The 557178-nt window shown below is 46.2% G+C and overlaps 8 protein-coding genes across 32 annotated transcripts in view; 5 read left to right on the forward strand and 3 right to left on the reverse strand.

Moving 5' to 3' along the window:
- RHEX (regulator of hemoglobinization and erythroid cell expansion) overlaps positions 1 to 4451 on the forward strand; it is a 25245-nt gene extending 20794 nt beyond the window's left edge. The window contains exons 3-7 of one of the 4 annotated variants that reach the window (XM_070767829.1): positions 412 to 604; positions 826 to 926; positions 1952 to 2095; positions 3358 to 3422; positions 3885 to 4451. In XM_070767829.1, coding sequence (XP_070623930.1) covers positions 594 to 604; positions 826 to 926; positions 1952 to 2095; positions 3358 to 3422; positions 3885 to 4085 — 522 coding nt within the window. In that variant the 5' untranslated portion in view covers positions 412 to 593 and the 3' untranslated portion in view covers positions 4086 to 4451. Of the gene's footprint in view, positions 1 to 411; positions 641 to 825; positions 927 to 1951; positions 2096 to 3357; positions 3423 to 3884 lie in introns of those variants that run through there. The other 3 variants (XM_019976974.2, XM_070767830.1, XM_070767831.1) reach the window with 3 other exon arrangements.
- A 27499-nt stretch (positions 4452 to 31950) lies between these two features.
- AVPR1B (arginine vasopressin receptor 1B) lies at positions 31951 to 42494 on the reverse strand. The gene is made up of 2 exons (XM_019976062.2): positions 41061 to 42494; positions 31951 to 36808 (listed from the first exon to the last, which is right to left on the reverse strand). The coding sequence occupies exons 1-2, from the start codon at positions 41998 to 42000 to the stop codon at positions 36480 to 36482; spliced, it is 1269 nt and encodes a 422-aa protein (XP_019831621.2). The 5' UTR covers positions 42001 to 42494; the 3' UTR covers positions 31951 to 36479.
- A 103664-nt stretch (positions 42495 to 146158) lies between these two features.
- Positions 146159 to 159432, reverse strand: FAM72A (family with sequence similarity 72 member A). 2 transcript variants are annotated; one of them, XM_019976413.2, is made up of 4 exons: positions 157900 to 159258; positions 155575 to 155652; positions 152171 to 152295; positions 146159 to 147336 (listed from the first exon to the last, which is right to left on the reverse strand). In XM_019976413.2, the coding sequence occupies exons 1-4, from the start codon at positions 158049 to 158051 to the stop codon at positions 147242 to 147244; spliced, it is 450 nt and encodes a 149-aa protein (XP_019831972.1). In that variant the 5' UTR covers positions 158052 to 159258; the 3' UTR covers positions 146159 to 147241. The 2 variants fall into 2 exon arrangements, with proteins under 2 accessions (XP_019831972.1, XP_019831973.1); XM_019976414.2 differs by lacking the exon at positions 152171 to 152295 and having other exon boundaries at positions 157900 to 159432.
- An 81-nt stretch (positions 159433 to 159513) lies between these two features.
- SRGAP2 (SLIT-ROBO Rho GTPase activating protein 2) lies at positions 159514 to 414391 on the forward strand. 4 transcript variants are annotated; one of them, XM_019976412.2, is made up of 23 exons: positions 159514 to 159652; positions 161488 to 162096; positions 263094 to 263286; positions 291508 to 291670; positions 335304 to 335366; positions 342516 to 342731; positions 343289 to 343417; positions 350619 to 350843; positions 354687 to 354788; positions 355795 to 355992; positions 366402 to 366486; positions 369211 to 369238; positions 370917 to 370941; positions 376474 to 376534; positions 385228 to 385305; positions 386234 to 386368; positions 387985 to 388090; positions 396755 to 396979; positions 400470 to 400549; positions 402582 to 402762; positions 404204 to 404350; positions 408316 to 408640; positions 410961 to 414391. In XM_019976412.2, exons 2-23 carry the CDS (start codon positions 162030 to 162032, stop codon positions 411342 to 411344), a joined length of 3216 nt encoding a protein of 1071 aa, XP_019831971.1. In that variant the 5' UTR covers positions 159514 to 159652; positions 161488 to 162029; the 3' UTR covers positions 411345 to 414391. The 4 variants fall into 4 exon arrangements, with proteins under 4 accessions (XP_019831971.1, XP_070623935.1, XP_070623936.1 ...); XM_070767834.1 differs by having other exon boundaries at positions 350622 to 350843; XM_070767833.1 differs by lacking the exon at positions 159514 to 159652 and adding an exon at positions 159740 to 160231.
- A 5323-nt stretch (positions 414392 to 419714) lies between these two features.
- IKBKE (inhibitor of nuclear factor kappa B kinase subunit epsilon) lies at positions 419715 to 444423 on the forward strand. Of its 12 annotated transcripts, none has more exons than XM_070767838.1 (22): positions 419746 to 419941; positions 420503 to 420577; positions 422419 to 422538; positions 423180 to 423320; positions 423663 to 423792; positions 425317 to 425498; positions 426520 to 426680; positions 427466 to 427576; positions 427884 to 428063; positions 428696 to 428892; positions 430092 to 430156; positions 430245 to 430330; positions 430459 to 430545; positions 433693 to 433762; positions 433878 to 433990; positions 435713 to 435789; positions 438183 to 438222; positions 439110 to 439211; positions 440871 to 440967; positions 441667 to 441779; positions 441975 to 442046; positions 443641 to 444423. In XM_070767838.1, the coding sequence occupies exons 3-22, from the start codon at positions 422452 to 422454 to the stop codon at positions 443672 to 443674; spliced, it is 2145 nt and encodes a 714-aa protein (XP_070623939.1). In that variant the 5' UTR covers positions 419746 to 419941; positions 420503 to 420577; positions 422419 to 422451; the 3' UTR covers positions 443675 to 444423. The 12 variants fall into 12 exon arrangements, 8 of the variants coding, with proteins under 8 accessions (XP_070623941.1, XP_070623943.1, XP_070623942.1 ...); XM_070767837.1 differs by having other exon boundaries at positions 419751 to 419941; positions 430245 to 430336; XM_070767836.1 differs by having other exon boundaries at positions 419753 to 419941; positions 433687 to 433762.
- A 9419-nt stretch (positions 444424 to 453842) lies between these two features.
- Positions 453843 to 527347, forward strand: RASSF5 (Ras association domain family member 5). Of its 2 annotated transcripts, XM_019976771.2 has the most exons (6): positions 453843 to 454371; positions 481245 to 481366; positions 520908 to 521018; positions 522053 to 522350; positions 523165 to 523280; positions 524848 to 527347. In XM_019976771.2, the coding sequence occupies exons 1-6, from the start codon at positions 453900 to 453902 to the stop codon at positions 524998 to 525000; spliced, it is 1272 nt and encodes a 423-aa protein (XP_019832330.2). In that variant the 5' UTR covers positions 453843 to 453899; the 3' UTR covers positions 525001 to 527347. The 2 variants fall into 2 exon arrangements, with proteins under 2 accessions (XP_019832330.2, XP_019832331.1); XM_019976772.2 differs by lacking the exons at positions 453843 to 454371; positions 481245 to 481366 and adding an exon at positions 496017 to 496610.
- Positions 527348 to 529800: 2453 nt separating this feature from the next.
- EIF2D (eukaryotic translation initiation factor 2D) lies at positions 529801 to 551341 on the reverse strand. 6 transcript variants are annotated; one of them, XM_070767845.1, is made up of 17 exons: positions 551097 to 551227; positions 550239 to 550368; positions 549970 to 550160; positions 548059 to 548142; positions 547497 to 547587; positions 544699 to 544806; positions 542754 to 542992; positions 542193 to 542310; positions 540511 to 540556; positions 540026 to 540129; positions 539756 to 539905; positions 539298 to 539387; positions 538275 to 538370; positions 538133 to 538168; positions 536909 to 537029; positions 531568 to 531742; positions 529801 to 530016 (listed from the first exon to the last, which is right to left on the reverse strand). In XM_070767845.1, exons 5-17 carry the CDS (start codon positions 547580 to 547582, stop codon positions 529946 to 529948), a joined length of 1440 nt encoding a protein of 479 aa, XP_070623946.1. In that variant the 5' UTR covers positions 547583 to 547587; positions 548059 to 548142; positions 549970 to 550160; positions 550239 to 550368; positions 551097 to 551227; the 3' UTR covers positions 529801 to 529945. The 6 variants fall into 6 exon arrangements, 5 of the variants coding, with proteins under 5 accessions (XP_070623946.1, XP_070623944.1, XP_070623945.1 ...); XM_070767843.1 differs by lacking the exon at positions 550239 to 550368 and having other exon boundaries at positions 551097 to 551336; XM_070767844.1 differs by lacking the exons at positions 531568 to 531742; positions 550239 to 550368 and having other exon boundaries at positions 551097 to 551341.
- A 906-nt stretch (positions 551342 to 552247) lies between these two features.
- On the forward strand, positions 552248 to 554133 carry LOC139176304 (synaptosomal-associated protein 23). The gene has a single exon (XM_070767846.1). It carries the CDS (start codon positions 552376 to 552378, stop codon positions 553009 to 553011), a length of 636 nt encoding a protein of 211 aa, XP_070623947.1. The 5' UTR covers positions 552248 to 552375; the 3' UTR covers positions 553012 to 554133.
- The last annotated feature ends 3045 nt before the right edge of the window (positions 554134 to 557178 follow it).

A 557178-nucleotide genomic window follows, 5' to 3' on the forward strand; every position in this document is an offset into this window, starting at 1 on the left:
TCCCAAACTCCTAATTTATTTCCTTTCAGCAGTGTGGGTGCGTGTGTGTCTGTGTGTGTGTGTGTGTGAGACATTGGTATGCTTCACAGAATCTCTCCCAGTGTATTTCCTCCTATGGGATTCCTCTGTGCTTCCAGTAGCAGGCAAGGCTCTGGAGAAGAGACGGAATGTTGGGGGTGTAGGCTTGGATGTAGAGCTCAAACCAGGCTTGACTGTAGGGCCTCAGACATGTCCCTCAGCCCTCTGGGCCTCACGTGGCTCCTTATAAGAGGAGAGTAGTGACATCTAGGTCCTAGGATTGTGTGGATCAGTTTGGAAGGCTGGGCTGCGGGGGTGCTCGGCCCTGGGACTGGCAGCAAGCCAGTGCCTACTGGCTGGCAGACACTAATACTGTTACTGCCTGTTTTGTAGATTCAAAAACTGGAATCTGGGGAGAGGAAAGGAAAGGACTCCCCAGCAGCAGAGACTGCCCAAGAGTTCTGACCCACTGCAGGTCTCCAGGCCATCCTGCCGGGGGTGCTGCGTGGAGACGAGGTACTGGAGAGAGCCCGCGCCCCACTCGCGACCCGCAGCAGCCCTGCCAGGAGCTTGTCATGCTGGCTCAGTGAGTGGTCTGGAGAGAGCCAGCTCAGGTTCCCGTGTCAGTAACATCACTTCCTGTGCACATCACCCTCCCTGGGCCCTGAAGCCTTCCCTTTCAAGAGGAAAGGGACTCAAGCCACAACAGCAGTACCTGCAGGCTGCCCCTGGCTTGGGGCAGGGATGGGTTTGCAGCCATCTCAGCACCTCCAGAGCCTCTCACCTGATTTCCTCATTTCCCAACAGGGTCATGGAGGTCTGGCATGGAGTAGTGATCGCAGTAGTGTCGCTGATCCTGCAGACCTGTCTCCTCGCAGTCATCAACTACCTGCTCAGCAGGCACATGGGTAACTGGCTCAGCGTTCTCTTCCCTCCTGGCCCCTCTCAGGGACCGTTCCCAAGCCCACAGCAAGATGAGCCCCCAAGTATCATTTGAAATCCTACTTGAGGAATCACTAGCCAGGTCACTCCACCAACCTCTTAGTGGGTTATCTGCGCTCTGACCCAGCCCATCTGTGTTTGGGAATGATGGCTGAGAGTCCTTTTGCTACCCAGACCTCCTGCCTAGAGACAAGCTTCTGTGATGCTCTTGAGGTTGGGCTCACTTAACCTGAGCATAGTAAATTTCCTTCATCACCGCCAAGGGACCTGTAGAAATGGCCTTGAATTACAAGAGAAAGGAGTATGGTTAGACTAAGATATGAGCTTAAATTTCTGAGCTGATTCGCAGTGAAAAGCAGGACGCTCTGTCTGAGGAAGACATTATAATTAGGGGAAATAAAATAACACTGCTTGGGCTGTGCTAAGACAAGGGATTGAGCAGGATGATGTAAGTCTAAGCTTCTCTTGTCATTCATTAATTTATCCAGTGCAAGAGGAAACAAAATAAAAATCCGTGCAGTTATGAACCTTGCATTCCGTGGGTAATGCAACAAACGAACAAGTAAAATGTGTGTCAGGGCACGGGAAGTATAGGGAAAAAGATGAAGCAAGGCAGGGAGGTATGAACTGGATGGGAGCCAGCATCCCTGAGATGCTGACGTTTGAGTCTAAACGTGAGGGAAGCCAGGAAGTGAGGCACGCCTACAACGTGGAGAAGCGGGGAGATTTGCTCATTATGGCGGAAGCAGAGGGGCCCGGCTGGATGGAGCTGCGCTGCGGCAGGAAGGGGAAGGGGAGTGAGGCCTTCGGCTTGGACTGTAGGTTTTACTCCAAGTGAGGCGAGGGGCACTGCAGGGTTCTGAGCAGAGGAGGGCCGAGGTTTGAAGAGATCTGTCGGACGAGTGTTCCCTCAGGAGAGCTGTGTTCACAGATCCAGGATGTGCACGACCAGGAGAACATTCACTTTTGACTCTTGCCCTGTCCCCGGTAGCCAAGGAAATCGAGCGCATACTAAAAGGGGCCAGGTCCCAGGCCCCCAGCTTATGTCCAACTCACTGCTGCCCGCCTGCTGCCGAGGAGAGGAAGGAGACTCGGGCAGAGAGGAACGTCCTGGTGCCTGAGCCCCGCTACCGGCGTGAGTACCGCTGCGAGGAGAACGTGTCATGACGCTGCTTCTGTTCTGTCTGGACTATCGGGGAGCCTCCTCGCAGAAGCCCCAGTCTTCCTGCCCAAACCACGAGCCGGAGGATTCCTCACACGCTCCCCAGTGCAGGCCAAGCCAGGCCCCTGCTTTGAGAAGGCCCCCCATCCTGTGCGGTGTGGCAGCCGCAGTGGGCTTTGCGTAGGTCTTAGTTCAGGCCTGGGGCTGTCTCTGCTCCTGTCTTTGTGACACTGTGGTGTCTTATCTTCTGCCCGCCATTAGTTAGAGCCCAGATTTCAACCACCTCTGTCTGCTCCCAGCCATGGGATCTGGGCATTTTAATAAACCTGAGTCTTGGTGACGGTTCACATCTACATCTGCCTCCGGCAAGGGCACCAACAGGAACACCACACTCCTGCTGTTTTCTCTCTCTCCCCACTTGAGAGACCCGCCACGCCACTCTCTTCACACAGTGGAAACTGCCGCTTCGCAGCAAGACATTCACTCACCAGAGACTACCCTTTCCACTGCTTTATCTTCTGGTTGATTTAAGTTTGCTCCATCCTTCTAAATTTTATCTTTTCCGTTAGAGAAATCTGGTTGTCAGGCTTCCTCCGCACCAAGATAAGGCCTCAATGCATGAGGGACACAGAAGATGCCACTTGCATGAACTCAGGGTTTCCAAGGAGGCAGAGAGGCACTGGCCTCACCATGACCCTTGATCCCAAAGCTTCCCTGAAGCCTGGCTGCAGTCAGAGACGCGGTGGTTGGCAGGGACTTCAGAGATCCTTGTCCAACCCTCACTGTCACTGGAGACAAGATCAGGGCACAAAGAGGAATGTAATCTGCCTGGAGTTAGTGACAGGCTTAGATTAGAAGCATGCCTGTGATTTCTGGGGCCAGATCTGTTTGCCTTGGGCCATAGCGGCTCAGCACATCCCGCCTACTCCCCTTCCAGCAGACAGTCTTTATCAAGCACGGGGCAGCCTTGCGGGCTTGGTATTTACTTTTAGATGGAGCTGGAAATACAGCAGGGCCTGGACTCTTGGATCTGTTCCTGGCTGTTTCCAGAGGTTTCCACTTTCTCTGCTCCATTCCCCTGTTCTCTCTGGGGGACACTGATCTCTCTCCCCTACTCCACTTTGAGTTGCTGGCTCTGCTTCTGTCTTTGTCTCATGCTTCCTTCCATCGCCTCTATACTCTCTGAACACCTTCTGGCTTCCTTTAGAAGAAGAACAATTTCTATTTTTCCCTAGATGACAGTGACACGTCCTCAGATAGCTCTGACAGCTCAAACAGCTCACCTCCCACCACCTCCCAGGTAAGGGACACTCCAGCAGTCTGGGGTCACCTGGGCTACAGAGGTGGGAGCAAGGAAGGAGGGCCATGGAGTCATTGTAGCAGCCTTTGGTGAGGGTGGTCGGGTTTTCACTCACAGGCCTGTACCAACAACACAGAGCATCCACGCAAGGTGGGTCTGAGTGGGCTCGAACAATGAAGGTGCTCACAGGAAATCCCCTTCTCCCCATGACCCAGTTACTGGCCAAAGTCCACCCTGAGTCCCGACCTCACTTGGAGAGTCTCCACATTTTTCTTCCTTAAGCCATTCGTTGCCGCAGGTACAAGGAGCAATCTCTCTCATTGCCTTGGCCCTGCTCTCAGACACGGCTACCTGGGACCCAGGTTCTTTCCCATCTGGCCCAGGGCGGGCCTCTTTGAGTTGAATACTTTCTCCAAACGTGGTAGGAATTTTGACCCAAATTTCTTTGCTTTTTCCCCCAAGGTCACCAAGGATGTCAACTACACACAAGTAGTCTTTGCAGCCCCTGGAGATCGAAGAAATGACTCTGTCCTGGACTATGAGAACATAAAAGAAGCCACAGATTATGTCAATGTCAACCCAAAGAGGCAAAAGCCCGATTTCTGGACTTTTGTGAACCCTGCTGTCTCTGAGCCAGTGGAATACACTCAAGTGGTCATGTGAATCCTGGGCTTTTTAATGGGGTGCAGTTCCTTATGAATTCTTGCACTTATTTTATAGCAAAATTACTGTTTTTTTGTTTTCTTTTTTTTTAAGACCAGGCGTAGGAGGAAAAACAAGCCTGTATCTCAGCAAGAAACATTCAGATCAGGAAGAAATTCCAGGTTAAGCATGAAAACATTGGAGCATATCAGTAAAGAAAGTGATGAAGTCTTTCTCCATAAAAATTTTTTAAAAGATTTTAATCAGCTGTAGTAGAGTTCTGTTTGACAGTCTAATGATTAAATGCCTCTCTAATCTCTTCAATTATTGGGAATAAACAACTTCCTTAAAAATTTTAAATAAATAGCAACCACCAGTTCCTCTTTTCCTCTGGCGTAACCTTGCATGCCGTTCCTTTTTGAGTGTTGGGTTTTGCTGAGTAAGCCTGCTCTGCCCTCAGAACTTTAAATAGTGCGCTTGAAAAGCTCACCATTTCACCCTTGAATCTGCTGCTGCTGCTAAGTCACTTCAGTCGTGTCCGACTCTGTGTGACCCATAGACGGCAGCTCACCAGGCTCCCCCGTCCCTGGGATTCTCAAGGCAGGAACACTGGAGTGGGTTGCCATTTCCTTCTCCAATGCATGAAAGTGAAAAGTGACAGTGAAGTCGCTCAGTCGTGTCCGACGCTTCACAACCCCATGGACTGCAGCCTACCAGGCTCCTCCATCCATGGGATTTTCCAGGCAAGAGTACTGGAGTGGGGTGCCATCGCCTTCTCCATTGAATCCGCTAGTTCTTAGGAATTAAAGATGACAGAGCCATCTTTATGTTATTAAAAAAAAAAAAACTTTCCAAATTCAATCCAATAAAATTCAATACCTATTCTTGGTTTGTGGTTGCTGTTGTTTTTACTTTTACTACCAATTTTGGTAGCAAAAGAACACTTTCTTAACCTAATTAAGTATAGTTTATCTGAAACCAGCTGATGACATGATGTTTAACTGTAAGGCCTTAGACTCAGTCTCACTAAATCATAAACAAAGTGGGAATGTCCAAAAGCCTACCATTTCCTTTACTCTCCAACATAGCTCTAGAAACTCTAATCAGTGCAGTCAAACAGTTAACGCAAACGAGGGCTGTACCTATGGGAGAGGAGGATAATTTTGTCATTGTTTGCAATATGCTAGTCCTAGAAAACCTCAAAAAAATTAAGTGTTTTTAAATTAATAACATGCTGTAAGCAGTGACTAGATAAATATACAACTTACTTTTCCCAACAGCTAATTAAGACACAAAATGAAAAAAAAAAAAAAAAGCTCACAATAGCTAAGCAAACATCTCAAAAAATGGAAACTTTAGAAATACTCCTGGCCAAATTCAAACACCATAGAAACTATTCATCAACTGTGTTCTGAAATCTGCTGACTCTAAACGACCTTTCTAGCCCCAGTACTGAGAAAGGGGTTAGGGTGTTGTGAGAGTGGGGCAGCTTTCATCTTTCCAGGTTCCTTTTCCCCAAGATGATCTGAAGACATTGTTCCTGTTTGAGTTTTGGCAATTTTTGCCTGTCTACAAGTCCCTACACATTTAACTATCATTGTTGTTCCTCTCCCACTACAGCTTGAAGGTTTGTGTTCCCCTCAAATTCATATACTGAAATCCTAACTCAAGATAATGGTACTGGGAGATGGAGCCTTTGGGAGGTTATTAGATCATAAGGAAGGCACCCTCCTGAATGAGATTAGCGCTGTTAGAAATCCAGAGCTCCCTATTGCCTTCCATCATATGAGGATACAATGAGAAGCCTGCAACCCAGAAAAAGACACTCACCAACTAGTCTGACACTTTTCAAAACTATGAATAATAAATATCTGCTGTTTATAAGCAACCACTCTATGATATTTTTTGATGGCAGCCTGGAGGGACTATCACATCTCCTTAGAAGGCTTTCCTTTCTTTTTCCCCAATTTCATTGAGATATAATTGACATACAACACTGTGTAAGTTTAAGGTGTACAGCACAATGATTTGACTTACATACATCATGAAATAATTATCACAGTAGGTTTAGTGAGCATCCATTATCTTGTATAGATACAAAATTAATTAAAGAAATAGAAAATTTTTTTCCTTGTGATGAGAACTCTTAGGATTTACTCTCAACAGCTTTCACATAGAACATTCATAAATGTTAATCACATTTATCATATTGTCATTACACCCTTAATACTTATTATTTTATAACTGAAATTATGTACCTTTTGACTGCTTTTAACCAATTCCCCTTCCACAACCCTCTGCCTTTGATAACAAAAAATTTGATCTCTATTTTCCTATGAATTTGTTTCTGAAGTATAACTGACCTACAGCACTATGCTAGTTCCTGTCACACAATATAGTGATTTGATATTTCTTTTTTTTCTCATTTTTCCCTCATCTTTTAAAAAATTTATTTTTTTCTGATTGGAGGATAATTGCTTTACAATGTCATATTGCTTTCTGCCCTACAACAATGTGAATCAGTCATCAGTTCAGTTCAGTCGCTCAGTCATGTCCAGATCTTTGCAATCCCATGGATTGCAGCACACCAGGCCTCCCTGTCCATCACCAACTCCTAGATCTTACTCAAACTCATGTCCATTCAATCAGTGATACCATCCAACCATCTCATCCTCTGTCATCCCCTTCTCCTCCTGCCTTCAATCTTTCCTAGCATCAGGGTCTTTTCCAATGAATCAGTTCTTCACATCAGGTGGCCAAAGTATTGGAGTTTCAGCTTCAGCATCAGTCCTTCCAATGAATATTCAAGACTGATTTCCTTTAGGATGGACTGGTTTGATCTTCTTGCTGTCCAAGGGGCTCTCAAGAGTCTTTTCCAACACCACAGTTCAAAAGCACCAATTCTTCTGCGCTCAACTTTCTTTATAGTCCAACTCTCACATCCATACACGACTACTGAAAAAACCATAGCCTTGACTAGATGGACCATTGTTGGCAAAGTAATGTCTCTGCTTTTTAATATGCTGTCTAGGTTGGTCATAGCTTTTCTCCCAAGGAGCAAGCATCTTTTAATTTCATGGCTGCAATCACCATCTGCAGTGATTTTGGAGCCAAGAAAATAAAGTCTGTCACTGTTTCCATTGTTTCCCCATCTATTTGCCATGAAGTGATGGGACCAGATGCTATGATCTTAGTTTTATGAATGTTGAGTTTTAAGCCAGCCTTTTCACTCTCCTCTTTAATTTTCATTAAGAAACTTTTTAGTTCTTCTTCACTTTCTGCCATAAAGGTGGTGTCATCTGCTTATCTGAGGTTATTGATATTTCTCCCAGCAATCTTGATTCCAGCTTGTGCTTCATCCAGGCCAGCATTTCGTATGATGTACTCGGCATATAAGTTAAATAAGCAGGGGGACGATATACAGCCTTGATGTACTCCTTTCCTGATTTGGAACTAGTCCATTGTTCCAGGTCCAGTTGTAACTGTTGCTTCTTGACCTGCATACAGATTTCTCAGGAGGCAGGTCAGGTGGTCTGGTATTTCCATCTCTTGAAGAATTTTCCACAGTTTGTTGTGATCCACACAGTCAAAGGCTTTGGTGTAGTCAATAAAGCAGAAGTAGATGTTTTTCTGGAACTCTCTTGCTTTTTCAATGATCCAATGGATGTTGGCAATTTGATCTCTGGTTCCTCTGGCTTTTCTAAATCCAGCTTGAACATCTGAAATTTCACCATTCATGTACTGTTGAAGCCTGGCTTGGAGAATTTTAAGCATTACTTTACTAGTGTGTGAGATGAGTGCAATTGTATTGTAGTTTGACCATTCTTTGGCATTGCCTTTCTTTGGGATTGGAATGAAAGCTGACTTTTTCCAGTCCTGTAGCCACTGCTGAGTTTTCCAAATTTTCTGGCATATATGAGTACTCTCAATATGCCAGCAAATTTGGAATCAGTCATAACTATATATCTATATCTATATCTGTATCTATCCCCTCCCTCTTCAGCCTCTCTCCTACCCACACCATCCGCCTCTCTAAGTCGTCACAGAGCACCAGGCTGGTAACCCTGTTTTATATAACAGCTTCCCACTAGCTCTCTGTTTCACACATGGTAGTGTGAAACAGAGTAGTAGTGTATATATATCAATGCTACTTTCTCAATTCATCCCACCCTCTCCTTCCCCTGCTGTGTCTATGAGTCCATTCTCTATGTCTGTGTCTCTATTCCTGCCCTGCAAATAGGTTCATCAGTATCATTTTTCTAGATTCCATATATATGCATTAATATACAATATTTGTCTTTCTCTTTCTGACTTACTTGACTCTGTATAATAGGCTCTAGGTTCATCTACCTCAGTTCAGTTGATTCACATTTGTTCTTTTTTATGTCCTAGCAATATCCCACTGTGTATACATACCACGGCTTCATCCATTCATCTGTTGTTGGATATCTAGGTTGCTTCCATGTTCTTGCTATTGTAAATAGTGCTGCAATGAACACTGGGGTACACGTGTCTTCTGAATTATGCTTCATATGGTGGTTTTATTCCTGGTATTTTAAGGAATCTCCATACTGTTCTCCATAGTGTCTGTATCAGTCTACATTCCCACCAACAGTGCAAGAGGGTTCACCTTTCTCCACGTCCTCTCCAACATTTACTGTTTGTAGATTTTTTGATGATAGCCATTCTGACCAGCATGAGAAGATACAGCATTGTAGTTTTGATTTGCATTTCTCTTACAATGAGTGATATTGAGCACCTTTTATGTGTTTATTGGCCATCTGTGTGTCTTCCTTGAAGAAATATGTTTCGGTCTTCTGCTCATTTTTTGAGGGGTTGTTTGTTTTTCTGATATTGAGCTACTGATAGCTCAATACATAACTCATACATAGCTCAATACATAAATACATAAACTGATTATGTATTTTGGAGATTGATCCTTTGCCAGTTGTTTCATTTGTAATTATTTTCTCCCAATCTCAGGGTTGTCTGTCATCTTGTTTATAGTTTCCTTTGCTATGCAAAGCTTTTAAGTTTAACTAGGTCCCATTGATTTATTTTTTGTTTTTATTTCATTACTACAGCAGGTGGGTCAAAGAGGATCTGCTACAGTTTATGTTGAGTGTTCTGCCTGTTTTCCTTTAAGAGTTGTATAGTTTCTGGCTTACATTTAAGTCTTTAATCCATTTTGAGTTTATTTTTGTGAATGGTGTTAGGAAGCATTCTAAATTCGTTCTTTTGCATGTAGTTGTCCAGTTTTCCCAGCACCACTTATTGGGAAGAGGCTGCTTTTTCTCCATCGTATATTTTTGTTTCCTTTGTCAAAGATAAGGTGCCCATAGGTGCATGGATTTGTCTCCAGGCTTCTATATTGTTCCATTGATATATATTTCTGTTTTTGTGCCAGTACCATACTGTCTTGATGACTATAGCCTTCCAGTTTCATCCAAAGTCAGGAAGGTTGATTCCTCCAGCTCCATTTTTCTATCTCAAGATTACTTTGGCTAGTCTTTTGTTTTCCATACAAACTGTAGATTTTTTTGTTCTGGTTCTGTGAAAATGGCTTTGGTAATTTGATAAGGGTTGCATTGAGTCTGTAGATTGCTTGGGTAGTATAGTCTTTTTCACAATACTGATTCTTCCAATCCAAGAACATGGTGTATGTCTCCATCTGTTTGTGTCATCTTTGATTTCTTTGGTCAGTATCTCAGTTTTCTGTACACAGGTCTTTTGTCTCTTTAGGCAGGTTTATTCCTAGGTAATTTTTTTTTTTTTTTTTTGCAATGGTGAATGTGATTGTTTCCTTAATTTCTCTTTTGATTTTTCATTGTTAGTGTATAGGAATGTAAGTGATTTCTGTGTATTAATTTTGTATCCTGCGACTTCACTAAATTCACCCATTAGGGCTAGTAATTTTCTGGTGGCATCTTAAGGGTTTTATGCATCAGTTCAGTTCAGTTCAGTCGCTCAGTCATGTCCGACTCTTGCGACCCCATGAATCGCAGCACGCCAGGCCTCCCTGTCCATCACCAACTCCTGGAGTTCACTCAGACTCACATCCATCGAGTCAGTGATGCCATCCAGCCATCTCATCCTCTGTCATCCCCTTCTCCTCCTGCCCTCAATGCCTCGCAGCATCAGAGTCTTTTCCAATGAGTCAACTCTTCACATGAGGTGGCCAAAGTACTGGAGTTTGAGCTTTAGCATCATTCCCTCCAAAGAAATCCCAGGGCTGATCTCCTTAGAATGGACTGGTTAGATCTCCTTGCAGTCCAAAGGACTCTCAAGAGTCTTCTCCAACACCACAGTTCAAAAGCATCAATTCTTCACCACTCAGCCTTTTTCACAGTCCAACTCTCACATCCATACATGACCACAGGAAAAACCATAGCCTTGACTAGATGGAACTTTGTTGGCAAAGTAATGTCCTGTTTTTGAATTAGCTATCTAGGTTGGTCATAACTTTCCTTCCAAGGAGTAAGTGTCTTTTAATTTCATGACTGCAGTCACCATCTGCAGTGATTTTGGAGCCCCCAAAAATAAAGTCTGACACTGTTTCCCCATCTATTTCCCATGAAGTGATGGGACCAGATGCCATGTTTTATGTATAGTATCATGTTTTTTGCATACAGTAAGAGTTTTACTTTTTCTTTTCTAATCAGGATTCCTTTTATTTCTTTTTCTTCTCTGACTTCCAAAACTATATCATAATAGTTGTGGGAATGGGCACCCCTGTCTTGTTCCTGGTCTTAGAGAAAATGCTTTCAGCTTTTTACCACTGAGAATAATGTATGCTTTGAGTTTGTCATATATCGTCTTTATTATGTTGAGGTAAATTTCTTCTCTGCCCATTTTCTGGAGGGTTTTTTTTTTATCATAAACGGGTGTTGGATTTTATTGGATGCTTTCTCTGTGTATATTGAGATTATCATATGTTTTTTCTTTCAATTTTTTAATATGGTGTATCAAATTTATTGATCTGCTTATATTGAAAAATCTGTGAATCCCTGGGATAAACCCTATTAAATCATAGTGTGTGATACTTTTAATGTGTTGTTGAATTCTCTTTGCTAGAATTTTGTTGAGGATTTTTGAGTCAAGTCCATCAGTGATTTGGCCTACAATTTTATTTTCTTGTAATGTGTTTGTCTGGTTTGAGTATCAGGGTGATGGTGGTCTCATAGAATAAATTTGGGAGCATTTCTTCCTCTGCAATTTCTTTGAAAGAGTTTGAGCAGGATAGGTGTTAACTCTTCTCTAAATGTTTGATAGAATTCACCAGTGAAGCCATCTGGCACTGGATTCCTGTTTGTTGGAAGATTTTAGATCATAGTTTCAATTTCAGTTCTTGCAATTGGTCTGTTCTTATTTTCTATTTCTTCGTGATTCAGTCTTGGAAGATGAATTCTTCTCTAAGAATTCATCCATTTCTTCTGGGTTGTCCATTTTATTGGCATATAGTTGCTCATGGTAGTCTCTTATGACCCTTCATATTTCTGCATTGTCTGTTGCAACTTCTTTCTCATTTCTAATTTTACTGATTTGAGTATTCTCCCTTTTTTACTGACGCGTCTGACCAATGATTGGTCAATTATATATATCTTTTCAAAGAACCAGCTTGTAGTTTTACTGGTCTTTGCTTTTGCTTTCTTCATTTCTTTTTCATTTAGTTTCTGCTCTGATCTTTATAATTTCTTTCCTTCTACTAACTTTTGGATTTATTTGTTGTTAGTCTTTTTTCCAGTTGCTCTAGATGTAAGTTTAGGCTGTTTATTTGATGTTTTTCTCATTTCTTGATGTTGGCTTGTACTGCTATAAAATCCTCTCTCAGCCCTGCTTTTAGGGTCCCCAGAGCTTTTGGGTTGTCATGTTTTCACTGTCATTTGTTTCTAGGTATTTTTTTAAATTTCCTCTTTGACTTCCTCAGTGACCTCTTGGTTATTCGGGAGCATATTGTTTAACCTCCATGTATTTGTCTTTTTTAACATTTTTTTCCTGTAATTAATATCTAATCTCAAAATATTCTAGTCAGAAAAAAACTGCTTGATACAATTTTAATTTTCTTTTCTTTCAATTTACCAAGGCTTGATTTGTAACCCAAGTTAGGATCTATCCTGGAGAACATTCTATGTGTGCTTGAGAAAAAAGTGTACTCTGCTGCATTTGTATGGAATGTCCTATAGATATCAATTAGGGAACTAATGTATTTAAGGCTTGTGTTTCCTTATTTTCTGTCTGGATGAACTGTCGGTGTGAGTGGGATGTTCAGTTCAGTTCAGTCACTCAGTAGTGTCCAACTCTTTGCGACCCCATGAACTGCAGCACGTCAGGCCTCCCTGTCCATCACCAACTTCTGGAGTTCACCCAGACTCATGTCCATCAAGTCAGTGATGCCATCCAGCCATCTCATCCTCTGTCATCCCCTTCTCCTCCTGCCCCCAATCCCTCCCAGCATCAGTCTTTTCCAATGAGTCAACTCTTCACATGAGGTGGCCAAAGTACTGGAGTTTGAGCTTTAGCATCATTCCTTCCAAAGAAATCCCAAGGCTGATCTCCTTCAGAATGGACTGGCTGGATCTCCTTGCAGTCCAAGGGACTCTCAAGAGTCTTCTCCAACACCACAGTTCAAAAGCATCAATTGTTTGGTGCTCAGCCTTCTTCACAGTCCAACTCTCACATCCATACATGCCACAGGAAAAACCATAGCCTTGACTAGACGGACCTGTGTTGGCAAAGTAATGTCTCTGCTTTTGAATATGCTATATAGGTTGGTCATAACTTTCCTTCCAAGGAGTAAGCGTCTTTTAATTTCATGGCTGCAGTCACCATCTGCAGTGATTTTGGAGCCCCAGAAAAATAAAGTCTGACACCATTTCCACTGTTTCCCCATCTATTTCCCATGAAGTGATGGGACCGGATGCCATAATCTTCGTTTTCTGAATGTTGAGCTTTAAGCCAACATTTTCACTCTCCTCTTTCACTTTCATCAAGAGGCTTTTTAGTTCCTCTTCACTTTCTGCCATAAGGGTGGTGTCTTCTGCATATCTGAGGTGATTGATATTTCTCCCGGCAATCTTGATTCCAGCTTGTGTTTCTTCCAGTCCAGCGTTTCTCATGATGTACTCTGCATAGAAGTTAAATAAGCAGGGTGACAATATGTAGCCTTGACGTACTCCTTTTCCTATTTGGAACCAGTCTGTTGTTCCATGTCCAGTTCTAGCTGTTGCTTCCTGACCTGCATACAAATTTCTCAAAAGGCAGGTCAGGTGGTCTGGTATTCCCATCTCTTTCAGAATTTTCCACAGCTTATTGTGATCCACACAGTCAAAGGCTTTGGCATAGTCCATAAAGCAGAAATAGATGTTTTTCTGGAACTCTCTTGCTTTTTCGATGATCCAGCAGATGTTGGCAATTTGATCTCTTGGTCCTCTGCCTTTTCTAAAACCAGCTTGAACATCAGGAAGTTCACGGTTCATATATTGCTGAAGCCTGGGTTGGAGAATTTTGAGCATAACTTTACTAGCGTGTGAGATGAGTGCAATTGTGTGGTAGTTTGAGCATTCTTTGGCATTGCCTTTCTTTGGGATTGGAATGAAAACTGACCTTTTCCAGTCCTGTGGCCACTGCTGAGTTTTCCAAATTTGCTGGCATATTGAATGCAGCACTTTCACAGCATCATCTTTCAGGATTTGGAAAGATGCAGCCTGGTGGGCTGCAGTCCATGGAGTCATGAAGAGTCAGACACAACTGAGCAACTCCACTTTCACTTTTCACTTTCATGCATTGGAGAAGGAAATGGCAACCCACTCCAGTGTTCTTGCCTGGAGAATCCCAGAGACAGGGGAGCCTGGTGGGCTGCCATCTATGGGGTCGCACAGAGTCGGACACGACTGAAGCAACTTAGCAGCAGCAGCATTGCTATATATTGAGGTGCTCCTATGTTGGGTGCATATATATTTATAATTATTATATGTTCTTCTTGGATTGATCCCTTGATCATTATGTATTGTCTTTCCTTGTCTCTTGCAACAGTCTTTATTTTAACATTTATAGCTCAACTGGAATTCCATCACCTCCACTAGCTTTGTTCATAGTGATGCTTTCCAAGGCCCATTTGACTTCACATTCCAGGATGTCTGGCTCTAGGTCAGTGATCACACCATCATGATTATCTGGGTCATGAAGATCTATTTTGTATAGTTCTTCTGTGTATTCTTCCCACCTCTTCTTAATATCTTCTTCTTCTGTTAGGTCCATACCATTTCTGTCCTTTATTGAGCCCGTCTTTGCATGAAAACACCTGGAGTAACAGGCAAATTTGGCCTTGGAATACGGAATGAAGCAGGGCAAAGACTAATAGAGTTTTGCCAAGAAAATGCACTGGTCATAACAAACACCCTCTTCCAACAACACAAGAGAAGACTCTACACATGGACATCACCAGATGGTCAACACCGAAATCAGATTGATTATATTCTTTGCAGCCAAAGATGGAGAAGCTGTATACCGTCAACAAAAACAAGACCAGGAGCCGACTGTGGCTCAGATCATGAACTCCTTATTGCCAAATTCAGACTGAAATTGAAGAAAGTAGAGAAAACCATTAGACCATTCAGGTATGACCTAAATCAAATCCCTTATGATTATACAGTGGAAGTGAGAAATAGATTTAAGGGCCTACATCTGATAGACAGAGTGCCTGATGAACTATGGACTGAGGTTCGTGACATTGTACAGGAGACAGGGATCAAGACCATCCCCATGGAAGAGAAATGCAAAAAAGCAAAATGGCTGTCTGGGAAGGCCTTACAAATAGCTGTGAAAAGAAGAGAAGCAAAAAGCAAAGGAGAAAAGGAAAGATATAAGCATCTGAATGCAGAGTTCCAAAGAATAGCAAGAAGAGATAAGAAAGCCTTCGTCAGCGATCAATGCAAAGAAATAGAGGAAAACAACAGAATGGCAAAGACTAGAGGTCTCTTCAGGAATATTAGAGGTACCAAGGGAACATTTCATGCAAAGATGGGCACAATAAATGGATGTTAAAGCCCCCCACTATTATTGTGTTCTTTTTATAGCTGTTAGCTATTTCCCCTTTTATAGCTGTTAGCATTGCCTTATGAGAAGGCAATGGCACCCCACTCCAGTACTCTTGCCTGGAAAATCCCATGGACGGAGGAGCCTGGTAGGCTGCAGTCCATGGGGTCATGAAGAGTCAGACACAACTGAGCAACTCCACTTTCACTTTTCACTTTCATGCATTGGAGAAGGAAATGGCAACCCACTCCAGTGTTCTTGCCTGGAGAATCCCAGAGACGGGGGAGCCTGGTGGGCTGCCATCTATGGGGTCGCACAGAGTCGGACATGACTGAAGCGACTTAGCAGCAGCAGCATTGCTATATATTGAGGTGCTCCTATGTTGGGTGCATATATATTTATAATTATTATATGTTCTTGGATTGATCCCTTGATCATTATGTATTGTCTTTCCTTGTCTCTTGTAACAGCCTTTATTTTAAAATTTATTTTATATGATATAAGTATTGCTTCTTCAGATTTCTTTTGATTTCCATTTGCATGGAGTATTTTTTTCTAGCTCCCCACTTTCTGGTCTGTATGTGTCCCTGGATCTGAAGTGGGTTTCTTGTAGACAGCATATATATGGGTCTTGTTTTTGTATTCATTTAGCCAGTCTGTGTCTTTTGGTTTGAGCATTTAATCCATTTATATTTAAGGTAATTATTGATATATCTGATCCTATTGCCATCTATTTATTATTTTGAGTTTGTTTTTGTAGGCCTTTCTTCATCTTGTATTTCCTATCTGAAGAAGTTCCTTCAGCATTTTTTGTGAAGCTGGTTTGGTGGTACTGAATTCTCTTAACTTTTGCTTACCTGTAAAGCTTTTAATTTCTATGAATCTGAATGAAATTCTTGCTGGGTAGAGTAATTTTGGTTGTGGGTTCTTTCCCTTTTATCATTTTAAGTATATCCTGCCATTCCCTTCAGGCCTGCAGAGTTTCTGCTGAAAGACCACCTGTTAACCTTATGGGGATGCCATTGCATGATATTTGTTGCTTTTCCCTTTCTACTTTTAATATTTTTTCTTTGTGTTTAATTTTTGTTAATTTCATTAATACGTGTCTTGGCATGTTTCTCTTTGAGTTTATCCTGTATGGGACTCCCTGAGCTTCCTGGATTTGGTTGGCAATTTCCTTTCCCATGTTAGGAAAGTTTTCGACTATAACCTCCTCAAATATTTTCTCATACCCTTTCTTTTTCTCTTCTTCTGGGAACATTATAATGCACATGTTGGTCTGCCTAATGTTTTCCCAGCGCTCTCTGTTACTATCCTCATTTCTTTTTATTCTTTTTTCTTTACTCTACTCTGTTTCAGTTATTTCCACTTTTCTGTCCTGCAGTTCATTTATCTGTTCTTCGGCCTCAGTTATTCTGCTATTGGTTCTCTCTAGTGTATGTTTTTTCTCAGTTATTGTGTTGCTCATCACTGACTGTTCTTTATTTCTTCTAGGTCCTTGTTAAACATTTCTTGTATCTTCTCAATCTGTGCCTCCATTCTGCTTATTTGTGCTTCCATTCAATTTCTGAGATTTTGGATCATCTTTACTACCATTACTCTGAATTCCTTTTTAGGTAGAGTACCTATTCCTCTTCATTTATTGTTCCTGTCTGTTTTCACTTTGCTGCTTTCATCTGCTGCATGTCTCCTCATTTTGTTTAACTGGCTGTGTTTGGGATCTCCTTTCTGCAGGCTGCAGGGTCATAGGTCCTCTTACTTGTAGAGTCTGTTCCCAGTGGATGGTGTTGGACTAGTGCTTTGTGAAGATTTCCTGGTGAGGGGACTGGTGCCTGTGTCCTCGTGGGTGGAGCTGGATCTTGTTCCTCTGATGCGCATTGCCATATCCAGTGGTGTGTTTTAGGGTATTTGTGAGCTTATTATGGCTTTAGGCAGCCTGTCTGCCATTGGGTTGATCCAGGACCTAATGTTGAAATGGAGGCCTTTAAGAGAATCCTCACTGCCTAATATTCAATCGGGTCAGGTGTTCAACATCCGGGGCTCGGATCACCTACCTTGGAGGTTCAGGCCCAACCCCTGGCTGGAGCACCAAGACTCCACAAGCTGCACAGACAAGAGAAAGAAAAAGATAAATGAGTCAATCAAACAAAGAAAAGACAGACAAAACACCAAGTCAACTCCACACATCAGCAGATAATTGGATTAAAGATTTACTGAGTAAGGCCTTATGTACCAGAGCAAGACCCAGTTTTTCCCACCACCAGTCCCTCCCATCAAGCTTACACAAGTTTCTTAGCCTCCTCCATCTGAAGGCAGACAGAAGAAGCAAGAAGAACATCATTACAGAAAATTAATCAGCATGAAAAAGCAGAAAGTTATGTCCCCAATTAAGGGACAAAATAAAACAAGATACACAGAAAAAAAAAACACAAAAAGAAATTCACACACTCACACTAACTAAAAGAAAAGAAGAGAAAAAAAAGGAGAAAGAGACGAAACAAAAAGAAGAAAGTGATCAAACCAATAAATGAAAACCAACAGTAAAAACTAAACTAGCAAAAACACAAAAGCAAGATTAAATCAAATGCAGAAAACAAACTAAAATAAAAGCAAAGAAAACATAAAACAACCACATCCATACAATCAAAAGAAAAACAAAAGCAAGAGGAAGACAGAAGGAAAAAAATACAAAACATCAAAGAAGTAAAGTAAAGATAGATCAAGGTAAAATATATTTAAAAAGAAGATGAAAACCAAGGGGGAAAAGCAATATAATGAAAACATACTGTGGAAATTGGAAAAAAATAAAATAAATGTACTTAAAAATAAAAGCATAAAAATAAAAATTAAATGACTAATAAAAAAAGAACAACGATAGAACAAAACAAAAAAGGAAGAGTAGTAATAGACCTACAACTGCGGCCCTTCTCCTCCTTAGAAAGGTCTCTGGATGGGCAGTGGGCACTGTGGGGCCAGTTCAGATTCTGGTCTGGCCTTACTCCAGCTTGTCCTTTTTTCCAAAATCCACAATTGTCCCCAATACCACAGCCTCAAATGTGGGAACGCATTATTTATTCAGATATTCCGGATGCAGGGCTTCCTATACCAGTTGTGGAGATTCCATTCACTGCTCCTGCATTCTTTTCCTTTGGTCACACAGCTGGTGCTCAGCTTTGGTTCTGGCCCACCTCTGTTTGCATGCTGCCCTCCAGCGTCTGGTTTTCCACCCAGACAAGAGAGGGGAAGGTGGCAGCTGGTTAGGGCTCACTTGCCCACTCAGGCTGGGGAGAGGGACAAACGCAGCAGACACGTTGGGGATGTGCAGGGAATGCCTTCATCGGAAAGGCCTCCGAGAAGGTGCTACAGCCTGGGGCAGGGCCTGCACTCTCCAGGGGAATCAACCCCAGGGCACAGCTCCCTCGGTGATGCCAGGCGGCACAGGCTCCTGGGAAGGAGTGGACAGTGGCTTGTGCCCACTCTCAGCCTAGTGGAAGTGGGGCAGCTGTCATGTCCACCTCCTGGGTCAGAGCTGCAGCTCACCCCTCCTCTGGAGCTTCTGTGAGTGCACGGAATTACAGCATCCCTGACCGGCCTGCCCTTCTCCTCGTGTACCCGTGCTAATGTGCTCTCGTCTCTCTGGCACGTCCAGGCTTTCCCCTGGACTCCTGTAGCTGTGTTGTATTTGTGCCCTCAGACTGTCATCATGGAAATCCTCTCCCTGGGGTCTGGCCTCTGAACCCTAGTCTCAGCATCCAGCCCCCACCCGTCTCAGCAGGCATGTAGACAAGCATCTCAGGCTGGGGGTGGGGGGTGCTGTAGGCACTGGTCTCTATGCAAAATTCTCTCCACTTTGCCCTCTGTACACCTGCTGCCACACTCTCTTCTGAGGTTCTGAAGCTTCCCCCATCCCCACTAGTGAGGGGGTTTCTGAGCGTGTGGAAACTTTCCCTCCTTCATAGCTCCCTCCCAGAGGCACAGGTCCCATCCCGATTCCCTTGTCTCTCTATTTTCTTTTTCTTTCCTTCTTTCTCCCAACCTGGTTGTGTGGAGATTAGCTTGCCTTTCTTGGAAATCTGAAGTCTTCTGCCAGCATTCAGTAGGTGTTCTGTGGAAGTTGTTCCACATGCAGGTGTATTTTTTTTTAAAGATTTATCTGTTTATAAATAGATAAATTTATCGATTGCACTGGGTCTTCATTGCTGTGCATGGGCTTTCTCTAGCTGTGGCAAGAGGGGGCTACTATTCATTGTAGTATGCAGGCTTCTCTTTGTGCTGGCTTCTCTTGTTGCAGAGCATGGGCTCATGGCTTCTGTAGTTGTAACACATGGGCTCAGTAGTCGTGGCTGGTGGGAGTGCTGGCTCAGTAGTTGTGGTACCTGGGCTTAGTTGGGCCATGCATGCAGACATAAATTTGATGTATTTCTGGGGGGGGGGGGGGGGAAGGTGATCTCCAAGTCTTACTCCTCTGCCACGTTGAGAAATGGTATACTTCCATACTTTCAAAATGATCACAATAAGTCTAGTCACCCTCTGTCACCATACAAAGATATTATATAATTACTGACCATATTCCCCACACTGGGTATTTCATATCTGCAACTCATTTAATTTTCAACAGGAAGTTTGTACCTTTTAATCTTCCTCATGTATTTCTCCCTCCCCTCACCGTTCCCCCTCTGGCTACCGTATGTTTCTTCTCTGTATCTATTACTCTGTTTATGTTTTGTTATTTTTGTTCATTTGTTTTTTTTTTTGCATGTCACTTTGTTAGAATTTATGATATAGCAGAATACAGAATCTCTATGGTGAATCATAAAAAAAAGCCCACATTTTTTTCCTTCACATTCAAGTGTTTTTTGAAGTTATATAAACAGTGAAGATTACAAAATAAATAGTAAACGAACACCTGTGTAATTTCAATTTTTCAATGCAAGAAATTATTACACATTTTTTTTTAATTTTGTCTCAGGCTTTCCATAACATTTTTTTTCCTTTTTTTAATATATATATAAAAAATATCAAAATGAATCCACCACAGGTATACATGTGTTCCCCATCCTGAACCCTCCTCCCTCCTCCCTCCCCATACCATCCCTCTGGGTCGTCCCAGTGCACCAGCCCCAAGCATCCAGCATCGTGCATTGAACCTGGACTGGCATCTCGTTTCATACATGACATTTCACATGTTTCAATGCCATTCTCCCAAATCTTCCCACCCTCTCCCTCTCCCACAGAGTCCATAAGACTGTTCTATACATCAGTGTCTCTTTTGCTGTCTCGTATACAGGGTTATCGTTACCATCTTTCTAAATTCCATATATATGCGTTAGTATACTGTATGGTGTTTTTCCTTCTGGCTTACTTCACTCTGTATAATAGGCTCCAGTTTCATCCACCTCATTAGAACTGATTCAAATGTATTCTTTTTAATGGCTGAGTAATACTCCATTGTGTATATGTACCACAGCTTTCTTATCCATTCATCTGCTGATGGACATCTAGGTTGCTTCCATGTCCTGGCTATTATAAACAGTGCTGCGATGAACATTGGGGTACACGTGTCTCTTTCCCTCCTGGTTTCCTCAGTGTGTATGCCCAGCAGTGCGATTGCTGGATCATAAGGCAGTTCTATTTCCAGTTTTTTAAGGAATCTCCACACTGTTCTCCATAGTGGCTGTACTAGTTTGCATTCCCACCAACAGTGTAAGAGGGTTCCCTTTTCTCCACACCCTCTCCAGCATTTATTATTTGTAGACTTTTGGATCGCAGCCATTCTGACTGGTGTGAAATGGTACCTCATAGTGGTTTTGATTTGCATTTCTCTGATAATGAGTGATGTTGAGCATCTTTTCATGTGTTTGTTAGCCATCTGTATGTCTTCTTTGGAGAAATGTCTATTTAGTTCTTTGGCCCATTTTTTGATTGGGTCATTTATTTTTCTGGAGTTGAGCTGTAGGAGTTGCTTGTATATTTTTGAGATTAGTTGTTTGTCAGTTGCTTCATTTGCTATTATTTTCTCCCATTCTGAAGGCTGTCTTTTCACCTTACTAATAGTTTCCTTTGATGTGCAGAAGCTTTTAAGTTTAATTAGGTCCCATTTGTTTATTTTTGCTTTTATTTCCAATATTCTGGGAGGTGGGTCATAGAGGATCCTGCTGTGATGTATGTCAGAGAGTGTTTTGCCTGTGTTCTCCTCTAGGAGTTTTATAGTTTCTGGTCTTACGTTGAGATCTTTAATCCATTTTGAGTTTATTTTTGTATATGGTGTTAGAAAGTGTTCTAGTTTCATTCTTTTACAAGTGGTTGACCAGATTTCCCACCACCACTTGTTAAAGAGATTGTCTTTAATCCATTGTATATTCTTGCCTCCTTTGTCAAAGATAAGGTGTCCATATGTGCGTGGATTTATCTCTGGGCTTTCTATTTTGTTCCATTGATCTATATTTCTGTCTTTGTGCCAGTACCATACTGTCTTGATAACTGTGGCTTTGTAGTAGAGCCTGAAGTCAGGTAGGTTGATTCCTCCAGTTCCATTTTTCTTTCTCAAGATCGCTTTGGCTATTCGAGGTTTTTTGTATTTCCATACAAATTGTGAAATTATTTGTTCTAGCTCTGTGAAGAATACTGTTGGTAGCTTGATAGGGATTGCATTGAATCTATAAATTGCTTTGGGTAGTATACTCATTTTCACTATATTGATTCTTCCAATCCATGAACATGGTATATTTCTCCATCTATTAGTGTCCTCTCTGATTTCTTTCACCAGTGTTTTATAGTTTTCTATATATAGGTCTTTAGTTTCTTTAGGTAGATATATTCCTAAGTATTTTATTCTTTTCGTTGCAATGGTGAATGGAATTGTTTCCTTAATTTCTCTTTCAGTTTTCTCATTATTAGTGTATAGGAATGCAAGGGATTTCTGTGTGTTGATTTTATATCCTGCAACTTTACTGTAATCATTGATTAGTTCTAGTAATTTTCTGGTGGAGTCTTTAGGGTTTTCTATGTAGAGGATCATGTCATCTGCAAATAGTGAGAGTTTTACTTCTTCTTTTCCAATTTGGATTCCTTCTATTTCTTTTTCTGCTCTGATTGCTGTGGCCAAAACTTCCAAAACTATGTTGAATAGTAATGGTGAAAGTGGGCACCCTTGTCTTGTTCCTGACTTTAGAGGAAATGCTTTCAATTTTTCACCATTGAGGATAATGTTTGCTGTGGGTTTGTCATATATAGCTTTTATTATGTTGAGGTATGTTCCTTCTATTCCTGCTTTCTGGAGAGTTTTTATCATAAATGGGTGTTGAATTTTGTCAAAGGCTTTCTCTGCATCTATTGAGATAATCATATGGTTTTTATTTTTCAATTTGTTAATGTGGTGTATTACATTGATTAATTTGCGGATATTGAAGAATCCTTGCATCCCTGGGATAAAGCCCACTTGGTCATGGTGTATGATCTTTTTAATGTGTTGTTGCATTCTGATTGCTAGAATTTTGTTAAGGATTTTTGCATCTATGTTCATCAGTGATATTGGCCTGTAGTTTTCTTTTTTTGTGGCATCTTTGTCAGGTTTTGGTATTAGGGAGATGGTGGCCTCATAGAATGAGTTTGGAAGTTTACCTTCCTCTGCAATTTTCTGGAAGAGTTTGAGCAGGATAGGTGTTAGCTCTTCTCTAAATTTTTGGTAGAATTCAGCTGTGAAGCCGTCTGGACCTGGGCTTTTGTTTGCTGGAAGATTTTTGATTACAGTTTCAATTTCCGTGCTTGTGATGGGTCTGTTAAGGTTTTCTATTTCTTCCTGGTCGAGTTTTGGAAAGTTGTACTTTTCTAAGAATTTGTCCATTTCTTCCTCGTTGTCCATTTTATTGGCATATAATTGTTGATAATAGTCTCTTATGATCCTTTGTATTTCTGTGTTGTCTGTTGTGATCTCTCCATTTTCGTTTCTAATTTTATTGATTTGATTTTTCTCCCTTTGTTTCTTGATGAGTCTGGCTAATGGTTTGTCAATTTTATTTATCCTTTCAAAGAACCAGCTTTTGGCTTTGTTGATTTTTGCTATGGTCTCTTGTTTCTTTTGCATTTATTTCTGCTCTAATTTTTAAGATTTCTTTCCTTCTGCTAACCCTGGGGTTCTTCATTTCTTCCTTTTCTAGTTGCTTTAGGTGTAGAGTTAGGTTATTTATTTGACTTTTTTCTTGTTTCTTGAGGTGTGCCTGTATTGCTATGAACTTTCCCCTTAGGACTGCTTTTACTGTGTCCCACAGGTTTTGGGTTGTTGTGTTTTCATTTTCATTCGTTTCTATGCAAATTTTGATTTCTTTTTTGATTTCTTCTGTGATTTGTTGGTTATTCAGCAGCGTTTTGTTCAGCCTCCATATGTTGGAATTTTTAATAGTTTTTCTCCTGTAATTGAGATCTAATCTTACTGCATTGTGGTCAGAAAAGATGCTTGGAATGATTTCTATTTTTTTGAATTTACCAAGGCTAGCTTTATGGCCCAGGATGTGATCTATCCTGGAGAAGGTTCCATGTGCGCTTGAGAAAAAGGTGAAATTCATTGTTTTGGGATGAAATGTCCTATAGATATCAATTAGGTCTAACTGCTCTATTGTATCGTTTAAAGTTTGTGTTTCCTTGTTAATTTTCTGTTTAGTTGATCTATCCATAGGTGTGAGTGGGGTATTAAAGTCTCCCACTATTATTGTGTTATTGTTAATTTCTCCTTTCATACTTGTTAGCATTTGTCTTACATACTGCGGTGCTCCCGTGTTGGGTGCATATATATTTATAATTGTTATATCTTCTTCTTGGATTGATCCTTTGATCATTATGTAGTGACCTTCTTTGTCTCTTTTCACAACCTTTGTTTTAAAGTCTATTTTATCTGATATGAGTATTGCTACTCCTGCTTTCTTTTGGTCCCTATTTGCATGGAAAATCTTTTTCCAGCCCTTCACTTTCAGTCTGTATGTGTCCCCTGTTTTGAGGTGGGTCTCCTGTAGACAACATATGTAGGGGTCTTGTTTTTGTATCCATTCAGCCAGTCTTTGTCTTTTGGTTGGGGCATTCAACCCATTTACGTTTAAGGTAATTACTGATAGGTATGATCCCGTTGCCATTTACTTTATTGTTTGGGGTTCGAATTTATACACCATTTTTGTGTTTCCTGTCTAGAGAATATCCTTTAGTATTTGTTGGAGAGCTGGTTTGGTGGTGCAGAATTCTCTCAGCTTTTGCTTGTCTGAGAAGCTTTTGATTTCTCCTTCATACTTGAATAAAATCCTTGCTGGGTACAATAATCTGGGCTGTAGGTTATTTTCTTTCATCATTTTAAGTATGTCTTGCCATTCCCTCCTGGCTTGAAGAGTTTCTATTGAAAGATCAGCTGTTATCCTAATGGGAATTCCCTTGTGTGTTATTTGTTGTTTTTCCCTTGCTGCTTTTAATATTTGTTCTTTGTGTTTGATCTTTGTTAATTTGATTAATATGTGTCTTGGGGTGTTTCGCCTTGGGTTTATCCTGTTTGGGACTCTCTGGGTTTCTTGGACTTGGGTGATTATTTCCTTCCCCATTTTAGGGAAGTTTTCAACTATTATCTCCTCAAGTATTTTCTCATGGTCTTTCTTTTTGTCTTCTTCTTCTGGAACCCCTATGATTCGAATGTTGTAGCGTTTAATATTGTCCTGGAGGTCTCTGAGATTGTCCTCATTTCTTTTAATTCGTTTTTCTTTTATTCTCTCTGATTCATTTATTTCTACCATTCTATCTTCTAATTCACTAATCCTATCTTCTGCCTCTGTTATTCTACTATTTGTTGCCTCCAGAGTGTTTTTAATTTCATTTATTGCATTATTCATTATATATTGACTCTTTTTTATTTCTTCTAGGTCCTTGTTAAACCTTTCTTGCATCTTCTCAATCCTTGTCTCCAAGCTATTTATCTGTGATTCCATTTTAATTTCAAGATTTTGGATCAATTTCACTATCATTATTCGGAATTCTTTATCAGGTAGATTCCCTATCTCTTCCTCTTTTGTTTGGTTTGCTGGCTATTCCTCTGTCTTTTCATCTTGTTTAAATTGCTGAGTTTGGGGTGTCCTTTCTGTATTCTGGCAGTTTGTGGAGTTCTCTTTATTGTGGCTTTTCCTCGCTGTGTGTGGGTTTGTACAGGTGGCTTGTCAAGGTTTCCTGGTTAGGGAAGCTTGTGTCGGTGTTCTGATGGGTGGAGCTGTATTGCTTCTCTTTGTTCAGTTGCGCTGTGGGGAGGGAGGGAGGGATGCTGCAAACAAATAACACTGGCGTGCGCTCACAGTACCTCAGCCACACTGGGTCTGCCCCTGCTCACGGTGCATGTAGCCTCCCTGCCCACACTGCTCGGGCTCTAGGTTGTTCCGCCGGGAACAATCTGAGGCTGGCCCTGGGTTGCATGCACTTCCCAGGTCCAAGCCGCTCAGATTGAGGCACTCGGGTAGTCCTCAGAGGCGCAGACTCAGTTGGGCCTGAGTTTTGTGCTCTTCCCAGGTCCGAGCAGCTCAAGTGATGAGGTGTTTGGCGAGCGCCAATGCTGCGACTTATCGCCTCCCCGCCACTCGGTTATCTGGGTGTAAAACCGGCGCACCTTTCAGGCAGATGTTAACCATCCAGACCCCCAAGAAGTTTTAGTTAGCAAAGAAGCCTGCTTACAGTTTTATAGATAATGTCTCTCTGGGGCTGCGATTGCCCCCTTCCGGCTCTGGCTACCTGTCACCGGAGAGGGAAGGTCTGCAGCCGGCTATCTCTGTTCAATTCTTTGTTCCGTGCGCGGGCCTGGCAGTGTCTTAGGTTGGGGCTGGCTTTTCGCGTGGTAGATATCCCACAGTCTGGTTTGCTAGCCCAAATTATTTCGCTCAGATAGTGCTCAGGGTATTCAGGCCAGATTCTTACTCTAAGTGATGCAGCCCGCGCTGCGCCTCCCTGCCCAGCCCCCACTTGCTAATGGCGCGTGCAGGCGTCTGTGCTGCTTCTCCGCTGGGGGAGTTACCGTAGGACTCGCAATCTTCGAGTTTTAATTGTTTATTTATTTTTTCTTCCTGTTATGTTGCCCTCTGTGCTTCCAAAGCTCGGCACAGATTCGGCAGTGAGAAGGTTTCCTGGTGTTTGGAAACTTCTCTCTTTTTAAGACTCCCTTCCCGGGACGGAACTCCGTCCCTCCCTCTTTTGTCTCTTTTTTTGTCTTTTATATTTTTTCCTACCTCCTTTCGAAGAGTTGGATTGCTTTTCTGGGTGCCTGATGTCCTCTGCCGGCATTCAGAAGTTGTTTTGTGGAATTTACTCGACGTTTAAATGCTCTTTTGATGAATTTGTGGGGGAGAAAGTGTTCTCCCCGTCCTACTCCTCTGCCATCTTGGCTCCTCCCCTCTGTTCATTTGTTTTTTTATATTCCACGTATAAGTGACATCATACAGTATTTGTCTGACTCATTTCACTTAACCTAATACCTTCTAGGTCCATTTGTATTGTTGCAAATGGTGAAATTTGATTCTTGTTATAGCTGAATATATATTCACACACACACAACACACACACACACGTATATATATTTATATCTTGTTTATCTGTTCATCTACTGATGGGCTTTCATGTTCTTCCACATCTTGGCTACTGCAAATAATGCTGCCACGAACATAGGGGTATATATATCTTTCTCAGTTAGTGTTTTCATTTTCTTGGATAAATACTAAGGAGTAGAATTGCTGGATCACATGTTATCTCTACATTTCATTTTTTGAGGAATCTCTGTACTGTTTTCTATAGCAGCTATACCAGTTTATATTCCCACCAACAGTGCACAAGCGTGGGCTCCTCAACACATATTTGTTGTCTTTTTGATAACAACCATTCTGACAGATGTAAGTTGACATGTCATTGTGGTTTTGATCTGTATTTCCCTTGAAGATTAGTGATGTTGAGCATGTTTTCACATGCTCATGTTTTGGCATGTCTCTTTTAGAAGAATGTCTATTCATATCCTCTGCCATTTTCAATCATTTTTTGTTGAGTTGTATGGGTTCTTTGTATGTTTTGGGTATAAACCTGTTACTGGATATATCATTTGAAAATAACTTCTCCTTTTCAGTAGATTGTCTTTTCATTCTATTCATTAATTCAAACTATTTGTTAATAGTTTCCTTTATGGTACAAAGTCTTTTAGTTTTATGTAGTCTCATATGTTTAGTTTTGCTTTTGTTTCCCTTGCTTGAAGTGATGTGTTTAAAAAACACTGTTACTAAGACCAATGCCACAGTGTGTACTGCCTGTTTTTTCCTGAAAGTTGTATGGTTTCAGGTTCTGCATTGAAGTCTTTAATCCACTTTGAATTTACTTTTGTGCCTAGTGTGAGAAAGCCATCCAGTTTGATTCTTGTGCACGTAGCTGCCCAGTTTTCCCAACACTATTTATTGGAGAGGCTGTCCTTCCCCGCTTCTGCATTTTTGCCTTTTTTGTTGTCGGTTAATTGCCCACATAAGTGCGGGTTCATTTCCGGTTCTCTGCTCTGTTTCATCGATCTACGCGTCTGTTTTTGTGCCAGTACCACACTGTTTCGATAGCTGTAGGTTTGGATTATAGTTTGAAACCAGAGATTGTGACACGTCCAGCTTTCTTCTTTCTCAAGGTTGTTTTGGCTATTCGAGGTCTTTTGTGTTCCCAGAAATTTTAGAATTATTTGTTATAGTTCTGTGAAAAATTCCATTTATATTTTGATAGAGATGGTTTTGAGTATGTAGGTTGCATTGTCATTTTAACAAGATTATTTCTTTTAATCAATGAGCACAGCATACTTTTCTGTTTGTGTCATCTTCAATTTCTTTCATTAGTGTCTTACAGCTTTCCAATTACAGCTTTTTACTTTCTTAGTTATGTTTATTTCTAAATATTTTATTATTTTTGATACAACTGTAAATGGGATAATTTTCTTAATTTTACTTTCTGATCGTTTGTTGTTATTGTATAGAAATGCAACCAATTTCTGCATACTAATTTTGCATCCTTCAACTTTACTAAATTCATTGATGAGCTCTTGTAGTTTTTTGGTGGAATCTTTAAGATTTTTCCATGTATAGTATTATATCATCTGTAAACAGTGACAATTTTACTTATTCCTTTTTAATTTGGATTCCTCATTTCTTTTTCTTGTCTAATTGCTATGGCTAGGACTTGCAATACAATGTTGGTTAAAAGTGGTGAGAGTGATCAACCTTGTCTTTTTTTTTTTTAATCATAGAACTTTTTTAGATGCTTTTAGCTCTTCACTACTGAGTATGATGTTAGCTATGGGCTTGTCATATATAATCTTTATTATGTTGAAATATGTTTCTTCTATATTCACTTTGTTGAAAGTTTTTATTATAAAGGTATACTGAATTTTCTCAAAAGCCTTTCTACATCTATTGAGATGATCCCATGATTTTTACTCTTCAATTCATTAATGTGGTGTATCACATTGATTGATTTTTGAATATTGAAAAATCCTTGCAACTCTGAAATAAATTTCACTTGATCATGCTATATGATCCTTTTAATGTATTATTAGATGTTTCGCTAGTATTTTATGGAGGATTTTTTTCATTTATGTTCATCAGTGATATTTGCCTGTAATTTCTTTTTTTTGTGATATCTTTTTCTGGTTTTGGTACCAGAGTGAGGCTGGCCTTGTAGAATGAGTTTGGAGGCATTACTTTCTTTGCAAATAATTTTATAAGGATAAACATTAACTCTTCTCTAAATGTTTGGTAAAACTCACCTATGAAGCTGTCTGGTCCTGGACTTTTGTTTGTTGGAAGTTTTGAAAATTACTGATTCAATTTCATTATTGGTAATTGGTAGGATCATATTTTCTATTTTTTTCCTGATTCAATCACAGGAGATTGTACATTTCTAGAATTTGTGCATTTTCTTCTTCTTCATTTTATCAACATATAGTATAGTTCACAGTAATCTCTAATGATTCTTTACATTTCTGTGGTGTTGGTTAGAACTTCTTTTTCACCTCTGATTTTATTTGGCCCTTCTCTCTTTTTTTCTTGACAACTCAGGCCAAAGGTCTGTCAATTTTGTTTGAGCTTTTCTAAATGGGGAAAAAGAGTTTCTACTGATTAAAGAAACAGAATGAAGAGTAAACACCGCCAAAGCCAACAACAGTGACACTATCTTTGCATCCAGAAGCAAAATTCTACTTCTTATTGATCTCTTTTAAAACGGAAAAAAGAAAATTCAAAATACGCTCAAGAGATTAAGATAGGTTATAGCACACCCAAGAGAGACTGGGCAGAGATGCTGCCAAGACACTTTCCACACCAGGAGAGACGACAGCTGTGGCAGCATGGACAGAGTGCCTGCCTTCTGCTTTCTCCCAGAGTAGGCCCTGCGAGGTGGGAGGATCATACATAAAAATAAGGCTTTAGCACCTAGATGAGGTTAGGTGGTGCATGACCTCCATGTGGAGACAGGCAAGAACATGTATACTACAACACATGAGAAAGGAGAATTAACACAGAGCAACGAAACCAGAGCTCATCAATGATTAGATTGCGTATAAGAATGCTAAGATCAGATGGACCTAATCAGAAAAAGTAACTAGAGAGCGATGGTTTCTGACCTCAGTTTAGAAAAAAGGGTGGATGGATGGATGTAAAAAGAGGCAGAAGGACAGGGAGCAGGCCTGACCCAGTGCAGGCAGGCACTCGATAAATTCTTCAGGGACCAACCTGAACTGAACTGCACGGAGAAATGTCTGAGTTCAGAAGCAGTGATGACACTGGGGAGCAGGAATTTGATGTCAGAGGAAAGAGAGACAAGAATGCCCCTGCCCGCCTGATTAAGGGGCGTAACGAACTGTGCTAGGATTGGTTTCAAAGGCATGATTTTCAAGGCAAATAAAGTATATCACAGAGGTTAACATTAGCACTCACCCCAGTTGCTTATAAGGGGAGGCCTTCTTTGAGGGTGCTGTTTAAGAATAGAGGTGAAAGTACGACTCCAAGTGACTCGCAGAGATTTGATTGACCATCAACAATGCAGGTGACTTAGATGGTCTGAAAAGTGAACAGGAGAGTTTGGGCCAATAAGATAACGGTTGGGGCCAGCTAATAATCTGACTTGATCCACATTGCTAGCCACAGCTAGAAATAAAATGGCCTTAAAAAAATATATATATATATATATATATGTGTATATATATATATATGTGTATATATATATACACACACACACTTCCATGTGCTTAAAGGGTTAGCTGCCTAAATCTGCATAAATGGTTTTATGTACAGGTAATCAAAAGCCTCTTGATGAAAGTGAAAGTGGAGAGTGAAAAAGTTGGCTTTAAGCTCCACATTTAGAAAACGAAGATCATGGCATCTGGTCCCATCACTTCATGGGAAATAGATGGGGAAACAGTGGAAACAGTGTCAGACTTTATTTTGGGGGGCTCCAAAATCACTGCAGATGGTGACTGCAGCCATGAAATTAAAAGACGCTTACTCCTTGGAAGGAAAGTTATGACCAACCTAGATAGCATATTGAAAAGCAGAGATATTACTTTGCCAACAAAGGTCCGTCTAGTCAAGGTTATGGTTTTGCCAGTGGTCATGTATGGATGTGAGAGTTGGACTGAGAAGAAAGCTGAGCACCGAAGAATTGATGCTTTTGAACTGTGGTGTTGGAGAAGACTCTTGAGAGTCCCTTGGACTGCAAGGAGATCCAACCAGTCCATACTGAAGGAGATCAGCCCTGGGATTTCTTTGGAAGGAACACGACTGAGTGACTGAACTGAATTGAACTGAATTACCCTTTGAGGAGTACAGTTTCTGGTACAATAAAATCATTTTCTCCAGTAACATATGTACACTTTCTCTGTATATCATCAGAACCTCCAGGGAAGAATTAGGCTGCCCCACTCTCGGTTCCTTTGTGAATAAGGACTGGACACAAATCTCTCTAAAACTATCTTACCACAGGGTAACCTGATTTGCTACTGGCAGCCAGTAGAAGGCTGATTACCTGCCAGTGATGAACTGGGAATGCACACTGGACCAGACTAAACGTGACCTGTCTTCCATGAAGCTTTATTCTAAAGGAGCAAGCACCCACTGCCCACCATGGAACTGCAGCAGAATTCCGTGAGGTAAACTGTCTTATCTACCAGCAAGATCCACAGGGTGAAGAGGTATTTTATGCTCAACACCTGTAGGGTATTTGCTCCTGAACCAGGACTATTGCCCTGACCCAGGGGCGCTTCAAGAGGCCTTCTAACCCAAGACCCTGGCCTCTAAACCAAACACATAATGACTCCAACTTATTGGCTTCTTTTTTTTTTTTTTTTGAGGTCCCACTAGCTCCCTCATGCACTCACCCTTTCAGACAAGAATCTCTATATTCAGACCCTCAACTTGCAGAAGAAACCTCTTGCTCTTTGCCCCTCTTTGCTAAATACATCCTCTGTGGACTTTGGGAGAAAGAAGTGCATGTAAGTTCCTGAGAGCATGTCAGCTCTCAGGAGAGCTGGGTCAAATGCAAGACCAAGACTCTAGAAACTTACGGAAACTTAGTGTGGCATTAGAGCTGGGAAGACTCCCTGCAGGCCCCTGTGGGTCATTTTCTGGGTCAGACTCACTTTTAGCTCCACACTGCCATCGTGTGGTCCCAGGGCAAATCCCAGGTGACTTGTCTTCTTTCCCTTTCAAGTGGGTGAGGGGCACCGGGAAGGTGGCTCACCACACCTCGACATTTCCCCTGGCCCTGCTCTGCTCAAAGCTATCACAATTTTATTTTAGCTCACATATCTTGTTGTCATTGCCCGTAGGAAGCAAAGAAATTTGCTGGTTATCAAGCAGTTTTATTGGCCAGTTTCAACCACATCTTTGGGCTCTGGACTCAAGAGTGAGTTGCTATGGCCTAGACAGAAGCTATAGCTCCTCAGTAGATAGGAATACTTATTTACATACAAAACACAAAGTCATCTAGAAAATTACTGACATAGATCAAACAGCATAGAAAGCCATTCTGAGAAATGCCCACAGTCAAGCAATTAACCTCCTCCTGCCATGTTCAACCCTGCCCACCCCATAGTACCCTGCCCCGCTCCCCCACCACAGCCCTCTACTTCCACATGGGCTCACAGGACTGAAGCACAGTAATTCACAGAGTCCACAGGACGGCATAAACAATTCACAAAGGTGCTCAGCCCAGGGACAGTACAGCTCAATTTATCCTGAGTGAGCTGTCAGAGAGCGCCGAAGAATTGATGCTTTTGAACTGTGGTGCTGGAGAAGACTCTTGAGGGTCTCTTGGACTGCAAGGAGGTCAAACCTGTAAATCCTAAAGAAAGTCAGTCCTGAATATTCATTGGAAGGACTGATGCTGAAGCTGAAACTCCAATACTTTAGCCACCTTGGAAAAGACCCTGATCCTGGGAGGGATTGAGGGCAGGAGAAGGGGACGACAGAGGATGAGATGGTTGGATGGCGTCACCGACTTGATGGCCATTAGTTTGAGCAAGCTCTTGGAGATGGTGAGGGACAGGGAGGCCTGGCGTGCTGCAGTCCATGGGGTCACAAAGAGTCAGACATGACTTAGAGACTGAACAACAGAGAGCATGGGACCTCCTTCTTGCTTCTCATGGTGACCCACCTTCCTCCACCCTACCCAAGACCCTACTGCTGTCTCCAAATGCTTAGGAGAGCTTCCTACACAGACTGCAAAAGACATCAACCATAGATCCAGACATCATCCTGCCATTTCCTTCAGGAGCCTCCTGGAATAGACTCCTGAGGCTCCCAGCCTGGTGTCCAGCTGTTCCCCATTGGCCTCATCACAGAATAGCACCAGGTTTCTGGAAAATATCAAGTGCAGCCTTTCCATGGGAGAAAGAGTGAGGGTCTCAAAGCCACCATCACAAGTAAATCCCCCTTGTGTAAAGGAAATCTGGAAATATAATAGTGGGATTATTTGCTACTCCTTGCTATAGAAGGACCTCCCTGGTGGCTCAGATGGTAAAGCGTCTGCCTACAATGTGGGAGACCCAAATTTGATCCCTGGGTCAGGAAGATCCCCTGGAGAAGGAAATGGCAACCTACTCCAGTACTCTTGCCTGGAAAATCCCATGGATGGAGGAACCTGGTGGGCTACAGTCCATGGGGTCACAAAGAGTCGGACACAACAGAGTGACTTCACAAGCAAGCAAGCTACAGAAAGCACATGGCATGGGAGGGGCTCTGGCCAACCTTGATTCCGGGTCTCTTCTCTCCTCTCTACTATAGAGTCTCAGGTCCAGTGCCCTGGAAGCCACCCACTGGATGGGATCCAGAGCCAGGCCACCATCCTCTATAGCATCAGAAGAATGTTGTACAGTCTACAGCCTCACAAATGCCTCCCACAAGGCAGACGTTGTTACTTCTGTTTAATAAATGAGGTGCCGCTTGCTCAGAGACATTAGATAACTTGCCCAAGTTCATACAGGTAGAAAAGAGGTGAGACTGGGACTCAAAACCAGGTTTGGGTTACAAGGCCAGTATCCCTTCTACCTCCCAGATGTCGTGATGAGCAAAGATTTACTTACTATCTACTGTGGCACTAGGGTCAGAAACTGTGGTCTGAGGTGAGGGAGGCTAATGTAAACAGAGGAAGGAGCAACTTCAAAAGCTCAGGCTGGCGTGTGAGGTTCATAAGCCCAGCTCCATCAGGACAGATGGGCTGGGAAGAAGCAGATGGATGTCAAGGGCTGACATGAGCAATAGCTGCAGTGAAGAGAGATAGTGGGTTCCCACATCTGCCCAGAGCCTTGATCCCATTAGGGCCTGCATCCCAGTTTCCAGTTCTCTAGTGTTGAAAGGCTGGGATGCTTTGCTCACTCATGACACTCAGCTTAGTTCTTTTCTCTTAAGGAGAGCTAAGGAGACTTCTTAGAGCTAAGTGGCCTCTTAAAGAAGTGTATCCCCAAAGCCACAGTCACCCCTCAAACCTTCCCTAGGAGTGGAGGGCAGAGAGTGACTCTGTTCCCTAGTGCTGCTCTCAGGCGCTCTTAATTAGATTAGCAATCAATCCCCACAGTAGTATAGTTTCATGGGTTTACAAACTGCCTACATACCCACAGTCCTATTTGACCCTCATAACAAAGAGAGCTTCCTTGGTAGCTCAGCTGGTAAAGAATCTGCCTGCAATGCAGGAGACTCCAGTTCGATCCCTGTGTCAGGAAGTTCCCCTGGAGAGGGATAGGCTACCCACTCCAGTATTCTTGAGCTTCTCTGGTGGCTCAGATGGTAAAGAATATGCCTGCAATGCAGGAGACCTGGGTTCAACTCCTGGGTTGAGAAGATCCCCTGGAGGAGGGCATGGCAACCCACTCCAGTATTCTGGCCTGGAGAATCCCATGGACAGAGGACTGCGGGCTACAGTCCATGGGGTCACAAAGAGTCAGACAGGACTGAGTAATTAAGCACACAGTGAAGAGAGCAAGGTCACTGGTGGCATCGTGGTGGTAGAACCAGGGCCTGACTTCAGCTGATGCTTTTCCCACCATCAAGACCATCACTTAGATTAGAACCAGAATCGTGGAGAGGAGGTTATTCCAAGGTATAAATGCCACTGGAGATAATGAGGAGCAGGACAAAGTCCCAACTTCCACCGGCCAGGCTCTCTTGGCATTAGCATCATGTAACTGCTGGCAATTGACGCTTTTGAACTGTGGTGTTGGAGAAGACTCTTGAGAGTCCCTTGGACTGTAAGGAGATCCAACCAGTCCATCCTAAAGGAAATCAGTCCTGAATATTCATTGGAAGGACTGATGCTGAAGCTGAAACTCCAATACTTTGGCCACCTGATGCGAAGAACTGATTCATTGGAAAAGACCCTGATGCTGGGAAAGATTGAGGGCAGGAGGAGAAGGGGATGACAGAGGATAAGACAGTTGGATGGCATCACCAACTTGATGGACATGAGTTTGAGCAAGCTCCAGGAATTGGTGATGGACAAGGAGGCCTGGCGTGCTGCAGTCCATGGGCCACAAAAAGCCGCACACAACTGAGCGACTGAGCTGAACCGCTGGCAAAGGTGAATGGTACGGCCGCGGCAGGACCCAAAGCCACCAAAACCGAGTCAAACAGCGTAAATGTCACTATCACGAAGATCCAACAATCCTTCTAGAGCTTATGGGTAGGAAGTCCTCAGTGTTTCTCCAGTCTTGCGAGTCATGAAAAGTTTGAGCTGGGAAAGACCTTGAAGAGCATCTCTATTCTGCAGGCAAGGAGCTGAGGTCCAGAGAGGGAGATAAGTTCCCAAGGTCGTACAGATACCACCAGGCAGAGCTGGCATCCCCATCCGGGCTCCTGACTTGATCGTGGCAAGCATGTGATTTGTGTGGAAGCTCTGAAGAGCCTCAAACAAATCCAGAGCCACGACTAAGTCATGCTTTCTCAAAGGATGTCCCCTCCATGCAGCCCAAGAGGCAGGAGCCACGTGGACCCCGTGAAGGGAGGGGGATGTGCAACCAATCCCTGCTGCTCCCAAGACTTCCTCCCACTCAGAATTTGGTGACCATTTTCATCTCCATCTCTCCTCACTCATTCTTCCCACATTCAACCCAGTGGGCCATTCCACTGAAAATATGCAGTACTTTGCCTTGTCACCCATCCTAACTATAAATGAGGGTATTTGGGAGCAGATAAGCAGCATTTGCAGAGTTTTTACCAGTTACCAAGCGCTGTGCTACCCCTCATCTCCCTTCGGTAGACAGGTGAGTATAGCAGGCGAAGCCCCCACACCTGTTCACTTCTCTTCATTAAGCACGCCTCTCTCAAAGCCCCCTCCCACACACACCCATCTCAGGATTCAAATACAGTCCTCCTTGCAGTTATTCACTCCTTCCCTCTCCTGGCTGAACTGGGATGCACTCATCAGATTAGGGTGGGACAAACAAGATAAGATACCAGCCTTTGAATCCCTGCTGCCTGTGGACCCTCAGGCAGGAGAGCCCAGATCTGCAGCACCACATCTATCACACACTTGGTCCCCAGACATGCTGTGAACACAGCAGGATCAAGGAAGCAGACAGTCTTAGTCTCCCTGTTTCCCAGCACGTGAAGTTGGGTGGGCAGCTATGACACCAAAGACAGGAGCGGCCTTTCTGGCCTCCTCACCCTGCCTCAAGCTGAGTCAAAGGGCATAAATGTCATTGTCATGAAAATCCAACAATTCTTCTAGGGCCTATTGGTTAGGGTGTCCTTAGAGAACGCTTCTCCAATCTTGCAAAGTCGTGAAAGGTTCTAACTGTAGAAGACCATGGAGAGTATCAGGCTGGGCAGTGCTGAGATGGGCAGAGATCCTCCACCAGACTCTGGGGAGTGCTCCTTAAAAGATGCTGGTTTCAGTGGCAGCATCACCCTCCACCTGCTCTGCGCCCCGCAGGGAGTCTTTGGGCCCTGGCCTCCTGCTGAGTCCGGGGCTGAGGCCGCGGGCAGGCGGGCCACTGGAGCGGGTCAGCAGGGTGGCATGGCGGCTGGACAGACTGCCGTTGGAGAGCCGCCTGCGCATCCTGGGCCCAGGGCCTCCGCAGCAGGCCAGACGGCGCAGGGCATGCAACCACAGGTGGCTGTTGAAGCCCATGTAGATCCAGGGGTTGCAGCAGCTGCTGAGGTTGCCCAAAAGCATGGAGATGGTGAAAGCCACATTGGTCGAATCTGCCAAGGGAGAAGCACAAGGATTTCAGAGCTGGAAGGGACCTGGGAGAGAGTCCGCTCCCTACAGAACAGAGGAGGAAGTTGAATCCCAAGGAGGACCACGTGGGGTTCTATAATCAGAAAGGATCACAGCTGGGACTCAAACCTGGGACTCCTGACTCCAGGGTTTTCCCTCACTGATTTATTTATTGATTGATTTTGTGCCACAGGGTGATGACAGGAGCCGAGGCTTGCTCTAAGCTGACTTTAGAGACACAGACATAGTCAGCGACAGGAGCAGCCCAAATTGGATCACTATCTTTGTTCTGAAATCCGGAATCGTGTATCCCCTGAGGCAATTTCTATAAAACCTGCAGGAAAAATAACCATGATTCCAGCCAAGTTTGGGCACACTACATTCCCACTTAGGTCATAGATACGGGGACACACTGCCCTCTGAGTTCTGTGCTCCTTGAGCCCTTTGGGTCTGTCCCAGTCATTCTGTCATTCAGTTATTGCCCGTGTGAGTATTGACCGTGCTGGGGACCTGGTAGCCTATCAGTGGAGCCTGACAGCCTAGAGGTCCCATGAAGCCATCTCCAACTGTGCAGCTTCTAGGTACAGGGCATCCAGGCATCTCGTTCCTGGCCAGTGCTGTTCTCTCTTGTCAGAAATTACATCCAGAGAATGTCCCTTCTGCAGGGAAAACTACTTTCTCTCCTGGACAGTCAAAATGCGAGCCTTCAAAGACTCTGATAAAATTCCTTACAGATGTAATACTCTTTCGGAAAACTAAATGAAACTTCTCATGCCAAGAGGAAAGCTGCTGAGATGGGCCCCAGCCTCCTGCCAGATGCACCATGGCTAAGCTACGGCACGGGCTGCACACTGAGTTGCCCAGCTCTTTGGTGGAGGCTGTAGAATCACTGAGTGCCATGGCAGAGCTGGAAGGAATTAAGGGTTATGGCCCAGACCTGATCCTAGGTCTTCCCTCTTTAAAGCAGCAATTCTGCACCCTGCCACCATTTCAACCAATGAACTCAAAGGCAGAGCTCAAGTGCCTGCTCTGTAAAGTGTCGTGAAAGCTTCCGATATGCTGGGTCCTTGGGTGCTCTCCAGTGTGGTACTTGGCAGCCCAAGAGAAGGGAAGATACCGGGTCAGGATATTTGAGAGAAGGCATGAATCAGAGTTGGGAAGCACAGAAGTGAGAGCAAGGAGGGAGCACTTGTAAGCAGAGCGGGGGACCAGCCTCAGCAACAAACCCAGGCTCCTGCAGCATGAAGGCGTCTGGCCTGCACCCCAGTTAACTGAATACCCAGGGGCTGCAGACATTTGAGAAGTTGCTTTGGCTAAGGGGTGTATTCATCCCATCTGCTCCATCAGTATATGTATAGTGCCTAGACTAGGCCAGAGACTAAGGGTTTCCACAGGTTTCTTCACTTGAGAAGCATCTGTTTGAACTGGCGCCCCCGAGCCAGGGCCAGGTAGGGGCTCGAGACGCGCCTGGAGCCCTGGAGTCTTCAGAGGCTCCAGCTCAGTCCTGGAGGGCAGACCTGCTGCAGACCGGCCTGGCAGAAGCTCCACTGACGGTAGGAGGTAGAGATAAGCGCAAGGAGACAGCTTCCTGCCAAAGACTCGGGGACGAGCGGCCAGGAGGCCAGCATGCTGTGGAGGGAAGCTGGATGTACTGGAAAGCAAGTTTAAAGTAGTGAATGTCTGCTCAACTCAGAGTCCTCGAAGGGCTTCCGGTTTTCTGAGGGACACTTCGTTCCTGTACTGCTTACTCGGAGAGGCCCTTGATAAGTGATAAATCATTTATATATGGGTCTGAGGGACAGGATGATGATGGTGGTGACTAGAGGAGGCAAGCAAGAAAGCTTCTCGTAGGTTCCTTGATAAAGGGCAAACGGCCTTCTCATCCCTGGTGTCACCAGCTCAGCTATGATTGTTGGGAATAAGACAACAATAAAAGCCTGGATAAAGTTTGACCTAAGAAGACCTTGATTTGATTCTTGGCTCCATCTCTTACTAGAAGTGGCACCTTGGACCAGTTGTTTCACCTCTCTGAAGCTCAGATTACTTAGATGTCAAGGGGAGAAGGTCACCCCTAAGTAGCACAAGGCCTAAATGTGCTTGGCACATAGAAAGCCTTCCTTCCTTCTATTCTGTCCTTGACTAGAGGTGGGGGCGGTCCCTGGAGCAGGTTAGGGGTAATATTGCTTAAAGGGTAATTTTATAAATAGCCTCTGGTCCACACTAGTGTCCGAAAGGTGGTTAAGAAGGGGTACAATGGGACTGTTACAATTCAGTATTGCTGAACTCTCTCTTTTTTTTTTAGGTTTTAAAAAATTATTTTTAATTGAAGGACAATTGCTTTACAATATTGTGTTGGTTTCTGCCATACATCAACATGAATCTTGCTGAACTGTCTTGCAGAGTTGTGTTAATGTCATGAGCAACCTTCCCCTTACTTCATCTTTCCAGAAAAGATGCTTGGCTTGAGCCTGTTTGGCTTGAGCATGCCCTAGGATGAGCAGGTTGAGATTAGAAACAATAGCACAGGGAAGGGGGGTCACCCTAAGAGCTGGTAGGAAGTGGTAGTCTGGGTCTGCTGGTCAGTGAGTCCTCAGGAAGCTTCCAGAGCAAACTGCACAGGGCGTCCCTGGGGCAGTCATGTGCTGCACCCATCATACACTCCGAGCTGCGCATGAAGAGTCTGCTGTACCAGAGAGCAGTCACCCTGACAGGTGACCACACACTTGTCCCCACCCTCATGTTCCTAGGGGAGCAGGAAAAGATGTCTTTGAATACCACTCACCAGCATTTGGGCTGCCCAGAAACAGCACTTACCTTTCTCAGGACAAGCTCACCCCCAAATGGCCTCACCCCCAGTTGGCAGTATCTGAAACTTAGGCTGCCATCTATCTCACTCCAAAAAATGACCAGAAACAGGCCTCCCAGAACACAGTCGTCTTGGAAGGTCCCACTTTGTTTTTTACATAGGAGGAAGGCCCTTCTCTTCATCACTTCCAGAGCTAGAATTTGGAAAGTGGGGGCATGGAGTTGAGGAAAGAAACGAGGAGATTCCAGGCCTAGGTTCTATCCTCACTTTGCCACTTCCTAGCTGTGTGGCCTTGGGCAGGTCAGGTAGCCTCTCTGAGCCTCTGCTTTCTCATTAACAAGACAAAAGGGTTGATCTTGGAATTTCAGGGTTGTGCCCCAGGGCTAATTAATTGAAAATGGCTGTTGAAAAGGAGTTCAAAGTCTTGTTCAGGTGCAGAGGGGGAAGAATGCTGAGAGACACACTTCAAGGGCCACAAACTGCCATCTGGACCAAATCATTTGAAAATCCCTTTCAAACAGTCTAGCAAACTGTCAGTTGCTTGGCCAAATCTACTCATGGTCATATCTTCATTAGGGCCAAATAGTATTTTAAAATGCTTAAATTAGTTGGCAAAGTTGTAGAATTACGGAAATTTCACATTAAAGGTACTCACATGGCATGTTTTGACTGGATGGGAGTTACAGCTATCCCTTTTCACACTGGGACAGGCACCATCTTTAATGCTGCACCTATTTGTTACCTGCCTGACCGTGGCAGCCTCTGTGCTGTGCTGCTGTGCTAAGTCACTTCAGTCGTGTCCGACTCTGTACAACCCTATGGACTGTAGCCCACCAGGCTCCTCTGTCCATGGGATTTTCCAAGCCAGAATACTGGAGCGAGTTACCATGCCCTTCTCCAGGGGATCTTCCCGACCCAAGCATCGAACCGGCGTCTCTTAAGTCTTCTCCATTGGCAGACGGGTTCTTTACCACTAGCACCACCTGGGAAGGAGGCTGAGATGGTAAAAACTCTGCCTGCAATGCAGGAGACACGGGTTCAACCCCTGGGTCGGGAAGACCCCCTGGAGAAGGAAATGGCAACCTGCTCCAGTAGTCTGGCCTGGAGAATCCCAAGGACAGAGGAGCCTGGTGGGCTACAGTCTGTGGGGTCACAAAGAGTCAGACACGACTGAGTGAGTAACACGCACATAATACTGAATGAGATCTTCAAACAGCTTTGAAGGCATTGATAGAAACCATTCAAAATGAATGCATACTAGAACTGTCCCTTTTCACACCAGAACACCATTTTTAACTGCTTCACCCATTTGCTACCTGCCTGGCCCCGGGAGCCACTATGGCCCTGTCCTAATACCCTCCTTCTCTCTTTTCTGCATTTTTCCACCTCCTGCTCCTGCCTCTACCTTCCCAACCAGACCACACACTTGCCTTCATCGGGGGCATTCTCATCCCACACAGACCACATCTGGACACTGAAGAAAGGCGCCCAGCAGGCGATATAGGCCAGCACAATGACGAAGGTCATCTTCACAGTTCGGATCTTGGCCCGTGAGATGGCGCTGACGCTGCTAACCCGGGACGGCAGCCCCCGCGGGGCTGCCACCGGCCCACGAGCGGAGGGCCTGTTCCCAGTGCCCCAGCTCCCTCCTTCAGCCTGCCCAGCCTCCGTCTTGACTTTGAGGTTCCTGCAGATCTCGTGGCAGATGAGGCCATAGCAGGCTGTGAGCATGGCCACTGGCAGGATGAAGATGGCCAGGGTGGTCCAGGTGATGTAGGCCCGTGGCCCCCAAGGGAAGCGGAAGTCTGCCCAGCAGTCCAGCACTCCAGAGCCCTGGATCACCTCTCGTATGGAAAAAATGAAGACTTGAGGGAGGCTGAGGACTGCCGCCAGAAGCCAGGGCGCTGCGATGAGCGGGTAGGTGGACCGGCTGGGCTGCTGGAGGCTGCGCAGGGGGTGACAGACGGCCAGGTAGCGGTCCAGCGTCATGGCCAGCAGCATGTAGGTGGAGGCAAACATGCTCAGCACCTGCAGGTACTTGACGGCCCGGCAGAGCGGGTCGGGGCCCCGGAAGCGGTAGGTGATGTCCCACAGCAGCTGGGGCAGCACCTGGAAGAGCGCCACGCCCAGGTCGGTCAGGGCCAGGTGCAGCACGAACACCTGCATGCGGGAGCGCTTGCGGACCGGCTGCCCCACCGTCAGGAGCACCGTCAGGTTGCCCCCTGTCGCCAGCGCCAGGACAGTGGCCAGGACGCCGATCTCCACCTTGGCCAGCTCCTCATCCCGGCCCAGCCAGGGTGTGGTGGCGTTGGCAGCAGAGAGGGTGCTCCCCGGGGTAGGAGCAGCCGTCCACGGAGGCCTGGAATCCATGGTGGAAGTTTGCTGGGAGAAAAACGCGCGAGGAGGCGGGGATGGACGCAGAGTGTGAGCGCAAATAGAGAGGCCGGAGGAATGAGACGGAGTGGACAGGAGGAGGTTAAAGATGGAAGAAAGGGGAAGGGTGGGATGACCAGAAGGAGGCTGAGACTGTGTGGCAGGAGTTAAGAGGGCAGGGATGGAGAGGATGAGGTAAGGAAGAAGATGCTGAGCCCAGAGAGGGGAGGGGGAACCCAGGAGCGAAGGGAAGCAAGCGTCAGGGAGCCGAGGAGGCAGGAAGGGCAGAATGGGCCAGGCTGTGCAAGGCGAGCCTTCTGGAAGGGTAAGAAGGCTGGGGGAGCTGGCACCACTCCCCAATGCACCTCAAATCTACTTTCTCAAAACTTTCCTGGAAGCGGGAAGCGGGTGCCCCTAAACCTGTTTGCAGGAGCGCTCCTGGGCAGAGGAATCGCTGGAAAACGCCGCTGAGCCCATACGCCCCGGCTGGCGGCTCTGCTCCAGCAGGCTTTATGCGCTCGCATCCGAGAGCAGCGGCCCCTGCGCGCCGCGTGGCTCCTGCCGGGGAGGGCGGAGTGACACCCATAAGCGACCAACCGCGGGGCCCAGAGAAGCTGGCTGGGTGGGGATTCGAGGGAGGGCCCGGGAGGAGGGACAGAGGGGCAGGTGGACCCCGGACAGACAGGGAGCCAGAGAAGCGGACGGCGTGACGAGCGCTCAGCGGCCGGCGGGGCCCGCGGACAGACAATCTCCCCTTGGCTCGCGCCTGGAACCGTCGGACTGTCTCCCGAGACCGGTGCGCGCCCAGCGGATGGGTGGTGGGCGCCCACCTACCGGGCACCCCGAGGCCGGCGGCCCTGGGGGGGGGTGTCCCTGTCCCCTAGGTAGTCCCCCAAGGGTGACCAGGTGGGCGAGGCAGCGCCCCAGACGGAGCCCTGGGCCGTCGGCGGTGTCGTCTGACTGCAGGCTTGTGTGGAAACTTGGAGCCTTAAAGGCGGGAAGAAAATAAAGGCGAAGCTGTGGGTGGAGAGGAGGCAGCGGCGGAGAGAGCGCAGTGGGACGAGTCGGTGCTGGGGTCAAGGGGAGGGCTTTCCTGAGTCTTTCATCAGCGGTCACCTCAAGGCAGTTAACCACTCTGGGAGGTAGAAAACGGAGGTGGTGGAAGTTACAGGATTCGCTCTAGAAAATCACAGAACTAGTGAAGCAGTGGAGGCAGGACTAGACCCAGTGCTTTTCCCAGAGCGGCCTTTGCTAACATCCGTGAGAGGCATGGGTGCAAATAAAAATAAACCACCAGGGCCCAGAGGAAGCTTACAGTGCGGTGGTACTGGGCGTGGACTCCAGAGCAGAAGTTCCTTAGGAGTGACAACAGCATCCTCCGCTACTCTCAGAAAGGCCAGGGCCCATCATCATACCAGAGGTGCTCTTGTCTTGCCTTTTAATCAAACCAGACCCTCCTTTATAGTGTCATCCGTCCACCCATGTATCCAATTAAGGTCCCTTCTTGACTCGCCTCCATCCTACACAGCCTGCACATTCATCTCCAGCTCATCCTTCATGGTTCAAACACTCACCATTTCTCACCTAAAATATATTAGCATCTTCCTTTTGTGCTGTGCAGCCCAAACCCTAACTTCGCAGATTTTGTTCTTTGTGAATAATCTTTTTTTTAAGTCTTTCTGCGGGATCATTCCCATTTTCAGGTAAACTCTGCTGCTGCTGCTGCTGCTAAGTCGCTTCAGTCGTGTCCGACTCTGTGCGACCCCGTGGACAGCAGCCCACCAGGCTCCCCCGTCCCTGGGATTCTCCAGGCAAGAACACTGGAGTGGGTTGCCATTTCCTTCTCCAATGCATGAAAGTGAAAAGTGAAAGTGAAGTCTCTCAGTCATGTCATGACTCTTAGTGACCCCATGGACTGTAGCCTACCAGGCTCCTCCATCCATAGGATTTTCCAGGCGAGAGTACTGGAGTGGGTTGCATTACAAAACATATACATAACCCACCTCAGACAGTAGACCCTCACCTCCAGCTGTTACAATCTCTTCCCTTTGACAGCGAGACTCAAAAGGGCTGTTTGTCTCCATCTTCTTACTCCTATTCATTTCTCAATGTATTCATTTAAAATTATATATAGTTAAACATATGATATCAAACCATAGGTACCATTCTGGAACTTGCTTTTTAAAATCTGCCCATGGTAATACATAGATCTAGCTTATTCAGTTTCTCATGCACACTATTGAAGTATGTGAATATAATGCATTTTGTTTATTCATAATTTTAGGTTATTTTCAGCTTTTTTAGCTATTTAATTTTTAATGCTACAATGAACATTCTTTATATACGTGTCCTTATATTCATGTGTGAGAATTTCTCTCAGGTGTACATACAGATATATATGCTTGATTTAAGTATTATTGGACCATACAGTGTATGAATTTTCAATTAGATAGATCCATATCTTAAATTTTGTCTCTAAATGTGTTGTGCCGATTTAGTCTCCCACCAGTTGCATTTGAGTTTTCCACCATCGTCACAGTCAGACTTTTAATTTTCACCAATTTGATAGATATGAAATAGCATCTCATGTTGCTTGTATTTTCTATTTCTCTGACTATTAATTATTTTGAGTATCTTGCCATGTGTTTATTTGTTGTTTGGACTTTTGTGAGTTGTTTATATCATCTGCACAATTTTTGATCAGATGGTTTTTCTTATCAGTTTGTAGGAAATCTCTATATGAATCTTCTATGTATTCTGATACATTGCATATCTTCTCTAATTTATCACTTATCTTTTGTTTATGGGATCATCTGTTACAAAGAAAGTTTAAATTTTAATGAAATCAGTATTTTCTTTTATCATTTCTGCTTTTTGTGACTTGTGTTCCCTATCTCAAGAACAGAGAGGTCCCGTATTTTTTCCTAACCCATTTAACATTTGGTTTTCATCTTCTAGGTCTTAATCCATTTAGAATTTATTTTGTGTGTGTGTGAGATAAGAATCAACTTCCCTTTTTCCCCACGTGACAAATCAGTCCTCAGTTTACTGAGTACTCCATTCCTGCTGTCACCTGAATAATACATTAAGCTTCAAAATCTGTATACGGTGCTATTTCTGGGGTCTCTGGTCTGTTCCATTGTTTTATTTTTTATCCCTGTTCTATTATTTCACTGTTTTATGTTCTAAAGCTTTATAATAAATCTTTAGAACATAATAAACTTTAATGTATAGGGAAAAAGCCAACAAGCCTCCATCTTGTTCTTATTTTCAAACCATTTTGGAAATTATGAGGTTAGGTATCAGTTTGTCTAGTACCACAAAAATTTCTGTTGAGTTTTCATTTGAAAGCATGGAATTTGGAGACTATTTTGGGGGAGAATTGACATATTTATAATTTTATTCAGATCTATTTTATGTCCTCCAATAATATTTAATAATTGTCTTCATAAATGGCTTCCCACAGAGGAGCCTGGCAGGTTACAGTCCTTGGGACCACAAAGAGCCGGACACGACTAAGCAACTGATCAGCAGGCACTTTTTCATGGGTTTACTCCCATGTACCTAGTAATAATTTCTGTTGCCACTCTACATAGAATTTTGTCCTATCATATTTTCTAATAACTATTATTTGTCAGTTATTGCCAGTATTTGGGAGTAATATTGATTTTTTTTTAACTTGCTCTTAAATTTAGCCATTTGCTGCACACCCTTTTATTAGTAAATCATTTTGGACTATCTATGCTTATAACGTTCTCTTTAAACAGGAATCTTTTTTTGTCTTTCATTCCAATTCTGTTTAACTCTTATTTCTTTTCCTTGTCTTAATATAATAGCTAAGACTCCACTACAATGTTGAATAGCAGACAACATTGATTTCTGATTTTGGTGAAAATGCTTCTAAAGTTTCATCATTAAATATCATACTTAAGGTAGGTCCTCTTCACTTTGTAATTTTAAAAATATCCTCATTTTTTTTACATGCACATAGTTTAAAGATTTTATTTTCTTGGGCTCCAAAATCACCGAGGATAGTGGCTACAGCCATGAGATACCAAAAAGTGATTGCTCCTTGGAAGGAAAGCTATGACAAATCTGCTGCTGGTGCTGCTGCTAAGTTGCTTCAGTCATGTCCGACTCTTAGTGACCCCATGGACTGCAGCCTACCAGGCTCCTCCGTCCATGGGATTTTCCAGGCAACAGTATTGGAGTGGGGTGCCATTGCCTTCTCAAATGACAAATCTAGACAGCATATTAAAAAGCAGAATTATTACTTTGCCAACAGAGGTCTGTCTAGTCAAAGCTATGGTTTTTCCAGTGGTCATGTATGGATGTGACAGTTGGACTATAAAGAAAGCTGAGCTCCAAAGAACTGATGATTTTGAACTGTGGAGTTAGAGAAGACTCGAGAGTCTCTTGGACAGCAATGAGATCAAACCAGTCAATCCTAAAGGAGATCAGTCCTGAATATTCACTGGAAGGGCTGATGCAGAAGCTGAAGCTCCAATACTTTGGCCACCTAATGTGAAGAGCTGACTCATTGGAAAATACCCTGATTCTGGGAAAGATTGAAGGCAAAAAGAGAAGGGGGCAGCAGAGGATGAGATGGTTAGAGAGCATTACTGACTCAAAGGACATGAATCTGATCAAACTCTGGGAGATAATGGAGGATAGAAGCACCTGCAGTGCTGCAGTTCATGGGGTTGCAAAGAGGATGCCGTGACTTAGTAACTGACAACAGCAGCTCTCTCTCTATATATATTGCTCTTTGCCGTGCTGTGGAGGAAGGCATGGCAACCCACTCCAGTATTCTTGCCTGGAGAATCCCCATGGACAGAGGAGCCTCCACCAGGCTATAGTCCATGGGGTCTCAAAGAGTCAGACATGACTGAGCGACTAAGCTCAGCAATCTTCCAATAGAGTAATGGGAATAGTGAGTCTCCATCTGAGGCTGACTTTGTATGAATTGAAAGTTGAATCTGTAAGGAGTAATAAAGATTGATAAAGTCTCTCACTCAAAATATTTAAAAATTTAAGAAAGACCTGGTTCATCCTCAAATGATTTAATCTAATCCTTTACAAAAGGATTTGCTTCCATGGATTTGAATGTTGGCTACTGCGTTATAACTAGTAGACGAAGATGCAGAGAATCACAATTGAAATTCTTAGGTGCCACTTCAAGTAAAGAAGAAAGAAGTGTTCTGTTTTCATATGTTCAACTTGAACATAATATTTTCAGAAATAGATCTACAATGGAAAATAAAATTTATTTGTATACTTATCAATAACTCTTCTGTTAATAATCTTCCATTTTGTCCAGAATGGTGAACTCCAAATTCTTCCCACATTATTATTGGCCAGTGAAGAATGGAGAATGTGTGTTCCTCTTGTATCACACTAAGACCTGGGCGGAAGAAAGTAGATAAGGGTATTTTCCTCCTTAGCCTCTGGGTGCCTAGCATGCAGAGGCGTCTTCTTGGTTGGGACTCAGAATACCCTTAGCATGCTGAGTTACTTGCCAGAGCTGGCACTTCAGAGAGATGCTTGGTTCCTTGTCTTCACACTCGTCATCCACCAGGCACTGGCCTTTCTGCTTCCCTGGGTAACCCTTGATTCACTGTCCCATGAGTGTCTAGATGGAGGAAGCAGTCTGGGAAAGATGGGCATTATGGGGACTAATGGACCTTTATAGGCTTGTTGTAGCCACTGTCTTCTGTTAAGTTGGTTTAACCCTGAGACTGATGGACACCCAGTGGGTAAAATAAGTTGGTATAGAGAATGGGAGAGGCATCTGAACAGGTGTTGAACTCAGGGACTCTCCAAAAGCTTCCAGTTCCTCTCACCACAAAACATCTTGAAAAGTCCTAGAATGTAGGAGTTGAAAGGGACTTACACCTTAGTTCAGACCAAGAGACTTAGGAGTGATGGAAAGGAACTCAGAGACCATCAAATCCCATTCTCTCCTTGTCCAGAAGTAAGTCCAGCCTGAAAGCCTGAGTGAGGTTCTCAACACCTCACGGATATCAAAATTGAGAGCCTGGCCAAGTCTGTCCGTGTGCTCTTTGCCCCATCACTCCCTCAGGACAGTGATTCTCACCTTGACTGTACATGCGACCTCCTGACAAATTGTAAAATGTCGAGGCCTCACCCACAGACGGAGAATGCAATGGCAACCCACTCCAGTGTTCTTGCCTGGAGAATTCCAGGGACGGGGGAGCCTGGTGGGCTACCATCTATGGAGTTGCACAGTCAGACACGACTGAAGCGACTTAGCAGCAGCAGCAGCAGCAGCCACAGAAATTCTATTTGGATCCACTGCTAAAGGGCAAATGCTTTAGCACTCAAGCTGATAACACACTGCTTGACCCATACTGGAAGGCCAGTAAGTTTTTGTTGAATGTTAATTCAGAATTTAATGAGCACAAACAAATAAATGGATTATCCCCAGCAGGTAAGGTTTTATTTTATTTCTCAACTTAATTGTAGACATTTAAAAATATTCACTGAAGTAGAGAGACTACTGTAATTATTTTTACAGTATATAATTTACCTTTAGAGGTTTTCTGAAGAGTAGATCAGAGAAGTGACTAATCCTGCAGAGAATTCTGACACCTCCACAGGGCCAGGGTTGAGTTACCTGTATGTAGTATGTTTGGGAACCTCTCAGACCATACCCCCTGAATATGTAGCTGTGAGAGATGCAAATGGGGGGACCCAGTGCCCAGGCATCCTGGCAACTAGAAACATAGCAAGCAGCTAAAATCGGGAGGCCTTTTATACAATATGCATATTTTGCAAGCCTGACCCTAGAGCAGTCCTCAGCTCCAAGCAGGTGAAGCAGAATTAGTGCTAGACACTGTCACAGGGGCTAGGGCTGTCTCCCAGAGGTATTCAGCTCTCTGGGGTGGCTTTTTAGAACAGGAAGTGATTCTTTTATGTTCAGATAACACCGCCTTTGACACCTATGAGGGGACGGTTGAAACTTTCCCCATTAATTATCATCAGTTCATGAGAAAGTCTTGGTTTTGGTTACAAGCTCATTGTGGCTATCAGAACTCTTAAATAAATTTCTTTGAAGTTTAAAGAAATGAAAGCAGTGACTCACTGAGGATAAAATACACAGCATATCTTTCTAGTTTCCCAGTAAGCTGGTCCCCAGCCAACTTAGTGGTCTTGGCTGTTTGAGGTTAGGAGCCCTGGAAAGGGGGGCCTGGGGTGGGGCACAGCTGCTGAGCTCATGAGATCAGGAAGGTGGGGGACAGCTGCTAAATCCTGCTTTTTCCTCTAGTGCTCCCCACACCCCCAGGGAAGTAGAGTCTTGGCATTAAGTAGGCCCACGTACATCCCCTGCCCAACCTCTGTTCAGCTATTCAGGAGGAGGGCGGTTTGCTTTCAGCACCTTTAAAGCCTGCTGTCGGGATCTCTGTGCCTCTTTTCCTTTACTTCTTGCCCCATCCTCCCTTCACATTTCCAAGCACTCATGCTGTGCCCGGCAGCCCAGGGAGCCCCACGGCAAGTTTTCCTGCCCAGGTTGGGTAGGCGGATGGGTAAGTGACAGCCCATGTTAGAGATATACCGCCCTATTTCTCTTCTCATCCACACTTACCTATTCAGTGACCTACTAACAGAGGGCAGTGGCAGGGAGCTCATTAATCTATATTGTTAGTGCATACAAGTAAGTAGCGTGAAATGGTCAGGGCATCTATTATTCATCCCTGGTGATAACAATATCCCCAGTTCTTACCATAGCTCTTGGTAGATCAGATCAGTCGCTCAGTCGTGTCCGACTCCTTGCGATCCCATGAATCCCAGCACACCAGGCCTCCCTGTCCATCACCAACTCCTGGAGTTCACTCAGACTCATGTCCATCGAGTCAGTGATGCCATCCAGCCATCTCATCCTCTGTCGTCCCCTTCTCCTCTTGCCCCCAATCCCTCCCAGCATCAGAGTCTTTTCCAATGAGTCAACTCTTCACATGAGGTGGCCAAACTACTGGAGTTTCAGCTTTTGCATCATTCCTTCCAAAGAAATCCCAGGGCTGATCTCCTTTAGAATGGACTGGTTGGATCTCCTTGCAGTCCAAGGGACTCTCAAGAGTCTTCTCCAACACCACAGTTCAAAAGCATCAATTCTTCGGTGCTCAGCCTTCTTCACAGTCCAACTTTCACATCCATACATGACAACAGGAAAAACCATAGCCTTGACTAGACAAACCTTTGTTGGTAAAGTAATGTCTCTGCTTTTGAATATGCTATCTAGGTTGGTCATAACTTTCCTTCCAAGGAGTAAGCGTCTTTTAATTTCATGGCTGCAGTCACCATCTGCAGTGATTTTGGAGCCCCGAAAAATAAAGTCTAACACTGTTTCCACTGTTTCCCCATCTATTTCCCATGAAGTGATGGGACCGGATGCCATGATCTTCGTTTTCTGAATGTTGAGCTTTAAGCCAACTTTTTCACTCTCCTCTTTCACCTTCATCAAGAGGCTTTTTAGTTCCTCTTCACTTTCTGCCATAAGGGTGGTGTCATCTGCATATCTGAGGTGATTGATATTTCTCCCGGCAATCTTGATTCCAGCTTGTGTTTCTTCCAGTCCAGCGTTTCTCATGATGTACTCTGCATATAAGTTAAATAAGCAGGTGACAATATACAGCCTTGACGTACTCCTTTTCCTATTTGGAACCAGTCTGTTTTTTCATGTCCAGTTCTAGCTGTTGCTTCCTGACCTGCATACAAATTTCTCAAGAGGCAGATCAGGTGGTCTGGTATTCACATCTCTTTCACAATTTTCCACAGTTTATTGTGATCCACACAGTCAAAGGCTTTGGCATAGTCAATAGAGCAGAAATAGATGTTTTTCTGGAATTCTCTTGCTTTTTCCATGATCCAGCGGATGTTGGCAATTTGATTTCTGGGTCCTCTGCCTTTTCTAAAACCAGCTTGAACATCTGGAAGTTCACGGTTCACATATTGCTGAAGCCTGGCTTGGAGAATTTTGAGCATTACTTTACTAGCGTGTGAGATGAGTGCAATAGTGCAGTAGTTTGAGCATTCTTTGGCATACCTTTCTTTGGGATTGGAATGAAAACTGACCTTTTCTAGTCCTGTGACCACTGCTGAGTTTTCCAAATTTGCTGGCATATTGAGTGCAGCACTTTCACAGCATCATCTTTCAGGATTTGGAATAGCTCAACTGGAATTCCATCACCTCCACTAGCTTTGTTCGTAGTGATGCTTTCCAAGGCCCACTTGACTTCACATTCCAGGATGTCTGGCTCTAGGTCAGTGATCACACCATCATGATTATCTGGGTCGTGAAGATCTTTTTTGTACAGTTCTTCTGTGTATTCTTGCTATCTCTTCTTAATATCTTCTGCTTCTGTTAGGTCCATACCATTTCTGTCCTTTATTGAGCCCGTCTTTGCATGAAATGTTCCTTTGGTATCTCTGATTTTCTTGAAGAGACCTCTAGTCTTTCCCATTCTGTTGTTTTCCTCTATTTCTTTGCATCGATCACTGAAGGCTTTCTTATCTCTTCTTGCTATTCTTTGGAACTCTGCATTCAGATGTTTATATCTTTCCTTTTCTCCTTTGCTTTTGGCTTCTCTTCTTTTCACAGCTATTTGTAAGGCCTCCCCAGACAGCCATTTTGCTTTTTTGCATTTCTTTTCCATGGGGATGGTCTTGATCCCTGTCTCCTGTACAATGTCACGAACCTCATTCCATAGTTCATCAAGCACTCTATCTATCAGATCTAGGCCCTTAAATCTATTTCTCACTTCCACTGTATAATCATAAGGGATTTGATTTAGGTCATACCTGAATGGTCTAGTGGTTTTCCCTACTTTCCTCAATCTAAGTCTGAATTTGGCAATAAGGAGTTCATGATCTGAGCCACAGTCAGCTCCTGGTCTTGTTCTTGCTGACTGTATAGAGCTTCTCCATCTTTGGCTGCAAAGAATATAATCAATCTGACTTCGGTGTTGACCATCTGGTGATGTCCATGTATAGAGTCTTCTCTTGTGTTGTTGGAAGAGGGTGTTTGCTATGACCAGTGCATTTTCTTGGCAAAACTCTATTAGTCTTTGCCCTGCTTCATTCTGTATTCCAAGGCCAAATTTGCCTGGAATACAGCAATTCTTGGTACATAGTGGGTGCTCAATAAATGTTTATTGGAAAGATGGATGAAAGAAATGGAAAAATCACTAGACCTAAAGCCAGACCCACATTCTCCTCTTGGTACTGTTCATAACTCAGTGTGTCTTTGATTGTTGGGGGCCAGAGTGAGGCACTTGGCCCGTGGCAAAGGTCATGAGGAAGGAGGCTCGACATACACAAAGGCGGGATTGAGCCTCAGGAGTCCCCCTGGAAATCCTCGAGCATCTACCCCCATAACCAGAGCCTGCCTGCTTTACTACTTTGTGCTCCCACCTACACCTCTGACTTTATGGGGGGCTGTCCCCCACCACCTCTTTCGGAGAAGGAGTTAACCTAGAGCTCCAGTTAATAAAAACTCCTGGGCGTGACAAGAGTGTTTTAACCTACAAACTCCTCTGAAGGTTCTCTAGCCTGCCTGACAGGCTTGTCCGGCCACATGTGATTGCTCACAGCCTCCCAACCATGAGAGGCAGGAGATGCTTTAAACCTTCTAAAAACAGGTTCCTTAGAAAAGTTAGAAAACTATTAGTATAAGTATAATGGGCTGATTAGAAATTGTATTGGTGAAGGGTTTTTCATTTGTTGAGCCAATGTTTGTTGCTAAGTCTCCACATCCCCTGCCCTTACACACATTAATGAATATATAGAAGAAATAAGTATTAACCTTTGATATAAATCACGTTAGACCTTAGGCTAAGTAAATTCTTTCCTTAACTAAAACCCACTATACCCTCACCCTATAGGAATGTAACTTTATTTGGGTGGTGTCTGTTTTAAGAATAATCACCCCTGGAGAAATAAGTGTCCTGGTTGACTGACCGTTGTCACAAGGAGAGGGTCATAAATTGTCAGCAGGCCCCCTGGCCAGAAGATGATGTAACACCCCTAAGACCTCTGTATACATTTGTATGAAGCATCAGACTTTGATAAAAGTCAGGACTGCTGACCCCACATGACTTTTGCATAACATCTCAGTGTATAAAAGTAGACCATGGAAAATAAAGAATTGGGATCAGTTTCTCAAAATACTGGTCTCCCCGTGTCGCTCTCTCTCTCACTCTGGCTGAGTCTCCATCTGGAGCGCAGAACCCGCCATGCTTACTAATTATGCCTGGGCTTCTAAGATCCGACCGGGGAGGCCTCAGTGTCTCCTCTCCTTCGGGAGAATGGAAGGACGCCTGCGGCCTACATAAGTGGTGCAAGCTTCTTGTCTTGAAGTTTTATTGGTCTCCCGCGTAAACCAAGCTACTCAGCCTCTTTTCTCCACTGAGTTTTCCTACTGAGCTATCCTCATTCTATTACTCTTTACATCTCTAATTAATATCTAATTGAAGTTATTGTATCCTGATCCTCGCCAACGCCGTCCCTGCTTCGAACTCCCTGGATCAGCCGAGGCTGGACCCCGGCAGGTGGCGCCCGGCTGGACCCCGGCATTTGATGATGTCACCTCATCACTCTGGCCTCAGTTTCCTCTTACATAAACCAAGGTGGTTGGATGAAATTTCCTGAAGTGCCTCTTTTATGGTTCTAAGCTGCTACAAGTCCTGATCTGTGCTGAGGAGATATTGATACTTATGTTTAAAACAGACCTGAGAAACAATATCTAACCCAAGGAGAAGCTCTAATTCTGAAAATTCAGAGCCCACGCAGCCAGGAAAGTCAAAGTCATGGGCCAGATTAGTTTTCTGGGGGCTGATTCTGACCCAGTGTCCCAGACAGCAGTGGGTATCAGCATCTGCCCCACAGAGGATGCCTGAAGGTCATGCAGCAGGACCAGGCTGCAGGGGGTGCTGTGCAGGGGGCTGTGCAGGGTGAGAGGCTCATCTCTGTGAGGTGCCTCCCACACCAGTCCATGCCCATGCCCTTCCCAGGGTCGACCTAAATTCACATCTGATCTCTAATGTATTTCTACAATAAGAATAAGGTGTCCTGATTGCCTCAGTTCAAGGAATGTCACTGTGGAGCCATCAGAGACTAGTTTAAAATGGAATAAACAACAAGGACCCACTGTATGGCATAGAGAGCGATATTCAACATTGAACCCAGATCTTCCAGCATTGCAGGCAGATTCTTTACTGTCTGAGCCATCAGGGAAGCCTCAAAGTGAAAGTGAAAGTCACTCAGTTGTGTCCACCTCTTTGCGACCACATGGGCTATATAGTCCGTGGAATTCTCCAGGCCAGAATACTGGAGTGGGTAGCTGTTCCCTTCTCCAGGGGATCTTCCCAACCCAGGGATCAAACCCAGATCTCCCACATTGCAGGTGGATTCTTTACCATCTGAGCCACCAGGGAAGCCCATTCAATATCGAATAACCTATAATGGAAAAGAATCTGAAAAAGAATATATATTTGTATGGGTGATAACCAAATCATTTTGCTGTACACCTAAATAAAACACTGTAAATCAACTACACTTCAATTTTAAAAAAGGAACTGCCAGTCTCTACAGTGAAGGCTTAATGAAAATAGAGAAGATATTGTGGACCAAAGATTACATAGGAGGGTGGATTTGAGTGATGTACAGACTTGACATACATTATTATGAATTCTCACTGCAACCATGGAAAATAAACACTGCATTATAATTCTTTCTGTCTCTCTTTCTCTTAATGGTGAGGAAATTGAAATGATTCACAGAGGTTAACTGACTTGCTCACAGAGCCAGTAAATGAGGGACCAGGATTCCAAATCTTTTCCAGAAAAGACTCCATAACTCAATCTTTCCACTGTTCTTAGGTACTTCAAAGAGGTAACAGAAAAAGATCACAGCATCCCCATTATCTACTCAATAAAACAATATTAATAACAACTAACATTTACATGCTCTTTGGAGTTGAAAAATTATTTTACATTATCTCACTTAATTCTCACCATAATCTGAGCCACAGTCAGCTCCCAGTCTTGTTTTTGCTGACTGTATAGAGCTTCTCCATCTTTGGCTGCAGAGAATATAATCAATCTGATTTCAGTGTTGACCATCTGGTGCTGTCCATGTGTAGAGTCTTCTCTTGTGTTGTTGGAAGAGGGTGTTTGCTATGACCAGTGCATTTTCTTGGCAAAACTCTATTAGCCTTTGCCCTGCTTCATTCCATATTCCAAGGCCAAATTTGCCTGTTACTCCAGGTGTTCCTTGACTTCCTACTTTTGCATTCCAGTCCCCTATAATGAAAAGGACATCTTTTTTGGGTGTTAGTTCTAAAAGGTCTTGAAGGTCTTCATAGAACCGTTCAACTTCAGCTTCTTCAGCATTACTGGTTGGGGCATAGGCTTGCATTACTGTGATATTGAATGGTTTGCCTTGGAAATGAACAGAGATCATTCTGTCATTTTTGAGATTGCATCCAAGTACTGCATTTCAGACTCTTTTGTTGACCATGATGACTACTCCATTTCTTCTGAGGGATTCCTGCCCGCAGTCGTAGATATAATGGTCATCTGAGTTAAATTCACCCATTCCAGTCCATTTTAGTTCGTTGATTCCTAGAATGCTGACGTTCACTCTTGCCATCTCTTGTTTGACCACTTCCAATTTGCCTTGATTCATGGACCTGACATTCCAGGTTCCTACGCAATATTGCTCTTTACAGCATCAGACCTTGCTTCTATCACCAGTCACATCCACAGCTGGGTATTGTTTTTGCTTTGGCTCCATCCCTTCATTCTTTCTGGAGTTATTTCTCCACTGATCTCCAGTAGCACATTGGGTACCTACTGACCTAGGGAGTTCCTCTTTCAGTATTCTATCATTTTGCCTTTTCATACTGTTCATGGGGTTCTCAAGGCAAGAATACTGAAGTGGTTTGCCATTCCCTTCTCCAGTGGACCACATTCTGTCAGATCTCTCCACCATGACCTGACCATCTTGGGTGGCCCCACACGGCATGGCTTAGTTTCATTGAGTTAGACAAGGCTGTTGTCTGTGTGATCAGATTGGCTAGTTTTCTGTGATTATGGTTTCACCTCCTTATTGCCAAATACAGACTAAAATTGAAAGTAGGGAAAACCACTAGACCATTCAGTTCAGTTCAGTTCAGTTGCTCAGTCGTGCCTGACTCTTTGCGACCCCATGAATCGTAGCACACCAGGCCTCCCTGTCCATCACTAACTCCCAGAGTTCACTCAGACTCAGTTACATCGAGTCAGTGATGCCATCCAGCCATCTCATCCTCTGTCATCCCCTTCTCCTCCTGCCCCCAATCCCTCCCAGCATCAGAATCTTTTCCAATGAGTCAACTCTTCACATGAGGTGGCCAAAGTACTGGAGTTTCAGCTTCAGCATCATTCCTTCCAAAGAAATCCCAGAGCTGATCTCCTTCAGAATGGACTGGTTGGATCTCCTTGCAGTCCAAGAGACTCTCAAGAGTCTTCTCCAACACCACAGTTCAAAAGCATCAATTCTTCGGTGCTCAGCCTTCTTCACAGTCCAACTCTCACATCCATACATGACCACAGGGAAAACCATAGCCTTGACTAGATGGACCTTTGTTGCCAAAGTAATGTCTCTGCTTTTGAATATGCTATCTAGGTTGGTCATAACTTTCCTTCCAAGGAGTAAGCGTCTTTTAATTTCATGGCTGCAGTCACCATCTGCAGTGATTTTGGAGCCCAGAAAAATAAAGTCAGCCATTGTTTCCACTGTTTCCCCATCTATTTCCCATGAAGTGATGGGACCAGATGCCATGATCTTCATTTTCTGCATGTTGAGCTTTAAGCCAACTTTCTTACTCTCCACTTTCACTTTCATCAAGACGCTTTTTAGTTCCTCTTCATGTTCTGCCATAAGGGTGGTGTCATCTGCATATGTGAGGTTATTGATATTTCTCCTGGCAATCTTGATTCCAGCTTGTGTTTCTTCCAGTCCAGCGTTTCTCATGATGTACTCTGTATATAAGTTAAATAAGCAGGGTGACAATATACAGCCTTGACGTACTCCCTTTCCTATTTGGAACCAGTCTGTTGTGACCTAATTCAAATTCCTTATGATTATACAGTGGAAGTGAGAAATGGATTTAAGGAACTGGATCTGATAGACAGAGTGCCTGATGAACTATGGACGTAGGTTCATGACATTGTACAGGAGACAGGGATCAAGATCATCCCCATGGAAAAGAAATGCAAAAAAGCAAAATGGCTGTCTGGAGAGGCCTTACAAATAGCTGTGAAAAGAAGAGAAGTGAAAAGCAAAGGAGAGAAGGAAGGATATAAGCATATGAATGCAGAGTTCCAATAAATAGCAAGGAGAGATAAGAAAGCCTTCCTCAGTGATCAGTGCAAAGAAAGAGGAAAATAACAGAATGGGAAAGACTAGAGATCGCTTCAAGAAAATCAGAGATACCAAGGGAATATTTCATGCAAAGATGGGTTCAATAAAGGACAGAAATGGTATGGACTTAATAGAAGCAGAAGATATTAAGAAGAGGTGGCAAGAATACACAGAACTGTACAAAAAAGATCTTCACGACCCAGATAATCACGATGGTGTGATCACTAACCTAGAGCCAGACATCCTGGAATGTGAAGTCAAGTGGGCCTTAGGAAGCATCACTACGAACAAAGCTAGTGGAGGTGATGGAATTCCAGTTGAGCTATTTCAAATCCTGAAAGATGATGCTGTGAAAGTGCTGCACTCAATATGCCAGCAAATTTGGAAAACTCAGCAGTGGCCACAGGACTGGAAAAGGTCAGTTTTCATTCCAATCCCAAAGAAAGGCATGCCAAAGAATGCTCAAACTACCACACAATTGCACTCATCTCACACGCTAGTAAAGTAATGCTCAAAATTCTCCAAGCCAGGCTTCAGCAATACATGAACCGTGAACTTCCAGATGTTCAAGCTGGTTTTAGAAAAGGCAGAGGACCCAGAGATCAAATTACCAACATCCGCTGGATCATGGAAAAAGCAAGAGAGTTCCAGAAAAACATCTATTTCTGCTCTATTGACTATGCCAAAGCCTTTGACTGTGTGAAGTGAAGGGAAGTGAAGTCACTCAGTCGTGTCCTACTCTTTGCAACCCCATGGACTGTAGCTTACCAGGCTCCTCAGTCCATAGGATTTTCCAGGCAAGAGTACTACAGTAGGTTGCCATTTCCTTCTCCAGGGAATCTTCCCAAACCAGGGTTCGAACCCAGGTCTACTGCATTGTAGGCAGATGCTTTACCATCTGAGTGACTGTGTGGATCACAATAAACTGTGGAAAATTCTGAAAGAGATTGGAATACTGGACCACCTGACCTGCCTCCTGAGAAACCTATATGCAGGTTGAGAACCAACAGTTAGAACTGGACATGGAACAACAGACTGGTTCCAAACAGGAAAAGGAGTACGTCAAGGCTGTATATTGTCACCCTGCTTATTTAACTTATATACAGAGTACATCATGAGAAATACTGGACTGGATGAATCACAAGCTGGAATCTAGATTGCCGGGAGAAATATCAGTAACCTCAGATATGCAGAGGACACCACCCTTATGGCAGAAAGGGAAGAGGAACTAAAAAGCCTCTTGTTGAAAGTGAAAGAGGAGAGTGAAAAATTTGGCTTAAAGCTCAACATTCAGAAAACTAAGATCATGGCATCTGGTCCCATCACTTCATGGGAAATAGATGGGGAAACAGTGGAAACAATGGCTGACTTTATTTTTCTGGGCTCCAAAATCACTGCAGATGGTGACTGCAGCCATGAAATTAAAAGACGCTTACTCCTTGGAAGTAAAGTTATGACCAACCTAGATAGCATATTCAAAAGCAGAGACATTACTTTGGCAACAAAGGTCCATCTAGTCAAGGCTATGGTTTTTCCTGTTGTCATGTATGCATGTGAGAGTTGGACTGTGAAGAAAGCTGAGCGCCGAAGAATTGATGCTTTTGAACTGTGGTGTTGGAGAAGACTCTTGAGAGTCCCTTGGACTGCAAGGAGATCCAACCAGTCCATCCTAAGGGAGATCAGTCCTGGGTGTTCATTGGAAGTACTGAAACTGAAGCTGAAACTCCAGTACTTTGGCCACCTCATGCGAAGAGTTGACTCATTGGAAAAGACCCTAATGCTGGGAGGGATTAGGAGCAGGAGGAGAAGGGGACGACAGAGGATGAGATGGCTGGATGGCATCACTGACTCAATGGACATGAGTTTGAGTAAACTCTGGGATTTGGTGATGGACAGGAAGGTCTGGCATGCTGCGATTCATGGGGTCACAAAGAGTCGGACACGACTGAGCGACAGAACTGAACTGAATTCTCACCATAGTTCTTTCAGATGGTTATACCAGTCCTATTTTTAAGGAGATGGATAATAATGTTCAGAAGACCTAATTACTAGGCCACGATCAGTTCAGTTCAGTCTAGTCGCTCAGTCGTGTCCAACTCTTTGTAACTCCATGGACTGTAGCACTCCAGGCCTCCCTATTCATCACCAACTCCCAGAGTTTACTCAAATTCATGTCCATCAAGTCGGTGATGCCATCCAACCATCTCATCCTCTATTGTCCCCTTCTCTTCCCACCTTCAATCTTTCCCAGCATCAGGGTCTTTTCCAGTGAGTCAGTTCTTCATATCAGGTGGCCAAAGTATTGGAGTTTTAACTTCAGTATCAGTCCTTCCAATGAAAATTCAGGTCTGATTTCCTTTAGGATGGACTGGTTGGATCTCCTTGCAGTCCAAGGAACTCTCAAGAGTCTTCTCCAACACCACAGTTCAAAAGCATCAATTCTTCGGCGCTCAGCCTTCTTCACAGTCCAACTCTCACATGCATACATGACCACAGGGAAAACCATAGCCTTGACTAGATGGACCTTTGTTGCCAAAGTAATGTCTCTGCTTTTGAATATGCTATCTAGGTTGGTCATAACTTTCCTTCCAAGGAGTAAGCGTCTTTTAATTTCATGGCTGCAGTCACCATCTGCAGTGATTTTGGAGCCCAGAAAAATAAAGTCAGCCATTGTTTCCACTGTTTCCCCATCTATTTCCCATGAAGTGATGGGACCAGATGCCATGATCTTCATTTTCTGCATGTTGAGCTTTAAGCCAACTTTCTTACTCTCCACTTTCACTTTCATCAAGACGCTTTTTAGTTCCTCTTCATGTTCTGCCATAAGGGTGGTGTCATCTGCATATGTGAGGTTATTGATATTTCTCCTGGCAATCTTGATTCCAGCTTGTGTTTCTTCCAGTCCAGCGTTTCTCATGATGTACTCTGTATATAAGTTAAATAAGCAGGGTGACAATATACAGCCTTGACGTACTCCCTTTCCTATTTGGAACCAGTCTGTTGTGACCTAATTCAAATTCCTTATGATTATACAGTGGAAGTGAGAAATGGATTTAAGGAACTGGATCTGATAGACAGAGTGCCTGATGAACTATGGACGTAGGTTCATGACATTGTACAGGAGACAGGGATCAAGATCATCCCCATGGAAAAGAAATGCAAAAAAGCAAAATGGCTGTCTGGAGAGGCCTTACAAATAGCTGTGAAAAGAAGAGAAGTGAAAAGCAAAGGAGAGAAGGAAGGATATAAGCATATGAATGCAGAGTTCCAATAAATAGCAAGGAGAGATAAGAAAGCCTTCCTCAGTGATCAGTGCAAAGAAAGAGGAAAATAACAGAATGGGAAAGACTAGAGATCGCTTCAAGAAAATCAGAGATACCAAGGGAATATTTCATGCAAAGATGGGTTCAATAAAGGACAGAAATTGTATGGACTTAATAGAAGCAGAAGATATTAAGAAGAGGTGGCAAGAATACACAGAACTGTACAAAAAAGATCTTCACGACCCAGATAATCACGATGGTGTGATCACTAACCTAGAGCCAGACATCCTGGAATGTGAAGTCAAGTGGGCCTTAGGAAGCATCACTACGAACAAAGCTAGTGGAGGTGATGGAATTCCAGTTGAGCTATTTCAAATCCTGAAAGATGATGCTGTGAAAGTGCTGCACTCAATATGCCAGCAAATTTGGAAAACTCAGCAGTGGCCACAGGACTGGAAAAGGTCAGTTTTCATTCCAATCCCAAAGAAAGGCATGCCAAAGAATGCTCAAACTACCACACAATTGCACTCATCTCACACGCTAGTAAAGTAATGCTCAAAATTCTCCAAGCCAGGCTTCAGCAATACATGAACCGTGAACTTCCAGATGTTCAAGCTGGTTTTAGAAAAGGCAGAGGACCCAGAGATCAAATTACCAACATCCGCTGGATCATGGAAAAAGCAAGAGAGTTCCAGAAAAACATCTATTTCTGCTCTATTGACTATGCCAAAGCCTTTGACTGTGTGAAGTGAAGGGAAGTGAAGTCACTCAGTCATGTCCTACTCTTTGCAACCCCATGGACTGTAGCTTACCAGGCTCCTCAGTCCATAGGATTTTCCAGGCAAGAGTACTACAGTAGGTTGCCATTTCCTTCTCCAGGGAATCTTCCCAAACCAGGGTTCGAACCCAGGTCTACTGCATTGTAGGCAGATGCTTTACCATCTGAGTGACTGTGTGGATCACAATAAACTGTGGAAAATTCTGAAAGAGATTGGAATACTGGACCACCTGACCTGCCTCCTGAGAAACCTATATGCAGGTTGAGAACCAACAGTTAGAACTGGACATGGAACAACAGACTGGTTCCAAACAGGAAAAGGAGTACGTCAAGGCTGTATATTGTCACCCTGCTTATTTAACTTATATACAGAGTACATCATGAGAAATGCTGGACTGGATGAATCACAAGCTGGAATCTAGATTGCCGGGAGAAATATCAGTAACCTCAGATATGCAGAGGACACCACCCTTATGGCAGAAAGGGAAGAGGAACTAAAAAGCCTCTTGTTGAAAGTGAAAGAGGAGAGTGAAAAATTTGGCTTAAAGCTCAACATTCAGAAAACTAAGATCATGGCATCTGGTCCCATCACTTCATGGGAAATAGATGGGGAAACAGTGGAAACAATGGCTGACTTTATTTTTCTGGGCTCCAAAATCACTGCAGATGGTGACTGCAGCCATGAAATTAAAAGACGCTTACTCCTTGGAAGTAAAGTTATGACCAACCTAGATAGCATATTCAAAAGCAGAGACATTACTTTGGCAACAAAGGTCCATCTAGTCAAGGCTATGGTTTTTCCTGTTGTCATGTATGCATGTGAGAGTTGGACTGTGAAGAAAGCTGAGCGCCGAAGAATTGATGCTTTTGAACTGTGGTGTTGGAGAAGACTCTTGAGAGTCCCTTGGACTGCAAGGAGATCCAACCAGTCCATCCTAAGGGAGATCAGTCCTGGGTGTTCATTGGAAGTACTGAAACTGAAGCTGAAACTCCAGTACTTTGGCCACCTCATGCGAAGAGTTGACTCATTGGAAAAGACCCTAATGCTGGGAGGGATTAGGAGCAGGAGGAGAAGGGGACGACAGAGGATGAGATGGCTGGATGGCATCACTGACTCAATGGACATGAGTTTGAGTAAACTCTGGGATTTGGTGATGGACAGGAAGGTCTGGCATGCTGCGATTCATGGGGTCACAAAGAGTCGGACACGACTGAGCGACAGAACTGAACTGAATTCTCACCATAGTTCTTTCAGATGGTTATACCAGTCCTATTTTTAAGGAGATGGATAATAATGTTCAGAAGACCTAATTACTAGGCCACGATCAGTTCAGTTCAGTCTAGTCGCTCAGTCGTGTCCAACTCTTTGTAACTCCATGGACTGTAGCACTCCAGGCCTCCCTATTCATCACCAACTCCCAGAGTTTACTCAAATTCATGTCCATCAAGTCGGTGATGCCATCCAACCATCTCATCCTCTATTGTCCCCTTCTCTTCCCACCTTCAATCTTTCCCAGCATCAGGGTCTTTTCCAGTGAGTCAGTTCTTCATATCAGGTGGCCAAAGTATTGGAGTTTTAACTTCAGTATCAGTCCTTCCAATGAAAATTCAGGTCTGATTTCCTTTAGGATGGACTGGTTGGATCTCCTTGCAGTCCAAGGAACTCTCAAGAGTCTTCTCCAACACCACAGTTCAAAAACATCAACTCTTCAGTGTTCAGCCTTCTTTATTGTTCAACTCTCACATCCACACACGACTACTGGAAAAACTGTAGCTTTGACTGACAGACCTTTGTGGGCAAAGTCTCTGCTTTTGAATATGCTGTCTAGGCTGGTCATAGCTTTTCCTCCAAGGAACAAGTGTCTTTTAATTTCATGGCTGCAGTCACCATCTCCAGTGATTTTGGAGCCCCCCCAAAAATAAAGTCTGTCACTGTTACCATTGTTTCCCCATCTATTTGCCATGAAGTGATGGGACCAGATGCCATGATCTCAGTTTTCTGAATGTAGAGTTTTAAGCCAATTTTTTCACTCTCCTCTTTCACTTTCATCAAAAGGCTCTTTCATTCTTTGCTTTCTGTCTTAAGGGTGGTGTCATCTGCATATCTGAGGTTATTGATATTTCTCCCAGCAATCTTGATTCCAGCTTATTCTTCATCCAGCCTGGCATTTCACATGATGTACTCTGCATATAAGTTAAATAAGCAGGGTGACAATTCAGCTCGGACATACTCCTTTCCCGATTTGATGATCCCTTCCCTATTGGGTTTCCCTTGTGGCCCTGCTGATAAAGAAGCCGCCTGCAATGTGGTAGACCTGGGTTCGATCCCTGGGTTGGGAAGATGCCCTGGAGAAGGGAAAGGCTACCCACTCCAGTATTCTGGCCTAGAGAATTCCATGGACAGTCCACGGGGTCGTAAAGAGTTGGACAGGACTGAGCAACTTTCACTTTCACTTTCCCGATTTGGAACCAGTCTGTTATTCCATGCCAAGATCACCAGGACATTAAAATTGAGACAAGAGACAAAAACAAAAGATGTCTGGAGTCCTCATATGTAATATAAAGGGATTCTGAGAGTAGAATTTGTAAAAATCATTGCTGTAAGCCAACCTGCTTCTCAACTTTGTATTTCTGCCTCTTTCTTTTTTTTTTTTTTTCAACCAGCCACACAGAATTGAAAATCAGGAACCATAGACATGGGAGCTTTAAACATGGAAGGACTCTCAAGTCGCCATCAAGGTGAAGCCTGAAAGTTTCTCAAAGGTGCTCCAGGGGCTGTCTTAGGGGTGAAATTGGGGGTGGGAGTTCCAAGAAAAATTGTTATTCATAAACTGGCACCAGAGTCTCTCATACACAGAATCTGACTTGGCTTAGAAAAAGACTTGGCAAACTTCAGGGAGATAGAGGTAAGACCCTGATGGTATGATCTGAAAGGCAGTCAGGAAGAGATGGTCGACCCACTAGCATAAAAAATAAGCCAAGATTTGGAAAGTGATGAAGAGAGAAGGGAAAAGGAGGGAGAAAGGATGGATATCACAGGTGAAGGCTAGTGCTGAGTCAGCAGAAATGGCACATGGGCCTTTTGAGAACAGGGAAGTCTCATTTTAGCTATCTGTTCCAGGGTTCTCTGATGTACATCTGTCCTCCCCATGTCCTCTTCATCCCGCTACACAAACCTGCCTGGTAGGAGGACATTTGAGAGGATGGGAAGAGGGTGGAGAAGGATTGCATCCTATATTTTGGTCAAGGTTGGGGTAGAGACGAAGATGCAGAATGAGCATTCAGCAGGGATAGATGGTGGCGCCCAAGGTGCTCGGGGGAAGCAAGGGCCTTGGGCCTTATGCGGTGTGCGGGGTGGGTTCAGACGATCTTCCCTGGATCCTGAGGAGCAGGTAGCCCTGCTCCAGAGCATGTGCCCCAAGTCAGGCTCCTTGCCTCCAAAGACCTCTCAAATGACCCCACTTTTTCTACCTCCTGATTATTTACCCTGAAACACTGTTCACAACTCCTCCCTGTGCATGTAGCCACGTGGTTTTGTGCTTATTAAATAAAATCCAGTGTCTTAAGCCTGGCCTCTCCCACCACCGTCCATGAACCTTCTGCTCTTGTCAGGCTGTCCCCCCTTACATCCACACTGCTGCCTCTACCCACGTACCTTGGCTGTGTTTTTCCTTTCAGCTGAAAAATGCTGTGTGGGGCTGATGCTGGCAGGGGGCTAGCCCTGAGGCCGATGGCTGTTCACGAGGCCCAGACCTTGAGATGCTGGGGATGGGTACCTCTCTCAACACGGCAGACGTTGTCCCAGATGGGAAAGGTGCTCATCAAAGGAGGAAAGGATGACAGTCGGTGTGTGTATGAGAGACTCAGAGCAGCACAGCATGGTAGGGATGGAAGCCCGCTGGGCTGGGAGCCTCAGGAGAGGAGTTTTTACGAACAGGAAGAGCCCTGCCACCAGCTGTGCCGGAGGACACAGAGTGGAGGCCACTCTGGCTGGTGACCTTCTTCTTTCAGATCCTGACCCCGGGGCCGCGCTCAGCGGGCTGGCTGTGGAGGCCCCCAGAGTGGTCAGCAGGTGTACGTGGAGTGACATCCCTGCCACACAGGCCAGTGTGTCGGTCCTGGGACAGGAGAGCCTGGGGAGGGGAGGGGTGGTGGGAGTGCAGGAGTCCGGGGACCACCTGAGGAGCGTGTGGAACCACAGACAGGGGCTCTCCCTGGGGGCCGGCAGGACCACGGCTCAGAAGGCAGGTGAAGAGGACACCCAGGAGGAGCAGGGATTCCAAGCCTGGGATTACAACAGTGTTGCTGATGGCTGGTCTGAGCCAGAGAGCTGTTTTCGGTTTGGTTTTGTTTTGAGATTTGTCATATTAACCTATTAAATGGAATTTGTGCCCAAGACAGGGTCAATTACTTTTAATAAGTCATCTATGGCTGGTGATGAACTGAACAGATCACAGATCCCCAAGCACCTCAAGACTGTTTGGGGTAAGGTAAAGCCAGCCCGTGAGCACTTGGGATCGGAAGGGTCATTTCCATGCCTTTAGGAAGAGCCTTCAGACTGAGGTTTCCTTCCCCTCTTGGGCCCTTTCCCTTTCTAAATCATCATTACAAACGTGCCCAGGCGTTGACTCTGAAATGCGTGGTTATCTTTTCAAGCATTGTTTTTTTCCCAGTTTCCTTTGCTTGAGTCATGGCAATGTCACAGGAGGAAGGCAAACAGTTTCCTTTCCTACAAAATGGGACAGTCAACACCTACTTGCGGGTTACTGTGAGGATATTGGTTACCTATGTGTGGTGCCTAAGGCAGCTTAGCACACAGTAGGTGTTCAATCAAACACATGTCATATTAGTTTTTAATCCTGCTACTGTTCTCCGCTGCTCCTCCTGGCTCTCTCTTATTCCCTTTCTCTGTTTAGAGAGTGAGAGTGAAATTTGGAAATTAGGGCTTAAAATATATTTCCCATTAACTGCGGCCTCTTTTGGCAGTCTGCTATAGAGGGGTAAATGATGGTGTGGGCAGGCAGAGATGCAAAAGACCCTTTTTCAGTGATCTAAGCACCTGGGTTATACCCAGACATCACTGACAGGACCATTTATCACCTTGATAATTCTCCAGGTGTGCAGTGAAAGCCATTTATAAGCTCCTTCCTCCTCTTTTTTCTTCTGAATATTTTAAAAAATCACTTCAGTGTGAAACTAATCAATGGCATTCTACCAGATGCTGGAGTGAAGGAAATGGGGGACTAAAATCTTTTCAGAGAAGATGAAATAGAGGTACATTGATTTAAAAGCAACTAAACTCAATTTTTACCCATTTATTAGGTCCCTGCCAGATTTAAAAGAGAATGATTCTCAGTTTCTAGTCTATGGACCCCCAGCGCCACAGTCTCCTTCGAGTACTTGTCTGGAAACAAAAGGCAGGGTCCTGACCTCACTCTAGTCCTACCAGATCCATCTTTAATTGCAAGAACAGGGAGTCACATTTTAAATATGTTCCCCATAAAATCTGAGAATCACAGCAACACAGGAAATATAAATGTGTGTAGTTTGTATCTTTAGGCAATTTACAATCTAGGTGGAGCTGATAAAAATGCAGGACAGTGACAAAATCACCATGTATTTTAGAAAGAATTGGCAGCAATGCACAGAATGGACTTGATTGGGAAGATGGATGTGGGAGATTTGTTCAGAGGTGTTGGCAGTAAGCCTAGAGTGAGATAAGGGCTGGAGGTGCTGAAAAGGAGAGACAGATGCCACACGTCAACCCCACATAGATGTAGGTTTTTTGTTTTTGTTTTTTTTTATTGCAGGCAGTCACCAATTCCTTTTGAAAATTGGAAGGCTATAGATGACAAACTAATAAAAAGTATGTAATAGTAATGAAATGAGAAAATTGATTCCATTCATGCTAATGGAGGCCCCAAGCCCTGGAAAGAGGATGATCTTTCTGAGTGTAATTCAGAATAAAACAACATTGAAGCTCACTAAGTCCTGAAATTTAAAAAGTTTTCTGAGTCTCCAGTTGTAATATTCTGGAGAAATTCACTAGAGCTGCTTTTTGCTTCTTTTTGGTTCCTCTGCTTTGCTGGGGCCTAAGTATGGGCTTAGTCTTTCTGTGAAGTTGTCAGAACCAGCTACGGAGGCCAGGTGGGTAGAAATAAGTCAGGGGGTACTTTGGGAGAGAGTTTGAGGGGCGAGCTTTGAGCCAGATTTTACATGGGATGATGAACATAGAATAAAAGTAAGAAGGAAAGTGATTATAGGAGGCGAGACTGACAGGTGTAGAGGAACCACAGTTTCTAGATGAAGATGAACTCAGTCCACATGGTTCTAGGCTTTAGATGAGTGAGCCGGATGAGAACTGTGAGCGTTCCTCCAGAGCGGGGACAGGCTGACTCCACTGTCCGCTCCATTGCTGTCAGCGCTGGCCGCACAGGGGTCTGAGACCTCAGAAGTGAGTACCCCTTAACTTAGGGGAAAGGGCCAGAAAATGCCCCTGGCCAAAATGTCAACTGGAAATGGACACACTTGGCCTCTTTAGACACTGGGGGGATTGGGGGGGTGCCTTGTGTCCATGAAGTCAAGAGCCCGAGTTGGAGATCCAAAGACACATTAGGATCTAAAAGGCCATGATAACACCTACAATTAGAAAACAACAAATACCTGCTTAACTTTTTTCTGCCTATTTAATTTTTAAAACCAGCATTTTCTAAAATCATAGGATCCTTTAAAAAATATAAAGAAGGAACTTTTCTGGGAGTCCAGTGGTTAGGACTGCCAGCTTCCTCTGCGGAGGGGGAGGGTGGTGGGGGGAGTTCCAACCCTGGTCCAAGAGCTAAGATCCTGCAGGCAGTAGAAGTTGCCATCCAGCTCGCTGACTGAATCTGGCCCTGACGTGTTTGGTTTGTTTAGAGGAGCATTTTTTAAAACTTTGAATTGGTTGCCAATATTCTAAAAAAAATCAGGTGATTTCACCTAAAATCCAGAGTACTAACTTTTCTTGAAAATACTTGCATCTGGTAACGTCAGGACCTCATTCCCAGAAGGCCACAGTTGCTGGGTCATCATGAGAAGGGAGGCACTCTCTCCAGGTTGCCAGAGTCCCCAAGATTCACCTTGTCCCCAGGACTTACTTTGTCCCCTCTCTACTGAGCATCAGCTGCCATTTATCCTCACACCTGTGCTACTTTTTTCTTATAGAGAAGACTATTAAGAAGCATATTTATGCTCAAACTGCTATTGGGATTATTCTTTTATTCAGCCTGATTCACTCTGCTACACACCTGGTCCCTGCTGCATATAAGCTGGCAAGCCCTGATATAACCTCTATTCATGTTGCACAGAACCAGATGAAAGAAAGAGCCTGCAGGCTGCAAACCTCCCCACAACCCCTCCCACCTCCATACATTGGTGTAGAAATGCCAGAACCTACAGAACTGCAGACAGCCTTGGGCTGGGGCATTTCCCATTAAGTCTCCTCCCCTTCTCCAGAACCTCAAGACAACCTCCAGAAAACATAACTGGAATGAAACTAATACGAATAAAGCTGTCATCTTTTGAAATGGCGCTATAAGTGGCTAACAAAAAAACAGTTGTTTAGTCAGGACTTCCTGGTGGTCCAGTGGCTAACTTCCACTGCAGGATTCCACCCGTTCCATGCAGGTAAGATACCGCATACTACGGACCTTGACCAAAAAAAAAAAAAAAAAAAGAACAGGTGTTTACAAAGAGGCGCATCTTGAGAAGAACCTGCTCACGGGTATTCTGGGTATAAAAACATCCAAGGAGGCTTGCCCGTGACCTCTTCTATTCACATACCCTGAGTAAAATCTCCTCACAGTCACTCCCTTCCTTTGGGCTGATTCTTTCTCACCAATCAGCCTCCTGGTATAAGCTCCATTAGGGAAACGTGTGTCTTGGGAAGCAGGTGTGAATACTCTGGTCACAGGACAGCCATGCTCACTCATTGCTCACTTGTAGATCAGTCTCCTGGAACGCAGGCTTGAATCCCCCAGGACCTGAATTAATGAAACTGAGCTCCTCATCGTGCAAAGCTCAGGACCAGAATATTGACAAATGGCATCTCAAGAAGCAACGGGCTCCCTGGCCAGTCAGCCACCTTTCACTGCTATGGTGAGGGGGATCTGTTCAGTCCCAGGGGCTCCAGGGTCTGCAGTTGGAGACCAGCAGGTCTAAATTTCCTGGGCTGCAGGAGATTTCTTGCTTCACTTGCTCCTGAGCTTTTCACTGTTCCCGGGAGATGTTACTGGTCTCTGCCCATTAGTTCCTCACGCTGTACCTGACACAGAGGAGCATTCTGTAAACGTTTATGGAAAGGATTTTAGACAGAAACATATTAGCAGAAGCCAGATGACCCCACCACTGCAACAGAGGTGCCTGAGGGCATTCTTGCTCTGCTTGAGGGGCTATGCTTCTCTCTCGGGTTGTACGATTCACAGCTTACTGCACTGACTGTGGCAGAGGGCAGAGCAAGGAGAGGTGAGAACAGAGCTGGCACTGGGCCTGTCTAAAGCGAGGCCCTGAAGTGAAAGGGCAGCATTGCCCCAGCAGGCATCTCGCAGCTTCCTGGTCATGAGAAACCCTCCTGGGATCCCTGGATACCTGGGAGAGGAAAAGGAGCGGGGGAAAAAGGAAGGAGCATGTTCGTCAGCTCGGTTTCCCTTAGAGGCAGCAGGTGTGGGATTAGAGCAGGGCATCCTGCCTACTCAGAGGAGACAGGCGATGGGGGGCCAACACAGGGGAGGATGTGCATGGGGCCAGCCCTGCCCATATGGTGAAGAATGCTATCTGCCCCTTACCTTTCAGTCTAGCGGGGTGTTCTGCCAGCCCCCCACAAGTGGTGAGTAAATGGAGAGGACACAGCAGACCCCCCCTCACCCGGATCTCAGAGGAAAACTGCACCGATAGACCAGTTCCCACAATGATGCCTGGGACTCCTACAGTGCTAAGCGCTGCTTCATTTTTCAGAAAGGATGTTATAATGAACCCCTATGCCCACCACCTTGGTTTAACATTATTTTTCATTCTGTCATAATTACTTCTTTTTAATGAAAATTCCAGACATCGTGGAATATGAAGCTTTAAAAAATAAGGACATAGTTAAAATAGTGTGTTTTATATCGTGCGACTTTTCCCACAATAAAAACATTTAAAGGACATTGTTCTCACATGACCGTGATACCATTATCATACCTAACAAAATGAATACTCAGTCCATATTCAAATTTCCCCAACTGTCTCAAGAATAAATTTGTATGGTTGGTTTGTTGGCAGCAAAGCTTTTAAAACAGTGTTCCCAGCAGCCTCAGGCTTCTGCACAAATGTCTCAGGGAGCGGCAAGGGTGAGCTGAGGGGGAAGGAGACCTCCACCCTGCTTCAGCCAGAGCAGGTTTATTATTAGGAACAAAAGAGTTTTCTGTTAAGAAAAAAATTAAAGTTGAAAATCATTTCCACAAAGCATTACTTCTCTCAGATTTTAAAAGAAAATGTCTAGTGCATCCCTTCTGCCTCAGATGGTAAAGAATCTGCTTGCAGTGCAGGAGACCTGGCTTCAATCCCTAAGTCAGGAAGATTCTCTGGAGAAGGAAATGGTTACCCACACCAGTATTCTTGCCTGGGAAATCCCATGGACAGAGGAGCTCATGGCTACAGTCCATGGCATTGCAAAGAGCCGGTCATGACTGAGCCACTAACTCTCTTTCTAGTGCTGTAACTGCTTTAAATCAAGGGCATACATTCCTAGTGGTGGTGTAGTGGGAACCCAGGGTGCAGGCAGGGAGATTTGGCCGAGTCCAGTGGCTGTAACACGAGAGTTTTAGTCGCTCTGGGCATGACCCGGGACTCAGAGAGCGGATCTAGCCGGTGCCTAGAGTACTCTGGATCCACACGGTAGTTTTCCCCAGGGTGTGAATGCATCTAATACTTTGCCCTTTCCCTTTCTAGATCTCATTCTATGACTCTCACCTAGTTCTTGCTCCCTTGTAGGGCAACTTGGCATACTCAGGCCAAAGAACTTTGAAACCCTTCCTGCTCAGTTTCTACTTTTAACTTTCTTAGGTCCTCTCTAAAAGAATGGTCTTCCAAATGTACATTACAGTTTGGCATTACCAAAGCCAGATTAATAGAAAAGCATCGATAACATAGACCTGTCCATTGCAAGGGCTTCCCAGATGACACTGGTGTAATAGAACCCATCTGCCAGAACAGGAGATATAAGAGACTTGATCTCTGGGTTGGGAGGATCCCTGTGTTGGGAAGATCTTCTGGAGAAGGAATGGCCACCACTCCAGTATTCTTGCCTGGGAAACCCCATGGACAGAGGCCTGGCAGGCTACGTACAGTCCATAGAGTTGCAAAGAGTTAGATACTGAAGTGACTGAGCACACATGCACGCATCCATTGCAAAGCAAGTGGTATTGAGTCACAGATGCAATACATAAGCAATGTGACCCAGCAAGGGGGCACAGCTGTCGTTGCAGCAGTCTAAAGACAAGCCTGGATAATGAAGAGTAGTCAGAGATTCTAGTAAATGGTCATCTTTTCAGGGAATCTCAATAAGGACAGCTTTCAGTAACAAACAACTCAAGACCTTTCTCCTTTCTCAGGACACATGCCCAGATTAACCTGTCAAAATACTCAATTCGCTTTTGAGATTCTTGAAATTATATTTCAAATGATGATGTTTTCCTACCAGGTCTGTTCAACTGCAGAATTGTAAGCTCCATAAAGATGGTGACAAAAGAGACTTCCTGGTGGTCCAGTGGTTAGGACATGGGTTTAATCCCAGTCCAGGAAGATCCCATGTGCTTCAGGGCAACTAAACCTCCACACCACAACTGCGGAGCCCTTGTGCAGCAACTACTGAAGCTCCCAAATCTAGAACCCAGGCTCCGCCACAAGAAAAGTCACAGCACCGAGAAGCCTGCACACCACAACTAGAGAATGGCTCCCGCTTGCTGCAACTAGGCAAATGTTTATCCGTTAATACGTAGATGATACACAAATAGTTTGGGCAGAGGAAAAATCTGGGAATATACGAACTGAGTCATCCTATCCCAACACCAATCTTTTTATTAATTACTTAAATAACAAGTAGATGTTACACATGCAAGTATGCTCTCTGCTAACAAAATAGTAAACGCCTGAAAGATTGTGACCATACCTTATATTCTTTTGCCATTCCCTCATTAGTTCAAATTTGGATGTGGAACTTACTGACTAAAAAGTTGGGTCGTGTGGAATTTTCACTAAACATGAAAATCTATAAATTGATAGTAAAATTAACACAGAGAAATCTTAAAACACTAAGAATTCTCACCCTCCTTTATAACTCATCACAAATGTTACCTCCTCCAGGCTGCCTTCCTTCACTTACCCAGGCAGGCTTAGTCCCTCTCTTCTCTCTGAGTCCACCTGCTTGCTGAAGACCTCTGTAGATGAAAACATAGCACAGTTACTATAATGATTAGTTTACCTAAGTCTCCCCCAAGACAAGCTGCTGGTGTTGAGGGGAGGGTGGGGCCCCCTAGGCTGCCCAGGGAGACAGCTCCTCCTTATGGCTTGGATGGAAGGTCAATAGAGGACACATATGCCCGGCAGGCTTTTGTTCTGATAAGATGGCAGGCATGCGCAGAAACATTTGCAGGATTACGTCTCCGTGTAAATATATGACAGTCCTCTCTACTCTCTTTCCTAAGAAGGTAAGAATGAAATGTTCTGGGAGGAGGAGAAAGGGAAAGGCAGTAGTCAAAGGTTCCTAAGCTTCGGTTGTGTTAAGACAAGATGAGTGAGCCCTAGAGACACAATGGGCGGCACGGGGCCTGTAGTGAACAGTGACGGGCTTACCTTTGCCAAGAGGGCAGACTTTGCCTTAAGTGTTCTTGAAACACACTCAAACAAATAATAATAGGTAAGAAGTGCAGGAGGAAAATTTGAAGAGATGAACATGACATGGGGTGTACTGATGGTTTCATGGTTTTAACCAGCTATCTGCAAGCTTATTAAGTTGTGTTCTTAAATATGTACAGCTTTTTGTATGTCAATTGTATCTCAATAAAGTGACTTAAGAAAAAAAGAATTCTAGGCCTTTGTGAGAGGAAGATAGTCTAACCAGACACTGAAGATTTGGAGATTGAACTCGTCCACCAGAATGAAGCCAGGAGACTTGGAGAGGGTTCACTCCATGTCCGTCCAAAATGAGGACGAAAGGAGCAGCCGGTAATGCTGGCCGTGAGAAGGGGCAACATCTCAGAGGACTCCACTCTTAAGGCCGAGGAAAAATTTCATCTGAGAGTGTGGGCACTGAGAAAGAGGGCTCTGGCAGCCACAGAGGGTGTAGCTGACAGGCCCCAGTGAAGGAGGTTATGGCTGTGAGCTGAGGGTGGCAGGAATCTAATCTCAGGACCTGGCAGTCAGAGACCACCAGACAGTGACCCAGAGGATCAGGAGAAATGAAGGAAGACCCTGATTCCAGGAACTTCATTACCAGACAATTAATCAAGGCAGGAATTCAACCTGGAGGGACAAGGAGGGTTCCAGACACTAAAATTTGAGAGAAGGGCATTATGTTATGGTGGTTGGAGTGTGCAGCCTCAGAGTCCCATGCACAAGGCTCAAGCCTCTGCCAAGAGACCCAACAAGTTACTTAACCATTCTAGATCTCAATCCACACCTGATAGGGTGAGGCTATTAGATGAAGCTATTGGAAGGAATAAACAGAATTATGCTCAAGCAGAGCTTAGGACAGTGCCTAGAGCATAGCAGGTGCTAAAATAGTAATTACAATAGTAATGGTAATTCTGAAGGTTAATAGGAGTTCATAGTGTAGTAGCAGAATAATAGTGGTGATACTGGTAACAATAATGAGTAACTAGGCAACTTCACTTTTCACTTTCATGCATTGAAGGAGGCAATGGCACCCCACTCCAGTACTCTTGCCTGGAAAATCCCATGGACGGAGGAGCCTGGTGGGCTGCAGTCCATGGGGTCACTAAGAGTCAGACACGACTGAGCAACTTCACATTCACTTTTCACTTTCACTTTTCACTTTCATGCATTGGAGAAGGAAATGGCAACCCACTCCAGTGTTCTTGCCTGGAGAATCCCAGGGACGGGGGAGCCTGGTGGGCTGCCATCTATGGGGTCGAGAAGAGTCGGACACGACTGAAGTGACTAAGCAGCAGCAGCAGCAACACCACGAAAGCTAGAACGACTGCCCAAAGGCATACTGAACCCATGGACACTCCAAAACCTACTACTGGACGTGGCACTGCCCTTGAGAGAGTTGAGATCTAGCTCCATCAACCAGAACACAGGCACAAGCTCTGCCAACCAGGCAAACATCACAGGACACTAACCTAACCCCATCCACAGAGGCAGACTCCACAACCAAGAACTATGACCTTGAAAATCCTTTAAAATTGTTTTTTCCCTTTTTCATCTTTTCCCTTTTCTCTTATAAATCACACTGTTTATTCCCCCAACATATCTCCTCCTTCACACTAGCATTTAGTGGTGCTGTGGAGTTTTTCTCTTTATTTATTTATTTTTTGTTGTTGTTGTTATAAAAAAAATTCATTTTAAGATTCTTTTTTATAAATCACACTGTTTACTCCCCAACATATTTCCACCATCACATTAGCCTTTTGCGGTGCTGTGGGGTTTTCTTCTTTGTGTTTCTTGTCCAAAAAAAAGCAAGAAAAAAAATTCATTTTAGGGTTTCTTTTCTCCTTCTCACTTTTTTTTTCTTTTTCTTAATGAGTTTTTTGGATTTATTTTGGATATAGTCAACTGCTTTTCCTACTGTTCTTTACCAGCTGTAGCTATTCCTGAATATATATAAATCTTTTCCACACAGGTCTATTCATCTTTGCTTTTCAATTTTTTTATTTTCTCTCTCTGTTTTTATTTTTTTTAATTCTCTTCTCCACCTCTTCCTTTTCTCTTTTCCCTCCCATCTCCTCTTTCTTTGTTCTCTCTCTTTTTTTATTCTCTCTTTTTTCTTTTACTCTTTCTTCTTTCACCAGGTAAGTTAAATGGTTGAGCTCTCTATGCTATATTCCCCAGTCGGCCTTCCACTCATGCTCAGATTTCCAGATTGAGCATTAGCTAACTCTGCTTTCTATTGGTTGATATCTCCTCTGGTTTCCCTTTCTCACCAAGTCAATCTCCTGTACTCTTTTCTTTAGAACACTTTGGTTATAACTGTATGTGTGGGAGTGTGTGTGTATATGTCCCAGCATTTCCGTAATTGCCTACTTGATCTCCTCCCACTAGAACACAGGCACGTCACCCCCAACAAGAAATCAACACAAACCACCCCACCAATGTTTCCCTCCAAGGGCAAAAATCAAAAGGAAGAAGTAATACAACCCTAAAGCCTGGGAAAAGGAGACCTCAAGTGAAGAAGTTTAGAAAAAAGAAAAAAAATGATCAAAAGGCAGAGAAATATGACACAAATGAAAGAGCAAGGTAGAAACTCACAAGACCAAATAAACAAGAAGAAAATAAGCAATCTCCCTGAAAGAGAATTCAGAATAATGATAGTAAAGATGCTCCAAAGATTTTAAAGTAGAATGGAGAAAATGGAAGAAGCATTTAACACAGTTAATACAATCACCAAGGGCATAGAAAAAATAAAGAATAAGAAAACAGAGATGAATAACACAATTACTGAAATTAAAAATACTCTAGAAGGAACCAATAGCAGAATAACTGAGACAGAGGAATGGATAAGTGAGCTGGAGGATAGAATGGTAGAAATAACTGCTGAAGTGCAGAATAAAGGGAAAGGAATGAAAAGAATTGAGGAAAGCCTCAGAGACCTTTTGGACAATATTAAACACACCAGTATTTGAGTTGTAGGGGTCCCAGAGGAAGAAGAAAAAAAGAAAACACTAAGAAAATTTTTGAAGAAATTATAGTTGAAAACTTCCCCAACATGGGAAAGTGCCGGGGCCCAGCTCCGGCTGATCCAGGGTATTCAAAGCGGGGATGGCGTCGGCGATCTATTTATTTAAATATTTATCAAAGATATAAAGAGTAATAGAATGAGGATAGCTCAGTGAGGAAATTCAGTGGAGAAAAGAGGCTGAGTAGCTTGGTTTACACGGGAGACCAATAAAACTTCAAGACAAGAAGTTTGCACCACTTACGTAGGCCGCAGGCATCCTTCCATTCTCCCGAAGGAGAGGAGACACTGAGGCCTCCCCAGTCAGATCTTAGAAGCCCAGGCATAATTAGCAAGCATGGCAGCTTCCGCGCTCCAGATGGAGACTCAGCCAGAATTTGAGAGAGAGAGCGACACGGGGAGACCAAGTTTCGGTGAACAAGGCCCGCACTTTATTTTCCAAAGTAGTTTTTATACCTTAAGTTATGCATAGAGGATAATGGGGGAAGGGGTGGAGTCATGCAAGGACAGCAGTTCCTGGTCCTAATCGAAGCCAGGCTTTCAAACTTATCATATGCAAAAGTTCAGGTGATTTACATCATCTTCTGGCCAGGAGGCCTGTTACCATTTTAAGAAACTTATTTCTCTCTAAAGGTGATTATTCTAAAGTCAGGCACCAGCCTCCAAAAAAGTATTGGACAAAGCTGCATTCCTATAGGGCAAAGGTGAGGTGGGCTCAATCAAGAAAAGAATTAACTCAAGGGTCCAAGGTTACAAACATTGAGGCTACTACTTACATGTCTATACACCCATTATATCAATCAATACACTGCCAAGGACACAGTAGGTAAGGAGTATGGAGACTTAGCAGCAAACATTGGCCCAATAAGTGAAAAAACCTTTCACCAATACAATTTCTAATTGATCTTTTAACTACTTAAAGGAATCTGTGTTTAGACAGTTTAGAACATCTCCTGCCTCTCACAGTTGGGAGGCTCTGAACAATCACATGTGGCCGGAAAAACCTATTCGGGCAGGCTAGAGGATTTCCAAAGGAGTTTGTAGGTTGAAACACTGTCACACCCAGGAATTATTAACTGGAGCTGTAAGCTAACTCTTTTTTCAGAGAGAGGTAGTGGGGGACAGCCCCCCGTAAAGTCAGAGGTGTAGGTGAAAGCACAAAGCAGAAAGTAAGCAGACTCTGGTTTTGAGGGTAGATGCTCGAGAACTTCCAAGGGGACTCCTGAGGCTCGATCCCGCCTTTGTGTATGCCGAGCCTCCTTCCTCATGACCTTTGTCATGGGTGGAGCTCCTCATGCTGGCTCCTGGCAGTGATAGAATTCCAGTTGAGCTATTCCAGATCCTGAAAGATGATGCTGTGGAAAGTGCTGCACTCAATATGCAATATGCTGGCTCCCGGCAGGAAAGGAAATAGTCAATCAAGTCCAAGAAGTGCAGAGAGTCCACTACAGGTTAAATCCAAGGAAAAATGCATCAAGACACATATTAATCAAGCTAACAGAGATTAAGCACAAAGAAAGAATATTAAAAGCAGCAAGGGAAAAGCAACAAGTAACATACAAGGGAAAACCCATACAATTAACAGTAGATCTTTCAGCAGAAACTCTACAGGCCAGAAGAGAATGGCAGGATGTATTTAAAGTGCTGAAAGAGAAAATCCTACAACCATGATTACTATACCTAGCAAAGATCTCATTCAAAACTGATGGAGAAATCAAAAGCTTTATGGACAAGCAGAAATTAAGAGAATTCAGCATCACCAAACCAGCCTTGCAACAAATACTAAAGGGACTTACATAGCCAGTAAACACAAGGGAAAGGAAAGACCTACAGAAACAAACTCAAAACAATCAAGATAATGCTAATAGGAACACATATATCAATAATTACCTTAAAAGTAAATGAATTAAATGCGCCAACCAAAAGATACAGACTGACTGAATGGATACAAAAACAAGACCCATATATATGCCACCTACAGGAGACCCACTTCAGACATAGAGACACATACAGACGGAAAGTAAAAGGAAGGAAAAAATATTCCATGCGAATGGAAACCAAAAGAAAGCTGGAGTGACAATCTTATTTCAGGCAAAATAGACTTTAAAGAATATCATAAGATATAAAGAAGGACACGGCATAATGATCAAGGGATCAGTCCAAGAAGAAGAAATAACAATTGTAAATGTCTATGCACCCAACATAGGGGCACTTCAATACATAAGGCGAACACTAACAGGCATAAGAGGAGAAATTGACAGCAACACAATAATAGTAGGGGATTTTAACACCCCACTGTCATCAATGGACAGATCATCAAAACAGAGAGTCAATAAGGAAACACAAACCTTGAATGAGACACTAGACCAAACGGACCTAATTGATATCTTCAGGACTTTCCATCCAAATGCAGAAGAATACACTTTCTTCTCAAGTGTATATGGAATATTCTCCAGGATAGACCACATCTTGGGCCACAAATCAACTCTCAGGTAAATTTAAGAAAATTGAAATTGCATCAAGTATCTTCTCTGACCCACAACACTATAAGATTAGATATCAACTGCAGGAATAAAAAAGTAAAATACACAAAATCATGGAGATTAAACGATACATTACTAAATAACAAAGAGGTTGCTGAAGAAATAAAAGGAGAAATCAAAAGATTCCTAGAAACAAATGACAATGAAAACACGATGACCCAAAACCTATGGGACTCATCGAAAGCAGTTCTAATAGGGAAGTTTATATATTAATACAACCATACCTCAAGAAGCAAGAAAAGTATTGAATAGACAGCCTAACTCTACATCTAAAGCAGCTGGAAAAAGCAAAACAAAAAACCCCCAAAGTCAGCAGAAGGAAGGAGATCTTCCTTCATAAAACCAGAGCAGAAATAAATGAAAAAGAAATGAAGGAAACAATAGCAAAGATAATACAACTAAAAGCTGATTCTTTGAGAAGATTAACAAAATTGACAAACTACTAGCCAGACTCATCAAGAAAAAAAGGGGGAAACATCAAATCAATAAAAGTAGAAATGAAAAAGGAGAGATAACACAGAAATACAAAGGATCATAAGAGAATATTATGAGCAACTATATGCTAATATGTTTAACGTAGATCACAATAAGCTGTGGAAAATTATGAAAGAGATGGGAATACCAGACCACCTGATCTGCCTCTTGAGAAATTTGTATGCAGGTCAGGAAGCAACCATTAGAACTGGACATGGAACAACAGACTGGTTCCAAATAGAAAAAGGAGTACATCAAGGCTGTATATTGTCACCCTGCTTATTTAACTTATATGCAGAGTACATCATGAGAAACGCTGGACTGGATGAAACACAAGCTGGAATCAAGATTGCCGGGAGAAATATCAATAACCTCAGATATGCAGATAACACTACTCTTATGGCAGAAGGTGAAGAAGAACTAAAGAGCCTCTTGATGAAAGTGAAAGAGGAGAGTAAAAAAGTTGGCTTAAAGCTCAACATTCAGAAAACTAAGATCATGTCATCTGGTCCCATCACTTCATGGCAAATAGATGGGGAAACAGCGTCAGACTTTATTTTTCTGGGCTCCAAAATCACTGCAGATGGTGATTGCAGCCATGAAATTAAAAGACACTTGCTCCTTGGAAGAAAAGTTATGACCAACTAGATAGCATATTCAAAAGCAGAGACATTACTTTGCCAACAAAGATCCATCTAGTCAAGGCTATGGTTTTTCCAATAGTCATGTATGGATGTGAGAGTTGCACTGTAAAGAAAGCTGAGTGCCGAAGAACTGATGCTTTTGAACTGTGGTGTTGGAGAAGACTCTTGAGAGTCCCTTGGACTGCAAGGAGATTCAACCAGTCCATCCTAAAGGAAATCAGTCTTGGGCGTTCATTGGAAGGACTGATGTTGAAGCTGAAACTCCAATACTTTGGCCACCAGATGCAAAGAGCTGACTCACTTGAAAAGACCCTGATGCTGGGAAAGACTGAGGGTGGGAGAAGAAGGGGACGACAGAGGATGAGATGTTTGGATGGCATCACCAACTCAATGGACATGGGTTTGGGGACTGAGTGACTGAACTGAACTGAACTGATATGCTAATAAAATGGACAACCTAGAGGAAATGGACAGATACTTAGAAAAGATCAGCCTCCCAAGACTGAACCAGGAAGAAATAGAAATTATTAACAACCCAATTACAAACACTGAAATTGAAGCAGTGATCAAAAATCTCCCCAAAAACAAATGCCCAGGGCCAGATGGCTTCACAGGGGAATTCTATCAAACATTCAGAGAAGAGCTAATGCCAATTTTTCTGAAATTCTTCCAAAATACTGCAGAGGAAGGAACACTTCCAAACTCATTATATGAGGCGACAATCACCCTGACACCAAAATCAAGAAAAGACAACACGAAAAAAGAAAATTACAGGCCAAAATCACTGATGAACATAGATGTAAAAATCCTCAACAAAATTCTAGCAAACTGAATTCAACAACACATTAAAAAGCTCATACACCATGATCAAGTCAGGTTTATTCCAGGGATCTAAGGATTCTTCAATATATGCAAATGAATCAATGTGATACACCATATCAACAAACTGAAATATAAAAGCCATATGATCCTCTCAATAGATGCAGAAAAAGCCTTCGACAAAATTCAGCATCCATTTATGATAAAAATGCTTCAAAAAATGGGCATAGAAGGAACCTACCTCAACATAGTAAAGGCCATATATGAAAAGCCCACAGCAAACATTATTCTCAATGGTGAAAAACTAAAAGCTTTCCCTCTATAATCAGGAACAAGACAAGGGTGTCCATTCTCCCCACTATTATTCAACATAGTTTTGGAAGTCCTAGCTACAGCAATTAGAGAAGAAAAAGAAATAAAAGCAATCCAGATTGAAAAAGAAGTAAAACTCTCACTGTTTGCAGATGACATGATACTATACATAGAAAATCCAAAAGAAACTATCAGAAAATTACTAGAGCTAATCAGCGAATTCAGCAAAGTCATGGGATACAAGGTCAATACAGAGAAATCACTTGCACTCCTATATACTAACAATGAAAAATCAGAAAGAGAAATTAAGGAATCAATACTATTCACCACTGCAACAAAAAGAATTAAATATCTAGGAATAAACCTACCTAAGGAAACAAAAAACCCGTATAAGAAAAACTATTAAGATACTGATGAAAGAAATCAAAGACGATATAAACAGATGGAGAAATATTCCATGTTCCTGGGTGGGAAGAATCAATATTGTGAAAATGACTATACTACCAATGCAATCTACAGATTCAATGCAATATGTATCAAATTTCCAGTACTCTTGCCTAGAAAATCCCATGGATGGAGGAGCATGGAAGGCTGCAGCCCATGGGGTTGCTGAGGGTCGGACACGACTGAGCGACTTCACTTTCACTTTTCACTTTCATGCATTGGAGAAGGAAATAGAAACCCACTCCAGTGTTCTTGCCTGGAGAATTCCAGGGAAGGGGGAGCCTGGTGGGCTACTGTCTATGGGGTTGCACAGAGTCAGACATGACTGAAGTGACTTAGCAGCAGAACAAAAAATTTCACATTTCATATGGAAACACAAAAGACCCTGAAGAGCCAAAGCAGTCTTGAAAAGAATGGAGCTGGAGAAATCAACCTTCCTGACTTTAAACTATCCTACAAAGCTACAGTCATCAAGACAGTATGGTACTGAAACAAAAACAGAAATATAGCCCAATGGAACAAGATAGAAAACCCAGAGATAAACCCATGCACCTATGGGTACCTTCTTTTGACAAAGGAGGCAAGAGTATACAATGGGGCAAAGACAGCCCCTTCAGTAAGTGGCGCTGGGAAAACCGGACAGCTAGGTGCAAAAAAATGAAATTAGATCACTGCTGCAGCTAAGTCGCTTCAGTCATGTCTGACCCTGTGTGACCCTCCAGACGGCAGCCCACCAGGCTCCCCCGACCCTTGGATTCTTCAGGCAAGAACACTGGAGTGGGTTGCCATTTCCTTCTCCAATGCATGAAAGTGAAAAGTGAAAGTGAAGTCACTCAGTCGTGTCCTACTCTTAGTGACCCCATGGACTGCAGCCCACCAGGCTCCTCCATCCATAGGATTTTCCAGGCAAGAGTACCGGAGTGGGTTGTCATTGCCTTCTCCGAATTAGATCACTACCTAACACCATACACAAAGGTAACTGAAAATGGATTAAAGGCCTAAATATAAGACAAGAAACTATTAAACTCTTAGAGGAGAACATAGGCAGAGCACTTGATGACATAAATCAAAGCAACATCTTCTATGACCTATCTCCTAGAGTAATGGAAATAAAAACAAAAATAAAGAGAGACCTAATTAAACTTAAAAGCTTTTGAACAACAAAGGAAACTACAAACAAGGTGAAAAGACAACCCTCAGAATGGGAGAAAATAATAGCAAGGGAAACAACTGATAAAGAATTAATTTCCAAATATACAAGCAGCTTATACAACTCAATACCAGAAAAGCAAACAACCCAATCAAAAAGTGGGAATGGGACCTGAGGAGATATTTCGCTAAAGAAGACATACAGATGGCGAACAAGCACATGAAAGATGCTCAACATCACTCATTATCAGAGAAATGCAACTCAACACTACAATGAAATACCACCTCACCCCAGTCAGAATGGCCATTATCAAAAAGTCCACAAACAAATGCTGGAGAGAGTGTGGAGAAAAGGGAACACTTTTGCACTGCTGGTGGGAATGTAAACAGACAGAGCCACTATGGAAGATGGTATGGAGACTGCTTGAAAAGCTAGGAATAAAACCACCATCAGTTCAGGTCCGTCACTCAGTCGTGTCCGACTCTTTGCGACCCCATGAATCGCAGCACGCCAGGCCTCCCTGTCCATCACCAACTCACGGAGTTCACTCAGACACACGTCCATCAAGTCAGTGATGCCATCCAGCCATCTCATCCTCTGTCGTCCCCTTCTCCCCCTGCCCCCAATCCCTCCCAGCATCAGAGTCTTTTCCAATGAGTCAACTCTTTGCATGGGGTGGCCAAAGTACTGGAGTTTCAGCTTTTGTATCATTCCTTCCAAAGAAATCCCAGGGCTGATCTCCTTCAGAATGGACTGGTTAGATCTCTTTGCAGTCCAAGGGACTCTCAAGAGTCTTCTCCAACACCACAGTTCAAAAGCATCAATTTTTTGGCGCTTAGCTTTCTTCACAGTCCAACTCTCACATCCATACCTGACCACTAGAAAAACCATAGCCTTGATTAGATGGACCTTTGTTGGCAAAGTAACGTCTCTGCTTTTGAATATGCTATCTAGGTTGGTCATAACTTTTCTTCTAAGGAGTAAGCGTCTTTTAATTTCATGGCTGCAGTCACCATCTGCAGTGATTTTGGAGCCAAAAAAAAGGAAGTCTGACACTGTTTCCACTGTTTCCCCATCTATTTCTCATGAAGTGATGGGACCAGATGCCATGATCTTTGTTTTCTGAATGTTCAGTTTTAAGCCAACTTTTTCACTCTCCTCTTTCACTTTCATCAAGAGGCTTTTTAGTTCCTCTTCACTTTCTGCCATAAGGGTGGTGTCATCTGCATATCTGAGGTTATTGATATTTCTCCCAGCAATCTTGATTCCAGCTTGTGCTTCTTCCAGCCCAGCGTTTCTCATGATGTACTCTGCATAGAAGTTAAATAAGCAGGGTGACAATATACAGCCTTGACGTACTCCTTTTCCTATTTGGAACCAGTCTGTTGTTCTGTGTCCAGTTCTAACTGTTGCTTCATGACCTGCATACAGATTTCTCAAGAGGCAGGTCAGGTGGTCTGGTATTCCCATCTCTTTCAGAATTTTCCACAGTTTATTGTGATCCACACAGTCAAAGGCTTTGGCATAGTCAATAAAGCAGAAATAGATGTTTTTCTGGAACTCTCTTGCTTTTTCCATGATCCAGCGGATGTTGGCAATTTGGTCTCTGGTTTCTCTGCCTTTTCTAAAACCACCTTGAACATCTGGAAGTTCACAGTTCACGTATTGCTGAAGCCTGGCTTGGAGAATTTTGAGCATTACTTTACTAGCATGTGAGATGAGTGCTATTGAGCGGTAGTTTGAGCATTCTTTGGCATTGCCTTTCTTTGGGATTGGAATGAAAACTGACCTTTTCCAGTCCTGTGGCCACTGCGGAGTTTTCCAAATTTGCTGGCATATTGAGTGCAGCACTTTCACAGCATCATCTTTCAGGATTTGGAATAGCTCAACTGGAATTCCATCACTTCCACTAGCTTTGTTCGTAGTGATGCTTTCTAAGGCCCACTTGATTTCACATTCCAGGATGTCTGGCTGTAGGTCAGTGATCACACCATCATGATTATCTGGGTCATGAAGATCTTTTTCGTACAGTTCTGTGTATTCTTGCCACCTCTTCTTAATATCTTCTGCTTCTGTTAGGTCCATACCTTTTCTGTCCTTTATTGAGCCCATCTTTGCATGAAATGTTCCCTTGGTATCTCTAATTTTCTTGAAGAGATCTCTAGTCTTTCCCATTCTGTTGTTTTCCTCTATTTCTTTGCATTGATCGCTGAGGAAGGCTTTTTTATCTCTTCTTGCTATTCTTTGGAACTCTGCATTCAGATGCTTATATTTTTCCTTTTCTCCTTTGCTTTCGCTTCTCTTCTTTTCACAGCTATTTGTAAGGCTTCCCCAGACAGCCATTTTGCTTTTTTGCATTTCTTTTCCATGGGGATGGTCTTGATCCCTGTCTCCTGTACAATGTCACGAACCTCCATCCATAGTTCATCAGGCACTTCATCTATCAGATCTAGTCCTTAAATCTATTTCTCACTTCCACTGTATAATCATAAGGGATTTGATTTAGGTCATACCTGAATGGTCTAGTGGTTTCCCCTACTTTCTTCAATTTCAGTCTGAATTTGGCAATAAGGAGTTCATGATCTGAGCCACAGTCAGCTCCTGGTCTTGTTTTTGTTGATGGTATAGAGCTTCTCCATCTTTGGCTGCAAAGAATATAATCAGTCTGATTTTGGTGTTGACCTTCTGGTGATGTCCATGTGTAGAGTCTTCTCTTGTGTTGTTGGAAGACGGTGTTTGCTATGACCAGTGCATTTTCTTGACAAAACTCTATTAGTCTTTGCCCTGCTTCATTCTGTATTCCAAGGCCAAATTTGCCTGTTACTCCAGGTGTTTCTTGACTTCCTACTTTTGCATTCCAGTCCCCTATAATGAAAAGGACATCTTTTTTGGGTGTTAGTTCTAAAAGGTCTTGTAGGTCTTCATAGAACCGTTCAACTTCAGCTAAAACCACCATATGACTTAGCAATCCCACCCCTAGGCATATACCCTGAGGAAATAAAAACTGAAAAAGACACATGTACCCCAATGTTCACTTCAGCACTATTTACAACAGCTAGGACATGGAAGCAACATAGCTGTCGATTGACAGGTGAATGGATAAAGAAGCTGCGGTACATATATACAATGGAATACTACTTAGCCATAGTATTACGGCTGTAATCTGTTTTGAATGAGGTGGAAGAAACTAGAGCCCATTATACAGAGTGAAATAAGTCAGAAAGAGAAATATAAATATTGTATACTGACACATATATATGGAATCTGAAGAGATGGCCCTGATGAATTTATTTTCAGAGTGGCAATGCAGAAACAGATATAAAGAACAGACCTATGGACAAGCTGGGAGGAGAGGAGGGAGAAGGGGAGATGTATGGAGAGAGTAACATAGAAATTTACAATACCATGTGTAAAACAAATAGCCAATGGGAATTTACTGTAAGACTCAGGGTAACTCAAACAGGGGCTCTGTGACAGGTTGAAGGGTGGGGTGGGAAGAGAGATGGGAGGGAGGTCTGGGAGGGAGGGGACATGGGTATAACTATGACTGATTCTTGTTGATGTATGACAGAAAACCACAAAATTTTGTAAAGCAATTATCCTTCAATTAAAAAAATTTTAAAAAGAAAGCTGAGGGCCAAAGAATTGATGTTTTCTTTCTTTTTTTTTTAAATTTTATTTTATTTTTAAACTTTACAATATTGTATTAGTTTTGCCAAATATCGAAATGAATCCGCCACAGGTATACCCGTGTTCCCCATCCTGAACCCTCCACCCTCCTCCCTCCCCTCCCCTCCCTCTGGGTCGTCCCAGTGCACCAGCCCCAAGCATCCAGTACCGTGCATCGAACCTGGACTGGCGACTCGTTTCATACATGATATTATACATGTTGCAATGCTATTTTCCCAAATCTCCCCACCCTCTCCCTCTCCCACAGAGTCCATAAGACTGATCTATACATCGGTGTCTCTTTTGCTGTCTCGTACACAGGGTTATTGTTTCCATATTTCTAAATTCCATATATATGCGTTAGTATACTGTATTGGTGTTTTTCTTTCTGGCTTACTTCACTCTGTATAATAGGTTCCAGTTTCATCCATCTCATTAGAACTGATTCAAATGTATTCTTTTTAATGGCTGAGTAATACTCCATTGTGTATATGTACCATAGCTTTCTTATCCATTCATCTGCTGAGGGGCATCTAGGTTGCTTCCATGTCCTGGCTATTATAAACAGTGCTGCGATGAACATTGGGGTACACGTGTCTCTTTCCCTTCTGGTTTCCTTGGTGTGTATGCCCAGCAGTGGGATTTCTGGATCATAAGGCAGTTCTATTTCCAGTTTTTTAAGGAATCTCCACACTGTTCTCCATAGTGGTTGTACTAGTTTGCATTCCCACCAACAGTGCAAGAGAGTTCCCTTCTCTCCACACCCTCTCCAGCATTTATTGCTTGTAGACTTATGGATTGCAGCCATTCTGACTGGTGTGAAATGGTACCTCATAGTGGTTTTGATTTGCATTTCTCTGATAATGAGTGATGTTGAGCATCTTTTCATGTGTTTGTTAGCCATCTGTATGTCTTCTTTGGAGAAATGTCTATTTAGTTCTTTGGCCCATTTTTTGATTGGGTCATTTATTTTTCTGATGTTGAGCTGAAGGAGTTGCTTGTATATTTTTGAGACTAGTTGTTTGTCAGTTGCTTCATTTGCTATTATTTTCTCCCATTCTGAAGGCTGCCTTTTCACCTTGCTAATAGTTTCCTTTGCTGTGCAGAAGCTTTTAAGTTTAATTAGGTCCCATTTGTTTATTTTTCCTTTTATTTCCAATATTCTGGGAGATGGGTCATAGAGGATCCTGCTGTGATGTATGTCAGAGAGTGTTTTGCCTATGTTCTCCTCTAGGAGTTTTATAGTTTCTGGTCTTACATTGAGATCTTTAATCCATTTTGAGTTTATTTTTGTGTATGGTGTTAGAAAGTGGTCTAGTTTCATTCTTTTACAAGTGGTTGACCAGATTTCCCAGCACCACTTGTTAAAGAGATTGTCTTTAATCCATTGTATATTCTTGCCTCCTTTGTCAAAGATAAGGTGTCCATATGTGCGTGGATTTATCTCTGGGCTTTCTAATTTGTTCCATTGATCTATATTTCTGTCTTTGTGCCAGTACCATACTGTCTTGATAACTGTGGCTTTGTAGTAGAGCCTGAAGTCAGGCAGGTTGATTCCTCCAGTTCCATTTTTCTTTCTCAAGATCGCTTTGGCTATTCGAGGTTTTTTGTATTTCCATACAAATTGTGAAATTATTTGTTCTAGCTCTGTGAAGAATACTATTGGTAGCTTGATAGGGATTGCATTGAATCTATAAATTGCTTTGGGTAGTATACTCATTTTCACTATATTGATTCTTCCAATCCATGAACATGGTATATTTCTCCATCTATTAGTGTCCTCTTTGATTTCTTTCACCAGTGTTTTATAGTTTTCTATATATAGGTCTTTAGTTTCTTTAGGTAGATATATTCCTAAGTATTTTATTCTTTTCGTTGCAATGGTGAATGGAATTGTTTCCTTAATTTCTTTTTCTGTTTTCTCATTATTAGTGTATAGGAATGCAAGGGATTTCTGTGTGTTAATTTTATATCCTGCAACTTTACTGTAATCATTGATTAGTTCTAGTAATTTTCTGGTGGAGTCTTTAGGGTTTTCTATGTAGAGGATCATGTCATCTGCAAATAGTGAGTTTTACTTCTTCTTTTCCAATTTGGATTCCTTTTATTTCTTTTTCTGCTCTGATTGCTGTGGCCAAAACTTCCAAAACTATGTTGAATAGTAATGGTGAAAGTGGGCACCCTTGTCTTGTTCCTGACTTTAGAGGAAATGCTTTCAATTTTTCACCATTGAGGATAATGTTTGCTGCGGGTTTGTCATATATAGCTTTTATTATGTTGAGGTATGTTCCTTCTATTCCTGCTTTCTGGAGAGTTTTTATCATAAATGGGTGTTGAATTTTGTCAAAGGCTTTCTCTGCATCTATTGAGATAATCATATGGTTTTTGTTTTTCAATTTGTTAATGTGGTGTATTACATTGATTGAGTTGCGGATATTGAAGAATCCTTGCATCCCTGGGATAAAGCCCACTTGGTCATGGTGTATGATCTTTTTAATGTGTTGTTGGATTCTGATTGCTAGAATTTTGTTTAGGATTTTTGCATCTCTGTTCATCAGTGATATTGGCCTGTAGTTTTCTTTTTTTGTGGCATCTTTGTCAGGTTTTGGTATTAGGGTGATGGTGGCCTCATAGAATGAGTTTGGAAGTTTACCTTCCTCTGCAATTTTCTGGAAGAGTTTGAGCAGGATAGGTGTTAGCTCTTCTCTAAATTTTTGGTAGAATTCAGCTGTGAAGCCGTCTGGACCTGGGCTTTTGTTTGCTGGAAGATTTTTGATTACAGTTTCAATTTCCGTGCTTGTGATGGGTCTGTTAAGGTTTTCTATTTCTTCCTGGTCGAGTTTTGGAAAGTTGTACTTTTCTAAGAATTTGTCCATTTCTTCCTCGTTGTCCATTTTATTGGCATATAATTGTTGATAATAGTCTCTTATGATCCTTTGTATTTCTGTGATGTCTGTTGCGATCTCTCCATTTTCGTTTCTAATTTTATTGATTTGATTTTTCTCCCTTTGTTTCTTGATGAGTCTGGCTAATGGTTTGTCAATTTTATTTATCCTTTCAAAGAACCAGCTTTTGGCTTTGTTGATTTTTGCTATGGTCTCTTGTTTCTTTTGCATTTATTTCTGCTCTAATTTTTAAGATTTCTTTCCTTCTACTCACCCTGGGGCTCTTCATTTCTTCCTTTTCTAGTTGCTTTAGGTGTAGAGTTAGGTTATTTATTTGACTTTTTTCTTGTTTCTTGAGGTGTGCCTGTATTGCTATGAACTTTCCCCTTAGGACTGCTTTTAAAGTGTCCCACAGGTTTTGGGTTGTTGTGTTTTCATTTTCATTCGTTTCTATGCAAATTTTGATTTCTTTTTTGATTTCTTCTGTGATTTGTTGGTTATTCAGCAGCATGTTGTTCAGCCTCCATATGTTGGAATTTTTAATAGTTTTTCTCCTGTAATTGAGATCTAATCTTACTGCATTGTGGTCAGAAAAGATGCTTGGAATGATTTCTATTTTTTTTGATTTTTTTGAATTTACCAAGGCTAGTTTTATGGCCCAGGATGTGATCTATCCTGGAGAAGGTTCCATGTGCACTTGAGAAAAAGGTGAAATTCATTGTTTTGGGATGAAATGTCCTATAGATATCAATTAGGTCTAACTGGTCTATTGTATCGTTTAAAGTTTGTGTTTCCTTGTTAATTTTCTGTTTAGTTGATCTATCCATAGGTGTGAGTGGGGTATTAAAGTCTCCCACTATTATTGTGTTATTGTTAATTTCTCCTTTCATACTTGTTAGCATTTGTCTTACATACTGTGGTGCTCCCGTGTTGGGTGCATATATATTTATAATTGTTATATCTTCTTCTTGGATTGATCCTTTGATCATTATGTAGTGACCTTCTTTGTCTCTTTTCACAGCCTTTGTTTTAAAGTCTATTTTATCTGATATAAGTATGGCTACTCCTGCTTTCTTTTGGTCCCTATTTGCATGGAAAATCTTTTTCCAGCCCTTCACTTTCAGTCTGTATGTGTCCCCTGTTTTGAGGTGGGTCTCTTGTAGACAACATATGTAGGGGTCTTGTTTTTGTATCCATTCAGCCAGTCTTTGTCTTTTGGTCGGGGCATTCAACCCATTTACATTTAAGGTAATTACTGATAAGTATGATCCCGTTGCCATTTACTTTATTGTTTTGGGTTCGAGTTTATACACTGTTTTTGTGTTTTCTGTCTAGAGAAAATCCTTTAGTATTTGTTGGAGAGCTGGTTTGGTGGTGCTGAATTCTCTCAGCTTTTGCTTGTCTGAGAAGCTTTTGATTTCTCCTTCATATTTGAATGAGATCCTTGCTGGGTACAATAATCTGGGCTGTAGGTTATTTTCTTTCATCACTTTAAGTATGTCTTGCCATTCCCTCCTGGCTTGAAGAGTTTCTATTGAAAGATCAGCTGTTATCCTAATGGGAATTCCCTTGTGTGTTATTTGTTGTTTTTCCCTTGCTGCTTTTAATATTTGTTCTTTGTGTTTGATCTTTGTTAATTTGATTAATATGTGTCTTGGGGTGTTTCGCCTTGGGTTTATCCTGTTTGGGACTCTCTGGGTTTCTTGGACTTGGGTGATTATTTCCTTCCCCATTTTAGGGAAGTTTTCAACTATTATCTCCTCAAGTATTTTCTCATGGTCTTTCTTTTTGTCTTCTTTGTATTTTGTCTTCTTCTTCTGGAACCCCTATGATTCAAATGTTGTAGCGTTTAATATTGTCCTGGAGGTCTCTGAGACTGTCCTCATTTCTTTTAATTCGTTTTTCTTTTATCCTCTCTGATTTATTTATTTCTACCATTCTATCTTCTAATTCACTAATCCTATCTTCTGCCTCTGTTATTCTACTATTTGTTGCCTCCAGAGTGTTTTTAATTTCATTTATTGCATTATTCATTTTATATTGACTCTCTTTTATTTCTTCTAGGTCCTTGTTAAACCTTTCTTGCATCTTCTCAATCTTTGTCTCCAAGCTATTTATCTGTGATTCCATTTTGATTTCAAGATTTTGGGTCAATTTCACTATCATTATTCGGAATTCTTTATCAGGTAGATTCCCTATCTCTTCCTCTTTTGTTTGGTTTGGTGGGCATTTATCCTGTTCCTTTATCTGCTGGGTATTCCTCTCTCTCTTCATCTTGTTTAAATTGCTGAGTTTGGGGTGTCCTTTCTGTATTCTAGCAGTTTGTGGAGTTCTATTTATTGTGGCATTTCCTTGCTCTGTGTGGATTTGTACAGATGGCTTGTCAAGGTTTCTTGGTTAGGGAAGCTTGTGTCGGTGTTCTGGTGAGTGGAGCTGTATTTCTTCTCTCTGGAGTGCAATAAAATGTCCAGTAATGAGTTATGGGATGTCTATGGTTTTGGGGTGACTTTGGGCTGCCTGTATCTTGCAGCTCAGGGCTGTGTTCCTTGCTGCTGGAGAATTTGCTTGGTATGTCTTGCCCTGAAACTTGTTTCACCCAGAGAGGTTTATAGCGTTATATGGAGAAGAGAAGAGTGAGGAGAGAGTTAGAGGTGACCCAAATGAGATGAGGTGGAATCAATAGAGGAGAGAGTGGGCTAGCCAGTAATCTCTTCCTTATGTGCACTCCACAACTCGACCGCTCAGAGTTGTTCACAGAGTTATACAGAGAAGAGAAGAAGGAAGAAGGTGGCAGAGGTGGCCAGGAGGATAAATGGGGAGAATGAAAAGGAGGGAGACAGATCCAGCCAGTAATCAGTTCCCTAAGTGTTCTCCACCGTCTGGAACACACAGAAATTCACAGAGTTGGGTAGAGTAGAGAGGGGTTAAGGAGGAGACACAGGCGACCTAGTGGAGAAAAAGGAGACTCCAAAGGGAGAGAGAGCAGTTAAGCCAGTAATCTCGCTCCCTAGTGAAAAATGGATACTGAAGATTGGGTTCTTAAGGTACAAAATTGGTAACAAATACATAAAAACAAAAATTTTAAATCTAGAGTAGAATTTGGAATTTCAAAAATACGATGTTAAAGAAAAGAAGAAGGAAAAGAAAGAGAAAAAAACGAACAAAAACAAACAAGGTCGCAAAAATTATAAAGAAAATATAGGTACAAAATTGATAACTAATACCAAAAAGCAAAAGTTAAAAATCTAGAGTAGAGTTTGGAATTTCAAAAATACAATGTTAAAAAAAAGAAGAAGAAAAAGAAAGAGAGGGAGAAAAAAAAAACAAACAAGAACAAACAAGGTCGCATAAATTATTAAAAAAAAAAGAATACAGGTACAAAATTGATAACAAATACCAAAATGCATAAATTAAAAATCTAGAATAGAGTTTGGAATTTCAGATATACAATGTTATTTAAATGAAGAAGAGAAAGAAACAGAGAAAAAGAAAAAGAAAAAATAAAAAAGGGTCCCAGAAATTACATAAAAACAAAAACAAAAAAAACTATAGGTACAAAATTGATAACAAATACTAAAAAGCTAAAATTAAAAATCTAGAGTAGAGTTTGGAATTTCAAAAATACAATGTTAAAGAAAAGAAGGAAAAAGAAAAAAAAAAGGTCAAAAAATTATTTAAAAAAATTATATATATATGAAGTTTGCTTTAAAAAAAATAGGGTCTTCTTTTTTTTTTTTGGCAAAGTAATCGGTTATAAAAGTGGAAATTAAAGGATAATAGAGGACTTAAATTTTTTTTTTTTTTTTTTAATAGGCTCACTTGTTCAGTCGCACTGAGGGGAGGTAGGGAGGGATGCTGCAAACAAATAACACTGGTGTGTGCTCACAGTGCCTCAGTCACACTGGGTCTGCCCCCAGTTCACGGCGCGTGTAGCCTCTCTGCCCACGCTGCTCAGGCTCTAGGTTGCTCCGCCGCAAACCATCCATGGCCGGCCCTGGGCTGCCTGTACTTCCCAGGTCCAAGCCGCTCAGGTTCAGGCACTCGGGTAGTCCTCACAGGCGCAGACTCTCGGTTGGGCCTGCGTTTTGTGCCCTTCCCAGATCCGAGCAGCTCAGGTGATGAGGTGTTTTGCGTGCGCGATTGCTGCGATTTATCGCCTCCCCGCCCCTTGGTTATCTAGTTGCGCACCGGCACACCTTCTCAGGCAGATGTTGACCATCCAGACCCCCAAGAAGTTTTAGTTAGCAAAGAAGCCTGCTTACAGTTTCATAGATAATGTCTCTCTGGGGCTGCGATTGTCCCCTTCCGGCTCTGGCTGCCTATCACCGGAGGGGGATGGTCTGCCGCCGGCTATCTCTGTTCAGTCCTTTATTCTGTGCGCGGGCCTGGCGGTGTCATAGGTTAGGGCTGGCTTTTCACGTGGTAGATATCCCACAGTCTGGTTTGCTAGCCCAAATTATTTCCCTCAGATAGTGCTCGGAGTATTCAGGCCAGATCCTTGCGATGCAGCCCGCGCCGCGCCTCCCTGCCCAGCCCCCGCTTGCTAATGGCGTATGCAGGCGTCTGCGCTGCTTCTCCGCTGGGGGAGTTACCGTAGGGCTTGCAATGTGTGGGTTTTAATTATTTATTTCTCCTCCCTGTTATGTTGCCCTCTGTGCTTCCAAGGCTCGGCACAGATTCGGCAGTGAGAAGGTTTCCTGGTGTTCGGAAACTTCTCTCTTTTTAAGACTCCCTTCCCGGGACGGAACTCCGTCCCTCCCTCTTTTGTCCCTTTTTTTGTCTTTTGTATTTTTCCCTACCTCCTTTCGAAGAGTTGGGTTGCTTTTCTGGGTGCCTGATGTCCTCTGCCAGCATTCAGAAGTTGTTTTGTGGAATTTACTCGGCGTTTAAATGTTCTTTTGATGAATTTGTGGGGGAGAAAGTGCTCTCCCCGTCCTACTCCTCCGCCATCTTAGCTCCTCCCTCAGAATTGATGTTTTCAAACTGTGGTGCGAGAGAAAACTTCTGAGAGTCTCTTGAAGTACAAAAAAATCAAACCAGTCAATCCTAAAGAAAATCAACCCTGAATATTCACCGGAAGGACTGATGCTGAAGCTGAAGCTCCAATACTTTGGCCACCTGATGCGAAGAGCTGATTCATTGGAAAAGCCCTCGATGCTGGGAAAGAAGGAAGAGAAAAAGAAAAGGGGACAGCAGAGGGTGAGATGTTTAGATGGCATCACTCAACGGACATAAATCTGAGCAAACTCTGGGAAATAGTGAGGGAGAATGAAGCCTGGTGTACTGCAGTCCATGGGGGTCACGAATAGTCAGACACGACTTAGCAACTGAACAACAGAAGTTAAGGGTCTGATTGCTGCACTTGAGGAAGCTGTGAATTGGCGTTGAAGTCAGAACACCAGATTCCAGTCCTAGTTTTGCAAAATGATAGATATGTGATCTTCCAGCCAATCAACCTTTCTGAGCCTCAGTTTCCTCTGTTGTCAAAAGGAGATGTTGACACTGGTGGTGCCCTCCTCCCAGACCTCCTAGGATTTCACCAGTCCCAGGATCTGCCACCAACAACACGGCCCCTGCACCTAATGGACATGAGTAGATGGATATAGCCTGAATCTGATGGTCAGGACTCTTCAAGCCTGACCTGAGGCTGAATTGAACGTGTTCACTTTTCCTTGCTGAGGCAGGATGAGGTCTGGGAGCACCTGCCAATGTGTTTAAGTGGCCCCAGCTGAGTGACTGTGGCTTTGGGGTGGGTGGCATGGCAGAGACTTAGGCAGGTCACCATTTTCCCCTTGGTCATAAACTGCCTCCTAATGATCCTGGCCATGACAATTAGAAAGCCTAAACTCACTTGTGAAACCAGGCTTTGAGTTAAAAGGAGGTTGTGGTTCTTTCTTTGACTTCCTCAGCCATTTAGGTTGTTGTTGTTATGCAGATATTAAGTAACACATCATCAGCTTAACACCTCCCGCCTCTTTTTGGAGCGGACTTGGACTGGAGGTTGCTGTAATGAGAGACTGGCTTTGCAGTTCCCTGCTAAATGAGCTAAGTCGTGTCTGACTGTTTGTGACCCCATGAACTGCAGTACACCAAGTTCCGCTGTCCTTTACTTCCCGGAGTTTGCTCAGATTCATGTCCATTGAGTCAGTGATGCTATCTAACAATTTCATCTTCTGCTGCCCTCTTCTCCTCCTGCCCTCAATCTTTCCCAATTGGGATCTTTTGCAGCGCGTCAGCTCTTCACATCAGGTGGCCAAAGTATTGGTGCTTCAGCTTCAACATCAGTCCTTCCAATGAATATTCAGGGTTGATTCCCTTTAAGACTGACTGGTTTGATCTCCTTGCTGTCCAAGGGACCCTTAAGAATTTTCTCCAGCGCCAAAATTTGAAAACATCAATTCTTCAGCATTCAGTCTTCTTTATGGTTCAGCTCTCACATGACTACTGAAAAAAAACCATAGCTTTGACTATACGGACCTTTGCTGACAAAGTGATATCTCTGCTTTTTAATATGCTGTCTAGGTTTGTCATAGCTTTCCTTCCAAGGAGCGTCTTTTGATTTCATTAATTTAGGTTGTAAATTCATTCATAAATGTTAGTTTTTTGGGAAGTCTGGATGATCCAGCTTTGTGATTTTAACCTAAAGCCAAATTTCTGGGCTTTTTATTGCATACCAAGCTAACTGGAAAATTTGAAAGTAAATACATTTTAAAGAGAAAAGAAAAAAATATAGAAGTGCCTGATACTCTGTGATGAGGCTTTTGCAACCTGCAAATGTCATTGTTTTGTTGCTTGTAAAAGAACTGGACAGAAAGTTCTGTTTTCGTTCTCTTCCAAACTGTTTATGTGACTAGGAAAGTGATAGTGTGTTTCTCAGAATATTTTAACTGCCTTGATGTACCCCCTTTAAAAAAAACAAAGCCAATTATCCATGCAGAGCTCGCAGTGAGGTGGCTCTGAGTAAGGCCCAGCAGTGTTTGCTTTTGCAGATATCTGAAGTGGGAGCCATGGAGACCAGGATATCTGACGGCTTTGTATCTGTCCCCAAGACTTAGGAGAGCTGTTATATGGATGTTGGATCAAAGGTCATGAATGCACTCATCACACTGTATTCAACTTGTCTGGTGGATCTGGGATCTGAGTTTTAACAAGTTCTAAAGAGATGAGAGGCCACCTGCCCTGGTTGCCAGGACTGAGCATTTCCAGTAAATCTGGGACATTCTTCCAAAACTGGGACGGTGGCCCCCCTACTAAAGATCATCCCATTTTCCTACTGGTGATGCCCACAAAAGGAGACCAGATGAGATAAGCAGAGACAGCACAACACTTTTTAAAGCAGTGCCTGAAGCAGAATCACCCGGAGGGCTCATTAAAAGCAGGTTGCTGGGCCCTGCCATCAGAGTCCCCACTCAATGCACCTGGGGAGGACCCGGGAACTCGCCCTGCTAACAAGTCCCCAAGTGGTGGTGCTGCTGCCGGTGTGAGACTCCATTTAAGAGCCTCTGCTCTAAAGCACTGGAGTCTTGGCTACACGTTGAAAACACCTGACAATTTTATAAACCGAATTGGTGGGTGGGTCTCACTCCCAGATGTTTGCTATGGGGATTTCTAATCCCCTCTCAGGTGATTTTGTTCAGTCACTTCAGTCATGTCAGACTCTCTGTGACCCCATGGACTATAGCCCACCAGGCTCCACTGTCCGTGGGATTCTCCAGGCAAGAATACTGGAGTGGGTTGCCATTTCCTCTTCTAGGAGATCTTCCCCACCCAGGGATCAAACCTGCTTCTCCCACATCTCCCACATTGCAGACAGATTCTTCACCACTGAGCTATCAAAGAAGCCCTCAGGGGATTGTAACAGGCAACGAAGTTTGAGATCACTGCTCTAAAAGGTCCTGCTACTCTTGAAGTACTCTGACCTGAACTCATTTTCTGACACTTGTTCATATGACATTCAGCACACATTTGCAGAGCAACTACTGTGTACCATGCATTGTGTCAGAGGCTGGTTGATGAAAACAGACATAATCCCTCCCTCCAGGAGCTACTATGTAGGGGAAAACATAGCATAAACAACCAGTCCATTCCAAAGGAGATCAGCCCTGGGCGTTCTTTGGAAGGACTGATGCTAAAGCTGAAACTCTAATACTTTGGCCACCTCATGCGAAGAGTTGACTCACTGGAAAAGACTCTGATGCTGGGAGGGGTTGGGGGCAGGAGGAGAAGGGAACGACAGAGGATGAGGTGGCTGGATGGCATCACCGACTAGATGAACATTAGTTTGAGTGAACTCCAGGAGTTGGTGATGCACAGGGAGGCCTGGCGTGCTACAATTCATGGGGTTGCAAAGAGTCGGACATGACTGAGCGACTCAACTGAACTGAGCTGATAGCATAAACATGGCTTCCTAGGTGGTGCTGCTGCTGCTAAGGTGCTTCAATCGTGTCCGACTCTGTGCGACCCCATAGACAGCAGCCCACCAGGCTCCCCAGTCCCTGGGATTTTCTAGGCAAGAACACTGGAGTGGGTTGCCATTTCCTTCTCCAATGTATGAAAGTGAAAAGTGAAAGTGAAGTTGCTCAGTCGTGTCCGACTCTTAGCGACCCCATGGACTGCAGCCTACCATGCTCCTCCATCCATGGGATTTTCCAGGCAAGAGTACTGGTGCTAGTGGTAAAGAACCTGCCTGCCAATGAAGGAGACATAAGAGATGAGGGTTCAATCCCTGGGTCAGGAAGATCCCCTGGAGGAGGGCATGGCAACTCACTCCAGTAGTCTTGCCTGGAGAATCCCATGGACAGAGGAATTTGGTAGGCTACAGTCCATGGGATCGAAAGAGGCAGACACGACCTAGTGACTGAACACAAGCACACACACCAATAATGTACAATTAAAAGTAAATTGGAGATTAAGAGCAAGTTTTTAGGAGTAAGAGAGAATAAGGGCATGCAAAGGGGAATGATCTTGGACAGAAAAGTTACTGATGTTGAAGCCAAAGCTTGAAAAACTAGGAGCCAGCCATGCTGAGTGAGGGGAGAGGATGTCGATCACCAGAGCTGAGGTCCCCTTTGTGCCCTGTGTGGGCTAATTCAGCAGATATTAAGTAACACACATCGATTTAACACCTCCCACGTCTTCTCTGAGCGGACTTGGGCTGGAGGTTGTTCTAATGAGGGGCCGACTTTGCAGCTCCCTGCTAGATGAGCCGGAGGTTCCGGGACTGCCAGCCAGGCAGGGAAGCCCAAAGCCAGGCCCAGTGGCTCAGGACTCGGGAGTCCCAGGTGCACGGCCATCTGCAGCGGCCCTTTGCATTATGTGGGGGTTTTTAATCTATTGCCCAGATGGAGAGTTAGATTAAATGGTTCTGGCAGGTAACCAGAGACCTGAGGAGGGAGGGTGGCAGCGGGGGCAAAGCCTGTCCTGAGTGAGCAGGTGCGGACATCCTCAGGGCAAGAGAAGGGGTGCATTCACACACCCTTTGTCACTGAAAATAATTGCAGAGTGAGTTTCAGCTCACAAACATGTGAGCTGAAACTAAATCCTTCTGAAGAGTAAACGAGTATGCTTCGTGCAGCTTTGCATGGCCAAGAACTTTCACCCTGTCCTAAACTGCACACAAAGGAGAAGAGAAGGGAGACTTTGCTTCCTAGTTTTATAGTCAGTGAAACAAAGGCTCAGAGGAGAAGGACTGTCTCAGGCTTCATGGATGGGGAGATGGGATGGATGCGCAGGCTTCCATCTGCCATTCTATGCTAGTTCCCAGTACTCTGACAACCTTGGAAATAGCTCTGGGAGAAAGGACTTTTGCTAGGGGTGCAGCTTGCCTGGGACCTAAGGAAAGCCGAATAGGGGTGAAATGAGTGAAAAGGGACTGATAAACGGGTCCCCATCATGTACTCAATAAACATTTACTGAGGGTACTGAGTATAAGAGAGACCCTACCCCAGGCAAGGGAAAGAGCTAAAGTCACTACTTTGGCACAAGGAGTCGTGTCCAACTCTTTGTATCTCCATGGATTGTAGCCCTCCAGGGTCCTCTGTCCACAGGACTTTCCAGGCAAGAATACTGGAGCAGGTTGCCATTTACGACTCTATATTTTACTTTTATCTGCATTATTAACATCTGTCACATAGTAAACCCTCAACACATGACTATGGAAAGAAATGATAAAGATTTACTGAATTCACTCAAGTAGCCCTGGCTATTAGTAGGCAGGACTGTTTTTCAAACACAGTAAAGTGTTTCCTTGACAGCAGACTCTGCATGGAAGATCCTTGAGAAGAAAGTGCCTGAGAGAATAGGTAAGGAGATGAAGATTTGGAGAGAAAAAAAATGAGATGAAATGATACTGCTTATATGTGGGATCTAAAACATGATACAGATGAAAGTATTTACAAGACAAAAATAGGGTCACAGACATAGAAAACAAACTTATGGTTACCAATGGGCAAGTAGGGGGATAAATTAAGAGTTTGAAATTAATATATACACCCTGGTGGTGGTGGTTTAGTCGCTAAGTCGTGTCTGACTTTTGTGACCCCACGGACTGCAGCCTGCCAGGCTCCTCTGTCCATTGGGTTCTCCAGGCAAGAATACTGGAGTGGGTTGCCATTTCCTTCTCCAATATACACCTACTATATATAAAATAGATAACCAACAAGGACCTACTATACAGCAAAGAGAACTATACTCAATGTCTTAATAATAGCCTATAAATAAAAGAATCTGAAAAGGAATATATATAGTTGTGTTAGTTTCAGGTATACTGCAAAATGATTCAGATATCTGAATCTAACAGAACTTTGTAAACTAACACAGCATTGAAATCAACTATCAGTTTACTTCAGTTCAGTTCGGTCACTCAGTCGTGTCCGACTCTTTGCGACCCCATGAATTGCAGCACGCCAGGCCTCCCTGTCCATCACCAACTCCCGGAGTTCACTCAAACTCACGTCCATTGAGTCAGTGATGCCATCCAGCCATCTCATCCTCTGTTGTCCCCTTCTCCTCCTGCCCCCAATCCCTCCCAGCATCAGAGTCTTTTCCAATGAGTCAACTCTTCGCGTGAGGTGGCCAAAATACTGGAGTTTCAGCTTTAGCATCATTCCTTCCAAAGAACACCTAGGGCTGATCTCCTTTAGAATGGACTGGTTGGATCTCCTTGCAGTCCAAGGAACTCTCAAGAGTCTTCTCCAACACCACAGTTCAAAAGCATCAATTCTTCAGCGCTCAGCTTTCTTCACAGTCCAACTCTCACACCCATACATGACCACAGGAAAAACCATAGCCTTGACTAGATGGAACTTTGTTGGCAAAGTAATGTCTCTGCTTTTGAATATGCTATCTAGGTTGGTCATAACTTTCCTTCCAAGGAGTAAGCATCTTTTAAGTTCATGGCTGCAATCACCATCTGCAGTGATTTTGGAGCCCCAAAAAATAAATTCTGACACTGTTTCCACTGTTGCCCCATCTATTTCCCATGAAGTGATGGGACCAGATGCCATGACCTTAGTTTTCTGAATATTGAGCTTTAAGCCAACTTTTTCACTCTCCTCTTTCACTTTCATCAAGAGGCTTTTTAGTTCCTCTTCACTTTCTGCCATAAGGGTGGTGTCATCTGCATATCTGAGGTTATTGACATTTCTCCTGGCAATCTTGATTCCAGCTTGTGCTTCTTCCAGCCCAGCATTTCTCATGATGTACTCTGCATAGAAGTTAAATAAGCAGGGTGACAATATACAGCCTTGATGTACTCCTTTTCCTACTTGGAACCAGTCTGTTGTTCCATGTCCAGTTCTAGCTGTTGCTTCCTGACCTGCATACAGATTTCTCAAGAGGCAGGTCAGGTGGTCTGGTATTCCCATCTCTTTCAGAATTTTCCACAGTTTATTGTGATCCACACAGTCAAAGGCTTTGGCATAGTCAATAAAGCAGAAATAGATGTTTTTCTGGAACTCTCTTGCTTTTTTGATGATCCAGCAGATGTTGGCAATTTGGTCTCTGGTTCCTCTGCCTTTTCTAAAACCACCCTGAACCTCTGGAAGTTCACAGTTCACGTATTGCTAAAGCCTGGCTTGGAGAATTTTGAGCGTTATTTTACTAGCGTGTGAGATGAGTGCAATTGTGCAGTAGTTTGAGCATTCTTTGGCATTGCCTTTCTTTGGGATTGGAATATACTGCAATTTAAAAAGCAATCAAACAGATGAGTCACACACATATACAAAGAACCTATTTGTGACTCCAGGCCAATTCTGTTTATTAAATAAATGAAAGTTTTTTAAAAAGAGGTGAGGTGAGAATCAAAGCAAACAGAACAAGAAAAAAGAAAGAAATGTGGAAACTTTATGGAGAAAATCTAGAAAAGAAAAGCAACATAATCAGACATACTACATATTCTGGGGTCAACAGAATTTCAAAGTCATAAAAGCCTAAACACTATTGGGTAGATGGAAGAGAGGATGTCAGCACCCCTAAATGTGTGAAAGACTCATCTACCATGGCTGGAAATAAGTATTTAATATCTAAAGTTGAAAAATCAAGACAAACTTCTATTTATTTATTTTTCAGATAGAGGAAGGGAAAAGAGCTCAAAGTGGTGGCTCTTGAACGAAAGGACAGAAGATGCTCTATGGATTTCCTCCACCCCGAGGTTAGCCTACTGGCTCTAACTCTCTCCTCTGCTCAAACCCAGGCAGCAACCAGATCTGAATCCCTGGGCAACCAGCCCCAACCAAACAGAAAGAAGGGGTGCAGACAAGAGGTGTAAAGTGGAGAACAAAGTCAGGCCTTTGAACAGAGGCAGATTATGAGGGGTCCCAGGCAGCTGCAAGGCTAACTTCCAAAGTCAAGATCTTTTAAAATGGTATTTGATTTTCAGAGTTGATTGGGAAACTTCAACCAAATAAAGAATATCTTCCTTCCTGAAATAATGGAGGAAACAACAGGAGGGAGGATGGGTCAAGGTAGGTCAAAGCGAATCTTCTGGTTGCTCCTTGCTCAGACGGCCCGGTTTGCCCCACACTGATTGGGCTTCACATAGCTTGAAGACAAGGAGAAGAAGCCCCTAGAAGAGAAATCACAAAACAGAAGCAGAGAACAGAATGCCAGGGCTGGCCTGATCTCAGTGACAATCCTGTCTGATTCTGTCTTTGCCTGAAATGCAAAGTGGTGAAGTCCATGGAGGCAGACAGGGCAGAGTCTGACTCTTGCTAGTTCTCTTCCTTCTCTAGGAGACAGGAGAGATAAGCAGAACTTGTTCCGTACAGTGAGCACTGGCTGGAAAGTAGGAGTCTTAGATTCCAGCCCCCAAGCTAGTGAAAATCAATTGTTTAAACTTGGGAAAAATCACTTAATTGTGAGCCTGAATTGTCTCATTTGTGAGCTAGATGACATTCCATGACATTCTGGGTTCACCCCCGAGAAAGCTGAGTAGCAAACTTGGAAAGAGATGTTTCATCTTCATGTCATGCCCAGAAGGCCTAATTCCATATATAGAGGGCTAAAGTATACATATAGAAGCCCAGGTTCCACAACCAGAGAACCAGGTTCTATGCTTAGAGAGGTGGGATCCATATCAGGAAACACTTTGCAAGCCTAAAGTCAGATTCCACACCTAGAAGGCCAAGTTCCATGTCTGTAGGCCGAGGTTTCACTTGAAGGACCAGATTATATGCATAAGGGAAAATTCACATCTATGAGAAGTAAACCAATGCCTCAAAGTCCAGATTTTATAGATGGAGTGCCTGGCAGACCAGGTCGCATGCATGTAGGACCAACTTTCTTTAGGGGCTCAATGTCCTCACCTTCATAAGAATCTTTCCATAAACTTCAATCACAGTTCATGAAATCCCATATCCTCCTAACCAAAACCTTCACTTTTGGGACTGGGAGTTTGACTGGCACACTAGTTCAGCCAGTCTCAGGATGATGTTCCATGTTTGATTTTCAGCAGTTACAGTCCTGTGGCTACAGGAGATAAGGATCTCTTTGACCACACATGTAGAGCTCTTCAGTCATTTATATGATGCTTGGGCTGGGAATCTGAATCCCTGAGCTCAGCTTTTCTTTTACTACTCTGTGCAGAAACATTAAGAGCAACCAACCAATGTAATTATATTCTTTAGTTTTCAAAAAATGTTCAAAAGTATCATATATGCCACATCAACAAAAGAAAAGACAAAAATCAAATGATCATCTCAATAGGTGCATAAAAAACATTTGATAAAATTCAATATCCATTCATGATAAAAAAAAAAAACCCTCCCACCAAAGAGAGTATAGAGAACAGATTTCAACATAACAAAAACCATTTATGACAAACCCACAGCCAAGCTAATACTCCATAGTGAAAAGTTGAAAGCCTTCTCAGCTAAATTCTGGAATGAGACAAGGCTGCCCACTCTCACTACTTCTATTCAATACAGTATTGGAAGTCCTAGCCACAATAATCAGGCAAGAAAAAGAAATAAAGGTATCCAAATAGGAAGATAAGTGGTGAAATTGTCATTATATGCAGATAACATGATACTCTATAAGTAAAATCCTGAAGATTCCACAAGAGACTATTAGAACTGATAAATGAATTTAGCACAGTAGCTGCTGCTGCTGCTGCTGAGTCGTTTCAGTCGTGTCCGACTCTATGTGACCCCATAGACGGCAGCCCACAAGGCTCCTCTGTCCCTGGAATTCTCCAGGCAAGAACACTGGAGTGGGTTGCCATTTCCTTCTCCAATGCATGAAAGTGAAAAGTGAAAGTGAAGTCGCTCAGTCGTGTCCGATTCTCAGTGACCCCATGGACTACAGCCTACCAGGCTCCTCCGTCCATGGGATTTTCCAGGCAAGAATACTGGAGTGGGGTGCCATTGCCTTCTCTGAGCACAGTAGCAGGATACAAAATTAACATACAGAAATTTGCTGCATTTCTTTACACTAACAATGAAATATTAGAAACAGGAAATTTTTAAAGTCTCATTTAAAATCACATCAAAAAAGATAAAATATCTAGGAATAAACCTGATCAAGAAAGTGAAAGACTTATATACAGAGAACTGTAAAATATTGATAAAGGAAATTAAAGATGATGGAAAAATAGCCAATGCTCTTGAATTGGGAGAATTAATATTAGGATGGCAATATTACCTAAAGCAACCCACAAATTTAATGTGATCCCTATCAAATTACCCGTAACATTTTTCACAGAACTAGAACAAATAATCCTAAAATGTATATGGAACCACAAAAGACCCAGAATTGCCAAAGCAATCCTGAGGGACAAAACAAAGCTAGAGACTTCAGAGAATTTCTACAAAGCTACAGTAATCAAAACAGCATGGTACTGCCACGAAAGTAGACATATAGACGAATGGAACAGAATGGAGAGCCCAGAAATAAACCCACACACAGTCATTTAATCTTTGACAAAGAAAAAAAGGCAGTCTCTTCAGCAAGTGGTGTTTGGAAACCCAAACAGCCACATGTAAGTCAATGAAATTAGAACACTCCCTCATACCATACACAAAAGTAAATTAAAAATGGCTCAAAGAATCAAATATAAGACATGACACCAAAAAAAAAAAAAAAAAAGACACCATAAATTCCTCAAAGAGAACATAGGCAAACAGCCTCTGACATAAATTGCAATAACATTTTCTTCAGTCAGTCTCACAAGGCAAAAGAAATAAATGCAAAAGTAAAAGGGACCTAATCAATCTTACAAGTTTTTGCACAACAAAGGAAACTATAAATAAAATGAAAAGAAAACCTACATAATGGGATAAAATATTTGTAAATGATGGAACCAATCTATACAGACAGCTTATACAACTCAATATAAAAAAAAAAAAATGGGGAGAAGACCTAAATAGACATTTCTCAAAATGACATACAGATAGCCAGCATCACTGCCATGTTAAAGATGCTCAGTGTTGCTAACTACTAGAGAAATACAAGTCAAAACTACAAGAGGTATCACCTCATACTGGTCAGAATGGCCATGATCAAAAACTCTATAAATAATAAATGCTGGTTAGGGTGTGAAGAAAAGGGAACCCTTCTATACTGTTGGTGGGAATGTAAATTGGTAGACACTATGGAGAACAGCATGGACGTTCCTTAACAAATTAAAAATGTTACAATATGATCCACCAATCCCATTCCTCAGCATATATCCAGAAAAGACAAAAACTCTTGTTTGAAAAGATCCATGCAGCCCAATGTTCATAGCAGTGCTCTTTACAATAGCCAATTTAAATGTCCATCAACAGATGAATAAAGAACATGTGATACATATATACAATGGAATATTACTCACTTATAAAAAAGAATAAAATAATGCCATTTGCAGCAACATGGATAGACCTAGAGATTATCATACTAAGTGAAGTAAATCAGACAAAGACAAATATATGATATCACTTATACATGGAATCTAAAAATATGATACAGATGAACTTATTTACAAAACAGAAATTGACTCACAAACATAGAAAACAAACTTATGGTTTCTGAAGGGGAAAGGGGAGGGAGAAGGCTAAATTAGGAATTTGGGATTAACGAATATACACTATTGTATGTAAAATAGATAACCAACAAGGACCTACTATAAAGTAGAGGGAACTATATTCAATATCTTGTAATAACCTTGTAATAATGGAAAAGAATCTGAAAAAGTATATACATATGTATAACTGAATCACTTGGCTGTACAGCTGAACTTAACACAATATTGTATGTAAATTATATGTCAATAAAAAGCAAAAATGAGTAAGTATCATATATGGAGTCACCAGTCCCTTGCTTCCTATAAACGGTTAATTAGATATGCAGATATTTTGCATATGTCTATAAGCTGTTCACACTGTGGACTATCAGTACTTTGTTTACTACAGGAAATAGAGTTATTAGTCTTTAGCATCTTCATTCTTATCAGAGAGTCAATTCTAGAAATCTTAGAACCAGTTCAGAAAACTCATTCTTAAAATTCTGTTTTTCTAGGAAACACTTGATTTTAAAATCTGTATTAGGGTTGTCCAGAGAAACAGAACCAGAAAATGGAATTTTGTCAGATATACATAGATAACATAGATGTGTATGAGATTTATTATGGGGAATTGGCTGATGCAATTATGGAAGTTAAGTAGTCCCATGATTGCTGCTGCTGCTGCTGCTAAGTCGTTTCAGTCCTGTCCGACTCTGTGCAACCCCATAGACCGCAGCCCACCAGGCTCCCCCGTTCCTGGGATTTTCCAGGCAAGAACACTGGAGTGGGTTGCCATGTCCTTCTCCAATGCATGAAGGTGAAAAGTGAAGGTGAAGTCACTCAGTCGTGTCCGACTCTTAGTGACCCCATGGACTGCAGCCTACCAGGCTCCTCTGTCCATGGGATTGTCCAGGCAAGAGTACTGGAGTGGGGTGCCATTGCCTTCTCCAATGATTGGCCAACTGCAATTTAGAGATCCAGAAAACTAAGTGGTATAATTCAGTCTGAGTCTGAAGGTCCAAGAACCAAGGAGCCAAAGATGTAAATCCCAATCTGAGGACAGGAGAAGAGATAAGAATTCACATTTCAAGCAGTGAGTTAAGGGGAAAGGGATGACTTCCTCTTTCTTCACCTTATTATATTCAGGCCCTCAACAGATTAGATGATGCCACTCACATTAGGGAGGGCAATCTGCTTAACTAAATTCATGGATTCTTCTGAAGATAACTTTGGAGACATATTTGGAAGTAATGTTTGATCTGGGCACTCTGCAGCCAGACTGGTAACACAAAAAATTAACCATCATGTGTTCTGTATACATAAAGTGCCAAATTCAGTGCTAGTAGTGCAGGCTCCATGCTCAGAGGTTGAGATTCCAGACTTGAAAAGTTTAGATTCAAGGCCTAGATGACCAGGTTCAATACCGGCAGGCTAGATGACATTCACGTTCTACCTGAATGCCACAGAAAGCCAGGTTATAAGCTGGGAGGGAATGATATCACACAGTCTAGTAATTTATGGCGGGCTTCCCTGATAGCTCAGTTGGTAAAGAATCCACCTGCAATGCAGGAGACCCAGTTTGATTCCTGGGTTGGGAAGATCCTCTGGAGAAGGGATAGGCTACCCACTCCAGTACTCTGGCCTGGAGAATTCCATGGACTGTATAGTCAGTCCATGGGGTCACAAAGAGTTGGACGTGGCTGAGTGACTTTCACTTTTCACCTTAGTGATTTTTGGCGTGCTTGAAAGGCCTCCTTCCATGTCCACATGGCCTGACGTAGAACGTAGGAGCTTTGGTTCTATGTCTAGTGTGCCAGCTTACAGGCCTAGTAGGGCAGTTTTTATGCATGGAGAAACAAACTTTATGACTGAAATACCAGATTCCATATCTGGAATTCCAGCCTCCAGACTTGTATGGCCATGTTCCATGTTTCAACATTGAAATTCATACACGGAGTGCAAGGTTCCGTATCATGCTTGGAGGTTGAGATTCCACATATGGAATGCCAGGTTCCAGTTTCGTGAATGGAGAGTCAAATAACTACTTTGAGATTTACGTTTCCAAAGTCCGAAATTCAGGGGGTTTTTTTGTTTGGTTTGGTTTTGTTTTCACATTTTATGCCTACTTACTTATTTAGAGAACCAAATTCTACTTCTACAGATCAGTTCTTATGAATGTAAGACCTTGTATCCTTGTAACCTACCTAAAATTCTGGGTTCCATACTTGGCATGGAAGGTTCCAAGCCAGGGTGACTAAGGTCCATGCTCAGTGGGCCAGATGACTTGCCTCGAGGTTCAGGTTCTAACCTAGAAGGCCAGGTTCCAAGCTTGGAGAGAGTGCTTTCACATAGGCTTCCGTGAAATGACTGTAAGGCCTAATTCCATGCCTAAAGGGTCAGGATCCATATATAAACGTAGAGGTTCCAACCCCCGGAGTGCCGGATTTTACAACTAGAGTGGCAGGCTCCCACCTGGAGAGAGTCTTCAGGGATGGAATTCAGAATCCACGTTGGAGGGCCAGGTTCCATGTCTGAAGGGCACATTCTGTACCAGGAGGGCAATTGTTCATGCTTAGATGTTTAGGTTTCCTGCCTGGAGGCCCAAGTTCCATGTCAGTAGGCTTGGGTCCTATGGCCCAACACAATGTTTGACTGGACAGGCAGCCTTAACCTCTCAGTTGGTAAAGAGTCTGCCTGCAGCGCAGGAGACTTGGGCTCGATTCCTGGGTCAGGAAGATCCCGTGGAGAAGGAAATGGCAACCCACTCCAGGATTCTTGCCTGGAGAATCCCACAGACAGAGGAGCCTGGCAGGCTACAGTCCATGGGATCACAAGAGTCAGACGACTTAGTGACTAAACCACCACCACCACCACACATAATTTAATACTTGCAATTCGAGATTTCATACACTGACTGTTATGTTCCATGCTTTGGGGACTATTCCATGTTTAGAGATTGAGATTCCTTTCATGGAACATCAGGTTCCATTTTGGGATATTGTGATTCTGTACTTAGATTGCCAGCTTCCATGCCATGCCTGGGTGACCAGCTTCCACGTCTTAGGCAGCCAACTTTTATGACTGAAACACTGGACTTAATGTCTGGAGTGCCAGGTTCCACACTGATAAAGCCACATTCTGTACTGGAAGATTGAGATTCCACCTATTGTGTGCTATTCCACTTCTGTACGTTTTAGGGATAGAGTCCTATGTGGGGTACCAGGATCCATGTTTGCAGGGCCAGGACCCATCCTGGAGAGTGATATGCCACACGGAGCACCAGCTTCCATGCTTGGATGTTGGGACCCACATCCATTGGATTTTATGCCTGGAGAAGCAGGAGTCACACCTGGAGAGATATTCCATGTTTGGAGAGCTGAATCCCATAGTTGGAAAGCCATGTTCCATGTCTGAAGGGACATATTTTTTTCCATTCATAAAACTTTTATTCCACTTACATGAACTTAATAATACACATGTTCTTAATAATTATGCTTGGATTATTCATGAAAATCTCACAAGATGTTAAAAAAGCTGGCCATCATCTCAAGTTATTTCCCTGTTAACTATTTTTATAGCACATGCATATAGGCAAGTATCAAAAAAAAAAAAAAAAAAACCCACAAAAGCAAAAAAAAAAAAAAAACCTTAAAAAGATCGTTAAATACATGGGGTTTTTTGTTTTACTGCTGCACTTGATATCCATGAAGTAACAGATATCAAGCAATTTACTTTTACTGCATCTTTGCTTGTACATTTGTTCTTAGGTTGCTAATACATTTAAATGCAAGTAAAATGAATGTAGCAAAAATAATGAAAGCGAATACCAGGTAACTCTACAAATGATGGAACATGAACCGTTCCTGCCCTTATCCAGAGTAAACTGGGTCACAACCGAAGGAACACTTGTATAGCTGTAGTCAACGGTGTGCACACTGAAACTGAGTATTCCACACATGACACATAGCTTAACGTGCAATATCCGTGGGATATCCACTTCACTACAGCCTTGTGAGCGCTCCAAACCTAAAAGGACCCACAACTATACCTGCGACTGGAACCAATTAGCCCTTTTATTCTCCACAGGACAAGCCAATAAATAGGCAGTTTTCTTTGCTTAGACGTGGAAGCAGCTTTAACACTGGCGCTTGTGAAGCCACAATGTGCCAAGAGCACTGTGCCAAATATTTATAACTTGCGTAAAAATTCCACAGCCCCATATTGACCGCTTCAAGATGAAAACAGGTAACTCCCTAAGTGTTAACTGGCTCTATTCCCTTAATATTAAACACAAAAATCACATGGGAAATTCATATAGAAGTAGCATGAACCTGTCATAAATCATTAACAAAAAGCTATTTGTGGGACAGCACAGATGACAAATGGTCCACTGTGTAAATTTCAGAATGAGGCAGGCCACGTTGGAAGTCCTTGGGTGTCCGACGTCCTCCGTGTCAAGTTGTCTCCCAGTAACTGCACTATCAGCATGCCACCTTTGTATGACTCTTCGCTTAATGCATCAAGTTCAGCCATGGCTTCACCAAATTCTCTCTTTGCATGAAAGCAGACTTTCTCAGGAAGTTGAGAATCTCATCATACAAAACAGAAAAGTTAAGGGCCAGACCCAATCTGATAGGATGTGTTGGTTGCATTTGCTTTTTGCTGATTTCAAAAGCTTCTCGGTATGCTCGCTGTGACTGATCCACAATCCCTTTCTTTTCACCGCCAGCAGCAACCTCAACCAAGGAACAGTAGTAGTCTTGTTTCGTTTTCAAACAGAAGACTTTGCTCTCCGCTTGTGAAGAATTGGGGATCAAGAACTCTTCCGATAAAAACAAAAATAAACAAATGGGACCTAATTAAATGGCAACTCACTCCAGTACTCTTGCCTGGAAAATCCCAAGAATGCAGGAGCCTGGTAGGCTACAGTCCTTGGGGTTGCAAAGAGTCAGACACGACTGAGCAACTTCACTAAATTTAAGAGCTTTTGCACAGCAAAGGAAACTATAAGCAAGGTGAAAAAACAGTCCTTAGAATGGGAGAAAATAATAGCAAACAAAACAACTGACAAAGAATTAATCTCCAAAATATACAAGCAGCTCACACAGCTCAATACCAGAAAAACAACAACCCAGTCAAAAAGTGGGCAAAAGACCTAAACAGACATTTATCCAAAGAGAACATACAGATGCTAATAAACACATGAAAAAATGCTCAACATCACTCATTACAGAAATGTAAATCAGAACCACAATGTGGTTATCATCCCACATTGGTCAGAATGGCCATCGTCATTTTTTGACGATTTCTTATTCTATAAATAAGAAATGCTAGAGAAGGTGTGGAGAAAAGGGAATCCTCTTACACTGTTGGTAGGAATGCAAACTGGTCCAGCTGCTATGGAGAACGGTGTAGAGATTTCTTTAAAAACTGGGAACAGAACTGCCATACAACCCAACAATCACACTGCTGGGTGTACACCCCAAGGAAACCAGAACTGAAAGAGACACATGAACCCCAGTGTTCACTGCAGCACTATATACAACAGCTAGGACATGGAAGCAACCTAGATGTCCATCCACAGACGAATGGATAAGAAAGCTGTAGCACATATACACAATGGAGGATTACTCAGCTATAAAAAGAAACACATGTGAGTCAGTTCTAATGAGGTGAATGAACCTGGAGCCTATTACAGAGTAAAGTAAGTCAGAAAGAGAAAGGCAAATACTGTATATTAATGTATATATATCAGAGAAGGTAATGGCAACCCACTATAGTACTCTTGCCTGGAAAATCCCATGGATGGAGGAGCCTGGTGGGCTGCAGTCCATGGGGTCGCTAAGAGTTGGGCATGACTGAGTGACTTCACTTTCACTTTTCACTTTCATGCATTGGAGAAGAAAATGGCAACCCACTCCAGTGTTCTTGCCTGGAGAATCCCAGGGACGGGGGAGCCTAATGGGCTGGCATCTATGGGGTCGCACAGAGTCGGACACGACTGAAGCAACTTAGCAGCAGCAGCAGCTACTCATATATATGTATATGGAATTTATAAAGATGGTACCGATGATCCTACATACAGGGCAGCAAAGGAGACACAGATGTAAAGAACAGACTCTTGGACTCCGTGGGAGAAGGCAAGGGTGGGATAATTTGAGAGAAAAGCATTGAATCACGAGTAAAATAGATCACCCATGCAAGTTCGATGCATGAGGCAGGGCACACAAAGTCAGTGCTCTGGGACAAACCAGAGGGACAGGGTGGAGAGGGAGATAGGAGGGGAGTTCAGGATGGTGGGGACAGATGTGTGCCTGTGGCCCATTCACGCTGATATATGGCAAAACCATCACAATATTGTAAAGTAATTATCCTCCAATTAAAATAAATTAATTTAAAAAAAGAACTTTTCCAAAAGTGACAGTACGTCATTGCAGATATGTCCTAGCTTGGTCTCTATTTTCTCTCTGTATTCTCGAGTCATCTTCTGTTTTTTTCTCAGCACCTTTCGTCTTTTGCTCAACACTTGAGAGGACCCTCCAAGATGACCTATGGGCTCCTACAACATTTTTACAAGCAACTGAGAGAAGACTCCTCTCCTCCTCGGCTAATTCGGCTCCTGACTCAGTTGCAGACTTCATGCAGGCTGCCACGTCATCATATCGCTCAGCCTGCTCGGCCAGTTTGGCCTTCTGTATCAGCTCATTTTTATCCATGACAGGATGTTCTGTGTCTGAAGTGGGTGGTGGCAGATGGGCAGGACTTTGACGGGACATATTTTATACCTGCTTTATAGGTTTTCATGCTTAGAGAACAAAGTTCTATGCTGGGAGATCTAAGTCCCTTGCCTGTTCAGTGGATTATCATGTAGAGGATCAGATTATATGCTTGGAAAGGTAAAATTAGACCTAAATCAGATTATATGCTTGGAGAGGTAATACTAGACCTAAAAAAACCTAAATCAACGCTTGACAGTCCATATTTCATATAGGAGTGTCAGGTTCTATGCTTGGAGATTGAGATTCCATATGTGGATTTTCTGTTTCCACCTTGAAGAATAGGTTCCATGTCTTACATTTTTAAGAGAATCAACTTCTCATTTCCTAAATTCTGAAAGTACTCTTTCTTAAAATTAATCTGCCTTGTAGCATGTCTGAAGTCAAGGTATTATAGTGGCTCACTTTTCTACTTCCTCTTTCAGAATTGCTATCCTCCATTTTACTAAAAATGAATGAATGAAAAAATGAATGGTGAACACTCTTACTGAACTTAACTGTAGTGCCTTGTCCTCGGGTGAAATAACCTCCAGGGCAGTGATGGGCAATTCAACATTTTGTAGTTAGGGAAGCTTTCTTTAGGCAAGATAATGTAAACCTACATTGGGCTTGTGTTTCTTTTTTTATCTTATCCATATTTCTGATAAGGGTGACTTATAGACAGTGTGGATCACAACAGTCTGTGGAAAATTCTTAAAGAGAGGGAATACCAGACCATCTTACCTGCCTCCTGAGAAATCTGTATGCAAGTTAAGAAGCAACAGTTAGAACTGGACATGGAACAATGGACTGGTTCCAAATTGGGAAAAGAGTACATCAAGGTTGTATATTGTCAACCTGCTTATTTAACTTATATGGAGAGTACATCATGAGAAATGCCAGGCTTGAATCAAGATTGCCGGGAGAAATATCAATAACCTCAGATACACAGATGACACCACCCATATGGCAGAAAGTGAAGAAGAACTAAAGAGCCTCTTGATGAAAGTGAAAGAGGAAAGTGAAAAACCTGGCTTAAAACTGAACATTCAAAAAACTAAGATCATGGCAACCGTTCCCATCACTTCATGATGAATAGATGGGGAAACAATGGAAACAGTGACAGACTTTATTTTCTTGGGCTCCAAAATCACTGCAGATGATAACTGCAGCCATGAAATTAAAAGACACTTGCTCCTTGGAAGAAAAGCTATGACCAACCTAGACAGCATATTAAAAAGCAGAGACATTACTTTGCCAACAAAGGTCTGTCTAGTCAAAGCTATGGTTTTTTCAGTAGTCATGTATGGATGTAAGTGTTGGACTATAAAGAAAGCTGAGTGCCAAAGAATTGATGCTTTGGAACTGTGGTGTTTGAGAAGACTCTTGAGAGTCCCTTGGACTGCAAGGAGATCCAACCAGTCCATCCTAAAGGAAATCAGTCCTGAATATTCATTGGAAGGACTGATGCTGAAGCTGAAACTCCAATACTTTGGCCACCTGATGCAAAGAGCTGACTCATTGGAAAAAACCCTGATGCTGGGAAAGATTGAAAGTAGCAGGAGAAGAGGACAACAGAGGATGAGATGGTTGGATGGCATCACTGACGAAATAGACATGAGTTTGAGTAGGCTCCGGGAGCTGGTGATGGAAAGGGACGCCTGGAGTGCTGCAGTCCATGCAAAGAGTTGGACACAACTGAGCGACTGAACTGAACTGATAGTATAGAAATAAGGTGTGTTGGGATGTCCTAAATTCATGTATATTGTGGAGTGAAGTGCCGGGTGTGACAACAAATTTTGTTCGATGATCTTATATCTTGCATCTCCTGGTTACTGTCGAAGAAAGTCTTATTATTATAAAAGAGTTCTGTGAGATCAAAGCAGAAAGGATCAAAATATCAAGCTTAGCAGAGCCATTTCATCTAGGCAACAAACTCATGGTGAAGCAAGACTGTGCCTTATTCACCCACCCTCCTTCCCCCTCTCCCTTCTTTCCTCCATCTCTTCTCTTCCTTCCTTTCCTTCTTCTGTCTTCTTATGCAGTTTATTCAAGATTTGTAAAATTTATATTGGAGAATAGCAGTGTACTACCAAATTTCACTTGCATTTATCCACATATCAGTTGAGAATTTTGCATTATTTCAAAGAGAAGATGAGAAATCCCATGTTTATTTCCAAGAAATCAACATTAAACCTTCGTTAGGAAAATATATTGAAAGTAAGTAGAGACACTTCCATATTTCCTTAAACATTCATTCAAACTTGTAGAAGAAACATTTCATTCATTTTGGCCAAAAGATTATTGATATCATAAACTTACATTTAGTTTTTACTGGGGTGTAATCTCCTGCTGTTCCTCATTAACCACTATTCCAGTTAGTCATTTGTATTATGTACTTACTAGATTTATATTAACTTAATGGAGATATATTGTGAACCCAACTGTAAATAATGCACTTAAAATCATGATTACTATGTCTTTTGTAAGCATCACACTTACTAGCAGCTCAGTCCCTTCTTTTCCTTTTGCTATTTATTCCCACAAGGTAGATTAACCTGCATGGAACATTTACTTACATAGAACAAAATGTTCCTAAAATGCAATTAGTATGTGATGACCTGAACACTTTAGAAAACCAACTTCATTAAATTAATTTTGTTGCTGCTGTTCAGTTCTGTCCAACTCTTTGAGACCCCATGGACTGTAGCGTGCCAGGCTTCCCTAGCCTTCACCATCCCCCAGAGCTTCCTCAAGCTCATGTCCATTGAGTCGGGGTTGCCATCCAACCATCTCATCCTCTGTCATCCCCTTCTCCTCCTGCCTCCAATCCCTCCCAGCATCAGAGTCTTTTCCAATGAGTCAACTCTTCACATGAGGTGGCCAAAGTACTGGAGTTTCAGCTTTAGCATCATTCCTTCCAAAGGACACCCAGAGCTGATCTCCTTTAGAATGGACTGGTTGGATCTTCTTGCAGTCCAAGGGACTCTCAAGAGTCTTCTCTAGCACCACAGTTCAAAAGCATCAATTCTTCAGAGCTCAGCTTTCTTCAAAGTCCAACTCTCACATCCATACATGACCACTGGAAAAACCATAGCCTTGACTAGACTCATCTCACATGCTAGTAAGGTAATGCTCAAAATTCTCCAAGCTAGGCTTCAGCAATATGTGAACCGTGAACTTCCAGATGTCCAAGCTGGTTTTGGAAAGGCAGAGGACCCAGAGATCAAATTGCCAACATCCACTGGATCATGGAAAAAGCAAGAGAGTTCCAGAAAAACATCTGTTTCTGCTTTATTGACTATGCCAAAGCCTTTGACTGTGTGGATCACAATAAACTGTGGGAAATTCTGAAAGAGATGGGAATACCAGACCACCTGACCTGCCTCTTGAGAAACCTATATGCAGATCAGGAAGAAACAGCTAGAACTGGACATGGAACAACAGACTGGTTCCAAATAGGAAAAGGAGTATGTCAAGGCTGTATATTGTCACCCTGCTTATTTAACTTATATGCAGAGCACATCATGAGAAATGCTGGGCTGGAAGAAGCACAAGCTGGAATCAAGATTGCAGGGAGAAATATCAATAACCTCACATATGCAGATGACACCACCCTTATGGCAGAAAGTGAAGAGGAACTCAAAAGCCTCTTGATGAAAGTGAAAGAGAAGAGTGAAAAAGTTGGCTGAAAGCTCAACATTCAAAAACGAAGATCATGGCGTCTGGTCCCATCACTTCATGGGAAATAGATGGGGAAACAGTGGAAACAGTGTCAGACTTTATTTTTTTGGGCTCTAAGATCACCGCAGATGGTGACTGCAGCCATGAAATTAAAAGACGCTTACTCCTTAGAAGAAAAGTTATGACCAACCTAGATAGCATATTGAAAAGCAGAGACATTACTTTGCCAACAAAGGTCCGTCTAGTCAAGAATCAGGGTAGCCAGCACCAATCCAGCTGTCCCTGTCACTGGACAGGCTGAAAGCTGGGTGGGAACACTGTGCCAAGCCCCTGTCTCTACTTGGTCTAGAAGCCGGATGTCTCTCTGCCACCATTTGAGTGAATTCTACCACAGCCTCATCTTTCTGACAGTGTCATCCACACTGAAATCATGTGTAAGGACACTGATGGGAGGAGCCTGAGCCGTAGCCTCGTCCTCTGGCTTCAAGGGAAGCTGGGAAAATGTGGCCATTTTCAAAAGACAGTCTCACTAGATGGAAGAGCTGCCAAATGTAGTGAGTGTTCAAAGCATCTAGATGGCTAAAAAGAATGAGAAGTGCTACTACACAAAGTTAGGTAGTAATGACATGATTTTTTAAATACAAATATTTTGTTTAAATCAGCATGTGATCAAGGATTGCATTATAATGTTCATTTCACTATAATCTTAACATTATTGTTTGTTAATCATTAACGAACAATGCAGGCTTCTTGATTTACTTTACATTAATTGAATGAAAAGGAAAGATTAGTTAACAAGTAAGTCTTTAAAAGACGTGTCTGTGTGTTGGTCTGGGGTTTACATTCTAAAGTGGACACTGAACTTCAAGGCTTGATGTGTTATTCTTTCATTTTGCTTCTGAGAAATGGATTTACTTTAATAGAATTCCTTTTCAAAAAAAACTTTTTATTGAAGTACAGTTGATTTACAACGTTGTATTAATTTCAGGTGTACAAAAAAGTGATTCAATTTTATATATATATATATATATAATTTTTTAGATTATCTTCCATTATAGGTATTATAATGTATTTAATTTAGTTCCCTGTGCTACATTTTTAAATAAGGTCGTATGCATCATTTTTTAGATTCCACATATAAGTTTTATCATGTCTTGTCTTCTTTGGCTCACTGATAATCTCGAGGTCATTTATATTGCTGCAAATGGTGTTAGTTCATTCTTTTTTATGGCTGAGTAATATTCTATTGTACATATGTGTCACATGTTCTTTATCTTTTCATATGTTGAGGGACATTAAGGTTGCTTCCATGTCTTGGCTGTTGTAAAGAGTACTATCACCATTGGGATTCATGCATCTTTTCATATTAGAATTTTCATCTTTTCTGGATATATGCTGAGGAGTTGGATTGCTGGATTATACGGTAACTCTGTTTTTATTATCGTAAGGAACTTTCATACTATCCTCCATCGCAGAGAATAGTACATACAGCAATTTAAATTCCCACCAACAGTGTCTGAGGGTTCCCTTTTCTCTATACATGTATCATCAGTAGGCTTTTGATGATGGCCATCTTAACCAGTATGAAGTGATACCTCAGTGTAGTTTTGATTTGCATTTCTCTAATAATCAGTGATGTTAAGCATATTTTCATGTGCCTGTTTGCCATCTATATGTCTTCTTTGGAGAAATGCTTATTTAGGTCCCCATTTTTTAATTGTTTGTTTAAACTTTTTTTTAATTTACTTATGTGTTTTTGGCTACACTCGGCCTTTGCTGCTGTGCACGGGCCTCTCGCTGCGGTGGCTCCTCTTGTTACGGGGAACACGGGCTCTGGAGCATGGACCTCAGTAGTCGTGGTGCATGGACGTAGTTATCCCGTGGCGTGTGAAATCTTCCTGGACCGAGGACTGAACCCGTGTCCCCCGCATTTGGTAGGCAGATTCTTAACCACTGAACCACCAGGGAAGTCCTGAGTTGCTTGTTTTCTGACGTTGAGCCACTTTCACAGAATTTTAAAAAGTGAAGTAGATGCCAATCCCACTCTAAGGATGGAAGCCCTTGTGACAACATGCTGTCAGGCATCACGAGACACTAGTTTAGGAAACATTGCTTTACTCTTCTCTGGGAAGTACTTGAATCTCAACTTCCTGTGGCCTCCTGAGTCAGCTTCTGATACAATCACAACTGGACTGAAAATGGCTACACAGGCTTGCCCTGCTGCCGGTTCAGGTGGTCAGCCACCTGCTACCTCGTCTGAGCCTGCTTGCTGTTGAAATCATATTACATGCTTGAACTGATCAATGGCTATAGGTCAAGGCCATTTTAAGTGACTGCCTTCCAGTCTTCCAAAACAAAACATAAAACTGACCCAAACCAAGAAATCAGAGGACTCTTCAGAGCAAGAAATCCATACTGCCTCTACAACACCTGCGTGTGGAACTTGGACCCTAGATGTCTGTGATGCAGGGTCAAGGCAAGTGGGTTCAGGTGGACCCTATAACAGCCTATTCTGTTTGGCTTTTCATTTACTGGGAATGAAGACTCTCTATACCCAGAGTTTGCTGAAAAGCACTTACAAATAGCAGCCTGAAACCTTTTATCTCATTTAGAAACAAAACAGTCAGAACCTTATCTTTACTTAATGCATATGGTGTTCCGGTTGTAACCCGTGACACTTTAGTTTAAAAAATGACAGCAGCTTTTGCTTTTAACCAACCTATAAAATGGAGATGAGGAAATAGATTAAATACTAAACTCAGGACCTAATCCCTTAGCGGCCTGTACAAGTCAGAAGTGAAGGCTCCTGCTTTTGAATAGGCACCTGTTTGGAGTGATGAAGGAGCCTACCTTATCTATCACCTCTCCTCAAAAAGTCCCCAACCCCGGGCAGCCAGTGCCTGCGATGCAAATCGTGCCTAGGGAGGCTGAGAAAGAGTCACTAACTTCACTTACTCGGTCATGTGCCCAGGGTGGCCATCTGCCATGTGGTGGGACATGGCCCCTTGTGTCCCCATTACACCCTAAGTTTGCTGCATTCAGAGCCCATCAACAACTCCAAGACATGCAAGGGATATCTGTCCTTCTTCCCCTTCTAGTGATGTAGGTGGGGAGATTGGAAGGCATCAAATACTTGTTCCTCTGAAATTTTGCACTCGACTGGACTCCCATGCCAGAAGAGATGCCAGTCATGCTTTAATGGTTGCCCTCCTCCACGCAGGCTTCGGGCTCCTTTGAGGATTCCATGAAAACTCTGAACACTCTCAGTTAAAACAATCACTTGGATGCGATACACATACCATTTTCACGTGCAATTACAAGCCTGTGAAGCTCATCTACACACCTCAGTTCTCATCTAAATCCTTTCTAAACTGTTCTCCATACTGCTGCCAGGGTAAACACTTCTCACATCCTCTTGACCTGCTGTTTTATTCCAGCCATTGCTGCAGCGACTAGCTGTGTGCAAATGTGACCTGATCCCAGCCCTCCTCGGCCATCCCTTCCTTTCTTCTGTCCCGGGCCTTCTCCAAATGTTGTGTGGACCTCTGTGGGAACCTGCCCAACTACACTGTGCATGTGAGGGGGGAATCATAAAGGAATTGTTACCCCCTGAGACAGCAGCTCTTGTCCAGTGAGGGCCAGGAGCTGGTGCATAAACATCCTCCCCTTCATCTCTCAGGCAGACAACTCTGATCTTTCGTGGGATCAAGGATCTCAGGGGCGATCAGCTCCACACATGCCCTTGGGTTAGTTCTCCCTCCTTCCTTGTTTCACCTTCTAGGTTTCTCACTCCAGCTCCTCAGGAATTTCATCACAAGGTGGACTTTTTGAACACCAGTCCTTCTCCAGGCTCTGCTCTTGGGAGGAACCAGGCCTGAAGATGGCATAAAAGGTCCTGCATGCCTTTCAAATCTCATCTCCTGCAGCTCCAACCAGCACACAGGGACTGTGGACTGCCCTATCCTGTTGAGCTGAGACTCAGCTGAAACATGCTGACGCTCCTCCTTGGGATGACATCTTCTCTGTCCTTCAAGTTAGAGCTTGTCACCTTTTTCAGGAAAATGTCCATAAAAACCTCTCCCCAAGTTGTGTTACCTGCCCTTCCCCTGGGTTCCCTAACCCCAAGATTCCCTATTCATGGCACTTATCAGATCATGCTGTGATTACCCATCTGCCCATCTGCTTCCCTTATTGGACTGAGAGCTTCTGGAGGCAGAGCCAGTGGGTTTTCTCTGTTTATCCATCTCAAGCCTAGGACTGTCTGGGACTAAAAATTGGAACTGAGTAATTATTTGTTCAGAGAAGGCAATGGCACCCCACTTCAGTATTCAGAGCCTGGTAGGCTGCAGTCCACGGGGTTGCTAAGAGTCAGACACGGCTTAGCGACTTCATTTTCACTTTTCACTTGCATGCACTGGAGAAGGAAATGGCAACCCACTCCAGCATTCTTGCCTGGAGAATCCCAGGGATGGGGGAGCCTGGTGGGCTGCCATCTATGGGGTCACACAGAGTCAGACACAACTGAAGCGACTTAGCAGCAGCAATTACTTGTTGACAGATTGAACAAATGATGTATAAGATTTCTGAGATGAGCCTGGGGCAGGCGATATTTGGGTCTTTGTCACATCTGGGCCCAAATGAAGCCAAGAGGAAAGTCCAGGTAGATGGCATGCCTCTGGGACCCGCAGAGATAGGACCTAGTCTGCATGGTTAGTATGCAGCACAGACCTCTTTTACAGAACAGCTGGTAAAATCCTGGTCTGGGTATGTTCCCCTAATGGGCCTCCTGGGACTTTGCATGCCCTGCTGTGGGAAGCTGATCTCAAACACAGAATCTGTCAGTGCTGTCTCTTTTCGAGGTCACGCTTCATAAAACAATTCAAGAAGTCACTTCTTCAGGTTTCACTTAACAGGATCCCTTTCAGAAGCCAAATCTGAAAGTTTGCAGAGGTGTAGGACATTTGGCTTATTTACCACTTATTTGCTGATGCCTTTGGGCAAGTTCCCTGAATTCTCCGGGCTTCAGTGTCCCCATGTGCATGTAAGCCACATGTTGCAGGGCCTCCTATGCCCAGGGGTGCCAGTGAGGCCACATTAACATCAGTGCTAGATCACGTTGACCACCTGGCCTGAGCCACACAACTACAGAGTCTTAGACTGTCTCATCTCTCCTGTCATTTCTGAGGCTGACTGAAAGCCGCTCACATGTGCTCATGTTCCGTTGACAAGCTATTTGGGGAGGATCCATGGCCCCTGTCACTGCCGCCATACCTGAGGTCTGATTTATTTGGGAAAAAGTTTATGTATTACTTTTCTATCAACAAAGCTTCAGTGTGTCACTCTTATGATGCATTTTCAAGAGAACAGAACTATTAGGTAGAGAACATAAAGACCCAGACATAGAGAAGAGGCTAAATAGCAGGATATCTGAAGCAGAAGAATGGATCAGTGAGCTAGCTGGGCGATACAATGGTGGAAATAACTGCTGTCAGAGACCTCTGGGAAATATTAAATGCACTCAAATTATAGGGGTCCCAGAAAAGAAGAGAAAAATAAAGGTTATGAGAAATTTTTGAAGAGATTATAGTTGAAAATATCCCCAACATGGAAAAGGAAATAGTCAATCGAGTCCAAGAAGTGCCAAGAGTCCCATAGAGGATAAACCCAAGGAAAAACACACCAAGACAGATGCTAATCAAACTAACAAGGATTAAAACAAAGATAGAATAATAAAAGCAGCAAGGGAAAAGCAACAGATAACATACAAGGGAAACCCCATATGTTTAACAGCTGATCTTTCAGCAGAAATTCTGCAGGCCAGAAGGGAGTGGCAGGATATATTTGAAGTACTGAAAGGGAAAAATCATCAACCAAGATTACTCTACCCAGCAAGAATCTCATTCAAAACTGATGGAGAAATCAAAAGCTTTAAAGACAAACAAAAGTTAAGAGAATTTAGTACTACCAAACCAGTTTTACAACAAATGTTAAAGGGACTGACATAGTCAAGAAATACAAGACAAGAAAACGATCTACAAAAACAAACTCCAAACAATTAAAAATAAATGGCAATAGGAATATATATATATATATATATACACCAATAATTACTTTAAATGTATATGGATTAAATGCTCCAACTAAAAGACACAGGCTAGCTGAGTAGATACAAAAACAGGACCCTTATAGATGCTGTCTACAAGGAACCCATTTCATACCCTAAAAACACATATAGACTGAAAGTGAGAGGATGGAAAAATATATTTCATGCAAATGGAAATGAAAAGAAAGCTGGAGTAGCAATCCTCATATCAGACAAAATAGACCTCAAAGAATATTACAAGAGATAAGGAAGGACACTATGTCAAGATCAAGGAATCAATCCAAGAGGAAGACATAACAATTGTAAATATCCATGCATGCAACATAGGAGCACCTCGGTACATAAAACAAACACTAACAGACATAACGTAACAGAAGGAGAAACTGACAGTAACACAATAATAGTAGGAGACTTTAAACTTCATTTATACCAATGGACAGATCACAACACAGAAAATTAATAAGGAAACACAAGTCTTAAATGGCACATTAGATCAGATGGATCTCATTGATATCTTCAGGACATTCCATCCGAATTGCAGATGAATATGGCACCCCACTCCAGTACTCTTGCCTGGAAAATCCCATGGATGGAGGGGCCTGGTGGGCTGCAGTCCATGGGGTCGCTAGGAGTCGGACACGACTGAGCGACTTCACTTTCACTTTTCACTTTCATGCATTGGAGAAGGAAATGGCAACCCACTCCAGTGTTCTTGCCTAGAGAATCCCAGGGACGGGGGAGCCTGGTGGGCTGCCGTCTGTGGGGTCGCACAGAGTCAGACACGACTGAAGCGACTTAGCAGCAACAGCAGCACACCTTCTCAAGTACACACAGAACATTCTCCAAGATGGGACCACATCTTGGGTCACAAATCAAACCTCAGTAAATTTAACAAAATTGAAATCATGTCAAGCATCTTTTCTGACTGTAACACTATGAGACTAGATATCAATTACAAGGAAAAAAAACTGTAGAAAACACAAAAGCATGGAGATTAAACATTACTTTTCTAAATAATGAACAGGTAACTGAAGAAATCAAAAGGGAAATCACAAAATTCCTGGAAACAAATGACAATGAAAATACAATTCAAAACCTATGGGATGCAGCAAAAGCAGTTCTAAGAGGGAAGTTTATAGCAATACAATCCTTCCTCAAGAAACAAGAAAACATAAAATAGACAACCTAACTTTACACCTAAAACAACTGGAAAAAGAAGAATAAAACCCCCAAAATTAGCAGAAGGAAAGAAATCATAAAGAGCAGAGCAGAAATAAACACAAAAGAAATGAAAGAAACAGTAGTAAAGATTAATAAAACTAAAAGCTGGTTCTATGAGAAGATAAATAAAATAGACAAACCTTTAGCCTGACTCATCAAGAAAAAAAGAGAGACGTATCAAATCAACAAAATTAGAAACGAAAGAGGAGAGGTTACAACAGACAATGCAGAATACAAAGGATTACAAGATACTATTATGAGCAACTATATGGCAATAAAATGGATAACCTGGAAGAAATGGACAGATTCTTAGAAAAGTTCAATCTTCCAAGACTGAACCAGGAATAAACAGAAATTAAGAACAACCCAATTAAAACCACTGAAATTGAAACTCAAAAATCTCCCAGAAAACAAAAGCCCAGGACCAGATAGCATCACAGGAGAATTCTATCAAACATTTAGAGAAGAGCTAATGCCTATCCTCCTAAAACTCTTTCAAAAAATTACAGAGGAAGAAGCACTTCCAAACTCATTCTACGAAGCCACCATCACTCTGATGTCAAAACCAGGCCAATATCATTGATGAACATAGATGCAAAAATCCTCAAGAAAATTCTAGCAAACAGAATTCAGCAGCACATCAAAAAGCTCACACACCATGATCAAGTTAAGTTTATTCCAGGGATGCAAGGATTCTTCAATATATGCAAATCAATCAATGTGATACACCATATTAACAGATTGAAAGATAAAAACCATATGATAATCTCAATATATGCTGAAAAAGCCTTTGACAAAATTTGGCACCCATTTATGATTAAAACTCTTCAAAAAATGGGCATAGAAGGAGTCTGCCTCAGCATACTAAAGACTGTATATGATAAGCCCACAGCAAACACTATTCTCAATGGTGAAAAACTGAAAGCATTCCCTCTACGATCAGGAATAAGACAAGTGTGTCCACTCTCACCACTATTATTCAACATATTTTTGGAAGTCCTAGCTAAGGCAATCAGAAAAGAAAAATAAAAGGAATCCAGATCGGAAAAGAAGTAAAGCTCTCACTCTTTGCAGATGACGTGATACTTATACATAGAAAATCCTAAAGATACTATCAGAAAATTACTAGAACTAATCAGTGAATTTAGCAAAGTTGCAGAATATAAAATCAATACACAGAAATTGCTTGCATTCCTATATACTAACAATGAAAAATCAGAAAGAGAAATTAAGGAATCAATTCCATTCACCATTGCAACAAAAAGAATTAAATATCTAGGAATAAACCTACCTAAGAAGACCAGAGAATTGCATACAGAAAATTATAAGACACTGATGAAAGAAATCAAAGACAACATAAATAGATGGAGAGATATTCCATGTTCCTGGGTGGGAAGAATCATTATTGTGAAAATGACTATACTACCAAATGCAATCTACAGATTCAATGCAATCCCTATCAAATGACCAAAGGCATTTTTTACAGAACTAGAACTAAAAATTTCATATTTCATATGAAAACACAAAAGATCCCAAATAGCCAAAGCAGTCTTGAGAAAGAAAAATGGAGCTGGAGGAATCAACCTTCCTGACTTCAGCTTATACTACAAAGCTACAGTCATCAAGACAGTATGGTACTGGCACAAAAACAGAAATGTAGACCAATGGGACAAGATAGAGAGCCCAGAAAGAAACCCACGCGCCTATGGGTACCTTATTTTTGACAAAGAGGCAAGAATATACAATGGGACAAAGAATCTCTTCAATAAATGGTGCTGGGAAAACTCAACAGCTACATGTAAAAGAATGAAATTAGAACACTTCCTAACACCATACACAAAGATAAACTCAAAATGGATTAAAGACCTAAATGTAAGACCAGAAACTATAAATCTCTTAGAAGAAAACATAGAACACTCGATGACATAAATCAAAGCAAGATCCTCTATGACCCACTTACTAGAGTAATAGAAATAAAAATAAACAAGTGGGACCTGATTAAACTTAAAAGCTTTTTCACAGCAACGGAAACTATTAACAAGGTGAAAAGACAACCCTCAGAATGAGAGAAAATAATAGCAAAGGAAACAACTGGCAGAGGCTTAATTTCAAAATATACAAGCAGCTCATACAACTCAATACCAGAAAAGCAAACAACCCAATCAAAAAGTGGGGGAAAGACCTAAACAGACATTTCTCCAAAGAAGACATACAAGTGGCTAACAAACACATGAAAAGACGCTCAACATCACTCATTACTAGAGAAATGCAAATCAAAACTACAGTGAGATATCACCTCACACCAGTCAGAATGGCCAACATCAAAAAGTCTACAAACATTAAATGCTGGAGAGGGTGTGGAGAAAATGGAACTCTCTTGCACTGTTGGTGGGAATGTAATTGATACAGCCACTCTGGAAGACAGTATGGAGATTTCATATAAAACTAGGAATAAAACCACCATGCTATGCTATGCTATGCTAAGTCGCTTCAGTCGTGTCCGACTCTGTGCGACCCCATAGATGCCAGCCCACCAGGCTCCAGCACCCCTGGGATTCTCCAGGCAAGAATACTGGAGTGGGTTGCCATTTCCTTCTCCGATGCATGAAAGAGAAAAGTGAAAGTGAAGTCGCTCAGTCGTGTCCGACTCTTAGCGACCCCATGGACTGCAGCCTACCAGGCTCCTCATATGACCCAGAAATCTCACTCCTTACCCTGAGGAAACCAAAATTGAAAAAGACACATGTATCCCATTGTTCATTGCAGCACTATTTACAATAGCTAGAACACGGAAGCAACCTAGATGTCCATTGACAGATGATGGATAAAGAAGTTGTGGTACATATACGCAATGCAATATTACTCAGCCATAATAAGAATGTATTTGAGTCAGTTCTAATGAGATGAATGAACCTAGAGCCTATTATATAGAGTGAAGTAAGTCAGAAAAAGAAAGATAATTATCATATACTAACGCAATGGCACCCCACTCCAGTACTGCTGCCTGGAAAATCCCATGGATGGAGGAGCTTGGTAGGCTGCAGTCCATGGGGTCGTCGCTAAGAGTCGGACACAACTGAACGACTGCACTTTCACTTTTCACTTTCATGCATTGGAGAAGGAAATGGCAACCCACTCCAGTGTTCTTGCCTGGAGAATCCCAGGGTTGGGGGAGCCTGGTGGGCTGCCGTCTGTGGGGTCGCACAGAGTCAGACTGAAGCGACTTAGCAGCAGCAGCAACAACACACATAGATGGAATCTATAAAGATGGTACCAATGAATTTATTTGCAGGGCAGCAATGGAGAAACAGACATAGAAGATAGACCTATGGACACTGCAGGTGGGGAGGGGAGGTGGGAGAGGGTGAGATGTATGGAGAGAGTAACATGGAAACTTACATTACCATATGTAAAATAGGTAGCTGATGGAAATTTGCTGTATGGCTCAGGAAACTCAAACAGGGGCTCTGTATCAACCTAGAGGGGTGGGATGGGAGGGAGGTTTAAGAGTGAGGGGATGTGTGTATACCTATGGTGATTCATGTTTAGGTTTGACAGAAAACAACAAAATTCTGTAAAGCAATTATCCCTCATTTAAAAAATAAGTAGGTTTTTTTAAAAATAAAAATTCTGCAAAAAAAAAAAAAAAAAAAAGAGGCCTAAATATATAACAAGCCCAGCAAATTCAGATGAAAAAAAGACCTCATCGTTTCCATAGTTGTTTCTGGCTTTAAGGACAGCAGGTGGCAGCAGAATCAAGCCTTTTCATAGCAAGAAGCTTCTGGAGCTTCAGATGGTTTTCAAAGGAGAGAAGCAGCTTTTAGCAAAAACCTTCCATCTAAAAATCTAAACTCTTATCTGAATTTCCACGATTTCTTTAATGTATGTTTACACTTTATTTTAAATTACTTTAAAAATAAACTATGTTTAGCACATTTTAATTTTTAAAATAAATAAATAATAAAAATCTAAACTCAGCAGGAGAACAAAAACAAGCAGAATGTGAAGCCAGTGTCATCAGCCTGGGCTACTAAAGACCCAAATGTCATCCTTTGCTGCCATCCCTGTCCTTCCAAGGAATCTCGAGATTTCTGTGGACCATGGCCTGGAAATGAAGCTGGAATCTGTCTCTCCTTGAATAGGATTCCTGTCCTGATGGTGCCCTTGTTGGTTCTCCAGGAAACAGGCTCTCTTCAGGGTTGGGCTCCCTGAAGAGGTCAATCTAAATTCAGAACAAATTTATGCATGAAAAAGGGTTTCTTTGGTTTTTTGTTTTTTTTAAGAAATATTGCATTTAATAAAAAGAAATGCAGTACTGCTGTGTGCTGTAACGCAGATGAACCTCCAAAACATCATGCTAAGTAAGTGCAAGAAGGCAGTCACGAACGTATGACACCATTTATAGGAAATGTACAGAATAAGCAAATCAAGAGTCAGAAAATAGATTAGTGGTTGTCCAAGGCTGGGGAGGTGGTGATTGTGGAGTGGCTTCTAAAGAATACAAGGTTTCTTTTAGGGGTGATGAAAATGTTCTAAAATTAGATTCTGGTGACAGTTGCATAGCTCTAGAAATACACTAAAATCTAGTGAATTGTGTACTTTAAATGGGTGAACTCTATGATATGTAAAGTTATCTGAAAGCTGTTTAAAAAAGAGAGAAAAGGGAAAGTATACTTTGATCACTAAGATATTTCAAGTGAAAATAAATCTCAAATAACTATTCAAGGAGAGAAACAGAGACAGATGCAGGCAGGGAAAAGAAGGGACTCTGCAGCTGCCACAGAAAAGAATTGGAGGTTGGTTAGAAATATGACTCTGGTTCATTGGGGAATTTTACTTTTCATTTAGATGCTGGTGTAATGATGGTACAATATGCTTCCTGCTTGGGCAAAACACTTTCAGTTCCTAAGGACTACAAATACTTACTTAAAGAGTGACTGGATGTTGGGGGTGGCCAGCTCGCTGTTTTAGAGGATGGAGCTCTCCCTGCAGAGAAGACAGAATGGAGCAGCAGACACAGCAAATCTCTGAAGTCACACAGGCCTGTTTTCAAATCCTAGATCCTCCTCTTATTAGCTTTGAGGTATTCGTTCCTTGTTTATATCCACATCTTGAGGTTAAGTAGGAATGACTTAGCACAAAATATGAAAATGCTTAGCCTGTAATAAACATGGCTGCTGCTGCTGCTGCTAAGTTGCTTCAGTCATGTCCGACACTGTGCGACCCCATAGACAGAAGCCCACCAAGCTCCCCCATCCCTGGGATTCTCCAGGCAAGAACACTGGAGTAGGTTGCCATTTCCTTCTCCAATGCATGAAAGTGAAAAGTGAAAGTGAAATAGCTCAGTCCTGTCCGACTCTAGCGACCCCATGGACTGCAGCCTACCAGGCTCCTCTCTCCATAGGATTTTCTAGGCAAGAGTACTGGAGTGGGGTGCCATTGCCTTCTCCTAATAAACATGGAACTTATGTTATTTGCCTAGAATGTCTGGCCTTCTCAGCCAGAAGACACTATCTTACAGCTAGGCTGCGTCACGCTCCCCTGTTGTTCTCATGGCTCTAGGACTCTGAAGGTCTTCTCTCCTGAGCCCCAGTCATGCCCCCCCACCCCAGTTCATTTTCCATAAACAACCTCATTTATCACTTTTTGCAGCAATGGTAATTCCCTGAGAATGGAAAATTAGTCGAAGAATCTGAGTAGAAGGGAACCCCTGTCCGTGACTACCTAAAGCACTAGATCAGTCGATAACACATGTCTATAATCTAAGCCTGGATGGCAACGCTACGATGGAAACACTGCCCACGCCAGAACAATAGTGCTTGTATTAGAGACTTTGAGGTGTTATTATCAGAAGCAGGTCTAGCAACTATAGAATATTACGATAAAATGTTAACACCTCAGTCAATATTGTACTTAAAATCCATGCATATTTTCAACTCCATAGTCATCCCAGTAGCTCCGGGGGAAATTATACTCTGGTCATAGTGTAACGGATGAGAAAATGGGCTAAGGAGCCAGACTGCCTTGTTTCCATGCTTGTGAAACCAGGGTAACTACTTATCCTCCTGGTACTTGTTTCCTCACATATCAATTGAGGGAACAATAGGATCCATTTTATAAGGTTATATAAGGATTCTGTGTGTTGATGTAATATACTTAGAATTGTGCTTGACATGTTGTAAGCACTCAATAAATCCATTACAAATAAACAAGTGTTTATTGAATATAATTGTGGCTTAATATGTGACACTGTTTTATGTTGGGAATACTAATGTCAAAAAAACAGAATGAGTCCTGCCTTCACGGAGCCTACTTCCTGGTGGGAAGAGGCAAGCAGCAAAAGCACATACATATATGTCGCTATGGACTGCACTGTGTCCCCGCCCCCCTCCCTTCCTCTCCCCCAAGTCCTATGTTGAAGCCCTAACCCCCGGTGCAATGACATTTGGAGGCAGAGCCTTTGGGAGGTAATTAGGACTAGATGAGGTCATGGAAGTGGGTCTTTCATGAAGGGATCAGTGCTGTCATGAGAAGAGGAAGAGACCAGAGCTCGCTCTCTGCCATGTAAGGACACAGCAAGATGGTGGCCATCTGCAAGCCAAGAAGAGCGCCCTTACCAGGAACCAAATCCACCAGCATCTGGAGTTTGGATGTCAAGTCTCCAGAACTGCGACAAAGAAATGTCTGTTGTTCAACAACCCAACCCCTATTATTTTGTTATAGTAGCCTGGGCAGACTAATACAGATTTGTTTGTTAAATACATGTTTGAAATAAGAACCTTGAATACACATGTGCCTGGTTTTACTGATGGAAAGAGCCATGTACTAAACTATGGTGGGGAGCCTCCTTTCGCATTTTAGCAATGATACCCACTCTCCACAGAGTAGCCATGGATAAGTCACTTGATGACTCTTATCTTAGATGCCTGCATCTATAAAATGGTGAATTAGATGATCCCTGAAATGTGTGGTTCTGCCCATTTTATGGTTGGAATAGCAATTCACCTGGGTAATTTACAGACCTAAGTGTGCTAATACTTAGGTTGACTTAGAGTGGTCACTGATTATCTCAATCGTGCTTTTCAAATGAGAGATTAATTAAATCCTAAATTTGGACTTGACTTCCTAGTTGGCGGTGTTTCCTTCCTGGAAAAGAAATAGTGTGTGTCAAACAGAGCAGCTCCTACAGCTGATTTTTTCTTTCTTCCTGGGCTTATTGTGAGCTCTGACTGTGCAGCTCTCCTGGGGTCTCTTCCTTTCCAGATAACAGCCGAGACAACAGAGCTCATGGTCTCCCCGAGGTTCTTTTGATAAATGGCTGACACATGATTGATTCGTTCTCATTTCACCAAATACTTGCACAGAAAAGCCGTAGAGAGTGTAATAGCACAAGAGAATAATTTAAAAATTTTTCAGGCATTTTGTACGATTTTATTTTTCTTCTTCCCTCACCTCTGAATGCTTTCACTGGGGTGTCTTAGATGTAAAAGATTCTTTCAAGTTCTTTTGCTCTTGGATCCTCCAATCCTCTGAGCAGGTGACAGCCTCTGGAAACGCATCTAAGGAAACATCTTATCACTTCCATCCTTTGATCCCTGGGCGCTTTCCACTACCGAGTATGTTAAAGGAAATAAGAGCCTTCCCTGTTAGCTGCGATACAGTGGAATTGAGGGACAACCTCAAAGAATTCAGACGAAATCCTATAATGGAGCTGCCAGACAGCTTGTGATGGCAGAAATATTTTTTCCTAGTGATGAGACTAGAAGGATCTTCATAAAACCAGAAAATGTATCATGTGCACTTCCAAAAGTCCATCTTAGATCATTTGTCACAATGGAAGAAAATGAGATTTTTGAAATATTAAAAAGTAAGCTCAGTCTCACTCTTAAGATAAATACAAATAAAAATTACAAGAGGATGCTTAGCAGATTGGCCAAATTTTAAAATGACTTCCACTGTTTGCATTTACATGTAAAGGTATTAAGAGTTTAGTCTGCCTAGTGGAAGACAAATTACAGTATCTATCAAATTTTGTCGGGCACACGGATTAGTAATTACTTGGATACAGTAATTGTACTTCCAGGAATTTATCCCACAGATCTTCCAGACGTGGGCTTTCCTGGTGGCTCAACGATAGAGTCTGCCTGCCAGTGCAGGAGATGTGAATTGATCCCTAATGTGAATGGAGAAGGGAAGGGAGAAGGGAATGGCAACCTACTCCAGTTGCCTGGGAAATCCCATGGACAGAGGAGTCTGGTGGGCTACAGTCCATGGGGTGACAAGAGTCAGACACGATTTAGCGATTAAACAACAACAATCTTCCAGACATGTGCTCAAAGATGTAAGTATAAAGATAATTATTACAGAATTATTTGTAACAGAAAAGAAATAAAGAAACTTAGACGCCCATGAAGAAGACTGGATAAATAATTTGATAAGCTGGATGTGAGAGTTGGACTGTGAAGAAAGCTGAGCACCGAGGAACTGATGCTTTTGAACTGTGGTGCTGGAGAAGACTCTTGAGAGTCCCTTGGACTGCAAGGAGATCCAACCAGTCCATTCTGAAGGAGATCAGTCCTGGGTGTTCATTGGAAGGACTGATGGTAAAGCTGAAACTCCAGTACTTTGGCCACCTCATGCGAACAGTTGACTCATTGGAAAAGACTCTGATGCTGGGAAGGATTGGAGGCAGGAGGAGAAGAGGACGACAGAGGATGAGATGGCTGGATGGCATCACCGACTCGATGGACATGAGTTTGAGTGAACTCCGAGAGTTGGTGATGGACAGGGAGGCCTGGCGTGCTGCGATTCGTGTGGTCGCAAAGAGTCGGACACGACTGAGCGACTGAACTGAACTGAACATCCATATAATAAGATACCACTAAAGAATTATCTTCATGATGTACTGCTCTAGGGAGAAAAGGTACAGAAGCATATGCAGGTAATCCCATTTGTTTAATATTCAGAAATGAGTGACACAGGTGGCATCTGGGGAGAGAAACTAGAAACCAGCTTTTCTTTTACACCCTTATCTTTCATTGTATACTTTTTTTAGCATTTAGATTTGTGTACCATTTGTATGTATACTTCAAAAACTAATTAAAATTTCAACACTCACAATAGTGACACAAAAATTCTATAGGAATAATAACTTACATGTATTGAATTTTGCTGTATGTCAGGCACTGATTTTCTAAACCCTTTGCACATACTTTTAAATTTAATTCAACAAGGACCTTGTAGCATGGGTACTATTATTATCTCCATTTCACAGAGGGGAAAAATTGTGGTAGAGAGAGACTGAATAACTTGCCCAAGAATTCACACCTAGTTGGTGACAGAGCTGAGATTTGAGCCCAGACACCTTTGCTGTAAGACCAGAGTCTTAGCTGCTAAGTTATACTTCAGTTCAGTCACTCAGTCATGTCAGACTCTTTGCAACCCCATGGACCGCAACACACCATGCTTCCCTGTCCATCACCAACTTCCAGAGCTTGCTCAAACTCGTGTCCGAGTCAGTGATGCCATCCAATCACCTCATCCTCTGTTGTCCCCTTCCCCTCCTGCTTTCAATCTTTCCCAGCATCAGGATCTTTTCAAATGAGTCAATTCTTCCCAACAGGTGGCCGAAATATTGGAGTTTCAGCTTCAGCATCAGTCCTTCCAATGAATATTCAGGACTGATTTCCTTTAGGATGGACTGGTTGGATATCCTTGCAGTCCTAGGGACTCTCAAGAGTCTTCTCCAACACCACAGTTCAAAACTATCAATTCTTTGGTGCTCAGCTTTCATTATAGTCCAACACTCACATCCATATATGACTACTGGAAAAACGAAAGCTTTGACTAGACAGACCTTTGTTGGCAAAGTAATATCTCTGCTTTTTAATAAGCTGCTAGGTTGGTCATAGCTCCTGTGCGATTTCAGACCTCCATGACGAACTCTTCATTATAGTGTAGCCAATATGAAGCTTAGGAAAGAAACTCAGAGGTGCAAGTATGTTTGTGTTTTCTTTGAATCAACTTAGATCTGATTCCAAGTCCCCATCTAGCTTTCTTGGCAGAATATATAGTCTTAGTCATTATTGGGGCTCCAATAATTGTGCAAGGATTGTGCAAGGTCCTGGGGCCTTTCTTGCACGGTAGAGACCCTGCCAGTTGTCAACCAACCCTGGTCACCTGAGAGATGTCCGCTGACCCAGTGCAAGACTCTCCAGCCACAGCTTGTAGTCTTACCCACTCTCACCTCTACATTTTGGGCTTCTGCGTATTCTTGGGAGATTTTCTCCTTCCTTTTTCCTGCTACCTTCAAAGGCATGCTGAATACTCTCTTCAGTGAACTCAGGTTTTATCTCAGTACAGGAAGATCATTCTGCAAAAAATCTCTAAGGTGAGTAATTACTGAGGGCCTTTCTAACTTGCTTAGATCAAAGGAGAAGAGAAAATACAGGAAGAAGACAGAGAAATTCGTATTTCAATAAACTCTCCTGCCACAGAGTCATAGACATGGAAAACAGAGTAATTTTGGATTTGGAATTTACATCCTTCTTCATTTCCCCTGCAAGTGTTTGGACCTGTGTAGTTCTGGAATGATGATTTTAATATAAAAAAAAAAAAACACCATGTCTTCCATTGATAGTAGATGTGGAGTGAGACACATTTAACCCCTGTGATTTGAATGCAAAGACATTGCTTTCCAAAAGGGACAAAACTCTGATGGCAAGCTAAGGACAGTCTCCATTTACACCTTAAACATTCTCAGATAAATATCAGTCAAGTTCCTGGCCCCTGCTCAGCTAACCAACAAATCGTAAACTCAGAAAAAAAGATAAGATTGGAATCTAAGGAAGGAAGTGTTAATCCAAAGGCCTGGAATCAAAGAGAAGATATTTAAATAGAAAACAGTTTGATACCAAAACTTTAGGAGGGTTATCGCAGGCAGGAAGAAGATATATGATCTAAGCACAGAATCTTTGGACTACAGGAGCTTGGGTAAGAGGTCTGCCCCAAATTCCATCTGCCACCAATGAAAGCAGAAAGGAAATGTGTAAAGCGAGCCAAGCCATGGGGGAAGAGTCCAAGATGGGTGTGCCTCCTGTGTGTTCAGTAATCGCATCCAGCTCAGCAGAGCTGAGTTTCTTTCCTCTTTGGACTACTATCCATTTTAATGAGCAAGGAGCATCTGATGAGAAGAAGTTTCAGAAACTCACATTTCCCTCAGCCTTTGTCTGAGTTTTGTAGAGGAAAACGAATAGCTGCAAACATGCCTGTGAGTGCTCCTGGTCAGCTAATTCCCGGTCCTTTGCTCCACCTAGTGGATTTCCTTGCTGGAGAGGCTCTGAAAACAATACTTTGTTCCACCCCATTCTGTCCTGGTTCATATCAAGTGAGCTCTTTCCTTTATTTCTACTAAAGCCAAATGTACAGCTATGAGTCAGCAGGATCTAATGCATCCCTTTTTTCTCTTCTTTATATAGAAATAGCATTACATGCATTATATGATCAGGAGTCACATATAGGCACGGAAAAGCATATTCCACTCAGAATTATATCCTCTGAGAGCCAAACTCAGTCAAACCTCAACAGAGTCATTTAATAGAATAATGGCTTGCCTACTTGTTAACTCCCAGGAGGCTTCTTTGAGAAATAATTGGTTAAATAGTCATAGAAATTTTTCAGGAAGTTTCTCGTTCAATCATAAAAACAAATAAAAACATTATAAAATACAGCAAAGCTAAGAATCTCAGGTACAAAGGGATTCAGAGCAGATTCTTAAGCAAAATCCATATGTGGAGACAAAGATTAGTATTGGTGTGCTGCTGCTGCTAAGTTGCTTCAGTCATGTCCGACTCTGTGCGACCCCATAGACGGCAGCCCACCAGGCTCCCCCATCCCTGGGATTATCCAGGCAAGAACACTGGAGTGGGTTGCCATTTCCTTCTCCAATGTATGAAAGTGAAAAGTGAAAGTGAAGTCGCTCAGTTGTGTCCAACTGTTAGCAACCCCATGGACTGCAGCCCACCAGGCTCCTCCATCCGTGGCATTTTCCAGGCAAGAGTACTGGAGTGGGGTGCCATTGCCTTCTCCGTAGGTTTACACAATTAGAGTATAAAAAATAAACTCGACAATCTATACTTATTTGCTAGCTGATTTTGCCCTTGTTGGTCATCAGCCTTAAAATCAATCATAGTTATTCTCTATCTCTTACCAATGGTTGATATTTAATTGTTGTTATGAATTGAATTGTGTTCCCCAAATATTTATATGGTAAAGTCCTAACCCCCAATATCTCAGAATATAACCTTATTTGGAGAAAGGGCCTTCACAGAGTCATAAAGTTAAAATGAGGCCATTAGTGTGGGCCCTAACCCACTATGATTGGTGTCCTTATAAAAAGCTAAAATGTGGAGACCGACATACGTCAAGGAAGAACACCATGAAGATGAAGACAAGCCAAGGGCAGAGGCCCGAAACAAACCCTTCTCACAGCCCTCAGCAACAGCCAACCCTCCCAAAATCTGATTTCCGACTTCTAGCCTCCAGAACTGTGAAATAATAAATGTATGTTGTTTAAGCCACGCAATTGTGGTACTTTGTCACAGCAGCCCGAGCAAACAAGCACAATTGCCTCTGGCAAATGAATAAGAATCTCTCTGAAAAAACAAAATTAATCCGTAGAATAATAACATGTAATAACACATAATGTAATACTAACTCATGTCATATTATCTCTAATGATTTAAAAAATGTCTTTTCAGTCATGATGTCATTTAAATTTTAACATAGACCTATGAGACAGGCAGGATAGCATATAATAATTTGTGATCAAGAAAACACTAAAATATTAAAACTGACTAGTCAACTTAGTTTAGAATTTTAAAAAGTAAATGCTAAATAAAAATAATTTTGCTTTAAAGAAATGAAATTAACCCGTAGAATGCTAGAGTTGGAAAGGATCTTAGAATTCTAACAAATTGCTCAATCCCCTTGTTTTGAAATAAGATATCTAAAGTCACACAGCAAGTTGATGATTTAGCCACTGTCTTAGCTCAGCCTTCAGTCCTTCCATTTCTCTCATAGTCTGCTGGATATTTCAAAGATGGTGGCAAAATCAGCCTTTGATGGTGAGTAAATCCAGAACTTTTTGGAAAGAATTTCCTTAAGGACAATATTCAAACATAGACCCTTTCTCAGTTCAGTTCAGTTGCTCAGTTGGGTCCGACTCTTCGTGACCCCATGGACTGCAGCACTCCAGGCTTCCCTGTCCATCAGGGACCCTTTTTAAGTATTTGCTAATGGAAGCACGTGCTAAATAGGAGAGACGACTGTTGGCTAGATGCCAGCCAGAAGATTGATACCCACGTGGAACAGAGAGACAGGTAATTTGACCTCTGGCTGGGCTGATAGGATCCATCACCCCTCCAGACAAGTACTTGGTTGTGGTAAAGGTCGAGCTCTGGCTGGAGGGCTGCCCCCACACCACTGAGGGTGATTCACCAGAGTGACTTAATCATCTATGGGTCAGAGGCTCAGTTTCATGTGAGGGGGTGGGGGCTGGGGGGACAGAGTCTGAGTAATGCTTCGTGGACGGTGTGGAGACTTGTTATAATAGTATGCTGCTTATTAGAGTACATGACACAGGTAATTGCCAGAGATCCCAAACCAGCTATCACCTAGGATTATGGAGATCTGATCTAATATGAGACAGAGAGCCCAGCTTCAGCTCCACAGCAGACGCCTTTGAAAAGTGTCCAGAAGTAATTGGCATTTAATCAATGTAATCATTATCCTAGCACATGGCTCCTGGAGCTTCAGGGCCTCTTATAACCACTGAACTGCGAAAGGGAGAATATGTCCATTTAAATTCACCAGCAACAACATTTGATTTACAGTCCCGGATGAGGTCCAAGTGGAAATACATTCACACATTTTTATATTTGAGAAACACAGGTTCACTGTCAGTAAGAATTCAGTCTGGTATCAATGATAGTATAAACAGTGATGGGCATTTTCCCTTTACAGAGGCCTGATTAGCATTAATTTTGACAGAGAGAGGAGTAAAAGCTGTAACAGGCTGCTAAGCATTTGCTTTTCATTTAATCTTCTCTAAGCCTTCAATGAAACATGGGGAAGAATATGACTGCTTGTCTCTCCCCAAGATACAAAAGGAGTGTTTGCTACTTATAATTAGGGGACTAATAAATATTGACTTTGCTTTTGGTTTTTGCTTCGTCAAGGGTTATCATTGGGCATCGAATTAAATACTTAAAGGTGAATATGCTTCTCCTGAAGGGCAGACATTATTATTAGGCCTATATCCTCTCTCCTTTTCCTAGCAGGAGTTCAGTTCACTTTCAACCACCCTGTAAAAGACAATAGAAAAAAGAGAAAGCCCAACTTTCCCTCTCAGAGTCTCACAAGTCTTTCCTGTAGGATCCTTAAGAGAAAGTGGGGAGGGAGAAAAAAGTATTTTTTAATTTTAAGGACCTATAAAATGGTTTCTTAGATCGATGGTAGTCTATTTCAGTGTTTTTCAAAGGGTACTCACAAATTACGCACTTCAGAATGACCTAAAAAACTTGTCAGCAACATAGACTGCCTGACCTCCTTGCGTGTTCTGAATCAGAATCAATGGCAGTAGGCCCTGGAGTCTACACTGTTAACAAGCGTCTCCAGGGACTCCGATATACACTAAAAATAGATTCTACTCACCTTCCTTTGTCTCAACATTGCTGTTCCAAGGCTCGATCTCTTCTCTGTCTACGCTTACTACTCCCTCAATTGCTTCAAGCCTCATGCCTTTAGAAGTTTTTATAGGCAAATAGTTCTCAAATTTGTATCTGTGGCCCACACCTCTTCCCTCAAACACCAGAATCCAATATCTAACTGCCTGATTGGTGTCTAATAGTCATATTAAAAACCAAACTCTAATTTTCTCTCTGAATTTGTTCTTTCTCATCTCAGTAACGGAGATCACAAATTCTTGATTCTGTCCTTCAGTCTTCCTCGCTTTCTCTCATACTCACTTCCAATCCTTTGAGCTCTTTTAAATATGCTCCAGATCTTCCTCTATTCCATGGGTTACTACAGCAGCCTCCTTTTGGTCTCTCTGCTGTGTCAGTTTCCTGCCTCAATCAGAGTTCAGTTGCAGATAACAGAAGCCAGTCTAGTTACCTGAAGCAGAAAGGAATTTAACGTAATTGTGGTAGATTCACGCTACAGAAATCCTTCCCATCCTATATACCTTTTTGCAATGCAACTTTGTCACAACTCCCAAAAGGAAATGGAGTCTATATTTCCTTTCCCTTAAATCAGGGCTAGCCCTCTGATTAACTTTGGCCAATAGAATGAGGCAGCAGTGATGTTGTATGACTCCCAGACCTAACCATAAGAGTTTTTGCAGCTTTCATTTTTACCATCATGGAAGGCAGCTTTCACATAAAGCAGCTTAAGCTAAATAAGTGAAAGATGGAAATGCACACAAAGCGAGAGGGCTTAGACTTTTCAGCATCCCTACCAAAATCCCAGACATATAAAGGAGGCCATCTAGGTAGGACCTTCCAGCCTAGCAGAGCTGACAGCTACATGCAACCACTTGAGCTCAAGTGAAATAGTAGAAGTGCCCAACCAACTTATGTTTGGGGGGCATTCATTAACAGCAAAAATAACTGAATTGTCAGTGAAGTAAGACTTGTAAAACCTTTGAGGGGCTGTAGGGGTATGCTCTAGGCTAGGCTTCTAGGAACGACTCCTAGAATAATACTGCAGAACTGGCCTGCCAGGGGAAATGCTACTTCTGCCATAATCTAAGAGTCAGGAAGTCATCAGCCACTTTCTAATTCCAGAAACACACTACCTTAGCCATGATCTGGGCATCGGGACGTTGCTACAAGATCTGCTGGCTGCAGAGCTAAATCACAGTAATTTTACATTAGCAAAATGAATAATTAATGTGCTGTCATTGCCTTTTCCCACTTAAGTTAGTTCCGAATTCAAGACTTATGCAAATGGCACCCCACTCCAGTATTCTTACCTGGAAAATCCCATGGATGGAGGAGCCTGGTAGGCTGCAGTCCACCGGGTCGCTAAGAGTTGGGCACGACTGAGAGACTTCACTTTCACTTTTCACTTTCATGCATTGGAGAAGGAAATGGCAATCCATTCCAGTATTCTTGCCTGGAGAATCCCAGGGACAGGGGAGTCTGGTGGGCTGCCATCTATGGGGTCACACAGAGTTGGACACGACTGAAGTGACTTAGCAGCAGCAGCAGCAAAAAGTAAATTATATTTTAATTTCTAGAGGCAGGAGAGTCTGCAAAATGTAATTTTTAGCTTTTTAGCCTATGTACTGCTGAAAGGCACAAAAGGAAGAATTTTTTAAAATGTTTTGTTTCCTATTATAACACCTAGTATAATACCTGCACTTAAGGGAGGGTCATGAATATTTGTTAAATAGTTGAACTAAAATTTGATAAAGGAAAGACATCATTTAGAAATGATTGTCCCTAGTTAGCCTAGAGTATGACATTCTGTACGTCTAAAACCCTGTTTCTGTCATTCCTTTTCATGAACATATGCTGGAGTATAAAGAAAGACTTATTTTCTTTTTAAGATTTTTTTGTGGACCATTTTAAAGTCTTTATTTAATTTGTTACAATGTTGTTTCTGTTTCATGTTTTGTTTTTTTGGCCATGGGACATATGGGATCTTAGGCACTGACCAGGGATTGAACCCACACCCTGGGTACTGGAAGAAGTCTTAACTACTGGATTGCCAAAGAAGTCCCAAGAAAGATTTATATTTCAAGATTTTTTTCTTTCTGGTACTTGCCAATTTGACTATCACTATGCATTTATCTTGAGTCAAACACATTCAATTTCTTATGTAATAAATTTTCATTAAAAAGATGAATTTGAGAGGAAGGAAAGAAGTTTTGGAAGGGCAAGCTCTTCCATCTTTCCTGCTTCCCATGGCCTTGGCCACCATCTCTCTTTGAGGGCTTGTTCTTCGGGATACCGACAGCTTGATTTCTCTGGGTAACATCATGCAAAGGAAATTAGCTCAGTATGTCTTCTACTGAATCCCATCTGTAGTTCAATGTTTAAACGTATTTATGAACAAGACTACAGAGCAATTTTGATAAGACAAGGCAATGTTCCAGTCTCTGAGAATATTTTTCTCCAAAAAACATTTTTTAAAATACCACTGAACAGCCTGGAAATCCACCCCCACATGAGCAATCTCCAGAAAGCTTTTCAGGTGTCACAGCCATAATAGCAGGTGGTTCCTTTGGGTAGAAAAATTATGGCAAGGATAAGAGATAGAAAGCAAACTGTTTTGATATTCTGGGTACAGTTTTCTCCAAGTGAATCATTCCCATATGCCTACTCTTACCATGGGCTCCTTTCCAAATGGAGTAGGTTGTGTGAATGGAGGTGTAGATATGCATTCTGGTGGGCAAACTTCAAAGGTACCCATATTTGGCAAATCCAATTAATCTTTAGATATTTGTCAATCCACTCTTCTACAAGTCTCAAAAGGCAAATTTTGACTATGGATCTGATACCTGTTTTTGCTCCTCTCATAATAAATACTTAATCTTGTTATGAAGATCAATAGCGCTCATCTGAGGCAAGACTGCTTCTGAAATTCCATATAAAAAGATTTTAAATGCAAGCATATAAGAAACAGTGAGACCAGAACAATTTGCAAAAGGTGGTCATTTAATTCACTTTTCTATTATGAAATATTTGAGACATAAAAAAGTTTAGAGACCAAGTATTTACTCTCTAGTGGTATTTTGTTGCTTGTAAGATAAAAATCTGGATTAATGAAAAAGACTTTGTTTCCAGATTAGAAATGCTGGAAATTAACAGTTTTGCCTAGGTTTTTTTTTTTTTTTTTTCTTTCTCTCTAATATGTAAAATTAGCATTCTTATCATTTACAGGCATACCAAGTCTCCCATCTAACTTAAATCAAAAACCTATTAAGGGAAAGAAGATTTCTGATGGAAAGCTTGACTTTACTCAGATGGAAGACAACCACATTAAAAAACAAAAGGGAGCCATAGTCATTCAGCTAACCTATTCTGGCTTTTCCCAAATCTCAGAGTGGTGTCATTTGCTATCTGTGTGACATTGGGCAGGTTCTTCGATGTCTTCACACCTCAGTTTCCTGAACTGTATCGTGAAGATCCTCTACCTCTTAGGGTTGCTACGTGTCAAACCCTTAGAATGGTGTTTGGTGTACAGTAAATCCTTCAGTTCAGTCGCTCAGTCATGTCCGACTCTTTGCGACCCCATGAATCGCAGCACGCCAGGCCTCCCTGTCCATCACCAACTCCCGGAGTTCACCCAGACTCACGTCCATCAAGTCCATGATGCCATCCAGCCATCTCATCCTCTGTCGCCCCTTCTCTCCTCTGTCCCCAATCCCTCCCAGACTCAGAGTCTTTTCCAATGAGTCAACTCTTCGCATGAGGTGGCCAAAGCACTGGAGTTTCAGCTTCAGCATCATTCCTTCCAAAGAAATCCCAGGGCTGATCTCCTTCAGAATGGACTGGTTGGATCTCCTTGCAGTCCCAGGGACTCTCAAGAGTCTTCTCCAACACCACAGTTCAAAAGCATCAATTCTTCGGCGCTCAGCCTTCTTCACAGTCCATCTCTCACATCCATACATGACCACTGGAAAAACCATAGCCTTGACTAGACAGACCTTTGTTGGCAAAGTAATGTCTCTACTTTTGAATACGCTATCTAGGTTGGTCATAACTTTCCTTCCAAGGAGTAAGCGTCTTTTAATTTCATGGCTGCAGTCACCATCTGCAGTGATTTTGGAGCCCAGAAAAATAAAGTCTGACACTGTTTCCACTGTTTCCCCATCTATCTCCCATTAAGTGATGGGACCGAATGCCATGATCTTTGTTTTCTGAATGTTGAGCTTTAAGCCAACTTATTCACTCTCCTCTTTCACCTTCATCAAGAGGCTTTTTAGTTCCTCTTCGCTTTCTGCCATAAGGGTGGTGTCATCTGCATATCTGAGGTTATTGATATTTCTCCCAGCAATCCTTAATAAATGTTAATTCAGTTTCCTCTTTTCCTCAACAAAATGTTAGCTCCGCATGAGAGCAGAGATTTTGCCTGATTTCATTCTGGATTCTCAGTTTCTATTTTGCCCACAGTAGGTGCTCAATAAATATTTGTTGGATGGACTAACTAATGAAAGTAGCTAGGTTTTGAGGCTAAAAGTGAAAGAGAATTTGTCCTAAGTTTCATAGCTAGTGAGGGAAAAACAGACCTCAGGTTTAAGGCAGGTTAGGGAGGTAGGAAAGAATCCAAAACTAAGATGAGCAGATCAAGATTCTAATTTAAATTCTTCTAACTCTCCGGGTGTTGAGACCAAGGTTTTCTTTCCTGATTTCTAAAATGTAACTCCCAATTATCCTGAGGATTACATTAAACTGTGTGTGAATGCTCACAGTAAAATATAAAGGGATATACAACACAGATATTATTAATTTTTATCTCAGTAAGTTTGTCCATTGGATGATAATCAAATGATTCTATGAGAGAATCTTGGAAGAAAGAATCTTTAGCTAAGATTTAAGTACTAAAAATATTCAACCCCAGAGGTACCACAGACATAGACTAATTTTTTCCATCTGTGCAGTTTAGGGTAGATTTGGCATACACTCAATACCAGGCAAGAAAGAAACTATGGTTTAGGCTGCTTTTAAAGTAAAAAAAAAAAAAAAAAAAAAAAGGCAGAAAAAGAAACTATTTCCTTTTATAAGCATGAATGTTAGAATAGAGAAAGCCTTCATCGAGCAATTCCTCGCTGAAGCAAGACTGTTTGATCAATGTGCTCTCCTAAGTTTTCCCACTCCCCATTTTTGTTGTAAATAATAGTTGTTTTGTATATCATGATTTATGTATTATGATCACTTCCCCTTCACCAAAGAAAAGTAATATAGGCTATTCTTTATCAGCCACATGTGACTCAGAGGTCAAATGAGCAGTTCTTTGTAAGGTAGACTTCTTAGATTAGCAGTATTTAAAGACCTGGTTTCTAGAATTAGGGATTACTCAAAACATTATGGCTTTAAGATTAGGCCCCACCCAAGATGCATCACCAGAACCTGGTTTTGAGTTTGAGAAACTGACTTGAGAAAAAAGATAAAGGAACAACAACAACAAAAGTCATAGTGGGTGAGCTGATGACTCACTGCCCCTTCCTTGAACTTCAAGAATGACAAGATAGGAGACCATAGGGTAATGAAGCTTCCAAGGATGACAAGATGGAAGAGGGAAGAAAGGCAGTGTCCCACTGCAGACCAGATGTTTCAAGAAAGAGAGGAAATTCAGGGCTTAAAGATTTATATATGTTCTAAGACATTCTAAGGCAACACATATAATTTCCACGGTCAAGTTGTTAAGTGTATCAAAAAAAGGATACTAGGAACTGACTCTGTGTTACCCTATGGACTCTAGCCTGCCAGGCTCCTCGGTTCATGGAATTCTCCAGGCAAGAATACTAGAGTGGATTGCCATGCCCTTCTCCAAGGGATCTTCCCGACCCAGGAAGGCGGTTTTTCCAGTAGTCATGTATGGATGTGAGAGTTGGACCATAAAGAAAGCTGAGCGCCTAAGAACTGATGCTTCTGAACTGTGGTGTTGGAGAAGACTCTCAAGAGTCCCTTGGACTGCAAGGAGATCAAACCAGTCCATTCTAAAGAAAATCAGTCCTGAATATTCATTGGAAGGACTGATGCTGAAGCTCCAATACTTTGGCCACCGGATGCAGAGAACTGACATATTGGAAAAGATCCTGATGCTGGGCAAGACTGAAGGTAGAAGGAGAAGGGGATGATAGAGGATGAGATGGTTGGATGGCATAGCCGACTCTATGGACATGAGTTTGAGTAAACTCCGGGAGTTGGTGATGGACAGGGAAGCCTGGCTGCAGTCTACGGGGCCGCAGAGTCAGACACGACTGAAAGACTGAACTGACAACTCTTGGAAGGCATAGGGAACCACTTATAGTTTAGCAAATAAACCAGATACTCTTAAACTCCAGCCCATTGATTGATACTGCTCTCTGCCCAGAACTCATCCTAGCTGGCAAGCCCCGAATGGGCTTCAAAGCCTGGCTCAAGTGGTTTTTTCTCTGTATGTTTCTTAACTTCTATTCTCTCCTACTACTCGGAATGATTATTCTTTTGTTTATGGAGTCATTGAAATTTAAGCATCCCATTCATTAAGTAGATTCATAAGGTTCTACCCTTTCTCAAACTTACTGAATACTCCACAGGGGTATAGGTGAGCCTGTCATTGTGCAATTCTTGGCACACCATATGAGTATAATACAGGTTTGTTGAATTGATTCAAATATTATTAACAGAAGAGGACCAAAGCGTAAACAAATTTTCTAGGCCTGGGAATTATGTTAGGTCTGGAAAGTGTATGGGATATCTACATATGAGATTCAGCTTTTCAGTCTTAGCAGAGAGCATGTAATTTACTCTTATTTTTAAAAAATGTCATGAATGTATTTCTCTATATAAAACATTATTAATTCACTTTTGGCTTAGAACTGGCCCTCCCATAACCCAGTTAGCCAAAAGGTAGCTGACTAATTTGAAATCCTCTCCAGCTGGAGTGGAAATGCATTTGGGTTTTGCTTCAATCAGTGAAACTCTGTCTTGCTTTGCTTTTCAAACAGCCTCTCAGTCAACCATAGCCTTTGAAGGCATGAGCAGAAGGGAAGCCAGATGAGCTCTGTTGAATTCTAAAGTTGCCACATTTTCAGCTCTAGCATTAAACTTTTCTTCTCTAATTAAACAAATTAACTAAAGTAGTATATAATGTAGTATCAGTTTACTTTTTTATCTTATCCATTATGCCACCTTGCTCCTGAAATTCTTTAAGAGACGTTTGGTTAAACGAAAAACAAAACAAAACACCAAATTGTTCCACACTCATCTCTTTGGTTCTTTTGGTGAACTTCTGTCAATGCTGATGGTCAGGGTGGAAGAATTTTGGAAAAGTTTTCCAGTGCTAGTAACAGCATTTCTTGAAGCATCTTTTCTCTTTATATAGCAAATGATTAAGCAGTGCCACAGGTCAGTTTTACCCTAAGACCCAGCGAGTTTTTTCAGCCTTGATCAGTCACTAGGCCCTCACCTAGGGCACAAAAAAGGTAGATGTTACCCAGCATGTGTCCCAGCTAAATCAAATCATAGCTGATTCACGTCTGAAGGGGCTCAGAGGGAACAGCATGAAGATTAAGAACAGGAGCTCTGGAGTCAGTCTGCTGTCTGCGTTTGAATCTGGCCACACCTCTGGCTGGTTATGTGACCTTAGACAAGCTTCTTAACTTCTCTATGTCTCACCTGTCTTATCAATAGAAAAGAAATAATAATGGTAAGTGAATTAAATGTGTAAAGCACTTACATGGTCAGCATGCAAAAAATGTTACCTCATATTAAATACTTTATGTTTTTAGGCTACAGTAAGAAATATTTTTCTATATATTTTTATTTAAGAAATGTGGATAAAATTGGAAAATTAAAACAAGGCTGGACATTTTTAGAACAAAACTTTATTTACAAAATCATAACTTGGTCTGTTTGGGTATCACTACTGACAAAATGCCTTTGGTTGAAATATAAGTTAAGATGACAGACTGATTTTAGCAGTTCGTAAAACAAGATACCAGCACTATCCCATTTTCCTATTCCTGTGTGCCTATGAATACAGTTAAACAAAACAAAATTTAAAAAACCTTTATAATGTACAATGGCTTCAGCAAACCACTTCTTTAATTTTGTTTTCTATTTAAGTGTTGGGACTGAGACAACTAATCTAAAATTTTCTATTTACAGAGAAAGCTCTAGAGAATGGGATAACTTAAAGATGGAGGTTAAAAGGCTTTCACAATACAATATCCATATGACTTTATAAGAATGTAAATAAATAATATTAGTAAACAGTACATATTGAAAATCTTCTGACAAATTCATTTATCCAGCATCATGCTGAGGAATCAAGAGGATTTCTCCATACATTTTAGAGTTTTATTTGCTGATTCACAGTCTTGCTCCATATTAACATAGTTATCGCCAATATAACATGTGATAACCAGTACCCATGGAAACCAAATTTTTATTTTTAAAAATTCTCTGCTAAGCTTTACTTCCCAGCTGTGCTTCAAATATATATACATGCTTATATGCATGGACTATGCATGGATATAAGCATGGTGGTAAACGTGTGGGTATTTAATGTCCCTTATTCAGGAATGTAAAATTAATGGCATCTGACATCTAACTGTAAGAAAAACTCGCCCAGATTGGAAGATAGCAGAACAACATGTAAAAGATTCTTCTACTTGAATTTAAGAATACATCTATACTGGGAAGAGGGGTGGAGAGACAAAGGGTAGAAGTAGAAGCAGATGTAGAAGAAAAGAACTATATTGGTTCAATAAACTCAGGTAATTAATTTGAGACAACAAATAAATAAATCAACAAATGCTCCATTTTTGTCTTCCGAAAAAAGAAATCATTGACAAATCCTTACTAACAATTTTTAAATTGGTCCATTAATATCTTTTTTACACAAGAAAAAGTTATAATATTACATATTGAATATATCATAATTGTAGTCATCTAATACACTCCTCCGCTGAGATATCTAACATGTCTTCATCTGTATTCTCTTCTACCTCTGGCAAGTTGCCCCAAAGTAGGAAATTTACACCTGAAAACAAAAGGTCACAAAATTATTTTGTGCTGACTACTGTCACAACTCAGAACAAGATATACAAAACCTTTTATGTTAACATTCTTATATGAAATCATAGTGTTAGCAGTTAAGAGAAAAGCTAATAAAAAATGAACTGCAAATAACATGATTGATACCTAGATATTAAAACTATCTAACATCTAGAACATAACCATTCTTTAAACCCTTTTAATTAAGGGCTTCAATTCTAGAATCTTGGAACTCAAAACGATCTCAGGAGTTGATTTACTCAAACCTTGCCTCCAGCTACATTATGTCATAATCACTCTACACTGATAATTTTCAAATCTATTTTAATGATTTTTAAGAATGGAAATCTCATAAGATCTTTGTAGATTAAATATCTCTTTGGAGGATGCATGGAAAGACTTGAATAAGTTTCCCCATCTCCTCAACAAGGATGGAGCTGCTGGTGCCTTTCTTCTGGTTAAAAAAAGTAGGGTTTTGGAGCCAGTTATAATATGAACTAGGCTGCCCTGGTGGCTTAGGTGGTAAAGAATCCACCTGTAATGCTTGGTCTCAAACCCCAGGTTGGGAAGATCCCCTGGAGAAGGGAATGGCTACCCACTTCAGTATTCTTACCTGGAGAATTGCAAGGACAAAGGAGCCTCGTGAGCTACAGTTCATGGGGCCGCAAAGAGTCAGATACGATCAAGTGACACACACACACACACACACACACATTGTATTATAACTTGAAAGCACTAAGTTGAAAAAAAATACTATTATTAACTGACATCATGGAGAGCCAATAAGAAAGCAAATCTCAACTGTCCAGTTGTCAGTATGGACACAGGGAGGACTCAGCAACTCTGCATATCCACACTACACAGTGGGCTTCCCTGGTGGCTCAGGTGGTAAAGAATACGCCTGCAAAGCAGGAGACCCAGGTTTGATCCCTGGGGTGGGAAAATACCCTGGAGAAGGGAATGGCAACCCACTCCAGTATTCTTGCCTAGGAAATCCCAATGGACAGAGTCCTAGTGGGCTATACAGTTCATGAGGTGACAGAGTCAGACACAACTTAGTGAGTAACACTTTGACACTGACTTGAGATAGTGGCCACATGGTGGAATGGAATAAGCCAGGGTTTGGAGATTTGGTTTCAATCCAGTTTCCACCACTAACAGTATAATGGATGTGTTTACTACTTTAACTACAAATGTATATAACCATAGGCAATATACATTATTATTTTGTGTATCTAAATTTTTACATTATAGTATTATATGTATCTCTTCTAATTTGCTTTTTTCTTTCAATATTATGTTTTTGAGATCTGCCTATGTCCATATGTGTAGATTTAGCTTATTTAGCTCATTTCTTTTTATTTCTGTTGGACATTCCATTGTATGAATTAAAAAAAAATACAATCTTAAATTTAGCCCATCACTCATCCTTTTCTCTAACTGTCCATTTTGCACAGGTGCCCAAGGAGACACGCACAAAGATGTGCACCGCTACATGGTTAAACAGTGAAAACAGTTAACTGTCTCTCTTGGCTGAGATACTGGAACTTAACCAGGCAAGAAATTAGCATCTACTTGATGCATAATGATGTCTATCATATTATTTTATATAATTTTTGTATGTATGAATCATTTACAATAAAAGCACTTCTTTTCCCCCAAGAATGAATGACGTTTTGCTTTTGAACAGATGACAGGATAGTAAGGAATCTCTAGGCTGAAATCTAAGGGACAATTAGAATGCATAAAGGTAAATGGAGAGCTGAACACAACCTATGTTTGAGGGCATTTGCCAATTCCAGGGAATTTGAACTGAGGTCTCCCAAGCCCCTTCAAGAGAGTCTCAGGAAATCAGGTCTACACGTGAAGGCTAACCTAGAACATAGACTTCCTGAGGCCCTTTCAGTCTAAACATTCTAGAATTTTATAAAGCTTGTGTACAGATTCCTTTGATGTTGCTGATTCAGGTGATTCAAGGACAGTCGCAATGCCATGAGCAATTCTGTTTTATATGAAGCATCTAGAAAAATCTTCCTTCAAATCATAATATTAGGGTTACAGAGGAGAAGTTTGATATTCTTGGAGTCAATACTCAGAGACATGAGTGGCTTGGCACAATTAGTTCAAAGGAGAAAAAAAATAAACTGAGAGACTGGATCTGACAGAAGCAGCACCTTCCTTTCTCTGTTAACAAGGAGGAAGGAAATCCTGTGATACATCTGTTTCTCATGGATTAGATTCAATGCAAATGGAAAAATGCTGGGCTTTTCTCTTTGAAAAATTGACCAATATTAAAAAGTAAATCAAAACTGAAAAACCTCCACCCCATGTTTTGAATTCTATGAAGCAGGAAAAACAGTATCAAAGCAGAAACTTCCTTTAATATGTTCCATGAGCAACACAAACGTAAAACTGGAGGCCTAAATTAGGAGCCTATATCTCACTTAGGGGAGTTCAGAGAAGTCTTCGCTCAAAAATGGCCTTCTTAACATTCTAGAGCCTTAAATTAAGGCCTCCAAATGATGGGTTGAGAGTCACAAATGAAAGTCAGGTGATTTTTTTTTTTTTTAAAAGAGTCTATCAAAACCCAAGCATAATTGAAAGGTTTAAAGACCCTAACAACCCAGCTAACAACTCAAGATCTCGTAGTCTGTGAAGGCAAATCATACTTAAAAAAAGAAAAAAAAAAAGAATATAAGTTCTGAAGGAAACTAAAACATACATTTAAAAACCTGAGAATGTTAGTGCCAAATTAGATTGTCACATTATTTAAACTTTTTCTGTAAACTAAAGTTCTATAAACTTTAGTTCCCACTAAAAAAAGTCTCACTAAAAGTCACCTTGGTGTGTTAAGCAGGTATTAGACACTGAGAACATGTGTCCTATAGCAAAACTGACAGGTTGCAGACAATATAAAATGTATTATGTAGATATGCTTTAAGAATTTGTTGTATATTTTTCTACTAAATAATCAGTTCAACATATTGGTATTAAATATTTTCCTTGACTAAACTTTCATCATAATTTATTAATATAGATGTCAAAATGTCTGTTTTTATCCTGAAGTAACATCACCAAACACAGTTCACCTAGTTATCCTTCCCCCCAGCTCCCAGTGACCCTAGCCTCTTCCCTTTTCTTAAACACACACACCCATACATACAATTGGCTGACAAATCTAAATTATTCCAAAATTTTCTGGAGCCATATTATATATCAAAGCAGCAATTTAGAGCAATTAAAATATTAATTTTAAAAGACCAAGAAATCCAGCCAAGTTTGATGTTCTTAAATATGATGTTGAAAACAGAAATGCAAAGAAAGGCAATGCCAAAGAATGCTCAAACTACCGCACAATTGCACTCATCTCACACGCTAGTAAAGTAATGCTCAAAATTCTCCAAGCCAGGCTTTAGCAATATGTGAACTTCCAGATGTTCAGGGTGGTTTTAGAAAAGGCAGAGGAACCAGAGATCAAATTGCCAACATCCGCTGGATCATCGAAAAAGCAAGAGAGTTCCAGAAAAACATCTATTTCTGCTTTATTGACTATGCTAAAGCCTTTGACTGTGTGGATCACAATAAACTGTGGAAAATTCTGAAAGAGATGGGAATACCAGACCACCTGATTTGCCTCTTGAGAAATTTGTATGCAGGTCAGGAAGCAACAGTTAGAACTGGACATGGAACAATAGACTGGTTCCATTTAGGAAAAGGAGTATGTCAAAGCTGTATATTGTCACTCTACTTATTTAACTTATATGCAGAGTACATCATGAGAAACACTGGGCTGGAGCAAGATTGCCGGGAGAAATATCAATAACCTCAGATATGCAGATGACACCACCCTTATGGCAGAAAGTGAAGAAGAACTAAAGAGCCTCTTGATGAAAGTGAAAGAGGAGAGTGAAAAAGTTGGCTTTAAGCTCAACATCCAGAAAACTAAGATCACGGCATTTGGTCCCATCACTTCATGGCAAATAGATGGGGAAACAGTGAAAACAGTGGCTGACTTTATTTTTCTGGGCTCCAAAATTACTGAAGATGGTGACTGCAGCCATGAAATTAAAAGACACTTGCTCCTTGGAAAGAAAGTTATGACCAACCTAGATAGCATATTGAAAAGCAGAGACATTACTTTGCCAACAGAGGTCTGTCCAGTCAAGGCTATGGTTTTTCCTGTGGTCATGTATGGATGTGAGAGTTGGACTATAAAGAAAGCTGAGTGCAGAAGAATTGATGCTTTTGAACTGTGGTGTTAGAGAAGACTCTTGAGAGTTCCTTGGACTGCAAGGAGATCCAACCAGTCCATCCTAAAGGAGATCAGTCCTGGGTGTTCATTGGAAGGATTGATGTTGAAACTGAAACTCCAATACTTCAGCCACCTGATGCGAAGAGCTGACTCATTAGAAAAGACCCTGATGCTCAGAAAGATTGAGAGCAGGAGGAGAAGGGGATGACAGAGGATGAGATGGATGGATGGTGTCACCAACTCAATGGACATGGGTTTGGGTACACTCTGGGAGTTGGTGATGGACAGGGAGGGCTGGCATGCTGCAGTTCAAGGGGTCGCAAAGAGTCAGACACGACTGGGCGACTGAACTGAACTGAACTGAAATATGATCTTGAAAACAGAAATGCAATGAGTTCTGGCTAGTATTTGTTTCTATAAGTAAATGTTTGGGATAAAATTTTCGAAGTTCTACTCTAGTGGATACAACCCAGGTGAGAAAGTCTCAGATGGGATCCTGAAATGATCTATGGAGAGGTTCACTCAAATATTGATAGACAAATGTTACAGGAATTAAATTGTTTCTTACCAGTAGAGTCTAGTCTGTTAATACCATAAACTGCCTGGCTGTGAAACATCCAGAAGTGTCCGTTGTTGCAGGAAAGAAGGCAGGAACAACATGGAACAATCACGTGATAACCTACAATGTTCCCACTAAAAAGGAAAGTAAATATTATTATATACAAGGTAATATCTGACCATGCAAACCTTTTAATGTGCTAATGTAAATAGACAGACCATATAAAGATCTCATTTCCTCCTAACAACCTCGTTTTCTGGGATCTTTGGGATGGGAGTTACTGTAATAATAGTTAAGAGTTCTACTGTCAAATGGGAAAAGAGTCTTTAATGAAATAATAGTAACATATTCTCAATTTCTTTGTTAGTATTGTTTTATGCATTGTCCCTTCAGAAGTTAGTTTCTAGTTGCCCTAAGCTTGTGATTAGTCCAAAATTGATGGGCTGTATAGACAAAATACATTAAATAAACCCTGATGTGTGGATAAAAGGTTTTTGCTCTCCCCAGGACTATGGTAAATTGGGTTCTTATATGTTCCCGCTCCATGCCAGCACCTAAAAACTGTTTCAACAGATGGAGGAGTAGGAAGACAGCATGAGCCCATGAAAACTGAACACAAGCTGGCTGCTCTAATTTTAGTCTCAGTGTTTTTGAAGGAATTCAGAAATGAAGCAAATCCACAGCTCCTAGAGAAAGTCTCAAAAGTTTTTACTGTCTCCAGGGTTATCCTTCTTATTAGAAACACCTCACTCTTCCATAGGTTTTTCTTCCCTATCTGATCACTTTAAATAGACTGAATATACAGGGAACATTTTAGGTAGCACTGTTTTGTTTTTTAAATGACAACATGAAATGCTTATACCTTGAGTTGTAAAAATTCCTATTATAGCTTGTTCCCACCCTATGAAATGTGAGTCAGTCATTTTTGTGACACCCTATAAAACTACTGTAAAAGGTACCAGTCCACCTAAAACATATTCTAATCATAATCTTCTTGAAAGGCAAACGAATGAAAGCAAAAGTTGTTCTTGCATTAGACTGACAGTTATTTGTAAGGCTATATTACAAGAATAAATTCTACAGTTTTAATTACCACCCATATTCATTCATTCATCCACTCATACCGCTAATATTTACAGAGCATCTACTATGTGTCAGGTACTGTTCTAGGTGCTAGGAATAAAGCCCTTGTGTTCATGGAGCTAACATTCTTGTAGGTACACCTCAGATCATTTTGCTCCCTTATTAAAACTCCTTCAATGGCTTTCCATTGGCCAAAAATGAAAACCCAAAGACCTTTCCTACCAAAGTCTGAAAGTGAAAGTGAAAATTGCTCGGTTGTGCCGACTCTTTGGGACCCCATGGACTATACGGTCCATGGAATTCTCCAGGCCAGAATACTGGAGTGGGTAACCTTTCCCTCCCCCAGGGGATCTTCCCAATCCAGGGATCGAACCCAGGTCTCCTTCATTGCAGGCGGATTCTTTAGCAGCTGAGCCACAAGGGAAGCCCAAGAATACTGGAGTGGGTAGCCTATCCCTTCTCCAAACCAGAGTGTAGATCTGTGCTATCCAAAATGTGACTACTGAGCACTTGAATTGGCTAGCCTGAACTGAAATGCGCTGGAAGTATAAAAAATAAACTTGATTTCAAAGACTAAGAATAAAAAATAAGAATGTAAAAATATTTCATTAATAATTTTTCATGTTAGTTACATATTGAAATGATAATACTTGGATAATGGATATTTAGGTTAAGTAAAATATCCAATAAAATTAATTTCAGGACTTCCTTGGTAGTCTAGTGGTTAAGAATCCACCTGCTAATGCAGGGGACACAGGTTTGATCCCTGGTCTAGAAGATTTCACATGCTGTGGAGCAGCTAAGCTGTGTGCTGCAAGTACTAGGCCATGCTCTAGAGCTCACAAGCCGTAGCTCCTAGCCTGCGTTCTAGGGCTCACGGGCCCCAGATGCTGAGCCTGAGTGCTAACACTACTGAAGTCAGTGTGCCTCAGAGCCTGTGCTCCACAGCAAGAGACGCCACCACAATGAGAAGCCTGCACACCACAACTAGAGAGTAGCCCCTCTCGCTGTAGCTAAAGAAAGCCCGTGTGCAGCAATGAAGGCCCAGTGCAGCCAAACATAAATTAAAAACAATAAAATGGTTTAAAAATAAATTTCATTTGTTTTTATAAAAAATAAAAAAAAGTGACTTGAAATTTTTAAATTACATATGTGGCTTGCACACTTCTATTTGATGGTGTTGCTCTGGACTATCTGGATTCTGAGTACATCTCTAATCTACCCAAACTCTCTCACCTAATGTTCACAATGTCTCAGCCACACTGTCCATTGTCTTTTCTATTAGTTGATATGTTCTTCTTGCCTTGGCTGTTCCCTCTGCTTAGAACATTCTTCCTTTGGCTCCACTTAGCTCAGTTTTTAGGATTCAATTCCAATGTTAATTTCCCTGACCATGTTATCTAAAATAACTCTTACCTACTCTCTCAACCTTTATTATTCTCTATCATTTATTATTATTATTTCCTTTGGAGTACTTCCCACCCTATTCAAGATCTTATTTATTTAAATATCTTATTGATTGATTGATGGCCTTCCTACCAGAATAAAATGTTCAAAGGTCTTTGATTTTGTCTTCTTTATTGCTGGATTTCAGCCTCTAGAACAATGATGAGCACGTGGTAGGACCTCAATAGACAGTTTAAATGAATGAATGAAAGAAATTAGTCATGACCACACAAAGAGTTTGCTAATTCAAATGATCAAAATTTATAATCCAAATCCTATTTAAATGAGAAAATCTCAACTGTTTTTTCCCTAGGATTGAATCCCATAGGATTAATTATACTCAAGTCTGTTTGCCTCTCAAAAAATTATAGTAACAGCTTTCATCTGAGTTGTAATTTATAGTTTACCAAGCCTTTGAACATTCATGATTCACTTGATATTCACAACAACTCTATAGGTAAATACAAAAAATATTTTAATTTTCATCTCAAGATATCTTCTTGAGATAAAAATTAAATAAGGAAACAGAGGTTCAGAGGTTTAAGACATTTACTCAAGGTAATAAGGATAGGGCCAAGGCTCAAACCTGACTTTTATTACTGTAAATCTAAGTGTTTCCCCCACCCTCCAAACTACACTGCCATTTTCTGAAAGTTAAAGCAGGTATTTGTTAATGCACTTCGAAAAATTGTAAAGTCATATACAAATGTAAAGTGAATTAAGACTCTTTTAAAAGACAGTTCTAAGTAACAAATGGTTTTTCAACTGTTCACTGCATGGGTGATAACCACTGCTTGATGCAGCCCACTGAACCTTTCTCTGTACTTCAGTGTCAACATTCATCTCCCAAACCCAGGGCTATTTGGAATATTGCCACACGTTACCATTTTAAACATGCGATGTCCTTCAGTTTACATTTGCAGATTTCAGTGAAATAGCATCTTCCAATGAAGTCCACTGCACTAGATGGAAAAGTTTAGAGATAGTCAAACGTACTTTTAAAAGAATGTTGTGAAAAACATAAAGTAAAATTTGCTATTTTAACCATTTTTAAGTGGATAGTTCATAAGTGTTAAGTGTATTCACATTTTTTTGTGCAACAAATCTACAAGCTTTTTTCATCTTGTAAAACTGAAAGTCTATACCAATTAAATAACAATTCTTCATTTCCCTCTTCCCCCAGAACCTGGCCACCACCATTCTACTTTCTGTTTCTATGAATATGACTACTTTAGATACCACAGATAAGTGGAATAATACAGTATTTGTCTTTTTGTGATTGACTTATTTTTCTTAGCATAACATCTTCAAGGTCCATCCATGTAACATGTAAGAGGCAGGATATCCTTCCTTTTAAAGGATGGATAATATTTCATTATATGCATATACCACATTTTGTTTATTCATTCATTGCTGTACATTTGGGCTGCTTCAACCTCTTGATTATTGCAAACAATAAGAACTTGAATGTGCAGATATTTCTTCTAGATCTTGCACTAAATTCTTTTGGATATATACTCAGAAGTGGGATTGTTGGATCATATGGTAAATCTATTTTCAAGTTTTTGAGGAATTGCCATGTTATTTTCCCTAGTAGTGGCATCATTTCACATTCCTACCAACAGTGCACTAGGGTTCCAATTTTTCCATACCCTTGCCACAATATGTACTTTTGATTGTGATTTAGCATGAATTTTATAGACAGGAGCTGAAAGGGACACTAAGAGAAATTGTAAGAGAACTAAAGTATATGTTGCAAGGGCAAATAAATATTTGTGAGCTCACTATAAATATGACCAACCTTCCAGTCAAAAAATCTTATGCATTCATTGGTTCACACACATCTTAGTACGTTAATCCAACACCATTGTAAGCCCTACATGGAAGAGTAGTAAAGAGAAATGACTTGGTCATATTAACAGTTCACATACGTGAGCCCTCCTTATAACTATTCTATACTTACCATAGCTAGTGCAAAGACAAATGGGTTAATAATTAAAACTGTTGTTTCTGTATGTGTTACTGAAAATAAAAAACAAAAAATCACTGAAACTTTGCAATGTAGGGTCCAGATTTATTGTCTAGTGCTTTTTCTTTTTGCAACACATACACACACAGACAGAGGTAGTTATAATAATCCATTTATCTCTATACTAAATGAGGGCCTTTAGCTTTGCCATTATGCATGACTACACTCAAACCAATGCAGACAAGATTTCAAGGGAGGAACGTTCACAGCTTTGAGTATATTTAATTTTTTAAAAAGTTTCTATCATCATCATGAAATTCATTTTAAAGTATTCTGTTTATTGGTGTGCTTCATCTGGCTCTGTGTCTAAAGAAGAGCTGTCCATGTATATTTTGGATAATTTCTCTTTTGCTTTTGTGACAAAGTTTCAATAAACAGTAAAATCTTGAAAACCATGTATAGGCACATACATGTTGACTATAGAAAGTACCTTTTTGAGTTAGAAAAAAGTATATTTAAATCAAATAAAGTGGCTATTTTTCTAAACAGGAAGCAAATTCTTAAAGATTCTACACCCAAAAGTGGGTAGTGACTGAAAACAGAATTTAAAAGGATTTAAGTATGCAAACAAATGCATAATATCTAAAGTAGGCTTTATGGGAGACACAGATTATTTTAGGGCTGTCTCTATTTCATCCCATAAAGATCTGTATGACTTGCTCATTCAGAGTGAGGGAGATTACAAGGAAAGAGTATTGAATTAGGTGGACAACGGATCTGATTCAGCATGCCCATTGCCCCCCCCCCCACCCCCCCGCCTCGAAAAAGGTAGAAAACTAGGAAATGTTTTTTGGAGTAAAAGTTTATGAATAAAAACAAAAAACTTAAATGATCTTTCTTCTCCAGCAGTACAGAGAATCTTGCTTAAATTACCTAGCCTCTCAAGTCATGGACTTGATGCAGTGAGAGGTTGGTTGGGTAGGGCCAGGGATTCAACTTAAGGGATCACATGACTATAATTGAACTAGAAACATTACATCAGGACTGACCACTCTGGTTAAACCACAGACTTTGTCCAGACAGTCTGCCCCCTTAGTTAAACTCCAAGGGGGATCATCAGACTGTTGGGAGTGGCTGGAACACCAAAATGATAACCTCCTTGTTGACTCCGAGAGGTTCAAGCCATACACTTTTCCCATTTAGTTAAAGGCTACCGTTGCCCGCCACTAGCATGACTTACTTGGTAGGAGGGATGTCTGTAGAGAAAAGGTCTATTTCAGTGTCAGCCAGCAAAACAGCCTTCATTCCCCTAGAGCTGAGCACTTGTTTACAGAATTTGCAACACAGGATGGACACGCGCCGGTCCTTGAAACTACAGCTGCTGGTAGACATGGCGTCTCGGAAGGATGAGGTGTGGGATTTTGGAGCAATACCCTCCCTAGTTTGATTCCCCCAGGCTAAAAAGCAAATTGTGAGGCCTCGAGCTTTTCTAAGCCCGAAAATTGAGAAGGATATGAGTTCTTTTCTGTTTTCCCGTTCAAGGGTAAAAGTAATATTTATTGAGTAGGAACAGAGAAGTAACAATCTTGCCTTTCTCTTTAACTTTCGGGGGGAAGGGAGAGGAGTTTGAAGTGGGAAGCAGGCAAGCTGCAAGGTGCCTCGGGGAACTTCTCTACAGTTTTCCTGTCCTATTTGAAGGATTGTCTGTTCTTTAGTTCCTTTTGCAATTCCCTTAGCTTCTCGCCGACAGGATTTTATCTACAGGTTCCTACTCAAGCCCTCTCGCTCGGAGCGCTCCGATTCCTCTCTCTCTCGGATACGGGGCTAAGGTTCCCTACCCACGTCTCCTCTGTGGAAATCTTTCTCCTCTCCTCAGGATTCAGAAACCCCCTCAGTTTTTCCCACAGGCGAGTGTGGGTATCCCTTAACCCTCCCGCCACCCTCCTCCTCTCTGCCAGTTCGCGAGACCCCGGCTTCACTTCTTTCCTGGCACAGCCCCCAGGCTTCAGCGTGCGGGGTCTCGCGTCGTTCCTCCTGCGTCTCCCTCCCCTCCGCTTTCCCTCGCGGCTCCCGCCGATCCCTCGTCTTTCCCGAGCGGCCGCTCCAGAGTGCGGGGGGCTGTCGGCAGGGCGGGGCAGAGGTCTCTTTGCGGGTTCGGTCGGCGTTGGGGGGGTCTCTGCCACCGCACACGTCGCTTTTTGCTCGCTCTTCCGCTCTCGGGCTTTCCAACCCGCTGTCAGTTTGAATCGGCCGGCGCCGTGCACCGATTGGGAGAACTAGAGTTCGCCCACGTCCCGCATTGGAAGGCTCCGGAGCCGGCCTCTGAGGCGATCTCAGTGGCCAGGAACGCCGACGCCCCGCCCCAGTAACGGTGCCTAGATAAAACTCGGCTTGCTGGTTGGCAGAGCTTGGCCCCGCCTCTGATCTCATTGGTCCGCTCGCGAGGATTTGGCTAGCCCGAGTGAGAGAACAAGGCACGCCCACCGCCCTTCTCATTGGCAGACGTTCCATAGGCCCCGCCGCGCTCTACTCTGCATTGGCTAGAATTCTCCACAACGCCCCGCCTCTCTTTCCCCGGTCCAATCGGCCGCGCCTCCCCTCAGAAGTGTGTGTTTGGCTGTTGGTTCTCTCTTAATCCCGCCCTTCCATTCTACTGTGGGGCTCGGCCGCCCGGGGAGGAGTTTAACTCTGTGACCACGCCTCGACGGTGCTAGTCACACCTCCAGGGTTTGGCCAGCTCCTCCTCCTCATTCCTGGCCTCTCGGGATCAGCTATTCCTATTGGCTGTGGGCCCCATCGGTCGATAGAAAGCGGGCGCTGATTGGCAGGAGGGTGGGCCCTGCTTCCCGGCGGGGTCCTGTGGAGTTGGCAGAGGCTCCTCGGGGGACTAAGGGGACCGATCTGCGTAGAAGCGGGTGGCGGGGACGAGAGGGGAGGAGAGCTCCTAGTGGGAAGCGGAGCCGGGGGCGCAGGACCCGTCGCGTCAGAGCCAGGTAAAGGCTCCGTCCCTCTCCCTTTTCTTCTCGCCCGCCGCGGGACTGGAGCCCGGACTGGACAGACCGGGCGGCAGAGGCGGGAAGGAGAGGGCGCGGATGAGGCTCTCGGCATCGCCCTCGCGCTGCCGCCCGGAACCCCTCAGTCCCCCTCCCTCCGGACCCACTCCCCGTCTCCCGGTGCAGCCCACAGTGCTTCTTTAGGGCTGCGTCTCCGCCCTTCACCGTCCTGCCCGGGACCCTGCCTTGGCTCTCGCGCCGCGGCGCGAGCTCCCAGGCCCCTCCTCCAAAACCCCTGCACACGGGCAGCCTCGGTGCACCTTTGGGCAGGCGTCGTTGGCATCATCCGTGACCAACGACTGCCCTCTGCCTCTGTCTCCAAGCCTTGGCGGAGAGCCCAGTCACAGCCCTGGACCCAGAAAGACGGGTGTTCCGCGCTGTTTCCGGGGCTCTTCTCCGGCCTCAGCCCCCTGGCCCGCCCGGAACGGGCCCCTCTTCACGCACTCGCCTTCTCGGACCTGCCTCTGCGCCCCCAGAGTTGCTAACATCGTAGCGCCGCCCGTACCACTGCGGCCCACGGTAGTCTCTTAACTCCCCCCTCACCCCCAAGGTAGCCCTTCCTCTGCCCGCTCCCCGCCTATCAAGCATGTGCAGAAGCTCCACTCATCCCCCGTTCGCGTGCAGTCTTCGGACCCCACCTCTCACACCCCCTCCTCCCCCTGCTTCCTGCCCGTCTGAAGCACCACGCCGCCGCTCCGGCTCCCTGCTCCTCCCTCGCTGCGGCCCTTTCTCCAGGCGCGGGAAGTGGGAGACTCCCGGCGCGGAAGGGGAAAGGGGCGGCCAAAGAGGGAGGGTCGCCGCCGCGGCGCGTCCCGGAGCGAGACGCGCCGCTCTGCACTCGCGTCCTCGTCTCTCCCGCCTCCTGGGCCTGGGTCCGAGAGGAATCTCCTCGGGGACCTCCTGGTGCCAGGAGTCGGGGCCGCGAACCTCAAAGACCTCCCCCCGCCCCCACCCCCCAGCCTGGGATTGGGTGCGGTGTCTGGGATCTCTAAGCTTGGGTGATCAATTGGGGGTGGCATTTAGAGTCGCCGTGGTCCCTGACTTGGGAGAGGCGGTGGCTGCTTTCCGCACCCCCCGCCCCCGCCCTGCCTTCCCGGTTTTCCCGACTCAGACCCTAGCCTCTAACCCGTTTCCTGCTTCTGCCGACCACATTGTTTTCCTGGATGTGTCCCACACCGAGCAGCCTTTTTTTTTTTTCCTGCAGATCACTCCCCCAACCCCCGACACCCCCCTCCCCGCCCCCCCCGCCACCCCACCAACCCAACATTTTGCTGCCAAGAGAAGCTAGTAACCAAAACAAAACAACTGGCAGGAGGGGCGGAGGGGAAGAAAAGTTGTGCCCGGGTGACTTGTCCCTTCCCGGCTTTGATCCCCTTTGAAGTCCAGGCAGTTGCCCCCGCCCGGGATCGGGGGCCGCGTCGGAGGCAGGGTTGGGAGGGTTCTCTCCGGCTGCCGCTGCCTAACGCTGGCAAGGCTCGGGAGGCCACTGAGGTGTCGCAGTCCCCGCCCGGAACCCCGCGTTCCCGCCGCAGTCCCCACCCCAGGCCCGCGAAGGCCGTTGCTCCAAAGTGTTTTCTTTCAGCCTTAAAACAAAATCCGGAGGGAGCTTCCTTCCTCCCCACCTCGTTTCGCAGGGCTCTGCGGGCCGGGCGGCGTTTGGCTGAGATGAATGGGCCCAGGCCAGGCTGGGAGCGGCGTCCCTTACCCCACCCCCGCAGCGATTAGGATCTGCACTGGGGCTGATAGCCCCCTCCCCTTTTTCCCTGCATTTACAGGCAAGTGAACCGGAGCAAACGACTTCCGATCCAGTCTGCGCTGCTGCGACTCCCGTTTGGGATTTGATTTGCAGCATCTTCGAGCCTGTGCAACAAAACCCCGTGAAACACGCCCAGCCCTCCCCCGGCACCCCGATACGCACCCACTCTCTCCCGGGGACCCAGCTGGGCTAGTCCACACCCCCGCACCCTCACACCATGTTGTGCGGAAGGACTTCCACTCCCCGCCTGTGTCGTTGATGTCAGACCCCAGGCCAGCCTCCGGGCGCTGCAGTTCTCCCGGCTAATGCTGAGGCTGCGGCTCGGGCTCTAGCACAGGAACCAGCTGCCGCCGCGCCCGGCCCCAGCGCCCACCGCCTGCATGTGCCCGCCGTAGCCGCCTGCCCAGCCCGCAGCCCGCGCTCCCCGGAGCGCTGGACACCACCGCGGGGGGCCCCTTCTGCCCTCTGGAGAAACGGTCTTGGAGGTATTGATTTCGGCGGTTGGATTTTTCCCGTGGATCTATCAATTCACAATTCGAATTTGGAAGAAAGAAGGAAAACATGACGTCTCCAGCCAAATTCAAAAAGGATAAGGAGATCATAGCAGAGTACGATACTCAGGTCAAAGGTAAGGGCTTTGAAAAATAGCAAAATGCATCTTCTCTGTAGACCATGGAGACATACATTTCCCTGATTTGCAGGGTGTTCATTTCTTTGGGTGGAGCAGGTGGGGGCAGGCTGACCCTAGAAGTGGTTTCCTAGGTGGGTCTGCGCCTCCGAGGGATTGTCCGTGGCAGGGCCATAGGCTCTGCAAAGGCATTTTCGGAGTGGACTTTACAGTTGTCTGTAGGGCTGGTCATTATTTTGGTAGTCTTTTTCCCTAGGCTAAATAGGATGGGGGGAGGGGCAGGAGGTTCTTGGAGAGAAAAGGCGGCAATTTGCCTCTGGGTGTCTGGGTCAGGTTTCCTTGAAGGACAGCTGAAATCTGACAGGTGTTTAGGAATTTATTTCAGAGGTTGAAGAGGCGTCCAGGCAGAGAAAGGCAACCTTGAGAAGGTGTACCATTTGGAGAGCCCTGGCAGAGACTGGGTTTTTTTATCTGATGCACTATATCCAAACATGGTATTTGCTATGCCATCAGGCACAGGAAGTCTGTAGCCACCTTGGGTGCACCTTGCACCTGCCTGGTCTCTGGTTGCCTGCATTCTGTCTGAGATCCGAGAACAGAAAGAATAAGGTCACTCACGCCCAGTCTCCACCTTCACCTAAACCTGAATGGAGTTGGGATGTTGCTGGGTGGTGCTGATTCTGGAGAATGGGAAGACATAATTGTTTAACCCTTCTGTGCTGTTGTCTTCTGCTCCAGAACACACGCGTTTAAAGGCCCTCATACCTCTCTGCAAAATTATGAGGGGTAAAGCGAAATGTGGACCCAGAGAAAGCAAGACCTGTCGGCATGTCTTTTCCTTTGCCTGACTTGGTGCATGAATCAAAACCCCTTCCCAGATCGCCTTTTTTAACCAGCAATACCCATAGAAGGGGTTCCTGCCTGTTAAAGAGCCCCAGCGTATGGTTGTATAAGGCACTGTCCCTTCCTGGCCAGTCACTAGAAAGAGCCATGTGGCTGTAGCCCATTGAGACCTCAGCTGGGGAGTGGGAGAGGTGGGTGGCCTTGACTGTTACACCACATGGTTGGAGCTCTGGGTTTTCCTTTGTTTCAGAGTGCAGAGGGAGGGGCCCCTCCTTCTTTCCCTGCGCCAATGCAAGGAGACCTTTTCCTATCCTAGAGGACTTGGGAAGGGCCATGCCTCCCCTCTTAGGATTGCTGGGGGTGTGAGTAGGGCAATAGTTTGAAATGGGCAGCTGCTTTATCTCTTGGAAGGTTGGACGGTAGTCTGAGGTCCACGTTGTGCCTGTGGGATTTTTTAATGTCATCAGCTTGGTCCATGCTGGAGGTACCCTGAAGGACCTTCTATCCACTGGGCTGCAAAGAACTGGGGGAGCTGACTGATGGATAGCTTCAGTTGAGCTGGGGCTGGGAGAGGTGTGGCTGTGAGGTATAATTGAGGTCTTGGCCTCTTGTCACTGTTCATAATCCCGGCCTATTTCTGTAAACAATAGGCTACTGGCCTCAGTGTCCTGTCCAGATGTACTGCATTTGCTGTTGGAATCCCAGTTTTAACCAGATATGTCATCCTTTTTTTTTTTTAATACCTTCTATTCTTAACTGTTGCCATAGGGAGGAGTGTTAATAACTTTGACTTTCCCAGATTTCTCTCCAGAAGCATGCCATTTGACTCACGTGCAAAGTGATTTCACACGTTTATTTTTTGGAAGGTTCAGGACCGATAGGTGTTGAATTGTATCTGCTGATTCTCTATTGGTGAAGGATTTCTCACAAGTTTCTCAGAATTAAACACTTTGTATATTTACAAACATTGCTTTCTGAGATGATGTAATGCAGTTGACTATTTGGGGTTTCTCTTCAGCCTTGCCACAGGCAGGGGACCGCTTTGCTTTGCACTGATATTTTTTCATTGACACTATTCGGCATCATAGAATTTTATAGGTGGCTGAGCATGATGGCTTACTCAAAGAATGTGCCCGATGAATGCTTATGAGACTGATTTGAATGGTTTAGTCCCTCATTTGTAGCTCAGGCAAGTGGAAAGAAATTAAGAGGCCTGTCCAAGGTCACACAGCTAGGTGGTAGTAGATCTGAAACTAGAAGCAGGTTATCGACTCCCAATTATCTGTTCTTTTCTATTCATATTTACTATGAAACGTCATTTGACCAGAGTAGGGTCAATGTATCGTTGATCATATCAGAGTAGGGTCAATTAAAAAGCCAAAATGTGTTAATGGATAATAGTAGAAATAGTGATAATAATAGATTATGTTTTGTGTGGTCATTGTGTTCCAAGCTGTCCCAAGTGCTTTATAAGAATTGTCTCACTTAATCTTCACTTAAAACCTGGAGGTGAATCTTACTTCATTCTCTATTCACTACATGAAGAAACCAAGGTCCAGAGAGGATAAAGAAGTCCTTCCAAGGTCACCTAGGCAAACCACAGCAGCGGGACTCCACTTCTTTATTCATCAGCTAGTTATTGAGTGTCTTGAATGGGTTCTGGGCACTGGTAACGTAGCTGTGAACAAGACGAAGTCCTCTGCCTCTTGAAGCTTTCCAACTAGAGTCTGTGTTCCCTGTGGAAGATCTTGGAGATCTGTGTTCTCCGTAGAACTTGGAGACAAAGGACCTGGGTTTTGGGTTGGCTCTGCTCCCCTGCTAACTGGAAGCCCTTGGTCAGATTTATGATGTTTCAGCTTTTTATGGTCTGTGTGGGACTCATAGTGCTGCCAGTCTCACTTCTCTTACAGATGCCAGGATAAAAAAGAAAATTAGTTTTTTGGTCTGATGGTTAAGAGCGCAAGATTTTGAGTCAAAGGGATCCAGGTTTAAATTTCAATGCTGCCGCTCGCTTGCCTCTCTCCTTGGGCAAGTTACATGACTTGTCCAAGCATCAGGATACTGCTCGCTTGCCTCTCTCCTTGGGCAAGTTACATGACTTGTCCAAGCATCAGGATACTGACTTGAAAAACAGGCAGCGTAATACATGTTTCCTAGGTGGTTGTGAGAATTCAGTGAGATAGTGTATCAAGATCATTTAACACAGTATCTGGTAGTTGTAAATGCTCAGTGACAGTCAAGTGAAAGTGTTAGTTGCTCAGTCATAGCCAACTCTTTGGGACCCCACGGACTGTAACCCGCCAGGCTCCTCTGTCCGTGAGATTTCCCAGGCAAGAATACTGGAGTGGGTTGCCATTCTCTTCTCCAGGGGATCTTCCCGACCCAGGAATTGAACCTGGGTCTCCTACGTTACAGGCAAATTCTTTACCACCTGAGCCACCAGAAACAGTATGGTCTGCTTAATTGGGATGAACATTCAGTCCGCATTGCCTTTTCACTCCAAAAGTGCCAGTTGTAATGGTAAGAAAGGAGTCCAGGAATAAAACCTGGGCTCTAGTTTAAGTTCCTCCAGTAGTAATGAAAAATATCTTGGTTTGATCTCTTAATGAGAACTGTTTCTCATTCTGAAAAGTGAACAGGTAAACTGTCTAACTGTTGGTCACTGTTGTTCTGTGTATCTCTGGCCAGAGTCCTGAGTCTTGCTTTTCAGTCAGAATGGTTTAAATCAAGAGGACCCTTAATGGACTTTGGGGAACCCTGCCTGTCTGTGGTTTTGGCTCCCTTTAAACCACCTGCTTGCATGTGCCCTGAAGGACTTCTGAGACTGCAGCCCCAGCCCTACCCCAGTGTGGTTTTATGAGGGGCGTGCCTCCTTAGTCAGCCTGCCTTGGAGCTGCCTTCTTAAAAACCATCATTGTTTCTGCTTTGTGGGTGTTCAGATTCCTTTGAAAGTTCATGCCTTTCAATCTCTAACTCGAAAGCAGTAATATTCTTAGTACTTGTACATGGCTCAATTTACAAAGCACTTTGTATACATTAATCTCTGGAAATTCTTGACAGATTCATGATTATAACCCGAGGCCTTTTGGCCCCTAGTCTGTCAGTTTTGGGGATTGGAGCAGCGAAAGGTGGTAAGGTGCAGGGCATAACCTTCACGAGAGGTGATAATCTGGCTGGTATTTGGATGAGCTCACCTCATGGCAGACCCTCCCAGCTATTGTCCTGACCTTGTTCAAGGCTCCTTTCCTATACCCTCTCCATACCTTGAATTTTTACATTCCCCAGGAAGCTTGAGATCAACAGTTAATGCAGATATTCTAGGAGGAACCATCTGAAACAGAGTGGCACTGTGTGCCGAGCCGTCAAATTCTCTTTCTTGAGAACATTAGGGGTCTTGTCTTTTTTTTTTTTTTTTTTTTTTTATGTCTTAGAAGAACAGTGTGTGTGCACCACAGAGCTGAGAAGTGAAATTTTGTAATTTCCATCTGGAGCATTTTGATAGAAAAGCCTCAGGCCTTTGCCTAGAACAGTTTAACCCTTTCAGGACCCTTTCAGAGCAGATGAAATTTAAAACTCTAGACATATTGTATGTGCACACACACTTGGGAATGTGGATTGCTGGTATTTAAACAAGCTTTTTCTCTGGGGAGGTGTGAGCGGTTCTTCACTCCTGCCAACAAAGGTCTTTTCAGAAGCTTCTTTCCTCCCAGCCCCCATCTCTCAAGGGAGCTTTAAATATAATCAGTTTGTGAAAAGCTGCAGTAAAACATCTCCTTGGAATCCCCAAGCAGATGCCGTCATCTTCCTGCGAGGTGATGGAAGGCACCTCTTCCCCTGCTCGGGAAGATGGGACTCTGTGGTGAGGTGAGCTCCTGGAAGAAAACGGAGCTCTTGCAGAAAGTCTAGTCCTGTACTCTGTATCTGCAAGTTCAAAGGCCCTGGGGGAAGGTGGTAGGCAGGGAGCTGGGCCTGCTGTGTGCTGTGCAGAGCAGCAATGGTTAGAAATGGGGTTCGTGAGGAGTCCTTAACTTTTCCAGTTTCAGGCACTCTCTTGAGGAATGGAAACAGAAGTTTCCTTTGGAGAACCCCATCTGGTAGTTATGTACCACATAGGTTGAAAGCCTGGACAAGCCCTGATCATTGCTCTGTTATGAAATTTACAGAGTCTGACTTGACCCTGCGATGTAGGTTCCACACCCTTTTAAAATCAACAGGCGCCCAGCCCCTGACTCATAAACGCCCGCCGTTCACTGGACAACGCGGGCTGCCAGTGGCACCCGTAGAGGGCTCCTTCCAGAAGAGAGGTTTTCTTCACGAGAGTCACGATTACCTTAGACCCTAGACCTTCGAGGTCTTTGTTAGGAAAATATAATGTCATGTTGTGTGGAAAAAGAAGTTGATATTTTGATTTCTACTAGCAATAAAGTTCAAGTGAATAGTTTTAACTGGTGTGAGCTACAGAACTGGCCTTTGGGGGAATCTGGGAAAGTTACCTCAAAGTTGTTTGATTTAAAAATAAATAATGAGAGCACTTAAAATGTTTCTGAAAATGACAAAATAACACCTTTACTGAATTTACAATAATGTATAGGAACTCTCTTCTCTCTCTCTAATTGTGGTGAAATACACATATCATAAAATTTACCGTCTTCATGATTCTTAGGTAGACAGTTCAGTGGCATTAATTACGATCACATTGTTGTGTAACCATCACCACCATCTATCCACAAAACTCTTCAATGCAGAGTTGAAACTCTGGACCTATTAAACAATAACTGTCCCCCTCCCCCATCTCTATTTGGTGACTCTAGGTACCTATGTAAGTGGAATATATAGGATGTATCCTTTTATGACTGGCTTATTTCATTTAGCATAATGTATTAAAGGTTCATCCATATTGTAGACACATGTTCATCCTTGTGTCAGAATTTCCTTCCTTTTTATATACATAATCCACATTTTAAAATTATATGTATAATATACATTTTTAAATCCAATCATCCATCCATGGACACTTGGATTGCTTCTACCTTTTGGTTATTGCAAATAATGCTGCTATGAACATATATTCTTACTTTTGAAAAATCTTATCTACACTGAAGTTTTACAGGCTGCATATACATTTCTACATACTAATCACTTGTCTCAATTAAATTTTTAGAGTTAACATTAAAAAATACATATTCATAGTTCCATATTATGAATATATATTTATGTTCATAATATAAGCATTGTATATTAATAAAAATTTTATACCTTTTAATAACTGCATAAGTGACTAAATTTTAATTATATTTTTAACAACTTTATTGAGGTTTAATTGACATATTATAAACCACACATGTTTAAGGTATACATTTGATAAACTTTGACATTTTATTTCCCTATGAAACTATTACAATCAAGATAAATGAATGAAACCACCAGAAAATGTCTTCATCATATTGTGTTAATAAATGAATAGTGTAATACCATATTATAGAAAGGACATTAGGCTAAAAATTAATAAGTAAAAGCTGAATATTACCAAGTTTTAAAAGGTAATGAATAAATGATGATCCAAGCCACCTAGATTGGTGCCTGGAAATTTTATTTAACCTTAGTAAATAAAAACAGTCTCACAGGGAAGTGGAGTTAATAATTATGTTGTAGCCATTACTGTGTGTTTGGGAGGGGGGACACAGGATAAGGAAAGAAAGAAAAAAAATCTTGGATATGTTACAGGTTGAAGCGTGACAGTATCTCTTTTCCTATAGTCCTTGCTTAACTAGTTCCCTGGGCCCAGGCCTCTTCTGAGGGGTCACAGATAAGCCAGATGCCAAGGGGAAGGCCCGGGAGCCCCCTGGGGAGATCTGCTCAGAATTGTCTGAATATGGCTTCTTTCCCCTAATGACTGATTCCCTATTGTCCATTGAATAGAGACTAACTTTCCAAGGTGAACATTACTTGGTCCTCAATACGGCTGCAACCTATCATTTCAACTATACTTTTCCATTTTATTTAAAATGAATTAGAGGCCTGTCTGGACTATTTGCCATTCTTCAGATGCATATATTATTAACTAATATTTTGCTGTTTGTTTGGGGTTTGATGTACTTAATTTTTATACCAACTGTGGTGGTTTAGTGGTTTAGTCGCTAAGTTATGTCCGACTCTTGCAACCCCATAGATTGTAGCCTGCCAGGATCGTCTTGTCCATGGGATTTCTTAGGCAACAATACTGGAATGTACACCAACTGTAGGAGGAATATATTGTTATTATCCTCTTTTGCTGATGAAGAAAATGAGGTAGAAGATTTAGTGACTCACCCAGGGTTTGTAGCTGGTGAATGATGGAACACGAATTAGAGCCTTGGCCATCACCGGAGTCAAGTTTTTCTTCTTTTTTAAAAAGTATTTATTCATTTAATTTATCTCTTTGGCTGCACTGGGTCTTGCTTGCAGTTCATGGGATCTTCAGGCTTTACTGCAGCGTGCTGGATCCCATCTCCTGACCAGGGCTGGCCCTGGCCCCCTGCACTGGAAGTACGGAGTCGTAGCCGCCGGACCACCAGTGAAGTCCTCCCAAGTCAAGTTCTGAGTGCTGTTCTGAGTGCTGTTCTCAGAATACTTCTGTATGCCTGCCCAGCCCCACATCTCCACCTACTGAAACCTCACCCTTCTAACAAAGCTCGGCTTTTCTGGAATACCTTCTTTGGTCACACTGATGAGAAATGACCCCTCTCTCTAATTCACTCACTCACATAGGACTATAGTTTATACTGCCTAAGGTTTTTAGTATTTGTCTTTCAGTCTTCTCTCCTCTCCTAGGCTTCTGGTGGGAATGTTTTGAGGTTTGGGAGTACAATGCAAAGAGCATAGGCTTTGAAAGTAGCCCTTAACAGGAATCATGTCAGCATCACCGCCTTCCCCTACATCCTTGTTCACTTAACTTCTCTTTCAAGCCTCCTCTTCTGTGACATGGAGATAATAAGACCTACCTTGCTGGTTTATTCTGAATGTGTGTAAAATCCCTAGCTTCGTGTATGGCAAATATTAAGTGCTAAATAAGTAACTCATATTATGTGGGGGGAGGAGAGTCCCTTCAGATGGAATAGGGTTGTAGCCTAAATGGTGGCTCTTAGTATATATATATACCGGCTGTAATGATGAACGCATAAATGAATGACCTGGACTACCATAGGTAGTATTAAAAAAAAAATAGTTTCTTAACTTGATGTTAACAATAAATCTTGCGTAATACCACCAAAGTGATTTTTTAAGAAAACAAGCTAATTGCTCTGTTGTGGTCATAGCATGAAAGACTGTTGACATCCATCACTGCCCACTTACCTCGCTCACATTTTATACTACTAGAAGGCTAAACTGCCTCTCGTTTCCTTCCCGCATTATGTTATTTCATGCTTCATGCTTTATCCATGCTGTGTCTTCTTTTCAAATGGGTCCTTTTCCTTGAACCTGGAAAACTTATCCTTTACAACCCAGCTCAGATGTCACCACCTCCAAGAAGTCTTCCCTGCTTATCCTTACTCTCTGCATAGTAACCCTGGGCAGGATTCTAAGCAGGATTCCTTAGTGTTTCTGCACAGGGCTGATCAACCCACCCTCAGCGTCTCCTCAGCAGTTTCTTTGCGCTTCTTTTTATATTGCACTCATCATATTACATTGTAATCCCTTCATTTACACCTCATTATTTACAGCTAGCTGAGTACATTGTGGACAGAATTGTCTTTTATTTGTTTCTATGTTTCTAGGCATGGAAATGAATAAATGCTTATAAATTGAACGTGACCCTTTTCTGAGTTGAGGTTGGATGTGGCAATGCCAGGATGCCTTGCTTCTGCATTTCTCTCCCTACTCCAATAACAAACCTTCTCCTGTGTTAATATTATTTGAAATTCAAAGTAGCTCAAGCACTGTGAATAATATCATTAGACAGGGACAGGTACAAACTATACTGTGCTTTGGAGGCTCCCCAGTGAGGGTGAGTTTTCCTTATTTACTTTCTGCTCTCTCCCTTTAGAATCATGGCCCTAGAGCTATACTTGAGTTCTTTAATTATGTCTCTTTCCTTAAAAATCTAGGAAAATATTAACTCTGAAATTCCAAAGAGTTGAAAACAAAAGTAAGATTTTCTATAATTGAAGCAAAACACATTCTCCATTTCTCCAGGATTTATTCATCATTCAAAACCAATATTCCAAGTCTAAATTTGAGAAAGTTTTGGTGTGTTTTGACGAGGAGTTAGTTAAAACAGACTTGACCTGAAGAGGAACTGTTGGGATACTTCTTTGATGCCTGGGTTTGGAGAGCTGCTGCCTCACTGGAAGCAGCTGCGTGATCAACGGTAAAAGGGGAAGACAGGTCCAAAGGGACAAACAGAAAAACGCTCTCCTCTGGTTTTGTGAGCCATTTGGGATTAAGTACCCTTGACTTTATTTATACATTGTGAATGAAGGGTTGTGAACTTGAAATATATATTCGTGAGGAAGGAGAAGCAGCTGGGATGTGCGCCTTCTCCATTTCTGTGGGTATTTTAGGATGCCATCTGTTAGGGAGAAGGCAAAGCCTTTTTTTTTTTTTTGACCTTTCTTCTAAAAATGTGCTAATCAGCAGGCAGGTGACCTGGAAGGCACTGCGAAAGTTGGGACTATGTCTTTGCTGCCTGAGCCCAGACTCTGCCTTTCGAATCAAGTGTGACGGATAGGGTCTGAGTGCTCTCCCTAGAGAAGGTGACCTCACCAGCCACGGGCTCCACAGGAAGACACAGCCCAGAAAACAAAGGGGGCCAGCAGCGTGAGCTGCCTCGGAGCCGGGGATGTGCCAAGAGCTTTGAGAAATACATCCTGTTTCTGAAGTGTGGACAACAGTTTCTCCAAATATCGAACCCCCTTGGAGATGTGCTCCTTTCCCCAGTGGTGTTTTTCTTGTGTTTATTTGTTTATTTGGGCTGGGGATTGAGGATAGTGGAACCAGTTCTTGTCAGAGTAAGCTGCTCTTCGGGGAAGCATCTTGACTGAGGTACCTGTTTTGGAGCAGTATCTTTTTTTTTTTTTGGAGCAGTATCTTTTTATGACACATTGGACTACAGGACTGCATGGTTCCCTGGGAAACAGTGCTGGATTTGGAGTCAGAAAGCCTTGGTTCTCGATTGGCTTTGCCATTTACTGCTGTGATTTTGGGGGTCACTCACTTCAGGTCTCAAACTTCCTAGTTTCCTCATCTGTAAAATCAGGATAACAGTTGATGATTGATGGTGTTGTTGAAGATGACTGGCAATTGTGTTTTAAGTGCTTTTGTTGTGGTTTAGTTGCCAACTCCTGTCCAACTCTTTAGCGACCCCATGGACTGTAGCCCGGCAAGCTCCTCTGTCCATGGGATTCTCCAGGCAAGAATATTGGAGTGGGTTGCCATTTCCTTCTCCAGGGGATCTTCCCGACCCAGGGATCAAATCCTCGTCGCCTCCACTGGCAGGCGGATTCTTTACCACTGAGCCCCCCGGTAAGCCCTTTAAGTGCTTTAGGTACAGTCTTAACTCATGAATCTCCCAGCAGCCCTATGAGGTAGCTACTATTATTATCCCCAATTGACAGATGAGACACAGGGAGGCTAAACAACTTACTCCAAAGCACGTAGCTAGTCAGTGATAAAGGCGGAGTGGGGAACCAAGCCGCCTAAACATTGTTGTGTGGCGCCAATGAAAGAATTCATTTGAAATGCCTTTGAAACTGTGAAATGCTGTAGACATTTAGTTGATTGTTCTCATTTCCTAGTATCTTAATGCAAAAAAGGAGTCCTAAATGCAGTGTTCTAAGTCTCTGCCTAGTATACACCTATTTGATTTCCCATCTAAGAAAATAAAATTAGAAAATTTCTAAGGTCCTCCCCAGCTTTCATGGCTCATTATTTTTGCTTATTTAAGATATTGAAGATGACAGTTTTGGCCCTATTAAGCAGGCACATGTGTAAGTACAAAACCCGTTGTATTCTCTGAATGACACTCTCCCCAGTCTCAGGGCTTGCCATGCCTGTGTGGCTACTGCATACACGCAGCGTGGACCCTGTGGTGGCTCACCAGGTGTGAAATTGAGGGGAGGGGTAGTGACTTGAAGGGCTTCCCTGGTGGCTAAGATGGCAAAGGATCCATCTGCAATGCAGGAGACCTGGGTTCGATCCCTGGGTGGGGAAGATCCCCTGGAGAAGGAAATGGCAACCCACTCCAGTATTCTTGCCTGGAGAATCCCACGGACAGAGGTTCCTGGCGGGCTACACTCCATGGGGCCACAGAGAGTCAGACTGAGTGACTAACACTTTGATAGTGACTTGATGGGCCCTGAGGTGGGCTTGTGATTGGATTACTAGGGACAATAAATGCTTTAATCAGGATAAATCTAGTAAACCTAGGGATTCCAGTAAGCTCAGAAACTTACAAACTGAGAAAATCCTCTCCTGATAATAGTTTCCTCATCAATGTTGGTGGGCCAGAGAGGGAACTTGTATAACTCTTGGTATTATAGTCACTTATGCTGTGTGCAAAGCTTGAATTTAAAAGAAAAGGGAAGTTGGGTGATTGTCTCTAATTAAAATGAAAGAAATAAGGAAGTGAGAGGTTTTTAATTCCTGACATCTAGGCTGGGGCAAACTAGGGGAGGTGTTGTGGATGTGGAACTGAGTAGGCTTGATGCAAACATCTGGGCTTTGGGTAAGTGACTTCAGGCTCTGCCAGGATACAGGATGGCCTCTTGCATCTTCTGTTCCTCTCCATATTGTAGGCCCTTGTCGATAAACGGGTTCCTTTGAGAAGTGTGGTGAGGTACGCTGTGACACAGAATAGAAGTGTTTCCACGATTGTTTGTTTTCTCCCCACCTAATGAATAGGCTAAGTAACAATCTGTTGCTTTAAAATGAGTACTATTAATAATGATGACAGCTCATATTTTTATCATTATGGCGTTTAAAAAAATATTCACAGGGAGGGAGGGCTGTGGGGCCATGGAGCTGCATCGTGTTGGATGAGCCCTTCCACCTTTGGGATTCTCGGCTATAAAGTAGAAAGATGGATTACTGGTTCCTTGCTTCGTCATTTTTAGGACATATGATCCAAAGTGGTTATCTTCAAATGAGTTGACACACAGAGCTTTCGCATTGATAGTTGTCCTGAGAGAAGGCTAGAAACCAGAGAACAGATATCGTAGTTCTTCCTACTTATTTCTCCTACTTCTGGTTTACGGTTTCATTGTTTTAAAAAAATTTTATTGGAGTACAGTTGATTTAGAATGTGTTAGTTTCATGTGAACAGCAGAGTGATTCCGGTATACATATACATATTCATTCTCTTTCAGTCTTTCCTCATATAGATTGTTACAGAATGTTGAGTAGAGGACCCTGTGCTGTAGTAGGTCCTTGTTGATTATCTATTGCATGTATGGGTTAATCCCCAATTCCTAATTTATCCCTTCCTACCATGTTCCTCTGTTGGTAATGATAAGTTTAATTTCGAAATCTGGGAGTCTGTTGCTGTTTTGTCATTTATATAATTTAAAAAAATTAGATTTCACATATGAGTGTAAGTTTCATCTTCAAATGACATTAATAAGCTTTGTGTTTTGGACATCCTTGGAGTCAGTTGTGCTGTGTCTCTTGATCGCTCTTATTTATTCAGTGATTTGTGGTGATGTAAGTTATCTCAGCTTTTTGCGGTCAGCAATTTTAAACAAACATTGAAGCGTTTTGGGTAGATGATATCTGCTGCTTTGATTAAAGAGGTTCTTGATCTGGATATTTTAAGACCAGTGACAACACAATTTTAAAACGCCTAGTCTTTAAACCTAGCCTTTAAAATGGCCATAGTGCCCCCACTGCCAGTCTGACGTGGGTTGATCAGTTAGTTCTTTCTGATGGTGCATGCGTGCCCATGAGCTTTCTCCCACTTGGGCCAGGGAGCAGGACTGCTGGTCCAGAAATGCTGGCTCTTCTGGATTCACCAGCAAAAGGTTAATCATTATCCAGGCGGAAACAAACCTCCCAAGTTTTTAACCTTCTGTTGCCTCAAGTCTTCTTGCTCCTCACAGGAGACAATGTGTGCACACTCTCTCTCTCTCTCTCTCTCTCTCTCTTAACAAAACTCAATGTAAAACGATCTCATGTTCATGAGAGCTGGAATTACTTGGGAGGGGTACTTGTGTTCTGCAGGCTCAGTGGGCATGATGTAAAAGCAGGGTGTTTGGCCTGTGGAGATTGAAGATAAGACTGATATGTAATTGAGTAAGAATTTGAAAAATTATCCGATAACATTAGGAGCAACAGAGCACTTGCTTGTGTTCTTTTCTTTTTTTTAATGCTTGAAACTATTTGGAGGAGGAGTACGGAGCTAGCATTGTTTTCAGGGCACGGGAACCCCCTCCCTACCCCACCAGCCACACCTGTTTGCCTAGGCAGAGAGTGTGAGGTCTCTGAGAGATCCTGACAGATCATTTAGTACATTCTTCTGGCCCTGGGCAATTCTTCAGTCCAATCATGTCAGGAAAAGGTCTGTCAGCTAACCTTTAAAATCTTTTCCAGAAGAGTACACCGGAGCCTACCTTTCCATCTTGTTCCAGTGACCCAAACTACAAACAGTCAATTCCTTCATTTGCAGAACTTGAAACAAGATAAAAAAAGGAGGCGATGAACTGAACTCATGCTTTTGCTTCCGCCGCCACACCCTGTGGACAGCCCTTTGCTTCACTCGGGGGAAGGAGGAGGTGACTGACAAAACTTTCACGGTGTTGGCTCACGGCTGCCAAGGTGTTCTTCCCAGTCCCCTCCCCTCCTCAGTGCCACCAGTTTGGGTTCACCTTGTATTGAACAAGGAAATCATGAGCCAATTTCAATCCAGCATCCGTTTATTGAGCACCTACTGTGTGCTTTGTATATGCTAGGTTGTGGGCATATAGAAATAAATAACAAGGTTTTAGCTTTCAAGGAGCTCCAGCCTATTAAAAGGCATGGACAGATCATACAAATGTGTGGTAGGACTACAGTGGAGGGATATAGAAGGCCCAGGAGGGAGAGCATAGTCTGACGATGAGTAACTTTTTGTGGTGTTGGAGAAGACTCTTGAGAGTCCTTTGGACTGCAAGGAAATCCAACCAGTCCATTCTGAAGGAGATCAGCCCTGGGATTTCTTTGGAAGGAATGATGCTAAAGCTGAAACTCCAGTACTTTGGCCACCTCATGCGAAGAGTTGACTCATTGGAAAAGACTCTGATGCTGGGAGGGATTGGGGGCAGGAGGAGAAGGGGACGACAGAGGATGAGATGGCTGGATGGCATCACTGACTCAATGGACATGAGTCTCAGTGAACTCTGGGAGCTGGCGATGGACAGGGAGGCCTGGAGGGCTGCAGTTCACGGAGTCGCAAAGAGTCAGACACGACTGAGCGACTGAACTGAACTGAACTGAACTGAACATTGATAAGGCTGGTGGGGGCCAGGGGCAGGGAATGGATTGTGATTACCTCCTGGTGTTAATAGAGCACTTGACAGTCTGAGAAATGCCTTTCCACGCTTTATCTTATTTAACCTTTAACTGGTACCATATAGCAGGGCAGAGTGATTTCAGGCCTTTTTGCTTTTTTTTTTTCTTCTGGGATTTATTTAAAATACTTTAAATAAAATACTTTATTTTTAGATAATTATACATTCACATGCAATCATCAGAAATAACGCAAAGATCGCATATACCTTTAATTCAGTTTCCCTCGATGGTTAACACTGTGCAAAATGACAGTATAGTGTCACAGTCAGGACACTGACATTGATATAGTCACAGTGCTGAAGAGTTCATCACTAATGTTCATCACCTCAAGCTGACCTGTTACAGTCCTGTCTCCCACTTCGTGTCATCCCACCTCCCTTAGTCCTTATTCCTTAACTCCTGGAAACACTACTAGTCTGTTCCCTGTGGTATGATCTTATCATTTCAAGATTATTACATAAATGGAATCATATAGTATACAGCCTTATAGGCTGGCTTTTTTTTTCACTCAGCATAAGATCCCCTGGAGAAGGAAATGGCAACCCACTCCAGTATTCTTGCCTGGAGAATCCCATGGACGGAGGAGCCTGGTGGGCTACAGTCCACGGGGTCGCAAAGAGTCGGACACGACTGAGCGACTTCACTTTCACTTTCCCTTTAAGATTCTGGTGATCCACCTCGGTTGCTGAGTGTATCACCAGTCGATTCCTCTTTATTGCTGCCTAGCTTTCCACTGTATGGATGTGCCACAGTTTGATGCGCATTTACCCACCGAGGGACAGCTGGGTGGTTTCCAGTTTTTGCCTGTTATGAATAAAGTGGCTGTGGACATTCATGTACAGATGTTTGTGTGAAGATATGTTTTTTAAAAAGTGTAGGCAAATTTTTTAATGAAAAGTTTATAGATTAGACGGTGAAGAATCTAGACTTTGCTATTCACTAGCAAGTGGCTTCCCTGGTGGCTCAGACGGTAAAGCATCTGTCTACAATGCGGGAGACCGGGGTTCAATCCCTGGGTTGGGAAGATCTCCTGGAGAAGGAAATGGCAATCCACTCCAGTATTCTTGCCTGGAGAATCCCATGAACAGAGGAGCCTGACTGGCTACAGTCCATAGGGTCGCAAAGAGTCGGACACAACTGAGTGACTTCATTTAGGAAGTGATATATGTTCTTAAAACTATCAGTTTTTTGAGTCTTAATTTCCTTATTAATGAAGTAGCATAATATATGTTCTGCTTCCATCCTAGAGCTGTGTAGATAAACTGAGATAATATATGGTAACAGACACTATAAACTCTAATAAAATATAAATGTTTCTAACTGGGACAAGTTACCACCTCACTGTGTTTTCTAGGAGAATTGAGCTGGAAACATACCCAGAGTAGTTATTAAATTAAAGTCTAGAAACAGCTTTTTTAGGTGGTCTTGCTTTTACTTGTTATTGACATGTGGGTGTTTCTTATATATTCTGGTTACTTATCTTCTGTTGGTGATATGGCTTGCAAATACCTTCACCCAGAGTTGGCTTAACTTTTCAGTCTTTATTGGATTCTTTGATGTATAAGAAATTTAAAATTTTAATATATTCAAATCTGTCTAGCTTATCCTTTATCGCTTGGGCTTATTTTAGAATGCACATACACATAACCTTTTCTATCCTGAAATCATAAGGATATTCTCCTTTGTGTTCTTTTGAATGTTTTTTAAGTTTCACCTGTCACAAATCTGACTTGCATAAATGCAGAATTTCTTTCTGTGAGTGGTGTGAGGTTGGGATCTAACTTTCTTTTCTGGTCTGTGTGGCTAACCATTTGTTCTGATTCTGCTTGTTGGAAGGAGCCATCTCTTCCTCCATTAATCTGTAACGTCACGTTTGGCCGTGTATTGAGTTTACACATATTTGTGGGCAAAATGAGCTTGCCATCGTGCTTAGTGGTGTTTAATCCTGGGACGTGCAACAGGGACTGTTAGTGCAGAGCTGGATGCCTGCCCCCTGAGTAGGCAGCTGCAGGCTCTCATCATGTCTCCAACCATCAGCTCTGCTTTTAGGGTTGCTATGTTGAGTGTCCACCTCAGACTTTATTTGAAGAGCTTCTTACATTTAAAAACTTTTTTTGAAGGTTTTAAAACTATAGTTTTGGCAAATTCTTGTTGGAAAGTGTTTTAGAGATAGCTGGAGGTCTCCTCTCTCATTTTGGGTTGAATTCCAAGGGTAAGCCATGCAGAAGTCAGGACCTAGCAGTGAGGGGAGAATGTATTTGCCAAATAAATATAGGATTTTGTGATTGTCAGTAACCCTGAATATATCACCTATGTTACCCATAATTAGTGCATTGGTTCCACAAGAGATTTAGAATTATCTAGAATCTAGCGGGTATCCTCTGCAGTTGCTTAAAGCAGTGGCGAAAAACAGCCAGCATATGCAAAAAATAATTTAAAAAATAATTTAGCCAACAGCAATACGAGAAATGACATCAGCCAGTGGATGACTGAAAATGAGTAGTATTGATAAGAACTTGAGGAATTCAGAGATGGGAGAGGTGTGGGCCAGAATGAATAGGATCTTGACTCTCAGAGTAGGATCTGGCTCACTGGGGAGTAGGAGGCGAGAACAGAGGCCATGTGTGCGCCTCCCGGAGTGCGTTCCCACAGCCCTGCCGTGCTCGCCCCCCGCTTCACTTCCTACACCGAAATACAATGATGGTTCTATCCAGCCTCACCCCGCCCCAGGCCCCTTCCCGAGACACGCACTCCCTACCAGAAAGGCGCTTGTGAGCTGCTCGAAGGTGGGCAGCCTTTCATTTCCATGTTCCCAGCATCCAGCAGCGTGTTGGCATGTGGTGGGCACCCAAAAATGTTTGCTGAGTGAGTGAGTGAGTAGATTTTGGCTGGAGCAGAGGAGAGTGAGGTGGGGCTACATGGACTTTGATGATCTTGAAGATTAGCCAGAGTCTGCCATGCGCTGGAGCGGTCAAAACAATGAGGCTGTCTGGGTTGAAGGACAGGGCCACGCAGGCCTGCTTCAGAGAGACTCTTTAGTTGCTCTGGGCTGGAAAGGGAGACCCATTCCTGCCCACACGCTGCACGCTACTAGTCTGCCTAGCCCGGAGGTTGGTGCTCTGAGTATGTTGTGTCAGTTCAGTTCAGTCGCTCAGTCGTGTCCGACTCTTTGCGACCCCATGAACCACAGCACGCCAGGCCTCCCTGTCCATCACCAACTCCCAGAGTCTATCCAAACTCATGTGCATAGAGTCGGTGATGCCATCCAGCCATCTCATCCTTTGTCGTCCCCTTCTCCTCCTGCCCTCAATCTTTTGCAACATCAGGGTCTTTTCAAATGAGTCAGCTCTTCGCATAAGGTGGCCAAAGTATTGGAGTTTCAGCTTCAGCGTCAGTCCTTCAATGAACACCCAGGGCTGATCTCCTTTAGGATGAACTGGTTGGATCTCCTTGAAGTCCAAGGGACTCTCAAGAATCTTCTCCAACACCACAGTTGTTAAATGTGACCTATTCTTAATGTCACCGACAGGGGGAATACAGTTCTCCATTTACTGCACTAGCAAGCCATGCTCAGACAGGTGATCCGAGGTGACGGGTGTCTGGGGTGGGTGGTAACTGAGGCCCAGGTCTGTTAGGCTGCCAAGCCTGCTTGTTCTTTTCCCGTCAGCACCATGTTTGTGCGCATTATAGTTGGAGACACTACTCAGGTGAGAGAATAGGCTGCAGAGCTGGGTGTGGGAGCCAGGGCCAAGGTGAGAGTCAGGAGTGCCTGGGGCTTCCAGCTTGGTAGGCAGAGAGGATGATGGTGGCAGTGGCAGGAATAGACAAGGGGAAGTCAGGGTCGCTGCGCTTGCCAAGAGAGGGAGAGCTATTCTAGACATCCTGAGTTGGAGGTGACAGTTCCATTCAAGCAGGCGTTGCATCAGGCAAGTGGCAGTGCCATCCCTTCCCCACTGCCTCCACCCCACTTTCATTAAATCTGTCATTTTCCTTTCTTCTAAATTGGGAATGTTGCAGAGAAACCGTGACATAGATGACACTTCGCGTACTTGCCAAACACCTGACCTCATTTGCAGCTTCTTTGCATTTCAGTTTGAGAAATGCTCTCCCTTGAAGGGGACTTACTGTTTGTGTTCAGGAATTAATAGCATTTTCTTTACCCACTCCCAGTAGGGAATGAATACGGCTAAACAAGGAAAGGAAAAACTGGAGCTCTGAGCTCCCCTGTTCTCTGATAAGCCTCTCTCCTGCCCCGAGATTCAGTTAGAGGCCCCATCTGAGGGTCAGCCTGTGAGTTAAAGAAAAGTCAAGTCCAACCCGGCCACCACCCTCCACAGCCTGAACTCCCATTGTTGATGAAGAGCTGGCAAAGGAACAAGTTATTTTAAAAGCATCCCAGGGAGTGTGGGAGAGGCCGAGTTCAGCACTACATGGCTGGGTGGTGCCCATGCTGTTTCAAGGTGTGGAAGCAGAAGTGGCTGATCGTCTTAATTTGAGTAACTCTGGAATGATGAGATAGAGGGCTTGATTAGCGATTGTGATGTGGAATTTGTTGAGAGAGATCAGGCTAAAGCTGTTTATGGGAAAACATATTTGTGATATTGGCAGTTGCCCTAAGTGGATTCCAACATCACCTCCAAAGGCTTTGAATTTTTAGTGTTATTTCTGTTTTGAACAGAATGGCCTATGATTGCTTCTCATCAATGTGCTGGATCCAAGGAGACTGTAGGAATTATTATCCTCCTCTTTTTTTCCTTTCTGAGTAACCAGGATTACCTACAGCTGGCTTGGGAATTTTAAGCAACTGGATTTTAAACAGTTTGGTAGGGGAAAAACTACCCAAATAGAGCTTAGAAGGCTTGCACACCAGTCCAGTTGACCCTTGCGTTAACTACATGTGTGCTTGCTCAGTCGCTCAGTCGTGTCCAACTCTTTATGACCCCATGGACCATAGCCCTCCAGACTGCTCTGTCCATGGAATTTCCTAGGCAAGAATACTTGTGTGTTTGCCATTTCCTACTCCAGGGGATCTTCTTGACCCAGGGACCAAAGCTGAGTCTCTTGCATCTCTTCCATTGGCATGCAGGTTCCTGCATTAACTCCATGGCCCTGAGTAAATCTGTAACCTCTCCTGACCTCAGTTTCTTCAAATATAAGATGATCGTGTAATAATCATACCTAGGGATTGCTCTGCTGATTAAATAATATAATGTTTGTGCACCTGCTTTGGAAATTACATGGTGCAAACAAGTATGCGTTAAGACTTTGTTTGCTGTGGCAGAAACTGGTGGACAGTCTCCTGGAGTTTATTTTTTTGGGGCTTGACTCCGGATGTCTGTTAAGGTGAGTCACCTTCGGGGCCACGCTTGAAATGGCATGCCATGTAATGGCAAGCCTCTTTTGCAGCGCCCCAAGTCTAGGTTTGCTCTTGCACAATTTGGGCGAGACTTACGGGCACACCCATTCTTCCCCTTTAGGAACAAAACAGCAACTTGGGCAGGGTAGGCATCAAGAAAGTGACTTAGCAGGCAAGTATGTGATTAATAATGTAGATTTGGCCTAAATATCAGTGTGTGCCTCTGTACAGATGGGTAAATGGTAACCAGTAAGTCTGCCGAGTAAATCGTATCGGGGAACCTATTGTCCTGCATCTGCGCTTAAAGCGAACATGCCGATGCTGCAGTCCGTGTTCAAATACAGTCATACCAGCTGTATTTCTCTGCATTCATTTATTCACGTCCTTTTCTCACATACTAAACTGTGAGCTCCTTGAAGGCAGGGACTGTCTGTTTTTGTTTGCTTCTCTGGCAGCTGGTGTGATGCTTCGGCACACAGTAAATGTTTACTGGGTGAATGAATGAATGAAACTCTTTACACTTTTATTCAGTTATAGGGATTTTTGTGAAAGGTATAGATGTGTGATTATTTGTATTGTCATCTGCTAATTTCATAGATGTCTTAAACTGGAGACTCTCGCTGCGGAGCAGGGACTGAGATTTATGCAAAGCTGGCTTGTGGCAGCTGCTGCCCCCTCCTTTGTCTGCCTCCAGCCAAGCTGCCCAGGCTGGATGGTGCAGAGGTGAGCGCAGCCTCTACACCAACCCGTGGTCTCTTGATAGAATAACGGCTTCCCTCAGCCCTCATCCCCTTTGCCTTCCCTCTGCCTTAGTCTTTCTCATGCACAAGGTTGTCTTCATCACACGTCTTCCTTCCCTTCTCTTTTCCAGTGCTTATGCATTCTCAAAGATCTTTCCAGATCTTTATTGGTGTTGGTGTATGCTTCATGAGTTAAAACCCAAACTGAACGCCCTCCTCCAGCATACCTTACTCGTAATGGATGGACTAGTGATGAGCCTGAAGGGGAGAAACCCCTCCACACGGCTCACAGTGAGAGGAAAGCCGTAACACACCAGTGTGGTCAGCGCTGGCAGCTTCGGAAAGTGCCCCCAAGCCTCCTGTGGCGTCCTCAAAAGCTCCCGTTTACTTCCTCATCTTTCTCAAATGAAATTTTTTCTTTCTCAGGCATCAGTCTTAAACAACAAAGAAAGCAAAGCCCTCCACAACCTGCTTCTTATTCAGTTTGGCGCCAGTGAAGAGTCCTATTGCCACTCAGTAGCTCCGTGGCTTCGAAGAAGTTTCTAGGCTGTCTATGCCTCCCTCTCCTCAACTGTTGATACACAGAGTCACGGTGAAGTTTCTGTTTATGAAAAACCCTTTGTAGCTAACAAAGCGCCATATACGTGTCAGTATTTCTATTCTTACACTGGCTTTTCTATATCGTGTTTCATTCGCACATACTGGATATTTCACTCACACTGTGGGCTAAGTCAGTTTCTTACCAGCCTGAGAACTGAAACATGTCTTTTATGGGGAAATGTCTTTGAACTTCAAATACAAATTTACAGAGACTCTTATTATGCAGCATACTCTATTGGCAAATTAACTAAGGGATATCTCTGCATTGTTAGGTATGGGTGACCAGAAACTCTATTTTCTTTTGTACCTGCCCTTGATGTTTTGCCCAGTGCTGGACATTTAATATATACTATTGTTGATAGTTTGAAAAGCAATCTTACTTATGACCTAGAATCATTCTTATTTAACAGCAATCTCAGTGTCTTGACTTAATGTAAAGTGACTAATTTATTTTGGAGCCGGGAATGGGGAATTGAAGGATCTTCTTCTTGGGCAAAATAGACCTTCCTCTATTTTGATCTTGAAACCTCCAAAGTTGGATACATTTGGAAAAGAAAATCAAATCTACTTGCAAAAATGCTGTCTAAAAGAATGATGTATGTCTGCAGGCTCCTCAGGGTGATTTTTTTCCTTTTCTTTTTTTAAGATGATATTCTTTTTTAACTAGCCAAGGGAACCATTTCCCAACCTCTTATCTTGTTGGAGGTGTTTCTGAAAAATATATTAAGTGTGGGACCCTGTGAGCATGGAGTTTATTTTTGTTGTTCAGTCGCTCAGTTGTGTCTGACTCTTGCGACCCCATGGACTGCAGCACACCAGGCTTCCCTGTCCTTCAACATCACCAGAGCTTGCTCAAACTCGTGTCTATTGAGTCGGTGATGCCATCCAACCATCTTGCCCTCTGTCATCCCCTTCTCCTCCTGCCTTCAATCTTTCCAAGCACCACGGTCTTTTCTAAGACCCTTTGCATCAGGTGGCCAAAGTATGGGAACTTCAGCCTCAGTGTCAGTCCTTCGATTGAATATTCAGGATTGATTTCCTTTAAGATTGACTGGTTTGATCTCCTTGCAGTCCAAGGGACCCATAAGTCTTCTCCAACACCACAGTTCAAAAGCAGTTTATTAAACTGCTTAAAATCAGTCTTCCTTCAATTAGGTAATCTTTAATGTCAACCACTGTACTTTTGTCTATAGAAACAACTCAAGTTTAGTCTTGGCTTCCTCAGATTTAGTCTATGGTACAGTTGGACTAGGGCTTCCCAGCTGGCTCAGCAGTAAAGAATCCACTTGCCAAAGCAGGAGACTCAGATTCGATCCCTTGGGTTGGGAAGATCTCCTGGAGAAGGAAATGGCAACCCACTCCAGTATTCTTGCCTGGGAAATCCCATGGACAGAGGAGCCTGGCGGGCTACAGTCCGTGGAGTCGCAGAGTCAGACACGACTAAACAACAACAGTTGGACTGGGCTGTAACTCAAGCAGCTGCTGCAGTCCAGATGTAAGCCGTCGCGAGGTAGGGCTGACACTAGATAGAAGCCGGGTGCTTGTGAAGCAACAGAATGAAACTACGAAGAAAGGCTATTGAATACTCTGTTCAAGGACGTTTAAAGAAGAGAATAGGATATTTTTTTAAGGAAGGGTATAAGGTAGGATGTAATGGGGGCTGCTTCTGAGTGGGGGCAGAAGGCTGGACCTAGGATCTTGCAGTCTTAGTCCTATTTTAGAAGCTTCCTAAATTTGTGCCGAAGTTGTATAATGGCATTCACTACTGTTGAAGGTCTTCTCTGTCTTATCTTGCAAGAATATCTTGATGAATGCTTAAATCATTAACAACTCATTAAAACTCTTTTGGTCATTTTCATTTTCTCCCAAGCTGAAACCTGGGTGTGGTAGAAACCTGTGCAGGCCTGCTTGGCTGGATTGTACCTGAACGCCTAGCGACTCCTAGCATCTTGGCTGTCAAAAAGCCGCTGAATAAACAACCTGATTGTGATGGCAGAACTGATCCCTGGGGATCCTTGGAAAGGAAGACAGAATGGTAGTGAAGGATGGCTCTCTTCAACCTGAAGGACTCTTCAGCAATTAACACCTTGCCTTTCTTTTTATGCAGTGTCTTTTTTTTCCTCCCTCAGAGACCATATTTGGGTTATTATTATTTTTTTTTTTGTAATTTCAGAATTTCAATGGCTTCTTTCAGAGACTAAAAGCACTTTTAGTTCTGTCATCTCATTTATTCTCTGTAGGAGCAGGAATTAGGTGTTGATGGAGATGAGTTGGTACATCACTCACTGGACTGTGGTGTCTGTGTATTCCACAGGTGATTACAGTAGGAGTTCTGGTTACTTATTGTTCTAGTTCTTCTAGTTGCATAGATAGTATATCTATATATGTATCGATACACATATATATGTGATCGATATATATATACATAACACGTTCATATCGTACATGTATATGTATCTTACCTTATTTCAAACAAAATGGATGACGGTGTCACAGTTTAATGTCTCCTAAGTTACATATTAGTAATTTTCTATATCTTAAATATAGTATCTTACTTATGCCTCGTAAGGAAAGAAAGAAAGAAAAAGAAAGAGAGGAAAGACTTCTGCTTTTGTCTTGAGTTGTTGAACTTATTTGTCCCTTGGTAAGCTGATCAATTGCCACTTGGATTGAGAGAAAGATGTCCAATCAATCAAAGTATTTCTGCTACATTGGCATGCTTTGTAATGGAAATGAAAACGACAGCATGTTTTTGTCAGTTTAAATGAATAGGTTTCCTTCAGATCGATGCTAGAGTTGGTATTAGAGGTAACTCAGCCTGTGAACGCCGATGATTAATTATGGAAATGCCTGATGGAGGCTCTTGATTTTACCTCGGCATCTTATAAATGTGTTTCCCTGTTGGTGAAGTGTGTGCCAGCATTGGCATTTCTTGTGAGTACTGGAGTGAACTAGGACACTGTCTCTGTGGGACCCACCAGAGGGCCTTACCCTGTTTTTAAGAGACTTCAATTTGAGTTGTTTAAAATGTTAATTAATTCATTCATTCATTCATGCACTCAACATGCATTGGTGCGTGTCCACTATGCACTGGGCTCTGGTCTGGTGCTAGAAATGGAGATACCATGAGATAGAGTAACTCTCTGCTTTCATGGAGCTGTAATCTTAGTGGGAGAAATATACAGTAAGGAGACAAATGGATCTATTAGTAGCGTAATGAAAGGTGTTCTGAAGGAAATAAAAATCAGGTGGTATCGGGGTTCCCTGGTGGTCTAGTGGTTAGGATTTCAAGTTCTCAGTGCTGTGTCTCAGGTTCAATCCCTAGTTGGGGAACAGGTCTTGCAACCTCTGTGGTGTGCTCTCCCCACCCACTCCCCCCCAAAAAATAAAAGAAATTAGGTAACAGGTTCGTGAGTGGCTGGCAGGGACTGGTGTGGGTGGAGCTTACTTAACCCATGTGTGGTCAAGGAGGGCCTCTTGGATATGACTCCCAAGCTGACCTTGTAAGGGCAGATCTGGAGCGAGGGAGCAAGGCTGCCAGGGTCTGAAGGTCCACAGAGCTGTGTATGTTTGAGGAACAGAGGCGGGGTCTGTGCAGCCAGAGGTAGAGAGCAGGTGGGAGAGGGCTATGGAGTAGGCGGACAAGGCACGCAGAGTCAGACCACGTGGCTGGCCTAGAGAGGGCTCTGCATTGATTCCCATGGGTGCAATGGGAAGCCATAGAGGGCATCTGCAGGGGAATGGCGTGTCTGATTTATTTATCAGTTTTTAAGCTCGTGCTACTTGCTGGGTAGAAAACGGGTGGTTCCATGTTTTCTATGTCTGTGAGTCTGTCTCTGTGTTGTAAATAAGTTCATTTGCACTATTTTTTAGACTTCACATGTAAGTGATAATCGTATGGTATTTGTCTTTTTCTTTCTAACTTACTTTACTTAGTATAATAATCTCTAGGTTCATCCATGTTGTTGCAGATGGCATTATCTTATTCTTTTTTATGGCTGAGTAATATTCCATTATATAGATAGATAGATAAACCACGTCTTCTTTATCCCAGAATGAATGGTATTCTCAAGATGGATTAAAAAGGAGCATTTGCAAGAAAGAGCGGCAGGACTGTATGTGGATCTCTGATTCCCATTAATGCAGGATGGATAATACACCTTTCTGTGGGGCAGTGTTGCAACTTACAGCCCAAGCTCTGCAAGACGATATGGCAGGCTTGTAGATAAGACCCACATCTCTGCAGGCCCACTTGAACTTCTTTGTAAAGCCTCTTGAACTTATCTGGAATGGTTTCAAGCTTTAGTTCTCCATTTGTCTGAGGCTGGGCAGAAAACTGGCTACTGGGTGTGACTGGGGGCTGTTGTCAAGGTCCGCTGTGGTGGGGAGTGGGCTGAAGGTGTCTCTTCCACTCTTGGCTTTACCTGTCACAAAAACAGGTTTATGGTCCCTTTCCTTCCCTTACTTGAAAGTGTTATTTATTTATACTTGAGAGTGAGATTGTGTTTGTTTCCTGTAAGAGGTTTTGATAAGGGTCCAGGTCTGCTAGATGCCAAATTAGGGAAGGAAACAGAGCACCTCAGGGAAAAGTGCCCATGGACATACAGCCAGAGCCAGGAGGCTGAAGTGCCTGCGACTGAGCCTAGTACCAGTTTTGCTTAGCCTTGAACTCTTGCCTTCTGAGTACATACAGCCAGAGCCAGGAGGTTGAGGCGCCTGCGCCTGAGCCTACGTACCAGTTTTGCTTAGCCTTGAACTCTTGCCTTCTGAGAGAATTAGTTTTCTGATTTTGATAATGACAGAGTTGGATTTGATGATCTCAGTCTCTTTTAGCTAATTTTAGCTGAGTGGGTTTGTACCTAACCTCCCAGCCTTCCAAGTTTTTTCCCTTTTATCTTTCTGTGAGAAGATCCTGCATTTTCTTTCCTTTTCCCCTGCCTGAGAGTGCCCTGTGGGCACGTGTAAGATGCCAGCCCACTAGTTTCCCCAGGAAGAGGAGGGTGCGTGCTTCCAGAGTGGTATCTGCCATGGTGTCTGTGTTCTGGCTGGGCGGCCGTGCTCCATGTTGGGCGCTTATCTGTGGGAACCAGGAGGGCCCCCACTCTCGCAGTAACTGACCTTTACATGGTGAAGAGGTGGGTAAATGGGAAGAATACTCAGGTCAGAGTTTTCCAGAGGGAAGGTTTTTGAAGCCATCAGCTATTAAATAGAACAGAATTTCCCTCCACACCTGCAGATCGTCAGGAAATAGAGCGTAAGGAGATCCCAAGAGTCAGGGAGCAAACATGATTGTAGTTACCTCATAACAGCTGAGCATTTTGTGCTTTTTGAAACTGAGTCACATATATGATGTCATGTGACCTTAAAATTCTGTCAGGTAAGCAGGGCAGAAATTATTAAAACCATTTAATAGATGGGGAAAGAGAAGCAGTAGGTAGGTAAATGTCTTGTCCAAGGTCCCACAATTAATAAGGGTGAACTAGAATTTCTGGTAGCTCAGCTGGTAAAGAATCCACCTGCAATGCAAGAGACCCCAGATCAATTGCTGGGTCAGGCAGATTACCTGTAGAAGGGATAGGCTACCCACTCCAGTATTTTTGGGCTTCCCTGGTGGCTCAGACAGTAAAGAATCCACCTGCAATTCGGGAGACTTGGGTTCGATCCCTGGGTTGGGAAGATCCCCTGGAGAACAGAAGAGCTACCCACACCAGTATTCTGGTCTAGAAAATTCCATGGACAGAGGAGCCTGGCAGGCTACAGTCCCTGGGGTCACAAAGAGTTGGACACGATTGAGCGGCTTTCACTTTCACTTTCAGAATTTTAGAATGCAGATTAAAAAAAAAAAGATTTTATTAAGGTGTGATTTATATACTAGAAAATTCACCTGCTTAAAACCTAGAGTTTGGTGGGTTTTGACAAGTGTACACACTTGTGTAACCACAATCATGCTCAACATATTGAGGATTTCTATATCCCCCCAGATTCCCTCTGGCTCGTTTGCATTAACTAATCCCCCCTCTAAGATCTTTTGATGTCTAATCCAGTGCTCTCTCCATTGTCCCACACTCTGATTTCACAGCCTTTTCAGCTTTATCCTGCTGCAGAGAATACAGGCTGGCAGCCTGCCAGCCTTATCGTGTTGAGTTGAGTGAATGGGAAGCTGGTGGATTGGTTACTCCATTGTTGTTGCCTCCTTCCCTTCTTTTTCCAGCTCCAGTCTACAGAAAGTTCAAGTGGGTTCTCCTTCTTAGTAGAGCTTGCAGAACAGGACGCCACTCACCCATCTGTACTGCTTTCCCTGTAGCCTGCCGGGGGGAGCCGGAGGTGCTGGGTGGTGGAGGAGACTGCCTCTGGAGGACGCCCGACTCCTGCATTGCCTGCTCAGTCTCCTCCATGGGAACCAGCTCGCTGCTGCTTAGCTGCGGTTCCCCAAGGCCTCCAGCAATCCAAATCCCATGTCTCATGAATGAATCCCCAATGTGTTGACGATCCCAGCTCTGAAAAATGAGCAAGCCCTGAGTTTTCATAGTTCTGCAGGGCGGGTCTGGGAGAGAACTCTCCCTTTGCCCCTGAGCTGGGTTCTGAGGAGAGACACTTGTGGAAATGCGGATCCTAAGTCCTGGATTTTGATCGGAGTGTCTGGCACATTCCAGAGGGTTCGGATGTCTGGCCAGGCTGTTGTGTGGTGCCCAGCAAAGGAAGGGAAGGTGCTTGCCCCTTTCTATAGCTGGCATTGCCCCCAGACCAACAAGATAGAAGGTGATGTCCTACCTCGAAGAACCCCTAGAGCGTCTGCAGAGGTGACTCAGAACGCAGTCTCACTTTTCTGAGGTGACATTTCACCGCCCATTTGGGGGACAGCCCGTGTGTGTTAGCAATGATGACAGTCTTATTCTTTCATTTGCTTTGGGATGCGTGGGTTTATAGGGCACTTTTCTATCCATTGTCTCCTCGTTCTTCTCGGTAAGTCTAGTTATCTTCTGTGAGGGTGAAAGCACCATCTCATCTGACTAGGACAGCAGGAAGGACAGAACAGACTCAGATTTCTCCTCTGCAAAGGCTCCTCTTAAATCTGGGGCTCTGCAGTATTGATTTTCTCCTAGTTATCTTTGCAAATTTCTCTGGCTTTGCTGAAAGGGGAAAAAGTCACTAGGCTGCATGCTTGAGCTTCAGGTTTCTCCTTAGCTGGCAACCCCCACCAGAAAAAATTCTTCTTTAAAGAACTGAGCCTCGGGCACTGGTTTTACCTTGCACGCCCTTAACTGTCTAGCTCTCAACAGCTGGTGACCATCCCTCACCTCCATCTCTAGTTTGCTGAGGACCTCAGCTCGGTGAGTCCCTGGTGTTGACTCGTTGACCTCACTGCTCTCCTGCAGGGGCCTCTTGTACTATATGGGCTGAGAAAACAGTGGGCGTCTTGTGTTGTGTCTACCAGCAAAGTGGGGTACCCAAAGGCCCCTGTGACAACGCCACATGGCTGACTCCAGTGTGCTGTGGGAAAACAGTGTCAGAACAGAGACTTAGTTGAGAGCCCCAAATGTGCGTATTTGATGTGGTTGCACAGAGATGGGGTCAAAGGTTGGCTCACGTCTGCAGAGAGAGGGACAGCTCCAGTTCTGCAGAGGTTCCAGGCCACAGTGATGCTGTTTCTTGCATTTCCCACTGGAGTTAGGTTTCTAAAGGTCTGTGAAGGTTTCATTCCTTTTCATGCCCCAAGAGAGCTTTCCATAGCAATGAAGGAAATACAGGAAGTGGGTAGGATTTCAGGTGGCCAAGCAAAGAAGAGAGTGCCTTTTAAAGGAAAATTTTTTGGAAATGCTCTGTGGGTGCTGCTGGTCACCTGGGAGATGTTGGATTTATTTGACAGTTCCCATCTTCTCTTAGGCTTCATGTATACACTCGTTTGGGAGCTAGGGAGCGGAATAATATCCTCCCCAAGGATCTGCGGCTGAGCTCACCGTCCCCAGGACCAAATGGAACTGCTGTAGCTGAGAAGCAGATTGGTTCAGCTCTCCCCAAAGAGCTCAGAGCTGTGCAGTTATTTCCTGTCATTTTGCCCTCATAGCTTCCTCTTTTCAGTTTAAATCTTCCCTTTCCATAGGGATTCTCAGCTACCTAACCCCCAGCTTTACAACTAGGCCCGGACGGACTTCACCCTCTCTCCTTTTTCCCTCAACAACCCAATCGCTTCTTTGTAGACTCCCTCGGAGGGAAGCAGGGTTTGTTCACCCGCCTCTTGGAAGGGCTGCACCCTACCAAGACAGATGGTGGCGGCCTAGCCTATTTTTGTCTGTCTCCAGGGAAGAAGATTCCACAACCTATTTTGAAAGCTGTTCCATTGATTGACAGCCCTCAGATTAAGAATTTCTTGCTGATACCTGACCTAAAATTTAACAGCTGTCATTGAAACTCATTTCCTTTTATTCCTTTGGAAGGAGAGGGATCCTTGAGGTCATCAGGGCCCACCCCTAATGAAGGAAATTAGAGACCCACAGATTTTCTGACTCCAAATTGAAATGGGAAATAGCTACTCATCCTCTCATTGATGATCCCATTAGTTTTGGGAAATGCCTTTGAAAGCACACATTTGGGTGCCATTGTGTGAGAATCAATTTAATTTTCTGGGGGAAAGCAGTGATTCTGGAGTGGGAATGGGAGATGTAGAATACAAGGCATTAACTGCCTTACTCTATTTTGTTTCTAGTGAGAAAGTTAAATGATGCTTATAGAATTACCTTGCCTCTGTTGGCAAAGAAAATAAAAATAAACTCAGCTCTCAATATACAAAGGCTTTCCCAGTTCTTTTCCCTCCTCTTGAACCATTCCTTTGTCTTTAAAGGAAAAAAAAAAAAGGGTTGATACTTTTCTCTCCTCCATCAATGAGATCCTGTGTATGTTAAATAAGTCTTTTAAAAATATTGTCAGGAGGCTGAAACTCTGCTGAAGCCTCCCTTTTCCCTCGGTTTTCTGTTCCCGCAGACTTCTCTTGACATGAGGCGCCGTGCTGCCTCCCTTGACAGATCGCATCTTGATGGCATAAAGCGCTGGTGGGAAGTTAATGATGTTGGTTCAGTTTCAGTGCCTGGTATCTTGTGATGTGGGACAGAAATCCAGCATTCTATGCAAATTAACAGAAGTGTATTAGACTGACTATCAAGGGGTTCTGGGAATGGATCTCGCTCCTCCTTGATACGTAGGACTTTTCTCAATAAAACATCATCTGAGACACTTCTCCTTGCAGAGATGACATCACATGCCAGGTTGGAACGTGAGATACTTGAATCAACGAACAAGCTGTGTCCAGAGCTGTGACCAAGGCCGGCCTGGCCTTTGGGACATATTTCATCTCTTGGCCCACGCTTCAGGCTATGAGTAGTCAGAGTGCAGCTCATGCTTACAAAGGTTAGCATCTCCGTCTCTGAAAGTATGGCTAAAATTCCACCTGCATTTTGTTTGAGAGACCTATTTTATAAAACCCCAGGTCGGCCTTCTCTGCTACCCGGTTAGTTTGGACCAAGGGGATATAAACCCATTTTGCTATCAGCCTAAGAGAAACAGGCAAGTAGTGTGGGGGCACGTTCTTACGTGTGGTAATTGGACCAGCAGTTGGTCAGTGAGCCCCAGAAGTCAGTTACAGCAGAGATTCTTAAAAAAGAAAAAAAAGACACAATCCCTAAGCATCTTATTTAAATTTGTAAATAAATACACATACATTCACCAATCTTTTGATGTGGACCAGGGCTTTTTCTTAGTGAGGGTCTTCTGAGTAGAGTTCTGCTGACTTTCTTTCATAAACTGTACCTTTAACACATCATCTGTGATTTCCAAATTGTCTCTTTAAGTAAAATGAGTTCTTTAATACACTTGAGATAAATGCATAATATTATAAAATGGATAACGTTTCTAGATTTTTTAGTCCCACCAAAACAGTTTTTTACTGTTGTCTTGCCCATACCTAATTCATCAGCAATTTCTTTTAGCAGTCTGCCTTCATTAAGTCTTGCCAAAGCATTTAATTCATTTTTCATGGAAACACCTTTTTTTTTTCATGTTTAGTCACTTTATATAATACTTAATTAAAATAATAAGTGTACCTATTGTGAACGGACTACTGACCCTAAGGAAGCACCCAGCCTGGCTGATGGGACAGAACGGAGCAGATACTAAAGAAAAAGGCCACTACTAACAACCCAGCTAGTGTAAGTCTAGAGAGTAATTGAAGATTTCGCATAAGCTGGCAAGTTAATTAAGACAGCATCATCTGTGTATATCTCTCCTTTTTGCATCCAGTGCTTATATATGAAATTTTACCTTAGCAGCTATAATTGTAATTCCTTTCCCTAAGTTTAGGGAGAACAAGGCCCATGTCTTATTTATCAGTGTATCTCTAGTTGCCTAATATAGTGCCTGACCCATCAGCTCAGTTCAGTTGCTCAGTCGTGTCCGACTCTTTGCGACCTCATGGTCTGCAGCATGCCAGGCTTTCCTGTCCATCACCAACTCCTGGAGCTTGCTCAAATTCATGTCCATCGAGTCGGTGATGCCATCCAACCATCTCATCCTCCGTCATCCCCTTCTCCTCCTGCCTTCAATCCTTCTGAGCATCAGGATCTTTTCCAATGAGTCAGTTCTTCACATCAGGTGGCCAAAGTATTGGAGTTTCAGCTTCAATATCAGTCTTTCCAGTGAATATTCAGGACTGATTTCCTTTAGGATTGACTGGTTTGATCTCCTTTTGGTCCAAGGGACTCTCAAGAATCTTCTCCAACACCACAGTTCCAAAGCATTAATTCTTTGGCTCTCAGCTTTCTTTATAGTCAAACTCTAAAATCCATACATGACTACTGGAAAAACCATAGCTTTGACTAGGTGGACTTTTGTTGGCAAAGTAATGTCTCTGCTTTTTAATATGCTGTCTAGGTCGGTCATAACTTTTCTTCCAAGGAGTAAGCGTCTTTTAATTTCATGGCTGCAGTCACCATCTGCAGTGATTTTGGAGCCCCCCAAAATAAAGTCTGCCACTCTTTCCACTGTTTCCCCATCTATTTGCCATGAAGTGGGACCAGAAGCCATGATATCAGTTTTCTGAATATTGAGCTTTAAGCCAACTTTTTAACTCTCTTCTTTCACTTTCATCAAGACACTCTTTAGTTCTTCACTTTCTGCCATAAGGGTGGTGTCATCTGCATATCTGAGGTTATTGATATTTCTCTTGGCAATCTTGGTCCCAGCTTGTGCTTCATCCAGCCCAGCATTTCTCATGATGTACTCTGCATGTAAGTTAAATAAGCAGGGTGACAATATACAGCCTTGACGTATTCCTTTTCCTATTTGGAACCAGTCTGTTGTTACATGTCCAGTTCTAACTATTGCTTCCTGACCTACATACAGATTTCTCAAGAGGCAGGTCAGGTGGTCTGGTATTCCCATCTCTTTCAGAATTTTCCAGTTTGTTGTGATCCACACAGTCAAAGGTTCTGGGTTTTGACTATGTGTACAGTACTATACTAAATATGCATGTGTATATACACATACAAACACACAGAATCAGTAAGAAAATTTACACTTCTTGGGCTCCAAAATTACTGCAGATGGTGACTGCAGCCATGAAATTAAAAGATGCTTGTTCCTTGGAAGAAAAGCTATGACCAACCTAGACAGCATATTAAAAAGCAGAGACATTACTTTGCCAACAAAGGTCCCTCTAGTCAAGGCTATGGTTTTTCCAGTAGTTATGTATGGATGTGAGAGTTGGACTATAAAGAAAGCTGAGCACCGAAGAATTGATGCTTTGGAACTGTGGTGTTGGAGAAGAGTCTTGGACTGCAAGGAGATCCAAACAGCCCATCCTGAAGGAAGTCAGTCCTGTTTATTCATTGGAAGGACTGATATTGAAGCTGATACTCCAATATTTTGGCCACCTGATGCAAATAACTGACTCATTTGAAAAGACCCTGATGCTGGGAAAGATTGAAGGCAGGAGGAAAAGGGGGCGACAGAGGATGAGATGGGTGGATGGCATCTCCAACTCAATGGATGTGACTTTGGGTAAACTCTGGGAGTTGGTGATGGACAGGGAGGCCTGGTGTGCTGCGGTCCATGAGGTCCCTAAGAGTCAAACACCACTGAGTGACTGAACTGAACTGAACTGTGCACTTAGTTGGTGCCAGACAGCTCTTTCTAAATAAATGGATCTATATGTATATCACTGCACACAATGTACTCCAAATCCCAATAAGAACCTTCAGAATATCTATTGTTTAGATTTGTTTGTTGTACTTGTTCCTTCTGTTTGCATGAGAGACTGAAATTTATCATGGGTTTGCCCTTGGGTTAGAATGACATATCTTTTAGGAAGGACTTTCTTAATAATAGCTGTACTTCATTCTTAGAATAATAAAAATAATATCAATAATAATTAGTATTTACTGAGTGTTTACTACATGGCAGGCACTGTGCTAAATGTGTATTATCTCAGTTAATTATCACAACCTAGAAAGGAGACACAACAAAGCATGTTGTGTTATTTATTCTTACAGACGTGGACCCTTTGGAAGGCCTCATCTTGGAACAATTGAACGATGAGTGTACTTTGTTTTCAGAGTGCTGCTTCTTATTTGGGGAGTTTGGTCTCTCTAGGTAGGGTAAAAGGAGTCTTGGAATCTAAAGAGAAGGCCTAGAGGGAGAAGCTGTACTTGCTTTTGGCTTTCTGGGAACCAGGGTGGGCACTCACTGGACTCAGAAAGTGAAAAGCATCCTTGTGACTGCACGTTGCTCAGAGTGTTTGAACAGCTCCTGGCAGATGGTAAGGAAAGGCCAAGATGGTAAGTGAGAGCAAGCTTCCGTGGGACACTGGGTCCTTCCCGTCACTTCCCTCCAGGCCTTTCACTGCTTGGAGGGCCCATCTGAACGCCTGCTTCGCTGGTCTGGATGTGTATGAACAGGCTGCTTGCAATCACCAACACAAACATCAGTGTGGGTCCTGGAAGCCTGGGCTGGGAGCTGGGCAGAGGGTGGCAGAGCTCCATTTTGGAAAGGTGACCATGGAAATAATTTTCGTAGCTGTTGGCATGAGATTGGTTCTGAGCTGAATTTAAGAGAAAGGTAGGGTCCTTGGTCTGTCTGCACTTTTGGGACCCGGCAGATAACACAAGAGCTTCCCCGGAGGCTCAGTGGTTAAAAGAATCTGCCAGTATTGCAGGAGACACAGGTTCGATCCTTGGGTCGGAAAGATCCCCTGGAGGAGGGCATGGCAACCCACTCCAGTGTTCTTGCCTGCAGAATCCCCTGGACAGAGGATCCTGGAGAGTTACAGTCCATAGGGTTGCACAGTGTCAGACACGACTGAAGCGACTGAGCATACACGCAGATAACACAAAGCTTGTCTTCACAAATTCACTCACAGACAGAAGTGAATCTTTAAAAGTGCTGTTGGTTAGGAGGGGAAGAACAGCGACAGGAACAGCAAAGAAACCAAATGCCCATGAGCTGGCAAACATAATTTCTTGTCAAGGCTACATCTGAATGTCAGACTTGTCCCTTTTTTGCAGGCTGGAAGGAGACAGCATTCAGAGACCACTTTCTCTAGTCCCCCCTCCCAAAGGAAAAGCTGTAGCTGATTTCATGGTTGCCTTTAACTTAATATAAAGACACCTTGGTCCGGAACTTAAAAGAAAGGATTCTTGATGTACTTTTCAGCCAAAAAGCTTTTATGCTGCTGTGTGGCCATTTTTTTCCCTACTTGTCTGCAGCAATTACAATTTTTGACAGTTGTCTTGACAAGAGTATAGATTTTGATTGAGGAGAGTGATTTTATTTATTAGCAAGGTTGATTTCATGTTAGAATGAATTCTCTAGATCCTACTTGGATTGTTTTATGTTCCTTGGCAAGAAAGACATTGATGACTGGTCTTAGGAGTCTTTGGGTTTTCTGAACTGGATAAACTTGGCCAACTCAGGAATTTGAGAGTAGGGCGAGAATGTTGCATAATGTGGGTCCTGTTTGTGGAAATGTGTTGCGCCTGTCATCGTGGAAGTGTTCTCAAGTTTGGCCTTAAACCCGCAGAGCTGGTTCCCTGAAACGCTGGCATCCTGGTCGTACGTGTAAGCAGAACGTGTTCACGCCTCAGCCATATCTGTATATCACTTTTCTTCAGTTTCATATCCAGTTTCTGCTTTCCTGAGACAGAATGAAGTCATATAGTCCTCACAAAACCACTGGCCTTAAACGCTCCCCTAGACAGACCCTTACAAGGGCCTTGAGAGCTGGGGATCATTCTCCCCATTTTACAGACAGGAAGCTGAGGCTTACAGAAATTAAGTAATATGCCCAAGGTCATATAAATCCTAGGAACCGAGATCTAGGATTCCAAAGTCTGACTCAAAGTCTATGCTTTTCCCACAGAACTTCTGAACTTGACCTCAACCCTCTTTGCCATTTACGTTGCCTCTTACATTCCTTGGGAAAAAATGAACTAAAATGTGTGTGAGAGAGAAAGAGAAACCTAACTGTGAGTGTTCAGCTGGATGCTTGTGGGGGATGTCTGCTGTCAGCTGGGAGCAGCCAGCCCTGTCATTTTCGTTTATGCTGACGGACTTCTTTCTCTTCCTGGGCTGATGGCCACTGGGTAGAAATAAGGAGGCTGCTCCAAGGAGAGGAGCTGAACGTGGCTTCCTGTGATTTACATAATAAAATTAGAGTCTCCCTAGTGGCCCTTTCCTGTCTGCTGGTGGCCGTGATGGACTGCACCACCCTGGGGACAGCTTCACTTAAGGGCCTCTCTGGGGTCATCAGGCCCACAAAGGGGCTTGGGATCAAATGTGCAGTTAAATTGATGAGATCAATTCATTAGGATAAAGACTTCCTTTACTTCCAAAGCAGTGTGGTGCTCGGACCAGTCTCTCCTCTTTAGAAGTAAAATGTATAGATGAAAGATTCCATATTGGGAAGACCTCTGTGCTGCCCTTTTTCCAGAGCTTTGATTATTTGAAGACAGAGAAAGCCTTCTTGATCCTACACCAAAATATTCAACATTGAAAGATGAAATTTTTTGAGGCTAGTTTGCTACCTGCTGTTTCTTTTAGAAATAATTGCTCTGTAGGTTGAAATGGTGACCCAAGTGCCTTTTTTAAGTCTGGGAGGAGTTTTACAAACATTATGTGCGTGTGTGTGTGTTTTACCTCCTTTAGCTCTGACCACCTGACAGTCAGTCTAATGTCTTCCCTCAGCTTGATCTTTTAGTTCAACATTTAATTACATATTTTGGTACACAATATGAATTAGATTTCTTTTTCTTTTTCTGAACTCATGAAAGGTATTCTAGCCCCTAGAAGGAATAACACTCCCCTCCCCCTCACCAGTGAATACTCCTTTCCCAAAGACAAATAGAAAGTGGTTTGGGTTTGTCCCTTTGCTTTAGTTCATAAAACACTGTTCACTCCCTTTGTTGTTGATGGTCTTAAACTTAAAAGTAAGGAAAATCAGTTGAAATTAACAGATATTATTGAGAGAGAAAATGATGCTGCCATACTCTCAGCTAGAGGCAGGCTTTTTAATTCATAATTTTAGACTTATTTGATTACAAAGTATAGTGACCCCTCTTCGTTTTTCTTCTGCTTTTCTTTCTAGTTCTATAATCAGGAGTCTGCTCTTACCCTTCTAGGGCTATAATTAGTAGTCTGGTCTAAGATATAAGAGCCTTGAAGTTCTTAACAGAAACACTAACTCACCTCATTTTACAGAGAGGCCACTCAACCCCTACGAGTCATTCAGTCACTTGACAGACGTCATTGAGCACCGACTACGTGTAAGAACTGTGATGGATGCCAGGGGTTCCCAGACAGAACACGCTTCCCTCCTCGAGTGCAGTGTCTGATTGTGAAGCCCACATACAAACAACCAGACAGATTCAGTGTGAGAGAGGTTGCAGCTGAGCTACACTTAGAGCTCTGATTTTGTGCTTTTCTGTAGAATAGCAGGTTCTAGCCTGTGCTCTGTTTTCCCATTTACTTGCTTATTTCTCTGAGTTCTTGAGGGCCAGGAATGGCTATGGGTGTGGATATGAATGTGGATATGGTTCAGATATGGAACAGATGAGTGAGAGGATGTCTGTTACCAATGGCAGGTCTGTTTAACAAGGGGCCCCATGGCGTTTAATGTACCTGCAAAATGCTGTAGCTCCTGAAGACTAATAGGATACAGTCTTGGGTAGAGCCACCTGGGAAACAATGGGTTTTACGTTCTTGCTTATTGCAATGTCCAGTTTGCTTTTTAGGATTCTATTAGGTTAAATGATATGAAATCATCATTTTGTAGGTAATTTCACATGACTCAACCCAATACAAAGAGACCAGTTTTATGGCCTTCTGGTCTTCTTAACGCTTAAGACACGCATAGAAATGAGGTTGTGGGCAGGCATAGTGCCTCCTGAACACTGCCACCAGCTTCCTGTCTCTGAGTGTGGGTCTCTATTTGGAGCTTCAGAGAGGGAGCCTGTGCCCCAGATGTTCCTGTGACACTCAGCTCTGGAGTGGAATTGCTCAGCGCAGTGCCTTTTTGTAGACTGGACAGGGAATGAAACCACTGCTCTGTGCCCATTTAAAAATATTTTTGTTTACCTTGGAGAGCATACAAGAACAGGGTTTCATGCATATATAAGAGAAAACAGCAAGTGAAAAGGATGTGTACACAGCGGCATGAATGGGGCGCTATTCTTAGCTGGGACTCTAACCTAGAGAAGAACAGGAGACAAGATGTTTCTGAATGTGGACTCTGGCTGCCCCAGGCTAGAGGCAGGGGCTCTGAGTCACAGAGAAACTCATGTAACTGCTAGTGTCCTCCACACCTTCCTCTTTTGGTAGAAAATTTTACACTTGTGTGTCTCACACTGAGATGGAGGAGGGGATGGCTTTCTCTGCTAAGGCGTCTGGAGAGAAAGAGAAAGGCTTGGGAAGTAGACTTCCAACCTGTCCTGCTTCTTCCACAGGAACCATCTGCATTTGCATGGTGGAGCTCCTCCTCTTGCTCTTGAGTGGTTTAGCCTCTGAGACAGAGAGGGGTGCCTTGGCTGTCTGGATTCAACCTTCTTCAGAAACTTGTGTTCTTTGGTTCATTGTTTAGTCTCTCACATTGGGATTGAACCTGATTTTCCTTTGTAAGACCAGGACTAGAAATGCCTGGTGTATATAGCCACAGTGGATGCCAGCTACTTTCTAGTTGCCCAGTGACTGCCAGCTGATTTGAATCTATCAGGGTCTGGAAGCTGGACTCAGTCGCCCAGCTTCCCAGTCTGAGGGTGTGATTGATAGGGAGAATGTTTCCAGGTAGCATTTTCCTGGATTAGGATAGTGATGGTGTTAGCCAGGAGAAGGCAATGGCACCCCACTCCAGTACTCTTGCCTGGAAAATCCCATGGACGGAGGAGCCTGGTGGGCTGCAGTCCATAGGGTCACAAAGAGTCAGACACGACTGAGCGACTTCACTTTCACTTTTCACTTTCCTGCATTGGAGAAGGAAATGGCAACCCACTCCAGTGTTCTTGCCTGGAGAATCCCAGGGACGGGAGAGCCTGGTGGGCTGCCGTCTCTGGGGTCGCACAGAGTCGTACACGACTGAAGCGACTTAGCAGAGCAGCAGCAGTGTTAGCCAGGATCTGTATTGTCACTGGCATTACCATTACCGATCTTTATTATGAACATACTTAGACTGGGCGTGGGGAGGTGATGTAAATGTATTCAGTTCCCTCCCTGTATGCTTGTTGTCTATTTTTTAAACACATTTATGTATTGGCTGCACCAGGTCTTGGCTGGAGCAGCCGGGATCTTTGATTTTCTTTGTATGTGAGATCTTTAATTGCAGCATGCAAACTCTTAATTGCAGCTTGTGGGATCTAGTTCCCTGACCAGGGATTGAACCTGGACCCCCTACATTGGGAGTACAGAGACTTTAGCCATTGCACCACCAGGGAAATCTTTGCTTATTGTCTAACACTGACAACAGCTCCAAACCAACATTTACAAGAGCGTGTCTTTAGGTAGAATCCAATATTAGATGGGCTTTCTTCAAGGAGGGCCTGAAATTGTGGCATTACAATTTATAGACTCTCTGAAAAGGGTAGGGCCTGTATAGAAACTATTTTACTTCCTCATTCTCTAAATGAAAAAAAAAATATATCATTTCCTTTCTTCCTTTCTTTCTTACTCAGAACCCATAGTCCATTCAGCCACCCCCAGAGTTATTATAGCCAGGTCACCCCTCTTAGAAAAATTTTTCTTCTTTTAGAGTGGTACATGGGAACCTCAGAATCAACTTTTACCTCTTTCCTGATCTGACTAAGATTGTGCAAAATGAATATAGGGAAAACACCAGTTATAGACTTGACAACTGGTTCACAGCATGTTCCTGTTTGTGGTATCTCTGTGCTTAGACTATGTGAGGTCCCCATATTTGCCGGTTGTCACGCTATATCACTGCTACAAATTAGCCTCCTTAGTTAAGACAAGTGCCAATTAGCATCATCTGATGGGGAGGAAGGGGCTTCCCAAGTGTCTCAGTGATGAAGAACCCACTGGCCAATGTAGGAGACACAGGAGACGCAGGTCTAAAGAAGTTGAGTTCGGGTATACTGTTTTGGGTAAAGAATCTGCCTGCAATGAGGGAGACCTGGGTTCGATCCCTGGGTCAGGAGGATCCCCTAGAGGAGGGCATGGCTACCCACTCCAGTATCCTTGCGTGGAGAATCCCTTGGACAGAGGATCCTGGCAGGCTGCAGTCCATGGGGTCACAAAGAGTTGGACACAACTGAACGACTGAGTATGCATACTTGTATGATGGGGAAGAAGAGGGGATAAAACAGAATTATAAGCTTCTCCATGGAAGTTGGTGACTACATCAGCACCAGACCTTGCAGACCTGGCTTGAAAAAATGTGAAGGTTACTGCCCAGAGTCCCTGTGAATGCAAGACCTCACCATCCTGATGCTAAGTTTGATGAGTAAACTTCAGGTAAAGCCTTCAGGTAAAGCCATTTCCAAGGGATCATGAGAATGTGCCCCACTTGGTTGGATTGTGTCACGTTTACCTTTTCTGACTTATGTCTGTTATTGAATTTTTTTGCATGCTTTCTTCCCCCTAGCTGCTGTTGATGATTTATGTGACACCAAAAATCCCAATGAAGGTAACTTTCTCTAAGAGCTATAGAAACACAAGGCTAGAGAATTGATCTTACCCCTGATCCAACAATTGCAATCAGTTTTGTTGAACGTGGTCAGGCCCGAGGTTGTCACTTTGGGTGTGTTCTGAGAAATGTGAAGTCTGATATGAGCTATGTACCAGGAAGGCTGGATAGGGAAATGGCTTCACAAAATAAAATAAAATATTTACATTGATGCTATCCCAAAGAACTTGTTTTTGGTTTCATAAACTCCATGTGGATTGCAATATGTAAAGCCAGCTGAAGTGAAAAGGTGTCTGGATAGGAGAAATGATGAGATGAAGTTTTTTCAGAGGCTGAAGATCTTCTGTTGTTTCCTGGTAGAAGTTCCTCTGATGTGGAATTTCTCTGTTTTGTCTAGCTAGTTGAAATTATAGTCTGGTTTCTGTCCTTCAAGATGCTGCTATTGGCCTTATACTGCCTAATTCTCTTTGCTCATCAAATTGATGACATCAGGAATAAGGCATGAGATCTAGTGTCTAAACATTAGTTTGGTTTTGGACGATAGGTTCCTTGGGCTCATAAGTTAGCAGAGAGAAACCAAGAGAGGGAGTATGGTGTAACTAGAAACAAACAAAACTCCAGACAGACCTGGCTTGGGATCCTGGCTGTGCCATGTATAAGCTGCATCACTTTGAGCACATCATTTGATCTCCTAGAACCTCAGTAGTCTCACTATAAAATGTGAGCTATTAAAATAACTGCCTACCTTGTGGGGAGGTTGTGAGATTAGAGCAAGTAAAGGTGGACGGCCAGGAAGGGCCTGGCATATGGAAGCACACATCAGCTTCAGCTGTGTCTGTTACTAGCAATGGACTTAGCAATGCACATGCCCGTCCCTCCATGCTTCCCACTTTTCCATTTGTAAAATGACCTTGACATTTCCTACTCAGTGGTTGACAGGGAGCCAAGTGAACTGAACCAATCTGAACTGGTGAGGATGGCTCATGGGTCCCAAGTTGGGTCTACAAGTTGTAGAACTGTATTAAAAACATGCCCTCTCATTTCCCCTTCTCTGTCTCCCATTCAGAGTGTGGCTCACTGGCCTTGTGCTTTAAATAGTCCTCAGATGGTGACTTGAATGGTGGATGAACACAATCCTTGTGAATCCATTTGCCTCGTGCTTGGGAATTCTATTCTTAGACCACAATCGCCGGAATAGAAAGCCTCTGACCCGACATCCCACTGGAGCCACGTGTGCCTGGTAATGGATTTCTTTGGGAAGCTGGAACAAAGGACTGGGTCTGCTCCTGTCGTTGAGTAGGCCAGGTAGGGGGCAGTCCATGAAAAACCAGTCTCCTCCTAACTGTCCTGAGTTTAGGAGTCTAGCCTACCTGGGACATCCCACATTATGGTCCTGATTAAAGTTGACTCTGTTTACTCTGCTCCAGTCGAGGGGCCACAGGAGAATAAAGGCAGATAATAAAGGCAGTTTATGGGTGAACCCTTTCCTGTTTCTCTCTCTATCTTTTTTTTTTTCTTTCTGGATCTGTGATTAAAGGATTAGCAGCACTTGTTATTTATTGAGCAGAGCCCCATGAGGCAGGAGGGCTTTGGCATTTATTTTGCTCCTTCTATGAGTCCAGGGCTGTGCCAGCAGCATTTAATATCTTCATTTTTTTCCTCTTTACTTTTAGCCCCATAATACAGAGGTGGAAATTGAGGGTCAGAACTTGCCCAGGGGTTCTTGATCTCATACCTTGCACACCATCTCTCCTGATAGATAGATAACAGTGTGGTCATGTCAGGAAGATCCTGGTGATTTAAAAGTATCACTAAATGTTCATTAAACACTTGAATGTAGTTATTACATATGTAAGAGGCTGACCCTGACCCTGACTTTGGGATTTATGCAGTGTGTTGGTTTTCCAACTCTGGAGCTATGATGCTGAGATCCTTCATAATATGGGGGTGTTTCTAAGAGCAGCCCAAGCCCTTAATTATCTTACTAAAGACATTGTTCTGTCTGTAGAGTGTCTTTCTCCAGGAACCCTGGAGCTTCCAGAGACAAGATCTCAGCTTTATAACATCCCTGTCAAAACAGGAGAGTCTGAAATCATTTGCTGTCCTTATAGTGAGTGGGAGATTCAGGCACAGATGGGAGACAGAGGCACAGAAGTTAAACAATTAGTCCAAGGTCACAGCAGATGATTTTCGGCTGAGCTGACGAATCCTTCTAGGACTTGGTCTCCCAAATGTTGCAGCTTCCCTTACAGTGTAATTTGGTCTCCGCCACTTTACTTGTCTTATCTTTCTTCCTCCTTTTTCTCATTTGGTAAATAAGATGTTTCTCACACTTACTTCCTGATTACTGATGGATTTTAATTTAGCCCTTCAAGATGATCAATGTCTTCACCAAAAAAAACTGCTGCCAGAATGTGGTTTATAAAAACACACCTTTATTGTTATTTCTCCTGATGCTGAATTTTCTGCTCCTATATTTTTCACACTGTCAGTTTCTGTGGGTTAAGAGCCTTGGGACTCTTAAGGGTAACCTTGACACAGAAGTTTCTCTAGTTGGGAATTGTCGCCTTTTTCAGCAGTGCTATTTGGGGTCGGGGGAGGTCTAGAAATTTCTGTCCTCAGCTTCTCAGAGGAAGGGCATCAAGCACATTCAAGGATGGCTGCTTCCTGTAAGGACTAGTACAGATTTGACTTGTGTCCTTTCTTGCCTGTGAGTGTCCAGGAGTCTCCGGCGGAGGTGAGGGTCGGCGGTGGCCTGCTGCAGGTGGGGGCACTGAGTGCAGCAGTGCCTGCATGGGGCCTTCTGAAGGACGTCGCCATTATCCTCATTACCGCCGCCATAGTTTAGCCTCAGGTCAAACAACAGGGAGGGAACACAGCCCTGTGTATTTTCAACAGAAAATTGAAGATTTACTGAGCATGGCCCTGCCCGTCAGAACAAGACCCAGTTTCCCCCTCAGTCAGTCTCTCCCATCAAGAAGCTTCCATAAGCCTCTTATCCTTCTCCATCAGGGGGTGAAAGTTGAAAGTTGAAAGTTTAATCGCTCAATCGTGTCCGACTCTTTGCGACCCCATGGATTGCAGACTACCAGGCTCCTCCGTCCACAGGATTCTCCAGGCAAGAGTACTGCAGTGGGTTGCCATTGCCATCAGAGGGTAGACAGAATGAAAACCACAATCACAGAAAACTAACCAATCTGACCACATGGATCACAGCCTTGTCTAACTCAATGAAGCTAAGCCATGCCATGTGCGGCCACCCAAGATGGATGGGTCATGGTGGAGAGTTCTGACAAAATGTGGTCCACTGGAGAAGGGAATGGCAAACCACTTCAGTATTCTTGCCTTGAAAACCCCACGAACAGTATGAAAAGGCAAAAAGATAGGATACTGAAAGAGAAACTCCCCAGGTCGGTAGGTGCCCATTATGCCACTGGAGATCAGTGGAGAAATAACCTCAGAAAGAATGAAGAGACAGAGCCAAAGCAAAAACAACACCCAGTTGTGGATGTGACTGGTGATGGAAATAAAGTCCGATGCTATAAAAAGCAATATTGCATAGGAACCTGGAATGTTAGGTCCATGAATCAAGGCAAATTGGAAGTGGTCAAACAGGAGATGGCAAGAGTGAACATTGACATTTTAGGAATCAGCAAACTAAAATGGACTGGAATGGGTGAATTTAACTCAGATGACCATTATATCTACTACTGTGGGCAGGAATCCCTTAGAAGGAATGGAGTAGCCATCATAGTCAACAAAAAGAGTCCGAAATACAGTACTTGGGTGCAAGCTCAATAACAGAATGATCTCTGTTCATTTCCAAGGCAAACCATTCAATATCAAAATAATCCAAGTCTATGCCCCGACCAGTAATGCTGAAGAAGCTGAAGTTGAATGGTTCTATTAAGACCTATGCTGCTGCTGCTGCTGCTAAGTCGCTTCAGTCGTGTCTGACTCTGTGCGACCCCATAGACGCCAGTGCACCAGGCCCCCCGTCCCTGGGATTCTCCAGGCAAGAACACTGGAATGGGTTGCCATTTCCTTCTCCAATGAATGAAAGTGAAAAGTGAAATTGAAGTCGCTCAGTCATGTCTGATTCTTAGCGACCCCATGGACTGCAGCCTACCAGGCTCCTCCATCCATGGGATTTTCCAGGCAAGAGTACTGGAGTGGGGTGCCATTGCCTTCTCCATTAAGACCTATAAGACCTTCTAAACTAACACCCAAAAAAGATGTCCTTTTCATTATAGAGGACTGGAATGTAAAAGTAGGAAGTCAAGAGATACCTGGAGTAACAGGCAAATTTGGCCCTGGAGCACAAAACGAAGCAGGTCAAAGGCTAACAGGGTTTTGTCAAGAGAATGCCCTGGTCATAGCAAACATGCTCTTCCAACAACACAAGAGAAGACTCTACACATGAACATCACTCAATACTGAAATCAGATTGTTTATAGTCTTTGTAGCCAAAGAAGGAGAAGCTCTATACAGTCAGCAAAAACAAGACTGGGAGCTGACTGTGGTTCAGATCAGGAACTCCTTATTGCCAAATTCAGACTTAAATTGAAGAAACTAGGGAAAACCACCAGACCATTCAGTTGAGTTGAGTTCAGTTCAATTGCTCGGTTGTGTACGACTCTTTGCGACCCCATGGACTGCAGCACGCCAGGCCTCTCTATCCATCACCAACTCCCGGAGATTACTCAAACTTATGTCCATTGAGTCGGTGATGCCATCCAACCATCTCATCCTCTGTCGTCCCCTTCTCCTCCCGCCTTCAATCTTTCCTAGCATCAGGGTCTTTTCAAAGACCATTCAGGTATGACCTAAATAAAACCCCTTACTATTATACAGTGAAAGTGACAAATAGATCCAAGGGGTTAGATCTGATAGACAGAGTGCCTGAAGAACTATGAGCGGAGGCTCGTGATGTTGTACAGGAGGCAGTGATCAAGACCATCCCCAAGAAAAAGAAATGCAAAGAGGCAAAATGGTTGTCTTAGGAGGCCTTACAAATAGCTGAGAAGAGACGCTAAAGGCAAAGGAGAAAAGGGAAGATATACCATTTGAATGCAGAGTTCCAAAGAATAGCAAGGAGAGATAAGAAAGCATTGATCACTGCAAAGAAATAGAGGAAAACAATAGAATGGGAAAGACTAGAGATCTCTTCAAGAAAATTAGAGATACCTAGGGAACATTTCATGCAAAGATGGGTGCAATAAAGGTCAGAAATAGTATGGACCTAACAGAAGCAGAAGATACTAAGAAGAGGTGGCAAGAATACACAGAAGAACTGTACAAAAAAGATCTTCATGACCCAGATAACTAGTTTGGTGTGATCACGCACCTAGAGCCAGACATCCTGGAATGCAAAGTCAAGTGAGCCTTATGAAGCATCACTATGAACAAAGCTAGTGGAGGTGATGGAATTCCAGTTGAGCTATTTCAGATCCTAAAAGATGATGCTATTAAAGTGATGCACTCAATATGCCAGCAAATTTGGAAAGTTCAGCAGTGGCCACAGGACTGGAAAAGGTCAGTTTTCATTCCAGTTTCAAAGAAAGGCAATGCCGAAGAATGTTCAAACTACCACACAATTGCACTCATCTCACATGCTAGCAAAGTAATGCTCAAAATTCTCCAAGCCAGGCTTCAGCAATACGTGAACTGTGAACATCCTGATGTTCAAGCTGGTTTTAGAAAAGGCAGAAGAACCAGAGATCAAATTGCCAACATCCGCTGGATCATCGAAAAAGCAAGAGAGTTCCAGAAATACATCTATTTCTGCTTTATTGACTATGCCAAAGCCTTTGACTGTGTGGATCACAATAAACTGTGGAAAATTCTGAAAGAGATGGGAATACTGGACACCTGACCTGCCTCTTGAGAAACCTATATGCAGGTCAGGAAGCAACAGTTAGAACTGGACATGGAACAACAGACTGGTTCCAAATAGGAAAAGGAATACGTCAAGGCTGTATATTGTCACCCTGCTTATTTAACTTATATGCAGAGTACGTCATGAGAAATGCTGGGCTGGATGAATCACAAGCTGGAATCAAGATTGCCAGGAGAAATATCGATAACCTCAGATATGCAGATGACACCACCCTTATGGCAGAAAGTGAACAAGAACTAAAGAGCCTCTTGATGAAAGTGAAAGGGGAGAGGGGAAAAGTTGGCTTAAAACTCTACATTCAGAAAACAAAGATCATGGCATCTGGTCCCATCACTTCATGGCAAATAGATGGGGAAGCAATGGAAACAGTGAGAGACTTTATTTTGGGGGGCTCCAAAATCAATGCAGATGGTGACTGCAGCCATGAAATTAAAAGACACTGGTTCCTTGGAAGAAAAGCTATGACCAACCTAGACAGCATATTCAAAAGCAGAGACATTACTTTGCCAACAAAGGTCTGTCTAGTCGAAGCAATGGTTTTTTCCAGTAGCCATGTATGGGTGTGAGAGTTGGACTATAAAGAAAGCTGAGTGCAGAAGCATTGATGCTTTTGAACTGTGGTGTTGGAGAATACTCTTGAGAGTCCCTTAGACTGCAAGGAGATCCAACCAGTTCATCCTAAAGGAAATCAGTCGTGAATATTCTTTGGAAGGACTAATGCTGAAGCTGAACCTCCAGTACTTTGGCCACCTGATGCGAAGAACTGACTCATTTGAAAAGACCCTAATGCTGGGAAAGATTGAACTGTGAGGAAAAGGGGACAACAGAGGATGAGATGGTTGGATGACATCACTGACTCGATGGACATCAGTTTGCATAAGTTCTGGGAGTTGGTGATGGACAGGGAGGTCTGGCGTGTTGCAGTTCATGGGGTTGCAAAGAGTTGGACACGACTGAACGACTGACCTGAACTGAACTGATTTCTTCTATCTTGTAATAATGTTGTTGTTCATAATCATACATTTCTAGTTACCCTCATGACTCAGTATTCATTAAAATATATGAGATTACTCATGAAACATTTCTCCCTATATTTTAGATGGGAGGTGCTAAGGGGGTGTGATTACATATGGGCCACTTAGGAAAACAGCCATGTTGTTCAGATTCTCAGCTGCATTATATGAAGTTTTCAGTCAGCTTCCCTACTTAGCACTGCAAAGTTATAAAGGGGAACTTTTTACAAAAAGAGGTGGGTTCAAGCAGGGGAAAGGATCCATTAGTTAGTGGATCAGTTAGTAAAATATGTCTAATGCCAAATGCTTTTTGTTTCCTGATGACCTATCCAAGTGCAGGTCTTCTGACCTCATAATGTATTTAGTTCACATTATTCCTTCAGCATTTTCTGTATACTCATTCTGTGTTGGGTACCATGTGGGACACTGGATGACAGAGATAAATAAACCCCTAAGTCTCAAGATATTACAGTAGATGTTGGAATGTAGTGTCATTTAGCGTCATTAGATTCTACAGTAGTTCAAGATGTCTCAAAGTCCTGGCCCCCAGTATCCTGAGCACTTCGTAGTATGTCATCCTCTGTCCTCCACCCTTCCCTCTGCCCCCAGTTGTTGCTACCCTGGGCTTAGCTGCTATCGCCTCTCACCTGGACAATCTCAGTAACCTCCCAACTGGTCTCCCTGTCTCTTGCTTGCCACCCTTGCTTCTTCAGTCTGCTGTCAATGCAACAGCTAGAGCAATCTTTTAAAAAGGAAGTTTAGATCACGTTACTCCTTGGTTCTAAACCACCCGTGCTTTTTCCATTCCATACATGATTGGGCCCTGACTCTACTTGGCCTTGCCTTCTACTGTTCTCCCCCTCTGACTCCTCCTCATCAGTGCTGGGTTCATGGTGTCTGCTTTAAAATGTCGGCCATCCTGGACCTAGTCCTGTCTTAAGGCTCTGCTTTTCCCTTTGCCTGGAACATTCTTCCCCTGGGATCTGCATGGCTCAGTGCCTTAGATCTCTGTTCAAAAACAGATCTTTCCTGACCACTCTCTATTAAATGTACCCTCACCTTGTACTTCCTGTTTAATTAGTGTCTGATTCCTCTTTCCCCTCACTAGAATATGAGCTCTACAGGGGAAGGGATTTTGCGTGTTTTGTTCACGGCTGTAGCCCTAATACCTAGATGGTGCTCGGTGAATGTTTTTTGGTTGGATGAATGAATCAGCCTGTTGCTGAATCACGCAGTGAATTTTCTCTGTAGAGGGGGCTCTTGGGCCAGTGGTGCACATCTCTCTGATGGCTGGTGTGGGGAGGACATGGTCGGATTGGCTCTATTTATATGGAAGGGAGTTTCAGTTTAGCATCATCCCAACTGGCTCCTATAGGGTGGAAGCCCACAGCTTTAGCCTTATTAGTATCAGTTTTCAGATATAAAGTCAGAGGATGTTAAGATTGAAAGAGATCTGAAAGACCATTAGGTGTACTTCTCTCTTACTGATGTGAGAATAAAAGTCTCGAGAGAGGAGGTGAATTACCCAGAGTCAAAACTTGTTAGGGTCAATCTAAAACCTCTGACATCTGATTTCATAGTCTTGACTACATCTAGTCTCCTCTGGCTCAGAGAGTTCCCAGACTTTCAGATTGACAGTTTCTCTCCAGACTCCAAACTGGAGCTTTTATCTGCATTTCCTGGTTAGTGTAGATGGATGATGACCCTGCGATGTGTGGAAAATCCCAAACACTGACCAGTGTGAATGGGAACTACCCCAGACGTGCCAGGAGCAGCACAGGCAGGCTCGCTCTTCCATTGGCAGGAGCCGCGTAGTGTGGAAAGGAAACCAGAATCGAGATCCTTTGCCGCTCCAGTTGTTTTATTACATGTCACAGGCAGAACGTGTCTTCCATTTAAATTCAGAGTTTTTGATGAATGGCCAGACCAGCTGCAAGCCCTTTAGGCCAGAAGCCTTGATCTCGCCAACTGTTCATTTTCTCGATGGACTTCCTTATTTCGGGCGTTTGTGTCTAGCCAGCCTATTGTGGACTCGTCGGAGGGGTGTGGAGCCCTCTCTTTGCCACAGTCAGTTCCCCCATGTAGCATGTGTCCTGAAGCTGGCCTGCCTCCATCTTCTTTTTAAGTGTGTGTGTGGTCTTTTGTTAAGCAGGGTGAAGTGAGAGAGGACCCTCAAAGAGAGAAAAACTCCTCCAGCATTTGCTAGAACGTGTTTGGGAGCTGACCAAGCTGTAATTGGGATGGTAGAAAAAAAAGCTTAAATTTATTAATTTCTTGTCTTCGGTTTTTGTGATATAAGGTGCCCTGGTTGGTGTTTAGAAAGCACTTGGATCATATATGAAGAATGTAGCATATTAATTCCACTTTTGGTGGCCTCATTGACTGTACCTATCAAATATATTATTATTTGTGTTATTGTTTATTACCTTAAAAAGCTTTATTTTGGTTCAGTTGCAAAATTTATTTTACCTTGGTTTTCTTACATGAGATGGGCAAAATAATGAAGGCCAGAAAGTTTAGATCTGTGTCCTGAGACACTGAGCAAAACAATAAGACCTAGAATTAGGAACCAGAAGTATTACTCTATTTACAAATTATTCCTTTTCAGGCTGGGCTAATGGAATTGCTGAGCACCAGTGAATTCTCCCTTCTACATCTCCAGATTTTGTAAGGTTGCATTTAGCCCTCTGGGGCTTGGGTGATTCTTAGATCTGGGTTGCAGTGATTCACAGGAGCACTCGATATGGACAGGATGGACCTAGAGTAGTTGAATTCACACAACAAGGGTGGTGAGAGGGTCTCTTATCTTGGTTACTGTACATTTTCTTACCAGAGAGCTAGAGGAACAATCTTGACGTTAGTGGAACTCACTCTGATATCTTGGGTTGTCTGGGATTGTCCTGGATTCTGACATCAAATACAGAATGCCCCGATTCTTAGGGGCAGAGACAGCTCTTCAGCCTGTGGGTTCAGGAACCAAGAAATGGAATTCTTATCCATTCTTGTTTTCTATGCTACAAGTTATACTTTGAGATTTGAACCCGCCTCTTTCTTGCTTTCTCTTTTTGTTTCTCCGGTAGCAGTTGGAATTGGTTGCTCATTCAGACAAAAGCAAAAGGATATTTACCCAGCCTGGGAAATAAATGTGAACCCACATGGTCTTTTCCCAGCTTTTCTTTTTGCTCTGTTGGTAGTATGTTAATTGTATTTTCCTTAGCAAACTTACCACCCCCCGCTCCATTCGCCCCCACCCGCTGTCCCCCATTCTTTTGGCAGACATTATTACTGGAATTGGAGGAACAGGTGAAGAGCTGTTTTAGGACTCTGAAAGAGTAGAGTACAGATGACAGTCTCAGCTGATGGTAGCCAGAGCCGGGGGGCTGGGGTCAGCCTGAGCTGGAATCAGTTAAATCAGCACAGCACTGACTCTAAGTGTCAGGAATACGAGTGACCACAAAGTGTTAATCACATCTGGAAAGGGAGTCTGACCTCATCTCCAGCATCTGTGGGGAATACACACAGCCTGTAGACCCATTCCTCTTTGACCTTACAAAGATTCTTTAAAGAGGCATGCCCCTGAGTGGCTTTCTGGCCAGCTTGCCTGCTCATTTATCTTGGAGGAGATGTAAGGAGCCCACCTGCCGGAGGGGCTCCATGGGCCCCAGAGGCAGACGGATTCCACGTCTGAAAGTGCTGAAGCTCAGAGACCAGGTCGTAGGGGTTCCCAGGGGTCTGCTTTTCCTCTCTCCTCATTGTCCCCACAAAACTTTTCCTGGCAGCCAGCGTTGATGTTTAGAAGGTTTGTTCTCTGCTGTTTAAGTTGTTTGGCAGTGGTGTGTCAGGATGCGGGTTTTCTGAATGCTTTCCCAGCTGGTTACTTGAATGGTGGTTAGGGCGGGGTGTTCTGAGCCGCTGAGGCCAGTCTCCTGTCTGGACACTCACAGCTGGACGGGTGTGAGGACGTCATCTTTAGTCAGCGGCCTCTGCTGCTGCTGTGAGTGGCTCCTGAGATGTGCAGAGGGGTGAGTTGGGCACTGATAGGCCTTTTTTTGTTTCTTTTTTGTTGGTGAAGGAGTCCAGACCACAAGAGTCAATGTGACTTTTACCCTTATCCTACGCATACTTCTGTGCTAGCTTTCTCAGCCTATAATTTCTCGATTTCCCCTTGGTTGAACTTATTTAAGGGCTCCATTTTCAAAACCAGTTTCCTTTTTTGTTCCTGAGCCAATTATGACTAAAAAGTCAGTTCTATAAGCAGCCTCAGATCCACCACCTGGTAAACCATGCTGCCAGCCAGACCTGGGATGTGGGATTCTGGATCCAGGGCTGGATCCCATAAAGCCCCTGTAACTTAGCACAAATCCTGCGAGTTGACTCAGCCCATCAGGGCTAAACTTGCCCCTCATATTCTAGTCTCTCTTAGAGGCAGAGGCCTTGCCTAAACCGTCAGCTGCTTGACTCCAGTTCTGAATTGCTCTTTTTTTTGGTGGTGCTGGTCACGGCAGGGAGAGGGTTTAAATATACACACAAGAAATATGATGAATCTCCGTTTACCCAGCACCCAGATAAAACAGCTATTCCCATTTTGCCAAATTGGTTTCATCTTCCCCAAACCCCTTAAACATTTGCCATTATATAGGAAATGCTACGGAGAAGGCAATGGCACCCCACTCCAGTACTCTTGCCTGGAAAATCCCATGGACCGAGGAGCATGGTAGGCTGCAGTCCATGGGGTCGCTAAGAGTCAGGCAGGACTGAGCGACTTCACTTTCCCTTTTCACTTTCATACATTGGAGAAGGAAATGGCAAGCCACTCCAGTGTTCTTGCCTGGAGAATCCCAGGGACGGGGGAGCCTGGTGGGCTGCCGTCTATGGGGTCGCACAGAGTCGGATACGACTGAAGCGACTTAGCAGCAGCAGGAAATGCTAAATAATTACTTAATTCCTCACCTTGTCTACCTTCTAAAATCATTTTTCAGAATAATGAGTTAATGACTAGTAATTTCTGATGGTGACCAACCATTTTTTTGGTTTTTTCAAAAATATTACGATGAACTCACAGATTTATTATGTAATGGATGTGCTTCAATCCATTACTTCATTATTTGTTGTTTTGGACGCTCACATTGTCTTATCTTACATCAGTGGACATCCTTTCAAGTTCATCCCATGTTCTTTTAAACTTTTAAAAAATGTTGTCTTTATTTGTTTCTGGCTGTTCTGGGTCTTCACTGCCACTTGGACGTTTCTCTAGTAGCGAGCAGGGCCTGCTCTTTTTTGCCGTGTGCGGTCTTCTCATTAAGATAGCTTCTCTTGTTGAGCAGGCAGCTCTAGGCAGAAGCAGTAGTTGCGGCACGTAGGCTAAGTAGCTGCAGCTCCCAGGCTCTAAAGCACAGGCTCAGTAGATGGGGTGCACGGCTTAGTTGCTCTGTGTGGGATCTTCCAGGATCAGGGATCAAACCCGTGTCTTCTGCATTGGCAGACAGATTCTTTACAGTCACTGAGCCACCAAAGAAGCCCCATCCCGTGTTCTTTTGACGTGACCCCGTTGAACTTTGATAGCTTCCTTGGTTTCTGGCACAAGATGTTCCAGGCTCTGCCCGAGATGTGGAATGAGCTGTCTCTTCAGGGGGCTTTGATTTCTTCTAGTAGAGTACACAGTCTGAGCTCTAAAACTAAATGACTTTTGTTATGTGTCAACCTCCTCCTTGGGGACTACAGCTTGCTCCCTGCTCGTAGCCAGTGTGAAGTTTTTGTTGAGAATCCGTGGATCAATAGTCACCCACTGTGGAGTTCTGCCTCCTTCTGGTAACGATTCATTTCTGAGAATCTTGTGTTCTACCCCCTGGTTCTGACACTCTTGCTTCCGTCACCCTGAATTTGGCTGGCCTCTGTGTGCCAACATCCCAAGATGGAATAGTTACCTGAGCCCATGCCTAATACCCAGTTAAGCAAGATTCTATCTGGACTCAGCTTAACTTCTGCCCTCTGTGGGCCCTGTGTTCCACCACTTCCCAGCATTTCATTCATCTGAAACTCTCCCTTTCTCATCAAAATCTTGTCTGGTCTTAAAGATTTACTGCTGCTTCTTGGGTGTTGAAGAACCAGCTCAGCTGTTCCTGTTTTACTTTGAGACTCTATAGGTCTGTCTCATGAGGTGAGTCCAACCCAGGTAGGATTAGGCAGAGTAGGCTGGGGGTTAGAGGGTGCTGTTGGTACAGCATGTATTTGGCTGACTTATTCTTAACTTTTTCTTTCCTCTTGTAATCCATGGATTTCAGTACCTTCAGAGTGGTGTTTGGTAGGTTATCCTGTTGATTTTCAGCCAGAAAGTAGGATGTTCTGACCCTGTACCATTGGCAAAGAGACTTGAGAATAGTCAAGGGGCTCCGATTTTGTTAAATGGAACAGTAAGAGGAGATGGCCTTGTAAAGAGACTGGGCAGCCAGGCCGAGTGAATGGTTGGTTCTCGGCTCCCATACTGGCAGATCCTTGACAGGAATTTTGAATGGTCTCAAGTCTAACAGATCGTTTGTACTTAACTTGAGAGGAAAGTCAATGTTATCCTCGAGATTGACTGTATACCTACCTGTCTTGAATGCAGTTTTGTGGATCTCTGGAGGGTCTCTGTGTAAGAGAACATTTACTCATTCTGTTATTTTAGTTTAGCTTCTTTAGGCAGCCATTAAGATTGAGAAACCCAAGAGCCGTGTTCCCTCCGCTCCCCTCCTTGGGTTCTGCAGCTGGATGCATTGGTGAACAGAGAGGAGCTAGGCTCGAAACGGAGTCAGCCTGGATCTAGCTCTGCTTCGTGCTTGCTTCAGCCCTCAGGCAAATTTACTACAGAGTAGCATGTGAAGTTGGAGAAGGCAATGGCACCCCACTCCAGTACTCTTGCCTGGAAAATCCCAGGGACGGGGGAGCCTGGTGGGCTGCTGTCTATGGGGTTGCACAGAGTCAGACACGACTGAAGTGACTTAGCAGCCGCAGCAGCAGCAGCATGTGAAGTGGTCGTTCAGGACGGCACTAACTTGCACTTCATTATAGCCAGTGGGAGACTCAGTAATTTATAGCCTATCATTTCTGGAGTCTGGAGATGGCTTTGCTGAAGCAGATTGTATTACATTAGAAGAGAACCTAGCTGGGTGTGCCCAAGACTCAAAGCTTTTAGATGCTGAGTAAGGAGGCCATGTGAAGGGAGTAGAAAGACTTGGAACTCAATCCCCCACCTGAGAAAGAGAGTAATAACATTCTGGGTTGGCCTCTTTTCATTTCCCTTTGATTTCGAGTAATAAATTCTCCCCTTACTTCCCAGCTGAACAATTTGGGAGTCTGTATTCCCTAGAAAGACCCTGTTCTTGCACCCATCAGATTGAATTAAGTGAAAACTCCTTGGCCTTAATGAATGTTGAAGGATTTCAAAGGGCTAATGGAAATTCTTCTAGAAGTAACAATTTCCATTCTATTGGTAAGACAGTTCTGCAGAAATTCCCTAGATGTCGTGGGCTATTTTATAAAGCAAAATAGCCAGCACTGGATTTTCTTTGCTAATAGATGACAGAGAGAATGTGGACATTTGAAATCCATGGAGGGAGACTCCCTGAGTTGCATTTGGGCTCAGGCGTTTTGCTGCCTTTCCTAACCCTTTTACCAGAGCTGCTCACAAGAAACAGCATGGGTAGATTTGCTTTACTTCTCTCTCTGCCTCCTCCTACCATTCTTTCAGAAAATGGTGAGGGGCTGGCCGCCTGCCAGGTAAAATCTGGATGACAAAATCCAAAGCTAGATTCAGAATTGTAAGCATGACCCCCACCCAGGTTGCTTACCAAGGAAAACCAGGAGAAGTCTTGTACACAGTTTTGCTTCATTGGCTTTAAGTGTATTTTTTCTTTGATTTTTATTTTTTTCTGACTGTGCTGGGTCTTCCTTGCTGCCCTGACTTTCTCTCTAGTTGTGACGTGTGGCTTCTTATTGCAGTGCCTTCTCTCATGGAGGAGTATGGGCTCTTGGACACTCGGGTTTCAGTAGCTGCGGGTCCCGGGCTCTAGAGCGCAGGCTCAGTAGCTGTGGCCCACGGGCATGTTGGATATTCTCGGACCACAGATTGGACCCATGAACCCTGCCTTGGCTGGTGGATTCTTTACCACCGAGTCACCAAGGAATCCCCTTTATTGGCTTTAAATGTGGTATTTATTGAGTTACTGAATTCTAATTTAGCCTTATAGTAGTTGCTATGCTCTTTTTGGTTGATTGATTTTGTTCTACATTCACGGTGGGCCTACAGAATTCCTGGCACTCTGCTGGGCACCTGAAATGAAAAGATGAACAAGACATGGTCCTTGCCACCTGGAGTTTGCAGTCTTAACAGGAGAGCATCAGTTGTGATAAGAGCTATAGTAGTCTTGAAACATACCTAACATTTGTATCCTAAAGCCAGTGGGGAACCATGGGATTATTTTAAGCGGGGAAGTGACGTGACTCAGTTTACATTTTAGAAAGATCATGGTGGCAGTGAGGATACCAGTGATTTAGAAGGGGAAAGCTGGCGGCAGTAAGGTTCAGACAGTAGATGCTTATGAAGTCCCTGCTTAGTGCTAGGCACAGTTCTAGGTACTGGGAACCTCGGGGTGAACAAAGCAATGGTTTCTGCCCTCAGGGAGCCCACATGCTAGAGGTGGTGTGAGATTAGATAGACAGACAATATATATGTAACAAATGATATTTTTCAGATGGTGATAAGTAATTTTAGTAAAATAGATAAATAAATGGAAGTTAGACTGGGCATTGGGGTAGGTGCGGACCTATTGGGGTAGTTAGCGCGGACCTCTCTGAGAAATCGACGTTGGAGCTGAGGCAGCTGTAGGAAGAAGTGGGGAAGAGTGGTCTGATGGGATGCACAGCAAAGGCGGGGACCCTGAGACGGGGCCGTGTTGGCGCAATGTTTGAAGCCCATAAAGAAGATCTGGGTGGAGCGTAGGAGGAAGGGCAAGTGGTGCTGAGGTGAGGTTGGAGGGCCTTGTGCGCCATCGGGAGGAATTTGGATTCATTCCAGTGGGGTGAAAAGCACTGCAATTAATTAAGTCCGAGATTGGCAAACTGTGGCCCGTGGGTCAAAGCTGGCCTGCTGCCCGTTTTTGTTCATAAAGCACGTTGGAGCACAATCGTGCCCATTGGTTTACGGATTGCCCATGGCTGTTTTACCTTACAAGAGCAGAGCTGAGTAGTTGTGACAGAAAACATATGGCTCAGAAGCCTTAAATATTTACTGGCTGGCCCTTTATAGAAAAAGTTTGCTGACCTCTGAATTCAATGATCTATTTATGTTTAAGAAGACATTCGAGAAAGAGTATATCAGAATAGTTGAGACAAGAAATGACTAAATGTTGAACACCAGAAAGCAGGGTCATTCTACTTTTATTCTGTTTAAAAGCACCTAGCTCTTATCTGTCATCTTTAAATTTTGTTGAATGAATGATGAGATTGTAGTGATATGAAAAGGAAGCAAGGCTTTGAGAGATATTTAGGAGGTTAAAAAATCAGTACAGCTCCTTATCGATGAGGCGGATAGAACTCAGGACAAGGAGGAAGGACGGGAGGACGCTCTTCAGCTCCCTGGGTTAGGTGTTTTGGCGCCTGGCTCTGCCATTAACTGAGGCAGAGAGGGGAGCTAGAAAGGATGTATGTTGCCAGGGAGAAGGCCATGGGGAACCTGGGACACCCAGGTAGGGACATCCAAAAGGGAGTTGCAGGAGGTCTGGAACTTATGGCATGAGCCTGGGCTGGTGGTGCCAGGCATATTGGAGTCATCAGCAGACAGAGGCTTTCCCGAGAAGAGGGTGGGGCTAAAACTCAGGGCATTTATTTCCTCTACAGACTTGGATCTAGGGAAGAGGCGAAGTACACGAGCTGTCTGGACAGTTTGCATCCGTTAGTCTGGTCGTCTCGTGATCACAGGATATTTTTTCTGTGGAGACTGGCAGGCTCCCATGAGGGCCTGCCTTACCCACTCTCTTGGATGCCAACCTCTTTCTCTTAAGTGGGGTGACTGGGGCAGCTCTGGGGGCTCTTCCTTCCCATACTCCCTGCTAACATGGAACATCTGTGGCCTTTTAACTCTGCAGTTGATTGTGCCTGCATTTATCTCCTTGAGGATCTGGGTAGGTAGGAAGGTCTTAGTTATCCTAGGTGTTTTGTTAAAGCAGGAAGTCTCTGACCCCAGGGTTAGACAGTTGGCTGAATTTTATTAACTTTGGTGCTAATCCTCTTAACCCACAAAGCTAAATAAACCCCTATGTGCTCCTCTGCTTCTCCCTTCTTTCTTCTCGTCTAGGAAAGGGAAACCACAGAAGTGATTTATAAAAAGAGCACTTGTATTGAAAGTGGCCTTAAGATAGTTGTAGTCCTACACTTGGATATGAATCTCCCTTCTTCACAAAAGTCCATTATGAAAACCCAAGAATAAAATCAGAATTATAAAAATGCGGAGGCTGCCCTCACTCACGCCTGTTCTTAGTGGCGTCACATTTCTGCTGTTTGCATATTTTAGGAGGAGGTAACCCAGTCTTAAGTATAATGTTCAAATTTTATGGGCCCTCATGTTTTATCAGTTTTCCTTCCTTAGGGAAACAGTCAAGTGATAGTCCTGTTCTTCTCACCTAAATTATTACTGTCCTGAGGTTAGCGATGCCCAGCAATCCCAGATAAGAAGTCTGAAACCTGGTCACTCAACCCCAAAGTGGAGGAAATTGAATCTCCTCCTAACCCTTACTACCACCGAATGAAGTAGGTAGTAAAGGTAAATTAAAAACATGGAAAATTAATTTTTAATGTGTATGTTGAGAAAAATTACTTCCATCTCAACTTTGGTCTGCTCAGTAGACCCCCTGCCTCTTATTATATGCCACACAGTGGTGACTTAAATATCAGTCTAATATTTCTTTCAGAGAAGGCAATGGCACCCCACTCCAGTACTCTTGCCTGGAAAATCCATGGACGGAGGAACCTGGTAGGCTGTAGTCCATGTGGTCGCTAAGAGTCGGACACGACTGAGCAACTTCACTTTCACTTTTCACTTTCATGCATTGGAGAAGGAAATGGCAACCCACTCCAGTGTTCTTGCCTGGAGAATCCCAGGGACGGGGGAGCCTGGTGGGCTGCCGTCTATGGGATTGCACAGAGTCGGACACGACTGAATGGACTTAGCAGCAGCAGCAGCAGCAGTATTTCTTTACGTAAACACAAGCAAATAGGAAGATATATTCTTATTCCCCCATTACTCTTTTGTAAAAAGGCAGCATGTTATTTTGTTTTGTTTTGTTCTTTGTTGTCATTGAGGTTTTTTTTTTTCTTTAAGTATAGTTGATTTGCAGTGTTGTGTTAATTTCTGCTGTACAGGAAGATGACTCGGGTGTACATGTATATACATTATTCTGTATATTCCTTGCCATTATGGTTTCTCCCACCCAGAGCACTGAATACAGTTCCCTGTGCTTTATGGTAGGACCGTGTCCATCCATTCTCTGTGTGATAGTCTGCATCTCCTCACCCCAGGCCCCATCCTCCCACCCCCAACCTTGGCGGCCACAAATCTGTCCTCTCTATCTGTGTGTCTGCTTCTGCTTTGTCGGTAGGTTTGTGTCATATTTTAGATTGCACGTATGCGTGGTATCATGTAATATTCGTATTTCTCTTCCTGCCTTACTTTACTTAGTATGCTAATCTGTAGTTCCGTTCATGGTACTACAAATGGTGTGGTTTCATTCTTTTTTGTGGCTGAGTAGCATTCGTGTGTGTGCACGCGCGTGTGTGTGTGTGTGTGTGTGTGTGTCACGTCATTATTCATTCATCTGACCATAGACATTTAGGTTGTTTCCATGTCTTGATTACTGTGAATAGTGAATAGCGCTGCTCTTTTTGAATTATAGTTTTGTCCAGATATATGCCCAGGAGTGGGGTTGCTGGATCGTACGGCAATTCTATTTTTAGTTTTCTGAAGAGCCTCAATACTGATCCCATAGTGGCTGCATCAGCTTACATTCCTACCAACAGTAGGAGTATGCCCTTTTTTCCACACCCTCTCTAGTATTTGTTATTTGTAGAGTTTTTTCATGATAAGGAAAAGTGTTATATAATCTGTTCTATAACTTGGTTTCTGTCCTAAATGTTATGTCTTGGGGATCTTTTCATGCTGGTACAGAAGGAGCTTCCGCGTTCTTTCCTCAGAGCTGCATAGTGCTCCACTGGGTGGTTGGCCGCTCCTAGTTCCATATGGACACTTGCATTGTTTCCAGTATTTGCTGCCACAAGCCCTATCTCAGTGAACAAAGACAGCTTTTTAAAGAAGTGCACAGCACTGCATGTGCAACTTAAAATAAGATTTTACTCCTTATTCCTAGGATGCCAGTTGCTTTTATTGGTTGATAAATTCCCAGTTACTGGAATTCATGAGTGAGACATTGGTAATGGGACCAGCATCCTTTCCTAACTCAAGAATCAGAAGTATGACTGCCCCATGGAAGCATACTGCTCTATCTCAGGTTTATTTTAATAATAAAACCTTAGGAAATTTTAATAATGAAACCTCTTTAAGGCCCTGTACTGAAGAAGTCTGAATCACTCATCACTGCAATTGCTGCTGTGGCAGCTGTAGAGCAATTTAAAAGGATAATAGTGAATAAGATAAATTACACTTCGAATTGTTAATGGATTGATATGCAGAAGTATGCAAGGGAAGATGGGGTGGGGGAGGAGCGTCTTCTGAATTTCAGCACTCGGCTTTACAAAATAGGGCACTGGGCCATCGTAGTAGCCATTACTACTTGGGATGAGTCATTCTGTACCAACCTTTGGGGCCCTGTGGTGGGTAGAGCTCCTGTTTATTATAGACAACAAATTGAGCTAATTCTCTTGTTTGTGAGCCTCTGTGGAGTGGGCGGAGATCCTAGGTAACTTGCTAATTGTCTTATTTAGAACATTCCCCCTTCTGCTAAGGAATGAGTTATCTTTGGTGTGAAAATAAGGACGCAGACCCATTTTACACATAGCTGCTGGCCAGGGGAAGCACAGTTTTCTGCCAGGTGAGTGGTTTAAAAATGGCAGACTGGAAAAATAACTGTGGGAGGGTAACTGTTCCGCTCTTATTTACAAAACTAACATAGTCCGCCTGTGTGTTGGGCGTGGGGGAGGGGATGGATCAGTTAAGAAGTAAGTACAGTGCTTGCTTTGTGCGTCCTTCAGTTTGTGTTTAGGGGAGCACTGTGGGCTGTGGGTCACATGGGGGAGAGGGGCTTGCAGAGGAAGCCGAGGAGGCAAGGCCAGGAGGCCTGGCTGCAGTCCCACCTTACGGACATTCTTTGGCGCCTGGTCGCATTGCGGAGGCCTTAACGTCTTCAGAGCAGTGGCCTTCCACCTTCATTCTCCGTACAGAACACTTACACCCGTTGCCTTGTTCCTGCCCGCCAAGCCCTAGAGCAGGAGACCAGAGCAGAGGAACGAGGCCTTTTCCTTCTCAGTGTTCACCAGCACTAGCCTCACACTGCCCCTGGACTTGAAGTAGGGTTCATATTAAAGCGAACCAAACTGTCGTGGACTGTAGAAAGCCCTTTCGGAAAAAGTCACAGGGGTAGAGCGGAGAGAACCAGGCAGGCGAGAGTGCTCCCCTGAGCTGGAGAAGGGCTGTGCCTGGGGAGAATGCCTCAGAAACTGTCTGGTCAGAGAATTTTGTGTTCAAATCATAGTTTGCCCTTTGACCAAATAATCATTTTACGTGTAGAATAAATTTATAATCATTTTAATGTATAAAATAAGAGAATGATATCTAATGTACAGAGTTTTTTTTTAATGATTAAATGAGATAATATACACAAGTAGGCTCTTCTAGGTGGGGCCTGCTACTATTATTAGTGGAGAGTCTTCTGAAGGGGCTCCTTTATAGATGTGAAGAGAAGGAAGGAGTCTTGCATGAGGAGACTGGTACTTCTGGCAGTAAATCAAGAGGGCTGCCTTTAAGATTGGGAAACATATTGACAGTTGGGAGGAAGGTGTTAGTTACCATGGCAACTTGGGAATTCATTTGGAGAGAGAGTTGTGACTGGAGGTTATCTCACTGTGAGAGCCTGACTGGTGGAGATAAAAAAAGGCCCGTCTAGCAGGAATGAAATCACGCTCTATATCAGCAGGAAATACCGAGAGATTGGGCTCTAGAGAAAGTTCTGTACGTGGGTCAGAACGTTTGCTGGCCTTCCGTGATAATCAGGGGCAACTGTGTCTTTGTGGCCCTAAGTGCTGGTGCCAGCTTATTGCTTTTACTCACAGGTATTACTTGGATTAAAAAAAGAAAATCTGTGAATGGAATTTCTGTGAGGTTTTTCTGTTTTTGTTTCTGGTGTTTTTTGGTCATCTGAAAACATGACGTCAAAAACTGTCACTCATTTCCTGCAGTTAGTTATCAGTCCCCACGAAGGTGGGAGCAGTCTCGACGCGCTCTGTGCTCCGTGTGAGCGCACGGGCTCCCAGCGCTCATGTTCACGCCTGCTCGTCCCTTCGAAGTTGGATGTGACTTGCTCAGCCAGCAGGTGTGGCTCCCAGCGCTCATGTTCACGCCTGCTCGTCCCTTCGAAGTTAGATGTGACTTGCTCAGCCAGCAGGTGTGGCTCTGCATGGTACTTGGAGGCAAGAACACTTGTCAGTATAAGACAAAGCACTGTGCTTTTTCCATGCCTCAGTGACGTGAACGTTTGTGACCAGGCAGATGCTCTGTCAGTCTGGCTCCTTGAACTGCAGCGCTGGACATGTTCTCCCCCTTTTAACTCGTGTTGGACACACAATAGAAGCAAGAAATGAGCTTTTGTCACGTCCAGCCACTGAGATTTGGGGAGTGTTTGTTACACAGCAGAACCCAGCCCATTATCACTGCTTCACCATTTACTTAACACATAGTTTTTGAGTATTTGCTATAGGCTGGGTATGATTAAGTTAGGATATATAAGTGAACAAGACAGACAAACCTCTTCCCTCGTGGAGCTTACATTCTCTGAAGGAAATAGATAATAAATAAGTAAACAAATGAATAAAGATAATTACAAATTGAGATAGGTGTTATGAAAGCAAATGAACAAAATCATGGGATAGACAAGTCTCCAGAGAGCAGAGAGGTCACGAGAAAGAAATGGGAACCCCTCAGAGCTCTTGTTAGTGTTTTTTAGTTCCTGATATTCTTTAGACTCTGGGTGCTTCCAGAGCAGTTTCACTGAAGCCTTAGGAAAGAAATAACTCTAAAGGTAAGAGAGAAATATATCATAGTACTAAGTTAAATAGCTAGAATATTCCCAAATAAAATGACAACTAATGATATCAGTTTGCTTTTCATCTTTGGAAACTCATGAGTATCCCACTGGGTTACTGGGAGGTGAAATCTGAGTTTTGTTTGTATGTTGTGTTGAGCCCCTTGTGGCAAGCACCCATCTTCAGCAATCAGACTGTCCCATATGACATCTGGTGCTTGGTGGACACTGGTCCAGTTAACCTGCTTCTTACCCTGAGGAGAAGCGGAACAGAGATGGATGCATAATCCTCATATTTTACCTAATACAGTTTTGAAAGAAAATAGGATGATGGAATAATTAAAATTTCCATAAATGTCCCCAGTGCAAGTTTGGGGACTGGTTGTAATTTTTCTGAACAAAAGCATAGGGATAGAGCTCAGTTCTGGTTGCTGAGGGACATCGGTTCCGCTGCCAACTGGCAGTGATGTATTCCGTGTGACCATAAGACTGGAAGAAATCTCTTGGTCCAAGACTGGGCAACACCGATTCTGCTTTGGTGTGAAGAAGTCAGGAAAGTGGTGCTTGGAGTTGTAATGGGGAAGGAGAGCTTTGTCTGCTTTTCTTTTCTCCGGTTTGTTTGGGGTAATCCAGAGCAATCAGAAGGAAGGAAGGTCCGGAGAGGAGGCGTGTTTAAATAATAGTTAATGGGAGAATCAACTCATTGAAAAACTCTGGGATTTAGAAGAGTATGGGTTGCTGAATTCTATGAGCAAATTCAGAAAAATGCTCTTGCAATCTCAATGAAAAGGGATATAGAGGGTTGGGCATGGTGATGCTTGCGCTTCCTCAGTCAAACTAGTCTTATGCTGGTCCTCGGAGGTAGACTGAGAATCTCTAAGCTGGAGCCCAGACTTTTTTTTTTTACCATCTTGAGTGTATCAGTCATTTCATGTTGGCACATGCTCTGAAAATCCCATCTGGGTGAAACTTCAGGGAAGTAGGAAGAATGGGTAAAAGTAAGAACTACTCTGCATACCTGCAAATATATGGGTACATTGATACAGTGTAAATTTCTGTGCCAGGACACATGCCAACAATTTAATGATATGTATAGCCAAGTCCCTTGTTAGCCCCATTCAGAAACTCTAAAATGAGTTGGAAGACTGAAAGTATTAAAGCCTAAGGCCAAAAACAACTATCATGTTACCTAGGGTCTCATGAATAATTCAGCTAGTTTAATGGTTTTTCCATGGTGAAAATAAAGCTGAAATATTTGGCATAACGTAGGCAAATTGTACCCCCTTTTGGCAGGGGGGTTGTTATGAGGAATGTGAGGAAGGATGGGGTAAAATAAGGAATCTTTTCATATTTCTTTTAACCAAATATATAGAATCTCTCAATAGCGCACCTCTAAAAAAGTAAATATATAAAAATTCAAGTTGGGAGTTTAAAAGTGTTTCCTTTGAATGCTCACTAGTGGCTGGAGTTTTGGGTTGGGTGTGAGAAGCACTCCAAAAATTGCTCCAAATGTCACAGAAGGGTGGTCAGAGAAATACCAAAAAGGAAGGAATGTCTGATATTCTTGGTGATACGTAAGCCAAGGAGTGTTGGTGTGTTTCAGGAAAATAATAATAAAATAACAGTCCTTGGGCATGAACAAAAAGAGCTTAGAGATGTTTTTGAAAGTTGTGAGCAAATTGAATTACTGTAAATCAAATAATGATGTAGAAGTATTAGGAAAACATTATAATAAGACCTGCTAGGAGATTGGCATTATTTTTCATAAAGTGAAAATAGTTCCTTCTCTCCAACCTAATTTTTAAATCTAGAAGTCAGTATGTTGCTTTAACGTAAATTGAGACTTTTGCTGTCTAGGGGATAAAGCTCTGGACATTCTGTGTCTTCAGAGTCTAGTTCTTGTCTCCTAAATAGGTGAATTCTGGTGGTTTTTTATACTTTTCTCTTAATAAGACAAGTGAGTTAATAGAATCTAAGAATGTTCAAGCTGAAAGGAACTTAGAGATCATCTCATACAGGTCACTCATTTGACAGAAACTGAGGCCTCTAGAGGTTATATGACTTGTCCATAGTCTCCTATTACAAAAGAGAGGTGACATTATGAATAGGGCAAAATGAACTCAAAGGACAAAAATTCTTACATATTAAAGAATAAATTGGGCTTCCCAGGTGGCTCAGTGGTAAGAATACCCACTCCAGTGCAGGAGACATGGGTTTGCTTCCTGATCCAGGAAGGCCCCATGTGCCACGGAGCAGCTAGGCACCTGCAGCACAGCTGCTGAGCTGGAGCCCTAGAGACCAGTGGGCACACCTGCTGAGGCCAGGGGTCACAGCACCGAAGCCGAGCACCCTGGAGTCCGTGCTCTACCACAGGGGAAGCCGCCGCAACTGGAGAAAAGGCCCGCACAGTCAGGAAGACCCAGCGCGGCCAAAACTGAGCAATTAATTTAAAAGAAAGAGTATATTGAAGGGGAAATAGACCAGGCTGGTGTGGAGCGTTTCTTTCTTGATCCATGCCTTTTATTGCTTGAATATGGTGTGACGCCGAGAAGGTTAGTTGCCATTTTGTGATACAAAGTGCCATGCTAATTCAGTGAAGAGTAACAGACGGAGCCAGGCATCCCCCATGTCATCATTAGGGTGCTTACTTCACCAGCTATGCACTTCTTGGTTCCAGGCTTCTTCACTGGAGTACTTCTGCGTATCATGGACAAGACAATTCCATATAGAACAGCCAACAAATAGGACCAAAATTTACAAAAGCTGTTTGAAATCAGTAAGACATTACCGGGTCAAGATTCTGGAGAACAGGAGAACTCAGAGAGTGGTCCTGGGGCAACTTTCCTTCTAGGGGCATCTGTAAGGTGCAGCGGAGAGTCTGGAAACCTATTAGAACTTTTACTTATAGGACTAGGGGTAAAAAACTCTATTCAGGACTTGCCAAGGAGAGTAGGCTCTAGTAAATACCCCAAGCTTTGGGTTGGTACTCTGCATGGCTGAATTTTAGGACTAAGCTTGAATTAGAAATTGACCAGCCCTCCCAAGGACAGAGGCCCAGCTTCAAACCCTCTAACTGGCTAATTGGATTAAGGATCCTGATTAGATGGCTGTGTCTTAAATTATTTCTAGAATTTTTTCATGTAAAATATTCAATAGACAATAAAAAAATAAGTAAATGCATAAAATGATATGAAAATATGATATGAAAACAAGAGAAATAACAGATGATAGAAACATCCACAGAGGATCCAAATAACGGAACACTGAATTTTCGACTGGAGAAAGAAAAAGAATGGATTGATACCTTCAAAGTGTTCATGGAATATAATTAAAGATAGAGAAAAGAAAAGGTATAGATAAGAACAGAGTAGTAATAGAATAATATGTGTAAATTATATATATATATTCTGACAAATAGAAATAAAGCAAATAAAAATGAAGAGAAGGGAAGCATGGATGTAGAAGACATTACGATTGTTACAAAGTTAACAGGTAGAAGTTCAGAAGTTGACAAGCTTGACAAAGGGTGAAAACTGACAAGCCAAATAAAGAAGACTAAGCGAGAAAAGGGGGCTCTGGACAAAAAGGGTTAGTGTAAAGATAATCACTAGAACAAAAATGCCTACCCTCCCAAATAGAAAAAAAAAGACTGTGAAATGAATGTAGCATAGTAGAAACAGTAAAGATAGTGTAAAACAATATGACAGGGTTGAGACTGAAAATATCAGTGATATAAAGATATAAATGAGCTGAAATGCACCTAAATAAAAAGAAAGTATTTTCAGTTTGGCTCCTAAGCAAAGTACAACTCTTTGCTAAATATGAGAGACGTACTTAAAGCAAAAGGATTCAGAAAGACTAAAATTAGCAAGATGACGGAAAGACACATACAAGGATGTTCTTAGCGGTATTATTTGTAAGACTCAAACAACAATAAAATGCCTATCAGGAGTAGAGAGGATAAATATAAATTGTGTTGTATTCACACAGCAGAATACTGCTGCAGTTGTCAGTTAGAATATATGAAATAAAAGTACATGAAACAAGGATAAATCTTGTAATCATGCTATTGAACAGAAGAGGCACAAAACAAGAGCACACGGCATATGATCCCATTTAAAAATTTGCATTCCATTTTTGTTTCAGATTTATTGAGGCATAATTGACACGTAAAATCATAAGATATTTAAGGTTTAAATCATGGTGGTTTGATACAAGTATCTGTTGTGACCCACCCTCCACCCCCCTATTTAGTTAATTAACACATTCATCACCTCACATCTTTATCCTTTTGGGGTGTTGTGGTAGGATGAGAATGTTTCAATTCTACTCTCAGCAAATTTCAGTTATAAATTTATACAATACAGTGACATACACAGTTATTACCACTACAGGTTTTGTTCTGCCTGTTTTTAACTTTCATGAAAATCCCATGGACGGAGGAGCCTGGTAGGCTGCAGTCCATGGGCTCTCGAAGAGTCGGACACGACTGAGCGACTTCACTTTCACTTTTCACTTTCATGCACTGGAGAAGGAAATGGCAACCCACTCCAGTGTTCTTGCCTGGAGAATCCCAGGGACGGGGGAGCCTGGTGAGCTGCCGTCTATGGGGTCGCACAGAGTTGGACACAACTGAAGCGACTTAGCAGCAGCATAACATATAATATTACATGTGTAATATGAACTTCATATATGGGACATGAAGTTTTTATATATGTCAATATGTGTGTGCAATCTGCAACATGGATATGTGAAGTTTAAAAGCAGGCAGAAGGAATCTATGGTGATAGTGATCAGGATCGCGGTCCCCTTGGGGGAAGGCAATGGCCAGAGAGCAGTGCAGGGGACTTATGGGTAAGCAGGGCTCTGTTTCTCCATCTGGGCGCCAGTTGTGTGGTTTGGTTCCCCTTATTGGAAACTCTTTAAGCTGGATATTTAAGAGTTGTGTCCTTTTCTATGTGTATGTCACATTTTCATAAAAGCCCTACATTTCAAAGTATGAACTGTTTACAAGCAAGAGACAAAGTGTAGGGTAAAGTCTCATGAAATATTGAGCTTAGTCACTGGGGAGAGTGATTTTAAATTCCAGCGTATGTGCACACTGTCTCTAGACCATTGAAGCCATCTCCTTTTCCATATGATATGTCAAGTTTGCTCCTTAGATTTGTTTTTGCCATCTCCAGATTAAAAATAGAGTCTAGAAAAACAGGATAGAGAATTCAGAAGCAGATCTACATAGACACAGAAATTTAGCATAGAGTAAACGTGCAATTTCAAATTGGTAGGATGGACGAGAGGAATGGATTTTTCATTAACTGGTTTTGAGGCAACTCGATAACCATTTAGAAAGTAAATTTTATTGGGTCCCTATCTTCTTTGTATGAAAGTAAATTTTAGATGTATTAAAATATACATGTGAAAAATGAAACCATAAAAATACTAAAACGTGGCTTTTTAAAACCATGGAATATAATCTAAGCATGATACAGAAAATTCAGAAGCTTTTCGAGAAAAAATGGATAAATTTTGAAAGTTCTACATGGTTAAATATAAAGTCAAAAGAATAAACTGGAAAAAATATTTGGTGCTCATGACAAAGGGCTAATTTCTTTTATAGATAAAGTGCTCACAGTCAGCAAAATATGAAAAAAGTTCAGAATCTAAAATAAAAAATGAGCAAAGAGCGTGAACCATTGATTCAAACAAATAAAAAACCACAAAGACATTGCAACATATGATGCAGGAAAAGATACCTAGATCTCACTCATAATAGGGAAATACAAATTAAATTATAACTGTAGCCTATAATCATTTTTCACATATTGGAGAAAAACATAAGCTAATACGTTGTGTTCTCTGGGTACAAGGAAGCAGGCAGTTATATCCTGTTCACTGGGCAGTTTCCGAAAGAATTTAAAATGTGCTTATCCTTTGACTTAGCAATTCCCTTCTAAGACTTTATTCTATAGTTATTCCCATATCTATATTCAAATCGGCATTGTTTATGGTGGCAAAAGCTTGAAAGCAATAACAAGGACCATCAAAAAGGAACTAGTAGAATAAACACAAGCACAGCCATCCAGTGGAGTGCTATTGTGGAAAATCTCCAGGATATACTGTTAAATGAAAAAAACTCGAGAGGGGTTGGGGGGGTGCATATACACAAACGTTTGTATACACATAAGATATATCTCGAGATATACAAGAAAATATTAACAGTGCTTTCCTTAGAGGTATAGAACTTTAAGGCAGGGAGGGTCAGGGGTAAGTGTGTCTACCGCTGGGAAGTGTGACTGTTATACTCCTTTAGGGAAACACAAGACAGAACAAAACAAGACCACTTCTACTGTCCACAGGAATTCTTAGCAGAGATGTTGTTGGCACTTGGGGCATAGTTCTGTCCCTTTGGACTGAATGTGAGCAGCACAGTTCCAGTCACCATGGCAACCGAAAAATGCCCATGTAGATCTGTGAGCACCCGGGGTGCAGGGTGGGTTAGTGGTGCTGTTTGAGTTGAGAGTCTTAACTTCTCTTCAGGGTTTCTCAGTTCTCAGGTTCTGCTGGCCTAGCAGGGTCTTGTCACAGGCAGCTGTAAATTTTTATCTAGAGAGGAACCTATGGAAACTTTCCTTCTATGATTCCAGATTTTTAGCCAGTAACAGTAGATGTTGACCTGACTATTGAGCTCCAACTAGGAAGAATTACATCTTTTCTGGGAGAGGGCTCCCTGATAGCTCAGCTGGTAAAGAATCCACCTGCAGTGCAGGAGACCCCAGGTCGATTCCTGGATCAGGAAGATTTGCTAGAGAAGGGATAGGCTACCCACTCCAGTATTCTTGAACTTCCCTTGTGGCTCAGCTGGTAAAGAACCCCCTCAGCTGGTAAAGACCTGGGTTCGATTCCTGGGTTGGGAAGATCCCCTGGAGAAGGGAAAGGTTACCCATTCCAGTATTCTGGCCTGGGGAACTCCATGGGCTGTATAGTCCATGAGGTCACAAGAGTTGGACACGACTGAGCAACTTTCACATAGCCCTCAGGCCTTGGTGAAAATGGCCAAGAGTTCAGGAAGGAGGATTTTGGTTCCCTTCTCTTAAAAAACGTGGAGGAGTGGATGTATCCCAATAAGATTGGCCGTTTTTCTGGAGTGTGCTTTTTAGCTTTTTTGCAACAACTACAAAACCCTTCTGTACTGTTCCCTGCCAGCAGAGTTTTCTGAGATGGAAGACAACAGGTATTTTTGTCGGAAGTTGGCATCTTTCTCTCCCCTCACTGTGGTGTGCACTTCCTCGCCCGGGCCCATGTAGCACTGAATTAACATTGGAAACCTCTCCCAGGAGAAGGTGATGAAGAACTATGAGGTCCTAATGTTTCTGGAGCCATGAGGAGAGCAGAACAGTGGTGGACGAGGGCCGTCTCCACCAGAGGGGGAGCGTCCTCCTGACTGATCTGCTTGCCGGTGGCCAAGAGCTGTTTCTGACCCTCCTGAAAACAGAAGGCAAGCTTGTGAGACATTAGAGAAGCCCCAACACTTTAGGGGTCTTTAGTCAAGCAGGGTCTTATAGCGTGACACACCTGGGTAGAAAGGTCACGGTAGACATCTGTCTCCTCAGAACACACCCAGCCACAGTGACCCTTTATGCTGAGTCTCCTCTTCGGCACCACACTGACCAAGTGCCTTCTGTTATAAATTAAATTTTTTCTAAGTGTGCACACTAAATCATAGGAAATTTCCACCCTTGCCCAACCCTCTAGATTTTCTCCTTTTTTAAAAAACTGGGCCTTCTTTCACTTTCAACATCCCATCCCCTGCTCCCCCCAACCCCCACCATGGGTCATTCCTAGGGACTGCCTCAGAACTTTCTATATAGTGCTTGTGCTGATTTTCAAAAACGTTTTCAGTGACTTTTATTCCTCTTTTCTAATTAGAAAAGCAACATGTTTATCATAGACAATTTGGAAAACACAGGAGAGCAAAATGAAGGAAATAATTATCAAGAGAGACTTTAACCTTTTCTTTATTAACAAATTTCTTTATTTCTCTATTCTTGTTTGTGCTGGCTCTCCGTTCTGTCCAGGCTTTTCTCTGGTTGTGGTGCACGGGCTTCTCACTGCAGTGTCTTCTCTCGTCGCAGATCATGGGCTCTAGGGCACAGGCTCAGCAGTTGTGCTGCACTGGCTTGGTTGCTGTGAGGCATACGGGATCTCCCTAGATCAAGGATCAAACCCAGGTTTCCTGCGTTGGCTGGCGAATTCTTTACCACTGAGCCACCAGGGAAACCCCCGACCTTTTCTTTTACCCACTGAGCCACCAGGGAAGCCCTAACCTTTTCTTTTAAACTATCATTTTGTCTCTGTCTTTGCAGCCACAAACTCCTTCACTCTAGTTTTTACATCTCTGAGGATCTGGGATTTGGAACACAGAGGGTCACAGATATGGAACCCTGTGTTATATATTCAGTTCAGTTCAGTCACTCAGTCGTGTCCAACTCTTTGCGACCCCATGAATTGCAGCACGCCAGGCCTCCCTGTCCATTACCAACTCCTGGAGTCCAACCAAACCCATGTCCATTGAATCGGTAATGCCATCCAACTATCTCATCCTCTGTCATCCCCTTCTCCTCCTGCCTTCAATCTTTCCCAGCATCACCGTCTTTTCCAATGAGTCAGCCCCTCCCATCAGGTGGCCAAAGTATTGGAGTTTCAGCCTCAGCATCAGTCCTTCCAATGAACACCCGAGACTGATCTCCTTCAGAATGGACTGGTTGGATCTTCTTGCAGTCCAAGGGACTTTCAAAAGTCTTCTCCAACACCACAGTTCAAAAGCATCCATTCTTTGGCGCTCAGCTTTCTTTATAGTCCAACTCTTACATCCATACAAGACTCCTGGAAAAACCATAGTCTTGACTAGACGGACCTTTGTTGACAAAGTAATGTCTCTGCTTTTTAATATGCTGTCTAAGTCTGTTATAAGGGCTCCTGAAAACAGCGGGCAGCCCCAGGCTGGCTCTAAAGCCTTGCAGAATGGGAGAAGGCACCACATTCTCTGGAGGATCTTTATCTCTGGTCACCTCCCTGGTGACTGAAATGGTAAAGAATCTGCCTGCGATGTGGGAGACCCGGGTTTCATCCCTGGGTCGGGATGATCCCCTGGAGAAGGGAACGGCAACCCACTCCCGTATTCTTCCCTGGAAAATCCCATGGACAGAGGAGCCTGGAGGGCTACAGTTCATGGCGTCACAAAGAGTTGGACACTACTGAGCAAGTAACACACACACACACCCCCCCAAGGAGGATAGTTTCTGGGAAGAACAGAAGGAGTGGTGTGTACTAAGCTGTACAGGGGTTTTCCTCCCGATGCATGGTCAGCTTCTGCTGTTGGACAGGGGAAGAGGATGCTGGGGATGTGTGTTTGCACCAGAATTCCAGCTCTGTCACCTTGGCTTCCTCTGTGTCCTTGTATTTTTAGAGCTTCTTTGTTGTGAAATACTGATTATTCATGTTGTTGAATTTTTCAGAGAGTAATTGGCATCTGGAGTGAGAATCCTTCTACCTAAAGGCTTTGGACTTGTGCTTTTGGCCAGTTCCTAGTGGGTAACACCAGAAGAAATAATTGGCAAAGAGGGCTGATATCGCTTCAGTTGCAGACTGACCCAGACCTTGGAGCAGCCCCTCCTGAGGCTCAAAAGAGACTGTCCTAGATTTAATGACCCTCCGCATTCAGGCTTCTGGGGAGACTTTTCATTTTCCAAAAACCCCTCTGAAATTGAGAGATGGGAATTTATGAGCTATTCCAATTGGTGCCATTTTGTGTGTGTTATATCATATTGTGTTTCTATGACGACAACCAGATGTCAGGCTTGGGAAGACAGACATAGTGGGGCAGGGAGCTTTGAAGAATTCCCTTGCTCCCAGTTTCTATGATGTTTTCCTCACTCTTTCACCCAGTCAATTCTGATACCCTAGTATCTTTTCCTCTATCCCAGATCAAGAGGTACTTTTTAATCTTTCTTTTTATTGGAATATAAGTGCTTTACAGTGTTGTGTTAGTCTCTGCTGTACAATTGTGTGAATTGGCTATATGTATCCATACATTCCTTCTGTCATGGACCTCTCTCCCACTCCACCCCCACCATTCTGCCCATCTAAGGATGTGGAATCTAGGAAAATGGGACAGATGTTCGAGTTTCCAGGGCAGGAGGTGAGAGCAGATGTAGAGAACAGACGTGTGCATCCAGTGGGGGAAGGGAGTGGGTGAACTGGGAGACTGCGATTGGCACATGTACGCTGCCACGCGCCGCACCCCCTCCTGTGGCGCCGTGTACCACGGACAGCCAGTGGGAATCTGCTGTGGAGCCCAGGGCGCTCAGCTCGCTGCTCCTTGAAGACGTACTGCTCTTCCTTATTCTCTCTCTGAAAATTCTGTATTGTTCAGAACGGGATAGGGGAAAAGGGAGAGAAACAGACTTATACTTTGGAAGTTTAAAAGCTACTTAATGAATGACTGCACTTCATGCATTGGAGAAGGAAATGGCAACCCACTCCAGTGTTCTTGCCTGGAGAATCCCAGGGACGGAGAAGCCTGGTGGGCTGCCGTCCATGGGGTCGCACAGAGTCGGACACGACTGAAGCGACTTAGCAGCAGCAGCAGCAGCCCTTTAAGATTGTGATTTTTCAAAGAAGGGTATGATGTAAAAGTTCTTTCCACCATCCTTCCTGCCAGATGGCTCATCAAGAAACATGTAAGTGTTGCTGGCAGCCCTCTGAATCCTCACGGCTTCTGCCTTGCCCACTTGACTTTCCTCTTTGTCCACTGTGGGGGTGGGGTGGCTAGTAGGTACGAAGAAGCTGTTCAGAATGACCTGGGGGCAGGTGTCAGCTCTTTCTTGTCTGTCCCTAACCAAGGGCCTCTGCGAGGTTTGCCCCAGAGTCTCCTCTTGATGCCTGAACGGGAGCCTGCTGGGTTGTACACTGATCAGGACTCTGGCCTGTCACTTTCTGTCTTTGCCCACAGAATGTAGTACTAAGTGCTCGATAAAGATTTGTTAGATTGAAGTGTTGTGAATTAAATATGAGTTGTGTGTAATTTTATATTTAGTCTGAGTTACTTTTCAGATTATCTATTGCTGCTCTGAATATTTTCATTTCCTGAATTTTTCTTTCTTTGTTTCTTTTCACCCAATTGCTTCCATTTTTCCAAATTTAGGCATACTGGAATTGAGACTAGATGGGTGTGAAAATAACTTTGTTCAGTCAGGGGAAGGTAGGGGAGATTCATTGATAAAACTGTCAGAATCTTTTGTCTGGGTTTTAGGGTCAGAAAGTGGAAACTGTGGTAGAGCAGAAAGGACACAGTTGCCAGGAATACCTGGTCTGCTTCGATCCCAGTTGGCTTTGAGCACGCACCTGCACTGTGTTGACAGCGGGCCTTTGAGTCCTTGGTCCAGAACAGCTCCCGTCGGGTCGGGTGGGCTGGGGTGGGGGGCACTCTTCCCTCTAAGGGGTCTTCACCAGGCCTTCTAGACCCACAGCAGCCCTTTAGCTCTTGGCAATGGGTTTCCCATGTCCATTCCCCTGCCCTGCCTCTGCACCACCCCACCCCACCCCGCCGAAAGTGAGGTTAAAAAGCCATTAGCTTTTTGTCTGCCCTGCTTTTAATCGCTTTCCCAAGGCAGCAGCAAGTACAGTCCCAGCCCCTTTCAACCCCTTCTATGTGGGTGTTAGACTGAGCATTTAACTTCTCCTTCTTTATGAAAATGCACATTAGCTATTCAGAGACTTAATCTTCTAATGATTTGTGTATGTTGGTAAAGAGGAAAAGCCATCATCTCCGCCTGGTGTACTCAGATGTTCCCTTTGGTACACTGATGGCAGGATTTCAAAAGCGAAGGACCGTTTAATTTAATTTTGCAGATGGCAGGAGGTACTGCAGGAAGCTTGGTCACAATATGCCCCCTCCCGGGAGAGTGGCTTCAGTAAATTCAGGTTGCCTTAGGGGCTTAGATGTAAGGAATCTAATCCTCAGCCTTCCTCCTACCTCTCCTTCCTCATAAAATGTGTTTTTCAGGAGTTGGGGGTGGGGGCGGGAAGGGAGAGTGAAGAAAATTGCCTGGGTTGAGAAGCCAGTGACTGATACGAGATTACCTTATGCAGTGATGCTGCTCTGGATGTATGGATTATGACCAGCTACAGATTAACCTTTGATGGTAAAGTGATGTCTCTGCTTTTTAATATGCTGTCTAGGTTGGTCATAGCTTTTCTTCCAAGGAACAAGTGTCTTTTAATTTCATGGCTGCAGTCACCATCTGCAGTGATTTTGGAGCCCCCCAAAATAAAGTCTCTCACTGTTTCCATTGTTTCCCCATCTATTTGCCATGAAGTGATGGGACCGGATGCCTTGATCTTAGTTTTCTGAATGTTGGGTTTTAAGCCAACTTTTTCACTCTCCTCTTTCTCTTTCAAGAGGCTCTTCAGTTCCTCTTTGATTTCTGCCATAAGGGTGACGTCATCTGCATATCTGAGGTTATTGATATTTCTCCCAGCAATCTTGATTCCAACTTGTGATTCATCCAGCCCAGCATTTTGCATGATGTACTCTCCATATAGGTTAAATAAGCAGGGTGACAATATACAACCTTGATGTATTCCTTTCCTGATTTGGAACCAGTCTGTAGTTCCATGTCCAGTTCTAACTGTTGCTTCCCAACCTGCACAAAGATTTCTCAGGAGGCAGGTAAGGTGGTCTGGCATTCCCATCTCTTTAAGAATTTTCCACAGTTTGTTGTGATCCATACAGTCAAAGGCTTTGGCGTAGTCAATAAAGCAAGTGTAGATGTTTTTCTGGAACTCTCTTGCTTTTTCGATGATTCAACGGATGTTGGCAATTTGATATCTGGTTCCGCTAACTTTTCTAAATCCAGCTTGAACATCTTTACCAACAAAGGTCCGTCTAGTCAAAGCTATGCTTTTTCCAGTATTCATGTATGGATGTGAGAGTTGGGCTATAAAGAAAGCTGAGTGCCGAAGAATTGATGCTTTTGAACTGTGATGTTGGAGAAGACTCTTGAGAGTCCCTTGGACTGCAAGGAGATCCAACTAGTCCATCCTAAAGGAAATGAATGTTCATTGGAAGGACTGATGCTAAAGCTGAAACTCCAATACTTTGGCTACCTGATGTGAAGAGCTGACTCATTGGAAAAGACCCTGACGCTGAGAAAGATTGAAGGCAGGAGAAGGGGACAACAGAGGATGGGATGGTTGGCTGGCATCACTGACGCAATGAACATGAGTTTGAGTAGGCTCCGGGAATTGGTGATGGACAGGAAAGCCTGGCATGCTGCAGTCCATGGGCTCACAAAGTATTGGACACGACCGAGTAACTGAACTGACTGACTGACAGATTAACCTGTTCCCTCTTCAATTGTTTTAAGGCCTCAACCTTCTGACATTGCCCCCTCGTGGCCTGAAGGTTTCCATTAGACTGGGGACTGAGCTTGCTGGTGGGAAATATATCTAACCATCTCCTCCTCAGTGACATGGACGAGAAGACCAATGGGGAAGCTTTTTTAAACTTTCCTTATTTTATTTGTAGAGTGATCCCTTCCCACAGAGAAGCAGGCTCAGGATCCTGAATTGTTATTGCATAGAGGCTAGATATTTGCTGCTGAGTCCTGTTAAATTTCACGATTGGAAATCTAAGCTGTTGTCTCTTAAGCCAGCCCCCAAAGTACACACGTGTCACCCTTGGGGCCATTCAGTTCAGTTCAGTCACTCAGTTGTGTCCAACTCTGAGCAACCCCATGGACTGCAGCACGCCAGGCTTCCATGTTCAGCACCAACTCCTGGAGCTTGCTCAAATTCATGTCCATCAAGTCAGTGATGTCATCCAACCATCTCATCCTCTGTTGTCCCCTTCTCCTCCTGCCTTCAATTTTAACCAGCATCAGGGTCTTTTCCAGTGAGTCAGTTCGTCACATCAGGTGGCCAAAGTATTGGAGCTTCAGCTTTAGTATCAGACCTTCCAATGAATATTCAGGACTGATTTCCTTTAGGATTGACTGGTTGGATCTCCTTGCAGTCCAAGGGACTCTCAAGAGTCTTCTCCAACACCACCATTCAAAAGCATCAATTCTTCAGCATTCAGCTTTATTTATAGTCCAACTCTCATGTCTATACATAATTAGTGGAAAAACCATAGCCTTGACTAGATGGACCTTTGTTGGCAAAGTAATGTTTCTGCTTTTTAATATACTGTCTAGGATAGTCATAGCTTTTCTTCCAAGGAGTAAGCATCTTTTAATTTCATGGCTGCAGTCACCATCTGCAGTGATTTTGGAGCCCAAAAAATAAAGTCACTCACTGTTTCCATTGTCCCCCCATCTATTTGCCATGAAATGATGGGACCAGATGCCGTGATCTTTGTTTTTTAGATGTTGAATTTTAAGCCAGCGTTTTCACTCTCCTCTTTCACTTTCATCAAGAGGCTCTTCAGTTCCTCTTTGCTTTCTGCCATAAGGGTGGTGTCATCTGCATATCTGCGGTTGTTGATATTTCTCCCAGCAATCTTGATTCCAGCTTGTGCTTCTTCCAGCCCAGCGTTTCACATGATGTAGTCTGCATAGAAGTTAAATAAGCAGGGTGACAATACACGGCCTGACGGACTCCTTTCCCAATTTGGAACCAGGCAGTTGTTCTGTGTAGGGTTCTAACTGTTGCCTCTTGACCTGCATCCAGGTTTCTTAGAAGACAGGTCAGGTGGTCTGGCATTCCCATCTCTTTAAGAATTTTCCAGTTTGTTGTGATCCACAGGATAAGAATTTCATTGTGTGGACCTGATTTTCTATTTATTCTGATTTCAAGAGCTGTTGTGTTACTGCCTAAAGTCGCCAAACAGATTTTCAAAACACTGACCAGGGCCCTGACCACAGACTAGTGTTTTCTGTGTGTAGAAAAGTTGACTTTGCCAAACAGGTCATTAAACCAATTTTGTCCACCACTCACCAGCTTTTTGAAAATGTGAATAGAATAATAGTATTAAAAATAGGGTAGAGAAGTAGGAAAGTGAATTGAATATAGAAAGAATAAATAATGCACCAATTTTTAGGAGTGTGTATGCATGTGTGTGTATGTGTATATGTGTGTGTGTGTATGTGTGTAAGTGTGTGTGTACATGTGTGTACATGTGTGTGTGTGCACGTGTGTGGGTATTGGGGCACAGTATAACATGGACTGCTCATTATGGGTCACAGTTGAAAAAGGTAAAACACTGTCTTAGCCTGTCCAAATGTCGTATTCCTTATTATGGATCTCGTGAGGGCAGAAGAGAAGTGAGTGCCTAGGAAGGCTCTAGCTCTGTGAGATAAAAGTAGAAATTGAAATGACAGTTTTTAGCCAGAAAAACAACCCAGATTGGGTTTGCTACTCCTCTATAAGATACAGAAGTTACTATGTCAGAAAATGATGCTGTTCAGGTCAACAGGAACTAAGCTGGTTGTTTCTCTCTGCACAAAGAGTTGTGCAATTTCCAGCGGGAACTCCCTCTGGAGGTGGAGAGGGAAGGGAAGGAAGACTGCAGTTAGGCAGAAATCTTCACTGTGAGCCTGGCTGACCCAGGATTTGCACGGAGTTAACTCGGAGGCTTTGTTGGAATCTGCCAGAGATTCATGGTAGAAGACAGGGAAAGCGCAGCTCATTTACATTTATTTCAGCTCAGCATTATGCCAGTTGTGCGCTAGGTGCTAGGATGTAACAATGAATAAGACATGGTCTTGGACTTGTGGCGCTCCTAGCCTGGCAGGGAAGACAGATGTAAATTGCTAATTACCGCACACTGTGCCGAGTGTCATAACAGAGAGTGTGCATGAAATGGTCTTATGAATTAAGGAACCGTACTCTCAGCCTTTCATTCTGAGAAATGTGCCATTTAATAATAAAGAACTAAAATAGGGGTTTTTTGGTTTGTTTTTTTCCTTAAAATTTGGGGAAGTTACTCTATTGGAAAGGAAAATGAAATTTTTAAGCGCATTGGGTTTAGGCTACTGTGCTATTTTATGCCATTTACTCTAAACATATTTTAATGTCTTAAAAATATATTTTTAAAATAAATTTCTTTTACTTGATCCCTTCCCTGGGTTGGGAAGATCCCCTGGAGAAGGATCTGAATACTGCCCACTCCAGTATTCTGGCCTGGAGAATTCCATGGACTGTGTAGTCCATGGGGTCGCAAAGAGTCAGACATGACTGAGCGACTTTCACTTTCACATTTCACTTTCTGCCCAGAAAGTCTGGAGATGCATAAAGTAATTTAAAACTATTTTCTAGAATGTCCTTTAAAAATCTTGATAAAACAGTGGGAACTTGAGTGCTTTTCTCTGATGGAACCCACAACACATTGCTTTTATTTTCTCTTTCATGTCTAAAATCAGCAAAAACTTTTGGGGACATATAAGATCATGACTAATTTGACAAATTAGTTGAATTTATGCACGTCACAGATCTAGAACCCAGGTCTCTCAAATGCAGACTAATTTACTCAGCTGCATTTGGACCAAGCCTGCCCCATAGGGCAGTCTGTGGAACCAGATTGAATCAAGAGCTGAGTTTTAATGTCTTTTCTTTAGTTTTGATTGTGTTTAGCTTACTGTTTTTTAAATCGTCAGCTGACATTTGCTCTGAATTTTGTTCCCGTTGACAAATTGTGGGTACACCCATCTATAGGTTTGAACGGTGGAGAGTTTTTTCAGAGGTGTGAAATGATCGGGCAGCCTTTTAACTGTACATTCTGAAGCATTTACGTCTTGTTTCTGGGATTGAATAAAAACAGTTGGTAAAATCCTTTCCACTTAATTGTTTTGAGATGTGGCCTTCAAAGAGTGTGAGGTGGGTAGGCACAGGATAAATACTTCTTTATCACAATTTCTCAGAAGAGTAAAGTGAAACCCAGAGACCCAAATGAATCTACTGATTCATGTAGATACCCTCTGCTGCCTCTAATATCTGAATGATGGCACTGATCTACTCATAAGATCAGAGCATATGGTTATTTGGGAGCTAATATTTGAAAGCACGAGGCTTTTTGTGTTTTGTGGGGTATTTGCATTTTGCTTTATTTGGAATATTCAGATTAAGGGAGACTTTATAAGAGGAGTCTTAAAAACCTTGAATCCTCCGAAAATAAAAAGTCTCACATTTCCCTTCTACTTCGGTTCTCTGTTGGAGTGGAACACTCGTGTCATTAAAAACACTGTAGTTTGCTTATCTAATTTCTAGTCCATGTGTTAATGGCTTCCCATTGCTCTTAGGAAAAATTCCATTCTTCTTCAGACTATTTGCAGTGCTCTCCAGGGCTTGATCCCTGCCTCTCTTTTTAGTCAGTCTTATTTATTTATTTATTTTTTTCACTCTCTCACTTAAACTCCATGCTTCGGCTACTCTGAATGTCTCAGATTTTTTTTTTCAGTTCCTTGCATGTGGCTTCTTTTCTCTGGCCTCTGGGCCTTTGAACATAACTGTTCTTTCTGGTCCTGCATGGCTAACTCTGATTCTCCAAGGCCTCTGGAGCCACTTACTGAGCCCAAGACCAGGTTAGGCTTATCTCCTGTGTATTCCTATAGCACCCTCTTTCCCCTGACTCAGGGCTCATCACAGTGCGATAACTTTTATAGTCTTTCTGCAGTAGATTAGTGTCCTTGAGAAGGCAGGCCCAGGGTCAAGAGGAAAGAAGTTGGTTACAATTACTGGAGTGTGATCAAAAAGACTTTTATATTAAACTGGTGTTTTGTAACATTTTAGGATTTATGAACTCCTTTCAGAGTAATATAATTTTGTGAATCCCCTCAAGTATTTAAAAGGTAATGACACTTTTTTAAAACTAATTTTTATTTGAGTATGATTGCTTTATAATGTTTTGTTAGTTTCTTTGGTACGGCAAAATGAATCACTATACATAAACATATATCCGCTCTTTTTCAGATTTCCTTGCCATTTAGGTCACCACAGAGCGTTGAGTAGAGCTCCCCGTGCTATCCAGTAGATTCTCATTAGTTGTCTACTTTATACATAATATATCAAGAGTGTATATATGTCAGTCCCAACCTCCCAATTCAACTTACCCCCTGCCTATTTCCCCTTGATATCCATATGTCTGATCTCTTTGTCTTTGTCTTTATTTCTGCTTTGCAAATAAGATCATCTATACCATTTTCTAGATTCCACTTATATGCATTAACATGTGGTATTTGTTTTTCTCTTTCTGACTTACTTCACTCTGAATGAGTCTTTAGATCATTCCACAGCTCTACAAATGACCCAGTTTTGTTCCTTTTTGTTGTCACTTTTACAAACTACAATAAATGAATTTAAATAAAATGTTTTCTTTTATATCAACATTATTAAAATTATAGTGTGTAGTTTATTTTAACATAGACAAAGTTTAATAGCCTCCATTATATATATATAGATAAATAATTTTTATTATTTTCTCACTTAGCAGATGATATGCAATATTTAATTTATTCAAATAAATTATGAAAGAAAGAATGTGCCAAAATAAATTTAAAGATAAAATATTGTGCTTAACTTGGGGCCAACTTCATTAAAATGTAGTTGGAAATTTACTGACTTACTAATTTATTTTTTAAAGATAAGAAAAACCTGATTTCTTGACCTAATGTTTAGAACTTTTGTATTTTGCACTCTAAAAAAATGACATTATTAAACATAATTTTAAAAGTTTCTAAATGGTGAACTACCACAGATGGTTTCCACTGCATCTCTTCCAGGGAATAACACACTTTAGGCACGGAATGCCTTTCTTCTGACAATTGAAAAGTCAGTTTGGTAATAGTTATTCCAAGGTCTTCTGTTGTTAGTATTGGCTTCATAAGATTGAATTAGATGAATACTCCATAGTAAGTTGTGAAGATCATCTTAATGTGAATTGGATGACTTAATACTGTTCTTATTCTACTAATTGACAATTGTATTTCATCATTAGTGTTCTTATGCTTCTTGTTTTTAACTCATAGCCTACTATGTTTATAAATTTTATTCTTTGTGGCGAAGAATTTAAAAAATGAGAAAAATTCAGAGTGCTCAAAACCACCTTGGCCTAAATGGAGCTTGCCAGGGGTTAGGGGGAAGGGAGAATGAGGAGTCAGTGTTTAGTGGGTATAGAGTTGTGGTTGGGAAGGTGGAAGTTCTGGAGATGGGCAGTGGCGATGGTTGCACAATGTGAATGTACTTAATGCCACAGAACATGACACTTAAAAATGGCTAAAATGATAAACTTAATATTGTGGTATATTTTACCACAATAAAAAGATCACCTTGAAAAGAAATAGAAGTAAAAATCACCTTGACCTAGTTAATGATATCTGACCTGTCACCACTAACAATTACGCACAGTCATGTGATATACAGAGGCTCTAAACTGTCCAATTTTAAAGGAAGAATTGGGAAAACAATTAAATTATTGATATAAAATAATGAAGTCACTACTCTGACTGCCATTAGTCATGTGAAGACCCTAGAACCCATTTGTCAACTGCTTGGGATTCACAGTCTACTGATTGGTCAACAGCCTTAGAAAACGTAGGTGGATGTGTTAGGAGACCAAGGTTTGAATCCTATTTGGGATGGGTACCTTCTGCAGTGGGCTTCCCTGGTGGCTCAGCTTGTAAAGAATCTGCCTGCGATGCAGGAGACCTGGGTTCAATCCCTGGGTTGGGAAGATTCCCTGGAGAAGGGAAAGGCTACCCACTTCAGTACTCTAGCCTGGAGAATTCCATGGACTGTATAGTCCATGGGGTTGCAAAGAGTCAGACACAACTGAGCGACTTTCACTTTCACTTTCACCTTCTACAGTAGGGCTTCCCTGGTAAAGAAACTGCCTGCAACGCAGGAGACCCAGGTTCAGTCTCTGAGTTGGGAAGACCACCTAGAGAAGGAAAGGGCAACCCACTCCGGTAGTCTTGCCTGGGAAATCCCATGGACAGAGGAGCCTGGTGGGCTACCGTCCCTGGGGTCACAAGAGTCAGACACGAGTGAGCAACTCAACAACCACCACCTCCTACTTTCTACAGTACGTCCATGACGCTTAATCACTAGTCCACAGGCTATTGCTGCTTCTTTCCTCATCGTGGAAAGAGCAGAAGAGGCAGGTAATACTGGAGGTGAGGGGTGTAAGGGAGGGACACCGAAACACAGCCTAGCTCATGTGCCACTCGGGCCTCACTCATTAGAGACAAGGGGGAGGCTTGTGCCGTCCACTTTCCCCGGGACCTCTTGGAGGTGGAAGAAGCAGGTCACTCCGTTTGCTGAGTGACATTTCTTGGTGTTGCTGTGGGTTGGTAGGAGGGACAAGAACTTTTCCTGGTGGTGTGTGTGTCACTGGAGCTCACAGAGCCCCTTTTTTATCTTCTCACTGGCCCCTGTGACTCTGTGACCCTGGTTATTACATGTTCAGAAGTGTCAGCTTGTTCAAAAGTGATACTTATATTTTCTCTGTATTACTGAAGACCTCATACTTTGGTTTGCAGGGTGCTAACAGACTCTGGCATCTAGATTATGGCAGCAATATGATATTATAGTGAGAAGAGATAGTTAGGAAAACCGGGAGCCTTGTCTTCATACTCTTTGGTCAGCCCTGGGCAATTAAAACTTTTGTTCCAGTGAAGTTTCCTCCTAAAAAGTTTCATTAATTATGAAAAATGCCCTGAGGGCATTACACTGTAAACTCTTCTGTGGCTATCATAAATAATGGGGCAAAAACACACATCCAAATATAGCAGACCTGATTAGATAATGCATCTCTCCTTTGCATGATTTTTGACTGGTTTTCTGCTTTAATTTTTAAAGGAATATTGCTTCCTTATAAAATAAGCCCTTCTTATAAAATAAAAGATGCTTATTAAAAATACACTAAACTGAAAACTTCAAAGAAGTTAGCAATAAATTGTTCCAACTACCGTTACACCAAAAGAGTTCTACATTCATTCATTCAGTGAGTAGACATTGAGTGTTGACTATGTGTGAGGCATTGTGGCACCAGAGATCAGTATTGAGCAAAGGCCATGCTCTCATGGGTGTATGTTCTGGTGGAGAAGGAAATGATAAATAACTGAATAGATTTATAAGTGTCATAAAGAAAAATATAATGAGATAAAGGCGCAGAGAGAGAGTGTCAGGGGCTCTTGCAAATGAAGTGGCCACATGGTTGCTCTAAGAAGCCAACACCTGGTCAAAAAGAATTGAGTGAGGTGAGGGAGCTGACCGTGTGAATGTGGCCGAGGGGTGGGTGGAGGGGGGTGTGCTTCAGGCCAAGGGAAAGCGTATGTAATGTGCTTGGCACGTGCTGTGAATAAGAGGCCAGTGTTGCCGGAGACTAGTGTCTAAGGTGAACATAACACAGAGACTGGAGAGACAGCAGGGGGCTGGGCCATGTAAGGTTTTAGAAAGCCCGCAGCTTTTTTTCTCCAGGTGAAGGTGTTGGAGGATGATAAGCAGGGAATAGATCATAGGGCAATGAGGGTGGCGGCGGCAGGAGCACTCAGGAAACTGGCGAAGTGATGCTGGGTCGGAATCAGTTGGGAATGGAAGAGGGCATTAGAAGTGATTTGATTCTGGTTGTGTTTTGAAGATAGGTCAAACAGGATTTGCTCTTGAGTTGGATTGGGAGTTTGAGAGAAAAGAATCACTAATACATTTTTAGTTTTTTAGGCCTGGCAAGTAAATGGTGGTGTCATTACTTAGACGGGGAACACGGAGATCAGGGTGTGTATCAGGAATTCAGCTTTGGGCATGTTAAGCTCTAAGTACCTGCCAGCCATCCAAGAAGAAATGTTCAGTCCATTATAGGAGGCAGGCACTCAGGGAGAGGTCCAGACTAGAGACACAGATTTGGCAATCATCAGGCGCAGAACCAGGAGAGGTCTGCTGGGAAACAAGTAGAGATGGAAGAGACGCCCTCGACTGAAACCTGGGGTGTCAGCAGTTGAAGGCTGGGAGAGGAGGAAGGAGGGAAGGAGATTGAGAATGTGAGTCCAGGGGCATATCAAGAGAGGGTGGTGTTCCAGGGCCAGAGAGTAATCCCCTCTGTCCAGGCCTGGGGGTGGTAGAGTAAGCCGGGTCCTGAGAATTGGCTGCATTTAGAAACGTTGAGGTCACTACTGCCACCATGCGAATGGAACGGGCTTCCCTTGTGGCTCAGCTGGTAAAGAATCCGCCTGCAGTGTGGGAGACCTGGGTTCGATCCCTGCATTGGGAAGATCCCCTGGAGAAGGGAAAGGCTACCCACTCCAGTATTCCTGCCTGGAGAATCCCATGGACAGAGGAGCCTGGTGGGCTACAGTCCATGGGGTCGCAAAGAGTTGGACACGACTTAGCAACTTTGATCATCATCTGTGGGAGTGGAAGAAGCAAAAGCCTGGTTACAGTGAGCTAAAGACAACCATTGTATGGACAAGCATTCTGGATTTTATTGTAAAGACAAGACAAGATAAAAAGAAGTACCTGGGGAGGAAGGAGGAGATCAAGTAACAGTTTGTTTTTTCAATTAGATGGGGGGAACATAGCATGTTTGCTTGCTTATGGATTTAATCCAGCAGAGAGGGGGAAATGATAAGAATATGTGTGTAATTTTAGCAGCAAGGGACTTGGGTGAGCAAGGAGGGGTGGGTTCTAGTGTGCAGGTGGAAAGATGAACCTAGGCTAGGAGCTGAGACAGGGAGGTCGGGGAAGGGAGGGTGGGGGTGGGAGATTTGGTGCCAGGCGCGTGGACTTTCCCTTCCAGTGCACACATTCGACACACGGAAACAGGATGGTGGTTGGCAAGAGCGAAATAATTGTAAAAGAGTGGCATTATGCCATATGTGCTTTAAAAATAAAAACAATTGAATTTCATTTTACAGAAGAAAAAGAAACTGAAGTGAAAGGAAAGAAACTTCAGCTAAATGTTTCTTTTCCACAAAAGATCACAGTCCTTCAGTTCTCTCTAAGGTTAAGAAAATGATTGTGAAAATCATTAGGAGGCTGAAGTCATTGCTAATATTTTAAACTACATTTTAAGCTGAATCTTCACTTCTTGACAGACTGGCTGATCACTTGCCTGGAAGGGTTAGGTGATTCACATTCTTGCCCTTCGTACCTCTCTTTCCCGTCTCCCAGTTTTTATAGCTTATCTGAATCTTTTCCTTGGCAGTGTTTCTGCCATCTATGTCCTGACCCGCGTGCCCCCATTTTTAGGGTCTTGGAGCTGTATCTACCGTCTGTTCTTTCGCCACTTCTTCGTTCCTGTGGTCTTGTTTTGGTTGAATTACTGTGTGCAGGATTTCTGTCTCAGGCGGGGTTCATGGGTCTGTATAAGCTGAGATCTTTCAAGTTGGCAAATGTCTGAGCCTTTTTCACACCTGAACTTGAGGTGACTTGGCTTGCCATAATATTCTTGGATCACTGTGTCTCTCCCTTAGAATCCTTTTAGAATACAGCTCCATTTTCTTCTAGCCTTGAGGGTTATCTGGAACAATCTGGAAAAATTGAGATTTTTCCAGGAAAAAAAAAAAATCTGAAAAAAATCTGAGATACTCTGATTTTCCCCCGTACTTTGTTAGACAATTTGTTTCTTATCTCCATTGATTTTTAAATTTATCCTTTCTTTATCCTTGAAGTTCAGAAATTTAAACAGCATCTGTCTTAATGTTGATTATTTTATGTACATTTCCTGCTGTGTCATATCCCTTTTCTCCCACAGATTTAGTTCTTTTGTTTTAAGGAAATTGCTGTGTACAACATCCCTGGGTATTTGTTCTGTTTTGCTGATCTTCTTTTGCCTCTATTATGAGTCTTTTTAAGCCTTTTTTTTTTTTTTTTTACATGCCATTAATTAGATTCTTAAAAACCTTTAATTATGAAACATATCAAACATACACAAAAGTAGAGAGAATAGTGTTATGAACTTCATATCCCTATCACCCTGCTTCGAAAATCCTCAGTTCACGGCCAGTCTTGCTTTATCTATATGTTTGCTGCCACCACCACCCCACCCCTCCATCACTTTGAAGCAAATACCAGACATTATTCATCCTTGAATATTTCAGTATTTATCTCTAGGAGATAAGAACTCTTTTTTCCCCAACTTAATCATTAGTAAGTTTCATCTGTTCTGTTTATAATCCATCTGTAATGACATTGCCTTGTTGAGTTAAATCAGTGGCTTTTTTGCTTGGAAGGTGTGATGGTTGATTTACAGTTCAGTTCAGTTCAGTTCAGTTGCTCAGTTGTGTCTGACTCTTTGCGACCCCATGGACGGCATCACGCCAGGCTTCCCTGTCCATCACCAACTCCCGGAGCTCACTCAAACTCATGCCCATCAAGACGGTGATACCATCCAACCATCTCATCCTCTGTCGTCCCCTTCTCCTCCTGCCCTCAATCTTTCCCAGCATCAGGGTTTTTCCAATGAGTCAACTCTTCGCATGAGGTGGCCAAAGTATTGGAGTTTCAGCTTCAGCATCAGTCCTTCCAATGAACACCCAGGACTGATCTCCTTTAGGATGGACTGGTTGGATCTCCTTGCAGTCCAAGAAACTCTCAAGAGTCTTCTCCAACACCACAGTTCAAAAGCATCAATTCTTCAGTGCTCAGCTTTCCTTATAGTCCAACTCTCACACCCATACATGACTACTGGAAAAACCATAGGTTTGACTAGACGGACCTTTGTCAGCAAAGTGATTTACAGTTGCTGGACCTCAAAATCAGGAAGGTGAAACTCAAAGGACAGGCCAGGGAATTCTCCCTGCTGCACAGTGGTGACATGCTGGGTGGGACGACGGAGACAGGAGGTGTACAGACAGGAAGTATCTGTTGGTTCCTTGGTGTTCTCTGAGTTTCCAGTGTTCATGTGAAATGTGGAAGGGATAGGAGAAGGACCCAGAATTTACAGTTTCTTTTCAAGCAAGAAGTGAAACTTGAGTCCTTTCTGATTTAATAATAACCATGAAGAAGGAGATGAGTCGTTTGAAGACTCTGTTCTAGTTCTGCCTTTGGTAGCCATGTGGTTTACTCCAGAGCTTTTTAAACCTGCAGGTCAAGACCTACTAGGTCAGGAGATCAAATTAGTGGGCCACAACTAGTGTGTAAAATATAAAAATTATCAGACTTTATGGCATATTTATTTTCATGATATCTTGTTGTGGTGTAGGTGTTGGCTTGTAAAAATTAGAAAGCCACCAATTTATTCTATTTAATTCTTATCACTTTGTATACCTTCTAAAGAATCCATGAGATAAATCTGATTTATGTTTTTAACAAAAACATAGATAGTACTTAAAATGTACCAGAAACTATTCTAATTATTCTACAAATATTAACTCATGAAAACTCTAAGAGGTAATGAACTTTGACACATGGAGGCATTGAGGCACAGAGAAGTTAAGTGTAATTTGCCCAGGGTCACATAGCTATGAAGTGGTGGAGCTGGCATTTTGAGCACAAGCTATCTGTTTTCCAGTTATAGGCAGGCCAGTCATATACAATCAATAATGATCATAGATGCCACTTAGTAGGTACTTTCTGTGTGCCAAGCAACCTCATAGGAAGTTGAATGGTAACCCAGATTTTACTCTGCTGCCTCTCCAGTTGATGGTATCTCTAGGTGGGCATGGACTTTTTGTTACTATTTCCTTCAAGAAGAAATGATATAAAGGTGTTTTCCACTCCACCCCAAATACTTGAACATTCAGAGTTAAGGCAATAAGAATGAGGACTTTTGTATGAAAAGCTGAAGAAATTCAGGTATCTCTTTTGTTAACCAAACTAGAATGATAGGATTCCAGTATGAAAGGGAACAAAATGAGTCCATATCTAAGTTTTAATTTTAAAAATGTAGAAGAGTGGTTGAAGTGAAGTGAAGTGAAAGTCGCTCAGTCATGTCTGACTCTTTGCGACCCCTTGGACTGTAGCCTGCCAGGGTCCTCTGTCTATGGAATTCTCCAAGCAAGAATACTGGAGTGGGTATCTGTTCCTTTCTCCAGAGGATCTTCCCAGAGCCCCAGTTTTAGAATCCCTTATTCAGGGATACACAGCTAGCATGTGACAGAGCTAGAGAGAAAGCCAGGTCTTCCTGAAAGTAAAGTCTGGGCTCTTAACCATTCTGCTATACTGCAAACTTATCCCACGGGGATGTTTTGAGGATTAAATGAGAAAACATACTAGGTTCCAATCCTGTCCTGATCTGTAACTATATTGGTGACCTCAGGCAGTTAACTAATCTCTCTGAGCCTCTCTGGTCCCATCTGGGAATTGGGAGGAATCATGGGTGACTTTTAGTGGAATCTTACTAGATACTTTGTTGTTCAGTCGTGTCCAACTCTTCGTGACCCCATGGGCTGGAGCATGCATGCCAGACTTCTTTGTCTTTCACTGTCTCCCGGAGTTTGCTCAAACTCATGTCTATTGAGTCGGTGAAGCTATCTAACCGTTTCATCTTCTGCCTCCCTCTTCTCTTTTTGTCTTCAATCTTTCCCTGCATCAAGGTCTTTTCCAATGAGTCAGCTCTTCACGTTAGGTGGCCAGAGTTTTAGATGTTCAGCTCCAGCATCAATCCTTCCAATGAATATTCAGGGTTGATTTTCTTTAGGGTTGACTGGTTTGATCTCCTTGCTGTCTAAGGGAGTCTCAAGAGTTTTTTCCAGCACCACAGTTTAAAAGCATCAGTTTGTTGCTGTTCAGCCTTCTTTATGGTCCAGTTCTCATATCCATACATGACTACTGGAAAAACCATAGCTTTGACTATATGGACCTTTGTTGGCAAAGTGATGTCTCTGCTTTTTTATAAGCTTGTCTAGGTTTGTCATAGCTTTTCTTCCAAGGAGCAAGCGTCTTTTAATTTCATGGTTACAGTCTCTGTCCACAGTGATTTTGGAGCCTGAGAAAATAAAATCTGCCACTGTTTCTGTTTTTTCCCCATCTATGTACTAGATACTTGGCATATAGTAAACACTTTGTCTACATCATCTCTTCTACTCTTCATAATACTCCGCTCGTGTGGCTGTTGTTACAAACTCCATTTTATGGATAATGAAACAGACTTAGAGAGATTAAGTGTCTTATTCAGGGATACACAGCTAGCATGTGACAGAGCTAGAGAGAAAGCCAGGTCTTTCTGAGTGTAAAGTCTGGGTTCTTAACCATTCTGCTTTACTGCAAACTTATCCCACGGGGATGTTTTGAGGATTAAATGAGAAAACATACTTTTACACTTAAATGGTGACTCAACATTCTATGAGTCACATACAAAGTATTTAATAAATGGCATCTTTGATCATTACTGATTGTATACCTTCCCATAACTTTTGTAGAGTCAGTTTACCTTTGCACAGAAAACAAATTGTAGTCAATTGCATCAGTTTTTATCCAATCACTTCACAAATATGCTGAATCCATGAATGTTAGCTATTCTCAAGACTACTAAGCAGATACTTTCATTGGGGAATAAGTTTCATCAAGAAAAAGATTATCCATCCAGCATCTGGCTAGAACAGTGTCTTAGTCTGGGTTCACTAGAATGGCGGTCCCCAGCCTTTTGACACCAGGAAGACAATTTTTCCATGGACAAAGGGGCAGGGAATGGTTTCAGGATGATTCAAGTGCATTACATCTATTGTGTACTTTATTTCTAATCTAATGCCACCACTGATCTGACAGGAGGTACTGATCCACAGCCCAGAGGTCGGGGACCCCTGTACCAGAAAACAGAGCTATAGAGGCAAAAGCTTCCACTTGATTTGTGAGAGCCATCACAGGGAGGCATGAATGAGGAGAAAGGGAAGAAGAGAGCGCGGATGTAAGGAACTTTTCAGAGGCTGGGACAGCTTCGTGAGAGCTGATTGTTTGGTCTTGCGTGGTGATGCGTAGCAGGCTGTCAGTCATGATAGCTAGGTTAACAAACTGTTTGCCCCGCTGTGTTCTTTAAGTGATTTGCAGTTATTGACACCTTGATCCATCTGTTTCCATTCTCAGTCTACTTTCCTATCTCCTCTTCTTTTACTTTCCCCCTCCATGAGGATGTCCCCAGGCTTAGACCTGCATCTTTTGTTCTCCATGCTTGCTATGGGCAGCCACATTCGCTTTCATGGTTAATGTCACATTCCCATCTACTTGCTGGTGGTGACTTGCAAATGTCTCCTTCCAGACCTGACCTCTGCTGAGAACTCCAGATTGGAAAACAAAGCTGCATTTTCAAATAGGAAGTTCCATAGGTACTTTAAAAGCCAAGTGAATCTCCTGATCCTCTGTAGTCATCTTTGTCCGTTTTCTCAACAGCTAATAGGGACTTAGTCAGTCCTTGCCGGTGGAACTAAATCTTAAACAGTGTGCAGATACCGTAGGCCAAGCTGGGTCTTGCACAGAATGAAGTAAATCCCCCAGAGCCAGCTCTCTAGGAATTTAGGGTCTGGATTTTACTACTGACCTGGTTGGTTTTCCATTCAGTTGTACTGGAACCTTGAGCAGCAGATAGTTTACTGTTGTGCATTACTGTAGTGAACAGGTTGAAATTGACACTTGATCTTTTCAGAAGTTGATTAGTAGGGAAGTCTTGGGTTTTTGGCTCTCCTTGTGCTGACCTTCTGCTTTTCAAGACCTTGCTTTGTCCACAGTTTAAAGATCCCTTTGGAACAGCGGATCAGCTCGTCGAGCACGTTGGCCCTTTCTTGCTTTTCCACCCTGCTCTTTTTCTCCATACTCTCGTGAGTAAACCTTCAAGACACTGTGCTATACTCACACCGCCTCCTAGGCTTGACGTGCCCATTTCTGTCTCCTCACCTTTGCTCTAGTAATCACAGCCCTCCTTCCTCTGTCACCCGTGTGTGTGAGTGTGTGTGTTGTGCTCAGTCCTGTCCAACTCTTTGTGACTCCATGGACTCAAGTCCACCAGGCTCCTCTGTCCATGGAATTCTCCAGGGAAGAATACTGTAGTGGATTACCATTCCCTTCTCCAGGGGATCTTCCTGACCCAGGGATCAAATCCAGGTCCCCTGCATTGCAGGCAGATTACCATCTGAGCCACCAGGGAAGCCCTCCATCACCCTTGAAAATGAAAGTGTTAATTGCTCAGTTGTGTCTGACTCTGCGACCCCATAGACTGTAGCCCGCCAGGCTCCTCTGTCCATGGAATTCTCCAGGCAAGAATACTGGAGCAGGTTGCCATTTCCTTCTCCAGGGGATCTTCCCAATCAGGGGATCAAACCCAGGTCTCCTGCATTGCAGGCTGATTCTTTACCAATCCTCCCCAATTCAACGCCTGAATACTAACTCAGGCTGACTCTGGTTTACACTGAGCATGATTCGGGGCCATTATTTTGGCACTTAGCACAGTCCTATATAGTTGAATGCTTTTACATTTAGTCTTTTTTTCCAAATGGATTATAAGCTTCTTGAGAGCAAGATCATGCCTTATATTTTCTTCAGTGAGCTGTCTGTCACTCAGATATTTGCACAGAGATGGTATAAGAGAAATATTTGCTAGACTTATTGGTTAATTATCATGATCCTTGGGAATTGACTTCCACTTTACCTCTAGCAATGAATCAGGGGCAGCAGACTAGGTGACATTTGCCAGAGGAGCTGTTGGTCATCGCATTCCAAATCTATAATTTGTAGTACAAGTTAATTCTAGACTTTGGACCTCAGGAATTCTGTTTCTTAAACATCTCAGGCAAGGCCTAGGAGCTGAAATTACTACTTTGGCGTTTGGTGTGGCAGCTTGTTCATTTGGGAGCTTTTTGTCTTTGACTTTCTATTGAGTCACTTGAAAGAACCAAGGCGGCCTGCCAAGAGCAATCCTGATGATTAAAGTTCATTGAGATATTCCCCTTCACACCCTCCCATCTCATTGGCTTTACGAGGTTGCTTTCTGTGTCTTCACTTGGGGGCTCGAAAGTTAATGAATCGACGTCCTCTGGAAACTCTCAAGGCTGTTTTTCTCCCCCTCCTTCTCTCTGGCTGGTTTCCCTTTGTCTCCAAAGTTGCATGCATTGTTCTTAGGTAGTGTGGAGTTAATGCAAGGGGAGGAAAGCGTCTTTGTTTTCATAACTTTTGGATGATTTACTGCCCAGGGCAGACAGTTTTGAAGATGGCCAAACGTAAAGTTCGACACAGAGAACTGTAGTGAAGGAAAAGCCAGAAAGGCCAGCACTCCAGGTTCCACCACCTCTCCTTCCTGCCACTCAAACACTTACTGAACACAAACGTGTGTTTGTGTCTCTCGTGTGTCCAGTGTGCTCACTACAGCGTAGGAACTCACCAGCTTCAGGATCACTGGCTCTAAAGTGTGTCCTATTACTAGTGATCAGGTATGTGATTCGGAGAAGGTGATGGCACCCCACTCCAGCACTCTTGCCTGGAAAATCCCATGGACAGAAGAGCCTGGAAGGCTGCAGTCCATGGGGTCGCTAAGAGTCGGACACGACTGAGTGACTTCACTTTCACTTTTCACTTTCATGCATTGGAGAAAGCAATGGCAGCCCACTCCAGTGTTCTTGCCTGGAGAATCCCAGGGATGGGGGAGCCTGGTGAGCTGCCGTTTATGGGGTCACACAGAGTTGGACACGACTGCAGCGACTTAGCAGCAGCAGCAGCAGTGATTAAGTATGGACTATTACTAGTGTCAGTATGTGTAGGGCTTCTCCATTCCTGGGATTCTCCTACTGGTTTGACCTCTGTACTATTCGGCCTGGATTGTGAGTTAATGCTCACTCCATCAAAGATCTGGAAACCCATCCAGAAGACCTCCTCCACTCTTGATCTTTTGCATCATGACACAAACTTTCACTAGGTCCATTTCTGGCCTCTTGAAATCCAAACTTCCCTGTTAGCCGATGGAGGTGCTTCTCTGTGCACCCTTATCTCTGACTGGGCCCTCCCGTTAGCCTTTGTTCTGGCGAGGCCAGCCTCCTCCCTGTCTTACAAAGAAGCCGCACTCAAACATTCCCATCTCCTGGCTTATGTTTTCTCTTCTTCTGGAATATTGTCTCCACTTCCTTACATTTGTTGAAATTTCACCTTTTCTCAGAATACTAATTCAGACTTCTCTTTGTTCGCATTTTCTCTCTTTAGCGTCTCCTTTCTTCCACAGATTTGGAGCCCTGCTCTGTCCAGTATCTCCCTCTTAAGGAGTTTAGTCTTTCTCAAGGAGTCTTATTTTAACAATGTTACTTCCACTGCTCTGAGTTCTTAAAATTTGTTCAGTTCAGTTGCTTGATTGTGTCTGACTCTGCAACCCCATGGACTGCAGCACACCAGGCCTCCCTGTCCATCACCAACTCTAGGAGCATGCTCAAACTCATCTCCATTGAGTTGGTGATGCCATCCAACCATCTCATCCTCTGGCGTCCCCTTCTCCTCCCACCTTCAATCTTTCCCGGCATCAGGGTCTTTTCCAATGAGTCAGTTTTTCATATTAGCCAAAGTATTGGAGCTTCAGTTTCAGCATGAGTCCTTCCTATGAATATTCAGGACTGATTTCCCTTAGGATTGACTGGCGGGATCTCCTTGCAGTCCAAGGGACTCTCAAGAGTCTTCTCGAACACCACAGTTCAAAAGCATCAATTCGTTGCTCAGCTTTCTTTATGATCCAGCTCTCACATCCATACATGACTACTGGAAAAATTATAGCTTTGACTAGACGGACCTTTGTCGGTAAAGTGATGTTTCTGCTTTTTAATATGCTGTCTAGGTTGGTCATAGCTTTTCTTCCAAGGAGCAAATGTCTTTTAATTTAATGGCTGCAGTCACCATCTGCAGTGATTTTATAGCCCAAGAAAATAATGTCTGTAGCCCAAGAAAATAAAACAAGTACTTTATTTGTATTTGTAATATTTATTCACAGTTTCATTCTTTCAGTATATAATAACATAAAATTTATACATTTAATTATGTATCTTGCATAATTATATAATATGTAAATAATTACATATTTTTTGGAAAAGTATTATATGTTTTGATCATGTTTTCATAATTAGATTGCAAGTTCCTTGAGGACAAGGACTTTCATGCTTCTGAATACTTGAGAATTTCCTATTTTGTTCAGTAGGAATCCTTTGTTGCAAGATACCAGAACCCCAGTGCAAACTGTTTTAAGGAAAAACTGAATAAGTTGGCTTATGGAAATTGACAGGAATAGGGGCTGGCATCCAGCCATGATTGATTCAAGGGCCCAAGTTCCCCTTTTGCATATCTCAGCTCTGCTTCCGCTAGGTCGGCTCCATTCTGAAAAGGGCTTTCCTCTTGTGGTGGCAAGATGGTGGCACTGTCTCAGACTGACGTTGTCTCCAGGTTTTGTAGCTCCTAAACAGGGCCTGGAGGTTACATCCACTAACTTTGGAGAGGACAGAGATGAAATCAACTTTTTTAAGGGAGGATATAGATGCAAGGAAGAAAAATATGTCAAATCCTCATATTCTGGAAGCTTAGTAGCTATTTGTTGGTTGATAGTTTGGATTAACTGAGGTTTGTTTCTGTGTCATATTCAGTCAAGTAAAGAGAAAAAAGGCCATCAATCACTCTCTGTGAGGAAGAATATTTGCTGTTTTCTAGTTTACTAAGAGTAGCTTGATGGCTTTTTTTTTTTTTTTTGACATACTAACTACTCGGAGATTAGTAATAACTTTCAGTCAGCCTCTGAAAGATGTGATATATAGCAAGTGGTTTGAGGGTGATAATGTGACTTCTCTCTGCTCTCAAAATACTATGTGCATACCTCATTTATTTATATTGCTATTGCTCTGTGTTTGTTAGAGTTCCTGACTACAGTTCCTAACTCAGTAGTTCCTGACTACTCTGCTAACTTTGATGGAGGACTTTTGTCTTTGTACTTTCAGAGCACCTGGAAGGCGCTCAAATAAATATTTGCAACAAGAGTAGAGTAAGAAAGGACTTTGGCTTAGGAAACCTGGGGGCCTGGGTTTCAGGCCTAGATCTGCAGCTAAATGACTGTGTGATCCCCAGAAATTCCTTTCCCTTCTCTGGGCTCCCGTAAAAAAAATTTTCGATAGGCCTCCCATTACTGAGTCTGTAGAAAAGCAATCTGCAGGTAAAAAGTGAGACTTGGCAAGGTGTTCCAGCGTTTTGTTTCCCGGGGAACAGCTTTGAGAGGAGCTGATGACTGCTGTGTTAAGAGGTCTTGGTAAGAGATATGGAGGGTAGAGGCTCCAAGTGAGGTGAAAGCCTCAGTGTCTCCTTACATAACGCTTGCTTGAAGGGTAGTAGGAATTCGCGTTCCTGAGGTGGCTGAGGTGACGTCATGTGTTTGTGAAGGGCTGAAAAGCAGGCGAGGCAGATTTTGTGTAAAAAGACTGGCGTCAGGCCTGGCCCCCCGTGGGGAACCCAGGCTGAGCTCCTGTCCCGCGGGCTCTGAGCACCGCCTGCAGGGGTGGCAGCTCCTGCCCCCAGGTGCCAGCGTATCAAGGAGAAAGGAAGGACATGCCTGGGTTACTCTCCTGGAAGGTTACATCTTCCTCCCACCTGCCTCCCCACCCTCATTTTCTCCTCAAAAATGTGGGAGTCATAGAAAGAGGTTCCGTATTACATAATCAGAAAAAATTCCTGAAGAAGGAGATGAATTTTGAAAGAGGATCAAGTGGGGCTGATATCTTTGGATGGAAACGATGAGCTGAACAGAATTCCCCAATACTCTCCTGACTGGTGAATTTCCTGGGGTTCTCTGAAGTGTGGACAGTTTTTAGACGACTGTGTCACCTGCGTTGGCAGGTGTTACATAATTTAGAGTCTCCACGATTGTCGCTGTGGCAGGGCCCTGTTTTTGTTAAGCAATCAATATCCTATTAGGTCTAGTTTTTCTATGAATTTCATCCATTTTTGTGACTTTCAGCATCTTCCTAAAAAAGAAAATGAACTTCCTTCTAACTCCCAGGACAGGTGTAGTTAGAACTTCAGCTGTGGCCAAGCCTGGACAAAGAGTCAGCATGTCTTTGGGGAAGCGTTCCGGGACGTGTGCGCTGATCCTAGATTTGAGCTCATGCATGAAAACGTTCCCTTCCAGCCTTTGATCCGACACCCTTTGGAAATGATGGGATGGTGATCTGCCAGTGGAGTTCCTTGTCCTGGCCAAGTTTGCTGTCCGGAGGGACAGCTCCTAAGATTTGCTTTAAGAATATTCAATGCAGAACTGAAATTCAGCCCATACACGTGGAGAAATGGAAACCAAGAAGGCCTTCCTCCTTTTGGTGCCTGTTTGTGGGGCCATTTTCCGCTTAGTCGGCAGGATGGCACTCAGCAGGACATGCTGTTTTGATGGGGTTCAACTTTTTTAATGAAAAATAGTTCAAGTACCATAAAATTTACCCCTTTGAAATGTACCATTTGGTGGGATTTTTTTGTTTGTTTGTTTTTTGTTTTAGTATATTCACAAAATTGTGTAACTGTCGTCAAGGGCTAGTCCCAGAATAGTGAGGTTAAATTTTGACTTGAATCTTTGAATGAAATATTAACCAAAGGTTAAGTCTGATTTTCAGGAAATTTGCTCTAAAACTTTGGTCCCTTTTGCAAGGGAAGCTGTAGTTTATTCAAGTATCATTTTTATAAAGCAAAATAGAAAAACAGTCAGAGGGCATTGAAATTTTCTTAGTCTTGTTGCCTAATATCTTTGCCAGCTACTGATGAGTTTTAAATCTTTGGTCTTTAGGTGGGGGCTTCTTACCATGGCTATGTTATAATAAAGAATATTTGAAGCAAAAGCAATGAGACAATCTTTCCTGTCTTTTCCTTCCTCTTGTCAAGTCACACTTCAGTAGGGTAGGACTTGGGCCTGTTTTGTCCCTCATAATCACCTGGCACAGGGTCTGTCATACAGAAGCAGCTCAGTAAAGGTTTTCTGAACAAATGGGCTTGGCGAGGTGCCCAGGGGAGGTCATTTTTGGCATGTATCACTTCAGGTCATTCATGGTGACCTTTGTACTTTGGCTTTCTGGATGGCCATTGATTTCATTTATAGCCCTGAGATACAGCTGCTTCTAGAAAGTGAGAACTTGACTTCTTCAGTGTAGTTCTAAGGACAAAACCTACGAAAACCCCATCATCCCCAGCTCCCAGGAACGCTTCTCCAACTATAACCTGGATTGGCAAAGGCATCTTGAGTTGGTGTGATGAAGCACGGTGTCTTTGTGTGTCTACACGTGTGCAGGTGCATACTGGGCTAAGCACATGATGGAACTGTGAGAAATTCCTCCACGTTTTTATAAATTGCCCCTTTCTTCTTTCTGCACTTGTAGTGTATTGGTAGGCCAGGGTGCAGAGGGGCCTCCAGCCTGGGCACATGGCCCAGGCGTGCTGGCTTTCAGTGGCCCATTGTTCCTGCCCCTCGTATGCATGGACAGAGGACTGGGGCTGGCACAGCTGCCTTCTTGGGGACCATTGTTTGTCTTTGAAGCAGCAGCAGCAGTACAAGCCTGAAGTAGCACATTTTGCCCTGGACAGAGCAGCTATTCTGTCTTGGAGCGGCAGGCTTAGAGATGGGGGTGATGAGAATCTCCCTTGAGTGCCTGTGCAGAGGCTCTTGGGGGTGGGGGCCAGGGCAGCGCCTCCTTCCAGGCAGGTTGTGGGAGCAGGGCAGGGGTGATGCTCAGCAGTGTGGCATCACTAGCTGACCACGGTGCAGGTGGCATCTCTTAGCAGAGACTCTTCTTTTGCTGGATGGGGTGGGGACATCCCATTCTCACTTCCTTCAAAGCTGCTCTGTAGAAGTAGGAAGCTGCTCTGTAGATCTAGGAAGTAGGAAGGAAGCCAGTCTGGTCGTGGACTAGTCAAAACATGGGCTAGATAGTGAGTCACTGGGCTACTCCAAACTTGACTCTTGGGCCTGAGTCACCACTGCAGCTGGAAGGTAGAGAAGGGGACGTTCCAGGTTTTGGAGCCAGAGAAACTGTGATGTCCCCCCCAAAATGCCCCCGAGACTTCAGACTCTTGGTTTCTCAAGTTTCCCGTCCCCACTGTCAACCTCTTTGACAAGTCAAGGCAAACCTTAACTTGGCTTCAACCCCACTTGCCCCTAATTGTATGGCCCTTTGGTAAATTACTTAACAAGTCATACTTGAGTTTTGTCATCTTGCGATCAGGATAATTGGAGATACCAATTATGGCCTAGTAATAAAGATTAAATAAAATGATGTGAGTAGAGGCCCATCAAAGATGTTCAGCAAACACATGCTTCTTTTCCTACAGGGGCCCAGAGGGGATGCCTGAGGGTGGGGTGCACTTTGGGTAATGCTGCCCATTTGTTGAGGCACTTGAGGAAGTCAGGGTGGAATTCCATGCTGGCTGGATGCACGTGGGGCTTCCTAGATTAATTCACACATCTTAAAGGCTTCCTATGAACTGCTTGTTCCTCGGACAGGACAACCCTGGAGCAGTCTCCCTCTGGAACTTCATGGGTATCGTGGGAATTTGCTTAGCCTTCTCCTTTCAGCAGAGGTGGGCAGTGTCCGTCTTGCCATGCTCCCCTTTCTGCTCCCCCAGTTAGGGAGTTTTTTGAGGCAATGTGGTAAAGAATTCCAAGTGGCTCAGGAAGGACTGACAGCGCCCCTGTCTAGCCACATCCTCTTGCACTGTTACTGACTGGGGACCTAGAAAGCCTTTTTACCCTAAGATGCTCTGATTCTTATTATTTAATGGACAGGTTGTGAGTAATATCAGTGAGCATGGTGAATAGCCTCTCTGCTCACAGTCTACCCACCCAGTGGCTTCTCCTGCCAGCTGCTACTTCTGTTTGTCAAAGACGGAAAAGGGACAGAAGTCTCAAGGAATAGTCTCAACCAGGGCTGCTGCCTTTAAGAGACCCAGAAAACCCTGGCGAGAACCAATGCCTGACATGCCCTCTGCAGATCTTTCCCCCTCAACATTCTTGTAATCAGACTCCAAAAAAAGCACAGAACAAGAGAGCTTTGATGAATGATGAGGCAGGCAGCTTTTCTGTGCAGCCTTCTGTCTGCTTGAAACAATCCTCCGGGGCTCAGTTTCAGTTCAGGTGAGGTTACTGCAGGCCTGTTTGGCATTGGTGGTTGGCACGAGGGAGGCAGAGGGATAAAGAGGGTGAGAACTACGGTTCTCACCCTTAAAGGACCAGATACTTGTGATACATCTGATATCTGTAAAAACAACCAAAAATGAAGATGGGGATGGATGGTGGACCTGTAGCTACTCCAAGGCGAAGCCAAATGCACCATTTGCCCATCCCTTATTGCTTCATAAAAGGAGTGGTTGGCAGGCTTTTCAACATCATAGCTTCATTCCTGGATTTGCCTCTCGTTTGTCTACAGCTCAGACGAAAACTGGGATCCCGCATGCCCACGCCCTGCTTTACAGAGCACAGTCTGAAAGCAGTGTTACAGCTCCACTGTTGGGAAGTCAATTCGGAGCGCGCACAAGGAAAGGCGTATCAGTGCAGGTGCTCTTCTCCCTGGGCTTGGAGTCACTGTCACAGCCTAAGCTGCTGGGGCTGAGCAGGCTTGCAGGGTTAGGGGCCGGGGGGACGTTGGGGAGGAAAGGGATGAAAGAAGTGACTCCTGTGACTCAGATAGGGATGGGGGCATAACTTCAGCAAGATGTGCACGGCAGGCCTTGCAGTCGGATTTTGGCAAGCTGCCTCCCGCGGGTGCCAGGTCTTGTCAGTGACAAATGCAGTATTGCATGTGAGGCAGAACTGGTTGTATCTGGAGCTGCCATTGCTGCAGTTTCAGAGAGTGTTTGCTAGCCCTGTGTGTGGATTCTGGCCAGCCAGAAAGCTGCCAAGCTAGAGCTTAACCAGAAATATTTCTAGCTTTGACACAACGGAGGCTCTGAGCATTGGTGAGGGTGAAGGATCAGAGATATGAGTAATATTTAGTGAAAATACCAACTTCTTAAAGATTGATTACGTTCTATGGTATTGGAAACTGTGGAATCTGACTGACGGTGAATGGTTTGCTTGCCCAGAGATCTAGGTAATTGTTTCATTCTTGATTGCCACTATTGATTCTTGGGCAGGGCCCTTCCTATCTCCTTTAAAATACCTTGACCCCTCCCCTTCTTCATGAAGATGTGGAAAGACAGTATGAAAAGTAGGCGTTTGGGCTCTAAAGTCGAGCTGTTTGAGTTTGAATCCTGGCTCCACCACATAATAGCTTAACTTCTTTAAGAGTTAGTTTTCCCATCTTGAAAATAGGGATGAAAGAAGTCCTGACCTAATAGGCTGGTTGGGAGATAATTCATTCGGCTCTCTGCCAGAAGGAAGCCCACATTCTGACGCGGTGTCTGGTATACAGTGAATTGCTTATTAAAAGGCAGCCCTGAGTATCATATGTCTGATAAGCAGTTTTTTCTTAACTGATTTAGCAGATTCTCGGTTTCAGTATTCTTTAAGGGTTTGAAAAGTTGGTGAGTTGGTGGTGGTGCCTCGCATCACATTTTTAAAAGTAAAGCCTTTCAGTTCCCCAGAACACAGGGAACACCTAGATGGAAGGGGTGAATGTTGGCATCGTGGTTTTTTCCAGAGGTGTCTGTCTGACTGCCTCCGCTTGCTTTCGTTGCAGAGATCCGCGCTCAACTCACGGAGCAGATGAAATGCCTGGACCAGCAGTGTGAGCTCCGGGTACAGCTGCTGCAGGACCTCCAGGACTTCTTCCGTAAGAAGGCTGAGATCGAGATGGACTACTCCCGCAACCTGGAGAAGCTGGCAGAGCGCTTCCTGGCCAAGACGAGGAGCACCAAGGACCAGCAGTTCAAGTAGGGATGCTGCGCGGTTACTTATAGAGACCTTGGGAGTGAGGGGTGTGGGAGGGAGGCAGGGCGTGCCACCTCCATCCCGCTGTATTCATGAAGCAGGTGGCCTAGTGATTTCTAATTGCCTGAGGGCTGAGAGCCCTCCAGGACTTCATTTCCAGACCAGTCTTGTGTGCAATTCAACATTGTGGAGAGATCAGGACAGATCATGAACCGTGCTTATAGTAACAGCAAACACCTTCCTGTGTGCCAAGCTTAGTGCCAAAGGGCTTAACTCAGTCTTCACAACTCCATATATTAGTTTTTGTTGTATCCCCAACATACAGATGAGGAAACTGGGTCATGAAGAGTTCAAAGAATAATGACCCGTGGCCTCTATGTGTGTGGCATACACACACACACACACACACACACACACACACACACACACACCCCTAATAAATAAATGGCAGAACTGGAATCCAGACCCAGGCAATCTGGCTCTAGAGTCTGTGTTCTTAACCATTTCACTGAGCTGTCTTTAACTGGAAGAAATGGAGGTAGCCATAAATCTAAGTCGCTGTACAGACAGTTGCTAAGGTCTGTTCTGTCTACATTTACAAGTGTTTTATACAACTGGCCCTGGCCCTCTGTTCTCCCTACCATTGCCCTAGTTTAGGTCATCTTCATCTTTGCCTGACTTATTGCAATACTTACTGTATCATCTTTAGGAGAGGTTCTCAATCCTGGCTGCACATTAGAATTCCCTGGAGAACTTTTAAAAAATGCTGAAACTGGGCCGCATTCCAGATCAATTAAATCAGAATCTCTGGGAGTAAGGCCTGGGTAACAGTGTGGTGTAAAAGCTTCCCAGATGATTCTAACGAACAGCTTCTCCCCATCCTAATCTGCCTGATGCACTGTTACCAGATTTAGTCTTCCTGGAATACCCTGCGGGTCAGGCAGTTTCTCTGTGCAGTGGTTCCCGGAGGTCTGTGTTCTTGATGCTCAAGATGTGGTCTTTCAAGATCGGCACTGCCTAAGGGTTGGCAATACAGAGTCTTGGGTCCGCCCCCCTCAGATCCGCTGTAACAAGAGCCTCAGGTGATTGGTATTCACAGTTAAGTTTGTGAAGTCCTGCTCTATTCACAAAGGTGTACACTCCTTGGCTTAGTGTTCAGGCCCGTCTACATCTGGCCCAACTAGCTTTCCAACCTTATTTCCTGTTTCTGCTCTGCTCTTCCACAGCCAAACAGAACACTAAGTCCACTGGGCCTTTGCGCATCCTGTGATTTGAACTTACGTGTCCGTTCATTACATCTCTGCCTGTCAAAGCCATACCCATGTTTTAAGGCCTCATGCAAATAGGACTTGTTTCTAGAATCTTTCTGGATTCTCCCAGAAGGAAGAATGAATTCTCCCTCTTCTAAATTCTTACAGCATTGTTTTCATTGTTCTTTCTTTAGGGCATTCAGAACTATCTATCTTATATTATATTATCTTCCCTTCGTGGACTTGTATAAGCTTTTCTGATTCATCATTCAGCCTCCCACAGTGCCTAATGTAATATATGATCCATGCTTACTAAATATTATTGGATGAATAAATGAACGAGTGAATTTAAGAATTAATGCCAAATGTATCTTATTTCCCTCTATTTTCTGTATTTGTTTATCACCCTGACAATTTAGGACATAATTTATTCTTTACAAGCCAGTTCTGAGCAATGACTGTGGAGTCTGAGAATAAGAAGAACATATAACCTTTCAATACAAGCCAGCGTGAGAGTTTCCTCCAGATGTTTCATCTTCAGAGACCCTTGTCTTTTCCAAGGGTCTCTTCCAAGGGTCGTATCTCTTTATGATAAGCAGTCCTGAGAGAATAAAATGTTATTTTAGTATATGATAAATGAAGATAGAAGGATTGTTTGCTTTAGAAAAATGATTCAAGGTTGGACTTATTCTCTTGATAACTCCTCCTATTAAAGTAGCCTGATTTTTAGTCCTATATTATATTCTTAGCTTAAGGACATATTTACTAGAAATTAAGGTACAGATGTGCTGAATCTGATTAAGATTACATACAAGAAATAGGGTTTTTTTTTCTCCAAGGCTGGGAGAATTGATTTCCCTTCTGATAACGCTGGTACCAGGCTTCGTTTTTCCCAAATAACCAGTGAATATTTCTTGAGAGCCAGCTATGTGCTCTGTGTTGTACAGGTATTGGAAGATATAAAACAGGTTGATTGTATGTTTCCATAGGGGGCCATATCTGGTTGGGGAGAAAAGATTTTTAATATAGGAAGCAATTAGAGATAAAGCAATAATGGTCTCATTAAGAGATCCTTGCTATATGTAGGATATAGATATGATAAGAGGTCAGTGATAAATCATCAGAGACAGATAAAGGATCTGGAATAATCAGGAGCATACTCATGAAACGAGTGGGATTTAGGTTAGTCTTTAGAGGTAGATTTGTGTAGGAGAGAATAGCACATTCAGGAAAGAAGAGGCAGGCGCGTTCGGTGGTGAGAGGCTAAAGGGGCGAATGAGGGATGGATCCCGGCGCTTCCCTAAAAGGAGGCTTGAATGCATTCATACAACAAATGTCTGTTGCGCATCCCTTGAGCTCCTTCAGAGTAGACGCTGTACCTTGGGATATAACAATGAACGAATACCGTCTTCCACTTGGCACTTTTAATAGAATAAGGTAACAGGCACTGAACACATCACACAGTTAGGTGAGGAGGCAGGTGTTGCGGAACAAAAGGACAAAGAGCTCCAAGTGCTTGTCGAGGGGGCTTTGCCACTCCTTTGCTGTCACTTTATGGCTAGGTTACTTTAATAGCTTCCTGTCGGAACTTAGCCTGAGGAGCCATCTACTTATTCAACAGACCTGTTTGAAATGCCTGCTGGGTACTGTGTTCTGTGCTGATTCCTTTGCAGACTGAGATAAGCTCTGGAATCTTGGCTAACAGGGAAAAGAGACATGTAAACAATATAATGTAAAAGGGGCTTTAACAGAGGTATTAGCAAAATTTTATGAGAACACATATTTCCGAAAGCAGTGGAAAATTAAGTTTAGGTAAGTAGACACCAAATAATTTAACAGACAAGCAGGGGAGTTAAGATTTGATGCAGAGCGTGGTAGTGAGCCCTCTGGGTTCTTCTGTGGGAAAGGAGACATGACAAAAAATGGTAGAAGGATGAATGAATTTTTATGGCAGAGAAGGCCAAAATGGAGGTTTGGGGGAATAATCCATGTACAGTATGAGAGCAAGCAAGATTAGAGAAGAAGGAATAAGTATTTGGGAAACCTAAGAGGACAGGGTGACTGACTGGATAAAGAACTATAACCATCAGAGGAGACCCAGGCTCTCTAATGTGGTGGCCTGGAAGAATTGGAGCATCTATCCTAGATGTGGGGCTGTTGGGGGAAGAGCTGTTTTGAATGAGCCTACTCTGAGCATGTCAGGTTTGGTGCAGTAGGAAGCCTGTCTGGTGGAGAGGTACCACTGAGGTAAGAGGTTTTGACTAGGAATAAAGAGCAGACTCTGAGGTATAAAAGTGATCATGGAAGATATGCAATTGTGTGAACTCAGGGTAGAGAAAGAGAGGAACAAAGAGCTAAACCCAGGACCCAGGCTTGGGCACACGCAATTTTAGGGAGTAGAAGTGTTAATTATTAGGAGTAAAAGTTACCAGGAGAGGATGCGGGAGGGAAGAAGGAAGGAAACAAAGGAAGGAGAGAGGGTGGTGATTTTTTTAAGCACTTAGAAGGATGGAAAGGATGTAGGTATGTCTGATGAAACTAGCAGGCTTTCAAGTAGAAAATCTGTAAAAGTCAATCCCAGCAACTTCTTACTGATATTCTCCGATTATAAGCATTGTGAGGCAAAGATGACTAAAATGAGCCCCAAGCCCAAGAACTTTGAGCCTATTAGACTGAAACATGAGACTGCTGATTTTTGGAAGACACAGAAGGTCACAAAGGGGCCAGTCCATGAGGCCTGGCCTAATAGGAGAGGCGGTGAGACACAGGCAGGATGCTGGAAGCTCAGTTAGGGGTCCAGGCAGCGTCGTTTCCTACACTTTATTCCTAAAAACGTACAGGGGCCTTCCATGGAGAAGAGGGTATCTGTTACTGTAAGTTTATCTGTGAAACCCCGAGTTACACCTCACCTGACGACCTTGAGCCTTTTGTGCTGGGTCTCTCATTTTCTTCTTTTTGCCCCAGTTGAACCCGTGGCAACTGCTTGAAGCAGTTGAACCTGCTTAAATCTGGGGAGCATTTGAGGATTCTTGGTGGCTGGAGATTTCTAGCCTTGTCTTGTTCGTACAGTGATGAGACTCTACTTCTCAGGGTAACGCTGGTGGCAGGCCCTGCGTTTTTCCACTTTCCACTCATCTCTGCTTTGTAAAACGCAGCCAGATATTCGGATGTTTGCACGTACAGGCGTTGCTGTAGGAAGACAACCACGCTGCTGAAACTGAGCTCACTCTTGGCAGGCAGCACCACCAGACCACGCTTGAAACATTTGTTAGCAACTGAACATTGGCATTTTGGGCTCAGGAAAGGCTTTTTAGGTATATCTGTTTTGGTTAGGGTGTAAGTTTTGCAGCTCTAATAGACCCAGTAATAGTATCTTTCACAAACAGAGCTTGATTTTTCTCTCTTGTCATTATCTGGTTGTTAGCTATCCTGGGCAGTGTTGGGATCCTTATTCCATCCCTAGAGTGTTGCCCTGGTTCTTCACGACCCAAGATGGCTCAGACCATCATGTCCCCATTCCAGCCAGAAAGAAAAGCATAAGGGTCAGGGGCAGATACATCCTTACCTTTTAAAGGTGCAGTCTGGAAGTGGCACATACATCTCTTCAGCTCACATAGACTCATGGGGCTACTGAGCTGCAAGGAAGGCTGGGAAATGTACTTATTAATCTAAAGACCAGAAAGTAGAATCTCTATTAATGGAGGGGGAGCATAGTGGGGGACAGTTAGCAGCCTCTGCCACGTTGTCTGTGTGTGATTCACAAGAGGGCAGGCATATGAAAGAGCATTTCACTCATCCACTTTGAGAAGTGCCATAAATGCACAGAGAAGACGGGGCTTTATGGAGGTGCGCTTCAGTGGATGGCAACTGGAAACATAAAAATGCCAGTACAAGTTATTAGTTTTATAAGCTTAATTCAATGGAAACAATGCAGAAGTTGTAGAAGTAGAATACAAAAATTGAGAAGGAAGCATTTTAGGCAGAAAAACAGTGTTGATAGAGGCACAGAGCTGGTCGGTAACTTATCTGTTTTTTGAAAGAACAGAAGCAAGAAATGTGATAGGGACATAAGCCTGAAAAGTTGATAGGAATCGCAGATCACAGTGGTCTATGAATGCCAGGTGACAAAAGGTTGGGCTTTATTCTGTAAGCATGGGGGACCCATTGATAGTTCTGGAGCATATTTATAGATGGCTGTGCTTTGGAAAGGTAACTATGGCAACAATGCATAAGATCAGCTGGAGCAGAGAGACTGGAGGGAAACGCATTAGGAAGGAATGGCAGTGAGCCTCAGGTTAGTGGGGGCTGACACTGAAGTCGTGCCCTGGGAACTCGACAAAAAATGGGTCAGACAGGAGGGCAAGAAGCAATTAAAGTCAAAGAAGCTGGGACAGAGGAAGGGCTGTGGCTTTCCTGGTCTGTGGAGTGGCAATTGTACTGTATTTTCATTCAGCCGGCAAAGTGTAGCCTCGATTCCGCTGACTCTAGGACTGGTCCCTAGAATAGTTCATTCTCTGCCCAAAGCATCTCAGCGGGCACTCGTCGCCTCCTCCGGAGCTGTAGCAGCTGTTGGCCCAGCAATGCCATGAATTTGTCTCCTTGTGCTGCCAGGAGAGCAGCTGCCAGCGGGAGCCCTGGACAGACGCGTCTCAGGGACGTGGAAACTATTCAGCTTGGGATGGGGTGGGCTGGCCAGGGCTGACATTGGTCTGCATGGTTTGTCCCACCCTTCTCCAGGCCCGTTTCTCAAGCTGGCTAGATTGCAGCCCCTCATACTGGCTTAGGTTAGGTGTTTTGTTACAGTCTTAAGTGACCGCATTTAGGGACCAATGTTGCTGAACTGCTGTTTTCATCTTTTCTTGGACAGCTTCTTACTTGGAAGCCTGTCTCTCTTTGGCTTGATTTCCTCTTCTGCTTTTCTCCTGTTCACCTTTGTCCTCTCCGACACTGTCTCAGTGCAGACACTCTCATTAAAGCTCACGCGACTGTGACTCCATCGCAGATTCTGACCCTGTGGTTCCCCCTCTTCTTCTCCTCCCCCTACAGATAGAACTATAGTGATTATCTCTATCTTATTCTGCTTTGTTTAAGATAAGTCATGTAGCTTCCTTCATCCCTTTGCATTGTAGGAGGACCCTATTAATGTTTAAAAATTCTATCTGCCTGATTTAAGAGCGGAGATATTATGTGAGGGTAGAAAATCTTCCTAGGGAAGATGCTCTTGCATTTTCTTTAACTCCTTGAAGAGTCTAAATGTATTCCTATTTGTTGCTAAGCCTTTGATTGTCTTTTTAAAGTGGAATCTGTGTTAATATTACCCAGCAGGACTCTAATTGATAATGCGTTTGTTTGTTTGGCTTTTTTATTTTTTTCATAGACTTGCTGTAAATTACCTTTCAGTTATAGCTCATTTGGTTTTGATCTCCTGCTTTTAATAGCTCAGTTTTTTCTTTTATTTTGAGGTAGGGTTATGGGTTTGGTTTTTTGTTTTTTCTATTGAGTTTTAGAGGAATACTCCTACATTGCTATCCTGCTGTGTTCCTTACAGAGACCTTATGCTTCTTTATAACCCACTGCCAATATCTTGTCTTTTTTTTCCAGCTTTTCCTTCTCCTCAGCAACAAATATTTGTTGAACATTTTTAAGGTTATTAGTCTAGCCTCTTAGAGGAGAGAGATTCAAAAAAGTAGAAGCAGTGGTTCTTTCCCACATGACTTTATACTCTCAGGTCAAGTCAACGGTGCTCCATCGTGTCCACCTCTGTGACCCCATGAACTGTAGCCCACCAGGCTCCTCTGTCCATGGGATTTCCCAGGCAGGAATACTGGCACGGGTTTCCATTTCCTACTTCAGGGAATCTTCCTGACCCACATCTCCTGTGTGTCCTGCATTGCAGGTAGATTCTTTACCTGCTGAATCATTGGGGAGGCCCACTAACTTTATAATCTGCTGCTGGTGCTGCTGAGTCTCTTCAGTTGTGTCCAACTCTGTGCGACCCTATAGACGGCAGCCCACCAGGCTCCCCCGTCCCTGGGATTCTCCAGGCAGGAACACTGGAGTGGGGTGCCATTTCCTTCTCCAGTACATGAAAGTGAAAAGTGAAAGTGAAGTCACTCAGTCGTGTCTGACTCTTAGCGACCCCATGGACTGCATCCCACCAGGCTCCTCCGTCCATGGGATTTTCCAGGCAAGAGTGCTGGAGTAGAGTGCCATTGCCTTCTAATCTAATCAGGGGCAAATTATGCCTGGATGTAATAACACAGATCTTCAGTGTAGGGCAATATGGGGTAAGTACCAAGTGTGTGCTACAGAAGGCATAGTGCACAGTTGGTCAGTCAGCAAACTTTCAAGAGGGGAATGGGATTTGAACCAGGCCTTAAAAATGGCTAGGATTTTGGCAGATGAAGATCGAGGGAGGGGAAAGATGTTGTAGCCAAGAGGAAAGTACAAAGCACTTTTGGGGTACAGTAAGTAGACTGGTTTGGTTGGGGGAATGAGTGTGTATGGAGGTCCTGGGCTAAAGTAGATAGGACCGTATCTTGGTGAAGCTTGACTCTTGGCTAAGAGATTCGGCCTTAAGCAGTGGACACTGGAAACCAGTAAAGGTTTGCACAGCACACGTCCAAGCTGAGGTGTGAACTGGATTTGAGGATGATTAACCTTAACCTTGATGGTGATGGCTTGCCAAATGACAAGGAAGTTGAGACAGTGAAACCGGTTTTCATGGTAAGTAATAAGGATCTAAATTAGTGGGGGGTGGTAGGGATGAAAAGAATAGAAATTGATCCTTCAGTCCACTTAGCACGCGTGTGCTCTTACCGTGTGCCACATGCATGCCAGGCAGACAGATACTGCCCTCTTCTCTCCTCCTGGAGCTCCCAGGCTGGAGGCAGAGGGAGCACCTGGTGCCGTAAGACTACAGGAACTGCTGACTGGTGGGATTTGGGTTTCAGGCAATCTTGGCAGTACAAAAGAAAGAGGGCTGTGAAGTTTCTTTTGGACTTGGGTGACTGGTAGATTAATGGTGCCTTTAATATAAATCCCAAAGTTAGGAAAAGGAGCTGTTTTTGAAGAGCTGAAATATGCGAAATTTGGTTTTGGGTTGTTAAATTTAAGACTTCGGAAAGATATTGAAGCTGAAATTTCTGTAATTGACAGAAAATGAATGGCTTTAGTCAGGGCTAAAGATCTGGACTATATTCAGAGCTAATGTGTGGGTTGTTAGAGATTTGGGGCATGTTCATTGGGAGATGATGGTTGAGGCTGTGGAATGTTTGACTTCCAACAGTAAAGGTGTTAGGAGTTTAAAAAGGGAAACGTGTATTGTCGGTGGTCCTCAGATTGCAGAGAGTGAAAAAGATATATTTATTTGGTATTCATTCAGTTCACATTTGGGGAACTAATTATATACGGGCATTGAGCTAGGTGCTGGGGATCGGAATCTGGAAGACGTTCCGCCTGCAGTACTCCTTTCAGTGGGAGGTTAGACACACAGTTCATTAAAGAGAAATTCTTGTAGCATCCATGTTCTTGGGCTTGGGCCCAGTATTTCAATGCGCACAGTCTCTTCAGTTATATCACCTGTTGCCAATGGATTTTTCCTCTGGAGCTGAGTTCCAAATTGCCCATCAACCTCCCTGGACAGCATTGAGTTGAAAAATAGAGTCAGTCGGCCATGGACAATATTATAGCTGTGACTGCAAATCAGAAGAGTGGAGGGCCAGCAAGTTCCTCTTTGAGTACGGTGTGCTTTTGAGGAGGGAAGTAGGAAAAAGCCTGAAGCTGCCAGAAGGAAGAGCCCGTATTCCTTGGGACCAGTGTGTTGCTCGTTTGCTTTGGACATATTTGGGAGCTGTGTGTTCCTTCAGGGAAACTTTGCCCAGAATTAGCATCTGGTGTTGAGCAAGGGTTGGTTTCCTTTTGCCATGGCTCAAGCTGGCTTGGTAGAAACTAATGAAAGATCTGTTGGTGAGTTTTTCACTAGCCTAGTCCATATAGAACCCTCAGTATGGTTGGGTCCTTTTTGGAGGAGTTGGGAGGTCTCCTCACACATAGATAAAAGACGATGGAAAAGACACAGGCAATGTGGGGGATCAGCAAGATGGAGTAGTGGTTTGTCTTTTGAATAGAGAAAAAATTCATTTGAAAGCTCTGTGGCAGGCTTTAAGACTTAGCAGAAAAAGCTGAGAGCTTTAATCCAGAGAAATTTGGATCTTTCACTTATAGCTGTGTGACCTTGACCAAGTCACTTAACCCCTTTTTGCTTCAGTTTTCTCATCCATGATATGTGGAGAGTAAAATGTACCTTGAAGAGTTGCTCTCAAGATTAGATACAATATCTGTAAAGCACTAGCCAAGTGCCTATAACTTACTTTTTGTTGTTCAGTTGATAAGCCATACCTGACTCTTTGCAACTCCATGGACTGCAGCATGCCAGGCTCCTCTGTCCTCCACTATCTCCCAGAGTTTGCTCAAATTCTTGTCCGTTGATTTGGTGATGCTTTCTAACCATCTCATCCTCTGCCATCCCCTTCTCCTTTTGCCTTCAATCTTTCCCAGCATCAGGGCCTTTTCCAAAGAGTAACTTACTAGCTGCTCAAAAAATGGTAGCTGACCTAATTGTCACCACCATAGAAGGAATGTAGCCTGATTGTCAAGATCACAGGTTCTGGAACCAGATTTTCTGGGCTCTGATCTTGGATTTTCTGCTCACTAGCTATGTGATTTTACATGAAGGTTGTTAGCTGGCTCAGTTTTTTCATCTGCAAATCGTGGATAATAATCGTATCTACCTCATGGAGTTGTTATGCTGATTAAGTGAATGTGAGGCCTTTAGGACAGTGTTTGACCCAAAGTAAATGTAAATATCAGTGACAGTGTTTTCTTGTCCAACTCCTGAGGAGTTGGGACCAAATACAGCTACACCATAGCTAATAGTAGATCAGATTCACCATTTATTCCCTAAGCAGAGTTAAGCGCTCTTAAGCCTAGCCCTAGGTAATAGCATGTCAGTCTCCATTTACTTCAGTGACCGCTATGGGCCCTCTCGAATGACAGACTTTCTGCTTCTTGATTTTTATGATACGACTGCCTTGGGATGAAATATGTAATTAAGTGACTCTGTGTAATTATACGTCCGTTCTTATAAGAACTCAGCAGTTGTGTGTTTTGGCCGATAAGGTGTCTTTTCGTTAGGCGTCATGAACTGCCTTGAACCAGGTAGTGAACCCTGACTTGTTATTTTTAGATTCAGGCTCACCATCATCAAGAGGAGGAAATTTGTCTTACAACCACCCTCTGATGTCCTGCCCTCACAGAGTTAATAGTTAGCACTAATTGCCTAATCATTAAAGGTGTAGTGTTGAGGCCCACAGGTCCCAGCTGTGCCGCAGGTGAATAAAAGAACACCAGTCAGGCCTGTTCAGCCTCCTGCAGCAGCCACTGGCAGGACCGGCAGGCCAGGGCAGCCCGAATCTCAGTCATGAGCACAGCAAACTGTGGTTTATGGGGCTGTCTGTCTCATGAGGCCAAACAGAAGCTTACAAGCGTCTGCATAAATGACTTCATATCATTCTTTTAGTGCAGGGAATGATAGAGGGCAGGTTGGGAGCAAAACATGCTTTTATGCACAGTTGGGAGGATGTTGGAAGCTGGGGACTTCCTGTGTCTCGTGGGCTCTGCTGTTGAGATGTCAGCAGGACACACCTTGGTCTTTCAGCTTGCCAGGCACAGACCCTGGTGATCTTGTCCCTTAACAACAGTGCTGGGCACAAGGAACTCTTAGTATTCATTTTCCTGGCTCTTGTAAGCCCACAATTCCACAGCAGATGCAGGAAGCAATGTGCGGTGGGTTCTTTCATTCTCAGAAATTCGTAGCCAATTAAATGAATTGACTTTGATCCAGTTCTCTTTTAAAGGCAAAAGCCATGTCATCTTTATTGGGAGATGGCTGTGTTAAGTGGGAGGGTTTGCAAGATAAGAAGAAAAGACAGTCTCTACTGTAAGGACACTCATAATTGAAATGGGGAAAAATAAGACAGGTCGGAAGAGAAGAATAAGCACACATGTGCACGCAGGCACACGAATCTAAAAATAGGAGCCCGTGTAAAGCAGGTTTCAGTCGTCACCAGGAGGGAGGGAAGGTGGAGGGCTTGGGAGGTACCTGTGCTTGGCTCAGCCAGGGAGAGGTACAGGATAGCAGTTATGTTCTCAATTAGATTTGGTCCCAAGCTAATTGAAGTAAAGACTTTAATATCTAATTTCTGTGCTGCACTGAAGTATCATGCTGTGAAAAGAAACAGAATCATATGGGAAGAGCTCAGTGTTAATGAAGGATTTAGGGAGAATGAGAAAAAAGTAGGGGTTTGGTTTTTCAGATTTGAAATCCTTTCCACTATCTCCTGCCTTTATACACCTCCACCGGTCGTTGGATCATTGCCCCTTAGGTTTTAATTCAGGGAAGATCAATGAACACAGCTCTGCTTCTTAGCATATTTTGGGTGCAGCTGGTTAAAGAGCCAGGATTTAGAAAATGAATCGAACAAACTAGGATTATCTTCAGCGGGAGGATGCTGAGCTGTGTTTGCCGATTTCTGCTTAAGCAGTTGGGACAGGGCATCCTTGCATGAAATTCAGACATCCCTCCCTGGCAGCCTCTGTGTTAAAGTAGAGGTTGCAGAGCAAGTCTGGCAGCTCTCAGCCTGAACCCTTGTAAACAACAGATGTTCATAACTAAGTTCTCGGGGTGGGGGTGGGGGTTTCTGTTGATGCTTGAAATTCTTTGAATTTACAGGCAGCATCTCGAGGATTTAGCAAAAGGAGGAAGCTGTACAGAATTGATGCTGCAGCGTACAGGTGGATATGATGCCTCACACGTTTCCCTTGGAAGACAAAGCACAGGCATTGAGTGGACTCTGAATAGAGGGCAGATAAGCCCAGGAAGGCAGGCACAATTAAGAAAGGTTCGGCTTCTTAGATTTATTGACTTTCTGCCTTTCTCCCTGCCTCCCTTCTTATACATGGGCTAGATTGTCAGCCGCCTCCTTGATCCTGTTTTCTCTGGTCCTGGGTAGAAATGTGTGCCCTTCCCTACCATCAAGTGCCACACACACACACATGCACGCTCGGGCAGGCGTGCCACACACCGTTCCATTAGCACTTCCTGGTGCTTCTAATATGTGGATTAAATGGTATTGTTAGGGGCTTTGTCTCGGATGCTAACCTGATTCTTGTGCATTCTAAGTGTTGGTTTTGCCAGGTCTCAGTTTCATCAGGAATTGGAAGTGAATGAAGATAATGTGGCTTGTAAAGAATTCAGTTATGCTGCTTTTTTTTTTTTAATCCTCAGCTCACTAAACTCCCAGCCCCCAGATATACATACTGAGTATCCAGACAGATGATGACTGATTAGGAAAGCCACTTTACAATTTACAGTTCAGGGAAGCCATATGGAAAAAATACATATAATACATCTTTTTAGTAGGCATTCCTGATATCAAATTAAAGAGACTATAGAAAAGTTCTCACCTTTTAATCAAATGACAGAAGTGATTTGTCAGATCTCAACCTATTTTTGAGCCATTCTAGCCAGAAAGAATTGGCTTGGAAATCTTGGATAAGATTTTTCACGTATTATTTTGGGGGCTGAGAACTTCCTTACGCTATGCCCACTCCTGGCCCTGGTGTGAGTTAGCATAGGAAGTTTTGGTGAACACCAATCTTAGCATGTGGGGTTCACTTATCCTTTCAGCAGACATTTATTTAGCACTTATTCTAGGGCAGTTCTAGGAATTAAATATGCACAGAAGAAGCCAGTATTTTAGCTTATAGAGGTTACCACTTGATGTGAAATATTTTAAGGTTTATATATATGCATCTATGAATGTGTGTGTTCTGACAAGGTATAGAGTTCAAGATTGAGGAGCCAGAATTGTTGGGTGACCTTCTTGGGCTCCTGTATTATTGTGATTCAGTAATGGATACTTGGCTTCATCATCATCAGCAGTGACCAGCAGTTTCTGGCAGGTGCCAGGGTCACAAGGATGGATAGGACCCAACCTCTGCCCCCAGAAGACTGAAGGCTTATGAACAAGATAAGACAAAGTAGCATGTATTTACTGCCAAAGGGAAGACACAAGAACTGATTTCCTTTTCATCCAGAATGAGATCTTTAAAAATTTTTTGGACATTATTTTAGACTTATAGAAAAGTTTCAAGAATCGGTCAGAGAATTTCTGTATACCATTTCCCAGATTGTACAAAAATATTAACATATTAACACTTGCTTTATATTTCTCTTTCTTTCCACACACAACTCATGCACATACATATTTGTTTTTCTGAAACACTGAGTATAGGTTATGGACATGATACCTTTTTAATCCTACATACTTCGATGTGTATTTACTAAAGATAAGGTTGTTCTCTGACCTAATGGTAATATAGTTATTGAAATCAAAGTGTACATATTAACACAGTAACATTGTGTAATCTACAGATATTCAGATCTATAATTTGTTTCAAATATTTCCTTTTTGGCAAAAGAGAGTCCAAGATTATTCATTTCATTCAGCTGTCTTATCTAGTTTCCTTTAATAGTGGGAAGATTTCCAGGTCTTTCTTTGTATTTTATGACATTGACATTTGAGGGGAGCACTCAGTCCAGCTATTTTGTAGAATATTCTCCAATTTGATACTTTCGTTAATATCTAACATTTCTTTATTTGGGTTATCTGCTTCGGGCAGGAAAACCATAGAGGGGATATCCTCTTGTTTTCAGTGTATCGTTCATGAGTTGTCCCATTTGAGGCCATGTAAATATCATGTTATTCCTCAGACCTTACACTCACTAGTTTTAGCATCTATTGATGATTCTTGTTTGAACCTATTATTACGATGGTTACCAAGCGGTAATTTTTCCAGTTTCCATCATCCCCTTCTACGTTTATCTTATCACTTGGACTCTACTGTAAGGAAGAGGTTTCTCTCCCCCATCATATTTGTTTGGTGGTATGTTTGTTTGCTTCTATCAATGTGAATTCATGGATTCTGATTTTATTCAACAAATTTGCAATCTTTGATGTCTTTATTTTAATGCTCACAGTATCCTACATTTGGCTGATAGAGTCCCTTCAGGCTGGCTTCTGTGTCCTTTTTACATGCCCCCATCATTCTTTGAGTACTTTTTATACTTCCTGGTACAGCAACAGGTTCTAGATACATTTTGTATTTCTTTGCTTCCGCTTTGGAGCCGTTTCTTCAAAGAGCCTTGGTTTCTTTTAGTGGGAAATGGTTTTTAGAAACAATGGGTGATAGATGTGCTCTTTGCTACTGGAACAGAGTTGTTTACAGTCCCCCTGAGTAGATAGAAATAGTGAACAGCTATATGTATGCATATACGCATACCCACATGCCTCTGTATCTCTGTCTATCTATCTACATTGGAGCCTAGGAGTAAACATCAGTATGTTCAATTCAATCCAACACTGCATGTTTTATTCTATTTTCTCCCCTTTCCATATTTGTGACTGTGTTACCTGAACACTGAGAGACCTGATCCCCATTATCCATATATGTATTTAATTGCCCAGGGTCGCTAGAGTCGGACACGACTGAGCGACTTCACTTTCACTTTTCACTTTCCTGCATTGGAGAAGGCAATGGCAAGCCACTCTCCAGTGTTCTTGCCTGGAGAATCCCAGGGATGGGGAAGCCTGGTGGGCTGCCGTCTATGGGGTCGCACAGAGTCGGACACAACTGAAGCGACTTAGCAGCAGCAGCAGAGTACATACACAGAAAAGGCAATGGCACCTCACTCCAGTACTCTTGCCTGGAAACTCCCATGGACGGAGGAGCCTGGTAGGCTGCAGTCCATGGGGTCGCTGAGGGTCAGACACGACTGAGCGACTTCACTTTCACTTTTCACTTTCATGCATTGGAGAAGGAAATGGCAACCCACTCCAGTGTTCTTGCCTGGAGAATCCCAGAGACGGCGGAGCCTAATGGGCTGCCGTCTATGGGGTCGCACAGAGTCGGAAATGACTGAAGCGGCTTAGCAGCAGCAGAGTACATACAAAGTAGTTTCAGAATCACTAACCTGTGCTCTGAAAAAGCTTGACTGCTACTAATTAGATTTCAATACTAGCTTGAAGGTCCTTGTTTTTGTCTATTTTTAGCCTTGGGAACCAAAATAGTGTTCAAAGGGCCACAAAGCATTAATTGAGGACCATCCTGTGGACCCCCACTCCCTTCCCTGCGCCTGCCATGACTCTGGGAAAGCCCTCTTAGGGACTGGGACCCTTGCCACTTTCTCCTAAGACTACTCCTGTCCCATTCTCATTCTCACGATCACTTAACGTCGCATTTAGGGAACCAAGAATCTAGCTTTTGTCTCAGTTCTCGGCTGTGACTGTGAGGACTCATGTAGCTGGTGTACTGTGCTGATGTAGGGCCTCTGGAGGAGCTTGATCCGGTCCCTCAGAGGCGGAGCCTCGGGGCCCTGCTCCTGGACACCGGGACTTGCAGAAGTTTCGGCCCTGTTTGCTGACTTCCAGTTCTAATGGCCCACTTCTCCTCCGTGGCCCTCCTCACTCAGATGCGCCGGCCTCTCCAGTAGTTCTTTGCATCCGTTCTGACCTGGACATTCTCTCCTCTCTCTCTGGGGATAGCTTCCAGACTCCCCTTCCTCTGTTCTGTTTAACCCTCCTCCTTTGTCTCCCACACACTCATTTTATTTTTCTCCTTCCTCCAGACGCATGTAACATGGTCAGTGCCACTGATTCCAGCTGTTCTGAATCTTGCCTGCAGCTTAAGTTCAAAAACAGATGGGCCCAAAGCATCCTAGATGCTGTGCCAATATCCACCACATGAAAACAAATTACTGAAAAGCATCAGGGAACTTTAGATTAGTTTTGAGGTCTGACTCTCTGTCTTCTCAGTGGTCCTCCCTGCCCACTCCCCCATCTCCCCTTGCCTCCTCTCACGTTATACCTTCCGTCCTCTGTGTGCCTCATTCGGCAAAACCTTAACCCGCATACTCATCCTCTCTACACACAGATAGGTATGGGATGAGATGGTGTTGACAGTCATTGGGTGTTGTTCCTTTTTTTCCTAATAGGCTGCGTCCTTTTGGAATCTTGCATCAAGGACTAAGGAATTTCTGTCCTCCTAGTCATGTAGAGAAAGTGAGGCTAGGTCTCTGTGTCTTTAAATGTGGGTATCAGTAGGTCAGAGAAATCATTACATCGGGACTAAAGTGTACACTCCTCTCCTGACTAATCCGTAGGGGTGCGCAAAGATGCCAGTGCCACAAGCTGCCCTGGGTACTCTGGACAGGGAGCGTGCTCTTCGAATCGCTGTGACATTGGGCCCACACCATTGCTTTCAGAAACCTTATGCTTGGAATTTGCCATCAGCTTTCTCCCAGTGTTCAGAGAGCATTGTTTAACTTCAACATTTCTAGTCACCCTGAACACAAGAGGAAGGGAATCAGCGTGGTGGGGCCACATCTCTTACAGGGTACACTGCAACATTGGCAGTCATTTACAGAGCATCAGGAAAAAGTTGTTGACATAGTCCAGTAATTATTAGGTGTCTGCTGTGACCAGAGTACTAGATGCTGTAGCAGTTGTCCCAGGAGAAGTCCTCAGGGGATGGGCTTCTGAAGGTCAGGAACTCTTGACTCGTGCAAATTAAGATGTGTGTACAGATGAGACCCTCCCTGCTCCCTCCCTGTAAGCTCTCCCCCGCTCTTTTTTCCTCCCTTCTTTGAAGGTGAATATGTGGAAGAAAATCCTCAGATTCATAAAAGGGTCTGGGGTATGTAGTCACCCCCCAGAATATCTTATACTGTGAGCTGGAATGCATACACAGACATATATATATGTTCTTTATGCCGGTGTTATAACCAAGAACAGCATGTTTTTAAGCAATACCTAGATATCTTTGCTCTGTGTGATGCGCTCTGGCATTTCCTACTTTTTCTGTGTTATTCTGTCCCACTGTCTTCTGTTTCATTCTCTGAGAAATGCTAACTGGTGACCTGCTAAGTTGACTTTTTAAACCCCACTAATGGGCTGTATCCCACAGTTTGAAAAACATTGCTTTAAGAGCATTGGTTCTTAAAATTTTGGCGTGCATTAAGTTACCTGGTGTAAATATTTAAAATGCAGACTTGAGCAGCCCTGCACTTGTAGCAAATCAGAATCTCTGGCGAGAGGGCCACAGGAATCCGGATTTTAAACCAGCACCGCAGGAGATCCTGATGTAAGGTGATTTGGGGTCCTGAACACTCACACTTGGAGAAATTACTCCCTAACGGACTTTGGAGCTTAGCTGCCCCAGGCTTCCGATCACACACTTGCTTGGAGATGGTAGAGCTTAGTGGGTATCCTCTGAATCCAAACTGAGAATCTTCCCTTTACAGTTGCCCCATTACCCACACTCACTCCTGGACCTTGCTGTGCTTTGATCTTGCTCTTTTTCCAGGATCTGTTATGGCCCCTGTGAAGGCAGAGAAGGAGTTAACTGGGGCCACAGAACAGGGCGCGAAGGAACTGAAGGGTCATTGTACAGAGTGGCCGGGGTGTGGTCAGCCTCCAGTAGGTGCCCAGAGTCAGCCCCAAATTAGAATGGGCAGGATTGGAGACTGCTTTTCCTATCCGCTCGCCTTTCATGTATAACCACATGCAGTGCGTCAACATGCTTTCGGCGCCGTTAGGCACCAGCAGTTTTGCTCCCTCTGGGTTCACGGACCCTTGGTATTCCTGTTATGTGTTGTCTTAGAATAGCTCTGCGCTCTGGGGCTTGGGCAGCTGGACACTGTCCATTAACTCTTTCAGCACCAGTGCTTTATAGTTGCTAAGGGCATCTTAGTTGAAACAGAGCAGCAACCACAATAAAATAAGAAAGCAATTGCTGGTCAGGAGACCTGGATCCTTGCCCTTGCTCTGCCACTGTGTGTGACCCCAGGCTCCCTGAGCCTCAATTTCCTCACTTAGAAAATAAAATGATAAGTTTGGTTAGACTTTAGACCATCTTGAAAGTCCCTTCTACCTCTGAAATTCCACAATTCTGTTTTGTGTTTCTTCTTATTTTTGTACCCTATGCTGCTTCCTTTTACACTGTAGAAGTCTTCCCTTTAAAGCCTCCCCTAGGTCTCCTGTCCACAGGAGACTCACTGAGGTTGGGAATTGCCAGAGAACCAGATGAATTAATAACAACAGAATGTATTCCTATTTAGTGCACGGACAAGGTACAGAATTTATAAAGCAAGTTCATTGCAAACTTGTATAATAAGGCCTGGGAATTTGGGGACATGTTTGTCTTTTCAGACATGACTCTGGCTACTTTGCTTTGTGAATGTAAATACATTGTATGAACTGTCATGTAATAATAGTAGTTACAGCAATAATAATACATGATGATACTGATTTGTAGGTGTAGAACACTTTAGAGTTTATGAAGTTTTTTAATGGACATCACCTTTGACTTGACCTTTTTGATAGCCATGTGAGTTAGGCAGGGAAGATCTGCTGTCCCCATTTATTTTATTAAGCAGATGAAGAAATGTTGAGGCCCAGATTGCATCTGTGACGTATCCAAGTTTACTTGGTCAGCAAGTGGCAGAATTAAGACTAGACTGTAGGTCATCAGCATGGTTCAGGGCACCTTCCACAGAGTACCGTCTTGCTGGGATAGGGTAATCATTGTTTACCCAGAAGACCTGTAGAACTCAATAACGTACTAATCTGGAAATTGACCAGGGCATCTCTTACTCCATCCAGCCCTTTAAACTTTTGCCAGCAAAGTATCGGCTGGTTAATAATATGCTGTAATTTAGAGCACACAAACCTGTGGGTGCACAAACTCAGTCACTCAACAGCCACCCAGATTCATGCTGCAGTCGTTGATTAGGCAGGGTTGGTGGAGGCTGAAGATGTTAACTGTTCTTTAAATGAGTTGTCTTACTGTGCTCCATGCTTACTGTGTTCTGTGGCTGTGACATCTGTCATTAATCAGTGCTGATTAACTACCCACCCATTCTTGGTGATAGACATTCATTGAATATTCCAAACTATCCCCTGTCCTCAAGAGACTTCCTTCCGGTAAGGCAAGATAAATTTCAAAATAACACATGAGAACTGATGACCATGCAGGCAGCTGATCTGATGACTACTTAGACTTCATTATATGTAGTTCTATAGTTTCACAGATCCCTGGGTTGGGAAGATCCTTGGAGAAGGAAATGGCAACCCACTCCAGTATTCTTGCTGGAAAAGAAATCCCATAGCTAGAGGCGCCTGGCGGGCTACAGGCCATGGATTGCAAAAGAGTCGGACACGACTCAGCAACTAGACAACAATTATAGTTTCACAGGACCAAATCATATTGCTGTATTTCTCCTTTTTCATTGTTATCATGAGCCAAGTAAGGAAACACATTGTCTCAATAACAGGTATTCTGCAGGGGGAGGTTTAAATCTTAGGGATACCCTTTCTTCCCAAGCAGCTTGTTGGTGCTTGATATGTGTAAGGACCGTTTGCCAGGCAGAAAGAGTTATTGGCTGTCGATAAGCTTCTCCACTTCTGCCTGATGCCGGAGAGATGCCTTCTCCCAAGGTAGTGGTTACTGCTTTGAAAATAAGTGTGTGGATTTCTGAGTGACATCATTCCAGTTTGGCACAGACAGGTATTTATTTTTCTACAATGAACTACCAGGAGTGAGCCAGACTGTCTGTCTCAGTCATCTCCCAAGATTTCATTCATTTAAAAAATCTGCTAACACATCTGCGAGTATTTTTTTTCTCTGTACGTTTGTCATGTGCTATAATTACTTATGGGGTTTCTGGTGACATCTTGATTAACCAGACAAGAAAAAAACTGAAGAAATAATTGTAGTGTTGTTCGCTGATTATTCTATGGAACATGTGGGTCCAACTGTTAATGTAGATGGTTATAAAAATTTTTTTAATGAGAAATATATATGACTTTTTTTGTTCTTTGGTTATCAGTCATATCTTCGTTATGTCTTTTACTTTTGCTATGATATTTTATTTTAATTAAGTGAATTAATCAGCTCAGAATTTTAAATGATTATAGTCTATTTTGGGGAGCTGTCAGGGGGAAATGTTAATACTTAAGTAAATGTATAGGCCCTTAGTTCTCCTGATCATATTGGTAGTTTTTCTTCTCCAGCATTTAGATTGTACCCAGAGTGCATTAAGAGGGTTTAGTAATCTCTTTGATTATGCCTCCCTATAGTTCTAAGAATGCTAGTGGCGAGACATGGGAGGTAAATAAAGGGAAGGACCCAGATCTACAGCAGCCATGAGTGGTCTGGTGGGCAGGTAGATCTTCTAAGTCAGCCAAATCAGGATTTCACAGTGGGTCAGCCAAGTATCAAGACTGGGGTAAGATGTGGGCTAAAGCTGATGGACAGTTTAGGAGCAGAAAAGTCATGTCTTAGATCCAGGAGGTCTGCAAACATGGAAGAACCTGGTCGAAAGTAAGACTTTTGCTCCCTTTAATGCTCAGAACAGTGCCTGGTACATAGTAGGCACTCAATCAGTATTTGTTGCATCAGTGAATGAAATAAGAAGACTTTCAAGATCAAGGACTCAGAGAAGGAGGCTGGACAATAAGAAATCTTTTCAAGAAACCAGGGTGGGAAATACTCACATCTTAGGTCAGCCACCCTTCAACCAGTTCTCTTCTTATGACCCCCAGAGCTGTCTTGAGTGAAGCTCTAACCTCCCCTCCCCACCACGAACATGGGTGGGGTAGGGGTGGTTGAAGGGAAGGCAAAATCTCTCACCTAGCATAAATTGATGGAGACATTTCCATTCAGCATCTATTAATACAATGGCTCGGGTTTGGGAACCACTCCCAGTTCTCTGACCTAACTCAGGGGGACCTTGGTCCTACAGTCATTCAGGAAATAGTCATTAAGATGTCATACACGTGCTAGTCCAGTTCTCAACTTCAAAGCAGATTCCTAAGCTCCCAGCTCTGGAATATGCCATTATCCCAAGGGTGTGGCTGGACTCCTTGGAACTGATCCAAAGCCACAAGAATTCCATTTCCATACAGCTCTTCCCTACACGTGATTATAGGGGACAGTTTAGACTATTTTGAGTAAGGTGGGTACACCACTGAATGAATCCTTTCTAATCATCTGTCTAGGCCACTGAAGACAATTTGTAGTATTAACTTATCCCTGAAAATTGGAGAGCTCATTTCTCCGTATGTAGAATATACATTTTCTGCCTTTGGCCCTTTTTTCTTTCTGTCTCTGAACTCTCCTACTCTGATCTCATTGCTGGCAAAGCTGAAGCTGTCGCTGTGATAAGCTCAGGGAAGTGTGCCTGCCCCCTCCCTGTCTGCCCGCCTGCCTATCTTTGAAAGATGCCTCCAGGCTCCCGCTGTACTACTGGGTCATGCAACCAGCAGCAACCATTATGGGCAGAATCTTTTTCAAGTCAGTTCCCACCTTGGTGATTTTTTTCTTCTTCTTCTTCTTTTAACACCTTCCCCGGCAAATCCCATCCATCCTCTGGCTTATCTGGGTCAGCAAGGGTCTGATTTTATGCATGGCACTGTCAAGCCATAAATCCGCTGAGGCTTTGCCTCTCTATCCAGCAGGTTTGCTTCTGTCAGCATCAGCAAAATGCATAATAGAGAAAATAAGCCAGAAAGGCTAATAACACTCATCTGAATAAAATAATCTCTTCGGCTGCCTCAGTTCATTTCATTGTAATCAAGGCACCAGGAAGGAATTTAGGTATAGAAATCTAGCCTCCTCCTTGCTACCAGTGTCCTGTCCAACTATCACTAAATAGTCCCTTTTATTATGTTTATTATGTTTTTTTTTTTTTATTTTAATCCTCCTCATAGCTAGGTACTCAATAATCTGTACTGGAAGATGTATTTGTTTAACTCATTTGGATTTTTGTCTAACAGCACATATATGTCTGTTTTTAAAAGTGAGAAACCACCTTCTTAGATGTATCGATATTTGCATCTTCATGTACAGACTGGCAGGTTTGAGAGGAAAGGTGGGAAAGGGGGCCCAGTGGAAGCGCAGAAGCACCCAGGGGTCTGGCATTCTGGTCTCGCTGTGGCTTCCTTCCTGTCTCCCTCAGCACAGTTCCCTGTGTGGATCGCGGGGCTGCTCCTTCACCTTGCCCCTTGGGGGAAGGACAGTGGAAGATTAAATTCTGCTCTCCCGTTGGTATCTCCCTCACGTCTTCCCAGAGACTTACAGCTGCTTGGTTAATTGCCTGTTGCTGCTGTCTGATCCCAGCCATTATTTGCCGAGGGCTGTGCATTTGCAGCAGGCTGCGCTCTTGGCCCTGGCCCAGGGCCGGGTGAGGAGCATGTCGGAAATTGATGAATGTTGAATCCTAGTGTATTTGGAAATAAAAATCATACTTCTTCACATTTGGATAGTGCTTTAGTGTTGATGTAATTCTTTTGCACCCTCCATCTCATTTTAGCCACACAACAGCCTTGTGAGGTGGGCAACGCAGAGTCCACTGGCCCAAAGGGAAACAAATCTCAGTAGAGCACCACAGAAGCTCAAGCCATCCCAGTAATGCCAGGCTTGCATCATGCAGCCTGTCTGCAGATCTGTGAACGTAGCAATCGTTAATTAAATGGTACCTTAAGCCAGGAGAGCTTGCAGGTTTGCGATCATGCTTTGGAGATCTTGGGGGAGCTAGATGTTCAACAACGGGGCATGTGTCCATTTTACAGATGAGACAGCTGAAACCGGACAGGGGGATAGAGAAAAAAAGGGACGTGCACTCCCGAGGTCGACGGAGACTGAGTCAGCTCTTCACCTTAGTGTTTTAGAGGAATCCCTTTAAGAATTTGGTGGCTAATGTGTTGAACGTCCATCAATAGTTTAAGTTGAAGAGCTATTGTATTTGAAGTTAATGATTCAACTGTACAGGTTTAGCTCTTTCAGTGCATTTATAATGATCATCTCGTCTGTGGATGCTTAGTTGGCTTGTGACTTTCTGGGCCTCCTTTTTTTTTTTTTTTTTTTCCTCTTTTTTTTTGACTCCAGAGTCATTCCCTCTCAATTACAATATTACATTTTCTTGATCTTCCTCCTGAAAAAAAATTTTAAGTAAGAAAAATACTTCTGGATATTTTGTCTGCTTCTTAGGGATTAGTGTTTGAGGAGGTTTGCAGCTGTTCAGCACATGCCTGAGGGATTCAGACCCTTTTCTTTAAAGGCCCAAGTATCACACAACCTAAGACTCTGGGGGCGGAGAAAGTAAAGAAACTGTACAAACAAGTGATAGATGGAAAAGATATAAAGACAAATTTCAATCTCCTGACCAAACGAAGCTCCCTTGGCTCTAGCAGCCCCAAATAAAATCAAGCTGCAAAGCTGCTGAAGCAGGAAACCACTCTAGCAGAACCTTAATATGCTCCCTATGAAATCACGTCTCGTTGACTTGCTCGTTTTCCAGCCTGAAGTGTGTTCCGCCTTTGTTCGTGTTGGCTGGGAAAATCATCTCTACAGCAGAGTTGTGTTCCCCTCCTTCCACATGCCCCACACCTCTCCCACATCACTGTCCCAAAATAAATAAATGAATTAATTAAAACACCTCTGTTGGAAGGAGAAATAAGTCCAAAGAACTTATAAGTCCAAACTCAAATAAGAAATAAGTCCAAACTCAAAGAACCAAAAATATTGTATGAAAGCTACATTAGTAGTAAAAGAGAGTGGGAAATCCTGAGAGAAACAGACAGCGGAGTCTAATATAATTTTGTTTTAGGGCCAGACTCCTTTTTTAAAACAAAGATTTTACACAGAGCTCTCATATATGCAGCAGATTAAAGCAGTGTTTTATTGGTGTAAATCTACTTTTTTGAAGTACCAGTTTATAATCAGAGGGAACAGTGAGGCTGGGTTTATGAACCCCGATTATGAATCAGAGTTACAAGTTTATATCAGTTTCAGCGTCAAAGTTATTTTAGGTCCTGGTTTGTGTTGTTTGGCATCAAGAAATCCTGACTCACACAGATGAGTTGTCATAATCTTGAGATAGTTTTAAATTGATTTATATGCTTGAAAAAGAAAGATGGTTCTTGTTTTAAATTTGAATCACTGACATTACCTAGAGGATAAATGGGAATGTTTAATAACCTTTACAGCATTGGTAATGAAATTAGGTGATACTCAGTGCGTTTACCCCTGTTACCCAGCCATAGTCTACCACGCGCCCAGCAGAGGCCCCTGAGCCTTCTGTGGCATGCGGTTGAACTTGGCCACTGTGAGTCAAATCGTGTGCTCACCTGAACAGCTTTACCCACGGAGACACGTAGGTTGAATTAAAAACTAAACCTGTACAGAGCAACGTTCATTCTAATTGATAGCATATTTTTCAACAGTCTGGACCCATACATTGATTCTTTATCCCAAAACACGCATATAACAAAGCTCACCTGGGCAGCCCATGAGACATTGGTGGAATCTGCTGCAGGGAAGCTGGGTCCTGGGCCCCTTACATATTTCAATAGAGGTTGCTCATTTGAATGGGTGTATTACAGTTGTTTGAAATTTAAATGTAATGTACTGTAATTCCAGCGTTTCTCAGAACACATTATTAAAGCTCCTACTCACTGAAACTAATAATGGCTGTCCCACCACCTGCTGTAAGAATGGAAATAAATGCGTGTGGTAAAAATACTGATACTTGTAGCACCTTAGAAGTTCTGATAAGTATAAATTTATGAGTGGTGAGTGATAAGCGTTTTAAAAGATTCCCACCTCTTCCCTTCCTTTTTAATTCATCTTTGTTTACTCAGGCTCTGCATCCTTTTCCATGGTACTGGGCTGGTTTCGCCTCGCCTGCCTCCCCCTGTGGCCTGTGATGGATTCAGTTCATGGCGAACTAGCTGGCCCTTGTGCCTCCGACCTTCTGGGGTAGTATAGGTCTGTCTTTGTCTCCCAGCTGTATTGTGACAGCATCACTTTTATAACCACAAAAGCCCCCACTACTGTGCTTTGTCCATTTAAAACACAAATGTTTATACACTTACAAATTTGAAATGTGGTGTTGTTTTTATGTGTGTAGACTGCCATAGAGAAGAACAAAGAGGGACCACCAACCCACAAGAAACAGATTGAAACCAGTTGTAAAGTTAAGGTCATGTGAGATCTGCCCCTTTAAAAAGTGTGTGTATTTGTGTGGTATATTCCAGGCTTACTGAGGACATGGATGTCTTGTCACCCAGTAAAAACTAGGTTATTTAGGATTTTGTAACGGGGGGCTGATTTGGAATCAGTTTGAAAGTTCTCTTGCAGTGGAAACATCAAATGTTGCTGAATGCCTGTGCTCTGATCTCAATGTTTTGAATTTAGGATTGTTTCCTATTTACCTCTTTTTTGTGCCCCGGGTGCTAGAAATTTTGAAAGGAGTGAACTAATTACATGTGTCTCTGTCTTAGCTAGTATATATTTTTAATTTCCATAGAAATCTTTTAATCTTCCTGGCAAGTGGATACAGTTGTTACCGCAGTGATCAGCACATGCGTGTTGGGACTTTGACCACAGAAGCATGGCGCCTGGGGCAGGGGCTGAGGGTAGAGGGCAGGTATAAAGTAGTTTCATACTGTTCATGGGGTTCTCAAGGCAAGAATACTGAAGTGGTTTGCCATTCCCTTCTCCAGTGTAAGTTCCGGGAGTTGTTGATGGACAGGGAAGCCTGGTGTGCCATAGTCCCTGGGGTTGCAAAGAGTCCGACGCGACTGAGTGACTGAACTGACTGAACTGATAAAGCAGTTTCAGTTTGGACTCTTAATATTCATTGGTTTGGAGCAGCCTCTTGGTACTGTTTAGACAGATATTTTGAGTTAATGGTCTGGTGTGTTCAGAGGCCCGGAGAAGGCAATGGCAACCCACTCCAGTACTCTTGCTTGGAAAATCCCATGGACGGAGGAGCCTGGTAGGCTGCAGTCCATGGGATCACTAAGAGTAGGACACGACTGAGTGATTTCACTTTCACTTTTCACTTTCATGCATTGGAGAAGGAAATGGCAACCCACTCCAGTGTTCTTGCCTGGAGAATCCCAGGGGCTGCTGTCTATGGGGTCGCACAGAGTCGGACACGACTGAAGCGACTTAAGCAGCAGCAGCAGCAGCAGTTCAGAAGCCAGAGTATGTGTGGTGTGATTATTTGTTAATGGTTACCTTACATCTGAATTGAAAGAGCTCTTCTAAGTTGAATTCTGCCCTACAAGTAAGTCACAGGTGCCTGCCACAAGAAGGGAGGCAGTGCAGACTCGATAACCAAGCCATTCACAGCTTTCTTGCTTTGCATTAAGAGTCTGGCTGTAGGGAGGCAGGAGGGGAAATGGGAACAAACAAGGTGTGATACTTTGCAGTGATTAAGAGCATTCTCTTTGCAATTACAGGGCTTCTTCTTGAATTCCAGCATTGCCACTTTTTAGCTGTATGAACTTGAACAAGATATTGTAACCTTTTTAGTCCAACTTTTCCTCATCTGCTGAATGTAGTTGATAACCCCCACTTCGTCAGGTTTTGTAGGGTTCAAATTAAACAACATGAGTACAGGGCCCAGCCATATGCCAAGTATACAGTAAGCTCTTGATAAATAGCCCTACCTTCTATTTCTTTCCTTAAACCCACATTGCAGACGCAAAACTTTCTGTTGCTTAAGTTAGTGCAGGGAGCTGATTATCTGATCAATAACTTTTTTAGATCACATCCTTTTCAGTAGAAATGAGCACCTAGGTTTAGTGCTTTACTGCTCCACTCAGGCTGTTAACATCTTCACAATGCACGGTTCAGATAACAGTTTATGCTCTTGGTTGTACAGGACATGAGAAAATGGCTCAGTCAATGGAATCAACCCTCCATGGATGTGTTCTGTGGGACTGAAGAATTTTCAGTGACTTTTTCATGCCCAACTCTTTGTGACCCTGTGGACTGTAGCCCACCAGGCTCCTCTGTCCATGGGATTTTCCAGGCAAGAATACTGGAGTGGGTTGCCATTTCCTTCTCCAGGGGAACTTCCCAACCCAGGGATCGAACCCAGGTCTCCCGCATTGGAGGTGGATGCTTTAATTTCATGGCAAATGCGTCCACAATTGTCTTCATTGAATCCTGTGGGAGAGAAATGTGAGGGATTTAGTTTGTAGCTTAGGTTTTGTCTAGAGACTAACTTTTGCCTGTAATCCTAGACACAAACCAAATATTGTAGTGGTTGAGGTCATGGAATTTGGAGTCAGACCTGCTGGAATCATTCTGGTCAGTACAGAACTGTGGTCTGGTCCCTGACTCCCTTTTACTGTCTCTGTGACTCCTTACTAGCTGTGGGCAAGAGACAACTCTGAGTATGTGTTGTTTTGTTTTTTTTTAATCAGTGAAATAAGGATAATGGTAATTCTTTTCTGACAACAAGATGATGGAGCTTAGATGAGATAACATATATAAAGCTTTTACCAAGTTTCTAGAACACACAGGTGTGGGTGCTAAGTCACTTCAGTTGTGCCAGACTCTGCGACCGCATGGACTGTAGCCCACTAGGCTCCTCTGTCCGTGGGATTCTCCAGGCAAGAATACTGCAGTGGGTTGCCATTTCCTCTTTCAGGGGATCTTCCCCACCCAGGGATCGAACCCTTGTCTCTTGTGTCTCCTGCACTGGCAGGCGGGTTCTTTACCACTAATGCCCCCTTCTAGAACATAACAGATGCTCCACAGATAATCCTACTTCTCTTCTTTCCTTCCTATCACCACCTTCTCCTTCTTATTTTCTCTCTTTTTCCTCCAATGAGCTTTCAGAAAAAGAGAAAACTAGACGTGCAGCTTCAGGAAAGACATCTTTATTTCTGGTTTGGCTCTGATTGCTATGATTTTGTGACATGGACTGTAGTCAGAGATGTTGACCCTGCCTGTTCACCAGTGCTGACTTGTTTTCTTGCCGTTTCTCTGCAGGAAGGATCAGAATGTTCTCTCTCCAGTCAACTGCTGGAATCTCCTCTTAAACCAGGTGAAGCGGGAGAGCAGGGACCATACCACGCTGAGCGACATCTACCTGAATAATATCATTCCTCGGTTTGTCCAAGTCAGCGAGGACTCAGGAAGACTCTTTAAAAAGGTAAATAGGCTATTTCTAACCACAGACACCATCTTATAAATAAGAGAAAGAATATCTTATTGGCCCACTTAAAAGGCTTTCCATGGGTCTTGCCCTAAAAACGTACTTATGGAGAGAAAACATTGAATTGGCTCTTTTTCTTCCCTTCTCAGATGTTTTATAGCAGCCCTGGGAAAGGAACTATTTGCAAGGTACAGCCCCAGGTCTGGCAGCATAATTCATAATTTGTGAATATTAATAATGACCATATTTGGTTAATTTCCTAAGTGATTTGTGAAGCTATTGAGATTCAGAGATGTTCTGTGTTGCTTTATGATTTCCTCTTCTAGTTCATTTAGCACATCCATGTATGTTTATGTTTTTAGTTTAGTTCTATTTCCAACTTCTCGTCTTGGCCAAGGTGAACTCATGAATTTGGTTACTCTTATCATGGCATATCTTTGCCTTTGGTCCTTGAATATGTTTTTTTTGTTTTGTTTTGTTTTTGGTGCTCCCAGGTGGAACTTGAACCCATCCCTGAATGTTTTCTGAAGCTCAATTGTTCATCACAATTCCTTGGGTATATGTCAAAAATTTTGACTAAGGAAAAACTTAAAATTAATTGTGATAATCCTAGGAAATTTGTGCCAAATTCACCTGTCAATAGTCGAACTAGCCTTTTGGAAACCCAGGAAGCTCTTTTCTAAGCTCTCAACCCGAGCTCTTAATGGCGTCATTTATTCATAACTTTTGGTTACAAATGGTGGCAAACACCCCAACCATTGTACATTATGTACCATGTCTAACATTCAGGCTCTGACATTTCCAAAAGATTTTTTAGAAGGTGAATAACCTTCCCACAAGTGATATGTAAAAAGAGGATATATTTATATAGAGGGGTATCATTGGTTTCATACACAGGGAATTCACCGGTTTCCAGTTGACAAAATCAGTGTTAAAAATTTGAGGCTGGGGGAGAATGGACTTCGGTAAATAAGACTGTGGTCCATAGTAGCCTTAGGTCTTGGTCAGTTTTCTGATTCTTAACATTAGGAAGTATACAGATCTCAGTAGGTCTGGAATTAGAACCCAATTTCTTCTTTTTTTTTTACCAGCATGAAAAAAGAGCTGCTTTAGAATTGTCCATCTACATAATTGCATCTGTGAAGGGGCTTTCCCTGTGTCGTCCAGATAGGATATTAAGAGTACAATCATCTGAGAATGAAAGAAGGAAGAGAAAGATAACTCCTTGCAGAGCTCATTGGCTATTTTTAGTGGCCCGGCTGTGCGGTGGTTGGGCCCTACTTGATTTAGGGGCGAGGGTACTTTTCGCCATCTCCTCATGCTTCCTAGCATCTGCTCCAGCTTGCTTGTCATTAACTTGAATTATTCTGTAACATTTGGTGACATTGTATGTGACTGAAATTAATGACTACAGTTAATGATCCTGTATTCAGTACTGGAACACTGCTAAGAGTAGGTTTCAGGGCTCTTTTCCTACACACAAAAAGGGAACTGTGATGAGATGACGTATTATCTTGATTGTAGGAATCATTTCACTGTGTATGTGATACTAAATCATTTTATACGCCTGAAATACATAGAATTTTTATTAAAAATTTTTTTAAACCTTAGATGGAACCAGTGATCAGATACCACTTCTCTACCATCTTGACAGACAGTTAGACCATCTCGAGAAGAAAAGGGGTTGATGGATAGTGTCCTCCTCTATTTCCTCTGTTCATCTGAGAAGAAATTTTTATGAGAGATGTTTAGCTATCTAGACTTCACCCCATCTCTCAGCTCCCTTTTCTCCAGTTTCAGAAGGTTAGAGAAGAACCAAGCTGAGAGAATCTTATAACCCCTCCATATTTTAGAGATGTTTATGCCAAAGGCAGTCAGTTATCAAAGCCACAAGTGTCCCCGGTTCCGCAAATGCCATTCACGTTTCACCAAAGGCCTAAGTGTGTGGCGTGTACATAAAACATGGCATGTATCCCCATCCACTCGTGACTGATATTCCGAGCTTTGTCTAAGCATTGGCCTCCTTAAGCAGTGCATGTCTATGCTGAGGGTGTAAGGAAGAATCTCTAATTCATCACTGGATTGTTTGTATATTACATTTCATTGAAGAAAAGTGAATATATCTTTGGCTTAAAGCTGAATGCATTTGTATAAACTGAAAATACCTGGTAACCAGCTTCCAGCTCAAGAAACAGAATATTTCAGGGCCCCCAGAAGTCCCCTCATGCTCCTTTCCTGTCACTAAGGGATTGAGAGGGGTGTCCCCAGTCCCTCAGAATAGCATCACTCCTGACTTTTCACAGCAGAGATTAGTTTTCCCAGTTTCATACTTTATGTAAATAGAATCTTGCAGTGTATACTCTTTTGTGTCTGGTTTTTCTCATTCAACATTGTATTTGTGAGATTTGTTCATATTGTTGTAGGTAGCTGTAGATCATAGGACTTTCTCTTGATCTTTATAACTTTTCATCAGTTAAATTATAGTGGATTAGAAATATCCATAGGATTGTCAAATAACCAATGTTTACCATCCCACAGGGTGAATAACCTCTTTTTTCTCTCCCCTGGGGTCCAATGTCGGCAGAGAACTCAAAGGTAGAAGCTAGCTTGGCTGATCCTAAGAGTAGATTAATCCGTTTGGATGAGAACCCCTCTGCTTTCTAGTAATGGGCGAAGAAGCAGTTTCTCTCCATACCTCACAGTTTCAGTCTCCTTTGTTTAGAGTGTGTTGCACATGAAGAATTAGGATCCCACAGGTTGAGCTATAGTAATAAGAGAACCGAGGAGTGTCCCCGGCCACCCTGGCAGTTTCGTGATGCTTCTCGGGGCTTGCTTTATGCTCTTAAAGCAGAGCCCTTCCCTAAGAGATTCTTTCTCTTGGGCTCAGCTTAGCCAGTAACTCTGAAACTCTGGACAATCCCTTCTTTTTCCTCTGCCTTAGTTCCCTCAAACTTAAAGGAGACTGAGCGATAGGACCTTCATTCTGCCTCTGAAATCTAATGCGCTGGAGCTGCATGGTAACAGGGACACCCTCCACTGGGCTCCTTCTGGTTGCTGGGTGACCTTTGTTACATTGTGATAAGGTGAGCTGCAATCCCTGAGATAAGGACGGACAAAAGTGCGTGTGGGTATAGAGAAGGGGCTCACTTAAGCAGTGGAAGACCACATTTCTTAAAAGATTGAAGTATGGTTTCAGATTCTTTTATCTACAATGGCCAGCAACCAAGAGATACCACACTGAAATCTAAATATGTAGAATAAATACACCTCTTATTTTACCTGTAAATTTGGTTCCAGTAGCAAAAGGAAAAACCCACATTTCTCTGGAGACACAAAGAAAATGTACCTTTATTTCTGGTTCAGCGGTGGACACCTGAAAATTTACCAGTATTTTACGTGAATTTGAATCTTCTGCTTGTCACTGGGGAAAGTCAGGGCTTTTCTTACTTTAAAGAAATTTATTTTAATCTATAAAACTTAATGATTCTCTGACAAAGGTTATAAATCATCAGAACCAAAAGTTTTGAACCCTTGTGTGCTAGGTACAGTATTAAGCACTTTGTATGCATTATCTTATTGAATCCTTACAACACTTGTGTAAGGTGGTTATTACTATTACCCTTATTTTATGGGGGAAGAAACTGAGGCTTCGAGAGATTAAGTAAGAAAAGAAATGAGGCTGGTATTTAAATACAGCCATCAGGCTTTAGAACCCAAGGTTTTCCACCTACATATTCTGTTAGGCCTTTCTAGGTATTGTATGTAGAGTAGAGGGTACTCTGGATTTTCTTGCTCTTTTTCATTGAATCCAGATATTTCACTTAGTTACAGAATTAAACTAACCTTTTCTTTAGCATGCAACCCTTCAAAGGATCCTTCGGTTGTTTCTCCTACCTGGTGTCTGGGCAAGCACCTGATGTTGAAAGTGAAATACAGCAGCACGTTTTTCTCCCTAGAGGCAGAATCTCTAGTAAGAGGGAAACAAAGACTCGTTAAAGATGAGAGCTGCCCAAAAACCTGACTGGAAGCTAACTCCGCTAATTTGGGCATGTCAGGGTGGCTGCACAATTGGCCCCTCTTTGCTCTGAACCCCCTTAAGGAATGCTCCCTGCTGGCCCTCTGGTTTGTGGTTATGTCTGCTGGGACATATTTCACATGTTGCCTGAAGTCCTGGTAGAGATTCCTTTAGCTAAATATAACATGTAAAGAAAGTAGCCTCCTGTCCGCAACTTAGAAACAGGCGCACTTTGTGTAAGACTCCAGGGGAAATTGAGCCCGTTTGGTGCTCCTGACACCTCCTTTCATGTTATGAAAGCTTAGTCTGTCTAACCCCTGTTGGAACCAGGGTCTGGGCAAATATTATTGCTGCCACCTTCATTTGTTTAATGCGGTGGTTTCAAAAACGGGGGCCGAATTCTACCAACTCTGACTCTCAGCTCCATCTCGTCTCTTTGCGGGGCATGTTCTACTAAAGGATCCCACCAAGAAGAGAAATCGTTTCTCTCACTGTCTTAGTTTAAACTGAAATAAACTTGGATGTGCTTTTTCCCACCGGGAAGAAGACCACCCTGTTCTCTCTCCCCCACTCACTTAGCTGGGACACTCTAAACGTACCTCCAACTTGGCTTTTCCAGGCACACTTTCTAGCCCTTAACAGCTGTTTACTCTTAGGCTTGGAAGGCAGTCAGTTCAGACAGTCCTAAGACTGAATTTTATTCTGCCTGTTATGGTATTTCAGGTAACTGTTTTATCTTTATTACCCTAAGGTTCTATGGCAGAAAGTCAGGTTAAATTGAGAAAGCTAGGTCAGATTCCCAATAGACCAGTAGTTCTCAACTTCTTCTTTTCGAGAGAGTCACTTGGGAAGTTTTTTTAAAAAAAATCTTTGCGACCTTGAAGAGACAAAGATTTCTTAGGATATCAAAAGCATGAACTATGAAAGAAAAAAAAGAAAAAATGGACTTCATCAATTCTTAGACTTTTATTCTTGGAAAGATTTTGTTAAGAAAATGCAAAATAAGCCATAGGACCGGGAGACTGTATTTGCAATACACAAGACTCAATAAGAAGAAGATGGAATAACCAAAATTTTTTAAACAGGTAAAAGGTTTTAATAGACACATTCACCAAAGAAGATATATATAAATGGCTAGTAAGCTCATGAAGAGATGCTCAATATCGTTACTCATCAGGGAAATGCAAATTAAAACCACTATAAAGAGATATGCTACATACGCACTAGAATGGTTGAAATTAAGAAGACTGACAATACCGTTAGAATGGACGGAATTCTCATATGTTGCTGGTAAAAAAATGTAAAAAAGTACAACTGTTTTGGAAAATAGTTTGGCAGTTTCTTATGAAGTTAATAATGTACTTAACCGTATGACCCATCAATTCCATATCTATGTGTTCATCCAAGAGAAATAAAAGTATATATCTACACAAAAACTTGTGCCTGAATATTCATAACAGCTTTTGTTGTAGGCTGAATAATGATCCCACCCCCAAAGATGTCCCTGTTCTAATCCCTAGACCTGTGGATGTTGAACTTTATCCATAAGTCTTTGCACATATGATGAATTTGAAGATCTTAGGATGTGGATTTAATTCTTGTTTACATAAGTGGGTCCTAAATGCAATCACTAAGTGTTCTTAAAAAAGGGAGGTGGAGGGAGATTACAAGCAAAAAAGAGGAAGGCCATGTGAGAGAAGTGGAGGGAAGGAAGCAAAGTCACAGAGAAGATGCTAGGCCACTGGCTTTGAATGCGGAGCCGAGGAGCTCGGCTCTAGATGCTAGGAAAGGAAATTGAGAGCCTCGCTGCTGATGCCGTTTGGCCCAGTAAAATTGGTTTTGCACATCTGATCACCAAAAGTATACAAGAATAAATGTGTGTTGTTTCAAGCCACCAGGTTTGCAGTAATTTGTTATGGCCACTGTAGGAAACTAATATTTTATATATTAGAGCCAAAACTGGTACCAACTCAAATATCCATCAAGAGATGAATAAGCATATTGTAAAAAATCATATTGTGGTATGTCCATGTATGAGTACTAGTCAGCAATAGAAAGAAATGAAATGCTATTGCATACAATAATGCAGATGAACTCACAAAACATTCTATTCATAAAAAGAAGCCAGACATTATGAACACATCCTGTATGATTCCATTTATATGGAATCTTATAAAAGATAACTCTAATATATAGTGATAGAAAGTAAACCAGTGATGGCCTTGGGGCCAGAGTGGGGATGGGGTCGTCTGCAAAGGAAAACTGGGGATTGTGGAAATGTCCTACACTCTTCATTATGGCCGTATGCATTTGTCACAATGTGTCATCATATATACTCAACTGTATACATTTTATTGTATTCAAATTATGCCACAGTAAAATTGCTTTAAAAGATAATAAAAGAATACCATGCCAAGGCCCCGCTTCAGGACAGTTGAATCATGGTCTCTAGGAAACAGCCCAGCTGATCCTTGCATATAATCAGGGTTGAGAATCATTGCTGTAGATACCCTGGTTTCCATCCTGGGGAAACTCAAGAGCATAGAGGTATATGTGAAGCAGTAAGATCCTGTCCGTCTGTCTGGGAGCCATATTTTCCCCTGCTGCAGAGAGTGTTGAAGCATCTAGGTCAGTCTGTCTAGGCTACCCACTGTAGTTTACCTTTATTCTTGGAGGATGACAAAGGGTAAATCTGGCTTTAGGGGTCACACTGAAAATAGGAGATGCAAGAAGGATGCTGAGGAAGAATCATCAGAGGATCAATTAGTAGTTTTCTCCAGGACCCTGAGGTGTTAGACATGTCCTTTTCCCGTGAGATCAGTCAGAAGAGAATTGCCATGACCGGTCAGATTTTCTCTGGCCAAGGAAATGGCTCTGGCAGTAAAACAAGTTAAAAGGCGATTTGAAACTAAAAGCAGTATTTGTTACCTACTACTACCTGTTTATCCCCTTTGGATAGGACTTCCTATGGAGTCTTTGAGTCTAGCTATTTGGCATATATGAGGGGAGAGGATGATGATTCCCCACCATGTTCTGTGGTGGTGGTGGTGTCATAACTGGGAGGAGAAGAAAGGAGCTATGATGCTGGTAGAGTTGAATGTCCCTGATCGGTACCATAGATTGAATGTATGAAGAAAGCAATAGATTTCCAAAGGTTTTGTTCTGTCCTCTTGAGAATAGATTTGACCTAAAGACGTTTCTGGGGGAAGGAGTAGATGATTGACTTACTCCTCCCTCTCTTCCCCAATCCACTCTGCAGCTTCTCCTCCACAGAACTCAGTATCGATTGTTGATTAAATTTCCCCCCTGTTCTAACAAGGTCACTAACAGCGGTGTGTGGTGCTTTACAGACAGCTGTTCCCATTGCCCAATTTATCTTGTTGGTAGCAAAACTCTGTTCCAATTAATTGAGCTTTATTCTCTCATATCTGATGAAGAGATCCCCTTTGGAAAAAAGAATAGGATGTGAAGCTGCGCTTATTTGAGTAGGGAATGGAAGGCTGCCAGCTACTTCAAAGGTATCTCCGATGATAGGGGGGCGTCGGGTTTGCTGCCAAAGCCAGCAGTGAGGGGAGCTTTGCCCTTAGTGCTGTTTGTGGCATTGTAGCTTCGGTTTCTGTGACACGGGTCAGGAGCATCTGCATCCTCCCCCTTGGGGCTTCTCTCTGGGTGTCCCAGGGTTCTTTTGGCCTTAGGAAGATTCAGCTAAGAGGGAATGTGGCATCAAAGATGCCTGCTTTGCCTAAGGTTAGTTTATACATTGCCTCTTTGGTGCTTCGGTCCTCAGGCATATATGTGCCTTTTTTGAAAGAGCACAGGGTGCTCTGTGTAATGGTACTCCATCTTCATAAATCAAGCGGTGGTTAAGAGTGTCAGAAGAGCAATTTTAAATGATGGAAAAGAGAGATGCAGTGGACAGAAAACACAAATGTCTCCATGCCACCTTGTATGTGTTGGGATACTACCCTAAACCAGGAAAGCATGTAGTCACGAAGTATTTTAGTGAAAACTATATACACGCCATTATGCTAGTGCTAAAGAGAACTTAAAATCAAATTGAGGAGCAAGATTTGCCCCCAGGGGGCTTAGGGCTTTTCAGTCCATTTAAAGCTCCCAAAACTTTCTACAGGAGGATGATAAGAATACTAATTATTTATTTATACTGTTAAATAAATACTGTTATTTAACAGGCTTTCTTGAAATGCTTATGTACTTTTATTGTTGTTGTTCAGTCACTCAGTCGTGTCCAACTCTGTTATGACCCTGTGTACTGTAGCTCACCAGGCTCCTCTGTCCATGGGATTCTCCAGGCAAGAATACTGAATGGGTTGTTATTTCCTTCTTCAGGGGATCTTCCCAACCCAGGGATCAAACCCTCGTCTCCTACATTGACAGGCGGGTTCTTTACTGCTAAGCCATCAGGGAAGCCCTTTATATACCGTGCTGCTGCTGCTAAGTCACTTCAGTCATGTCTGACCCTGTGCAGCCCCATAGACAGCAGCCACCAGGCTCCTCTGTAGAAGGCCCTAAATATATTTTCTCTAGTCTTTCCATCTATTTTGAAAGGTTTTTTTTCCCTTAGCTTTTTACATAAGTATAAAGTTGTTAGAGAAAGTGCTTGTATTGTAAAGTGTACAACTCTATGAATTTTTACAAATGGAACCAAGTGTGTAATTATTACCCAGATAAAGAAAAGAATGTTCCCAGTATCCCACGAGCCCCCTCTTTTGCCCCTTTCCATTCATTATCCTCTGAAAGCCACTAGCCTGACTTCTAACACAATATAAGTATTTGCTGTTTTTGAAAAAAAAAAAAAAATTATATAAATGGAATTTTATTTTTTCAGCTATTTAACTATGGCATTTTTTTCTTCCCTTGTTTCTATTGTTTATTATGAGAAGTCAGCTATGATTCTTATTGTTGTTCCCTTGGATATGTTTTGGGGGATTGGGCGACTGCTTTTAATATTTCTTCTTTTTTTAACGTTTATTTATTTTTGACTGTGCTGTCTTTGTTGCCGTGCGTGGACTTTCTCTAGTTACGGGAAGCAGAGGCTGCTCTCTAGCCGCGGCCTGCGGACTTCCCGCAGTGGCTTCTCTCTGCCAAGCGTGGGCTCTGGGCCACACAGGCGTCCCTCGTTGTGGGGCAAAGGCTTAGCTGTCCCTGCAGCACGTGGAAGCTTCCTGGACCAGAGATCAAATCCGTGAACTCTGCATTGGCAGGTGATTCTTAGCCACTGGACTACCAGGGCAATCCCATTTTTTATCTTTGGCTTTTAGCAATTTGACTATAATGAGTCTAAGAGTGGTGTTCATTTTTTTTTTTTTTTTAATTTGACTGGGATAAGTACCATATCTACATAGCCTGGATCCATAGATAGTGGTTTTACCTCAATTTGGGAAAACATATGGGAAATATTTTTTCTGTCCTGCTTTCTCTTCTTGCTTTGACTCCAATTACACACTTGTTGGACTGCTTGATACAGGCCCATAGGTCACTGAGCCAAGCTCTTTTTTCCCTGTGTGCTTCAGTTTAGGTAATTTCCAAAGTTTACTGATCCTTTCTTGTTGTATCCAATCTGCTATTCATACCATCCAATATATTTTTTTATTTCAGCTGTTATATTTTTTAGTTTTATGATTTCCATTTGGGTCTTCATTTTTTCCTTACAGTTTTCATAGAACTCCTGAGAGCACCGTTCTCTTCATCAATTATTTTTAAACCATATTTGGCAATTATTTAAAAAATTCTTGTCTGCTATCTTCAGCATCTATATCATCTGTGGTTCTTTTCTGTTTATTATTGACTTTTTTCTCTTGACCATGAATAACATTTATTTTTTCACATCTACTAACGTTTTATTTCATATTGGACATTGTAGATGTCATTATTGAGACTCTAATTGTGTTTAATCTTCCTCTGCAGAGTGTTAAGTTTTGATCTACTAGGCAGTTAAATTGATCACCTTGAGCTTGTAGGGAACTGGTTTTAATGTTTGTTAAAATGGGTCTATTTTGGTTTTGCCTGTAGTTCTGAAACGTGTTCTATACACGTAAGTTATGACCTTTCTGGGGTTCCCATGGGAAGCCCAGGATGTTTATCACGCCCTCCAGCTTGTCAGGCTTTGAACTTGTCCGTCTCCCCTACAGCGGTGGCAGCTAGGATGGCCAGCAGTCCCAGTTTGCCTGGGGGTGAGAAGGCAGTTCCTGGGATATGAGACTTTCGGTTTTATCCATTCTACTGTTGATGACATTTGGATAAGTTTCCACTTTGAGGCTATTATGAATAATGCTTCTATGCATATAATTTTGGAAAGTAATTTTTCCTCCCACTGTATAGTTGAAAAAACTAAAGCTCACATTGGTAAAATGCTCTTTTGTAAGACCAAGGAGAGATGACATTGGAATTTGAAATCCCTTGCTCTTTCTACAGCATCACCCTGCCACTCACGTTTCGGGATTTATAGGTGGCATCCTTAAAACATAGTTATTGCCAAATCAGATTGTTGAGCCTGGTCACAGTCTGAGCTTTGATGACAGTGAATTCAAACCTGCTTCTCTCTCCCTGTTTCCCCTTCCCCCTCCCCTGGCCTCGTCCCCGTCTTCTGTGCCTCTCCTTTTCCCCTTCTCTGTTTTCCTCTCTCTTCCTTCTTACTTTCTGTTCTTTTGAATAATCTTTTAAATTTTTATACCACCTGTGCATTGCAGAAATTAGAAAATATCAAGAAGCAAAAATATGATAACTAAAAAGCAGATTGTATTGTATATACTATTTTATAATCTATTATTTTAGTCAAAATCTCCACTTACCCATTTCAGTAAATTTTCATTTCATCTAACGTGCAAACCACGTAAACATTTACCTAATTGTCCTCGAATGTACTTGACACCTGGTTTTCCCAAGCTGGTATCTAATACACGGTGGTTTTATGTCCCTTAAGTCTCCTTTAGTACTGTTTCTTTGCCATGATGCTGATTTGTTGCACAGACCAGGCCAATGTCCTACAGGTTCTCCCTTCTAGATTTGCCTACTTGCTTCCTTGTTTTGTAATTTAACTTCTTCCCATATCCTGTATTTCCTGTAAATTGGAAGGTGGTTCTATAGGCCAAACCTATTCATGATATATATTTTCGACTAGAATATTTAGTAGGAGATGTTGGATACTTCATATTGCATCACATCGGGAAATAAACCCACCAGTAATGATGCCACTGTTGACCGCCCCGCATTAGGATGATAGTCTGAATCCTCTATTTTGCAGCTGCATTTTTCTCACACAGTCAAAAGCCTGTTGTATGGTATTATTTATGGTGCTATCATACATATTTTGGGTGCCAGTTCAGTTGTTCATCTGATATTTTTTAACATCAATTGATAATCTCTGTACTTCTTATATTTGATTACAAAATGCTGCTCTGAGAAAAGATTACTAATATAATTCATCAGGCACCATGAAAATAGATAGCAGTTTGTAAAAATGTATTACTCCCAGGAGAAACTACACTCATGGTGTAGAAGCTGGCTAGGTATCAATTGTTTATTATAAGACTCACAGCAATAATAAAAATAAAAACTATAACTAATACTAAAAGGACTGATGCTGAAGCTGAAACTCCAATACTTTGACCACCTGATGCGAAGAACTGACTCATTGGAAAAGACCCTGGCGCTGGGAAAGATTGAAGGCAGGAGGAGAAGGGGATGACAGAGGATGAGATGGTTGGATGGCATCACTGACTCGATGAACTTGAGTTTGAGCAAGCTCTGGGAGTTGGTGATGGACAGGGAAGCCTGGTGTGCTGCAGTCCGTGGGGTCACAAAGAGTCGGACACTGAGTGACTGAACTGAAAGAAAAGAAAGAAAGAAAGTGAAGTCACTCAGTCGTATCCAACTCTTTGCGACCCCATGGACTGTAGCCTACCAGGCTTCTCCATCCACAGGATTTTGCAGGCAAGAATACTGGAGTGGGCTGCCAGTTCCTGCTCCAGAAGATCTTCCCGACCCAGGGATCGAACCTGGGTCTCCCACATTGCATGCAGACACTTTACCCTCTGAGCCACCAGGGAAGCCCTACTGAATACTAAAAGAGTGGTAACCATGCCTAAAAACTCTGCTAAGTACTTTGTATGTATTAACCTATTTAATCATCACAACAACCCTTTAAGATGGGTAGTGGTTCTGTCACCTCCATTTATAGATAAGAACATGGGCAGACGTTAAGCAATTTATTCAAGGCCGTACAGCCGATTGGTGGCAGAATTGGGATTTGTGGCTACGTGGCCCACTTCCTCTGTGTCATCTCTTCACATCACTGTGGTCTGCTTCCCCGCATGTAGAAAGGTGGCAGTCATTATATTGGGAAGTTCAAGGGCCGGTGCTTGTGAAAGGAATTAATGACTTGGGCATTCTGCAGTAATACCTTTGGGTACTTTTGCCAGGCCAGAATTTCCCTTGTGCTCTTCTGACTCAGCTTCTTGCCCAGCTTGTCTGGAGAGAAAATAAGTATCTGATTTCAGCCTCCCTCCTTGCCGGACTGACTTCTTTTGATTCCCCTATTTGTCTTTGTCAGGAGTTTTCCTTTGAGTTTCTTCCTGCTTGTCTGAAGGTGATTTTTAATTAAAATGTGAAAAAAAAAAAATTCTCCTTTTGAGATAGCATCTTCCATTTTTACATTCTCTTCTTCTTTCCTTTAAGATACTGAACTTTTCAGATCTGATGGTTTTTCTATCTGATCATGCCCACCCCTTAGCCTTTTTGCTTTTTTTTCTTTTTCCATCTTTGACTCTGTGCTCCATAAATCAATAGCTTTTACTAGTATTTAGCCAACATGAAGGTTTAAGTTACTGGCTAATTTTGTCTGCACTAACCCTTGTCTTTGAGAGTCCATAGGAACTTATTTCTTACGAGCTCTTGGAATCATCCTGTGTTGAGCTAAGTAGTTATAGTTAAAGCCCAGGGACAAGACTGAGTAGCAGCATTTTCTGTCACCTTTGATTTGGAAGCAAGCAAAAATCCCTTAGCTTAGTTTACTTTTTATCCTAATTGTTAAAGTAATACATATTCTTCCAGTACATTGAGGGGAAAACAAAAATAATAAAAAGAAAATAATGATTACTTAGAATTAGTATTAACGTTGTAAGGTGTATTTCTTTACAGTCTTTTTTCTATGTGTATTTTTCTTTAGAAAATTAAGATTATATTGTATATTATTTTGTATAATTTTTTTCATTTACCATTTTAGCTGAACATTTTTTCCGTGCCATTGCATCCTCTTTAAAAATGTGGTTTTTAATGATTAGACAGCATTCTATTTGCTGGTTGTCCCACACTCATTCCTACATTCTTTATGGTTCTTTGGCTATGTTGTTTTATCTATCTGCTCGAACATGTTCTGGTATGTCCAGAAGCAATCCAGAGTCTCATTTGTATCTTCCTGCAAGTCACTTGTTTGTATGAATGCTTTCATTTGAAAATATCCTACTTCCACGTGATATAAGGCAAGGAGAGAGGGTTTCCCCTCTTCTTTTTTCCCTTTTTCTTCCTCTGTCTTCCTCTATCTCCAAGTTCAGCCCGGAGCCTAGACCTCAGACCTATGGCTGACCTGGGTGCTGGCTGGCTCAGTGGAATTCTTTAACTACATTGGGTTTCAATTTCCTCATCTTTGCACTGGAGAATATTACTCATATACTCCCTTTTCCTTCCCAGAATGTTTATATACACACACGCATGCGCGCACACACACGGACTTCCCCAGTGGCTCAGAGGTAAACAATCTGCCCGCAATGTAGGAGATGTGGGTTTGATCACTGGGTTGGAAAGATCCCCTAGAAGAGGGCATAGCAGCCCACTCCAGTATTCTTGCCTGGAGAATTCCATAGACAGAGGAGCCTGGTGAGCTATAAAGTACATGGGGTTGCAAAAGAGTCGGACATGACTGAAGCGACTTGGTGCATGCACGTGCGCGTGCGTGCACACACGCACACACACACACACACACACACACACGAATATTATTTGTCCATTAAAAAAAACCAAAATCCTCCAATTTGTGACAACATGAATAAAGGAGGAGGGAATTATGCTAAGTGAAATAAGCCAGACAGATAAAGGTAAATGCTGTAGGGTATCATTTATATATGGAATCCTTTTTTAAAAAGCCAGTTTCATAGACATAGAGAACAGAATGGTGGTTGCCAGGGGTTGAGGGATAAATGGGGTGACATAGCTTGAAGGGCACAAATTTTTAATTATAAGTTCTGAGTCTCTATAGCAAAGCATATAGTTAATAATATAACATGTGTACTTGAAAGTTGCTGAGAGTAGATCTTAAGCCTTCTCATTACACACACAAAGAGTTAACTATGTGAGGTGGTAGATGTGCTAATTATCTTGATCTTGGTAGTCATTCTACAATGTATATGTATATCAGATCATCACTTTGTAGACTTTCAGTTCGGTTCAGTCACTCAGTTGTGTCCGACTCTTTTCGACCCCATGGACTACAGCACGCCAGGCCTCCCTGTCCATCAGCAACTCCCAGAGTTTACTCAAACTCATGTCCATTGAGTTGGTGATGCCATCCAGCCATCTCATCCTCTGTCATCCCCTTCTCCTCCTGCCTTCAATCTTTCCCAGCGCCAGAGTCTTTTCTAATGAGTCAGTTCTTCACATCAAGTGGCCAAAGTATTGGAGTTTCAGCTTCAACATCAGTTCTTCCGATGAACATCCAAGACTGATTTCCTTCATGATGGACTGGTTGGATCTCCTTGCTGTTCAAGGGACTCTCAAGAGTCTTCTCCAACACCACAGTTCAAAAGCATCACTTCTTTGGTGCTCAGCTTCCTTTATAGTCCAACACTCACATCCATACATGACTATTGGAAAAACTGTAGCCTTGGCTAGATTGACCTTTACTGGCAAAGTAATGTCTCTGCTTTTGAATATGCTGTCTAGGTTGGTCATAACTTTTCTTCCAAGGAGTAAGCATCTTAATTTCATGGCTGCAGTCACCATCTGCAGTGATTTTGGAGCCCGAAAAAATAAAGTCTGACACTGTTTCCACTGTTTCCCCATCTATTTGCCATGAGTGATGGGACCAGATGCCATGATCTTAGTTTTCTGAATGTTGAGCTTTAAGCCAGCTTTTTCACTCTCCTCTTTCACTTTCATCAAGAGGCTCTTTAATTCTTCTTCGTTTTCTGCCATAAGGGTGGTGTCATCTGTGTATCTGAGGTTATTGATATTTCTGCCAGAAATCTTGATTCCAGCGTGTGCTTCCTGCAGCCCAGCATTTCTCATGATGCACTCTGCATTTAAGTTAAATAAGCAGGGTGACAATATACAGCCTTGACGTACTCCTTTTCCTATTTAGAACCAGTCTGTTGCTCCACGTCAAGTTCTAACTATTGCTTCCTGACCTGTATACAGATTTCTCAAGAGACAGGTCAGGTGGTCTGGTATTCCCATCTCTTTCAGAATTTTCCACAGTTTATTGTGATCCACACAGTCAAAGGCTTTGGCATAGTCAATAAAGCAGAAATAGATGTTTTTCTGGAACTCTTGCTTTTTCTATGATCCAACGGATGTTGGCAATTTGATCTCTGGTTCCTCTGCCTTTTCTAAAACCAGCTTGAGCATCTGGAAGTTCATGGTTCATGTATTGCTGAAGCCTGGCTTGGAGAATTTTGAGCATTACTTTACTAGTGTGTGAGATGAGTGCGATTGTGTGGTAGTTTGAGCATTCTTTGGCATTGCCTTTCTTGGGGATTGGAACGAAAACTGACATTTTCCAGTCCTGTGGCCACTGCTGAGTTTTCCAAATTTGCTGGACTATTGAGTGTGGCACTTTCACAGCATTATCTTTCAGGATTTGAAATGGTTCAACTGGAATTCCATCACCTCCACTAGCTTTGTTTGTAGTGATACTTCCTAAGGCCCACTTGACTTTGCATTCCAGGATGTCTGGCTCTAGGTGAGTGCTCACACCATCGTGGTTATCTGGGTCATGAAGATCTTTTTTATAGTTCTTCTGTGTATTCTTGCCACCTCTTCTAAATATCTTCTGTTTCTGTTAGGTCCATAACATTTCTGTCCTTTATCGAGCCCATCTTTGCATGAAATGTTCCCTTGGTATCTCTAATTTTCTCGAAGAGATCTCTAGTCTTCCCATTCTATTGTTTTCCTCTATTTCTTTGCACTGATCACTGAAAAGTTATAGACTTTAAATAAATACAATTATGGTTTTTAATTATTCCTCAATAAAGTTAAGAAAGGAAAGAAAGAAAGCACTCTGCAGAGCTTTGGTTATATTCATGTAGAAGAGTGTGCCCCTTGTTCCTTCTCCCTGCTAGGGCAGTCCTTGCCTCGCCAAGCTAATCTCTTTTAGCACTGTGTTATCATATAGGGTGGGCTTCCCTGGTGGTTCAGATGGTAAAACATTTGCCTGCAATGTAGGAGACCCAGGTTCGATTCCTGGGTCGGGAAGATCCCCTGGAGAAGGAAATGGCAATCCACTCCAGCACTCTTGCCTGGAAAATCCCATGGACAAAGGAGCCTGATAGGCTACAGTCCATGGGGTCGCAAAGAGTCGGACACGACTGAGAGACTTCACTTTCACTATCATGTAGGGTAGTGAGGAAATACAGAAGGCAAACTGGGTGATCCAGTCTCTGCCTGTAATAGTCTCTTCTCCAAAGCCAAGATAATCCAATCCTTCTGCCCACATTAGCATCGCATCCTTTCCTGCCTTGCTTCTTCCCATGACCTTGTTTTCCTTTTGTTGTTCATTTTGAGGGTGGAGAGTAGAAAAAAGCTTTCTCTTTTTGCATCTTTATGAGTCAGTGGCTTTTCTGGGTTCTTGTGTTCTCAGGAAAACTGCAGAGCCCACCTGATTCTTCTTTCAGGGACACTTTAAAAAGAGAGAGAGAGAGAGCACACTGCTTTATTTAAATCCAGGAGTACCGCTATCAACTAGTTCATTGAGTTCAGTTTGGTAAATACTATTAGATTTTCTTTAATTGCTTGGTAATCAAATTGGCACTATAAAAGAGCTGCAGAACAAGCTTAAAACATGGTTCAAGATCTTAGATTTCTTACCTCTCAGTTGGATGGACAGGCCATAGACTCCACAAGCAGGTTACAACTTAAAACATCAATTTAATGAATGGTACAGATAATTGGTTGTCTATAGAAGCTTGGACTTGCACTTTCACTTCCCACAGAAGTTTGGAAAAGGCACAGATTTATGAGAGGTGAGTCAGGCAAGCTTCATACAGGGAAACAAATTCAGCTGATGTTATTTTAATTATCTGCCAGGATTCTTAATTAACCATCCATGTCTTATCTTCTGGAAATATCTTTTGATTATTTCCATATTACCTGGTGCCAACTTCCTCTCCTGTCTCTTTGTCCCCATGAGAGATGCCACCCATGAGAGCAGGCTGACAGCTGCAGAGGCTTGGTTTCCCCAGCAGTGTGGGATGAGCTTGGAGCCTGAATGTACAGGGCTTTGAATGCCAACCCAAAGAGTTTAAGCTACTGGTCAAAGAAAGCCATTGACCATTTTAGGTAGGGCAATGAGATACTAAAAACCACTGTTTCCAGCAGCATTGATGGCTCAGTATGGTTTAGAGTGAAAGAAAGTATTTGAGAGCCCACTACAGTACTTCAGGGGATAATAGAAACCAGTTTTTGGATAATGGCAATGGCAACTGAAAGAACAAGATTTTTTTTTTTCTCCATGCTGCTTGGTACGTAGGATCTTAGTTCCTCGACCAGGGATCAAACCCATGCCCCCTGCACTGAAAGCACAGTTTTCAATGTTTTGTCAAAATAAATAGAGTAAAGATGATGGAGGCACTGGGACAGTGTTGTTTCATATAGGGTACTCAGGAAAGGCCTCATTGATAAATTGGCATTTGACTTGATTCTTGGAGGAAATGAGGGAGTTTGCTATTTAGCTCTCTGAGGAAAGTATTTCAGGCAGGGGGAACATGTCTAAGGCATGAGATGGGAATCTGCTTTTCTTATTAAAGAAACAGCCTGATGACCTTGCACACAGTGGGCAAGACGGAGAGTGGTGGGTGATATGGTTGAGGATCTGGGGTGGAACAGAGAATTGATAAAGTCTGCCTTCTGTTGAAATAGGATTGTTCTGGCTGCTGTGCTAAGAGAAGACTGGAGGAGGGACAAGGTAGGAGCAGACCAAGAAGACCAGTTAAGGAGGCCCCTATAAGCAGTTCAGGCAGGAGGCGATGGTGGGACACAGCAGTGTTCATAGATGTGGAGATCGTGAGATAAGGTCAGAGTTGGATATATTTTGAAAATGGAGCCAGTAGCATTTGCAGCTAAATCAAATGTGGTGTATGGGGAAAAAAGAGTCAAAGATGATTCCCAGCATTTTGGCCTGAGCAATTGGAAGCTGGAGTTGCTATTTATTGGGGGAAAGTGTGTGGAAGAATGAAGCTTCCCTTGTGGTTCAGACAGTAAAGAATCTGCCTGCAATGCAGGAGACCCGGGTTCAATCCCTGGGTCAGGAAGATGCCCTGGAGAAGGGAATGGCAACCCACTCCAGTATTCTTGCCTAGAGAATCCCATGGACAGAAGGGCCTGCCAAATTACAGTCCATGGTGTCGCACAGAGTCTGACACACTCACTCGAGCTACTAACACTTTGATTTCACATATGTGATAGAGTCACTGATTCTAGGTCAGCCCTTTAATTAGTGAAGAATCTGAGAGTCAGGTGGAAGGGACTTGCCTTAAGTCACCCACTTAGGTAGTAGCAGAGGTGGGACCAACCTACCAGGTCAATGCCATGCTTCCTGAGTTCAGTTTTAGGCATGGCAATGTGAAAGTTCAGGGAGGGTTAGGGTTGGATGGGAAATCTGCAAATTAACCCCATAAAACTGACAGTGGAAGGCTTGCAAGTGAGTGAGTGGAGAAAGGAGAGGATTTTAAGGAGCCAGCAAAGAGGAGAAAAGAGCGAATTAAAAGGGGTAAAAGGAAAATGAGAAGAGCATGGCTCACAGAATCTAAGTGAGAAGAGCAGGATGCAATGGTGTTGTTCTGAGGGGTCGGAAAGTATGGCATCTGAGCAGATGTCATTCAATTTGGACTTTGAAATCTTGGGAGACTGTGGTGACTCACTGGAAAAGACCCTGAAGCTGGGAAAGATTGAAGGCAGGAGGAGAAGGGGATGACAGAGGATGAGATGGGTGAATGACATCACTGACTTGATGGACATGAATTTGAGCAAGCTCCAGAAGTTGGTGATGGACAGAGAAGCCTGGCATGCTGCAGTCCATGGGGTCACAAAGAGTTGGACACGACTGAGTGACTGAATTAATCTGAACTGTAGTGTCCTCAACAAAATCTCCACTCATGTTTTACATACTTTTCTTAGCCTCACTTTACTAATAGTAAGGAGAAATACAACAGCATAAGCTGGAGACAGGGAAATTTGTTTTCAAAAAACTCCCTTCCACCTCTGGTGTTACATTCTTATGAGTCTTACAGTAAAGTTTGACCATCCCAGATTTCTGCATGCCCTTTGGTAAACTGAATGAGCAAGCATCCTTCTTGCCCACTTTGTGAGGATAATAGTGGGAAAGGATCTAAAACTGCTTTGGAAGAGAAATGTTCCATAAATCAAGATTCCTTTTCTAGTTGATGTTAACAGATTTTTGATTTGAAAAAGAAACTTGATAGAGGTATAAGAACACTTTACATTAGGAATACATTAAATGCAGAGCACACTGATTGATAACATTGATGTTGCTCTTTGAAACAACATAAAATATTTCAGTTATCATTTGGATTAAATCTTGCTAGATTCCTAGGTCCATTAGAATCATATCAAATCCTGCTTCTGACTGTGATTTAATTTCACTGACCTTTACCCCCTAGGCCACACAGATCTTTCAAGCATTCATAGACTAGCATCAGTCTAACACAGGATGAGGTTTTCTGTTCTGAGTTCTGAACAGTCTGTCTGTTTTGGAGCTGCAGGCTAAAGCCCCAGTGGAGTTCAATTTTGTCCTTCCAGTCCCCTTCACATAACAGTCTATGAAGAGCAGGAATGGAAATTAATTGTACCTGCTGGCATTATTAAAGTTATCAGTGCATATCCTCTCCTGGGCCAGGAAGATTAAAAAGGGTGTTGTAATCAGAGCAGATGATTTCTGACACAAGGGATGGGCTTCCTCAGCAGGTTGATGTAAGGATGTGATCCGAGCCTGTCGCCTCTGGCCTGATACCACATAGCTCGGGGCTATGCGGAATCTCTGCCTCAGCCTCCCACCAGCCCTGGAGGAAAGCCAGGCGTCTGCTCTCTCCAGATAGGTCTCTTAGGTAGAAAACCCATCCTTCTCACTGAAGTCTAGCCTATTCCAGCTGTACCTTCCTGACTGCAGGATGCAGTCAGGTGTCTTGGGCAGGTCGGGCCTGAGAGTCAGTCACACCTTGTTCAGGCGCCCCTGAATGAAGTAAGGCAAAGTGCTGCTGCTCCCTGCTGATTCAGTTCGCTTTAGCAAGCGTTTATTAAGTGCTTCCCCAAGCGCCACGCTCGGCCCAGACATTTCTGCCTGCGTAGGTGCTGCAGTATTTTGTTGGTTTGGAATAAAGAGGCCTTTTTTGTAGTTTGTGAATCAAAGAAGACCCTGATTTGGGAGTAAGAGTCTCTTCCCCGCTTTGACACTGACTCACAATGTGACCTCACTTTTTATCCTAAGACTTGGTTTTCTAATCGGTTCAGCTACAGGTTTGGAGTCATATTTCCAAGACTGCTCCCTGAAAGCCTGGAATGAAGTGCAGGAATTTTTAGAAAAGTGTTTGGTATTATCGTGGTTCTAACTGAAGACAGTCTTTGAGTTCTGACTCTGTGTTGCCTGTTGCCAGAGACTGAGAAGATGGCATGGCGAGGACCCTGACCTCAGAGCACAGAGTCTAGTGGGCAAAATGGGCACACAAATAAGCAATGATAATGTGGTATAATAATGGGTTCTTCCGTGGAGAAAAGCGTGAGCTGAGGTTTGCCTTGTGAAGTCCTTTGAGTCTTAGTTGGGGAGAAGGAGAAGTGGGTAGGGTGGTGAACAGAAATTCCTGGGAGATGAAACAGCCTCTGCAGAAGACAAGCAAATCGTGTCCGGGAACTGTAGATGCTCTGGGTGAGGACAGCAAGCACGCCCATGGAAGATGGCAAGTGATGAGGCTGAAGAGGCAGGCCGGGCTTGCGTGCCTCACTGCAGAGCTGACAGTCTGAATTCAGCAAAGGGGAAGGCTCATAATGTTATTGTGCCTTTTTTTTTTTTTTTTTTTTTTTTTACTTTTCATTTGGAAAATGACTTCAGACTTAAAAAGTTACAAAAGCAGTATAAAAAATCCTATATACCCTTCACCTCTGCTTTATTGACTATGCCAAAGCCTTTGACTGTGTGGATCACAATAAACTGTGGAAAATTCTGAAAGAGATGGGAATACCAGACCACCTGATCTGCCTCTTGAGAAATTTGTGTGCAGATCAGGAAGCAACAGTTAGAACTGGACATGGAACAATAGACTGGTTCCAAATAGGAAAAGGAGTACGTCAAGGCTGTATATTGTCACCCTGCTTATTTAACTTATATGCAGAGTACGTCATGAGAAATGCTGGGCTGGATGAAGCACAAGCTGGAATCAGGATTGCCTAGAGAAATATCAATAACCTCAGATATGCAGATGACACCACCCTTATGACAGAAAGTGAAGAGGAACTAAAAAGCCTCTTGATGAAAGTGAAAGAGGAGAGTGAAAAAGTTGGCTTAAAGCTCCACATTCAGAAAACGAAGATCATGGCATCCAGTCCCATCACTTCATGGGAAATAGATGGGGAAACAGTGGAAACAGTGTCAGACTTTATTTTTTTGGGCTCCAAAATCACTACAGATGGTGACTGCAGCTGTGAAATTAAAAGACGCTTACTTCTTGGAAGGAAAGTTATGACCAACCTAGATAGCGTATTAAAAAGCAGAAATACTACTTTGCCAACAAAGGTCCGTCTAGTCAAGGCTATGGTTTTTCCTGTGGTCATGTATGGATGTGAGAGTTGGACTGTGAAGAAGGCTGAGCACCGAAGAATTGATGCTTTTGAACTGTGGTGTTGGAGAAGACTCTTGAGAGTCTCTTGGACTGCAAGGAGATCCAACCAGTCCATTCTGAAGGAGATCAGCCCTGGGATTTCTTTGGAAGGAATGATGCTAAAGCTGAAACTCCAGTACTTTGGCCACGTCATGCGAAGAGTTGACTCATTGGAAAAGACTCTGATTCTGGGAGGGATTGGGGGCAGGAGGAGAAGGGGACGACAGAGGATGAGATGGCTGAATGGCATCACTGACTCGATGGACGTGAGTCTGAGTGAACTCTGGGAGTTGGTGATGGACAGGGAGGCCTGGCGTGCTGCAATTCATGGGGTCACAAAGAGTCGGACACGACTGAGCGACTGAACTGAACTGAACTGAAATTCCACTAATGTTAAGATCTCATATGACCACAGTACAATGATCAAAATCAGGAAATTAATACTGATTCAATACTATTACCTAATCTACTGGTCTAAATCAAATTTTACCAGCTGCCCCACTCATGTCCAGTTTGTGGTTCAGAATCCAGTTCAGGATTACATGTGGCACCATCCCACTCATCCCCTCTAACCGCTGACATTTCCTCTATCTTCCATTGTCTTTCATGACTGACACTTGTGGATAGTTCCGGCCAGTTACTTTGTAGAATATCCCTCAGTCTTGGTTTGTCTGCTGTTTCCTCATGATTAGATCTGATTAAACAGGTTTTGGCAAGAGCACCACGTAAGTGATGCTGTGTATTTTATCAGGAGCCACTTCTGGTTGATTTTTCCCATTACTAGTGGTGATCATTCTGATTGCCTGGGTAAGATAGATGTCTGCCAGATTGCTTTATTATAAGTTACTTTCTTTCCCTTGCACTTCAGATAACTTGTGGAAAGCATTTTTGAGACAATGCAAATATCCTATTTCTCCTCATCTTTGCCCACTACTTTTTAACATCTGTACCTGCTTCTTAACTGAAACAGTCACAGTAATGGGTTTTACCAAGGGAGTACGATGGACAGATTTGCCTTTTAGAAAGATTACTCTGAAGTCTTTGGTTGTGAGAGAGTTTAGTAAAGCTGCTGCTGCTAAGTTGCTTCAGTCGTGTCCGACTCTGTGCGACCCCATAGACGGCAGCCCACCAGGCTTCCCCGTCCCTGGGATTCTCCAGGCAAGAACACTGGAGTGGGTTGCCATTTCCTTCTCCAATGCATGCAAGTGAAAAGTGAAAGTGAAAGTGAAGTCGTGTCCGACTCTAGTGACCCCATGGACTGCAGCCTACCAGGCTCCTCCGTCCATGGGATTTCCCAGGCAAGAGTCCTGGAGTGGGGTGCCATTGCCTTCTCCTTAGTAAAGCAAATACAGTTAAATAAAACTGTCTTGATAGTTCATGTAAGAAATGATGGGGTCCTAAATTAAGATAGTAGGAGGAGGCAAAGAGAAGATGGGGGAGACATTCCAGCTATATTTGAAATCAGAATGCACAGGGCTTATATTTTGTGCTATAGATTTAAATCCTAGAAAAATTATGAGATTAAAAAAAAATCATTTTCTCTAGATTATCTCTGTATAACCGCTGGGTTATTCTTTTAAGAACTAGAGTAGCTGATTTTATTAAGCATATTGTAGATCTCATTAAATGAAGTTTTATAAGTTGTTGTTTCTCCTCTTGGGCAACTCTTGGACCAAATACCTTTTGTTTAACCCAGAGCCATATCTAATCTCCAACACAGATGTGGTCATCTTTTGGTTACAGAATATGGTAAAATGTGATCTTCTTCTCAATATCCCATCCTTTCTTTGCCCTAACAAAAAACCCAGAACAATAGGCCATAGTCATGATTTGACAGCATCAAGGAAGCATTTCTTATCAGTTTTTCCAGAAAAAGAGAGAAAATATGCAAGTCAGCAAAAAAGAGATGGCGGGCAAAGGCTCAGTTCTTACCTTAAGATGCAGTGTGGAGAAGATGGCAGCTAGAGGGGCAGCGAGATGACTGAGGGCAGTGAGCTTTTTTAGCACAGCTTTGCAAGGGAGCTGAAAATCATTTTAGTTTTTCATGTCAGGGAGATTAATTGGGTTTGTAGAATTACATGAGAACTTGGGGATTAGCCTAGGCATTTAGGATGGTTTCTGGCCCCAGACCAGTTGTTGACTTGATTTAGGCAAGAGGAAATGGAATTGAGCTCAAGATTCTTCCTTCAAAAGCTGTAGGGGACACACCCTGTTCTAGTCTAGAGTCCTGCTTACTGGGTTTCTGAAAATCCTCTCGTGGGTTGTGAAACCGTACTCCTTTGGCTTTATTTCTGTCCGTGGTGATGTGAGTTAATTAAACTGTCAAGCAGATAATGGAGGGAATGGGTTAGATGTCCCCGGCAAGAGGTCATGACGAAATGGATCTGTGGTTGACGAGAGGAATTTGAACACAGACCCAAGTCAGTTCCTCAGATAGGTCATCAAAGTCCCCCAGCTCTGCCTCATGCTTCCTTGAATCTGACTCCTGGCCTGCAAGACTCAGACTTCAGAGGCTCTGTTGGGTATCACACAAATCCACTTAGGAAAGTGGTGATGAGCACTGAGGCTCTTTTCAGGAGCTACCACAGCATAGACATCAGGTAACCTGGGCAGGGACCCAGGGCTCCAGATGGTTTCCTTGTTTATTTTTCTTACTAGTTTAATTCCCTACCACAGTTTGGAGATTTACTTCTGGCTGTGGTCTAGAGAAGCAGCTAAGAAAGGAATGTTTGAATTTAAATCTAGTTTGTAGGTAAGACAATTGAAGTTTTCAGATTTTGCAAAATTATGGGTGAGCGGAGTAGAGACTAGGAGAGAAATAGCAGGCAACAAGCTGCTCTTTTTTAGTTCTACATTCTGAGAACACCACTGATGAGTAAATCCTGTCTTTCCCCCCTTTGTTTTTTGTTTAGCTTTCTTTCTTTCTTTCTTTCTTTTCTTTTCTTTTTTTGCTTCTGATACAGGCATGTATTTGCTTTAGAAAATATTTCTTGACCTCTCCAGAATATTTAGGGTTAATGAAAAATTATAAGAGCGTGTCACAAACCCAGTGCGCTCTTTAAGCCTAGGGTTTACACAAAAGATTGCCACGCTCTGGCTTGGTGACCCTGACCCCATCTCCTCGACTAACCTACATATTTTGCTTCAAAACCCTAATGCTGTGAAGAATGCGGAACTGACGAGTCCACGCATCTACAAGCTAGGACATCTTGATTAAATTAGTGTCAAGGGGGGTGGAGAGAAAGGCACAATGACACAAAGGGCGTTTTGAGGAGCCCTGTAGCGCCTGTAGAGAATGAATGTTCTCGTTAAATATGGCTCTGACCTGCAGCTCCACACATGCCAGAGACACAGCTCAATTGTCCCCAGAAGTTGGGGGGTGGGGATAGTCGGGGGGAGAGGACAGCCTGGCATGGAAAGGCAGGAATGTGGGAAGGCCCATTGTTGCTTTCTTTTTGCTATAACTTCAGCAAATTGATTCTTTGATCACAACCCTTGTTTTTGCAATGGATCAATAAGTACTTTCCTTTCCCCCGGATATTTGAACCTTCCCTCTGCTCCTCTCTTCTCTTCTGGATACTAAGGGAACTCCTGAAAGCACCCATTGTCTTAAGCCTCTTTCCACTCCCTTCCTTGGGGCTCCCCAGGAAGACTGCTGCCTGAACTCTTGAGCAGTGCCCCAAGACAGTGGTCGCCCTTATCATTTACCCCCATCCTCATCCCGTTCATCCTGAATTCCCAAGACTGGACGAAGAACAGATGATCCGTGCAGGGCTTTCACAGAGCCACTGCCTTGGTGGGAAGGCGGTAATCAGGGACCCGCTGGCATGGTCCCGTCTGCACAGTGGCCGGTGCTTCATGGGAGGTGCGTTTGCCGTTCGCCCTTTGAGCTGCCAGCCACCCAGATACAGCGAGGGGACTTAAAGCACATTAAGTCTTGGATTCCCTCCTTATAACTAGAATATCCTAGCAGCTTATTTTTCTGGCTAACATTCATGATTCTCTTTTTAACAGATGGAATCATAACCTTTTATATATATATACCCTAGGATTTTAAAACTGGTGCATCAGGGATATTCTTTTGTACTATCCCTCTCTTTCTTGCTATAAAATTTCATGGCGCTTCATCCTCTCATTGTCACTTAATAAATAATTATTGGGTGCTTACTATATTCAAGGCATTGTATGAGATGAGAATACAAATCTGACAAAAGAGCAATGAACAGGAGTTTGTGGGTTCAGACTGTAAGTCTGCTATTTCACAGCTGTTTCCATGGACAAATAACAACTTCTCCAAGATTTAGTATCAAAAATATAGAGATAATAATAAATACCTCATAGATTAATACCCCCTCATAGATGACTACAAAGATTAAATAAGGTTATGCCTATAAATGATTAATGTACACTAAGCGCTGGGTGAATTAAGCTACAGTTAACTGTTTGTATTAACTACTGATTGCAAGATATAGTCCAGGCCCTTCAGAAACGTATGCTATAGTTGAAAGGGAAGAGCACATTTACATAAACAGCTGTAATCAAGGCATTGTATATATGAGGTGTCCCGTAAATGGCATAGATAATAATTGCTAGAGAATGTGAGACAGGCAGTGAAGAAGGAGCTCATATTTAGCTTGATTCTTAAAGGAAGACCTGTGAACCAACGTGTATCAGCACAGACTCCATTCCTGCATTTGTGATAGACATCACCGATCAACCTGGGGCTCTTCTGTTTTTCAGTTTTTAAAATTTGCTGTGTTGATATAGAAAAATAGGTAAAATATATATGTATAAGAGGTGAGTAATTATAAGCAAAAATCAAGGTAAATAACCACTCAGGTCAATACATAGAACCTTATCAGCATTTCAAAAGTCCCTGCTGTGTACTCTTCCCTAGTGAAAGCTCTTTCTATTCCTCCCCACTATCCTAACTTTGTGACAATGATAATTATTATCATTGCTTTCGTTAAGCTGTAGCCTCTAGGTGTTCACCTTTAAAAGCTTCGTTTTGCCTGTTTCTGAACTTTACATAGTGGAACTATACTACATGCGTCCTTTTCTGTCTTGCTTCTTTTGTTTGCCACAGTTGGTTAGATTCTTTTGTGCTGTTGCATGTAGCTGTACCTTGTGTATTTTCACTGCTGTAGGGTTCCACTTTATGAATTCACCACAATTTGTTTATCCATTTCGTTGTCATTGGGCATTTAGGTTGTTTTCAGTTGGGACTAATGCAGACGATACTATCAGTTCAGTTCAGGTCAGTCGCTCAGTCATGTCCGACTCTTTGTGACCCCATGAATCGCAGCACGCCAGGCCTCCCTGTCCATCACCAACTCCCAGAGTTCACTCAGACTCACATCCATCCAGTCAGTGATGCCATCCAGCCATCTCATCCTCTGTCATCCCCTTCTCCTCCTGCCCCCAATCCCTCCCAGCATCAGAGTCTTTTCCAATGAGTCAGCTCTTCGCATGACGTGGCCAAAGTACTGGAGTTTCAGCTTCAGCATCATTCCCTCCAAAGAAATCCCAGGGCTGATCTCCTTCAGAATGGACTGGTTGGATCTCCTTGCAGTCCAAGAGACTCTCAAGAGTCTTCTCCAACACCACAGTTCAAAAGCATCAATTCTTCGGCGCTCAGGTTTCTTCACCATCCAACTCTCACATCCATACATGACCACAGGAAAAACCATAGCCTTGACTAGACGGACCTTTGTTGGCAAAGTGATGTCTCTGCTTTTGAATATGCTATCTAGGTTGGACATAACTTTCCTTCCAAGGAGTAAGCGTCTTTTGATTTAGTGAACAATTAAGTTTGTGCTTACTAGGGTGTGTACCTAGTAGAGGAGCTTCTGGTTTAAAAATTGGCATATCTTCCTTTTTATATAATGCTAAACTAACCCACTCCAGTACTCTTGCCTGGAAAATCCCATGGATGGAGGAGCGTGGTAGGCTGCAGTCCACGGGGTCGCGAAGAGTCAGACATGACTAAGCAACTTCACTTTCACTTTCAAACTATTTCCCAAAGTCAGTTCAGTTCAGTTCAGTCACTCAGTTCATTTCAGTTCAGTTCAGTCGTTGAGTCGTGTCCAACTCTTTGCAACCCCATGAATCACAGCACGCCAGGCCTCCCTGTCCATCACCAACTCCCAGAGTTCACTCATACTCACGTCCATCGAGTCAGTGATGCCATCCAGCCATCTCATCCTCTGTCGTCCCCTTCTCCTCCTGCCCCCAATCCCTCCCAGCATCAGAGTCTTTTCCAATGAGTCAGCTCTTCGCATGACGTGGCCAAAGTACTGGAGTTTCAGCTTCAGCATCATTCCCTCCAAAGAAATCCCAGGGCTGATCTCCTTCAGAATGGACTGGTTGGATCTCCTTGCAGTCCAAGGGACTCTCAAGAGTCTTCTCCAACACCACAGTTCAAAAGCATCAATTCTTCGGCGCTCAGCCTTCTTCACAGTCCAACTCTCATATCCATACATGACCACAGGAAAAACCATAGCCTTGACTAGATGGACCTTTGTTGGCAAAGTAATGTCTCTGCTTTTGAATATGCTGTCTAGGTTGGTCATAACTTTCCTTCCAAGGAGTAAGCGTCTTTTAATTTCATGGCTGCAGTCACCATCTGCAGTGATTTTGGAGCCCCAAAAAATAAAATCTGACATTGTTTCCACTGTTTCCCCATCTATTTCCCATAAAGTGATGGGACCTCAGTCATGTCCAACTCTTTGCGACCCAGTGGACTGCAGCACACCAGGCTTCTTTGTCCATAACCAACTCCCAGAACTTGCTCAAACTCATGTCCATCTAATTGGATGGTGATGCCATCCAATCATCTCATCCTCTGTCGTTCCCTTCTCCTTCTGCCCTCAATCTTTCCCAGCATCAGGGTCTTTTCCAATGGGTCAGTTCTTCACATCAGGTGGCCAAAATATTGGAGCTTCAGCTTCAGCATCAGTCCTTCCAATGAGTATTCAGGACTAATTTCCTTTAGGACTTTCCCAAAGTAGTTATTTGTAATTTTCACCCCCACCAGCAATGTATAAGAGTTTCATTTTTCTGCAACCTTACTAATGTTTAGTATGGTCAGATTTTTAATTTGAGATATAGTTTTATATTTAATTTTAGTTATTGTCTTATCAGTTTTAATTTGCTGATAGGATTGTTATTATCAGCAAATTTGCAACAATATGATTACTATGAGTTTGAGGGCTTTTCTAGTTTGTATTGACCATTTAGATATATTGTTTAATGAAATGCCTTTTAGGAATATTAATCCTTTTATTGGTTATATGAATAGACATATTCTTCTACACTATATTTTACTTTTTCCTGTTCATATTTTCTATTGGCCAATAAAAGTTCATGATTTTAATGTGCTTTCATTCGCTTTCCTATGGTTAGTGCTTTTACTGCCATATTTAAGAAAGCCTTTCATGCCCTACGGTATTTAAGACATCCCATTGTATTGTCTCCTGATGGTCTTACAGTTTTATCTTTTACTTTATAGCCTTTAAGCCATTTCCGTGAAATCAGTTTTTTAGAATTTATTTATCTATTTGGCTGTGCCAGGTCTTGGGTGCTGCACGTAGGATCTTCGATCTTAGTTGTGGCACGTGGGATCTTTGGTTGCAGCATGGGAACTCTGTAGTTCCCTGACTAGGGGTCGAACACAGACCCCCTGCATTGGGAGCACAGAGCTTAGCCACTGGGACACTGTCACTTTTTACATATAATGTGAGGCACACAGTTTAATTTTTTGAAAAGTTGCCATGCAATTTACATTTCACCATTGATTGAAAATTCATACGCTCACTTTATTTTAAAGTATATATATTGAAGATTTTATCCTGTACCAGATATAGTAAATGCTTTACATACAGTAAGTAGACAGGTGACATTTGAGCTTGGTTTTTAGTGAATGAAAATGCTTTCATAATTAGAAATGGAAAAGTAAGGAGTTCATGAGTATGCAAGGGAAGTTAGAGTGGAAGGACAGTCCAAAAGGAAAGAAGACATTTCAGGACCAAAGAGAGCATAGAAACACACCCACCACCTTCAGAGGGTGGCGAGGAAAAGAGTTTGGCTGAACCAGAGTATTTATGAGGAAGGTGCTTGAAACAAGGCTGAAGAGGGCCCTGAATGCCAGACCAAGGAATCTGAACTTCATTCTGAGTCCGTGGGAGTGAAGGGAGATTTAGTCTTAGGAAAATGATATAACAGAGCTCTTGTTTCAGAAAGACTGAGCCTCTAATCCAGGGGCAGAGTAATAAGGGCCCCCATGTGGTAGCTTCCCTGATAGCTCAGTTGGTAAAGAATCTGCCTACAGTGCCGGAGACCCCAGTTCGATTCCTGGGTCAGGAAGATCCGCTGGAGAAGGGATAGGCTACCCACTCCAGTATTCTTGGGCTTCCCTTGTGGCTCAGCTGGTAAAGTATCCACCTGCAATGCAGGAGACCTGGGTTTGATCCCTGGGTTGGAAAGATCCCCTGGAGAAGGGAAAGGCTCCCCACTCCAGTATTTTGGCCTGGAGAATTCCATGGACTATATACCATGGGGTCGCAAAGAGTCGGACATGACTGAGCAACTTTCACTTTCACTATGTGGTAGCAGTAGCAGAGGGAATGAAAAGGAGAAGATGTTACATATATCCTAAAGGAAAATCAGCAGCACATGGCCACTTATTGGAGACAGAATTAGAAGTCAATGATTACTTTTTTTCCGTTTTTATAACTAGTGTCAGTTAAGAAAGGCCAGTGTGCTAGATAATTGGTGGAGCTATTTTCACATATGGCCCAGGAATTAGATGGCCAAGCCTTCAAGCCCCAAATGGCCCCATAGAAGACTTTGATATGTACTCAGTTTTAGAATTTCTTGGGTAGTTCCTCCCTTTCGTGGACTTAAGAGTTACCAGAGAATGCCTGAGATTTAAATCTGGAGTCTCAATTACTACAACTAATTACTATGCCCTTTATATGAGGTAGATTCATCCTTCTCCTATCCTTTGATGGATTGTGGTTTTCGAAAAGCCCCTAAGGAAGTAATGAAGACCATATTTTAAACCTCAGGCTTGCTTCTCTCTTATTTTACCAGAGTATGTTGGTTACCATGTCCTGGGAAATGAAAAACTTTAAAACGTGGTAAGCCTTCACTTTTACCAGTATCATTCTTTCTTTCATACAAAGCATACTTATTAGATATCCACCATTGCACTGGACCTGATGAAGCCTACACATAAACATGAAGTAATGCCTGTCTTCCAAGTTTAAACTTTGAATTTGATACTAGGACAGCTGCTGCTGCTAAGTCGCTTCAGTCACGTCCAACTCTGTGCGACCCCATAGACGGCAGCCCACCAGGCTCCCCCGTCCCTGGGATTCCCCAGGCAAGAACACTGGAGTGGGTTGCCATTTCCTTCTCCAATGCATGAAAGTGAAAAGTGAAAGTGAAGTCACTCAGTCGTGTCCAACTCTTAGTGACCCCGTGGACTGCAGCCTACCAGGCTCCTCCGTCCATGGGATTTTCCAGGCAAGAGTACTGGAATGGGGTGCCATTGTGGTAATTCAGACCAACCCTTCTGCTTCTTTGGAGCTGCTTTTGCTAAGAGGCACCTGCTATTCTAGAAGAGAAGCCAAGCATAGCTTGTAATAATACCCTTATAGGGTTAACAGGACAAAAATTGGAATTCAGGCTAAGGAAGAGGGAGCCCTAGTAAACTTCCCCAGGCTTTGGGACCCCACAGGAATACAATTTAGAAGTAACAGTGAACCAGAAATAGACTCTAGCAGTCTCACAGGGACTGAAACCTAGCTTCAAATTATCTTAATCTCTCATTGGATTAAGTTGATCCAAGATATCTAGTGACTATAAGAAATTTAAGTCTTCTCTAGTGGAAGATGCTATCATCCTAGCCCTAATACCTCTCATTGTTTTGTATATGCACTAGTAAGAAAAGCAATAGATCTATAGGAGGTCCATATAATGATTATCAACTTTAAATTAACTATGTTTATGAAGTCAAATAATAACAAAAAATGGGAAAATTATAAAAAAGAATCAAACAACTCAAAATGGATCAAAAATACAAATTTAAGACCTAAAACTTTAGAAGAAAATGTAGGCATAAAGCTTTGTGACCTGGGATTAGGTGACAGTTTTTTAGGTATGGCACCAAATACAAGCACCACAAGGAAGACGTACAGAAATTGAAGTTCATCGAATTTTAAATTATTGTACTGCAAAGGACAGAATCAAAAAAAAAAAAATTAAGACAACCTATAGAATAGGAGAAAATATTTTTGAATCATATTTCTGATAAGGATGGAGTATCCAGAATATATAAAGGACTCTTACAACTCAACAATAAGGAGAGAAACAGCCCAGTCTTTAAAAAGGCAAAAGGCTTACATAGACATTTCTCTAAAGAAGGAATGCACATGTCCAGGAAGCATAATGGTGCTTTGTGAATTGTTTGGAATATGAGTTTTATCTCAGTGTTAAAAAAAAAAAAAAAAGAAACAGAAATTTGAGTATTGAAAAATACAGTAACTGAAATAAAGAGCTCAGTGTGAATTAAACAGCAGACTAGACAAAGCTGACCAAAGAATTAATGCACTGGAAGATAGGTTAGGAAAAAATACATACTGAAGCTGAGAATGAGAAAAGGATGGAAAATACACCCCCCACCCCCTGCAAAACAAAGAGCATAAGAGACTTGTGGGATATGATAAAGGATTATGAACCCCAAGGAAGATAAATACAAAGAAAATTACACTTAGGTGCATTATATTAAAAATGCTGAAAACTATGACATAGAGAAATCTTAAAAACAGCAAAGGAAAAAAAAAAACTAACATTACTTTCAAAGGAACTTCTGGCAGCTGACTTCTCAACAGAAACAATAGAAGAAAAGAGAGTGGAATGAAATGCTGAAAGAGAGAGCTTTCCAAAATGAAGGTGAACTAGCCAGTTTCAGACAAAAACCTCATATAACTTCTCACCAGCAGCACTTACACTAAAAGAAATACTGAACGGTATGTTTTTAGGCAGAAATAAAATGCTCTCAGATAGAAGCGTGGAGATGCAGTAAAGAGTGAGGAGAAGCAAAAAGTATGTATGAGTATACACCTAAATGAATATTGACTTTAAAAAATAATTTCTTGCAGGGTTTTAAACATATGTAAAATTAATGTAAATGGAAACAGTGCAATCTGTGTCTAGGCAGAAATTGGGAGATAGACTTAAAGGAATTGCCCAGAAAGTGGTAAGAGTATTAATTTATTTTGTTGTTGTTGTTTAGTCTCTAGGTTGTGTCCAACTTTTTTGCAACCCCATGAACTGCAGCCCACCAGGCTCCTCTGTCCATGGGATTTCCCAGGCAAGAATACTGGAGTGGGTTGCTGTTTCCTTCTACAGGGGATCCTCCCGACCCAGGGATGTTTATCTCCTGCATTGGCAGGTAGATTCTTTACGCTGAGCCACCAGGGAAGCCCATTAATTTATATTAGACTTTGGTAAGTCAAGGATATATGTCATAATTTAGGGTTATCACTAAAGAAATAGTATCTCTACCAATCTAAGAGAGGGGAAAACTAGATAAATAAAAAATAGCCCCAAAATTTATAAGAAAGATTCTGGTAAGCGCAAAACTGTAGGCATACAGAACATAGCAATGGCTTCCAGGGGTGAAGGGTGGAGGAGAGTTGGACCACAAAGAGGAGGCAAGAATGAGTGTTTTGGTGAGTGATAGGACTGTTGTGTGTCTTAATTGCGGCAGTTGTTACTCATTTTGCACACCTGTCAAAAAATTTAGGATAAACCAAAAAGAGTGACTTTTACTGATTTTTTTCCCAGTGGAAGGAAAAAAGAAGATTAAAAAAATGAGAAAAAGAGAACACATAGCATCTAGGTGGTTGGTGGATTTAAGCCTAAATGTGTCAGTAATTACAATGAGTGTAAATAGATTCATGCAAAATAAAAATAAAACAGATTTTAAATAAACAAAACTGAAGTATATAATTGCTTATAAAAGAAAGGATATAAAGATATAGAAAGAGTTAAAGCAAAATGATGGGAAAAGATAGCTGTGATAAAATCTGACCAGGTAGATTTTAATGCAAAAAAGAACTATTAGAGATAAAGAAGGACATTTTGTAATAATTAAAGATTCAAGTTACCAGGAAAAAGTATATACTTAATAAGGCAACCTTAAAACATATAAATCAAAAATGGACAGAATCAAAAAGAGAGACAGACAAATCATCAACCCCAGTGGGAGGTTTAATACACCTAACTTAGTGAACGATAGATAACTAGACAAAAACAAACACAAAAAATCAGTAAAGATATAGGAGACTTGAAAAGACAGTGAACGAACCTGGCCTAAATGACACGTGTGGGCCCTGTGCCCAGCACCCGCAGGCGGATAGATGTTCTTTTTGGCAAATTTATAAAGCCTGAAGTAAAGAGAAAAACTGACGTGCTTAGGTGAGAAATCAGAGCTGGAGATTGGAAATGATCAGTTCCAAACTCTGTGCATCCTCTTTCTTACAATTCACTGATTTTTCACTGGGGATGAGGGAGGGTGCCTTCCTCCAAGGATGTAGATGTTTTTAACTTTCTGTGAACGGGCAGGCGTAGCTGTGAGTGTGGACACAGTGTGGACAGAGACTAACGGGTGCAGACTGCCGCTGTCAATGAGGAGACCTGTCCTCACTCAGAGCTCCACCCAGCCCCAAGGAAATGCTTCCTGATCTGCCAGTGAGGACTCTGTCTCCCAGAGCTGGCTTTATGCTCCTGTCAGGTCTAACTCTGGCACCTGAAGTGTCAAGAAGATGCTCTCTTCATAAGGGAACCCCCTGCTCCCCTTTTACTCTCTGGACAGTGGGATTCTAAGGCCATTCCAGAAGTATGGGAAGTACACAGATCCCTCAATGAACTGACTTTGCTGCCAGGTTCCTCTTTAAATTGTCTAATCAGCGATTGTCCCAGTGCCCCAGGCATTTCCTGTAGGGTGCTGCTGACTGTTTTGCTTCCTACCAGGCTGCCCTGCATGCCATGTTCACGCTGCCAACTTTCAGATGGGCTCTATTAACCCCTATTCTCCCAACCTCCTCCCAGGCATCTGGGAGCCACAGGGGTATTCTTCCTATCCCCCAGCTCCTGGAATTCCTTATTGTAGGCATGTGCTTACATTCGCTTACCAGTCTGGCTTTTCTCCCCCTTCTTGCTGAGTTCCAACCCATTGTTTTTCCTCCAGAGTTCATTTTGCAGCTGCTGAGAGATTTGTGTTCTCATGTTGCTTGTTTGCCTTTGCGTGTTTTGTCCCCTGTGTACTGATCTCTACAATGATGCCATGGTCATCCAGACACCATTTCTATGCCTTTCGTGTCCTGCCTGGGGGTGGGGTGATCACTCATCTTCAACATGACCTCAAGGAGTCCTTTAGCACTGGAGATCAGGACCTACAGACACCATTCCACTCCCACAGATCATTATCCTGAAGAGTTAAAGATGGGGATTTGCCAAGAGAAGGATCACAGTGATGGTTTAAGAAACGAAGCCTCGGACTTGTCTCTTTCCTTTTAAGGGATATTACTTTCAGCTTGTTTTCTTAGTATTCAGTGCAGTTCAGTCACTCAGTTGTGTCCAACTCTGCAACCCCATGGACTGCAGCAGGCCAGGCTTCCCTGTCCATCACCAACTCCTGGAGCTTGCTCAAATTCATCGAATTGGTGATGCCATCCAACCATTTCATCCTCTGTCATCCCCCTCTCCTGCTGCCTTCACTCTTTCCCCACATCAGGGTCTTTTCCAATGAGTCAGTTCTTCACATCAGGTGGCCAAAGTATTGGAGTTTCAGCTTCAGCATCAGTCCTTCCAATGGATATTTAGGACTGATTTCCTTTAGGATTGACTGGTTGGATCTCCTTGCAGTCCAAGGGACTCTCAAGAGTCTTCTCCAAAACCACAGTTCAAAAGCATCAATTCTTCAGCACTCATCTTTATTTATAGTCCAACTCTCACATCCATACATGACTACTGGAAGAACCATAGCCTTGACTAGACGGACCTTTGTTGGCAAAGTAATGTCTCTGCTTAATATTACTTACTATTCTAAAATTTTACTTACTATTCTAATTTCCTAGTACTAGAATAGTCCATTCCAAGAGATTGGAACAACCATGGGAGGACATTCCGATTGCTATAGGGTTGTGTTTTATGAATACATTGTATCATTCCAAGGTCTTGGGAGAGCAGAGGGCCTTCAGTCTCCTCCTGTCCCCCACCTCCACCCCACCCCTGCCTTAGTCCAGTGGGACTCAGCCTTGTCTGAATCAGATGTTTCCCTGATAGGAGGCTCCAGTCTGTTGTAACAGAGCACAGTAAGTATCCATGGGAGGTAGAAATTGAATCCATAGAGTTCACTGTCATAGCAAAGAATGGATTTTCTCCCAGGGCCTACTAGCGTTACTGTGGATTATTAAGTCTGACTACTCATACATTCCAGAACTTCTGGGAAAGCCTTAAGGAAATGGCTTTCAGAAACAAGTGCCCTAGAGGAGAACGCTCTTGGATTTCATTAAACCAGAATTTAGTAGTGGGCATTCTTTGTCTTCTCTGACCTAGGCAGCAGGGATTGTCCTACCTTTAGACATTTAATTTATCACCCCAACTGAACTAAGTCGCAGTTGTACATCTGAGAAGGATCTTTTCTGTGTAATCTACCTAGAGAGATAGAAAATAAATCTATCCTTTTTACTTTGCCTCTACAGCCACTGACCCCCATCCCCACCGACTTCTTCCTTTTTGCTGAACATCTACTCCTCTCCTGTAGGAAAATTGCTTATTTCTTGCAGAGTTATTATTACTTTTGTTATTAGTGAAACTGGGGAGGGGAATAGATTGTGCAGCAGCAGTATAAGAAAAACCAAAAATTCTTCTTCCCTGTGGTTGATAGAGCCTCTCTATTGGAGGGATTTAGCTACAGTCCTGCCTGAGGAGTAGCTTCTGTGAAAGCATGATGTGTAAGTCTAAAATTTTATCTAATTGATTCAGCAACTGGTTATCTTACTGGCTACTGTGTGCAAAGCAGTGGGCTGGGCACCATGGAAGACAGAAATCAGGTTTAAAGTTAGAGTCTGTCTCTTTCATTAGTTTTAGGTGGTTTCATATTTTAGTAGCTTTGGGATTTTCTTAAGATTAAGTTCTTTAGATAAACAGGAATCTAATTGAGAAACCAGGTGTATTTCAAAAGGCGAATTCTGAGATGGATATAATGTGGCTCAGACTGTGTCAGGCTTCTGACATTTTCTTTTAAAATATGACTCTTGTTACAGAGGGAATTTAACTATGCTCATCTACGTCTGAGTGAAGGAGAACCTGGTGAGTTTTTAGTTTGTATGATGCTGAGAAGCTCAAGGGATTCTTTAAAAATGAAATGTGACTGCTTTGGGGGTCACTTATACTGATGCAATATCTTTACAACTGGAAATACCTATTAGTAACTTAGAAAGAAAAATTCAAAGAAAAAGCAAGATTTTTTGAAATCACATTTCTGTTTCTAGCAAGCTAGGTTCTAACTTGCTCTGGAGTTAGGTCAAGTGTAGAAACCTCTTGGCTAAGGTAGAAAAAAAAAATTCTTCTTGAACTAGAAAACTAAGATAAGAATTCCATCTCTAGTAATGCTTTTGAGACTGGAAGAGCGGCATTCTCATAGGCTCAGACATCAGCTTCATGTCCATCTTTCTCAATAGACTGTAAACTTTTAAACTGTTTTGTATACTGCTGTGTGTGCATGCTCATTCATGTCTGACTCTTTGCAACCCTAGGACTGCAGCATGCCAAGCTCCTCTGTCCATGGGATTTTCCAGGCAAGAATTCTGAAGTGGGTTGCCATTTCCTCCTCCAGGAGATCTTCCTGACCCAGGGATCAAATCCATGTCTCCTTCGTCTCCTGCATTGGCAGGCGGATTCTTTTATCACTGAGCCACCAGGGAAGCTCAGTATACTGCTATATTTCCAGTTAAACCACAAGTTCTTGACACATAATAGATGTTCTATAAATATTTGCCAATGGATTCTTAGAGATCACTCCTTAAAACCCAGCATTTCCCACCTTGCCAGCAGCTAGTAATTGAACCTTCTTCAAAGCATGTAACTAGCCAACTTGAGGGCCAAGTTACATAGCACTTATCTTGGTTGGTGAGCTTCTTCCACTATTTTCTTTATCAATGCCACAATTTGTGGGTCTAGTCTTTTTAAACCTGTGTATAACGACTCATTGATTAATTGTAAAATGAATTTAGTAAATTCTGACTAGCATTAAAAACTTGAAGAAAAGAGAAAAGAATAGGAAATATCAGAAAGCACTGCACATAAACTATTTTTACTGTAGACACACACACATTATACTGGATTACAGTTTTTTAAATGTATTTTTAGAAATCCTGTTCTACTCTGTCTTCAGAAGGTAGAAGAACTTCAAGGTGTTTCTTTCACGGCAGCTCCTAGCCTCCCTCTCTATATGTCTTGCAGTTCAGTATATTTGTATTTTTATGCTACCGTGGGCTCTCCAGAGTATCATCAAAGCACGACCTTGCTACAGCCACCATGTGGTATCTTAGTCAGCGAGTGAAAGCTGGGTAGAAAGTGTCCCGCCGCACAGCCACAAGTAGTGTGGCCACAGGGAAATCTAGAAGTCACTCCTGAGCTCTGACCAGATCCCCCTACCCTGCACGCCCACTGCCGCACCCTGCACCACCTATTTTGATGGGCTGAGTTGGGTTGGGGCGAGGCCAGACACAGTGCCCACTGTCACCCAGTGCTGGCCCTGCTGCTGCACAGCCATTACTTTTAGCCCTGTCCTCCCCCAAAAAACATTTCAGGCATAGCTCTAGCTCTTGACATTTGGCCACTTTGAAGTAGTGAGCCCCAGTGCCCCTGAAACTGTCACTGTCCATCTGGTGACACTTCTCTTGCTGCCAGAGCTTTGTATAGGGTTCATGTCTCTTTCCTCTGAAATCTGTTCATGTAAATTCAGTTTCACATTTTTTTAACAGTCAGTCTCAGAAGTATCTTTTGGGTAGGGAGGAGGGTAGCCCTGGTGGAGGGAGCTATATGCCCTTGAAAATTCGATTCTTTCTTGGAAATCTGCTGACACAAGCTAATCGGCGAAGAACTAAATGACCCTACTGTTTCTACCTGCTGACAGGCTCAGCCTTGAGACGGAGCTGAAATTAGCTCTCACCACATGGCAGAGACATGTCTTCCTCTTTTTCTCTTTCATACAAATAAGGGGTAATCTGGTGCCTATCAAATAATAGAGCTTTGTAGTATAGGTTGAGAGCCAGTAAGCCACAGCCCCTCCTCTCCAGCTTGCCAAGCCACGTGGGTGCTGAGTAAGTACATAGAGAGTCAGGTAACCTCCCTGATGAGGACTGGTTTGAAAACCCTTTCCTAATCAGTGTTATTTGGGAGGTGCTCACACAAGGCCCATCCCAGCTCAGGGACATATATTGCTCCAAAGCTAAGGGACCAGTGTCCCACCAGCCCAGCCCATGTTTCCTTATGTTTCTGCTGCTGTATCCTTGCTGTGGGTGAGGAGCTTTCAGAACTTGCTGGTCTTGGGGAAACGAGGCTGTATGTTTCGGTTCTGTTGTCCAGAGCTGTTATCTGTTGGAGGACTCCCTGCCCATTTTGTAAGCACACAGCTGGCAGGCCCTGTTGCAATCTCGCTGCCTTCCGATCAGCCCCGCCCCGGCAGCAGGCAGGCAGGGGGTGGGGGTGGGGGGCCTGGGAAACACGCGGCCAAACAGTTGTGGTGAGTGTCAAAATAAAAGCCCCCGCCTGGGCACACCAGGGCCCTCCCCCCCAGAGAACCAGCATTGTTCACTGTGCCACATCTCTAGTCTAAATTTAGGCATCTTCTCTTTTTTTCCAGGCAAAGATTACTATGCAAACATTTAAGAGAAAAACTTTGCCCAAAGTCATTTTTTCCCTCGACTTCTATTTGGTTTCCTACGATGTTTAGATGACTCATTCTCTTCCAAGAAATTTTAAAGAAAAGAGATTCAGGCTGTGTGATAGCTCACAAAGCCTGCTCTGTAGGCTCTCTCTCTTCCCTGCCTCGGAGCCCCTTGCTGTTTTTCATAGGAAACGGAAAGGCCCCACAGCCTACATTGTCACGGCCTCACCAGGCCCTGTTGTTCCCAGGAATAAATGTCCCCCTTGTCTTTGGGTGGGGCCCCCTTGGAGCTTCCCCGTTCTGACAACCGCTCCGCGGCCGACGCCAGCACAGAAGCCCTTCTCAGGTCACCGGGGCCACACTGGCCCCCAGAGGCACACAGCTAAGGTTTCAGAAATGGAGAACGGTGGCCTTTTCTCATCTGTGAAAGGAGAGGTACAGGCTATTTCCTGCCTCTCCCCTCGAGTCAGAGTGGCTCCCGATGGTGGGGGGCTCTCTCATAACTGTAACCCGGCTGACAACACATGTGTTCCCCGCCCAGCCCACAGCCAGAAGGAGAGTAAGTCAGGATCACTTCAGCAGCCTGTTCAAATAAACAGGGATAACAGTTGAGTCGGTCCTTTTCCAACTAATCAGTACAGGAAAGGAAACATCTGCCTGGGCTTAATTGCTGTTCTATTGGTCATGCTTTTTCTTCCCTCCCCATCCCATCTCCTGTGGAGGGCTAGGTTATTTAAGTCATGGGTCGGCAGCAGGGTAGAGGAATGGGAGCCTTCTCCTGGACCGTCTGCCATCGAAACACCAGGAGGTGTAGGGGAGGCTGGGAGGTGGGCAGCGGGGGCTGGCCTGGAGGCCAGAGGGCAGGGCCTTTGCCAGTGATACTCGTGGTCACTTCCTGGCCTTGTTGCTGACTCTGGGACTAGTGGTTGAGTCATTTCGCCTCACTTCACCTCCTTGGAGCCCTGCTACTTTCATGGGGCTCAGCTCTGCTCGTGATGGGAATCCTAGATGAAAGGCGTTTCCTCTTGTGGCTTCTTCCAGCGGTTGAGGGCATTGAGCGAGAGTCATTTGGGGATAGTAAATTTAAGGTTGGCAAGATACTCCTGAAGCCATCCATTTTGTAAAGCATCTTGGTCCCAGAGGAGAACCTGCTCATTATCTTCTACTCTATGGAGGAAGGCCAACCCACTGTCCACTGAAGTGGCTGGTGTTCGAATCTAATAAGCCAGGCAAGAGATGGTGAAAAATTATAAAATGGCAGAAGTTGGAAAAGAACTTAGGAATGTTTAAGCCAAAGACTTTCATTCTTTGGAAAGAAAAACAGAAGTCCAGAGAGATGACCAGGTTGTCCAAAGTTATCTTCTTGATGGTGGAGGAGCTAGAAAGAGAAGAGCCTCATGACTGCTAATTCAGGGCTCCCTCTATCCCTCTCCACACTACCAAGTGTAAAAATTCCTGTCTGCTCACAACAAAGGTCATACATGTGTTATATTCCATAATTAATTCCATAACAGAAAAGTGGCAAAGTCTGAAAGAAAAGTGAAAATGACTGCTAAGCATGTAAGAAAAAAGTTTAGGCTCACTAGAATCAAAGGGCTGTAAATTAAAAGAGGATACCATATAGAGTTTTCAAGACAGAAAAAAGTAAAAGAACATTCTTATATGCTTCTGGTGGTATTTTAAATGGGTACATTTTTTCCCAAGGGCAATTTAATGGTGTAAGTTAGCAGTCTTTGACTCAGCAAGGTTACTTCTAGGAGAAAATAATCAAGGTGTGTATGTAAATTATATACAAAGTAATTAAATGCAGCACATTTTATTATAAAAATTTGTATGCAAAGTTAATGTGCAAGAGTATAGGAACTACATCAATATAATCTTATTATAATGCTATGGAAGAATAATATATAGGGGAATATTCACAGCTTATGTCTAAGTGGATAAGTTACAGTGTGTATGAAAGTGAAGTTGCTCAGTCGTGTCCGACTCTGCAACACCATGGACTATAGCCTATCAGGCTTCTCCATCCATGGGATTTTCCAAGCAAGAGTACTGGAGTGGGTTGCCATTTCCTTCTCCAGCGGATCTTCCTGACCCAGGGGTCAAACCCAGGTCTCCTGTGTTGCAGGCAGACGCTTCACCCTCTGAGCCACCAGGGAAGCCCCCTAACAGTGTGTATAATGCAATCCAAATTCCATAAACATTGTAGAGAGAAAAATGTATAACAAACCTGAAGTGGTGATTTCTTAGGAGTAGGAATTAAGGGTTGCATTTTCTTTTTTGAGTTTTCTTATTTATTGCAATAAATGTATATATTCCTTTTGTAATCAGAAAAAAAATATTTTTAAAGTCATACGTCTTGAAAAAAAGCAAATTCTTAAATAATTATGTGTCTGACATGGAGGATGTCAAGGAATTTCTTTGCGTGGGAGCTGAGGTGTCCCAGGGAGTAGTATTATACCACCTATTAGAAGGGTGTTGTTGGTATCTAATTTTTAGTAGGAAAGACCTAGGAGCTGGCAGAAGATTAAACAAGGGCTTTCCCTCTCAATAACCTGGTGATGCCAGTCAGTTTTATGTTTCTGCTCTCGTGGGCTTTGCATAAACATTCAGTATCAAAGGCATGGCTCTTATTTCCTTCCTGCTTCCTTATTCTTTATTTCTGCCCTTCTCCCCATATAGTTAGATGCCAGCCCTGGGCAGCAGCAGCAAAGAATCTGAGAGTTACCACTGCTTAAGGTTAACCTGTTGGAGACTCTTAATGTGTATTATGAACTTCCCTTGTGGCTCAGCTGGTAGAGACTCCACCTGCAATACAGGAGACCTGGGTTTGATCCCTGGGTTGGGAAGATCCCCTGAAGAAGGGAAAGGCTACCCACTCCAGTATTCTGGCCTGGAGAATTCCATGGACTACAGTCCATGGGGTTGCAAAGAGTCGGACACGACTAAGCAACTTTCACTTTCAATGTGTATTATCAGTCTCAAGTAACATTAGCAACCAGTCATGATTGACATACCACTGCCCTGGGAGTCTGGTGTTTCTACCAATAAAGCAATTAAGAGGTATAACTTCTTTTTGCTTGGAGGTTCCTATTTAGTCAGGTACTTTGAAGTCCTTGGATATTTTATTTATATACACATGTCTGTCTCATCCTATTTCACTTCTTACTTTGCTCCACAATTGTCAGGAATGCCTGACTACAAGGATTCAAAAAAGCTCATCCCACCTAACTATTGCTAAGTAGGTTGTAGCTTTCTCTTTGGCAGCCAATTGAAAAATCAAAGGCTACAACCCATTTTCCCTCCACACGATTGCCTTTGCTAGACTCTCAAAGGGGCACATTTCATTTTATTAAAACTCTTTGAGTAATCCGACCATAATTTGGCCTGATCGGAGTGGTTATCTGATTTGCTGGGTTAAATAATGGGCCTTAATTGAGTCTGCGTTATTTGTGGAGTCAATGCTGCTCTTGCCTTTGTTGCCTCCTCCTCCTTCCTTCTGTTTCCCAGTTAACCTTCATTCTTCTTTCTTTGCAGAGTAAAGAAGTCGGCCAGCAGCTCCAAGACGATCTGATGAAGGTCCTGAATGAGCTCTACTCGGTAAATCAGCTGGGTTGCTTGGCCCTTTCACAGGCAGAGGGAAGCAGCATTTGGCAGCTTGTGGCCATAGTCATGTCAGCAACAGAGCTGAGCTGTTGAGGACAGTGCATGATCCCCACTGGGGATGACTTCACCCATCTCTTCTTGCACTCTTATTTTCAAACTGGATTGAGCCCAAAAACACTTTCTCAAAATAGGATCCCTCTTTAGTTATGCAGGCTAACTCTGGCTTCTTTGGGGGCTTAATCACCAGAGACCAGCCAAGGTCTAGGTCACCAGCACAGCTGACCCTCATGAATAGCAAACGAGGGACCCCGAAGCTAATAGTAAGGAACTTAGTTTACATTGCTATTGCTCTTTGAATAGTACACACCCTGTTGGAAAGGACCTGTTGTTCAAAGTTTTGCGTCAGTTCTCGGATTTATCTCCTGGTTTGAGACCAGAGCGAGCGCTCTAGAGGGAAGCAGAGTCCTCGATGCTCTTAATATAAGGGGCCAGTTCAAGCAGAGAGATCTCTGCATCGACTCTCTGGGGTTTTGTAAAGGCCATACCTCAGTGACGGGCCAGGCTTTGACGGGCCAGGCTTTGGTGGCGAAAACACAGTCTGTTCTGAAGTGCCCAGCACTGCAGGCACATGGTATCTGTGACTGACGCGTGTTTCTTCAGGCACAGGGAGGTGGTGGGGCTGTTTTTGTCCTGGTTATGTTTCGTAATTAAAACAAACATGCACACCAAGGAAATTCCTGCTGCCATACAGGGACTATTCCTATTGTGCAGCTAACGCCTTTCAGGGCCCCTTCTCCAGCTGGGCTGTGCCAGGCCTTTGTGTCTTTCTCCAGGGTTGCCCCATCCTGTTTTGGAGGCAAAATTAATTTCCTGTGTTTACTTGCTTATTCACTATAGTTTTTTTTTTTTTTTTCTTTCCTTTTTTTAATTCACAGGAAGACAGGCAGTGGCGACACGTATCACAGGCATTTGGGATCAGAGAATTCCATGTTCTTGATCCAAAAGCTGAGGTGTGGCCACGCTGTCAGGGCAACTGTTACGCAAGTAAATAGGGTAGAGTGGTCATCGGTTTTGTCTCCACTGACGCTCAGTTTGTTTGCAGTTTCTGCTCTGTGACTCTTCTGCTCTGAAGCCAAGTAGATAGATGGTTCCCTTTGGTTCAGTTCCCAAGTCTTCATTTCTTTCAAATGAAGTTAAGCCTTTTTAAAAATAGAAGCATGTTCATGAACCATGTTCAGACTGGATGAGTTTCCTGAACCCCCTGGTCTTTTTAATGCTTTACTTCTGCTCTTTATTTTTAGAGCATCTTCTAGGCACCACGAAGAGCTGTTACTCCTTTCTTCTGGCAGATAATTCACCAGGATAAAAAATGACATGTGTAGTCATTATATGAATCCTTTCATTTTCCCATAAGCATCTTGGGTCTCTGCTGTCACCCTTTCTAGGGAGGAGTAGGGTGGATAATCAGCAAGCCCCAAACCAATTTGAATCCAGTATGCTGTTTCTGCAGGGGACCTGGAGGCAACAGAGGAGGAGCAGTGTCTAGGGATCTGTTAGCTTTACTCTGCATCCTGGTCCCCTAATGTACCATGATTTTTTTTTAATAAATAAGTGAAAAGACATAATATGTTTTGGTGTAAGAAAGAAAACCTTGGAACTCACTGCTTTGGTCTGAGGAGGGCCAAGGTGGCACTTCCAGCTGTAGTCTTCAGGCAGTCCAACATTGACCAGTGTTCACTGGCCACCGTGAGGCCACAGTCAACACAGAGCATAAGGTCCTCCCACTGGTGTGCAAACCAAGAATTGGCTGGGCATGGTGTCTCCTTCCATTAGGTGAGTTGGTACACACTCTTATAATCTATTTAAGGCCAGTAGACAGTAGGAAAAGAGAAATGAGCAGAGATGGAAAGTTCCAGAGAAGGCAAAACAGTCTGGTGCAGTGATTCTCAATCAGGGGGATTTTTCAGGCAAGGGGACACTTGGAAATGTCTGCAGACATTTGTGATTGTCACAACTGGAGTAGGAGGTGCTGGAAGTCAGAATGCAACTGAAATCTTATAATGTGCAGGACAGGTCCCCACAACCGAGAATTGTCTGGCCTAAAATGGTCAATAGTACCAAGATTGAAACCCCTGCTCTAATGACTAGAGTCTCCTGAATTAGGCAACCCAGATCCTACCTGGTCTCCACCAGCTGTATGATCTTAGTGGGTACTCCAGACCTCTGTGAGCCAGATCTCCACATATTCCATGTGCTGGTGTCTCCCATTTCCTGGGGGAGTGGGGGATTTGGGGGACTCATGCTTCGTGAAGTATCAGACTGTAGTTAAGGGTCAGATGAGTTTGCAGATTGTTAGCCTTTAGAAAGTTCAGAAAATAGAAGTATAAGTTTTTTCTTCTGGAGTGTAAAATAAGTATAGGACTGGTCTGAGTAAGGTACCATGGCATTAGGGTGACTAACTCTCTCTCGGTTTGCCTGGGACTGACGCCTTTCCCAGGACATGAGACTTTCAGTGCTGAGCCTAGGAAAGTCCTGAGTAAGCCAGGGTGATTGTCACCCTACATGACAGTGGTTTCAAGCAGGAGCTTGGGACTTTTGTATGCTGGCTCCAGGAGATACTTGTTGTACACATTCTCTCTGTCTGTCTCTCTCCCCCTCAGAGGAGTTAAGAAGAAAACAAGGAAGGACTTTTTGTAAGGAACTTTGCCCTCGTTTGATCTTCGGAAAAGCAGTCCAAGTTATTTGCAAGCATGGGATGAAGGAAACCAAGGATGTAAAGGAACCCAGCATATTCAGTGCTCCTGTTTCCTTGTATCTGTCCTTAATGCCCACAAATACCTCTTTTGGGGAGACTGATTACCTTTGGGTTGAGAATTTAGATATTTTTGAATCCTGGTAATCTAAGGGGCAGGACCCAGGTGTTCCCAAATAAAGATGCCTCTGGGCAAGAGGCCCAGATGCTCACCATCAGTGGCCAGCTGCCTTTCTGCACCTTCCTCTTTTCTGCCTGAAGGGCCTTTGATTTTCCTGACTTGGCACTCTGTGCCAGAGGCCGCTTGCCACAGCTGCTCTCAGAGAGCAATCCTAGGGCGCATTCTCCTCCACGTGCTCTTTACCCCCTAACGGACTGGCTGGTTTGTAGGCCACGGTATCAGTGGTTTTCATTTTCTGACTGATGAATCAGGAATGCCTTTGAAGTCAGAGCACACTGCTTCCCAAAGAACTCCAGAATTCTCTCCTCGGTTATACTCTAAGGCTGTATCTGGAAAAGCCCAACCAGCTCCCACAGGAAGGGGTGAAGGCGGGGGCATGGAAGGCACGCGGACTGGCTGAGCAGGAAGAGCCAGCGAAGCCCTAGGATTGAGAAAGAAAGACGAGGTGTGGGGACATTGAAGCTGTTGTCGCCCCACAGGTTTCAAGCTCCTGTACTACCCATGAATATATATCCCCTTGATTTGGTGCGGCAGCTGTCTGCAGAGCCACTTCAGAGTGGAATTTAGCACCTGCTTCCTTGAAACAATGTCAGTTAATAGTCCCCAGCACTTGGCACTAGGGATACAAAGACATGTAAGGGATGTCCTTGAACTCGAGGCATTAATTTTAACATAAGAGACAGAAAAGTAAAGCAGTAAAAAAGTAAAAAGGTGAGGTGATCAGTCTTTCATGTGTATACACAGAAGAAGGGCGTGAAGTCAGTCTCTTTGGAGAGATGTCTGAATTAAATCCTAATTGCCAAGGGCTCTTCTATTGTTCTCTAAATGTTCCTTTTTTGTTGCATCCTGCTCTTGTTTCGTGATTATTGTCTTTTCATCTCTTAATGATCTTACTAAGGATATTATTGATGGATTAATTTTGAAGTTTTCTTCTTTCTGTATACTTTCTGTTTTCTCCCAAATTGCTTGTTCTGGTCTTGGTCTTTCACATTAGATATTTTCCTTAAATGTCTGGTAATCTTCAGTTGCCTGCTCATATTTTAAAGTGAGACACTAAATGGTGCTTGAAAGTTCTGTGTCAACTGTGGTCTTTCCTATAGGGTGACCTGACTGGATTGTGTCCTTGGGAAAGCCCTGATGTCAGTATGTGTAGGTCTTTTGTATCAGGTGAGCAGTTCCCCATATAAGGCTTTTCTAATCTCCTACCTATATCTAGAGTCTGAGCTGTGAAGAGACCTGGTCATCTCAACATTCAGTATAGAATTTTCCTGTTTTAGTTTCAGTAGCCCTATCCTCAGCTGGGCCAGCTGTCCCCAGACATAGACGCTCCCTAAGAAAATAAACCTCTAGTCTTCCCAGCAGAGGGGCAGGGGAGGTCTGGAAGTCTGATTGTTCTCAGGCGCTCAGTACTTTTTGTTCTTAGCCCCACCTTCATCCCACTTCCATTGATTCCTCTGAGGGTTTCTGTGATTTCGTCTGGTTGCTTCTTGCCGCTCCACTTTTCATCTTCGGCTTTCATTCTTTTTCTCAGTTTATAACTAAAAAATAACATAAAAACTCTTTTCTGTTATTTTGGTGTGGCTTGGGGAGGGAGCAGAATTAAAGACATGAATTCAATATTTGGTTTTTCAAAGTAAAGTGAATTCCTTTGTAGAACTGAGAATTTAGACTTCAGAATTTTCCCCCTAGTTTGTATTTGCTTCACTGTATATATTTCTCCAACTCCTATCTTGAGTTCCCTATGTCTCCAACAATTTTTTTTTTTACAATCAATTATTCAAGTTTTATCCTTAGTTTCCCCTTGAGTTGAAGGACCCTAGTTATACTTCTCCTGTATTTGCACAGAGGAGAGATTCAGTCATTTGGGCAATGACATTGATTGTAAATCTACCACTGTGTACATAACATATTTGTTAACTGTGGAGAAGAAAGAAAAACACAAAAGAAGAAGTGGTACTTACCCTTAGGAATTTATAGTTTCTTAGACGAGGTAGTGTTTTCCTCTTGTAAAGTGAGTTCTTTAAGTTCTCTAGGGGAAAGGAGTAATATGCGTTGTTAATTCTTACTATTTCATTTGTTGTCCTGTTGGCCTTTGAGCTCCCCCTTTCATTTGGTCCTTCCTGTTCATTAACAGCATTTCCTCTTTATTTATCACACATCTTCATGAAATAAAAAGTCACTTTCTTAAAATCAATTCACTTTCATAACGGTTCACTCAAACTTTTGAATCCCTTAGTCACATTCAGATGAAAAGAGAAAAAGGAGCCTCCTATCTACCCTTCTTCAGCTAGGATAGCAGATGCCTATTTCTTGCTTCTTAGTCAGTCTGGAAACCTGGAAGACAAATTACTTAGGAAGGTTTTTATTGCTGTCAGATGCTAAATATTGCTTCTCCTATGTAGAGAATATACAGAGTAGATCTTATACTTAAGGGAAATGTCAGGTTCAGAGTAAGGTGGAACTGATTTTAAACACTCTCCATCGAAAGTGAGACATGATTTAATGTCTAAAGCACTTTGATTTTGTCAGTATCCTAATATTCTATACTCCTTCCTCCACCTCCAGCTAAGGGAGGAGTATACATACCCACAAAATTCCTCTAACCCAGGATTTCTCAGCCTTGGAATCACGGACATTTGGGGCCAGATGAATGACAATGAAAAATCTCTCTGGGGATTGTTCCCCCGGGGGGGCCAAATTAGCCCCCATTTGAGACTACGGCTCTAACTCAACATTGATATGGAAACCGGATTCTCTTTTTAAGCCTCTCTTGACTCAGTTTAGCCTTTCTTCCCAACTAATCCAGCCGTGGCCCATACAGAAGGGAGACACTGGTGCTCAGTGACTAAGGACATGAAATTTGTGGCCTGACAAACCTGGGTTTGAATCCTGATTCTGATTTATTTACTAGCTGTGTAACCTTGGATGTGAGAGTTAATTTCTTTGAGCCTCAGTTTCCTCATCTTTAAAAGTGGAAATCATAGCACGTCCTTCATAGACTTGTTGTGAACGTTACATGAGGTGACGTACATCAGGCCTCTGACACACAGCATTGACCAGGTGATCGAGATTATTATTATTACACCTGGTCCGCCTCTGTTGTTCAGTCCCTGCTCTCACACACGCATACACCCCAGCTCCCACACTCTCTGATTCTCCCACTCGTGGCATCAGGATGTCAGCACTCTTGAACTTGGTTTGTCATCAAGCGTTTTGAATTTCCAGATAGCAGCAGAGGCTCGCTGTGTGGAAACAGAGAGCTCCAGCAGGGAGGTGCAGACACCTGGTGGCTAGAAGTGGTGTGTTTGGGAGGAAATGAAGGCAAGTCCCAGGCTTCCCAGCCTCCTCTTTAGGAAAAGGGACTAGACTTCCAAACCGTTGCTGTGATGAAAAATGTGAATGTTGTATCTTCTCCTTTGATATTATGTCCTTCCTTCGGCAACTCCAGTTTCACCTGATATGGATTCCTTCTTAGGCTCTTCCCTGAATTTTTCTGCAGGTTTACAGTCTTCTTGGGGCTGTTGTCTAGACCACAGGATTGCTACAAGAATAAAAAAATGCATGCGTAGCACTTGGCACATAGTCAGGGAAGTACACTCATTGCTCAGTAAGTGGTGGCTGCCCTGTTCTTGTTGTGAGAGAGGGCATTTGACCTGGATAAAGCGAACCAGGCAGATCCCCAGGACACAGGCCAGTAGAAAGCAGGTGTGGAACTGTTCCGCTTCCCCGTTTCGTATCTGAAAGTCCCCTAAGTGTGGGCTGCTCTGCGTGCTGTGCTGCCCCCTTCAGGGTCCCAGCCAGCCCAGGAAGGCTTTGCTCTTGGGGTCTGAGTGCTGATGTTTCCTATCTTGGTCTTGTGAGATGACTAGTCACGGAAATTACCCATATAAAGTAAAAATGCTCACAAATGTTCATAAATAGGAGTAAATGATTCCTGTGGAATCCTATGGATTCCACAATCCTATGGTGGAAGACATAAAATCATTTAAACAATAAGACATGTTGGCTCAGTTCAAATACTGCTTTCCTGTGCTTAGGAGTGATCTTTAATATAGAAAGTTTGCTGAACCAAACACGTATGAATTTTGCCCTTAAGGGTATGAGAATATTGCTCATGGAGGAGAGGTCCAGCTGAGTCTCTTAGTCTGTAAAGCAAAGAGTTGACCCCACTGGCTTGACCTCTAGGGGTGGGGGTGGGGGTGTCTTGCAGGTCATGAAGACATATCACATGTACAATGCCGACAGCATCAGTGCTCAGAGCAAGCTAAAGGAGGCGGAGAAGCAGGAGGAGAAGCAAATTGGAAAATCTGTAAAGCAAGAGGACCGGCAGGCCCCACGCTCCCCTGACTCCACATCCAACGTCCGCATCGAGGAGAAGCATGTCCGGAGGAGCTCGGTGAAGAAGATCGAGAAGATGAAGGAGAAGGTGTGTGGACTCTGGGGAGGAACACTGTGGAAGTCGGGACTGCTAGGAGATTTCCAGCGTGCCCTGCGGAGAGCAGAGCGAGGAGGTTCTGGGTTCCTTCAGCGCCTAGTGACCTTGCAGTCGCCCTGAAAGAAATCCTAGTTATTGGGAGAACCTGGGCATCTGTAGCAGACCAACAAGAAACAGTAGTCACCTTTCCCCAAGCCTGGGAGGGGAACTGTAGACCTAGGGTTTGGCTTCAGGTGTCAGGCGTTCCACGGCAGGTCTGGTGACACTCCTTCAGGGTGGTGGTGCAGGGGTGGAGGATGGAATTTACAGACAGAACCAAAGTGGGGCACACGTCTAAAGTAGGAGCCTCACTAACCTTTCCTGGGCTGTTCTACATTATGCCCTTGAATCTCATTACACCGAATTAGAACCCAATTTAAGGCAGACGCGCATAGGGAGTAGCAGCACAATTGTGGTTCTTGAATGTACTGTACTTTTTATCTTTTAGAGAACAGTCTCCCCTCTTAAAAAAATTAAAAAGTAAAAATGAACTTCTGTTCTCTTTTCAGCGCCAAGCCAAGTATACGGAGAATAAGCTGAAGGCCATTAAAGCCCGGAATGAGTACTTACTGGCCTTGGAAGCCACCAATGCATCTGTCTTCAAGTACTACATCCACGACCTGTCTGACCTTATTGATGTAAGTGCTTAAAGCCGAAGGTGCAAGGGTACGAGGGACACAGGGTCCCTTCTCCTGATTTTGAAGATCTGGTCAGGAGTGCCCCAGTTCTGTTGCTCGGGCATCTTAGAGCATTTTGAGAACACTTATGAACATGGTAGCCATGACCCCTCTGGGGCTTGCCATGTACCAGGTATCAGGTGAAGCACTTTACACTTCTTTTCATTCAGTCCTCCCTAGAATCCTGGGAGGAAGGCGTTACTACCTCCATTGTTACATATTTAAATTCAGAGAGTTTAGATGACTTTACCCAGAGTGAGCTAATAAATGACAGAGGCAAAATTGGTACCTAGGTCTGATTAGTAAACCCAGGCTCACAACCACTGTGCACTTGTGTGTCCCAGGAAATATTCCCTTAGATCAGCCACTTGCCCATAGAACTGAATGCCAAGAGCTAAAGGCTTAGTGTGTCTTACTTATTAGTTTATATATCTCTTAATGGTTCTCAGTATTATCTCATTTGATTGTCATGTCACTCTTTTGGGTCAATATTACAATCTCCAATTTGTAGATAAGGAAAGCTAGGTAGGGGGTCGAAAGAGTTCCTGCCCAAAGTTAAACTGCAAATCAGAGTCCTGGTCAGGAAGGCACCCGGATGCCCCTGACCTCTGGCTCATACTCACTGATATGACGCACAGATGATGAGAGATCAGAATCTTAGGCGCGTGTGTATTGCATGGGGCAGACACAGGGATAAGGATTTTGTCTCTGGCCTTACGGGTCGGCCTTGGTTTGGTTTCTGCTGCTGCTTCTCCTTCAGAGGAGCCTGGTAGGCTGCAGTCCATGGGATCGTAGAGTCGCACACGACTGAGCAACTTCACTTCTTCGCTGCTTCTCCTTATACCTTATAGTTACGTCTTGCAATGGCTCTCACCTGCAGACACCAGTCTGGGCCAGTTCTGAGCCAGCCCTGACTGCAGCTGCTTAAGTACCCCTGCCTCTCCCTCCTGTATCAGAGTGAGGGGCCTGGAGCATCCAGCTAGCCTCAGCCTCCCAGTCTCCAGGGCCTCAGGCAGAGCCTGGCGCTCTCCGCACAGAGGTCTGATATGTGCCTCTGGCTGTCAGCAGGCAGCAACTGAGTTTTGTGAGCCTCTGGCCAGACCTCACATACTTGCCTGTCTACCTTGGTTTCTCTGCAAACGGACCTGCCACATTTCGCCATGTTGTGTGTGGTTCTGGTCTAAGATTGGCCATTGTGTAACTAGCTGGTTGACCAGAGGCTTATCACAGAGCTGGTTTGGAACTCTGCTGTGTCTCCCATCCACCCCCCTGGCAAACTGAAGAACTGGGCTAAATCACTGAGTACTTAAATCTGGCCTCACATCAGAGCTGCTTGGGGGAGGTTTCTAAAATAGCGATTTCTCTTTCCCTTCAGCCAGGGCTCTTTGAGTCAGTAGGTATCAGCCTCTTAATGCCCTGAGTGTCATCGTTCACCGGGTAAGTAGAGCCCTGATCCCTGTTCAGGCCCTGCTTTGTTCTCTCTACTTGTTGATGCTGATCTGAACACTGTCCTTCAACGGAGGTCAGAGCCTTGGACAGGATCCTTTCTCCTCCTCACGGGAACAGCTCCTCACCGTTGGGAAAGAGGCCTGTTCTCAGCATGAGGAGGAGAATCACTTCTTTCTAATGTTCCATCTCTGCTGTTTATCTCACATTCGATTAAAAAAAAAAACAGAAATCATACCTGGGCGGTCCACCACACCTCTGCTGCGGGTTCTCCTTCTCTCTTTCCTTTGCCGCCAGGATAGCTTTCTCTCCCCTTTCACCAAAACCCTGACCTCTGCGGAAGAGGTGGGTACTGCTAAGTCAGTCACAGTTCGCAGACCCTCCCTCAGATGTGAGTCGGTGTTTTTAAATCAGTCCAAGGAGCAGGCTATTTTGCTCCTTATTATCATTTAAAAGAAGGAGCTTGTCCGGAGCCTGTCCTCAGGGCGCTGAGTGAGAGGCCACTAGCATTTAGCCAGGGCATGGCTCTAGGCCACTAGGAGCGAGTCCAGGGTGGCAGTGCCCCAGGCCGCATGGATAGTGAAACTGCTCTTGCTTTATTTCGTTTGTTTCTTATTTGTGCTTTTATTTTTCCTGGAGTGAAATTAATTAGTCTTCTAAAAAAGAAAAAGAAAGAAAGCGTTATAACATTATTATGCTCTACAAATGTTCAGTAAGTATTTCTTTGGGATGAGACTATATGCCCTGCAGCATCAAGGTACAAAAAGAATAAAATAATTCTTACCCTAGAGGTATTCATAGACATACAGAGAGATCATCTTTTATCTGACTGGCCAATTGCAGCACCAGAGCTAAGCACAGGAAGTAGGACTGTGGTTTTCAAACCACAGGTCATGATCCATTAGAGGAATCATGAAAGTTTGGCTTATTTTATTTTAATGAATAAACTAGACTAGGATAGAGTAGAATGGGAAAGAAAACATCAGGGTGCATTACATTAGTAAGGTTAAGTTTTATTTGGTAAAACTATTATGTTAGAGGTGTGTGTGAGTGTGTGTGTGTGGCAATATAAGACATATTTCTTACTGTAAGTTGGAGGCCAAAAAGAGTTTGAGAGCCACTTCACTGAGAACAGAGGAAGGTCTTTTAGTCTCTGTAAGCTCCCTGAGGGCAGGAACCAAGTCTCTTCTCTACCTTAATAAGTACAGGGCTTACTACAGTACTTAGCTGAGTACATAATCTGTTCATTAAAAGAACAGAAGAAGGAGGAAGAAGATGATTTCCTAAGCCAAGATTTTTTTCCTTTTTTTGCCTTTCAATACTGTTTTAATTGAGATCTAATTTGCATACAATGATTGAACTTGTCTTAAATTGTAAGAATTGTGATGAGTCTTACACCTTTATAACCTGTGTCTCTATCAAGATGTAGAATATTTCCATCACCTCAGAAAGTTCCTCTTTTCTCTTCCCAGTCAGTCCTCCACCCTGAGGCAACCACTGTTCTGATTTCTTTGACTATGAATTAGTTTTGCCTGTTTCAGAACTTCACAAAGGTGGGCTTTTTATATAGTATATATTTTTTAAAAAATCTGGCTTCAGTTGCCCAGCATGATGTTTTTGAGCTCCATTCATGTTATTATATGTATCAGTAGTTTCCTGCTTTTTCTTGCTCATCTGTTGCCATAAAAATGGCCAAAAAGATACTATGGCCAGGAACCAACAGTTAGAAGTGAGTGGGGAGCCCGGTTATCCCTTGGCTTTGAGATCGTGACAGTATCCAGAACTTGCTTTGAGACGTGGGATGAATCTTGTGCCAGTCCATTGCCATCTGTGTTATGGACACCATTCTGCCTCCTTCTTGGCAATGTCAAAGCTCATTGTGGGCTCAGGCATCGAGGATAAGTGAAAGAAGTGATTTGTGTGGATGCCAGTCCATTCAAGGACTAGCCCTTCACTTCTTTTCATTGTATAGTATAAGATTTAATCTCAGATTGTAGGAATCCACTTGAAGCATCTGATACACACCAGGAAAACCTTGACTTCGGGCCAAAAAAGACATTCTGAAGTGGCTTGAGATAGTCTAAGAACCGCAGGCTCCTTGGAATGTACTTTTCTCCCCCAGAAGCAGATGGACGAATGAAGAACCAGGCATTGTCCTCATGGAGTGTGGTGAGTGCTGTGTGTGGGCAGAGAATCTGTGACACCATATGCACCCAAGTCGGACGGGAGGGAACCCAGCTTTCTCAACAGGACATTTTATTAAGGGCAATTATTTCTCGCTTCTATGAGAGCTTGAAGTGGGTATTACTTTTCTAGGCCTTCCCTAGATCTCTGGGTGAGACTGTCAGCTGGTGAAGGGTTAATGAACCGTCAGTTCAAGTCATCACACATCTGGAAGGGCTATCATTAAATTCTTATAAAAATTTGATTTCCCCTGAGAGAGTTTTCATCAAACATTTATATAACCCAGAAATGGCCAGGGGAGCCCAGCATGGCCACAGAACTCATCAGAAGCCATGGAAAACATACTTTGTCCCCATTGTGAGCAAAATAATGTGCTGCCTCTGCTCACTGGGATTCTACAGGGGACGGGGATGAAATATTCAAATCTTGTTTACCTAGCCTTGCGAGAAATTGCTTCTTTTCTGATGCCTCAGTTTCTGGCTCTTGCCCTTTCAGATATGTGGGTAGCCAAGGCTCTGGAAAACCTATTCTGAATCTCCCTGGTTGGCTGAAGGCATGGATGAGGCAGAGGGCACACCATGAGTCAGACCCCCACGCACTGGCACGGAGAAGCTGCAGGGCAGTTATTATAATAAAGACTGGACTGGCCCCGAAAAAGCTCTGTGTCTTCTGTAGGCCATCCAGAGTGAGCAAAACAAAAGGCTTCAGTGGCCACAACTGCCCACTTGACTAAGATCAGTATTCAGCCTGAGTGGGTTGTTTCCTCAGAGGCTAGAATCTGTACTCCTGGCATCGATCAATCAACTGTACTTATTAAATGCCTGCTGTGAGCAAGGCCTAATAGTAAGGGATGCAAAGAAAGAGTAAGGCGCTGGCCAAGCCCTCTTTGGAGGCTGATGTGAAATGGCAAGTTACAGAATGAGGGAGTGTGTCCTGTGTCACCCAAGGGCTGCAGATGGATGTCATTCTGAGGGGAGGGTCAGTATGTGCCAGGGTTGTAGGGATGGCTGGCTTCCTGGAGACTGAGAATTTGATTTGGATTTTGAAGACTGGGTCCAGTTCCAGCAGGTGAGAGGAGTGAGAACCATTTCAGGAAGCGAGAATGCCTGGAGCTGAAAGTCAGTGGATCTGGAGATACAGGTGATCAGTGTTTGTTTGGTCTGCATGGTGCCAGATAAAGGTAAACATGTATTAGCTTCACCACAACCTCCAAGGCGGATGTTACCCCTCTGGGGCTCAGAGAGGTTAAGTAGCTTGCTAACAATCATACAGCTGATTTGAGGCCTATGGTTTTCTAATACTCAACCCCAAACAATGAGTATGTCGTTGGATTAGAACAGAAGAGTCTGAAGAAGAAAATAGAGGCAGATGATGTTAGATGGTGAGATAGAAAACAAATTACACTTTTCTCTGACCATTAACTTTGCTTAATTTCACTGAGCCTCAGCTTTCTAGTCTGGAAAGTTAAAATAATACCCACCTTACTGGAGTCACTATGTAGATTAAAATGCAAAATATACAGAAAGCATTTAGCACACTGGCATATAGTAAGCACACTTAATAAATGGAGGCATTTTTAAATTTCCCTACTGAGGGAGGTGGATGTTACTTTAGGAAAAAAAATGAGAGCTATTATAGGTTCTTCGGCAGGGGAGTAGGTATAACAAAAGCCATATTTTAGAACAGTGAAGCAGACAGCACTGTAGGATGATAAGAGTATGAATTAGGATACAGGTAGTGAGAATGGAGAGGAGAGGGGAGTTACTAAAAATATGTAAAGGTTATGAAGCCTGCCTCCCCTAATTCTCTTCTGCACTGAAAAGGTGCCCCCACCTCCACCACGCACTTGCTCAGCCGTGTGGGCATTGTTACTCCTGTTCATCAGACTTACAGGCGTGAAATTCATCAGCAGGAGTCTATGCCGAACTAGTCAGGAAGGTTTACAGGTTCAAGGGAGGCTTGGCTAGACCAGCAGCATCTCCCAGAGGAAAAAGGGCCCCTGCGTGTGCAGCCTTCCAATCAGCCGCTTTTGTCTAGCTTCCCTCCCCACTGAATTTAATGTCTTTCCATCCTCTGCCTCTAGTTAAGCTGTAACTGCTGTTCTTCTGCACAGCCAGGCACCTGCCAGGGCCCACTGGCACTGAATCCAGAGCCCAGCCTGACAAGCACTCTGTCGTGGAGCTTCTTGTTAAATGCTGCGAGGAAGAGGTGCATTCTTCCCCAGCAGTGGCTGTTCCCAGTGATCATGAAGGAGGCGGTGGGGGGGAAACTGGGGGAAGAGTTAATTTGATGCCTGCTTATGGAACGAAATGGCAATCAGGCAGATGGTCTCACTCTATCCATGGATTCTTCTCTGATATTTCATCTCAAGTTCTGGATCTCAAAACTGTTTGAGCAACAGAGGGGATAATGGGTGACTGAGGAATTTGGATCTCTGGGTCCTTTGGGAGGAATGAGGAATAGAGTTACAGACTGCCATTGCTGAAGAGGGCCTCAGGGATTATGCTTAGTTCAAGTACTGATATTTTCAGTCTTACTCTTTAACAGAAGAATTCTTTCTTCAAATCAGACTTTACACAGAATCCTAATATATTGAATAGAAAAAAGGGCAGAGCTGGTTTGGTTGAAATGGGGATAGGAGGCTCTAAGTCCTACTAGCTGGGCTGCCCTCTCCTAAGGGCAGCCTGAGTCCAGAACCATAGAGCTCTGTGCTACAGCTTGAAAACCACTGCTAGCCAAATCTTTCCATTTCACAGTCGAGGAAATGGGTTCAGGGAGGGGGAGTAGTTTTTCCAAGGTTGCTTGACTTCCTGTCCAGTGCTTTTTTTAATACTATTGCATCTTTCATACATTTTTTTTCCCCACGTTATTTCAAAAAATCAGAATCCCTTAAATGATGTGAATTTTCCCGGTAACACTTATATTTAGAAATTTTTGGTCTCAGAAATGCTGTTGGGCCAGAGCTTTAGTGCAGAAATCCTAATCTACAACTATGGCCTGTCCTAGAATGTTGGGAGTTTGCTAGGGGCGGGGGTTGATAATGACAGGGTCAGCCCCTCTCCCCCATTTTTATTTCTCTCAGTAGAATTCTCTTGCAACACTTCTGATTTCTAAGTCCTGAATGCAGAAACAGCCTGACTTGGTCGGTATGTTGTAATGAAATCACGGTAACCCTGAAGGAGTGGCAGGCTGCATTTTTATTGTTGAATTTTATTACGATGGTATCCCCAGAAGAACCTGAAAATAGAAGAAAATTCTCCCCAACTCTTTCATGTTTACTGAACAGCATGATTAAATAATTTCGTTTTGTCCCAATGAGTCCTCTTCCTTTTGACTACCTCACAGTCCTCTAAGGAATCCTACATATTGAACTAGGAGTCAAGAATGGAGAAATATCACCCAGATCATGGAGGGCCAGCCTTCTTCCGGTAGCACAGATCTCGTTGATCAGACCTGCCCTGGGCGCCGCCCTCCCCTCTGCCAAGCCTCACAGCTGTCCTTGGTTTGCTCACGTGCCTTCTCCACTCCACAGCAGTGCTGTGATTTAGGATACCATGCCAGCCTGAACCGCGCACTGCGCACCTTCCTCTCTGCTGAGCTGAACCTGGAACAGTCAAAGCACGAGGGTCTGGACGCCATCGAGAATGCCGTGGAAAACCTGGACGCCACCAGTGACAAGCAGCGCCTCATGGAGATGTACAACAACGTCTTCTGTCCGCCTATGAAGTTTGAGTTCCAGCCCCACATGGGGGACATGGTGAGCCCCTCTTCCCACTCCCGCACCCCCAGGGGGCTTGAGCTCACTTGGATCTAGAGTTTCTGCACTCAGGCCATGGTATTCTGGGGAGGGCAAGGCTTGGGGCTGGCTTCATGTGGTGGGTGGAACTCATTCCACCCATTCAGCAAACAGCTCCTGGGTGCCTGCTGTCCACTAGGCTTGACCATAGACACTGGGGGGTTAGAGCCCTCAGGGAGCTTATCATTGACTGAGTTGACAGAAATATGCATAGAGAGGGGCACCTAGAGGGACTGGCAGGATCAGGGAGGTGAGAAACAGCCAGTGTGCTCTAAAAGCTACTAACAGTTCCATATGATGAAAGGAAAAGGGAGGTGGAGTCCTCCAGCTGCTGAGCCTGAAAGAAGTGAGGGTTGAGACGGAGCCAGATACTCAAGGTTTTGGATGGGGCGGGAGCTCAGCAAGCTGACGGCGTGATCTTCTGTCATTTGTCAGAGTTCTGAAGGTACTTATTCTCGTGGGTTCAGAAGATTGTGATAAAGGGAATAGTTTTACTTAGATACTGAACAAAAAAGAATGGATACTACAGAAAGGACAAGAGCTAAGATGTCATCCCTAAGAATGGCTGTCCAGGTAGCAGTGCATGAATGTAGGGGTCTTGTTTCTGACTTTTTACCTCTGATGGCTAAAAGAAGAAGGGCCTAAATAACCTGAAGTGAGAGGAAAGAGAAGCTCTTTGGTTTCAGAACCTCTGCATGTTGAGGTTCCACTTCTGGTGGTTGTTCATATAGATCAAAGTGAATCTTGTTCCTGGCTTAGGAGCCACCATTTGACCTTTGGATTAAATCAGAAGGAGGATATATAAGCTTACATAATAGAAAAGCTCAATACAGATCTTCAGGCATGGGTGAACTGAGGACTAGGAATTATATCAGAAGACTCAGTTTTTCTCTCTCTGCTTCACATCCTGTGTTTCGGCTCTGTTCTCAAATAGGCTTTTATCCTGTGGGGGCAAGGAGCCTATATTTGCAGCCTTATTCCCCTGTAGATTGAAATCCAACAGAAAGAACATCTGTTTCCTTGGGAATTCCTGGTGGTTCAGTGGTTAGAACGCCATGGTTTCCCTGCTGCATGCCCAGGTGTGATCCCTGCTCAGCGGAACTAAGATCCCGCAGACCACAAGCTGTGTGGTGCTGCCAGAATAACAAACAGACAGAGTATCTTCTTCCCTCCCGGAAGCCCTCACGAGTCTCCCTTGGTCTCCATGGCTCTGATTGGGTGATGTGCTTATCCCTGAGCCAATCACTGTGGTTGGTATCTGCAGTCAGCTGAGGCCATACCCTGCATCCTCAAGTCTGGGAAAGTCCCGTCCAGAGCACAGAGCCTGAGTTGTGAGTGAAAATTTCCCCCTCAGAGGACAGTCAGGCCGAAGTTACCAGAAGAAGAAGGAAGGAATGCTGGGTGACAGAAAAACGGCCGTGTCCTCTCAACAAGGGAGCAGTGCTTCCGTTAGGATGAACACCCAGATGCTCTTCAGCAAATGCTGCTCCAGAATGAGAGCTGTGGCAGCGTCAGCCACGGATCTGCTCTCATCAGTAGGCCACCATGGAGAGTGGGACGTGTCTGTCCTAAGAACAGAAGTGTGGGGATGATTTCTTTCCTCCTCTCCTTCTTGGGAAAACCAAACCGTTTCCAGTTTGTCTCCATTGCTGTGGCTCAGGAAATGTCAGCGTGGAACAGATGGGGAAGGGAGATGGCAGCATGTGCAGCTAGAATACGGGGGTGGGGTGTCACCGAGCCCCAGGAAGCCCCATTCCTCACCTGCTCTGGCTTCTGGTCAGACTTGCCTTCCAAACCCCTTCTCCAGCTGCCACGGAGATTCCCTCCCAAGAAGCAGTGGAACTTGGGGACCAGCTGAATGGAGTGATATTAATACTATTTTCTGGTGTCGACTGCATTGCCTGCTAAGCCCAGCAGCTTGTCTCCATAAAGGGGGATTCCAGACGCTGGGTGCTCAGGCTCCCTCCTCGCCCTGTCAGAGCCTCATTCCCATACTCCGGAGCACAGCTGGAATGCATTACCTTGCACCCCGGTAGAGGACCACTGCCAAAGCATGCCTCAGCGGCCCTGCTGCTTCTTAAAGAAACAAGCGTGGAGATGGTTTTCCCTCCATGATTCCCGCCTGCTAGATTGAAGTTACTTTAAAAATCGATAGTTCAGTTCTCTGCCTAGGCCCTCCCTTTGTGTGATGCTAGCTGATCGGTGGCTGAGCCAGGCAGGGGCCAGGGCGAATCCTAGATCATGCAAAGGTTTTGCGTTCCAGCCTCGCCTTCATGTGAGTGGAGAAGAAAACGCGATGAGAGGCCAGTCTTTCTTGGTCCCTGCAGCCATCTATCCCCAGTCAGTGAGGGCTGTGTGTAGACTGTGGAGGCGAGGAGAGGGAGCTGCCTGGAAGTCCTTGAACCAGGGCCAAAGTTCGGGTGGCATTTGGACCGGAAGCCTTGAAATTGGCCAAGGCCCCACACTGATTGGCGTTCTGGGGCACTCGGCTCATGGACTGACGCCAAGCACTCTCCGATGTACTAGGAGGAGGCACTTGGCTCTACCCTTGGTGCCCCGAGAGGCTCGTGGGCTCTGGATGCCTGACCGGTGACATCAGGCAGCCAGAGAGTCTCACTATTGGCACCATCCCATCCTGGCCACCGAGCTTTCTCCATTGTGTCTGCTTATCCAAGAGCCAGGATGAAGTCAGCTCTCTCCAGATCTGAGAGCTGGCCCGGGCCAGCCTCTCAGCTGGGGGAGGAGGTCAAGTCAGTTGAGAGCTTAAAAGCCAATGGAGGAAAAGGTCAGGTCCCAGCCCCCTCCATCTGAAGAGAGGTTTTGTCTTTTCAAGCAAGAGAATGGTCTATGGACTTGGGAATGTGCCCGCTCGTCGCTGGGGAAGGAGGAGGCTGGTTCTATCCAGATGTCTCTCCTCAGACGAGAAGCTGAAGGACACGTGGTGGCAAGGTGACAGAAGCTGCCTGCACGTGGTCCTGCCTCGCAGTCTGCCAGCCTTCTGTTCCTCATCTGTCATCCTGGGGACGGGGGGTGACCTCAGGCCCACACCATCACCATGGCCTCACCAGGAGACAGTGGCTCAGCCATCCCCTCACTCGGGGTGAAGCTTATTGACAGCAGTGCTTGGGGGAAAGACAGACTTTTCTCCCACAGAGATCTGGTGATGACCTGGAGTGAAATGATGGCTTCTTGAAAATGCCAAGTTCCACAGGATTCCATGCCCTCTGGGGCCCTCTAGCAGAGCCCGTGGACTTGCTCCTGGCCTCACACTTTCTCTCATTGAGTCAGAGCTCTCATGCGTGGCCCAGATTTATAAACACACGCTGGCTTCCAGCAGCAGCACGTTAGCCTCCTGACCCACTTCTCTCCGGCTCTCACTCTGGTGCCCGGCGGGGAACGAAGGTGGGGCCAGAGAGGTGGCCACTTGGACCTCTAGCAGGAAACCCTCCCTGTGCCAAAGCTTGTGCGCTTGGAGCCAGCGCTGCCTGAAACCCTCTTCTCTGCCCCGACTCCGGCTTCCTGGGAGCCGCCAGCTCTTTATAGACCTGCCCCTGCCAAGCACCAGGCTGGAGGTGGGCTCCAAAGAGAGAGAGAGAGAGACCTTTTCAAACAGGTTCCATTCCTCCTTCTTTTCTTGTGCTATTTGGTCCTAGCAGAGGTCTACACACTTTGGCTTTGGATTTTGTTTTCACGTAGAAATTGTGAGCTTTGCAGCTTGACTATGAGTCATTTTATTAACAGTAACGGGCCTCTGACAAAAGATCTGTGTCCTCTCCCTGACCTGGTGTTGCTTTCTTCTGGCAGGCATCCCAGCTCTGTGCCCAGCAGCCCGTCCAGAGTGAGCTGGTACAGAGATGCCAACAACTGCAGTCTCGCTTATCCACCCTGAAGATCGAGAATGAAGAGGTGAGTTTCCTGCTCAGGAGATTCACAGCCACCCTGACTTTCCCTGTCGAACCTCTTGCTGTTCCCCATACGGGAGCAGGTGGAAGGAGCATGCAGGGAATGTCCGGGCTGCCGCAAACATTTCCTAGCCAAATGTAGGCTTGGATTTTCCCCTTCTGCTACATCCTGCCCTTGAACTCCAGGAAGTGGCTCTTGCATTGCCAAAGGTTGAGCTCTATTTTGAGCCTTCTGCAAAATGCTTTTTTCCCCGCCTTTACACATTTAATCAAAATGGCACTTGGCAGCTGTGTGAACAATATTGTGTCTCTGAAACCACCCCCTCCTGCCTGGCTTTTTCCAGCATTTTCAAACAAACAGAGGCCTTTGACTCTGACACTTCAAACATCTCCGTCCTCTTAGAAAAGGGCGACTTTCTTCTGGGCCCAGCGTATTTGCTTTCAACAACTAGTTCAAAAGGGCAGTGCAATTGATTATCAGCTCCTTATTCTTTTGAGCTCTTGTGACTTCTTACCTGGAATCTCAGCTAAGTCTTACTTTCCCCTGTAAGATCAGGAAAGCCTGGGGATGGGTCACTTGGTTTGCAAATGGGGAAACAAGTTCATTATTTGTGGAAAGTCAGGAAACAGAACCTGGGGCACTGTGGGACTAGGCCCATCACGCATTTTTAACCTGATCTTTATATGATGGGGTTAGTTTGGATTTGTTTCATTCTCTCTCCCTTAGCATGTCCAGTATAGCCAAGAGCTAATCTTAAATTTAAAAAATAAACATTAAATAACCAGGCCAAGTAGGTAGTGTGAGGGAGGTAGTGGGTTTTAGGTCCTTACTGAAGAGAAGAGGGTCCCTGTGATGTTTATAACTCGCTTAGCACTGTTCAATGGGAAGCGGTGCTGCAAGCCCGCTAACACCCCCTCCCTCCTGCCTCAGCTCACTTCTCCAAGCTTCTCCATCACCTTCCGTTTTGCAGCCCACCCCTCATGCATTATGTTGGCCCTTATCGTGACAGGTAAAGAAGACAATGGAGGCCACTCTGCAGACCATCCAGGACATTGTGACTGTCGAGGATTTCGATGTGTCTGATTGCTTCCAGTACAGCAACTCTATGGAATCCGTCAAGTCCACGGTCTCAGAAACCTTCATGAGCAAACCCAGCATCGCCAAGAGGAGAGCCAACCAGCAGGAGACAGAGCAGTTCTACTTCACGGTGAGGGGCTCAGTGGCCGTCAAAGGCCAGTTTCAGGCTCTGCAGCACACACGAGCCATTCAGATCCCAGGGTCCTTGTCAGGCATCTTCAGGGCAGTTTTTTAATATCTTGACTGGGATCTGGGCATGTTCGGAGACCATCCATACACTTCAAGGCACAGATATTTACAAGTTGTGTGTCTACCAAGAATATTTTCTTCTTAAAGACGTTTTAAACCAGCCAGTAGACTTTGTTCACAGCTTTCCTTCTCATCCTGAGGGGTCATACAAGGGGGCTGCATCTCCTGGTTCTTGAGAACCACACTGAGATATTTTGGCCACCATCAGATCAGATCAGTCGCTCAGTCGTGTCCGACTCTTTGCGACCCCATGAATCGCAGCACGCCAGGCCTCCCTGTCCATCACCAACTCCCGGAGTTCACTCAGACTCACGTCCATCGAGTCAGTGATGCCATCCAGCCATCTCATCCTCTGTCGTCCTCTTCTCCTCCTGCCCCCAATCCCTCCCAGCATCAGAGTCTTTTCCAATGAGTCAACTCTTCGCATGAGATGGCCAAAGTACTGGAGTTTGAGCTTTAGCATCATTCCTTCCAAAGAAATCCCAGGGCTGATCTTCAGAATGAACTGGTTGGATCTCCTTGCAGTCCAAGGGTTACCTTAGGGTTAAAATCTGTTATCTCTTCTAGTTGATGTGATAACTTTATAATTTGTGGCAATATAAAATTATTTTTCATAATAATGGCTAAAACTCAAAGGAACAGGTAATATACAACATTGTTGGTTTGCAGAGAATTCTAAAACATTATATTTATATTTTGTTATTCATGCATCTCCCAGTCCTCTTTTAGACAGATGGACCCATTTTTTTTAAGCAGTGTTAACAGTCCTTTGGAAGGCTGCTGGTTGGTCTTTGGTGCTACTTTTTAATAATTGAGTTATTTCGAGCTTGCCAAGTAGGATTTATTGCCTGAGCTAAAATTTATTTCCTAATCTTCTGACAACTAAAAAGAAGAAATTAAGTTTGCAGATGTGAGAGGAAATATAGCCAGTGAATATGCATACTGATTCTGAATGAGCAGAATTAACTTGTTTCTCAGTCAAGAAGCATAGTCTGCAAGTAGCAAATTGAATTTCTCCTGCAACTGGAACCATTTGTTTAATTCTTCTTTGAACACTGCCCTTTCTCCATTAGGAACACTATTGATTTGCTATCTTTTTTAAAGAAGAAATCTGTTTTTTCAAGTAGTTAAACTAAGAGTTCTTCAAAAATTTTTTTAAGTCCTAGAGAAGACTGTTGAAAGGGTGTGATTTAACAGTACTGTTTTTTTTAAATAACTTTTTTTTCTTGTTATACAAAATAAAACATGCTTATTATATAAACTCTAGAAGTAAGAAAGAAGAAACTAAAAATCATCCATAATCCCAAATATCTACAGGTAATAGTGTTAGAATATATTCTCTTTCAGGCTTTTTTCTATGCATGCACATGGATATGAACATATATTTATAATTTTATTATAAAAATGGCATACTGCTGTGCATATTGTTTTATAATCTGCTGTTTTCACTTAGATGATTAATTTAAGTGAAAGCCATGTAATTATAACATGCTTTAAATATATTTATGAGTAAAATGCTAAAATCAATACAAAGAAAGAATAGAATGATATTTTGGCTCAATCATTCATTTTTGTAAAATATATAGCATATTGCCTATTTGTAGTAAGTACTCAAAAATGCTGAAAATTTATTATCCCTATCATCACTGTAATTTATTCATTGAAAATTATTAAATTATTCACTGATCATTTATTAAGGATCTACTCTGACACTGTGCTATATAAGCTGGGAATGCTAAGAATATCAAATGAAGAGAATGGTGGAATTAGGCCTATGAAGGGAGAACTTCTTTTTTGCTGCATATATTTCTAAAGAATTACAATAGGTTAATTTTGATAATTTAAAAAATAAATGTAAAAAATATTAAGTGCATACACGGACACATGTATGAATGGCAACCGTGATGAGTGGAGTTGGGGAAACATCACACAAAAGTGACTGTGTGCTGATAAGGCAGAGAATCAAGAAGAGAAAAGAATTCTCTGAGACCAGAGCAGCATATGCAAAAGCGTAAAGGCATGAAAAATCTGGGACAGACTTGGGAGAACCTTCTTGTCTGTAGTGAGGGCTGTGTACCTCCCCAAGCTTCTTTATCTCTGGAGGTTGTTAAATATTCGAGAGGCTTTAAATAATAGGATTCTCTGACTGTTCTGTCTGGACTGCTTAGATATAACACTACTTACATGACCCAATCTTGTTACATTGCAGAAGATTTCCATTTTTTGATTAAATGAGAATTTTGAACATAAAAATCTGTATTGAAGACTTCAGAAATTACTTCTGAGCTTTAAGGGACACTACATTTGTATTTAGAATTGACCTTTAGTAAGAGCAGGAATGACCATATTCAAACCTGCGATCTCCCAAATCCTGCCCACCCTTTCACCTCTGTCTGAATGCACTGATGTCCACTAACTCATTTCCTGTCTTTTGTGACCATAATGCTACTTATCAAAATTGTGTGTAAATTTCCTTGGCTAACAGAAAGCTTTTTTGTCTGGGCTTGTCTAGTAACAGATTTGTAAGAGTTCACCATTTTTGTGATTGGTGTTTGGAATGCGTCAGATAATTCAGTTCATGTTAAAAGGACTTTGAGGGGGTGGGTGGCAAAGAAAAGGTGGTGTGTGAATGTTCGCCAGGATGTCTGCCTGTGCTTGCCAACCCCACAAAGCCAAGACAACTGCAGGTGTCCTTCCCTTAGTCTTTGCCTTTACAAACATTTACCCTTCTGTTTCCTGTGTTTCCTGGTGCCCTTCAAAGACCTCGGATCTCCTCCTGGGGTTCCCTTCTTTTGGAAAGTTGGAAAGAGGTCTCTGGTCATGGCTTTGATTCCTGGTAGTGTGCCTAGTGACCCAGAGGGCTGCTAGGAATACTTCTGAGCACTCTTGGCTGTCATCAGATTGATCTGCCCAGATGACAGCGATTGGAAACTTGAAGCATGATCTATAAAGGTCGGTCATTTGCAAGAGTACCAGGAAAATAATCATGAAATTTTAAAGCTTGAAGTGTTTTTTTAAAATCATCTAGCCAAATCTTTTCATTTGAAAGATTTTTTTTTTTCAAGAACTAACAAACAACAAAAATTCAAAAAGGATGGGTAGCTTGTCCAGGGTCTTCAGCAAGAGCTGAAGCCAGAACTCTGGTGTACTGGTCTCCTGGTGTCAAGACACGAGCTTTTTCTCTTTGCCCTGATGAAGCAGCTGAGGTCAGGGGAAGGCTCGGGAACTGCTCAGCTTTCTGCTCTTTTGCTCTAAGTGAGAAGACAGAGGTTTTCTGATCTCCTTGGCTTTGCATCACTTATCTTCTGTAACACGCAATCCTGCACTGTCTGCCTTTTTTCCCATTGCCTATTTTATTGTAACTATTAAAGATTTTTTTAAAAGATGCAAAGATTTCAAAAAAGCAAGGAAGTCAAGCCTCTACCTGTTCCTAACCTGCACTTCCTGCCAGTGACTGACACCGGTTTCTTCTGTGTCCTTCCACAGGTGTTCTGTATGGACACAACCACTGATGTAACCTTTAACATAATATTATTACATTAGAAATATGAGGAAATAAAATAAATAGAAATACAAATGGAAGTGTATCATCAACACTGTTCTTCACTTTGCTGTTTTTACTTAACTTATTTGGGATATTATCTTCAATTTGTTCCAAAAAGATCTAACTCTTTTTTTTAATGGCTGAGCAGAATTTCATTTGTACAGACAGATGTTACATCGTTCATTTAACCAGTTCTCTTCTCATAGGCTGTTGTTGCTGTTGTTGTTGTTGTTCAGTCAGTAAGTTGTGTCTGACTATTTGCGACCCCATGACTGCAGCATGCCAAGCTCCCCTGTCCTTCACTATCTCCCAGAGTTTGCTCAGATTCATGTCCCTTGGGTCAGTGATGCTGTCTAACCATCTCATCCTCTGCTGCCCCCTTCTCCTCCTGCCTTCAGTCTTTCCCAGCATCAGGGTCTTTTCCAAAGAATCAGCTCTTTGCATCAGGTGGCCAAAGTGTTGGAGCTTCAGCTTCAGTATCAGTCCTTTCAATGAATATTCAGAGTTGATTTCCTTTAGGATTGACAGGTTTGATCTCCTTGCAGTCCCAGGGACTTTCAAAGAGTCTTCTCCAGCACCACAGTTCAAAAGCATCAATTCTTCAGTGCTCAGCCATCTTTATGGTCCAATTCTCACGTCTATACATGACTACTGGAAAAGCCGTAGCTTTGACTTTATGGACCTTTGTCTACAAAGTGATATCTCAGCTTTAAATGCTGTCTAGGTTTGTCATAGCTTTTCTTCCAAAAAGCAAATGTCTTTTAATTTCATGGCCGCAGTCACCATCCGCAATGATTTTGGAGCCCCCCAAAATAAAATCTGTCACTGCTTCTACTTTTCCCCCTTCTATTTGCCATGAAATGATGGGACCAGATACTATGATCTTAGTTTTTTGAATGTTGAGTTTTAAGCCAGCTTTACTCCCCTCTTTGACTATCATCAAGAGGCTCTTTTGTTCCTCTTCGCTTTCTGCCACTAGCATATCTGAGATTGTTGATATTTCTCTCAGCAAGCTTGATTCCAATTTGTGATTCATCCAGACTGGTATTCCGCATGGTATACTCTGCACATAAGTTAAATATGCAGGGTGACAATATACAGCCTTGTCACATTCCTTTCCCAATTTTGAACTAGTCTGTTGTTCCATGTCCAGTTCTAACTGTTGCTTCTTGACCGGCATCCAATTTGACAGGTAAGGTGGTCTGGTATTCCCATCTCTTTAAGAATTTTTCAGTTTGTTGTGATCCACACAAAGGCTTTAGCCTAGTCAATGAAGCAGGAATAGATGTTTTTCTGGAATTCCCTTGCTTCCTCTATGATCCAATGGATGTTGGCAATTTGAACTCCGGTTCCTCTGCCTTTTCTAAATCCCGATTATACATTTGGAAGTTCTCAGTTCACAAACTGCTGAAGTCTAGCTTAAAGGATTTTGAGCATAACCTTACTAACATGTGAATGAGCGCAATTGTGCAGTAGTATGAACATTCTTTGGCATTGCCCTTCTTTAGGATTGGAATGAAAACTGACCTTTTCTAGTTCTTTGGCCACTGCTGAGTTTTCCAAATTTGCTGACATATTAAGTGCAGCACTTTAACAGTATCATCTTTTAAGATTTTAAAAGCTCCACTAGCTTTGTTTGTTGTAATACTTCCTAAGGCCCATCTGACTTCACACTCCAGGATGTCTGTCTCTAGGTGAGTGACCACACCATCATAGTTATTCAGGTCATTAAGACTTTTTTTGTATAGCTCTTCTGTGTATTCTTCCCACCTCTTCTTAATCTCTTCTGCTTCTGTTAGGTCCTTACGATTTCTGTCCTTTTTCATGCCCATCCTTGCATGAAATGTTCACTCCATATCTCTAATTTTATGAAGAGATCTCTAGTCTGCTCACTAACCAGCTGTTGCTGCTGCTGCTAAGTCGCTTCAGTCGTGTCTGACTCTCTGCGACCCCACAGATGGCAGCCCACCAGGCTCCCCCGTCCCTGGGATTCTCCAGGCAAGAACACTGGAGTGGGTTATCATTTCCTTCTCCAATGCATGAAAGTGAAAAGTGAAAGTGAAGTCGCTCAGTCATGTCGGACCCTCAGCAACCCCATGGACTGCAGCCTTCCAGGCTCCTCCATCCATGGGATTTTCCAGGCAAGAGTACTGGAGTGGGGTGCCATTGCCTTCTCCGCACTAACCAGCTAAGTACTGTCAAACCCTACAGGTATTTCCTTGTGTGAGGATTGGAGTATGGGATTCTTGAATGGGGGATGAAATGGGGATGAATTGTTTATAAAATAAGCAAAGCTAGGTTGCGTGAATTTGGGGGAACAGATTTGGGTAAGGTAAGAAGTTGTAGAGGATCCTGTTCCTTGGCCATTGAACAGACAGCGCTCTGAGACTGCTAGACTTGATGTGGTCCAAGATCTTTTTTCTCTTGGTATTCTCCAAGAATAAACAGATAGGTGATAAATGTGTACTAAGTGGGTATAAATGAATGACTGCCCCTGCCATGCAATTCAGGTGGGGAGATGGCTTGCTCTATTATGTATTCTGTCTGACAGCTGTCTCCTGCTTTAAAAATTGACGGGTAGGAGGGGAAATGTCAGTGTGCTTGGCTGGTGGGGAAGAAGGCCCCGTAAGGACATCTGTGTGTATCTGTGCACTGCACGGGGCTAACTAGGCACCGCTCACTCCTCCCAGCCACCCCTTTCTCATCATGGTGGAGACTTGTGACCTTGGGTTCACAGATTAAATTTAATGGGTAGGCAAGGTCCATGTGTTGTATAGCACCATGGTAAGAATGTATTTAAAGGGAGGAGACATTTTAAAATTAAATTTGAAAACCATTCTTGTGCCTCCTTTTTTTCTTTTTAAAGGATGGAAACCTGCTTTGAGTTTGTTTTGTTTTTGTTTTTGGTGGCACCACGTGGCTTGAGGATCTCACCTCCCCAACCAGAGATTGAACCCCCTTGGCAGTGAAAGTCCTAACCACTGGACCACCAGGGAATTGCCAAGCTTTCTTAAGTATTAGCATAGAGCAAAGAAATTGAGGGAAGGGCTGTTTTTTAGTTAGTTGACCAAGTGATTCTGTATAAGGAACACTTTTGAGTATCTACTGGTTGGCATCACAGTCATGTTTGTTATCTTTATTTCATCTTGAACACCCTTGTGAAAAAAGATATTATCCCCATTTTTCAGTTGGGGAAACTTAAGTTCTGGGAGTTAAGTGACTTGCCCAAGGTCAGAAGAGTAACAAGTGGTAGGACTCAAATATACCAACTTAGCCTTCTTCATCTTACTACAGTTAAAATGTCTGTAAGGGATGGTGGGCTCAGAAAGAAAAAGTATCATACTAATCCTTTTCAGTGAATAAAACTCATCACTGACTGTTAATAGTAAATTAGGAATTATTAAGAAAGAAATTAATGAGATCATAAAAACTGAATTGAAGGTTCACAATGGCAAAAACCAAAATCATCCAATAGACTCCTGCTTCCCTTTCTCCTTTTGGACAAAATTCTCAGTTTTGGTAATATTGAGGGTTAAATGATGGGAGTGGGGCGGGTGGGAGCAGCTCACGGGGTGTGGCAGTCAGGCTGTGTTTTAGGAATTTGACTTCATTTTGGTGATCTGGAATTGACCGTGATCCTTTTCTTTCTTCTCCACTGAGGAAAGGTCCAGGTGATCACTCTACCTTTAGAGGTTTGGAGAGAGGAGCAGGGTAGAGGAAGTGGAATGAAAGAAAATTAATTACCTAATATTGGGACATGGTTTAGATAAGGAAAATGACTCTCATTGCCCAAGGAAGGATTTTGAAATTACCCGTGAACAGTTCTTTTGGCCCCTGGTCTCCAGAAATCATTGAAAAGCCACCTTTCTGCCTCGTCCTCAGCTGTGTGTCAGGACAGCAGCACCGGATGCTGCTAAGCAAGCTCCTCCAGGAAAGTCCGGTTACTCTCGCAGCTGACCTCTTGTAGAGATGAGCGCATTATGGATGGGACAGGAAAGTGATAAATGATATGCCTGCAAATAGGATGCTTTTACCTCCGCATCCCCAGCTTGCCCAGATGGAAAACTTCCTACCACTGTTTCCACTATTAGGGATGTAGGTCATACCTTGACACAGCTTTTGATCCTTCAGGATTTAGTGGAACCCGAAAAGGTAATTCATCATACCTCTTTATCAGATTGTTATTTATTTTAATGGTTCACTGAGTGAGAGCCAGAGTTAAGCAGCGAACTGTGAACATGAATGAAAAAAATGATTTCTGATATCACAAGTATACGCATGAGTGACAGGAAGGAGTTTGCATCTCCTTTCAGAATTTGGGCTGTTTTCTGAGCACTCTGGTCTCATTTTAAGGGTTACCATGGGCGAATTTTCCCTCATTAGGAAGCCTTTAGAGTCTCCTTGGGATGAACTTCCAAAGGGGGGCCTTTGGTGGTTCAGGTATTCACAGTGGATGTTTCCTGAAGGTGTTTCACCTCTGAGCCCTGAAGTACTGTTCCGGGCTTCGCAGTTGGCATTGGTTGGGGATTAGGGTGTCACGCCGGGAAGACTGACAGCAGGTGAGCTGGCAGCTGGAGCAGATGGGATGAGGAAGGTGACAACAGAGCCTGTTTTTAAGCAGATGTTCTTGTGCGGAAGCACAAGGGAGCAGAGGGAACGGGTCGTGAGGAAAGCCGCAGAAATGACGTGGCGTAGGGCTTGTTTTTTGTTTGTCTTCTATTTAATTCAGAGAGTAGGGGCATACTTGAAGGCATGGTTTGTCACTGCTGAGGAAGGTTCTAGCCAGAGGGAAGTGAGACTGTTCATTTATTTACTAATTTTCAAGGATTTGTTGAGTGTCTGCTGTCCGCTGGGCACAGTGCTAAGTATCAGGGACACGAAGAATAATGAATGCCATGGTCTCCAGCCACAGAGAGGGGACCATCTGGAGGGAAAGAGACAGGAGCGACAAAGCCTCCATGACAGGGCTGGGTGAGAAGTGCTGTCAGAGACTTGCCAACGTCTACGCAGGAGCAGCTGGGTGAACGTGGGCGGGTGAAGATGAGCACCCCAGAGAAAGCTGCATTTTTCTGTGTTTTTATAAGGGGGAGAGAGAAATGTGCACTCAGTTAAAAGTTCACACTGCACAGAAAGGTAAAGAGATGAAAAGTAACTCACAGTTTTTGCACCTTTTCTTTCTACTTTCACCCCAAAGGCTTGATCTATACTTTTTGGTTCGTACATTAAAAAAAAGGCAGAACAATTATCATTTTAAGTGTTATATCCACTTACCTCTTCAACTACTTTATGGATCACCAGTGATTCACAGATCACACACTCGGGGAGACACTGCAGTTTTGCCTGAGTTTAGAGGTGGGCAGATGACCTCGACCCAGCAGATGAACCATTGCAGCAGAAGACATCCAAGGCAAACTGAGATGCCCGTGAACAGCAGTGGGGTGGGGTGGGAAAGACACCGTGATGAGAGTCCAGAGGCTTGGGATCTGGGCTTGGCACAACCACTTACGGGCTTGCAGCCGTCAGCAGCACCCCTGTCTGTCCTCATCTGCAGTAAGGAAACAATGATGTCATCCCTGTGGGCTGTATGCAGTTATCCTGGAAGTCAAATGCATGCTAAAGTACTCTAAAAACTGGTTTTATTCTGCTTCTCTCCTTCTGCTCTGCACCATAGCAGATCAAGCACTTTTTCATAACGGTTAAAAGCACACATTGGGGACTTCCCTGTCAGTCCAGCGGTTACGACTCTGAACTTCCATTACAGTAGGTGTAGGTTCGATCCCTGGTCCAGGAATGAAGATCCCACATGCCGCGCAGCGTGGCCAAAAAATAAATTAAAAAATAAAAGCACATATTGTATTGCCTAACTCCGTATATGGAGACTAGCTCCACCACTCACTAATTGTTTGACCTAAAGCCACTTACTGAATCTCCCCAAATCTCAGCATCCTCATCCGTAAAATGGGGATAATGGTTATCATGGTTCATAGGGTTGTTTGGAAGATTGGCTGAATTGTCCAGGGAAATACAGTCTCTCACTGAGCAGACAAGGGTTGAGAGAAGTCAGTCACAAAGTGCAGTGCAGCAGTCATATTTCAACTGTTAGAGCAGATGGGATCGCATTTCCATAAACCTCATCTGTGTTTGGAACCTCCAGTGTGTGTTATGCAAGTGGGGTGTGGCAGCCCCTCCTTCTGTGTGCTCAGAAAACCCAAGCTTTCTTCAGAGACTCCGTGCAGAATAGAGGAGCAGGCCGATTAAAATACAGCTCAGATAGAGATGCTCTGAGTGCTGGGCTGGGCTGAGCCTTGACACTGCTGCTGGTGTGAAGGAATGCACCCTGGGAGGGGCCTGGAGGGGAGGGTGTCAGGAGAGGGGACAAGCTGACCAGCCGCAGGTGTGTGTCCTCTCCACAGGAAGGCGGGGCTCCGTGAGTCCCTCCACCCTCAGCTCTTCAGTGGAGCTGAAAAAGATGGATGCGGGGCTCGGACTCAAGGAGACAGTTTCTTTCAGTGGCCGACGTGGAGCTCCTAGGAAGACATAAAGCAGGACACTAATCCACCAGGAAAATCAGCAGCTGCTCAGATGCTCACGGCCTTTAAAAAAAATAAAAAAGGAACCCAGTGGAAATTGGGTCAGAAACCAAAAGCCCTCTTAGAAAGGGAATTGTACAGCTGAGCGTCTGTGATTTTTTTTTTTTCCTCCCCTTCTGGAGTCTGAATGTTCTCTGTCCTCCTCTTGCCTTACAGAAAATGAAGGAATACCTGGAGGGCAGGAACCTCATCACCAAGCTACAAGCCAAGCACGACCTTCTCCAGAAAACCCTGGGAGAGAGTGAGTGTGGGCTCTGCGGGAGACTTGGCAGCAAGGGGCAGGCCGGGTCCTGGCCCTAGTGCTGAGCACCTGCCCCCCTCCTTAGCAGAGTGGCCCCGATCTGGTTATGTGAACGCATTGCTTTTCCTCGCCTGTTCGATGTGGAAGCACACGCCCCAGATGACTGCCTGAGTAATGGGGCAAGGCCCGTGCTTAATGAAGCACCAGTGTGCATCAGCTATTCGTTTCAATGGAGCGTGCCTGCGCTCCGCCCCCTCCTGTGCCTCCTCTGCTGCTACCTAGGCCAAGTAGCTGATGGGTCCTTTCCTCTCCAGGCCCTTTGGTCAAACTGTCGGCTTCTCTGTGGCAGGACGGAGGCTGGATCTAGAGGGTGGGGAGCTGTGAGGTGAGCTACACAGCTGCTCTGAGCGGAGGAGAGGCATCCCAAGGGTGGGGTGCTGGGCAGACTGCAGTTGTCAGTAGCGTCAGGGTGGGCAGTGCTTCTCTCTTGCTTTGAAGGGTCCTGGGGCTCAGAAGCAGCCCTCTCCTTGCTTTAGCCAGGTGGAGGCTCTGGTGCTGAGCGGACTGTCTGGTCTCATAAGATGATTTTAATCAGACCCTGGAAAGTAGCAAGGCAGAGGGCTGGACTGGCACTCTGGACTTTATCCTCAGCTGTCAAACAGAAGGCAGAAGTTGAAAGAGAAGCTTCCCTGGGATTTTTGGCACCCTGCCCAGCTCTCCTGCCCAGCTCTCAGCACCCTCTGATTAATGGGATTCCCAGGTCAGGGATGCCTCTGAATGCCCTGCCCACTCCTCCTTGCCCCACTGATCTCCTCACTTAAAGATGGGGGCCGGGACAGGTAGTACCAGCAGTGAAAGGCAAAAGCTGCGTTCTCACAGAGGTCGGATGTTCTCAAATCAATTCTTGAGCTCTCCTCAGACTGAGTGCAGAATCTAGACAAGTATACCGTGCTCATTGGCTCAAAGGCCCCAGGAATCAGAGCCCCACTTTCCATTCCAGAGCCTCCTAACCCACCCTTCTTATCCTGTTCTCCTGCCCTGAACGATTTCCCCTGGTGATTAATTCTTTTATCTCTAATGTCTTTGATCTTGTGATTTTTAATGCATTTTCTTTTATGTGATGAAAGCCTGTTAAGTAACTTCTGTTTTCTTCTCCCCACAACCCCCCACCCCCCACCCCACATACACACCCAAGGGACTCAGGCTGAACAGGTCTAAACTTTGCTTATAGAAAGTCTTTACTCTTGGGTTAGCAGGTTGCTCTGTGGGGAATCAGAGGAAAGAATGCCCAGAACTATTTGAAACAAATTACAACTGTGATTTCTTTTTGCCAAGATAGTCTAAGCATGACCCATACGTGAGATGGGGAACAAGCCTCAGAGTGTGAGAGAGACTGTGTGTATGTGTGTGTATGAGAGAGAGAATGGGTTTGCAACACACGTGCATATTACCAAATGTGCTACTACAGGGAGCGAAGGCTGGCAACCATTCATTAGTGCTGCACATTGCCTTCATCGAGAGATGACAAGTTCTGGCAATAAGGAAAAAAATAGATCTTCCTGTGTGCAAGTCATCATGTCCCTGCCTTCTGTATGCATTTGTCATCAAAACGCAAGAGCCCCTTGTACTTGCCACAGAGGGATAATTGATGTGTATGAATATTCCAGAATGGAAATGGGACAGATGTTGGAAATAATGGCTTGGAATAATATTTTTGCAGATGAAAGCTGAGCCTTTAGTAAGAGAGACTGTTGGGGTGGGGGAGGGTGTTGTTCTAGATGAGCTGAACTGTAACCAACAGTTAGCAACCTTTAAAGCCAAGATAGAGCCCTGCCCTCCCCCGCCCTTGCAGTTGCCTTTCCAGGAACATGGGAGCTGATCTGTCCTCCAGCTCAGTTCTTGCTTACACTTTGCCTGGTGTATCTAATACAGTCTCATACAGACCAAGCTCGGTTAACTGTGGACCCAAAAAAAGCAACACAGATTACATAATGGCCCAAGTTTTTAAAAGCATGAGAATACTTCAGATGAATGTTAAGATCTTCAATCTCCTTTTTTAAGGCTGGCTGTGATCCTTTCAATTTAGTAGTAGGGCCCGCTGTTGGATCGAGAGCCCCAGTCTAATAGCAGTATCAGCATTTTAAATCTCATGCAGCCCAACCTGCTGGCACTGAGGGTTTAGTATCTAAAAGGAGAGCTTCCACATGTGGAGCATATTCTCCGCAAATAACTATTCCTTCCTTCTTTGCCTTCCACCCTCCACCCTCAAGCACACGTGTGTGTGTGTGTGTGTGTGTGTGTGTGTGTGTTCATATATTGAAGGGCAAGCAAGCTTGTCCCTCCCTCCCCACCATATACACACCAGTACACAGAGAAGAAAAGTTAAATTTCATCTCTGGGAAGGTTTCTAATAATTTGTTCTCTGAGGTATGACCTGCCTTACTATTTTCCCTTGTGTCCACCCATTTTCCCGCTGGGAAGCAGACTCGGCAAGCCCAGCGTTTCAGGACACCAGCAGCCCTGGGCTGGGAACAAGCAGCAGGAACAGCACTTGCCCAGAAAGAGGCCCTGGGTGCTGGCTTCTTTTTCGCCTGGAAGTCCAGTCACAGCGTGAGGCTAGAGGCTCCCTGGGGAGATGGACAGACACTGTCATTCCTGGAAGCAGCTCTCCCCTTTCACCTCATTTGCTTCAACACGTGCTTTTTGCCTTTGTCTTTCCAACAGGTCAGCGGACAGACTGCAGTCTGGCCAGGTAGGTGTGGCCTGGGACAGCCCTGGGTGGGGATGGAGAGAGACCCTTCCTGGGAGGGTAAGGAGCCAAGGAGCTGAGCTAGGGGCATTGGATGGCCTAGGAGTGGCCTAGGGCTGGGGTGGCTTCCATCCCTTTGCCTTGCTGACCCCATCTGGCCTCAAATGGAAATGAGGTTTGCTGAGCAGAACTGAGTGAAGTGAATTACCATTTGCTGAAATACTCCCAGTGACCTCAAATGGTCAATGCTGGAGGACCCTGGAAACCTCACCTGAGTGTCTAGACTTCACCATGTGGGTTTTGGGAAGTCTCTGACCCAGGGAAGGAAGATCAGAAGATAGCCTTTGACCTGAGAATTTTTTTATACATGGAAAAGATGACAGTCTCTAATAGTGAGTGTCACTGGATAATGAAATATTACATTGCATTGCTCGCCAACAGCATTGGTACAAATCCTCGCCTGATGTACAAGTATGCAGCCCTCCCAGTCTTTCCCCACCTTCCCCGCCCTCCCCACCCCAGCCAAATATTTTCCCTCTCAGTCATGGAGCTGCTATGAGAAAACGCATGAGTTGGCAGATAGCAAGGCTTTCATTCAGCCAGTGGTTCTCAGATGCCTACAAATGTGCCGATTTAATGGGGGAAAGAGCTTTCATGAGCTGGACTCCTTAGAGACCCCAGGTTAGCCCATTATATATAACCACTTATATCTGCCAGCACATACAATAATCATGAGGTCGTTAACAATTATAGGCTCATTATTCAAAAATGCCTTCATTTGCCTTTCATCATTTTGTCATTGTGGATTACAATAAAGATCCCATTAATATACTGGTCTTGTTGACTGGAGGGAGTCAGGATAATGGGATTCTGTCTTGTTGGTGATAGATCTTAGTCTGAGTTCACCTGAAGTTCCATATCTGTGGAAGGCTCTATAGGAGTGAAAAGAGCTGAGCTGAGTTTCCTTATGCTGGGTTTATTCACTGTGTGACCTTGGGCTGTTCTCTTCCCCTCTCTGAACTCCAGCTCCTCATCTATAAGACAAGAGAGAGCATTCACCTAGATCCAGGAAGCTCTAGGATTCCAGAGAGTTCCTTAAGAGCAGCCTAGTGGAAGGGGCAGACGGTGCCCAACAGCCCAGCTCTGGTCCCTACCTCCTGCCTTTGCTCAGAGAGATAGAGCTGCTCTCCTTGCTTGGGAGGTTGCTGTCTGAATCAGATTCCCTTGGAGAAAAGGCTTCCAAGGCTAAACACAGCCTGAAAAGCATTGACCTATGGAATCACCAAGATTCCTTCCAGTCTGGACCCTCTACCCTCTAAATTCCAGGAAAATCACTCCCTAACTTTTCCCTAAGGATTTTCAAAAGAAAGAAAACCATAGCTTCCTTTGGTGTTTATTAGTGTCTCCTTGCACACAGAGGTCTTCTGTTGTCTAACCCATACATATTTTACTGCGAATTGAGCCAGTTCCCTCCGAGTCTTCTTTTGAATGGTGGCAGACATTAAAAGCAGAGACCTCTAAGCTTTTGTGAAAAGCGCTTGATTGGGCTTTATTTGAAAGGTAACTTATCAAGTCTCTTAGCCACTTCTGGACCTGAGCTGATTAATGTGACTTATTTCATTAGCCACCTCACAGATTGTTTTTAATCCCGTTTTCTCTTTTTCCTCCCCATTGACCACAGGCGTAGCTCAACTGTGAGGAAACAGGTAAGGATCCTGCAAGAGTCAGGTGTGTCTGGTAAAAATGGTGACATCCCAGATATTTATGGAGCTCCACGGTGGATGGGGAAGACACTTTCCTGACTTCATGCTAGCGTTTGGACTGTACAGTTTAGTCATAATGCATGCATGCTAAGTTGCTTCAGTCGTGTCCGACTCTTTGCGACTGTATGGACTGTAGCCCACCAGGCTCCTCTCTCCATTGAATTCTCCAGGCATGAGTACTGGAGTGGGTTGCCATTTCCTTCTTTGGGGGATTTTCCTGACCCAGGGATCGAACGCACGTCTCTTATGTCTCCTACATTGGTAGGCCTGTTCTTTACCACTAGCGCCACCTGGGAAGCCCCTTAGACATAGTCTGTTTAATGTTGCGGCAACTTCATTGACTTAGTAGGGCAGGGATGGGTGTCTTTCTGACCTGGTTCTCTCCTCTCTGGCCATTTACTCTCTCTTATATACTAGAGATCTGGTTTGACTGTGGCAGATTGGGCCAGAACTGTCTTTGAAGTGGTGCCCCTTCTCTAGGAGACCACGAAAGGGGGAGGGGGTGGAGAGACCTCAGAAATGTCTTTGTGTCTACTCAAGGGAAAGCTGATCCAGGCTTTAAAAATCATTTTGGGTAATTCGCAGTGGCTGTAGCCACAGGGAGATAATGGAATGTAGCGGTCTCTGTGGCCATGGCAGCCCCCGCAGGATCTTCAGCCGATCTCACTGCTTCAGCTGGCTGGGCGGTCCAGCTGGGGAAGTTGATAACACAGCTGCACTTGCCTGTGCTTTGTGGGCACGGTTTTTTCCCCTTCTCTATTTTGTATCTCCTTTTAATGAGAACACCATCAGATGCAATTACACATTTTTTAAATTATAAAAATGTCAGTGCAATTCTCTTTCCTCTTGTTCCTCTATTTATTTCTTCTCCCCCTTTCTTTCATCATTTCATTTAAAACTATAGAGGAATGAAGTGCCTCCCAGAGACCATTTATTACATTTAAAATTAATAGGTGGATATCTTAAAGAGGGAGCAAGCCCTGCCCATCCCCCTCCCCTGCTGCCCCCTTCTTCAAAAGTAAGAACAGGATTGAACTTGAAGTTTGTTCCTTTCATTTCCTGGACTGAAACTGAGCCTCCTATGAGGAGGTGGAGCCTGGGTGGGAGGAGTGCCGGCGGCCACACTTTGGCGGTGTGCATCCCTGGTTGGACTGTGATCAGGGAGGGGTGGCGCCCATCTGGTTTTCACCCTGCTGTGCCTGGCACGCTTACCTGGTCCTAGACTCGTGTCAGAACTCGGTTCCAAGGTGCACCCAAAACCCCAGTCAAGTACAGACCTTGTTTCATTCACTTTTTTCCCAGCAGGTCAAATCTAATGGTGGGTCAGTGTTTTTCTAAAATACTCAGGAAGGTAAATAGTAAGTAACTTGGAAGAGACATAATCTTATATAAGTAACCAGGAAATATAATTTGTTTGGTCGTTGATGGCAAATTGGCCAAAGAAGAAGAAGAATCCAGTAGCTTTTGTTTTTGAGGGTCCCCAATGGGTTCCAGTCGTTTTTGACTCCACCAAAAGTCCACCATCTGACTTTTCTTTAAAAAAAAAAGAATCCTCAACTGCTTTTTTCTAAGCTGTCTGTCCTCCCATCAAGCCCAGAATTTTCTCTCTCCTGTTGCTTCCATATCTTCTTTCCTGGCCCATCTCTCTGTTTCTCGAGTTGTGGGCATTGCCCTCCTTTGACTTCCCTCCATACTCTGCCTTGTCACTTGCGTTGTCTTAGGTGAATCTGCCTCTCTCCTTCCCAAAGCATCCACTTGTCCGGTATTGCTGTGCTTCAGAGTCTTTGTATCCAACTCCTAACTAATAGGCAGGACATTGGTGCTCAGGAATTGAGTTGGCCCCCCTACCCTCAGTGTCTGTCTCCTCAGCTTCCCAGCCACATCTTCAGTTCCTTAGCGCCTCTCCTTACTTCTCTCCTTCTCTTACGGGGGACCCTCCATTCCTCACAATCCCTGAAGCCCCACATGTGAACGCTGATGTCTCTTTTTTCCTTATTACTGACATCTAATCAAGTGTTTTCTCCCGTGGTGAAAGTGGAAATCTGACAAGTGTATCAAAGATCAGTACCTGGAGAAATCCACGCGCGAGGAGTTATGCCAAACGGTGGCACATTTAGACAATTTCTGGCCACCTTCTTGATTGTTTTCCCCTGCAAATCACCGGGCCCCTGCTTTACCATCTTTCCCAAGTTGTGTTTGCTACATTTCTCTCTCCACTTTTGGTTTAAAGTTCCTTTCTTCTGATTGAATGGAGATTTGACCCAGTTATCCTTCAAGACCCCTTCCAATCCTGGGCTTATATGACCAAAAAGACTATAATCAGAAGAATGAAACTGACATGGATTCTAACACTGGAGGAGGGAAGCGGAGAGGAAGAAAGGGAGAGACAGGCACTGAACAGGAACACACAGAGACCCTGCGCAGTCAGCTGTGTGCAGCATGATCGATGGCCAAGTGAGAGTCCTCACCAGGCATGTCCTGGGGAAGTGAATTCACTCAGACTTCAGAAACATTACAAGAAGAGAGTCTGAAGCCTTCATGAGTTTGTCCAGTATTTGTTTTCACTGGACTCTTAGGCTCCACTGGAGCAGTGGGGACTGGGGAAAATATGCCTCCACAGTAGGACAGGCCCCCTCTGGTGCACTTTTGTCTGCAAGAGGTTATTATCCTCTGAACTGCTTCTGATGTACCACTGGTAGCCACGGACACGCAGCTTAGTATCTTTGGTGCTCTGCTTTCTGCAACCCTGCGCGCTTCCCTTTAACTACCATTGATGTCCCTTCTCCCACAAGTCTAGGCAGGATTGTGCACTCACACAACTCGCTGAAGCCCAGAACCTGTGCTGCCTGACCTCCCTCCCTCAGGATCCTTATTATGTTTAAACTTAAGGCCAGAAAAACTTTACATACGGTCACATCGTTGTCCTCATCACCACTGCTACTATTGGTAAATGACAAGTATAATAATGTTTGTAAACATAGAAAAGACCTCCAAAAAATGGGGTTTGGGAGCTTTTTATAGTGGAACCCATTTTCTTCATGTATGGAAAAGCCGATGAAAATTCTTCCTCTGAGATCACCCTAGGCTGACTGGTATAATTAGTGATGGCGACAAGAAGGCAGACCCTGGCTACTGAAGCTGGAAGGCTGGAGGAAGCAGGCGGGTCTGGGGTCATGAGATGAGCATTTGGGTCACTGAGACCTTCCTGACTCCAGCTGCACCTTGCCTCACTCCACTCCCTGTGACAGCATCATGGGTTCCCAGCACACTTGGGAGCAGGCTCTTCTGTCAGCCTGGCTTCTTCATGAGAGCCAGTTGCTTCCCTGATTGCAGCCAAACTCCTGGCTACAGTAGAAAATTCAGAGCCAGGAGAGGGGTACAAACAAACCTGTTAAATGGACAGAAGTCACAGGACCCACCCCAATGGAGAACTTAGTCTCTGTCCTGAACATCTGAAGCCCTTTCTGTTGTGTTGTTTAGTCCTTCATTCGTGTCTGATTCTTTCGACCTCATGGACTGTAGCCCGCCAGGCTCCTCTGTCCATGGGATTTCCCAGGCAAGAACACTGGAGTGGGTGCCGTGTCCTCCTCCAGTGGATCGTCCCGACCAGGGATCGAACCCAGGTCTCCTGCAGGGGAATGCTTTACCACTGAGCCACCAGGGAGGCCCAAAACCCTTTCTAGCTAGGTTTAAAGTCATTCTGCCTGATCCCTTTCTTCCTTAGAGCTGAGTTATTAATGCATTTAGCGGCATTAGAAAACCCTACAGATTTTCTGTAATAGTTGGTATTCACACCCGGCTATGTTTGCCAAGCTCCTGTGATGCAGTATGGGTGGTAGTCAGATGTTTGGTCTCAGGGGGAGACTGCGCGGATTCGAATCCTGGCATCTGTACTTACCAGCTATGTCCATAAGCAGCTATTTCACCTTGCTAAGCCTTCATTTCCTCATTTGTCAAATGAGGATAGTATTAATACATGCCCAGTAGGGTTGCTACCAGGAACAGCCCATCTAAACCACTTAGTATATCACCCAACACCTCTGTAAATTCTTTTGTAAATGCAAAGCACTATGTTTATATACCAATAGGAAATATTACTCTCCTCACCACCAACCCCTCCCCAGTTGGTAGATATCAAGTTAAGGCCCAGAGAAGTTAAATATATGGCAGGGTTGTCCAGCATAATGGCAGAGCAAAGATGGATATCTGGGAGGCCTTAGTTTAGTACCAGTTAGTCTCTACTGTGTCCAAGAGTTGGTTTTTTCTTTCTTGCCTTTTATACCAAACAAATCCCCATCCTGATGCTCCTGCGGATTCATCCTGCTACCTTCCACTGATATTAATTGAACACCTGCTATGTGAAAGCATCCTAGCCAGCACTGGCCACCAACAATTGACATAGGGGCTGCCCTGTGGAGCTCGAACTGTAATGGTGACAAAATGCAAACAAATATTTATACCCACACAGTTAAGTCATAATCAGGGTGTGAAGGCCAAATACAGGTACTGAGAGTACCGAGTAACAGGTACTGAGACCCCATAGAGAGGGGCTTTGATCTCGTATGGGGAGTCTAAAAAAGCACTCCTAAGGAGGTAATACTTTCCCTGAGACCCTGTGGGTGGGGGTCCAAGGTGAGGAGAGCTTCCAGCAGCAGGAATGACTCCCTCAAATCTATGAGCAAAGGAGGACTTACTGAGGAGCAGAAGAGGGGCCAGTGTGGCCGAAACAGAGTTGGGGGAGGAGCAGAAGGAGGCAAACCTGGATAAGATGCGACCCTGGACACACAAGGCTGCGTACAGAAAATAACGAGAGGTCTTTGAAAGAGTTTAGCCTGGAGAGTAACTGATGAAATGTGCACTTTTAAAGCACCTGCAATACGGGAGACCCAGGTTCGATCCCTGGGTCGGGAAGATCCACTGGAGGAGGGCACGGCAACCCACTCCAGGATTCTTGCCCGGGAAATCCCACGGACAGAGGAGCCTGGTGGGCTACAAACCATGGGGTCGCAAAGAGTCGGCCACGACTGAGCCGCTAAGCACACAGCACTTTTAAAGATCACTAACCACGTATAAGGGAAGAAGCGCTGATTGGTAGTAGACAGGGGTAGGAATGGTCATACTGGTGGGCTGGGCTGGGCTGGTGGCAGTAGAGATGGAAGGAAATAATAGACTTAAGGGACATTTAGGAGGTAGGATATATGTATCTATTGATTGATTGTATGGCCAGGGGCGGGGAGCTGGTTGGGAATAAAAGATGACTAGTTCCATACGGGACGTGCTGAATGCAAGACTTCTGTGTGAGGCATTCCAAGCGGGTGGTTGTGTGTGTGCTCTGGGGCTCAGAGCACAGGCTGGATGCTTCTTGTGGTCAGGCCTCTCATCCAGCTGAGACAAGCTCCACACCGTTTTGGTCCTTTTTCTCTGACCCTGGGCTATCTCTGAAGATTCTAATGCTGTGTTTCTCTGGCTTTTCAGGATTCCAGCCAGGCAATTCCTCTGGTGGTAGAAAGCTGTATCCGGTTTATCAGCAGACATGGTAAGCAGGATTACAGCCTTGTCATATTTGTGCAAAGTTGGGAAGAACTTCCAGGAATTCTTTGCAGAGTGAGAACAGAGAATGACTTCCCATCCTGACATTCTCAGAAAAGGAATAAAATCTTATTTGTTCACATAATGTTTGCTACCTCAGAATGGCCACACCCAAACACTCAGCGAAATGTATCTTATGTTTTTAACCCCCAGGTGCCTTAGCTACTAACACACTCCCTTTTCCAGCTTGAGAGTGAGTTTTAAGTTACAGCTATCATGTGGGTAAATCTAGCTGGCCCGAAGTGGTCATGTTCATTTCGCCATCACTCACCGTCTTTGCCTGTGGTCTTATCTCCCCTGCACTGCCTGGACCATTATGTCACATTGGCTTTCTGCAGCAGACTGCTTTGAAAACAAGCTCCTTTTATACTATTGCATTGACTTGTGGTAATATTCAGTTTTTGTTCTGGTTTGGTCTTACTGGTTACGACATCTCCAGAGCTCAGTGAGTCGCTGCCCCTAAAGTTGTAGCCAACATTTAGAGTCTGCAGGGGCTGGCTCCTTCTCAGCCTAAGTCAGATCACACCGTCTTCTGCTTGGACGAAGCTGAGTCTCATAAACTCCATTCCTCACCAGCTCCTAGGCTGGTTGGACAGGATTTAGGGAAAGAAATGAATTACCAGAGAACCAGTCTTCCAAGTGTAAGAGTGTTTAGAAAGCACAGATATCTGAGCAAGCGCCATGAAGGTTTCTAGGAACTGGCTATCAGAAGTTGTTTTCAGATGCTCTGCTGACTAGTTATACGAACACTAACAGAATGACCTTCTTGGAGCTAAGGAAGTATATAGATGATCACTTCTCTTGATTCAGAAGCAACCATTCTCTCTCCCTTCCTCCCCTTCCTCTTTCCCAATGAACTGGGACCTTGCCTGGGTTTGTTTTTAGAGTAGTAATTATTTTAGCATGCTTATGACTTATCCTATTCTAATCAGCTACAGTTTTTTCATCATATCTCCATTCACTAGAAGTACTCTTGCCTGGAAAATCCCATGGACGGATGAGCCTGGTGGGCTGCAGTCCATAGGGTCACGAAGAGTCGGACATGACTGAGCGACTTCACTTTTCACTTTCATGCATTGGAGAAGGAACTGGCAACCCATTCCAGTGTTCTTGCCTGGAGAACCCCAGGGACGGGGGAGCCTGGTGGGCTACCATCTATGGGGTTGCACAGAGTCGGACACGACTGAAGCGACTTAGCAGCAGCAGCAACACCGTTATATAGAGCTATTGAACAATCAGCAACTATTTATCAAGCCAGTTTTATAATTAAGTGTTGAGTGTCTCATGTAATTTATCGAATACTGTACTGAGAGTGAAGAACAGAATGGCTGTCTGGGTGCAGGGTGACTGTAAGTGTACTGGTTGTTTACGCTTGTGTTCGCATGGCTGGAAGCTGAGGCCCATGACTGCTGCCCAGCATCATGACAGAGTCCTGCACCACGTATGAGTAGCCAAGAAAAGCTCAGTCAATTTTCTACTGAGTGTGTATCACTTTTATACCATCAGAAAGTCAGAGAGTCGTGAGTCAAACCATTGTATGTCAAGGACAATCTGTATACTTATTGACTGCTCATTGTATACCAAAAAAAGATCCTGTCCTCATGAGCCTTATATATGTCAGATGTTGGTGAGGGTCATGAAGAAAAGTAAAACAAGGGGAGGAGGTGGAGGATGGAGCGGGGATACTGTTCTAGGCAGTTGTTCAGGGAAACCCGTAGGTCACCTAGAGTGACACGTGAGCAGCCCTGAAGGAAGTGAGGGAGGGGCCGCGCGGGTATCTGGGGAGAAGGAACACCAAAGGAAGAGGTCCTTGGCACACACAAGCAAGCACGCAGGATGCTAGTGAGGCTGGGGCAGTGAGTGGAGAGGAGAGTGGCAGGAGATAAAGCCAGAGCCCAGACTCTTAGGGTTTCAGCAGCTAAGGTAGCTGTCTGGGTTTTGTTCTAAGTGAGCTGGGAAGCTGTTGAAGAATTAGGAACAGGGAATGATCTTTCTGAAGGGTCACAGGCTGCTGTGTAGAGCTAAGACTATAGGAAGACACAGGAGGCTGCTGCAGCAGGGAAGACATGGCGTTCACCCGCCCCGGGCGTCAGCTGTGGAGTTGTTGACAAGTGATGGGTTCTGGGTGCCATGGCTTGACTGTCCCTGCCCCCATACAGGCACAGTCCATGTGGAAGCCAAAACTTAGCACATTTCTGTGGTGAGGCTCTGGAGAACCAGGCCTGCTCCCATGCTGCTGATGGGAATGAGAACCGGTACGACCCTTCTGAAGGGGGGACTCGGCAGCATCAAACAAAATGACTTGTGTGCTGGTTTTCTGAACCAACAGCCCTTCTAGGAATTTAGCATGAAGATACACCTCCAAAATACAGAAATACATGTCCACAAGGTGATTTATTGCAGTATCGTTTGTAATTGCAAAATATTAGAAACAACCTAAATACCACACTGGATGAATAAAGAATAAACTATGGTATATCTGATAGACAGAGTGCCTGAAGAACTGTGGACGGAGGTTCGTGACATTGTACAGGAGGCAGGGATCAAGACCATCCCCGAGAAAAAGAAATGCAAAAAGGCAAAATGGTTGTCTGATGAGGCCTTACAAATAGCTGAGAAAAGAAGAGAAGTTAAAGGCAAAGGAGAAAAGGAAAGATAAACCCATCTGAATGCAGAGTTCCAAAGAATAGCAAGGAGAGATAAGAAGGCCTTCCTCAGCAATCAATGCAAAGAAATAGAGGAAAACAATAGAATGGGAAAGACTAGAGATCTCTTCAAGAAAATTAGAGATACCAAGGGAATTTTTCATGCAAAGATGAGCACAATAAAGGACAGAAATGGTATGGACCTAACAGAAGCAGATGATATTAAGAAGAGAATACACAGAAGAACTGTAAAAAAAAAGATCTTCATGACCTAGATAACCACGATGGTGTGATCATTCACCTAGAGCCAGACATCCTGGAATGTGAAGTTAAGTGGTCCTTAGGAAGCATCACTACAAACAAAGCTAGTGGAGGTGATGGAATTCCAGTTGAGCTATTTCAAATCCTAAAAGATGATGCTGTGAAAGTGCTGAACTCAATATGCCAGCAAATCTGGAAATTCAGCAGTGGCCACAGGACTGGAAAAGGTCAGTTTTCACTCCAATCCCAAAGAAAGGCAATGCCAAAGAATGCTCAAACTACCGCACAATTGCACTCATCTCAGATGCTAGCAAAATAATGCTCAAAATTCTCCAAGCCAGGCTTCAACAGTACATGAACCATGAATTCCAATGTTCAAGCTGGATTTAGAAAAGGAAAAGGAACCAGACCACCTGACCTGCCTCCTGAGAAATCTGTATGCAGGTCAAGAAACAACAGTTAGAACTGCACATGGAACAACAGACTGGTTCCAATAGGAAAAGGAGTACGTCAAGGCTGTATATTGTCACCCTGCTTATTTAACTTATATGCAAAGTACGTCTTGAGAAATGCTGGGCTGGATGAAGCACAAGCTGGAATCAAGATTGCCAGGAGAAACATCAACAACCTCAGATATGCAGATGACACCACCCTTATGGCAGAAAGTGAAGAACTAAAGATTCTCTTGATGAAAGTGAAAGAGGAGAGTAAAAAAGTTGGCTTAAAGCTCAACATTCAGAAAACCAAGATCATGGCATCTGGTCTCATCACTTCATGGCAAATAGATAGGGAAACAATGGAAATAGTGAGAGACTTTATTTTCTTGGCTCCAAAATCACTGCAGATGGTGACTGTAGCCATGAAATTAAAAGATGAATGCTCCTTGGAAGAAAAGCTCTGATCAACCTAGACAGCATATTGAAAAGCAGAGACATTACTTTACCAACAAAGGTCCACCTAGTCAAAGCTATGGTTTTTACAGTAGTCATATATGGATGTGAGAGTTGGACTACAAAGAAAGCTGAGTGCCAAAGAATTGATGCTTTTGGTGGTGTTGGACAAGACTCTTGAGAGTCCCTTGGACTGCAAGGAAATCCAACCAGTCCATCCTAAAGGAAATCAGTCCTGAATATTCATTGGAAGGACTGATATTGAAGCTGAAACTCCAATACTTTGGCCACCTGATGTGAAGAACCAACTCATTGGAAAAGACCTGATGCTGGGAAAGATGGAAGGTGGGAGGAGGAGGGGACAACAGAGGATGAGATGGTTGGATGGCATCACCGACGTGATGGACGTGAGTTTGAGTAGGCTCCATGAACTGGCGATGGACAGGGAGGCCTGGCATGCTGCAGTCCATGGGGCCACAAAGAGCTGTACACGACTGAGTGACTGAACTGAACTGATGGTATATCCACACAGTGGGAAACTGTGCAGCTACAAAAATAATAACAACAATGAGGAAGAGTTCCGTGAAATGACCTGGAGAGCTTGCCAGGATATGTTGTCAAGTCAAAAAAAGCAAAGTGCAGAAGAGAGTCTCTTGCATGTTGCCTTTCAGGTGAGGAAGAGGAGGGCGTAAGAATATAACGTGTCTTCTCACTTCCGCAAGAAGACATACAGGAAGGATGAATCCAAAAACTAATATTTAACTGATCATCTGCACAGATGGGTGGAAAAGGGTGAGGATGGGACATGGGGTTGAAGTGACATTTCTCTGACTGTTGCTTTTTGTGCAGTTTTGACTTTTAGAACTACATGGGTGTTTTCCATACTCAAAAGATAAACAAATATATAAAGCAAGGATGTGGGTAAAACCCCAAATGGAATCCAAACAGTAACAAATAAACCTAACTGTGTTGCAAATGAATAACACTGAGGAGATGAGGAAGAAAATAATCTAAGTATCTTTGAAAAGCAGTATTTTGATAACAAGAACTGTAAACAAATAATGCACAGTAGTTGGTAATCTTTTTTGTCACAGGGTAGTGAGCTAGAACTAGCAATTCTGAAGCCATTTTATAAGATGGAACAAGTGCCCTGGTGGTCCAGTGACGGGGCCTCCACGCCTCCACTCGAGGGGCACAGGTTCAGCCCCTGGTTGAGAAACTAAAATCCCAAAAGCCTTGCGGTGTAGCCAAAAAATAACTGTTGTTCAGAAAATTGAATCATTTCCCCCTAAATAGGGATTTATGGTATTACTGAACTCCCTAAACATGATGCGTAATATTTGTACATGTACATTTAATGGGGATAAGGTCCATAACTTTTGTTAGCCCCCAAAACATCTGTGGTCTACCAGTTGCCAAAATTTGCACATCCTTACTATCTTCATGTTCCCTGGGAGGTGCTAGTCAGCTTCCCTGGTGGGTCAGTGATAAAGAATCTGCCTGCCAATGCAGGAGACATGGGTTCAGTGCCTGGATCAGGAAGATCCCCTGGAGGAGGGCATGGCAACCCGCTCCCGTATTCTTGCCTGGAGAATCCCATGGGCAGAGGAGCCTGGCAGGCCATGGTCCATGGGGTCGGAAAAGGGTCGGAACAACTTAGTGACTAAACAACATCAACTATATTCTGCGAGCATGCATGCTAAGTTGCTTCAGTCGTGCCAACTCTTTGCAACCCTATGGACCATAGCCCGCCAGGTTCCCCTGTCCATGGGATTCTCCAGGCAAGAATACAGGAGTAGGTTGTCATGCCCTCCTCCAGGGGATCTTCCCGGCCCAGGTATGGAACCTGCGTCTCTTATGTCTCCTGCAGTTGCCAGGTGGGTTCTTTACCACTAGTGCCACCAGGGAAGGCCACGTTCGTTCTAGTCCCCATTATATAGATGGGAAAACTGAGGCTTGCCTGTAAGTGGTAGGTCGGGGTGATCCAGGAAGACTTAAAAGAAAGGAAGGGATGTGAGGAACAATTGAGACTCACTCAGGATGGGAAAACCCCACCATTTTCATGAGGAAGGGAGCAGAGTCACGTGAGCAGAAGCTGGTGTAGCAATCATTTCGAGACTTCTCTAGGAGAGCAACTCTTGGCGACAGCTAGATCCAGCTGAAAATGGAAGGTGTTGTGCTGTTTTCAAATAACTTACCCAGGTCTGACTGGCTTTATGCTTTTATGTTAGTCAGCACTAAGGAAAAACGAGAACAGTCATGCAGGTGTCAGCTGAGGGATGTGAGGTCTTACCTGCATTATCATAAAAAGCCAACTGCTTTTCCCCTTCTCTTTCTGGAAACCCACCATTTATTAATGTTCCTACTTTCAGAATCATCATCTAAAGATTCTGTCTGTTGAGCAGGAACACACATTGGCGCTTCTGAAGCTGGGGTTCTCAAGGGGACGTGGAAACCAGACTGAAAGGAACCTCAGTGTGTCTCAGGCCTCCTGCCTGGTTTTCAGTCAGCTGTCCCATGATTTCTTCTGGCCCTGGGCTTGGGCACCAAATTGGCCTGTCCTTGATGTCTAATCTATCAAAACGTGCCGAGGCGATCCTCTGTCAGCAAGCTGTTGGCTCCTCCAATGACACTGAACAGCCTGGTCCCTGAGATGACAGTTCCTTATATTTTACCGTGGTTTTGACAAGTCACTGAGTATGTGACTGTTTCTGTCAGAAACTTACTGTTCATGTTCTGTGTCTACACAGCATTATCTGGCTGTTATTTCCCATTGGTAACTACTGTAATACAGTACTGTTACTTTGGGGTCCTGACTTTGCCTGCCATTCTGATTCTGTGAGGGATAGTCTGGGAAGTCCCCTTCAGTAACAGACAACTTCAGTCCTATTACACACGAAATAATGAAATTCCCTGTGCTTACTTCTTACTGTTGCTTCAGTTGGATTCAGAATTCAATCCTGGCCAGTGTAGTTTACTTCAAAGTAGATAGAATTCATTCACCCTCCCTCCTCAAGAGGGGAGTCCCAAAATAGTGGGAAAAAGGTAACATTATTCTCTTTTGTTTTCCAAAAGAGAAATGTGTTTGAGATTTGAAAGTTTCAGTAGATCATGCAGTAAGAGCAGGACTTTAATAAAATTGAGCCACAGGGCTCGTGAGAAAAACTAGACAGAGCTGATACGAGGAAAGACACTACTTCAGCGCAGCCCCGGGGCTCATGCTTCCTGGATCCACCCCTCTAGTTTTGAGTTGCATGTGTGGGGCTCTCGATGAGCCATGTCCATAGTCAGACTGACACATGAGACCCCCCTGCACTTTCACTCCAGTAGGCCCCACAAGCCTGGTGTTAAGGAGTGAGTACATGATTGCAGCCAGAAGGCCTAGTTTTGTGTCCTGACTCTGGTTCTTGTCGTCTATATAGTCAGGCAGGTCATCACTTCTCAGTCCTCTCTTCTGGTAACCCCTGCCTTGTGAGCCTATAAGCACATGAGCAGTCACCACTCACGTTAATTGTCCATGATTAGTTTTAGTGCAACAAGCTTCAAAAAGACAGTTTTCGTGCACGCTATTCCAGGGTGGCGCTCAGGAGTGCTGCCTGTAGGGTCAGGCTGCAGTGCAGGACCAGTGGCTGGCACAGCGCCTGTGATACTCGCTGTGGACTGATCGCTTGTCTTTTTAACTTCTCTGATTTACAGCAGGGTCTTGCTTTCAGGTGTACAGCAGCGTGATTTAGTTACATATATACACATACCTGTTCTTTTTCAGATGCTTTTCCCATGTAGGTTATTACAGAATATTGAGTAGAGTTCCCTGTGCTGCACAGTGGGTCCTTGTTGACTATCTCTAACAGTGTATATATGTTAATCCCAACCTCCTAACTTATCCCTCCCCCCACCTTCCCCTTTGGTCCCCATAAGTTTGTTTTTGAAGTCTGAGTCTCTGTTTTGTATATAAGTTCATTTGTGCCCGTTTTTTAGGCTCCACCTGTAAGTGATAACATGATAATTGTCTTTTTCTGTCTGAGTTAACTTAGTGTGATAACCTCTAGGTCTATCCATGTTGCTGCAAAATAGCATTAGTTCATCCTTTTTATGCCACATCTTCTTTATCCATTCCTCTGCTGATGGACATTTAAGTTGCTTCAATGTCTTGGCTGTTATAAATAGTGCTGCAGTGAGCATTAAGACGCATGTATCTTTTTGAATTATGGTTTTTTGGGAATACATGCCCAGGAATGGGATATATGCCCGGGAGTGGGATTGCTGGATCGTATGGTAGTTCTATTTTTAGTTTTTTTTAAGGAAACTCCACACTGTTCTCCATTGTGGCTGTACCAATATATGTCCTCCCTTTTCCATAAGTAGTGAGAGCACTGTGGCCTAGAACAGCTGAATAGTGTCAGGATGGCTGAGGTACTAATTACGGTCCCACACCTCGGGAAGCTCTGCTCGTGTCTAATGGCTTGCCTGCCGTGCTCCTGGATCACATCCCTGATCCTGGCGGATAAAGAGGTGACAGAAATCACCTCTCCACTTTGTGGGAGGGACAGAGAGGCAGAGGCTGGAAAAGGAACCTGCTGCACAGACTTGGTCAGAACCAGAAATGGCATAGACTACTCTTCCTTTGAAGTCTCTGACTCGGTGCTTTCTTTTGGCCAATACCTCACATTCATTGCAGTGACCTCTCCACCATCCCTGTATAGGCTTTCTCCTCTGGCCTGAAGAAAAGAGACAGGATGCTTAAATACACACTGGCTGAGGGAGATGGACACTCAGCTGAGCTTGGTGCTGTGGTTGTGAATTTGCTTTTTTGTCTCCTTGATCACTGTTCCCTGTCTTTCTAGGGCTACAGCATGAAGGAATTTTCCGGGTGTCAGGATCCCAGGTGGAAGTGAATGACATCAAAAACGCCTTTGAGAGAGGTGAGGAAACAGCCTTAAAGATAAGGCCAGACATTTTCCAGTCCCCTGGGGTAGTGGCTCCACCCTTTCTTCCCTGAGAGGTACCCAGAGTCAACAAGCCAGCGTGCCTCCCTCTTCCGCCCAGCCCCTTCCCTCTGTAGACATCCTCCCCACCCACCCTCCCAGATGTGCAGGGAGACTCCGGGGACGTCCCAGTTCCCCCCTTCCCAGCCCCTCTCTTCCCGCCTCTCTCCTGCGGACAGTCCACCCAAACCCAAGAAGCTAACCGTGATATCTGGGCAGTTTGCGGCTCTACCTGGAACCTTGGTGGCAGAGCAGAAGCGCCTGTTCATGTAGCCCATTTATTATCTTGTGGGCTCTTAAGGTAGTGGGCAAGCTTTGGCAATTTCCATCCCTGTAATGGAATATATAGTTTCAATTTGAGGTTGTTCCTACCATTAAATCTAATTACGTCTGATAGGAAATTTTCCATGGGGAGCGCCAGCATGATCGGTCTCTTGCAAGGAGGTGTGCTTAGTTGCAGACTGAGAAGGAGGAGAGCTAGTCGGAGGGGCTGGCCTCCCTGGCCTCGTCTCCCCCCCCTCTGGGCTCAGTCCCGGCCTGGCCTGCTTTCATGATGCTTAGGAGAGAGCCGGTTGCCGTGTCCCTTCCCTGGCCCATAGGGAACGTCCCTGAGCTAGTCTGGCACACGCAGATTCACGTTAATGGTCGCCTGCGCCCCTGCTCTGACCCCAGGGCCCCTGAGCCTGAGCAGCCTTTGCTTTTTCTAGTTCCTGGTTGCCCTGCTCAAGGCCACCATGCTGAGCGGAGAGCTGAGGGACTTCAGTGAAAGCTTGAAGAGGGCACTGCTTCCCTACCAGCTCTGCTTCATCCTGCGTGTTTTTACCCCTCTCACTCTCTCTCCTTTTTGGGGGCTTCTCACCCTCAGGAGAGGACCCCCTGGCTGGGGACCAGAATGACCACGACATGGACTCCATAGCCGGCGTCCTGAAGCTGTACTTCCGGGGGCTGGAACACCCGCTCTTCCCCAAGGACATCTTCCACGACCTGATGGCCTGCGTCAGTAAGTACCCCGACCACAAGCTCACTTCTGGGCCAGAGCACCTTGTAGCAACAGGGAAATTTCCAGGGTTACAGTAATTCTTTTCTTTTCCCTCTGTGAACTTTCTCTTCCTTGTTGTAAGGGAGGAAAAAGTGACTTTTCAGGAAGGATCTTTACTGCAAGTCAGAACTCCTGGTTTTTCTTTCTGATTCACTTTAAACTGCTTTATTTTGCTGGGCTTTATCTCTCTTAATATGTTCATATAGAAAATACAGTCCTTCTCAGCCATTAGAAGCTTGTACATTAGTACTTGTGCTTTTCATGATAGAAAGGGAGAATACACGTGTTACAAATATTTCCTGCTTGTTGCTTTAAGTATGACATGACTTATCTGTGAGATGTGTTAATATGTATTCTTCTAGGAATTCAAGCCCTCTGCACATTTAAAAGTAGTGATATGATATTTTCTCAGAGAGAGAGAGTCTCTACGTTTCTTTACATAAAACAGATATCTTAGAATTTCTCTGCCTCTTACTCTAAAATTTGGGGCTTGAAAAGCTGCTCCTGGCCATTTATTGTACTGGAACACCCTTTCATTTGTTGTCCATGGAAACCTGGATTAATATTAGGTCATTCTGAGAGCGATTCCATTGAGATCCAGAGGCTGGAGGAGGCAGTTCCTTTGAAATGAAGAAAATCTCTCCCCCCAAATCAGTGAAGGTCTTCATCCCCACCCCCAACGCTCCCACCCCTAGTTTCCAGTTTCATTTAGTACATCCCCTGAGAGCGCAGGAAGCCAGCTCCTTGTTTGGCTGACTTAGCCGCTGTTTTTGGGAGTCCTAGTGGACCTGAGTTCTGTGGGTGACTGAGTAGAGGCACCCCTCACGTCTTCACGTCTCCTTCCAGGACGGGGCCTGGGTGCAACATCCTAAGAGAATGGGTGTTGCCAGGATAGTACAGGGTACCTTGGCTGCACAGTCCTCCCCTTGAGGTGTGCTCCTGATACAGTATCTCCCACTTGGAAGATACTCACGGAAAGGCTCTCATAGGAAATGAAGTATCTACATGGCACACACGAATGCGGGAAAGCGGGCCCTGGAGAGGTCCGGGCCTTGGGCCATACCTGGAGTCAGGAAAGCTCTCTGGTTTCCCCCAGTATCACGGCTTACACGGGGGCCTGCCAGTTCTTGCCTCTGGCCACCTTCTGCCATCCCTGCTGCAGATAAGAGAGTGGGGAAGAAAAGCCAGATTGTCCAGGGGCTGAGGGGTGCACGCATGGAGGGGCAGGACGGGACCTGGACAGAGCGCCCCCCACCCCCACGCAGGCCCTCCAAGGCTGGGGGACAGTCACAGCCGTTTCTGGGCAGCTCTTTGTTTTGGTGTTGTAATAAGGGGGTGCGGATGTGGGGAACTTGCCCAACCCTTCTGTGCCCAGGGAGCATACATCTCCAGTCCTGCCCCAGCGAAGGGTCTAGAGCCCACCGCCAAAGCCCCGCCGCAGGGAGCCCCTCGCACTGGCCCAGTTCTGTGTGGGCTGGAACCAGCCACTCTCTGTTGTACCTACAGCAAGTCAGGGCCTTCTGACCACTAGTCCCTGGGATCCCAGTGGAGGGTAACACGTGGCTTTCTTCTTTCAGCAATGGACAACCTGCAGGAGCGAGCTCTGCACATCCGGAAGGTCCTCCTGGTCCTCCCCAAAACCACTCTGATTATCATGAGATACCTCTTTGCCTTCCTCAATCAGTGAGTAGACTTCCCTGGGAGCAGCTGATCGGCCTTGGCTTTGGCCAGTGAACGTTCATGTGGGGACCTATGTTGATCCCTCCAGACCAACAAATACTTATTGAACACGTGCTGGGCGTGGTTTTAAGATATAAAAATACATTGTGAAATAGAGACAAAAGCCTAGATATCATTTGGCTCATGTTCTAGCAGAGGACACAGACAATAATAGACACATGAGGTAGTGATAAGTGCTTAGAAGAAGAATAAAGAAATGCAAGTGGAGGGTCAGGGCAGGGGTGACGGAGGAGAACCAGCACAGAGGGGTCATCAGCAAAGTCCTCTCTGGGGAGATGGTGTATGAGCAGCAGCCTCAGTGAAGGGAAGGAAGGAGCAAGGGTCAAGGTCATCAGGCTCACGAAAGTCATGGCAACAGTGGGTTTGAATTTGAAGAAGCCGTTGGAAAGTTTTAAGCAGAAGAGTGTTGTGATCTGATTTTCTAATTTATTTTTAAAAGCTGCTTTGTGGAGAAGTTACTGTGCAGTGAAGTGAAGTTACTCAGACCAGTGAGGGAGGGGTGGAGGGTGGGGGAAGGGTCAGGTTTGGGATCTATTTGGAGCAGCCCCTGTACAGGACCTGCTGATGGGTAGGGTGTAGAAAGAGGAAAGAGAAATTCTGGATTTTTGTCATGAGCAGCAGTGGAGTTGGGGAAGACAATACGTGGATATGCTTGTGTGGATGTGTTAACTTGAGGCACCTACTGGCCCTCTATGTAGAGAGTCTAAGTAGGCAGCTGCCTCCTCCAGGAACCTCTGTCTTTACCCGTTGCTTTCACCGCAGTACCTCCAGCAGCTAGGCCGGAGCGTATAAGTGAGCAACTTGAGGGCCAGATAAGGCCCATAGGTGTGTTCTTTTTAAATCCACTGTGTCTTGAAAGCATTGGAGCATTCAAATATTGGGAGATTTTACACTTTAAAAAAATCTGGGTTTCTGGCTTCTCTTGAGAAAATCATTAGATCTGGCAGTACTGGATCTGACAGCCATGTGGCTGCAGTGTCCTGTGGAGTAAGGGCTGCTGCCCGGATGTAGTCCAGGGACCCCAGGTCACCAGTCCCATTTCTCCCCGATGCCCTCCAGTGCAGAGGCTGAATTCAGTTGAAATTATCATCTCTCTGGCTTTATGCCTTTTCATATAGTGGGGAAACATTTCTATAGGTCTTTAAATCTATTTTTTTTTTAAAAGGTGTGGGGGGTATAAAACTTAGACTAAGGGTGTTTTAGCTGTTATTTCTTTGTGAAAATGAAGAATCTTCCTAGTGGGTTAGTCTCTGCTTCAGTGGAGTACACGTTCACAGGCCATCTCAGGAGCCTCAGCCTGCCCGCAGAGGCACCGGGGTCAGGGGCCGCTGCCCAGCCTCCGCCCTGTTGCGGCCCGAAGCCTGTGTCTGCACCATTCACTGGCCGAGCCCTGACTCGGCGCCACCACTGCCTTTAGTTGAGAACCCCTCATGACTCACGCAGGGTTTCACAGGCTGCCTATTTCAGGCAGACAGAAACCCTGGTAATGACTCTCGAGCCCGTCAGTCTCCTTGGGGCCACTAGGCCACCCTCGTCTCCCCTTGTGGACTGATACCTCCCCTCAGAGAGCCCAGTCTGCTCCCCAGAGCAAGAAGCAGGATGGCGGGGGCGAGGGCAGGGTTTGGGGTGACTCTGTGTGTAAGCACAACGCACCCACTCTCTTCCCCACATTTTCTTCCTGCTAAGCGGAGGGGCGTGGGAGACAGTAGAGTAAGCATCGTAAGAGCAGAAGATGGCCACTGCTGAAGGAAACGTGGAAAATTGTACCAGTTCAATTGATGACTTTTGTTGTGTTTAACTTCTCTTTATGGTTAAAAAAAATTCTCATCAAAGTATTTCATTGAAAAGATGCAACAGTAATACCACAATATTTCCGAAACTGATAAATGGACACAGTTGATAGAAAAGACAATTTCTGCCTGCATGAGAAGGTCACAGGTGACAATGGCCAAAGTTGGCAGGTAGTTCCCCATGGAGACTCTGCCTGGGCCCTGACTTTAGGACCTCTCTCCTTTGCTGTTATGTGTCCTGAGGATGTATGTACTCTATTTCTGGCTATGGTCTTTTTTGGGGTTGTACAATCCTCCAGCCGAAGGAACTCTCAGAACTGAGACAGATAGGTAGATAGACAGACAGATAGGTATGAAACTCCTTGCACAGTACACCAATGCTCTGTGGACTTGACCAGATTCCACATATTTCTCTGTTGCTAGTGTCCAGTCCACTGCATGAACCTTGAGTACACGCCTGTCCAGTAGGCCTTGCTAATGACTAACATTGTACTTTCTTAGCATCTGCATTGACTCTCAATTTGTGTAACAAATTGCCCTAAAATTTAACAGCTTCAAACAAGAGGCCTTTATTGTTTGGTCCCAGGTTCTGTGGGTCGGGAGTCTCGGTGCAGCTTAGCTGGGGCCTCCGGCTACAGGCTTCATGAGGTTGCAGTGAGTGTACAGGGGGCAGGGCTGCAGTTTCTTCTGAAGGCTCGACTGGGAAAGGACCCACTTCCAAGTTCTCTTGCACGGTGTTGGCAGGACTCGGTTCCTTGCAGGTTGTTGGACTGAGGGCCTCCTTTTCCAGCTGGCTGTTGGCCGGAGGCCTCCATCAGTTCTTCGTCACATGGCCTCACCTCCAGAGCTGTGCATGACCTGGCAGCTGGCTTTGCTCCAAGCAAGGGAGAAATCATCCAAGACAGCAGCCAGTCTTTGTAACCTAATCTCAGAAATGACAGCCCATCCCTTCTGCCAGCTCCATTCACTAGAAGTGAGTCACTAAATCCAGCCCACACACACAGGGAGAGAACCACACAAGGCTGTGAGTGCCAGCAGCAGGGACCGTGGGGTTCATTCTAGAGGTTCCAGCCTCAGCAGCTGTACCACCCGGTGGGATTTTACCCTAAAACAAAATGCAGGTAACTCCCCCTCTCAGCTGCTGACTCTGCTGCTTTCCTTTTGAAACCTGGTTTCTTCAGATTTCTTCTTTCTTTTAGTCTCTTGCTAATCAAGTGAGGTCCACAGACCAGCAGCAGCAGCATCACTCGGGAGATTTTATTTTTTTTAAGTCACTCAGTCATGTCTGACTCTTTGTGACCCCAAGGACTATACAGTCCATGGAATTCTCCAGGCCTTCTCCAGAGGATCTTCCCAACCCAGGGATCAAACCCATCTCCCCACATTGCAGACTGATGCTTTACCAGCTGAGCCACTAGGGAAGCCCAAGAATACTGGCGTGGGTAGCCTATCCCTTCTCCAGGGGATCTTCCCGACCCAGAAATTGAACTGGGGTCTCCTGCATCACGGGTGCATTCTTTACCAGCCGAGCTATGAGGGGGAGGTTGTGAGAAATGCAGAATCTCAGCCCCTCCTCCACTTCAGCCCCATGGCCTCTGAATCAGAATCTGTATTTTGACAGAATACCCTGGTGAGTCATAGGCACGTGAAAGTCTGAGAAGCATTGTTCTACATCCTCAAATATTGCTCCATAATCTGGAAAAAGGAATTGACTGTGCTTCTCTCATTGTTAAGGCACCTCAGCTGGTCTCCAGTAAAGCTGAGTCTTCCTCTAAACTTCAGCATCTCTAGGGCCTCCTGGTTTGGGAAGATTCTGTCTGTGCTGCTCTCCTGACTTTCACAGGAAGTGTTTTAACCTCTATATGCAAACAGACAAGTAGAATTGTGACTGGACTGTCTTGGAGGCTCACAGATACTCATGTGTTTCCTCATTTATTTAATATGTATTTATTAATCATTTACTGTGTACCAAGCCCTGTTTCGGTTGCTGGCTATCTAAGATTGCATCAAACCATCAAAGTTTTTGCCCTCATGGAGCCTATGTAGCACATAGAACTGGAGGAAGACAGGAAAAACTAATAACACATGTCATATGTCAGGGGATACGGGCTGTGGAGAAAATCTAAGCAAGTTAGTGAACTGGAAAGTGTGAGGGTGTGCTCTGTAGTATGCAGTGGTCAGGGCCACCTCACTGAGCAGGCGACAGTGGGCAGCGCTGTAGGAGGAGGACCAAGAGGGAACGGGGTCCCAGAAGACGCATAACATGTCTCAAGAAGGGTAAGATAAAGCGACGACAGTCCAGCTGAGGAAAGGCCCGAGAACTGACTGAGCAGCGTGGGTGCTGCTGGTGACCTTGACGTGTGTTGTCTTGGAGAGGGGAGAATTCTGATGGCGTCAGTTCAAGCGAGAAGGGACGCTAACCGTGGATGAAACGCGGTGGATCCTGCAGTGGGGTGGGATTCAGCTAAATGCTACGTAATTTTGAGTAGGTTAAAGTAGTAACACTTGTGTTGTGTGTCTTTGACCACAATAAAGGGGGAGGGGGAGAGTAGGTGAGTGAGTCTGCTGGGACCGCCACGACAGCGTACCACAGACTGAGAGGCTCAAACAACGGAAGTTGGTTTCCTCACAGTCTGGAGCCCGGCAGTCCAAGGTCAAGGCGCCAGCAAGGCTGGCTTCTGGGGAGGCCACACTCCTTGGCGTGTGCACGGCCATGGCACGGTGTCCTCACATGGTCTTTCTTCTGAGCCCACTGGGAGAGAGAACTCAGGTCTCTTTTCCTCTTCTCATGAGGACACCAGTCCTGTAGGGTTTGGGCCCACCCTTATGGCTTCATTTAACCTGTAGTGTCTCCTTCAAGGCCCCATCCCTAAATGCAGTCATACTGGGGCTTAGGGCTTCAACAGATGGATGGGCAAGAGGGGACTCAGTCCATAACAGCAGGGGCAACAGAAACAGACAACTCTCAAATAACTGTGTGATAGAGGAAAGAGAAGTAATTCGGTGTGCATAAGGGGTTAAGAGAGAGTTTTGTTTTAAGATGCACGTTTGTATGCTAGTGGGGATGGCCCCATAGGGAGGAAATGATGGTGGAGGAGAGAGCAAGGGAATTGCTGGAGTGATATTCTTAAGGAGGGGAAAGAGGATGGGATTCACTGCATAGGGAGAAAGCAGGCCAGTCACCAGACAAGGGAGCATGGAAACTGGGACAGGTGGCCTTACAGGAGGGGGCAGCGAGGGATTGCCTTTGAAGGGCCATCGGAAAGAGTCAGCCACGTTGCCTTCCCCTTCTCATCGCTTAAGGAGCCTGTTGGGGAAGTCTGTTAAATCACGGATTTATGGATTCTTAGCCCCACATTTTGCCTGGGGCTGTGGTGAATACAGTTTCTCTTCATCCCTTTCAAAACCTGAAATCCATCCCGATGCATAACATCTTACCCAGAGTCTGTTGGTTGTTGCCAAATCAAACCCCCAGGGCCTGTGAAGTTGAAGGTTTTTAAGTGAAATATCATATGTTTAAAACAGTCTATTCAAAGCTTCTTGCTCTCCCTGAGGATTTAAGGTTTCGGTTTGAGGATGCAGAGCCCTCAGCTTGTTAGATAATGCCTGTCAGGAGGAGAAGAGAGTGGACTCCTGTAAACCAATTACTGCCAAACTTTAGCAGCCTTGCTCTCCCTTACCTGACTGGAATTGCAGATCCTATGTCAACAAGCAAACTGGACTTGAAAATTACAGAAAATATTTCTTAAACACCTCCTGTGTGCCAGGCACAGTGCTAAGTGCTTTACACATATTACTTCATTTAATCTTCACAACAGCCCATCATGGAAACACGTAATTGCCCCAGTTTATGATGAAAAGATTAGGGAACTAGGAAAAAACTATGGTAAGCAACGGAGCTAGTACTCAAAACCAGATGTGCTTGATTCTAAAGTTCTGGGATGTTTTGTGTTTCTTTATAAATGTAATCAGAGAGACAAATTTGCATCATTTAAAAGTAAAAAGTCCAGAGAAGTGCATGATAAAAAAACAAGCTTCCCACACCAATCCTGATTTTCTCATTGCCCCCAAAAAGCTTCTGTTCCTAATCACTACAGTGGACCTTTTGAAGGTGCTCAAAAGAAGATGAGCTTAAATCAATTAGGAGAGTTCACTCCTGTTATAGATAGAAACTAAAGAAAATAAGTACAGCTCTTAGAGGAGATGGCATGTATAGAAGTCAATGGTGGTGGTTTAGTTGCTAAGTCGTGTCCAACTCTTGCGACCCCATGGACTTTAGCCCGTCAGGCTCCTCTGTCCATGGGATTCTCCAGGCAAGAACACTGGAGTGGGTTGCCGTTTCCTTCTCCAGGGGATCTTCCTGATACCAAAAAAAAAAAAAAATTAAGAAAGAAGGAGCTGTTACCATCATTATCCATTTTAGATATTTCTTTTAAAAATAAAAATCCAGTGTTTTAAGTCTTATACTAGGTACAACCTTCATAGTCTTCAAGGATTACTAGCACTGTTGTTTTATATCCAAAATTGTGTGCATTTGTTATGTGCTTGTGTGTGAATTTCTCTGGGTAAGAATCCTTAGTTTTTGTCAAATTCTTCAAGAAGCCGCTGTTCCTCAAGTAGTTAAGAACTATGACTTTACCCCCAAAACTTAGGTGTTCCAATTGTAGATTGGAAAAGAAAGAAGGATCTTGGTCTGTATTTTAATGGGAGTAAGAAATGGACCTGGATCCATAAGAAGTAGACCCCAGTCCACAAAGACATGTCCTCTGCAACCCTTAGAGTCCCTTGGACCACAAGGAGATCCAACCAACCAATCCTAAAAGAAATCAGTCCTGAATATTCACTGGAAGGGCTGATGTTGAACCTGAAACTCCATTACTTTGGCCACCTGATGTGAGGAACTGACTCATTGGAAAAGATCCTGATGCTGGGGAAGATTGAAGGCAGGAGAAGGGGATGACAGAGGATGAGATGATTGGATGGCATCACCAACTTAATGGACGTGATTTTGAGCAAGCTCTGGGAGTTGGTGATGGACAGGGAAGCCTGGCGTGCTGCAGTCCATGGGGTCACAGAGAGTTGGACACGACTGAGCGACTGAACTGAACTCCAGCCCTGGTCATCATAGCCACCTAGGAGCTGAACCACCATTTTCTTAGAAGACAGGAAAAGACTTCTCATCACTCACAGAGCTTAAACTAGGAAGCTCAGGCCTAGCGTTTATTTCACTTTAGCCACCAGGCTTCCCAGAAACTACTGTTTTTTCTTTCAAAACATTGTCAGATCACACTAAAGAAGCAGGGCCTTCCTCCTCCTTGTCCCTCCGTGAGGCAGGAGCCAGTCAGCCTGGGAGGAGCCACCGTTCTAGTCTCACGGCACCTCAAGCCTCTGTTGTCCCTGCGGAGGTTCCCATGCTAATTATGTCTCCTGTCTCTCTCAAGTTTTTATTTGTCCAAGAAGTGGGCTTGGAACCTTCTGCCAGCATTTTCTGAATCTCTGCTCTCTTTTAACTTAGGAGCCAGGGAAGGGTTACAAAATTAAATTTTTAAAACTTTCTGTGACGCAGTCCAGCCGCCGAGATCCCAGGCCTCCCTGTCTTTGACCGGGTCCTCGAGAGCGGTGGTCCTCTGCCACAGCCGTTGTTGGTCGCTGTCCCCGCTGCATTCTCCCACCTCCAGGTCCTGCAGTGATACTCTGAGGGGGTGGGGCCGTGTCTGAATCTTCAGTGAAGGAGAGAAGCATCGAGTTAGAGAGAGACCAGCTTGGTAGTTTGAGTCTGAATGCTGGATGCATCAGAAATAAACTGCCCAATTCTGAAGAACAGCTACTCAGATGAAGACAGCTGAGTGCCAGGCCTCTGGTTCAACACCACGACTTTGGTATCATCTCAAGATCAACCAGAAGCTGGTGCTGATGCCCATGAGGAAGGCAGAGCCCCTGAGCAGAACTCACATGTTTGCAGACTGTTGGGATTCGGGGTACATCCAAAGTAGCCCAGCCTTCAATGTCTGGACACACAGAGACCAGTGGGGACTCATCACTGAAGGGCTTGGGTCCCCGGCCAGGGTTGGAGGTGTGGCTGGAGCAGCTGCTGGTTGAAAAGAGGGAGTTCCTAGAAGACGGTACCTGATAATGATAATGCATCCAGGGGAAGCCTGCACAGAAGCTAAGCCGCATGCGGACCTTTTCCTGAATAAATCCTGAATGTCCAGTAGAGGAAGATATTCTGAAAATGAAAAACAATTGCGTTAGCTGTTCCAGAAAGAAATTCATGGGCTTGATGGAATACAGGGGCTAATTGGTTGGCTATTTATTAAAATAAATCTAGAGCTTAGAATGGAATATCCCTAATAATTTGATTGTTTTGCTGTTTAAGAAGGCGCATGATGCACAGCGCCTGACCATGTCTTTACCAGGGCAGCCCAAGGGCTGCATCTGCTCTGGCCAGCTTAGTGAGCTGGTCTGTGGGAGCGCATTCAACTCCGCAGAGCAGTGTGTCCTCGAGGCAGGGTGGACTTGCTGGGTAAAGTCCTGGGTGGGAGTAGGAACTGGGGGACAAGTAGGATTTGAACCAGGAGCTAGAGAAACAGGAAGGGTGAGACCTGCAGAGAGGGGCTTTCCTTGTCTCCTGAGTGCCTGTCCTGGTAGCCATTCCCTTCCCGCCCCACTAACTTTCTAGAAGGGCTCTGATACCCAGAAAAGCAGGTGGCTGTGTGTGGCACGTCTGTTCTTGCTCCTGGCAGCGCCTCCTGGGGTTGCGTTTCCTGGGCATTCATGCGAGTGCGCTTCAGCTTTCACCCTTCTCCTTCTCCTGCAGTTTATCTCAGTTCAGCGAGGAGAATATGATGGACCCCTACAACCTCGCCATCTGCTTCGGGCCCTCACTGATGTCGGTGCCTGAGGGCCACGACCAGGTGTCCTGCCAAGCCCACGTGAACGAGCTGATCAAAACCATCATCATCCAGCACGAGAACGTCTTCCCCAACCCCCGGGAGCTGGAGGGCCCCGTATACAGCAGAGGAGGGAGCACGGAGGACTACTGGTAGGGGGCTCGGGGCTGGAAGAGGGTGGTGTCACCCACACCCACTGGCCTGGGGACCAGATGGCCCAGCGAGGCCGACAGACACACCCTGCTCCTCCCCGCCTCCCCCTCTGCGGCGTGGCAGGCCGCCGGGCCCCGGGGTGCTGTCGGCCAAGCCCACTTGACCCAAACCGCAGAGCAAGTACCACTTTAGACTGCCTCCCTTCTTCACGTGTTCTGCGTGGCGAGGGACCATTCTGAAAGATGCAATAACAATAGCAGGAGCATTAACAATCTCCAGGAAAGGAAATTTGATCCGGTTGTACACAGAACTGCCGCTCATCAAGCAGCAGTCTCAAGGTCCTGCTCTAGGCTGGCGGTTGTGGGAGGAACAGTCCTGCGTCCAGGGAATTCCTCTCTGATTGGGGAGAGTTCAGATAGGAGACGTACTTTGCTGACTGTGAGTTCATACAGTGGTAGTTTAATAATGATGTCAGACATTTGTGACGAGAAAAGGGGTAAGGTCCCTTTGCAGCAGGTTAGGCCCGCTTTCCCCTTAAAGCAGATTTGTTGTGAGTTTGCCTGGAAACCGAGATATAAAAGGAATCTTTCGGGTGTATCTTTACTAGACCCTTCCATTAGACAAATAACAAATCACCATTTCCATCTTATAGATTAAGTCACTGCAATCTAGAGGCCACCCCAGCAGGGGGAGGGTCCTAGCCCTGACTGCTTGACTCAATACAGAGTGCCACCCACTGCCCCCCAGTGCCCCCCGTGTGCCACTTACAGGGTCATTTTCAGACTAAACACGAAGACAATTACCCAGTATCCCTCACCACCTCCTCCTCCTCCCCCTCGCTTCTTCCCCTAAACAGTGTTTCAGTCTGGGCTGAAAGCATAGGCCAGCCCCAGTCGGATTCCATCTGAATTCAACATCTGGAACCAATTCAACCAGCCCCATTGCTGTGGACTGAGGTCGGGGGGGACAGAGGAGGCGGCTTACTTCATTAGAGGCCAGTCAGTCCATGCTTCTCCCTGACGCTCACAGAAGGAGCCTCCAGCCCAAGGAGTGAGGAGAGTGCTAGCCGTACGTCTGCGAACATAAAAATGCCACTGTCGCGGGCTCGGGTCTTGACTGTCCTGCAGATCCTGGCCTCTGGGGCTGAACTGGAGAAACCTGGGCTCGCCAGCTCGGAGAGGGAGCTTCTGGTCACTTGCAGATGGCTTGGCGGGGACCAGGGAGGCGGTTCAGGTCTCAGCCTTCTGGCTGGTGGGCTCTGGGCAGCTGTCTTTGTGTATGTGACTTGGAGAGTTGGTCTCCCTCACCTGAGTGTTGAAACGCTGTGGAGCGGTGCTCCCAGTTCCTGCCTCACCTCCCTGCTCGCGTATCACACAGCAGCAGGCTCTGGACCGCTTCCAGGGCACAGAGCCTTCCGCCCTCCGTCACTCCCCAGTCCCCGCCCAGCCCGGCAGGGGTGGCACAGCGGGCATAGATGGGAGGGCGCCTGCCTCCCGGGTCTGCCCAAGGACTTCTCCCAGGCCCTCTCGGCTGTGCGGCCGGCATTTGTGGGCAGCCGCTGGGGAAACCGCGGCATTCGTCAGGGGCTGTTACGCCCACAGACTGGGTGGCAGGCCAGAAGCATCCCAGGTTCAAGAGTGGATGATGCTGGGAAGGAGCCGCTGTCTGACCGCTGGCTTCCCGGCCACTCAGAAGGCTCCAGCCTCTGCATCTGAAGAGCGAGACGTGCCCATAAAGTGAGCTGAGATGGACCAAGACCCTGGAGCTGGGCTGGGAGACAGAGCAGCCAGGGAAGGGGGGGCCAGGCTTTCGGGGGGCCCCCTGAAACGGGGGCCTGGCTTTCCGGAACTGCCTGCAGTGTGGCATGCTGGGCTGCTGTTGAGACTGCAGCTGCTGGCAAGGCTGGGGTGTGCGTGGGGCAGGAGAAGCATAGCATTTAGGGCTAGAAGGGACCGTATAAAGCCTCAGCTTGCCTTTACCTCAGGGCAGTGGTTTTCCAAGTGGGGTCCACAGACCAACAGCACCTGCCTCTTGTGGGCTGGTCAGAAACACAAGGGCTCCAGCTGTGCCCAGACGAGTGAATCAGAAACTCTGAGAGTGGGTGAGGCAGTCTGTTGCCCACATACCATCCAGGGCTCCCTCAAGATCGAGCTGGTGCCTTAGTGGGTGGCCGCACAAGTGAACTTAGAGGCCTGGGGGAAGGTGAGCCTTTGTTGGCCCTGAGCACCCCAAGAACCCTGAGGGTTTCCAAAATGTCACCCAACTCCTTCAGAGGGTCTTTAGGCCTAGCAAACAGTGAGAAAGTGTACCCACATTTTCTGATAAGGAGAAAGTTTTCCCACAGTGCTGTCTCTTCTGGAGAGCCAGGGATGTCCCGGCTGCTGTTAAGAAGCCCAGAGAGTTCTCGGTCCTCCCATAGTGCTCTCTGGCGTCTGGAGAGCCTCCATAAACCGGCTCGCTTCATGCAGGGTAGGGTCCCATCTCATGAGGAGGGAGGGCTGTAACTTAGCCCACACACAGGCTCACGGAGGCTCAAAGGTGAACACTGAAGCCAGGATGTGGGGTTGAAGGATGGTGGTATCTCCATGGAACTGCCTGGGAAGACTCACTTTTTGCTGCCAGAGGAAGAAGCCTTGGAAATGAACAGGCTTTTCTCTGCTTCTCGGGAAGCAAGAGCGTCCTTGTGCCGCTCCCCCACGTGCTCTGCAGTCCAGATCAGGGATAGAAAGAACTTTCCTAATAACTTCCCTGTTCATTCTCGATTCTCCGCCCCGCATGACCTTAGGCTCCACTAATTTTGTCAAGAGCTTGACCCAGCTCACATGCCGTGCCCTTTGCAGAGTCCAGCCCACAGCCAGCTTTCTCCCCTGCTTTTGTTTCCCACTCACTCCTATGACTCACCTCCTGCTTTCTCACCAGTACCAAACCACAGAGCAGCCAGAGACATCAAGCAAAATAAGAAAGAAGGAAAGAAAGCACTGCCTGTTAATTACCCCTTCTTATTTCACTAAATCCTTGCACACCTCTGTGAGAAACATAGAAGTATATAGACCATTATCCCCAATTTATAGATTAAGTAGCTGAGGCTCTAAGAAATTAAGTAATTGCCCAGCATCACACAGCTACTGAGTGTCAGAGCTGGTTTTCAGATGCAATTGTATCCGATGCTAAAGCCCAGTATTTCCCTTCCACCTTGCTCCCTCCAGGAACTAATTCACCTAAAGAAATGAGCCTTGAGGACCTGAGTCATTCTGTATTTTTGAAAAGATTTCTAAGTTGAAATGAGGTTCCCTTTGTGTCAAGATATTTGTAAGTTCCATGTAGTCTCCAGTAGTAAGCTAGCAGGAGCTAGCCTAGAGACTTCCCAGAGCCTTGTGTTTCATTATAAGCATCTGCCTGTAGTGTGTGATCAGAGCGTAAGATTCCATGCCCAAGGAAGCTGTGTGAAAGAGAAGATAAGAATTTTGGTTCCTCTTGCTTCTGTTGCAGTGACAGCCCTCACGGAGAGACTACCTCGGCTGAAGACTCAACCCAGGATGTGACCACAGAGCACCACACCAGCGATGACGGTACGAGGCCCCGAGTGGGGTCAACGGGCCGCTGGGGCATGAAGCAGAAAGGAGCGGTTACACATCCTGTACTCCCACCCTGCAGTCTCCTGGGAGCTGCCCCCAGCTCTCCTGGTTCCCATGCTCACGCCTTCCCTTTCTTGGAGGGACAGCCCACCCCCTCAGATTGAGTAGTCTCTGTGTTAGAGCAGAGGTGCAGGGCTGGACCTCAGCCCTCCGCCCTTCTCGCCCCAGCTCCCTGCCCCTCGCCCACCTCCCAGCTCCTATCTCATCTGGCTGTCTCGCCAGCATACTGTCAGTCCCTTGTCACAGCCCAGACTCCTGCCAGGTAGCTGGAGACCAAAGTGAAGGAGCGCTCGTTTGAAAACCAGTGAGCCCAGGGATAGGGAAGCTGGATGCCAAGAACCCAGCAGAAGCAAGCCAGAGGGGGCTGGGAATCAGGATGCAGAAACCACATGCTCTCACGCCTGCCGACTGGAAAAATTGACCCCTTCCAAAGCGCAGACATGCGCTGCGCGGCCTGGCGGGTGTGCGTCGAGAGCTGGAATGCACAGCTGTCGTCCGTGGGCCTTGGCGGTGCCCATGATTTATTAGGGTCTGTCCGGCCAGCACATTCCCTGTCTTGCCAATACTTCTGCACCTCCATTTCTGGATCGCCTGGGCTCTGGAAGTCTCGGCAGCTGACAGGGGGCCTCAGAATTTTCTGGGCATGAGAACGAAATGGCACAGTCTTCAGTGTTCCCTGCTCCCTGCCTTGCCATGAATTCTGTAATCCTAAGCCAGTTTTTAAAGGAGAAAAAAAAAATTAGGATTGCTTATTTGGCTCCTAAGGTCAAATGGATCGATATGATAATTTGCCACATGATGGGAGGAGCGCCAGTGAACTAGGGAAATTTGTATTTGACTAGAGCCTAGTGTTCCCCGGCACTGCTAGAGGCTTTATGTGTCTCATCTCTTACTCCCTAGTAAAATCAATAGAGCTGCTATTTAATAGTTAAGAAAACTGAGGCCAGAGACAAATCCAAGGCTGTACGGAACTGAGCCTGGGACATTTAGACAGGCCTGCTGTACCGAATTCTCCAGCAGATGCAGCAGCCCTGACTGTCTAGGTGTGGTCTTGTTTGAGAGCAGTGTTTCTTTCCATGACTCAGAATATCTGACTTTAACCCTAAGTTCCTGATTTCTAGGATCCCTCTTTTTTGCTGTCCAACCTCTACCTGCAGCCCAGAGCAGACCATGAAAATGATACAGTAATAACAGTGACTGATGCAGGCAGCTTACTCTGGGCCCTCACTGTTCTGAGCACCTTTACAAATGGTTATTTATTGACTCCTCGTGCCGACTTCATGAAAAAGGCACTATTCTTTTCCTCGTTTTATGGACGAGGAAGCCGAAGCTTATACAAAAGTAGAAGTACATTGCCTTCGTAAACCTCTGTTAATTCTTCAAATCACTTCCATGTGCATTTTTCCACGTACTGGGCACAAAATATATTTCCATATTTTGCTCTTTGGAAAGCTGATTGGGTAAGTTATTTTCTCTTTATAGAGACTAAAAGTTCATGTTCTAGTAGGGGGAATGGATAACCTAAATAGATTATTTAAAATGCAATAATAAGTGTTCTAAATTAATGGAGTTATTTTACAGCCAAAAAGGAAATAACGCTTACAACTACAGTATGGCAGGTTCGATGATAGGGGTTGGCATAAGGCTCTCTGGAAACAGAAAGGAAGTTACTCGAGGAAGCAAGTGATGTTTGAGTTGTGACTCAGTGTGTTTCTTCAGGCAGGTGAGAGAGAAAGAGGGATTCCAGGTGGAGGGAACAGCAGGAGCAAGGGCAAGGGAGGGCATGTGAGTGCTTTCAGGGGTTTGCACCATCTGCTCAGGAATTGCTGGCTATTGTGTATCATCCGTGACTTATTCTCACACTAGCTTATCTTCCCACCACTGTGAGTTCAGCTAACTGGGCTCTTCCACCCAGTTGCCGAGTCTGAGTCCCAGCAGCCTGTTTGCTTCTCTCCACCCCTCTCAGAGTGTGAGCCCATCGAGGCCATTGCCAAGTTTGACTACGTGGGGCGCACGGCCCGAGAGCTGTCCTTCAAGAAGGGGGCATCTTTGCTGCTTTACCAGCGGGCTTCCGACGACTGGTGGGAAGGCCGGCACAACGGCATCGACGGTCTCATCCCCCATCAGTACATCGTGGTCCAAGACACGTACGTTGGGCGCCCTGCACCCTTAGGGGCCCCTGGCCGCCTTGTGGGAGCGAGTCCTTACTTCTGGAGCCCAGGAGGATGAGGGAGACCAGCCCCTAGGGGGCGCCCGCACGGTCTGCGAGAGTGCCCAGAGTCAGACACGGTGGAGAATTGTTTTCAATCTCTCCACTCTACTCCTCCGCCAGTCACATCTCCGCCTCCCCCAGCCCATGCTCATCCACAATTATGTACCTGATGAGTGATAATGAGGGCTAATTATTTGACCACTTACAGTTCCTTTCTGGAACGATCAGGTTGGGAAAACGTTTTGATTTCTCTTTCCTTTTTTTAAAACAATCGTGTTCACCCCAACCTGTTGGGTCACTGATGGCACTTGTCCACTTGCAAATGAAAATGTTGGGCTCATTTTCTAGTAGAAATGTAGCGTAAGCAGCTTTGTGGAAATAACCCAGCTCATTTAATGAGGTTGATGTGGGGAAAGACGGGGGAGAGGACGGGGAGGAACGCCGGGGAGCCGAGGGCCGTGGGCCGATCGCAGACAGACTTCCTTGCGTGGGCTGTCTGTGGAGTCCCACCCTCTGAAGCCGTATCTCCCCGTCAGGAAGGCTTTTCCCCGTGGCCCCCAGACCTGCCCACTGCCCAGCGCCCCGCCTCTGCCCCCGACTCCCCTTGGATGCGATGCTGTCAATGTTTTTAGTCCTCCCCTTAATATTATTTTTTAAAGGTTGATATCCTGAATGAGTCTGCGCCCTCCCAAGCCTCTCCCCGGCTCGCTCTGCGGGGAAGTCCTCTCCCTGTTGATAACATCGCACACCTGGTGGCCATCTGTGCGCGGACAGGACCCTCCCAAATTTAGCATTATGACTTCACCGCAGGACCGAGAGAAGATGAATTGTGGGGGAGAAGGGGCTTTCTTTGTCATCAGTAGCCAGAGGGCCCGGGAGAGCAGTGGCAAGAAGTGGGACCGGCTTGGACACTCTAAGCGGGGCTGGATGCGCTACGACAGAGTGTGGCGGGGTCCTGCCTCAACGCCGGCACCTCCAGAGCCGCGGCAGAGCTGACTGTCCCTCTCCAGTGCTGCTCGGGACCTGAGCACATAAACCGCAACCTGCAGGAGGTGGCCCCGGCACCGCGGCCCCAGGAGAGCAGCAAGGGGTAGAAGGCAGATGCCACGAATCCAGGTGTCCCCTAGCCAAGCTTTCCGGAGGAGCTGAGGACCCCGCAGGACTCGGCAGGATTATTTATTTGTATTTAAGTGACCCTCCAGAGGCCCGTAGCTCCCCTTGCCTCTGCTCCCCGAGCCCAGCCAGGCGTCGCTGCTGCCTCAGAGCCGTTGCGGGGTCGCGTGTGTGTTGGGGGGGCCATCTTGCCGATTTAACACTGCTTTTTGTGTTGTTGTTGTTTTCCCCTCCTCCCTGCCTGCCTGCCCCTCCTGCCCCAGCGAGGACGGTGTCGTGGAGAGGTCCAGCCCCAAGTCTGAGATTGAGGTCATTTCTGAGCCACCTGAAGAAAAGGTGACAGCCAGAGCGGGGGCCAGCTGTCCCAGTGGGGGTCATGTAGCCGATATTTATCTTGCAAACATCAACAAGTAAGCTCTGCTTTTCATTTTCTGCTCCCCTGAATGACTTGCGACACCCAGCCTCACCCTCTGGCCTAACCGCCACCTCCATCCCTGTGCTGTGCGTAGGGCCCCTGCTGCCCACCTGACCGCTTGCATGTGCCCGCGGCTGCTGCAGGGCAGACAGGGCCAAGGAGACGTCCACAGACCCCGTCCACAGGCCCAGCGCGCGGCCGTCACCCTGAGGGCCGGGTGCACCCCGCTGTCCCCGAAGCGGCTGTCCGCTCAGACCTTCCTGGCCGTCTGACTGCGAAAACTCTGGGCAAAGCTGCAGTCACTTCACACAGCTTAGTTTTATGCTGTTTCTCAGAGGTGCCTTCTCGTTTTCAGTTTTGACTCAAATAATAGTCTTGGACATCTTCCTTGGCCCTGTCTGTTCAAAAATCCAAAGCCTCATGTGTCTTCAGCCAGGTTCGCGTTGCCCCCAATGGTTTATTTTACCCTGTGTCTGTTTCTCCCTCATCCTGTGTTCACTCCCCTGGAGGAAAGGAGACCACTCCCCACCGCCCACGGAAAGCTCCGTCCTGAGGTCTTCATTCATTGTCTAACCCCAGCTCCCTTTCCTCATGCCCTTTCACACCAGAAGAAACAATTTGCCATTCCCCCACTGCTTTAGCCAGTGTATGATCCTGCCCTACTAGTCCTTGTGCAGATGCCCACTTCCGTCCAGCAGGCTCGTAACTCTGGCCCCCGGCTCTCATTGTGGCTGTTAGCAACATCCTGAGGTTTTTACTCTGCTCGCGACCGATCTGGCCATCTAGAGGGATTCCACGCCCGTGTGCTGCTGCCTCCCCTAGAGACATTCAGGTTATTGGAGAACTAATCTCATCTCAAGGGGCCAGACACCAAGTCCCAAAGCCTGCAGACCTCTTTCCGCCAGACCCTGAAACCTGGCCCAGTGCCAGCAGGATGACAAGCCCCAGGGCGCTCCCGATGAATATGGATTGGAGATGATGTACAGCTTTTATTCCCCTCTGGCTTTGGAGGAATGAAATGATTTGCACATTGAAAACCTGTTAACCGTAGCCTCTGGATACTGAAACTGGAAGGAGAATAAAAGATGCTTGTTGTTTTTAAACTGCACCAGGTCGCCCAGATCTCTTGGCTTTATTCCAACCAGACGGTAGCAGGGGGAGTGTTTGGGGCACGTGGCTCTTTCACCCTCTTCTTAGTAAAGTAGCTGATTCAGCTCACTTAGCCAGTATAGTTCTAATTTAAATTAGACTGGTAAAAAAGACTGAGGATTTTATTCATTTCCCTCCAGCTTCATACCCATTGGGAGGGCCAGCTAGTAAAACGTTAACTGTGGGCAGATCGCATTTTCTTCCTTATTTACAAGTCTGTGTTAATTATAAGCCTATAATCATAAGGTTGTAAGCCTATAATTAACCCAGAAACCAAGGCAAGGTCGGTGGAGGGAGAGTTAGCTAATTTCTCTGGTACATATTTTTAAGCTGTCATATATTTGTTGCCATTTGTACAAAGGAATTGTAGAGGGTAGTAGCCAGAATAGTCAACAGATGAACATCTGGTAGAGCTCCTGTGAACTCCCTGGTTGGGGTAACAGGATGGGCTCTTGGAGGACGCGGTCTGCCCAGACTACCCGCTGGTCAGGGGTAAGCAGCGGTTCCCCGGCGCATCTTGCCCTTCGGACTGATTCAGCCATACCTCCCGCCCCACTCAGCTCTCCCCACAAGCTCCTTCTCTTGAGTGCCCTGGGTTCTCTCCTGAGCCCTGGGTTCTCTCTCACCCCTGGGCCTTCCCATCTGCTGTCTCCTCACCTGGTCGATTCTTCTCCCTCTTCAGGACTCGGTCTGATGATTGAGCTCTTTGGAGAAGCCTTTCTGACACCCATGAATTCCTCAGGGCTGAGTTAGGTGCCCTTATTCTGTATTCCCAAAGCAATCTCAGGACTCAAGCTGGACTCAGATCCCTTGACACCAGGAACGCTGTCTCCCTCTCTTTACATCCCGGGGGCCTGGCCCACACCAGCCGCTCCATGTGTCTGCCTCCTCAGCAGTTTTGGCCTTGTGAGTCAGCCCTCCTCAAGTGGGAAGAGGAAATCAGCAAAGAGTTACTCGGGCGTGGCCTTTCATTTCAACTCCACACATTTATTGAGCACCTGCTGCTGTGCCAAGTCATTCAGAGAGGAGGAAGATGTTCCCTGCCCTCGCTCAGATGGTAAAGTGTCTGCCTACAATGCGGGAGACCCAGGTTCGATCCCTGGGTTGGAGAAGGAAATGGCAACCCACTCCAGTACTCTTGCCTGGAAAATCCCATGGACAGAGGAGTGTGGTAGGCTACAGTTCATGGGGTCGCAAAGAGTCGGACACGACTAAGCGACTTGACTTTCAAACTTTTTCTTTCTTTCTGCCCTCGGAGCTCTCCGTCTGGCAAGGTGAACACCATACAGACAGGTAACTAAAAAGTGGTTCCATAGATGCCCTGAAGGAACAGAATTGAGAGGGATCGAGTCTGCCTATCAGTGGGGGTGGGTGCCAGAGAAGACTTTGCAGAGGAAGAAAAGTCATTTCAACTGGACCTTATACGACTCTGAGGACATCCTTTATCCACTCAAGAGTGGCTGACCCCCAAGGTTAAAGCTACTGAGACAGGCAGCTTCACGAGTGGCTACAATGTGCCAGATCCCAGCCAGGCCCAGGGATTTCTGATGAGGAAGACCTCCCTGGTGAATAGGACCAGGACTGGCTAGAATCCTGGTCCTGCCCCAAGGACTAGCTCCTTATCTTCAGGGCCTACCATGCTGATCCTTCCCCTCTTCCATCCCCAACTCCCACCTCAGCCTCCGTGGCCCTTAGTAGATTCAAGATCAGAGCTGCCCAGTGGCCATCCCAAACCAAAAGTCACATAGCCTCTTACTTTAGATCCTTTAAATATGATTCCAAGAGATAATGAAATTATTCGGCAGTAATCTCCAAGGCAGCACCTTGGAGAAGGCAATGGCAACCCACTCCAGTACTCTTGCCTGGAAAATCCCATGGACGGAGGAGCCTGGTAGGCTGCAGTCCATGGGGTCGCTAAGAGTCGGGCACGACTGAGCGACTTCACTTTCACTTTTCACTTTCATGCACTGGAGAAGGAAATGGCAACCCACTCCATTATTCTTGCCTGGAGAATCCCAGGGACAGAGGAGCCTAGTGGGCTGCCATCTATGGGGCTGCACAGAGTCAGACACGACTGAAGCGACTTAGCAGCAGCAGCAGCAGCAGCAGGCAGCACCTGTATGAGTAGGATTCTGCCAAACCATTTCATCTGAGAGCCTTAGTGGGCTGAAACAAATTGACTCAGAGCCTGGGTTCAGCCCAGTGCTGGATGACTTAGGGTCATATAGATGTATTTCCACCCTAGAAAATGCACAAATGTGGCCCAAGCTCTGTAGCATTGCAGCCTCTTGAAAAATACCGTTCGATATCTACAGAGTAAGCAACAGCAACCTCTTGCCAAAGCCCAAAATAATTACAGTCTCGTCAGTGGACTAAGAAACATGCTGAAATTTGGGAAAGTCAACTCTCCCTTTGCCATCAGTTCCCTGTCTCCTTGGTAATGATGAGACTTTTTTTTCCCTATCTGGGGCCTGGTTTCCACTCAAAGCAGTTAACGGAGGGTGGCTTTTCATAAGTCTGCCTCCCATTAGAAACTTTCACTTAATCAGACGTTTCTTCTGACAGCACCTTACATCTCAAGAACTCAAAGCCCATGACCACCAAGTAAGTATCCGTCTCTCCTCTGCCCAGGCCAGGGGTGGCAGGGGGACGGACCCAGAGAAAGCCAGGGAAGGTGAAACGAGAGAGGCGCGCTTTGTATCCTCTCCTCCCCGGAGTCTCTGGGTCCCACGCCTGCCTCTGTCTAGCTCACCCTGGCTTCCTCGGAGCCAAGGCTCCCTGATGACACTGCCTCTCTGTCTGTCATTGAAGGCAAAGGAAGCGGCCAGAATCTGGGAGCATCCGGAAAACATTTCGGAGCGATGGCCACGGGCTGAGCAGTTCCCTGACTGATTCCGCCTCCCCGGGGGTGGGGGCTAGCTGCCGCCCGTCTTCCCAGCCCATCCTGAGCCAGAGCCTCCCCAAGGAAGGGCCGGATAAGTGTTCCATCAGTGGGCATGGAAGCCTCAACTCCATCAGCCGCCACTCGTCGCTGAAGAATAGGCTGGACAGTCCACAGATCCGGAAGACAGTGACAGCAGGAAGGTCAAAAAGCTTCAATAACCACCGGCCCATGGACCCTGAGGTCATTGCACAGGTAACTGGGGGCTCTTGGGCAAATGGGTATCATGAGTCTACTCTCACCACGGCTGCTTAGTGTCGTCCACGCTCATGATGATGAGACTTGAGACAGAAATGTGCCTTGTACATTATACCCTGAGTTCAGGCTCTGTTGGACACTTAGACCTGATCATAGGACTTTCCAAGAAATTCGTCAACCCCTCTCTCCCCAGAAAGAACTCAGACAGAATAAAAGAATGCATGTTTCTTGCTCATACATGAGCTATTTGCAAGCTTGTTATAACTTTTAAAGCTAGTAGTTACAGATGGAGAATTTCTGATGGAGCCCATTCAGCCCAAGTTTCAAGTCTTGAGACCCTGGTAGATTTCAGTGAAATTGCCCGAGTGGTGAGACTCAGAGGTGGTTCTGGCCACCTTTCCATATCAGTGTGCCAGCCTCATCATCCCTGAGGCTCATCTCTTGTTCCTAGTGATAGACCAATGACCAATCAACAATCTGCTCCTGGTTGTGAAGGACCCAGATTACTCTGCCACTGGGGACTCGGGTACCAGAAAGGTTTCCAGCCTAGGCTTCCAGAGACAGTGGAGATGAGCCCCCTGGTTACAGGGTCTTCCATCCATGTATGCATCACACTGACAAATCTCTGTTTTCCATGAAATTATTAGAGATCCAGCCCCACCTCTAAAAATCCGTCTCTTGGGGCCACTCCAAGCAGTTCACTCAGACGTCTCTCCCAACTCTATAACTTTCATTAGACCAGGTAGGAACTAAGGGCTCACTGCTGCCCTTTTTTGCCTCAACCGAGTTGAGAGTCCCCTCACCCCAACTTCCAGGGGGCAATAGAGACCGGGCGTGGTCTCTATTGGCTTAATTGTGGTGCTCTGCTTAGGGAGGGTATGCCTGGCAAGCACAGTATTAAGCTACGGGCCTGAGATGTCTTGCTTGGCTAGCCTTCTGTATCTGTGTCCCCCTTAAGCTCTTGGCTGCACTCTGCCTTGCACTCCAGGAATCCTCCCAGCTCCCTCTTTGGCCAGGTGTTAGGAATGTCAGAATAGCTACATATCTGGAATAGCTACATAGATAACTCTAGCTGCAGAACAGGACCAAGGAGGGAGACAGAGTTCTTTCTGAACAAAAACCTTAAGGTTTGAGAGCATTGGAGGAATGAGTGAAATTGAACCACTGTCAACAGAAAGCATGCATCACCCTATAGGTCTTTGCTTAAAACTTGCAATTTTTGCATATGACTTTAATCCCAAAGGAGGAGTTGTGTGGTTGTTTGGGGGTGCCAGACAGAGTGTGTGGAGAGGAGGGGAGGAAGCTGGGAGGTCTTCCTGGGAGGCAGCTGGCTGCATACAAAGGGTCTTTGGTTCTGCCTTGAGCCCCTGAGCTAGGGCTGCTATTTCCTACTATCTGGAGTAGTGACCTGATGGAGATTGGCCTGTGCGGGCTCTGGCTCCCCGTCCTGGTCACTCCTTGGTCCCCTCCCATGGTGATGGGTGGAAGGAAATGGCTTCATCAAGATGGACACTCTCATGGGGTCGGGTGGGGCAGGGAGGGGTGGGGGATGTCCTGATGAATCCTCGGGGCCAGGGCTCTTGAACCGTCCCTCAGCCCTTGAGGAGGAGGGACTAACCCTCATAACCTTTGGCCTTTAAAGTCCAAGATAACAAAGATCATACTTCATCTCTACCACTGTTTTTTTTTTTAATCCTTATTATGTACAGTTTCAAGCACAAGTAGAATATGCACCCCAGGGATAGTGAATCCCATGTACTCATGACCAAATTCGTGGCCACTCCTAATTCATCCACCTTTCCTCTCCCTGCTGGATTACATGTCATCTCATCCAGGTGGCTCAATGGCAAAGAATCTGCCTGCCAAGAAAGAGACGTGGGTTCGATCCTTGGGTCAGGAAGACCCCCTGGAGAAAGAAATGGCAGCCCACTTCAATATTCTTGCCTGGGAAATTCCAGGGACAGAGGGCCCTGCTGGGCACTAGTCCATGGGGTTGCAAAAGAGTCCGACATGACTTAGCAAATAAACAACAACAACAACAAAAAATCCCGAGATACATCAGTGCATGTGTATAAAACCTGAGGACTGTGTTTAATAAGGATTTCAACCACTCTGTCTAAAGGGGGGAAAACCTCATGAGAATGAAAGTCCTTCCCTCCCATCTGAACACCACATATTAAAGGGTTTGGGCTGGATAAAATCATCTGGACACCTTGCAGGTGGTTTCTCCACGATTCGGCCCACGTTGTTGGAATAGGACCTTGGCGGGGGGGGCTTATCTCTCCATGAGCCTCACGCCCTCCTTTCCCGTCTGCAGGATATTGAGGCGACCATGAACTCTGCCCTGAATGAGCTGCGGGAGCTGGAGCGGCAGAGCAGTGTCAAGCACACCCCGGACGTGGTTCTGGACACCTTGGAGCCCCTCAAGACCTCCCCCGTAGTGGCCCCTACTTCGGAGCCCTCCAGCCCCCTGCACACCCAGCTCCTCAAGGACCCCGAGCCCGCCTTCCAGCGCAGCGCCAGCACGGCGGGGGACATCGCCTGCGCCTTCCGGCCCGTCAAGTCTGTCAAGATGGCGGCGCCCGTCAAGCCTCCGGCCACGCGGCCCAAGCCCGCCGTCTTCCCCAAAACGAACGCCACCAGCCCCGGCGTCAACTCCTCCGCCTCCGCACAGTCCACTGACAAGTCCTGTACTGTCTGAGGGGCGTAATTTAATTATCCTAGACAGGGGACTAGAGGGACTGACTGTTATTAAAAACCTTCCTATTTAACTAGCTTGGGGACTTCAGTTGAAACTTAGGTTCTAAGTTGTTCTTGCCTTCCCGTCACCCAAAACCTTGAGAATGAAGCCCTCATTATCGCCCTGCCCCCGGCCCCCTGCTGCCCCCAGTCGCGGTAACCCAGCCAGCTACAGTACATGCAGTCCTTAGGTTAGCCGGAGATGGATCTGTCCGCCATCGGTCACTGTGAAGTCGGGTAACGCAAGTCAGGGGCCCTGGGCTAGCGGCTCAGCCCCCGCAGACACACGGGACGCCTAACCAGACGGCTGGCCGCCAGCAGCGGCTCTCAGTGGCGTCTTGTTTTGGGTACTGGTTATAAAGGATCATATACAGTCCATGCTCCGTTTTACACACACACACACACACACACACACACACACACACACACACACACACACACACACACACACACACTGGTTATAGAGGATCATATATAGTCCATGCTCCGTTTTACACACACACACACACACACACACACACACACGTGGATTTTTCTAGTCTCTGGCATGTGTAGCCTCCCCTGGTTCTAGATAGACCGTCTCTTTGTAAGTTATTGTGGCAGTTCACACAGGAGCCACCAGGGGTCTCTGTTTCCGTTACAAATCTCATTCTGTTTGGGCCAGAGAACCTAGCCTTTGCAATCTCTCCATCATACGAAATTTAGCAGGATGGGACTGGATCCTGTAAACTGTCTGGGCTTGGCAGTTTCTGTCTTCTTTCTATTGGTGTGAATTGGTCATTGGTGTTTGCTTTTGCTCTCCTCCATTCTCTGGAACTACAACCCAATCTTATGGAACTTCTAAAGTTTTTCTGAATGTATAGACATTTCTCGGGGTCCTATCTTTGTCTCTGATGGACAATTTTCCATTTAAGACATCTTCCTGTATAAGACAGTTTTATAGTTGGTTCCTTTTAGGGTAAAGAGTCTTAAGACAGTTTTATTGTACTTGTGGCAGGTTTGGAAAAGGTAAGAAATGGGTCCTTCCTCCCACTTTTTTGGGTACTTAAGACATAAGATTTATTATCCTATTAAAAATTAAATTCAGCTTTGCTAATCCTAAAATCATTCCCAAATGAAAGTTTATTCTAAGTTTACCCCCTAGTTGGGTCATTCTACGAGGTCTCTCTTCAGGGACCAATGGGGCTTGGGGAGCCCTAGTTAGATTAAAGAGAGACAGAGCCCTTTAAAACTGATCTCTGTTTATCCGGACAAGGACAACTTAGAGAACTCTGGCCCCGAGGGCTTTAAAGTCTTTCCAAGGCCTGAATCTAAGAAAATCGAAAATCGGATGCTGACTCTTGGACTCCCTTTGGCCTTTATGGTTCTCCTCCAAAAAGCAAAAATCTTGTCTACTTTAATCCCTCTCCAGATCTGGTGCCCACAGTCCCAGCTCCCCCAACTCTCCCAGCATCATGCTGTCCCAGGGAGACCAGAGCTAGGGATGGGCACACCCCAGGCTCACGGGTCTCAGACGACTACTCGAGTTAAAGCTGAAACCCATTCCTCTTCTCTGTTTTCTGGTGTTTAAAACTGCGCTTTTTGCCTTGTTTTTCACAGCTTGGGAAAGATAGTGGGTTGCCATTCAGATAGGAAAATCTAAATTGTCTTAACGTTGGCCTAAAAGATCCTTTTCAGATTAACATTTGGAAGCTGGTAGTCATCTCTATGGAAAGCGGTAGGATTTTCCTCCTTCAGCGTGAAGGAAAAGAGGAGCTCTATGGAAAGTTGCCAGTTAGAAAAGTAGCCTGCGGCATCAGGAAAATCATCCCGCAGGCCAGGATGGAAAGATGGAGTGCTCCTTCAGTGAGTGTGTCGGCCTGTGAGAGGCAACCCACAGTCCTCTGGATCCTCAGCTTCTTTGCTCTGTGTGGTGGCCTGTCCTTGTCTGTCACCAGAACTTATGCAGGCCCTGAGGCAACAGAGGGCTTTCATAGCCAAGGATCTGTCTCCTTGCTGAAAGTGAAACCCCGCCCTTCACTCGACATTCCTTCTGATCTGACTGGCCAAAATTGGTGCCCACACCTGCCCTTTTCCTTTTTTCCTGGCACGTCCTTCTCTTAAGAAAGAAAAGGCAAAACTTCCTTAGTGACAACACCTTGGACCTGTTCTGTTGCTCCTGCCTTAGGTCTCTTTCAGCCCTGTACCTGACGTGCGTTCACCATCCTGCGGTCAGGGTCCATCTGCTGATCTGCATCACGGACTAGACAGTGTGTGAGTGCTCATCTGCTACCCCCTCTCTGGGCACTGAGTTGTCTTCCCCTCTCTGGTGCTCCTGACACCGATGAGATGGTCCTGCCCTGAGGACTAGGAACCCCAGGAGGAGAGTCCTTCTCAGCAGAGCTCATTGCGATCAACTGGAATCGAGGTTACACACTGTGATTTTTACACCGAAAAGCCAAGCAGAGCTGGCCACCCAGGGTCTCGGGAGACCAGTCTTCCTCAGATTAGCTTCCTAAACCAGCATGATGCTTCAAAGAGCCCCACTCTGCCCCTGGAGGCCTGGATCCTTTTCCTGGTGTGGACTCTGATGGGTCAGTCTTTGGGACACAGGTGGGGTAGAGCTACCAGCATCCCAGTTTGGAAAAGAGAGGAGTTTGCAGCCAGCAGCCTGTAAACTGGAAACACTGGTCTCAGCCAACCTCCTCAGGGCGCCCTGGTTTCTCCCCAAAGAGATGAGGAGAGATGACGCCAGCAACAGGATGAACAGACCACTGGAAGGGCTGGTGTATATGTACTTCGTGTTCAGAAGAGAAGTTAGATCTTCCAGGGAATTGCAATGTTGTGACGTCTGACTTGTATGTCACGTTTGTGTAAAATGGTATATTCTTTAAAATAGTGTTGATAACTGGAATATTGTATGTATGCTTGGAGATGCTTTGTGTGAACCTAAGACTGTCACTCAACAGATGTTGGATTGGGGAAAATCCAAAGCACAACTTCGAAATAAAATACATTTTTAGGTTTCGATGCTGCAGTTTCTATCCCTTCTCCACTGCTTGACATCTCCAATCCAGGAGTCCCACTGCCCGGGAGGGATTTTGATTCGTCTGCGGTTAATAGAGCCCTGCCTGGCAACAGGAGAGATGGGGTGACCTCGGGAGCCAACTGTCTCCTCCCTTCCCCAGCAAGACACAGCAGAGGTGCGTCTGGAGTGTGGATATTTTCCCCCAGCATTTTCATCTAGCCCATGAGTGGAAGCTAAGAGACTGTGTAGCAAGTCTTCCAGCCTCTCCATTGGGCAGTCTGTTGCCATGAGAACTGTTTCCTTCACAGAATCCACCTCTGCTGTTTTCACTGAGGACTGTTCTCATTGCTTTCTCTAGTCAGATTTCCCCACTTTCAGGAGTGGAGCCTGCAAAGTTGCTTGGAAGCTTTACCAGCCACAACCGAGGTTGACTGAAGGCTTTATTTCTTCCATAATCAAAGCCCTGGGTCATTCTGCCCTTGGCAGCCCCCTGTGTCTGCAAGAAGGGCTGACGCACATGTTTGTGCTGCTGGCGTGGGGTGGGAAGCAATGCTTTCTCTCCCTTAGATTCTGACTTTAGCAGATCATAAATTCAAGGATGACGTTATTCAAAGGTAATCATTTGAAATGCATCCTGCAGCCCCTCGGGCCCACACTTAGGTTTAGTGAGCTTACTCTAATGCTAGAGGCCCCTGGGGCGGGTCAGATCTCATACCCAGTGTTCAAGGGTCACACAAGGTATCCTATCCCAGACATGCTCCGTCCTCTCTCAGGTTTGCCACTGCCACCTGCTTTTGGTATATTTTCTGTTCAGCTTTCTCATGCCCTTCTAACGTGCCATCTCTTCTCCCTTGTTTTATCGTAAAGCTCCAGCTGGACCCTCTCTTGCTGGGCTCTTAGTCTTGGTTAAGTCAGAGTTGAAGCTGTTCTGCCTCCCTGTGCTGTGGATGAGTTATCACTCCTGATAGCAGGTTACAAGCTGTGAGATGGAGCTCACGCTTAAGCTGTGAGCAGAGGACCCAAAAGCCTTTTCAGGGAGTCCTAAGGCATAGGCTGGACAAGGCACTGGCGACCCACTCCAGTGTTCTTGCCTGGAAAATCCCATGGACGGAGGAGCCTGGTGGGCTACCGTCTATGGGGTCACACAGAGTCAGACACGACTGATGCAACTTAGCAGCAGCAGCAGCAAGGCATAGGCAGGTAATCCTTTTGGGTCCCCTTATCTCACATATTCTGACAGGAGCCTGATAGAAACTGGTGACGATGAACACAGTCAAAAAACACTCCTTTGATCTAAATAGAAACCAAAAAAGAAGACCAGGTGGGTCTAAATTGAGGAAATAGTCTTTATGATGATCTAATTTAAATGTGTATACCCATAGGCATATGAAGCTTCCTTTCACTCAGGAGTCAGAAACCCTGTGTATTACACATGCCAAAGACTCACTAGTCAGTTAAGCCTCACTGTGCACCAAGCACTGTGATACAGTATTGAACAGGAGAAATAGATAATAGAGCTTTCTGGTTTCAGGGAGGACAGAGAAATAAGCAAAATAAGTGTTACTCTAAAAATAAGATAGTGCCTATCTTATTTTAGGGAAAAGTAGAAAATTACTCAAGAATTCTGCTTGGTCTGGTCAAACTGAAATTACTATTAGGCATCCAGGTGGAAAGATCACATAACTCTTGGATATGGAGATTTAGATACAGATCATACCTGAACACAAATGTAGAAGCTATTATGGTATAGACGTATTCAAACTAGGAGATTCCCGGGAAGAACACACAAATGGGGGGAAAGAGAAGGTCCCAATAATTAGAGATCCAGCGGAGAGGAAGGAGCCAGCAGAGAGGGCAGTGGGGGTGAGTGACAGAGGTGGGTGGCTGGGGAAGGGCAGTGGGGGTGAGTAACAGAGGTGGGTGGCTGGGGAAGGGCAGTGGGGGTGAGTGACAGAGGTGGGTGGCTGGGGAGTCACAGAAATCCTGGGGGGAAGAAGTGCTGCAACGAGGATCGGCTGTAGATGAGGCCAGTGGACAAAGGTCATGCGTGTCAATAGCACCTGCCTTAGAGGGGAAACAAGCTGACAAGAGTCAGCTGGCAGCACACGGGAAGGGTCAGGAAGGGAGAGTCAAGGTCCTGGCAGTTCATTCAAGGCTTTGTTTTGAATGCCTAGTCACTCAGTCGTGTCCGACTCTTTGCGACCCCAGGGACTGTAGCCCGCCAGGCTCCCCTATCCATGGGGATTCTCCAGGAGAGAATCCAGGAGTGGCTTGCCATTTCCTTCTCTAGGTTGCTTTGAATGGGGGTGCATCAAAAGGGGTCAAGGGCCCAGGTTTTTCTTCTTAAAATGGACAGTATGGGGGCAGGTTTGCTCAGGGGCAGGACTCAGTAGAATAAGAGCAAAATTACAGAGCACAGATGGAAGGGCCGCCCGGGCCAGAGAAGAGGCACTTCGTCCATTTCAGGGGAGGGGAGGTGGGCTGGGAAGAGGAGGGCATTGCCTGTCCATAACTTCTTTATTTGCAGCAAAGTTAGAGGCAAAGCCTCTAGCTGAACACGTGGGAGGGGATGGCGACGAGGAGGTCTGCAGAGTTAGGAGGATGAGTGAAGCATTCATTTTTCCACACCAAGGATGACCACGCACGGCGGCCTGGTGAGCCCCCACCACACCTTCTCCGGCCACCAGCAGCCCGGCCCTGACGGCAGGTCTGTCCTTCTTCCCCCGCCCAGAGACCTGCTCGCACAGCCCTGCAGCGTGTCTGACCCCCGCCCTCGCCTGCCTCTCCTCTGCTCTAAGGCGTGAGGCAGGTGAGGAAGCTGACAGCTCGAGCCACGTCGGGGCAGAAAAGGCAGCCAGCATCCATTCAGGCCCTCCCGGGTAGTGGGCCCTGAACCTCGTTTTGTTTCCACACCGAATGGATGAGAACGGTCAAAGGACTTGATCGAGGCAAGTGAGGTCGCGACTCAAACCCCAGACGGCAAAGCCCTGCCCTTCCTGCGACCCCAAGCGGCCTCCCTCTGGAGCAGCAGATGTGCGCTTTCTCCCCGAGAGCTGCCATCAGAGACCCCCAACATCCCACCTGGGGTCCTTTTGCTTCCTCTGAATTGCCACTTCTACGTTGACGACTCCTCAGAGCCACCCAGGAGAATGTGATGAGGCCTCTCACAGGCTCCCTCTTCCTCTCAGAAGTCCCCCAGTGTCCTCAGATTAAACAAGGGCCAGGCTGCCCAGCTGGGACCAGCGGCTGCAAACCACAGGCCAGATACTCGCTCATTCTGTCCACAGGGAGGGTGTGGCCTCCCAGAGGATGCCGGCGAGGCTCAGAGTCCCCAGCGCCGCCCACCGCACACCCCTGCGCCTCTGCATGTTCTCCCGCAGCCTACACTGCCGAACCTCTAACCCCCTACAGTCTGCCCAGCCCTCCTCCCTCCAGAGTCTGGTTGAGTATCTTTTCTTCTCACAAACTCTTCTCGGTCATTAGCGGTCCCACCTCCCTGCAGCCCACCTCGGTCAAGTTCACAAAGTCACTCCCTGCTGAAGCCTCTTTCTCACGGCCTTCACCACGCTCCTGGCAGTGGGGTTGGGGGTGCCTAGGTCTCCCCTTCTGTCTTCAGCACCCAGCACCCACAGGGCCAGCTTCCTGGTAGATGCCAGACACACAGTCATTGCCCCCGAGAGCAAGGGTGCTGGTAAGGACCAGACAGGCTCACTGGGGGCAAATGAGTCGAGCTTTAGCCATAAGCTGGCTAAGTTGCAAATCTCCGTGACTTAAAACATCCTTTCCTTGTGGGCCAGCGGGGGGTGGGGATGGGGGTCTCTGTTCCATAGTCACTCAGGGACCCAGACTGATCACCACATCTAACAGAGTCACACTGTCACAGGGGCTGGCGGGGGCTGGGAGTTGGGGGGGGGGTGGGCGGTTTCTACATCAGCAATTAAATGCTTTGGTTAAGAAAACACACGTGGGGACTTCCCTGGCAGCGTGGTGTATAAGAATCCACCTGCCAATGCAGCAGACACAGGTTCGATCCCTGGCCCAGGAAGATTCCATGTGCTACAGGAGCAACTAAGCCTGTGAGCCACGACTGCTGAGCCTGAGCTCTACGGGCTGCAACTGCTGAGGCCCGCGCACCTAGCGGCTGTGCTCTGCCACAAAAGAAGCCACCTCACAGCAACCAGGAGTAGCCTCTGTTTGCTGCAACGAGAGAGTCTATGCAAAGCAACAAATACCCAATGCAGAGAAAAAAGAAAAAGAAATGACAGCAAAAGGATTTTTTTTAAAGGAAACAATAAAGTAAATTAAAAAAATAGAAATCACATGGCCCTGCCAAATCAGAGGGTCTCAAGGAAGTACAATTCTACTGTATAGCAGACGGGGAAAGCTGGGAATCCTGAGTGCAGAACACAAGGTCTGAGGGACGTTTCTCCTGGTCCTGCTGCACGAGCCGGCAGGGCAGCCCCTCTGGGTCACGCCTGTGGGGGTGGGGGCAGGGCGCACCTCCGAGGGTACGGGCTCCTGTTCTGGTGCCACTGGGCTGGGGGTGGGGCTGCCGGAGGAAACCACCAGGTGTGGCCGTGGGAAAGTCCCTCCAGCTTTCTGTTGAAACATGGAATCTCCTGGCTTTAACCGTTTCTTACCCACTGCCATCTGGGAGCTGACCGGAGCTGGGCAGACCTCTCCAGCCTTCTCGGGAACTTGATCTGGGGATCTGGAGTCCTGACTGGGCAGTTGGCACCCCTGGGTTCCAGCCTCAGCTGGCCTCTGAAGATTGTGGGCAAATTCCTGAAAGTGCGTGAACCTCACTGACCTTAGTGCCTGTCTGTAAAGCACTGTGCAGTTTCCCAGGTGTTCCCAAGTGGGCTCTGCCATGTTGCCCTCACACCCAGCAGGGTAAATGTGACCGTCCTCGGGCCTTGGGTGAGAAGACCGTCTGGCAGGGGTCATGTGCTGTGCTCGAGGTCGTCCAGGAGGGCATAATCTGGGCTCCAGCGCTTCCTCTAAGACCTCTGCAGGCTCCCTGGAAAGATGAGTCAGACCAAACTCCTAGAAGTGGCTGGCTGGAGGTCCTGGCCCTCCCTGGGGCTCCTGGGTGTGGGAAGCTGGCTTTCCCAGGCAGTTCTTCACTTGGTTAACTGGCCCAACCTGCTCTGTAGACTGTGGGCTGAGTTCCAAACTTCCCTGCTCAGGCGAACCACAGGGAGATACAGAAATAACACCCCGCAGCCCACCACAGCCGCCCAGCCTCAGTGCCCGGCCTCTTTCGTGGCTCAGACCGGGTTCTGTTGCCTGCACTTGGGAACTCAGAGCATCCTCTTTCTCCTTCCTGCCAGGCTGGTGGCAGCCGCCAGCTGCCTCTGTCTCTTTAAGAGAGAGAAGGAACGAAATCAGGAAGTGGGAGAGAGTGGAGAGCCGAGGGCTGAGTTTCTTCAGGTCTCCGAGACCCGTGGCCACCAGGATGCTACGGATGTGGCCCGTGCAGGGCAGCAAGCCCTGAAAGTCTGGGGGTGCCTCGCAGTCCCACAGCCTGCCTGTCCCACAGCTGAGATGGGGTGAGTGTGCAGAGTCCACGCTGAGGGGAGGAGGGTTGAATGGGGGCGTCTGGGAGCCAGGCGGCTGCAGGACAGCAATCAGCGAAGTGCCAGGGTGCTGGCCGGCCAGGGTCGGCTCTGCGGGCTCCTGCCCCTGCCGCGTATCTCTCTGAGGCTGCTGCCCCCCGCCCCGAGGTGCCCTGTGCACCATCTCAGATGGGCACCCTTGCAGAGGACGGCTTGGAGGCCCTGAGAGGCAGAGAGGGTTTTACGGCGCAGAGGAGAACTCAGACACTCCCGTCCAAGCGTCGGATGCCAGCCTCCAGCGCTGCCTCTGTAATTTCCTTTTCTGCCTCCCTTCTGGGGCTGACTCTCACCTCTCCTAGGGTCCCGCTCACTGGCCCGAGCCCCTGGAGGGTGGGAGTGGCAAGGACAGTCTCCTGGAGCGGGATCGGTCTAGGCTGGAAACCCCCGGCTCTGTGGGGGAGGGTGACAAACAGGAAGGGGTTAAAGGGCTGATGGAGGCTGAGAGTGAACAGCGCCCAGGGCTGCCTCTCATCCGCCCTCCTCTTTCCGGTGCAGCTCAGCTCCTGGACTGGCCACAGACAGAAAGCACAGCACACTCTTGCCGGGGAGAGTCTCTGCCTGATCCGTGGGGTAAGTGCTTCTGGCGGCTGTAGCACCTGGAGACGGAGGGGCAGGGGTGGGGCAGCTGGTTCGTGGCTCCACTGCCCACCACCCTCATCGGTCCCAGCACCGCCCTTCTGGGCACCAGCTGCTGCGCTGGGGGCCGAAGAGCATGCACACCTGACCAGATGTGTTGCTGTTGGACCTGGGCACAGCCCTGGCGGGACCAGGAGAGAGCCCAAGGCACGCCAGCCCTGTGGGACTCTGCTCTCTGCGCCAGCTGCCCTTCCCTCGCACCTACAGCTACGCAAGGCCCCAGCACCAGCCCTGGGGAGGACTCTGCAGGAGCTGATGCCTCCCCTGGCTGGACCTTCGGCCTTGATTTCAGGATATCCTACCTGGTTCCTCAGCCCCAGGCCCGCAGGCTGATTCCTCCACAGCCTTGGAGGGGAAAACCTCACCAGCTTATTTCTGCTGAGCTATTACCTCATCTTCAGAGAGACTCATCCCTTCACAGCTTCTATAAAACGCAAACACCAATCCATCTTCTTAAACTGGAATTGACCCCTGATCTCTCCAAGTGGCCTCTGGCTCAAGGGATTGACCTTCTTAAGATTCCCATTAAAAAAAAAAAAAAAAGCTTACAGAGAGAAGGCTCGAAGCTAAGGAGCCGTGGGATTCCAGGCATGGTGACCCTAGGGTTGACCACCTTTGAGACGGTAGAACAGGAAGCAGCCCTGGCTAGTCCGGCCTCATCCGAGAGTATCTAGGGGGTGGGGGCCCCTCTCATGAAGACCAGCCCTGGCCCCGCTCTTCAGAGCAGCCCTGAATGTAACTCCTGAGGCTGCTTGCTCTGCAGTCAGTTGATTGAGAGGAACTGGCGTTTGGGGAGAAGGGCGTGGGGGCAAATACGGGGAACAGAGCCGCAGAGGGGTTTCAGATCCTCCAGAGGCCGCCAGAGCTTCTGGATGTGATGGTCTCCTGCCTCCCCTAACCCTCCACACACACACACACACACACACACAAACACCCATGCATACATGCTCACACACACACCGTGCATACATGCTCACTCACACACACACACCCGTGCACACATGCTCGCTCACACACACACATGCTCACACACACACATGCTCACAAACACACACACCGTGCATACATGCTCACTCACACACACACCCGTGCACACATGCTCGCTCACACACAGACACGCTCACACACACACACACCCGCGCACACATGCTCACTCTCACACACACACCCGCGCATACATGCTCACTCTCACACACACACTCGTGCACACATGCTCGCTCACACACACCTCCCTGAGCAGCGCTGACCTAGCCAGGCCGGCTTGCTGGCCGTGGCTGACAGCAGCAGGAAGTGGTGGCCCCGGGAGCGCTGGGGAAGGCCCCGGCTCGTGTTGCAATCCTGGAGATTTCTGGTGATGTGGGTGACGCTGTCTGACCTGGAGCCGTTCCTTCAAGCACTTTCTGCTTCCTGGGACAATCCAGGCCTGGATGCCAAAACCCAGAACTGCCAGTGCGGAGGAGAGGTGGCAGAGAAACGGGCTTGTCCCTGCAGAGTGGCCTGCCTGGGGTGGGGACGACAAGGACATGCGGAGTCGGGAGAGGACAGGGCCCTGCGAGGGGACCGGGCCAGGCTGTGTGCTGAGGGCCTGGTGGCGGGGCTTCTTTTGGGGGAAGTTAATTAGTCTTCCTGTGCTTTCCATTTCTGCCCCTGCCCCCTGGCCTCCGGAGTGACTGTGTGGAGCCCCTCAACGGGGTGGTCTCGGGCACAGCTACCAGCTGGGTCCCCAGTGTCCATCCTGGGTCAGGGGCCGCCCTGGACACCAGTGTGCTCTTTAGGGCGGAAGGCGGCCGGCCGGCCAGACGCAGGAGATGCAGAGCACCGTCAACTACCTGTGGCACACGGATGACCTGCTGGGGCAGGGGGCCACGGCCAGCGTGTACAAGGCCCGCAACAAGGTGGGACCCCCCCCGGCCCGCCCTGCCCCGCACCCGGGAAGGCGGTCCCCAGCGGGCCTTGGGGTTGGGGCGTGTCTGAGCAGGCTCCTCTGATCTGCACTGTCTGAGGCAGGGCAGGGATGCGGGGGTCTGAAAAGGGCTTCTGGGGTGATGCCCACTGGGCACGCTTTGGGGCTGGAGAGAGGGACAAAGACGTAACCCAATGTCCAGGGGAGCTGGCGGCAAATCTAGGAACAGCAGGGGGGCAGCAGGACCCGTTTGGATTTAACCTGCCTTTATCGCATTGACGGCTGTACTGGATACATGAGACGCACCGCACTGTCTTGGACTTAAGCGCTGAAGCCAGACAGGACGGTGCTGCTAACAGCCCGTAGTTACTGCCAGCAGCAACAGCAGCAGTAACACAAACCAGCCCCTCCCGGGTATCAGGTGTGCCAGGGTCCTGTCATCTCCCCGTGCTGCGGTCAGGCCCGGCCATGGGGCCCCCTGGGGAGGGGAAGGAGCTCAGGGTGGGAGCCCCCATCCCCAACCAGGCTACCCTGGCTCATCCCTGGGGTTAGCTCTTCCGAGTCTGAACGGAAACTGGGAGGCAGGGTGTGCTTCCCAGGGCAGGGGTGCCACTTCTGTTACCCCCACGGCAGAAATCTGGGGAGCTGGTTGCTGTGAAGGTCTTCAACACGGCCAGCTACCTGAGGCCCCGCGAGGTGCAGGTGAGGGAGTTTGAGGTCCTGCGGAAGCTGAACCATCAGAACATCATCAAGCTCTTCGCGGTGGAGGAGACGGTGGGTCCGGTGCTCGGTCAGAGGAGTACGGTCTTGTCTTTGACCCAGTCAGGTCACGGAATAATAGAGACCCGGCACACACTCATAAGTGGGTCACCTAGAGAGGAGGAAAGGCTGCCGAGGGGCTGGGGGCACTGCATAGGAAAATCGGGCTGTGGCGTGGGGCCTAATCAAGGAAGGCTTCCTGGAAAAGGTGACCTTGGGCTCAGTTTGAGGTCAGAGGAGGGAAGGCCAGCCAGAAGTGGAAACCTATAAAATGGGGGCTCTGGGCCCGTGGCCGAGCCACCGCAGCTCTGGAAAGAGGAGAAGTGCCCTCCCCAAGACCCCGTCCCTCTCCCACAGGGGGCCGGCCGGCAGAAGGTGCTGGTCATGGAGTACTGCTCAAGCGGGAGCCTGCTGAGCGTGCTGGAGAGCCCCGAGAACGCCTTCGGGCTGCCCGAGGACGAGTTCCTGGTGGTGCTGCGCTGCGTGGGTGAGCCCCTCCCTGACGCCCCGGGCGTCCCCTCCCCTGCCCAGGCCAGCCCCAGACCCCGCCCTCAGCGGCAGGCAGAGTCCCAGGGGGTGTGCTGTTTCTGGAAGAAGCATCCAGACACAAGAACGCTGGCACCTAAGAGGCGCCCCGCGCACAGACCTGGGACAGATGCTAGTGAGCGGACAGAACCCAGGGTCTGCTTCCTGCAGACTGGCAGTTTACAACTCCAGTTCCAGAGTACAATTAAAAACACCATTGTTCATGACGGCACGATTCATGATGCTGTTGTGATTCATAATGCTGTTGCTGTTCAGCTGCCCAGTCGTGTCCGACTGTCAGTGACCCCATGGACTGCCTCCCTGTCCCTCACCGTCTCCTCTTGGCTATTGTTCTTGCCTCTTGGCTATAATGAATAGTAATAGCCAAAGGGCAAAAACAATCCACAGGTCAGACAGGTGAATGGATAAACAAAGTGTGCAACATGCAGGTGACGGATTAACTAGTCTTAAAAAAAAAGGAAATTCCGACACTTGGATGAACCTGGAAGACACTGTGTTGAGTGAAAAAAGCCAGCCACACAAGGACAACTACTATATGATCCTTTTTATTTGAGGAACCTAGAGGCACCCCACTCCAGTACTCTTGTCTGGAAAATCCCATGGATGGAGGAGCCTGGTGGGCTGTAGTCCATGGGGTCGCTGAGGGTTGGACACGACTGAGCGACTTCACTTTCACTTTTCACTTTCATGCATTGGAGAAGGAAACGGCAACCCACTCCAGTGTTCTTGCCTGGAGAATCCCAGGGACGGGGGAGCCTGGTGGGCTGCCGTCTATGGGGTCGCACAGAGTCGGACACGACTGAAGCGACTTAGCAGCAGCAGCAGAAGAGAGATTCAGTCCATGGCAACAATAAGTAGAATGTGATTGCCAGCGGCTGAGGGTGACAGGGTGGAGAGTGAGTGCTTAATGGGTGGAATTCCTGTCTGGGACACTGACAGAGGTCTGGAGACACACAGTGATGCTGCACAGCCATGTCAATGTATTTAATCCCACTGATGCGTACACTTAAAAATGGTTAAAATGTAAATTTTGTTAGGTAGGTAGTTAGTGTTAGTCGCTCAGTCGTGCCCGACTCTTTGCAACCCCATGGACTGCAGCCCACCAGGCTCCTCTGTCCATGGGATTTTCCAGGCAAGGATACTGGAGTGGGGTGCCATTTCCTTCTCCATTGTTAGGTACAGTTTACCACAATTAAAAAAAAAAAGATGGGGAGTAACTGAGCGCCCTCCGCTGGGAAGCAGAGCCACCATCCTCTCAGGTTTCCAGGGAACCACAGGCTACCCCGACACTCCACGCCCTCGAGACCCCTGTCCCTTGCCCCATGTCCATCTCTGTCCTCCTGCTGTTCCCGAGGCCCCTGGGGACCCCTGGGTGTCACCCTCTGTCCGTGGCTCCTCCCCGGGACGGGCCCCGCCGCTGGGCCGGCCCCAGCTGGAGCCACTAGCAGCCCCACGTCTGTGGCAGCGGCCGGCATGAACCACCTGCGGGAGAACGGCATCGTGCACCGCGACATCAAGCCCGGGAACATCATGCGCCTGCTGGGCGAGGAGGGCCAGAGCATCTACAAGCTGACTGACTTCGGGGCCGCCCGCGAGCTGGACGACGACGAGAAGTTTGTCTCAGTCTACGGCACCGAGGAATACCTGGTGAGCGGCGTGGGGGCTGGCCCGCGCCCTGGGACTCTCGGCGCCCCTCTGGGGGCCCCGTCCAATCCCCCTGGGGCCAGGAGGGTCATCCCTCACCCCTAACCCTAACCCCAGAATAATTCATTCTCTTCTCCAAGGCCAAAAGGTCAGTGCTGAGGCCTGCCCAGACTCCTTTCCAGGCCCCCTGCCCAGATCCCTGCCCAAACCCCCTGCCCAGACCCCCTGAATAGACCCCCTACCCAGACCCCCTGCCCAGGGCCCCTGCAGAGACCCCCTGCATAGACCCCCTGCCAGGTCCCCTGCCCAAACCCTCTGCCCAGACCCCCTGAATAGACCCCCTGCCCAGGCCCCCTGCATAGACCCCCTGCCAAGGCCCCTTGCCAGATCCCCTGCATAGGCCTCCTGCCCAGGCCCCCTGCCAGACCCCCTGCATAGACCCCCTGCCAAGGCCCCCTGCATGGACCCCCTGCCAGGCCCCCTGCATAGAACCCCTGCCCAAGCCCCCTGCCAGGTCCCCTGCATAGACCTCCTGCCCAGGCCCCCTGCATAACCCCCCTGCCAGGCCCCCTGCATAGAACCCCTGCCCAGGTCCCCTGCATAGACCCCCCTGCCCAGGCCCCCTGCCAGGTCCCCTGCATAGACCCCCTGCCCAGGCCCCCAGCATAGACCCCCCTGCCCAGGCCCCCTGCCAGGTCCCCTGCATAGACCCCCTGCCCAGGCCCCCTGCATAGACCCCCCAGCCAGGCCCTGGGCTAGGCCTCCCTTGTTCAATCAAGCCCTTGATCAGATCCTCGTGGAGGATGGAGCCCTGCTGCTCACCACTTTGCCCAGAGCAGAGGCTGATAAGCCTGTGGCACACTCACTTTGGAGATGACCCAGGAGATGTATTCTGACAGTTCTGCTTCCTCCTGGAGGTGGGAGAAGGCAGTCTGAATGGGGGGGGGGGCGGGCGGGGGTCCAGGGGTGCTCAGGCCCTTGCCCCCTCCCCGTCCCTGACTGCTCTTTGGTTCCCCGGCGGCAGCACCCTGACATGTACGAGCGGGCAGTGCTTCGCAAGCCCCAGCAGAAAGCTTTTGGGGTGACTGTGGATCTTTGGAGCATCGGGGTGACCCTGTACCACGCAGCCACCGGCAGCCTGCCCTTCGTCCCATTTGGCGGGCCCCGGCGCAACAAGGAGATCATGTACGGCGACCCATGGGGACCCACGGGGACCACGTGGCAGGGGGCGGGCCTGGACATCCCGCTGGTCCCTGCTGGGTCCCCCATTCGGCCTCTGACGGTGGGCCCAGAGGGCCTGGAGTGCACACACAATCCCTTTAGATGCTTGGATGTCGGTCCATCAGACAAGAAGCCACGCCTTGTCCCTGGCTGATGGGAGACCACATCTCAGTCCAGTGCTTCCCTTGAGCCCCACCCCAACCCCACTTGGGCTGACCACATCTCAGCCGAGGTTCCCAAAGCAATCTGCCCAAGGTCACAAAGCCTGCCAGGGCAAAGAACAGGGTGGGGGTAGGAGCAAGAATCCAGCCTCCTGATCCCAGGTCCCTCGGGGTTTCCCGCTGTCTTATCCAGAGGCTGTGGCTGCTCTCACTGAGGGCACCACCAGAGAAAAGAGGTTTCAGGTGGATTTGCAGGAAGGTCGGTGCTCCTTCAGCTCAGGGGTCAAGCCGGGCGGAACCGTCCTAAGTTAGGGAAAGGGGAAGGAGTCTGCCTTGGGTCAGGGCTGGCAGGGTAGCTGGACTTTAGAGGAGGGAAGGGTGGACTGTGGGGTGCAGGGGAGGGGACTGACCAAGCACAGCACGGGCACGTGGGGGAGCCAGGCAGGCATGGATGAGTGGTGAGGGGCTGATGAAACAGACAGAGGAGCCAGCAAGTCTCTGAGCCTCCAGGCCGAGTCTGTCCTCCCTTGGAAGCATCATGGGCTGGGCAGGGGGTCCTGGTGACCTGGTCCTGCCCACCCACCCCAGGTACCGCATCACCACAGAGAAGCCAGCCGGGGCCATTGCGGGCACCCAGAGGCGGGAGAATGGGCCCCTGGAGTGGAGCTACACCCTGCCCATCACCTGCCAGCTGTCCATGTGAGTGAGAGCCTGCAGGAGAGGGGATGCGGACCCCAGCCCAGCCCTGGGTCCTCCTCTCAGCAGAGGCCTGGCCCAGCAGGAGCCCCTGCTGTGCCACTGGCTTGGGTTCCCCCTTCTCCCTTCCCGGCCCCAGTTTCTCCCCCTGGAGCTGGAAGACCCTTTGGCTTTTCCTCCCCACCCTACCCTGCCACGCCCGCTAAGTCCTGGCTCTCCAGGGCTTTCTCAGTCCACGCCCCCATTTACCTCCTCCTGGAGGTTAAGTCTGGGCCCCCAGCCCCTGACTGTCTCCGTGTCCCGGGGGCAGGGGTCTGCAGAGCCAGCTGGTGCCCATCCTGGCCAACATCCTGGAGGTGGAGCAGGCCAAGTGCTGGGGCTTCGACCAGTTCTTCGCGGAGACCAGCGACATCCTGCAGCGAGGCGTGATCCACGTGTTCTCCCTGCCCCAGGCCGTCCTGCACCGCGTCTACGTCCACGCGCACAACACGTGAGCGGCGCAAGCGCGGGGCCCCTCCTCTCCGTCCCGCCCCCCACGCCCCCCAGCCCCGCCCCGGGCCCAGGGGCCTGTCCCGCCGGGCTCTGTGGGGCGCTCAGATACGGAAGCTTCTGGGTCCAGTCTCAGGTTGGGAAAGTACTAGTTCCATCAAGTTAACCACTGTTCCTTGCTGGGAACTTGAGAGATTCAGCAACCTTTACAAAGCTGACGTGCATTAGAAACCTCTTGAGGGGCGTGTGTGTGTGCAAGCACACGCTCACCGCCAGTGCACTCCCCAGTGGACTGCTCGTAGAACCCCTTTGTTTCTGGAGCTTGCTTGGGGACTAGGTGAGTCCTACCTAGTCCTGGGTGACCCTAGGGGACAAGGCTCCCTGGGTGCCTCTAGGGAGCGTGGCAGGAGGGGCCGTGAAGGCAGAGTCTGGACACTGGACTTTGTCTCCATCTGCTTCAGGACACCACCTCTACCCTTTGTCTCCCAACCCTGGAGAAGAAAAATCTCCCAGTCCCTCCCTCTGAAAAGCAGAGCCCAAGTCTTAGCTGTGTGTGGGTCACCCTGACGCTGATTCCTGCCTGTTGACACCCCCTCGCCTCCTCCTCTCCTGCCTCTGTTCCTGGTTTTCTAGGATAGCCATCTTCCTGGAGGCCGTGTACGAGCAGACCGGCGTGGCCCCCCAGCACCAGGAGTACCTCTTTGAGGGTCACCTGTGCGTCCTCGAGCCCGGCCTCTCTGCTCAACACATCGCCCACACCACGGCGAGCAGCCCCCTGACCCTGTTCAGCACAGCCAGCGAGCCCCCCAAGGGGCTGGCCTTCAGGGACCGTGAGTAGGGCCATCCAGGCTGGACCTTTTCTCCTCCTCACTTTCTCTTCCAAGGGCCAGAGGCTTATAATCCAGGATATTGGTTCATTTGATTTGTGGGTATGTCTTTGGGCCCCTGGGGTGTGGAGGCATCTCTGGGTTCTAATTCCGTAAACGCCTCTGAAATGCCGTGGGACTCGGGCCGGTGGCTGGACCAACCTGCATCACGGCATCCAGAGATCTGTGATAGAAACTCCAAGGGAAACAGGGAGGGCTGGATTTCACCTGCTGTCTTCAGTCCATGCCTGACGGGAAACCTCTGAGTTTGTGTTGGAGGCGCAGGGGCCCAAGCTGCTGGAGAGAAGGGCAGGCGGTCAGGGGCCCAGAGCTCTGTTCTGCAAGTTCTAGCAAAAAATCACTCCTCGTTTGAATGATGCCAATTTCTTCCTCCTTCTCAGGGTCCCCAAGGCTGGGAGGGGAATTCACCTTAAAACCCCCGAGTGTGAGGAGTGTTAGTCACTCAATTGTGTCCCACTCTTTGGGACCCTGTGGACTGTAGCCCTCCAGGCTCCTCTGTCCATGGAATTCTCCAGGCAAGAATACTGGAATGTGTTGCCATTCCCTTCTCCAGATCTTTCCCACCCAGGGAGTGAACCGGGGTCTCCTGCATTGCAGGTGGATTCTTTACGGTCGGAGCCATCAGGGAAGCCCCAGTTCGTTCAGTCCTGTGGGACTCTGCGACCCCAGGGGCTGGGAGGAGTGGTTTGAGTCTCTTTTCTGCTGCCTTGGCTGTCGTTCTCCAAAGTGGGCACAAGGGGGCAGTGAGGGGCTGCAGTTGTAAAAAAAGCACTGCGACTGCACTTTGCTCGGTCGTGTCCAACTCTTGCAACCCCCTGGACTATACAGTCCTTGGATTCTCCAGGCCAGAATACTGGAGTGGGTAGCCTTTCCCTTTTCCAGAGGATCTTCCCAACCTAGAGATTGAACCCACGTCTCCTGCATTGTGGGCAGATTCTTTACCCGCTGAGCCACCAGGGAAACCATAAAGAAGCACACTCAGGGCATTTAAGACTTAGGAGGTGGGGCTCCAGGCAAGCCAGGAAGCTGGAGGCGGCCGATAGGCGGTGCGGGCCGACTGTGAGCTGGGGCTGGGGAAGACGCGCTCAGACCTCGCCCAGGGCCAGACGGGCGTCCCTCCCTGACCTAGTCTTCATCCACAGCCGCTCTGGACGTTCCCAAGTTTGTCCCCAAAGTGGACCTGCAGGCAGATTACAGCACAGCTAAGGTGAGGGGGCGGCCGCCGGCTGGCCGGGAGGAGGGTTCCTGCAGGGGTCAGGGTGCAGGATGTCACCCTGCCCCGCTGTGTGTTTCAGGGCATCTTGGGTGCCGGCTACCAGGCCCTGCGGCTGGCACAGACTCTGCTGCGGGGGCAGGAGCTGACGGTTCGGGGGCTGCACTGGTTCGTGTGAGTGCCCTGAGGGCTGGGTGGGTGGGCAGGAGAGGCAGCCCAGGCCCCCTTCAGCACCGCCCTGGGGCTGGGCCCTCGGTTCCAGAAGGAGGCAGCTCTGATCGGGCTCCCTTCGGCAGGGAGATGCTCCAGGCCACGTGCAGGCGGACGCTGGAGCTCGCGAGGATGGCTCTCCTCTTCCTCAGCAGCAGCCTCGGCCCTGAGAGGTGGGTGTCTCCCGGGGCGGGGCCGCAGCGGGCGCGGGGCTGGCCCCTCTTCTCTGTCTGTTCCTCTCCTGGGCTTTCCAACAGTGCCCTTTGCCTCCTCCAGTTCAGAGCTGCCAACCTCCCTGGCAGGCTGAGTGGAGAGAGCATGCCCCGCCCCTGCCAGCTGGCCGCACTCACCTCCCCCGCTTTCCAGTCCCTCTGGGCTGTGGGCCTGTGAGGACCCTGCCCCTCAGGCTCCGAGGCAGCCCCCCTGCCTCCAGGAGAAGGGGCCTCTGTCCTCCCCATCCGCTCTCTGAAAAGTGAGACCCTCAGCTGCCCCGGGCCCTGGGGCAGGGCTCTGGGAGAAGCACCCACGCCCACACGGGGCCCCTGGGCCCGCAGGACGGAGGTGCAGGCAGACTCATCCCCAGTATCCTCTTCCCACCTCCCCTGGGCCTCTGCGTCCTCGCCTCCAAGGACTCCCTGTCCCAGTCCTGGGAGCTGCACACCCTCCACCCTCTGACTTGGGCCAGTTCAGGGTGATGGATTTGGAAAAGGGAGAGACTGGGGAGGAAGAAACCAAGCTGCAGGAAACGAGCCGCAGGAAGAGTCCGGTGGCCAGCGCACTGCTGGGCAGGTGCCCGCGCTGTGGTGCAGCTGGGAGAGGGGGCCCTGCGGCCCAGGGAACCCGAGGGCAGCTGGAGCCATTCCTGGTGACAAGTGGTGACAGAGAGCAGAGGCTGTGCCGGACAGGCCTGGCCCCCCTGCCCCTCGCCCCGCAGCCCCTGTCCTCGGGAAGTCCCGAAGCAGGGAAGTCCTCAGGAGTTCCCCAGAAGCAGGTCAGCACTGCAGACCCACCTTCCTCCTGGCACCGGTCAGCGGCAGCTCTGACAGTGGACAGACAGGGCGGTGGCTGTGCACCGAGGGGGAGGCGGGGGTCTCCAGATGAGTCCCCGGCATGGCCGAGCCCCCACCAGACGGTGGCAGAGACAAAGGGCTGCAGAGGGCGGGGTCGGCTGGCTGCTCTGGTGAAGCTCCTCTGGGCAGGGCTCTGCTAGGGCACAGAGCAGGCCTCCAGGGGTGATGTGGCCCCAGGCCTGCAGAGGGCCCCCGTTTTCCTGGAGGAGACAGCCCTTCCCTGGCACGTGCAGGCGGCCGGACGGTTGGGTGAAGGGGGACTAGAAATGGGTAGAAGAAACCAGGGAGGTCTTCCTGGAAGAAGTGAGACTTTTTAAGGCCAGAATGTGAGTGAATAGCTGAAGGCCCTGTGCAGGGAAAGAGAAGGGGGCGGTGACTGGAGGGGTGGGGAGGTGCTGTGAGGTTTGCTGAAGCCGTGGCCATGGTGGAAGATGTCCTGCTGAGGAGCTGGAGAGGGACAGAGGGGAGGGGAGAATGCATGCAGCCCCAGGACCCAGTAAAATGACCAGTGAGGTTCCGGAGCGGGAAGGAAATGTGCAGAGAGCATTTGGGTGTTTGCCCGTCTTCCCTGGGCTGAGAGTGTGGGGCCCCAGGTAGCCCCAGGGCTGGAGTCGCAGGGTGTGCTGGTGCGGTTTCTCCCCATTGGGCTCCAGGGTCTCCCCTGAGGCATGGTGGGCGTGGAGAGTTCAGGGCCAGGAGAGTGCAGGGCCAGGAGAGTGCCTGCTCTGGGGCCGGTTTCGGCCCCCCAAGAAGGAGGGCGCTGGCCCAGGCTCATCGCTGACCCACAGCTGGTCTCCACCACCTGGTGCCTTCCCTACCTGGGCCTCTGTTTCCTCCTTTTCAAACTGAGAGGACTGACTGACCTCAGGGCCTCCCAGCCCGAGAGCCTCCCAGTCCTGTTCTTTGTGGGACATGCTCAGGCCGGCAGGCTCTTATGAGGTCTGATGACACTAGTTGCCTCCCACAGAGAACCCGAAACAATATTATGACCAAATCGCACATTGGAAGAGCCCAGGCACGTGGCACTAAGGGGCCGTCCTGCCAACCTGGAGCCTCGCCTCACCCCCGGACGTGAGCGCCCGCTCTGGGCTCTGGAGACGCCCGGGTACCCTGGCCTTTGTCCCGAAGCCCCCCTGCCATCTGTAGGCCCCACTCAGGCCCCAGGACTGACTGACGTGGGGACTCCCAGGGCTTCCCCACCCCCAAAAAGACTGCTTTTGTGTGAATGTGTTCTTTGATCCCACAATCACCTTTTATGGGAGCAGGAAGGAGGTTTCTGTCCCCATTATATGGGTGAAGAGCCTGAGGCTTGGAAGATAAAGTGATTACCCAGATCCTGCAGACAGGGGTATGGCAGCCAGGGCTAGGACTCTGACCTGCCCCTCCCGACTCCTGGTCCAGCTGGGCTGGGCAGCCTCATCCTCTTCTGCACAAGTATCCCATGCCCTGAAATCCGTCCCTGTGCTGAATAGTCCATTCGACACTCTGTGTGGGGCGCTTGCTGGTGCGAGCACTGTCTTAGACACTGCAGGTGTGGTGGTGAGCAGACCTGCCCTGCCTTCCGGGAGCCCCCACCCCTTCCTGCCTGATTCTCTCCAATCCTCCTTCCTCCCCACCCCCGCCCTCCCAAAACACACAGGGTTCTCCTTCCCTAATTATTATGGTATAAAAACAGCATAATATGTTATGCTAATTGTACTAAGTTAGAAAATATAGACCAGCAAAAATGAAATTAAAATGCTATATCCTGCCACCGAAGAGACATGATATCTGCATATGTCCGTGGTTTTCTGGTACCTGTGTGTGTTAACCAACATGGCATTTCCCTGTGCTTGCTATTTTATAACCTGCTTTTCTAAGCTTATGATCCTCCAGGTCAGTACATTTCATCTATAGGGCGTGTCCATGTTCAGATTTCCCTAGTTATCCCCCAAGTGTTCTTTTCTGGCTGGTTTCACCCCAAACCGGGATCCAGTCTGAGACCGCGCTTGGCGTCTGGTCGTTGTGTGCTTTTACTGTTGTTGTTGAGCCACTAAGATGTGTCTGACTTTTGTGACCCCGTGGACTGCAGCCACCAGGCTTCTCAGTGCCTAGGATTTCCCAGGTGAGAACACCGGCGTGGATTCCATGTCCTTCCCCAGGCGAACTTGCTGACCCAGGGATCGAACCCACGTCTCTAGCTTGGCGGGCGGATTCTTTGCCACTAAGTCCAATCCTTAGATCTGTTTTCACCCTTCCCTCGAGGTTTAGCGGCGTGGCCGGGGTGCCTGAGCTCCAGGACCTGAAGAGGACCGCAGAGCTGAGGTCCAGGCTGCGGAATGTGAGTGAGGCTGGGCTGATGGGCGGCCAGGAGCAGAGCTGAGAGCAGGGTTCTGGCCAGGCTCCCATCCGAGCCTCGCTGAGGACCCCACGGGGTCTGCCTTCGTGTCCCCCAGTTGGCCGAGGTCCTCTCCAGATGCTCCCACAATATCACAGAAACTCAGAAGACCCTGAGCGACCTGTGCTCTGAGCTGGTGAAGAACCGGGATCAGGTACATGAGGACAGAAGGTCTGTGGGATTTTCTTCTTGGCGGGCTGGAGGTGGGGCAAGGGCGGAGGCCGCAAAGGGCCGGGTGGCCCCGTTAGGAGTCCGCCCGCCTCCCCTCTTCTCTTGGCGAGGATGCTGGGGTCTGCGGATCGCGGTGGGGAACCCACGGCCCTCCCATGAGACTGCCCAGAAAAGGCAAGGATCTGGGGTCCCGCCCCAGCTGGGAGTTAGTGAATTACGAGTCTTAGAGGTGCAGTAGTTCTAATGGAAGAAACATCGCGTTCCCACCTCTTCGGAACCCTTGCTCTGGTCAGACCCTGGACTGGGTCCTCCTACTTCTATCATCTCAGGTCATCTTCAAATCAGTAATGATGCTACTACTCTTGTGCTCCTTTTATAGATGATGGGGCTTCGTAATGACAAAGGATAGGGCCCCAGGTCAGGTCTGCCTGCTTCCAGAGCCTGTATGGTTGGCCCACACCAGGGATTTACCCCTCTGAATCCCCAGTCTCCGTTCAGACAAACAGGAAAATCCCCATCACCGCTTCCCCAACGGCCCGTGTGCGGAGCGCCTGCCTGCCTCCTGGGCTTTGACCAGGGCGTGGCCCGCTCCTCCAGCCCCCACAGTCAGTGTCTGCACAGAGCCACACGCCCCGGTCCCCAATTCTGAATTCAGAAAGCTCTGAACACCTCGGAGCTGATTCTTCACTGTCTTAGCTGCAGAACCTGCGCTAACTGACACGAGGCTCTTCCTGGTCTTTCTTTATCCCACTAAGTGACTGTTCTTACAGTCCTGAAGGTTGAAGGTGTGTGATGACGGGGTGCTGCCCTAGACTCCCCAGGGGCGTCCATGATACAGTGTATGCGTGCTGACCCACCTTTCTCAAATCAGAGGGTGGTTCTGAATTTGAAACACTTCTGGCTCCATTATTTTGGATAAAGACTGGACCTAGGATCTTGTCCACTCCAGATCCCAGGTTGGGGAGGGTCCTGGAGTCCACAGGATCCTGGGAACAAGCGTGGGCTCTCCAGAAATAGCAGAGACGGGGTCCTGGGTGGAGCTGCAGGGAGGAAGTGAAGCCAAACAGGCCGGGGGGTGGGGAAGACCTGCCCTCACACCCCAACATCTCAAGCAGGGTGTGTCCTGGAAAAGAAAAGGACGAAACAGTCACGACCTTAGAGCCCAGGCTGAGAGGGTAGAGAGGTCATCTCCCGAGCTCCCTGTCTACAGGCAGGACCAAGGACCTGGAGTCATCCTCGTTTCAAACAAGGGTTGTTGCTTCTTTAAGTTCTTTCTCCTTGCGCAGAAAACACGACTTTTGCTTTTGCCAGGGGACAGAAGTTCCTCCTGGGCTCCGGCACGCAGGTGCCACCACCTCTCCTGTTCTGGGGCCCAGGGCTCCTTCCCAGAATCTTTTCTCAAGCCTTGTTGGGCAGCAAAGACCACCTTCCTGCCACGCGTCCTGCCTGGCTTCTTCCATGTGTGTGTGTGTGTGTGTGTGTGTGTGTGTGTGTGAGAGAGAGAGAGAGAGAGAGAGAGAATAAACACAGGAGTGAGAAATGACTAGCTAAGCAGAAGATGCCTCAAACAGAAGAGTTACCCCACTCCCAGACTGGCCCCCAGAACTGTGGCCACCCAAAACGAGGCTCCTCCTGTAGGGAGACAGCCCGCTTCTCCCACAGCCGTCCCTGCCTCCCTCACCTTGACCCGTGCGGTTCGATTCTTCTGTCTCCTGCCCACAGCATCCAGCAGATTCAGTGCTGTTTGGACAAGATGTACCTCACCTACAAACAGTTCAAGAAATCCAGAATGAGGCCAGGTGAGCCGCGGGGAGAGCAAACCCCCTCCTCTCCCCTCCCTTCTTCCCTCCGGTTAGCTGGCTGTTCGTAATACCGCAGCAGCATCGGGTGGCGCAGCTGGGCTGGGGTACGGGAGGTGGGGAGGAGTGGGGGGCCCCCTACAGACCACTGAGGGGCCTGAGCCTTTCCTGCACCCATTGCCACCTGGGGGCTCCGCTGAGGCCTGGGTGCTATAGGAAAGGCGGCCTGACCGAGACCCCCCATCTTCTCAGAGCACTTTATGGTTTAAGAAGTGCTTCCCTGTCCGTGTGTCTCTGGCTCACTAAGGTCGTCAAGCTTTCCAGAAAGGGGAGGATGAGGAGAAATACCAGTTAGCGTCGCTGGTGCAGGAAGGGGAGCCTGGGGAGGCCCCAGCTGGCTCGTGGGGTTAGGGAGGTAACACATTCCAGGAACTGACCCTCTTGCCCACGTGCCCCTAGCATTTCCTCATGTGCAGGAAATCGATGTTTGAGGGCTTGGGCTTGATTGCAAAGCTCTCTTCCACCCCTAAGATTATCTAAAAAGTACTGTCCCATAGAAATATAATGCCAGGCACATTTGTAGTTTTAAGTTAGCTAGTAGCCAAAATGTAAAAAGTAGAAACAGGTGAAATTTACTTTAATAATGTATTTTATTTCACCCAGTATATTCAGATTGTCGTTTCAGCATGTAATCCATGGAAACAATTATTAAAGAGATATGTTACAGTCTTATTCTGTGCTGAGTCTTCGCAGACCCTCGTGTATTTTATGCTTACGGGGCACCTCTATTCAGAAGCTAATTTCTTTAACAGAATTACATGTACTTTTACCAAAACAATAAAGCTGTGTTTGATAGGGAAAAAACGTTGCACACTGCTTTAGTTTTTAAATATAATCGAATTTGTTAAGTTAAAACAAAAATTCAGGTTCTCTGTCGTATCAGCTGCACTGGCCACACTCCAAGTTCAAAGCAGCCACAGGGCCGCCGTGTTGGACATGCAGTTTCTGAAAGATGGTGGTCTCTCCTTGGGAGCCTCAGTCCTGCCTCTGGGTCTGACCTTGAAGGGAGCACAGCTCAGGAGATGGGAAAACCAAGACTGCCCTGTTCCTGAGGCCAGGGGGCCATGGGCTCAAGAAGCCTGGCCTGACACCCAGCTGACCACCTTTGCTGTGACGTTAGGAGACTTCCGGAGGTTTCTCTGCCTCCAACACTGGAATCCTGCCATCTTGTGACCACTACACTCTGAGCACCTCCTGTGTGCTGGGCATTGTTCTATGGACAGTGGGTATATTTTTAAAAATTATGTGATGCTCATAAAAATCGTAAGACACTATTAACCTCCCCATTTTATAGATAAGGAAACTGAGACACAGGAAAGTTAAGTAGCCCGAGCAACCTGGGTCCAGCTGCTTTGAGCCACCCCATTTTACAGCCTCAAAAAGAATTTCACTTGGATCAGTCTGTAAGAGTCCTTTATTCAAGTGTATAAAGAACCAGGACAAATAACACTTCACTGCCAACACCTGGGGAAAGATGGCATTGTAGAAAATGCCCCATCATTTGCAGGGCACTTTCTCACTTTCCCTTCACTCCCATCCTGTGTGTTACAAGTGACGGATAAGGCAAAAATCAATTGCCTACAGCACCCTGCTACGATAACAGGAAGGAGGCAGACCCAGGCCTCGTCCCGGATCGCCTGGACCTCACAGTCAGCTGAGCGCAGGGCCCAGGACAAAGAGGCCAGGGAGGGAGGCGATTCCGCTATCAGGGGAGTGATGGGGGTGGGCAGCAAGAGACCCCCAGCGGCAGGAACCGCCTTATCACGTCTTGTTTCTGCCGCTAACCAGAGGCCATTCCCCTGGAGTCCAGGAGAGGGCAGCACCTCCCCAGTGCAGAGAGCATTAGGCCGCAGCCAAGGCAGTGAGAAGCTCAGCCCTGCTGGCAACAGTGCTGGGCTGAGAAGGGAAGATCAAAGGTGGTGGCCTGGCTTGGGCGACCCCTTGCTGCAGAGCCCAGCTGTCCGCAGCCTGAATATTCAGGGACGGAGTCCACCAGCTGTTAGCATCTGCCTTGCGGGGAGGAGGACTGGATGAGGGGTCAGGTCACATCCTTCAAGGCCCGTCTCATCCGCCGGTGCCCACCTGGAGCCCTAGGCGCCCGTCCCGCCACCCCCGATGAGTGGGCTTGCCTGGCCCACGTGGGCCTCTGCCTGCTCATAATGCAGGGTCTTGGGTGCTAGTCTCCCTCGGCCTGTCCTTCTGGCTCTGCAGGGCTGGGAGCGCCGGGCAGGGCCCAGGCTTCTGCCTTCACCCTTGCAGCTCGCCCGGCCCTCGCGCCGTCTGCTCTGCTGATCGATCGCATGCGTGACCTCAGCCCTGTCTGTCTCCTTCAGGGCTGGGCTACAACGAGGAGCAGATTCACAAGCTGGATAAGTGAGTGGCCTGTGCCCCAGCAGGCGGGTGAGCCGGAGGGTGGGTGTCTCCAGGGGACAGTGAGTCTCTGTGCCAGACACGAGGTGGTAAAGGGCCCTGGCCCCAGGCCCCAGCTGGGCAGGAGGAAAGCTGGGGGGGCACTAACTCTGGGGCCAGGTTGGGGGCGCGTTTCTCAGCAGCAGTCTTGATGAGACTGGATTGACTCCTGGTATGAACACAATTGTATGAGGGCTTTCCTTTCCTGTTGCCCTCGCTGATTAACCATGTACCGCTTTATGCTCTGGGCTCTTTCTGCTCTAGCCCAGGCTCTCCTTTGGATGTCCCTCTGCTTCTCTGTTTCCTGGACACTCTCTTCTTCCAGGAAGCCTCCCTGACTTCATACTTATTTGAGGACTCACCCCTGACCACACACACACACACACACACACACGACCATCTCTCCTCTCTGGGGGCTGAGCTCGAGTGTGTGTGTGTGTTTCCCAAGACCCCTGATCCTTCTCGCATATCCCTCTGCTGGGGTGTGCTGTGTGCTGGTTGCTCTGACCATCACCATGCATGAGAGCGAGCACCATCGCCTGCACCCCTGACTACACACACACACGCACGCACACACAACCATCTCTCCTCTCTGGGGCCTGAGCTCGAGTGTATGTGTGTTTCCTGAGACCCCTGATCCTTCTCGCACATCCCTCTGCTGGGGTGTGCTGTGTGCTGGCCGCTCTGACCATCACCATGCATGTGAGCGAGCACCGTCACCTCCTTTGGGGAGGTGGCCCTGCTCTAGGCCAAGGGGATGGACACTTGGGTGCTGGAGGCGCCGGGAGTCTAGGCTTTTGCTCCGGTGGCTCTGGCTGCTCATCTCTGTGCCTCGGTTTCTGTCTTTTCAGGGTGAATTTTAGTCATTTAGCCAAAAGGCTCCTGCAGGTGTTCCAGGAGGAATGCGTGCAGAAGTACCAGGCATCCCTGGTCACACACGGCAAGCGAATGAGGTAACACTGGCCCTCCCTTCTGAACTCGGTTCCCAGGGCCCTCCAGGCCTGGCCCTTCCTGGCCTCAGACAGCCCTGGGCTTTGCAGAGCCCCCGCTGAGAGGGAGGCGGTACTAGAGGAGCAAAAGCCACAACAAAGAAAGGTGGTTCTGTGGCCCTGGGTGGACCAGGCAGTCTGCTGGGTGATTTCTGTTAACTCAGTCTCACAAGGTCTGCCCTCTGCAGTGGACACTATCACCCCATTTCACAGATGAGGAAACTGAGGCTCACAGAACAGCTGCTGCTTTAATACCACACCACTAGTAAATAGCAGCCCCAGGACTAGCATATGGGTATGACCGCGTCTAAAATCTAGATTCTCTCCCTCGTCCCAGGTGGTTGTGTTCAGAAGCCCCCTCTCTGGGGACTGAGATGGGGACACGTGGCCTGGGAAGCAGGGGCAGGCAGGCCCCCATGTGGAGCCCCCTCCACGCTGTCCCCTGTGGGAGTGTTTGGTTTCTGCCCCTCAGACAAACCCCTCCCTGAGATGAGAGGGCCGCTTCCCAGGAGCGGTGGGTTCTGAGGATGGAGAGGAGACTCACCTTAGAAGACAGCTTCTGCCTCCCCTGCCGGAGGCCACCCCCCATTCTGACCTAATGGTCTGGAGTTGGGCTTGGCCAGTGGCCTTTGAATGCTGCTCAGTGATTCTACAGAGAAGGCAATGGCACCCCACTCCAGTACTCTTGCCTGGAAAATCCCATGGACAGAGGAGCCTGGTAGGCTGCAGTCCATGGGGTCGCGAAGAGTCAGACACGACTGAGCGACTTTTCACTTTTCACTTTCATGCATTGGAGAGGGAAATGGCAACCCACTCCAGTGTTCTTGCCTGGAGAATCCCAGGGATGGGGGAGCCTGGTGGGCTGCCGTCTATGGGGTCGCACAGAGTTGGACATGACTGAAGCGACTTAGCAGCAGCAGCAGCAGTGATTCTGATGCGTCACAGGGCTGAGAGTCGAGCAGTGGCTGAAGCCTCCGGGAGCTGGCGTCCTTTTAATGTTGTGGGGCAGTGTCCTTGCTCACTCCCTCTGCTTAGAGAGAGAAGAGAATTCTTAAGAGTCTTTTTAAAATTAATTAATTTATTTTAATTGGAGGCTAATTACTTTACAGTATTGTGGTGGTTTTTGCCATACATTGACATGACTCAGCCACGGGTGTACACGTGTCCCCCATCCTGAACCCCCCTCCCACCTCCCACCCCATCCCATCCCTCTGGGTCATCCCAGTGCACCGGCCCTGAGCGCCCTGTCTCATGCATCAAACCTGAACTGGCAATCTGTCTCACATATGATAATATATATTGCTCTGGAGATGGGGGCGTCAGCAGGCCCCGGTTTGAGCACCCCAGAGCAGGCGTCTGGCCTCTCCGGAGCCTGACCCAGGCCCTCGCTTACTAAGCTTACTGGCTTGTGCATCCCGGCCCGGGAGGGGCGTGCAGCCCCCACAGTGCTGGTTCTCCAGGACCCTCGTCAGCACCCTTACCTGGGGCAGGTGTGGGTTGAGGGCTCCTGGAAGGGCAGGGGCAGGGTGGGTGGACAGCGCCCCAGCCTCTGCGTGGGAAGCCTCTCTGTGTCTGTGCTGGCCGGCGGTGGGCCGGGCCCTGACGCCTCTCTGCCCTCTCCAGGCTGGTGGACGAGACCAGGAGCCACCTGCGCCTGGTGGGCTGCTCCGTGGCCGCCTGCAACACGGAAGCCCAGGGAGCCCAGGAGAGCCTCAGCAAGGTGGGCCGCTTCGGGGCCCTAGCCATGCCAAGCATGGCCGCGCCAGTCGGACTCCTGGGAGGCATCCGGGCCATTCCCCTGCCTCAGGGCAGAGCCGTGCTTGACCACGTCCGAGCACTCTGGTGTGGCGTAGAGGGTCTCTGACCCGCCAGGATAGAAGGCAGTGCCCAGCGTTCTCAGAACAAGCATGCTCGATAACAGGGCAGAGGCTCCTAAACCCTGGGGCATCTTCTGGGCCCCGTGCAACCTGGGAGGCTCCCCGAGGGAGGTGACCTGAACACTCCTTGGTCTTCTGATCTGTTCTGCTCAAAAGACCAACTCAGGCAACTCTGAGAGGCCACTTGCCTTGCCAGCAGGGACAGAGAGGGGCTGTTCTTCAAGGAGTAAGGCCCACACAGCTCCTCCTCTCCCCAGCACTGGACACATTCTTTCAGAGACGGTGCTGGGCTGCCCCCCACACCTTCTGCATCTTCTGACTCAACTGTGTCCTGACAGGTACAGGTCAGACACAGAGGGGAGCCTGACAGGGGAGCCCCATGCTCCCAGGATAAGAAGGGGGGGCTTGTGGGAAATTCCTGACACTCCAGGGATGTTGCCTGGGGATAATTTTGTTACGCGTTGTTTATGCCTCCCCGCACCTCCACTGCGCCCAGCACCTGAGCTGGCTTATCCCTTCTGACTAAAGTGTGGCTCTTTCAGATCCTTGACCGACTATCTCACCAGCTCCTGCAGGAGAGAACACAGGGGGCTCAGGCCTCCCCACCCCTGACAGCTCCTTATCCCAGCTCTGTGCTGAAGGACCTAGTTCTCCAGTAAGTGCCAGAGGTGGGGTGTGAGCGTGTGAGCATGTGTGTGTGTGTGTGTTAGGGGCTTTGCCCCTTGCCAGGCCCGGTAGGCAGGAATGAGGCTCGGTGGGGCTGTGGGGGAGGGGGGCTCCCAGGAAAGGTCAGGCGGAGGCTTGCCTTGGTCCTTAGCCACCATTGCCTCTCTTGCTTGGCCTTGAACAGCATGCAGGAGCTCCATGGGGAGATGAAGGTGCTGGCGTCTGACCTCCAGGACAACAACCGCATCATTGAAGGGTGAGGAGTGCCCGCTGTGCAGGGGTAGGGAGGCCAGGTCCTCAAGCAATCCTTGCCCCAGGGGGACAGGCCCCGTGCCTGCCCAGGCAGGTGTGATGACAGGGGTCCACGGTCCAGGGCTTTGACCTTGCCCCCAGGTTAGTCAGTGTGCTGACCAGGTGGAGGCTTTCACTGTGCTCTGGAGGATGCGGGTGGGCCTCAGGGCAGCCACGTGGATTTGTGGCCGTGTCCAGCTCTGCATGAACGTGGCCTCTACCTGACGCCCAGACCAGCTCCTTTAACCATACAATCCTCAGAGTGGCGATGACCCAGGAAACGCAGAGCAGAGCTGGAAGAACTGGCTTGGCCTGCAGGCCCCCTTTTAGAGGCTCTGCGTCATCGTCGGACGGGAGTCCACTCCTGGGCTAGGGGAGGGTGGAAGTCGGGGGGATACTGGCAGATGCAGCGGGGCTCAGCCTTTGGATTTTGTGTAAAATTCACAAAAGAAAGCTGGAGAATAACAGAGTGACTGGCTTCTCATATTACCAAGTAAGCACCATTGGAAGGGAAAAAAGCCCTGCCATCTAGAAGTCTCACTTTCGAAGGTGCGTTTGAAAACCAAAGAGAAGGAAGGACACAATCTCAGAAGCAGGGGTGGTCCCGTTTACACATATACACACTCACACGTGCATGCACGCACCTCCCGCGTCTTCCCCATCATCCTTACGCCTGTCACTTCCCCATCTGGGAACCAAAGAGTCTGCAGAGATTCCTACCGAGTGTGACCCTGCTTGCTCCTCACCCACCGTGCGGCCCCGGGAAGTTTCTTTGGCTCTGAGCTCCACCACATTCCCAGAGATTCCACCTCCTGGTGCTAATAAAGGGATTAAACGGGATGAGAGACGCACTGTGCTGGGAGGGAAGGGTGCACAGAGCCGGGATTCACTAAATGGCAGGTGTTCCCTGAGGTCCGCGGGAGGTAGGGAAGCTGGGAGCAGAGCTCACGGCTGCTCCTAGAGTTTCAGAGGGTCCTTGGGCTGGGGAGGCATCCCATGTCACATTCTGGCAAGAGGAGAACAGATCCTCCTAAATACCCACAGGGAGACGATTTGACAGCTTCTTAGAGAGATTTTCCGAAACAACCCTTAGGGGCAGGAAGTTCTAATTTTAGTGCCAACATAAATTTTCCTTGCTGTGATACGTAGTCTATTTACAGAGAGCTAACGTTTTTATTTTAGTGGATTTTTTTACTTCCTGATTCAGAGCTGTAACCAAAGAGCCTAAAGAAACCATCTGAATTCCGTTTCCCCTCCTCTTAACCCGAGGCCACAGTGGAATCCCCAGGGGAGCTTTTAAAAGGAACAGATGCCTGGGTCTTGGCCTCAGAGGCTCTGACTGCCGCTTGGAGTTGGGGATTTTCGTAAGCTTTCCCAGTGATTCTAAGGTGTAGCCAGGGATGAGAATAGAGTTCTTGTCAGGAGACACAGGCGCTCCGGGAGGAGAGCGGAGGGCCTGACCAGCCTGCTGCCCCTGAAAGCTGACGGTGCGGGTCCCCGGGCGGGGTTCTGGCCTCTCCACCTGGGCAGGAGACACTAACCGTGGCCTTTCTTTACAGGCTAAGCAGGATCCCACTGGCTCCTGACATCTGAGCTTGGGGATGTGCCCGCGGCATCCTGAAGCATTACGGTTGTTCAAGCACTGCCTGGCTGCCGGCACCGGGGACCCAACAGGATGGTGCCGGGTCCACCTCACCAGCCTACCTCCCTCCTGGCTGACAGCCGGGAGTCTCCAGCATTACCTTCTGCTGCCTTTCTTGGGGGGGCAGCGCAGCAGGCCCGGGAGCACCAGCCGGATCCCAGGCTGACCTGCACCCCTGCACGAGCCCGGAGCCAGCCCCCCTGTCTTCCTCGCCGTGCAGCAAACCTGCCGGACGGTGGGGCCAAGGCTCCCAAATGCCCTCCCCCGGCCTGCCCCGGTGTGCAGGGCTTCACTCCTCAGGGAACAGAAGAGGGGGCCTCCCGGGGGCTCCCCAGGGGGCCGGGGCAGACGACTCCATCCCCGTCTTCCTTCCTCTTCAGGTGATTGATGTTGAACAAATGGACCTCCCCCGTCTCCCATGGCTGCTGAGGGTCACCCGTCGAGGAATCAGGCATGACGGCCCGATTTCCCATTCCCTCCAGTCAGACCGAGCCTAAAGCTGAGGAACGGGGTGGTCAAGGCCGGGGCTGTGTCTCGGGGACCTTCCCCTCTCCCTCTGGGGCACCACCAGATTTGGGGGTTCACAGCCAGCGGCGTCGACAGTAGCTGTGCCAGTTAGCACAGGCCCATGAGGCTGGAGCCCCGAGGAAGTCAAGGCCTGCAGCTTTCAGAAATGAAATAAACAGGACCCTTTTCTGGGTGGCTGTCACTGGGCTGTTTCTGGAGGCAAGGAGGGCTCTAGGCTGCGTGTGCTCGGGGATCAGGGAGGGCTCTAGGCTGCGTGTGCCTGGGAATCTGTGAGAAGGACTAGGAGATGGAGGCAGGACAGCTCACTGCCTTTCCCTGAATGGGAGCCTGGTTTCAGGGAGGCGCCCAGGGAGGCTGGTCTCCTGCTGGGGTCTCTCTTTTCTGGCTCCCTGTCACTTGAGGAACTGTGTAAGGGCCTAGAACTGGCAGGGAGGGTCTGTTTGGTTTTTTTAACCTCCAAACCTCCATCCAAGTGCCTATTCCTTTCCACGCACCCCCTACCACTGTTCAGCTGGTCCTAAATATCGGTTGAGAGCAGTCCTATGGGCCATTTTGTACATCCCCTCTTTTGCCCAGAAGCTGGATGGTGCCAGGGTGTGGCATTCAGATTTGTGCATGTCTAGTCTTTCCCTTGCAGGGTACCTCCCTTTCCCTTCACCAGAGCCGACTACCCTGCTGGCCTAGGGGTGGGGAAGGGTGTGCAATAAAGTGGCTCCAGCATGGGCGGGAAAGAGTGAGGAGCCCTACTTGGCGCTTTGAAGCATGAAGACCCGGGAATCCTTCCTGCCTGTCTTTCAGGAGCTTCTGTGTCCTCAGCGGCTGTTCCGCCTGAAGGCCCTGCAGGGCGGCGCTGAGGAAGGCTGGGTCCTGGAGTCCGACGTTTTCTGGGCCGGTCCTCCATGGGAAGACCAGTGCCCTGTAAAGACCTGGGGAGGGCTGCTGGGTGTGCTTGCCTCAGGCTTCCTGGGTGCCATCGGGCCCTGGGTCACTCGGGCCGGGCGGGCTCAGGTCCTGGGTTCCCAGGAGCCAGCCATTACTCCAATGGCCCTGGGCACCAGGCCCCCTCTGGTCCGCCCTGCCCACGGGAAGTGCAGCCGACACTCCTGGCTCCTCAGCAGCCCTGCCGGGCACGTCCCATGGCAGATTTTCCCTGGCAGCTGCGGCTGCTTCTAAGACCCTGTATGCTGGGTGGAGCCACGGGATCCCTGAAAGCCAAGTGCGGATTTGGGGGAATGATACTATCCAGGCTCTATGAGCTCATGAGCAAAGGCCAGCAGGGAACCTGCAAAAGCTTCAGTGTGATCCTGTGCTGCAGAGCCCCTGACATGGGTGCCCCCAGCCCCCAGCCCAGCAGGGTTTCTGATGCCCTCTCCGCAGGGAGCATGGAACTGGACCCAGGCCCATGACCTTGTCCAGTTCTTCCAGAACCTGGTAAGACCCGCCCCCCCAACCAGGTGTCTGATGACCTCTTCTCTCTGGTGATTCCTAACACGACACTTCAAATGCAGTGCCCATTCAGCTGCTGAGACGTCAATTGGGCACCTGCTGGGTGCCAGGCCCTGGGAGGGGAGCCAGAGCTTCGTGGCGACTTGGGTGCTGTGCCCGCCCTTGGGGAGCTCACCCTGATGGGGAAGGGCCCTTCAGCACCACGACAGCGGGCAGAGACAGGAAGGCTCGGCTCGGGGGGCGGCCTGCGTCACCACCGCCAGAGGGCAGGGGTCAGGAAAGGACTCGGGGAGCAGGCGGCTCCAGAGTGGGGTCTTGGCAGGTGAGCAGGGTTGCCCGGCAGAGAAGGCATGGGAGGCATCCCTGGCAGGGGGGCCGACACCCACCTCGGCGTGGGAGGAATGGCAGGTATGTGTCTTGCTACAGAGCACGCTGGAGCGGGAAGTGGGCGTTGAGCACCGGGCGGAGCCAGATCCAGAAGCTGCGCCTTGGCCACAAGAAGGAACGCAGGCTTCACCGCGGGGAGCCGTGGAAACAGGTTTTTGTAGGTCAAGCCCAACTGGTATTTTAAAGACACGTGTGCCTGTGTGGAGCGTGGACTGAAACTCCATGCCTACGGTCCTCATTTGTAAGATGGAGACAGCATCTTTCAAAGCTGTGGGTAGGGACAGATTCTGTGTTTCCACAAGGAGTCGGAAACACTCCCTGGGGTCTCTGCATACCCTTCCAGCCCCGCCTCCCATGGCTGAGGCCACCACGCAGGCTGGGTGGGAAAACCGGAGCCCTTGTCTCAGATTGACCCATCGGTGGCTCAGGTTCATCGCAAATCTTGGGGAAGAGGCCCCATAGCATTCGGATCGATGGTGAACATGCCGTTAAAACAGGCCGCTTGGTTCAAGGGGCACCTGGAAGGAAGCAGCAGAGATGGGCCGGGGCCCTAGTGCCTCCTTCTGAGCCCTGGGGCCTCAGGGCGATAATTTTTGCAACTCTCAGAATCTGTGCAGTTTCCTCTATACAGACAGGCATTCTGGTTCAAAACCCAGATTCTGGGACCCTCCCCACCTCCTGATTCCCACCTGTAAGGGTGTGGCCCTGGAGCCTGCCTTGTGGACGTTTCCCCAGAGATTCTCCCACAGGCTCTAAAGTTCAAGGACACCGAGGCAGTTTGCAGCCTCCAGTAGAGGCTGTATGGACGCCCAGTATGGGCCCATGGGCAGCAGGGGACACCGGACCAGGCGCCAGCCCACAACCTGCTGGCTGAGGCTGGCAAGGCCAGTCTCAGGGACAGCGGCGTGGCCTCCCTCCTCCTGGGCCAGCACGTGCTCTCTGAGGCCGCCTCCCTGCAGCAGGGACAGCCCCAGAGGATTCCCACAGCCGGTCGTCCGGGGCTCACTCCCACACTGCTTCAGTGATTTTGCAAAGCATGGGATTCCTGGCTGCTTTTTGCTTCATCTCACACATGCACATGCGAAAAAAAAAAAACCTCTGTAATCCAGCAACCCCAATGGGGAGGTGGTGAGGAAGGAGCCAGCGTGACCTGAAGTAGCTTCAGTGTATTCTTGGAAGCTCAGAATCACTGCGGGCACTTGACACAGTCCCGTCCTTTCTCTGGAGCCTTCGTGAGGCCGAGAGAGAAGGAGGAAGAAGAGTGGGAGTGAGGGAAGGAGGGAAGGATGGGGAGGGAAGGAGGGAAGGATGGGGAAGAAGGAGAGCGAGACGGGTGGAGAGGGAGACAGAGGGGAGAGGGGGCAGAAATGAGAGGAACCAGAGGAGGGACAGGCGTGTGTGTGTGCGTGTGCACACACGCACACATGCTTCCAGTGGGAAGCGGCCCAGGCCCCTCTGCCCCTCCGCCTGCCCCTGCCCTGGCCATGGCGATGGCTTAGTCCTGGAACGTCCGTGGCTGTGGCTCAGCACCCCACCCCCCTGGCTGAGGGCAACAGCTGCTGACAAATGGGCCTGGAATATCTAAGTTTTTCCAACATGGAGAGAAGAAACATCCACACGGAAACCAGGCTTATCGTGAGCCTGGCGGAGTGGCTGGGGACGGGAGAGTTCCGTAACTGAGGCACAGATGGAGGGGGCGCCCCCACACCGCTGGAAAGCCAGCCCCACCGCCTCGCATCCCACACAGTGACGCCGCCCCAGGAGCCCTCGTGTTCCTGCTCACACTGCCAGCCCAGTTTGCCCCTCTGGCCACCAGGCAGTATCAAGGACCTAGGGGATCCCCCAGGAGCACTGGTGTTACACACAAAGCCCAAGCCCTTGAGAAGGGCGATGGTGCCCTGAGCCCCGACCCCTGGCCAGTTACTAGCACATGAAGGCAGAGAATCCACCCCGGTGACCAGCAACTTTCTCCTGGCTCCCACAGGTCCTGGGGGGCCTTCTGGTCTCCCTAGACCAGACAGTTCCTTCATCTTCCCCTCCCTGGGTGCAGGGGCCATGGCTTGAAGGGATACTAAGAAATAAACTCTCTCTTAGGTACAGGTTGGGAGCCTACAGCCGAGTTCATTTCTCTAAACATTTAACGAGCACCTCCTCTTTGCCTGCACAGTGGCAGAAAGACTGACAAGTGAGGGAGACAAGAATGTGCAAACCTAATTGTGACTCATGTTAGGATGACGTGGATGCAGGAGAAACAATGAGTTAGGGCTGGGGGACTCTGGGAAGACCCTGTGGAGGACCTGCTGTCTGGACTAGACTTTGCAAGTTGAACAAGATTGCAACAGAGAGAGAAAAATGGGGAAAAATTTTCTTCAAACAGCACGTACAAACTGAGATCAGAGGTTTTAAACGCTGCCATTTAATGGCACCCCACTCCAGTACTCTTGCCTGGCAAATCCCATGGACAGAGGAGCTTGGTAGGCTGCAGTCCATGGGGTCTCGAAGAGTTGGACACGACTGAGCAACTTCACTTTCACCTTTCACTTTCATGCATTGGAGAAGGAAATGGCAACCCACTCCAGTGTTCTTGCCTGGGGAATCCCAGGGACGGGGGAGCCTGGCAGGCTGCCGTCTATGGGGTCTCGAAGAGTTGGACACGACTGAGCAACTTCACTTTCACCTTTCACTTTCATGCATTGGAGAAGGAAATGGCAACCCACTCCAGTGTTCTTGCCTGGAGAATCCCAGGGATGGCGGAGCCTGGCAGGCTGCCGTCTATGGGGTCACACAGAGTCAGACACGACTGAAGTGACTTAGCAGCATTTGTACCACACCAGCTGGGCAGTGCCAAGGCAAAATCAGAGATCTCAGTCCAACCTGTGACACCTTTGGGGGCCAGTCACATGCCTTCTCCGACCCTCAGTTCTCTCATCTGTAAAGTAGGCATGCCAGACACTTCACAGAGTTGCTGTGAAGAGGTCATTCAAGCCAAGGGTGCTTGCCATAGAGCAGGTATTCAATGCATGTTTCTAGCGTAAATATGTATAACACACTGCACTTTACAAAGGACCGTCACAAACACTTTAATTCCCCAACAATGTGTTGTCACGGTGCCTGCTCACAGTCTAGCAATGAAAGGTGCTCCCCACTCTCTGAGGAGGCTGAGCTCTGTGTACAGAAGCAGCCGGGAGGGGAAGGAAGCCATGAGGAAGAGGCATCCTCCAGCAGTTTCTCAAGGTAACAGCGCTCTTCCTCAGACATCTACTGAGTGTGGTCTCTGAGTCATGTTCACCAAACTCACATAAGATACAAGCCAGTGTCCAGACTTAGGGAACTGATCTCTGCAGGGAGGGTCTGGAATCCACATTTGGAAGAAACTCATGCTCACAAAGTCTGGGAGGGTTAGGGGAAGCCTGCCGCTCCTTCAGCCGGGAACTTCCTTGCTCAGATAGACAAAGGGCTGGCCCCACTCAGGGCTGTGTTTAAACATCTGCCCCTCAGAGAGGTGCTTCTTGCCTCCAGTCCAATCCGACAGCCCCCGCTGCTCTCTGTCCCTCACTGGGCTTTGTTTGCCATCAAGTGCGCGTGACCTGAGGCTCTGTTACACTCGAGTTGATGTGTCTAGTAGCTGACTCTCCACCTAAACTTCTATTAGCTTCAGGAACATGGCCATTTCACTGTTGCACCTTTAATGCCTAAAACAGCACCTGAGATACAGTGGATATTAGGTGATCCCTTGTTAAATGAGTAATTGCTCTGTGCTCTTAAGGACAGCAGGGAGGGGTCATTTGCGCTGTTGACCAAGTACTTCCAGCTCTTTTGCCATCCTGAGCACAAGGAAGGAATGCACTTCCTGCCCTCCTTGTGGAGGGTGGGCTTTAGAACTAATTCTAGCCCACGAGGAGCGAGCAGAAGTAGCTGGAGCTTTTGCATGCTGCTATCGGAGCCTCGGGGATCTCTGCGTCCCTCTGGTTTGCTGCTGGGCAACATGCTACATGACGCCTCCATCAGCCTGGATCCCTGACTCTGAGGAACAAAGTCTCCCCACCAACAGGCAAAGGGGCATGTGATGTGAGTGAGAAAGCAGTCTCTGGGTGCAAGGCACTGGGACGTGGAGGGTTGTTTACTGCCCGTAGCCTGACCTGTCCTGACAGGTCCAGTGACCCCAAGCAGACAGCTGTACTGCCACAATCACTGGGAGGTCCATAAGTCCCTTTGGGGGTTTCAGGCGACTTCGAATGCCTCCAAGCCACACAAACCCAGGAACTTCCCCTTCAGAAAGTCAGGCCATATTCTCTCCTCCTCTTTTCCTTCCTCCTAGGAAGCTCCCTGGTGGGGGGGGGGGGCGGGGGGGGGGTGGGGTCGGGGTGTTAGGAGATAACCTTGAAACCCACTGGGGGAACCGAGAGACCACCTCTGAAGTGACTTACACGCTCAAACTCACTGTCAGCATCCTTCCCTTTGGTCAAAAGGAAAAACAGCACACCCACTCTTCTGGGAGTGAGTCACAAGCAGAAAAAAGTCAGTGGCTCCGAGCCAAGAGGATCTGCTAACAAGGGGAGAAAACTCCCAGTGGAGGTGTCTCAGCAGATGCTGTGGTCTCGCCCTTGTGGCCGGCATAACCAAAGACCAACCCGAGCAGTTCCAAAGTTCAAGCATCAGACATTACCCCAGGTCCTGACCCTACCATGAGCCTGGAGTTTATCTAGTACTTCCCTGATGAAGGAAAATGGGCTGCGTGTGTGCTTGTGTGTGTATGTGTGTGTGTGTGTGATGGGAGAGGATGCTCTTCTGGGGAAGAAGGAGACTGGGCTGGGAAAGATGACATCAGAAGAGGCAAGTTCCCGGCAGAGAGCCTCCTGCTGGGGGTTCAGGAGAGGCAGCAGCCTAGCCTGACCTCAGTCTCTAGCTCAGGGAGATGAACTGGGAGATAAACTTGATACACTTTTGGAGTTGGTCACATGGAATTACGTTATCTCCACTTTTATCTCCCTTCCGTCCCTGAAGCCACATGCCGGGCTCTGGCCCTGCTGGAGTGCTTTCTCCCTGCACTCCTCCAGATCAGAGCTGAGGCAGGACAACTAAACGAGAGCACGTTTCTACCCAGCTCAGGAACCTGGGCAAAGGAGTTTATGCCTGAGTATTCCAGAGAGTCCTCAGTTTCCCAGGGCCAGAGGAGACACTCATCCTGTGAGCCTCTCCATCCCAGGAATCTGGGCTGGGTTGCCCAAACGCATGCTGAGGGGAGGGTGATGAAGGACAGAAATGGCCATTGTTGGCAATTTCACAAATGGCATTTCAAAACTGGCTCCTCGGTGATGCACTCTCCGCCAGGTCCCTTCTCCTTGCCACATCAGACTGTCAGCAGAGCTTGAGCTTGGCCCACACCCTGGGCCTCTCCCAGCCCTCTGCTCTCCCAAGGTTGGAGGAAGTGATCTTCAAACAAGTCTCATGCCTGTGGCCAGAGGTGGATAATACAGGGTGGATTCGGCAAACGTATAGGCTTCTGCAATGGCCTCTCGAGAACTGCTTGCAGAAGAAGTGAGAGAGATGGGGAAAAAAGACCACAGAGGCAAATTGGTCTTTTCTGGGTCAACATCTGCCAGAAAACATTGCAGAATTAGCCCCCACTGTGTTTTTCTCAGTCGCTTCCCGCTGAACTTCACTTGCTCTGCGGGGCAAAGAGCAGAGAATCCTATTTTCTTCTTGCCACCTTCGATCTAAAGCAATAGACCAGCAGCATCAACACGGCCTGGGAACTTGTTTAAAATGCAAAATCTCAAACTGTTACATACAGGATGGGCAAGCAACAAGGTTCTACTGCACAGCACACGGAACTACAGTCAATCTCCTGTGATAAACCATAATGGAAAAGAAAAAAATAGACAAAATCCCAAACCCCAGGCCCAGACAAACTGACTCAGAAACTCAGGGGGTGGAGCTCGGTAATCTGTAATTCAACAAGCCCTCCAGGTGACGGTGATGCATGGCAGCATTTGAAAACCACTAATGTAGAGAACGCGAGGTTCAGACAGGGGAGAGGAGAGGGGCAGGAGGGGAGTAGAGCAGGGTGGCTGTGGCTCACAGGCCCCCATCTCACACCTTCTGCTTCATAGCTCTGTGCTCTTGGCCACATTCTTGCCACACACTCAGAAGCAGCCTCATGAGGTGAGAACCTTTGGTGACACCCAGGGATCAAAGGACCCATGGCTGCCACCACCATGAGGGAAAAGCCGTGGGCCGAAGCAAGCTGGGCTTTCCCTGGCCTCTCGACTGTTGAAATTTTAGGAATCACCTAAAAACGAACCTCCAAGGGGAAATCCAAAAGCTAAAGTGAAGATTCCCCTAGAAGACACTAGGGGGAGACCCATCTCTGGCCTGGGAAGGGGAGGAAGCAACTCAGGTCTAGAAGAATTCAGACCATGTGTTTCTCAAGTTGATTCGCTGGTGACCTCTACTAAATCAACCAAACTGAACCGCACCTTTCAAGAGGACAGGCAGTGACCACTGAGTCAGAGTGATGTAATCAGAGAGGATGAGGAAAGCGTCACGTGTCTGCTCACTCCCAGTCCAGTTTCCAGCTAAGGAAACTATAGAGGTTAGAGAGGACCCGGGGTCACACAGCAGGTCTGTGACGGGACACAGGTTCGGAGCCCCAGCAGGCCCGGTTCCCCACCCAGGAGAGATGGGCAGGGCCGCTTACCTACTTGGTGCGACCCAGGGCTAAAAGACAATGCTAGCCTTTTGTTCAAAAACTGTTAAGGCTTTCAAGGAGAGGACAGCAGAGCATTAAAATCCAGAGGAGGGGGAGGTTGTGAAGCCTGTCCTCGGACTGTAGAAAGGAATCTCTCTCTGAGTCCCACAGGAGGGCTGTCTACTCCAGGTGCAAAGCAGGGCTTTTGCGGGCGCGGGTGGTGGTGGTATTTCCACAGGAATTACTAGAACTGCTATGGGGAGAGGCAGATTTGACTTAGAAAGGAAAGCTCTCCCAACCTTTGAGGGGCCGGAGTGTTCGCACGGACCTAGGATCACCAGAACTCCAGTCTTCCGGGAAAGGACTCTCCCACAGGCCAGGGCTGCTGCGAAAGGGGAAATCCAACCAGGGTGAACGCGGCGCGCGGACAGCCCGCTGCCATCAGCATCGGAAGCGTCCCCCGCCGTCACGGGACTCGGAGCCGCGGCGGGCCCGCGAGCCGGAGCCGGGCATCCCCTGCCTGCGCCCGGCTCGGCGCGCGCGGGGGCGGCGGACTGCGGCGAGCGCCGTAGGGGAAGGGCCGGGGGATGCATCCCTCCGGTGGGCGTGAAAACCGAGAGGCCAGCGGGCCGACTCTGAGCCGGTGGACGTCTCGCTGGACCCCCATTCTCCGTTTCTAAGCCCTTCCCTCCGGCCCGTTCCCTCCTCCGGGCGGGTTGGGGTGTGGATTGGGGGCGTGGGAACCTGAGGTTGGAGGGTGGAAATCTGGGGTTGGGGGTGAAGGATGGGAGAGGCCAGGAGGTAGAGCTGAAGGCAGGAGGCTCCTACAGAATGCCTCTTCCGAGTTGTCCTGTAAAGAAGCTTTACACGTGCAACCCTTCAGCTGCCCCGGCTACCTGAAGACACCCCGAAATCCACACTCGCCCAGGCGTCCCCCACCGCCGCCCCTGCCCGTCGGGCGGTCGGTGGTTCCCTCGGGTCTTCCTTCCTGCCTCTCAGAGGTCTCCCCGCCCCCGCCCCGCCCCGCCCCGCAGGCTGCGGTCCCTTTAAAGGCGCGCCGGTCTGGGGCCGCCCCGCTCTCGAAGAGGACTCGGGAGGAGCGCCAGCGCGGAGAGCCGCCCGGCATGGCCATGGCGTCCCCGGCCATCGGGCAGCGCCCGTACCGGCTGCTCTTGGAGCCAGAACCGCCGCACTATCTGCAGAGCCTGAGCGACCCCGAGCCGCTGCCGCCGCCGCCGCCGCCGCCCCCCCCGGGCCACTCCTCGCGCCGCTGCGCCCCCGCGCCGCTCTCCACTGCGCCCGGGGCGCACGAGAGACGCAGTGCCGGGAGGGCCGCCCGGGGGGACCCGGAGCCCCAGCCCCGGGCCTCCCGACCCGCTCGCCCTCTCCGGCCTGGTCTGCAGCAGAGACTGAGGCGGCGGCCTGGCGCGCCCCGGCCCCGCGACGTGCGCAGCATCTTCGAGCAGCCGCAGGATCCCCGCGTCCCGGCGGAGCGAGGCGAGGGCCACTGCTTCGTGGAACTGGCGCTGCGGGGTGGCCGCGGCTGGTGCGACCTGTGCGGGCGAGAGGTGTGGTGGCGGGCACTGAGCTGCGCTAGTAAGTGTGAGGGTCGGGGTCGGGCGGGGCTGGGGCGCGCGGGAAGACCGCAGTCTGCCCGCGAGCGGCTGCGAGCGAGCCGGCTGGGGCGAGCCGAGAGGGGGCGCTGACCCCTCCGGCTTCAGGGGAGACCAGGATTTTCACCGAGGCAGGTAGCCCCTGGACACACTCTCCTCCTCAGTGCCCTTAGGTATGCTTGTGCGGTATTTAACAAGCACCTCTTCCTCTGACAGGTGCGCGTCTCGCCCCTCTCCAGATACAGCCAGTGCGCGGGCGCGCGCGCGCGCGCACACACACACACAGACACACACACACACACACACACACACACACACACACACACACACACACACACACACACACACACACGCTGGGGTTGATGCCTGATGCTACCAGATCATTCTCCTGGGTCTCCAGTGCCCTCTCTTGCTTTTTTGTAGCTTCTTGAGAGTGGGCTGTGAGGCTATTCTTGAGATGACCGTTTGGCCCCTGCTTATTAGGGTAATGGCTGATGACTTTGTCTGCCTGCCTGCCTGTGGTACACCCTTCCTCCAGGGTGACCTGTGGGGACAGGGAAGAGACCTGGTTGGGCTTTGGATGGACAGAGGCCATGAGGCTTGAGAAGAGCGTGAAGTGACCCTGGATCCCTGCCCTCTCCCGCCGTCCACCTCTGGCCCCTCGGACCTTTGCCCTCTGCTCTGACGTTTGGCTGGGCCTTGCTTCCTCCTCTTCCTCCTACTGGCTACTGCACCAGGCATCAGGCTCGAGAATTACCCAACTACCTGCCCTGTCTCACCCTCCCCAGAGCTCTCAGGTCCCTCCAGCCTCCTCCTCTGAGCCAGAATCTTCTCAAAGCCTGACTATAAAACACTGGACATCCACTGTATAGATTTTCTGAGCACATTTGCGGTCTTCTTGGGGGTTTGTTATTTTTCTCTTCCAGCAGTTAGGTGTGTATATTTCTTCAGTGATGTTTCTTTTCTTCTTTTCTTATTAGAGTTATCTAGAAAAATAGATTTTCCTATTAGACTTATCTAGAAAAATAGATTTTTTTCCCTATTAGATTTATCTAGAAAAATAGATTTCTTCTTTTCCTGTTCCCCACCCCATAATTGCTGTTGCCATGTTTGGCAGACGATACCCACACCCATGTGCCTATGTGTTTATGTAGATAGTTTAAATATCTGAAGCGCAAAGTGCAGACGATGGTACAGCCTCTAGAAAGCATCTCTGGAAATGGCTTGGGGTCGCATCTTTCAGCCAAGCTTCTTCCCACATGACAGCAGCCCCCATCTCCCATCCAGCTGCAGCATTGTGCAGCAGCAACTGTTACACTCTCATCACGAAAGCCTGACCTTGCCTCTCTGCAGTCCCCAGCCAAGGCTGTGCGGTGTGCTTCCCACTGCAGCTGGCTTCAGGGCAGCAGAGCTCAGACTCGAAGCCAGGATCCAGCGGAAGAGGAGTGTGGGAGGTGGGGGTGGGTTCTGCTCCCTCCATCATCAAAACTCAGTTCAGGTGCTAATTAATAAGGAAAGGGCGATAGATACAGAAATGTGTGATGTGGGTGGAGGGCTGCTGTCACTTGGCAAATCGCCCTGACCTTCAGTAGAATCAAATGCAACTTTCCCACAGATGTGTTTGCAGCTTTTGCCCACTCAAGGGCCCTGGGGTACTTTACTGCCTCCCAACAGTAACATAGAGAGGCAATATCCTCTTTGTAATGGGTTTTAGTGTGCTGGAATCCCAGGAAAGCTGCTTCATTGGAATTCTAGTTTGTATTAGGACGTTGAGGCCTTCAGTTGGTCTAGTGGTTAGGACTCCATGCTTCCACTGCAGGGTTTGATCCCTCATCGGGAAACTTAATATATTGCATGCCTTGCAGCGTGGCAAAAACTGAGAAAAGTTTAAAAGCAAGAGTGAAAAAGACACTTGGAGGACTGTATCAATTGTTGAACATTTGGCATATAGTTTTACGACTGGCGGGGTTGTTGTTGGTAATGGTGTCTGTGTGTTTATTTGTGTATATGCATGATACTCCATGATTAAATGAATTTATGCAGAGCTTCCCTTGTAGCTCAGCTGGTAAAGAATCTGCCTGCAATGCGGTAGACCTGGGTTCGATCTCTGGGTTGGAAAGATCCCCTGGAGAAGGGAAAGGCTACCCACTCCAGTATTTTGGCCTGGAGAATTCCATGGGGTCTCAAAGAATGGGACACAACTGAGTGACTCTCACTTTCATACTTTCACATTAGACAGTTTCTTGTGAAAGGAAGCCCCAGGTGAATACGCGTGTCCTCTGATTTCTGTGTGACTTAGTAGCCCTCAGCTAGGTGGGTTAGTACCAACCAGGGATGTCTGAACACCGGAGAGGGAGCAGAGTTGGAATCAAGGGACTACAGAGAGGAGCCTCTGTTTGTCATTATTAATATTTAACTGATTGTGGACTTGTAGCCTGATGGAAACAGTTGAGAAATGTTCTGATGGCTGGCAGGCCAAACTCACCAATCATCTTTCTTTCAACTGAAGTTCTAATTCCATGGTGGGGTGGGTTTGTTTTATCTTTGTTTTAAAAAGCAAGGGTCAGAAACATGACTTTTGAAAGGCAGTACTCTGCAGTGCCTAAGAGAACAGCCTGGAACCAGAAGACCTAGGTTTGAATCCTGATGTTGCCAATTAGTCTCTGTGTGACCCTGGGTACCTCTGTGTTCCTCTTCTGTGTTTTAAAAAATTGAGATGATAGCATTACCTTCTCAATTGTGTTCATGTGAGAATTTAATGAATTAATATATGGAAAGGGCTTAGAACAGTGCCTGGTAGAAGGCAACTTAAACATTTAGGGCAGTATGAATGTTATTATTATCCCCTCCCATCCAGCGGCTGTAACAATTTGCCTGGGCTCCCGGCACTTCTTAGGATCACCTTTCCGAACAGTGAGAGCCGTTTTCCAGCTCTGCTCGGTTGCTGAGCTGAGGCGGGAAGAGGGTGCCCCGTGCAGCACAGGCGGGGCAGGGCCACTCCTGCCTGCTGTGGGCATCCTCACGGCGTGTTGGTGGCCTCGAGGTCATCGGGACCCTGGCACCTGGCATTTGCACCACTTGTCCCCAGCACAGAGCACAGTCTCGTGCCTGATAAAGGCAGTCGTCTGTTTTACTATTAAATCTCCCAGCTCTTGGAAACACGCGGAGGGACAGCGGGTGTGTAAATGACATCTGTCTCAGCAGGAGGTTGACACTGGGTGGGAGCTGTGTTGGCAAAACGGGCTTTTAATAAGGGAAGCTTTTAGAAAACTGTCTCCCCACTGCCTTTTCAGTGAAAATTCCTCTATCTCAAGCTTATCCCTACTTCAAGGACTGTAACGGAGCTCTGGTTAATGCTGGATTTGCCAACAGGAGACGTTCAAAGTTGATATTCATTTCTAGGATTAAAGAACTCGTGTTTATTAGATAGAGAAGGAAATCTGGTGGGGACTGGGAGGGAGAGAGAGAGGTAGATTATATGAAGTCATGTGTGTGTGTGTCTGGGGGTGGGGGACAGTGGCCGTGGTGAGAATCCGTTTCCAGCATTCCAAAAGGGAATGGTCAATAGCACACAACCCTTGGAACTCTCACGGACTGCCTTTATTCTCAGGGAATGTCCCTTGCAGGTTGTAGACCCTTTCTTCTACAGAAGGAACTCGGGGTTAACCTTTTATCTCGTTTGGTGGATGCATTAGCCATCTTGGAATAGGAAATGGTCTGGAAAATGGGAAAAGCTAAGTTCAACTCAACACTGAGAGAGGGATACTTGGACATGCCGTGCACGTTACTAGTGGAGCGGGTCCTCCCTGGAGGGGTGTGTTCAGAGCTGTAAAGGGTTATGTGGTAGGGGTTACAGGGTGAAGGGGGGCCCTGGAGCTTACCATCCTGACCTCCCCCTCCTGTGGGAGACCTGTTTTATGGTGGGAGTGCGAGGTGTTTGCCGTGGAGTCTGCTGGCACGGGAACAGGGACCTCCTGGGTGAGAGCCCCTTGTCGAGCCTTGCTAGCTCTGTCTCATCACAGCATCAGTGGTCGGGCTTAACCCACCTCTCTGCACAGAGTGGACCCCCATGTGACAGCCACAGAGTCCCACAGACCCAGCCCCTCTCTTGGGTTCTTTGCAGAAGAGGTTACTGGGACACGGACATTGAGTCTCTCTGTAGCAGGCCCAGGAACCTGGGGCACTTAGAAAGTGTTTTATTTGTCCAGGACACCTGGTCACACTGAAGTATGTGGCTTAAAGTATTTTCATTAATTCAGGCCCATGCTTGGCCTTCGAGGTTAGGAAAATTAAGCCCTGAAATGGACGTTTCGTTGTTAGAGATAGTGGAATCCCCCACCTCCCTTCCCTCCTCTGCTTCTGGCTCTGATTGGGGTTTTTCCTTGGGGAGAGTCCTGGTGGAGGGCTGGGGGACATGGGAGGGCAGAGGAAGGACCTGGACGCCTTGAGAGAGGCCATTTGAGGCCCCCAAGCTGCTGCTCTCTGTTTCTCCTCCCTGCTTCCTGTATTTTCACAAAATGAAAGTGAAAGGATTAAATGTGGGTTTAATTTTTTCCCCTTATCCATCAGAGCATAAAATTTTCTGATTATGGAGTAAGAGGGGCTTGAATCCCAGGTACAGTCAAAAATGATTAATGCCACTTGTCTGCCAGCCTAATTAGACTTGGTAATGAACGTGTGTGTTCTCTGGCTGATCCTGCAGAGTTATTGGGGGGAAGTGAATTGACATCTCCCCTCAGCTTTGTGGGCTTGATCCGGGATCCTCTCTTTTCTCCCCGAGTTTACCAGTGAATTCAGCGGGCGCCAAGCCTGGCAGATAGGCTTTGTAGGGCAGGGGAAAGAGAGCCCCCAGCTCTGCCTGGCTGCTGAGGGGACCCTGTAGCCCCGGGAAGCTGACTGCAGTCCCTGGAGGCAGGACCCAGGGGCTCAGAGAGTGGCTGAGACTCAGGGCAGGCCCGGCGCGGCTCTAAGAGTGATACACGCTGGAGGAATTCTTCACGGGTCCACAGTGCCTTTTCTCTGAGGAGCCTACAGCCTTTGCCTGCTGCATCCACATTCATCCCAGAGCAGATTCACGAGGTCAGGATGCAGGGAGGCTTCTGCTGGGGTCTCGGATGGAGAGAAGGAGGCGCCCGTCCATCTGGCAGGGGCAGGGGAGCTTAGAGCCTCATGCGGAGCAAAGCCGACCTGCCTTGAAGGTGGCCTGCACCAGCTCAGGCTGTAACGCAATTTCCTGCCTTTGGTCCACACCCAGCATCTGGGGGACCTCTTGCCGCTGCCCATGGGGGCATCCCAGCCCCTGCCTCCCCAGGGCTCTCCCGCGGGGCGCTCCCGATCCCCACCCCTCAGCCCGCAGTCTCCCCGGGAAGGAGCTGCGTTCTGCTCTGGCCCCGCCTGCTGAGGCGCTGTGGAGGCTGCTGAGGAAGCTGGCCTCATAAGAGGCCCTTCCTGGTTGCCGTCCTCTGATGACATGGTGAGTACCCTTGGGCAGGTATTTGTGGGTGTGCAGAGCATGCAGAGGGGACATCCCTCCCCGTCGCCGGCTTCCATCAGTACCCGCCCTGTGGTCCTGCCGAGCCCGTGGGGGAGGCTTCCTGCCTCTCAGAGGGCCTCACCCCGCCCCGCCACCCCCGCCGCCCTCCGGGGCCTGGTCGCTGTCCCCTGGCTGGGTCGGGAAGTGCTGCAGGCAGCTGATGCTGGCAAGGCCGGCCCTGACCCTGGAGATGGCTATGCCTTTAGTCACTTTCGGTTTTTCTCCAAGAGTTTTGGCAGCTTCTCCATACATGTTCCGGGCTGGATCTCAGGGCTGGGAGGGGTGCTGGGCCGGCTTTCGGGGGACGAGGTGATGACGGCAGGCTCAGTCCCCTGGTAGAAGTGGAGTACAATTGGTGCCGGGGAAGACTCACAGGAGTGCTCCCCCAAGGTCAGCACCGTCTTGACCTGGACCCAGGAGGTGATCCTGGGTGTTCCTGAAGGGCCCCTGCACCCTGCCGATGTGGGCAGAGCCTGGCGGAGTCTGGGAGCCCTCCGCTCTGGGGTGTTGGCTGCCGTGGCCGGCAGGTTCACGCAGGGCCTGTTGGAGCCTGCCTGTGGCTCCTGGTGCGGAGAGCATTCTTGAGAGATGTACCCACAGGGAAGCTGTGATGCTGGGCTCTCGTTTGCCTTGTTTGGAGAGGAAGCGGGGAGAGCAGCAGGTCTGTCCTGGCACGGCAGCCCCGTGCCCAACTTCCTGGTGGAGAGCGCTCTGTCCTGTGAGCCCTGACTGCTGTAGCGCCCCCCGATGTTCTTCAGGGTTTTCCGGCTCACCCCATTCCCCTGGCCTCATCCAGGGCATCGGCGGGGTGCAGGGGGCACAAGCCAATGTTGTGTCGAGGGTTGGGAAGAAGGTGGTGTTGAAAAGTTCAAGCAGTTCCCATGTGTCGCTGGGCGGACGGGCAGGCTGGTAGCCGGGTATGTTTCTCGCCTGTGACCACAGCGAGGCTGGGTCGTATTTGCTGTTCAGCGAAGGGCCTACAAGCCACCTTCTGCTCCCCCTCCCTGCTTCTTGAACAAACATTTCCAGGGCGGAGCAGATCTTACTCAGACGTCTGCAGTGGCTGCTGGCTTAGGGCTGCTAAAACATGAAAACTTGGCTTCTGTGTACCTTTCATAAATCAAACCACAGGTCCGCAAAAGTCAGGCCTGAAAGAAGAGTGATGTTCTTTGCCCATTTTGGTTTTTTTTTTTTCTTTATCCTTTTATGTTTTGATTCTCCCGGATGCCAGATCTGGGAAAGAAGCGTCATATTTGCTGAAGATGCAAATTGGTATTCTGTGAGTCTACAAAGATGGAGATATTCATGGGAAAGAAGAAAGTACTGAGAATGGCCAAGGAACTATGGGAGCAGAGACCAGTTTTATCTCAGAGATGCCTTGGCTGGATCTAAAGTGTCTTCTTGCCTACTGGCTCTGCTGGGCCCAGCAGCGCCCTTGAGAGGCAGGCAGGGCTGGTTGGATCATGGTCATCTCACAGACCAGGAGACCCAGCATCCAGAGTCAATGGCTTCTCTGATGACCCAGAGGGTTAGCACCAGAACCCAGCACAGGCAGCATTTTGCCCTGTGAGCTAATGTCACTGAACACGCCAGTTAGTGGAGCTTCCTCATTCACCTGCCAACAAATGCTGAAATGTCCATAAAAAGAGATACAGAAACAGAGAGGGGTGAGCCAAGGGGTGGGTAAGCCCTGTCCAAGCTAGAGGATCCGTCGGGTCCCGGACAGTTGCGAGCTGGCGGCCCTTCAGCCTGTTCTCAGGCTTTGGTTTCTAAATAGATTTTCAGTATGTGTAAATCATGAGGTCCTAAAACAAAAGGTGAAGTTTTTCTTCAATCTCAAGATAAAAGGAAGAAGTGTGTCTGTCCCCACCCCCACCTCACTGGTGTTAGGTGTGTGTAGGGAGTGGGCGTGGAAATGCAGGTTAAAGACTTTTCCTGGAACAGAAAAGATCCTCCTTGCTGTGACCCAGGGGCAGAGTTCATGACACAGGAGCAAAGAGAAATTAGGTTGTGTCTCAGAGGGGGCAACGATGGGAAGAAGAGTTGGATTGGGACTGGAAAATAAACTGAGGTTTGTATCGTGGGCCTCCTCCCTGTCCCTGGCAATGGTGTGGCTGAGTTGGGGACAGCAAAAAGCCCCCTCCCCCCCCCCCGCCCCCTACTCCAACTCTGAGAGTGTGTCTCCAGGTCAGGCTCATATTTGGGTGTCATCACTTACTTTCCTTGCTGACTTGAAGGAAGCTGTTTTTTCCATCTAAGTTAAATGGAAGCTGGAGGCTTTGTGGTTTCTGTTTAAACAATTATGTCCTTTCTGCAACTGAGGAAAGTATTAAAAATCCAAAGAAAACTCAGAGATGCCTTATTATTCAAATGGAACAAAAGACTCCAGATGTAACTTGAGAGTTTTTAGAAAAAAGAGGTTGCGCATAATGTAAATGTAAATGTCTCTTCTAGTGATGAAAGTTTTTTAAAGCCATCTGGAAGGACCTTTTTATACACAGGGTATATCACGGTGAGAATTTATTGCAACCCCAGCATGTAGGATGGTTAAAGGTGTTTCTTCAAATTATGTTGGCCTTGGCTGGACTCTTCAGCATGGTCAGAGGGTCAGTGCTTAGATGTTGGGGCAGCAAGAGGTCATTGTGCTCCTCCTAAAATATTCCTACAGTAGAAAACCTATCCCAAGTTTTCAAAAGATCAGGAGTAAGGATTCTAGAACCTTCCAAAGCCCTGTCTGGCTTCTCAGCCAGTTCTTTCCTGCTGGCTTCCCCAATGACTTAACCTGTCCACACAACATCTCTGTGATGAGGAAGAAGGGAAGTGAGATCAGTGCCTCCTCAAGCCCAAGTGGGGCATTCAGGAGGGATTTTCCCCCATGACACATGACTCACGATTTAAAATTCCCCCGCATGTGCCTGTCCTCTTCTCTGAGCATGAGAATGGGAATGCCACCCTTGTCTGTCCTTAGCCAGGCAGGAAAGCCTGGGTCCTTGTGAAGATCTTATGTCCCAGTGGGGCCAGGAACCTCGCACGGTGAGCTGGTATCATCTCAAGACCTGGACTCACCTGTGAGTCTTGTCTGTGCAGAGCTGGGTAAACTTGTTGTTTAGTCGCTATTGTGTCTGACTCTTTTGCAACCCCATGGACTATATATAGTCCACCAGGTTCCTCTGTCCATCAGCAAGAATACTGGAGTGGGCAGCTATTCCCTTCTCCAGGGGATCTTCCCGACCCAGGGATCGAACCCAGGTCTCCTGCCCTGACAGGTGGATTCTTCACCACTGAGCCACCAGGGAAGCTGCTGGGTAAACTAGAGGATCACAAAAAAGACCATTAGCAGTCCCCCACGAGGAAGCATTAGGGAGAAAGAACCAGTGTCCCAGCCCGCGGAAGGGGGCCTTTGGGGACATCTCTGTATTAAATACATGACTTATAAACTGTGTGTTTTATGGTTCCTACACCCAGTGCCAAGGGCCTCAGCAGGGAGGGGTAGTCCAGCTGGGTCCTCCTGGCCAGAGCTCCTGTGAGGGGGCAGGTGGTCAGGGGGGCGATTTGGAAGGTCATGTGCCATTTAGGTTTATTCTACCATTTTCTCCTCTCAGTGGCTGGAGGACCTTGCCTCTAGGATACGATGCCACTCAGCATTCTCTGTGGCCTGGGGAAGAACCACAGCATAAAGGGGTGGAAGTAGGTTGGAGGCTGCACGAGGGCCCACAGGACTCCCAGCTGAACTCGTGAACGTTCCCTTTCTGGACTCAGCCCACAGAGGTGTAAATGCAGCTTCCTTGGTCCTCTGGGGTCACTCTCCTCTGGTTGGAGGACAGCTCCCCCCTCCATGTGAAGCGGGGCCCTGTCAGCGGCCGGTGGGTGAGTTCTGGAGTCTCTGGGCAGCGCAGAAGCAGGATCCCTCTCCCTGATATTCCTAGAAGGTTCTGCCACCGCTCATCGCCCACCTCACCCAGGTGACAGCCTGTGTGGGGACTTCCCCCCCAGGACTCGGGTGCTTCTGTGAGTCATGTTGAGGGGACACCCTGTGAACCCCATGTTAGGGCAAGAAAACAACAGCTCTGCCTCTCCACGCATGTGTGTGTGCCTGCTCAGTCGCTCAGTCGTGTCCGACTCTGCAGCCCCATGGACTGTAGCCCTCCAGGCCCCTCTGTCCACGGGATTCTCCAGGCAAGGATACTTGAGTGGGTTGCCGTTTCCTTCTCCAGGGGGCCTTCTCCACCCAGGGGTCGAACCCGAGTCTCTTAGCTCTCCTGCATTGGCAGACAGGTTCTTTACCACTAGCACCGCCTGGGAAGCCTCTGCCTCTTCATGGGAGACTCTGTTCTCTTTCTCCCTCCGACTTCTGTCGCCTCTTCTCTGCTGGGGTATTTGCTCTCAGATAAGTGGTCTGACCCTCTTAAGGCAACACCGCTTCCTAGGGGCCCTGGTGGCTGAGAGCTCTTCCCCCACACCAGGCTGGGCCTGGGAGGATGTGAATTAGCTGGTTGTCCCTTAGGAAACTGTGCAGCTGGTAAAGCATTATTAATCCAACATCCCCAAAGAGATCCATTAACGAGTTCCTGGGCTGGGCACCTGCGTGAGGTAACTGATCACTCCTGTCATCTGCTGAAACTTTGGAGATGTTGATTTCTCAGACTCCCAGGCACTCCTGAGAAGCGAGGCCCAGGGCGGGCCCTTTCTGCAGCCTGTTTGGGGGCATGTTTATCTTATCAAGCTAAAAGCCCCAGGAATAGAAAGTTTTCCGCTGGGGGGAGGTGGAGGGGATGGGACCTGAGCTGGGAAGAAGGCATCCGTCCTGCTGGGCTGGTGCTGCCCCAGGGTCCCCAGTGCCCTGGCCTGCCTTCGGAGGAGCAGGGAGGCTGGGCTGATTGCAGCAAAGCCTGGCTCGCACAAGGCCTGGAGTCCTCCTGGGCCAGCGGCTCTCCACTTCGTCACACTGTGCCTGACGCCAGGCCTGGAGAGAAGCTAGTGATCCCCCCTCAGCCCAGCAGGATGACAGAGGGCCGGGTGGAGGAAGCAGCCTCTACCTGCTTCGGAACCATCACCTCGCAACTTCAGCGCCTCTTCCACAGGCTCCCCAAGGGCCACTGGAGGTCTCTAAAGCCCCAGGCCCTCCCTGGGCTCCGCCCCAATGCCCAGCTGGCTCGAGGTAGGTCCGGGTCACTCCAGCTGGGGGTGTTCGGGGGTCGGGTGGCCAGACTAGCAGCCTTCTCCATGGGGCAGGCCATGAGGGAGCCCCTGGCCGCCTGGTATTTCATGCTGAACTCAGCACCCCTCCTTGTCCCTCCTGACTCCCCGGGACCAACACTCATGTGCTGCCGACCTGCCAGGTCTAGGTGGGACTTCAGAAGCCCAGGTTGGCTGTGGGTTTTAGCAGCTTTTCCTTGCCTGAGCATGAGGGCCAAGCAGTCACCCCAATCCAGTCCCTGAGTGGATGGAATACAGATGGGCATCTTGAGTGACCCCTCTTTTCCACTTCTGGGCATCCTGTGGCTCCCAGGGGCATCACACCTTGCCAAGCTCCTGAGTTGGCCTTCTCAGGCCCCTGGAGCAGTGAAATGACGTAGCCAAGCCTTCTCACCTGCACGGTTAGTGGGGGTGCCTGTCGGGGGCTGGGGGCTGCCGGGCAGAACATGGCTGGACAGGAGCCCAGCCCTGCCGTGACTAGGCTGCAGCCTCCTCCCACAGCACGAACCGGGGTAAGTGCAGTCCTCGCTGGGGAAGGGAAACGGGACGGAGTGGGTAAGTGGAAGATGAGGAGGATAGACTAGCAATCCAAAGTTTCCTGGAATCAGAGGTCATCGACTCCTTTTTTTTTTTTTTTTTTTCAAACAAAGGTGGCCGGTCCAGGACTGGGACTGGACTCCTGCCTTCCGGTCCAACCTTCTCCCTGCTGGAGCAGACTGGTTACTCTGTCTTGCATTTCTGCAGCACTCTTCTGCTAGAGATCCAAGGGATTTGTGTTTATCTGGGTTTTTCATTTGTGTGTTTTAAATATCATTGATTCCGTCCCCTGTAGACCTCTACATGGTGAGGGTGGGAAAGCGGTGATTCTGTCTCACAGATGAGAGGGCCCACAGAAGTCAGGCCCCTGGCTGAGGGTCAGAGCCGCGCGCTCAGGCCAGAAACCCCTCCCTGACGGGCTCTGCTCATCTTCCTGGCCTCTAGCGGCCTCTCTTTGACGGCTGGCTCTTTGGTACCCGTAAGCTTTCCCCTTTGTCTCCGTGCTGTTCTCTCACACATTCAGGCCCAGGTAGGCATCTGGGTCGGTGACAACACCGAGCCTTAGGGGCAGAACTAAACTGAAAGATCATCTCTGAGCTCAATGTGTGAAAGCCTTTAGAAGATCATACAACCTTAACTCTGGAAAATCTGATTTTCCTGATTACAGTTTTACGGCTTAAAAAGTGAGAATTTTAATTCCCTAGATCTTAATCCCTATCTGGAGACAAATACTGTTCAGCCAGCCTAAATAATCTATCCTCATCAATAGCCTAACACACACTGACCCTCATAGAGAGGACGGCTGAAGACTGAGCTCCTCAATTTAAATGTTCAGTCATGTCTTCTATCCACCCTCTTCCCATCCACCCGCCCTTAAGAATTGTTCAACAGAGCGTTTCCTTGCTCCTTTGCTCTTCAGCCCAAAGAGTTATAGATTTAATGGAATCAATCAGGCCTGGAGTGGCAAGCATTGAGGTCAGGGCAGATACGGCCCTGCAGCGACGGCTCGTTCGACTTGTGTCAGCATTTGGGCAGATTGACTGGAAGAGGAGGGGCGAGCAGGACGCGCAGAGACAGCGGGGTGGTAGGCTGTGGGCGGCGGACTGCAGCTCCGAGAGCGACCTGTAACGTAGCATTGAAGGGAAGGGGCTTGGAGCCAGGCCAGCTTTGTTTTAAGCTTATTGAAGTACAGTTGATTTATAATGTTGTGTTTAGTTTCTGCTGTACAGCAAAGTGACTCAATTATACACGCACACACATATATATACATGTTATTTTCCGTTAGTTTGTCACAGGAGAGTGAGTATAGTTCCCTGTGCTGTACAGTAGGACCTGTTATTTATCCATCCTGTGCATAACGGTTTGTACCTGCTTGCCCCAAACTCTCATCTGTCCTTCCCTCCCACACCGTTCCTCCCATTTGGGAACAAGTCTGTTCTCTGTATTTGCATGCCTGTTTCTGTTTCATAGGTGTATTAGTTCCTGTCATGTTTTAGATTCCACATATAAATGATATCATATGGCATCTGTCTTTTTTTGACTTGCTTTGATTAGTACAATAAGATAACCTCTAGATCTATTCGTGAGGCAGGCCCAGTTGAATCTGGACCTTGGAGGCCGAGTGGGAGGGCCTTCCTTGTACAGAGTAACCTCTGTGAGCCTCAGTTTTCCTCAGCATTAAATGGAGCCAAGAATCCCCACCTCCAGCTGGTGTTACATGGCTTAAACATGACCTCAGCAGAGACCAGCTGACATGATGCTGGTCACACAGCAGGCCCTCAATGGCAGCTGCCCCCAGAGAGACTTTTAGCAGTGACTCACCCTGGGTCATCGGTACCAGCCTCCAGCACAGAGTCTGCCCTTCCCTCCTACCTGGGCCAAGGTGGGCCGCTCACATCTTCCTGAAAGAGACAGGGTTTGAAGATTTACCCAGGCAGAAGTAGAGGAGGGCCATGAAACTCTAAAACACCTTCTCTGGAAAAATTCTGATCACTGAATTTATCGTACCACTTAATTAACAGACAGGGCTAGATTAGCCCACTGGGCATCCGTAGAAGCGGAGCAAGTATGTTGCCAAGGAGCAAGTCATAGATCATTATAAAAGAGTGCTCAGGGGTCAGAGGGACGCAGATCCGGCTCTCTCCAGAAGTCTCCGGTGGTCTTGGCTACAGGACTACAGCTATAAAGAAGGCATTGTGTGTCTCCTGCAGAGAGGGCTTCAGACATAATCTATTTACTTTTCTCCTCCTGCAAAAGTCTCCCTTCGCCCAGTTGGTCGCTGTTCGGTTGGTGACTGGCACTCTGAAATCAGATGACATCAGAGCAGGTGTGGAAATATCAGTTGGCTGCCGCAGGCTGGCTGTCCCGTGAGGGCAAACCTCTCTGCTCCTGGCCTCCCATGACCTCCCAGTGCTCAGATCAGGCATGCCTGTGTGCAGACACCTTCGCGTGCTTTCACACCTGCACACCTGTTGAAGCTTCAACCCCTGCCCTGCGGCCTGCCGAGGACGAGGCATGGCTTCTTGCGAAGCTCTTTGGCTGCCCTTATCTCTGGGGTCTGTGGAACACTACCAAAAATATACTCAAGCTTAGCAAGAGATGAGGTGACCTTTTTCCTCTTCTCAGAGGTGGTATCTGCTTTAAAAACAAAAGCAAAAAACCAAGAAACCTCTCAAACTCCTCCCTGTTACCTCTGCCCCTGGCTGCTGGGCCCACGCACTCTCTCTCCCAGCTGCCCAGGCTCCTCCTCGTGCCCCAGGGATGGGGCGGGGGACCCTGAGCCCTGGAGGGGGGACCCCACCTGCTTTGTCTCTCCTACACCCAGAGTGGAGTGACACATGCCTGGAGGAAGCAGAGGCCCCTTCTGAGCTGCCTAGAGCTGAGACGGCATCGGCAGCTCCACACTGGCTTTAGTTTTCGTGGGCTTCTTGCCGTTTCTTAAATCACCTTAAACCCAGCTATCCACAGTGGTATTTTTATAAAAACATTTTATTGGAGTACGGTTGGTTTAGAATGTTGTATTAGTTTCTGCTGTAAAGCACAGTGAATCAGTTATACGTATTTCCACTCCACTCTTTTTTAAATTCTTTTCCCGTATAGGTCATTACAGAGTATTGAGAAGAGTTCTCTGTGCTAATCAGGAGGTCCTTATTAATTATGTATTTTTTAAAACATTTTACTTATTTATTTATCTGGCTCCACTGAGTCTTAGTTGCAGCATGAGGGATCCAGCTCCTCCCCCAAGGGATCGAAGCCGGGGCGCCCTGCACTTGGAGCGTGGGGCCTTAGCCACCGGACCAGCAGGGAAGTGCCAATTCTCTCTCACGGATGACAGTCTGTACACGTCAGTCCCAGTCTCCCGATTTATCCCTCTTGCCCCACCCCTGGCTCCCTCCCTGGTAACCATGTTCGTTTTCTACATCTGTGACTCTCTGTTTTGTAAATAGGTTCCTCTGTACCATTGTTTTAGATTCTACCTGTAAGTGATATCATATGACATTTGTCTGTGTCTGACTTATTTCATTCAGTGTGACAATCTCTAGATCCATCCATGTTGCTATGAATTGCATTATTTTGTTCTTTCCTTTTGCTGTCTACAGTGTTTTAAAAAAAAAAAATTGTTTTAAGTGCTTTGGAAATAAGATTTATCTTTTCCTGTGATGACAATCAAAACAGGATTAATACCTGTATTAAAAATATATGTGTATATAGTCAAAGTTATATATATATATATATATATATATACACTCCTTTGACTCGATAGACGTGAGTTTGAGTGAACTCTGGGAGATGGTGATGGACAGGGAGGCCTGGCATGCTGCAATTCATGGGGTCGCAAAGAGTCGGACACAACTGAGCGACTGAACTGATACTCCTTTTATATCTTTATATGTATGTGTGTGTGTGTGTATGTATATATATATATGTATATATATATACTTTTCCTTTTACACAAGTTTTTGGATAAAACCAGCTGTCCTTTGGAACAATACTGAACCTTGGTATCAGATCAGATCAGATCAGTTGCTCAGTCATGTCCGACTCTTTGCGACCCCATGAATCGCAGCACGCCAGGCCTCCCTGTCCATCACCAACTCCCGGAGTTCACTGAGACTCACGTCTATCGAGTCAGTGGTGCCATCCAGACATCTCATCCTCTGTCGTCCCCTTCTCCTCCTGCCCCCAGTCCCTCCCCCAGTAAATACTTGTTGAATGGACGCATGCGTGCACATGTGGAAAACTGACGAGTAATTAGGTAGATGTAGAAAGACAGCAGACATGCTTGTCATAAAAAGGTTTACCTCTGTCTCTTGGAGTGTGTGCGTCCTGATGGGTGCGTGTACTTTAATTGTCACGGATCAAAAATGGTGTCGTTAAAAAAAAACCATTGTCAAAAAAAACAAAGACACACACTGAGATATACATATATCCAAATAGATACAAGAGATCCTATAGCTTTGTTTTCCAAACTTAGTTATGAATAAAAAATGGTTGGAATAAGAAAAAAAAAAAAAACCATTGTGCCGTGTCTTTGCACTTCTTCTGCATGGCCACACCCCAAATTCAACTTGGCCGTTTTTGGATGTGATGTCAGACGGTCCAGATGACAAGCCTCCTACAGAGTTGTGAGAAATGAGGTTCATTTGGCTTTCCCACCTCGTGTCATTTACTTGTACATTTTACCAAAGTCTGTGGCCTCCTGCAATGATTGGCCAAGGGGGCATTTTCAGAGATGCTCTGTGCCGTTGCACTGAGGGCCTGCAGACTCGCCTGCCTCTGTCTTCTCCATCTGCGTTTCCTCCTGATCATCCTTTTTGTGCATAAGACCCCAATACCACAGCATGAAAAGTCCAATAAAATAGGGCTGCTGCTGCTGCTAAGTCACTTCAGTCGTGTCCGACTCTGTGTGACCCCATAGACAGCAGCCCACCAGGCTCCCCCGTCCCTGGGGTTCTCCAGGCAAGAACACTGGAGTGGGTTGCCATTTCCTTCTCCAAGGCATGAAAGTGAAAAGTCAAAGTGAAGTCGCTCAGTCGTGTCTGACTCTTAGCGACCCCATGGACTGCAGCCTTCCAGGGTCCTCCGTCCATGGGATTTTCCAGGCAAGAGTACTGGAGTGGGGTGTCATTACAGGGCACATCTCTTTAAAATGCTTGAAGCATCATTGGCAAACATAATGCATATAAAATATAATACCAAAAATTTCAGTCCACCGAAAGATTGATTAAAATTCAAAATAGTTTTGCTGTTGTAAAAAGACTGAATCAGTTTAAAGGTGGAGTTAATTTTAGATAACTGTGTGATCATTATACTTATGACAGAATGTAAATATTGTAAACATTGGAAGTGTAAATAATGTGATACAGTGAAAATCAGGGGGTGGGGACAGAGTTGACAGGAGGGAGAGTTCTAGCATAGTCCTGGCAGGGAGTTAGTTAACGCGATCTAAACATGAGGCGTGAATTGTCAAAAGCGGATTCAACCTTGTTTATAATTTAAACATATATACACTTCCACACAGGGCTTCCCAGGTGTCACTAGTGGTAAAGTAGCTGCCTGCCAATGCAAGAGATGCAGGTTCAATCCGTGGGTTGGGAAGATCCCCTGTCTACCTGCTCCAGTGTTCTTGCCTGGAGGATCCTACAGACAGTGGAGCCTGGAGGGCTGCAGTCCACGGGGTAGCAGAGAGTCAGACACGACTGAAGCGACGCAGCATGAACACACGTGCACACATCCGCAGAAGGCAGGATGGAGGGAACGCTTCAGGGTGCAGCACCCCCAAAGAGCTAAGTGACATGGAACAGACCACACAGACAGCTGCCCTGGGCTCAGGCCCCGGCCCCTGGCTCGCTGGCCCGGGGCGGGTACTGCCTGACCCCTCTTGCTCCCTGCACCTTCCATCTGAACTCGCCGTGAACCGTCCTGCCCCCACCCCCTCCACGGGCGCCTCCCAGAACACCCCCACCCAACACACTTGGCCTGGTCTGACCACAGCGCCTGCCCTTTCAGCCTAGGGATGTGTGCTTATGTCAGAGACAGATGAATAATGGGCCCGCCCAAGAGGCACACCCACCCACACCCACCCACGTGGGACGCGATCGTGCCTCTGCAGGCCGGCCTGGGTCCCAAGTTGGGGAAGAGGGTGCAGGGGACACGCCGAGCCTGCCTGAAACTGTGACCCTCTGTGTGACCACTGAGAAGCCAGGCTCAGGGAATGAGCAACTGCCCCGTTAGACCCAGGGACCAAGGCCCCGGGGAAGAATTGTCAATATCTGCTTTGGCTCCTGAGTAACAACTCAGCAGAACGTTTTGCCTTTCCCTTCAGTACAGAAGGGTGGCTTGAGAGTGCACACGTCACCCCTCCAGCCCTGCCGCACGCGCCCTCGATGCGTCACTTGGCAGGAGGGGGTGGCCCAGGGTCTTGAGGCGGCATTGTGTCCTCAACTCATCCCCGGCTCCTCGCGCCACCCCCGGTGCCTTCACTCCCTTGACTTGCCTGACCCGGGGCCCTGCTTTCCATGAAGCCCGCTCATCCCAACTCCCATTTTACGTGGGGACTCAACATCTGATCCAGACTTGAGCGTGTTAAGGAGCATTCCCTCATGGCTCTTTGACAACATCCCAGTGCAGCCAGCCGCCCGCGTCTCCTGTCCGTGGGAGGGCTGGCATCTCTGACCCAGGACACAGGCCTGACTTCCAGGTCGAGCCTACCATGACACTGCCCTCCCTTTTGGCTTCCTGGCTTGCATTCCGGCACAGTCTGTAGGGTGGTTGTGTGTGTGTGTGTGTGTGTGTGTGTGTGTGTGGCCGGGGCTGTGTGGTGTGAGAAGGCAGCTGTGTGTCTCCAGGCCCTCCAGGCTGGGGTCGGGGTGCTGGGTGCGCTCAGCGGTGGCCTGTCCTCTGAAACAAGGAACTGCATTGTACGGCCTGGAGGGGGCTGGGGTTCCAGTTTCTTCCTGGAAACGTGAAGATGGAGACGTCCTGAGCTGGACGCCTGACCCCAGGAGTGGGGAGTTTCCATTCTCTTGCTGCCAGCCTCACGAGACGTTTAACCAGGAGTATGAAAAATGTAGAGACTGTTGATTCCAGCAGTGGCCCCCGACCTCCAAGGCTGACGGATCCATCCGCCTCTCTCCCTCCCCTCTGTCGGGCACTACCATCCTCTCGTGACTCTGCCTCACTCCCTGGGCCACCAGAAGCGGTGCTGGAGGGAGGTGGGGCAGGTAGGAGGAACTTAGGGGACAGGAGAGTTGCATGATTTGTCTTACTTAATACATTGGAAGAGGACCCCAGACTGAGAGATTTGAGGGCTGGCAACCTGCCTGCCAAGGCAGGAGACATAGATGTGGGTTCGAACCCTGGGTCAGGACGAACCCCTGGAGGAGGGCATGGCAACCCACTCCAGTTTGCTTGCCTGGGAAATCCCAGGGACAGAGGAGCCTGATGGACTACAGTCCATAGGGTCACAGGGTCAGACACAACGGAAGCAACTCAGCACGCAGGTATGCATGCACACACATCATGCACTGAGTCGACAGGAATCCTGGTTCCCAGGCTCAGGAGTCCCTTCGTTGTAAGTGACAGCTGCTGTCTGCTGGGCATCTGCTATGTGCAGGCACTGTGGGGTGCTTTGAGTGAGTGAAGTCGTTCAGTCGTGTCCGACTCTTTGCGACCCCATGGACTGTAGCCTAACCAGGTTCCTCCATCCATGGGATTTTCCAGGCAAGAATACTGGAGTGGGGTGCCATTTCCTTCTCCAGGAGATCTTCCCGACCCAGGAATTGAACCCAGGTCTCCCACATTGTAGGCAGACGCTTTACCGTCTGAGCCACCAGGGAACATCCATGGGGTGCTTTACACACTCTAATTTTGGCAACAAAGCTGCTGGTAAGGAGGATATCATTACTTCCACTGTGCAGATGAGGAAATTGTGGCATCTCATAACCAATTAGAAATAGAGCTTGCGCTCAGACCCTGATCTGTGTGGCTCTGGAGGCCAGATTTTGTGCACTTCAAAACTGAGTGTTTTGCTCTTCTCACACTTTCCAAGGACCTCTACCATGCACATTAAACAGTGTCCTTTAAGGGGCCACGTGGCTTGCCTGAGAATGTCTGACTTACAGCTGCCGAGTGGGTGCACTTTGGTGCTCCGGGAGTGTGTCCATTGCCGGCCGCTCTTCTGCCATCCTCATCTTTGCACACGATGCGGCAGTGGGCTCTGTTTGGGTGTCACAGGAAGCAGAGCTGCAGAGCCTGGGACTCTGACCGGGGAGGGCGGAGAGTCCACTGCTTGTGGGGCTTGACCTTGACTGAGGAGCTGGCCTCTCTGGTACTCCGCGAAGAGCTCAGTGCCAGGATTTCTGGCTGTTGCCCCAGTAGCTCCTAATCTCCCAGGGATGAAGGGACTGTGGATGCAGGAACAGGCCAGGGCAGGTTCTTCCAGGCCAGGTGGCCGTGAACTGGCACTTCCCAGGACAAGGCAGAGGCCTTGGAGAGGAGCGTTCTTGCTGTTGCCTCCCAGGGCAGAGGAAGAAGCACCCCTCGCCCACATCACTGGGCCCCATGCTCTCTTCTGGCCTTGGGTCACCCTAACCCCCATCCCTGATGAAGCCCATCCCTGGCATCAAGTAGTGTGGAGTAGGGAGGACCAAGAGCAAGTGGAGGGGACGGTGTACCAGAAAGTAGGGCTCCTGAAAAGCAGCAAGGTGTGATGGATTTCCTCCCCCAGTTCTGCCACTCACTAGCCACAAGGGTCTCGAGAAGTCTCTTAACCTCTCCAAGCCTCAGTTTCCTCATGTCTAAAATAGGAGTGTGTGTGTTAGTTGCTTAGTCACGTCCAACTCTTTGCAACCCCATAGACGGTAGCCCACCAGGCCCCTCTGTCCATGGGATTCTCCAGGCAAGAACACTGGAGTGGTTGCCATTTCCTTCTCCAAAAGGAACTATAGAAAGAAAGAAAGTGAAGTCTCTCAGTTGTGTCCGGCTTTTTGCGACCTGTGGACTGTAGCCTACCAGCCTCCTCCAACCATGGGATTCTCCAGGCGAGAGCGCTGGAGTGGCTGCCATTCCCTTCTCCACTAAAACAGGAGTAGAACAGTGGGACTGGAAACTCCCGTCCATGTGGAGACCCACATGCAGGTGTTTGCAGCGGCTTTACTCATGCCTCCAGCACGTGGAGGCAACCAAGATGTCCTTCATAGGTGAGTGCCTAAAGAAACTGCGGTCCATCCAGACGGTGGATTAACATTCAGAATTTAAAAGAGATGAAAAGACATGGAGGTACCTTAGACGCATACTGCTCAGTGAAAGAAGCCGGTCTGAAAAGGCTGTGGGGTGTGTGGGACATTCTGGAGAAGACAAGACGACGGAGGCAGTAAAAACAAATCAGTGGTTACTGAGGATTAGTGAGGAGGAAGGGATGGGTAGGCAGAGCACAGAGATACTTAGGGTGGTGAAACTATGCTGTGAGACCCTGCTGTGCTGGGTGCATGTCGTCATCCATTTGTCCAAACCCTCGGGATGCACAGCACCGGGGGCGGACCCTGACGTAAATTGTGGACTCGGGGTGACAGTGACCGCTCAGCAGGCCTCATCAGCTGTCACCAGGGCGCCACTCGGACAGGGATGTTAGTGAGGGGAGGCTGTGCATGTCTGGGGGCAGCGGGAACTCTCTATATACTTCCGCTCACTTTTGCTGTGAACCTAAAGCTGCTCTAAAGAATAAGTCTGATAGGGGTAGACACATGTCACACGTGCTTAGTATTGATCATGTGGAAGCATGTATGTGAAGTGTCCAGCACATTGGAGGTGGTGAATGCTGGTAGCTGCTGTCATTACTGTGTGGGTCCAGGAATTTTCTTTGTTCATTTTTTGGTGGTATTTTTTCTATTAGTAAAGAATATAGATTCAATTTAAAAAATTCAAAAGCAAAATTTAGGAACTGTAAAGAGGAAAAACACTTGAAATCTCATTACTCAGAGCAAACATATCACCTTCCAGATTTCTCTCTGTGCATAATGTGTATGTAGGTATGTGTATGTTTTTATATAAGCAGGACCATAAAACAGAACCTTTTTTCTCTTTCAGTGATAAACTTGTGGACCTCTTTCCAAACTGATCAATATGAATCTACATCATCTTATGTAACGGCTAAATAGTATTCCATTTTAAAATGTAACTGTAACTGGCCCCCTGTAGATGGATATGGGGTATTTCTAGTATTTTGTTGGCATGAACAACTGTGTGATGAACCTTTTTGTGGAGACATATTTAGAGACAGATAAATACATATTCCTGCAGGAAACTGGTACCACCAAGAAGGCAAGAACCTTCTCATGTACCCACATCCTCTTTAATACTAAAAGTTATCAACCTTGGTTAGCAACTTTCTCTTCTGAAACTAAAGCAAGATTTTAGAAGTTCAAATATTGGAGGGGCTGGGTAGGAATGCAGGGAGGAGAGACAGCTCAGGTAGGCAGAGGTGCCTCCCTGAGGTGGGGAGGCTTGCCCGTCTCAGGCTCTGTGTGCAGCTGGCGCCTCACCTGTGCGGGGGGTTGAGGCTGGGCTCTCCCCTGCTCAGCCTGAGGAGGGGGCGCAGTGGGGGTCTGAGGGACTTCCCAGGTGGCTCCGTGGTAAAGAACCTGCCTGCCAATGCCGGAGGTGGAGTTCAGTCCCTGGATCGGGAAGATACCCTGGAGGCGGGCAGGGCAACCCACTCCAGTATTCTTGCCTGGAGAATCCATGGACAGAGGAGCCTGGCAGGTCACAAAGAGTCACGTGAGGATGCGTCCGGACCTTTGTGTCAGGACGCAGTGGGTCTTGGGGGAGGTCAGTGACACTGATGCCTGGAGCACAGACGGGCTTCCGGGATGCGGACGCCAGGGGCCGTGACCGCTGGGGAGGCCGACTTGGGTTTTAGCCACTTAATAAAAATAGTTACTATTTATCGATCTCTTAGTTTGCGCCAGGTGTTATGATTTACATAATTACCTCATTTAATGCTCTTAGCAGCACTGTAAAGCAGGTACTTGCCCCAAGTCCACCCTCTTTCCATTTTCCCATAGCACAGGACAGGTCCCAAGGAGAACGGGGGGAAGTGGTTAGTTTGTTCCGAGGCTGACCTTGTCCAGGAAGGCCTGGGGTACCCAGAGGACAGAGACAGAGCTCATAGACTCAGAGGCTGCTACGCTCCCCCACTGGCCTCGGAAGTGGCTCTGGTCACGGGGTGAGAAGCTGCTCTTCACTGACCTGGGAGTGACCGCTGGGAGGCCTGTGGGCGCGCTGTAACCAGGCTCTGAGTCCCAGGAGCCTGCCCGCCCTCACCCCACATCCCGGCTCCGGCCGGGGGAGGGAGAGTAAAGCGGACCAGCTCCTTGCTGTCTTGAGATCTTGCTTACAAGCCTGGGGTGAAAGGGCCTGATGGGTTTCTTATCAACAGAATTCATCTGGTTGAGAAAAATTAGCCTCTATGTAGGCCTGTGTGCCTGTGTGTGTGTGTGCGTGTGTGTGCATTTGGCAACTGGGGTCAGGCAAGAACTAACTTTGGCAGCCCTGGGGACTAAAGGGAGGTTTGTAGCTTTTGTATCTTGGAAAACAATCTCCAAAATGTTCCAGGCAGAGTTCACCTCCTCTGGGGTAAAGTGGAAGAAAGATGCATCTTGGGACTCGTTTGCCATGGCCTCTGGACCTGACCCCCTCGCTGGGGACGGTGCCCTTTGGTGTGACCTTCAGGGACCCAGAAGGCCAGAAGCGGGGCCGGTGGAGGTGGTGGAGGTCCTGGCCTTGGCTCAGCTCTCCACCTGCTCCTTCCTCTGCCAGGCTGCACTGACCCCTTGGGTCTGTGAGGAACCCCCTCTGTTTGAGACTGAGGGCTCTGGGTTCTTAATTCTGCCCAGGGTTTGTGCTATGGGTTGAATTATATCCCCCACACCTACAAACATGCTGCAGTTCTCATCCCAGTACGTCAGAATGTGAACTTGTTTGGAAACAAGTTAGTAGCAAGCGTAATTAGTCAGGAAGAGGTCTGCCTCAGAGGGTAAAGAATCTTCCTGCAGTGTGGGAGACCTGGGCAATCCCTGGGTCAGGAAGACCTCCTGGAGGAGGGCATGGCAACCCACTCCAGTGTTGTTGCCTGGAGAATCCCCATGGACAGAGGAGCGCGGTGGGCTACAGTCCATGGGGTCACACAGAGTCGGACACGACTGAGCGACTAAGCACAGCACAGGAGGAGGTCGTGCTCCAGTAGGAGAGTCCCCTAACCCGATACGACTGGCGTCACATGAAGGTGACCGGGTGCAGACACAGCCCATGGGGACAGCAGGCCCTTGGGACCTGTCCTGTGCTATGGGGAAACGGAAGGAGGCTGGACTCAGAGATGGAGGCAGAGAGTGCAGTCCTGCAGCTACAGGCCGAGGGACACCAGAGATCTTGCCAGCACACTCCCAGAAGCCGGGAAGAGGCAAGGAAGCGTCCTCCTGCAGTCTCCAGGAGGAGCGTGACCCTCCTGACAACTTGATTTCAGACTGCTAGCCTCCAGAACTGCGAGAGAATAAATTTCAGTCCTAAGCCACCTGGTGGGTGGTGCTTTGTTAGAGCAGCAAGGAATCCAGCAAGGCCTGGGTCTGAGGGTGCCCCAGGAGCCCTTCCCCATCCGGACACACGGGCCCCTCCTTGGAGAAGGGCCTGTCTGGGGGTGCTCCGCCATCTTTCCTTCTGTCTCGGGGGAAAGATGGCCCGTGAGGGCTGAAGTGCTAGGCCCTGGTGGAACACGGCCCTGCCTTTGCAGCCTCGTGACTGTCGGTACTCAGAGCCCCGGGGGCCTGCCGGCTGCTGGCTGTGCTGGTGGGGTCCGCTTCTGGTGCGCAGAAGGGCCTGAGGACTCTGACTTCACCTCTGCTAAGCCCTGGGCTTAGCGTTTCCAGGGGCCAGGAAATATCAAGACGTGCTTTGGTAGTTTTGCTCCGGTCTGTGATTCCATGGTCTGATGGGACAGACTCCACTGGTGTTCAAGTGTGCTTTTTATAAAATCCTGAACCACTGCGCCTGGACTCTTCTGTTCCCTGGCTCTGTCCAGCTCAGCATCAGACCCATAAGAAAAAAATAAGTAAACCTCTGTGTGGTTTCGGTGCTCTTTTCAGAGCGTGTGTGTGTCAGTGAGAGATAGGCATGGAGAGATGGCGGTGCGCAGGTGGACAGAGTGCCTGAGTTGGCAGGGCACAGCTGAAAGAAGAGACTGCAGGCTGTGTCCTCTGTTCAGATGCTCTCGCCTTTGGGAGCCAGGGCAGCCCTCCCTCAGGGCAGAGCTGGCAGGCTCCCACCAGCTGGCAGCTCCGGAGCATCCTTCACGCTCTGAGCCCTCCGGGAGCTGCACAGATGTGTCCTGGGAGTGGAGCCCGGAGCAAGGCTTCTCTGTGGGCCCTGGCCTCGGGGCTCCCTTATCGAAGCCCTGGCGTTTCTGGGCACCGCGGGCAGCGGAGACTCGGCCTGCACACCCTCCCTGCTGCCTTCCACCCTGCCAGGGGTGAGGTCGTCCTCACACTGGGCAGGAATCCTCTGGGGGCCCAGGAATGCATGGGGGTGCTGGGAGGGGTATGGTGCGTGGCTCCGAGCAGGCTCCACGCAGCCCCTGCGCAGGCGAGACCGCTTCCGTGGAGGAGGGCCAGGAAGGCCTGGGTGGGCTCTGAAGGAGGAGGCGGTGTGGTGGGCCTGGCTGCGTGCACGGGGGAGGTGAGCAGCAGGGCTAAGCGCCATCCTGGAGGGTGCTCAGGACTTCAGAGTGTGGAGTCAGAAGGCGGCAGAGTTCTGGAATTCCCAGGTGCTACGCTGTGGCATCAACAGCAGAAACTGTCCAATGGGGGTGGTCCCTGCGCTCAATCTTTGGGGACAGAAGAGAAGGTGGTGGCTTGAAGAGAGTGGTGGTCTCACTCCAAATGCCGCCCCGCCCCCCGCCGAGAGCCTGGGGAGAAGAGGAGACCCACCTCCACCATCAGCCCCAGGCAGAGCGCTTCAGCAGCTTTAAGAAGACCGTCCAAGGACTCCCCTGGTGTCCCAGCAGTTAGGAGTCCTTGCAGTGCAGGGGACGTGGGTTCAATCCCCGGCTGGGGGGCGAGGATCCCGCATCCCTGGGATGTGTGCCACAGCTACTGAAGCCAGCACGCCGTACCTAGAGAGTCTGCGTGCCTCAAAACATCCCACAGGACACGAGGAAGACCCTGAGAGCCGCACGTAAGATCCAACACAACCACACAAGTCCTCAATAATTTTTTTTTTAAAGAAGGCAGTCCCAATGTGCCGAGGTTCTGGAGCTTGTTGAAAGGAAGAAGGCCGAGCCTTCATCAATCAGAAGCTTTCCTCGTCCCCAGGTTACCCAGATGGGCCCAGGTTGTCATGCCCACCCCACACACCCACGTCACCATCAGACAGCCTTCTCACGGACACTGGCCGCCTCCCCAGCTGGGCCTTCCAGCTGAGCTGTGGCACCTGCAGGACAGGTGACCCCGGCAGGCCCAGCGGATTCTGTGGGAGCCAGCCTCAGATGGGGGCACTGCCCGTCTGGGGGAGCCGACCTCAGATCGGGGCACTGCTCATTCTGGGGAGCCAGCCTCAGATCGGTGCATTGCTCATTCTGGGGGACCCATCCTTAGATCGGGGCATTGCCCATCTGGGGGAGCCAGCCTCAGGTCTGTGGGAGCCAGCCTCAGATCGGGGCACTGCCCGTCTGTGGGAGCCAGCCTCAGATCGGGGCACTGCCCGTCTGGGGGAGCCAGCCTCAGATCGGGGCACTGCCCGTCTGGGGGAGCCAGCCTCAGATCGGGGCACTGCTCATGGGCGTGTGCTCCCTTCTCTTGCTGCCGTCCTGTTTCGCTCCCATCCTCCATACACCGCATCCCCTCACTGGTCCCAGCCTTGCTGCCTCCTGCCCTTTTCAGCTTCACCTCCTTTGTGCCCGGGAGGTTCCAGAGAGGCAGCTGTGGCTTGGCCAGTGAGCTGTGTGTCGTTGGGCACCTCGCTTTACCTCTCTGAGCCTCAGCTTCCCTATCTTGAAGGTATTCCCCTACGCCCTTCTCAACTCTAGATGTGAACATTGTTTAGGAAATAAAGGTGAGGTTTTCCCTGAGGAACCTAGTTTGGGATGCTGACTGTAGGCTGTGTCAGCCGGGTTAGAGAAGCTGACACATTTCTATGACACATTTCTAGATGGGGTAGGGTCAGAGACAGGTGACAGCCGTTCCCGTTGATGATAGCAACGGGACAAGAGAAATTAGTAGAGAGCGCACCAGCCTGAAGGCAGATGACCTAAGAGAAAGTCATCAAATCCCCCAGCCCCAGTTTCCCCTCTGTAATGCAGCAGTAATAACGGTCGCAGGGCCACAGGCAACAGCAGAGGTGGGAGCAGTCTGTGACCGGTAAAGCACCTCCTCACCTCCACCTGCACGGTGGGGTGGGAAGCCGGCAACACTCCCCCATCCCCCCGGGGGTCTCCCCTCCTCTGGCCTCCGCTTCCCTCCTGAGCGCCCTTCCCTCTGGGAGCCACATGCTGCCCCCAGGGCATTTCTCTGGCCACTAATCCCCCTGCGGTTCTCTCCCTCCAGACTGTAAATTCACCTGCCACCCGGAGTGCCGCAGCCTGATCCAGCTGGACTGCACTCAGCAGGATGGCGCCAACCGGGACAGACCGTCTCCAGAGAGCACCCTCGCTGTGACCTTCAGCCAGGTAGGCAGCACGGACCGCGGGGTTTGACCTCTGAGGGTCCGGGCTCCCCTCACCCCCACGAGCGCTGGTGAGTGGGAGGTGCACGGGTATTCCACATTTGCCGTATGTCGGCGTCGCGTTCTCGCCGGGTCCCATTGTCACCGGGTGTCGGCGTCCCCTTCTCGGCGGGTGTCGGGGTTCCGTTCTCTCCGGATGTCGGGGTCCCGTTCTCGCCAGATGAGGTCCATGGCACACACTCAGATTCTTCACCCAGTTCATGGGGCGGGGGGCAGGTGGCTACACCGCCAAAGCAATCCTCCGCTGCACTGAGTCCTCCAACTCAGCCCCATTCTGGCACTTCTGCGATCACCACTCCAGATACCGATCTCAAGGCCGTGCTCTCACCCGTGCCCCTGACCCACTGGCTACAGATCCAGGTTTCCACAGCCCCCTCCTGGGGCTCAGTTACTTTGCCACTGCAGCTCACAGAACTCAGAGGCATCTTTGGCCCACTAGATTACCAGTTTATTATAAAAGGATGTAATGGGAACATCCTGATCGAAGAGATGCAGAAGGCAAAGTAGGCAGGAGGGACACAGAGCTTCCATGCCCTCTCCCAGCCCTGCTCTCTCCACACATCCCTGTGTTCACCCACACAGCTCTCCAGCCCCATCCTTTTGGGGTTTTACGGCGGCTTCATTACACAGACATGACTGATCAATTCCGGGCCACTGGCAACCGATTCATCCTCCAGCCCCTCCCCACTCCCAGAGGCCTGGGGGCTGGGAGGGAAAGTTCCTACCTCTGACACTTGGTAGGTTCTCCTTAGGTGGGGTCCAAAGTCACCTCATCAACATAGGAAACATCTTTCTTGCTCTCTGTACTTAGGAAGTTCCAAGGGTTTTTGGAACTCTGTGCTGGAAATGGAGAGAGACCAAGGATATGCTTCTTGTGATAAACCGCAGGGTGGCACACCCCTTGCCAAGGGGCTGGGGGCATGGAACAGGGTGGAAGGCTCAGGGAAGCCTGATGCTCTCGAGAAGTGCCCTGTAGTCCACCCAGGCACGGAGCCTGCCTTGTGCTAGGGCTCCAGCCATGGGGTGCGGTATGGGTGGGGGCGGGAGTCCCAGGGAAAGCTCCTGAGGGTCCTCTGAAGTCTCGTAGCCCTGGGGTAGCGGGGGCGCTGGCACTGAGGCTTCTCAGTGCGTTGTCCTGCCAGCCAGCCAGCCAGACCAGGCCAGCTTCAGAGGGATTACACAAGTGTTTCCCTGTGTCAGAGAACCAGGAAGTTGATGCCCAAAGCAGTTCTTGATTCTGGGCTTTGCCGAGGCACTTGAACCAGGATGTATTCGACCTTTGATGTCAAGCCTTTGGGAGGGAGACAGGAGAGCCTTGTTTTTAATTCCTGCATTGAACACACATTGATTTACCTGCTATGTGCCAAGCACTGGTAAGAGTGGGGATCCTCAGAGAGCTTACATTCTGGCAGGGGAGGCAAAACACAACCAAATAGTATATACTGTGATACATGTTTCAATAAAAGTATGAATCAAGTGTTCTGAGTATACAGTGCACAGGAAGTGTGGCTGTTTCTGTTGGGAGAAATCAGGGAATACTTCCCAGAGGAGGTGACATTGCCTCTAAGCCGTAGTGTATGAGTCGAAGGTTGTTGGTCAAGGAAATAAGGAGTGTCCCAGGACGTCATCTATTTATTTATTTAACAAATATGTTTTGAATGTAGACCATGTGCCAAGCCCAGGAATGCTGGGGACTTACAGTCAAGTCCCAGTACAGTCCTACTTGACTTGATACAGTCCAGTAGGAGCAGCACTTTGAATAAACCCCCGGTTTCTGAGGGCAAAGCCCTGGGTGTCATGAGAGACAACACAGATGCTGGATGACTGGTTATTTCCTCAAGAGAGTACGAGTGGGCCTGGGGAACTGGGGTCCAGTCCCAGGTCCCCGGACTCGCCACCCACACATGCTTTCTCTAGCCATGATGTACCTGCTCAACCATGTTCAGTCGCCGGGTCCACCCATGGGTGCTACCAGCCTCCCTGCTGCTATTCCCCAGGCCTTTCCTCCCACTGGGAAAGCAGTTCAGGGGGCAAATATGACGCATACTTTTATTAAAATGATATGAAATCAGTTCTAAAAGCCTGTGTCTCTGGGAGAAACTTGCAGACACCAAGGCACCTGGCCTCCCCTTTCCACTGCTCCATCGCCCCGTGGCCGGGGCTGGACCGAGACACCGGGAGCCCGAGCCGTGGGGCAGCCCGCCATCCCCCCTGTGACGGTGGGCCGGTGGGAGGTGTCGTCCCAGTCTCAGTCCCGGGCATCACGAACAGAGCTGTGGAGTTCTACACTCAGCACAAATACTCCTAGAACAAGCTGCCAGCCCTTGTGACATAGTGTCTTGGAAATTCACAGAGTATGAAAAGGAGGTTGTCCTGTACTCCATCCGCAATCAGTGGCAACATAGAAATAACTTAAACACGTCAAGGAAGATGAACACACGTATTATGTGGAGCTGTACAGTCCAGACCATCTCATGCTGTATGTGCCCCTACCATTCATTGGATATCACGGCAAAGGCCCCGAGGATGACACTGTGTCTGTATTAACCTAGGATTATGGAGGGCATGCTGAACAGTGAGAAAAGCTATGATTCAGCCCAGTTTCACTGCTGCTGCCTGTCTGAGGCTTCCTGGCTTTGGAAGAAACCAGTACATTGATACGATGAATCAGTGTAGATCATCAAAACATTTTTTCAGCAGGAAAACTGCCTGTCACTTTTTACCAGTAAAGCTGGTGGTAAAGAATCCGCCTGCAATGAGGGAGACCTGGATTCGATCCCTGGGTTGGGAAGATCCCCTGGAGAAGGAAAGACCTGGATTCGATCCCTGGGTTGGGAAGATCCCCTGGAGAAGGAAAAGGCTACCCAGTCCAGTATTCTGGCCTGGAGAATTCCATGGACTATAGAGTCCCTGGGGTCACAGATTCGGACACGACTGAGCAACTTTCTGGAGAAGGAAATGGCAACCCACTCCAGTACCTTTGCCCGGAAAATCCCATGGACTGGAGTGACTTTCACTTTTCAATTGCCATCGAGGCATAGTGGGTGGTGAAGGCTGGCTGTATCACGGAAGATGACATAAAGATGTGCACTTTGCCTGAGAAATGCACTATTGATAAGATCATTGGTGCAGGCCCTCAGCTCTCTGGATCACTAGATTACAGTGTGGTACATAGCTTATATGGGGCTTCCCAGATGGTGCTGATGGTAAAGAACCTGCCTGCCAGTGCAGGAGACCTAAGAGATGTAGGTTTGATCCCTGGGTCAGGAAGATCCCCTGGAGGAGGGCGTGGCCACCCACTCCATTATTCTTGCCTGGAGAATCCCATGGATAGAAGAGCTTGGCGGGCTATGGTCCACAGGGTCGCACAGAGTTGGACACAACTGAGGCAACTTGGCATGCGTGCACATTGTTTATGTAACAGAGCGTTTATTTATCTGGATGCACCAGTATCTGGTGACAGCAGTTTAGCAGTTCCTCCTCTTGGCCACGTTGTAATGAATCAGTGCAAGGTGATTATTTTGAAACGCTCTAAGGTATTCGTTTCAATAGATGAGCATACTAATGAGAGCTTACAAATGTCCTTGAGATAGACCTGTCCTGGTTTAAAATGTGTGAAGTGCTGCTGATTGGAAGTTGCCCATAAGAAAGGCCCCCTGGTGATTCAGTGGTAAAGAATCCACCTGCCAATGTAGGAGACACGGGCTTGATCCTTGATCCAGGAAGATCCCACATGCAGTGAGGCAACTAAGCCAGGGCACCACAACTACTGAGCCTGTGCTCTGGAGCCTGGGAGCCACAACCGCTGCAGCTCCCGTGCCCTGGAGCCCGTGCTCCACAACCAGAGGAGCCCCGGCAACGAGAAGGAGTCCAGCTAGAGAGTCCCTGCCGCTTGCCACAACTAAAGAAAAGTTAGCGCAGCAGTGAAGACCCAGCATGGCCATAAATAAATCAATAAAAATTATTTTTTTAAAAAAAGAAGGGACAAGTAATACATTTGGATCAACTTCATTCATCGTGGAGGAATGTCCGATTCCTAAACAGATTCAAGTAACTCATGTATTTAGTATGAGAAGAAAACTTTTGTACATCCTCCACACGCTTCAGAATTGGAGCTGTCTATACCAGAGTCTGCATGTAACCAGACCTCTCGGGAGAGCCGTGCCCCGTCCAGGGTGAGAAAAGGAAGGGAGACAAATCTGACCCCCAAGCCCTGGTGAATGATGCAGACTTTTGTGGAAGACTTTCTTTAGAAGGTAGAGGAGGGAAGTTACATAGCCCACAATAGAGCAACGTCTTCTAAATATCTTAGACTATTTCCCCCACTTTCTTTTCCATTGGGAACTTCCAAGTCTGTCTGCTTTCTGTTCTCCTCGAGCCTGCCCAGCCCACTACATCCTGGGCTTCTACTTTGAGTCTCGGTTTCTCCCTCTGGAGCAGCAGGTCTCAGATGGGGGTGGTTTTGCCCTCCCCTCTCCACTGGGTCATGGGCAGGGACTGGAGACATTTTTAGCAGACACAGCTTGGAGGAGGCTACTAGCACCCAGTAGGCAGAGGCCTGGGGTGCTGCTAAATGATTCCAGTTGTACAGGAAAGCCCCCCACCCCATTTCACCACCCGCACAACAAAGAATCATCTAGATCCAAATGTGAACAGTGCAGTTTGAGAAACCCAAACTAAACCCCACTTAGCCAGCACTCTCAAGTGCCAGGGCGGGGTGGGGCAGGGGGAGAGGTGGGGGGAGGGGGGCAGGAAGCCCCAGAGCAGGGCCTGGAGTTTGCTGGATGCCTGTCTCATCCTCAGAATTTCAACAGTGAGCAGGTGTTTCCAAGTCTGAGTATTTGGGAGGAGAGTGACTCCCCTCCTTCTGTTGGGGAGACGTGTCAACCTTGGAATTTTCTGACAAACTGAATCAGGGCTGTGTCTAGAGCAGAACCACCACAAAAATACAGAAGGAGCCAAGAGCCCCTCGTGGGTGCCGAGCAGCCCCCATGGCAGCCAGCCTGGAGTGGGGTTTGCTCAGTGGGGTTTGCTCCGGGGCCAGCTGGGTTGGGCTGCAGTGTTTGCCTTGGACAGGCCCGGCTGCGTGCTTCAGCACAACTGGAGCAGCACCTAGCCTTCTATCAATAAAACCTGGGCCCTGCTCCAGCCTCACTCGCCTTTTCTAAAAAGCCTGTTTGTGCTGATTTCCGCCTTGGCTCGATTTTCTGTTGCATACCAGGATGGAGCTTTGCGTTCACCTTGGCCTCGTCACCTGGTCTGAGCTATCCAAATGTTCGAGTGCCATTTTCGGGCAGGGGGGGGGAGGGGATTTTCAGGGGGTGGGGAGGGCCCTGATCAGAGCTCTGCCAGTTTGGAGACACATGACTGTTAGGAGGTCTTGGCCTGGTGGCATTTCTCCGCTCTGCTGTTGAAGGAAAAGAAAAATCATTGATCTTCCTCCATCCAGAAGGAACCACTGTTCGTTAACATTTTTACATTTTCTTCCTGTGCATTCATACATTTTTCAAAACACAGTTGAGATCATCCTGTCGATAAGTGTTTGGCCTCAACCTTTGAAAAGCAGTAATCCCAGGTTCAGGCTGTCTTCTCTCTGCCATGCCAGACAGAGGTGGGGAGGAGGGAAGACGGGGCGGGTGTTTAGGGGGTGGGAACGGGCTTAGAGTCCCAGCTGCACTCAGAAGGCTTGTGGGTTGTGCACGTCTCTCCCAGGTGGAGAAACAGAGGAGGCGTGGCTGCGAGCTTCCCATGCCTTTGTCAGTCTCTCCTTGGAGATCACCAAGGTCTGGGATGACTGACTTTTCTCTTGGGCACCCTTTGCTGACCAAGCAAATCCCTTCAAGTCCGCCCAGATCCCCTCTTCAGTTTAAGGCTGTTTCCTAGAGGGCGTGGTTGCCATCAGCTGAAGACCACAATACCTTGCCAGAACTGCTGCAGTTCCCTTGTTTGGGGGCATGCCCCGAAGACTTTACCCTTCCGGTGGTGCGAAAGTTGCTCTTACCCCGTCCCCCTGTGATGAAAGAATCCCAGGGGCTCCCCAGTGCCCTCCGGACGAAGTGAGACCTCTGCTGGTTTGGCTTGGTCCTTTCCATGCCTACCCGAGAGCGGAAGCCCTTGCCCACAGCTGTGGATTCTTACCAGGACCTGCTGCTGCCCAGAGGGACGTGGCAGCTCTGTGCCCGGCCTTTGGTGCCCCTTTCCTTGGCACGTGGAAGGCACAGGTGACAAGACAAAAACAGCAGCACTCTCCCTCCCGCTCAACTCTCTTGCGGCCAGCGATGCGATCTTCTGTCCATCGGGCCCAGATTCCCCCGCTCCTGGTGGCACCCCAGAACCCAGGAGCAGGATTCAGAAACGAGGCTCTCTGTCCCAGTCTGCGAGTCCAGCCCGTCCCGCTGCAGTCCCCAAACCTCCCCCAGGCGAGTCCAGCCCGTCCCGCTGCAGTTCCCAAACCTCCCCCAGGCGAGTCCAGCCTGTCCCGCTGCAGTCCCCAAACTTCGCCCAGGCGCTTCCCACAGCGAGGACTCTGGCCATATCAATAATCCACCTGTGCTACTCTTTACTTAATATTCCTCTTCAAATAGATTTCTTTTATTAAACTTAAACTTATGTTACAGGGAAAAGTTTCAGTCCTTGAATCACCATTCATGTACTTAGGATTTTTTTTTTCCTGATACACATAATTAATATTTAATCTCTAAAATGAAAAAAGCAGCATGCCTAAGGACTGTCTCAGATTCCTTCCACATGTAATGATAGAGCCAGGCATTGCTTTAAAGTCCTCTCCGCTGCCCTCAGTGGGCAGCAGAGACTGCTCTCCCCAAATACCAGTGCACTGGGTCCAGCCACTGCCTCCTGGGCACTGTGATCAGTGGAGAGAACTGTAGGGGTACCAGGAAGGAAATTCCAGCCACTGGCACTAAGACCCATGTGGTTTTCCAAAGGAGGCGTGGATCTGCGTGTACTGACAAGGGATGGTGCCAACAGAGACAAGTCACTCAGTGGTACATAAAGACAATCAATTTGTACCTTGTACATGTGTGTGTGTGTGTAAATGTGTGTGAGAGTGAGGGCCTGCAGGGCACCCAGCCAACTGCTGGAAGATATTTCACCTTGGGAGGGGGTGGGGGGTGACCAGGGTAGAGTGAGAGAACCCTTGACTTTTGCCCTTTGCTTCGGGGCTATTTGAATAACCCGATGCTGTCCAGATGGTTCTAGTGTAATATTTCTAAAAGGTAATACCTGTTTTCTTAAAAGAAGGACTCTTGGCCTGGATGACAGGAGAGCCCGGTTCTAATTCAGACTGTGCAGATGACATTGTGGACGTGTGACGGGCACAAGACTCTTAGCTTCCCTGAGCCTCAGGTTTCTCCTCTGAGCGATGGTGGTTCTGTGGCTTGGTATCACCAGGTAACATTCCAGGGCCGTCCCTGTGCCTTCAACAGCCTTACTGGATTTTTTTTTTATCATGTCGCCCTGTGATGGAAGCCCCGGACAGCTTCCTATTACCCTCAAAGTCAGCCTGAATCTGGATTAGCACACAAAACCCTTCACTGTCTGGCTCTGCCTACTCTCCACAATACCAGAAAGATGCATTCTTCTCCTGGACATAAACCCAGGACACTATGGTTTTGTGGTTTGCTGGGCACTCTCGCTACAAGACACGATTATCCCCTTCTTTGCGGCCTCTTATTGCTCTGCTCTGTTGATAAAAGGACTCGAGACCGTGTCCGCCTTCACCAAGGGACGGGGGCTGGCCGGCTGGCCTTTCAGCCCTCCCGGTCGGGCCGCCCAGACTTTCTCCGCGTGTCCCCCGCCCCGCCGCCCCTGGCAGCCCCCCGCGGTCCTCTCCTCGCAGGACGCCCGCTGCAATCGCCTCCCACGGCCCCCCGCAGGCACGGAGCGGTGACCCAGCTGGTCTGGAGAGCCGGGTTTCCTGCCTCCCGGCCCTGTCCTGTCTCCGCGGCCGCACCTCCGTTGCCCTGCCCTGCCCCTGCCGAGGGCTCGCTTCTCCGAACCCTTCAGGAGGATGCCCCAGCCCCCAGCGCCGCGCCACACGCCGAACCCAGAGCCGCCACACGGGGGAGCCCCGGAGCCGGAAGGGAAGACCCGCGGGGACCGGGTCTGCCTCTGCAGAGGCTGGGGCTTCCTTAGGAGCACTCCCGATAGATGCGTGCGCGCCTCTCCAGGGATTCTGGCCCTGGGTCTCCTGTGAAACGCTCTAAAGGTTTATCAGGCTGAATTGTGATACCCACGTTAGCTAACATTTGTTGAGGCACACCATGTGCTCTGTCTGCTTCTTTTATCAATTATTGAGAAAGGGGTGTTGAAATCTCCAACTCTAATTGTAGATTTGGCCACTTCTCCTTCCAATTCTATCTTGTACTTTGAAGCTCCATCATTCAGTACGTAAACACTTAACATTATTACAGTCTCTGGATTAATTGACCTTTTTCATTATGAAATAAACTTCTTTATCTTTGGCAATATTCTTTGTTCTGAAATCGACTTTGTCTGATGTTGATATAGCCACTGCGGCGTTCTTTTGATTACCATTAGCATGTTATTTCTTTATCCATCCTTTTATTTTAGACTATTTGTGTCTTTATATGTAAAGGTCATGTCACAGAAAGCAAGTAGTCAGATCTTGTTTTTCTTAATCCAATTGGATCATCTCTGCTCTTTGAGTTATTTAGTTCATTTGCATTTAATGTGGTTATTGATATAATTAGATTTGAAGTCTATCATCTTGCTGTTTGTTTTCTATTCACCCTATTTGTTCTTTGTTTCCTTTTCTTCCTTCTTTTGGATCAATCGAATACATTTTACACTTCTATCTCATTTGTTGCCAGCCCATCCACAGCTGCCAAAGGAAAGGGCCAGTCCCCAGCCACCCCCCACCACAGATTTCCCTCCACGCTCTAGAAACCAGAAGTGCTGGCCGAAGTTGTCAGTGATCCCACTCCACTCAGCAGCTGCCTCTAACAGGAGCCGCCCTAAGGCCTGTCTGACGGCCCAGGGGAGCTCAGTTCTGATCAGACAGTGGGAATGGCTTCCCAACCAGGAGGCTCTTGATATCCTGGCGCCAAGCAGAGCCAGAGCTCCAGCCCTTGCTTCTCTAGAAATGCTTAAGCGCTGGAGATGTATCTCTGTGCCCCTCACAGCCCCACCCACTCCTCCCAGCCTAGAACCAGTCTGTGCCTGAGATGACCTCTGGCTGAGCCAGCTTGTCCTGAGGCCCTAAGGAGGCAACAAGCCTCTCTCTCTCTACATGCAGCAGTACAAGAGTTGTCCACACATCTCACATCCGTGACCACATTGCCCTGGCTCCTGAAGGATTGAAGAGATCACGTGAGGGATGGGATTGTTGGTCAGAAACATCTTTTATGATTCTCTAGTTCCCCTAAAGGAGGGCAGCTAGAAGGCCAACTCCCCAAGCCTGCCTCAGACCCAGCAACAGCCCTCCAGGGCCTCTGCGTCTTAGTCTGGGCTGATCTAACTGCCTTCTGTGTGTGTGTCAGGGCCCTAGCAAAGCTGGCAGCCTGACAGCCCAGGAAGCGAAGCGTGGAGAGGGCTAGGAGCCCCGGAAAACTGCCTCTGCTGTGAGTCAGCCTCCGCGGTGTTCAGCTGCATACCTCTCACAACAGGAAGTCATCGGGGGAAGCTGAGCTCAGTGGTGCGCTCACAGTCTAATGCTGTCAGATGCTGCTCTCAGGACACGGGGTGGCAGTAAGGTTCACCCCAGAGAGGGCATCTGAGAAAGGCTGCTTCCGAGAGGCGCTGGGAAGGTGGGGCGGAGACACAAGAGGACTCTGATGGCAGAGGAGACCGAGAGCAAGGCCACGAGTGGGGAGGGCGGCTGCCGGTGACGTGAGGCGAACGTGTGTGCCTGTAAGGAGGGCTGCCTGAGTGTGGCTGGAGGTGGGCACGGCCTGTAGGCTGGGCACGTGCTATAAAGGGCCTTGAAAGACCTGCTCTGGAGTTGAGGATATTGTTGTAGGCACTGAGGCGTCACTGGCGGCAGGACAGCTATGGTGGAAAATCGTCAGACACGGAGGCTCTGGGTTTGAAATCTGATCCCACTATTTATTTGCTCTTTGGTTTGGGGCAAATCAGCCATCCTGAGTCTCATTTTACTCATCTGTAAAATATGTTCTTACAGGGTTGTGACAATATACAGCCTTGATGTACTCCTTCCCAACTCTGAACCGGTCCATTGTCCCATGTCTGGGGGATTAAGTGCAAGAATGAAGTATATGGAAGAAAAAAAAAAAGAATGAAGTATATGAGAGCTCGGTAGCTCCAATATGACATCTTATTTCATGTTGTTCAGACTAGCTGTTAGGAGAAAGCAGGGACTATGTGTTCTTCAGAACACCCAGTCTATTGCCTGCCACGTAGAAAGTGCTCCGTAATTATTTGTTGAATAAATGAATAAGCTTGATACTAAGTCTTGATCCTCAGTACTTACGCAATAATTATTAGTTGACATCTGAATGGGAAGATTTTTTGATGAAATAGCCCTGATCAGATCTCGGTCTAGACGGGTAACTTTGGCAACAAGACAGTGGGGAATTCGGAGGAGTCAGGATGGGAACGAAGAACATTATTGGAAGGCTTTGCAATAATCTGTGTTAATGGCATCCATCAAGATAGGAAATTCTAAAGGAGGGGGAGCAGAGGGAGGTTGAGGCCCCGAATAATCAGCTCCGTTTGGACCTGTTAAGAGTGAGGCCGTAGTGGGGAGGGCTGGGTACCTGGTGAAGCATTCATCTGGAGGACCTGGGGGAGAGGGCATCATGAGACAAGTCAAGTGTGGTTGATGCCATTGGCCTAGACTCAGCTCCCAGGGACAATGTGAAGGCGGAGCGAGTGGAAGAAACAGTCAGTGAACTGTGGAAAACCCCAGTGAGCCAAAGGGAAGACAGGGTCATAGGCAGACTGAGAAAGCAGCTCCTGACTTGTCTGGGACAGACTCCAGTGTCAGGCAGGGTGACTGTTTGAGAGCGGTCGGGGATAGGTTCTGCATGCTCTGTGTGTGTGCATTCACGGGTCTGGGTCTGGAGTCAGACCAGCTGGGCTGATTTGGCTCCACCGGAACTAGCATGTCTGACTGTGTGCAGGTTACTTGACCTGCCAGAACCTCCTCTTCCACTCTGTAAAGTAGAGATATTGAAGCCGCCTCCCCCGTTTGCTGTAGGGATTAAATGAAATGAAGCACATAAAGTCACTAGGAAGACAGCGTCCACACAAGGCAGCTAATGATCACTCCAGTGGTTTCGGGGGTGGGTTGGCACCTCACCTGGTTTTCGGCCTCTGAATGTGTTTGTCGCTCATGAGGCCCCAAACCTGATCTCTGGACCCCTCCATGGATCCTGGATGAGGACATCTGAGGTCCAAAGTTGCTGAAGCTCCCCCAGCAAGCTAGAGCTGGAGCTGGGCCTGGAATATCAGCCCCCTGGCTTCCATTTCTGTACCACAGCTTTCCTGGAACACAGACCCACAGGGTGGATTTGACAAGGGATCTGGCCACGTGTCAGGATGGCATTTGAGAGAGGAAGAAAGTTTCAAATGATGTATTTCATCATCTGACGCTCTGAGACAGGGAAGTCACCCATCCACCACTTCAGTGGGGCTTTCTGAATCCACCCCACTCCCACCCCCCCAACAGCGATGCCATCATTGCTCTGGGGCTCTGGATGCTGCAGCTTCAGGTCCAGACTCCTCTTCCTGGGACCAGGGACAAGAACAGCCAGTTCCTACCCTTCGCGCATTCACTTCCAGAAGCATGAAGTGCTGTTGCCTAAGCTCTTCCTGCTGCCTTCTCCCCTCCCCCTGGCCACGTTATCACCACTGTTGATTATTCATGGGGAAGAGGTATAGACAGGGTCACTGGACGCTGAAAGGAATCCGGTCTTCCTCCCTTTGGGACTATGGAGCTTCAGTCTGGATTCTTCCTCCTGGAGGCTGGCCAACTTGTATCACATGTGATCTTTGCCAGCTTCAGAAGAGTCCCAGGGTCCTCGCCAGCACCATCTCTGCTTTGCTTGGCTTCCTTCCAAGCCTGGACTCATTGACAGGTGGAGTAGGGTGGACAGACAGATACAAACTAGGCTTTGAAAATATCTCATGAGCTATGATGGAACATATTCCTTCTCTCAGTTTCCTCATCTGTGAAATGGGAGTAAAACCTGCTATCAGGGTTGCAGAGCAACCCAAGTGATGAGGTGAAGGGACTTTGAAAAGCCCTATTCAGATGTCACTTTTCATAATATTTGAACTGGCAGGGAGCCGTACCCTAAAAGAACACAGTGTCGCTCAGGCCTTTTCCTAAGTGGATCTGGCATCTCGTGTGCCGCTCACAAGCAGAGACTCACGCCGACTCCTGGGCTACTTTGGCCTGTTGTCCGCTGTATTTTAAGATTGTACGTTGTGAATGTGTAGCGCTGCACTTACTCTGCAGAGGTCAGTGTATACTCCAAGGACGCAATGTGGCCCGAGAATCTGGGGCCTGTTTTTCCCTTAAATATTGAATTCCCACTGAGCAAGGAGGTTCCTTTTATAAGGAAATGTGTGTTCTTTCACTGGCCAGACAAAGCAGGCAGGCTCTTGCTGGTGCCCAGGGGTCATGCAAAGCCCCTCCCTGCAGGATTCATCATCCTGACATTGGCCTTCGAGGTCCTGGTGAGACCAAAACCAGCTTCCTTTCCCTGGACCATAGTCTCTGGGGTAAACCACCCCCACCCAGCAAAGTGAACGTGAAAGTCGCTCAGTTGTGTCCGACTCTTTGTGACCGCAGGGAGTATACCATCCGTGGAATTCTCCAGGCCAGAATACTGGAGTGGGTGGCCTTTCCCTTCTCCAGGGGATCTTCCCAACCCAGGGATCCAACCCAGGTCTCCTGCATTGCAAGTGGATTCTTTACCAGCTGAGCCACCAGGGAAGCCCAAGAATACTGGACTGGGTAGCATATCCCTTCTGCAGCGGATCTTCCCAACCCAAGAATTGAATCGGGGTCTCCTGCATTGCAGGCAACTGAGTTATGAGGGAAGCCTTGCCCAACAAAACAGTCTTTGAAATACTCATTTGAAGATTGCTCCAAAACCTACTTTCAACCCCACTAACGTGAGTTCTTCCCTGAAAACACCCGGTAGCTCAGCCCAGCCCCCCTCCCCACCTGGTTACTTCCATTTGCTATCTCCCGGCCAGGGAAGCAGCTACTGGTCGTGACCATCCCTGGAGCTGGGCAGGTCAGTGGGCCGCCGTGCGGGCTCTCAGCCAGCTCATGTTCGTGCCTGCCAGGCACTCGCGGGCTTCTAGAAAAAAGACTGTGTGGGAGGATGGAGCCAAATTGGGCTGCAGTTGAAACCATCCTGAGCACTGACGGATTTGACTAAGACGGGGGAGGAAGAGGGCCCCTCGCAAAAGTAGCCAGAGCTTAAAATGGAGCTGGCAGCTTGCAGTCTGGGGGCTGAGTCTAGCCCCTTACCCAGCTTGTGCCCCAAGACTGGATGGTTTTGGGGACTACAGGAGACACAGACTTGGAGAAAGTCCTGATAACCCCTCTCAGCCACTCTCTGGGCGTTTCCAGGGTCCTCAGGCCATCAGACTCCACGAGCATGGTGCTCCTGGCATTGCTCGGCTCTGAAGGCTTGTTTGCTGTTCCGGAGACTCCGAGCCCCTCTCTGCTGAGAGACGGCAGCAGCACACACGTCAGTCCCATCTCTTCTGAGAGACGGCATCACACCAAGAGCACAGGCCCTAGGACTGCAAGGACCCGGGTCTGAGTCCCAGCACACTGGTCCTACCAACGTGACTCTGAGCTTCAGTTTCCTCACCTGTAAAAAGGGAATAGTAATCTCTATCCCGAGGCTGTTGGGAAATGACAGACTGCATGTACATCACCAGGCACACAGAGTAACTACTGTAGATGAAGGATTTGAAGGATTCAGCCCCAGTGGAGGAAGGTGTCCCTTCATCCGGTTCTAATGGAGAAATGTAACTGAGCTGTCCTTGATGAGATGACAACATCTGGCAAAGACCCCTCTTTGCCAGACCCGCCGCCCCTCCCCGCCCGGAATTAAACGCACTAATAAACTGGGTGGTGTCTGCAGGCGCCTTTAGAAACCTGAGGCTTCCTGGGGGCAAGTTCCTGGGCTGGGTGGAAGGGCTGCTTACTCTGCAGATTGCTGTAACTTTGCATCTGATTTGCATACGCTTGGAGGTGGGGGAGCCCTGCAGTTTCTTCTGGCATTTCCGAGTTAAAATATTGCTGCTTCTCCAGGCAGACCAGATATTGATTTTCTTCTTCTGCAGTCACTTCTCTAACCACTCCGAGGGGCCTGACTCCTTCACCCAGGGAATGGGGAATGAGAGGGTGGGGGAGGCAGAGGACGGGGGAAGGGAGGCGCGACGGTGTGGGCCTTCGAGCTCCTGCCGTCCTGGGGGAGGAGAAGGAGCTCCGACCAGGAGGATGGAGACAGCAGAGAGGGCATTTTCTCCCTCGGGTCCGTCCCAGTGCATTCCCGCCCGGCATCCCTGCTCTGACTCTAGGGATGCCCCGGGTCCACTTGCCAATGTGGTCCAGCGGCAGGGTGGGGACGCGCAGGCCTGGGGCGGGAGGACCCAGAGGGGCGTGGCGACCGCCGGGGCCTGGAGGAACCTTGCGAGAGGAAGTGGCTTCCGAACCCCTCTGGCAGTGGAGGGGCAGGAGCGGCGCGGAGGCGGGGGCCGTGCCGAGAAGGCCTCCGCGCGGGGTGGAGCGGGGCGCCGGCGCGGAGGGCGCGAAGGCGCAGATGCCCAGTGAGTTGCAGAGCGAGGTGCGCCGCGCGGCGTCCGGGTCTGAGCGCCTCCGGGGGACAGGTTACCCCGCCGCCTGAGCCCCTCGGGCCCCAGTGGGAAAGGCGAGGCGGCCGGCGCCGGGTCCGCCCGGCCGGGTAACGGACTCGCTCCCCGGCGGGGCTAGAAGCTCGCGCCGCGGCCGCCTGGGGAAGGGTCCCCGCCTCCCTGCGCCGCACCCGAGCCCCCAGCAGATGCGCGCTCTGCCTCCCGCCGGGGCTCCGGGCTAGATGACGGTGGACAGCAGCATGAGCAGTGGGTACTGTAGCCTGGAGGAGGAACTGGAGGACTGCTTCTTCACCGCCAAGACCACCTTCTTCAGGAATGTGCAGAGCAAACGTCCTTCGAAGGTAAATGTAATGATATAAGAGCCTTTCATTGCGGGGAAGCAAGCTCTGTGGTCTAGAAGGGAAACCTGGCTCCTGGCAGACAGGCTGTCAACGTTTTACCAGAGTGGGTGGGCAGTTGCCCTGAGGGCCCTCTTGAACTTGTTGACTGAGCGGACCCTGGGTTGGATCTGGAGCCCTTTGGGGACCACAGGCAAAACTGGTCTTTTTTTCTTTTTCTTTTTTTTAATGTTCTTTTTAGCATTTCCTGTCCCCGGACCTTTTTCAAAATGGCTCTCTAGGATTTGGGGACAGCACTCACCTGTGCCTGGGAGGGTGACCTTCCCCAAAATCTGAGCTCTGAAGCTCCAGGTGGCAAGTGGATGGCTCCCTGTCCCTCATTAAGGATAACATTGCTAGGTTGAGACTTCCGTATTGCAGATGGCCAGAAACCATCTTAAAACACAGCCCAGCAACTTTGCAGAAGTCCAGGATGTTTTTAGAAGCAAACTAAAACTTCTCTCCTAGATCACTGTGCTGCTACCATTTTGACTTCCTGAGCTAGCTAGGGGTAACCTAGAGGGGTTTGCGTGTGTCCCCTAATGCGGCTGTGTATGCTAGACACCCAGCTCACCTGAGTCCCCTGGCCGCACTCTCCCAGTTGCAGCCATGTGTCTGCTACATGGCAGTGGCGGCAGAGCTCTGTTTGTTTATTTGTTTTGTTATTCAGATGAGAGGGCTCCAAGCCAGGTCCTTGCCTAAATGGGCCTGTTTGTAGACAGAAGTGAGCAGTTACATTTTACAGGTGTATGCAGGCTCATAATTAATTCAGCAGTCCTACATCGAGTCAAATTAGCTAAAAACTTCCCCAGGCCTGACTCTGGGGCCTCCGTAGTTAATAATTCATCTTGCCTGTAGGCCCCACATTTGCTGGGTTCTGCCCATCAAACAAATGCACTGTAAGAGGATGCCCAAGAATCAGCAGAGAAGTTTTGATTTTAGTGTTCAAAGAATCAACTAGAACTGGCCTGTGCTGGGGTGCCCCTTTGAGAAACTGGGGCAGGGGGTAAGGAGGGCTCATGTGGAAAACATGGCTGCTAAGGGAGGGTGTCCAGCTCTCTCCTGGGGTTCCTGCCTCAACGTGTGTACCCCCTTCTACCCTCACCCCCACCCATATACATATTTAAGGGCACTCCAGCTGTCTAGGGTCTTTATTTAGGCCAGTGGATCTCAGCCTTAGCTGCACACTGGAACTGCCTACTGAGCTTTAGAAAATATGGGTTCTTGGTCCCACAGCATGGGAGTCTGTGATTTCGTTGGTCTGGGGTGAAGCTTGGGCATCAGGATTTTGAAAAGCTCGCCTGTTACTTCTGAGATGCAACTGAGGTTAAGAACCATTGCCCTAGAGAGTTTTGCTGCTGCCGGGTAGGAAATGGTTCCTGTTTTTAGAACAAAGTTTAGCTGCTGCACTTGCTACCAGCCAGGCCGTAAGCCCTTGGCCCTAGAGGGTGGGCTTTTTGTGCCATTGGGTAGAGGAAGGGGCGCTGCAGAGCCACATGGCAAAAAAGGTATCTGTCTCTGGTGATTCTTGGGAGAAATAGAGATATTTTACAATAAAATATGCAGGGGCTTTCCTGGTGGCTCAGATGGTAAAGAATCTGCCTACAATGCCGGAGACCAAGGTTTGATCTCTGGGTTGGAAAGACCCTCTGGAGAAGGAAATGGCAACCCACTCCAGTATTCTTGCCTGGAGAATTCCTTGGACAGAAGAGCCTGGCGGGCTACAGTCCATGGGGCCACAAAGAGTCGGATGTGACTGAGCGACTAACACTTTTACTTTTTTTTCATGCTGGCATGGGGAGGCAACTTGTTTTTTGGCCCAAATAGCCTTCTCTCTCATTCTCCCCCAAAACCCTTTCCAGGGATCACTCTTGAAAATACACCTTCGGCTTTGCACCCACGTCACCTCTCTCTTTGCAACCACAGTAACTCAAGCTTTGTCTGGTTCTTGAACCCATTGTGTGGCATGAGGTCTCTGCACAGCCCCCTCCCTTGTTTTCCCAAGTCTGTAAGCCCTCGGAGGGCAGGAATCCCTTCTGAGAAATGGATTTTACTGAACCCCACACAGGGTGGTAAGGATAATGCCTCAAAGAGAAAGAGGTGGACATGGCCCCTCTTGTCCCTGGGCTCTGCCCAGCTACAGGGTGCGCAGAGTCTTAACTGAGATTCAGAACTGCTGTTGGAGACATCTTCATCAGCATCAGCCTTGCCATCTGTACAGCCCTCTCCATGGACGCAGGGGGCGCAGGGCCTCCTCTCATTGGGGAGCAGGCACTGGGTGGCCCCACCGGCTGTGCAGGGGTGCATGTGGCTGGCATACGAACCGGGATGCTTCATCCACATATCTCAGTCTCCTATCTTTCGTGCTTTTCCACCTTTAAAAAACACTTCGGATCTCTCTTCACCTGGGAGCCACTTCTAGAAACGGTTTCCAAGAGATCGGCCTTATCCTGGCCCCATTCTGACTCCTATCATTGCTTTTTTCCCTACCCAGTCTGAGCTCCCAGGAGAATTTCTCCTTCCTGTCTCCAAGGAAAGGCATTTATGTGTTTCCCGGTCACCGAGAGACTGAGGCCCCATTGGGGAAGGGCCCGAGCCGGTGTCTATAAATAGCCTTGTCAGAGCAACCTGTATCTGCCAGTCGGTCGTGTGCCTGGCTGGAGCGGAGCCGCGGGGGGAAGCCTCCCGCTGTCCTGGAGCCTTCGCTGGCCCAGCCTCCAGGGAGCTCCTGAGACCTCTGTCCAGCCCTTTCAATGGGGGGCAGGAGCATGGGGGAGAGAGGGGCCACTCAGAGCCAGGAGGCCCCGAAGGTGGAGTGGCAGCGGCAGAGGAAGTGGGGCCAGGCCCTGAGCTTGGCTGTTTCCCTCCGTTCAGAAGGCAGCAGCTCCCGGGGGCCCCAGGCCTCCCCTGAGACGCCATGGAGCTCCAGTCTTCAGTCTTTGTTTCGGGTGCCCTACAGGGACTTCTCCCTTGGCTTCTGGGCCCGATTAGGTCACTTACCCTGGATCATGTCTCCAAATGGGGCCCCCGGTGGCTTGGGGGAACCCCAACCCGAGTACTCATAAGTGCAGACCAAGGAGCTCTCCAGAAGGCGTCCATACGGTCACCCGGTTCAAGACAATGGCATCAGGGTGGGGGTCATTCGAGGCCACACAGCAAGTTCCTGATGGACCCCTGGGGTTGGAACCTGTATCTCTCGTCTCCCAGCCCGGAGGTTTTTCTGCTTCAGGCCCACAGAAGGCAGGGTTTGGTGATTTGTGGGCCTGGTGCCTGGGATCTCTGACCCTGCCAGCTGCCCTTGTCTTCCTGTCTGGGATCTGACCCTAGAAGGGAGGCCAGCTCCCACTCCCGTCGGTTCCCCAGATGCCTGCAGGGGGCGGCAGTTTCGGGCTCTGACCTCTGAGCAGGGACATGGACACCCCAAGTTTTCTCTGCATGTTCTGCAGGCTCTAGGACCCCAGGTACCACCCAGACCATTGGTGTGAAGGCTCCAGGGACACAGAAAGCCTCCTGCTTGCAGAATGTCCAAGCTGGAAGGACCCGAGTCTAGCATCTGTTTCCAGATGGAGAGGCTGAAGCCAGGAGGCATGAGGCTGTCACCAGACCGGACGTCTGGCTGGGTGGGGTCTCTTGGACACCTTGTCAGGAGCTCTTCTGGGTCTTCATCGCTCAGTGGGTGACAGGAACAGCCCTTGTCCTCTCAGGGCCTTCTACACAGTGGAAGAAGCCAAACAGCCTCAGGCTAGGAAAGGGGTACGGGGTCCTTCCAGCCCTCCGTTCCTAAGGCACAGTGTGGCCCAGGAACGTTCATTCTACACTTGGTACTAACAGGGGTCCTGGTCATCAGTCCCAGAACTTTATGAGTTCTTCGCATCTGTCCTAGGTACTGCTTGCTGTATCTTTGTCGTATGCAGAAGGTTGGGCTCTATCTGTGGTTAAATATTATACTTAAGCACAGCTGGAATGCGTTCCCATCCCCGCCTCCCCACCCCGGGCCCTTCCTGGTCTACATTGACACCATTGATTTTTGAAAAATTTAAGGAAGATGCAAAGAGGAAGGGGAGCAGTCGCAGAGGTCACAGGACAAAGTCACTCCCAGTTCCATCCTTACTCTTGCCTCCTCTCCTCTTGCCTGGCCGCGTGGCCCCTCCTTGGACAAGGTTCCATGGTTCCAGGGACTTCATGCAAGCCTGACCAGTCAGGGAAATCCCCATCTCTCTGCCCGCAGCAGGAGCACCTAGGCCCCCATCTCCGTACCTGCCCCTGACCTTCTCTCACGCCAAGTGAGAGATAAAGGACACTAAAAACAAGTTAGTTCCAAATTTGAGCAATAAAAATAAAAATCTTCAGCACTGTTGGACCATATCACTGCCGTTTTATGTGCTTTCTCGGAAGCCTGCCCAGCCCACCACTCAGCTCTCCGTGTTGGCAGGGGCCGCGATAGCCTCCCTCTGGGGCTGGAGTCTGTGGTCCCCTCCTGGGGGACTGGTGGCCTGCTGCTGCCCGGGGCCTTCTCAGTGTTGCTTTTCTCCAGAAGACGGTAAGCCGTGTAAGATCAGGACTCGCGTCCCTGCAGGTGCTATGTCGCACCAGCCGCTGGTTAGAGAAACCGGGCTGGCTGAATGCTGGTCGAGGTTAATCGCTGTGAAATCTCTCTTGCATCCCGTGTGATCAGGATGGGTCACAAACAGCCCCGTTATTTTCAGTCATCAGATACAACAGAAGTTTATTTCCCTCTTTAAGGAAAGTTACATTGGCAGGTGGGGCTCAGGATAACACACGGGAGATTCTGTGGGTCAGGCCCGGAAGTGGTGTGCGTGTTCTCCGCCCCTGCGCCACTGGCCAGAACTCGGTCACGTGGCCACTCCTAACCACAGGGAGGCTGAGAAGTGAAATACAGCTGTGAGCCCAGGTGGACGAGGAAGCCGGTTGTGGTGAACACTTAGCCGTCTCTGCCACACATCGCTTCTCCCACCTCTGCCCAGCTACCTTGGGAAACTGCTGTACTCTCTTGGTGAAGGGCTGCAGCCCTGTCTCTTTGACTTTGTATTTGTCCGTCTATCACCAAGGAGGTGCGGTTCCTGGGGTGGGCAACCCTACCTCCCCCAGATACACGGGGAACTTTTGGAGGAAAGGTGCTGTTCCTTACTCAGCACTGCGCTGGCTCCTCTTAGCATCTGAAGCCTTCAGTGGTGCTCACGGGTTGACCCTGGCCCCTGACATCGGAAATCTGTCTTTGGATCACTTTTTGATAATGGACAGTCAAGGGCCCCACTCTAGACGTCTTGGCTCCTGCATCTTTGAAGGTAGGACCCTCAAATCTGCTTTTTCAAAATACTTCCCCCTTGGGGACACTCACAGAAAGTCTGAGAACCAGCTGTTTAGGAAATATTTGGTGATTGATGGCTTCAGTTGGAATGTAAGATGATCATATATGACAGATCCCTAGGCTGGAAGCCCAGGAGGTAAAAGGCTTTCCCTGGTCACTCAGCGAAGTAGAGACCGCCCCGAGGACCCAGAGCCCCGGGCCCCTGCTCAGAGCAATCTGTGTTACTCTCAGCACTGATGCTGGCAGAGATGTTGAGGGGATAATCCTTGGTGATCGTGACTGGTTCATGATGGAATGGAAGCCTCACGGAACTGTAAGCCATGTTCTGGCTTCTCAGCTCAACTCCAGCTCTCAACTGAGGGGCTGTGGCCAAGACACATCAAGCCTCCAGATTCGGGCGCCTTATCTGGTCCTTTTAACGAGTGTCACGTGAGCCTGTCCTTTTCTTCTTTAACCGAGCGTCCTTCCCCACTTTGCATGGGAGCAGAGCCTTCTTAGCAGTTTCACACGGGACTGGCAGAGAGAGATCCTGACTGCTAAGTTCTCTAAACTGTAAGGACTTCCCTAGGGTGGGGTTGGGAAAAGGGCCTGAATGGTTGACACGAGCTCCTTCTCCAGGACCACCTGGGACTCACCCCAGACATCCTCCCCTTTGTGTTCCAGATTCCTCCACTCCCACTCAAGCCTTTCTCTTCACGCCTTTAGACTTTATCCAGACTTGGCCCACTTTTCCCTCTAAAGTTACAGCTCAGCACACATGTAACACCCATTCACCCACGTTATTTTGGGAGAAAGGAAAACTTTACACGGCTCTCAACCCTGAATCCCAGCTCTTAGTTTACGCTGTCAGGCTGGACACTGGACCCAGGTTCCAAGCCGTGAGTGACACAGGGAGGCACCATCAGGTCACCCTCATGCCTGAAGCCTGTTCCCAGCCCTCCGCTGATCCCGGCTCGCCAGGTAACCCACACCTGTGTGCGTCTCAGCTCTGGGCTCCCCCTGTGTGGGGGGCCCAGACCTGTCCTCATTCAGGACCTCATTTCCTCTTCTGAATGGCTCAGTCTACCTATAAGATAGCACCCCAGTCCTGGCAAGGCATGTGCTCTGGGGATAAGAGGACCAGATCAATTTGCCAGGAGCCAGGGGCATTTAATTTCAGAACCAGGAGGAAGAAGGGAGCTGTAGAGGCAGAAACCTGCAGGTTGGATTCGCTGAGCCTGCGCCTTCTGTCCATGGTTCTGTCCTGGTTCCCGTCTCTTCTCCTCCCCCTCCCCTCCCCAGCTTTATGTGCAGCTCCCCAGCCTGCATCCCCCATCTCACTTCTCTTCTTAGCTGTAGAATGAAGTTTTCTGTAGCCTGTCGGAGGTCTCTCACACCCCTCAGATGCCTACGATTTAATGTGTCCAGAAGCAGGTCGTAGCTTTGCCCATGACTGATTTCCCTCCCTGTCTCCGCCTCATCCTCCTATTCCCCCACCTTCGGCACCTGAAGGACCTCCCCTCTCATGCCTTCCATCCAGTCTGTCACTGTGGCTTCTGCCTCCACGGTGTGGTCTCTCCTTTCTGTCCCCCACCCTGCCCTACCTAGCTGGGGGCTTGTCGCTTCTTCCTGAGATGCTCCAGGAGGTTGCCCAACCGGTTTCCTTCTGTTTCTTCCCCTGCTGTGTACCCTGCATTTGATGGCATATCATTCTGGCGTCCCAAAGCCTTCAGAGCCTCCCCTTTGCTTCTAGAGCAAAGTCCACGCTGGTTCCCGCCTGTTAATGTTGCATCTAAAATGCTGCAATGCCTGGCCTCAATCAGAACGCTGTGTTTTCGATCTTCTTATAGCACGGGGCTGAGGGGTCGGGGGATACAGAGATGGATAAAACGTGTAAAGACCTATGGCCTCAGCCACACTGTGCAGCAGACTCTAGTTGCTCCCCTTCCCCACCCATGAAGTGTCGATGGGGCCCGTGGGCAGAGGGTCACCTGGGGGGGGACACTGGGTCTGCCCTGCGGCCCCGTGGCTTTCATCAGGAGGTGGCGGCAGCTCCCAAGATGGGGGGAAGGGGGCTGGCCCTCAGAATCAGAGGGCCTGGGCGTAAGTAAAACCCAGGAGGAGGCCGGGGACGGGCTGGCAGCGACAGGACTGCAGCAGCCTGGGAGGGTTGGAGGAGATCAGCTTAGCCTCTGAAAAGCAGCGACTCCTGGAGCTGGAGGAGACTGTGATGGGTCGTTAGGCCATTCCCTTCTTTCTGAACAGGCCTGCATGTGGCCCCCACAGGCAGGGGAGGGAACCTGTGCTCAGCACACCGTCGTCCTCCAACCCATTGATCAGCCCTTCCTTGTCCATGGTGCTACTCAACGTGGCTCCAGCTGGTTGGACCCCTGCTGCCTGTGAGGCTACAATCCTAGGCTTAAAAAAAAATAAAGCAGGGAGGGCGGTGGCAGCACGTTTCCACCTGGCAGACCACCCTGGCCTGCTGTCAGGCCAGAGGGCTGGCACGTTCAACGAGGTCCTGTGTGAGAGGGGCTTAGCCAAGGGTGAGGCCCATACCCCACGCTCATCCAACTCCAGAACACATGCTCTTCCCACCACACACGTGGCGTCTTGGGTGAGAGTCAAGTTTCGAAAGGCTCCAAACAACCTCAGGTATCCCAGCTCTCGTCTGCTCACCTGCCGCAGGAAGCTGTCTTTATCACATTCGCTCTTTGCCTGCTGCTGAAATCCAGGCCGTTTTCCCCTGTTGGGATCTCGGGAAAGCTGGTCGCCATACACTATCGGCGTCCCTTCACCAGCGTTCAGTCCGCGAGTCCCGCCTTCTCACCTCACCTCCTGGCTCTCCCCGAGCGCCAGGGGTGGTGTTGGGCTGCCCACCACACTGTGGGGCGTGGGGGCTGCAGGGACCTGCTTTGCAGCGGAGGATACAAGGCCGGGCCCTGTGTTGGCCTGAACATGTGGAGAGGCTGTGGGCAGGTACGACCTCCATAGTCACACATGGCTGGGAAAGTGTGCGTTAGCGAGGAGGATGGGCGAGCTGGTGGGTCCCAGTGTTCATAGAACATTTCCAGCTGCAACTTGATGCTTCTCTCTGCTCCCTGAAAACCACCGAGTCCTCCTCTCCTGCCCCTCATTTTGATGGTCTGTAATTCTCTGGATGAGGAACCGTGTCTTGTCTTGTTTAGCATTGGGTCCCTGGCACATGGCAGGCACAGAATGCAAGCCTGATGAAGGAGGAGGGGCCTTGGAGGGTCTTCCCCACAAAACGTCTTTCCCTAAGGGGTGGCAGGCGCTCCTGGAGGGCACACAGAGTGCTTCAGACTGAGCGTGTGAAAGCGGATCTCGGGACTGTGAGAAAGGGAAACTTGCTGAGATTCGGGATGTGGAATCAATGGATTTTTCCAGTGACTCTCAAAAGAAAAATCTCACTGAGTGAGCAGAAAATGCAAGGACAACTTTCCAAACACAGAGCGGCCCCTCCATCCCATCTGTGATTGCTCAGCTGTTTGCCCCGGAGGGTGAGGGCGGGCAGCGCTGGGTCACTAAGCAACTGGGCCCTGGCAATTGCTGGCAAGAGTTAGCCTGGCCCGTCCTTCAGTGGGGCCTCCGGGGGTCGGGGCAGAGGCCCCACGTGCAGGGGCGGGAGAGCCTCAGGGATTTCTCCTGTCTGGCTTTCAGCCGTGGGAGTGGCAGGGTGGGGAGTGGGGAATAGATACACGTCTCCCTTGTTTCACTTTCCCAGTTTTATTCTAAGCATGTAAAGACCCCGGGTTGGTGATCCCAGTTGTTTGAGCATTCTCAGACAGCCCAGCTGGACTGGGCAGGGACCCCAGGCCCTCAAGTGGGCCCAGCTGTGGGCCTGGGAACCCATGCCCCCAGCCTTCCCTCTGGGTGACCTCAGGAGGCCTGCTCCCTGCTCTCAGCCTCACTTTTCCCCTCTGTAAAATGGGGAGACTTGATCCTCCAGGGGAGAGTAACTGCTAGAGAGGGCCCAGCATCTGGCTGCGAGAATGCATAGAGAACTCCTGGGTTTGGGATGATAAAGGCCATTTTGAGAAATGCAGATGGGGGTTGAACTGTGATGTGAGGAGGTAGGGTTCTTGATGGGGATGTGAGGAGTCGTAAGGCTCTGTTCACGGAACAGGGAGACGGCAGGAGCCAGAGTCTGCTGGGAATTGGTTAGAGTTTAAAATAATAATAATGATTGGGCCTTGATGTGTGCCAGGCACTGTTCTAAGTGTGGAGACTCATTCAATTCTCACATTAACTGCAATCGCCCCATGAACAGTGCAGGTTTGAACTGCATGGGTCCACTTGTCTTCAGATGCTTTTCAGTGGTAAATACTATCATCCTACATGGGCAGTGGTTAGCTGAATCCACTGGTCCGGGGTACTGAGGGCCCACCATGTGCCATCAACCCCAGCACTGATTAAGGGTCAGTTGTGCATACGGTTTGCATTTAGCAGTGAGGAAACTGAGGCACTGAGGGGGTCAGGGGTCCCCTAGAAGCAAGGGGCAGATCCAGAACTTGGGCCCGAGTGACCTAATGCCAGGGCTTCCAGCCCTGAAACTGTCCTGCCTCTCCTGTAGCTATTTCCAGAATTACCCAAATAACTGAGGCTGGAAGATGCCCACAGATGTAACCCCGTGTCAGCAGCGTTCATCTTGGAGACACTTTGCCAGGCCATTTAGGAGAGAGGAGACCAGATGTCCCTGCCCCTGAGGCTTTAGGGCACAGTGAGAGCACATACATGTTGAAACACTCCGAGCCACTCAGTAACCAACCGAGATGAATGTCATGTCAGGTCGTCTCGGAGCCCCGTGCGGGCTCGTTAGCAGGGCAGGCGGCACAGGGGGAGAGGGGGCGTGGGGGCCACTGGCGAAGCTCGGGCCCCCCACACAGCCCAGCCCGCAAAACTGAGGGCGCAGATGGGGCTTCCGGCCAGAGGGGAGCCAAGAAGGGCCCGCTCCAGCGGCAGGGCAGCGAGCTGGGACCCCAGCTGCCCTTGCCCTCCGGGCAGGCGTGGCTACGCGGAGGCAGGGAGCTGAGTGTTGGCTCCCACGTGCTGCTCACAACCCTGGACTTCTCTGAATCAGTTATGGCTCTGGATGCCCTGTCCGGCGCGTAGTGGGAGGAGGGGCGCCTTCTGTCCTGGTGCCCGTGTCCTGGAAGGGGCCTGTGATTAGAACACATGAGCTAGGGAATATCCCTCGTGGTCCAGTGGTTATGATTTCACCTTCCAATGCAAGGGAGGGAGGGTTTGATTCTTGATCAGAAAGCTAAGATCCCACATGCCTCGTGGCCAAAACACCAAGACACAAAACAAGCAATATCAACAAATTCAATAAAGACTTTAAAAATGGTCCTCGTTAAAAAAAAAAAAAAATCCTAAAAAAGAACACATGAGCTGGACTCCTAGATCCACCCGTCTCATGGCCAGGGACTCTGTAGGGCTCTCAGAGCACATGGGGTCCGAGAAGCAGAGGAACCCTGTATTCAAAGCATTCATGTGCAGTGACGTCGCTAGGTGAGAGCAAGGAAAGGATTCTGTGATGGGGATAGGGAACTTTGGCGGCCAGCCAGTCCCCAGCTCCCGGCTGGGTAACTTCAAGAGAACCCCACAGCTCTGTGTCTTGCAGAAACTGTGTTGCCCCGCATCTTCCTTTTCCTGTCGCAGCCACCTCTCGGGGGGTGTATGAGCTAGCAAAGCCAGGGTCGCGCCTTGCCGGATACCAGCCGTGCTGGGCTTGGGGCAGAGCATCTGAAGCAGATGGGAAGTGCCCGCTGCTGGAGTCATCGACTCAGGTTTCCGCAGAGTGTGGGGGACAGGACCGTTCATCTCAAGGCCCCTTTCAGATCCCTGAGTCCAGGCTTCTGGGTTGCACCCGAGCTCCCCTCTGGAGGGTCAGCTACGAAGCTGTGTGGCCCTCTCCTGGCTGCAGCGACTCCTCTGAGGGGGCGGGGCCGTCCAGATCACCCCAAGGCTTCAGGCATTTCTCAGTGCGCCTGGCAGAAGAGTGGCCAGGCCTAAGAAAAGAGTCTGGTCCCAGAAGTCCCGGGAGGAGGCCCCACTTGCTTAGAAGCAGGATTGACTCCTCATTTTCCTGGAATAGAGAAAGTGGAAGACATTCCAACCTTAAAGAACCAGGTGAATCCAGCTGGTTACATGGCCTCCCGGTCCCCCTGCCCTTGGAATCTTCTTTTTTTAAATTGTTTGCTAGAATTTTGTTAAGGATTTTTGCATCTATGTTCATCAGTGATATTGGCCTGTAGTTTTCCTTTTTTGTGGCATCTTTGTCAGGTTTTGGTATTAGGGTGATGGTGGCCTCCTACAAAGAGTTTGGCAGTTTACCGTCCTCTGCAATTTTCTGGAAGACTTTGAGTAGGATAGGTGTTAGCTCTTCTCTAAATTTTTGGTAGAATTCAGCTGTGAAGCCATCTGGTCCTGGGCTTTTGTTTGTTGGAAGATTTTTGATTACAGTTTCTATTTCCGTGCTTGTGATGGGTCTGTTAAGATTTTCTATTTCTTCCTGGTTCAATTTTGGAAGGTCATACTTTTCCAAGAATTCATCCATTTCTTCCAAGTTGTCCATTTCATTGGCATATAGTTGCTGATAGTAACCTCTTGTGATCCTTTGTATTTCTGTGTTGTCTGTTGTGATTTCTCCATTTTCATTTCTAATTTGTTGATTTGATTCTTCTCCCTTTTTTTCTTGATGAGTCTGGCTAATGGTTTGTCTATTTTATCTTCTCAAAGAAGGAGCTTTTAGCTTTGTTGATTTTTTGCTATAGTCTCCTTTGTTTCTTTTTCATTTATTTCTGCCCTAATTTTTATGATTTCTTTCCTTCTACTAACCCTGGGGTTCTTCATTTCTTCTTTTTCTAGTTGCTTTAGGTGTAAAGTTAGGTTATTTATTTGATTTTTCTCTTGTTTCTTGAGGTAAGCATGTATTGCTATGAACCCTCCTCTTAGCACTGCTTTTATTGAATCCTGTTGGTTTTGGTTGTGTTTTCATTTTCATTCGTTTCTATGCATAGTTTGATTTCTTTTTTGATTTCTTCTGTGACTTGTTAGTTATCCAGAAGCATGTTGTTTAGCCTCCATATATGTGTATCCTAAATAGTTTTTTTCCTGCAGTTGACATCTAATCTTACTGTGTTGTGATCAGAAAAGATGCTTGAAATGATTTCAATTTTTTTGAATTTACCAAGGCTAGATTCATTGGCCCAGGATGTGATCTGTCCTGGAGAATGTTCTGTGTGCACTTGAGAAAAAGGTGAAATTCATTGTTTTGGGGTAAAATGTCCTTGGACTGCAAGGAGATCCAACCAGTCCACTCTGAAGGAGATCAGCCCTGGGATTTCTTTGGAAGGAATGATGCTAAAGCTGAAACTCCAGTACTTTGGCCACCTCATGCGAAGAGTTGACTCCTTGGAAAAGACTCTGATGCTGGGAGGGATTGGGGGCAGGAGGAGAAAGGGATGACAGAGGATGAGATGGCTGGATGGCATCACTGACTCGATGGACATGAGTCTGAGTGAACTCCAGGAGATGGTGATGGACAGGGAGGCCTGGTGTGCTGCGATTCATGGGGTCGCAAAGAGTCAGACATGACTGAGCGACTGATCTGTCCTATAGATATCAATTAGGTCTAAGTGGTCCATTGTATCATTTAAAGTTTGTGTTTCCTTGCTAATTTGCTGTTTAGTTGATATCCATAGGTGTGAGTGGGGTATTAAAGTTGCCCACTATTATTGTGTTACTGTTAATTTCCCCTTTCACACTTGTTAGCATTTGCCTTACATATTGCAAATCTTCTTTTTTTTATTGTAATTATATATATATAAAACATATGTATATTATCATTTTAGCCATCTCTAAGTGTGTATTTCTGTGGCATTAAGCACCTTCACATGTTTGTACCACCATCATCACCATCCTCTCCGGAACTTTTGCATCTTCTGAACTCTGTACCCATTAGACTCTGACTCCTCTTTGCTTCCTCCCCACAGTGCCTGGCAACCACTATTCTACTTTCTGTCTCTTTGATTACTCTAGGAACCTCATATAAGTGGAATCATAAGGTATTTGTCTTTTTGACTGGCTTCTTTCACTTAGTATAATGTTGTCAAGGTTCATCCGTGTTGTAACATGTGTCAGAATTTCCTTCCTTTTTATGGATGAGTAATATTCCACTGTGTGTATGTATCACATTTTGTTTATCCAGCTATCCATCAATGGGTTGCTTCCACGTTTTGGCTATTGAGAGCCATTCTGCTATGAACATGAGTGTGCAAATCTCTGTTCAGGCCCTGCTTTCACTTCTTTGGGTTTATTCAGAAGTGGAATAGCTGGATAATATGGTGATTTCATGTTTAATCTTTTGAAGACTATTTAATGTTTTGAAGACTGTATCTATTCAATTCCTTTGTCCATTTTTAATGGGGCTGTTGTTTTTCTGTTGTGAATTATAGGGGCTCTTTATATATTCTGGATCTTGATTCCCTTTTCAGACATATGATTTGCAATGGAATCCTCTTTAAATTGACTCTAAAAGAGCCAAGTCCAGCCTTTGCAGGGACTGGAGTCTGGGCCGAGGTGTGGGGACCCACTCACTCACCCTGCCCACCATCTTCCCTGATTCACTGTGCAGTGCTCTCATCCTGGGTTCTCCGGGAACACAGAGATGGAAATGCTCCTGGCGTTGGGGTGCTCATGGTCTACTGGCGAAGATAGGGTTAGACAGCTCATGCTACTATATAGAAGATGAAGCCAGTGCTGGAATAATTGGGGCATAAGCTGCTGTTGTTTAAAAGTCCACTAATTCTAGACAGAAGTGGAAAAGTATCCCCAAAAGATATATCAGCTCTGGGGGCTCAGATGAAGAGGAAAACCTCTCATCCCGAATGATCAAGCTAAGATGTCAGGGAGACAGAGGGGACAGGGACCTAGAAGGAAATCCAGTGAGGAAAACTAACTGAAAAACAGACTTTCTCATGTCCTAGAAACTCTTGAGGGCACAAGAGAATGACCCAAGGGAAAATTCCTGTGGCCTCTGAAGCAGAATGGGTGTCACCCCATTCTGCCTGGATTCACACTTTAGACCTCTGAGCTACAAAGAGGGGCCTGCTTCATGAAGGCCCAGGAGAGGGGAGAACAGAAGTGGAAGGAGTTTGCATCATCCACCCTTGGATATAGAGTCCAGGCATCTCCTCTTTCTAGTTACTGTCCCAGGAGTAAGCAGATGGTTAGCCGTGCAGCAGGAATCCTCTGGGCCCCTTAGACAACTCTGGAGCCTTTCATTTCCCTAGATCTGTTTTTGGGGTTTGGTGTGCATGTGCATGTGTGTGTCGTATTGCTTCTTGGTGTTTTATTCATTAAGCAAATATTTAATGGCCCCTCCTGTGCGCCAGGTGCCGTTCTAGGAACTGTGTCTGTGAACAAGGCCGTCTCTGCCCTCACGAAGCTTCCGTTCTGTGTCCAAGCTGCAGGGAAGTGTGCTGATCTTGAGCAGAAGCCAGCACACCTGTGTCCAGGCCAGGCCGGGGTGGGGCAGGGGCAGGGCCTGTCTGGAGCCCCTCCCGGGTGGAGTGCGAGGATGCAGCTTTATGGAGGACGGAAGAACAAGCAGTGTCCTGGGCCCAGAGGAGACAGAGGAAGAGAGGGAGCGAGGCCCTCTAGGACTGAGAGGGGGTCCCAGGGGCTAGGGTTTGCCCAGGACTCTCCTGATTTTGCACTGGAAGTCCCACATCCTGAGAAAACTCAGTCCCAAGCAAACTGGGATAGCTGGTCACCCTACCTGGGACTCGAGCTGAAGACACCCCCTGCTTATCCAGGGGCCTGAAATATTTGAGGCGCCCACAGAAATATTTTCATTCCTTTTAAAATCAGGAGGAAAAAATGAATTTTTAAGTTGAAGGAAGTACTTTATGACATTAATGTATTTATTCTTATACCAATTGGAACATATAATTTCCAATACCTTTTTTATGGAGAAAGGGGCCTACAGCCCTGAAGAGGAAAGTAGATATCCAAGAGTCATAATGTGGGCCAGACTGAAAGGCCTGTCAGGGGTCCAGGGTCAGAGGAAGAAGACTCCACGTCTTCTTGGGGGAGGATCAGTCCCCACAGCCAAACTTCTCTTTGCCCTCCAGGTGTATGCTACTGATCCTGCTGGCGGGTTCCATGGCTGTGTGCCGGCTGCCATTCATTGAGCGCTTACTATGTACTTACACTGTGCTAAGCGCTTCCAGACGTGCGATCCCAGTCCATCTCTGCAGTAAATGTATAAAGAAGACCTGCTTACCTGCATTTCTCAGGCAAAGCAACCTGAGTCTCAGTGAGATTGACTTGCCCACGTTCACAGACAACCAAGGGTATGGCTGGCAGAAGCCAACCTACGGCCAGATGTGCCGGCAGCATGGCTCAGTGGGTAGCAACATACCCCTCATTATTTTGAGGACTAAATGAGATTATGACCGTGAACCCTGAGAATGCCTCACTAAGATGATGAGGTAACTGCAGGCCTGAATTGAAATGCCTCAGCTCCCAGGCACAGGGCTCTCCCAGCCTCCTGCATGGGGCTCCTGCTACTCCAGACGGCCTGCTCCTGCCTGTAGACTGAGAGGGCTGTGTGAAAACACGAGGGATGCCAGGATGGCTCTGGGACATGCTGGCAGCCCAGAGTCCACGGGCAGGACCCCCCTACACTCAGAGCTGGGCTGGGCTGCCTGGGTTGCACCCAGGCTGGTCCCAGCTCGCGCCATGCTTCTTCTGGTGTCCACAGGACATGCGTCTCTGTCTCCCCTCCTCCATGCGTCTCTGTCTCCCCTCCTCCGATAACCCCTGGGCTCCAAGGATGGGTGCACATGTCCCAAGGTGCCTTTCACAGCCCCCAACCCACGAGCAGTTCAATCCGTCACTGTTGACTGACTGTCCACATGGACCATCTGCTCCATATTTTGTCTCTGGTGACTTCAGTCTCTTTCTAGTTTCCTTCTGTTTTGTTTTTCTTTTTTTTTAATTGCTTCTCCTCTATATCCCCCCAAAGCAACTCAAATTCCACATGGTTCTGCTTGTTCTGCTTGTTAGGCTTCCCTGGTGGCTCAGAGGGTAAAGAGTCTGCCTGCAATGCAGGAGACCCAGGTTCAATCCCTTGGAGTTGGGTTGGGAAGATCCCTTGGAGAAGGAAATGGCAACCCACTCCAGTATTCTTGCCTGGAGAATCCCATGGACAGTGGAGCCTGGTGGGCTACAGTCATGGGGTTGCAAAGAGTTGGAGACTACTGAGCGACTTCACTTTCACTTTCTGCTTGTTCAGAAGGCTCCATGTCCCTGCTGGCTCAGGTGGCAAAGCATCTGCCTGCAATGTGGGAGATCCAGGTTTGATCCCTGTGTTGGGAAGATCCTTTGGAGAGGGAACTGGCAACCCACTCCAGTATTCTTGCCTGGAGAATTCCATGGACCGAGGAGCCTGGCAGGCTACAGTCCATGGGGTCACAAAAAGTCAAACATGACTGAGCAACTGACGCATGCTTCCTTCCTATTCCCCTTTTGGGAATAACCTGTCAGGGACCATAGTTTAGGAGTTTCTGGTTCTTTTATTTCGGAACACTGGACAGCTCCATAGAGGGACTTGTGAGAATCAACCCACTGCCATGGGTGAGGCTGGGAACCCAGCTCATCAGGACCTGTGGTGAAGCTCCACCAGCTTCCTCTTTCCCGTTTGATTTAGGCTATCACAAAGGGGCCAGTGAGCCTTCAATGTGACCAGGACATCGAGCAGGGTGTTCTGAACCCAGCCCAGCCGGCAGGTGCCCACTCCTTTCCTTCAGAGGTTCCTTCTTAGGATGAGCTGAGTTGAGACCCCAGGGTTGGGGTCAGGCTGGCTGTGGGGAGCAGACCAGAGCGGAAGGTGTCTATAGGTGGTCATTCCCCTGCAGCGGCTGCCAGAGGCTCTCTTCCCAGACAGAGGCTGGAGATGGTTTCCACCCAAGGGGCACAAGAACTGCTGCTGACAGATTTGCTAAGAGCTAAGAAAGAGGAAATGTGGCAAAGGCTCATGGTGACCAGCTTCCGGGAGAGTTTTTGTTTTGCTTTCTTGAACTGTGTGACTTCAGAAGGTGTGGACCTACTCGAACTCGGGCAGCGTGGGGTCTGGCAGACACATAGAGAAGCCAGTGGCAAGGAAGGAGCAAAGTCAAGTCATGGAGGAACGCTGGGCAGGTTCTGAGCGCGGCCGTAGACCCGTCATCACTGCTGCAGCTCGGACCATCCAGCCCCAGCGCTCCTCGAAGAGGCCCCCAGCCCACACCCAGTTCTCTGAAACAGAAGAGGAAGCAGTGATGAAAGAAACCACCCTGTCCCACCTTCTGTGTAAAATCTTAGTGTTGCAGAGGGGCCTTAGAGCTTCTCTGGTCTGGCTTCATGATTTCACAGGTGAGGAAACTGAGGCCCTGGGAGGAGAAGTGACTCACCAGAGGTTACAGATCATTTGATGGTCTTGTGTTCATCCTCAGCGAGAAGCTGCCAAGAGCTGACAGCTTCCCACACAGCCCACACCTTCTCGGCATGTGCCCCTCGCAGCGCAGGTCGGTGTGAGGTGCTCCTGGTCCTGGCTGGTGTCCTTGCAGGGCTGAGTACCAGCTTAGCTAGTCCACTCTTTCCCTGCCACTCAATCAGCAGGTATTTATTTATCTGTCATGCCCTTGGAGGTCAGCCTAGTTATCTCCACTGAGCCCCTGCAGGGGCTGCAAAAGAAGACTAATCCTCAGATGTCACATCTGACTCCCTCCAGGGAGTGTCTAACTGGAGAGTTGAGATTAACACATGTGGAACAATAATTAAACAATAAAAGGCAGTGCATAATTCGATGCTGAAGTAGCCATACAGGCTGTGAAGGCACCTCCCCAGGTTCTTGGAGTGGTGGAGGTAATGTTAGTAGGCAGCTGCAGAGGTCCATGGCATGTGGGGATTTGCAGGTTTGCTATGACGGGAATCTGAGGCTTTGAGGTCATGGGGCTGGTGTCTGGGAGTGTCTCTGAGCCAGTGGTGAGCGTGCCTGCACCTTTCCTCAGCCAGCTTGCTACCTCCTCATGAGGGAAGGGTGGAGAGAGCGAACTCCGATAAAGTGAAAAGCCTTTGTCTACTTGTGGACAGCGTCCACAAGTGAGAGTGAAGTTGCCAGAGGCCCATCCACTGGTGGTGGGCGGAAGGAAATACACTGCAGACAACCATGCTATCAGGAGAAAGTTGAGGATCAGTTCAAACCTGTATGTGCCTTTCTCCATTGGGGAATTCAAGTGTCGGGGATCTAAGAGATGAGGAGAGCAGAGAATGAGGAGATCACAGCAGGCCCGAGAAACGTCCTACACAGAGAAGATGGAGCTAGGGGAGATGGGGGTTGTGAATTCTAGGCAGAGAGACCACACAGACAGCAGAGTAGACCAGAGTGGCAAACCACTGTCCGTGGGCCAGAATCCACAAATAAAGTTTTATTGAAACTACACTCATTCTGTGATCACTGTCCGCTACCACGGCAGAGACGAGTCGCAATGGAGACTAGATAAACTGCAGAGCCTGAAATATTTGCTGCCTGGCCTTTACAGAAAATTTGCTAAGCACTAGTGTAGAGAAAGGAATGAACAAACCCTTTGGCACAGGGGCCAGTCTAAAGGGAGTGCTCCAGGAAAGTGAGAAATGAGGTTGGCTCACGGAGGTGGGACTCTGTATTCCTGGAGTAATAGAGCGCATGTCTTTGGATGGGTTCGATCATTTCCAGGATGCCCCCTATTTCATTTGGCTTTACCTTTACTTCAGTATGAGACAATAAATGATTCACAGAGATGAGGAACCTAAGGCTTAAAGACACGCTCAAATTCTCTCAAGATCGCTTTGTTAGCAGTGGGAGTCAGAATCTGAACACAGGCTCATGCTCATCCTGTAGGTGTTGCCTAAGCCTCTAACCTGTGCCAAGCTGGAACTCAGCTCTGGGATTCCAGAGTGGAGAAAAGGGGTGCTTCTCTCACAGAACTCAGTCCAGATTGCAGTGCCAGACTCACCGCACTGTAATTCCTAGCAGAAAGTGAGACTGTTTTCTCCCCACATGGCAATGGGGCCATTGCAAGTTCTTCAGCAAACATTTATTATCTGCTTCGTGCCCAGGGCCACCTGGCATAGAGCAGAGACCTACGTATGGTGTAAGTCATTAGGGAGCTTCAGCCTAGTTGGGAAGAAAAGCCAAGCTGGGTGGTCTACTCGGAGGTTAGTATAAGTAGATGGGATTTAAGTGCAGGACGGTGTAGTGTTAGCTTTGGATGTAGGTTAGCTTTAACCTTCCTGGGTTAAAGCTGTTTCCTCATGTGTGAAATGAGCATAATAAGTGTATATTTCTCGTGAACTTGTGGTGAGAGTGAAATGAGCCAACAGGACAGGCTAAGTGAGAACAGTACCTGCACAGAGCTAGCCAGTAAATAACAGTAAAGCATCGTTGTTATCATTCAGGGCTGAGATGATCAGAGAGGCCTTGAGAGCTGAGGGACTTTAGACAGGAGTAAGATGGTGAATGCAGTGTGCAAGGAGAGGCGGATGAGTTTAAAAACAGGAAAAGTGAAATTTCTGGCAAAAAAAATGTGGTTTGTGTGATTTAGGTCCAGAAGAAAAAAAAGGCCTGAATGTATCTGACGGCTCTAGCAGGTTCTCCTCAGCCCACTCCTCACTCTGGGGGTCCCCTGCGTTGCTGGGGCTTCGTGGGCCTCCCTGTGTTCAGCAGGGGAGACTAAAAGCCACCAGCTTCACTCAGCGTCTTCTCAGCTCACTGGGTCACTTCCCAGTGACCCAAATTAAGACTTTATATCATTGATCGAAATGCAAGATTAGCCGGTGTTTGGGTTTTTTCTTAAAGTAAACTTCAGCTTGGGGTAAATCTGCTCTGAGATGGGCCCCAGACCACCAGAGGATGGTCCTCTCTTCTTTTGGTGTGATGGCTACTTAGACTGAAAAGTTTGAGGATCACTGTCTCAGGATGCGTCTCTACTCTGAGGCCTAGCACCCAGCCTCTTCACCTGGCTGTGCCCCAATAACCCTGAGAGTTGAGAGAGGACACTGTCCTTTCCATGGCTTAGGGCCTAGGAACACAAATCTGCTTTCACCAGTGCCCTGGATGTGCTGGGTGCATTAGGAACAGCTCAACCATCTGCCACCCATGCCAGGAGCTTCATCAGAGCATCCGTGCCAGAGACACCGAGATGTGTCAGCCTCCTGGGAGAGACACCTCGCAGGACAATGCCTGTATTTTTAAAACCATAACAGAGTCAATTTCCCATTCTGTCTCCATCTTGGGCCACCCCCGGAAACAAAACTGTCTGGTTTCTAGCTTCGTAGCCATAGATATAGGCAAATCTTTCACTTTGAGGATCTGAGAATTCGGCAGGTGAATAGAAAGTGGGGTCTTTGACTTACCTTCTGAAGACTGCAGACACTGGATATTGCCTTCTCGGTAAACCCTGGGGGCGGTGGATACCTGTGGGTGCCAAAGTGTTAACCCTGCAGCTGGATGGGGACCCTGGAGGTCTGAAATTGCCTGGGAGTTCTTCTCCAACACTGCTGCACATTAGCATCGCCTGGGAGATTTTTAAAATCCGTCTGCCCAGGCTGCACCCCAGACCACTTAAATCAGAACCTCCAGGAGGGAGCCCAGGTGTTGCTGTGTTTCTGAGGCTCCCCCAGAGGAGTCCACGTGCCGCAAGTTGAAGAAGCACTGGTCTAGATTTTCTGCCCTCTCTGGAATGGGAAAGGGGAGCGGACGGTGCTGGCTATGGCTGGCTGACTGGCTGCTTCGGGAGCTGATTCATTCAGTCCACGGGTTAGATCTTGCCTGCCAGCCCTGGTGTGGGCAGCAGCCTGGGATGCTGCCGTCTGAGGCTGGGAGATCGAGCGTGCCGGCCAGACAGGGCTCCTGGCACTCCCGGATGGGGCGGAAAGCAGGACGGCTGTCTTCTGCGTCAGTCCTGCAGAGGGTGCCCACAGCCCCTTGCGTCACTTCCCCAGGTTTGCGGTGGGAAGCGGGGGATAGATGGTCTGCTGATGGGAAAGAGAACAGGAAGGAAAATCTTTAGGTTAAGTCCGCTCTGACTCTTACTGTTCAAAAATAGGCTGGAATACTGGCCTTTGAAAGCCATGATGCAGCTGCCCTTTCTAACAGGGAAATGGCTGTAGCTCATTTGGAAACCGAGAGAGATCTTCTAGGAGCTGCTAGAGTTTTCTCTCCATCACTTAGCTCTTTTTTATAGAGGAGCCTGAGAAGGCTGTTAACCCCTAAGGAGCAGGAGCCTGCATGTTTCATAGATGAAAGGAATACAGCGTGTGTAATAATAACTGGATGCTGGCCTTTCTGACTGGAAGTTCTCAGAGGGCAGCAGGCGCACCTGGTCCCATAAAGAGGTGCCCAGCGGGCTGGGGGCTGGGGTGAGGTCTCCAGGAACCAAGTGGGGAGGGACAAGGAATGAGATGCTTCACTGTGAGGGTCCCTGGGGAGCAAGTCGACAGCGAATGAAGACAGATGTGCAGCTCACACCAGCTGCTACTCCCCTCCAGCAGAAGGGAGTCCCCCAGGGACTACTCCTCCTGGGTGGTCCTCGATGGACCTGTCCCAGGGATCTGAGTGGCCACATAGGAGAAGGGCGAGCCCTTTCCTGGAATCCTGGTGCTTCCCGCCGGGAGACAGGAGTCCCTCCTTGACATCTTCATGGGTGACACGGTGGCCCCAGGTCCTGAAGCTTCTGGGGACCCACCAATCAGACACACCTTAGCTGAACATTTCACAGGTCAGTAATGTATCGGTCTTGGTGAGGAAGCTGCTCATCCCCGCCTCAGAGCGTGGAATTTCAGTGATCACTGTGGGGGCGGCAGATGTGGGCTGTCCTGGGGTGACCACATGGTGAGAAGAGCACCGTCAGGCAGACTTGACGGGCTGGGTGACAGGCCCCACGCAGATGCTTACTAGCAGTGGGACCACACACGCGTTCCTTAACGCGTCTGAGCTTCTGTCTGTAACCTTTAAAATAGGAACAGCACATTTAGTGTGTAGGAGATAGTGTGTGGATGCACAGTGCTCTTCTGACCAGCCTCCTCAGAGAAGAGTACAGAGAGGGGCAGACAGGCCCGCGGAAGACGCTGTGATGGAAAATGGGCGTCAGTGCATCTCCGCGCTGAGGGCCGGGTGTGGGAGGCACGCCAGCTCCCCCCCCGCAGCCCGAGCTTGATGTCTTACCGGCCCTGTGGGGTTGGAAAGTGCGAGCAGGAAGTGAAGGTGTCCTGCTCAGTGTGACTTGTCTCCCACGGGCTGGTGAGATGGGCAGCTCTGCCCCAGGAATCCGACGTGTTCAGCTGGGTGATGCTGTGATGGCAGCATGGCTGTGAAATTCCCCAGCCAAAGCAGACAGACGCCCACAGGTTGGTGCTGCGTGATGGCAGCCAGGAGAAAATGATCGCCCTCTGGGCTTCAGTTTCCTCATTTGCCAAAGGAGAATCCCAACCCGCCCTGGGGTCCCCTGGGTTTCTGAGACAGGCAAATTCTAGGCCGATTTCGACATACCTGTTTATTCCCGCAAACTGTGGCTCCCGCACGCTCAGCTGCCCAGGAACAACATGAAGACAAAGCTAGGAGGGTGGGCGGCAGCGGACTCGAGAGAAACTCGGGGAACTGACAGGCGGATAGAGCTGCTGAGACCCCAGAATTCTCCCCGGGACACTGAGCTTCACGTCCTCAGCTTCATTCTTCCTGCAGGGGGTCTGGGGCAGGGGTGCGGTCAGAAGAATCCATTGTGGTGTCGTGGGAAGAACGCAGCAGAACAGACTCCCTTTTAGCTCTGCAGACTGTAGGGCTGGAGGCACGTTCCTAACCTCCTCTGAGTCTCGGTTGTCTCACCTGTGAAATGTGGGTGATAAACTCGATCTTGCAGTTTGGTTCTGAGGATTAACTGAGACAATGCATACCGAGCACTTGGCATGGAGGAGGCTCTCGGTAAACCCAGGCCAACCCTGAGCCCCAGCAGAGAAGCGTCATCCCCTCGGTTATCAGAGAAGGCTGCAGCCCCCTGCTCCCACCAGTTGTGCATTCGTTTGATAAATACGCATATGTGTGTGTGTGTGTGTGTGTGTGTACATATGTGTGTGTATATGTGTGTATATGTGTGTGTGTGTATTAGTTGCTCAGTCGTGTCCAACTCTTTGAGACCCCGTGGTCTGTAGCCCGCCAGGCTCCTCTGTCCGTGGGATCTCCCAGGCAAGAATACTGGAGTGGATTGCCATTTCCTTCTCCAGGGGACCTTCCCAACTCAGGGATCAAACCCAGGTCTCCCGCATTGCAGGCAGATTCTTTCCTGTCTGAGCCACCAGGGAAGCCCTGGGGCCTGAGCTGATGTCCGTGTGCCCTTGGCCCACTCGGCGTGGAAGAACTGCTGTCGTTCCCTTCAGCACACGCTGGGACCGTGTGTGCACGCCTCTCTCCAGCTGTATTGTTACTTCCTTGAGGAGACGACTACGGCTTGCGTGTCTTTGCGTCTCCCATAGCATCTGAATGCATCTTTCCGTAGCAGCCCTCAATGAGCAAAACAGCTTTGCTGACTCAGCAGATTCATAGCCAGTGCCTATGTGTCCGTCTTGCAACAAGCCTGAAGGGTGGGGTATGGCCCCCATTTCACGGGCGAAGGAGATTGGCACCAAGAAAGGTTTCAGCCACTTCCTGGGGGTAGCCGGCCAGGCAGTTACCACAGCTGGCATTTGACCTTCAATTGTTCTCAGCCTGAGTCCATCCCATTTGCTCCGTGGTTCTGGTGCTTACTTACTCTTGGTTGGAGAGGCCTTTGGGCGGAAGCGGTCACTCCCTTTCTCATCCTGAGAAGCGTGTGTGATGCATGTGTCCACCCTCACATCTGTGTCTGTTCCAGAATGACTGTAAGCCCCCCGAGGAGCCTCAGCGCCCGCCCACTCTGCAGGAGATCAAGCAGAAGATTGAGAGCTACAACGCCCGGGAGAAGAACTGCCTGGGCATGAAGCTGGTGAGCATCCGCGCCCACTCCCCATCCCTGCCCCACCTCGCTCACACCCCCTTCCCCCTCGGAATCCTGGGGCTCCCCTCCCCGGGACGGCGCTCCCCTTTCTTTGGGGCTCTGGAGGCCTCCAGGCTTATGTGAGGCCAAGACCTGGGCTGTCCATGCTCTGGGGAAACAGATTGGGGTATGGAATGAGACCCAGATTCCGTCTCTGGCTCTTTCTCTAAATTGAAGCTTTGGGAAACCTTAATCTCTCTGAGCTTCAGTATAAAATACGTTAGGGCCCATGTGTCAAAGCACATGTAGGCTATGCAGGTGACTAGGGGCCCAGGAAGCCCTAGGCAAGGGGAGCAGGCAGCCCTCCCCTTCTTGATCCTCACATCCTGTGCCTGGGGCAGCCTGCCTGAGTGTGCAGAGCTCAGAGGGAGGAGGGCACCAGCTTCATGCTGGTTCAGAGAGGCCATCTTCAGGGAGACGCTGGAGGAGCCCTGCCCCCTGCTGGTGTTTGCTGGCAACTGGCTCTTTGGGGCGTCAGCCGAATGGACGCCAGAACAATCCAGTCGCAGAGGTACTGAGTTTTAAGCCTAGAGGGTTTTAGAGAGAGATGGAGGAGGAAATTCAGTGCTCTGGTTCTCCTAGGATCTTATCACAGAGCTCCTCCTTGGTTTGGAGGGGACGACCAGAAGGGCCACTCCAGACCCTGCCTCTTGGCCTGGGGACTCAGCAGAGGCAATCGCCCCATCTGCCTGGTGGCGGGGGATTTGGGGCAAGCAGCGTGAGTCCCTGGGGAGGGGAAGCCGCAGCAGTAGCTAGGTCCTGCGGGCCTTCTCCTGCCGCTGCCCTGCCAGCATCCCTAGGTCAGCAGAGGCGGGGTGGGGGTGTGAAACTCAGGGAGGCAGGTGGTGCGGGTGTGGCTGGGATGGCACTGCCTCAGGAAGGGCCTCTGCAGCCCGGCGGGTCTGGAGCCCCGGCCCGAGTGGCAGGTGGGACATCCGGCGAGACAGGCCCGCCCTGACCGCACCCAACCTGCGCCCTGGCAGAGCGAGGACGGCAGCTACACGGGCTTCATCAAGGTGCACCTGAAGCTGCGGCGGCCAGTGACGGTGCCCGCCGGGATCCGGCCCCAGTCCATCTACGACGCCATCAAGGACGTGGACCCGGCGGCCGCCACGGACAAGCGCACTTCCTTCTACCTGCCTCTCGACGCCGTCAAGCAGCTGCACATCAGCAGCAGCACCACGGTCAGCGAGGTCATCCAGGGGCTGCTCAAGAAGTTCATGGTCGTGGACAATCCCCAGAAGTTCGCGCTCTTCAAGCGGATACACAAGGATGGGCAAGGTAGGAGCGAGCGAACTGCCCCCCAGAAACTACCCTTCCCGACTCTGGCTGGGCGAGGCCGGTCACACTTGAGCGGGAGGGGTGGGCTTCTCGTGGCGCCGGAGCCCAGCCTCCCGTGTGGCGTCAGGTCTGCGCACGGACCGCCCACCGTGCCCCTCCCTTCACACGTGGCTGCAGGAAACCCACCCCTGGGCGTTCACTTCCTAATCTGTGGAATGGGACCACTCCCTCGAACGTTTCGGGGGATGACGTGCATGGAAACACGCTTCCCACCCTAGCAGACTCCGAAGGTACCAGTTGTTACCCTTTATTCCTGCCAGGCGCCTTTCGTTAGGTTGAAAGGATGGCTACAAACACCCCTGCATCCCAATCGGTCCCGGCCATCCTGAGCCCCTGCCCGTCTACTCCAAGGCGAGCCCAGCCCCCTCTCTTGGTTTGCAGTGCTCTTTTTTTCTTTTTTGTTTTTTTGAGTTTATTTGTCTTACTGTCATTTTGAACCTAAATCAATTAAGAATTTTCCCTTCCTCTAGGAAGGAAAATAGTTCTCTATTTGTAGACTGAGTAGTTTTTTTAAATTTAATTAATTTATTTTAATTGGAGGCTAATTACTTTACAATATTGTGGTGATTTTTGCCATACATTGATATGAATCAGCCATGGGTACACATGTGTTCCTCATCCTGAACCCCCCTCCCACCTCCCTCCCCATCCCATCCCTCTGGGTCATCCCAGTGCACCAGCCCTGAGCACCCTGTCTCATGCATCGAACCTGGAATGGCGATCTGTCTCACATATGGTAATACACATGTTGCAGTGCTCTTCCAGAAACTCTCCATCGCTGACTGCCCCCTCTACCTGCGCTTACTCGCCGGGCCTGACACGGACGTCCTCAGCTTTGTGCTAAAGGAGAACGAAACTGGAGAGGTGGAGGTAGGTCCGGGCGCCTCCGCCTGTTGTGCAGACCCAGCCCACCGGGCTTGCCTTGCTGGGTAGGCGTGGTCCTCACCCCCCAGTGCAGCTGGAGGCCGCCCTGCAGCTGCTGAGCTGGGGCGAGTGTGGCCCAAGGTCAGCGCTTGTCAGGATTGTTTGTAAGCGCTCTGGGGGAGCAGGTCAGGGCCTGTCTGGCAAGGCCTGTGGAAGGACAGAATTCCATGTGCCTACTTCTGAACAGTCAGGGTGGAGGGGTGCTGAGAACCTCCCTGTGTTCCACCCAGATTTTCGCTCCTGAGGATGTCCCAAGGTCCAGCAAGCTCCAACTCTGGGCTCCCCCAGGCATGGGTACTGTTGACTCAGTTCTCTCTCTAGTTCTTGAAAACAGACCTCACTACCCCAAGGGAAGCATCCAGCCTGTGGTGTGAAGTGGGGTGAAACCCAGCTGGTGCTCCCCGCGTTCTGGGGTACCTGGGATGGCAGTGGGTGCATCTTGCAGTCTGTCACATGGCCTTCAGTGCAGGCCTGGGGTTTGCAGAAGCAGTCTTGGGGGCCACTGTGGAAATTTGGGGGATCTAGGCCTGTCTTTTTCCAGCCTCCACCAGGAAGCTCTGCTCTCCCTCTGTTTGACAGAGTGGGAGGTTTTGTTGGGACAGTATTCCACAGAAACTGTTTGAGTGTTGCTGGCCCCATGGGAACCTCACAGGCCTGGGGTTTAGAGGCCTGGCTTCTCGTTCAAGTTTTGCGGCTGTAAGCTCTGTGATCGTGGTTCCCTCTGTGGACTTGAGCTTTCTCATTTCTCCAATGTGGAGATTAAACCAGATAAACCTTGATGTTCCGTTGTGCTCAACGAGCCTAGGAGTCAAAGTCCCTGACCCCACGGGGATCTCAGTTTCCCGGGTCAGCCAGGAAAAGCCAGACTTGCCTTCTGTCCTAAGAAGCCATGTCCCGCCAGCCAGGCCCAGGCCCGCCAGGCCCTGCAGAGCTGTGCAAGTGACTCATCTCATTATCTGCGCTGCCAGCCGCGGGAGGCGGACACCCTAATTCCACGGCAGATGAGGAAACAGCTGAGAAGGGTGGAGTTCTGTGCTGAGGGTCACACGGCGGAGCCAGGCTGACGCCCAGTCTCCTGAGTCCAAGCCCAGCTCTCCTCCAGATGTCACTCTGAGGGCTGCATGCTGGGGACCCATTGCTGGTCAGCCCCAAAGCAGACAGCTCCAGGAGGTCACCAGGGTCTCAGGCAGCTCCAGCATCACGGTTAGGATCTCAGCTGCTACCGAGAAATTTAAGATTATTGATTCTCCAATGAATAAGGCCGAAGCCAATAAAATACAGCATAAGCCAATCAAAACAGGGCTTATGGTCTACTAATTCTCAGCCAGAAGATGCCAGGATTTGAAATTCTGTTGCTGGTATGGCATGGAGACCTCAAGCTTTGTTCATCACACCTGCCTATTCCGTAGCAAGCGGTGTGAAGGGGGAGCTGAGCTGGCAGGGCCCCTCCGTCACGCGATGTCTAACCTGTCTCCTGTTCTCTCTCTCCCCCAATCTCCCTCTCGCCACCCAGTGGGACGCCTTCTCCATCCCTGAGCTCCAGAATTTCCTAACGATCCTGGAGAAAGAGGAGCAGGACAAGGTCCAGCAAGTGCAGAAGAAGTACAACAAGTTCAGGCAGAAACTGGAGGAGGCCTTGAGAAAATCCCAGGGCAAACCTGCCTAGCCAGTCCGGCCTCCCCTTCTCCCGAAAGCCCACGGATTTAATTTTTATTATTAATTATTATTTTGCAACAGACACTTTCTCAGGACACCTCTGGTGGGTGCATCTGTGCCTGCCCATCAGTTCCAGACGTGGCATGACGCCTCTGGCGGCCACGTGTGCGTGCAGGCGCGGGGCCTCCCCGTCGCCATCTGTGCCTCTGCACATCACCCCAGAGTAGCACGCTCGTGTGCAAGATCGGCCGCCTCGTCTCGCCATCTGCAAGCCTTCCGCAAACCAAATAGCTGCCTCTCCCTACGCCAGCTGGCAAAGCAAAGGGTTTTAGAGATATGTTCTTTCTCTGGCCTTTAGTCTTCAATTCGTTTCTTATTTGCCATCCACAGTTTCTTTATTTATGAGTCCAGAACTGTAGCATATTCCTTTAGCAGTTCTGAGCTAAGCCTCTGAAACAGAACAGTGCTCATAGAAGAATTGTCCTGGGACTTCCCTTGTGATCCGGTGGCTAAGACTCCAAGCTCCCAATGCATGGGGCCCAGGTTCGATCCCCAGTCGGGGAGCTAGATCCCACACGCCTCAACTAAAACATCTCGTGTGCTACAACTAAGACCCTGTGCAGTCAAATAAATAAATATTTAAAAAAGAGAATTTTCCCCCACCATCCTCAGGTGCCCGTTGCTCATGGGTAAGGGATGGTCATAAAGCTACTGGCCCCAGAGGTTTGGGTCAGAAGCACCAAAGCTGAGGTTGCCTGAGAGATTTCCAGAGAAGCTGCAGCTGGCCCTGGCCCTGATGGCCAAAGTCTGTACATGTGTAAACCCAAAGGCATTTATATCTGTGTGCATGTGGTCTTCAGCCACACCTTCGTCAGCTCTGTTTTTAAGTTGCAGTTTTGAATTTAATATTGCCATCATCCTCATTGTTTCCACTAAGGGGAAACCAGCCATTTAACCATTTTTAAAGTCTCCTGCTGAGAGCGGAAATCAGACGGTCGAAGCCAAAACGTGTTGCAGGTAAACGAGTCCAAGCTGTCTTTAGGCCTCCCCAGCTAGCGGCCACGGGCCTGGCTGCCTCGGTTCTCCTCCGGACTCCAGGACCACCTCTCCCCTCCCTCTGGACACTGGGATCTCCAAGTGCTGCCAGAGGAGCTGCCTTGATTACAGAGTGGGGTGCCCTCCAACTCAGCCAACTTGGGACTCCTTCGTGGTCTGAAGCGTTGTCGGCCGTGGGGCTGGCCTCCTGCTGACCTCAGTGCCTTTTTGTTTTTGGAGAGGGTCAGGAACCTGGGCCTTTGCTTGAGGCTCTGCTGCTGGCTTGCTCCTGCCAGGAAGTGGACCACGGCAGTGTGGGACAAGGACAGGGGAGCCTGCCCCCCAAGCATGGGATGCGGGTCACAAAGTTCCTGCCCGCCTAAGGTCCTGGGCCCTGACTTCCTAGAAGTGAGGTCAAACCGCCTGGACAGGGCGGATCAGATTCCCGACTCTACATCTGTACTGACTCCTTGCTTAGGTTCAAACCTAAAACCAGCCAAACAATTCGAGCCAGGAGCCAGGATGGCAGAGACACTCCAGGGCAGAGGGAGAAGGACTGTGAACTTTCAAAGTGAGGGCGGTTTTCCATTCCAGCCTCTAAGAGACCCATTTCTTCGCTGTTCTCTGCCTTCCCAAGTCCTTGGGTCGATTCAAGCCCGTGCTTCTTTGTGTAGCCTCACGAGTCTCTTCCCCGAGTCCACCTGGCCCCTGATCCTAGAAGGAATACAGCACCTTCATCGTGCACACTTCGTGTTCTTCAGAGCTGCAAAAACAGGATGAGCTAAGCAGCTCAAATAGATGTTTTCCATCATAAAAACCCTAGTTATCTGCCATCTCCTGCTCAGCCTTATCACTTCCCTCCCTTAAAATCCCGTCTCCCTGCTGTGGGCGGGCACAGCACCCTCTCCTCCACGCTGCATGTCTGTAACATGAACAGAAGGCACGCTGCTGCAACCGCTGTGAATGCTGCTGAGACCCCCCCCTCAGATGGGGTGGCCATTTTATTTTTGAGAAGAAAAAGAAGTCATGTACATATATACATAAAGGCATATAGCTATATATAAAGAGATGGGGTGTTTATGAAATAAGAAAACTGGGAAAATTCAGACTTTATCGAAAGCACAGTTAGACCAAGGGACCCGGGCTGGGCTCTGCGCCTCCAAAACAGTAGCGAGTGGGGAGTCCCCCTCCCCTCGCAGGGTCGGCGTGGAGCGCCTTCTGCCGTTGTCTTGCGCAGTGTGTGCTCTGGGGCTGTTTTCTTCTGAAATGTCTGTCTTATATGGGTTTAAAAAAAAAGTAATAAAAGCTTGTTGCAAAAATGATTCAGAGGAGAGATGTGTTCCTTGAACCTCCCCCTCTCGGGGAAATCTGGGAAATTACATGGAAATGGTGGAGCTGGGAGAGGGGTGGGGATGGAGTAACGCACACGCTTCAAGGCCGAGTCAGATTTTCTTTTGCCAATGAACAGAAGGATGAAGGCTCCTGTTCAAACCATCCTGAAAACACCTTCCAGAGGGCTGGAGGTGCTGCCACGGTGACGGGTTCTTCTCCATCCCCAGAGCAGGAAAGCAGAGGGACTCACTACAGAAAGAGCACTTTGCAAAGGCGGGGTGGGGGTTCTCTGGAGCTACGGATGGATGATTAAACACCAGAACAGGCTACTGAGTTAAGCAATGATTCTTCTATTTCTGGCTTTATTTTAAAATCAGATAGGAAGGAGTCTCTGAACGTTGCGATCATCTCACCCAGAGGAAAGGGCTAGATGACTAAGACAGTCCTTTCACCTTAGCTCTGATGTCCATCAAAGGAATATCTCAGTAATAGTGGCGATAACCATATAAGTTATTAAAAAGGAATTCTCACCTGCCTTCCAGTATTGATCACACACAGTGCAATCAACGAGGGCCCTCAGTTCATCCGGCCCACCCCTGCCCTCCCTCTAGGAGAGCACCCCTGTCCAAGAGACATTCTTAAAAGTGTTCAGGGGTACAGCTGTAACGTTTGCTCGCTCCAAGAGGTATATCTTTCAATAATTTTGCCAAAACCCAGAAATGAACCAGTTTTTGCATTTCACTGAAACTCATTTGGTTACAATGTGGGATTAAGTTCAAAATTGCACGTTTGACCTTGGTGTAGATTATCTGGCTTAGCACATAGTTAAAAAGGAACCCCTTGCACAGCCAAACACGCCCTTGCCTCCTCCCGTGTACCTGTGGTGTTCATGAGGAGAAAAGGGAAGGTGAATCAATGCAAAATGTGTCACCATTACTGGAAAAACCATCTGAAGCACGTCTAGACAGCACGGGGTCACGGCAGAATTCTAGGTCAAACCTGAAGAGTGGATGTTCACTGTAGACCTAGCCTCACCATTCACCGGCTTGTGTTAGTAGGGGTGAACAAGGCAAGATAGAACTCAGCCTCCAGTCCCTCCAAGGTTGTGCTAACAAATCATGTCTGTGAGAGAACCTTGGGAGAAGGAAATGGCCCACTCCAGTACTCCTGCCTGGAGAATCCTAGGGACAGAGAAGCCTGGCGGGCTTCAGTCCGTGGGGTCGCAAGAGACGGACACGACTGAGCGACTCCACCACCACCAAACGTTCCCTGTGTTATTTGTATTCATACGAGGACATTTCACCACTACTCTAACTCCCACAGATCAAACTCTGTCTGTCCAAGGGTTCTATTGGAACAGAATCTTGTTTGGGGTCAATTTCTAGAATCTTTTTCGGTTTCATATGCTTATGTTAACAGAGCAGATCAGTAAAATGACGCAGTTTACTTACAGTGAGTCAGCAGTGAAAAGACCAATTATTCAGAGCCTCATAACAAAAGGCAAGGGACCTCACAGACATTTTTATATTCATTCCTTTCTTCTTATTCAAGCCCCAGGTGGGGAATTTGTGAATATTATGGGTATTTTCAAGTCTTTATCTTGGTTTTAAAAAAAAAACAAGATGAGCAAGAAAAAAAGTAAACTGAAGTGTAATTTTATTTTTTTTTTAATGGTAAAAAGCAGGTAACTCTGCAGTGATTCGGCTCAGCCCTTCTCCTTCCTATTGCACAAGGAGGCCCCTGGTGACTGTCAGACTGAGCAGGGACCACAGCAGGGGTCTGAATCTTTTCACATGATTCAGCTGGGAACTGGACAAAAGCATGGTAACCTCTTTTAGGAAAATGGTCATACAAAATCTTGTGCACTATTTCAGAGAACTCCGTGGACTCTCTGAACACTTTGTCTGTGAGCCCCAGGTGAAGAAGTTTGGGGCTAAAGAAAGCATTAGTTGATTAAGACTCTTAACTGTGGCAAAGTCATCTATCCTGTAGCCATATCACAACCCACAGCTATTTTCAGTATTGAGGGAAACTTACTGTTGTGTGGAAACCCAGGTCTTAATGTGCTTTCACTGTTTATTTCTGGTCTAGCCTAGACTTTGCTCAAGGAAGAGAGAACTGTTCCTTCTTTTGAATGATGAAAAATATAAACATACAAATAGCCCTTTAGATATCTGAAGGAATGATTTTGGGGCTAGGAGGTTAATTAGGTAGTAAGAATAGCAAGAGGTTACTGAATATTTGGTAGAAGGACTTTAAAGACAGGCAGGCTCCCCGGCCCTGAGCTCTGGATGGGCTGTGGGGCTTGAAGGCAGAGTTCACACCAAATGACTGAAGCCACACGAACGCAAGGAGCAGCGTCTAGTGCTCCTTTCAAACAGCTTTGAACCTGAAAACTCAGTACAACAGTTTAGCTAAGTGGAAGAAACAAAAGGGAATCCAATTCTGATTAGAATAAAAATTTATTTTAGTAAAGAATTACATATATATATATATTTTTTTTTAATTTGCAAAAACAAAATACTCATATAAGTTACCAGCCCAGAGCCTGGATTTCCACTGGATCAACCACATGAAACAAGAGTCTGTCATTTCTTCTTGCCAGGTTTAGGGGCCTTTTCCAGGCCTTGGATGTGTTTTCGAGGAAGCCGATACTCTTCTACAATCCAAAAGGCAGAAACTCCTCAGTGAGGTTTGCACACGCTCTCTCCTGCCCACCCCTTCCCCTCGGTCTACAATGACCCTCCTTTGCCTCGATCTCCAAGGTCCCCAGGTGGCACAAGCAGTAAGGAACCCGCCTGCCAGTGTAGGAGACGTTAAGAGACGTGGGTTCGATCCCTGGGTTTGAAAGATCCCCTGGAGAAGGAAATGGCAACCCCCTCCAGTACTCTTGTCTGGAGAATTCCATGGACAGAGGAGCCTGTGGGCTATAGTCTGTGGGGCCGCATAGAGTGGACTAAGACTGAAGCGACTCAGCACACACACCGAGGGCCCCAGCTGCAGAGCTGCCTCTTGGCCCTCCCGCCCCACTGTTCACGCCCGCCATTGAACCTCAGTCCAAACCGTTTCCATCACTCGACCTGCCCTTCCACACTCAGCTCACAGTCAACCCCTGCGGGATGGACCACACATCCTCACACCTCGAGGCTGAAGTCCTTCAGCAACTTTCATGTTGCTAAGGACTTTCCGGGTGTGCTTCAGGCATTTGTGATTCTCTCACAAGCGAGAATGCGTATGTCTGAGTTCAGCTGTGTTTGTCTTCTCCTCTGTATTTCACATGGGGACCTTCACTTAAAGGGGTGCAGCTCTAAAAGTTAACTGCTGGGTACTGCCTGAGATCATAAAGTAAGTTTGCTTACTGAGCATTTACTATGTGCCAGACCTTGGGAATGAAAAAGGTAAGGTCTCTGATTCAAGATGCTCATTCTAACAGGGAATTCAGACAGCAGAATAAATCAGCCCTGTTGTAGACACTAATCAGAAATATAAACACAATTGGAAAGTGCTATGTTAGCAGGTTTTTAAATGTCAATTTAAGGAAACAGAACATTTTAAAATGGGACATGTTCTTAGACAGGCTTCCTGTGGCCCCTGAGCTGGGCCGATGAGCCTTAATTAAGGCTGCGAGAGGCCACGAGAGCCATTCGAGGCTAGGGGACTACACGGAGGGAAGCAGCCAGGGGTGACCACTGGGGTGCACGCGGGGAAGAGCACGGAGAGCAGCGTGGCTGAGGCCTGGCCTGGGAGTCAGGGACCTGCCAGAGAAGGTGGAGGAAGATGGGGCTGGACTGGGTGGGTCTTGCTTATTGAACTTAAAGAGTTTATTCTGCAAATCAAGGTTGGAAGCCCAACTACAGCACTGAGCAGCTGAATTATCTCAGTACAAAGTACTGACCCTGTTTCCTCATCTGCACAACAGAAACGGTTCTTCAGCATCAAGCCTGCAAAAAGCCCAGCAAAGCGCCTAGCAAAGGCTGAGTGCTCAACACATGTTTTATAAAAAAGGAAAACCAGAAAGAAAACTTCTCTACTAGGATGGTGGATAAAACATTGAATCTGGGGGCTAAAAGACAAAGGGCAAACATTAGCTCCACCTCTTGCTGGCTGCTAAAGCTATGCATATGGTAAACTCACTAGAGTGACTTTAATTGGTAGGAAGATCTTTGCCAAGTAAGACTAACGTCTCTGCTTCTTCAGGGGGGATGCTCACCGAGCAACAGCCGGCCAAGGTGGTGGATCTGATTGCCCTGGATCTGAACCTGCACGCTGTCCTTGAGCCCCGGGGCAGAAGTGACGGTGGTGCTAGCCTGGCATCGCTGCTGGAGGGTGGCAGCCACTGAGCGCGGGTCCAGGCCATAGGCCTCCAAGTTCCGGACCACGGTCACCTGGGCAAGAGAAAAGACTGACGGTGGGTACAGACCACGTGCCCACCCCCAGAAACCTTCCGGGGCCTCTGCAGCCTCCTCACCCTATGCTCACCATCCCTACAACCATATCTATTCATCCAAATAATTTTTGTGCTTCTAAATTGACGTTTTCTTTTTACCCCATCCAAGACAGGAATACCTCAGAGATTCTGAGGGTTCGATTCCAGACCCACCATGATAAAGCCAATATTACGGTAAAATGAGTCACATGAATTGTTTGGTTTCCCAGTGCATATAAAAGTTACATTCTCATACAAATCAAAACTACAATAATGTACCACCTCACACCAGTCGCGATGGCCATCATTAAATTCTACAAATAATGAATGCTAGAGAGGGTGTGGAGAAAAGGGAATCCTCTTACACTCTCGGTGGGAATATAAATTGGTACAGCCACTATGGAGAACAGTATGAAAGTTTCTCAAAAAACTAAAAACCGAACTACCATATAATCCAGTCATTCCACTCCTGGGCATATATCCAGGCAAAACTGTAATTCAAAAAGACAAATGTACCCCTATGCTCATACCAGTGTTATTTACAACAGCCAAAACATGGAAACAACCCACAACAGATGAACGGATAAAGATGTGGCACATGGAATATTACTCAGCCATAAAAAAGAACAAATCTCAGTAATCCAAGTCTATGCCCTGACCAGTAATGCTGAAGAAGCTTGAACGGTTCTATGGAGACCGACAAGACCTTTCAGAACTAACACCAAAAAAAGATGTCCTTTTCATTATAGGGGACTGGAATGCAAAAGTAGGAAGTCAAGAAACACCTGGAGTAACATGCAAATTTGGAGTTGGAGTACGGAATGAGTCAGGGCAAAGACTAATATCGGTTTGCCAAGAGAACGCACTGGTCATAGCAAACACCGTCTTCCAACAACACAAGAGAAGACTCTACACGTGGACTTCACCAGATGGTCAACACTGAAATCAGAATGATTATATTCTTTGCAGCCAAAGATGGAGAAGCTCTATACAGTCAGCAAAAACAAGACCAGGAGCTGATTGTGATTCACATCATGAACTCCTTATTGCCAAATTCAGACTTAAATTGAAGAAAGTAGGGAAAACCACTAGACCATTCAGGTATGACCTAAATCAAATCCCTTATACAGTGGAAGTGAGAAATAGATTCAAGGGATTAGATCTGATAGACAGAGTGCCTGATGAACTATGGATGGAAGTTCATGACATTGTTCAGGAGACAGGGATCAAGACCATCCCCAAGAAAAAGAAATGCAAAAAAGCAAAATGGCTGTCTGAGGAGGCCTTACAAATAGGTGTGAAAAGAAGATAAGCCAAAAGCAAAGGAGAAAAGGAAAGATATACCCATTTGAATGCAGAGTTCCAAAGAATAACAAAGAGAGAATAAGAAAGCCTTCCTCAGTGATCAGTGCAAAGAAATAGAGGAAAACAATAGAATGGGAAAGACTAGAGATTTCTTCGATAAAATTATCTCTTAAGATACCAAGGGAACATTTCATGCAAAGATGGGCTCAATGAAGGACAGAAATGGTATGGACCTAACAGAAGCAGAAGATATTAAGAAGAGGTGGCAAGAATACACAGAAGAACTCTACAAAGAAGATCTTCATGACCCAGATAATCAGGATGGTGTGATCACTCAGCTAGAGCCAGACATCCTGGAATGTGAAGTCAAGTGGGCCTTAGAAAGCATCACTACAAAAAAGCTGGTGGAGGTGATGAAATTCCAGTTGAGCTATTTCAAATCCTAAAAGATGATGCTGTGAAAGTGCTGCACTCAATATGCCAGCAAATTTGGAAAACTCAGCATTGGCCACAGGACTGGAAAAGGTCAGTTTTCGTTCCAATCCCAAAGAAAGGCAATGCCAAAGAATGCTCAAACTACCGCACAATTGCACTCATCTCACACGCTAGTAAAGTAATGCTCAAAATTCTCCAAGCCAGGCTTCAGCAATACGTGCACCGTGAACTTCCAGACATTCATGCTGGTTTTAGAAAAGGCAGAGGAACCAGAGATCAAATTGCCAACATCCGCTGGACCATGGAAAAAGCAAGGGAGTTCCAGAAAAACAACTATTTCTGCTTAATTGACTATGCCAAAGCCTCTGATTGTGTGGATCACAATAAACTGTGGAAAATTCTGAAAGAGATGGGAATACCAGTCCACCTGACCTGCCTCTTGAGAAATAATCTGTATGCAGGTCAGGAAGCAACAGTTAGAACTGGACATGGAACAACAGACTGGTTCTAAATAGGAAAAGGAGTACGTCAAGGCTGTATATCGTCACCCTGCTTATTTAACTTATATGCAGAGTACATCATGAGAAATGCTGGGCTGGATGAAGCACAAGCTGGAATCAAGATTGCCAGGAGAAATATCAATAACCTCAGATATGCAGATGACACCACCCTTATGGCAGAAAGTGAAGAAGAACTAAAGAGCCTCTTGATGAAAGTGAAAGAGGAGAGTGGAAAAGTTGGCTTAAAACTCAACATTCAGAAAACTAAGATCATGTCATCTGGTCCCATCACTTCATGGCAAATAGATGGGGAAACAGTGGAAACAGAGGTGGAGTTTATTTGGGGGAGCTCCAAAATCACTGCAGATGGTGATTGCAGCCATGAAATTAAAAGACGCTTACTCCTTGGAAGGAAAGTTATGATCAACTTAGCATATTAAAAAGAAAAGACATTACTTTGCCAACAAAGGTCCGTCTAGTCAAAGCTATGGTTTTTCCAGTAGTCATGTATGGATGTGAGAGTTGGACTATAAAGAAAGCTGAGTGCCGAAGAACTGATGCTTTTGAACTGTGGTGTTGGAGAAGACTCTTGAGAGTCCCTTGGACTGCGAGGAGATCCAACCAGTCCATTCTGCAGATCAGCCCTGGGATTTCTTTGGAAGGAATGATGCTAAAGCTGAAACTCCAGCACTTGGCCACTTCATGCAAAGAGTTGACTCATTGGAAAAGACTCTGATGCTGGGAGGGATTGGGGGCAGGAGGAGAAGGGGACGACAGAGGATGAGATGGCTGGATGGCATCGCCGACCCAATGGACATGAGTCTGAGTGAACTCTGGGAGTTGGTGATGGACAGGGAGGCCTGGAGGACTGCGGTTCATGGGGTCGCAAAGGGTCGGACATGACTGAGCGACTGAACTGAACTGAAGACACGGAAACAGACTCACGGACACAGAGAACAGAACTGTGGCTGCCAAAGGGGAAGAGGGAGGGTAAGGGAAGGACTGGGAGTCTGGGATTAGCAGATGCAAACTAGTGTATACAAGATGGATAAAGAACAAGTTTCTACTGTATAGTACAGAGAACTAAATTCAATATCCTGGGATAAACCATAATGGAAAAGAATATGAAAAAGCCTATATATATATATATATATATAAAAGTGAATCACTTTGTATTCAGCAGAAATTAAAAGCAACGTTGTAAATCAAATGTACTTCAACAAAATATCTTTAAAAAGTTATGATTTCACTATACTGTTAACTGTACAATAACGTTATATGTTAAAAAACAAAGTATATACGTTAATTTAATAATACTTTATTTGTAAAAAGTGCACTCATCACCTGAGCCTTCAATGAGTTGTGATCTTTTTCACAATAGTAACATCAAAGATCATGGTCACAAATCATCATAACAAATAATAATGAAAAAGTCTGAAATATTGCAGGAGTTACTGAAATGTGATACAGACACAAGAAGTGAGCACTGCTGGTGAAATGGCACCATCAGACTTGCTTGACACAAAATTGCCACAAGCAATTTTCAATTTGAAAAAAAAAACACTGTCAGCAAAGCATAATAAAAAGAAGCACAATAAAACAAGGTGTGCCTGTATACGTTACACATTATATTTAGTGGGACAGATACTCTATCTCATATAGAACATATACTTTTTTTTGTTTGTTAAGTTGCTAAGTTGTGCCCAACTCTTTGCGACCACATAGGCCATAGCCTACCAGGCTCCTCTGTCCATGGATTTCTCAGGCAAGAATACTAGAGTGGGTTGTCATTTCCTTCTCGTATATATGCTTTTTCTAAAGTTTTTTAAAAAATTTTCAATAGAGAATTTAAAACATAAATAAAACTAGAAGAGTACAATGAGCCCCATGTACCCATCACCAATTCCAAGAATTTACAACTCATGACCAACCCTGATTCATCTATATCCCCACCCACCTGCATTCCTATGTTATTTTAAAGCAAATCCTTCTAGAAATCTCATCTACAAATATTTCAGTATGTATCTCTAAGAGATAAGAGCTCTTGTTAACATAAAAACAAAACCATCACTGTATATAATTATATATTCAAGAAATGGTGGCTATTGGTAATTATTAAACTTATCATCACTTCGTTCTCATTTCTTGAACGTTTATATGCCAAGGAGTATTGTAAATATTTCACCTTCTATTCCTTCATTTGACCCTCACAGTGCCTTATGAGGTAGGTATTATCCCCATTCTTCATATAAGGAAACTCAGGCAAAAACGACATGAAGTATCGTGCTCGAAGTCAAGCAGCAAGGCAAAGCCGCACTGGAATCCAGTTTGTACTCTCAAAGCCTACACTCGTAACCACACACTTCTAGAGTCTGTCTTTTGGGATTTCTACCCAATAATCCTATTTCTGTCTTCTCAAGACAGACAAAGTAAACGCAGTCCTTTTCCCAAGGACAGCTTTTCACATATTTGAGGACAGATGTAATTTGTTCTTACAACTGTGTTGCCAAGCTAAACACGTTCAGTTCTTCAGCAATTCTTTACCAGTTATTTTCACTGAACAAGGCCCAAGAGCCAACAGAAAGAGAAGGGCTGAAGGCCCATACCAGAGTTCTAAGGAAAAAGTAAATATAAGATCCTGTTTACTTTCAGAACCAGGCTCTAGCAAGTTTCCTAGCACAAAATCCTAGAGGACAGTGAGGGAGGGGGTCAGCTTCACCTGTTTTACACAGAACCCAGCCCAGTCACACAAACATGGGTGTTTCCTAAACAACTTTTGAGGTGTTTGAGGCCAATTTAAAAATCTCCAATCACATTAGAGAGACTAGAACTTAGCAGGAAGATTAAATCACCATCTTCAAACGTTGTTATCTCTTAAAAATTACCTTTTTGTTGGAAGCTTTCTGTGCTAGGGTGATGTCAATTGGGCAGATCCTGCCTTTCTTCACAATGGGCTCCTGTCCCGGAAAGGTCACTTGATAGGCAGGCTGCAATTTTTCCAAACATCTGAAATGGGAGTTAACGAGTTGGAGGCTGATAAAGCCAGCAGAAGCCATTTCCTCACAGCTCACACCCAGCGGGCGGCTAGATGGAAGCCGATCTTGCAGGCAGTGGCTCGCCTCTGGCTGCAGAGTGGAATCATGCAAATCAACTAGGGAGCTCCACCCCAGACCAACTGAGTCAGAAACTCTGATCATGAAGATCCATTTTTTTAAACTGTGCTACTGTAACTGCTTTACACTGCTGAGTCAGTTTCAGCAGCACAGCAAACTGAATCAGCCATGCGAATACAAGCACCTCCGCTGTTTTGGACCTCCTTCCCATTTAGGCCACCGCACAGCACCGAGTGGAGTTCTCTGTGCTACAAGAAGGCTCTCAAGGAAGGTAACTGTTAAGCTCCCCAACATGCAGCTGCAGTGGAGACCCACCAACTCAGGGAAGGGGACATCTGAGATGAGCCCCTGGAAACTGTCCACAGGTCTGGCCTTCTGAAAATCTGCCCAGCAGCCTTGTGGCAGATTTCTGTCTCAAGACTCTACCTTACCCAGCCGGATAAAGCACAACTTCGCATTGCTGACAGGTTCCAATCATGTACCTTTTCTAGACGCCTTTACCAAAAGGAATTTCTACCTTTTGTCTAATCAGATTTTCTTTTGCTAGCATATATATTGGGAGAGACAAACTTTTTCTATAAAAAGCCAGATGGTAAATATTTTAGGCTTTAACAGCCATATGGTCTCTGTTGAAATTACTCCACGTTGCCATTTAGCAAGAACACAGAGTAGATATTATGTAAACAAATGGGTGTGGCTGTGCACCAATAAGACCTTATTCACAAAAACAGGTAGCAGGCCAGATGTGGCCCACAGGCAATAGCTTGCTAACTCCTGATATAAATTATTTTCGGTTTTGGTTCCATGGAAAACAAAAGGTATAAGAATCCTTCCTTTGAAAAGACTGACTTTAAGACAATCCCCATCCCCACTCCCACTTTCTTTTTGTTTCTCTTTTTGAAGTTCTTACTTTCAATTAATGTTCTTTTCCTCTCTCCTTCTCTTCTATATTGTGTTGGCCCAAATCGTCCCAAAGACCCTCCACGTCAGAATTACCCATGCCTGTGTTTATGCAGACTGACACAGTGTGAACTATGGGACGGAAGAGACGATGACAGTGACGATCCTGACGTCCGCCGTGACAGACGTCAAGGGGAAGGGATGGCAATGCTGGAGAGGGGCTGCCAATCCCCACTACCTGCCCAGGAGACTGTCCCACGGAAGCTTCGTGACTGTGTGCTGTTCATCCTTCTCTAAGATGCAGTCACAGAGGATGGGATCCAATTTCACGAGACTAAAGGGAAACAAGAAGCAATAAGTAGCCCCAGGATTCATCTCTCATGTGTTGTTCACAGTCAACCAGGATTATTGGAACCAATTAGGGGTTCACAGTCCAGGATGCAACGTATTCTCTGGATGGGAGGTACACAGGCTTTCCTAGAATAAAGGAGAAGTAGGCAGTGGATGGCAAAGTGGTATGGGGAAAAAAATGCGAACACTGGGATCCCTGGCTCAATTATGTTATTAACTAACCATGATGAAGCCAGTAGTTCCCAACTTTTGGATCACGAGGGTGTCTTTTGTAATTAACAACAACAAAAAAATTAATGGCACACTCATTTAGTGGTTTACCTTCTGTATCCACCTACTAGGAAAATAGAAAACACCATAAAGCTAAGATGGCTTTGGTAAAATTTTCTGAAGTTTGCCTTTTGTTCCTCACAATAGCACCTGCATTTGACAGTCAACGGCAGATACACATGTTCAGGTCACTCTTGTTGTTTAGTCACTAAGTCATACCCAACTCCTTTGCAACCCTATGGACTGCAGGCTGCCAGAAGTCTCTGTCCGTGGGATTTCCCAGGCAAGAATACTGGAGTGGGTTGCCATTTCCTCCTCCAGGGGATCTTCCCGACCCAGGGATCGAACCTGGGTGTCCTGCACCAGCTGGTGGATTCTTCACCACTGAATCACCGGGGAAACCCCAAGATACATATGAGATGATGCTTCTTCAGGCTGCAGTCAGTGTGGATGGTGTATATGGATCTGACTACCCTAGCTACAACTCTCACTGTCCACAGCCTGTGGTTTAGAAACCACTGGCCTTCATTATTTCTAGAAGGCTGAGATCCCTTGCACCCCGCCCTCCCAGCCACCCCCCACATCTGCTGAAGGTGAGTGTGGAAAGACACAGGGCAAGCCCTCCTCCTCATCCACTCACTTTTTGTTGTCTGCATCCACCAGGTCATTTTTCTTGGCGTAGTTGATGACGAATGTTCGGACCTCACTGCCCTCCAGGACACTCCCTTTCCTGGGTGAGAAGCGACCAGGAGGTTACTCAGGCTGTGCTGGGGGACAAACCGCAAACAGCAAGACTCACTCCCTGCTCAGCAGGGCGCTGTCCTCGGCTTCTCGAGCTCTGCATTCTTCCCTTCTCCTGCCTGAGGCCCGCAGGGCCGTGAAGACTCGTCACAGGTAGAAAAGGGAGAGACCTACTCTCTCGCTCACTGAGTCCGGAGACCCTGCCCAGGGGAAGGAGGCTTGAAGCTGGGTCTGAGGGGAGGGGGAGGAGAGGGCAGAGCAGGTTTTGCCAGTCACAGAAGAGCACTACTCAGGCTGAGAGGGTTATAGGCCAGAACACCAAGCAGGCAAGAGAAGGGCTGCTCTCTGAAAACTCACTTGTGGCCAGACTCCTGGAAGAGCAGGGTCATGCTGGCTGGGACACAGTAGAGGGGTTTTATATCTGGAGGGTGATAGGGCTGTTCCCTGCTACCCTCCTGGATTGTCTGGGAGGTCGGGGAGGGCTCGGGTATGACGAAAGATGTGATCCTGAAACCCAGCAGAAGGAAAGAAAAAACACATTTTATACTAGTGTCTCCGAGCTCCGCAGTCCTGGCCCAGGTGCCCCGGGGCCAGCTGAGCTGCGGTGAGCAGGCCCCCGGCACTCACCTCGGGTGCTTCCAGTCCACGGCCACAATGCTCTCCACCCCTTTGCTCAGCTCCTGCACCTGTATAATCTGCTCCTGCTGCATGTGCTGCAGGAACTTAGAGAGCTAAGGGAGAGAGCGCCAGCGGTAGGGGGCCTCATCGACTCCGCACACGCGCTGAGCGCCTACGATGTGCCGGACGCCGATCCAGGCAGGGCCTGGGGGGGACGTGGGACAGTCCCTGTCCTCGTCCTGAGGGCTGGGGACTAACGGGTGAAGCCCTTCGGAACTCAGACTGGGTATAAAGGGCTGGGAGGGAGAGAGGGGAGTGGGTGCCCACCCAACTGCCTCAGCCCCGGGAGAGCTTTCTTACCCCACTATACCTGGAATCAAAAAGCTTAACTCTAGCATCAGCCCTCAGACAGGGCTTCCCCACGTCAACCAGCTCACGCCATGAATGCCCTACACAGCTCCCTGTGCGGGCGTGCAGAGAAGGGACCCACTTACCTTTTTGTAGCTTGACTTCTTTATGTCCAGTTGTCGTCCTTCGGGGCTGATGGCAGATGGAAAAGGCAAGTTAAGCTAACAAAGCAGTAGGGTGAGACCTGCCTGACGCTGAGAGGAGGCCGTTTCCTCAGCCTTCCTCCAGGATGCTTGGGAAGAGGCCGCTGTTCCAGAACTTTCTACTTGGTGGCAGCATCAGAAAGAGGTAAAGACTTCAGACACTCTAGACCCTTGCTGTCCAACACACCTTCCTGTGAAGAGGGAATGTTCTCTGCTATCAACGTGGTGGCCACAGGCCACATGTGGATATTAAGCACTTGAAATGTGACTAATGTGACTGAGGAAATATATTTTAAATTTCGTTTAATTTTAAATAGCCACATATGGCTCATGGCTACTGTACTGGATACAATTTTAGATTCCTCTCAAACTAGACGATCTTCTGTGTCCTCAGAAGTTTCACCTCCAGGTGAGTCTTTCTAACACCAAGCTCACTGTGGCAGCCAGGGTTAGGCAAACTACAGGATTTGGCAAACTACATCCTGCAGACCAAATCCGGCAACACCCGTTCATCTACCATCTACGGCTGCATCAAGGCCACAGTGGCAGACGTGCACAGCTGTAGGAGAGACTGTAGGGCCTAAAATAATTACTATCTGATTCTTTATCGAAAAAGCTTGGAGCCTCTACCCCGCAGCTATTAGTTCTGGAGGAGAAGTCCCTAATGAAGGCTCCTTAGAACGTACATCTTCTCTGAATATGTGATAAGCAATAGCAGTTTGGATTCATAGGGATCCTTTCTAGAACCCATCCCAGGTTAAGTACCTCTATCCTAGAGAATATTCCAGGATCCCTTTTCCCAGTTACTTGCAACCCAGCAAGGTCAGGACAAATTACCAAGTATCCTGCCACACACTCCAGATCTCACGCTTGTATAGAATGCCTTAAAGAAGCTCACATGAAGAGGAAGAGATTCACCTTAAAATCATTAAAAAAAAAAAAAAAGAGCAAAATTCTCAAAAAGAAAGAAGGTCAGACTTAGGGTGAAAATCAATAAGCAAATCTCCTGACATGGTAATATTCACTAGTTGCTTATGAAATGTCAGGCTATTTCATCTTGATGGCAACCTTACAAGTGTTGGGAATGAGGGCGCTAAGAAGCCTGGTTACAGGTTCAAATCCACCCTGTTTCAACACCCTGGGGAGCTGGCTTGCGCGCCCAGCTTCAAAGTCCAGAAGTAATCCACACATAATAATACTCCCTCTGCTGGTGGCTTGCATTTGGGGCTAGGGTGGGAGGTTCACACCAACTCTTCCTTCTGATACAAGCTCATCCAGCCCACCTTCAGAAAAGCATGAGGGGATTGGACTTTCAGACAAGCAGGCTGCCCCAGGACACTTCCTGGACGGGACATACTGCCCAATTTGCGAGACAGCCCAGCTTCACCAGAGCAGAGGCGGGGCTCAGAGCACCTTGGGAATTTTAGCCTCATTTCCTCAGCATCCTTTCACTGGCTCACATTTAAGCTTTTAAAACTCAGTATCTGCCAGATGAACCCTCCACATCCCGCTTTCCACATCATGCTCCTCAGACAACCCCCCCCCCCCCCGTCGGCCGTGTCCCATCTGACCACTGAGGAGCAGGAGAGGGCCCCCCTGCCTCCCACCCCCAAGACCCTCCGTACCAGCAGGAGAACATATGGCTGCCCAGGAGAGTGCTGGTGAGCAAAGGGAGGTCAGCCTTTCTGACGTAGCACTTCAAAGCATGCAAGAAGCACGTCTGCAGCAGCTCGTCCATTTGCTCTGCAAGGAGAACAGGAGAACCTCATCCTTCCGGAGGGATGTAGAGGCCTGCGCGATGACACCCTCTCCTCACCCCCGGGTTCTGAGGGAGCCTGCTGCCCGGCGCCAAAGCACCTAGACTCTCCAGAACATGGAGCCTCCGCAGAGGGCTGACCCCAGAGGAGGCAGCAGGTCTCAGGGTCCCACCTGGCCAGACTCAACGCTTCTCTGACAGAGAAGTCAGAGCTGGAGAAACCCTGACCGGCTGTGCAGCTGGGCCCACAGAGATCCGGGGAAACGTGACTCATGTGGGAAAGACTCCGAGGTGAGACAGCAAAGCGCTGGGCACCTCCCTGACCAAAGCCAGGGTGTCTCCCTCCCCCCCAGAGGCCTGGTCAGAAGCAGCACAGCACACGTCAGCCTCCTGCGCCGGGAGAGCGGACCTTCCACCCCCAGAGCTGTACCCTGAAGGGTCTTGCTGTCCATGGGGTCCACGTGCAGGCCCCCAGGGCCGGGGTCTTCCGTGGCTTCTGATGGGGACTTCTCCTCACACCTCTGCTGGACCTCCTCCTCCAGGGTCAGCTGCCTCATGGCACCCTGCAGGGCAGTGTCAGCTTTGACACATCCCTTTCCTTCACTGAGATCCGGGGGATTCAGAGCCAGTGGGGCAATGGACGGTGGACTGGATTTGTCTCCAGATCGCCTGCAAAAACCTCATGTCAGAAACACTGAGCGGCGGCCACCACACTCTCCAACCCTGGTCAGGGGGCCAGCGGGGGTCCAGGGAGAATGAGAGTCACAGGCAGGGGTGTCCGGGAGCAGCCAGAGAGCCTGGGCGTGCGTCTCAACTCTGTTTTCAATTCTGAGCCCAGAGAAGTCCCATGCCTCAGTTTCCTCATGTCTGAAATGGGGAGAGGAATTCTTGCCTCCTCCTTATCCCAAAGGAATACTAATAATATTAACAGGAATTCAGGGACAGAGAAAAATTAAAGAAAATATATTTACATAGAAGCCCCCCTCCTCCAAAAGTATTCCCTTCATATGAGTTAAAAATAAAACCACTTTGAATTAAATAACAAAATTAAGATTGCAAATGCATCTGTAGTACCAGTGGTGAAATACAAACCCAAGGTGTATTACAAAACCTTCTGTGTTAAACCAGAATGCAATCCAAAACAGATAAATGACAAGGACCTGTTGGAGAGCACGGTAACTATATTCAGTATCTTATAATAAACTTTAATGGAAAAGGATTTGAAAAAGAAGATGTATGTACATATCTGTATCTGGAATCGCTAGATGTACTAGTGATCACTAAAATCACTTTGCTGTACACCTGAAAGTAACACACTGGAAATCAACTATACCTCAATTAAAAAAAAAAAAATCACCCTAACCTGCAGAGTAGAGATTACAATGGTTCTATGCCATTAAGCCTTCTGAAGACAGGATGGTACACCCAAAAAGCTTTACCTTAACTAAGATTATGCAAGTCAAACTAAGTTTACTAACAGCTGCAGCAAGGCTTTTAATGAGGCTGACAGTGAGGCCAGAGGGCACGTTCAGGCGATTCTGATCATGTAAATACTGAGAGTATTTTCAAAAAGTGGGAGGATGGGAGATGAGGCAGCTGCTCACAAAACGATTCAGACAACAAGATCTTAATTTCTCACACTGACAGAAAACAAGGAACTGGAAGCTCGTGAGTAAGCAGCCTGCAAACATCTGCTGAGACCCAGACGGATGAGGCTGTACCTCCAGCAAAGCAGGGTCTGGCTGATACTTGTAAAATGACTAACTCGAAGACTGACTAAAAATGTCACGGGTAAATCTATACCAAAAGGCCACAACACTTGGCCAAAGGACCGGGTACGCTGCTTTTGAGAAGAGCCCTATTTACTATTTTGGTTGAAGGACAAGAAAATAACCAGAAAATAAGCTCTGATACAGTTCCAGAGAGCAAAGGTAACAGTGAGAAAGGGCAACTTCCGTCATGAGGAAATCCAAAATGTACAACTTAAACAACATAACAGTAACCAGATTATCACCCGGGAGCCTGGGGAGCTACTCTGCTTTGATTTGGATTCAGACGTGAGAACTTCTGAGCCCTCGTCATGGGGCCAGAAGATGCCTGAATGTACACGGCAGAGAAGGCCAGATGGACCGGTGCTATAAAACTAAAGACATCGCTGCGCTGAGAGAATAATTTACCTAGAAAATAATTACAGTTCTCTGTAATTTCCTCTCTAAAAAGGAAAAAAGTCTTTTCTTCACGTTGAGCGGGGAAATTAATGTCTGCCCAGCAACTGAGGACATGACAGAGACCAAAACCCTCACTTCTGAACCCAGGCCCTGGGCTCTCTGCACCCACCCAGCTTCCCCATAAAACAGAAGAAAGACTGAGCCCACCACAAGTGGTCCTGGTAGCTGTGGAGCACACAGAAGCCCCTTCCCTTCAGACCCGAGGCCAGCATCTCAGCTGTCGACATGGCGGCGACTCCGACGGCAACGGGGGCTCTGAGGAGGAGACAAGGGTCAGGAAAGGCTTCCAGGAGGGCGCCCGCCAGACCGGCTTTCTCACGTGCTCAAAGCACCACGGCTGCAAACCTGAAGCACCCACTTATACCACAGAACGAAAACAGTGCAGTCTCAATCCTCTTCAAATTACCTATAAACATGACTTTCAAAGAGCCAGACACGACTAAGCTACTAATACACACACACACACACACACACACACACACACACACACACACACACACGACTTTCAAAAATCCCTTGACCAAATATCCCTCCTGGGTAAGTAACTCATCTACTGATATTATCACTGTTTTATCCCTATTACAAATCAAACCCAGACAGGACTCAGAAGGATATTTAAAAGTTCTCTTTCTTTAATTTCAAAAATATAAATTATTCGTGCAGGTTCAATCCCTGGTCAGGGAAATAAAATCCCACGTGCCATGCAGGAAGGCCAAAAAGTAAAGGGAGAGCCTTCCTATTTGCAAGTTGAGAAGGGAGGTCTTTCCCACGCCATAAAGTAGGCCTGATGAGTGCCGCCGGGAAGAGAGAAGACAGACGTGTGGAATCAAATAGAGGTTCCTTCTGAGTTAGCTCTTGTAACAGGGCTTGCTCTGTGTAGCCATCTAAGAACTGAATGTGTGCATAATATCCAAAAAAAGAAGACCACACATTTACAATAACTACAGAAAACTCCCAAAGCCCAAATGGCAAATCTCTGTCATCCCAGTGTAACTCAAGTGTTGCTCACACACTGCCCATAAGGATCAGTGTCTAGCTGTTGAACAGCAGGGGAATATACAAGCCCGGCAAGGTTGCCTGGACCCAGGGGAGAAGATTCAAGGGCTGAATTCCCAACACCTGAACTGCAAAAAAAAAAATCTGCTAATCCGGTGGCTTCACTTACTGTGCCCATGGGTCAGTCCTGCCACAGAATCTTTGAATTTGGCTTCTTTCCCAGTTCCTAAAAGAAGGGTCTTTGTCTTCCACCTTTGGAAGGGCTCAAAATCTTCAGTCTCGAATATGGCCTGATCCTCTGCCATAAACCACCCAGGCTTCATTCCCACATACATTCTAAACGTCAAACTAAGCCGGCCAAATACACATTTCCATCGTTTTCTCCTATCTGGGACAGAATACTGGGTGTGGGGTGGGGGAAACAATAATATCACCATTCTTTTCAACAGCTAGGTTTTGCTACATGTAAACAGGATGGAAACCTTTCTAGGCGCTTGGTGCCAAAAGGGTCAAGGAAAATAGGAGACTATGAGCAGCAAAAATAAGATCTTTAAACACTGACACCCCCACCCCCCACCCTCAAGGCCTACAATCCTTCTCCCTCAAAAAGGCAATGAGTAAAATAATGAGATGTCACTTTTCGTTCAGGATGACACAAATGAATATAACCCATCATATCCAGTGTCGGGGAGCATGTACGGAAACAGGCTCCATGTACCCTGCAGGTGGAGTGAAAACCAGCAGGGTTTTTGTAGGGCAACAGAAGACATGCACGATCGTCACGTGCACGATCTGCTTTAGGGAAACACCGGCACTGGTGTCCCCAGAAGCATTAGGAAGCTCTTGTTTGTGACAAAGCAGAGGCAACCACACTGTCCACCGGGAGATGACCTTCTCCATCACCCCACAGCGGGGAAGATGGTTCAGCTTATCTGTGCTTGCTGACGTGGACAATGTTCACATGATCTGAACTGAAAAAATACTAGGGATAGAGTTTGTTTGTTTGTATTTTTAAACATACACAACCCACATCAGACATTTTATATGCACGTGTATATATGCACTGAAGAAGGCTGGGAAAGCTGTGCATCAGAATGATAATGGTTACTTCTAGAGAAAAGAATTATGGGGTGAGTGGGTTTTGATTTTTCATAACTGTTCATATGATTATTTCCTAATTTATTTTAAATAAATTTTAATAAAATTTTAAATAAATTGTATTTATTTAGTGCACTGATGGCCAAACCATCCTATAAATAGGTTAAAAAAAAAATCACTGAATTGTACAGTTGAAATAGGTGAATTTTACAATATATAAACTCTATCTCCCTCAATTAATCTATTAAAAATAATTAAAAGATGATGATGATGTGGATGTCAGACTAAAACAGTCCTGAAGTCATGGAAGGCAGGAAAGCAAGAAAACATCACAGGAGACTAAGACGACGTGACAACTAAATGCCAGGTGGCACCCTAGCCTGGATCCTTGAACAAAAGAAATCTTTAAATACATATACATAGTGGGAAAAGCAGGAAAATATGAATAAACTCTGTAATAGTGTCAACAGGATTGAACCAATGTTAATTCCTTAGTTTTGATAACTGTACTGTGGTTATATATGATGTTATCAAGACAAGAGGCTGGGTAAGAAGTATATCAGGACTCTGTACTATTTTTGCAACTTGTCTGTAAATCTAAAAAAAAATTTTTTTTAATGAGAAAAAAGAGTAAATTTTATAAAGGAGAAGGCAGCAGCAGGAACTAATATACTTGGCCCAGATGTGTGCACACTCCACAGGCTCACTGCCATTTCCACTCTCGGGATTTTTCAGGACGAATTTGTTTTCTCCTTTAATCCTTTCTCCACATGCTGTGAAGCTGTCATTCCCACCCCTCCCAAGTTTTCCCTAAGTTTGCCCCCCAGAGGCACAGCTGACCCGCACAGTACCTGTTCCCCACCAACGCAACGGCACAGAGGTCACCCTTCTGTACCTGAGGCAGGCCAGCAGGGGGCACCACCAGTCCCGGCAGCATCAAATCTGCAGCAAACAAAAGCATCACAGCTAATTCCACAGATTACTTCATTGTTCATTCATTCAGTCCATAAATGTTCATTAACTATCAACTACATTATTCATAATGAAAATAGAAAGCGGCAGCTTGAGTACCAGACCACCCTTTGGGAGGCTAGCGGTCAAACTGAAGGACCAAGCTGAGGGTCTAGTTGCCGTGATCTATCTGAGTCTGGTTTCCCCAAGTCATCTTATTAACCTAAAGGACAGCCAACGGCGGCTCACAAGGCACTTCATGTCACTCATCTTTTTTAAGCCTTACAGCAGGATCTCTGAGGCCCAGGGAGTCTGTGGAAGCAGCCAAGTGAGAGATGCAACAGACATGGGGGGAAACTCCATTCTTCATATGAATGCACGAAATGGGTACGCTTATTAAAGTAGTTGGTTTTTTTGAAGTAGGTTTTAGACAGTATCCAGAATATAAGAAAATACTCTTACCTGCTCCCCCAACCAATTTTTCGAGCACCAGAGGCCATGTTGTAAACGTTGGTAGAAGATCGGGATAAGACCACAAAGTATACACTGTCCAAAGAGAGGGTCAGAAAACACTTACTGCCAAGAGTCAATCCTCTGGGAATGGGCAAAGCCAAACACTAGGCCATGTTCATCAAAATACAGAAAAGACACTCAACTCAAAGCTAGAGAGCGGGTTGTGGGGGGATGTCCAAAAAGCTGCTTTCTTTTTTTAAAGTAGGTTACCCCAAGTTTGTGAAGCAGTTTATATGTCACATGCTATTTATTTTAGAATCTTTGCTTCCTTTAGCCCGAGAGATCCGATTCTTTACATACTGAGTTCTTTGCAGTAGTTTCTCTCAATATGTGATCTTGAGAAGTTATCATTTTTACTGGTAGGAAGACACACATGAAGTGAACTGCAGCTTTAAGAGATTAACTGCTAAAGTTGGATATTTACATGTAAGGCTAAAACTAGTGATTAGGTGAACATCTGCTTTTGCCTGTCCAGTATCCCTTTCCCCTACTCTGGGAATCAAGTGCCCCTTTTCCTGTGGGAAACATTCCATACAGCTTACATGGGGCTGACTCCCTTCTTAAAGAGGCTGCAGCCTTGAAGAAGGCAGAGACTTAAGAAACTGGATGTCACTTGAGCCTTGAAGGCACCTATTGCTTCACCCGGACTGCAGGAGCAGAGGAGAAGGGCCACAGGGGATTCTGATCCACTGTCCCAGTGTAGGGACAGAGACCCAACAGGGATTTCATTTACGACCTCAGAAGCAAGTAATCCAAAACCAGAGCACCAGCCTATAAGACATTTTGAAAATTTTCACATTTATTATTTTTATTCCCTCTGTTTCCATAGCCATTAGCAGGGGCTTGTATGTGTACATACATACAAAAAGGGAGTGTATGTGTACAACAGCAAAGTAGGGTAAGGTAGGGGTGGCCTGGGGTAAGAAACCGCACTGCATTGCTAAAGCCAAGCTGGGAGGAAGAAAAGCCCCAAAGGACAAAGTAGATGTCACCAGGAAAGGAAAAAAGAAAAAGACACTGACTCTGTGAGACCCGTGAGGAAAGCAAGCAACAAAATCCTGAGAGCCACAGAGAGCATAAGAAAGAATTCTGGTGAGATGTCTCAACCAAAGTCCATCACTAAGACAGCTGGGTATGGAGTTTAATTCACCTTCTTTCCCATCATAGTACCTCTTCAGTATCTTAAGAAAAGTGCACCAGTGGCAGTTCTAAGAAACATGTTTTACATGCCCTGAAACTTCAGGGGCTTCCCTGGTAGTTCAGCTGGTAAAGAATCCGCCTACAATGCAGGAGACCCTGGTTTGATTCATGGGTTGGAAAGATCACCTGGAGAAAGCATAGGTTACCCACTCCAGTATTCCTGGGCTTCCTTGGTGACTCAGTTGGTAACAGAATCTGCCTGCAATGCAGGAAACCTGGGTTTGATCCCTGGGTTCAGAAGATCCCCTAGAGAAGGGAATGGCTACCCACTCCAGTAATCTGGCCTGGAGAATTCCATGGACTAAACAGTCCATGGGGTCACAAAGATCTGACATGACTAAGCGACTTTCATTTCACTGAAACTCCACCCTTTTCAAGACCTCTGCTCCATTCCTAGTCAACCCTCTAGAAACAAGTGTTTCTTCACGTTAGCATTTCCCTCGGCAACAACCCTTGCTTTGTGTTAGCCCTTTTTTCCCCTCCATTCTATAGCAGTTTCTGGTTTTGTATGATTCAATTCTAGGGACGCAAAACAAACAAAAATTCTTAGGGAGATTTTGCATTCATTTGTTTTAAGGAAGACAGGTTAATGGAAGAAACAAGGAGAAACAAGTATTAGGCAGAGACCACAGTAAGGGCATCTCCATGCCACTGCCATACCTGTTGGATACAGATTTTTCTCCAGTTCAAACAGGATGGGGTTACCACCACTCACATACACAGTCACTGCATCTCCTCTGTGAGCATACAGCTTTACAATGTTGAGCTCTTCCTTTCCAGGCACTAACTCAGAGACCTGATCGGTTCCAAGAGTGGGGAAAACAGCTGCCACATCAGCCCGAAGCTTTCTCCTGCAGAGGGCACACATATCTGGTATGAAGGCTGCCTGCATAGATTTTAATAAATATTGAGGACTCAGAAAGACTTACTATAAAGTCATGAGGACCAAGAAGTCTGGTTGATGATGCCCTATTCTCACACACTCTTCCAAAACATCCCATTATCTTTCTCATCCAGTGTCTCATCTATTTTCACATGTTCCTGAGGCATGTCTTTGCACTTCACAAAGAAAGAAAGAAATAACTGAGACCCGGTGAGCAGTCCAAGTTAGCCTGCCACTGGAAACTCAGTCCTGCCTTCCTGACTCCACGCATAGCTCTTGGATCTGCCCCTTTCTCATATATGGCTGGCAAATCTAACAGCTTATGATCAAACAGATACACCAGGGCATCAAGAATGACAACTAGAAAACACTGGTTCTAAAATCCCCAAGGTGATATCTGCCTTTGCAACACTGTCTGAACAGATACAGTTACCACCTATGGCTCATCCACTTCACCTCACCTTCCATGTGTCTCTCCCGCCAGATATGAGAAGTGACTAGACACTTCTCATATACTTGTAGTTCTCTGTACCCCGTCCAATCTCTCCCAAGGGACTCAAAGCTCCAAGTAGGGGAGGGATCCCGTAATCCTTCATTTCTGCAACATCCACGACACTTTGAACAGACTGCAGTCAATACGCGGTGCCTGAATTACGTTTCTTTCAAACTCAGTAGAATATCCCAAAAAAGACAGCCTGGGAGATAACTCGGGCCTCCTCTCCCATTTTCACCCTCAAAATATGTCTAACTCACCCTTGCCCCGCTCTGGGGTCCCTTCTCCGGCTGTGCCCCTCGGCCTCCACCCCAGGTCGGCTGACCGAGCACAGAAAGGCTGCGAGCCGGCCAAGCTCGAGAGACGCTGGGGTGCCCTCGTGGGCAGGCACGGGACCCTCTTCCCCCTCACCTGTCCGACCCCTTGATGGCCGTGTTGGACTTGACACGAAAGGCCTTGGCAAACATGTCCGCTGGAGTAGCCTGGGGAAGAGAGGGAGACCACAGACGCCGCGAGCTGTCAGGAAAGCGGACGCACGTCGGCTGCCAGGCCCGCGGCCCTGGGGGCAGCCATGCTGAGGCCCGGCTAGGAAAGCGGCCCGGCTGGAAACCGGGCCCGCTCAGCTTCGCGGCCGCCTCTAGCGGCAAGGCCGGGAACTGAAGCCCGGTAGGCGGGACTGTGATTCCTGCGCAGAGCGGTGCGCCGCCCCCCTTCATCCTGGCCGCCTGGTTCTGCGCCTGCGCGAGCGGCAGGCGCGCGTCCCTTTGTAGTAACGCTTCGGCCCTGGTTCTGCGCCTGCGCGAGCGCCAGGCGCGGGTCCCGCTTGCAGTAACCCTTCGGGACCGAGAGATTTGGTTCATTTCCACTCCATTAGCGCCGTGGTGTGCCAGGCCCTCTGCCAGCTCTCATCCCATTCAATTTAGTTTAGCTGCACTAAGTTAATTGAAAAAACTTTTCAATTTTTGGGTTTTATTAAACTTTTGGGTTTTATTAAAATCGCAGACCTCTTGAATGCTTTTCTTAAGGGCTTTGGTTTATTAAGATCTTTACATTTCATTGTAGACCATGGGCCACAGCTGGAATTCTGAGATTTTTCTCCTCCCTGTTTTTTTTTTTTTTTTAATTTACATGATGTGATAATAACAAGGAATCCACTTTAGTCCCAGATTTGACCTCCTACTGAGAGGGGAAAACTATACAAATGATCTTCTAATCTGTTATTTAAAACAGCTTTGGACATCTTTATGTACTTTTTACATTCTGGCTTTCCAGGTGGCTGCAGTGGTAAAGAATCCTGCTGCCAATGCAGAAAACGCAAGAGATGAGGCTTCCATCCCTGGGTGGGGAAGATTACCTGGAGTAGGAAATGTCAAACTGCTCCAGTATTCTTGCCTGGAAAATTCAATGGACAGAAGAGCCTGGGGGGCTACAGTCCACTGGGTCACAAAGAGTTGTAAGTGACTGAGTGACTAAGTATGCACCCATGTACGTTTTTGCATTTAGGCATTATTTCAGGGGTGGGGTGTTTCCAAAGCAATTTTTAAAAAGTAGAGTGGGCAGGCGCAAGAAGGGCGCAGCTGGGAGTTCGGCCTGCGGGTGTCCGAGCTGTAGCGGCCGGAGAGGAGTGGCTGGACCTCTGCTTGAATATCCACATTTCAGTTTCTGCACCTATCAAGAATTTTAATTCACCATGGATAATCTCTCAGCAGAAGAAATTCAGATAAGGGCTAACCAGGTTACTGATGAGTCTCTGGAAAGTACAAGGAGAATCCTGGGTTTAGCCATTGAGTCACAGGATGCAGGAATCAAGACTATCACTATGCTGGATGAACAAGGGGAACAACTAAAACGCATAGAAGAAGGCATGGACCAAATAAACGAAGATATGAGAGAAGCAGAGAAGACTTTAACAGAACTCAACAAGTGCTGTGGCCTTTGTGTATGCCCATGTAGTAGGACAAAGAACTTCGAGTCTAGTAAAGCCTATAAGGCAACATGGGGTGATGGTGGAGACAACTCTCCTAGCAATATAGTATCTAAGCAGCCAGGCCGAGTGACAAATGGTCAGCCTCAACAAGCGACTGCAGGAGCAGCCAGCGGGGGATACATTAAACGTATAACAAATGATGCCAGGGAAGATGAAATGGAAGACAACCTGACTCAAGTGGGCAGTATCCTAGGAAACCTAAAAAACATGGCTCTGGACATGGGCAATGAGATTGAAGCTCAAAACCGACAAATAGAACGGATCACAGAAAAGGCTGACACCAACAAAGATCGTATTGACAATGCCAATGCCAGAGCAAAGAAACTCATTGACAGCTAAAGCTACTGCTGTACTTCTTTATCATTTATTTACTTTCCTAGCTCCTCCTTCAAAGTCATCACCTTTCCAGAGTTTGAAATCTTGGTTCCACACTCTTCTAATCAGGAGATGTGGAAGATCTAGGAGTAACAGTCCCCCAATTTTTTTTTTTAATTTTTCTCGTTTTCCCTTGAGGGTATTCTTAGTCTTCCTTCTAGCATTTTCTTTCTCAGTCCATACAATTAGGTTGATTTTCATACATTTTTTATAGTTTTATTTTTCATCCTCTCCATTTACTTTAGCAGGTTCTTCTGCTTTCAAAATATGGAAGCATTGCCAAAGACAGCCACGTGAAAGGAAGCTGGAGGCAGTGGGGGCAAGCACAGGAGGGGAGGCAAGAGATAAGAGGTTGTTACCTCAGTAAAACCTACAGACCCTAAAGCCAAAAGTGGTGTAACCACAGTGAATATCTAGTAGGGTTTAATTTTTATTTTAAGTTGCAGTTATTGCCAGTTTAGGCCAGTGCTTGGTTTTGGAGCCTAGGTACACAATGTTTTTGTTATGCATCGCAACTTTGCAACCTCTGCTCCAAAAAAGAGCAGACTGAGCTTTTTTAAAATAAGCTTAATTTCTGAACTCTTGGTGATTCACCTTTGTACATAGATTCTATGATCCATTTCATATTGCACATATAGGAACACATGGTATAAATGAGTAGCTTTATTTTCATATTATTAATAGTATCACAGTCCCATTACAGGCCTATTAACCTCATAAATTTGTCATTAGTCTTTGAGGAAAAAATATGTAAATATGAATGTATAACATGAGAATTTCTCTCTACAGCAGGGCTTAAAATTTTTTTGAAAAGTTTGACAAAGTGTATCACGTGAATTCAGATTTACCTCAATGCCACAAATTATGTTTAGATAGGAAAAAAAACTTATTTTGATCTCAGGTAGAAAAATAGTTAGATTGCTTTGAGTTTTATGTAGTTGTAAACTTTTTTTAAACTAGAATTTATTGTTTAACTAAATGGTTTGGAAGATTATGCCTTTGGTTTACTTATCGATGATTGCACTATCATTCTTTTGTACTCAACTTCCAGAATCACATTTGTTTATAAGTGTTATAAGAATCTTACCGGTGTTTGTCACCTTTATTTAAAAACTAGCTTCTGCACACTTCAAGACTATTAATGTTGATTGGTTTGACAAATAACTACTACTGTTTGATCCTTACAGTTAAATTTTGTAACTAATGGAATTGTTTTTTCAAATAGGTAATATGCTTCTGCGACTGCTTTGGGGGGATGGGAAGCAGTAATTTTGTCAGCTTTAATTTCACAAACTGAATAAAGGAAAGGTCCATAAATCAAAAAAAAAAAAAAAAAAAGTAGAGTGCTCAAGAAAGAATAATTTTTGAGACCTAGTAAGATCAAATTACGGTTTGGCTTCTCCCTAGCAGTTTGATCTTTGCCAATGGTTTATCCTTTCTGAAACTTACATTCTCCACCTCACCTTCTGTGAGAAACAATTGAGATAATGTATGTAATATGCTTCACAGTGTTTTGAAATTTTCCAATAAATTGTAGATATTATCCAAAACAAAGAAAAAAAAATCAGTCTCAGACAGAAGTGAGAGTATGGGTTTCCCTGAAAGGGATCACTGTGTACCCTGGAGACATAAATTTAAACACCTGGGGTCCTGGCCCCTACTCAGTTGAATTTTGCTTATGAAAATTTCAGAGCAGAGTGTCCATCCACCCAGAAAAAGAATCCTAATTGCTTTCATCTGATGACACAGTTACATAAAGGAGAGGCCCACCTTGGCTATATAAAGATTAGATCGTCAGCAGTCTCTGCCCACCACCACTTCTGCCTCTAATGTGGGGCCAGCCCCAACTCCAGCTCCTCCTACACTTCTGACCCATCATGCCTTTATTCTGAGCCACCCAGCCACAAAGTCAAAGTCAGAGGACCCCAGAGGAGGGGAGGGCCGTAGATCCTTGTTCCCTTGGGCTCCCACCCAGTCACACTCAGAGGCTGTGATGCCAGACTCTGTGCTGTTGACCAGGCCTATTGCAATATAGCCACCAAAGCAATCTCTGTCCAAGGAGCTGAGGAAGGTTATTCAAGGGAGGATTAGAAATTTCAAGCTAGGAAAACTATTGTACATAGCAGATGTCCTGGATAAGAAGGCATAAATTATCAACCTAAAAATTAATTTGTGGTTGACAAGTAGGAGCCAAGACCCAAGGGGACCTGCCTGGAAACTGTGCTGTGAGTGCCCTGACTTCCTGCTGTGAGTGCAAGCCTTGCAGCACCACAGATAAGATAGGGGACAAATCTTGGGACTCTTGAGCCCCTGGAGGGGGCCCTGGCCAACCAAGCTCCCTGCTTAACATTCCAAATTTTACACTACAAAACAAACAGCATTAACATGAAACCAGAGCTGCAATTTGCTCACAGATTGATGATGATACTAGTTTGTGTCATGGGATTATAAGTGCGAACCCTGAACTGCAATCTTTGAAGTCTCACCCATAGAACGGGGTACTGCCTGGAACCTCTTTCCAATTGGGACTCCAGATGTGCTGTGACCCGGGACTTCCCAGCGCTGATTAAGTCTGGATGTTTGTCAAAACCCAATTTGGTGATGTATCCTCTGCTCTTTCTATTTCTTTTTCTTTTAATGTTAGTACATTGAAAGTAAGCTAGATAGCTCTCTAATAAATATTAGTATTATTTATTTGTATAAAACAAGTGGCTTATTTTGTTAATGAATCCTTTGAACCTGAGATGAAAGTGAAAACTTTTGGCAAAACAGTATGATGCCTACCTGTCCTTTCTCTTTTCTCGGACTGCTCAAACTAAATAGTCAACTGGGCATGTAAAAAAATCTCTTTTCATTGCCTCCCCCAAATTCACATACCCAAGAACTAGTGAATTTGAAGATATCAGGTGGGGCCTGTAGGAAGCCTCAGACACTGGCAATTGGGCAAAAAAATATTTGTAGAGCTGCTTGCAAGCAAAACCTTTTATGTCTCAGAAAGTTAACGTTATCTCCTTCCCTAGGATAAACCTGGAAGGTACTGATTGAAGGTTTCTGTGGAAGAAACCTGTTGTTGGAAACTCTCAGAACCTCCCAGACTACGAAAACACCACAGATGACCCGCATTCCCAGGGACTTTTGAGCTCAGAGCTGGATGTCTGTGTTGAAGAGAAGGGAAAAGCCAAGTGCAGGGGGTGACAGAGGAGGAACGGAAGCCCTGCCGCCTGCAGGGGGCTTCCTGTTGTGGCTGTAAGAAGGAAGACCAGGCAGGGGATGGGCAGTCTAGATGCAAAGCTCTGGGGCTGAGTCAAGATGCTTCTAAATTTCAAAGTCAGGATTTCGAAAAGTACCAGACCTTCAGAGAAATGTTCCGTTTTAATCTTGCCTAATATATCAATACTTCTAGATCCCGTGATCAAACCTAGAGCTAGAACCTCCTAGATCGTACAACAGAGGCTGGAGATAAAAGAGGTACAGGGGACAAGCGCTGGGCTTATTTTGCAGGATGTCACAGTTCCTCTGGTTTTGTGCTGTCTGTCCATAGCATAGCCAAGCCCAGACAGGCTGGATGTTATCATTTTGTTTCTGGAGGCAAGAGAATTTCCAGAACCTGGGATTGGGCAACACTCTGGAGTATGAGAAAGCTGGATGTTTAGAGGTGGATGTACAGAGCGGGGAAACTGGGGAAGAAAGGCAGGAGCTCGGCTTCTGTCTGCAGAGGTTGATGTCTGCTTCGTTTGGGTGAACATCTTTGCTCGGCTCAGTGATGTCAGCCCAGCCTAGGAGTCAGGACCAGCCTGCAGAGAGCCTGTAAATTAAGAGCGGAGACAGAGTTGACATGAAAGTATGTACTGCATCTAGTCACTGCCCCACTGCCCCGCTCATCTACCTCCTTCCATTCCACTGTCCCTCCAGTGACACAGGATTAATGACGGGGAAAAACACCTTGTGACAATCGAGGCAGAGATTGGAGGGATGCAGTCACCAGTCAAGGAGTGCCAAGGGTTGCCAACAGCAGCACAGGTGAGAGAGACATGGAACGTGGCCTTCAGAGTCTCCAGGGAGCCCACCCTGCTGACACTTTGGTTTTATATATGTGTGTGTATATATATATATTATTTTTTTTTTTTTTAA

Source organism: Bos indicus, chromosome 16 (assembly GCF_029378745.1).
Source record: "Bos indicus isolate NIAB-ARS_2022 breed Sahiwal x Tharparkar chromosome 16, NIAB-ARS_B.indTharparkar_mat_pri_1.0, whole genome shotgun sequence".
Taxonomy (NCBI): Eukaryota; Metazoa; Chordata; class Mammalia; order Artiodactyla; family Bovidae; genus Bos; species Bos indicus.

Coding starts and splice junctions, on each gene's coding strand:
- AVPR1B (XM_019976062.2), bottom strand. CDS start 42,000: ATGGATTCCAGGCCTCCGTGGACGGCTGCTCCTACCCCGGGGAGCACC. Junction 36,809..41,060: donor TGAGAATGCCCCCGATGAAG/GCAAGTGTGTGG, acceptor CTCCCTTGGCAG/ATTCGACCAATGTGGCTTTC.
- FAM72A (XM_019976413.2), bottom strand. CDS start 158,051: ATGTCTACCAGCAGCTGTAGTTTCAAGGACCGGCGCGTGTCCATCCTG. Junction 155,653..157,899: donor ACAGACATCCCTCCTACCAA/GTAAGTCATGCT, acceptor TTTTCCATCTAG/TGCAGTGGACTTCATTGGAA. Junction 152,296..155,574: donor GACATCGCATGTTTAAAATG/GTAACGTGTGGC, acceptor TTTCCTTTTTAG/TGGGAACATTGTAGGTTATC.
- SRGAP2 (XM_019976412.2), top strand. CDS start 162,030: ATGACGTCTCCAGCCAAATTCAAAAAGGATAAGGAGATCATAGCAGAG. Junction 335,367..342,515: donor TCCTGAATGAGCTCTACTCG/GTAAATCAGCTG, acceptor GGTGTCTTGCAG/GTCATGAAGACATATCACAT. Junction 369,239..370,916: donor ACAGACTGCAGTCTGGCCAG/GTAGGTGTGGCC, acceptor CATTGACCACAG/GCGTAGCTCAACTGTGAGGA.
- IKBKE (XM_019976887.2), top strand. CDS start 422,452: ATGCAGAGCACCGTCAACTACCTGTGGCACACGGATGACCTGCTGGGG. Junction 422,539..423,179: donor TGTACAAGGCCCGCAACAAG/GTGGGACCCCCC, acceptor CCCCCACGGCAG/AAATCTGGGGAGCTGGTTGC. Junction 428,893..430,091: donor GGGGCTGGCCTTCAGGGACC/GTGAGTAGGGCC, acceptor CTTCATCCACAG/CCGCTCTGGACGTTCCCAAG.
- RASSF5 (XM_019976771.2), top strand. CDS start 453,900: ATGGCCATGGCGTCCCCGGCCATCGGGCAGCGCCCGTACCGGCTGCTC. Junction 454,372..481,244: donor GCGGGCACTGAGCTGCGCTA/GTAAGTGTGAGG, acceptor CTCTCCCTCCAG/ACTGTAAATTCACCTGCCAC. Junction 521,019..522,052: donor ACTGCCTGGGCATGAAGCTG/GTGAGCATCCGC, acceptor GCGCCCTGGCAG/AGCGAGGACGGCAGCTACAC.
- EIF2D (XM_070767843.1), bottom strand. CDS start 551,152: ATGTTTGCCAAGGCCTTTCGTGTCAAGTCCAACACGGCCATCAAGGGG. Junction 538,169..538,274: donor TGGGACAGTCTCCTGGGCAG/GTAGTGGGGATT, acceptor TCCGTCCCATAG/TTCACACTGTGTCAGTCTGC. Junction 531,743..536,908: donor AGAAAGCTTCCAACAAAAAG/GTAATTTTTAAG, acceptor TCTCTTGCCCAG/GTGACCGTGGTCCGGAACTT.
- LOC139176304 (XM_070767846.1), top strand. CDS start 552,376: ATGGATAATCTCTCAGCAGAAGAAATTCAGATAAGGGCTAACCAGGTT.